Source organism: Anser anser, assembly GCF_964211835.1.
Source record: "Anser anser genome assembly, chromosome: 31".
In the NCBI taxonomy this organism is placed as follows: Eukaryota; Metazoa; Chordata; class Aves; order Anseriformes; family Anatidae; genus Anser; species Anser anser.
Window position 1 is genome coordinate 1,093,021 of NC_139752.1, and position 417,282 is coordinate 1,510,302.

Consider the following 417,282-nt stretch of genomic DNA (forward strand, 5'->3'; position numbering starts at 1 on the left):
TTGCCCTCCTGGCTGCCAGGGCACACTGCTGGCTCACGTTCACCTTGCTGTCAACCACAACCCCCAGATCCCTCTCTACAGGGCTGCTCTCCAGCGTCTCATCCCCCAGTCTATACGTATAGCCAGGGTTGCCCCATCCCAGGTGGAGGACCCAGCACTTGCTCTTGTTAAACTTCATGCGGTTGGTGATCGCCCCGCTCTCCAATCTGTCCAGATCTCTCTGCAAGGCCTTTCCACCCTCAGCCGAGTCCACAACTCCTCCAAGTTTGGTGTCGTCGGCAAATTTGCTCAAAACACCTTCTAGTCCTACATCCAAATCATTTATAGAAACATTGAAGAGGACTGGCCCTAAAATGGCGCCCTGAGGGACCCCACCAGTGACCATCCGCCAGCCTGATGCGGCCCCATTTACCACAACCCCTTGAGCCCTGCCCGTAATAGGGCTCAAGGAGGCCAAGAGCCCTGGGGGGAATAGGGCTCAACCCAACCCAATGTGTGTGGGGGTAGGGGCAGGAACGACGCCGGCAACTGTCCCCAGAACCAGCCCTGGGGCAGGTGAGGGAGGAGACACAACCCTTATGACCACAGGGAGCCCGGCTCAACTCGAATAATATTTTCTTTATTTACATGTTAAAGAATCGAAAGGTTTGAAACATACAATAAGATGAAAACACGGCTCTAAGGGTCTAATAGTGGGGATGGGGGAGGGAGGGGGGGGGCGGGAGGGTGAAAGGAAGGGAGGAAAAAAAAATAAAACGAGTAGAAAAAAATTATACAGTCAACGTAAAAAACAGGCGGCCCCTCCCTCCCCCCTGCCCCGCCGGGGAACATGCTGCCCTGCTCGTGTGCCGGGGAGGGCTATGTACAACGGGCCGGGGCCCGCGCCAGCACGACGCAGCTCAAATAAATTAAAATCCTCCACAGACAAGGGGACGGGGATGGCGGCGGCTCCCCCGGCCGGGGAAAGGCTGCGGCCACGGGGCGCTGCCGTCTGCCCTGCTGCCTCCACAGCAAACCCAAATTCGGGACTGTTAACCCCTTTTGTGTGTGTTTTTTTTTTTTTTCTCCTTTAAATGCTTTAAGATTTTTTTTTTTTTTAATTTTTCTTATATTTTTTTTTCTTAAAAACCCCAAACTTTTCCCCCTCGGAAAAAATCCCACAAGTCAGAAAAAAAACCTAAAACAACAAACGGTAAAACCTGCTGGGGACAGGGTGGTGGCCATACACCCCCGCCCGGCCCCAGGGGCCTGAGCGCAGCCCCCCCTGCCCTGGCGACACCCGGGAACCTCCAGCCTGTAACCACCGGCCACCCCCCACCCCACCCCAAGTCCGTGGGGGCGTCGCTCAGGCACCGGGAGGGCTCCTCAGCACCCCCCAGCCCACCCCGGGGGCGCAGTTCGCCGGGCGGGGGGCTCTCAGTCCGGTTCACGCGGGCCCGGTCCCGCAGAGCCGCTTCCGAACCTGCCCGTGGCTCCACCCGGCCGCGCCGCTCGCAGCCGCCGTGGACGCTCCGGCCGCCCTAACCCGAATCCGAGTCGCTGGTGTCCGAGGACGAGGAGCTGGAGCTGGAGCTGCTGGAGTCGGAGCTGGAGCTGGAGGCGCTGAGCCGCGACACGGCCACCTGCTGCGCTGACTCGGGCTTCTCGCTGGCTGCAAGGCGAGGGCGCGCTCAGCACCGCCGGGGCCTGAGGCCGCCCCCCTCCTCCTCCCCAAAAAAATCCCACCCGCAACCCTAACCCAGCACTCACCCTTCTTCGGGGGTTTCTTGGTGGAGTTGAGCTGGCCGCTGACGTCCTGCAGCCGCTTCTCCAGCTCCCGCTTCTTTTCCAGCGCCAGCTCCTCTTTCGTCTTCCCCACCGGCTTCTTCATGGCTGGGGGGAGAAAGCGAGGGGCTGCTGAGCTCGGCCCGCAGCCCCACAGCCCCCCCACACGCCCCGCAGCCTCGCCCCCGCCTCACTTTCGCTGTAGGGCTTGCGGGGCTTCTTCCGCAGGCAGGACAGCACGTAGCGCTCCAGCTCGCGCAGCGTCGAGGGCTTGAGGGTCTCGAAGTCGATCTCGATCTCCTCGGGGTTGGAGTCACGCAGGGACGGCTCCCGCGACTGGATGATGTGCACCACCCGGCCCAGCTTCTCGCCGGGCAGCTTGTTGATGTCCAAGCTGAGCTGGCGCTTCTCGTCGTAGGTCATGGGTTTGCTCTCCTCCTCCTCCTCCGAGTCGTAGAGCGCCGGGGGAGGCGGCAGCGCCGCTTTCGCCGCCTTCTTCGAGTTCCTGCTGGGAGCGAGGCCTCAGGGATGCTGCAACCCCCCCGCCCCCGAAGCCCACCCCATGAGCGCCCACCCCATGCGCTCCCACCCCTGCTTTCTGGCAGCACTCAGACGGGGTTTGGCTTGTTTGTGTCAGGTCATCACCACGGTCGATCTGACGGGGAAAGAGTCATCACCGCTGCCGCCCGCACCCCAAGCCCGGCAGCGGCACCCGGGGGCCCCCCCAACTCACTTGGAGCTGCCTCCGCCGCCGCCCCCGCTGGTCCCTCCGCCGCCCCCGGCCTTCTTGGCTTTGCGCAGCTGGGCCTGGCGCGCCCGGGCCTCGTCGTCGCCTCCCCGGCCTTTGTGCTTCTCCGACTTCTTCTTCTTCTTCTTCTCCCGCTTCTTTTTGGGTTTGGAAACGGGGCCCTGTGAGAGGGCAGCCAGCTGCTCGTGCACGGCCCGCAGCTGTGGGGGGAGACAGGGGGGTGAGGCGGGCATGGGGAGCGGGCGCAGGTCGTGGCACCGGCCCTTCTCCGGCCCTCACCTGCTCCTGCAGCTCGGCCAGGCGGTTGGCGCGCTCCTCCTCCGAGTCCGAGCTCTCCTCGCTCTCCGACGAGCTCTCGCTGCTGCTCTCATCCTCGTCGTCGTCTTCGTCGTCCTCATCATCCTCGTCCTCGTCGCTGGAGGACTCCTCAGAGGAGGACTTGGAGAGGGCACCGGGCAGCGGCGCTGACACCGAGGGCGGGCTGGCATCCTGCGGCTCGTCAGGCATCTTGGCGTAGCTGAACTCGAAAACGTCCTGAGGGGAAGGAGAGGGAAAAAGGGGGAGGGGGTCGGCACGGCGTTTGGGGTCCGGCGGGGGCCGCGGGGGGAGCCCTGACCCCACTCACCTGCAGCTTGCGGGCCATGGCCACCACGTCGTGGTCGGGCGGGTTGTACTTGTAGCAGTTGGAGAACATTAACCGGACGTCGGCGGCGAACTCCTGCGCGTCGTGGTAGTCCCTGTTCTCCATCTTCCGCTGCAGGGAGCAAAGCGGGTGAGCCCGAGCCCCCCAGGCTTCCAGGAACCCCTGCAGGGGCCAAGCAAGCCACAGGGCGCCCCCCCAAAAAGAGCCGCGCAGCAGCTCTTTCACCCCACCGCCCCCGTCTTGGCCGCGGTGCCAGCCGAACCTTGATGGTGCTGAGGTCCATGGGGTGCTTGATGATCTCGTGGTAGTCGTGCAGCCCCAGGGCTGAGGCGTCGACGGGCTTGTAGAAGGGCCAGGCGTACGCCGCGTGCTTCTTGGAGAGCAGCTCCTTGAGGATGCCGTTGCAGTACTTGAGCTGCTCCGACAGCTTGCCCTTCTTGGACGTCTGATGCTGCTGCGAGTCCGGCAAGTCCTTCTTGGGGGGCTTGATCGGCCGGCCGCTCTCGCGCCGCGCGGGGATCTTCGCCGCCTTGGCCTCCAGCAGCGTGGCGGAGGGCGAGGACTCCCCGCTGGTGGCGATGATGGCCGTGGTGGTGGGGGTGGTGGTGTCCGCTTTCCGCTTCACGCCCTTCTTCTGCCAGAGGAGGCAAAACGAGGGGGGCGCGTGAGGCCGCGCCGAGCCCGTGGGCTCGGAGCCTCTCCCCCGCGGCTCCTTCCTCCCGTCCTACCTTGGCCACAGGCTGGGTGGGCGCAGGCGTGGGCAGCACGGCCGGGGCGGTGGAGTGCAGCGACTTGAGGAGCGGAGCGGAGATGACGGACGGGTGGGGAATGTTGACTATGGTGGTGGGGATGTCGGGGCTCGGGGCGTACACCGTGGTGTGGGACACGGAGGAGACGGCCGGCACTTGCTGAGCGGCCGTGAGGCCTGCCAGGAGCGCTGGGCACAGACAGAAGCCCCCTCCCCGTTAGCGCCGCAGCTGCCCCCCCAAAAAAACCCTTCGGGGGTCCCAAACCCGAGCGGCCGTCCTGCCCCACGCGGCACCGACGTACCCGCTGCCCGGGACGCTCCCTTCTTGTGGCTGTTCTTGGCCACCGGGACCACAATCTCCTGCTCTTCCGGAGGCATCTGAGCCACCTTCTGCAGGAAAATCTTCTCCAGGGTTTGGGCCATCAGCACAATGTCATCTGTGGGCTGCGGGGAGGGCCGGGGGCAGCGTCAGAAGCCGCAGGGAAGGCGCCGCCCCCCGCCCCCCCGCGCACGGCCTCCCCCCTCACCTTGTTGTAGATGTAGCAGTTGGTGAACATGGTGTTGAAGTCCTGCATGCACTCGGCAGCCCCCCAGTAGTAGTTGTTCTCCAAGCGCCGCTTGATCGTCCCCATGTCCATGGGCTGCTTGATGATCTTGTGGTAGTCCTGCCGACAAAATGGGGGGGGGGGGCACGGGCGGTCAGCTGCACGCCAACGACCACGGCGCGCCCCTGCCCACCCCCCTCGCACCCCCGAGCCACCGGCGACGCGTTTCTGGGGTGGGGTAGGGGCTCGAAAGCTGCTCGAGCTCGCGTTAGCGCCGCGGGCTGCGCGCGGGGCCGGCCGCCCGCTCACGCACCCGCTCTCACTCATCAGAAAGCAGGCAGGGGGTGCATCGGGTTGACAAAAAACAAAACGCCTCCGGACCTGGTCCCCACCCTAGAGTGCCACCATCCAGATTCTGATGGGGGAAGGGTCCCTAGGTTGAGCCCTGGAGGGGAGCCTACTTTGCGGGGACGGCTGGACCCTGGCGTCCTGCGGCCTCGAGGGCACGCTCTCGCGCGAGGCGCGATGGGGCTCGGGGGACGCTAACGCTAAGGTTAAGAGCGAACCTACGTGGAATTTACCTCCGGGCTTTAAATCCTTGGGCGCCACAGGTGCACGGGGGGCTGGCGTTTATTATTGGGGTCACAGGATGTCTTCTACAAATTCATGGATGGGAATCTGCAAAACGCATTCAGGGCACAAGAGATTAGGTGGGGGGGGGAGGAGGGGAGGGGGGGGAAGCGTCCGCGTCACCTCACCCGTACCTGCGCGGGGGCAGCGGGAGGGGACAGCGGCTCTGGGGACGTCCCCAGGACGAGCCGAGCGGGCCGGCCACCTACCGGGACCTTGGGGTGTGTGTGTGTGTTGGGGGGGGGGGGGGGCTTCGGAGCCCGTAGGTTTTACGCCCCCATGGAGAGGGCGAGGGGACAGCACAGCCCAGGCACCTGCAGCTGCATCTCTGTGGCGGAGCCCCAGGAGGGGACGGCGCCGTCCCTGGCACTCTCAGGCTGGGGACCGTGTCTCGGGGCAGGCGGCACGAGCCGAGCGATGCGTTGGCCTAACACCCCGTGCCTGCCTAACGCCGCCGCCGGCCCCGCGGCCCCCCCGGGGCAAGCAGGGGACACACAGACACACACGCGCTCGCCCCCCCCCCCCCCCACCAGGGGCGCCGCCGCCGCCTCTCCCGCGCCCGCCCGCGAGAGCTCGTTACCGGCAGGCCCAGCTTGACGGCGTCGACGGGTTGGCGGAAGGGCCAGGCAAACTGGTGCTTCCACAGGGCCTTCATCACCACCTTGTGCAGGTACTGCAGCTGGTTGGTGACCCGGCCCGGCTTCTTGGGGTTCGACACCTCCGGCGGGGGCGGGTTCACCTGGGGGGACTGCAGGGCCGGCACCGAGGCCATGGTGGGGCTCTCGAAGCCCTCGTAGAGCAGCGAGGGCTTGCGGATCCGCTTGCCGGGGGTCGACTCCGTCGCCAGGCCCATGAGCCCGGCATTGCCCTCCCCCAGAATCCTGGAAAGGGGGGGGGGGAGCAGAGACACCGTTAGCGGGGGCAGCTCCGCACCGCCAGGGCCCGCCGCAAACGGCTCATGGGGGGGGGGTAAAAAAATAATAATAAAAAATATATATAAAAAATAATAATAAAAAGCGCCAGAATCCCACCGGCAGCGCCGGCGCGGCCAGGAGCTGGCGCGGGTCCAGGTCCGCCCGCGAACAAAGAAGCCGGCGCGGGGGTGACGGTGCCGGCGCGCGCCGGGGTGACGCGGTGCCCCGCGGCGTCACCGCCCCGAGGTGGTGGCGGCTGGGGGGTGGTGGTGGTGGGGACACTGGGGACCCAACGGGACCCGTTAGGAGGTGGCGGCGCGGGCGTAACCTCGCAATGGGGGTCTCGGGGGGGTTTCGGCGGAGCGAGTGGCGTGGAATAGGCACGGCAGCCGGGCGGGGAGGCAGGAGGAAGCCACAGAAGCTGCAGCGGCGGGGGGAAACTGGCCTCAAGCGCCACGGGCAGCAGCGGGGACCCCCGAACCAGGACGCGAACACGGGGGGGGGTCCAGAGGTTTCCGGAGAACTCAAGGAGGGTCAAAGCCGGCGCCCGGCCGCTTCGCTGGGGGCTCGCAGCCCCCCGGGGCCCCGCAGGACGCCCGGCCCCGGCGGGCCGTCAGCGCCGGGAGCCGCCAAGGACGCGGCGGCGGCGCCAAGGATGAGGGAAGGACGGCGCCGCCGGTGCCACGGACTGGGACGAACTGGGAGGGGGGGGGACGACGCAAGAGGGGAGCCCCCCCCCCTCCTCCCAGCCCCGCTGCTGCTCCCCGGGGACCCCCCGCGGGCTTCCCGCTGCCACATCCCCGAGCCCGCGGGGGCTCCGTGGGGACCCCCCGGGCTCCACCCGAGCCCGGTGCCTCCCTCGGAGGCTGGATGCGAGCCCCCCACCCGCCCCCCCGAGCCCCCCCAGCACCTACTTGCTCTGGGGATTCACATTCTGCAGCATCCCGGCGGCTGCGTGCCCGGCTCCCGGCCTTCCTCCTCCTCCTCCTCCTCCTTCTCCTCCTCCTCCACCCGCCGCCGTCTCCTCCGACGCCCCCCCCACTTTGCCCGCCGGGGAGGAGCCTCCCCCCGCCCCGTTAAGGAGCCGGCCCCCGGCCGGGCATCACCGAGCGGCGGCTCGGGACCATCCAGCGGCCTTCACATCGGCGGGCGCGGAGAAAATGGCGGCGGGGCCGAGAAGGGGGGGGGGGGAAGGGACCGGGGAAAGGGACCGGGGAGGGGGGGGGCCGCCTTTTGGGCGCCGCCGGCGGGCCCCGAGTCCTGCGCGACGCCGTCAATACAGGCCCGGAGGTGTCGCTGGGAGCCGGAGGAATCCTCGGAGGCCGGCGGTCGGGCTCGGCGAGGCGGGCCGGGGGTCGGATGGCGGCGGATGGCGGCGGGGCTTCAGCGGCCGGGCTCCATCTTGGCTCCCTGAGGGGAGGAGGGCGGGAGCGCGGGGGGTGGGGGTGGGGGGAGGGCCCCCCTCGCCGCTGGCCGCAGGCAGGGGTCGCTACGGAGGCCGGGGAGGGTCCGGCGGAGCCCTCCGGGAGCGCGGAGGCGGGGGCTGGGCCGCCCGGCGGAGGATGGATCCGGTTTGGGGCCGCCCCCCGCGCGCACCGGGCCCGACCCGCTCCGTCCTTCGTCCCCGCGAAATGGCGCCTCTCGGCCTGCCCCCGGCCGCCCTTATATAGACACCAGCCGGCCCCTCATTGGGCGGCGGCGGCGCTGACATCACCCCCCCGCCCCTGCCCGCCCCGCCGCGGCCTCATTGGGCGGAAGCGTTCGTGGCGCGGCTCTCCCATTGGCCGCCCGGCGCGTCGCTCACTCGGCGCCGCGCTCCCCCGCCCTTCCGCCCGGCGCCCGCAGCCGACAGAGCTCGGCGGCGCCGCCGCCCATTGGCCGCCGCTGCCATTCGTTGCGGCGCCATTGGCTGGCGGGTCACGTGGGGGCGGCGCCCGCCGTTGGCTGTTGTTGTCGCGCGCCCGGCCGGCGAAGGAGGAGGAGGGGGGGGGGAGGGGGAAGGGAGGGGGCGGCGGCCATTTTGTGCGGCGGCGGCGGACAATGAGCGCGGCCGGGCCCGGCGCTCCGCCGCCCCCGGCCCCGCCGCCCGCAGCCCCCACGGGATCCCCACGGGACCCCCGCGGGACTCCCGGGGCTCCACGGGGCCGGCTCCCATCCGCGGCCCCCACGCGGAGCCCGAGGGGTGCCGGTGACCCCCCTATAAGCGGGGCTCGGTGCCCGGGGGCTGCCCGCAGCCCTGAGGGGAGCCCACGCGGCTCCGTGACACGCGTGGGGGGGGGCTCCCTCACCCCCCCTAAAGCCAGCCGGGGGGGGGGTGCCCGCCCCGGCTCCGCGCTGCTCAGCCCGGCCCCAGCACCCCCACGGCGGCTTCGGGACCCCCACGGCGACCTCAACCTCCCCCCCGCAGCCCTCCAGACCTCCATGGCAACCTCGGGACCCCCACGGCGAACACGAGACCCCCCACGCAAACCTCGGCACCCCCCCCCGGCCGAGGCCCTCACCCCCCTCGCGGGGTGCGCAGCCCCAGCCCCAGCCGCTCCCGGTTCCCCCTCCTTGCCCCCGGTTCCCCCTCGAAAGATTTTTTTTTTCGGGGGGGGACCCCACGGCGGTCCCGGACACGCGTGGGCAGCGGGGCGACCCCCGCTGGCATCCTGCAGCGTGGTGGTGGTGCTGGTTGGGGGGGCTCGAAAGGGACCGAGGAGAAGGGACCGGGTAAAGGGGACCCCCCCCCGCAGCCGCCACGCCGTGACACAGCACTTTGGGCCCCGCGGGCCCTGCCCGCCGCCGCCCCCGCGCGAACACCCAAACATGGCGCTTTTCGCCCCAAACCGCCGCGCACGGAGCCGCCCCGCGCCGCCCCCCCCCCCCCCGCGCCGCCTGCCCGTCACCGCCGCCCGCGCCTCCCATTGGCCGCCGGGCCCGGCGGCGGCGGGGGGGGCGGGACTTCGGTTTGATTGACGGCGCCGCCCCACGTGGCCGCCTCCTCCCCCCCCCCCGCGGGTGGGTTTTATGGGGGAAAAAAATAAAAAAAAAATTAAAAAAAAAAAGAAAAAGGGGGGGGTGAGGTCACACACACCCCCCCCCCCCGGCACTCACCTGAGCAGCCCCCGGGCGGGGCCGCGCCCCCCGGTCCCGACCCGTCGTCATCCGCCCTGCCCGGCCCCCCCAAAAGCCCCGGTTTGGGGCAAAAAAAGAAAAAAAACATCCCAGGGCAGAAAAAGGGAGCCACGCGCTACGTCACCCGCGCCGCGATTGGCTCCCCGCCGTCACGTGGCGCCCCCGCGGCTCTCACGGCCCCATTCATGCCCCCCCCGTCCCCCTCCGCCCTGGGGTGGGGGGGCCGCGGGGCTCCGCGGGGTCCTAGCGCCGACCCCCGCCCCCCCCCGGGGGGGGGGGGAAGGGAGGGGGGCGCATGCGCCGTGCGGGCCCTCTGCAGCGGCCACCCCCTGGGGAGGGGGGGCGGGGGGGGGAGTGGTGCTCGGGGGGGGCAGAACGGGGCGGGGGGGGCACCTATAGGTGCGTCCGGCGTTGCAAGGGTGCTCCTATGGGGGGGTGCACGGCGTTGCAAGGGTGCACGTTTGGGGGTGCACGGCGTTGCAAGGGTGCACCGATGGGGGTGCACGGCATGGCGAGGGTGCAGCGTGGGGGTGCACGGCCTTGCAAGCGTGCGCGGCCTTGCAAGGGTGCACGTGTGGGGGTGCACGGCCTTGCAAGGGGTGCCCACGTTGCAAGGGTGCACCTATGGGGATGCATGACACTGCAAGGGTGCACCTAATGGCGGTGCCCGGTGTTGCAAGGGGTGCCCGACATTGCAAGGGTGCGCTTAGGGGGATGCCCTATATCGTAAGGGTGGTGCTATGGGGGTGCAAAGCATTGCAAGGGGTGCTCGGTGTTGCAAGGGTGCACTTATGGGGGTCCATAGCATTGCAAGGGTGCCCCTATTTGGGGCATTAAATTAATGAAGGGTGCACCTGTGGGGGTGCGCAGCATTGCAAGGGGTGCCCGGCGTTGCAAGGGTGCACGTACGGAGTTCCACGTACTTGCAAGGGGTGCCTGACATTGCGAGGGTGCGCTTAGGGGGGTGCCCCATATTGCAAGGGTGCCCCAGTGGGGGTGCATGGCACGGTGGGGGTGCATGAATGGAAATGCACGGTGCTGCGAAGGGTGCCCGGCATTGCAAAGGTGCACCGGTGGGGGGGTGCACGGCCTTGCAAGGGTGCACGGTGCTGCAAGGGTGTATGAATGGAGACGCGGGGCGTTGCAAAGCGTGCCCGACGTTGCAAGGGTGCACCCGTGGGGGTGCGTGGCATTGCAAGGGTGCGCCTAGGGGGTGCACGGCGTTGCGAGGGTGCACCCAGGGGGGTGCCCGGCATTGCAGCAGTGCCGTGCACGCCCTCGGGGCAGTGCAGAGCCTCGTGGCGGCTGCGGCGCCTGCAGCTCGGTGGCTGCAAAGCGGTGCAGTGCGCGGAGCGCAGGCAGGGGGGGTGCGCGCACCGCGCGCGTGGTTGCGGGGCTGGGGGGGGCGGGGGGCGCCGCACCGTCGCCGCCACGTCCCCAGGGCCGCGGCGGACCCCAAAACCCCGCGTTTTTACCCCAAAACCCCCTGCAGCAGCAGCAGCAGCAGCAGCAGCAGCAACATCCGGGCGGGGCCGGCGGAGCGGGGTGGGGGTCCCCGCTCGGTTAATTAGGGCGGTTAATTAATTAGGTTAACGAAGGCGAGCCGCCCAGCCCGTCGCCCACGCTGGGCCCGTGGGGGCGGTCGCGGGTGGGAGTTCGGAGGGTGCCCCCCCCCAGCGCCTGTCACGGCACCGGGGCGCCCGGCGGGCGCCTTCTCCCTAGCAACCGGTGACGCGGGGGGGCCGCGGGGCGCGGCCATTGGCGGAGGCGGCGGCGGGGCAGCGGCGGGGCAGCGGCGGGGCAGCGGCGGGGCAGCGGCGGGATGGGGGCTGCGGGCGGGCGCGGGGCGCTGCTGGGCGCCCTGCTCGGGGTGGCCCTGGCCGCCGCCGCCACCCCCGGTAGGACGGGGTCGTGCTGGGGACGGGGGTCGGGGGGGCGTGCAAGGGGTGTGCGTGGCCCTGGGGGGGGGGTTGGGGGGGAGGGGGGCGTCGCGCGGTCGTGCCCCGGGTGGGAGTGGGAGGAGGGGGGGGTGCAAGTGGGAGTGCGAGGGGCTGGGGGGGGCGTGGAGGGGTGTAAGTGCAGTAGTGCAAGGGGCTGTGTGCTCGTGCGAGGGGTGGCTGTGCAGTAAGTAGTGCAAGGGGCTGTGTGCAGTGTGCAAGGGGTGGCCGTGCAGTAGTGCAAGGGGTGGCTGTGCAGCGTGCAGGGGGCTGTGTGCTAGTGCAAGGGGCTGTACAGTGTGCAAGGGGTGGCTGTGAAATAGTGCAAAGGACTGTGTGCTTGTGTAAGGGGCTGTGCAGTGTGCAAGGGGTAGCTGTGCAGTAAGTAGTGCAAGGGGCTACGTGCAGTAGTGCAAGGGGCCGTGCAGTGTGCAAGGGGTGGCCGTGCAGTAGTGCAAGGGGCTGTATGCAGAAGTGCAAGGGGCTGTGGGAGGCATGCAAGGGATGGCTGTGCAGTAGTGCAAGGGGTTCTATGCAGCGTGCAAGCGGTGGCTGTGCAGTAGTGCAAGGGGCTGTGTGCAGTGTGCAAGGGGCTGTGTGCAGTAGTGCAAGGGGCTGTGCAGTGTGCAAAGGGTGGCTATGCAGTAGTGCAAGGGGTTCTATGCAGCGTGCAAGTGGTGGCCGTGCAGTAGTGGAAATTGCTGCATGCAGTAGTGCAAGGGGTTCTATGCAGTAGTGCAAGGGGTGGCCGTGCAGCATGCAAGGGGTGGCTATGCAGTAGTGCAAGGGATGGCTATGCAGTAGTGCAAGGGGCTGTGCGTGGCATGCAAGGGGTGGCCATGCACTAGTGCAAGGGGCTATGTGCAGCGTGCAAGGGGTGACTGCACGCTACTGTAAGGGGCTGTGTGCAGTGTGCAAGAGGTGGCCGTGCATTAGTGCAAGGGACTTTGCAGGGAGCTGTTTGTGCATTAACACATGGGGTGTGAGCAGGACGGGCTGTATGCTAGTGCAGGGGGCTCTGTGCTAGTGCACAGAGCCATGCATGGGTTTGTCTGTGCATTCGTGCACACACGAGTGTGAGCAGGAGTGTACGCATAGCAGGGCAAAGTGCTGTGGGTAGGGTGCAAGGGGGGTTATGCACAGGGCCGCAGGGTGGCCCCTTGCACAAGTAGCAGCAGTGTGTGTGTCACTGCACAGCGCGTTTTCATGCATGGTAGGTGTATGCAGAGTGTGTGTGCACAGGGGGTGTGAACACGGCATGTGTGCAAGGGCAGTGCGTGCATGCAGCGTGCCCACGCACAGCATGGGCGCATCCAAACAGAGCGTGTGAGTGCATGCACACTCTGCGTGTGTATCCCTGCACGGCACGTGCGGCATCACCGTGCAGCGCGTGTGGACAAGCGGGCGGATGCGTGTGCGCAGGGTGTCTGTGCTCGCGCGACGTCTGAGCGCGTGCCGACGCAGCGTGCACTTGCAAGGAGCACGCAGGCGGACCGTGACCCTTTGCATAGTGTGTGCATGTGCAAAGTGGATGCCCACGCAGTGCACGGCGTGCGTGCACGCACGGTGTGTGCAAATGTACAGCACGGCGTGCATGCAGACTGCATACATGGGTGCATGCGGTGCACGCATGCAACACAGCGCATGTGCACGCATGCAACACAGCGCGAGTGCACGCATGCAACACAGCGCGAGTGCACGCATGCAACACAACGCGTGTGCATGCCGCACGCGTGCCGCTGACCCTGCACCCGCACCGCAGAGCCGCCGGTGCACAGCCTGGCCGAGGTGCTCTTCTGCCAGCCGGACGTGCCCTCGGTGGGGCTGGCGCTGACCTTCGACGACGAGCAGCTCTTCTGGTTCGACGCCCCCTCGTCGCGCTGGCAGCCGCGCCTGCCCGACTTCCCTGCGTGGCCCGAGGCCACCGAGCCGCCGTCGGAGCTCGTCCACGACACCGTGCTGTGCCAGGAGCTGCTCCAATCACTCACCTTCTACGTTACTCAGTATATGCCGATGGCTGAAGCCAAGGGTAGGTGTCCCCTGTCCCCTGCTGCCACCCCTGCCGGTGCCACCCCTGCCGGTGCCATCCCTGCCGGTGCCACCCCCCTGCCGCAGGCATCCCGGTGGCCAACGTCTTCCTGAAGCGGCCGCTGGAGCTCGGCCGGCCCAACACGCTGGTCTGCATGGTGGGTAACATCTTCCCGCCCGCCGTCACCATCGGCTGGCAGCGGGACGGCGTCCCCGTCACCGAAGGCGTCACCAACACCACCTACACCCCCGTCGAGGAGCTGGGCTTCGTGCGGTTCTCCTACCTGGAGGTGACGCCCCGCGCCGGCGACGTCTACTCCTGCATTGTCACCCGCGAGCGGGACAACACCTCCGTGCTCACCTACTGGGGTGAGTGGGGGCCGCCTTTTCAGGGGTTGGGGGGGGGGTCCCACCTGCGGGGCCAACCTCTGACGGCTCCCGGTGTGTCCCCGCAGTGCCGCAGGACCCCGTCCCCTCCGACGTGCTGGCCACGGCGCTGTGCGGCGCCGCCATGGCGCTGGGCATCCTGCTGGCGCTGGTGGGGCTGGTGCTGCTGGCGGCCACCTACCGACACCGCCACGGTACGTGGGGACAGACGGGGTGGGGGGGGGGGACAGTGACCGAGGGGACACGTCCCCCCCTGCTCATTTATATCCCGCCACCCCCCCCCGTTCCAGGTTGAGAGCGCAGCGTGGGGACGGAGCCGGCGACACGTTGCAATTAAACCCGTTCGTTTGCAGCCTCGCGGTGTCGTCTGTCCTGGCGGCGCTGGAGGGTGGCTTCTCCGCTGGCTCGTAGCGGGGTTGCGCCGTGCGGTTCCGTGCCCTCAGGGTGGTGCCACCTGTGTCGTTTCCCCCCCCCCCCCCCCCCCGCACCCAAGGGTGCTGGCCCAACCCTGGTCACAGTCCATTGTCCTTGCACCGCCCATGGCGATGACGTTGGATCCCGGGAAAGAAGAAAACAGGGAGGAGGAGGAGGAAGAGAAGGAGAAGAAGGAGGAGAAGGGTGTGCACCGGGTGGTGCGGGGTGGGATGAAGGCTCAGAACCCCGATGCCGCCGCCAGGGATGTGGGCGCTGAGGGTGCTGGGGCTGGCGCTGAGCTGCCGGGGCACAGGTAGGATGCGGGGTGCAAGGGCGGGGAGGAGGCTGCAGACCCCCCTGGGGCCGTGCCCACCCCGGTGTCCGTTCCTGAGGCAGGTGCTTTCGTGATGCACATGGCCAGCTCCTGCGCGCTGGCGGCCAACGGCTCCGAGCAGGGCTTCAGCTTCACCCTGGCCTTCAACAAGAACCAGCTGGTGTGCTACGAGCCCAACGCTCGCTTCTTCTACCCGTGCCACGGGGGGCTGCTGCACGACGTCGCCATTCTCTTGGCCATCCTCTTCAACAACAGCACCTTGGTGCAGCGCGTCGAGGCCCGGCGCCAGGCCTGCCGCGACCTGGCCCCCCACTACTGGGCTCAGACGGCGCTGCGGCGGAGTGAGCCCCGGGGCGCGTTGCACGGGGACGTTGCGCGGGGACGTTGCGCGGGGCGACGCGGGGCGATGTGTGGGGTGCAGCACGGGGTTGTCGTACAGGGAATTGAGGTGATTGCACGGGGACGTTGCACGGGGCATTGTGCGGGACACTGTACAAGCAAGTTGCACGGGGAAATTGCACAGTGAATGCACGGGGACGTTGCACGGGGACATAGCACAGGGACGTTGTGTGGGGAAGTTGCACGGGGACACTGAGTGGGAGATTTCACAGGGGTGTTGCACGGGGACATTGCACAGGGATGTTGCACGGGGCATTGTAGGGGACATTGCACAGCAACACTGCTTGGGGAAATTGCTCGGGGACATTGCATGGGGACATCGGGAGACTTCACAGGGGTGTTGTATGGGGACGTCTTAGGGGACATTGTAGAGGACATTGCACGAGGGACGTTGAACATGGGATTGACTGGGAGATTGCACAAGCAGATTGCATGGGCACGCTGCGCAGGGCGTTGTACGGGATGCCGCACAGGGAAGTTGAGCGGGAGACACACGGGGATGTTGCACGGGGACATTGCACTGGGCGTGGTACGGGACATCGCATGGGGACATTGCATGGGGGATCGGATGGGATATTGCACTGGGAAGTTGCACGGGGGATTGTAGGGAGCGTGCCCAAGGCATTGCGCAGGGAAATTCCAGAGGCACGTTGCATGGGGACGTGCAGTGGACACTGCGAGGGGACGTTGCATGGGGTAAGGCACAGATACGTGCTGCATGGGGACACGCGGGGTACACTGCACGGGGACATTGCACAGGGAATTGACTGGGGGATTGCATAGGGGGTGTCACAGGGGCCATTGCACTGGCTACCGCGTGGGGTGGGAAGGGGACCGTCCCCATCCCTGACTGTCCCCTCCCTGCTCCAGCGCCGCCCCAGGTCCGCGTCGTCCCCACGCCCCTCACCAATGTCCCTGATGCCGTCCTCCTCACCTGCCACGTGTGGGGCTTCTACCCACCCAATGTGACCATCCAGTGGCTGCGCAACGGCGACGTCGTGGCCTCGGGGGACGCCGCCAAGCTCCTGCCAGCCGGCGACTGGACCTACCAGACGCAGGTGGCCCTGACGGCCACCGCCACGACTGGGGACACCTACACGTGCTCGGTGCAGCACGCCAGCCTGGAGAAGCCCCTCCGGGAGAATTGGAGTGAGCCCCGGGGATGGGGACGTGAGGAGTGAGCCCAGGGTCCCCAGCGGCTCAGCGCGCCCGCTCTTGTCCCCCGCCGCAGGTCCTGGTTTGTCCCGGGAGATGACGGTGATGGTGGCGGTGGCAGCCACGATTATGACTGTGGGGCTGGTGGTCCTGGCCGCCGGCATCTTCGTCTACTGCCGCCAGCCTCGGGCACAGGGTGAGGGATGGGGCAGAGGGGGTGGGACACGGGGTTGGGGACATGCTGGCTCAGGGCATCCTTCTTCATTCATCTTCTTAGGTCCGCTCGGTGCTGATGCTGCTCCTGGTCCTGGTCCTGCTCCTCATCCTGGTCCTGGTCCTCATCCTGGTCCTGCTCCTTGTCCTGGTCCTGCTCCTCATCCTGGTCCTGGTCCTCATCCTGGTCCCTGTCCTGGTCCTGGTCCCCACCCGGGTCCCCACCTGGCCGAGTGGGGCCAGGCTGTGACCAAGCTCTGAGTTGGAGCCCCCCCCGCTGCCTCCCTCCCTCTCCAATTTGGGGTCTTGTGGGATCGCCCCCCCCCCTCCACGGACCAAGCCTGGGGACACCCAATTTTGGGGGTGCGAGGGGCCGGGGGCTCGACCCCCCCAAATAAACCAAGTGGGGACCCCGACGGCGTTTGCGACCCTCGCTTGGCAGGGAGCTCCCAGTGCTCCCAGTTTGGACGCGCAAAGTTCCCGGCAGGGGGGCGAAGCAGAGGCCGGGGGGGGGGGGTGTCCCCCGGGGGTGCAGGTAGCCGTGAGCCCACGGGGGCTCGCCCACGCGGGACGGTGACAGCGGCGTGGGGCCGCGCGGCCACCGCTCTATGTCCCCCCCGACGGCGGCTCCGAGCCGTTCTGCTCCGGCAACCGGTGACGTAGGCGCGGCTCGCGGCTCTCATTGGTTGCCCGTGGGCTCCACACCCCCCCCCCACAGGACACGCGGCGTGGGGTTGCGGGACCGGAGGAGGGGGGGGTGCGTGGAAGTTGGGGGGGGGGGGGGGGGCAGAGCGCGGCCGGACGCCCCCGCGATGCTGCTGCTGCTCGGCCTGGCCCTGGGAGCGCGGGGGGCAGGTGGGGACGGGGGGGGGCGGGGGGGGGACACCCCGGGATGGGTGGGTGGGGGCGGCCCTTGGGGACCCCCCGGGATGGTTTTGGGGGGGCTCTGCTCTATGGGACCCCCGGGGACGGGCTGGGGGGGGCTCAGCATCGTGGGACCCTGGGGGTAGTTTGGGGGGGCTCTGCTCTGTGGGGCTCTGGGGGGAGTTTGGGGGGGTTCTGCTCTATAGGACCCTGAGGGTAGTTTGGGGGGGCTCTGCTCTATAGGACCCTGTGGAGAGTTGGGGGCGGCTTTGCTCTATGGGGCCGTGGGGATGTCTGGGGGGGGCTCAGCATCATGGGACCCTAGGGATAAGTTCTGGGGGGCTCTGCTCTATGAGACCCCCGGGGATAGTCCTGGGGGGCTCAGCATCGTGGGACCCTGTGGGTAGTTTTGGGGGGCTCTGCTCTATGGGGCCCTGGGGGAAGTTTGTGGGGGGCTTTGCTTTATGGGGCCTTGGGGATGTTTGGGGGGCCTCAGCATCATGGGACCCTAGGGATAGCTGCAGGGGGCTTTGCCCTTGGGAACCACGGGGAAGGTTTGGGGGGGCTCTGCTCTATGGGACCCTGGGGGGAATTTGGGGGGGCTCTGCTCTATGGGACACAGGGGAGTTTGTGGGGGGCTCTGCTTTATGGGGCCTTGGGGATGTTTGGGGGGCCTCAGCATCATGGGACCCTAGGGATACGTTTTGGGGGGCTCTGCTCTGTGGGACCCTTGGGGATAGTCTTGGGGGGCTCAGCATTGTGGGACCCTGGGGGTAGTTTGTGGGGGCTGTGCTCTATGGGACACGGGGGGTAGTTTGTGGGGGGCTCTGCTCTATAGGACCCTGTGGAGAGTTGGGGGGTGCTTTGCTTTATGGGGCCGTGGGGATGTCTGGGGGTGCTCAGCATCACGGGACCCTAGGGATAAGTTTTGGGGGGCTCTGCTCTATGGGACCCCCGAGGACAGTCTTGTGGGGCTCAGCATCATGAGACTGTGGGGTAGTTTGTGGGGGCTCTGCTCTATGGGGCCCTGGGGGGAGTTTGGGTGGGGGCTTTGCTTTATGGGGCCTTGGGGAGGTTTGGGGGGGCTCAGTATCATGGGACCCTAGGGATAGTTTGGGGGGGTTCTGCACTGTGGGACTCGGGGGGGGGCGTGTTGGGGGGTGGTCTGCTGTATGGGACTGTGGGGTTGTATGTGAGGGGCTTTGCCCTTGGGGACCATGGGGGAGGTTTGGGGGGGGCTCTGCTCTGTGGGACGCTGGGGATGGTTTGGAGAGGGCTCTGCTGTATGGGATCCTGTGGGGGGCATTGGAGGGGCTCTGCTCTGTGGGACTTTGGGGATGCTTTGGGGATACTCAGCTCTATGGGACCCTGGGGATGGTTTGGGGGGCTCTGCTCTATGAGACCCCATAGGGGAGCATTGGAGGGGCTCTGCTCTATGGGACCCTGGGGATTTGGGGGGCTCTGCTCTGCATGGAGGTGGATGGAGGCACAGAGATGACATTCCTTCCCCCCTACCCGCAGCCGCGTTCCTGATGCACATGGCCAGCTCCTGCCCGCTGGCGGCCAACGGCTCCGTGATGGGTTTCGACTTCACCCTGGCCTTCAACAAGAACCAGCTGGTGTGCTACGACTCCGACACTCAGCGCTTTGTCGCCTGCGACTGGGGGCTGCTGCGGCAGCAGGCCACCCACCTCGCCGCCCATCTCAACAACGACAGCACCTGGGTGCAGCGTGTCGAGGCCCGGCGCCAGGCCTGCAGCGACCTGGCCCTGCGCTACTGGGACTGGACGGCGCTGCGGCGCAGTGAGCCCCCGGGGGGGCTTGGCGTGGGGCCTTGGTGTGGAAACGCTGTAGGAGAATATTGCCTGGGGTGTTGCGTGGGAGTGTTGCAGAGCATGTTGCATGGGGGCATTGCACGGGGCTGTTGCAGAGCATATTGCATGGGGGCTTTGCATGGAGGATAGCAGAGGAGTGTTGTAAAGGGCATTGCACGGAGGAGTTGCAGAGCATGTTGCATGGAGCTGTTGCATGGGGGCATTGCACAGGGGTTTTGCAGAGCACATTGCATGGGATTGTTGCACCAGGCATTGCATGGGGGTGCTGCAGAGCACACTGCGTGAGGACGTTGCAGGGGGATGTTGCACGGAGCACTGCACAGCGCACTGCATTGCACTTTGCATGGGGATGTTGCACGGAGCAATGCCTCTTGTAGGGTGTGGCCCAGGGGCGTTGCACAGGGCATCTCGTGGGCATCGCATGGGGATGTCGCATGTGACATCGCGTGGGACAATGCCTAGAGCTTGCACAGGGCATTGCATGGGGAAGCGGCATGGGGAAGTTGCGCGGAGCTTTGCACAGGGCGTTGCACGGGAGCGTTGCACGGAACATTGCGTGGGGACGTTGCACGGGTCAGGGAAAAGGGGCTCGCCCACCCCTGACCCCATCCCCGTCCCTGCTCCAGCGCAGCCCCAAGTCCGCATCATCCCCGCGGAGACGGGGAACGCCCGTGTGCCCGTCCGCCTCACCTGCCACATCTGGGGCTTCTACCCCCCCGAGGTGACCGTCATCTGGCTGCGCAACGGGGACATCCTGGAGCCCGACGGCTACAACCCCATCTCCGCCATCCCCAACGGCGACTGGACCTACCAGACGCAGGTGTCCCTGATGGTGGCCCCGGTGGCAGGCGACACCTACACGTGCTCGGTGCAGCATGTCAGCCTGCAGGAGCCTCTCCTGGAGGACTGGAGTGAGTGGAGAGGCGCAGGACGGCACCCGGAGGCCGGCGGTCTTGCCCACTCACTGCCACTCACCCGGCCGTGTCCCCGCAGGTCCCGGACTGCTGCCGGAGGTGACGATAATGGTGGCGGTGGCCACCGTGCTGATGGTGGTGGGACTTGGCTTATTTCTCACCGGCGTCTACCGCTTCAGGGCCAGGCCTCCCGCCCCGGGTGAGTGGCCAGGGAGAGCTGGGGACGTGGTCAAGGGTGATGAGGACTCTGCTCACTCCTCTTCTCCCCCCTGCAGGTTACACTCCCCTCCCTGGAGACAACTACCCTAAAGGTAACGGTGTCCCCATCCCCGTCCACATTGCCGAGAGCCGAATCACCCCATCTCTCGCCCTGTCTGTCCCATTTCCCCAGGCAGCATCTGAGGACCCCCAGACGGACACCTCCTGGCACCGCTGGCTCCCGGATGGCCCCATCTCAGACCCGATGCCGCGGTGCTGAGAATAAAGATGCTCCACAAGCCCTGCTGGTGTCTCTGCAGCATTCTGGGGACAGGGCAGAGGCTCACGGGGCTCCTACGGCGTCCCACCAAGTGGAGCGGGTGGGTGGGGGACATGGCATGGGACCCCAAAGGGCCAAGCGTGCCCTGGGGTGCCTCAGGCACGGCACTGCTGGCCGGCCGAGGGAAGGGATCGTCCCGCTCTGCTCGGCCTGCTGCGGCCTCACCTCAAGCACTGCGTGCAGCTGTGGGCACCACAGCAGACGAAGGGCGTGAAACTGTGCGAGAGCCTCCAAGGGAGGGCTACGAGGATGGCGAAGGCTCTGCAGGGCAAGGGGTGTGAGGAGCGGCTGAAGGCGCTTGGCTTGTTGAGCCCAGAGCAGAGGAGACGCAGGGGAGGCCTCGCGGCGGCCCACAGCTTCCTGATGAGGGGAGCGGAGGGGCAGGCGCCGGTCTCTGCTCTCTGGGGCCAGAGACAGGGCCCGAGGGAACGGCATGGAGCTGCCACAGGGGAGGCTCAGGCACTGAGGAGACGGTCTGCTGCAAGACGCCTTCCCAGGCAGCAAAGCCTGAGGACAGAAAGCACCCAGGAAATGCCACTGCCAGACTCCATCTTCCTGTACAAAACTTTATTTGCCACAGTCCTGCTGCTGCTTTGTGTTGCATGGATGTGCTCCAGAGGAGGGAACAAAGAACCCCCACAGGCTGCTCATGCTCATCACCAGGCACAGAGCAAAGATCAGCCCCAAACTAGGAGGCAAAGGTGGCCTGCAATGGCCGGCAGCACACGGTGACCACATCCCTTGCACTGGGGTCTGCAAGCAGTGCAAGCAGAGGGGAGAGGAGCGTGGAGAGCTGCTGCAGCCGCTGTGCTGCCCGCGGGGACTCAGAGGCAGGGTGAGACCCGCGGGTGCCAGCAGGGCTTGTGCCCCAGCACAGGAGCCATGTGCAGGGCAGAGCCCAGGGGCTGCAAGGGGCCTGGCCCCTGCTTGCAGCATCCCAGCCCTCCTCCAGCAGCAGGGAGGGACATGGGGCAGCCCCTGGCCCCATTGCCCCTCATTCCTGTGCTGCTCCTGCAGGACCAAGGAGAGGTGATGCAGGAGTGGCTGGAGAAGGGCAGGAGCCCCCCAGGGCTGGGGACAGGGTCTACAAGGTGCTGTCCCTCAGGCACAGCTGAATTCCCTGTGTCCTCAGCCAGAACCAGGGGCGGATGCTCTCCCCATTGAAGGAGGCTGCTGTGAAAGTGAAGATCTCCACCCCATTGTCAGCGTTGATAAAAGACACCTGCTGCTGGGTATAGTCCAGACAGACCCAGATCCTCGTGGGGACAGGGGACGGGGACAAGGGGGTGGGAGGAGATGTGAGAGCCATGAGTTGCCCCTCATTGTACTGCACAGCCCAGATCCTTCCTTCAGGGCTCATGTTGATCCACTTCTTCCTCTTCACAGATGCCCTGGCCACCCCCACAGCCCACCACAAATACTTTCCCCTCTTCCGCTCCACCTCCGCCACCCAGCAGTGCCTCCCCTCTCTGAACTCCTCACGGCCCAGCACGCAGCAACAAGTGTCAAATCTCTCCGAGGTGTCAGACACCTGCTGCTTTTGAGTTTCCCATCTCACACTGCTGTTGTCCTGAGACAGGACAAGCTGGGGATGAGCCGTGTGCGGATCCAGGGTCACCTTCACTGCAGGGACAGAAGGAGCCAGGCCATGAGGGGCAGAGCTCAGCCCTGGGCAGGCTTTCCCCAGCTCGGGGCCAGGAGCTGCCCCACGGGGCAGGAAATGGCTCTTGAATATGGCTCCTGAATATGTCCCAGTAAGGACAGGAGAAGCACTGCAGAGGGTAACCCAGTGCACACCTACCTCTATTTTGAGGCAGCAGAAACCTTCTCCATGCTGGAAGGAGAGGGGAGAGCTGGTCACAGCCCACGGCCGGTGCCCAGTGGGTATGGGCAGGGTGAGGGGCCAGCCCTGGGCTGCTCTGTCCCAGCTGCCCACCCTCCCCTGCACATTGCCTTGGAGTTGTCATGCAGCCCAAGCATGGGGACACTCACCCAGCTCTGCAGCTTGTTTCTCTGAAAAGGAAAGCGAAAGTAATGCATGATCAGAGGGGAGAGTTGCTCAGCCCGTGGTAGACCCTGAACACATCCCATGACTGGGAAAATACTGCCTTGCTCCGAGGTGGGACCAGACAAATAGTCATTGTGGCCCAGCTTTGTACAATGCTCTTGTAAGTGGAACTGTAAGGACAGACACTTGTGCAACTTTGATCTTTGTGCCACCGAAGCCATTAAGGAAGTGAAGAACGGATTGCTGGAGAATGTCCCTGTTCCAGAAGCGTCAGTGCAGAGCGGGGCAGCCCCGCAGCTCGCTCCCCATCCCCACCTTGATCCCCGTTCCTTTCAGCCATCCCGGCCGTGTCCCGTGCCCAGGGCAGCCCCAGCCCCAGCACTCCCCACTCCCCCATCAGGCTCCAGCTTCTCCTCCAGCACCCCCGAGCCACCAGCACACAAGCCCCCACAGCCCACCCAGACCAGTCCCTCCTGCAGGGACACCACTTCCCCAGGGGCTGTGGGCAGGGACTGCAAGGACTCACCCAGCTCTCGGCTCTGTGCCACTGAAAAGCAAAGGCAGAGGAACAGGAGGTCAGCAGAGCAGCTTGGTTGCTCGGTGGGAACATCTGCAGGGGCTCTGGGCCTTCCCACCAGCCCCACGCTGCACCCATGCTCCCTGGCCTCCCACCCAAGGCCCCTTGCCTTCTCCCCTGCCTTCGTTGCCCAAGGCAGAGGCCCAAGAGGATCCTAAGGCCTTTGGGATCCCCAGGAGAACATTCCCTTCCTCCTCCTACGCACCTCCCTGGGCCAGGGCTCAGCCCCGCTCCAGACCCACGCGGGTCCCTGCAGAACACCTCCCTCCGCTCCATCCCTGCGCTGCCAGCTTACCTTTCTTTTGAAAGAGATAAACACTGAGGCCAATGGACACAGCCAAAAGCACGAGGACCAGAGGCAGAGCCACCTTCCAGGGCTGGGCGTTGTTGAAGAAGGGAGCTGAGAAAAGGCACCAGGACCAAGACCCAGACTTCTCCCAGCTCAGGACAAGTGCAGGGGCCAGGAACACCTCCCCCTGGCTGTGCTATTTGTACCTGCGATGTGCAGGGACGATTCCCGCTCCTGCTGGAGGCGGCTCCTCCTGACCACACAGGACAAGGGCCCCTCCACGCTCCCGGTCACGATGATGGCGCCTTCGATTTCAAAGAGCCCCTCCTGGTCCTGGGAATGTGTCTGGGAGACCGAGGGCAGATGCTGCCCGCGAGCATCCCTCCACAGCAGCTGTGGCAGCGGGTACCAACCGGCCGATCGACACAGCACGCGGACGCCTCCGGCCTCGTAGCCCCCCAGGGAGAGGTGGGGGTCAGTGCCTGTGGCTGGGGGAAGAGCGCGTGGCTGGGTCTTGACTTGGGGAAGGATTCAGTTCCAAGGCAAAGACTCCATCTGCTCCCATGCTAGACGTAGCCCAGCACAGCCATGGCCCCAGAGGCTCAGGGACCGGGCGCTCCATGCACCCACCCTCACCCCAAAGCACCCCGACTCGTTCCGGACCCAGAGAGCAGGGCTGCACAATGCCAGTGGCCCCAAATTGCCAAGAAAACCCAGGTGCTGAGCTTCAGTGCCTCCAGGCAGCATCTCTGCACCAAGCTGTGCTGGTTCAAGAAGCCCCAAGACTTCCAGACAACGTCTCAGGTCTCCCCCAGCACACAAAGCAAAAGTAAAGCAGACGTCAGGCAGCTCAGAGGACTCTGCGATTCTCCCTGTGTGGTGTTTGGTCCCATTGCTGACACAGCTGAAGGAGCTGCTCAGCAGCCTGTGCCCACTGCCCTCACAATATTATGATTATTGTCTTCAAGGACACCAGGGAAAACAGACAAAAATATCCATGCAGCTCTCTCCCCAGATATTACCTCCACATCCATGGGCATGCTCCATGCTGTGAAAGAGCTGAAACATTCAAAGGACACGTAAACTCTGCCCTGGAAGCATCACCCCAGCCACTAACCTGACACCTCTAGCTCCACAGTAGCTTCGTTATAAGCATCAGCATCTTCCATAGTGCGAAGGTACAGGCCATCATCAGAGGGTCTCAGCCCTGTGATTCGCAAGTCCAGGCTTCCAGCAGAGAGACCATCTCTGGCCAACTCTGTCCTCCCGACATATGCCCCCATCTGCTCCCCGTACAGGTCCTCTCCATTGCGGTAGTGGTGCACTGTCTCAGAGATATCGTCCCGGATCCACCTGACCTCCATGGTGCGAGCATCCCATTGAGGGGACAAGTGGCAGGGCAGCACGACATCCTGCCCCACGGTGGCAGTGAGAGGCTGGCCTGGTCCCTCCACTCTGAGCTGGGCTGGGCAATGGAGAAGGGCACAGAGAGGCGGTGAGATTTTGCCATCGTAAATTTACAGATTCACAGATTCACAGATTTCTCTAGGTTGGAAGAGACCTCAAGATCATCGAGTCCAACCTCCGACCTAACACTAAGTACTCCACTAAACCATATCCCTAAGCTCTACATCTAAACGTCTTTTAAAGACCTCCAGGGATGGTGACTCCACCACCTCCCTGGGCAGCCCGTTCCAATGCTTAATAACCCTTTCGGTAAAGAAGTACTTCCTAGCATCCAACCTAAAACTCCCCTGTCGCAACTTTAGCCCATTCCCCCTCATCCTGTCATCAGGCACGTGGGAGAATAGACCAACCCCCACCTCTCTACAGCCTCCTTTCAGGTAACTGTAGAGAGCGATGAGGTCGCCCCTGAGCCTCCTCTTCTCCAGGCTGAACAAGCCCAGCTCCCTCAGCCGCTCCTCGTAAGACTTGTTCTCCAGACCCCTCACAAGCTTGGTCGCCCTTCTCTGGACTCGCTCGAGCACGTCCATGTCCTTCCTGTATCGAGGGGCCCAAAACTGAACACAGTACTCGAGGTGCGGCCTCACCAGAGCCGAGTACAGGGGCACAATCACTTCCCTCGACCTGCTGGCCACACTGCTTCTTATACAGGCCAGGATGCCGTTGGCCTTCTTGGCCACCTGAGCACACTGCTGGCTCATATTCAGCCGACTATCCACCAATACTCCCAGGTCCTTCTCGGCCAGGCAGCTTTCCAGCCACTCATCTCCCAGCCTGTAGCTCTGCTTGGGGTTGTTGCAGCCCAGGTGCAGGACCCGGCACTTGGCCTTGTTGAACTTCATGCAGTTGACCTCAGCCCATCGCTCCAGCCTATCCAGATCCTCCTGCAGAGCCTTCCTGCCCTCGAGCAGATCGACACACGCACTTAGCTTGGTGTCATCTGCAAACTTACTGAGGGTGCACTGGACGCCCTCATCCAGATCATCAATAAAGATATTAAAGAGGACCGGCCCCAGTACCGAGCCCTGGGGGACTCCACTAGTGACCGGCCTCCAACCAGATTTGACTCCATTCACCACAACTCTCTGGGCCCGGCTATCCAGCCAGTTTCTAACCCAGCGAAGCGTACGCCAGTCCAAGCCCCGAGCAGCCAGTTTCTTGAGGAGAATGTTGTGGGGAACGGTGTCAAAAGCCTTACTGAGGTCAAGGTAGACCACGTCCACAGCCTTTCCCTCATCCACCAAGCGCGTCACTTGGTCATAGAAGGAGATCAGGTTCGTCAAGCAGGACCTGCCTTTCATAAACCCATGCTGACTGGGCCTGATCGCCTGCTTGCCCTGCAAGTGCCGCGTGATGACCCTCAAGATAATCTGCTCCATGAGCTTCCCCGGCACTGAGGTCAAACTGACAGGCCTATAGTTCCCCGGGTCTGCCCTCCGGCCCTTCTTATAGATGGGCGTCACATTGGCTAGCCGCCAGTCAACCGGGACCTCCCCCGATAGCCAGGACTGCCGATAAATGATGGAAAGCGGCTCGGCCAGCTCCTCCGCCAGTTCTCTCAGTACCCTCGGGTGCATCCCATCCGGCCCCATCGACTTGCGCACATCCAAGCTCCGTAGCAGGTCGCCAACCATTTCCTCATGGATAGCGAAGGCCACATCCTGCTCCCCATCCCCTTCCACCAGCTCAGGGCACTGGGTGTCCGGAGAACAACCGGTATTGCCGCTAAAGACTGAGGCAAAGGCGGCATTAAGCACCTCAGCCTTTTCCTCATCCTTAGTAACTAGGTTTCCCCTCGCATCCAGTAAAGGATGGAGATTCTCCCTAGTCCTCCGTTTCGCGTTGATGTATTTGTAAAAGGATTTTTTGTTGTCTTTAACGGCAGTAGCCAGATTGAGCTCCAGATGAGCTTTGGCCTTTCTAATTTTCTCCCTGCACAGCCTCGCTACATCCTTGTAGTCCTCCTCAGTGGCCCGCCCTTTTTTCCAAAGATTATAAACCCTCTTTTTTCTGCTAAACTCCAGCCGCAACTCTCTGTTGAGCCAGGCCGGTCTTCTTCCACGCCGGCTCATCTTTGGGCACGTGGGGACGGACCGCTCCTGTGCCATCACGATTTCCTTCTTGAGGAGCGCCCAGCCTTCCTGGACTCCTCTGCCCTTCAGAACCGCCTCCCAAGGGACTCGGCCAACCAGCGTCCTGAGCAGCTCAAAGTCAGCCCTCCGGAAGTCCAAGACAGCAGTTTTACTGGTCCCCTTCCTGGCCTCGCCAAGAATAGAGAACTCTACCATTTCGTGGTCACTCTGCCCCAGACAGCTTCCGACCACCACATCTCCCACCAGTCCTTCTCTGTTTGTGAAGAGAAGGTCTAGCGGGGCACCACCCCTGGTAGGTTCGCTGACCAGCTGCGTCAGGAAGCTATCTCCCACGCTCTCCAGAAACCTCCTAGACTGCTTTCTCTGTGCCGTGTTGTGTTTCCAGGATATGTCCGGGAAGTTGAAGTCCCCCACGAGGACAAGCGCCGACGATTTTGCAACTTCTGTCAGTTGCCTATAAAACTCCTCATCCGTCTCCTCATCCTGGTTCGGCGGTCTATAACAGACCCCCACCAGGATGCTAGCCTTGCCGGCCTTCCCGCGGATCCTAACCCACAGGGATTCAACCTTATCATTCCCAGCCTGGAGTTCCACAACATCGAAAGATTCTCTAATGTAGAGAGCCACGCCACCACCCCTTCTGTGCTGCCTGTCCCTCCTGAAGAGCCGATAGCCAGGCATAAATTTAGGGGCAGTGAGTGACAAAGGGTGAGCTTTGCGTGAGTTGGTGCGTGCTCTGTCCCCCGTGTCCCATGGGAAACCACCGGGGAAACAGGAGAGGGAGAGGGAGGACGTGCAGGAGAAGGAGGTGTGCTGGGAGTGGGAGCCCTCTCTGCAGCATTCAGGCAGGTGAAGAAGAGCCAGAAAGGGCCGCCAAGGCAGCTCCCGTACTGCATGAAAGAACCAAAGGGAAAGCGAAACCCAGCTGGGGCTGAGCTGTGGGCTCAGGTCCCCCCTGCCCCACGGCAGCACATCTTCCAGGCCCAGGGGGGAGAGCCCCCAGCAGCTCTGCAGGATCTTACCTGAGCCCATCTGGAGGAGGAGCAGAGTGACGAGGGAAGTCAGGAGGCCCCTGGCATGGCTGGTGAGGTTGGGTTGTTGGCAGCCCCCAGGGGAGCCCCATCTGAGAGAGAGGTCCCCCAGGGGGCAGGCAGCCCCCCAGGGGTTCTTCTCCAAGGGGGCCCCACCAAGATAGATGTCCCTCACAGGACCCAGCAGAGCTGCAGAAAGCACAAGGCTATTCCCAACTTCCCCAACCTTTGCCCACTTCCTGGCTGCAGTAAGTCTCTTGGAGGAGCTCTGGCACTGGTGCAATGTCTGGGGAGCTCTGCAGGGCTGGCACCGCCACCCCATCATAGCAGGGTGCCCAGTCCTCTGCCTTCAGCAAGCGCGAGGGGCTTGTCCCCAGCAGGGGCCTCTCCAGACCTCGAGGGAAAGCCAGTGTCTGAGCTCGTTCATCTCCACCCATCTAAGGAGGAATCAAACAGTGAGCAATGGGACAATGTGGAGAGATGACAGTGAAGAGCTTAGCGGGATCGGAGGCTGCAGGGAATGGGGCACAGCTGGGTGCTGAGCCTGGAGCTGCCACCCTTTGACCAGGGTGCTGAAGGCAAAGTGCCAGCCTCGGTCCGAACTCCAGTAAAGCAGCTGTGGCAGAAAGTTGGCTCAGATGGGCAGGGACCTTCTTCTAGAGCTTAGGTGGATGAGGAAAGTTTCTGTTTGCTGGAAGTGAGGTCAGACAATGTGGAAGGACTACAGAGGTACAGTTTGCTTTTGTAGGGAGAAAATTCGTATGGCCAAAGCTCAATTTGAGTTGAGGCTGGACATGAGGGGCAATAAAATGGATTTTTTTTAAACTATCTTAACTTCACAGAACTGTTTAATGCTTTCTTTGCCTCTGTCTTCAACACTGATGCTGGGCTGTGGGACCCCAGGTGCCCTGAGCTGGAGGACAGTGACTGCAGGAATGATGAACTCCCAACAAACCCTGAATTTGTGTGGGATTTGCTGCTCCAGATGGATGCATACAAGACTATAGGACTTGATGGGATTCATCTCAGAGTACTAAGAGAACTGGCTGCTGTCATCGTGTGTGGTGGTTTTACTCAGGTGGGCAGCTGAGCTTCACTACAACCGCTCTCTCACTCCCCCTCCTCAAAGGGAAAAGGGGAGAAAATGCAATGAAAAGGGTTCAAGGATTGAAATAAGGACCAGGAGATCACACAATAATTATCATCATGGGCAAACTGACTAACCATAGGGAGATTAAAGGAATTTACTAGCTATTACTAACAAGCCAGAAAAGTGAGAAACAAAGAAAACAAATCAGAGGTACCTTCCCCTCATCCACCCCCACCCTCTTCCACCTCCTCTCCCCAAGCGGCGCAGGGGAACGGGACAATGGGGTTTGCAGTCAGTCTATAGCACTTTGTCTCTGCTGCTCCTTCACGGTCACTCTCTTCCCCTGCTCCAATGTGGGGTCATAGAATCATAGAATATCCTGAGTTGGAAGGGGCACACAAGGATCAATGAGTCCAATGGCTGACACCACACAGGTCTACCCAAAAATTCAGACCATATGAATAAGAACACAGTCCAAATGCTTCTTGGGGGACATGGTCAAGGGTGACAAGGATTCTGCTCACTCCTCTTCTCCCCCCAGCGGGTTACACTCCCCTCCCTGGAGACAACTACCCCGCAGGTAACGGTGTCCCCAACCCCGTCCCCATTGGCGAGAGCCGAATCACCCCATCTCTCGCTCTGTGTGTGTCCCCCTTCCCCAGGCAGCATCTGAGGACCCCCAGACAGACACCTCCTGGCACCGCTGGCTCCCGGATGGCCCCATCTCAGACCCGATGCCGCGGTGCTGAGAATAAAGGTGCTCCACAAGCCCTGCTGGCGTCTCTGCAGCATTCTGGAGACAGGGCAGAGGCTCATGGGGCTCCTACGGTGTCCCACCAAGAGGAGAGGGTGGGTCGGGGACATGGCATGGGACCCCAAAGGGCCAAGGGTGCCCTGGGGTGCCTCAGGCACGGCACTGCTGGCCGGCCGAGGGAAGGGATCGTCCCGCTCTGCTCGGCCTGCTGCGGCCTCGCCTCGAGCACTGCGTGCAGCTGTGGGCAGCACAGCAGACGAAGGGTGAGAAACTGTGCGAGAGCCTCCAAGGGAGGGCCACGAGGATGGCGAAGGCTCTGCAGGGCAAGGGGTGTGAGGAGTGGCTGAAGGCGCTTGGCTTGTTGAGCCCAGAGCAGAGGAGACCCAGGGGAGGCCTCGCGACGGCCCACAGCTTCCTGATGAGGGGAGCGGAGGGGCAGGCACCGGTCTGTGCTCTCTGGGGCCAGAGACAGGGCCCGAGGGAACAGCATGGAGCTGCCACAGGGGAGGCTGAGGCACTGAGGAGATGCTCTGCTGCAAGACACCTTCCCAGGCAGCAAAGCCTGAGGACAGAAAGCACCCAGGAAATGCCACTGCCAGACTCCATCTTCCTGTGCAAAACTTTATTTGCCACAGTCCTGCTGCTGCTGTGCCTTGATGTGCTCCAGAGGAGGGAACAAAGAACCCCCACAGGCTGCTCATGCTCATCACCAGGCACAGAGCAAAGATCAGCCCCAAACTAGGAGGCAAATGTGGCCTGCAATGGCCGGCAGCACACGGTGACCACATCCCTTGCACTGGGAGTCTGCAAGCAGTGCAAGCAGAGGGGAGAGGAGCGTGGAGAGCTGCTGCAGCCCCTGTGCTGCCCACTGGGGCTCAGAGGCCGGGTGAGACCCACAGGTGCCAGCAGGGCTTGTGCCCCAGCACAGGAGCCGTGTGCAGGGCAGAGCCCAGGGGCTGCAAGGGGCCTGGCCCCTGCTTGCAGCATCCCAGCCCTCCTCCAGCAGCAGGGAGGGACACGGGGCAGCCCCTGGCCCCACTGCCCCTCATTCCTGTGCTGCTGCTGCAGGACCAAGGAGAGGTGATGCAGGAGTGGCTGGAGAAAGGCAGGAGCCCCCCAGGGCTGGGGACAGGGTCTACAAGGTGGAGTCCCTCAGGCACAGCTGAATTCCCTGTGTCCCCAACAGGAACCAGGGGCGGATGCTCTCCCCATTGAAGGAGGCTGCTGTGAAAGTGAAGATCTCCACCCCGTTGTCAGCACTGATAAAAGACACCTGCTGCTGGGTACAGTCGAGACAGACCCAGATCCTTGTGGGGACAGGGGACAGGGACAAGGGGGTGGGAGGAGATGTGAGAGACCAGAGCTGCCCATGATCGTACTGCACAGCCCAGATCCCTCCTTCAGGGCTCATGTCGATCCATCCCTTCCTCTTCACAGATGCCCTGGCCACCCCCACAGCCCACCGTGAACTCTTTCCCCTCTCCCCCTCCACCTCCACCACCCAGCAGTGCCTCCCCTCTCTGAACTCCTCACGGCCCAGCACACAGCACCAACGGTCAAATCTCTCTGGGCTGTAGGGCACCTGCTGCCATTTAGTTTCCCATCTCACACTGCTGTTGTCCTGAGACAGGGTAAGCAGTGGATGAGCTGTGTCTGCATCCAGGGTCACCTTCACTGCAGGGACAGAAGGAGCCAAGCCATCAGGGGCAGAGCTCAGCCCCAGGCAGGCTTTCCCCAGCTCGGGGCCAGGAGCTGCCCCACAGGGCAGGAGATGGGGCACCTCTTGGCTCCTGAACATGCCCCAGCAAGGGCAGGGGAAGCACTGCAGAGGGCAACCCAAAGCACACCTACCTGGATTTTGAGGCAGCAGAAACCTTCTCCATGCTGGAATGAGACGGGAGAGCTGGTCACAGCCCATGGCTGGTGCCCAGTGGGTGTGGGCAGGGTGAGGGTCCAGCCCCGGGCTGCTCTGTCCCAGCTGCCCACCCTCCCCTGCACATTGCCTTGGTATTTCCCTGGGGTCCAAACATTGGGACACTCACCCAGCTCTGCAGCTTGTTTCTCTACAAATGAAAGAGAAAAACAAACATGAACAGCGGGCACAGTTTCTTATCCCATACCTCTCACTATGATGCTTTTTTATTATTATTATTATTATTTTTGCGTTTGGAGAGTGAGACTTACCCAACTCTGCAGCTTGTTCGGCTACAAACAAAAGAGAAAAGGAATGCATCAATGAGAGGAGTCAGCTTCTCATCAATGGCTGCTACAAACCAAAGACCCCAAATTCCTTCAGTTGTGGGGGGGAAGAGAGACTCACCCAGTCTTGCATCTTTTTCCTCTGGAAAAGAAAAGCATAAGGAATGCATGATCAGAGGGAAAAAAATTCTCATCCTTTGTCTATGCAGCAAAGTCTTTCAGGTCAGGGATGGCCACTCACCTATCTCTGCAGCTTGTTTCACTGGAAAGGAAAAAGAAAGAGAAGCAATGTATGGTCAGAGGGGACAGTATGCCGGTGGGAAGACACCAAATGCCTTCTCTTTGTGGAAGGAGACTTACCCAGCTTTGCATCCTTTTTTGCTGCTATGAAAAGCAAAAGGAATGAATGGTGAGAGTGGAGAGACTTTCACCCCATTGCTGCTTCCATGGCTAGACCCCAAATTTTTTTACTCTCGTGCATGGATACAGACCACCTTGTTGCCAGACCTGTAGCGACCACACTAACAAGGACTGAGGCCCAGCATTTTGCAGGACTTGTAGCCTTAAGAACAGACACTTGTGCAGTTCTCTGCACCATGCCACCAAAATACAAGTGGGAGTGAATGGGGACGGGTGGAGGATATCCCTGTCCTGGAAGCATCAGTGCAGAGCGGGGCAGCCCCGCAGCTCGCTCCCCATCCCCACCTTGATCCCCGTTCCTTTCAGCCATCCCGGCCGTGTCCGTGCCCAGGGCAGCCCCAGCCCCAGCACTCCCCACTCCCCCATCAAGCTCCAGCTGCTCCTCCAGCACCCCCGAGCCACCAGCACACAAGCCCCCACAGCCCACCCAGCCCAGTCCCTCCCACAGGGACACCACTTCCCCAGGGGCTGGGGGCAGGGACTGCAAGGACTCACCCAGCTCTCGGCTCTGTGCCACTGAAAAGCAAAGGTGGAGGAACAGGAGGTCAGCAGAGCAGCTTGGTTGCTCGGTGGGAACATCTGCAGGGGGTCTGGGCCTTCCCACCAGCCCCACACTGCAGCCATGCTCCCTGGCCTCCCACCCAAGGCCCCTTGCCTTCTCCCCTGCCTTCGTTGCCCAAGGCAGAGGCCCAAGAGAATCCTAAGGCCTTTGGGATCCCCAGGAGAACATTCCCTTCCTCTTCCTATGCACCTCCCTGGGCCAGGGCTCAGCCCCGCTCCAGACCCACGCGGGTCCCTGCAGAACACCTCCCTCCGCTCCATCCCTGTGCTGCCAGCTTACCTTTCTTTTGAAAGAGATAAACACTGAGGCCAATGGACACAGCCAAAAGCACGAGGACCAGAGGCAGAGCCACCATCCAGGGCTGGGCATTGTGGAAGAAGGGAGCTGAGAAAAGGCACCAGGAAAAGGGCTGTGTTACATGCCCATGGATGGAAAAGCAAGACCCAGACTTCTCCCAGCTCAGGACAAGTGCAGGGGCCAGGAACACCTCCCCCTGGCTGTGCTATTTGTACCTGCGATGTGCAGGGACGATTCCCGCTCCTGCTGGAGGCGGCTGCTCCTGACCACGCAGGACAAGGGCCCCTCCACACTCCCGGTCACGATGATGGCGCCTTCGATTTCAAAGAGCCCCTCCTGGTCCTGGGAATGTGTCTGGGAGACCGAGGGCAGGTGCTGTCCGCGAGCATTCCTCCACAGCAGCTGCGGCAGCGGGTACCAACCGGCCGATCGACACAGCACCCGGACGCCTCCGGCCTCGTAGCCCCCCAGGGAGAGGTGGGGGTCAGTGCCTGTGGCTGGGGGAAGGGCCGGAGCTGGGTCTTGACTTGGGGAGGGATTCAGTTCCAAGGCAAAGACCCCATCTGCTCCCATGTCAGACACAGCACAGGACAGTCATGGCCCCAGAGGTTCAGGGACCGGGCGCTCCACACACCCACCCTCACCCCAAAATACCCCGACTGGTTCCGGACCCAGACAGAAGGGCTGCACAATGCCAGTGGCCCCAAATTGCCAAGAAAACCCAGGTGCTGAGCTACAGCACCTCCAGGCAGCATCTCTGCACCAAGTTGTTCTGGTTCAAGAAGCCCCGGGACTTCCAGACAACGTCTCAGATCTCCCCCAGCACACAAAGCAAAAGTAAAGCAGACGTCCTGCTGCTCGGAAGACTCTTTGGTTCTCCCTGTGTGGTGTTTGGTCCCATTGCTGACACAGCTGAAGGAGCTGCTCAGCAGCCTGTACCCAGTGCCCTCACAATATTATGATTATTGCCTTCAAGGACAACAGGGAAAACTGACAAAAATATCCATGCAGCTCTCTCCCTAAATATTACCTCCACATCCATGGGCATGCTCCATGCTGTGAAAGAGCTGAAACATTCAAAGGACACGTAAACTCTGCCCTGGAAGCATCACCCCAGCCACTAACCTGACACCTCCAGCTCCACAATGGCTTCGTTATAAGCATCAGCATCTTCCACAGTGCAGACGTACTGGCCATCATCAGAGGGTCTCAGCCCTGTGATTCGCAAGTCCAGGCTTCCAGCAGAGAGACCATCTCTACCAACTCTGTCCTCCCGACATATGCTCCCATCTGCTCCCCGTACAGGTCCTCTCCATTGTGGTAGTAGTGCACTGTCTCAGATAAGCTGTGCCGAATCCACCTGACTTCCAAGGTGCGAGCATCGCGGCGAGGGGACAAGTGGCAGGGCAGCACGACATCCTGCCCCACGGTGGCAGTGAGAGGGTGGCCTGGTCCCACCACTCTGATCTGGGCTGGTCAATGGAGAAGGGCACATAGAGGCTGTGAGATTTTTGCCATCGTAAATTTAGGGGCAGTGAGTGACAAAGGGCGAGCTGTACATGAGTTGGACAGTACTGGGATGGAGGATGATGAGGTTTGGGGATGGTGGGACCCCACTGGGATGAACTTGGATGGGGTTTGTGGTGGTGGATTTCCACTGGAATGGAAGACAATGGAATTCTGGGAGATGGGACTCTTTTCGGAGGAAGGAGCATGGGGTTTGGGGATGGTGGGATATCGATGGGATCTCAGTGGAATAAAGGATGAGGGGTTTGGGAGATGGTGAGACCTGACGTGGATGGAGATGGATGTTGGGGTTTGGAGACGGCTCAGCTTGGCTCATGCCTTGAGAACCAGATGGAGGAGAGCATCTGTGTCTCCTCATTGTGTAGCTGGGTTCCAGTGAGTGACAAAGCGCAAGCTGCGTGTGAGTTGGTGCATCCTGCATCCCCCGTGTCCCATGGGAAACCACTGGGGAAATGGGAGAGGGAGAGGGAGGACGTGCAGGAGAAGGAGGTGTGCTGGGAGTGGGAGCCCTCTCTGCAGCCAACTCTGTCCTCCCAGCATATGCCCCCATCTGCTCCCCGTACAGGTCCTCTCCATTGCGGTAGTGGTGCACTGTCTCAGAGAACTCATTCCGGATCCACCTGATATCCAAGGTGCGAGCATCCCGTTGAGGGGACAAGTGGCAGGGCAGCACGACATCCTGCCCCACAATGGCAGTGACCGAATGGCCTGGTCCCACCACTCTGAGCTGGGCTGGGTAATGGAGAAGGGCACAGAGAGGTGGTGAGATTTTGTCATTGTAAATTTAGGGGGAGTGATTGACAATGGGTGAGCTGTGTGTGACTTGCTGCGTGCTGCATCCCCCGTGTCCCATGGGAACCCACTGCGGAAACAGGAGAGGCAGGACGTGCAGGAGAAGGAGGTGTGCTGGGAGTGGGAGCCCTCTCTGCAGCATTTGGGCAGGTGAAGAAGAGCCAGAAAGGGCCGCCAAGGCAGCTCCCGTACTGCATGAAAGAACCAAAGGGAAAGCGAAAACCATCTGGGGCTGAGCTGTGGGCTCAGGTCCCCCCTGCCCCACGACAGCACATCTTCCAGGCCCAGGGGGGAGAGCCCCCAGCAGCTCTGCAGGATCTTACCTGAGCCCAGCTGGAGGAGGAGCAGAGTGACGAGGGAAGTCAGGAGGCCCCTGGCATGGCCGGTGAGGCTGGGGCGGCCGCAGTCCCAGGGGATCCCCATCTGAGAGAGACGTCCCCCAGGGGGCAGGCAGACCCTAGGGGTTCTTCTCCAAGGGAGCCCCACTGAGAGAGAGGTCCCTCACAGGACCCAGCAGAGCTGCAGAAAGCACAAGGCTATGCCCAACTTCCCCAACCTTTGCCCACTTCCTGGCTGCAATAACCCTCTGGGAGGAGCTCTGCCCCTGGGGCAATGTCTGGGGAGCTCTGCAGGGCTGGCACCGCCATCCCATGGCAGCTGGGTGCCCAGTCCAGGGCCTTCAGCAAGCACGAGGGGCTTGTCCCCAGCAGGGGCCTCTCCAGACCTCCAGGGAAAGCCAGTGTCTGAGCTCGTTCATCCCCACCCATCTAAGGAGGAATCAAACAGTGAGCAATGGGACAATGTAGAGAGATGGCAGTGAAGAGCTGAGCAGGATCAGAGACTGCAGGGAATGGGGCACAGCTGGGTGCCAAGCCTGGAGCTGCCACCCTTAGCCCAGGGTCCTGAAGGAAAAGAGCCAGCCTCGGTCACTGCTCCAGTAAAGCAGCTGTGGCAGAAGGTTGGCTCAGATGGGCAGGGACCTTCTTCTAGAGCTTAGGTGGATGAGGAAAGTTTCTGTTTGCTGGAAGTGAGGTCAGGCAACAGGGAAGGGCTACAGAGGTACTACTTGCCTTTGTAGGGAGAAAATTCGTATGGCCGAAGCTCAATTTGAGTTGAGGCTGGACATGAGGGGCAATAAAATGGATTTTTTTTAAACTATCTTAACAGCAAAATTAGTACGAGAGAAATCATAGGTCTGCTACTGGATGGGGATGCTCAAACAGGGTCATCAACTTCACAGAACTCTTTAATGCTTTCTTTGCCTTTGTCTTCAACACTGATGCTGGGCTGTGGGACCCCAGGTGCCCTGAGCTGGAGGACAGTGACTGCAGGAATGATAAACTCCCAACAAACCCTGAATTTGTGTGGGATTTGCTGCTCCAGATGGATGCATACAAGACTATAGGGCCTGATGGGATTCATCCCAGAGTACTAAGAGAACTGGCCGCTGTCATCATGTGTGGTGGTTTTACTGAGGTGGGCAGCTGAGCTTCACTACAACCTCTCTCTCACTCCCCCTCCTCAAAGGGAAAAGGGGAGAAAATGCAATGAAAAGTTCTCAAGGTTTGAAATAAGGACCAGGAGATCACACAATAATTATCATCATGGGCAAACTGACTAACCATAGGGAGATTAAAGGAATTTACTAGCTATTACTAACAAGCCAGAAAAGTGAGAAACAAAGAAAACAAATCAGAGGTACCTTCCCCTCATCCACCCCCACCCTCTTCCACCTCCTCTCCCCAAGCGGCGCAGGGGAACGGGACAATGGGGTTTGCAGTCAGTCTATAGCACTTTGTCTCTGCTGCTCCTTCACGGTCACTCTCTTCCCCTGCTCCAACGTGGGGTCATAGAATCATAGAATATCCCGAGTTGGAAGGGACCCACAAGGATCAATGAGTCCAACTGCTGGCACCACACAGGTCTACCCAAAAATTCAGACCATATGAATAAGAACACAGTCCAAATGCTTCTTGGGGGACATGGTCAAGGGTGACAAGGATTCTGCTCACTCTCCTTCTCCCCGCAGCAGGTTACACTCCCCTCCCTGGAGACAACTACCCCGCAGGTAACGGTGTCCCCATCCCCGTCCCCATTGGTGAGGGCCAAATCACCCCATCTCTCGCTCTGTGTGTGTCCCCCTTCCCCAGGCAGCATCTGAGGACCCCCAGACGGACATCTTCTGGCACTGCTGGCTCCCGGATGGCCCCATCTCAGACCCGATGCTGCGGTGCTGAGAATAAAGATGCTCCACAAGCCCCGCTGGCGTCTCTGCAGCATTCTGGGGACAGGGCAGAGGCTCATGGGGCTCCTACGGTGTCCCACCAAGAGGAGAGGGTGGGTGGGGGACATGGCATGGCACCCCAAAGGGCCAAGGGTGCCCTGGGGTGCCTCAGGCACAGCACTGCTGGCCGGCCGAGGGAAGGGATCGTCCCGCTCTGCTCGGCCTGCTGCGGCCTCGCCTCGAGCACTGCGTGCAGCTGTGGGCACCACAGCAGACGAAGGGCATGAAACTGTGCGAGAGCCTCCAAGGGAGGGCTACGAGGATGGCGAAGGCTCTGCAGGGCAAGGGGTGTGAGGAGCTGCTGAAGGCGCTTGGCTTGTTGAGCCCAGAGCAGAGGAGACACCTGGGAGGCCTCACAGTGGCCCACAGGTTCCTGATGAGGGGAGCGGAGGGGCAGGCACCGGTCTCTGCTCTCTGGGGCCAGCGACAGAGCCCGAGGGAACGACATGGAGCTGCCACCGGAGACACTCAGGCCGGCTGTTTGGAAGTGGTTTATTCCCCGAGAGGGTGGTCGGGCACTGCAACAGGCTCCCGAGGGATGTAGCCACGGCCCTGAGCCTGCTGCAGCTCAAGGAGTGTTTGGAGAAGGCTCTTAGGGAAAGGGTCTGATTTTTGGGTGGTCCTTTGTGGAGCCTGGAGATGGACTCGATGGTCCCATTGGGTCCCTACCAACTCAGGCTATTCTGTCATTCTGTGATCTTGGGCTGAAGGCTGAGGAGACCTGCTCCCTCTGCTTGGAGGACTTCCAAGAGCCGGAGATGCACCCGTGTGGGCACAGCCTCTGCAGAGCCTGTGTAATGGGAGGCTGGAAGCTCTTTGGGTGCCCCCAGGGCAGGGCAATGACCCAGCTGGGACAAGTGGGTGTCAGCTGGGGAATCGGGGGCAGCTGGAGTTTAGGTTTCTCCTGGCTCCGACTCCCAGGATGAACACCAAGGAGACGGTCTGCTGCAAGACACCTTCCCAGGCAGCAAAGCCTCAGGACAGAAAGCACCCAGGAAATGCCACTGCCAGACTCCATCTTCATGTACAAATCTTTATTTGCCACAGTCCTGCTGCTGCTTTGTGTTGCATGGATGTGCCCCAAAGGAAGGAACAAAGAGCCCCCACAGGCTGCTCATGCTCATCACCAGGCACAGAGCACAGATCAACCCCAAACTAGGAGGCAAAGGTGGCCTGCAATGGCCGGCAGCACACAGTGACCACATCCCTTGTACTGGGGTCTGCTGCGGGGGGGGGCTTTGCCCTTGGGGACCACGGCGAATGTTTGGGGGGGCTCTGCTCTATGGTGCCCTGGGGGGGGTTTGGGGGGACTCTGCTCTGTAGGGCCCTGTGGAGAGTTGGGGGGGGGGCTTTGCTTTATGGGGCTGTGGGGGTGTTTGGGGGTGCTCAGCCTCATGGGACCCTAGGGATAAGTTTTGGGGGGCTCTGCTCTATAGGACCCCCGGGGACGGGCTGGGGAGGCTCAGCATCATGAGACCCTGCGGTCAGTTTGGGGGGGCTCTGCTCTATTGGGGCCATGGGGATGTTTTGGGGGGGGGGGGCTCAGCATCATGGCGCCCTATGGATAGTTTGGGGGGGTTCTGCACTGTGGAACTCGGGGGGGTGGGGGTGTTCAGAGGAGGTCTGCTGTATGGGACTGTGGGGTTGTTTGTAAGCGGCTTTGCCCTTGGGGACCATGGGGGAGGTCTGGGGGGGGCTCTACTCTGTGGGACCCTGGGGATGGTTTGGAGAGGGCTCTGCTGTATGGGATCCTGTGGGGGGCATTGGAGGGGCTCTGCTCTATGGGACTTTGTGGATGCTTTGGGGATACTCAGCTCTATGGGACCCTGGAACCGGTATTGCCGCTAAAGACTGAGGCAAAGGCGGCATTAAGCACCTCAGCCTTTTCCTCATCCTTAGTAACTAGGTTTCCCCTCGCATCCAGTAAAGGATGGAGATTCTCCTTAGTCCTCCGTTTCGCGCTGATGTATTTGTAAAAGGATTTTTTGTTGTCTTTAACGGCAGTAGCCAGGTTGAGCTCCAGATGAGCTTTGGCCTTTCTAATTTTCTCCCTGCACAGCCTCGCTACATCCTTGTAGTCCTCCTCAGTGGCCCGCCCTTTTTTCCAAAGATTATAAACCCTCTTTTTTCTGCTAAGCACAAGCCGCAACTCTCTGTTGAGCCAGGCCGGTCTTCTTCCACGCCGGCTCATCTTTGGACACGTGGGGACGGACCGCTCCTGTGCCATCACGATTTCCTTCTTGAGGAGCGCCCAGCCTTCCTGGACTCCTCTGCCCTTCAGAACCGCCTCCCAAGGGACTCGGCCAACCAGTGTCCTGAGCAGCTCAAAGTCAGCCCTCCGGAAGTCCAATACAGCAGTTTTACTGGTCCCCTTCCTGGCCTCACCAAGAATAGAGAACTCTACCATTTCGTGGTCACTCTGCCCAAGACAGTTTCCAACCACTGAGGCCCGGCACCAGGCCTACAGCGACCTGGCCCTGCGCTACTGGGACTGGACGGCGCTGCGGCGCAGTGAGCCCCCGGGGGGGGCTTGGCGTGGGGCCGTGGTGTGGAAACGCTGTAGGAGAATATTGCCTGGGGTGTTGCGTGGGAGTGTTGCAGAGCATGTTGCATGGGGGCATTGCACGGGGCTGTTGCAGAGCATATTGCATGGGGGCGTTGCATGGAGGATAGCAGAGGAGTGTTGCAAAGGGCATTGCATGGACGTATTGCAGAGCATGTTGCATGGAGCTGTTGCATGGTGGCATTGCGTGGGGGCATTGCACAGGGGTTTTGCAGAGTATGTTGCATGGGATTGTTGCACAGGGGTGTTGCATGGGATTGTTGAACAGGGGTGTTGTAGGGCATGTTGCAAGGAGATGTTGCACCAGGCATTGCATGGGGGTGGTGCAGAGCACACTGCATGGGGACGTTGCAGGGGGATGTTGCACAGAGCACTGCACAGCGCACTGCATTGCACTTTGCGTAGGGATGTTGCACGGAGCAATGCCTCTTGCAGGGTGTGGCACAGGGGCGTTGCACAGGGCATCTCGTGGGCATCGCATGGGGATGTCGCACGTGACATCGCATGGGACAATGCCTAGAGCTTGCACAGGGCGTTGCATGGGGAAGCAGCATGGGGAAGTTGCGTGGAGCTTTGCACAGGGCGTTGCAGGGGAGCGTTGCACGGAACATTGCGTGAGGACGTTGCACGGGGCAGGGAAAAGGGGCTCGCCCACCCCTGATCCCATCCCCGTCCCTGCTCCAGCGCAGCCCCAAGTCCGCATCATCCCCGCGGAGACGGGGAGCGCCCGTGTGCCCGTCCGCCTCACCTGCCACATCTGGGGCTTCTACCCCCCCGAGGTGACCGTCATCTGGCTGCGCAACGGGGACATCCTGGAGCCCGACGGCTACAACCCCATCTCTGCCATCCCCAACGGCGACTGGACCTACCAGACGCAGGTGTCCCTGATGGTGGCCCCAGTGGCAGGCGACACCTACACGTGCTCGGTGCAGCACGTCAGCCTGCAGGAGCCTCTCCTGGAGGACTGGAGTGAGTGGAGAGGCGCAGGACGGCACCCGGAGGCCGGCGGTCTTGCCCACTCACCGCCACTCACCCGGCCGTGTCCCCGCAGGTCCCGGACTGCTGCCGGAGGTGACGATAATGGTGGCGGTGGCCACAGTGCTGATGGTGGTGGGACTTGGCTTATTTCTCGCCGGCGTCTACGACTTCAGGGCCAGGCCTCCCGTCCCCAGTGAGTGGATGGTGAGAGCCGGGGACGTGGTCAAGGGCGACGAGGACTCTGCTCACTCCTCTTCTCCCCCCTGCAGGTTACACTCCCCTCCCTGGAGAAAACTACCCTAAAGGTAACGGTGTCCCCATCCCCATTGGCGAGAGCCGAATCACCCCATCTCTCGCCCTGTCTGTCCCCCTTCCCCAGGCAGCATCTGAGGACCCCCAGACGGACACCTCCTGGCACCGCTGGCTCCCGGATGGCCCCATCTCAGACCCGATGCTGCGGTACTGAGAATAAAGATGCTCCACAAGCCCCGCTGGCGTCTCTGCAGCATTCTGGGGATAGGGCAGAGGCTCACGGGGCTCCTACGGTGTCCCACCAAGTGGAGCGGGTGGGTGGGGGACATGGCATGGGACCCCAAAGGGCCAAGCGTGCCCTGGGGTACCTCAGGCACGGCACTGCTGGCCGGCCGAGGGAAGGGATCGTCCCTCTCTGCTCGGCCTGCTGTGAGCACTCGAGCACTGCGTGCAGCTGTGGGCAGCACAGCAGACAAAGGGCATGAAACTGTGTGAGAGCCTCCAAGGGAGGGCCACGAGGACAGCAAAGGCTCTGCAGGGCAAGGGGTGTGAGGAGTGGCTGAAGGCGCTTGGCTTGTTGAGCCCAGAGCAGAGGAGACGCAGGGGAGGCCTCGCGGTGGCCCACAGCTTCCTGATGAGGGGAGCAGAGGGGCAGGCACCGGTCTCTGCTCTCTGGGGCCAGCGACAGGGCCCGAGGGAATGGCACGGAGCTGCCACAGGGGAGGCTCAGGCACTGAGGAGACGGTCTGCTGCAAGACACCTTCCCAGGCAGCAAAGCCTGAGGACAGAAAGCACCCAGGAAATGCCACTGCCAGACTCCATCTTCTTGTGCAAAACTTTATTTGCTGCAGTGCTGCTGCTGCTGCGCCTTGATGTGCTCCAGAGGAGGGAACAAAGAGCCCCCACAGGCTGCTCATGCTCAGCACCAGGCACAGAGCAAAGATCAACCCCAAACTAGGAGGCAAAGGTGGCCTGCAATGGCCGGCAGCACACGGTGACCACATCCCTTGCACTGGGAGTCTGCAAGCAGTGCAAGCAGAGGGGAGAGGAGCGTGGAGAGCTGCTGCAGCCCCTGTGCTGCCCGCGGGGACTCAGAGGCCGGGTGAGACCCACAGGTGCCAGCAGGGCTTGTGCCCCAGCACAGGAGCCGTGTGCAGGGCAGAGCCCAGGGGCTGCAAGGGGCCTGGCCCCTGCTTGCAGCATCCCAGCCCTCCTCTAGCAGCAGGGAAGGACACGGGGCAGCCCCTGGCCCCACTGCCCCTCATTCCTGTGCTGCTGCTGCAGGACCAAGGAGAGGTGATGCAGGAGTGGCTGGAGAAGGGCAGGAGCCCCCCAGGGCTGGGGACGGGGTCTACAAGGTGGAGTCCCTCAGGCACAGCTGAATTCCCTGTGACCACAACAGGAACCAGGGGCGGATGCTCTCCCCATTGAAGGAGGCTGCTGTGAAAGTGAAGATCTCCACCCCGTTGTCAGCACTGATAAAAGACGCCTGCTGCTGGGTGCAGTCGAGACAGACCCAGATCCTCGTGGGGACAGGGGACAGAGACAAGTGAGTGGGAGGAGATGTGAGAGACATGAGCTGCCCCTCTTTGTACTGCACAGCCCAGATCCCTTCTTCAGGGCTCACGTCGATCCACTTCTTCCTCTTCACAGATGCCCTGGCCACCCCCACAGCCCACCACAAATACTTTCCCCTCTTCCGCTCCACCACCACCACCCAGCAGTGCCTCCCCTCTCTAAACTCCTCACGGCCCAGCACGCAGCACCAACAGTCAAATCTCTCCGGTGTGTCAGGAACCTGCTGCCATGTACTTTCCCATTTCACACTCATGTGGTCCTGAGACAGGACGAGCATGGGATGAGCCGTGTGCGGATCCAGGGTCACCTTCACTGCAGGAAGGTGCAGAAGGAGCCAGGCCATCAGGGGCAGAGCTCAGCCCTGGGCAGGCTTTCCCCAGCTCAGGGCCAGGAGCTGCCCCACGGGGCAGGAGATGGGGCACCTCTTGGCTCCTGAACATGCCCCAGCAAGGGCAGGAGAAGCACCACAGAGGGTAACCCAGTGCACACCTACCTGTATTTTGAGGCAGCAGACCCCTTCTCCATGCTGGAATGAGAGGGGAGAGCTGGTCACAGCCCACGTGTGGTGCCCAGTGAGTGTGGGCAGGGTGAGGGTCCAGCCCTGGGCTGCTCTGTCCCAGCTGCCCCCCCTCCCCTGCACATCGCCTTGGTGTTGCCCTGGGGCCCAAGCGTTGGGACACTCACCCAGCTCTGCAGCTTGTTTCTCTACAAATGAAACAGAAAAAAAAAACATGATCAGAGGGCACAGTCCCATACCTCTCACTATGACGCTTTTTTTTTCTTATTATTATCTTTTTTCCTTTTGGAGTGTGAGACTTACCCAGCTCTGCAGCTTGTTCGGCTACAAATAAAAGAGAAAAGGAATGCATCAATGAGAGGAGTCAGCTTCTCATCAATGGCTGCTAAAAACCAAAGACCCCAAATTCCTTCAGTTGTGGGGGGGAAGAGAGACTCACCCAGTCTTGCATCTTTTTCCTCTGGAAAAGAAAAGCATAAGGAATGCATGATCAGAGGGAAAAAACTTCTCATCCATTGTCTATGAAAGAAATTCTTTCAGGTCAGGGATGGACACTCACCTATCTCTGCAGCTTGTTTCACTGGAAAAGAAAAAGAAAGAGAAAAGCAATGTATGGTCAGAGGGGAGAGTATGCCTATGGGAAGACACCAAATGCCTTCTCTTTGTGGAAGGAGACTTACCCAGCTTTGCGTCCTTTTTTGCTGCTATGAAAAGCAAAAGGAATGAATGGTGAGAGTGGAGAGACTTTCACCCCATTGCTGCTTCCATGGCTAGACCCCAAATTTTTTTGCCCTCATGCATGCGCCCATACCTCCTTGCTGCCAGACTTGTAGCGACCAGACCAACAAGGACCGAGGCCCAGCATTTTGCAAGACTTGTAGCATTAAGAACAGACACTTGTGCAGCTCTCTGCACCGTGCCACCAAAACACAAGTGGAAGTGAATGGGGACGGGTGGAGGACGTCCCTGTCCCAGAAGCGTCAGTGCAGAGCGGGGCAGCCCCGCCGCTCGCTCCCCATCCCCACCTTGATCCCCGTTCCTTTCAGCCATCCCGGCCGTGTCCTGTGCCCAGGGCAGCCCTAGCCCCAGCACTCCCCACTCCCCCGTCAGGCTCCAGCTTCTCCTCCAGCACCCCCGAGCCACCAGCACACAAGCCCCCACAGCCCACCCAGCCCAGTCCCTCCCAAAGGGACACCACCTCCCCAGGGGCCGGGGGCAGGGACTGCAAAGACTCACCCAGCTGTTGGCTCTGTGCCGCTGAAAAGCAAAGGCGGAGGAACAGGAGGTCAGCACAGCAGCTTGGTTGCTCGGTGGGAACATCTGCAGGGGGTCTGGGCCTTCCCACCAGCCCCACGCTGCAGCCATGCTCCCTGGCCTCCCACCCAAGGCCCCTTGCCTTCTCCCCTGCCTTCGTTGCCCAAGGCAGAGGCCCAAGAGGATCCTAAGGCCTTTGGGATCCCCAGGAGAACATTCCCTTCCTCCTCCTACGCACCTCCCTGGGCCAGGGCTCAGCCCCGCTCCAGACCCACGCGGGTCCCTGCAGAACACCTCCCTCTGCTCCATCCCTGCGCTGCCAGCTTACCTTTCTTTTGAAAGAGATAAACACCGAGGCCAATGGACACAGCCAAAAGCACGAGGACCAGAGCCAGAGCCACCTTCCAGGGCTGGGCATTGTGGAAAAAGGGAGCTGAGAAAAGGCAGCAGGAAAAGGGCTGCATTTATGTGCCCGTCGGTGGAAAAGCAAGACCCAGACTTCTCCCAGCTCAGGACAAGTGCAGGGGCCAGGAACACCTCCCCCTGGCTGCGCTATTTGTACCTGCGATGTGCAGGGACAATTCCCTCTCCTGCTGGAGGCAGCTGCTCCTGACCACGCAGGACAAAGGCCCCTCCACGCTCCCGGTCATGATGACGGCACTTTCGATTTCAAAGAGCCCCTCCTGGTCCTGGGAATGTGTCTGGGAGACCGAGGGCAGATGCTGCCCGCGAGCATCCCTCCACAGCAGCTGCGGCAGCGGGTACCAGCCGGCCGATCGACACAGCACCCGGACGCCTCCGGCCTCGTAGCCCCCCAGGGAGAGGTGGGGGTCAGCGCCTGTGGCTGGGGGAAGAGCCCGCGACTGGGGCTTGACTTGGGGAGGCATTCATTTCAAGGCAAAGACCCCATCTGCTCCCATGCCAGACACAGCCCAGCACAGCCATGGCCCCAGGGGCTCAGGGTCCGGGCGCTCCATGCACCCACCCTCACCGCAAACCACCCTGGCTTGTGCCAGAACTAGAGAGCAGGGCTGCGCAATGGCAGTGGCCCCAAATCACACTGAAAACCCAGGTGCTGAGCTTCAGCACCTCCAGGCAGCGTCTCGGCACCAAGCTGTCCTGGTTCAAGAAGCCCCGGGGCTTCCAGACAATGTCTCAGGTCTTCCCCAGCACAGAAAGCAAAAGAAAAGCAGACGTCCGGCTGCTCAGAGGACTCTGCGATTCTCCGTGTGTGGTGTTTGGTCCCATTGCTGACACAGCTGAAGGAGCTGCTCAGCAGCCTGTACCCAGTGCCCTCACAATATTATGATTATTGTCTTCAAGGACACCAGGGAAAACAGACAAAAATATCCATGGAGCTCTCTCCCCAAATATTACCTCCACATCCATGGGCGTGCTCCATGCTGTGAAGGAGCTGAAACATTCAAAGGACACGTAAACTCTCCCCTGGAAGCATCACCCCAGCCACTAACCTGACACCTCCAGCTCCACAATGGCTTCATTATAAGCATCTTCCACAGTGCAGACGTACTGGCCATCATCAGAGGGTCTCAGCCCCGTGATTCGCAAGTCCAGGTTTCCAGCAGAGAGACCATCTCTGGCCAACTCTGTCCTCCCAGCATATGCCCCCATCTGCTCCCCGTACAGGTCCTCTCCATTGTGGTAGTGGTGCACTGTCTCAGATAAGCTGTGCCGAATCCACCTGACCTCCAAGGTGCGAGCATCCCGTTGAGGGGACAAGTGGCAGGGCAGCACGACATCCTGCCCCACGGTGGCAGTGAGAGGGTGGCCTGGTCCCACCACTCTGAGCTGGGCTGGGCAATGGAGAAGGGCACAGAGAGGAGGTGAGATTTTGCCATCGCAAATTTAGGGGCAGTGAGTGACAAAGGGTGAGCTGTGCAAGAGTTGGTGCGTGCTGGGTCCCCCGTGTACAATGGGAAACCACTGGGGAAACAGGAGAGGAAGAGGGAGGACGTGCAGGAGAAGGAGGTGTGCTGGGAGTGGGAGCCCTCTCTGCAGCATTCGGGCAGGTGAAGAAGAGCCAGAAAGGGCAGACGAGGCAGCGCCCATATTGTGTGAAAGAACCAAAGGGAAAGTGAAACCCATTGGGGGCTGAGCTGAGGGCTCAGGTCCCCCTGCCCCACGGCCGCTCCCCTGCCCCACAGCAGCATGTCTGCCAGGCCCTGGGGGGAGCGCCCCCAGCAGCCCCACAGGATCCTACCTGAGCCCAGCCGGAGGAGGAGGAAAGTGACGAGGGAAGTCAGCAGGCCCTTGGCATGGCCGGTGCGGTTGGAGCAGCCGCAGTCCCAGGGGAGCCCCATCTGAGAGAGAGGTCCCCCAGGGGGCAGGCAGCCCCCCAGGGGTTCTTTTCCAAGGGAGCCCTACAGAGATAGAGAGGTCCCTCACAGCACCCAGCAGAGCTGCAGAAAGCACAAGGCTACACCCAATGTCCCCAACCTTTGCCCACTTCCTGGTTGAAATAACCCTCTGGGAAGAGCTCTGCCCGTGGGGCAATGAGGACAAGTGTCTGGGGAGCTCTGCAGGGCTGGCACCACCATCCCATTGCAGCTGGGTGCTCAGCCCATGGCTTTCACCCAGCACGAGGGGCTTGTCCCCAGCAGGTGCCTCTCCAGACCCCCAAGGAAAGCCACTCTCTAGGCTCATTCATCTCCACCCATCTAAGGAGGAATCAAACAGCGAGCATTGGGACAATGTGGAGGTGCATAATGTTATCTCGAGACCTCTCCAAATTCTATCTTGGGGGTCTTTGGTCTTGGAATTTAAGCTGTCAAACGTTGCCCCAGTTACCAAGAAGGATTAACAAAGAAGGCCCTGGGAATTACACCCTATCAGTGAACCCTATCTGTGCCCTGACTGCAGGATGGGCTTCACCGTTCCCTTGGCCTTCCTCCTCTGCCAGAAAAGCCACATGGGGCCCAGGCCCCATGTCTGCTCCGACTGCGGGAAAGCCTTTTGGGAGACCATGACCCTCTGCAGGCACCAGCGCATCCACACAGGTGAGAAGCCCTACCCCTGCTCGTACTGCGAGAAAAGCTTTCGGGCCAGCTCCACCCTCATCATCCACCAGAGGATCCACACCGCGGAGATGAGGGGTCTTTGGGTCTCCATCCCCATGACATCGCAGCTCCTCCATGTCCCATCCATCCTAGACCTTGATTTTTGCTGCCGCTCGTGCCTTCAACTCCGAGCATAACTTTTACTGTTCCTCCCAAACAACCCTCTGAAGATGATTTATGTGAATTGAGGAGGACCAGGCATGCAGCTGTTGGTCATGGCACAGCTTCTCATAGTGCTTAGGGAAAGTGGTGGTCAGTCAGTCCCCAGTCCCGGGATGGCTTTGTGGATGGTGGGAGCCCAGTGGGATGGAGGACGATTGAGTTAGGGGGTGGTAGGACAGCAGCGGGATGGAGGATGATGAGGTTTGGGGATGGTGGGAGCCCAGCGAAATGGAGGATGATGGGGTTTTGGAAATGGTGGGACCCCACTGGGATGAAGGTGGATGGGGTTTGTGGTGGTGGATCTCAACTGGAATGGAAGACAATGGAATTTTAGGAGATGGGAATGTTCTGGGAGGAAGGAGTATGGGGTTTGGGGATGGTGGGATCTCGGTGGGCTCTCAGTGGGATAAAGGATGAGGGGTTTTGGGGATGGTGAGACCTGACGTGGCTGGAGATGGATGTTGGGGTTTGGAGATGGCTCAGCTTGGCTCATGCCTTGAGAACCAGATGGAGGAGAGCATCTGTGTCTCCTCATTGTGTAGCTGGGTTCAAAGATTCTTCTTAGCTTCCCACCTTCACAGATTGAAACCTTCAAAGAGGCCAAAGGAGTCCTGCAGCCACGGAGGCTCCATCTCACTGAGGTTCGGTCTGCTTGGATCACCTGCTTCTCTCAGATGCAGTGTCTTCCAAAGACACGTTTCCTTCCCCAGTTTCCCCACCATGTCTGCTCTTGATTTTAATGCTGCGATGTTTAAAATACACCCCAATGAGTTTGGCTCAAGAGTGTCTGTCTTTTTCCATGCTTGCTTTAAAACGAGGTGCAATAAAGTGGAACTGGTTTTCTGGGAGTGCAGGTTTGTTATTGATTGCTGAGGGCTGGGGGAATCTGGGGTGGCCCCGTGGCTCCTGCATGTCCATCTCATGAAGAATTTGGGTGCTGGGGAGTGAAACATGACTGCAGCAGGTTGTGTGCTGGGGCATGGAGGTGGCTTGCAAAGACCTGAGGGACAGCTTCGAGGCTGAGGCCACCTGCTGCCTGTGCTTGGAGGACTTCCAAGAGCTCGTGATGCCCCCTGTGGGCACAGTCGGGGAACCGAGAAGCAGGGGGAGCTGGAGCATAGGTTCCTCCTGGCTTTTGACTCCCAGGACCAACACCAAGGTGACTGTCTGCTGCAAGGCGCATTTCTGATACACATGGCCAGCTCCTGCCCGCTGGCGGCCAAAGGCTCCGTGATGGGCTTCGACTTCACCCTGGCCTTCAACAAGAACCAGCTGGTGTGCTACGACTCCGACACTCAGCGCTTCGTTGCCTGCGACTGGGGGCTGCTGCGGCTGCAGGCCACCCACCTCGCCGCCCACCTCAACAACGACAGCACCTGGGTGCAGCGCGTCGAGGCCCGGCGCCAGGCCTGCAGCGACCTGGCCCTGCGCTACTGGGACTGGATGGCGCTGCGGGGCAGTGAGCCCCCGGGGGGGGGCTTGATGTGGGGCCGTGGTGTGGAAGCGCTGCAGGAGAATATTGCCTGGGGTGTTGTGTGGGAGTGTTGCAGAGCATGTTGCATGGGGGCGTTGCACGGGGGCATTGCATGGGGATGTTGCACGGGGGCATTGCACTGAGGTGCTGCAGAGCGTGTTGCATGGTGGCAATGCATGGGAGCATTGCATGGGGCTGTTGCAGAGCATATTCCATGGGGACTTTGTATGGGGATAGCAGATGAGTGTTGCAAAGGCCATTGCACGGAGGTGTTGCAGAGCATGTTGCATGGAGCTGTTGTATGGGGGCATTGCACAGGGGTTTTGCAGAGCATGTTGCATGGGATTGTTGCACAGGGGTGTTGCATGGGGGTGATGCACAGGGGTGTTTTAGAGCACGGTGCAAGGAGATGTTGCACCGGACATTGAATGGGGGTGCTGCAGAGCACACTGCGTGAGGACATTGCATGGGGATGTTGCACGGAGCAATGCCTCTTGCAGGGTGTGGCACAGGGGCATTGCACAGGGCATCTCGTGGGCATCGCATGGGGATGTCGCACGTGACATCGCATGGGACAATGCCTAGAGCTTGCACAGGGCGTTGCATGGGGAAGCGGCATGGGGAAGTTGCGTGGAGCTTTGCACAGGGCGTTGCACGGGAGCGTTGCACGGAACATTGCGTAGGGACGTTGCACGGGTCAGGGAAAAGGGGCTCGCCCACCCCTGACCCCATCCCCGTCCCTGCTCCAGCGCAGCCCCAAGTCCGCATCATCCCCGCGGAGACGGGGAGCACCCGTGTGCCCGTCCGCCTCACCTGCCACATCTGGGGCTTCTACCCCCCCGAGGTGACCGTCATCTGGCTGCGCAACGGGGACATCCTGGAGCCCGACGGCTACAACCCCATCTCCGCCATCCCCAACGGCGACTGGACCTACCAGACGCAGGTGTCCCTGATGGTGGCCCCGGTGGCAGGCGACACCTACACGTGCTTGGTGCAGCACGTCAGCCTGCAGGAGCCTCTCCTGGAGGACTGGAGTGAGTTGAGAGGCGCAGGACGGCACCCGGAGGCCGGCGGTCTTGCCCACTCACCGCCACTCACCCGGCCGTGTCCCCGCAGGTCCCGGACTGCTGCCGGAGGTGACGATAATGGTGGCGGTGGCCACAGTGCTGATGGTGGTGGGACTTGGCTTATTTCTCGCCGGCGTCTACCGCTTCAGGGCCAGGCCTCCCGTCCCCGGGTGAGTGGCCGGGGAGAGCCGGGGACGTGGTCAAGGGCAACAAGGACTCTGCTCACTCCTCTTCTCCCCCCTGCAGGTTACACTCCCCTCCCTGGAGACAACTACCCAGCAGGTAATGGTGTCCCCATCCCCGTCCACATTGGTGAGAGCCGAATCACCCCATCTCTCGCCCTGTGTGTGTCCCCCTTCCCCAGGCAGCATCTGAGGACCACCAGACAGACACCTCCTGGCACCTGTGGCTCCTGGATGGCCCCATCTCAGACCCGATGCCGCGGTACTGAGAATAAAGATGCTCCACAAGCCCCGCTGGCGTCTCTGCAGCATTCTGGGGACAGGGCAGAGGCTCACGGGGCTCCTACGGTGTCCCACCAAGTGGAGAGGGTGGGTGGAGGACATGGCATGGGACCCCAAAGGGCCAAGCGTGCCCTGGGGTGCCTCAGGCACGGCACTGCTGGCCGGCCGAGGGAAGGGATCGTCCCGCTCTGCTCGGCCTGCTGTGAGCACTCGAGCACTGCGTGCAGCTGTGGGCAGCACAGCAGACGAAGGGCGTGAAACTGTGCGAGAGCCTCCAAGGGAGGGCTACGAGGATGGCTGAGGCTCTGCAGGGCAAGGGGTGTGAGGAGCGGCTGAAGGCGCTTGGCTTGTTGAGCCCAGAGCAGAGGAGACGCAGGGGAGGCCTCGCGGTGGCCCACAGCTTCCTGATGAGGGGAGCAGAGGGGCAGGCTCCGGTCTCTGCTCTCTGGGGCCAGCGACAGGGCCTGAGGGAACGGCATGGAGCTGCCACAGGGGAGGCTCAGGCACCAAGGAGACGGTCTGCTGCAAGATACCTTCCCAGGCAGCAAAGCCTGAGGACAGAAAGCACCCAGGAAATGCCACTGCCAGACTCCATCTTCCTGTGCAAAACTTTATTTGCCACAGTCCTGCTGCTGCTGTGTCTTGACGTGCTCCAGAGGAGGGAACAAAGAGCCCCCACAGGCTGCTCATGCTCAGCACCAGGCACAGAGCAAAGATCAACCCCAAACTAGGAGGCAAAGGTGGCCTGCAATGGCTGGCAGCACACGGTGACCACATCCCTTGCACTGGGTGTCTGCAAGCAGTGCAAGCAGAGGGGAGAGGAGCGTGGAGAGCTGCTGCAGCCGCTGTGCTGCCCGCTGGGGCTCAGAGGCAGGGTGAGACCCACAGGTGCCAGCAGGGCTTGTGCCCCAGCACAGGAGCCCTGTGCAGGGCAGAGCCCAGGGGCTGCAAGGGGCCTGGCCCTGCTTGCAGCATCCCAGCCCTCCTCCAGCAGCAGGGAGGGACATGGGGCAGCCCCTGGCCCCACTGCCCCTCATTCCTGTGCTGCTGCTGCAGGACCAAGGAGAGGTGATGCAGGAGTGGCTGGAGAAGGGCAGGAGCCCCCCAGGGCTGGGGACAGGGTCTACAGGGTGCTGTCCCTCAGGCACAGCTGAATTCCCTGTGTCTTCAGCCAGAACCAGGGGCGGATGCTCTCCCCATTGAAGGAGGCTGCTGTGAAAGTGAAGATCTCCACCCCGTTGTCAGCGTTGATAAAAGACGCCTGCTGCTGGGTACAGTCGAGACAGACCCAGATCCTTGTGGGGACAGGGGACAGAGACAAGGTGGTGCGAGGAGATGTGAGAGACCAGAGCTGCCCATGATCGTACTGCACAGCCCAGATCCCTCCTTCAGGGCTCATGTCGATCCATCCCTTCCTCTTCACAGATGCCCTGGCCACCCCCACAGCCCACCAAGAATACTTTAGCCACTCCCCCTCCACCACCACCACCCAGCAGTGCCTCCCCTCTCTGAACTCCTCACGGCCCAGCACACAGCACCAATAGTCAAATCTCTCCGGTGTGTCAGGAACCTGCTGCTGTTTCCTTTCCCGTCTCACACTCGTTTGGTCCTGAGACAGGACAAGCTTACGATGAGCCGTGTGCGGATCCAGGGTCACCTTCACTGCAGGGACAGAAGGAGCCAGGCCATCAGGGGCAGAGCTCAGCCCTGGGCAGGCTTTCCCCAGCTCGGGGCCAGGAGCTGCCCCACGGGGCAGGAGATGGGGCACCTCTTGGCTCCTGAACATGCCCCAGCAAGGGCAGGGGAAGCACCGCAGAGGGCAACCCAGTGCACACCTACCTCTATTATGAGGCAGCAGAAACCTTCTCCATGCTGGAATGAGAGGGGAGAGCTGGTCACAGCCCACGTGTGGTGCCCAGTGAGTGTGGGCAGGGTGAGGGCCCAGCCCTGGGCTGCTCTGTCCCAGCTGCCCCCCCTCCCCTGCACATCGCCTTGGTGCTTCCCTGGGGCCCAAGCACGTGGGCACTCACCCAGCTCTGCAGCTTGTTTGTCTGAAAAGGAAAGCGAAAGTAATGCATGATCAGAGGGGAGAGTTGCTCAGCCCCTGGTAGACCCTGAACACATCCCATGACTGGGAAAATACTGCCTTGCTCCGAGTTGGGACCAGACAAATAGTCATTGTGGCCCAGCTTTGTACAATGCTCTTGTAAGTGGAACAGTAAGGACAGACACTTGTGCAACTTTGATCTTTGTGCCACCGAAGCCATTAAGGAAGTGAAGAACGGATTGCTGGAGAATGTCCCTGTCCTGGAAGCATCAGTGCAGAGCGGGGCAGCCCTGCAGCTCGCTCCCCGTCCCCACCTTGATCCCCGTTCCTTTCAGCCATCCCGGCCGTGTCCTGTGCCCAGGGCATCCCCAGCCCCAGCACTCCCCACTCCCCCATCAGGCTGCAGCTGCTCCTCCAGCACCCCCAAGCCACCAGCACACAAGCCCCCACAGCCCACCCAGCCCAGTCCCTCCCGCAGGGACACCTCTTCCCCAGGGGCTGGGGCAGGGACTGCAAGGACTCACCCAGCTCTCGGCTCTGTGCCCCTGAAAAGCAAAGGCGGAGGAACAGGAGGTCAGCAGAGCAGCTTGGTTGCTCGGTGGGAACATCTGCAGGGGGTCTGGGCCTTCCCACCAGCCCCACGCTGCACCCATGCTCCCTGGCCTCCCACCCAAGGCCCCTTGCCTTCTCCCCTGCCTTCGTTGCCCAAGGCAGAGGCCCAAGAGGATCCTAAGGCCTTTGGGATCCCCAGGAGAACATTCCCTTCCTCCTCCTACGCACCTCCCTGGGCCAGGGCTCAGCCCCGCTCCAGACCCACGCGGGTCCCTGCAGAACACCTCCCTCTGCTCCATCCCTGCGCTGCCAGCTTACCTTTCTTTTGAAAGAGATAAACACCGAGGCCAATGGACACAGCCAAAAGCACGAGGACCAGAGCCAGAGCCACCATCCAGGGCTGGGCGTTGTGGAAAAAGGGAGCTGAGAAAAGGCAGCAGGAAAAGGGCTGCGTTTCCATGCCCCTGGGTGGAAAAGCAAGACCCAGACTTCTCCCAGCTCAGGACAAGTGCAGGGGCCAGGAACACCTCCCCCTCGCTGTGCTATTTGTACCTGCGATGTGCAGGGACGATTCCCGCTCCTGCTGGAGGCGGCTGCTCCTGACCACGCAGGACAAGGGCCCCTCCACGCTCCCGGTCACGATGATGGCGCCTTCGATTTCAAAGAGCCCCTCCTGGTCCTGGGAATGTGTCTGGGAGACCGAGGGCAGATGCTGCCCACGAGCATCCCTCCACAGCAGCTGCGGCAGTGGGTACCAACCGGCCGATCGACACAGCACGCGGACGCCTCCGGCCTCGTAGCCCCCCAGGGAGACGTGGGGGTCAGCGCCTGTGGCTGGGGGAAGAGCGCGTGGCTGGGTCTTGATTTCGGGAGGGATTCAGTTCCAAGGCAAAGACCCCAATCTGCTCCCATGCCAGACAAAGCCCATCACAGCCACAGTCCCAGGGGCTCAAATACCGGTCGCTCCATGCACCCACCCTCACGTACAAACCACCCAGGCTGGTGCAGGACCCAGTGAGCAGGGCTGCACAATGCCTGTGGCCCCAAATCACACTGAAAACCCAGGTGCTGAGCTCCAGGACCTCCTTGCAGCATCGCTGCACCAAGCCATGCTGGTTGAAGAAGCCCCGGGATTTCCAGACAACATCTCAGATCTCCCCCAGCACAGAAAGCGAAAGTAAAGCAGACGTCCGGCAGCTCAGAGGACTCTGCGATTCTCCCTGTGGTGTTTGGTCCCATTGCTGACACAGCTGAAGGAGCTGCTCAGCAGCCTGTACCCAGTGCCCTCACAATATTATGATTATTGTCTTCAAGGACACCAGGGAAAACAGACAAAAATATCCATGCAGCTCTCTCCCCAGATATTACCTCCACATCCATGGGCATGCTCCATGCTGTGAAAGAGCTGAAACATTCAAAGGACACGTAAACTCTGCCCTGGAAGCATCACCCCAGCCACTAACCTGACACCTCTAGCTCCACAATGGCTTCGTCATAAGCATCAGCATCTTCCACAGTGCAGAGGTACAGGCCATCATCAGAGGGTCTCAGCTCCATGATTCGCAAGTCCAGGTTTCCAGCAGAGAGACCATCTCTGGCCAACTCTGTCCTCCCGACATATGCCCCCATCTGCTCCCTGTACAGGTCCTCTCCATTGCGGTAGTAGTGCACTGTCTCAGATAACCTGTGCCGAATCCACCTGACCTCCATGGTGCGAGCATCCCGTTGAGGGGACAAGTGGCAGGGCAGCACGACATCCTGCCCCACGGTGGCAGTGAGAGGCTGGCCTGGTCCCACCACTCTGAGCTGGGCTGGGCAATGGAGAAGGGCACAGAGAGGCGGTGAGATTTTGCCATTGTAAATTTAGGGGCAGTGAGTGACAAAGGACAAGCTGTGCGTGAGTTGCGGCATTCTGCATCCCCCGTGTCCCATGGGAAACCACCGGTGAAATGGCAAAGACCCCATCTGTTCTAAGGCAAAGACCCCATCTGCTCCCATGCCAGACACAGCCCAGACCAGCCACGGCCCCAGAGACTCAGGGACCGGGCACTCCATGCACCCACCCTCACCCCAAATACCCTGACTGGTTCCGGACCCAGACGGAAGGGCTGCACAATGCCAATGGCCCCAAATTGCCCAGAAAATCCAGGTGCTGAACTCCAGGACCTGCTGGCAGCAGCTCTGCACCAAGTCGTGCTACTTCAAGAAGCCCCAGGACTTCCAGAGAGCGTCTCAGGTCTCCCCCAGCACACAAAGCAAAAGTAAAGCAGACGTCCGGCTGCTCGGAGGACTCTTTGGTTCTCCGTGTGTGGTGTTTGGTCCCATTGCTGACACAGCTGAAGGAGCTGCTCAGCAGCCTGTGCCCACTGCCCTCACAATATTATGATTATTGTCTTCCAGGACACCAGGGAAAACTGACAAAAATATCCATGGAGCTCTCTCCCCAAACATTACTTCCACATCCATGGGCATGCTCCATGCTGTGAAGGAGCTGAAACATTCAAAGGACACGTAAACTCTCCCCTGGAAGCATCACCCCAGCCACTAACCTGACACCTCCAGCTCCACAATGGCTTCGTTATAAGCATCTTCCATAGTGCAGACGTACTGGCCATCATCAGAGGGTCTCAGCCCCGTGATTCTCAAGTCCAGGCTTCCAGCAGAGAGACCATCTCTGGCCAACTCTGTCCTCCCGACATATGCCTCCATCTGCTCCCCATACAGGTCCTCTCCATTGCGGTAGTGGTGCACTGTCTCAGATAAGCTGTGCCGAATCCACCTGACCTCCAAGGTGCGAGCATCCCGTTGAGGGGACAAGTGGCAGGGCAGCACGACATCCTGCCCCACGGTGGCAGTGAGAGGCTGGCCTGGTCCCACCACTCTGAGCTGGGCTGGGCAATGGAGAAGGGCACAGAGAGGAGGTGAGATTTTGACATCGTAAATTTATGGGCAGTGAGTGACAAAGGGCGAGCTGTGCTAGAGTTGGTGCGTGCTGGGTCCCCCGTGTACAATGGGAAACCACTGGGGAAACAGGAGAGGGAGAGGGAGGACGTGCAGGAGAAGGAGGTGTGCTGGGAGTGGGAGCCCTCTCTGCAGCATTTGGGCAGGTGAAGAAGAGCCAGAAAGGGCAGACGAGGCAGCGCCCATATTGTGTGAAAGAACCAAAGGGAAAGTGAAACCCATTGGGGGCTGAGCTGAGGGCTCAGGTCCCCCTGCCCCACGGCCGCTCCCCTGCCCCACAGCAGCATGTCTGCCAGGCCCTGGGGGGAGCGCCCCCAGCAGCCCCACAGGATCTCACCTGAGCCCAGCCGGAGGAGGAGGAAAGTGACAAGGGAAGTCAGGAGGCCCTTGGCATGGCCGGTGCGGTTGGAGAGGCCAGAGTCCCTGGTGAGCCCCATCTGAGAGAGAGGTCCCCCAGGGGGCAGGCAGCCCCCAGGGGTTCTTTTCCAAGGGAGCCCCACCGAGAGAGAGAGCTCCCTCACAGCACCCAGCAGAGCTGCAGAAAGCACAAGGCTACACCCAACGTCCCCAACCTTTGCCCACTTCCTGGTTGAAATTACCCTCTGGGAAGAGCTCTGCCCGTGGGGCAATGAGGACAATTGTCTGGGGAGCTCTGCAGGGCTGGCACCACCATCCCATTGCAGCTTGGTGCCCAGCCCATGGCTTTCACCCAGCACGAGGGGCTTGTCCCCAGCAGGTGCCTCTCCAGACCCCCAGGGAAAGTCACTCTCTAGGCTCATTCATCTCCACCCATCTAAGGAGGAATCAAACAGGGAGCATTGGGACAATGTGGAGGTGCATAATGTCATCTCAAGACCTCTCCAAATTCTATCTTGGGGGTCTTTGGTCTTGGAATTTAAGCTGTCAGACGTTGCCCCAGTTTCCAAGAAGGATTAACAAAGAAGGCCCTGGGAATTACACCCTATCAGTGAACCCTATCTGTGCCCTGACTGCAGGATGGGCTTCACCGTTCCCTTGGCCTTCCTCCTCTGCCAGAAAAGCCACGTGGGGCCCAGTCCCCATGTCTGCTCCGACTGTGGGAAAGCCTTTTGGGAGACCACAACCCTCTGCAGGCACCAGCGCATCCACACGGGTGGGAAGCCCTACCACTGCTCGTACTGCGAGAAAAGCTTTCGGGCCAGCTCCACCCTCATCATCCACCAGAGGAACCACACCGCGGAGATGGAGTGTCTTTGGGTCTCCATCCCCATGACATCGCAGCTCCTCCATGTCCCATCCATCCTAGAACTTGCGTTTCGCTGCTGCTCGTGCCTTCAACTCCGAGCATAACTTTTACTGTTCCTCCCAAACAACCCTCTGAAGATGATTTGTGTGAATTGAGGAGGACCATGCATGCAGCTGTTGGTCATGGCACAGCTTCTCATAGTGCTTAGGGGAAGTGGTGGTCAGTCAGTCCCCAGTCCCGGGATGGCTTTGTGGATGGTGGGAGCCCAGTGGGATGGAGGACGATTGAGTTAGGGGGTGGTAGGACAGTAGTGGGATGGAGGATGATGAGGTTTGGGGATGGTGGGAGCCCAGAGAAATGGAGGATGATGGGGTTTTGGAGATGGTGGGACCCCACTGGGATGGAGGTGGATGGAGTTTGTGGTGGTGGATCTCAACTGGAATGGAAGACAATGGAATTTTAGGAGATGGGACTGTTCTGGGAGGAAGGAGCATGGGGTTTGGGGATGGTGGGATCTCGGTGGGATCTCAGTGGGATAAAGGATGAGAGGTTTTTGGGATGGTGAGACCTGACGAGGCTGGAGATGGATGGTGGTGTTTGGAGACGGTTCAGCTTGGCTCATGCCTTGAGAACCAGATGGAGGAGAGCATCTGTGTCTCCTCATTGTGTAGCTGGGTTCCAATGAGTGAGAAAGGGCGAGCTGCGCGTGAGTTGGTGCATCCTGCATCCCCTGTGTCCCCTGGGAAAACACTGGGGAAATGGGAGAGGGAGACGGAGGACGTGCAGGAGAAGGAGGTGTGCTGGGAGTGGGAGCCCTCTCTGCAGCATTTGGGCAGGTGAAGAAGAGCCAGAAAGGGCAGCCGAGGCAGCACCCATACTGCATGAAATAGACAAAGGGAAAGTGAAACCCAGCTGGGGCCGAGCTGTGGGCTCGGGTTCCCCCGGTCCCACAGCCACTCCCCTGCCCTATGGCAGTACGTCTGCCAGGCCCAGGGGGTAGAGCCCCCAGCAGCCCCACAGGATCCTACCTGAGCCCAGCTGGAGGAGGAGCAGAGTGATGAGGGAAGTCAGGAGGCCCCTGGCATGGCCGGTGAGGCTGGGGCCTCCACAGCCCCAGCGGAGCCCCATCTGAGACAGAGGCCCCCCAGGGGGCAGGCAGCCCCCCAGGGGTTCTTCTCCAAGGGGGCCCCACCAAGATAGATGTCCCTCACAGGACCCAGCAGAGCTGCAGAAAGCACAAGGCTATTCCCAACTTCCCCAACCTTTGCCCACTTCCTGGTTGAAATAACCCTCTGGGAGGAGCTCTGCCCCTGGGGCAATGTCTGGGGAGCTCTGCAGGGCTGGCACCGCCATCCCATCACTGCTGGGTGCCCAGTCCAGGGCCTTCAGCAAGCACGAGGGGCTTGTCCCCAGCAGGGGCCTCTCCAGACCTCCAGGGAAAGCCACTGTCTGAGCTCGTTCATCTCCACCCATCTAAGGAGGAATCAAACAGTGAGCAATGGGACAATGTAGAGAGATGGCAGTGAAGAGCTGAGCGGGATTAGAGGCTGCAGGGAATGGGGCACAGCTGGGTGCCAAGCCTGGAGCTGCCACCCTTTGCCCAGGGTGCTGAAGGCAATGTGCCAGCCTTGGTCACTGCTCCAGTAAAGCAGCTGTGGTAGAAGGTTGTCTCAGATGGGCAGGGACCTTCTTCTAGAGCTTAGGTGGATAAGGAAAGTTTCTGTTTGCTGGAAGTGAGGTCAGGCCATGTGGAAGGACTACAGAGGTACTGTTTGCTTTTGTAGGGAGAAAATTCGTATGGCCAAAGCACAATTTGAGTTGAGGCTGGACATGAGGGGCAATAAAATGGATTTTTTTTTAAACTCTCTTAACAGCAAAAGTAGGATGAGAGAAAGCACTGGTCTGCTACTGGATGGGGATGCCCAAACAGGGTCATCAACTTCACAGAGCTGTTTAATGCTTTCTTTGCCTTTGTCTTCAACACTGATGCTGGGCTGTGGGACCCCAGGTGCCCTGAGCTGGAGGACAGTGACTGCAGGAACGATAAATTCCCAACAAACTCCGAATTTGTGTGGGATTTGCTGCTCCAGATGGATGCATACAAGATTATAGGGCCTGATGGGATTCATCCCAGAGTACTAAGAGAACTGGCCGCTGTCATCATGTGTGGTGGTTTTACTGAGGTGGGCAGCTGAGCTTCACTACAACCGCTCTCTCACTCCCCCTCCTCAAAGGGAAAAGGGGAGAAAATGCAATGAAATGGGTTCGAGGATTGAAATAAGGACCAGGAGATCACACAATAATTATCATCATGGGCAAACTGACTAACCATAGGGAGATTAAAGGAATTTACTAGCTATTACTAAGAAGCCAGAAAAGTGAGAAACAAAGAAAACAAATCAGAGGTACCTTCCCCTCATCCACCCCCACCCTCTTCCACCTCCTCTCCCCAAGCGGCGCAGGGGAACAGGACAATGGGGTTTGCAGTCAGTCTATAGCACTTTGTCTCTGCTGCTCCTTCACGGTCACTCTCTTCCCCTGCTCCAACGTGGGGTCATAGAATCATAGAATATCCCGAGTTGGAAGGGACCCACAAGGATCAATGAGTCCAACTGCTGGTACCACACAGGTCTACCCAAAAATTCAGACCATATGAATAAGAGCACAGTCCAAATGCTTCTTGGGGGACATGGTCAAGGGTGACAAGGATTCTGCTCACTCCTCTTCTCCCCCCTGCAGGTTACACTCCCCTCCCTGGAGACAACTACCCTAAAGGTAATGGTGTCCCCATCCCCGTCCCCATTGGCGAGGGCCGAATCACCCCATCTCTCTCCCTGTGTGTGTCTCCCTTCCCCAGGCAGCATCTGAAGACCCCCAGACGGACACCTCCTGGCACCACTGGCTCCTGGATGGCCCCATCTCAGACCCGATGCTGCGGTGCTGAGAATAAAGATGCTCCACAAGCCCCGCTGGCATCTCTGCAGCATTCTGGGAACAGGGCAGAGGCTCATGGGGCTCCTACGGTGTCCTACCAAGAGGAGCGGGTGGGTGGAGGACATGGCATGGGACCCCAAAGGGCCAAGCATGCCCTGGGGTGCCTCAGGCACGGCACTGCTGGCCGGCCGAGGGAAGGGATCGTCCCGCTCTGCTCGGCCTGCTGCGGCCTCACCTCAAGCACTGCGTGCAGCTGTGGGCAGCACAGCAGACGAAGGGTGTGAAACTGTGAGAGAGCCTCCAAGGGAGGGCCATGAGGATGGCGAAGGCTCTGCAGGGCAAGGTGTGTGAGGAGCGGCTGAAGGCGTTTGGCATGATGAGCCCAGAGCAGAGGAGACACAGGGGAGGCCTCGCGGCGGCCCACAGGTTCCTGATGAGGGGAGCGGAGGGGCAGGCACCGGTCTCTGCTCTCTGGGGCCAGCGACAGGGCCCAAGGTAACGGCATGGAGCTGCCACCGGAGACACTCAGGCCGGCTGTTTGGAAGTGGTTTATTCCCCGAGAGGGTGGTTGGGCACTGCAACAGGCTCCCGAGGGATGTAGCCACGGCCCTGAGCCTGCTGCAGCTCAAGGAGTGTTTGGAGAAGGCTCTTAGGGAAAGGGTCTGATTTTTGGGTGATCCTTTGTGGAGCCTGGAGATGGACTCGATGGTCCCATTGGGTCCGTACCAACTCAGGCTATTCTGTCATTCTGTGATCTTGGGCTGAAGGCTGAGGAGACCTGCTCCCTCTGCTTGGAGGACTTCCAAGAGCCGGAGATGCATCCGTGTGGGCACAGCCTCTGCAGAGTCTGTGTGATGGGAGGCTGGAAGCTCTTTGGGTGCCCCCAGAGCAGGGCAATGACCCAGCTGGGACAAGTGCACCCAGGTTCCAGCTGGGGAGCCATGGGGAGCTGGAGCTTAGGTTCCTCCTAGCTCTGACTCCCAGGACCAACACCAAGGAGACGGTCTGCTGCAAGACGCCTTCCCAGGCAGCAAAGCCTGAGGACAGAAAGCACCCAGGAAATGCCACTGCCAGACTCCATCTTCCTGTGCAAAACTTTATTTGCCACAGTCCTGCTGCTGCTGTGCCTTGGTGTGCTCCAGAGGAGGGAACAAAGAGCCCCCACAGGCTGCTCATGCTCAGCACCAGGCACAGAGCAAAGATCAACCCCAAACTAGGAGGCAAAGGTGGCCTGCAATGGCCGGCAGCACACGGTGACCGCATCCCTTGCAATGGGGTCTGCTGGGGGGGAGGGGCTTTGCCCTTGGGGACCACGGGGAATGTTTGGGGGGGCTCTGCTCTATGGCACCCTGGGGGGAGTTTGGGGGGGCTCTGCTCTGTAGGACCCTGTGGAGAACTGTGGGGGGGCTTTGCTCTATGTGGCCATGGGGATGTCTGGGGGGGGCTCAACATCATGGGGCCCTAGGGATAAGTTCTGGGGGGCTCTGCTCTATGGGACCCCTGGGGAAGGGCTGGGGTAGGCTCTGCTTCGTGGGACCCTGGGGGTAGTTTGTGGGGGCTCTGCTCTATGGGGCCGTGAGAAGGAGTTTGGGTGGGGGGTTTGCTTTATGAGGCCGTGGGGAGGTTTGGGGGTGCTCAGCATCATGGGACCCTAGGGATAGTTTGGGGGGGGTTCTGCACTGTGGTAGTCCGAGAGGGGGTTGGGGGGAGGTCTGCTGTATGGGACTGTGGGGTTGTTTGTGAGGGGCTTTGCCCTTGGGGACCATGGTGGATGTTTGGGGGGGGCTCTGCTCTGTGGGACCCTGGGGATGGTGAGGAGAGGGCTCTGCTCTATGGGACTTTGGGGATGCTTTGGGGGGACTCAGCTCTATGGGACCCTGGAGATTTGGGGGGCTCTGCTCTGCATGGAGGTGGATGGAGGCACAGAGATGACATTCCTTCCCCCCTCCCCGCAGGCGCGTTCCTGATGCACATGGCCAGCTACTGCCCGCTGGCGGCCAACGGCTCCGTGATGGGCTTCGACTTCACCCTGGCCTTCAACAAGAACCAGCTGGTGTGCTACGACTCTGACACTCAGCGCTTCGTCGCCTGCGACTGGGGCCTGCTGCGGCAGCAGGCCACCCACCTCGCCGCCCACCTCAACAACGACAGCACCTGGGTGCACCGCGTCAAGGCCCGGCGCCAGGCCTGCAGCGACCTGGCCCTGCGCTACTGGGACTGGACGGCGCTGCGGCGCAGTGAGCTCCCGGGGGGGCTTGGCATGGGACCGTGGTGTGGAAGCGCTGCAGGAGAATATTGCCTGGGGGGTTGTGTGGGAGTGTTGCAGAGCATGTTGCATGGGGGCATTGCGTGGGGCTGTTGCAGAGCATATTCCATGGGGGCGTTGCATGGAGGATAGCAGAGGAGTGTTGCAAAGGGCATTGCACGGAGGAGTTGCAGAGCATGTTGCATGGAGCTGTTGCATTGTGGCATTGCGTGGGGGCATTGCACAGGGGTTTTGCAGAGTATGTTGTATGGGATTGTTGCACAGGGGTGTTGTAGGGCATGTTGCAAGGAGATGTTGCACCAGGCATTGCAAGGGGGTGCTGCAGAGCACACTGCGTGAGGACGTTGCAGGGGGATGTTGCACGGAGCACTGCACAGCGCACTGCATTGCACTTTGCATGGGGATGTTGCACGGAGCAATGCCTCTTGCAGGGTGTGGCACAGGGGCGTTGCACAGGGCATCTCGTGGGCATCGCATGGGGATGTCACACGTGACATCGCATTTGGACAATGCCAATTTTTTTGGCTCTCATGCATGCGCCCATACCTCCTTGCTGCCAGACTTGTAGCGACCAGACCAACAAGGACCGAGGCCCAGCATTTTGCAAGACTTGTAGCATTAAGAACAGACACTTGTGCAGCTCTCTGCACCGTGCCACCAAAACACAAGTGGGAGTGAATGGGGACGGGTGGAGGACGTCCCTGTCCCAGAAGCGTCAGTGCAGAGCGGGGCAGCCCCGCAGCTCGCTCCCCGTCCCCACCTTGATCCCCGTTCCTTTCAGCCATCCCGGCCGTGTCCCGTGCCCAGGGCAGCCCCAGCCCCAGCACTCCCCACTCCCCCGTCAGGCTCCAGCTGCTCCTCCAGCACCCCCGAGCCACCAGCACAAAAGCCCCCACAGCCCACCCAGCCCAGTCCCTCCTGCAGGGACACCACTTCCCCAGGGGCTGTGGGCAGGGACTGCAAGGACTCACCCAGCTCTCGGCTCTGTGCCACTGAAAAGTAAAGGCGGAGGAACAGGAGGTCAGCAGAGCAGCTTGGTTGCTCAGTGGGAACATCTGCAGGGGGTCTGGGCCTTCCCACCAGCCCCACGCTGCAGCCATGCTCCCTGGCCTCCCACCCAAGGCCCCTTGCCTTCTCCCCTGCCTTCGTTGCCCAAGGCAGAGGCCCAAGAGGATCCCAAGGCCGTTGGGATCCCCAGGAGAACATTCCCTTCCTCCTCCTACGCACCTCGCTGGGCCAGGGCTCAGCCCCGCTCCAGACCCACGCGGGTCCCTGCAGAACACCTCCCTCCGCTCCATCCCTGCGCTGCCAGCTTACCTTTCTTTCGAAAGAGATAAACACCGAGGCCAATGGACACAGCCAAAAGCACGAGGACCAGAGCCAGAGCCACCTTCCAGGCATGGGCGTTGTGGAAAAAGGGAGCTGAGAAAAGGCAGCAGGAAAAGGGCTGCATTTATGTGCCCATGGGTGGAAAAGCAAGACGCAGACTTCTCCCAGCTCAGGACAAGTGCAGGGGCCAGAAACACCTCCCCCTGGCTGTGCTATTTGTACCTGCGATGTGCAGGGACAATTCCCTCTCCTGCTGGAGGCGGCTGCTCCTGACCACGCAGGACAAGGGCCCCTCCATGCTCCCGGTCACGATGACGGCACTTTCGATTTCAAAGAGCCCCTCCTGGTCCTGGGAATGTGTCTGGGAGACCGAGGGCAGATGCTGCCCGCGAGCATCCCTCCACAGCAGCTGCGGCAGCGGGTACCAGCCGGCCGATCGACACAGCACCCGGACGCCTCCGGCCTCGTAGCCCCCCAGGGAGAGGTGGGGGCCAGCGCCTGTGGCTGGGGGAAGAGCCTGCAGCTGGGGCTTGACATGGGGAGGGATTCATTTCAAGGCAAAGACCCCATCTGTTCCCATGCCAGACACAGCCCAGCACAGCCATGGCCCCAGGGGCTCAGGGTCCGGGCGCTCCATGCACCCACCCTCACCGCAAACCACCCTGGCTTGTGCCGGAACCAGAGAGGAGGGCTGCACAATGCCAGTGGCCCCAAATCACCCTGAAAACCCAGGTGCTGAGCTTCAGCACCTCCAGGCAGCGTCTCGGCACCAAGCTGTTCTGGTTCAAGAAGCCCCGGGGCTTCCAGACAATGTCTCAGGTCTTCCCCAGCACACAAAGCAAAAGAAAAGCAGACGTCCGGCTGCTCAGAGGACTCTGTGATTCTCCCTGTGGTGTTTGGTCCCATTGCTGACACAGCTGAAGGAGCTGCTCAGCAGCCTGTACCCAGTGCCCTCACAATATTATGATTATTGTCTTCCAGGACACCAGGGAAAACTGACAAAAATATCCATGGAGCTCTCTCCCCAAATATTACCTCCACATCCATGGGCATGCTCCATGCTGTGAAAGAGCTGAAACATTAAAAGGACACGTAAACTCTCCCCTGGAAGCATCACCCCAGCCACTAACCTGACACCTCCAGCTTCACAATGGCTTCATTATAAGCATCTTCCACAGTGCAGACGTACTGGCCATCATCTGAGGGTCTCAGCCCCGTGATTCGCAAGTCCAGGTTTCCAGCAGAGAGACCATCTCTGGCCAACTCTGTCCTCCCGACATATGCCTCCATCTGCTCCCCATACAGGTCCTCTCCATTGTGGTAGTGGTGCACTGTCTCAGATAAGCTGTGCCGAATCCACCTGACCTCCAAGGTGCGAGCATCCCGTTGAGGGGACAAGTGGCAGGGCAGCACGACATCCTGCCCCACGGTGGCAGTGAGAGGCTGGCCTGGTCCCTCCACTCTGATCTGGGCTGGGCAATGGAGAAGGGCACAGAGAGGCGGTGAGATTTTGCCATTGCAAATTTATGGGCAGTGAGTGACAAAGGGTGAGCTGTGCGAGAGTTGGTGCGTGCTGCGTCCCCCGTGTCCCATGGGAAACCACTGGGGAAACAGGAGAGGGAGAGGGAGGACGTGCAGGAGAAGGAGGTGTGCTGGGAGTGGGAGCCCTCTCTGCAGCATTCGGGCAGGTGAAGAAGAGCCAGAAAGGGCAGCCGAGGCAGCGCCCATATTGTGTGAAAGAACCAAAGAGAAAGTGAAACCCATTGGGGGCTGAGCTGAGGGCTCAGGTCCCCCTGCCCCACGGCCGCTCCCCTGCCCCACAGCAGCATGTCTGCCAGGCCCTGGGGGGAGCGCCCCCAGCAGCCCCACAGGATCCTACCTGAGCCCAGCCGGAGGAGGAGGAAAGTGACGAGGGAAGTCAGGAGGCCCTTGGCATGGCCGGTGCGGTTGGAGCGGCCGCAGTCCCAGGGGAGCCCCATCTGAGAGAGAGGTCCCCCAGGGGGCAGGCAGCCCCCCAGGGCTTCTTTACCAAGGGAGCCCCACAGAGATAGAGAGGTCCCTCACAGCACCCAGCAGAGCTGCAGAAAGCACAAGGCTACACCCAATGTCCCCAACCTTTGCCCACTTCCTGGTTGAAATAACCCTCTGGGAAGAGCTCTGCCCGTGGGGCAATGAGGACAAGTGTCTGGGGAGCTCTGCAGGGCTGGCACCACCATCCCATTGCAGCTGGGTGCTCAGCCCATGGCTTTCACCCAGCACGAGGGGCTTGTCCCCAGCAGGTGCCTCTCCAGACCCCCAAGGAAAGCCACTCTCTAGGCTCATTCATCTCCACCCATCTAAGGAGGAATCAAACAGCGAGCATTGGGACAATGTGGAGGTGCATAATGTTATCTCGAGACCTCTCCAAATTCTATCTTGGGGGTCTTTGGTCTTGGAATTTAAGCTATCAGACGTTGCCCCGGTTACCAAGAAGGATTAACAAAGAAGGCCCTGGGAATTACACCCTATCAGTGAACCCTATCTGTGCCCTGACTGCGGGATGGGCTTCACCATTCCCTCAGCCTTCCTCCTCTGCCAGAAAAGCCACGTGGGGCCCAGTCCCCATGTCTGCTCCGACTGTGGGAAAGCCTTTTGGGAGACCACGACCCTCTGCAGGCACCAGCGCATCCACACGGGTGAGAAGCCCTACCCCTGCTCGTACTGCGAGAAAAGCTTTCGGGCCGGCTCAACCCTCATCATCCACCAGAGGAACCACACCGCGGAGATGGGGGTTTTGCAGTGCACGTTGCATGGGATTGTTGCACAGGGGTGTTGCAGAGCACGTTGCAAGGAGATGTTGCACCAGGCATTGCATGGGGGAGCTGCAGAGCACACTGCATGAGGACGTTGCAGGGGGATGTTGCACGGAGCACTGCACAGCGCACTGCATTGCACTTTGCATGGGGATGTTGCACGGAGCAATGCCTCTTGCAGGGTGTGGCACAGGGGCGTTGCACAGGGCATCTCGTGGGCATTGCATGGGGATGTCGCACGTGACATCGCGTGGGACAATGCCTAGAGCTTGCACAGGGCGTTGCATGGGGAAGCGGCGTGGGGAAGTTGCGTGGAGCTTTGCACAGGGCGTTGCAGGGGAGCGTTGCACGGAACATTGCGTGAGGACGTTGCATGGGGCAGGGAAAAGGGGCTCGCCCACCCCTGATCCCATCCCCGTCCCTGCTCCAGCGCAGCCCCAAGTCCGCATCATCCCCGCGGAGACGGGGAACGCCCGTGTGCCCGTCCGCCTCACCTGCCACATCTGGGGCTTCTACCCCCCCGAGGTGACCGTCATCTGGCTGCGCAACGGGGACATCCTGGAGCCCGACGGCTACAACCCCATCTCCGCCATCCCCAACGGCGACTGGACCTACCAGACGCAGGTGCCCCTGATGGTGGCCCCGGTGGCAGGCGACACCTACACGTGCTCGGTGCAGCACGTCAGCCTGCAGGAGCCTCTCCTGGAGGACTGGAGTGAGTGGAGAGGTGCAGGACCACACCCGGAGGCCGGCGGTCTTGCCCACTCACCGCCACTCACCCGGCCGTGTCCCCGCAGGTCCCGGACTGCTGCCGGAGGTGACAATAATGGTGGCGGTGGCCACCGTGCTGATGGTGGTGGGACTTGGCTTATTTCTCGCCGGCGTCTACCGCTTCAGGGCCAGGCCTCCCGCCCCCGGTGAGTGGCCGGGGAGAGCTGGGGACGTGGTCAAGGGCGACGAGGACTCTGCTCACTCCTCTTCTCCCCCCTGCAGGTTACACTCCCCTCCCTGGAGACAACTACCCTGCAGGTAACGGAGTCCCCATCCCTGTCCCCATTGGTGAGGGCCGAATCACCCCATCTCTCGCCCTGTGTGTGTCTCCCTTCCCCAGGCAGCATCTGAGGACCCCCAGACGGACACCTCCCGGCACCGGTGGCTCCTGGATGGCCCCATCTCAGACCCGATGCTGCGGTGCTGAGAATAAAGATGCTCCACAAGCCCCGCTGGCATCTCTGCAGCATTCTGGGGACAGGGCAGAGGCTCATGGGGCTCCTACGGTGTCTCACCAAGTGGAGAGGGTGGGTGGGGGACATGGCATGGCAGCCCAAAGGGCCAAGTGTGCCCTGGGGTGCCTCAGGCACGGCACTGCTGGCCGGCCGAGGGAAGGGATCGTCCCGCTCTGCTGGGCCTGCTGTGAGCACTCGAGCACTGCGTGCAGCTGTGGGCAGCACAGCAGACGAAGGGCGTGAAACTGTGCGAGAGCCTCCAAGGGAGGGCTATGAGGATGGCTGAGGCTCTGCAGGGCAAGGGGTGTGAGGAACGGCTGAAGGCGCTTGGCTTGTTGAGCCCAGAGCAGAGGAGACGCAGGGGAGGCCTCGCGGTGGCCCACAGGTTCCTGATGAGGGGAGCGGAGGGGCAGGCACCGGTCTCTGCTCTCTGGGGCCAGAGACAGGGCCCGAGGGAACGGCACGGAGCTGCCACAGGGGAGGCTCAGGTACCAAGGAGACGGTCTGCTGCAAGACACCTTCCCAGGCAGCAAAGCCTGTGAACAGAAGCACCCAGGAAAAGGCCACTGCCAGACTCCATCTTCCAGGGCAAAACTTTATTTGCCGCAGTCCTGCTGCTGCTGTGCCTTGATGTCCTCCAGAGGAGGGAACAAAGAGCCCCCACAGGCTGCTCATGCTCAGCACCAGGCACATAGCACAGATCAACCCCAAACTAGGAGGCAAAGGTGGCCTGCAATGGCCGGCAGCACACGGTGACCACATCCCTTCCACTAGGGGTCTGCAAGCAGTGCAAGCAGAGGGGAGAGGAGTGTGGAGAGCTGCTGCAGCCCCTGTGCTGCCCACTGGGGCTCAGAGGTAGGCTGAGACCCGCGGATGACAGCAGGGCTTGTGCCCCAGCACAGGAACCCTGTGCAGGGCAGAGCCCAGGGGCTGCAAGGGGCCTGGCCCTGCTTGCAGCATCCCAGCCCTCCTCCAGCAGCAGGGAGGGACATGGGGCAGCCCCTGGCCCCATTGCCCCTCATTCCTGTGCTGCTCCTGCAGGACCAAGGGGAGGTGATGCAGGAGTGGGTGGAGAAGGGCAGGAGCCCCCCAGGGCTGGGGACAGGGTCTACAGGGTGCTGTCCCTCAGGCACAGCTGAATTCCCTGTGTCTTCAGCCAGAACCAGGGGCGGATGCTCTCCCCATTGAAGGAGGCTGCTGTGAAAGTGAAGATCTCCACCCCATTGTCAGCATTGATAAAAGACACCTGCTGCTGGGTATAGTCCAGACAGACCCAGATCCTCGTGGGGACAGGGGACGGGGAGACGTGAGTGGGAGGAGATGTGAGAGACCAGAGCTTCCCCTTATAGTACTGCACAGCCCAGATCCCTCCTTCAGGGCTCATGTGCCTCTCCCCCTTCCTCTTCACAGATGCCCTGGTCACCCCCACAGCCCACCGAGAACACTTTAGCCTCTCCCCCTCCCCCTCCACCTCCCAGCAGTGCCTCCCCTCTCTGAACTCCTCACGGCCCAGCACGCAGCACCAATGGTCAAATCTCTCTGGTGTGTCAGGAACCTGCTGCCATTCACTTTCCTGTCTCACAGTGCTGTTGTCCTGAGACAGGACAAGCTGGGGATGAGCCGTTTGTGGATCCAGGGTCACCTTCACTGCAGGGACAGAAGGAGCCAGGCCATCAGGGGCAGAGCTCAGCCCTGGGCAGGCTTTCCCCAGCTCAGGGCCCGGAGCTGCCCCACGGGGCAGGAGATGGGGCACCTCTTGGCTCCTGAACATGCCCCAGGAAGGGCAGGAGAAGCACTGCAGAGGGCAACCCAATGCACACCTACCTCTATTTTGAGGCAGAAGACACCTTCTCCATGCTGGAAGGAGAGGGGAGAGCTGGTCACAGCCCACGGCCGGTGCCCAGTGGGTGTGGGCAGGGTGAGGGTCCAGCCCTGGGCTGCTCTGCCCCAGCTGCCCACCCTCCCCTGCACATCGCCTTTACGTAGCCCTGAGGCCCAAGTGCACGGACACTCACCCAGCTCTGCAGCTTGTTTCTCTGGAAAAGTGAAAAAACAAGGCATGATGAGAGGGGACAGCTCAACCGGACCCCAAACTGCTTTGGTTTTTATAGGGAGACTCACCCAGCTTTGCATCTTTTTCCTCTGCAAAACAAGAGTAAAAGCAACTCATGATGAAAAGAGAAAACTTCTCTTTTCACCTTTCTTCCTTAATATAGAGCATTTTATTTTATTTCATTTCATTTCATTTCATTTATTTTAAATTTGAGAAGGGACACTCACCCAGCTCTGCAGCTTGTTTCTCTGGAAAAGTGAAAAAACAAGGCATGATGAGACGGGAGAGCTCAACTGTACCCCAAACTGCTTTGGTTTTTATAGGGAGACTCACCCAGCTTTGCATCTTTTTCCTCTGCAAAACAAGAGTAAAAGCAACTCATGATGAAAAGAGAAAACTTCTCTTTTCACCTTTCTTCCTTAATATAGAGCATTTTATTTTATTTCATTTCATTTCATTTCATTTATTTTAAATTTGAGAAGGGACACTCACCCAGCTCTGCAGCTTGTTTCTCTGGAAAAGTGAAAAAACAAGGCATGATGAGACGGGAGAGCTCAACTGTACCCCAAACTGCTTTGGTTTTTATAGGGAGACTCACCCAGCTTTGCATCTTTTTTCTCTGCAAAACAAGAGTAAAAGCAACTCATGATGAAAAGAGAAAACTTCTCTTTTCACCTTTCTTCCTCAATACAGAGCATTTTATTTATTTTATTTTATTTTATTTTATTTTTTAATTTCGGGAGGGACACTCACCCAGCTCTGTAGCTGTTGAAGCTGCAAGAGAAAGAAAAGCAATGCATGATGAGAGGAGAGAGCTCCTCATAGCAAGGTTACTGACAAGGGTAAGCTCAAATTCCTTCAGACTCACCCAGCATTTCCTCTTTTTCCTCTGGAAAAGAAAAGCAAAAGCAATGCATGAAGGGAGGGGGGTTAAGGGGGGGGAGGGAGGAAGTCCATCTCATAACTAGACCCCAAATGCATTTTGATAGGAGAGGTACACTCACCAAGCTGTTGAGCTTGTTCCACGGGAAAAGGAAGAGAAGAGAGCATAACATGATGAGAAGGGACACCTACTGACCCTTCACAGCTCCCATGGGAAGACACCAAATCTTTGGATATATTAAAGGAGACTTACCCAGCTCTGCATCTTTTTTCACTAGAAAAGGAAAATAAATGCAATACGTGATCATAGATTTCTGTTCTCATCTCATGGTGGCTCCCATGACACCAAAAGAAGACACCAAAAGAAGACATCAAAATCTGTACAGTGTTGAGTGGGCACAGGCCACCTTGTTCCCAGACTGGGAGGGACCAGAATAACAGGGAGCAAGACCCAGCTTTGAGCAAGGCTCATGCACATGGAGCATTAAGGACAGACACTTGTGCAGCTCTCTGCACCGTGCCACCAAAACACAAGTGGAAGGGAATGGGGACGGGTGGAGGACGTCCCTGTCCCAGAAGCGTCAGTGCAGAGCGGGGCAGCCCCGCAGCTCGCTCCCCGTCCCCACCTTGATCACCGTTCCTTTCAGCCATCCTGGCCGTGTCCCGTGCCCAGGGCAGCCCCAGCCCCAGCACTCCCCACTCCCCCGTCAAGCTCCAGCTGCTCCTCCAGCACCCCCGAGCCAACAGCACACAAGCCCCCACAGCCCACCCAGCACAGTCCCTCCCGCAGGGACACCACTTCCCCAGGGGCTGGGGGCAGGGACTGCAAGGACTCACCCAGCTCTCGGCTCTGTGCCGCTGAAAAGCAAAGGCAGAGGAACAGGAGGTCAGCAGAGCAGCTTGGTTGCTCGGTGGGAACATCTGCAGGGGGTCTGGGCCTTCCCACCAGCCCCACGCTGCAGCCATGCTCCCTGGCCTCCCACCCAAGCCCCTTGCCTTCTCCCCTGCCTTCGTTGCCCAAAGCAGAGGCCCAAGAGGATCCTAAGGCCTTTGGGATCCCCAAGAGAACATTCCCTTCCTCCTTCTACGCACCTCCCTGGGCCAGGGCTCAGCCCCGCTCCAGACCCACGCGGGTCCCTGCAGAACAGCTCCCTCCGCTCCATCCCTGCGCTGCCAGCTTACCTTTCTTTCGAAAGAGATAAACACTGAGGCCAATGGACACAGCCAAAATCACGAGGACCAGAGCCAGAGCCACCATCCAGGGCTGGGCGTTATGGAAGAAGGGAGCTGAGAAAAGGCAGCAGGAAAAGGGCTGCGTTTCCATGCCCCTGGGTGGAAAATCAAGACCCAGACTTCTGGTTTAGGACAAGTGCTCCCCACTCAGGACAAGTGCAGGGGCCAGGAACACCTCCCCCTGGCTGTGCTATTTGTACCTGCGATGTGCAGGGACGATTCCCTCTCCTGCTGGAGGCGGCTGCTCCTGACCACGCAGGACAAGGGCCCTTCCACGCTCCCGGTCACGATGATGGCACCTTCGATTTCAAAGAGCCCCTCCTGGTCCTGGGAATGTGTCTGGGAGACCGAGGGCAGGTGCTGCCCACGAGCATCCCTCCACAGCAGCTGCGGCAGCGGGTACCAGCCGGCCGATCGACACAGCACGCGGATGCCTCCGGCCTCGTAGCCCCCCAGGGAGAGGTGGGGGTCAGTGCCTGTTGCTGGGGGAAGAGCCCGCGGCTGGGTCTTGACTTGGGGAGGGATTCAGTTCCAAGGCAAAGACCCCATCTGCTCCCATGCCAGACACAGCCCAGCACAGCCATGGCCCCAGGGGCTCAGGGACTGGGCGCTCCACACACCCACCCTCACCGCAAACCACCCCGGCTTGTGCCGGAACCAGAGAGCAGGGCTGCACAATGCCTGTGGCCCCAAATTGACCAGAAATACCAGGTGCAAGCTTCAGCACCTCCAGGCAGCGTCTTGGCACCAAGTCGTGCTGGTTCAAGAAGCCCCAAGACTTCCAGACAACGTCTCATGTCTCCCCCAGCACGCAAAGCAAAAGTAAAGCAGATGTCCGGCTGCTCAGAGGACTCTGCGATTCTCCCTGTGTGGTATTTGGTCCCATTGCTGACACAGGTGAAGGAGCTGCTCAGCAGCCTGTGCCCACTGCCCTCACAATATTATGATTATTGTCTTCAAAGACACCAGTGAAAACTGACAAAAATATCCATGGAGCTCTCTCCCCAAATATTACCTCCACATCCATGGGCGTGCTCCATGCTGTGAAAGAGCTGAAACATTCAAAGGACACGTAAACTCTCCCCTGGAAGCATCACCCCAGCCACTAACCTGACACCTCCAGCTCCACAATGGCTTCATCATACACATTAGCATTTTTCACAGTGCAGACGTACTGGCCATCATCAGAGGTTCTCACCCTGGTGATTCGCAAGTCCAGGCTTCCAGCAGAGAGATCATCTCTGGCCAACTCTGTCCTCCCAGCATATGCCCCCATCTGCTCCCCGTACAGGTCCTCTCCATCGCGGTAGTGGTGCACTGTCTCAGAGCTATCATCCCGGATCCACCTGACCTCCAAGGTGCGAGCATCCCGTTGAGGGGACAAGTGGCAGGGCAGCACGACATCCTGCCCCATGGTGGCAGTGAGAGGCTGGCCTGGTCCCACCACTCTGAGCTGGGCTGGGCAATGGAGAAGGGCACAGAGAGGCTGTGAGATTTTGTCATCGTAAATTTATGGGCAGTGAGTGACAAAGGGCGAGCTGTGTGTGAGTTGGTGCGTGCTGCATCCGCCATGTCCCATGGGAAACCACTGGGGAAACTGGAGTGGGAGAGGGAGGACGTGCAGGAGAAGGAGGTGTGCTGGGATGGGAGTCCTCTCTGCAGCATTTGGGCAGGTGAAGAAGGGACAGAAAAGGCTAGTAATATAAGGCAGATTTAATATAAGCCTTAATATAATGTGTGTATTGCATGGAAAAAAAAAAAAGAAAAAAAAAAGAGAGAGAGAGGGGGAAAGTAAAAGTGAAACCCAGCGTGAGCCGAGCTGTGGGCTTGGGTTCCCCCCTGTCCCATGGCCGCTCCCCTGCCCCACAGCAGCACGTCTGCCAGGCCCACAGGGGGAGCCCCCAGCAGCCCCCCAGGATCCTACCTGAGCCCAGCCAGAGGAAGAGTAGAGTGAAGAGGGAAGTCAGGAGGCCCCTGGCATGGCTGGTGAGGCTGGGGCGGCTGCAGCCCCAGGGGAGCCCCATCTGAGAGAGAGGTCCCCCAGGGGGCAGGGGGCCCCCCAGGGGTTCTTCTCCAAGGGAGTCCGACCAAAAGAGAGAGGTCCTATGGGTGACCCTTTTGGTGACAAACTGGAGCTGATTGATACGGCGGTGCACTAAGGCATAGAGTGCTAACCAGGCTAGAATAACAGAAAGTGGGAACCAATAAGGAGTTGTTAGGCTCGGGCGGGCCTACAGAGGGCTACGCGTGATCAAAAGGAATGCACCAATCAGAAGTCTGCAACTATGTTTGCCAGCCACGTGCAGTGCATGTAGGGGCTCAGAAAAGCTATATAAGATCTGGCATCGGGACAATAAAGGGTGTCAATTTCTCAGCTATCTTGGAGTCCGTGTCGTCATTCCCTTCAAATAGTGACCCCGACGTGATAAGGGGTAGAGCAACGCTGCAGGAGCGTCCGGAGGGAGCCCAGCCGAACGAATCAAGCTTGCAGCTGGACTGCAGCTTCAACCCCGGGACATCGCCTGAAGGACAGGTGAGCGGCTGGGCATTCACAAGGGGAGCCAATCTCTCAGGAGAAGAAGAAGCAATAGTAACATTATTAACGCAATTGTTAACAAAAAGGGGTGTAAAATGCGACCCATTTAAGATAAAGCTACTATTAAAGTTTTTGCAGAAACAAGGGGTCCCCTCGACGGCCTCAGCTATATTCGATGTAGAGACTTGGGAACAAGCGGGGGAGAAAGTGTGGGAGGCAGCATCAAGCGGGGATGCGACCGCCGCTGAGGTTATGACCACGTGGGGCCTGGTAACGGAGACTTTAAGAGCGTTGCAGGCGGAAAAGAAGGTACAGAGCGCCACCGAGCGGGCGATCCTGATAGCAGCTCCGGGATCGGAGTCTGATGAGCCACCAGAGCAGGACAATTTAATAGACGTGGGGGACGATCAAGAAGAGGGTCGCGAACCAGCACTGTTTAGCCCTACTCCGCGAGCCCCCTCGGCTCCCACATTGCCCCACCTTAACAATGCCTCCCTGGGAGTTCGAGTTTTTGATCCACAGGAGCGATGGGAGCAGGTACGCCGGGAAGCATTAAAGGACGGGGACCCAATAGGAATGGCTTTCCCGGTAGAAGTGCGTGCCAACGGTCCAAATGAGTATCATGCTTTTCAATGGGATTTAATTAAAGAATTACGAAAGCTGGTGACTACGTATGGGTTGCACGCACCGTTTACACAGTCGTTGTTAGAGAACGTCATGACTGGTCAATTGTTAGTGCCCTACGACTGTCGCCAGATTGCTGCAATGATTTTAACCCCAACACAAAAGTTGCTGTGGGAACAAAAGTGGAAAGAAGGCTGCGAAACGGCTGCCTTACAAAATCTGGAGAGACAGCCTGGCGACCCTCTTCTGGGAGCCGGGATCCCACAACTAATGGGGACTGAGCCATTGGCTGGACCCGAGATTGCAGGCTAGGCTCAATGATGCCATCTTGCGACAGTCTGCGTCTCTGGCTCTCCAGGCAATGTTGAAATTACCGGAAGTAGGAAAAGTTGAACCCTCATTTACGAGTATTAAACAACAAGTAAGTGAACTGTACATGCAATTTATCGATAGATTACGGGACGCTGTAGATAAACAGGTTGACAATCGCGAGGCAAGAGAGGCATTGATATTAAAATTGGCTGTAGAAAATGCAAACACGGACTGTAAAAAGATACTCCAAGCGTTACCAGTTAATACTACGTTAGTGCAGATGATAGAGGTGTGTAACTGAGTTGGATCGGTGGAGCATCACACTGCCACCTTAGCTGGAGCCTTTGCGGCAGCGCTTCAAATCGTGGGTAAACGTTGTTTCTGCTGCCAAGCTACAGGACACCTTGCTGTCGAATGCCCCCAGCGGGGCATGGGGGGAGGCCGCAGTAACCCTGCTCCCCCCTCTGCTTGTCCCCGATGTGGAAAAGGGTGGCACTGGGCTAGCCAGTGTCGCTCGAGATATAACACAGAAGGTCTGTCCCTGCAATCGCGACGGGGAAATGGGAGGCGGAGCGCGGGGCGGGGCCGCGTGACGACACAAGTGCCTCAGTCCTCGACAGTGGGCAGGCCGCCCTCATGGGACCCGCCTCGAGTAATGATGACAGCCGGATCACAACAATAGCAGAGCACCGCTCCAGTGGCCTCGCCAAATATATCACTGTGGATTCCCTCACTGCCAAAACCTGAGGAAGCGCCGGTTTGGATGTCTCCACAGTAGAGGACTGCACCCTTTGGGACACTCGGGTGCACAAAATAATGCTGAACATTAAGGGACCAATAGGTAAAGGATATAGCACGCTCCTGTTGGTGCGCTCAAGCACCACCTTGACAGGACTTTTTGTACTGCCTGGAGTTATTGATGCTGATTATGAAGGGGTCATCCAAGCCATGGCGTGGACTCCCTCGCCACCAGTGCTTGTGCCAAAGGATACCAGAATTGCCCAGTTAATATTATTTAAAGCAACAGTTCCCCAAGCAGAACAGTGCGAGCGACGTGACAGGGGTTTTGGGTCAACAGGATCCCCGTCAGTCTTCTGGGCCTCGACCATTGCCACCAAAAGACCTATATTGACCCTGACACTACATCACCCGACCGCTGACCCCCCGAATGCCCTAGTCACGGTGTTAATGGATACAGGGGCAGATGTAACAGTAATAGCCCTAAAGGACTGGCCCAGCGGATGGCCGTTGGATTCAACTACAAAAGGCCTCATGGGGGTGGATGGTGTTTCCAATACTTGTCAAAGTAAATATATGCTTACCATTAAAACTCACGAAGTTTCGGCATACCACGTTTGGCCACATGCTGCCCCAATACCTGTCAGCCTCCTGGGGAGAGATGTGATGGGGCAGGGCAATTTCATCCTGAGCTCTCCGGAAAATTTTCGATAGCGGCCATTGACGAGTGACCACTCATGAAACTCACCTGGAAAACTGAGAAGCCAGTGTGGGTGGATCAATGGCCGCTTCCAGCGGAAAAGGTCGCTGTGCTCCAAGAACTTATTAAAGAGCAATTGAAATTAGGACATATCACCCCCACAACTAGTCCTTGGAACTCACCAATATTTGTGATCAAAAAAAAAAAGGGAAATGGTGACTGCTCCATGACCTGTGCCAGATAAACAACGTCATGGAAGATATGGGAGCTCTCCAGCCCGGATTGCCTTCCCCTACTATGCTCCCTCGAAATTGGAATATACTAATTATTGACTTGAAGGATTGTTTCTTTACTATACCACTTCACTCTGAAGATGCTCCCCGATTTGCCTTTTCAGTCCCAAAAATCAACAGGAGTGAGCCCATAGACAGATATCACTGGACTGTACTACCCCAAAGGATGAAAAATTTCCCAACTATATGCCAGACATACATTGCAGAAGCTTTGCGCCCTGTGCGAAGGCAATTCCCTCGTGTACATTTATCACTATATGGATGATATATTGCTCTCCAGCCCATCCAAGAGCTTAGAGCAAGAAGTGATGCCTGTTCTACAGCAGGAGTTGCAAAAAAGAGGGTTACAAATTGCGCCAGAAAAAATCCAGATGGAAGCACCTTGGAAATATTTAGGCTGGAAGATATTACAACAGAGTATTCAACCCCAAAATGTAGCCATCACAACAGAAATCCGCATGCTGAATGATGTCCAGAAGCTTATAGGAAATATAAATTGGATACGAACGCTCTGCGGCATTGATAATCAAACCTTAGCACCATTGTTTGAACTTTTTAAGGGGGACACGGACATTAATGCACCCCGAAACATGACTAATAGGGCCAGAATAGCTTTAAGCAATGTTGAGGAAAAAATTTCAGCCCAACAATGCCAACGACGCGTGGAAAACTTACCCATTCAGCTCTACATATGCAACCAGAATCCGCAACCTTTAGCTATCATCACGCAATGGGATCCAGCCGCAGCGAATCCACTATTGTTACTGGAATGGGTGTTCTTACCTCATCAACCTACTAAGACATTCGCGACTCGCATTGAAATGTTTGCAGCCTTAATTAAGAAGGGCAGAGAACGTATCATAGAGTTAGCTGGAGAGGAACCAAAAAGCATTGTTATCCTGATAGTTAAGGACTACCTCGACTGGTGCCTCCAGAATAGCATTGAGCTGCAAACAGCCCTTTCGGGCTTTGATGGTCAATTAGATATACACCTCCCTTCTCACAAAATGTTCACCTTTTATAATAATGTTCAACTCGAGGTTAAACCCCTATATAGATGGCACCCTGTCCAAGGACAAACTGTATTCACTGATGGGTCGGGGCGAACGGGAAAAGCAGTAGTTACATGGGAACAAGGGGGCCAGTGGAATCACATAATGGAAAACATTCAAGGCTCCCCACAAATAGTAGAATTGCATGCAATAATATTGGCATTTAAACAATGGCATCAGGTTCCAGTGAATATTGTGTCAGATTCACAATATGCGGTAGGAATGGTACAAGGAATTGAACGATCTCAAATCAGGCACATTCAGGATGAAGCACTATTTGCAAAATTCAAGGAATTGCTATTCCTTGTTGAGCAATGTACCCATCCATACTGCATAATTCATATTAGGAGTCATACCACCTTACCAGGTTTCCTTACAGAGGGGAATGCCCGAGCCGATCATCTAGCTAACATAACATTGCAAGTCCCGGTACCAAATACACTATCTCAGGCTCATTTGTCACACCAGTTCTTTCACCAGGCAGCGAAAGTATTGTCCAGACAATTTGCCATCCCTATAGGAGAGGCAAAACTCATAGTCCAAACCTGCTCAGATTGTCAACAGCAGACAGGCCCACTGACTACCGTCAATCCTAGGGGCCTCTCCTCCCTCCAGATTTGGCAAATCGACGTTACTCACATTCCCGAATTTGGAAGGTTAAAATATGTTCACGTATCCATAGACACCTTTTCACATGCAATCTGGGCCACGGCTATGGCAGGCGAGACTAGCCACCATGTCCAAGCACATTTTCGTGCCGCCTTTGCCGCCCTTGGCATCCCAAAAGAAAGAAAAACAGATAATGGCCCTGCATATGTCAGCCACTCTACAACGGCATTTTTCCACACTTGGGGTATCACGCACAAGACAGGCATCCCACACTCACCCACAGAACAAGCCATAGTAGAACGAGTACACCGCACAATAAAGGACCTGCTAGCAAAACAAAAACAGGGGGAGACCCAAGAGACACCGCAGAATAGGTTAGCTAAGGTAATCTATGTTATGAATCATTTAACACTACCTTTTCAACACGAAGATGTACCACCCCTTATTAAGCATTTTAAAATAATGGAATCAGGACTAACATCAGTTAAAACAGGGAAAGCGATGGTTATGATGCGAAACTTGGATACCGGGGGGTGGGAAGGACCATACTAGCTAATAACTTGGGGGCGAGGGTATGCTTGTGTCTCCACGGGACAAGGACCACGATGGGTGCCAGCCCGTGGCGTGCGGCCTTGGTTGGGACCACTGCCCTCCTCCACCTCTGCAGTTTTGGCACCGCATGGGTCTCAATCCAGCCCAGACGATATTTCAACAGCTTAAAAAACTGAATGAGTTGTCTGATAAGCTAACAACAAGCTCACTGGGATTGGAGTCTTGGCTAAAGGGATTAGGAATAACCGGGTGGCTAACGGAGTTGGTAAAAGATAATGATTATTTTGTTTATCGCATTTGTTGCAGTTATAATAGTTATACCATGCCAGTTGCAATGTTTGCAAAAAATGATTAAATGTTCGTTGCGCACAATTTGTCTTGTAGAAACAAAAAAAGGGGGAATTATGGGTGACCCTTTCAGTGACAAACTGGAGCTGATTGATACGGCGGTGCACTAAGGCATAGAGTGCTAACCAGGCTAGAATAACAGAAAGTGGGAACCCATAAGGAGGAGTTGTTAGGCTCGGACGGGCCTATAGAGGGCTACGTGTGATCAAAAGGAATGCACCAATCAGAAGTCTGCAACTATGTTTGCCAGCCACGTGCAGTGCATGTAGGGGCTCAGAAAAGCTATATAAGATATGGCATCGGGACAATAAAGGGTCTCCATTTCTCGACTATCTTGGAGTCCGTGTCGTCATTCCCTTCAAGGTCCCTCACGGCAGGAAGCAGAGCTGCAGAAAGCACAAGGCTACGCCCAACTTCCCCAACGTTTGCCCACTTCCTGGCTGCAATAAGCCTCCTGGAGGTGCTCTGCCCCTGGGCCAATGTCTGGGGAGCTCTGCAGGGCTGGCACCACCATCCCATGGCAGCTGGGTGCCCAGTCCACGGCCTTCAGCAAGCACAAGGGGCTTGTCCCCAGCAGGGGCCTCTCCAGACCTCCAGGGAGAGCCACTGTCTGAGCTTGTTCATCTCCACCCATCTAAGGAGGAATCAGTGAGCAATGGGACAATGTGAAGAGATGACAGTGAAGAGCTGAGCGGGATCGCAGGCTGCAGGGAATGGGGCACAGCTGTGTGCTGAGCCTGGAGCTGCCACCCTTTGCTCAGGGTGCTGAAGGCAAAGAGCCAGCCCTGCTCCGGGCTCCAGTAAAGCAGCCGTGGCAGAAGGTTGGCTCAGATGGGCAGGGACCTTCTTCTAGAGCTTAGGTGGATAAGGAAAGTTTCTGTTTGCTGGAAGTGAGGTCAGGCAATGTGGAAGGACTACAGAGATACTGTTTGCTTTTGTAGGGAGAAAATTCGTATGGCCAAAGCACAATTTGAGTTGAGGCTGGACATGAGGGGCAATAAAATGGATTTTTTTTTAAACTATCTTAACAGCAAAAGTAGGATGAGAGAAAACATTGGTCTGCTACTGGATGGGGATGGTCAAACAGGGTCATCAACTTCACAGAGCTGTTTAATGCTTTCTTTGCCTTTGTCTTCAACACTGATGCTGGGCTGTGGGACCCCAGGTGCCCTGAACTGGAGGACAGTGACTGCAGGAACGATAAGCTCCCAACAAACCCCGAATTTCTGTGGGATTTGCTGCTCCAGATGGATTCATACAAGACTATAGGGCATGATGGGATTCATCCCAGAGTACTAAGAGAACTGGCTGCTGTCATCATGTGTGCTGGTTTTACTGAGGTGGGCAGCTGAGCTTCACTACAACTGCTCTCTCACTCCCCCTCCTCAAAGGGAAAAGGGGAGAAAATGCAATGAAAAGGGTTCAAGGATTGAAATAAGGACCAGGAGATCACACAATAATTATCATCATGGGCAAACTGACTAACCATAGGAAGATTAAAGGAATTTACTAGCTATTACTAACAAGCCAGAAAAGTGAGAAACAAAGAAAACAAACCAGAGATACCTTCCCCTCATCCACCCCCACCCTCTTCCACCTCCTCTCCTGAAGCGGCGCAAGGGAACGGGACAATGGGGTTTGCAGTCAGTCTATAGCACTTCGTCTCTGCTGCTCCTTCACGGTCACTCTCTTCCCCTGCTCCAACGTGGGGTCACAGAATCATAGAATATCCCGAGTTGGAAGGGACCCACAAGGATCAATGAGTCCAACTGCTGGCACCACACAGGTCTACCCAAAAATTCAGACCATATGAATAAGAGCACAGTCCAAATGCTTCTTGGGGGACATGGTCAAGGGTGACAAGGATTCTGCTCACTCCTCTTCTCCCCCCCGCAGGTTACACTCCCCTCCCTGGAGACAACTACCCTGCAGGTAACGGTGTCCCCATCCCCATCCAGATTGGCGAGGGCCAAATCACCCCATCTCTCGCTCTGTGTGTGTCCCCCTTCCCCAGGCAGCATCTGAGGACCCCCAGACGGACACCTCCCGGCACTGGTGGCTCCCGGATGGCCCCATCTCAGACCCGATGCCGCGGTGCTGAGGGTAAAGATGCTCCACAAGCCCTCCTGGTGTCTCTGCAGCTTTCTGGGGACAGGGCAGAGGCTCATGGGGCTCCTACGGTGTCCCACCAAGTGGAGAGGGTGGGTGGGGGACATGGCATGGGACCCCGAAGGGCCAAGTGTGCCCTGGGGTGCCTCAGGCACGGCACTGCTGGCTGGATGAGGGAAGGGATCGTCCCGCTCTGCTCGGCCTGCTGCAGCCTCGCCTCAAGCACTGCGTGCAGCTGTGGGCACCACAGCAGATGAAGGGCGTGAAACTGTGCGAGAGCCTCCAAGGGAGGGCTACGAGGATGGCTGAGGCTCTGCAGGGCAAGGGGTGTGAGGAGCGGCTGAAGGAGCTTGGCTTGTTGAGCCCAGAGCAGAGGAGACTCAGGGGAGGCCTTGCGGTGGCCCACAGCTTCCTGATGAGGGGAGCAGAGGGGCAGGCACCGGTCTGTGCTCTTTGGGGCCAGCGACAGGGCCTGAGGGAACGACGTGGAGCTGTCACAGGGGAGGCTCAGGCACTGAGGAGACGGTCTGCTGCAAGACACCTTCCCAGGCAGCAAAGCCTGAGGACAGAAAGCACCCAGGAAATGCCACTGCCAGACTCCATTGTCCCGTGCAAAACTTTATTTGCCACAGTCCTGCTGCTGCTGTGCCTTGATGTGCTCCAGAGGAGGGAACAAAGAGCCCCCACAGACTACTTATGCTCAGCACCAGGCACATAGCACAGATCAACCCCAAACTAGGAGGCAAAGGTGGCCTGCAATGGCTGGCAGCACACGGTGACCACATCCCTTGCACTGGGGGTCTGCAAGCAGTGCAAGCAGAAGGGAGAGGAGCGTGGAGAGCTGCTGCAGCCCCTGTGCTGCCCGCTGGGGCTCAGAGGCAGGCTGAGACCCACAGGTGCCAGCAGGACTTGTGCCCCAGCACAGGAGCCGTGTGCAGGGCAGAGCCCAGGGTCTGCAAGGGGCCTGGCCCCTGCTTGCAGCATCCCAGCCCTCCTCCAGCAGCAGGGAGGAATATGGGGCAGCCCCCACTGCTCCTCATTCCTGTGCTGCTCCTGCAGGACCAAGGAGAGGTGATGCAGGAGTGGCTGGAGAAGAGCAGGAGCCCGTCAGAGCTGGGGACAGGGTCTACAGGGTGCTGTCCCTCAGGCACAGCTGAATTCCCCGTTTCTTCAAGAGGAACCAGGGGTGGATGCTCTCCCCATTGAAGGAGGCTGCTGTGAAAGTGAAGATCTCGACCCCGTTGTCAGCGTTGATAAAAGACACCTGCTGCTGGGTACAGTCCAGACAGACCCAGATCCTCGTAGGGACAGGGGACAGGGACAAGTGAGTGGGAGGAGATGTGAGAGACTTGAGATGTTCATAATAGTACTCCACAGCCCAGATCCCTTCTCCAGGGCTCGTGTCGATCTCCCCCTTCCTCTTCACAGATGCCCTGGCCACCCCCACAGCCCACCAAGAAAACTTTAGCCACTCCCCCTCTCCCTCCACCTCCCAAAAGTGCCTCCCCTCTCTGAACTCCTCACGGCCCAGCACGCAGCAACAAGTGTCAAATCTCTCTGGTGTGTCAGGAACCTGCTGCCATTCAGTTTCACGTCTCACACTCGTTTGGTCCTGAGACAGGACAAGCATGGGATGAGCTGTGTCTGCATCCAGGGTCACCTTCACTGCAGGGACAGAAGGAGCCAGGCCATCAGGGGCAGAGCTCAGCCCTGGGCAGGCTTTCCCCAGCTCGGGGCCAGGAGCTGCCCCACGGGGCAGGAGATGGGGCACCTCTTGGCTCCTGAACATGCCCCAGCAAGGGCAGGAGAAGCACCGCAGAGGGCTAACCCAATACACACCTACCTCTATTTTGAGGCAGAAGACACCTTCTCCATGCTGGAAGGAGAGGGGAGAGCTGGTCACAGCCCATGGCCGGTGCCCAGTGGGTGTGGGCAGGGTGAGGGTCCAGCCCTGGGCTGCTCTGTCGCAGCTGCCCACCCTCCCCTGCACATTGCCTTGGCATCATCATACAACCCAAGAATGGGGACACTCACCCAGCTCTGCAGCTTGTTCCACTGGAAGAGGAAGTGAAAAGCAAGGCATGATGAGAGGGGGAGCTTCTCAGCCCATAGCTGCTGCCATGGAAAGATGCCAAGTGTTTGGGTTTATGAAGGGAGTCTTACCCATTTTTTCATCTTTTCTCACTGGAAAAGGAAAGTAAAAGCAATGCGTGATCAGGAGGAGTGCTTCAAATTCCATGACTAATTCCATGGCTAGACCCCAAATTTCATTGTCCTGGTGAATGGGCACAGAGAGTCTTTCTCTCAGACTGGGAGGGACCGGACTAACAGGGAGCAAGACGCAACTTTGAGCAAGGCTTGCATACGTGGAGCAGTAAGGACAGACACTTGTGCAGCTCTCTGCACCGTGCCACCAAAACACAAGTGGAAGTGAATGGGGACGGGTGGAGGATGTCCCTGTCCCAAAAGCATCAGTGCAGAGCGGGGCAGCCCCGCAGCTCGCTCCCCGTCCCCACCTTGATCCCCGTTCCTTTCAGCCATCCCGGCCGTGTCCCGTGCCCAGGGCAGCCCCAGCCCCAGCACTCCCCACTCCTCTGTCAGGGTGAGGGGCCAGCCCTGGGCTTCACTGTCCCAGCTGCCCACCCTCCCCTGCACATCGCCTTTGTGTTCCCTGGGGCCCAAGCACAGGGACACTTACCCAGCTCTGCAGCTTGTTTCTCTGAAAAGGAAAGCAAAAACAATGTGTGATCAGAAGGAAGAGCTGCTCAGCCCATGGCTAGACTTTGAACACATATCACGAGTGGGAAATGGCCAACTTGCACCCAGACTGTGAGAGACCTGACTAACAGACAGCTAGAACCAGCTTTGAGCAAGGCTCGTGCACGTGGAGCAGTAAGGACAGACACTTGTGCAACTCTCTGCACCGTGCCACCAAAACACAAGTGGAAGTGAATGGGGACGGGTGGAGGATGTCCCTGTCCCAGAAGCGTCAGTGCAGAGCGGGGCAGCCCCGCAGCTCACTCCCCGTCCCCACCTTGATCCCCGTTCCTTTCAGCCATCCCGGCCGTGTCCCGTGCCCAGGGCAGCCCCAGCCCCAGCAGTCCCCACTCCCCCGTCAGGGTGAGTGGCCAGCCCTGGGCTGCTCTGTCCCAGCTGCCCACCCTCCCCTGCACATCGCCTTGGTGTTGCCCTGAGGCCCAAGCACGGGGACACTCACCCAGCTCTGCAGATTGTTCCTCTGAAAAGGAAAGCAAAAGTAATGCATGATCAGAGGGGAATGTTGCTCAGCTCATGGTAGACCGTGAATGCAGCCCATGACTGGGAAAATACTGCCTTGCTCCGAGGTGGGACCAAACAAATAGTCATTGTGGCCCAGCTTTGTACAATGCTCTTGTAAGTGGAACAGTAAGGACAGACACTTGTGCAGCTCTCTTGCACCATGCCCAAGCTCAGCGACACTCACCCACTTTGGCAGCCAGTTCCGCTGGAAAAGAAAGAGAATAGTAGTGCATGAGGAGGAAGGACAGATTCTCATCAAATGGCTGCTGCAAAGCCAAGGGCCTCAATTCTTTGGATTAGGGTGGGAGACTCACCCAGTCTTGCATCTTTTTCCTCTGGGAAAGAAAAACATAAGGAATCCATGATCAGAGGGGAAAAATTCTCATCCCATGTCTGGACCCCAAATTCTTTGGGTTTGGGGATGGAGACTCACCGATCTCTGCAGGTTGTTCCTCTGTAAAAGAAAAAGAAAGAGAAAAGTAATGCATGTTCAGAGGGGCAGCTTCTTATCCCATGGCTACTCCTCTGAGAAGACACCAAATGCTTTCTCTTTGGGGAAGGAGACTTACCCAGCTTTGCATCTCTATTCACTGGAAAAGGAAAACAAAATCATGAGTGATCAGAGGTTACAGCTTTTCATCTCAGGGCTGATCCCATTTGAAGACCACGAAGGGTTTAAAGTGGAAAATGACCAACTTACACCCAGACTGGGAGGGACCAGACTAACAGGGAGCAAGACCCAGCTTTGATCAAGGCTTGTGCACGTGGAGCAGTAAGGACAGACACTTGTGCAGCTCTCTGCACCGTGCCACCAAAACACAGGTGGAAGTGAATGGGGACAGGTGGAGGACGTCCCTGTCCTGCAAGTACAGAGTAGGGCAGCCCCGCAGCTCGCTCCCCGTCCCCACCTTGATCCCCGTTCCTTTCAGCCATCCCGGCCGTGTCCCGTGCCCAGGGCAGCCCCAGCCCCAGCACTCCCCACTCCCCCGTCAGGCTCCAGCTGCTCCTCCAGCACCCCCGAGCCACCAGCACACAAGCCCCCACAGCCCACCCAGCCCAGTCCCTCCCGCAGGGACGCTACTTCCCCAGGGGGCTAGGGGCAGGCACTGCAAGGACTCACCCATCTCTCGGCTCTGTGTCACTGAAAAGCAAAGGTGGAGGAACAGGAGGTCAGCAGAGCAGCTTGGTTGCTCGGTGGGAACATCTGCAGGGGGTCTGGGCCTTCCCACCAGCCCCACGCTGCACCCATGCTCCCTGGCCTCCCACCCAAGGCCCCTTGCCTTCTCCCCTGCCTTCGTTGCCCAAGGCAGAGGCCCAAGACGACCCTAAGGCCTTTGGGATCCCCAGGAGAACATTCCCTTCCTCCTCCTATGCACCTCCCTGGGCCAGGGCTCAGCCCTGCTCCACACCCATGCGGGTCCCTGCAGAACACCTCCCTCTGCTCCATCCCTGCGCTGCCAGCTTACCTTTCTTTTGAAAGAGATAAACACCGAGGCCAATGGACACAGCCAAAAGCACGAGGACCAGAGCCAGAGCCACCATCCAGGGCTGGGCGTTGTGGAAGAAGGGAGCTGAGAAAAGGCAGCAGGAAAAGGGCTGCGTTTCCATGCCCATGGGTTTGAAAAGCAAGACCCAGACTTCTTCTGGTTTAGGACAAGTGCAGGGGCCAGGAACACCTCCCCCTGGCTGTGCTATCTGTACCTGCGATGTGCAGGGACGATTCCCGCTCCTGCTGGAGGCGGCTGCTCCTGACCACGCAGGACAAGGGCCCCTCCACGCTCCCAGTCACGATGATGGCACCTTCGATTTCAAAGAGCCCCTCCTGGTCCTGGGAATGTGTCTGGGAGACTGAGGGCAGATGCTGCCCGCGAGCATCCCTCCACAGCAGCTGCGGCAGTGGGTACCAGCCGGCCGATCGACACAGCACCCGGACGCCTCCGGCCTCGTAGCTCCCCAGGGAGAGGAAGGGGTCAGTGCCTGTGGCTGGGGGAAGAGCCTGCAGCTGGGTCTTGACTTGGGGAGGGATTCAGTTCCAAGGCAAAGACCCCATCTGCTCCCATGCTAGACGTAGCCCAGCACAGCCACGGCCCCAGGGGCTATTGTTCCAGGTGCTCCATTCACCTACCCTCACCCCAAACCACGCCGGCTGATGCCGGAACCAGAGAGCAGGGCTGCACAATGCCAGTAGCCCCAAATTGCCCTGAAAACCCAGGTGCCGAGCTTCAGTGCCTCCAGGCAGCGTCTCGGCACCAAGTCGTGCTGGTTCAAGAAGCCCCAAGACTTCCAGACAACATCTCATGTCTCCCCCAGCACACAAAGCAAAAGTAAAGCAGACATCCGTCAGCTCAGAGGACTCTGCGATTCTCCCTGTGTGGTGTTTGGTCCCATTGCTGACACAGGTGAAGGAGCTGTTCAGCAGCCTGTACCCAGTGCCCTCACAATATTATGATTGTTGTCTTCAAGGACACCAGGGAAAACAGACAAAAATATCCATGGAGCTCTCTCCCCAAATATTACCTCCACATCCATGGGCATGCTCCATGCTGTGAAAGAGCTGAACCATTCAAAGGACACGTAAACTCTGCCCTGGAAGCATCACGCCAGCCACTAACCTGACACCTCCAGCTCCACAATGGCTTCGTCATAAGCATTAGCATTTTTCACAGTGCAGACGTACTGGCCATCGTCTGAGGGTCTCAGCCCCGTGATTCGCAAGTCCAGGCTTCCAGCAGAGAGACCATCTCTGGCCAACTCTGTCCTCCCGACATATGCCCCCATCTGCTCCCCGTACAGGTCCTCTCCATTGCGGTAGTGGTGCACGGTCTCAGAGCTATTGTCCCGGATCCACCTGACCTCCAAGGTGCGAGCATCCCGTTGAGGGGACAAGTGGCAGGGCAGCACGACATCCTGCCCCACGGTGGCAGTGAGAGGCTGGCCTGGTGCCATAACTCTGAGCTGGGCTGGGCAATGGAGAAGGGCACAGAGAGGCGGTGAGATTTTGCCATCGCAAATTTAGGGGCAGTGAGTGACAAAGGGTGAGCTGTGCATGAGTTGCTGTGTTCTGCATCTCCCGTGTCCCATGGGAAACCACTGGGGAAATGGGAGAGGTAGAGGGAGGATGTGCTGGAGAAGGAGGTGTGCTGGGAGTGGGAGCCCTCTCTGCAGCATTCGGGCAGGTGAAGAAGAGCCAGAAAGGGCAGCCAAAGCTGTGCCCGTATTGTGTGAAAGAGCCAAAGTGAAAGTGAAACCCATTGGGGGCTGAGCTGTGGGCTCGGGTTCCCCCAGCCCCACGGCCACTCCCCTGCCCCACGGCACCACATCTGCCAGGCCCAGGTGGAGAGCCCCCAGCAGCCCCACAGGATCCTACCTGAGCCCATCTGGAGGAGAAGCAGAGTGACGAGGGAAGTCAGGAGGTCCCTGCCATGGCTGGTGAGGCTGGGGCGTTGGCAGCTGCAGGGGAGCCCCATCTGAGAGAGAGGTCCCCTAGGGGGCATGCGGCCCACCCAGGGGTTCTTCTCCAAGGGAACCCCACCGAGAGAGCGGTCCCTCACAACAGCCAGCAGAGCTGCAGGAAGCACAGGGCTACGCCCAACTTCCCAAGCCTTTTCCCACATCCTGGTTGCAATAATCCTCTAGGAGGAGCTCTGGCCCTGGAGCAGTGGGAAGAAGTGTCTGGGGAGCTCTGTATGCCTAGCACTGAGATGGGGAAGATGCTAAAACTTATCCGAATTAATAGTTAGCTACATATATTGTAAAATATCCTGATTATCGGGGATGTAGATGAGAATCTTATGAGAAGCAGAAGTAAAAAGGAAGATATCGCTCAAGGCCAACAGATGAGGGAAGGATGAACAACTCGTTAGGGAAGGATGAACAACTTGTTGGCAGGAAACAATGCAAAGATAAGCAATAAACTCCTCAATACTGTCCAAGAGCAGGTCAAAGTCCAGAAAGGTAAAAAGTTTGACCTCCTTTTCCTCTTTGCCTTCATCCTGAAAGACCCCTGCCTGCAACCACCAGGCTACATTACGCAGGCACAACCGGGAAGAGCTAAGGGTGGGGAGTATGGAAATGAGTACTTGGAAGAGGTCCGCCTTGTCGGGGATGTTGTGGTTTAACCCGGTCGGCAGCTAAACACCACACAGCCGTTGGCTCACCCTTCCCCCTCCCTCTCTGGGATGGGGGAGAGAAACAGGAAAGTGAAGCGTGTGAGTTGAGATAAAGACAGTTTATTAACACAGTTTATTAACACATTAATTAACATTAATAATAATAATAATAATAATAGTACTACTACTACTAATGTGTATGAAACAAGTGATGCACAATGCAATTGCTCACCACCCGCTGACCAATGCCCAGCCTATCCCCAAGCCGGCCCCTCCACCCTGGCTAGCCACCCCTATATATTGTTTAGCATAATGGGGTGTGGAATACCCCTTTGGCCAGTTTGGGTCAGCTGTCCTGGGTCCATCCCCTCCCAGCTCCTGCTGCACCCCTAGCCTGCCCATTGGCAGGACAGAGCGAGAAGCTGAAAAGTCCTTGGCTTGGTGTAAGCACTGCTCTGCAACAATTAAAACATCAGCGTGATATCAATATTATTCTCATCCTAATCCAAAACATAGCACCCTACCAGCTACTAGGAGGAAAACTAACTCTGTCCTAACTGAAACCAGGACAGGGGAAAATAATGAATATGTATTAGAGCTCATTTGATATGTAAAAGCGCACTTTTTTGAGGAAAGCTATTCCCACTGCGCCCGAAGCACTGCAATAAAGTATACCTACTTTACAACCTTATGGTTGTGGAGTCTTTTCCACGCGTCATCACCACCATCCCATGGCAGCTGGGTGCCCAGTCCACTGCCTTCAGCAAGAACGAGGGGCATTTATCCTGAAGGAGCCTCTCCAGACCTCCAGGGAAATGCACTCTCTAGGCTTGTCCATCTCCACCCATCTAAGGAGGAATCAAACAGGGAGCATTGGGACAATGCGGAGGTGCATAATGTTATCTCGAGACCTCTCCAAATTCTATCTTGGGGGTCTTTGGTCTTGGAATTTAAGCTGTCAAATGTTGCCCCAGTTTCCAAGAAGGTCAGTGAAGAAGGCCCTGGGAATTACACCCTATCAGTGAACCCTATCTGTGCCCTGACTGCAGGATGGGCTTCACCGTTCCCTTGGCCTTCCTCCTCTGCCAGAAAAGCCACATGGGGCCCAGGCCCCATGTCTGCTGTGACTGTGGGAAAGCCTTTTGGGAGACCATGACCCTCTGCAGGCACCAGCGCATCCACACAGGTGAGAAGCCCTACCACTGCTCGTACTGCGAGAAAAGCTTTCAGGCCAGCTCAACCCTCATCATCCACCAGAGGAACCACACCGCGGAGATGGGGGGTCTTTGGGTCTCCATCCCCACAACATCACAGCTCCTCCATGTCCCATCCATCCTAGAGCTTGATTTTCGCTGCCGCTCGTGCCTTCAACTCCGAGCATAACTTTCACTGTTCCTCCCAAACAACCCTCTGAAGCTGATTTGTGTGCATTGAGGAGGACCAGGCATGCAGCTGTTGGTCATGGCACAGCTTCTCGTAGTGCTTAGGGGAAGTGGTGGTCAGTCAGTCCCCAGTCCCGGGATGGCTTTGTGGATGGTGGGAGCCCAGTGGGATGGAGGACGATTGGGTTAGGGGGTGGTAGGACAGAGGCAGGATGGAGGATGATGAGGTTTGGGGATGGTGGGATCTCGGTGGGATCTCAGTGGGATAAAGGACGAGGGGTTTTGGGAATGGTGAGACCTGACATGGATGGAGATGGGCGGTGAGGTTTGGAGACGGCTCAGCTTGGCTCATGCCTTGAGAACCAGATGGAGGAGAGCATCTGTGTCTCCTCATTGTGTAGCTGGGTTCCAAGCCTCTTCTTAGCTTCCCACCTTTGTATACTGAAACCTTCAAAAAGGGCAAAGGAGTCCTGCAGCCACGGAGGCTCCATCTCACTGAGGTTCGGTCTGCTTGGATCACCTGCTTCTGTTGGATGCAGTGTTTTTCAAACATACGTTTCCTTCCCCAGTTTCCCCACCATGTCTGCTCTTGATTTTAATGCTGCAATGTTTAAAATACACCCCAACGAGTTTGGCTCAAGAGTGTCTGTCTTTTTCCATGCTTGCTTTAAAATGAGGTGCAATAAAGTGGAAGTGGTTTTCTGAGAGTGCAGGTTTGTTATTGATTGCTGAGGGTTAGGGGAAGCTGGGGTGGTCCTGTGGCTCCTGCATGTCCATCTCATGAAGAATTTGGGTGCTGGGACGTGAAACACGAGTGCAGCAGGTCGGGTGCTGGGGCATGGAGGTGGCTTGCAAGGACCTGACGGACAGCTTCAACACTGAGGCCACCTGCTGCCTCTGCTTGGAGGACTTCCAAGAGCTCGTGATGCCCCCTGTGGGCACAACCAGGGAACCGGGGAACAGGGGTCAGCTGAAGCTTAGGTTCCTCCTGGCTCTTGACTCCCAGGACCAACACCAAGGAGATGGTCTGCTGCAAGACGCCTTCATAGACAGCAGTGCATCTTCACTACATCATGAAATCTCTATAATTTAATTTTAAATATACTGAGGAATCTGGAGAGGTCCCAGTGACTGGAAGCTGCCAAACGTTGCCCCAGAGAAGGGCAGCAAAGAGGACCCTGGGAATTACAGGTCTGTCAGTCTCATGGCAGTGCCTGGTAAAGTTACAGATATTGCTCTAGGAGTGAGTGAAAAACACCTGAGGTACAATGCGGCCACTGGTCACAGGACACATGGGTTCGTGAGGGGAAGCTCGTGTTCAACAAACCTGATTTCCTTTTTTTCATAAGATCAGTCTCCCATTTGACCGAGGGAGCCAGTTGAAGTGATGTTTTTGGATTTCAGTAAAGATTATGACATGGTTTCTGACAGTATCCATCTGGACCAAATGTCCATCACAGAGCCAGACAAATGCACAACACGATGGGTGAATAATTGGCTGAGGGGTCAGGCTCCGAGGGTTCTGGTAAAAGGGACGATATCAGGCTGGCGGCCACCCACGAGTGGGGCTCTGCAGGGCTCCATTTTGGGGCCATGTCTCTTCAGTGGTCCCATAGATGACCTGGATGCAGGACTTCAGAGAAACCTGAGTGAGTTTGTGGCTGACTCTGAACTGGGAGGAGCTGCTGACTCCCTTGAGGCTGGAGAGGCCTTGCAGAGGGATCTGGCCAAAGGGGAGAGCTGGGCAGACACCGCCTGCGGGAAGTTTAACAAGAGCAAGTGCTGGGCCCTGTCCCTGGGCAGGGGCAGCCTCGGCTGTACGTACAGGGTTGGGGGCAAGAGGCTGGAGAGCAGCCCCCAGAACGGGAGCTGGGGGTTGTGGCCGACGGCAAGTTGGATGTGAGCCAGCAGCGGGCCCTGGCAGCCCAAAGGGCCAAGCGTGCCCTAGGGTGCCTCAGGCACGGCACTGCTGGCCGGCCGAGGGAAGGGATCGTCCCGCTCTGCTCGGCCTGCTGCGGCCTCGCCTCGAGCACTGCGTGCAGCTGTGGGCAGCACAGCAGACGAAGGGTGCGAAACTGTGCGAGAGCCTTAAGGGAGGGCTAAGAGGATGGCAAAGTCTGTGCAGGGCAAGGCGTGCGACGGCCCACAGCTTCCTGATGAGGGGAGTGGAGGGACAGGGGCCAGTCTCTGCTCTCTGGGGCCAGCGACAGGGCCCAAGGGAATGGCACGGAGCTGCCACAGGGGAGGCTCAGGAACCAAGGAGACGGTCTGCTGCAAGACGCCTTCCCAGGCAGCAAAGCCTCAGGACAGAAAGCACCCAGGAAATGCCACTGCCAGACTCCATCTTCGCATGCAAAACTTTATTTGCCACAGTGCTGCTGCTGCTGTGCCTTGATGTGCTCCAGAGGAGGGAACAAAGAGCCCCCACAGCCTGCTCATGCTCAGCACCAGGCACAGAGCAAAGATCAACCCCAAACTAGGAGGCAAAGGTGGCCTGCAATGGCTGGCAGCACACGGTGACCACATCCCTTGCACTGGGTGTCTGCAACCAGTGCAAGCAGAGGGGAGAGGAGCGTGGAGAGCTGCTGCAGCCCCTGTGCTGCCTGCTGGGGCTCAGAGGCAGGGTGAGACCCGCAGGTGCCAGCAGGGCTTGTGTCCCAGCACAGGAGCCCTGTACAGGGCAGAGCCCGGGGGCTGCAAGGGGCCTGGCCCCTGCATGCAGCATCACAGCCCTCCTCCAGCAGCAGGGAGGAACATGGGGCAGCCCCTGGCCCCACTGCCCCTCATTCCTGTGCTGCTCCTGCAGGACCAAGGAGAGGTGATGCAGGAGTGGGTGGAGAAGGGCAGGAGCCCCCGAGGGCTGGGGACAGGGTCTACAAGGTGCAGTCCCTCAGGCACAGCTGAATTCCCTGTGTCCTCAGCCAGAACCAGGGGCGGATGCTCTCCCCATTGAAGGAGGCTGCTGTGAAAGTGAAGATCTCCACCCCATTGTCAGCGTTGATAAAAGACACCTGCTGCTGGGTACAGTCCAGACAGACCCAGATCCTCGTAGGGACAGGGGACAGAGACAAGTGAGTGGGAGGAGATGTGAGAGACATGAGCTGTCCTTCATCGTACTGCACAGCCCAGATCCCTTCTTCAGGGCTCATGTTGATCCATTTCTTCCTCTCCACATATTCCCTAGCCACCCCCACAGCCCACCCTGAATAATTTACCCTCTTCCCCTCCACCTCCACCAACCAGCAGTGCCTCCCCTCTCTGAACTCCTCACGGCCCAGGACGCACCACCAATAGTGAAATCTCTCCGGTGTGTCAGGCACCTGCTGCCATTTTCTTTCCCGTCTCACACTCCTGTAGTCCTGAGACAGGACAAGCATGGGATGAGCAGTGTCCGGATCCAGGGTCACCTTCACTGCAGGGACAGAAGGAGCCAGGCCATCAGGGGCAGAGCTCAGCCCTGGGCAGGCTTTCCCCAGCTCGGGGCCAGGAGCTGCCCCACGGGGCAGGAGATGGGGCACCTCTTGGCTCCTGAATATGTCCCAGTAAGGACAGGAGAAGCACTGCAGAGGGTAACCCAGTGCACACCTACCTGTATTTTGAGGCAGCAGAAACTTTCTCCATGCTGGAAGGAGAGGGGAGAGCTGGTCACAGCCCATGGCCGGTGCCCAGTGGGTGTGGGCAGGGTGAGGGTCCAGCCCCAGGATGTTCTGTCCCAGCTGCACACCCTCCCATGCCCATTGCCTCGGCGCCCTGGGGCCCAAGTGCAGTGACACTCACCCAGCTCTGCAGATTTTTGTATTTTTTTTTTGAATAGAAAAGCAAAATAAAATGCTGATGGGACAGAACAGCTGCTCAGCCCATGGCTGCTTTCATGTAACAACCCCATTTTCCCTTAGTTAGGGAAGGAGACTCACCAAGCATTGCACGTTCTTTTGCTGCAATAGAAAGAGAAAAGGAGACCATGATCAGAGGGCACAGTTTCTGATCTCATAGCTCTCACTTTGATACTGGCTTTTTTTTTTTTTCTTCTGTTTGGAGTGTGAGACTTACCCAGCTCTGCAGCTTGTTCGTCTACAAACGAAAGAGAAAAGCAATGCATCGATGAGAGGAGTCAGCTTCTCATCAATGGCTGCTACAAACCAAAGACCCCGAATTCCGTCAGTTGTGGGGGGGAAGAGAGACTCACCCAGTCTTGCATCTTTTTCCTCTGGAAAAGAAAAGCATAAGGAATGCATGATCAGAGGGAAAAAACTTCTCATCCATTGTCTATGAAGGAAATTCTTTCAGGTCAGGGATGGACACTCACCTATCTCTGCAGCTTGTTTCACTGGAAAAGAAAAAGAAAGAGAAAAGCAATGTATGGTCAGAAGGGAGAGTATGCCTGGGGGAAGACACCAAATGCCTTCTCTATGTGGAAGGAGACTTACCCAGCTTTGCATCCTTTTTTGCTGCTATAAAAAGCAAAAGGAATGAATGGTCAGAGTGGAGAGACTTTCACCCCATTGCTGCTTCCATGGCTAGACCCCAAATTTTTTTGCTCTCATGCATGCGCCCATACCACCTTCCTGCCAGACTTGTAGCAACCAGACAAACAAGGACTGAGGCCCAGCATTTTGCAAGACTTGTAGCATTAAGAACAGACACTTGTGCAGCTCTCTGCACCGTGCCACCAAAACACAAGTGGAAGTGAATGGGGACGGGTGGAGGACATCCCTGTCCCGGAAGAGTCGGTGCAGAGCGGGACAGCCCCGCAGCTCGCTCCCCGTCCCCACCTTGATCCCTGTTCCTTTCAGCCATCCCGGCCATGTCTGTCCCCAGGGCAGCCCCAGCCCCAGCACTCCCCACTCCCCCGTCAGGCTCCAGCTGCTCCTCCAGCACCCCCGAGCCACCAGCACACAAGCCCCCACAGCCCACCCAGCCCAGTCCCTCCCGCAGGGACGCCACTTCCCCAGGGGGCTAGGGGCAGGGACTGCAAGGACTCTCACAGCTCTCGGCTCTGTGCCACTGAAAAGCAAAGGTGGAGGAACAGGAGGTCAGCAGAGCAGCTTGGTTGCTCGGTGGGAACATGTGCAGGGGCTCTGGGCCTTCCCACCAGCCCCACGCTGCAGCCATGCTCCCTGGCCTCCCACCCAAGGCCCCTTGCCTTCTCCCCTGCCTTCGTTGCCCAAGGCAGAGGCCCAAGAGGATCCTAAGGCCTTTGGGATCCCCAGGAGAACATTCCCTTCCTCCTCCTATGCACCTCCCTGGGCCAGGGCTCAGCCCCGCTCCAGACCCACGCGGGTCCCTGCAGAACACCTCCCTCTGCTCCATCCCTGCACTGCCAGCTTACCTTTCTTTCGAAAGAGATAAACACCGAGGCCAATGGACATAGCCAAAAGCACGAGGACCAGAGCCAGAGCCACCATCCAGGGCTGGGCGTTGTGGAAGAAGGGAGCTGAGAAAAGGCAGCAGGAAAAGGGCTGCGTTTCCATGCCCCTGGGTGGAAAAGCAAGACCCAGACTTCTCCCAGCTCAGGACAAGTGCAGGGGCCAGGAACACCTCCCCCTGGCTGTGCTATTTGTACCTGCGATGTGCAGGGACGATTCCCACTCCTGCTGGATGCGGCTGCTCCTGACCATGCAGGACAAGGGCCCCTCCACGCTCCCAGTCACAATGATGGCACCTTCGATTTCAAAGAGCCCCTCCTGGTCCTGGGAATGTGTCTGGGAGACCGAGGGCAGGTGCTGCCCACGAGCATCCCTCCACAGCAGCTGCGGCAGCGGGTACCAGCCGGCCGATCGACACAGCACCCGGACGCCTCCGGCCTCGTAGCCCACCAGGGAGAGGTGGGGGTCAGTGCCTGTGGCTGGGGGAAGAGCCCAGAGCTGGGTCTTGACTTGGGGAGGGATTCAGTTCCAAGGCAAAGACCCCATCTGCTCCCATGCCAGACACAGCCCAGCACAGCCACGGCCCCAGGGGCTCAGGGACTGGGCACTTCACGCACCCACCCTCACCCCAAAACCACCCTTGCAGGAGCCAGACTCAGAGAACAGAGCTGCACAATGCCAGTGGCCCCAAATTGCCCAGAAAACCCAGGTGCCGAGTTCCAGGACCTTCAGGGAATGTCTCGGCACCAAGCCGTGCTTGTTCAAGAAGCCCCAAGACTTCCAGACAACGTCTCAGGTCTCCCCAAGCACACAAAGCAAAAGTAAAGCAGACGTCCGGCTGCTCTGAGGACTCTGCGATTCTCCCTGTGTGGTGTTTGGTCCCATTGCTGACACAGCTGAAGGAGCTGCTCAGCAGCCTGTGCCCAGTGCACTCACAATATTATGATTATTGTCTTCAAGGACACCAGTGAAAACTGACAAAAATATCCATGGAGCTCTCTCCCCAAATATTACCTCCACATCCATGGGCATGCTCCATGCTGTGAAAGAGCTGAAACATTCAAAGGAGACGTAAACTCTCCCCTGGAAGCATCACCCCAGCCACTAACCTGACACCTCCAGTTCCACAATGGCTTCATCATACACATTAGCATTTTTCACAGTGCAGACGTACTGGCCATCATCAGAGGGTCTCAGCCCCGTGATTCGCAAGTCCAGGCTTCCAGCAGAGAGACCATCTCTGGCCAACTCTGTCCTCCCAGCATATGCCTCCATCTGCTCCCCGTACAGGTCCTCTCCATTGTGGTAGTGGTGCACTGTCTCAGAGATATCATCCCGGATCCACCTGACGTCCAAGGTGCGAGCATCCCGTTGAGGGGACAAGTGGCAGGGCAGCACGACATCCTGCCCCATGGTGGCAGTGAGAGGATGGTCTGGACCCTCCACTCTGAGCTGGGCTGGGCAATGGAGAAGGGCACAGAGAGGCAGTGAGATTTTGTCATTGTAAATTTAGGGGCAGTGAGTGACAAAGGGTAAGCTGTGAATGAGTTGGTGCGTTATCTGTCCCCCATGTCCCATGGAAAACACTGGGGAAATGGAAGAGGGAGAGGGAGGACGTGCAGGAGAAGGAGGTGTGCTGGGAGTGGGAGCCCTCTCTGCAGCATTTGGGCAGGTGAAGAAGAGCCAGAAAGTGCAGACAAGGCAGTGCCCATATTGCGTGAAAGAACGAAAAAGAAAGCAACACCCATTGGGGGCTGAGCTGTGGGCTCGGGTACCCCCTGCTCCAAGTCCGCTCCCCTGCCCCATGGCAGCACGTCTGTCAGGCCCAGGTGGAGAGCCCCCAGCAGCCCCACAGGATCCTACCTGAGCCCATCTGGAGGAGGAGCAGAGTGACGAGGGAAGTCAGGAGGCCCCTGGCATGGCCGGTGAGGCTGGGGCGGCCACAGCCCCAGGGGAGCCCCATCTGTGCTGCAGCGGGAGCAGGAGCTGGGGGCAGAAGCTGGAGCAGAAGAGAGAGGGGACTGAGGGGCTGCAGGCACCGCAGGCAGCTGGGGAAGGAGTCCCCTTGGGCCCGGGCACAGAGAGCCAGAGCCAGTAGCGCCTTGGGCAGGGCGCAGAGCCTGTGCTTATCACAGGGTGGGGGACACAGCAGGCGGCCCCCAGGGGTTCTTCTCCAAGGGAGGCCCACCAAGATAGACGTCCCTCACCACACCCAGCAGAGCTGCAGAAAGCACAAGGCTACGCCCAACTTCTCTGGTCTTTGCCCAGTTCCTGGCTGCAATAACCCTCTGGGAGCAGCTCTGCCCCTGGGGCAGCTGGGACAATTGTCCGTTGAGCTCTGCAGGGCTGGAACCACCATCCCATCGCAGCTGGGTGTCCAGCCCAGGGCCTTCAGCAAGAACGAGGGGCTTGTCCCCAGCAGGGGCCTCTCCAGACCTCCAGGGAAAGCCGCTGTCTGAGCTTGTTCATCTCCACCCATCTAAGGAGGAATCAAACAGGGAGCATTGGGACAATGCGGAGGTGCATAATGTTATCTCGAGACCTCTCCAAATTCTATCTTGGGGGTCTTTGGTCTTGGAATTTAAGCTGTCAAACATTGCCCCAGTTTCCAAGAAGGTCAGTGAAGAAGGCCCTGGGAATTACACCCTATCAGTGAACCCTATCTGTGCCCTGACTGCAGGATGGGCTTCACCGTTCCCTTGGCCTTCCTCCTCTGCCAGAAAAGCCACATGGGGCCCAGGCCCCATGTCTGCTCCGACTGCGGGAAAGCCTTTTGGGAGACCACGACCCTCTGCAGGCACCAGCGCATCCACACAGGTGAGAAGCCCTACCCCTGCTCGTACTGCGAGAAAAGCTTTCGGGCCAGCTCCACCCTCATCGTCCACCAGAGGAACCACACCGCAGAGATGGGGGGTCTTTGGGTCTCCATCCCCACGACATCGCAGCTCCTCCACGTCCCATCCATCCTAGAACTTGAGTTTCGCTGCCGCTCGTGCCTTCAACTCCGAGCATAACTTTTACTGTTCCTCCCAAACAACCCTCTGAAGATGATTTATGTGAATTGAGGAGGACCAGGCATGCAGCTGTTGGTCATGGCACAGCTTCTCGTAGTGCTTAGGGGAAGTGGTGGTCAGTCAGTCCCCAGTCCCGGGATGGCTTTGGGGATGGCTCCACTTGCTGAGGCAATTGGCTCTGGGGCAGACGCATTGTGCAGTGGAGCGGGGGATCGAGACAGGCAGGGCTTTTTTTTTGGCATCGAGGCCACTCGAAGCAGCCGAGGGAGTCTCCAGTACCCGGCAGCCCTCACGAGGGAGGCTGACAAGGCACAGGTGGAGCCAGCAACGCCCCCTCCCCGGCCGTTCAAAAGCAGCCCCTAGGGAGCGCGAGCGACCAGGAGCACGGTGACCAGGACGGGCAAACAGGGTGTGGTGCATCAGAAGGGCAGGGCGCGGCAGTTTGTGTGGCAGTGCGCACAGGCAGGGTGAGCAGGGAGGGCCACTCACAGCTCTATTGCAGCGGTCTTTCCCTCCGGTACTTGTAACCTGCCTGCAAGGAACCTGGCCATGGTATCAACCAGGCAGAAAACCATGGCCTCCGCATCTCTTGCGGCCTCTCCAGCCACAGTCACGGATGTGGCTACTCAGACGGAGGGCTCGGGGAAACACGCAGCCATCCAGGTCTTGGGCTGCAGGGTGTGCCCGAGTCTTCTGTCAGTATCCGACAGCAGCGGCGAGGGGTATGCCTGTGGGGGGTGTGCCCAGGTTGAAGAGCTGCTCAGCCAGGTAGCGGAGCTTCGGGAGGAGGTGAGCAGGCTCAGGAGCATGAGGGAGTCAGAGAGGGAAATTGACTGGTGGAGGTGTACTCTGCCCTCTCTGAGACAGACTCACAAGCCTGCCACAGCACAGGTGTCTCCTGCTACGCAGAAGACAAAAGTTCCCTCATCCCACCAGGCAGTAGGAGGAGACCTAGGCCAAGGGGGGGGGAATGGAGGCAGGTTCCTGCTCGGGATGGTAGATGAGCCCTGTCCCTGCCCACCTCACCCTCACCTTCCCACCTTCCCATCTACTCTTCCCATCTACCCTTATCTAACAGGTATGAGGGTCTAGAACACGACATTCAGAACAACAAAGTAGATGAAAGCCTGTCCCAGTTGGAGAGGGTGCCTAAGGCAAGGCAACCTACCCCCCACATTGCTACACCATCTGTCAAAAAAGAAAGAAGGGTTATTGTCATGGGGGACTCCCTTTTGAAAGGGACAGAGGGCCCAATATACCGACCTGACCCTACCCACAGGGAAGTCTGTTGCCTCCCTGGGGCTCGGGTGAGAGACTTCACTAAGAAAGTCAAGTGCCTGGTACGGCCCACCGACTACTACCTGCTACTGGTCTTTCAGGCTGGTAATGACGAGGTAGCAATGAGAAGTCTGAGAGCGATTGACTTTAGGGCTTTGGGGTGACTACTTAAAGGATCAGGGGCACAGGTTGTGTTTGCCTCTGTCCTTCCGATAGGGGGGATCAATGCTGACAAGCAGACTCATCACATTAACACGTGGCTTCGGGACTGGTGCAACCAGCAGAATTTTGGGTTTTTCGATCATGGGAAGGTCTACGTGACACCGGGCCTGCTGGCACCAGATGGGATGTGCCTTTCTCAGAGAGAGGTGAGGATTTTTGCTCAGGAGTTGGCAGGGCTGATAGATAGAGCTTTAAAGTAGAGTTGAAGAGGGAAGGGGATAAAACCAGGCATGCCGGTGACGAGCTAAGGGATGGTGTGCTAGAATCAGAGGGACTGTGTCCTAGTGAGGCCCTTCAGTCGGCTACACAAGGTGCTGCGTGTAGGGAGGTGCATTTGAAGTGCTTCTACACAAACGCACGCAGTATGAGGAATAAAATGGATGAGCTAGAAGTCTTGGCCCAGTCCCACAGCTACGACATCATCGGCATAAGCGAAACCTGGTGGGATGAGTCCTGTGGCTGGTGTGTTGCAATAGATGGTTACAGGCTCTTCAGGAGGGACAGGCAGGGTAGGCGAGGTGGCAGGGTGGCAACGTATGTTAAGCATGGGCTGAACTGTGTGGAACTTCAAGTTGGTGATGGCAAAGTTGAGAGCCTCTGGGTAAGGATTAAGGGACGAACAAACAAAGGGGATGTCGTTGTGGGAGTCTATTACAGACCACCTGGCCAGGACGACAACGCCGATGAATTATTCTTTGCAGAACTAAGAGATGCCTCAAGATTAACTCCCCTTGTCCTTATGGGGGATTTCAACTTGCCAGATGTCAACTGGGATTACCACACGGCTGACACGAGCAAGTCCAGGAGGTTCATAAAGCACCTAGATGATAACTTCTTGATGCAGGTGCTAAAGGAGCCAGCTAGGAAAGGTGCCCTCCTAGATCTGTTGCTCGAGAACAGAGAGGGTCTTGTGGGAGACGTGGCAAATGGCAGCCGTCTCAGTCATAGTGACCATGAAGTGCTTGAGTTTAGAATTTATGGTGATAGAAGGAAAACTGCCACCAAAACTTCAGCCCTGGATATGGGGAAAGCAGACTTCAGGCTGCTCAGGGAACTAGTCAGCAAGGTCCCCTGGGAAACTGCTTTTGAAGGCATTGGTGTCCATCAGTGCTGGTCAGTCTTTAAGCACTGCCTCCTAAAAGCACAAGATCAGGCAATTCCAAAATATTGGAAGTCAGGCAGGCGGGGCAGAAGGCCGGCCTGGCTGACCAGGGATCTTCTACTGGAGCTTAGGTGAAAAAAGAAAGTGTATGGCTGCTGGAAGAAGGGTCAGGCGATGAGGAAGGAATACAGGGATGCTGTTCGTGTTTGTAGGGAGAAAATTCATGTGGCCAAAGCCCAACTAGAGTTGACGCTGGCCATGTCTGTGGGAGATGATAAAAAAAGTTTTTTTAGATATGTGAACAGAAAAAGGAGAACCAAAGAAAACATAGGTCCGCTACTAGATGGGGAAGGTCTCCTCACAGACAATGACATAGGCAAAGCAGAGACATTTAACGCCTCTGTCTTCGCCTCTGTCTTCAACACTGATGATGAGCTTCAGGACCCAGGGTACCTCGAGCTGGAGGACCATGACGGTGGGAATGACAAACTCCCAACCGACCCTGAATGTGTGCGGGATTTGCTGCTCCATCTGGATCCATACAAGTCCATAGGTCCGGATGGGATTCATCCCAGGGTGCTTAAAGAGCTGACTGACGTCATCGCAGGACCTCTCTCAATTATTTTTCAACGATCTTGGGAATATGGTGAGGTCCCATTGGACTGGAAGCTGGCAAATGTTGTGCCAGTTTTCAAGAAGGGTAAGAAAGAAGACCCTAGCAATTACAGGCCAGTCAGTCTCATGTCAGTGCCTGGTAAAATTATGGAGAGGATGATCCTTGAAGTTATTGAAGCGCACCTGGCGGACAATGCAGTCATTGGTCCCAGCCAAGATGGGTTCATGAGGGGTAGGTCCTGCCTAACAAATTTGATTTCCTTTTATGATAAGATCACCCATCTAGTCGATCAAGGGAAACCAGCTGATGTGATCTTTTTGGACTTCAGCAAAGCTTTTGACATGGTTTCCCATAGGATCCTACAGGACAAAATGTCCAGCATACAACTTAATAAAAACATCATAGGATGGGTGAGCAATTGGCTGATGGGCAGGGCTCAAAGGGTTGTGGTAAATGGGGCCACATCAGGCTGGTGGATGGTCACTGGTGGGGTCCCTCAGGGCTCCATTTTAGGGCCAGTCCTCTTCAATGTTTTTATAAATTATTTGGATGTAGGACTAGAAGGTATTTTGAGCAAATTTGCCAATGACACCAAACTTGGAGGAGTTGTGGACTCAGATGAGGGTGGAAAGGCCTTGCAGAGAGATCTGGACAGATTGGAGAGCTGGGCGATCACCAACAACATGAAGTTTAACAAGAGCAAGGGCTGGGTCCTGCACCTGGGATGGGGCAACCCTGGCTATACGTATAGACTGGGTGACGAGACGCTGGAGCGCAGCCCCGCAGAGAGGGATCTGGGGGTTGTGGTTGACAGCAAGCTGAATATGAGCCAGCAGTGTGCCCTGGCAGCCAGGAGGGCAAACCGTATCCTGGGGTGCATCAGGCACGGCATTGCTAGTTGGTCGAGGGAAGCGATTGTCCTGCTCTACTCTGTGATGGTGTGGCCTCACCTTGATTACTGTGTGCAGTTCTGGGCACCACGGTACAAAAAGGACATGAAACTATTGGAGAGTGTCCAGAGGAGGGCTACAAAGATGGTGAAGGGCCTAGAGGGGAAGAAGTATGAGGAGCAGCTGAGGTCACTGGGCCTGTTCAGCCTGGAGAAGAGGAGGCTGCGGGAGGACCTCATCACAGTCTACAACTTCCTCGCGAAGGGGAGTGGAGAGGCAGGTGACCTATTCTCCATTATCACCAGTGATAGGACCCATGGGAATGGTGTTAAGCTGAGGCAGGGAAAGTTTAGGCTGGACATCAGGAAGAGGTTCTTCACCGAGAGGGTGGTCGCATGCTGGAACAGGCTCCCCAGGGAAGTAGTCACTGCACCAAACCTGTCTGAATTTAAGAAATGATTGGACTGTGCACTTAGTCACATGGTCTAAACTTTTGGGTAGACCTGTGCGGTGCCAGGAGTTGGACTTGATGATCCTTATGGGTCCCTTCGAACTCGGGATATTCTATGATTCTATGGTGGGAGCCCAGTGGGATGGAGGACGATTGGGTTAGGGGATAGTAGGACAGAGGCAGGATGGGGGATGATGAGGTTTGAGGATGGTGGGAGCCCAGTGAAACAGAGGATGATGGGGTTTTGGAGATGGTGAGACCTCACTGGGATGAAGGTGGATGGGGTTTGTGGTGGTGGATTTCAACTGGAATGGAAGACAACGGAATTTTGGGAGATGGGAATGTTCTGGGAGGAAGGAGTATGGGGTTTAGGGATGGTGGGATCTCAGTGGGATCTCAGTGGGATAAAGGATGAGGGGTTTTGGGGATGGTGAGACCCGACGTGAATGGAGATGGACGGTGCTGTTTGGAGACGGCTCAGCTTGGCTCATGTATTGAGAACCAGATGGAGGAGAGCATCTGTGTCTCCGCATTGTGTAGCTGGGTTCAAAGATTCTTCTTAGCTTCCCACCTTCATAGATTGAAACCTTCAAAGAGGCCAAAGGAGTCCTGCAGCCACGGAGGCTCCATCTCACTGAGGTTCGGTCTGCTTGGATCACCTGCTTCTATCGGATGCAGTGTCTTCCAAAGACACGTTTCCTTCCCCAGTTTCCCCACCATGTCTGCTCTTGATTTTAATGCTGCGATGTTTAAAATACACCCCAACGAGTTTGACTCAAGAGTGTCTGTCTTTTTCCATGCTTGCTTTAAAATGAGGTGCAATAAAGTGGAAGTGGTTTTCTGGGAGTGCAGGTTTGTTATTGATTGCTGAGAGTTGGGGGAATCTGGGGTGGTCCTGTGGCTCCTGCATGCCCATCTCATGAAGAATTTGGGTGCTGGGAAGTGAAACACTGCAGCAGGTTGTGTGCTGGGGCATGGAGGTGGCTTGCAAGGACCTGAGGGACAGCTTCGAGGCTGAGGCCACCTGCTGCCTGTCCTTGGAGGACTTCCAAGAGCTTGTGATGCCCCCTGTGGGCACAGCCGGGGAGCTGGGGAACAGGGGTCAGCTGAAGCTGAGGTTCCTCCTGGCTCTTGACTCCCAGGACCAACACCAAACAGACGGTCTGCTGCAAGACACCTTCCCAGGCAGCAAAGCCTGAGGACAGAAAGCACCCAGGAAATGCCACTGCCAGACTCCATCTTCGCATGCAAAACTTTATTTGCGACAGTCCTGCTACTGCTGTGCCTTGATGTGCTCCAGAGGAGGGAACAAAGAGCCCCCACAGCCTGCTCATGCTCAGCACCAGGCACAGAGCAAAGATCAACCCCAAACTAGGAGGCAAAGGTGGCCTGCAATGGCCGGCAGCACACGGTGACCACATCCCTTGCACTGGGGTCTGCAAGCAGTGCAAGCAGAGGGGAGAGGCGCGTGGAGAGCTGCTGTAGCCCCTGTGCTGCCCACTGGGGCTCAGAGGCAGGGTGAGACCCATGGGCGCCATCAGGGCTTGTGCCCCAGCACAGGAGTTCCGTGCAGGGTAGAGCCCAGGGTCTGCAAGGGGCCTGGTCCCTGCTTGCAGAATCCCAGCCCTCCTCCAGCAGCAGGGAGGAACACGGGGCAGCTTCTGGCCCCATTGTCCCTCATTCCTGTGCTGCTCGTGCAGGATCAAGCAGAGGTGATCCAGGAGTGGGTGGAGAAGGGCAGGAGCCCTCCAGGGCTGGGGATGTGGTCTGGGGGGTGCTGTCCCTCAGGCACAGCTGAATTCCCAGTGTCCTCAGCCAGAACCAGGGGCGGATGCTCTCCCCATTGAAGGAGGCTGCTGTGAAAGTGAAGATCTCGACGCCGTTGTCAGCGTTGATAAAAGACACCTGCTGCTGGGTACAGTCCAGACAAACCCAGATCCTCGTGGGGACAGGGGACAGGGACAAGTGGGTGGGAGGAGATGTGAGAGACATGAGCTGTCCTTCTTTGTACTGCACAGCCCAGATCCCTTCTTCAGTGCACCTTTTGAAATACCCCTTCCTCTTCACAGATGCCCTGCCCACCCCCACAGCCCACGAAGAATACTTTTCCCTCTTCCCCTCCACCTCCACCAACCAGAAGTGTCTCCCCTCTCTGAACTCCTCATGGCCCAGGACGCACCACCGGTTGTTAAATCTCTCCGGTGTGTCAGGAACCTGCTGCCATTCCCTTTCCCATCTCACACTGCTGTTGTCCTGAGACAGGACAAGCAGGGGATGAGCCGTGTGCGGATCCAGGGTCACCTTCACTGCAGGGACAGAAGGAGCCAGGCCATCAGGGGCAGAGCTCAGCCCTGGGCAGGCTTTCCCCAGCTTGGGGCCAGGAGCTGCCCCACGGGGCACGAGATGGGGCACCTCTTGGCTCCTGAACATGCCCCAGCAAGGACAGGAGAAGCACAGCAGAGGGCACCCCAGTGCACACCTACCTCGATTATGAGACATCAGAAACCTTCTCCATGCTGGAAGGAGAGGGGAGAGCTGGTCACAACCCATGGCCAGTGCCCAGTGGGTGTGGGCAGGGTGAGGGTCCAGCCCTGGGCTGTTCTGTCCCAGCTGCCCACCCTCCCCTGCACATCGCCTTGGTGTTGACCTGGGGCCCAAGCACGGGGACACTCACCCAGCTCTGCAGCTAGTTGTGCTGGAAAAGGAAGAGAAAAGCAAGGCATGATGAGAGGCGGAGCTGCTCAACCCACAGCTTCTGCCATGGAAAGATGCCAAGTCTTTGGATTTGTGAAGGGAGTCTTACCCATCTTTGCATCTTTTCTCACTGGAAAAGGAAAGGAAAAGCAATGCATGATCAGAGAGGAGTGCTTCAAATTCCATGACTAATTCCATGGCTAGACCCCAAATTTCTTTGCCCTGGTGAGTGGGCACAGACAGTCCTGCTCTCAAACCGGGACGGACCGGATTAACAGGGAGCAAGACCCAGCTTTGAGCAAGGCTCGTGCACGTGAAGTAGTAAGGACAGACACTTGTGCAGCTCTCTGCACCGTGCCACCAAAACACAGGTGGAAGTGAATGGGGACGGGTGGAGGACGTCCCTGTCCCGGAAGTGTCAGTGCAGAGCGGGGCAGCCCCGCAGCTCGCTGCCCGTCCCCACCTTGATCCCCGTTCCTTTCAGCCATCCCGGCCGTGTCCCGTGCCCAGGGCAGCCCCAGCCCCAGCACTCCCCACTCCCCCGTCAGGCTCCAGCTGCTCCTCCAGCACCCCCGAGCCACCAGCACACAAGCCCCCACAGCCCACCCAGCCCAGTCCCTCCCGCAGGGACACCACTTCCCCAGGGGCTGGGGGCAGGGACTGCAAGGACTCACCCAGCTCTCGGCTCTGTGTCACTGAAAAGCAAAGGCGGAGGAACAGGAGGTCAGCAGAGCAGCTTGGTTGCTCGGTGGGAACATCTGCAGGGGGTCTGGGCCTTCCCACTAGCCCCACGCTGCAGCCATGCTCCCTGGCCTCCCACCCAAGGCCCCTTGCCTTCTCCCCTGCCTTCGTTGCCCAAGGCAGAGGCCAAGAGGATCCTAAGGTCTTTGGGATCCCCAGGAGAACATTCCCTTCCTCCTCCTACGCACCTCCCTGGGTCAGGGCTCAGCCCCACTCCAGACCCACGTGGGTCCCTGCAGAACACCTCCCTCTGCTCCATCCCTGCCCTGCCAGCTTACCTTTCTTTCGAAATAAATAAACCCCGAGGCCAATGGATGCAGCCAAAAGCACGAGGACCAGAGCCAGAGCCACCTTCCAGGGCTGGGCATTGTGGAAGAAGGGAGCTGAGAAAAGGCACAAGGAAAAGGGCTGCGATTCCATGCCCCAGGGTGGAAAAGCAAGACCCAGTCTTCTTCTGGTTTAGGACAAGTGCAGGGGCCAGGAACACCTCCCTCTGGCTGTGCTATTTGTACCTGCGATGTGCAGGGACGATTCCCGCTCCTGCTGGAGGCGGCTGCTCCTGACCACGCACGACAGGGGCCCCTCCACGCTCCCGGTCACGATGACGGCACTTTCGATTTCAAAGAGCCCCTCCTGGTCCTGGGAATGTGTCTGGGAGACCGAGGGCAGATGCTGCCCGCGAGCATCCCTCCACAGCAGCTGCGGCAGTGGGTACCAGCCGGCCGATCGACACAGCACCCGGACACCTCCAGCCTCGTAGCCCCCCAGGGAGAAGTGGGGGTCAGTGCCTGTGGCTGGGGGGAAGAGCGTGTGGCTGGGGCTTGACTTGGGGAGGGATTCAGTTCCAAGGCAAAGACCCCATCTGCTCCCATGCCAGACACAGCGCAGCACAGCCACAGCTCCAGGGGCTCAGGGACCAGGCTCTCCACGCACCCACCCTCACCCCAAACCACCCTGGCTGGTGTTGGACCCAGAGAGCAGAGCTGCACAATGCCAGTGGCCCCAAATTGCCCAGAAAACCCAGGTGCCGAGTTCCAGGACCTTCAGGCAGTGTCTCAGCACCAAGCCGTGCTGGTTCAAGAAGCCCCAAGACTTCCAGACAACGTCTCAGGTCTCCCCAAGCACACAAAGCAAAAGTAAAGCAGACGTCCGTCTGCTTAGAGGACTCTGCGATTCTCCCTGTGTGGTGTTTGATCCCATTGCTGACAAAGCTGAAGGAGCTGCTCAGCAGCCTGTACCCAGTGCCCTCACAATATCATGATTATTGTCTTCAAGGACACCAGTGAAAACTGACAAAAATATCCATGCAGCTCTCTCCCCAAATATTACCTCCACATCCATGGGCATGCTCCATGCTGTGAAAGAGCTGAAACATTCAAAGGACACGTAAACTCTCCCCTGGAAGCATCACCCCAGCCACTAACCTGACACCTCCAGCTCCACTATAACTTCATGATAAGCATCAGCATCTCCCACAGTGCAGAGGTACAGGCCATCATCAGAGGGTCTCACCATGGTGATTCGCAAGTCCAGGCTTCCAGCAGAGAGATCATCTCTGGCCAACTCTGTCCTCCCAGCATATGCCTCCATCTGCTCCCCGTACAGGTCCTCTCCATTGCGGTAGTGGTGCACTGTCTCAGAGATATCATCCCGGATCCACCTGACATCCAAGGTGCGAGCATCCCGGCGAGGGGACAAGTGGCAGGGCAGCACGACATCCTGCCCCACGGTGGCAGTGAGAGGCTGGTCTGGTCCCACCACTCTGAGCTGGGCTGGGCAAAGGAGAAGGGCACAGAGAGGCGGTGAGATTTTGCCATCGCAAATTTAGGGGCAGTGAGTGACAAAGGGCGAGCTGTGTGTGAGTTGGTGAGTGCTGTGTTCCCCGTGTCCCATGGGAAACCACCGGGGAAACAGGAGAGGGAGAGGGAGGACGTGCAGGAGAAGGAGGTGTGCTGGGAGTGGGAGCCTTCTCTGCAGCATTCGGGCAGGTGAAGAAGAGCCAGAAAGGGCAGACAAGGCAGCGCCCATATTGTGTGAAAGAACCAAAGTGAAAGTGAAACCCATCTGGGGCCGAGCTGTGGGCTCGGGTTCCCCCTGCCCCACGGCTGCTCCCCTGCCCTGTGGCAGCATGTCTGCATGCACAGGCGGGACAGACCCCAGCAGCCCTGCAGGATCCTACCTGAGCCCAGGCGGAGGAGGAGCAGAGTGACGAGGGAAGTCAGGAGGCCCCTGGCATGGCTGGTGAGGCTGGGGCAGCCTCAGCCCCAGGGGAGCCCCATCTGAGAGAGAGGTCCCCCAGGGGGTAGGCGGCCCCCCCAGGGGTTCTTCTCCAAGGGAGCCCCACCAAGATAAATGTCCCTCACGGCACCCAGCAGAGCTGCAGAAAGCACAAGGCTATGCCCAACTTCCCCAACCTTTGCCCTCTTCCTGGCGTCAAGAAGCCTCTTGGAAGAGCTCTGCCCCTGGGCCAATGTCCGAGGAGCTCTGCAGGGCTGTCACCACCATCCCATCGCAGCTGGGTGCCCAGTACACTGCCTTCAGCAAGCACGAGGGGCTTGTCCCCAGCAGGGGCCTCTCCAGACCTCCAGGGAAAGCCGCTGTCTGAGCTTGTTCATCTCCACCCATCTAAGGAGGAATCAGACAGTGAGCAATGGGAAAATGTGGAGAGATGGCAGTGAAGAGCTGAGCAGGATCACAGGCTGCAGGGAATGGGGCACAGCTGGGTGCTGAGCCTGGAGCTGCCACCCTTTGCTCAGGGTGCTGAAGGCAAAGAGCCAGCCCTGCTCCAGGCTCCAGTAAAGCAGCTGTGGCAGAATGTTGTCTCAGATGGGCAGGGACCTTCTTCTAGAGCTTAGGTGGATAAGGAAAGTTTCTGTTTGCTGGAAGTGAGGTCAGGCAATGTGGAAGGACTACAGAGATACTGTTTGCTTTTGTAGGGAGAAAATTCATATGGCCAATGTTCAATTTGAGTTGAAGCTGGACAGTACTGTAAGGGGCAACAAAATGGATTATTTTTTGAACTCTCTTAACAGCAGAAGTAGGATGAGAGAAAACATTGGTCTGTTACTTGATGGGGATGCTCAAACAGGGTCATCAACTTCACAGAGCTGTTTAATGTTTTCTTTGCCTTTGTCTTCAACACTGATGCTGGGCTGTGGGACCCCAGGTGCCCTGAGCTGGAGGACAGTGACTGCAGGAACGATAAACTCCCAACAAACCCTGAATTTGTGTGGAATTTGCTGCTCCAGATGGAAGGCCCTGAAGATGCTGCAGGAACTGGGGCATCTCCCCTGGGAGGAGAGGCTGAGGGAGCTGGGCCTGCTCTGCCTGGAGTAGAGGAGGCTCAGGGGGAGCCCATCAAGGCCCACAAATCCCCGAAGGAAGGGTGCAGATAGGACAGGGCCAGGCTCTTCTCACTGGTGCCAGGAAAAGAGGCAATGGGCACAAACTGGAGCACAAGAGGCTCTGTCTGAACATCAGGAAGTGCTTTATAGTGTGTCACAGAGCACTGGCACCAGTTGAGAGTTTTGGAGTCTCCCTCCCTATAGATCACCAAAGGCCACCTGCATGTGGTCCTGGGCGACGTGCTCTGCATGTCCCTGCGTGAGCAGGGGGCTTGGACCCAATGGACCCAGAGGTGCCTTCTGACCACAACCATTCTGTGATTCTGTAATGTCCTTTTATGACGATCAAGTCAATTCCCTTGAGGGTAGAGAGGCCTTGCAGAGAGATGTTGACAGATGAGAGCACGGTACAATTGCCAATAAAATTGGTGTATGAAATTTAACAAGTGTAAATGCTGGATTCTGCACCTGTGGTGGTGTAATCCTGGGTGCATGTCTAGCGGCTGGAGTGCGAGTGGAAAGAGATCCAGGGTTGGTGGTAAGCTAAATGTGAGCCGAGAGTGTGCCCTAGTGGCCAAAAGGGCCAACTGTATTCTGGGTGCATGGAGCCAAGAGAAAGGATTGACCCCGCTCTACGAAGCACTGGTGTGGCCGCATCTGGAATTCTGTGTGCAGCTTTGGGCACCACGATATAAGAAGGACACCAAATAGCAGAATGTGTGCGAAGGAGGGCAACAGAGACGGTGAAAGGACTGCAGGCAAGGCGTGTGAGGAGCGGCTGAAGGCACTTGGCTTGTTGAGCCCAGAGCAGAGGAGATGCAGGGGAGGCCTCGCGGTGGCCCACAGCTTCCTGATGAGGGGAGCGGAGGGGTAGGTGCCAGTCTCTGCTCTCTGGGGCCAGCGACAGGGCCCGAGGGAACGGCATGGAGCTGCCACAGGGGAGGCTCAGGCCGGCTGTTCGGAAAAGGTTCTTCCCCGAGAGGGTGGTCGGGCACAGGAACAGGCTCCCCAGGGATGTGGCCACAGCCCTGAGCCTGCTGCAGCTCAAGGAGCATTTGGAGAAGGCTCTCAGGCACAGGGTCTGATTTTTGGGTGGTCACGTGTGGAGCCTGGAGATGGACTGGATGGTCCTGGTGGGTCCCTTCGAACTGGGGCTGTTCTGCGATTCCAGCCTCCCGCGGGGGGACGCGCCGGGGTCGAAGCCGGGGAGAGCCACTGGAGCCGGAAGGGGGCCCGGGGCACCGCCCGCAGCGCTTTCGCTTTCGCTTTCCGCTTCTCGGAACCCGCCGGGACCGGGATCTGCCCGGCGCCCGGTGACGTCAGGAGAGATTCTAAGTCGCCATTGGCGGGTTGGCGGCGGCGGCATCAATTGCTGCGCGGGGCTCAGAGCGGAGCGGGGCAATGGGGCCGGGGCGGGTGGGGGGCTTGGGGCTGCTGCCGGGTCTGCGGCTGCTGCTGGGGGTCCTGGGCGGCGAGTGGTGAGTGCGGGCGGGGCCGGGCATTCCCGGCACCGGGACCCCCCGGGCCTCCCCTTCCCCTCCCGGGCCCCCCTGGGAGGGGAATGGAAAAAGGCCCCCGCTCAGTGCTGCACGTCAGCGAGCCCCCTTCTTACCTGCGTCACCTCCCCAGGTGCCCTTACACAATAGGTTTGAGGCTCTGGAGCTTGGGGGACAGGTAGGTGAGGATGTGGGGGAGGGTCCACACAGGAGGTTATCAAGGGCAAGAAAGTCGACTGCGCGCCTCAAGACTGCCTCCACCAAGAAGGAAAGAACGAGGACCTCGCGCGGATCGGTTGCAGCGAGGGCTCCTGGCCTGGAGGCAGATGGAGCCAACCCCTAAACCCCCCCCCCCAGTAACGTGGCGCAGAGCCATTTGGTCTGAGGGGCTCCTGGGAGTCTCTGAGGGAGATGGATAGGAGGTGTCAACCTGCCCCTGCTGAGGCCCAGCAGCCCCCTCCTAAGTCCCTGCAAGGTGTTGTAGCCGATCCAGCTGCTTAGCTGCAGGACAGAGGACTCGACCACCCACGAGAGGAAAGGGGTTGGACCCTCATCTCAGCTCGAAGCAGAAGGAGGCATCTGCCCCCAACACCCACAGTGCCACCAACCCCTACGGTGTCCCTGGGTAACAGGTTCGAGGCTTTTGGTCAGGAAAGGGATGAGGGTCTGGACAGTAGTCGGAAGCTGGGCCCCGAGAAGCATGTCAAGGTCAAGGGAAGTACCAAGCATAGGGAGCGGTGCCGGACGGGGCGCTGCATCCAAACCAGTGCCACAAAAAAAAAGGGCGGTCAAAAAAAAAAAAGCAAGGTCAAAGGATCTGCACAGGAGACCAAGTGATGGGAGAGTCAAATGGCAGGATGGATGTCACCACGCCACTATGGATGTGGCCAATAAGGTGACAGCTATGTTCCCACCAGCAGCACAGAAATAAACACAAGCTTTTTGGGGTGTTGTGGGTTTCTGAAGATCATGTGTTCCAGGCTATAGTCAGCTTGTGAGCCCTCTCTGTCGAGTAACCCAAAGGAAGAACCATTTTGAGCACAGCTTTGAGCAACCAGCCTGGATCCCTGAAATCCTGCCTCGGTCACTGGGTCACAAACCAGTGGCCACCAGTGCTCCCAGTGCAGCCCCCAGACCCACCCATGATCCCTAAGACCCTTCCCAGTGCCCTAGAACACACACCAGTGCTCCAGTATGCCCCCTTCCCCCTACCCCCCAAAACACTGCCTGGCTTACTGGGGCACACACCAGTGACCCCCAGTGCTTTCTGTCCAAGTCTCTTCCCTCCAGACCGATTTGGTCCCTCCCCCCCAGCCAGTCCCCCTTTTACTTTCACTTTTGATTTTGTAGCCCCACCCCTTCTGAGCCTCACCCCACCCCCTCTCCACCAGCCCCTTCCCAATGGGTGCCATGGGGGGGGTGGCACCCCCAGGACCCAGCACCCATGACTGTGCTCCCCCCCCCACCCCCAGAGTCCCCAGCACATCCCAGGTACAAACACGAGGATTTATTAACGCTCTGTGTCACATGGCTGTCCCTGCCAGCCACCAGCCCTGGTGGCACCCGGTGACACCCGGTGACATCCCAGTTCATCCAATGGCCGCCCTGGTCACGGCCATGCAGCAGGGACACTGCAGCATTGTCTGGCTTGTTGCCCACGTCTCATGGTCCCTTGTCACTGCTCCTGGGGTCCCCATCTCTGCCCTTTGTGTCCCCATCCCAGCTCCTGGTGTCTCCATCCCAAGGAGTAGTAGTGTCCCCACCTCTGCCCTTGGTGTCCCCATCCCTGGCCCCGGTGTCACCATCCCAGCTCTCAGTGTCACCACCCTGCCCCCCAGTGTCCCCATCCCAGCTCCTCGTATCCCCATCCCCTGATGTTTCCATCCTGGCTTGTACTGTCCCCATCCCTGGCTCCTGCTGTCCCTCATCCCCACTCCCCGTGCCCTTGTCCCCATCCCCTGGCGTCCCCTGGCATCCCCCATCCTGCAGCAGGTGCCAGTAGCGGCTGCCGGGGCGCAGCAGCTTGCTGGGGGGGCCCTGCTCGCGCACCTGCCCCCCCTCCAGCAGGGCCACCTGGTGCGCCCGTGCTGCCAAGGCCACCTGCCCTGTCACCAGCAGCACCGTGCGCCTGGTCCCGCTGGCCTCGAAGAGCTCCTGCTCCACCTGTGGCAGGAGATATGGTCAGTGGAGATGCACGGGATGTCCCCAACCCCACCTCAGGACTGAGGGGACACTGAGAGTAAGGACCCAGGAGGCATGGAGACTGGGGACCCAGGGGATGTGGAAATTAGGGACCCCGGGGGCTTTGGGAGCAAGGACCAAGGGGGACTGCAGAAGGACCGTATGGGGACCCAGGAGATGAGGGAGCAGGGCCCCTGGGGACACCAGGAGTGGGGACAAAGGGAACCCAGGGATTAGGGGACACTGAGAATGGGGACAAAGGGAACCCAGGGACCCAGGGAAGACCAGGGTGGGGGTAAAGGGGACACAGGGATCAGAGACCCACAGGACACCAGGAGTGGGGACAAAGGGGACCCAGGGACCAGGGGACACCAGGAGTGGGGACAAAAGGGACCCAGGGGACACCAGGAGTGGGGACAAAGGGAACACAGAAACCAGGGATGATGGGACAGTGGGAAAGGGAACACAAAGGGATGCCCGGGGACAGGAGTGCTGTTAGGAATGGGGACTGAGGGGATGCGCGGACACAGGGACGCGCCCCACCTGCTGCTGGCACTCAGTGTCCAGGGCGCTGGTGGGCTCATCAAGGACAAGGATGTGAGGGTCCCGCACCAGGGCGCGGGCGATGGCCACCCCCTGCCGCTGTCCCCCGGAGAGCTGCCCCCCAAGCTCACCCACCTCTGCAGGGACAGAGAGGTCAGGGGAGGGGACACGGGGACCCTAGATGGGACAGGGATGGGGGGGGGACACCCTACCTGTGTCATAGCCTCGGGGCAGGCGGGTGATGAATTTGTGGGCGCCCACCCGGCGGGCTGCCGCTGTCACTTGTGCCCGGCTCCAGCTCTCCGGCCCGTAGGCAATGTTGGCGTGGAGTGAGCGGGCGAAGAGCACCGGCTCCTGGGGGACGGTGGCCACCTGCAGTGGAGGGGACAGCTGGGGATGTGGTGGGAACACAGCAGGGACCCAGCAGGGGGAGATGGCGGGCATGGCTGGGGGTGAAGTGGGGGACACAGTGGGGGACATGGCAGGGACAGCAGGGGATGTGGTGGGAAGGGGTGGTAACACAGCTGGTGACATGGGAGGGGTGGCCGGGGGGGGACACAGTGGGGACCGCTGGGGACATAGTGGGGATGGCTGAGGATATGGCAGGGACGTGGCAAGGATGCAGTGGGGGAGATGGTGGGGATGGCAGGGGACATGGTGGGGGACACAGCAGGGACCTGATGTGGGACACAGCGGGAACATAGAGGGGACATGGTGGGGATGGCTACGGACATGTCAGGAACATCTGGGGACATAATGGGAATGGGTGGCAACATAGCAGGGATGGCTGGTGACACGGTAGGGGTGGCCATGGAGGACATTATTGGGACAGCCGGGGACATGGTGGGGGTGGCTGGGGACGTGGCAGGGACCTCTGGGGACATGGTGGGGATGGGCAGGGACATCTGGGGACATGGCTGGGGACCCAGTGGCGATGGGAAGGGGTGCAGGGGGGACATCCAGTGACCTCAGGGGGGGTGGCTGGGGATGTGTGAGGACGTCCTCAGGTGGCCCCACGGGGACAACCGAGGCCACGGAGGAGGACGAGGTCCGGTGACAGGGTGCGGGCAAGCAACTCACCCGGTGGCACAGGTAGGAGTGGCGGTAGGTGCTGAGGGGGTGGCCATCCAAGAGCAGGCGCCCGGCCGTGGGCTGGTGCAGGCGCAGCAGCAGGGACACCAGGGTGCTCTTCCCCGAGCCCGGGGGACCCATCAGTGCCAGCACCTCCCCGGGGCGCAGCTCCAGGGACACGCCCTGGGGGGATGTGGCCATTCGCACCTCTGTGACCCCGTGTCCCCACACCCTCCCTGCTGTGTCCCTCTTGTCCCATCCCCTCCCTGTGTCCCCCCAGCCCCCCGCCTTCCCTGCCACATCTGTGGTGACAATGCCGTGTCCCCGCCGTGGCCCTGTGTACCCTGTCCCCATGCCCTCCCCACCACGTCCTTGTGTCCCTCTGCCATGTCCCCACACTGTTCTATGTGTGTTCTATGCCACATCCCCACCGTGTCCCTGTGTCCCCTTGCCATGTCCCCACACCCTCCCCACCATGTCCCTGTGGCCTCCCACCATGTCCCCATGCCATGTCACTACCATGCCTTTGTCCCCCTGCTGTGTCACCACAACTGCCACGCTCTCCCATTATGTCCCTGTGTCCCCCTGCTGTGTCCCCTCACACCACACTCTCCCGTCACATCCCCATGTCCCCCTTGCCGTGTCCCCATGCCTGCCATGCTCTGCCATTGTGTCCCCGTGTCCCCCTGCTGTGTCCCCACACTTGTCACACTCTGCCAGTGTCCCTATAGCCCCTTACCATGTCCCCACACCTGCCACACTCTCCCATCATGTCCCTGTGTACCCCTGCCGTGTCCCCATGCCTGCCATGCTCTGCCATCGCATCCCTGTGTCCCCTTGCTGTGTCCCCTTGTCCACCTTGAGGACAGGCTCCTGGCGCCCGGGGTAGGAGAACCAGACGTCCTCAAGCTGGAGGTGGCCCCGCAGGTCACTGGGTGCCAGTGTCCCCGAGGGTGCGACCTGTGGCTCCCGGTCCAGGAACTCAAAGATCTTCTCCGAGGAGCCCACAGCCTTTGTCAGCGTGGGGTAGTAGTGGAGCAGGACCTGGGGACAGCACAGGGATGTGAGTGACAGCGTTTGGGGTCGGAGGGAATGGGTATGGGGACATGGCCAGGAGGGCATGGGGACGTGGAGGACACAGGAACTCGGAGGATGCAGGGACACAGCGGGACTGGCATGGGGATGTGACAGGGTACATATGGTGACATAGTGGGTGATATGGGGACATGGTGGGGAGGGCACAGGGACACAGCAGGGGGTCACAGAGGGACAGAAATGGGGACAGAGCGAGCACCTGGGGACATGGGTAGGCACAGGGACACAGAGGGACTGGCTGTGGGACATGGCAGGGAGGACATGGGGACGAAGGCACCTGGGCTCACCTCCACAACATCAGTGAACTGCAACTGGTAGAGGAGGAAGGTAACAAGGTCCCCGGTGCTGATGGTCCCCGCGGCCACCAGCTGTCCCCCGTAGTAGAGGATCCCCATCTTCAGGGCCAGCGCTGAGAACTGGGGACATCGTGAAGAGTCACCCCCAGGGAACACCTCCCCATAGGGCCGTGGCCAACTCTCTGCAGGGACACTGAGTTCCCAGCCCTGCTCTGTCACCTCCCTCATGCCATCAATGTCCTCCATGTCCTGGAGCCCCAGAACTGTCATGTTTCCCCGTGCCATTGTGTCCCCCGTGTCCTGGACACTCTGTGCTGTCCCATTCTCTATGTCATCACGCCCTTGTGCCCCGCAACCCCTGCGCTATCATGCTCACCATGTCCTGATGTCCCTGTGCTGTCACATCCCGTGTCCCACTGTCCCCATGCCATCATATCCCCATGTCCCCTAGGCCTATACCGTCATATCTCTCAGCTCCGGCATTGTGTCCCCTTGTCCCCCAGCCCCATGTCATGTCCCTCAGACCCTTCTCATCATGTCCCCATGTTCTGCAGTCCCCATACCATTGTGTCCCCATGTCCCACCACCCCCATGCCATTGTGTCCCCATGTCCCACTGCCCCCACGCCATCCTGTCCCCCAGCCCCCTGCCACTGTGCCACCGCATCCCGTACACCGCTGGTCCAGGCAGAGACAGTGTAGAGGACGGCATCCTGCTTCTCCAGCCGGTGGGTCTGGTGCAGGCACTGGCGGTAGCGCGCGGCCACCCCGTCCTCGTTGGCGAAGCTGCGCACAGTGGCCATGGCCTGGAAGGTCTCCACTGCCACCTCGCTGGCGTGGGCCAGCGCCTTCTGCACCTTTGGAGCCAGGCCCTGGGGACAGCAATGTCACCGCAGGGCTGGCAGGTGGGGAATGGGGTACAGGGAGGGGGCAGAGGGCATGTGGAGGGGATGGTGGGCACGGGGAGGGGTCAGGGGGGACATGGTGGGCATAGTGGAGGGGACAGTGGGGACATGCAGAGGGCGGTGGGTGAATGGAGGGGACATTGGGTGCGTGCAGGGGGCAGCGGGCACATGGAGGGGACAACAGGCATGTTGTGGGGACAGTGGGCCCACAGAGGGTGGGCACATGGAGGTGACAGCGGGCACATGGAGAGGGGATGGCAGTGGACATACGGAGGTGACAGCGGGCCCACAGCCCCCCCTCACCTGCTGCAGCCTGCCGATGGCCCTAGGCAGTGACAGGAGGAAGGGCAGCACCAGGGCAGTGACAAGGGCCATGCGCGGGGACAGCCAGGCCATGGTGCCGAAGAGGCAGATGCCCCGCGCCAGGTACCACAGCAGCAGGCTCAGTGCCTCGCTCAGGGCCTCACGGGTGGCCTCCGCGTCCCCCGTCACCCGCGCTGCCACATCCCCTGTGGGGGGACAAGGCGGAGTACGACAGCGGGGTGAGCATCCCCGTGCCTGTCCCCACCCCGCTGCCGGGCCTGTCCCCGAATCCCATGCTCACCGGCCCCCTCGTCCCGCAGCTCGGCAATGTCCCTGCGGAGGACGGCGGCGAAGAGGCGGCGCTGCAGGTGGCCGTGCACGCGGCTCAGCGTCCCCACGAAGGCAGCGTCGCAGGCCAGCTCGGTGACGGCGCTGCAGTGGGAAGGGGACAAGGAGGGGTGTGTGTGTGTGCATCAGGGAGACCCCCGCGCTGCTCCCCGACCCCAACCAGTGTGTCCCTCTCCCCGAAATACCTGCTCAGCCCCAGCAGCACCATGGGCCAGATGGCCGCCAGCTCGTCCTCGCGGGCCACCCAGTCGCTGGCGCGCCCCGTGTAGTAGGGGACAGCCATCTCCCCTGTCACCAAACCATGGTCACGTTGATGGGGCCCCCCCGGGGCAGTGAGGGCAGTAGGGGTCCGATGATGCCCCCCCCCCAGATTTTGTGCAGCCCCCCCCCAAGCTTAGTGTTGCTGCCCATTGGGGTGCTGTTCCCCTGGTTTGTGGCTGACCCCCCCAAATTTCATGCAGCCCCCACCCCCCAAAGCTCAATGTTGCTCCCCATTTGGGTGCTCCTCCCCCCGGTTTGCTGCTGCCCCCTCAGATTTTGTGCAGCCCCCCCAAAGCTCAATGCGGCTCCCCATTGGGGTACAACCCCCCAGCTTTCGCGCAGCTCCCCCCAAATCTCAATGCCGCTCTGATAGGTGTGCTGCCCTCCAGATTTATGGCTGCCCCCCCACATTTCATGCAGCCCCCCCAAAGTGGGGGTGCTGCCCCCCTATTTTGTTGCCCCCCGCCCCGTACCGAGCGCCGAGGCCCCCATCAGCGCCGCCACCACTGCGCAGCGCCAGCGCTCGGGGCGCAGGGACTCCAGGAGGCGGCGGCCGGCACCCATCGTCCCCGCTCAGCGCCCGCGACCCTCCCAGTCCCGCTCCGGTCCCGGCGCCGCTCCCGTCCCCGTTTCTCGGAAAATGAAACCCAGCGTGGGGACGGGACGGGCGCCGGCGCCGCCTGCCATTGGCTGAGGCCGGCGGTGCGTCACCAGTTGTCGGGCAGATCGGGCCGGAGCAGCTTGGCGAGGGGAGGGGAGGGGCGGGGAGGGGGGCGTGGCGTGGGGGCGGAGGGGGCGTGGCAATGGGCGGAGGGGGCGTGGCGATGGGCGGAGGGGGCGTGGCGAGGCGGGAATGGGGCGGGGCCGGGGGAGAAGGGCGGGGGCTGTAGGGCCGCGAAAACGAAAGTGAAAGGTGGCGGGGCCAGAGCGTAGCGGGAGCGGCCGGGGCCGGGTGGGTCTGGGGGCCCCGGGGGGGTCAGAGCGGGCTGGGGGGAGCCAGGGGAGGTGGCTGGACTCGGCCGGGCTGAGCCAAGCAGCACCGGGGAGCACGGGTCGGTGGGGGGGGGCTGGACTGGGAGGACTGGGAGAGTTGGTGTGTCCCCAGTGTGCCGAGGGGGGGTGGGGGGGGTCTCAAAAAGGTGAAGGAGGCTGCGCTGGGGGTCAGTGGTGTATTCCTGAGCGGTTTGGAGAGCCAGGCCGGGACTGGGGGGCTATACTGGGAGCACTGGGTTGTGTTCTAGGGTGCTGGGAAGGGTCTTGGGGATCCTGGTCAGGACTGGGGGATTTACTGGGAGCACTGGTGTCCCAGGGAGCTCAGCAGGGTCTCAGGGAGCTAAGCCGGGAGCACTGGTGTGAGCCCCAGGGTGCTGGGCAGGGTCGAGGGGAGCTGAGGAGTCTGCACTGGGAGCACTGGTGTTCCCTGGGGAGTGCCCCAGGGAGCCCAGCTGTGTCCAGGTGTCCAGCAGAGGGTCTGGGGGTGCTGGGTAGGGCCTTGAACACTCCTCAGACCCCCCAAGCCATGGAGTTGCTGCCCACCTTGCGCCTGGCCTGTGTCCTGCTCCCGGCTGACCTGGTGGTGCTGGCAGCACTGGCCCGGTTGGCCCCGGCACTGGCCCAGCTGGGTCTGGTGGCCACATGGCTGGAGGCTGGGCTGCGGCTACCAGTGCTGGTAGGGGCTGGGAGGCTGTTGGCCCCCGGAGGACCCCGGGGAGCTGCAGCCCTGGTGAGCCTGGCCCCTGCCACCTTCCTGACCCTGCGGGGCTGCCTGGAGCTGCCTGGGGCTCCACCAGTGCTGCTGGCCATGGCCACACCGTCCTGGCTGGCATTGGCCTACGGGGCGGCCCTGTTGGCTCTGCTGACCTGGACCTCCCTGGCACCTGGGGTGGCCCTGGGGACCAAGGAGGCCAAGCACCAGGCGGCCCTGCACCGGCAGCTGGCCCTGGCCTGGCCTGAGTGGCCCTTCCTCAGCGGAGCCTTCTTCTTCCTCGTGCTGGCTGCGTTGGGTGAGACCTCCGTGCCCTACTGCACCGGGAGGGCCTTGGACGTCCTCCGCCGTGGGGACGGCCCCACTGCCTTTGCCACTGCCATCGGCTTTGTGTGCCTCGCCTCTGCCAGCAGGTAGGGACCCCCATTTCCTCCCCCAAACCCTGTCCACACCTGGGATGGTGCCTGATGTGTTTCGGGGTGTCTCTGTCCCCCCGTTCTGCCCAGTTCGCTGTTTGCCGGCTGCCGCGGGGGCCTCTTCAGCTTCATCATGGCTCGTCTCACCCTGCGCACCCGCGACCGGCTCTTCTCTGGCCTGGTGCACCAGGACCTGGCCTTCTTCCAGCAGACCTCAGCAGGTACAAAGAGGGGGATGGGGGTGTCCCTGTCCCCATGGCGTGTCCCCCGCTCACCTTGTTCAACCCTTGCAGCCGAGCTGGCCTCCCGGCTGGCCACTGATGTGCCACTGGCGAGCAGGGTGGTGCCGGGCAGTGCCAACATCGCCCTGCGGAACCTGGGGAAGGTGCTGGGGCTCAGCGCCTTCATGCTGGCGCTCTCACCACGCCTGACCCTGCTGGCGCTGCTTGAGGTGCCCCTTGCCATTGTTGCGCACAAGGTCTACAATGCCCGGCACCAGGTGATGGTGGACATGGGACAGTAGGGACAGGAGATCAGGGATGGTGATGGGATGGCCAGATGGGGACAGTAGGAAGAGGGTGGCAGGCTGGGGACAGCAACAAATGGGGATGGTGGGGATGGGATGTGTGGTAGAGATGGCTGGGCAACAATGGTGAGGTGGAGATGGCTGGGACAGGACAGCAGGGTGAGGATTACAGGGATGGGACAGGAAGTTTGGGGTTGGGAATGACAGGGTAAGGAAAGTGGGGATGACGATTGCAGGGATGGTGATCATGGGGATAGGATCACAGGCAAAAGGAGAGCAGGAATGGAGATGGGATGGGATGGTGAGGACTTGGCTGTGCTGTCCCGTGGTGCTGATGCCCACTTGCCCCACCCAGATGCTGCAGCAGGCTGTGCTGGATGCAACAGCTGGCACTGGGGTGGTGGTACAGGAGGCCATCTCCTCCATCGAGACGGTGCGGGCCTTCGCTGGGGAGGAGGAGGAAGAGCGCCGGTACGGCCAGGCACTGACCAAGATGCTGGGGCTGCGGGACCAGCGGGACATGGAGAAGGCAATTTTCTTCCTCATCCGGCGGGTGAGGCTGACATGGGGGGACCCAGGTGCCTCTTGGCACAGGGACATCCCCACTCACCCCTGTCCCTGCAGGTGCTGCAGCTGGCCGTGCAGGCACTGGTGTTGTACTGCGGGCACCAGCAGCTCCGTGAGGGGACCCTCACTGTTGGCGGCCTCATCGCCTTCATCCTCTACCAGACTGATGCTGGCAGCAGTGTGCAGGTAAGGCCGGGCAGTGCATCCCCTGTGGGCACATCCCCACATCTGTCCCTGCCGTGAACATGTCACTGTGTCCCCACCCTGGGTGCCAGTAGCTCTGCCCCACACAGGCACTGGCGTACGCCTACGGCGACCTGCTGAGCAATGTGGCAGCTGCCCACAAGATCTTTGACTACCTGGACCGTGAGCCGGCTGTGGGCACTGGCGGCACCTGGGAGCCTGCCACACTGCAAGGCCACGTCACCTTCCAGCACGTCTCCTTTGCCTACCCCACGCGCCCCGAGCACCTTGTCCTGCAGGACGTTTCCTTCGAGCTGCGCCCTGGTGAGGTGACAGCGCTGGCGGGGCTGAACGGCAGCGGGAAGAGCACCTGTGCTGGGCTGCTGCAGCGCTTCTACGAGCCCACGGCTGGGGAGGTGCTGCTGGACGGGGTGCCACTGCGCGACTACAAGCACCGGTACCTGCACCGCCAGGTGAGTGTGGCTGCAGGAGGGTGTGTGGCACAAATGTGTTGAGCAGTGCCCGGACTCAGCCTCTGCCCCAGCGCAGGTGGCACTGGTGGGGCAGGAGCCCGTGCTCTTCTCTGGCTCCATCCGGGACAACATTGCCTACGGGCTGGAGGGCTGCAGGGAGGAGGAGATCATAGCAGCTGCAGAGGCTGCTGGTGCCTTGAGCTTTATCTCTGCACTGGACCAAGGCTTTGACACTGGTGAGTACTGGGGAGCAGGGGGGACCTGGGTGTCCATCCCAATTACCTCCCTGTCCCCATCCTGCAGACGTAGGGGAGAGAGGAGATCAGCTCTCGGCTGGGCAGAAGCAGCGTGTTGCCATTGCGCGGGCCTTGGTGCGATGCCCCACTGTCCTCATCCTCGACGAGGCCACCAGTGCCCTGGATGGGGATGGGGATGTGGCGGTGAGTGGTGGACTGGGCCTGGGAGAAGGGGTCCAGCCCCATGGCGGAGGCTGATGGGCACTGGCATCTCCTGCAGCTGCAGCAGTGGGTGCAGAGTGGGGAGGACCGGACGGTGCTGCTCATCACCCACCACCCACGGATGCTGGAGAGGGCCGACCGCGTTGTGGTGCTGGAGCGTGGCACTGTAGCCGAGATGGGGACGCCCGCTGATCTCGCAGCCTGTGGTGGACCCTACAGCCGCCTGCTGCAGCGCTAACAACCCACGGGGCAGCCAAAAACCCCCAGGGATAGGCCACAGGGGGCAGCGGCCAGCTCCTGCCCTGGCTGCAGGATGGGAGGTGGGGGCTGCTCCTGTTGGTGCCAGGATTTGTATGGAATAAAGTGGAAACACTCCAGAGACAAGTGAGCTGGGTTGTGGCAGGGTGTGGGGAGCTCTGCTCTATGCTAGTGAGACCTCACCTCGAGCACTGCGTGCAGCTGTGGGCACCACAGCAGACGAAGGGCGTGAAACTGTGCGAGAGCCTCCAAGGGAGGGCTACGAGGATGGCAAAGGCTCTGCAAGGCAAGGGGTGTGAGGAGCGGCTGAAGGCACTTGACTTGTTGAGCCCAGAGCAGAGGAGACGCAGAGGAGGCTTCGCGACAGCCCACACCTTCCTGATGAGGGGAGTGGAGGGGCAGGTGCCGGTCTCTGCTCTCTGGGGCCAGCAGAAGGTCCCGAGGGAATGGCCTGGAGCTGCCACAGGGGAGGCTCAGGCCGGCTGTTCGGAAATGGTTCTTCCCTGAGAGGGTGGTCAGGCTCCCACAGCTGGGGCACTGGCCCAGTGCTGGGCTCCCTGGTACAAGAGAGACCTGGCCGCACTGGGGAGAGTCAAGGAAGGGCCCCCGAAGATGCTGCAGGGACTGGAACATCTCTCCTGTGAGGAGAGGCGGAGGGAGCTGAGCCTGCTCAGCCTGGAGCAGAGGAGGCTCAGGGGAGCCCAGAGGAGCTGTGGAGTCTCCGATATTGGAGATACCAAGAAGTGCCCTGGACTGGTCCAGGGCAACAGACTCTGGGTGGTGCTGAACAGTGGTTTGGGGCAAGGGGACCTCAAGAGGTCCCTTCCAACCCCAGCCCCTCTATGATTCTCATGACAAGTCCTGGCAAACAATGAATTCACCCAGACAGAAGAGGCCCCTGCTGTACTGACGCATAGGCTCACTGTGCTGAGCTCTTTCTGCATGCAGCTCCCAGTCTCCCTCAATGCCTCCCCAGCTTCCCCACGCAGCTTCTCCGGACAATCCTGACCCACCAGGCTGGGATAGGAGCACCTTGCCCACCTGCTCCCACACGCCACTCCAGGTCAGACACCAGGCACGCTTTGTGGCAAATCAGCAAATCATTGGGCTGTTTATTTTGTTTGAAGGCGTGCAGATGCAATTATGCTGTGGCGTTGCTCTTGCAGTAGCAGATAGGAGATCCGAGAAGTTGGGGGAACGGGGCCACATCCAGCTGCAGCACAAAGTGCACATGGGGCCAGCTGGTCCCTCACGGGCTGAAGTGGAGCCGTTAGACACTGGGGTTGCTCCCTGCAGGGACAAGAAGAGACAGCGTCATGTGTGTCTGTGTCCCTGTCCCAAACCTACTGCTCCAGGAGCCTTCCCAGGAAATCCAAGCAGTGGTTGGGCACAGCAGCACCCTGCATGCGGGTACCACAGGGGGACACGACAAGCTGGGACCCCAAAACCTCCCTGGGGCTCCTGCCTGAACCCCCAGCCTCATTCTGTACCTGCGTTTGAGCTGTTGGATCCCCCATCGCTGCCTGCAAGAGAGAAGCAGCCATGAGTCCCAGCCCAGGAGCTGGCACAGGAAGGGCAGCAGCACCACGAGCATAACACAGCACCGCTGTGCTGGGAGCCCCAGGAGAAACCAGAGCCCCAAGACTCCCCCAGTGATGGGCAGAGGCAGGGGACATCACTGCCACCATCACTCACCTGGTGCCACGTTGTAGCCCTTCTCCTTCTTCCCTGCAGACAGAAAGAGACATCAGCACCAGCCACATGTCACGGCCAGGCTGGGGGCCTCCCAAAGGTGACACAGCTCCTCACACAGCCCCTCCAGCCCCTGCCTTCCTCCCGCACCCCTCTGCCTCATCCACCCAGGCACTTTACCCTGCTTGCTCTTCCAGACAGCAAATCCAGCCAGGGCAGCAATGACAGCCACGACAGCGACAGCCACCCCCGCCACGATGGGGATCAGGTTGGACTGTGGCTCTGGGGAAGAGTGAGGACATAAGGAGGGGAAAGGGGAGCCCCCAAGCACCCCTGTCCCACACATCCCATGCTGCTGGGCTCACCCCACGAGAAGAGGCCGGGCTGGGGCAGGCTGGCATGCTCCACGCGGCACTGGTACTTGTCCTTGTCTCCCGGCACGACATCGATGGTGGCCCAGGCATGGTAGGTGCCGTCACTGTTGGGCACGGTGCTCCCTCTCTGGGTCTCCTGCTCCTGGACCATGCCGTCCTTCAGCCAGCTGATGGAGATGGGCCGTGGGTAGAAGCCGTGAGCGCGGCAGGACAAGGTCAGGATCCTGTCGGCCTCCATCCCCGACACTCGGACCTCGGGGCGCTCTGGGGAGGGGGTGGCAGCAAGAACCGGGCTGAGCTCCCTGCACTGTCCCTGCTCCTGCTTTCAGCCTGGTGCTGCATCCCCCCTCAGCCTCACCTCTCCTCTCCAGCATGGCCTTCCCATAGCCCACATATTTCCTCAGCCCCTCAATGCAGGTGTTCTCCAGGTAGTGCTTCACCTGCTCAGCAACAGTCCCTTCCTCCTCCCACTTCCTCTTGGTGACTTGTGCCCCAGCGTCCGCTGCAGTGTACGTCAGCGTGTCCTTGTCCAAGGCAATGAAGTCCTTCCCATCATAGCCGTACTGTTCAAAGCCTCTGATGGTACCATCCTCAAGGAGGTCACAGCCATACATGCACTGCACTGTGTGAGACCCTGCAACACAACCAGGGGCAAGGGTGAGAGGCAGCCACAGTGCCGGCCCTTTAACAATGCACAGACCCCTCCGGCAGCGCATGTGGGTGCCACACACTGCCTTGTCCCAGAGTATTGCACCCCTGCAAGGCTGGGCTGTGGCCCATCAACAGAGTACTTTGGGGCAGAGAGGGGCTTGTACGGGGTTGTAAATGCTGTGGGGGGACGAGGAGCTGATACGGGTGGGGGGAATCCCTCAGGTTTTGGGGTGGGGGTCTGAAGCACCATGGGGAAAGCAAGGGGCTGGGACAATGGGGGCAGCAGCCCCTCTGGCTCTAGGGGTCCTGACTGCTGTGGGGATGCTGAAAGGCTGGGATGGGGTGACCTGGAGCTCCCCAGCTCCGGGACAGGGGGTTCTGAGCAGCATGGGGGTGGCAAGGGGCTGGGTTGGGTCTGGAAGCACCCCTCTGGGTCTGGGACAAGGGACCCCAAGCACCGTGGGCCTGGGACAGGGCGGCTGGGAGCCCCGTGACAGCGACACCAGGCAGGGACCCAACAGCACAGCCGGGGCTGGGGCAGCAGCGTGGGGGCAGGGCCAGGTCTCAGTGGGGCTGGGGACCCCCCCGCTCCTCCCACAGCACCCGCTCCCACAGCCCTCAGAGCTGCGGCCCGGCCCGCTCTCACCCCTGCTCTGGTTGTAGCGCTCCCGCAGCGTGTTCAGGCCCACGCGGTAAAACTGCTCAGTGTTCTGTGCGATGTTGGTCTCCCCATCCCAGTACTGCTGATCCGCATTGGCCGCCATCCAGTCTGCCCGGGGCTCCGTCCTCCGGGTCTCGCTGTCATAGTGGTCGATGAGATGCCCGTCCACGTACCCCACGCTGATGAACTGCGGCAGCCCCGGGCTCGGGTTCGACACCGCAGTATCGAAATAGCGCAGGGAGTGGGGCCCTGCGGGGACAGGGCGTTCTGAGAGGCAGCCCCGAGGGGAGGCCGAGCCCGGGGGGGCGCGGGAGGGGAAGGGGAGGCCCGGGGGGTCCCTGTGCCGGGAGAGCCCCGTGGCCCTGCCCGCACTCACCGCTCGCTGCTCCGCCCAGGACCCCCAGCAGCAGCAGCCCCAGGCCCAGCTTCACGACCCCCACCCGCCCCGGCCCCATGGCTCCGCTCTGCCCCGAGCCGCCTCCGGAGCTCGAAGGTATCCGACGGCTCCGGCCCCGCCCTGCGACGCGATTGGCGGCTCCGCCGCGAGTCTACCAATGACTAACCGGTGTTCTTGTGACGTCACCGGGCGCCGGGTAGATCGCGGTCCAGCAGGTTGCCAGAAGCGAAAGCGAAAGCGCTGCGGGCAGCGCGCGGCGGGGGCTGGGGACAGGGAAATCCCGACCCCACCCGGACCCTTCCCCCCCCCCCCCAACCCCCGCGTTTCTCGGCCCTGCCGTGGGCTGCAGCGGTGCCCGGGGACAGCAGGGCCACCCACTCAGCGATGGGGCACCCAGGACGTGTCCCCCTCGGGGCTGTGCCCAGGAGCGGGGGCAGCTGGCATGAGGCAGGACCCCGCTGGGGGCCATCTCCATCGCCACCTCCTGCCCTCCACCCACAGACCAGGCGGGACAGGGCCACTCAGCCAGTTGTCTGTGGCCGTGCCCTTGCGGCTTTTGAATGTGCCCAAGGACGCACGCCCCACCAACCTGTGCCATAACGTGGTTGCCCACACCGTGACAAAGTTTCCCGGTGCTCAGATGGAGCCCCCTGTGCTCCAGCACCTTCATCCCCTTTGTGACCCTGGTTGGACTCTCTCCAGGTCTCTCTTGTGCTGGGGAGCCCAGCACTGGGTCCACAAGCGCTGAGCAGAGGCGAAGGATCACCTCCCTCAGCCTGCTCCAACACGGCTCCTGCTGCAGCCCAGGACACTGCTTGCTGCGCAGCCCAGGCAGGCTGTAAGGGTGTGTGGAAGGAGAGTTTCTGCTCCCTAAGGGAATCTGACCAAGGACCTCCTTCAGTGGGATGAGGGATAATAAGAAAAAGAGTAAGCCATAAAGAAGACTAGATGGGGACGTAAGCCTGATCAGGTGGCAGTGGTGGGAACCAAAGCTGCTCACTCACACTGACTGATGGGGGCATGGGAGAGCGAGAGTGTTTCTTCCAGCAAGGCTGTTTGGAGACCTCATGCATTGGAAACCAATGGAAAAGGGGGAAACCAAGCAGAAACCAACCTCTAGCTGGACACAGACCTGACAGAACCAACATGGGCACAGTGACAAGAAAGGAACGTCCCCGTCATGCTCCCTGTTGGCAAGCAAGCAAGGAGAGGCGCTGCTTCCAGGAAGATCAGCCTGGACTTTGCAACTGATAAGATGTGAACCAGGAGCACCATGGACTGGGAGTGGTGTGGGACCGGTGTGGGACCGGTGGGGGATGTGCAGGGCAGGGGAGCAGAAGGAACAAAGAGGTGGGGAGGCAGAAAAGGAAGGAAAGGGGTCAGGTGTGTGTGAAATAGGACCAGTCAGTGCTTGTCTGGCTGAGCGCTGTGCCCAACCACCAGTCTATCCTGTTTTCTTGTAACTTCTCATTAAACATTTTCTTCAGTTTAGGGACTGGGGTGAGGGTGAGTGAGGCCAGTGCAGGGCTCAGGGCCAGCAGCTGGAGTGGGGTGGCGAGTCACAGCCCATGGGCCCAGTGCTGGCTGCTAGGGGTGAGAGTCTCTGTGACTGGACATGTGTGCCTGTGTGTGTGTGTGTCTGTCCGTCTGTCTGTCTGTGAGACCTGTGCTCAGCTTGGCTGCTGGCTGACCCTCGGAAAGTAGCAGCTGCTTACCTCAGCCTGGGCAGAAATGCCAGGTCCCTGGGCACCCGGCTGGGCTCCAACATCTGGGCAGGATGGCACTGGGTGTTCCTGCCTGTCCTGGTCTGTACTGGTTCCAGTGACCAGGCAGGAGGGTTCTGGGCTGCAGCAGCTGGAGGAGATAGCCAGGCTCCTGACATCCCTTAACTCACCCCAACCCAGCCCAGCCTGTGGTGTCCAGCAGCCAACTGGTGTGGGTTGGAACCCGTAGAATAGCGTGTAAAGTAAAGAACAGTGAAATTCGAGCATCTTTGGCAATTTTTATTGCTGACATTCCATGTAAGATTCCAGGACTTCAAACCATTAAAAGCACCTTCGATGGTAAATGCTGATTCGCTGTCACAGGCCGATGAGGTTTTCAGGTCTGTTATAACAACTGCTTGTTATTCCCACCCGTACTGAATTGCTGGTGCATTGTAATGCACCATGGGGCCTAATGATATTGATGCCAGTAACAATTTAAGCTTATATTGTCAAATTAGTTTTGTGGTAAAAGCTGTAAAACATGTACTTCAAGGCAAGGGCAAGATGATCCAGGCCTTGAGGATATCTAAAGGATGATTCTTAAAAACCTGCTTAATCAGAAAGACCATTTGGTAAGGAAACATCAACACATACTACTGAATGCGCTACTAATCAACTTTTTAGAAATACTTGGCTAAAAAACAAAGGTATGAGTTTCTAATGCTCTAATACTAATGAGAACTATCCTCATTAGAATAGTAACAATCATGCCCCTAGGCTGAGAGACCCCAGCTCAACAAGAGACCCTTCCCCTCTGAGGATGCACAGAACGATTTTGTCAAATCAGCAGTATGCTCTTTATGTAACCAATTAATTTCACCTTTTCCCCACCTTTTTTTCCTTCTCTTGTGAATGGAGGGGCCTGCATTTTTTTTTATTTTTTTTTAAGCCATCCTCCTTATTTTGGAACAGTGGGACATTCCCCTGTCCCCTTATCTGCCTAACATATCCCCCACCGTTAAGCCTGCACAATCACTTCTGAATATGCAAGGTTAGTGGAAGTTTCTACTGCAAAACCACAACTTATTTCTCACAGTGACCAGTGATAGGACCTGAGGAAATGGCTTGGAGCTGCAACCGGGGTGGTTCAGGCTTGATGTCAAGAAAAGGTTTCTTCACCAACAGGGTGGTCAGGCACTGGAACAAGGTCCACAGGGAACCGGTCACAGCATCAAGCCTGCCGGAGTTTAAACAGTTGGATACCACTCTCAGATACAAGGTCTCATTTTTTGGGTGGTCCTTTGAGGACCCAGGATTTGGACCCAGTGATCCTTGTGGCTCCCATCCAACCCCAGCCCCTCTGTGATTCCCTTTCTTGTGACAAGTCCTGGCAAACAATGAATTCACCCAGACAGAAGAGGCCCCTGCTGTACTGACGCGGAGGCTCACTGTGCTGAGCTCTTTCTGCATGCAGCTCCCAGCCTCCCTCGATGCCTCCCCAACTTCCCCACGCAGCTTCTCCGGACAATCCTGACCCACCAGGCTGGGATAGGAGCACCTCGCCCACCTGCTCCCACACACCACTCCAGGTCAGACAGCAGGCATGCTTTGTGGCAAATCAGCAAATCATTGGGCTGTTTATTTTGTTTGAAGGCGTGCAGATGCAATTATGCTGTGGCGTTGCTCTTGTGGTAGCAGATAGGAGATGCGAGAGGTTGGGGGAACGGGGCCACATCCAGCTGCAGCACAAAGTGCACATGGGGCCAGCTGGTCCCTCACGGGCTGAAGGAGAGCAGTTAGACACTGGGGTTGCTCCCTGCAGGGACAAGAAGTGACAGCGCCACATGGGGCCACATCCCTGTCCCAAACCTAGTGCTCCAGGAGTCTTCCCAGGGAATCCAAGCAGTGGTTGGGCACAGCAGCACCCAGTGTACGGGTACCACAAGGGGACATGACAAGCTGGGACCCCAAAACCTCCCTGGGGCTCCTGCCTGAACCAACAGCCTCGTTCTGTACCTGCGTTTGAGCTGCTGGATCCCCCATCGCTGCCTGCAAAAGAGGAGCAGCCGTGAGCCCCAGCCCAAGAGCTGGCACAGGAAGGGCAGCAGCACCAGGAGCGGAACACGACACCGCTGTGCTGGGAGCCCCAAGAGAAACCAGAGCCCCAAGACTGCCCCAGTGATGGGCAGAGTCTGGGGACATCACTGCCACCATCACTTACCTGGTGCCACGTTATAGCCCGTCTCATTCTTTCCTGCAGACAGAAAGAGGCATCAGCACCAGCCACATGTCACGGCCAGGCTGGGGGCCTCCCAAAGGTGACCCAGCTCCTCACACAGCCCCTCCAGCCCCTGCCTTCCTCCACAACCCTCTGCCTCATCCACCCAGGCACTTTAACCTGCTTGCTCTTCCAGACAGCAAATCCGACCAGGGCAGCAATGACAGCCACGACAGCCACCTCCGCCACGATGTGGATCAGGTTGGACTGCGGCTCTAGGAGAAATTAGGGCCATCAGAAGGGGGAGGGGGAGCCCCTGAACACCCCAGTCCCACACATCCCATGCTGCTGGGCTTACCCCACGAGAAGAGGCCAGGCTGGGGCAGGCTGGCGTGCTCCACGCGGCACTGGTACTTGTCCTTGTCTCCCAGCAGGACATCGATGGTGGCCCAGGCATGGTAGGTGCCGTCACTGTTGGGCACGGTGCTCCCCCTCTGGGTCTCCTGCTCCTGGACCACGCCGTCCTTCAGCCAGCTGATGGAGATGGGCCGTGGGTAGAAGCCGTGAGCGCGGCAGGACAAGGTCAGGATCCTGTCGGCCTCCATCCCTGACACTCGGACCTCGGGGTGCTCTGAGGAGGGGGTGGCAGCCAGAGCCGGGCTTAGCTCCCTGCACTGTCCCTGCTTCTGCTTCCAGCCTGGTGCTGCATCCCCTCTCGGCCTCACCTCTCCTCTCCAGTGCAGCCTTCCCATAGCCCACATATTTCCTCAGCCACTCAATGCAGGTGTTCTCCAGGTAGTGCTTCTTCCGCTCAGCAGAAGTCCCTTCCTCCTCCCACTTCCTCTTGGTGACTTGTGCCCCAGCGTCCGCTGCGGTGAACGTCAGCGTGTCCTTGTCTAAGGCAATGAAGTCCTTCCCATCATAGCCAAGCTGATCAAAACCTGTGATGCTACTGTCCTCAAGGAAGTCACAGCCATACATCCACTGCAGCGTGTGAGACCCTGCAACACAACCAGGGGCAGGGCATGAGGGGCAGCCACAGTGCTGGCCCTTTAATGAGGCACAGACCCCTCCGGCAGCACATGCGGGTGCCACACATTGCCCTGTCCCAGAGTCCTGCACCCCTGCAAGACTGGGCTGGGGCCCAGCACCAGAGTACTTTGGGGCAGCGAAGACCTTGTATGGGGTTGTAAATGCTGTGAGGTGACGAGGAGCTGATATGGGTGGGGGGAATCCTTCAGGTTTTGGGGTGGGGGTCTGAAGCACTATGGGGAAAGCAAGGGGCTGGGACAATGGGGGCAGCAGCCCCTCTGGCTCTGGTGGTCCTGACTGCTGTGGGGATGCTGAAGGGCTGGGATCACAGAATCACAGAATCTTCTAGGTTGGAAGAGACCTCCAAGATCATCTAGTCCAACCTCAGCCCTAACACTAACAAGTCCTACACTAAACCATATCACTAAGGGCTACATCTAAACGTCTTTTAAAGACCTCCAGGGATGGCGACTCAACCACCTCCCTGGGCAGTCCATTCCAATGCCTAACAACCCTTTCAGTAAAGAAGTTCTTCCTAACATCCAACCTAAATGATGGGATGGGGTGACCTGGAGCTCCCCAGCTCCAGGACAGGGGGTTCTGAGCAGCATGGGGGTGGCAAGGGGCTGGGTTGGGTCTGGAAGCACCCCTCTGGGTCTGGGACAAGGGACCCCAAGCACCGTGGGGCTGGGACAGGGCGGCTGGGAGCCCCGTGACAGCGACACCAGGCATGGACCCAACAGCACAGCCGGGGCTGGGGCAGCAGCATTGGGGCAGGGCCAGGCCTCAGTGGGGCTGGAAACTCCCTTTCCCCCCTGCCCCACGGCATCCACTCCCGCAGCCCTCAGAGCTGCGGCCTTGCCCACTCTCACCCCTGCTCTGGTTGTAGCGCAGTATGTCCAGGCCCACATGGAAAACCTGCTCAGAATTCTGAAAGTTCCGGGTGTTCCTGTCCCAGTACTGCTGGTCATCGATGGCCAACATCCAGTCCACCATGGCATCCGTCCTCTGAGTCTTGCTGTCGTAGCGCACGAAGACCTCCCCGTCCACGTACCCCACGGCCACAAACTGCCACATCCCTGGGCTCGGATCCGACACCCCGGTGTAGAAATAATGCAGGGAGTGGGGCCCTGCGGGGACAGCGGGGGCTGAGGGGCAACCCCGAGGGGAGGCTGAGCCCGGGGGGGGGCCCGGGAGGGGAAGGGGAGGGCCGGGGGTTCCGGATGCCGACCCCACCCGCACTCACCGCTCGCTGCTCCGCCCAGGACCCCCAGCAGCAGCAGCAGCCCCCGGCCAATCTCCAGGCCCAGGCCCCCCGCCCGTCCCGGACCCATGGCCCCGCTCTGCCCCAAGCCCCCTCTGGAGCTCGAAGGCATCCCACTGCTCTGGCCCCGCGCCGCAACGCGATTGGCGGCTCCGCAGCGCGCCTACCAATGGCTATCCGGTGTTTTCGTGACGTCACCGGGCGCCGGGCAGATAGCGGTCCCACAGGCTGCCAGAAGCGAAAGCGAAAGCGCTGCAGGTAGCGCGGGGGACCGGGAAACCCCGGCCCCACCCGGACCCTGCACCCCCACAAACCCCGCGTTTCTCGGCCCTGCCGTGGGCTGCTGCGGCGCCCGGGGGCAGCAGGGCCAGCCATGTAGCGATTGGAACACCTGCACTGTACACCCAGGCCTTCACGGGCCAAGGGTGCACGCCTCACCGATCCTCGAGACAGAACGGTGGGCACTTGCCTCTGGGCAGGGGCTGTGGCTCTGGCTGGGTGGTCTGCACTGCCTGCCCCAGCGGTGGCCGATGCCTCCACCCAGATGGAGCTGCCGAGGGGTGAGGCTGCCCTGCAGACTTCAGGCTGCTGGAAGTGCCCAGGCCTGTCCCCTGGGGCAGGCAGCAGACCTGCCTGCCAAGGGGTGCCCAGCTGGAGGAACGCCGGCAGCAGGGGGCCGAGCTGCAGGAGGCAGGGAGAAGGCTGCGCAGCAGTAGGGAGGCTGAGGAGGAGTTAGACAGCTGGATCCTGCACAGTCGGCAGGGCACCCACAGCCCATAGCCAAATAGCCCCAAAATACCCCATCAGCACTCCCAGAAGAAGTGGGGCTGATAATGCAGAGAGAGGAAGCTGATAAGTCAAGTGCCAGCAGGAGGAAGACGCTTTCCCCAAATCCTCAGGTGCCCTTACAGAACTGCTTCACCTCTCTACAGCCAGAAAAGACTCGTGGCAGGGGGTAGGGGATGAGTAAGAGAGCCCAGTCTATTCCCCTAACAACCAGTCCCACTAAGGAAAGGCCAAGGGTAATAGCAGCAGGAGACTCTTCTGAGAGGTACTGAGGCATCCATCTGCTGACCCAATCAGCTCTTGAGAGAAGTCTGCTGCTCACGGGGGTCCTGTATCAGGGCTGTCACCGAGAGTCTGCCAAGCCTCCTACAGCCTAAGGGCTCTTATCTGCTGCTGTTTCACATGGGCACGAGTGACACAGCCAGGAGCAGTCAGAGGAGCGTCGAGAGGGATTACAGAGCCCTGGGAGCAGCAGTAAGGGACTGGGGAGCACAGGTAGTTTTTTCATGGGTGCTGCTGGTCAAAGAGAAGGGTATTGAAAGGGCCAGTCTGATCTGGCAAATCAACAGAGTGTTGCAGGAGAGGTGCCACAGACGGGTTCAGCTGCTTACACTGTGGGACTGTCTGTGAGAACCCTGGTTAAAGCATAACTTTTTTTCCACAATCCCCCCTTCTTCTTTTCTTACTCCTGTTGTTTTTGCAGCTCTTCACATCCTCTACTTCTGAGGTTTTAAAACACTAGGACGCAATATTTTTATTTGGATGTCATGGGGGATGACAGATACACAATGCCATTATTACTATAATACTATAAAACAGTTGCTTGAGCCAATCCCATCCAGGCAACCACAAGGTCAATTTTTCCCAAATGTCTCTAAATCCCCAGGAAGCGTCATCTTGGACCACCTCATGTAAGATCTTGGTTTTCTCCCCAGTATTTTTGAGATCCGTCTCAGTTCGCCCCGTTTGTTCTACGTATATACAGCAACTAGCATTAATTATAGTGCAAACCCCTCTTCGCAAGTCCAGTAATAAATCCAGTACCATTAGATTCTGGAATACTATCTCTGACAGACTTGTCAACTCCTCTTGCAGTGCCCAGATCACATCTGAAGTGTTATTTTCTAATTCTTCAGCTATGGCTGAGATATTCACAATAGCTTTTTCTAATTCATTCACCCCTAACCAAGGGATAAACCACCTCACAGAACTGTGAAAAGCCATTCCCCTCTCCACTAGAGGGTTAATCGAAGTCCTCTTGATTTTGCGGAGGTGGGTCTCAAGGAGGCCTGGGCTTTGGTTTTGCATATCCTCAATAATAGTTATGTTCAGAATTATTGCCCTCAGGGTGCAAGCTCCTTTCCATCCTAGGGGCAACGCTTCCCTGTCCTTATTACCGCATAGCCAATACCACCCTTTGCCATTCAGGACTGGCCATCCAGTTACCGAATGACTCCTGCGCCGTGTTTGGTGTGCATTATATATATTAGCACTCCTATAATTACCATATTCGGTACAGTATAGATAATACCCTACCTCACAGGTAACATTTCCACACCCAGGGTCAGTATTATTGCCCCCTGAATCTCCATCAGGATGAAGAATGATATTCATACGAACATAAAAAACAGAATACCCTGGCAACACTCTAATTCTATGTAATCCAACGCTTTTCCCCAATTATAGGTGGTATTCGTTAATTTTTCCTAAGGACAAGTTAAATATTCGTTTACAATTAAGATTCACACTTCCTCCTAATTTTTTAATTTTAAAGGTTCTCCTATAGGAAGAATCTCTCGGGTCTCGGGGTCAACTGATGCCTTCACGCTGGTGTAATGAGTGTAATGAGTCCACCATTTCTCAGCTGTGCTTACTGTTGTCTCAGTAGTCAGGAGTACTTGGAACAGTACATCCCACTCATGTTGTAGCTTCAGTTCCCTCCCTGTTCATATCAGAACCCAATATCCTGCTCGGAGACATAAAATAATTGCCCAGTGATCATTGTATCCCCTAGTCTCAGCTTGGTGTCCCCAAAAAGTAGCACTGTTATCCCAGTCCCTTCTACCCCTGTCACTGTAGGGTTTCATCAGTTAATTTAAGCCCTGGTATTTTACGGGCCGGCAACGACCTAGCTGCCCCAGTGCATTGGGTTTACGTGGCAAGGTTTTGGTAGAAGGGGGCTGCAAAGGTGGCCTCTGTCAGAAGAATCCAGCAGCTGCCCCATGTTAGATAAGGGCTCCGTGGTGGAGCAGGCTGGTTCCTTTGTCCAGATTAATGCACAGCACTTAATCAATTTATTTTTATCATTTCACTGCCCCAGGGATAGCTCCCTGTCCCCTGGAAGACTTATTTCCCTTTTTTCCCCAGCCCTTGTCAGTGTGCTGCTACAGAAATTTACCTCCTGCAGGGTACCACACACTAACATTCCAGTTCTAGAAAATGGGGGTGTACTGCCAAGCACTGTACTGTGCATGGGGTACCGTACACTCACGGGTTAACCAGATTCCCCGGCGTACTGCTGAGCTCTATACCATGTAAGGGAGCACCATATACCAGATTTCCCCAAGACTCTTCCTTTCTCCCTTCTACTCTTGCTTCATCCGTCTCAAGCTGTGCCCCTCGCAGAGCTACATAACCATGGATCAGGGCTCCACACTTGCTTCATGCAGAAGTACATCTCAGTCACGCTTCACACACTAGTCTTGCCTGACCCAAGGCAATGCTTCATATTTCTTACCTTGGTCTGTGCACAGAGTTACCGGGTCAGTTCTCGAAGCCGGAGTGCCTACCTTGCTTTCTTCCCTAACTCTTCACCGATCCTGTCTTCTTAACCAGTCTTGGTTCTTTGTCTGCTCTCTGCACAACCACCGACTCCAAGGCACAGGCTGAAATCAGCGGGGCATGCCTTCCTGCTGCAGTGGTAATGGGGCTACCCAGAAGGCGACTGGATCCCGGATGAGCCCCGAATTTGTGAGAAACAATCTGCAGCCAATAACACAGGCTCAGGCGAGAATCTCACTGAAGCAGAATTTTTGTGTTTGCAGTGGTGGGCATCCTGCAAGCAGGAGCGCACAGCAAAAGTATATCATAACCTTATGTTCCCTATTACCCAACACTTGATTCCTCCCCCATTTCCTCATTGGCTGAGTACTACAGGTTCTCAAACTACTCGACACTTATTACTATACCATGCATGTACAATTTTATTTGACCAACCATTAATTTCACCTTTTCCCCACCTTTTTTTCCTTCTCTTGTGACTGGAGGGGCCTGCAATTTTTTTTTTATTTTAAGCCATCCTCCTTATTTTGGGACAGTGGGACATTCCCCTGTCCCCTTATCTGCTTAACATATCCCCCACCGTTAAGCCTGCACAATCACTTCTGAATATGCAAGGTTAGTGGAAGTTTCTACTGCAAAACCACAACTTATTTCTCACAGTGACCAGTGATAGGACCTGAGGAAATGGCTTGGAGCTGCAACCGGGGTGGTTCAGGCTTGATGTCAAGAAAAGGTTTCTTCACCAACAGGGTGGTCAGGCACTGGAACGAGGTCCACAGGGAACTGGTCACAGCATCAAGCCTGCCGGAGTTTAAAGTTGGATAACACTCTCAGATACAAGGTCTCATTTTTTGGGTGGCCCTTTGAGGACCCAGGATTTGGACCCAGTGATCCTTGTAGCTCCCATCCAACCCCAGCCCCTCTGTGATTCTCTTTCTCGTGACAAGTCCTGGCAAACAATAAATTCACCCAGACAGAAGAGGCCCCTGCTGTACTGACGCGGAGGCTCACTGTGCTGAGCTCTTTCTGCGTGCAGCTCCCAGCCTCCCTCGATGCCTCCCCAACTTCCCCACGCAGCGTCTCTGGACAACCCCGACCTACCAGGCTGAGATAGGAGCACATCGCCCACCTGCTCCCACACACCACTCCAGGTCAGACACCAGACACGCTTTGTGGCAAATCAGCAAATCATTGGGCTGTTTATTTTGTTTGAAGGCGTGCAGATGCAATTATGCTGTGGCGTTGCTCTTGCAGTAGCAGATAGGATATGTGATAGATTGGGGGAACGGGGCCACATCCAGCTGCAGCACAAAGTGCACATGGGGCCAGCTGGTCCCTCACGGGCTGAAGCAGAGTGGTTAGACACTGCGGTTGCTCCCTGCAGGGACAAGAAGAGACAGCGCCACATGGGGCCATGTCCCTGTCCCAAACCCACTGCTCCAGGAGTCTTCCCAGGAAATCCAAGCAGTGGTTGGGCACAGCAGCACCCTGTGTGTGGGTACCACAGAGGGACATGACAAGCTGGGACCCCAAAACTTCCCTGGGGCTCCTCCCTGAACCCCCAGCCTCGTTCTGTACCTGCGATCCAGCTGTTGGATCCCCCGTCACTGCCTGCAAGAGAGGAGCATCCATGAGCCCCAGCCCAGGAGCTCGGACAGGAAGGGCAGCAGCACCAAGAGTGGAACACAGCACCGCTGTGCTGGGAGCTCCAAGAGAAACCAGAGCCCCAAGACAGCCTCAGTGATGGGCAGAGGCTGGGGACATAGCTGTCACTCACCTGGTGCCACGTTGTAGCCCTTCTCCTTCTTCCCTGCAGACAGAAAGGGGCATCAGCACCAGCCACATGTCACGGCCAGGCTGGGGGCCTCCCAAAGGTGCCCCAGCTCCTCATACAGCCCCTCCAGCCCCTGCCTTCCACCCACACCCCTCTGCCTCATTCGCCCAGGCACTTTACCCTGCTTGCTCTTCCAGACAGCAAATCCGGCCAGGGCAGCAATGACAGCCACAACGGCAACAGCCACCCCCGCCACGATGGGGATCAGGTTGGACTGTGGCTCTGGGAGAAATTAGGGCCGTCAGGAGGGGGAGCCCCCAAGCACCCCAGTCCCACACACCCCATGCTGCTGGGCTCACCCCATGAGAAGAGGCCAGGCTGGGGCAGGCTGGCGTGCTCCACGCGGCACTGGTACTTGTCCTTGTCTCCCAGCAGGACCTCGATGGTGGCCCAGGCATGGTAGGTGCCGTCACTGTTGGGCACAGTGCTCCCCCTCTGGGTCTCCTGCTCCTGGACCACGCCGTCCTTCAGCCAGCTGATGGAGATGGGCCGCGGGTAGAAGCCGTAAGCGCGGCAGGACAAGGTCAGGATCCTGTCGGCCTCCATCCCCGACACTCGGACCTCGGGGCGCTCTGGGGGGGGGGTGGCAGCCAGAGCCGGGCTTAGCTCCCTGCACTGGCCCTGCTCCTGCTTCCAGCCTGGTGCTGAATCCTCCCTCGACCTCACCTCTCCTCTCCAGTGCAGCCTTCCCATAGCTCACATATTTCTTCAGCCCCTCAATGCAGGTGTTCTCCAGGTAGTGCTTCTTCTGCTCAGCAACAATCCCTTTCTCCTCCCACTTTCTCTTGGTGATTTGTGCCCCAGCATCAGCTGCAGTGAATGTCAGCGTGTCCTTGTCAAAGATGAGGAAGTCCTTCCCATCATAGCCATGCTGCTCAAAGCCTCTGATGCTACCATCTTCGAGGAGGTCACAGCCAAACATACGCTGCCGTGTGTGAGAGCCTGTAACATAGCCAGGGACAGGGGGTGAGGGGCAGCCACAGTCCCGGCCCTTTAACAAGGCACAGACCCCTCCGGCAGCGCATGCAGGTGCCACACAATGCCCTGTCACAGACTCCTGCATGCCTGCAAGCCTGGTGCTGCCCCAAAATACTCACCGGAGTATTTTGGGGCAGCAAGGGCCTTGTACAGGGTTGTAAATGCTGTGAGGTGACGAGGAGGTGAGATGGGGTAGGGGAAATCCCTCAGGTTTTGGGGTGGGGGCCTGAAGCACCATGGGGAAAGTAAGGGGCTGGGACAATTGGGGCAGGAGCCCCTCTGGCTCTGGGGGTCCTGACTGCTGTGGGGATGCTGAAGGGCTGGGATGGGGTGACCTGGAGCTCCCCAGCTCCAGGACAGGGGGTTCTGAGCAGCATGGGGGTGGCAAGGGGCTGGGTTGGGTCTGGAAGCATCCCTCTGGGTCTGGGACAAGGGACCCCAAGCACCGTGGGGCTGGGACAGGGCAGCTGGGAGCCCCGTGACAGCGACACCAGGCATGGACCCAACAGCACGGCTGGGGCTGGGGCAGCAGTGTTGGGGCAGGGCCAGGCCTCAGTGGGGCTGGAAACTCCCTTTCCCCCCTGCCCCACGACATCCACTCCCGCCCCCGTCAGAGCTACAGCCCAGCCCGCTCTCACCCCTGCTCTGGTTGTAGCGCTCCCGCAGCGTGTCCAGATTCACACGATAAATCTGCTCATTACTCCGTGAGCTCTGAGTGTCCCTGTCCCAGTACTGCTGGTCCACATTGGCGGCCATCCAGTCTGCCCGGGGCTCCATCCTCTGGGTCTCGCTGTCATAGCGCACGAAGACCTCCCCGTCCACGTACCCCACAATCACGAACTGCGGCAGCCCCGGGCCCGGGTCCGACACCGCGTAGAAGAAATAGCGCAGCGAGTGGGGCCCTGCGGGGACACGGGGGACTGAGGGGCAGCCCCGAGGGGAGGCCGAGCCCAGGGTGCCCCGGAAGGGGAGGCCCGGGGGGTCCCTATGCCGGGAGAGCCCCATGGCCCCGCCCGCACTCACCGCTCGCTGCTCCGCCCAGGACCCCCAGCAGCAGCAGGCCCAGCTCCAGGACCCCCACCCGTTCCGGCCCCATGGCTCCGCTGTGCCCCAAACCGCCTCCGGAGCTCGAAGGTATCCGACGGCTCCACCCCGCGACGCGATTGGCGGCTCCGCCGCGAGTCTACCAATGACTAACCGGTGTTCTCGTGACGTCACCGGGCGCCGGGTAGATCGCGGTCCTGCAGGTTGCGAGAAGCGAAAGCGAAAGCGCTGCGGGCAGCGCGCGGCGGGGGCTGGGGACAGGGAAATCCCGGCCCCACCCGGACCCTTCCCCCCCCCCCCAACCCCCGCGTTTCTCGGCCCTGCCGTGGGCTGCAGCGGTGCCCGGGGACAGCAGGGCCACCCACTCAGCGATGGGGCACCCAGGACGTGTCCCCGTTGGGGTTGTGCCCAGGAGCGGGGGCAGCTGGCATGAGGCAGGACCCCGCTGGGGGCCATCTCCATCGCCACCTCCTGCCCTCCACCCGCAGACCAGGCGGGACAGGGCCACTCAGCCAGTTGTCTGTGGCCGTGCCCATGCGGCTTTTGAATGTGCCCAAGGACGCACACCCCACCAACCTGTGCCAACACGGGCACAGTGACAAGAAAGGAACGTCCCCGTCATGCTCCTTGTTGGCAAGCAAGCAAGCAGAGGCGCTGCTTCCAGGAAGATCAGCCTGGACTTTGCAACTGATAAGATGTGAACCAGGAGCACCTTGGACTGGGAGTGGTGTGGGACTGGCGGGGGATGTGCAGGGCAGGGGAGCAGAAGGAACAAAGAGGTGGGGAGGCAGAAAAGGAAGAAAGGGGCCAGGTGTGTGTGAAATAGGACCAGTCAGTGCTTGTCTGGCTGAGCCCTGTGCCCAACCACCAGTCTATCCTGTCTTCTTGTAACTTCTCATTAAACATTTTCTTCAGTTTAGGGACTGCGGTGAGGGTGAGTGAGGCCAGTGCAGGGCTCAGGGCCAGCAGCTGGAGTGGGGTGGCGAGTCACAGCCCATGGGCCCAGTGCTGGCTGCTGGGGCTGAGAGTCTCTGTGACTGGACATGTGTGTCTGTGTGCGTGTGTGTCTGTCCGTCTGTCTGTCTGTGAGACCTGTGCTCAGCTTGGCTGCTGGCTGACCCTCGGAAAGTGGTAGCTGCTTACCTCAGCCTGGGCAGAAATGCCAGGTCCCTGGGCACCCGGCTGGGCTCCAACATCTGGGCAGGATGGCACTGGGTGTTCCTGCCTGTCCTGGTCTGTACTGGTTCCAGTGACCAGGCAGGAGGGTTCTGGGCTGCAGCAGCTGGAGGAGATAGCCAGGCTCCTGACATCCCTTAACTCACCCCAACCCAGCCCAGCCTGTGGTGTCCAGCAGCCAACTGGTGTGGGTTGGAACAGGTAGAATAGTGTGTAAAGTAAAGAACAGTGAAATTCGAGCATCTTTGGCAATTTTTATTGCTGACATTCCATGTAAGATTCCAGGACTTCAAACCATCAAAAGCACCTTCGATGGTAAATGCTGATTCGCTGTCACAGGCCGATGAGGTTTTCAGGTCTGTTATAACAACTGCTTGTTATTCCCACCCGTACTGAATTGCTGGTGCATTGTAATGCACCATGGGGCCTAATCATATTGATGCCAGTAACAATTTAAGTTTATATTGTCAAATTAGTTTTGTGGTAAAAGCTGTAAAACATGTACTTCAAGGCAAGGGCAAGATAATCCAGGCCTTGAGGATATCTAAAGGATGATTCTTAAAAACCTGCTTAATCAGAAAGACAATTTGGTAAGGAAACATCAACACATACTACTGAATGCGCTACTAATCAACTTTTTAGAAATACTTGGCTAAAAAACAAAGGTATGAGTTTCTAATGCTCTAATACTAATGAGAACTATCCTCATTAGAATAGTAACAATCATGCCCCTAGGCTGAGAGACCCCAGCTCAACAAGAGACCCTTCCCCTCTGAGGATGCACAGAACGATTTTGTCAAATCAGCAGTATGCTTTTTATGTAACCAATTAATTTCACCTTTTCCCCACCTTTTTTTCCTTCTCTTGTGACTGGAGGGGCCTGCATTTTTTTTTATTTTTTTTAAGCCATCCTCCTTATTTTGGAACAGTGGGACATTCCCCTGTCCCCTTATCTGCTTAACATATCCCCCACCGTTAAGCCTGCACAATCACTTCTGAATATGCAAGGTTAGTGGAAGTTTCTACTGCAAAACCACAACTTATTTCTCACAGTGACCAGTGATAGGACCTGAGGAAATGGCTTGGAGCTGCAACCGGGGTGGTTCAGGCTTGATGTCAAGAAAAGGTTTCTTCACCAACAGGGTGGTCAGGCACTGGAACGAGGTCCACAGGGAACCGGTCACAGCATCAAGCCTGCCGGAGTTTAAAGTTGGATAACACTCTCAGATACAAGGTCTCATTTTTTGGGTGGCCCTTTGAGGACCCAGGATTTGGACCCAGTGATCCTTGTGGCTCCCATCCAACCCCAGCCCCTCTGTGATTCTCTTTCTCGTGACAAGTCCTGGCAAACAATGAATTCACCCAGACAGAAGAGGCCCCTGCTGTACTGACGCGGAGGCTCACTGTGCTGAGCTCTTTCTGCATGCAGCTCCCAGCCTCCCTCGATGCCTCCCCAACTTCCCCACGCAGCTTCTCCGGACAACCCTGACCTACCAGGCTGGGATAGGAGCACCTTGCCCACCTGCTCCCACACGCCACTCCAGGTCAGACACCAGGCATGCTTTGTGGCAAATCAGCAGATCATTGGGCTGTTTATTTTCACAGAATCACAGAATCGTCTAGGTTGGAAGAGACTTCCAAGATCATCTAGTCCAACCTCAGCCCTAACACTAACAAGTCCTCCACTAAACCATATCACTAAACTCTACATCTAAACGTCTTTTAAAGACCTCCAGGGATGGTGACTCAACCACTTCCCTGGGCAGTCCATTCCAATGCCTAACAACCCTTTCGGTAAAGAAGCTTTTCCTAATATCCAACCTAAACCTCCCCTGGCACATCTTTAGCCCATTCCCCCTCGTCCTGTCACCAGGCACGTGGGAGAATAGACCACCCCCCACCTCTTTACAGCCTCCTTTAAGGTACCTGTAGAGAGCGATGAGGTCTCCCCTGAGCCTCCTCTTCTCCAGGCTAAACAACCCCAGCTCCCTCAGCTGCTCCTCTTAAGACTTGTTCTCCAGACCCCTCACCAGCTTCGTTGCCCTTCTCTGGACTCTCTCGAGCACCTCCATGTCCTTCTTGTAGTGAGGGGCCCAAAACTGAACACAGTACTCAAGGTGCGGCCTCACCAGAGCCGAGTACAGGGGGACAATCACCTCCTTAGACCTGCTGGCCACACTGCTTCTTATGCAAGCCAGGATGCTGTTGGCCTTCTTGGCCACCTGAGCACACTGCTGGCTCATATTCAGCCGACTATTTTGTTTGAAGGCGTGCAGATGCAATTATGCTGTGGCGTTGCTCTTGCAGTAGCAGATAGGAGATGCGAGAGGTTGGGGGAACGGGGCCACATCCAGCTGCAGCACAAAGTGCACATGGGGCCAGCTGGTCCCTCACGGGCTGAAGCAGAGCAGATAGACACTGGGGTTGCTCCCTGCAGGGACAAGAAGAGACAGCGTCATATGTGTCCATGTCCCTGTCCCAAACCTACTGCTCCAGGAGTCTTCCCAGGGAATCCAAGCAGTGGTTGGGCACAGCAGCACCCTGTGTGCGGGTACCACAAAGGGACATGACAAGCTGGGACCCTCCAACCTCTCTGGGGCTCCTCCCTGAACCCCCAGACTTGTTCTGTACCTATGGTCCAGCTGCTGGATCTCCAGTCACTGCCTGCAAGAGAGGAGCGTCCGTGAGCCCCAGCACAGGAGCTGGCACAGGAAGGGCAGCAGCACCAGGAGCGGAACACGGCACCTCTGTGCTGGGAGCCCCAAGAGAAACCAGAGCCCCAGGATTGCCCCAGTGATGGGCAGAGGCAGGGGACATCGCTGTCACTCACCTAACGCCACGTTGTAGCCTTTCTCCTTCTTCCCTGCAGACAAAAAGAGGCATCAGCACCAGCCACATGTCACGGCCAGGCTGGGGGCCTCCCAAAGGTGCCCCAGCTCCTCACACAGCCCCTCCAGCCCCTGCCTTCCTCCCGCACCCTGCTGCCTCACCCGCCCAGGCACTTTACCCTGCTTGCTCTTCCAGACAGCGAATCCAGCCAGGGCAGCAATGACAGCCACAACAGCGACAGCCACCCCCGCCACGATGGGGATCAGGTTGGACTGTGGCTCTGGGGGAAATTAGGGCCGTCAGGAGGGGGAGGGGGAGCCCCCAAGCACCCCAGTCCCACACACCCCATGCTGCTGGGCTCACCCCATGAGAAGAGGCCAGGCTGGGGCAGGCTGGCGTGCTCCACGCGGCACTGGTACTTGTCCTTGTCTCCCGGCACGACATCGATGGTGGCCCAGGCATGGTAGGTGCCGTCACTGTTGGGCACGGTGCTCCCCCTCTGGGTCTCCTGCTCCTGGACCACGCCGTCCTTCAGCCAGCTGATGGAGATGGGCCTTGGGTAGAAGCCGTGAGCGCGGCAGGACAAGGTCAGGATCCTGTCGGCCTCCATCCCCGACACTCGGACCTCGGGGCGCTCTGAGGAAGGGGTGGAAGCAAGAGCCGGGCTGAGCTCCCTGCACTGGCCCTGCTCCTGCTTCCAGCCTGGTGCTGCATCCCCTCTTGACCTCACCTCTCCTCTCCAGCATGGCCTTCCCATAGCTCACATATTTCTTCAGCCCCTCAGTGCAGGTGTTCTCCAGATAATGCTTCCTGCGCCCAGCAACAATCCCTTCCTCCTCCCACTTCCTCTTGGTGATTTGTGCCCCAGCATCTGCTGCAGTGTACGTCAGCGTGTCCTTGTCAAAAGCGAGGAAGTCCTTCCCATCATAGCCGTGCTGCTCAAACCCTCTGATGCTACCGTCCTCAAGGAGGTCACAGCCGCACATGTACTGCAGCGTGTGAGACCCTGAAACACAACCAGGGGCAAGGGGTGAGGGGCACCCCTTCAGTGGGGCACAGACCCCACTAGCAGCGCACGCAGGTGCCACACAGAGCCCTGTCCCAGAGCCCTGCACCCCATCACAGCTGCGCTGGCAGCCAGCCCCATGGCACCTCGGGACAGCGAGGAGCTGGGACGGGGTCCTGAATGATGGGAGGTGATGAGGAGCTGAGACAGGATCAGGGGAGCTCCTCTGGGGCTGGGACAAGGGACCGCATGCATCTGGGGATGCCCCTGCCCCGTGGCACCCACTCCCACCACCCGCAGAGCCATGGCCCAGCCCGCTCTCACCCCTGCTCTGGTTGTAGCGCTCCCGCAGCGTGTCCAAGTCCACGCGGTAGTTCTGCTCGTCATTCTGGGCGATCTCGCTCTGCCTGTCCCAATACTGCTGACCCTCGTTGGCCGCCATCCAGTCCACCCGGGGCTCCATCCTCTGGGTCTCGCTGTCATAGCGCACGAAGACCTCCCCGTCCACGTACCCCACAATCACGAACTGCGGCAGCCCCGGGCCCGGGTCCGACACCGCGGTGTAGAAATAATGCAGGGAGTGGGGCCCTGCGGGGACAGGGGGCAGCTCAGGGGCAGCCCCGAGGCGAGGCCGAGCCCGGGGGGGGGGCCGGGAGGGGAAGGGGAGGCCCGGGGGGGGCCAGTGCCCACCCGCACTCACCTCTCGCCGCCCCGCCCAGGACCCCCAGCAGCAGCAGCAGGAGCAGCAGCAGCAGGCGGAGGCCCCCCGCCCGCCCCGGTCCCATGGCCCCGCTTTGTCCCGATCTGCGCCCCGCTCTGCCCAGCTCTGCGTCCCGCGCCGCCATTGGTCCTGCCGACGCCAACCTGCCAATGGCGACTTAGAATCTCTCCCGACGTCATCGGGCGCCGGGCAGATCCCGCTCCGGAGGGTTCCCAGAAGCTAAAAGCGAAAGCGAAAGGGACTGGGACAGGGAAACCGCGGCGCCCCCCGCCCTTCCCCTCTCCCGTCCCCGGTTTTCCCGACCTTGCCGTGGGCTGCAGCAACGCCCGGGGACCCCAGGGCCATCCGCGCAGCAATGTGGCACCCAGGACGTGTCCCCATCGGTGCTGTGCAATAGAAAGTTGGGATGCGTTACCCGGTGTGCAATGAGACAATCAATCCACACACTAGATCGAGACAGTGTTTATTTCAGAATTCCACAAGTCTGGGCGCCAGGAGGTTTCCCTCTAAGCTGGAAGACCTCCGTGCCTCACTTGTCTCTTATTACTACATTTACATGTTAGTACAATCCCTTAACTTCTAATCAGTTAGAATTAGAATTAGAATTAGAATTAGAATTAGAATTAGAATTAGAATTAGAATTAGAATTAGAATTAGAATTAGAATTAGAATTAGAATTAGAATTAGAATTAGAATTAGAATTAGAATTAGAATTAGAATTAGAATTAGAATTAGAATTAGTTAGTACAATCCTCTAATTAGCCTACGGCTGACTTGACAAAATCATTCTGCACGTCCTCAGAGGGGAAGGGTCTCTTTTTGGGCTGGGGTCTCCCAGCCAATGATATTTTTTTGTCTATTATAATGAGGATAGTTCATGGATAGTTCACTTTATAATATCTTTGTTTTTCAGCCAATTATTTTAACACAGCAAGCTGAGCCCCACCCTCCCCCTCCCCCCCTCCCAACCCAAGCTCCGTAGGGCTCCAGCCTGAACCCCCGGTCCTGCACCATACCTGTGATTGACTTTTTGGATCCTCTGTTTCTGCCTGTGAGAGAGGAGCAGCACTGAGCCCCGGCCCAGGAGCTGACAGAGGAGCCTCATCAGTGCCCGAAGTGGAGGATGGCACCACTGTGCTGGATGCCCGAAGAAATAACCAGAGCCCCAAGATTGCCCCAGTGCACGGCAGAGGCTGGGGACATCAGCACCAGCCACATGTCACGGCCAGGCTGGGGGCCTCCCAAAGGTGCCCCAGCTCCTCACACAGCCCCTCCAGCCCCTGCCTTCCTCCCGCACCCCTCTGCCTCACCCGCCCAGGCATTTTACCCTGCTTGCTCTTCCAGACAGCAAATCCGACCAGGGCAGTGATGACAGACGTGATGGTGACGGCCACCCCCGCCATGATGGGGATCAGGTTGGACTGTGGCTCTGGGGGAAATTAGGGCGATCAGGAGGGGAAAGGGGCGCCCCAGAACACCCCAGCCCCACGCGCCTCATGCTGCTGGGCTCAGGACCAGGACCCCCAGCAGCAGCAGCCCCACCCCCGTTGCCCCCCCGTGGGCACCGTGGAAATTTCATCTTCCAATGGCGGCTGGAAGCTCTCCTGACGTCACCGGTTGCTGGACAGATCCCGGTCCCGAGCATTGCGAGACACAATCTGCCCTTAGTGGAGCCGTGTTGGCTGTCACCAATCACCTCTGTGACCTCCATCAGCCTTGGCTAATTTCCAGGAGAATCTGCTCCGCTATTTGGCTGGGCACAAAGGTGAGACTGACTGGCTTGTAGTTCCCTGGGTCTTCCTTTTTTTTTTTTCTTTTTTTTTCCTTTTTAAAAATGGGTGTTATGTTTCCCCTCTTCCAGTCAGTGGAAATTTCATTGGGCTGCCACAGCTTCTCGATTATAGTGGGCAGTGGCTGAGCAGATATATTCAACAGTTTCTTCAAGACTCACAAATGTATCTCATCAGGTCCCACGGCCTTGTGCACCTTTAGTTTCTTTAGATGGTCTAGAACCTGAGCTTCTCCCCATTGCACCTCACAGAACCCATGGGACACCCATTTCCCCCCTTGCCCATAGATTCCTCATTTTCCCCCTGCCTCCTAGGGTCCCATACCCTCCACAGCCCCGTAGCCCCCCCCCCCCACTGCCCCATAGACACTCATATCCCATTTCCCCACAGCACCCTCCCCTTCTGTTTCCCCTCATCCACGTGGATCCTTGATCAGGGTCGATGCCCTTGGGGCCTGTGGGTGAACCTAGACATCCGCCCCCCCCCCCCAGTTAATGATTGACCCTCACTCCAGTGTCTTTGTGTCCCTGGCCCTGGCAGCCTCACAACATCAGTGCCATGGGGTCTTGCTGGGCCTTTGGCCTCCTCCTCCTCCTCTCCTTCCTGCCACTGATGGAGGGCAATGCCCAGGACCCTGAGTATGGGGCAATGAGGCACCTATGGGACTGGGAGGGTGGGCTATGGGGTTGGGGGTGACTGTGGGGCATCTGCGGGGCTGGTGGGGACTATGAAGGCCCTACAAGGTCTGTGAGAGACTACAGGGCAGCTGTGGGGCTGGGGAGGCTGTGGGACTGGGAGCAACTATGGGGCAGTTATGGGGTTCGGGTGCTATGGAGCCCTGTGGGAATGGTGGGGGATTACTGTGCACCTGTGTGGCTGGGGGGGGGGAGGGGGGGGGTTACAGGTCTGGGGCTGTATGGGGTTCCAATGGGATCTGGGAGGGGTTATGGACCTCTATGGGGACTGTGGCATCAGGGTGCTTATGGGGTCTGTGAGGGACGGTGGGACACCTACCTGTGGGACAGGGGAGGCTAAAAAGCAGCTCTGGGGCTGGTGGCAGCCATGGGTCAGGCAATGCCTCCCCCAGGCTTGTGCTGGTGGCCCCTCGGCGTGCAGCTCTTGGGGCACCCCTGGGGCTGCTGGTGGCAGCTGTGGGGCCGGTGACCGGGACAGTGACAGCGTGGCCCGAAGGCAGCCGTGGGGCAGGGCCCTGTGCACCCCCGACCCCCTTCTCCCTTGCATCCCACAATGACTTCAACCAGCTCCTGCACATTGAGGTACTGGGACATGGGGGCACTGGGGGCATGGGGGCACTAGGGGACATCCTTGTGGAGCACAAGGACTCTGGGACATTGCTACGGGGTAGCGGGATTGAGGACACCCTCACAGCACACAGGGACACAAAAATGTCCCTGTGGGCTGTGGGGACACAAGGACACGTGCCCCTACATCCTTTGGGTCTCCCCTTCCCATGTCACCCTACACCTCTTCCCTGGAGCCCCCATGCCTCCAGTGTCCCCCCTGCCCCTCAATGTCTCCTGTGTCCCCCATGTCCCTCCCCATTCCCCATGTTTCTGCCATGTCCCTCAGTGCCCCCCTATGTCCCCCTGTGTCCAACCATGTCCCCCATGTTCCCCCTGATGTCCCAATTCCCCCCATGTCTCCATTTCCCTCTATGTCCCCATGTCCCCCCCATGCTCCCCTATGTCTCCTGTGTCCCCAATGTCCCTCCCTATCTTTCATGTCCCCCCATATCCCTCCATATCCCCCCTGCCATGTCCCCATTTTCCCCCTGTCCCCATCTTCCCTGCATCCCTCCATGTCTCCCCAGTGTCCCCATGTCCTCTGCAGGTCACCGCAGTGCAGGCCGAGCGCTGTGGGGTGCTGCGGGGGGCTGGGGGCCGGGTGCTGCTCCTGGAGGCCCAGAGCGCCCAGCTGCCTCCCCCTGGCACCCGGCTGGTGCGGGTGGCCCTGGGGGGGTCCCGGGGACACCTCATCATCCAGACCGACAAACCCCTCTACGCCCCCCGCCAGACAGGTGAGCCCCTGCCCACCAGATCCATCCCAGATCTACCCACATCCCCCCCCCCGCAATTCACCCTGAATGTCCCAAACCCCTAAATCCATCCCCAATCCATCCCGAATTCCACCCTCAATCCCCCAGATCCACTCCAATCCAACTGGCCCAAATCCACCCAATTTTCCAAATCCCTCCCAAATCCTCTCCAAATCCTCCAAATCCATCCCAAACGTCCCCCATGCACCCAAAGCCACCAAATTCCCCCCAAATCCTTTCCAAATCCCCCAGATATGTTCAGAATGCTCCCAACCCTCAAGTCTATCCCAAATCCACCCAATTTTCCCTTAAATCGACCCTTATCCCCAAATCCACCCCTAATCTTCCCGATCCACCCAAATCACCTCAAAACCTCCCAAACCCTCCAATTCATCCCAAATCCCCCCACTTCCATCCCAAACACCCCCAATCCACCCAAATATCCCCAGATGCTCTCATTTATCCCCCATACAGCTCTCTGCATGTCTATATATCCCTTCTTGCACCACATACCCCTCCCTGAGCTTCCTATATTCTATATTCCTATATTCTTCTACAACCCCCTGTACCTGTTATACCTCCACGTGTCTCTACATATTATTCTGCACCCCCATAGATCTTCCTGCACCCCTATATATTACCCTGCAGCCCATAGAGCTCCCTGCAACCCCATAAACCCTGCAAGTTCCCATATGTCCCTATGTCCCCAGTGCGCTTCCGTGTCTTCTCCATGGACCCTGACCTGCAGCCAAACCCCGAACCCATCCTGGTCACCATCACGGTATGGGCCCTATGGGACACTCGCTGTGGGGTGGCCCTATGAGGCTGGGACAGCCTATAGAGCTGGAGCTGTTGTGCTAGGGTAGCCCTATATGGGTTATGGTTATGGAGCAACCCTATGAGGCTGGGGTGGCTCTATAAGGCTGGGGCTGTGGGACAGTCCTAGAGGATTCGGGTGACCCTAGAGGGCTGGGGTTTTGGGGCTGAGTTTGGGCCCTATACTCACTCTGTGCTCCCCAGAACCCTCTGGGGGCGCGGGTGCGGGAGGGACAGCGGGTGCCCCTGGACACAGTGCTGAGCGACCAGCTGGTGCTGCCTGACATTGCCCTGTAAGTAGGATGTGGGGGACTATGGGGCTGGGGGGGCTATGGGGCAGTAGGGGGACATGGGGTGGTACTGGGCTGTGGGGTGGTATGGGGGGATATGGGGCTGTGGGGCTACAGGGGGCTGAGGAGGGCTGTAGAGGTTTGTGGAGTGTTATTGGGGCTGTATTTTTGGGGTACTGGTGAGGCTTGGTTGTGCACAGTGGGGTGTCATGGGGCTACAAGGGGTTGGGGGCTATGGGTTCTATTGAAGGGCTATAGGTGGCTGGGGGTTATGGAGGCTGTAGGGAACTAGGAGCCATAGGGGTTAGAGGGGAATATGGGGGGCTACAGGCAGAGCTAAAGGGGGCTGGGGGCCGCAGGTGAGCTGGAGGGGTGTGGGAACTATGTGGCTATTTGGGGTACTATAGGGGCCATAAAGGGCTTATAGGGGACCACTGAGGCCATAGGGGCCATAAGGCGCTATTGGAGACTATAGGGGTGATATGGGGGCCATTGGGAACCATAGAGGTTATAGGGGGCTATAGAGTCTATTTGGGACCATAAGGTCTATAGGGGGCTAAAGGAGCTATAGGGGGTTATGGGGGGGCTATAAGGGACTGTAGGGGCTACAGGTGCCCCCGTGTCCCCCAGGCCAGGGACGTGGCACGTGCGAGCCCAGCTGGCGGCCAGCCCGGACACCAATGGCTCAGCTGCCTTCGAAGTGCGCAAGTATGGTGAGTGGGGGTCCAGGGGGAGGGAATGGACCCCTGGCTGGGGACCAGTGCTGGGTAAGGGGTTCCCCTAATGTCTGCATCCCCCCAAAAACCCCACTGCCTCCCCCAGCCCTGCCTGGCTTCGAGGTGCGGATCCGCCCTGAACCACGCTTCGTGGTGCTGAACAAGCCTGAGCCGGCCCCGCTGCGTGTCCACCTCCATGTCCAGTATGAATCCAAACCCCCCGGAATCCCACAAATCCCCCTTAAAGATCCCCAGGGGCCTCCCGATCTGCCTGGGATGCCCAAAATCCTCCTTATGTCCTCCCAGCTCCCCCCACCAGCCCCCAGATCCACAACCCCCTAGGACCCTCAATCTCATGGTATTCCCCCAATCACACCCCGGGGCCCCCCAAATCCCCTCTGTGACTCCCAACAGCCCCCACGACCCCTCAAAGCTCCTCCAGGACCCCTCCAAAGCCCTTCTGGACCCACTCCAGCCCTCCCCATCTCTCTCACCCCTCCCAGGACCCCAACCCCCTCTCGTGAACCACCCACCCCAGGACCCCTTTTTGGCCTTCTCAGCCCCCCAAACTCTCCAGGGGACCCCACATACCCCCTGATCCCCCCCCAGCTGCCTCCCCTGCCCTTCTGGGCCTCCCCTAACCCCAGCCGACCCCTGACCCTGGATGACCTTTGCGGTCCCCCCCAACCCTATTGATCTTTGGGGACCCCCAGGTTCCCCGACGGGGCACCCGTAGGGGGCCACGCGCAGCTGCGCGTGGGGCTCCTCAACGCCGGGGGCCGGGGGGGACAATTCCTGCGGGGACTGGAGCAGCAGTGCCGGGTGAGCATCACCCCGGGACCCCCAAAACCCTGGGGGGAAGACCCCAAATCCCCCCACCCCTCCCATCCTTGGGACCCCCTAAACGCGGGCGTGCCTCAATTCCCCATTCATTCTCTGGCCCCGCCCACCGTTTCTGGCCCTGCCCGCCGTTTCTGGCCCCGCCCACCGTTGCTAGGTGACCGAAGGCCACGCCTCCCTGGACGTGTCCCTGCTGGCCGTGGCCCGTGCCCTTGGCGTGGCGCTGCCCGACCTGCAGGGGGCGCGCTTGCGCCTGGCAGTCGCTGTGGTGGAGGCGCAAGGTAGGGGCGGGGCTAGGGGCGGAGCTAGGGAGGAGGCGGGGCCTGGCGCGGGTGGGGGGTTGTGGCTAGGAAACTGCGGGGGCGTGGCCACGATGATGGGGGCGTGGCCAGGGCGGTGGGGGCGTGGCTGAGATGGGCCTCAAGGGGCCGTGTCCCTGCGGGGCCGCGGGTTCGAGTCCACCCCAGGCTGACCCCTGCGACACCGGGTGCAGGCGGGGAGCTGGTGGAGCAGGAGGCGACGGTGGCCCTGGTGGCCTCGCCCTGGGCCCTGGACCTGGCTGAGACGCCCCGGTTCTTCGTGCCGGGGGCTCCCTTCACCCTCCTGGTGAGCTCGTGGGAAACGTGCGAGCCCTCGTGCATGCTTGCGCGAAGCCGTGTGAGCCCTTGTGTGTGGTGGTGCACGCTCGTGCGTGCTTGTGGGAGGTGGTGCGTGCTTGTGCACAGCTCTGCAAGCCCCTGTACATCGGTGGTGCATCCTTGTGCAGGGTTGTGCATGGCCATGCAAGCCCTTCTGTGTGGTGGTGCATGCTTGAGCATGCTTGTGCAAGGCCGTGCAGGGAGGTGGGCGTGCATGCCTGGGGAATGCTCATGCAAGGGGTGCACAGTTGTGCACACTTGTGCAAAGCTTTGTGCACATCCTTGTTTTTGAACACTGCTCCCCACAGGGCCGGGTGCTGCAGGCCGGGGGAGAGCCGGCCCCTGGCATCGGGGTGCGGGTGACAGTGGGGGTGACAGGGGCCACCCCCCCACCCCCCATCGAGTTTCGGGCTGACACCACCGGTGCCATCGTCATCCCCATCAACGTCCCCAGCGGAGCCACGGCCCTCGACCTCAGTGTGAGTGGGGACATGGGGGACATATGTGGACATGGGGATATGGGGAAACATGGGGAAATGGGGGGACATTGGTACATGGGAATATGGGGACATGGGGGACATTTGGATGAGGCGATATGGGGATATAGGGACAAAGGTACATAGGGGTATGGGGACATAGGAGCATGGACGTATGAGGGCATGGGGGGACATAGGGACATGGGGACATGAGAATATAGGGATAAGGGGACATAGGGGACATTGGGGACAGGGGGACACAGAGGCCACAGGGACACGGGGGGACACGGGGAGCATGGGGTGCTGTGGGGGACTACAGGAGAAGGAAGGGGACCCGGCTGCCATGAGTGCTCTGGGTCCCCCCCAGGTTGAAGCGGGGCAGGCAGATGGCCCCCCGGCCCGGGCGCAGATGACGGTGGCCCCAGTGGAAGCGGTTTCGGGGCGCTTCCTGCTGCTGGGGGGCCCGGGGGGACCCCTGCAACCTGGGGAGGTGCTGAGGCTGCAACTGCGTGACCTGGGCCCCCCTCCGGCCCCCCGCCTCTTCCACGTGCTGGTGAGCTCCACGCCCACGGGACCCCTTGGCATCCACCCGCTCCCTCAATGGGGACCCCCTGGGGCCCCCACCAGGGACCTCTGCAAGCCCCCGGGGCCATGAGTGTGTGTGGGTGCATGGCATGTGCTGCATGTGCGTGTTGCAGGGTGCATGCATGTGTGTCATGCATGCATGTCATGTGTTGGATTGCATGGTGCACGATGCGCACTGTGTCACACGCATGGTGCACGTCCCGTGTGCAGATCCCATGTGCATGGCATGCATTGCATGCTATGTGTGCATGTTGTCATATGTGCATGGTGTGCATTGCATGTTATACGTGCATGTTGCCATGAGTGCATGTTGTGGGTTGCGTGTTGCGTGTTGCACATGGTGTTGCATGCATGTTGCATGTCCCACGTGCACGCTGCATGTGCATGCTGTGCATTGCATGTTGTGTGCGCATGCTGTCAAGCATGCATCTGTGTTGCGTGTTGCAGGTTGCATGCACTGTTGCACATGCATGTTTTGTAGTGTATTGTGAGCGCATGTTTAACACACATCGTCCTGAACATGCATATCACGCACTGCATGCTGCATGTACACACTTGCATGCCATATGCTGCATGCCACGTGTTGCCCCTTGCATTACGCCCCACGGGCTCCCTGCTTACCACCCCCTGTCCCTTGTCCCCCTGTCCCCATGTCCCCACGCAGGCAGTGGCACGGGGGCGGCTGGTGGCAGCCCAGGCGGTGCAGCGGGGGACGGTGACGGAGGTGACGCTGCCGGTGACACCTGCCATGGCCCCGCGGCTCCGCATCGTCGCCTTCTTCCAGGCCGGGGGGCAGCTGGTGGCGGCCAGCTGGGGGGCACCTGTGGGAGATTCCTGCGGCAGCCAGGTGCTACTGGGGGCACTGGGACATATTGGGGGGGGGGGGGACTGGGAGCTGCTGGGGGCACAGGGAAATACTGGTGGGGGGGAACTAGGAGCTGTTGGGGGTACTGGGCCATACTGGGGGGCGGGGGCTGGGAGCTGCAGTGGGCACTGGGAAATGCTGGTGGGGGGGAACTAGGAGCTGTTGGGGGTACTGGGCCATACTGGGGGGGGGGGGGACTGGGAGATGCTGGGAGCACTGGGATGTACTGGGGGGAGGGACTGGGTGCTGCTGGGGGCACTGGGAAATACTGGTGGGGGGGAATTAGGAGCTGTTGGGGGTACTGGGGCATACTGGGAGCACAGGGAGGGCAACAGGGGGACCAGGAGCTGCTGGGGCAGTGGGAGCACTGGGGGTACTGGGAACAGCTGGGTGCACTGGGAGCACTGGGAGCTGCCGATGCCCATACTGGTGCACACTGGAGCGGCAGGGCTGTGGCAGGTGCGGGTAGTGGTGCCCCCGCCAGGGCCCGACCTGCGTCCCCAGGCCTCCCTGACGGTGACAGTGACCACGGGGACCCCAACCACCGTGGCCCTGGGGGCAATCGACACGGCCGTGCTGGCGCTGGAGCCGCGGCACCGCCTTGGCCCTGCCAAGGTGACACCCCAAACCCCAAACCTTGCACCCCCAAAACCTGGGGACCCCCCCTGAAAACCCAGCACCCCAAAACCCCAAGTCCTGGTGAACCCAAACCCCCCATACTCTCATCCCTAAACCTGACACCCCCAAACCTCACAGCCCCCCAGCCCTGGGGACCCCAAAACTCACTGTCCTAAAGCCTGAATCCCAGCACCCCAAAACTTAAAAAAACAGACCCCCCAACCCAGGGTCCCCAAAACCCAGCACCTGCCAAAAACATGGCACCCCAAAACCCCAAAGCTGTGAGGACAACAAACCCAGACCTCCCCCAAACCCCCCAAACGATGCACCTTGAAATCCAATACCCCAAAACCTCACGCCCCTAAACCCCCAAAACCTTGGACTTCCAAATCCCTAAATCCTGGGAACCCCAAACCCAGCTCCCTAAAACCCCCAAACCTGGCACCCCAAACCCTCAGTGACACCAAAGCCTACCGCACCCCCCAAACCTGACGGTGATGCCCCAAATCCCCCTGTACCCCAAAACCCAGAACCCCAAGTCCCAGGGACCCTCAAAATCCCTCGGTCCCCCCTAAATCCCATGGACCCCCCTAGTATTCCCCAAATCCCTTGGACGCTTTGGTGATGCCTTGTGGAAATGGGGCCCTGGGGATACACTGGGGACACGTTGGGGACATGGGGTGACTCCGCCCCATGCCTTCCAGGTGAAGGCAGTTTTGGGCACCAGCGATTTGGGGTGCAACCCTGGGGGGGGGCCCAATGTTGCTGGGATCTTCAGGGCTGCAGGACTTGTGCTGGGGATGGGGGGAGCCACCCCTCCCCTGGGGCCAGGTGAGTAGGGACAAGGACCTGGGGGACATGGGAGGGTGCGGGGGACATAGGGGGACATGAGACATGGGCAGGCATGGGGGGACATGGGGGGCATGGGGGGCACAGAGGACATGGGACAATGTGGGGGACATGAGGGACATGGGAGGATATGGGGGACATTGGGGGACATGGGACATGGTGGGGTCATGAGAATATAGGGGACATGGGGGTATGGGGTGGATATGGGGACATTGGGACAAAGGCATCATGGGGGACATGGGGTTATAGGGTCATGGAATGGGGAGGGACATGGGGATACGGGAGGACGTGGGGACATTGTGACATGAGGACATGGGGGACACGGCTATGGGGGGGATGTGGTGACATTGGGACATGGGGATATGGGAGACGTGGGGACGTAAGGGGTCATGGGGACCTGGGGGGCATGAGGATATGGTGGCATTGGATGACCCCCTCCCTAGGTCCCAGCTGTCCCTCGTCCCCTCCCCGCCAGCGGCGCTCGCTGGAGCTGCTGCAGCTGCTGGAGGAGAAGGGTGAGTGCTCAACGTCACCTTGTCCCTGTGTCACTGCATCCTCCTGCTGCCCTCCAGTCCCAGCCCCTTGCCCTGTCCCCCTCAGTGGTGGCTTTCAGCAGTGGTCTTGTCCCCATCCCTGTTCCCAGGTCCCCACATATCCTCCTGCCATGGGCCACAAGTGACCCTTGTCCCCATCCCCATCCTTGTCCCCGCATGCTATGGCCGTGGTGTCACCTCTGTCCCCATGTGTCCCCGTGGTATCACCATGTCTGTGTGTATCCCCGTGACATCACCCCTGTCCCTATATACATCCCTGAGATGCATGGTGTCACCCGTGTCCTTGGTGTCCCCGTGGTGTCACCCACATCCCCGTGCATTCCCATGATGTCACCCAAGTGTCCCCACATGTTCCCATGGTTTTACAGATGTCCCCACATGTCCCTGACCTATGTGAGTGGCATCGCCTGTGTCCCCAAATGTTTCTCTGAGCTGGGCATGTGGTGTCACCTGTGTCCCCATGGTGTCACCCACTTCCCCACACATCCCTGTGATGTCACCTGCGTCCCCGTGTGTCTCCCTCAGTCATGTTCATGGTGTTACCCACATGTCCCCATGCATCCCCACGTGGCCCCAAGGTGTCACAGATGTCCCCACATGTCCCCACTACATGTGACATTGCCCATGTCCCCATGTGTCCCGAAGGTTGTGACCCCCATCCCCATGTGCCCCTGTGGTGTCACCCTGACCTGTCCCCATGTCCCCTTGTGTGTGTGTCCCCTGCACCAACCGGGTGTGTCCCCATGTTCCCTCAGCGGGGCAGTGGCGGGGTGACCCAGCGACATGGCGCTGCTGCCGGGACGGGGCAACAGCACTGCCACTGCGGGCAACGTGTGACCAGCGGGGACAGCGGGTGACAACGGCCGGGGGGTGTCGTGATGCCTTCCTGCACTGCTGCGCCCTGGCCCGTGACTTGCGCCGGCGGGGACGGCCCGGGGGGTTGGCACGAGGTGAGCACGGGTGGCAGTACATGGGGACATCCCAGATTTGGGGTCCCTGTGGGTGGCGATGCATGGGGACTTCCCAGATTTGGAGTCCCTGTGGGTGATGGTGCATGGGGACAGCCCAGATTTGGTGTCCCTGTGGGTGGTGCAGCGTGGGGACATCCTGCACATGGGTACCCCTTGGGTGGTGGTGCATGTGGACATCCCAGATTTGGGGTCCCCGTGGGTGGCAGTGTGTGGGGACATCCTGGACAGGGGGTCCCCCATGGGAGGTGTTTCATGGGGAAAACCCATACACGGGGTGCCCACGGGTGGTGGCACGTGACGACATCCTGCACATGGGTACCCCTTGGGTGATGGTACATGTGGACATCCCAGATTTGGGGTCCCCCTGGGTGGCAGTGTGTGGGGACATCCTGGATGCGGGGACCCTGTGAGTGGCAGTGCTTGAGGACATCCTGGACGTGGGGTTCCCTGGGTCCTGCAGTGCTGGAGGCGGCGCTGGAGCAGCAGCTGCTGGATGACGAGGAGGTGCCGACCCGGAGCTTCTTCCCTGAGAGCTGGCTGTGGCGCAGGGTTCCGGTCGATGGCTCTGTTCGGTGAGAATGCAGGGACACCCGATGTTCCCCCAGCCCCGTGTCCCTGTGTCCATGTGTCCCACATCTCTGTGTCCCCAGGATCTCAGTGCTGCTCCCAGACTCCATCACCACCTGGGAGATTCAGGCTGTTGCCATCATCCCCGGCCTGGGTGAGTGTCACCACCTGCCCTGGTGGTCCCATGTGGTGGCTTCTCCCAGTGGTGACCTGTCCCGTCCATGTCCCCACCCCCCTGTGGTATCCCCATGTCACCCTTTCCTGCTGTCCCTGTCACTCCTCAGTGACATGGCCACCCCATGTCATGCCACCATCCCTTGTTCCCCATGGTGTCACCGAAGGGCAGTGTCCCCATGTCTCCCATGGTGTTCCCATGTCTCTGTGGTGTCTCCGTGTCCCCGTGTCTCCCATGTCCCCCCATATCACCCCCATGTCCTCATGTCCCTATGCTGTCTCCATCTCCCCCGTGTCGTCCCATGCCCCCAAGTTCCCATGGTGTCCCCATGTCCCCATGACCCCTGTGTCCCCCGTGTCCACGTGTGTGTGTCCCTGCCCCATGGTGACGGGGTGCTTGCAGGGCTGTGCGTGGCTGTGCCCCAGCGGGTGACGGTGACACAGGATGTGCGCGTGGCCCTGCGACTGCCCCCCAGCACCCGCCCCCGCGAGCAGCTACAGCTCCAGCCCCTCATCCACAGCAGGCTGCCCCGCAGCATCAACGTGAGCTCCCCAAACCCCCCGGACACCCCATAGGCACCCTCTGCCCCACAGAAACTCCTTCTTCCCTAGAGGTACCTCCTGCACCATAGATAACCATCTGCCCCCATACATACCCACTGTCCCATAGATACCCCTTTCCTTCCAACAGATACCCCAAAGATCCCCCCTCTACCCCATAGATATCTCTCTGTGCTCCCTGGACACCCCATGCCCTAGAGATATCCCTTCTGCCCCATAGATAACCCCTGTGACACACAGATACCCCTCGTGCCCTGTGCATCCTTTTGTACCCTTCTGACCCGTAGACACCTGCTGCCCCATAACCACCCTTAGCTCCTACCCGTCCAGTGGCGGCGTGGGTGACAGTGATGGTGATGCAGGTGACAGTGACGCTGTCAGTGGCTGAGGGCGTGTGCGCGGCGCTGGACGGGGCCCCCCAGAACCTGGAATTGCCTCCAGGGGGGGCTATTGCTGTGCCCCTCACCTTGGTGGCCTTGCACCCTGGGGACGTCCCCATCACTATCACTGCCCGTGGGCCCTGGGGGCTGAGTGACCGTGTCACCCGCATCCTCCACGTCGAGGTGAGAATTGGAGGTGTAGCCCTTCTTGTCACCTGGATCCCTTCCTGGTCACTGGGGTCCCCTCCTGCATCCCCTGGACACTGGGGTCCCCTTGGGGTTCAGGGACACCAGGTCCTTGGTGGTCCTGGACATTGGGGTCTCCTTGGTGCTCAGGGACATAGGGGTCCCCTTGGGGCCCTAAGCACTGGAGCTCTCCTTGGCGCTCAGGGACACCAAGTCCCTGGTGGCCCTGGATACTGGGGTCCCCTTGGGGCTCAGAGATACCGGGTTCTTGGTGGCCTTGGGCTCTGAGGTCCCTTGAGGCTCAGGGACGCTGGGTTCTTGGTGGTCCTGGACATTGGGGTCCCCTTTGCACTCAGGGACACCAGGTCCTTGGTGGCCCTGGGCACTGGGGTTCCCTTGGTGCTTGGGGACATAGGGTCACTGGTGGCCCTGGACACTGGAGTCCCTTTGGTGCTTGGGGACACGGGGTCTCTACTGATACCTGTTCCCGTAGCCCGAGGGTGAGCTGCACCTGGAGGAGACCAGCTACGTCCTGGACACCGACAGTCAGTCTGAGGACTCAAGGGTCCAGCCTGGGGGACCCAGGTGACCGGGGGGGACACACAGGGTTGTGGACCCCCTGACGCACTGTCCCTGCAGACAAGCAGGGCAGGACCCTGGAGCTGCCGGGGGATGTGCCAGCCGAGATTGTCCCCGATGGGGATTTCAGCATGAGCATCCGCGTCACCGGTGTGCGGGGACATTGGGATGGGCGCTGGGGACATGGGGACGGGGATACAGGGATGGAGTTATGGTGGGGACGTGGCGTTGGGTGTTGGGAACATGGTGGGGACATGGTGGTGGGGATGTGGTGGGCATCTGGTGGTGGGGACATGGGGACCAGTGGGGACATGGGGATGGGGACACAGGGTGGGGACATGGGGACCATGCAGACATGGAGATGGGGACATGGGGATGTGGGGATGGTGGGGACATAGGGATGGCTGTTGGGGATGTGGGGGTGGAGACATGGTGGGGACAAGGGGACAGGGGGCAAGCAGTGGGGATGGGGGAGAGAGACTTAGGGATGGGTATTGGGAACATGGTGGGGCCACAGGGGGGGACAGGGGTACGTGGTGGTGGGGACAGGAGGGACAAGGGGACATGGGGAATGTAGGGATAGGGAGATGTGAGAACGGAGGTATGTGAGGACAGGGGGACATGGGGATAGGGTGGTAGGGACATCAGGTGTCCAGCCCTGATTGTATCTCTGTCCTTGCCCCTGTGTGTCCCCATATTCATGTGTGTGGCCATGCCCCCATGTGTGTCCCCGTGCCCCTGTGTGTTCCCCTGTGCATGTCCCACGGGTGTCTGTGTCCCTACATTCCCCCTTGCCCACGTGCATGTCGCCATGTCCCTGTGCATGTCCCCATGCCTGTCCCTGCATCTCCTGCGCATGTCCCCATACACGTGTTTGTGTCCCTGTGTATATCCCCCACTCATGTCTCCACGCCCACCACATGTCCCCATGCACGTCCCCATGCCTGTCACCGTGTCCCCTGCCCTGCACAGGCCGGGTGCCGGGCTGGGCACTGCAGGGGGCTCTGGGGGTGGGGGGGACACTGCTGCGGGCCCCCCGGGGCTGCGGGGAGCAGTCGTTGATGGTGCTGGCCCCCGCCGCTGCTGCTCTGCGCTACCTGGATGAGAGCGAGGGGTGGGCGCAGCTGCCCCCCGGGCACCGCCAGCGTGGCCTCAGCACCCTGCAGCAGGGTGAGCAGGGCATGGGAGCACTGGGGGGGTACAGTGCCCTTTGCAGGGGTTGCAGTGCTCTGTGAGGGGGGCTGCGATGCTCTACGGGGTGTGCAATGCTCTATAGGGTATGTAATTAGGTGTGCAATGCTGTAGGGTGGGTGTAATGATTTATGGGGTGTGCAGAATTCTATATAGGATATGCAATTAGGTGTGCAACGCTATAGGGTGGGTGTAATGCCTTATGGGGTGTGCAATGCTTTAGGGGGGGGTGCGATGCCTTATGAGGTGTGCAATGCTCTATAGGGTATACAATGGGGTGTGCAATGCTGTAGAGGGAGTACAATGGGGTGTGCAATACTTTAAGGGCTGTGCAGTGCTTTAGGGTGTGTGCAACGGGGTGTGCAATGTTCTATGGGGTGTGCAATGCTCTAAGGGTTGTGCAATGCCCTGCAGGGTGTGCAGTGCTATGTGGGGGATGCAATAGGGTTTGCAATGCTCTGGGGGGTTGCAGCAGTGTGCGCAATGCTCTGGGGGGGGGGGGGGGGGGGGGTGCATTGCCCTACAGGGGGTTGGAAGTCCAATGCAGGGGATCAAGGCCCCACCAGTGGCCCTGGTGACTCCCATGTCCCTAATGTCCCCCATGTCCCCACAGGCTTCGAGCGGGTGCAGAGCTTCCGCAAGAGCGACGGCTCCTACGGGGCCTGGCTGCACCGGGGCAGCAGCACCTGGTGAGGGGGGAAGCAGGGACGCGGGGACATGTTGGGGGGGGGGACACGGGGACACAGTGGCGGCTGTCCTGGTGCAGGCTGACGGCGCTGGTGCTGCGTGTGATGGCCCTGTCCCGTCCCTACCTGCCGGTGGATGCCGATGGCCCCAGCACGTCCCTGCGGTGGCTACTGGGACAGCAGCGACCGGATGGCGCCTTTGTGGAGCATGAGCCCGTGATACACCGCGAGATGCAGGTGGGTGGCCACTGGCTGTCTCGTGTCCCCATGCCACGTCCCTGGGTGACGTCTTCCTGCTAGGGCAACGCTCCTATGTGATGTCCCCACGTGAGGGTCCTGCACCACGTTCCCTTGTAATGCACCTGCACAAAGTGCCCGTGCAAGGCGCTGTGCAGGGTTCCTGTGTCATTGCCCCATGCAGTGTCCCCATGCCATGTCCCCATGCAAACGTCCTCATGCAATGTCCTCATGGAGTGTCCCCATGCCATGTCTCCATGCCATGTCCCCATGCAAACATCCTCATGCAGTGTCCCCATGCAACGTCCCTATGCAATTCCCATGAAAAATCCCCACGCAATGTCCCCATGCAATGTCCCCATGCAGTGTCCCTATGCAGTGTCCCCATGCAAAGTCCCCATGCAGTGTCCCTATGCAATGTCCGCCCCATGCAATGTCCTCATGCAGCATCTCTATGCAGTGTCCCTCTGCAATCCCCATACAAAGTCCCCACGCAATGTCCCCATGCACCGTCCCACTGCAACCCCCCATGAGACCCTGTGTCACCCCCACCTGGCTGTCCCTGTGTCCCCAGGGCAGTGTTGGAGACCCAGGCCCGGAGGCCACTGTGTCCCTGACTGCCTTCGTGGTGGTGGCTCTGCACAGCGCCCGTGTGCTCCTGCCGCCGGACAGCCCCGAACAGCCACTTCTGGTGTGTCCCCATCCCCTCCCCATGTCCCCATGTCCCCTCCCTGTGTCTTCAATGCCCCCGTGTCCCCTTCTGGTCCTATGGGCATCTTTGTGCATCCCTCACGTGTCCCCTGTGGTGTCCCCCTGTCTGTCCTTGCATCCCACTGGTGTCCCCATGCTCCCATGTCCCCAAGTCCCAGTCCTGGGCCCCATCCCCTGTCCCCACACCCCTGTCATATCCCCCATGTCCCTCATGCCACAATGTCCCCCAAGTGTCCCCCATGTCCTCATGCCCCCACATATCTCCATGTTCCCCATATGTCCCCACGTCCCTCAGTGTCCCCCCATGCTCCTTGTGTCCCCAGTGTCTTCCATGTCCCCCCATGTTCCCATGTCCCCCCATGTCCCAGTGTCCTCACATCCCATGTCCTGCTGCCGCAGGACAAGGCACTGTCCCAGGCATCCACCTTTCTGCGGGGCCACGTGGAGACGCTAGGGACCTTTGGGACGGCCATCACGGCTTACGCGCTGGCACTGGTGGACACCAGCCCCCCAGGGCCACAACCCGCTGTGGAGCGCTTGCGTCGCCTGGCCCGCACCGCCCACGGTGAGCACACGGCATGGGGTCACTCCCATGCCTGAGTCCCCAGAGGTTCGTGGCTTCAGAACAACTTTCTTCCCATGGGTTGGTGGCTCCTGGACACCTGGGTCCCCATGGATTGGTGGCACCTGGATGCTTGGGTCCCCATGGGTTGGTGGCTCCTATACATTGGTTGGTGGCTTCTGGGCTCCTTCTCCCCATGGGGTGTTGGTTTTGGGTGTCCTAAGGCATTGATGACCCTGCCCATGGGCACTGTCCCTTGGCAGGGGGTCGGGCACAGTTCTGGCCAGCCGGGGGTCCTGCTGCCACGGTGGAGGCGACGGCCTATGGGCTCCTAGCGCTGCTGCAGAGCCGCGATGTTGCCGGCGCCAGCCGGGTGGCCCAGTGGCTCCGCGAGCAAAGCAACTACGGCGGTGGCTTCCATTCCACCCAGGTGCCCAGGCGCTGGGAGCACTGGGACACTGGGGTCCCCTGAGGTGGGGGTATCTCAAGTGTCTGGGTCCCCTGGGACACCTGAGTGCCCTGGGCTGGATGTGACCAGGACACTTGGGTGCCCTGGGGTGAGGGTGACCCAAATACTTGAGTGTCCTGGAAACCTGGAACGCCTGGGTCACCTGGGGTGGGGGGTGACACTTGGGTCCCCAGGGGTAGAGGATCTCCTGGATTACTGTGTCACCTGTATGACTGGGTCCCCTGGGGTGGGGGTGATGCAAATGTTTGGGTGTCCTGGACATCTGGGTGCCCTGCGACACCGGTGTGTTTGAGGTGGATGGTGCCCAGACACCGAGGTCCCTAGCCCACCTGGACTCCTGGACCCACAGGACACGGTGGTGGCGCTGGAGGCATTGGCCCAGATGTGGCTACAATGGGGACGTGGGGCCAGATCTGGGCTCAACCTGGGGCTCTCCTGGCCGGGGGGGATCCGAGGAGGTGCTGGGGGCACCCAAGTGACACTGGAGCCTGGCCTGGAGCCGCTGGAGCAGGAGCTTCGGGTGGGTGTCATGGAGGAACATACAGGGGGACATGGGACACTGGGGATGTGGGGGGACGTATGAGGACATGGAAGACATGGGGAGATGTGAGGACATGAGGGACATAGGGTGAACAAGTTTGGGGGACATGTGGGGACGTGGGTGACATTGGGAGACATGGGGGGACATATGGGGACATGGAAGACATGGGGAGATATGAGGACAAGAAGGACATATGGGGATCAGGTTTGGGGAAGATGGTAGGACATGGAGTGCGGGACACAACTAGACATGGGGTATTGGTGTCCCTTGTTCCTTGCTCTGACCCCATATTCCTCCACACCCCCGTGTCCCCCAGGTGCCCTTGGGCAGCCCGGTGACGGTGAAGGTGGAGGGACACGGTGAGGGGACCCTCACGGTGAGTGGCTGATCCTGGACACCGCCTCCGGTGATTGGCCCGCTCCTGAACACCGCCTCCCCTCACCGCTGTCCCCAGGTCCTGCGCCAGTTCCGCCTGATGTCACCCCCCAACGCCACCTGCCAGGGGCTGGGCCTGGAGGTGGCCATCACCGGCCCCATACTCTACCAAGGTGAGGCCCCGCCCCCACGGGCCCCGCCCACTGAGGCCCCGCCCCCACTGGCCCCACCCCCTTCCTGCAAGGCTTGGCCTTTCAAGTGGTTGCCTCCTGCAGACGAAGAGGACTACGAGGACTATGAGGAGGAGGCGGAGCTTGAGGGGAGGGCGGAGCCTGCAGGAGGGGTGGAGCCTCCGGAAGGGGTGGGGCCTGCAGGAGGGGCGGGGCTTGCAGAGGCCGCCACCCCCCTGAGCCCCATGGCCTTGTGGGACGCCCGGCGGCGGCGGCGGCGGGACGTGCGCGACCCAACTCGCGAGGTCGCCTTCCTGGTCTGCTTCTGGTGAGAGGCAGGACTTCCTGTCCATGGGGCAGGGGGACTTCCTGTGTCAGCAGGGTTCGTGGGCGGGACTTCCTCTTCCACCCTCAGGCCAAGGCTTCCGCTTCCTAATGGCCATGCAGGGGCAGGACTTCCTGCTGGGCTGGGCCTGTGAGGGTTGGACTTCCTGTGGCTACAGGAAGTTGTGGGCAAGACTTCCTGCTAGGCCGGGTCTGTAAGGGACCGACTTCCTGTTGCTGCTGGAAATTGATGGCGGGACTTCCTGCTTGGCAGGATCTGTGAGGGCTGGACTTCCTGTGGCTGCCCGAAATCGGGGGCGGGACTTCCCCTTGTTTGGAGGGGCGGGGCTTCCCACCACACCCATCATGGGGAGCTTCTCGTTTTGGCCACAGTTATGGGTGGGACTTCCTATTTCCATGTTTCTGTGGGCAGGACTTCCTCTTCTGCCCACCAGTTGGGGGCAGGACTTCCTGGTAGTCCTGGCCTGTGAGTGGCGTGGGTGGGACTTCCTGCTTGGCCCATGCACGAGGGCGGGACTTCCTGTTTCACTGGGGTTTCGGTGGTCTACTGGGGTGGGACTTCCTGTTCTGCCTCGTGGCCCCGCCCCCTGATGGGCGGGGCTTGGCTGTAGGCGGGTCCCAGGTGCAGGTCTGGCGGGAATGGCCGTGGTCGAAGTCTCCCTGCTCAGCGGCTTCCGGCCCCACCGGCCTGACCTGGACAAGGTGGGGGGCACTTGGGTCCCCCTGGGGGCAGCGGGGGGCACGGTGGGGGGAGGTGGCAGGGAATGGGAGTTTTGGGGGGGGGTGTTGGGGGGGGGGGGTGCTGTAGAGGGGTGTAAGGGTGATGGGTGGTGAGGATTTGGGGATAGTTGAGGCCTGGGGGTGTTGGGATTTGGGGGTGTTGGGGTTTGGGGACATGGGGGTGTTGAGGTTTGGGGGTGTAAGGGTGGCGGGGTGGGTTGTTGGGGTTTGGGGAGATTGGTCACTGGGCATGCGGTGTGGGGGATGTTGGGCCGTGGGAGTGCTCAGGGGTTGGGATGCGGGGGCGTTGGGGTGGGGGTGTGTTGGGGTGCTGGGGTGCCAGTGTCTTCCCCCCAGCTGCGGGACGTGGTTGATCGCTGGATAAGCCACTACGAGCTCGACGGGGCCCGGCTGGTGCTGTACCTGGACGAGGTGGGGGGCACAGGGGGTTGGGGGGCTCTGGGGGACAATGGGAGGAGCTGGGAGGGACTGGGAGCAGTGGGGAATTGGGGATTGGGGAGGGACAGGTCCCCTGTGTCCCCCCATATCCCCACGTTCCCCTATGCCACCGTATATCCCCAATGTCCCTGTGGACCCCCATGTCCCTACCTGTCCCCTTGTCTCCCCATGTCCCCACCATACCCCACTTCCTCTCCATATTCCCCATGTCCCCAGGTCCCCCCCCAGCGCCAGTGTCTCAGCTTCGGGGCAACGCAGGATGTGGCCGTGGGGCAGCTGCAGCCCGCGATGGCGGTCATCTATGACTACTACGAGCCAGGTAGGCGGGGCCTCCATGGGTGGAGCCCGGGGAGGGGACATGTCTGTTCAGACTCCTCCTTCTGCCCCACCCAGCTCGGCGCTGCACCGTCTTCTACAGCGCCCCCCGCAGGAGCAGCACTGTGGCCACCCTCTGCTCCCCGAAAGTCTGCGAATGCGCACAAGGTGGGCCCCACATCCCCCAGACCCAGGGGACCCCCCACCAAAGGGACTCCCCACATCCTGGACCTCATCACCACACAGTCCCGGGGAACCCCACGCTGGGTTCCCCCCTCCACACATATTCGTGGGGTTCAAGGGGGCAGCTGGGGTTCGGGGGGGGGAGGGAACAGTGGGGTTCAGGAGACACCGGGGCAATGCGGGGACATGGGGTCATGGGAAATGGAGGAACACGGGGACATGGAGGACATGGAGAGAACTTGCAACCAGGTATCGTGGTGTGGGGGGAGGAGAGCTAGGGTTTGGGGGTGTCCTGTTGATGTGAGGGAGTCGTGTTGATTTTGGGGGAACCCTGGTATATATGAGGGTATATATGAGGGGGGTGGATGCTGGGGGCTCCAGGGTTTCACCTAGCCGTATTACCCCAAGGTGGGTGTCCCCGGGCCCAAAAGGGGTCGCAGGAGCTGACGGCTGATGATCGCCTTGATTTCGCCTGCTACAGCCCCCGCGTTGACTACGGTGAACCCCCAAAACTGCCTACACCCCCCAAACGGGCTGCACCCCTAACCAGCTGCACCCTGAACTCCACTGTAACCCCCCAAAACCCAGCGGCTCCTCCTGAGCCCCACAATTGTTTCCCTGCTCTCCTTGAACCCCAGTTCCCACCCTGAACCCCAGTTGTCCCCCCCTGACGCCCAAGCTTCTGCTGCACCCCTGTAACCCCTGGCACCCATAACCCTGTTGGGCTGCACCCTGTATGGGGACACTCCTTGTCGCCCGTAACCCCTGTGGTCTCCATAACTCCCGTGACCCCCATGACCCTCATGGTCTGCCCCTTCCCCAGCGCTGGTGGTTCAGGTGCTGACCCAAAATGAGGTTGGGGCTTTTGTGGGGTTCGAGACGGAAATCCAGGAGGTTCTGCTGATGGGTGAGATTGGGCAGACTGGGAGGGACTGGGAGGGATGGGGGGTGGGCCTGGGGGAACTAGGAGGTGCTTTTTGGGGAGACTGGGAGGGACTGGGAGCATTGGGAAGGAATGTGAGGTAAAACTGGGAGAGACTGGGCGTTGAGACTGGGGGAACTAAGTACGGTAGGGATGGGGTGGGTATACTGGGGGGACTGGGAGGACTGGGAGAGATTGGGGGCTGAGACTTGGGGGGGGTATTGGATTATAGTGGGCCAAACTGGGATGGCCCTAGGCTGCACGGTGTGGGGGGCTGGGCCATACTGTGGGAAAACTGGGATAGACTGGGGTATATTTGGAGGCACTGGATGTCCACAAGCATAGCATGGAGAAATCTTGAGTCATAATTGAGGGTACTGGGTTAGACTGGGCCATGCTGGGGTGGTCCTGGGCTGTAACTGGGTGTGGCTGGGCCATGCTGTGGGGCACTGGGATGTACTGGGCGATATTAGGGTGGCGCTGGGCTGTATAGTGAGGACTCTCAGCCGTACTGGAAGAACCTGAGAGTACAGTGGGCCATACTGGGAAAACCCGGGCAGAGCAGGCTGCGTGCTGCACTGCAGAGTTACTGGTGCATACTGGTGCAGGGCAGGATGCAGCGGCGGCCCCTGGGGAACGGCGGCGAATACTGGTGAGGGAGAGCTGCACCCTGCGCCTGCGCTCCCCCAACACCTACCTGGTGATGGGGTTGGACGGGGGGACACGGGACCCCCAAGGACGGTGAGAAGGGGTCTGAGTCCCCACGTGTCCCCATTGGCCTATGACCCTGTGTCCCCTCATGGCCCCCATATGCCCCTTTGCCCGCCCCACATACCCACGTCTCCCTGTAGTTTTGTGTGCTGCCGTGTACTCACGCCCCTGCGTACCCCTATGTCCCCTGTGTCCTCATGCCTCAGTGTCCCCATGCCTTCCTGTCCCCCATGTCCTCTCATATCTCTTTGCCCACGCCATGTCCCCCCATGTCCTTGTATGTCCCTGTGTCCCCATGCCTCTGTGTCCCCCTTGTCTCCATGCCCCCGTGTCCTCCATGCCCCCATGCCTCATGACCCCATGCTCTCTTGTCCCCCCATGTCCCCGTGCCTCTGTGTCCCTGCTGTCTCCGTGACCCCATGTCCCCTTGACCCCATGTCCCAGTGTCCCAATGACCCCCCACATCCCCATGTGACCACAACCACCATGCCCCTCCATGTCCCTGTATCCCTATGCCCCTGTGTCCCTCCCCGCCCCAACGTCCCCCAATGTCTCTGTGCCCCTTGTACCAGTGTATCCCCAATGTCCCCATGTCCCATTGTCTTCCTGTCCCTGACCCTGTGTCCCTGTCCCTAGCCCCCAGTACCTACTGGGCCCCCAGTCATGGGTGGAAGAGGTGCCATCCCCTGCCCGCTGTGCGGCCACACGGCTGCGGAGCCGCTGTGCCCAGCTGCAGGACTTCCGCTACCGCCTTGGCCAACTGGGCTGCCAGCTGTGAGCCGGGGACACTTGGTGCCGTTGGAGGACACCCATGCTGGGGCCAACTGGGAGCAACTGGGATTTACTGGGGGCAACTGGGAGCAACTAGGACCACACTGGGAACAACTCAGACTGCGCTGGTTTTAATTGGGACCCTACCTGGATCAATTGGGGTCAACTGGAAATAAACTAGTGTCAACTGAGACCGTGCTGGGATCAACTGGAACCATGCTGAGGCCAACTGTGAGAAACTAGGAACTTCTAGGGCTAATTGGGAGCAACGGGGACCATGTTGGGGGACACGGGAGAGTGTAGGACCATATTGGGGGAACACTGGGAGCTTCAGGCAGCACACTGAGGGAATCTGGGCCCGTGCTGGGGTCAATTATCCCATTCAGTGGATGAGGGAAAGGATGTGGATGTTGTTTACTGGAACTGTGTTGGGTTAAATAAAACCACACGTGGGTCAACGAAGAGCAACTTGTACCTGCAAGGGGCAGCTGGGAGCCACTGGGACTATTTTGCGGGCAATTGGGAGCTTCTGCAACAACACTGGGGGAAACTGAGAGCATGATGGGGAAAACTTGGGACATGGGGAACAATGTTGTGGAAACTGGGATCTTCTAGAACCACACTGGAGAACAACTAGAACCATGGTGGTTTCAAGTGGGAGCACAGCTGTGCCAGCTAGGATCAATTGGCTACAAACTTGGAGCAACTGAGACCATGGTGGGGCAAACTGTAAGCAAATGGAACCTGCTGCTGGCATACTGGGCATGCTGGGACCACGATGGCACAAACAGAGAGCATCTGGGACCATACTGGGGACAACTAGCTCTATGCTATAGCCAGCTGGGAGCAACTAGGACTGCACTGGGGACCACTGGGAGCAACTGGGATTTGCTGGTGGCAGCCAGGAGCATCTGGGACAATTTGGGGACAACTGGGACCACAACTGGTCAACTGGGATTCACTGGGAGTAACTGTGTCCACGCTGGGGTCACAGAATCATAGAATATCCTGAGTTGGAAGGGACATACCAGAACCATCAAATCCATCTCCTGGCTCCACACAGGACCATCCAAAAATCAGGCCTTGCGCCTTGAGCTGCAGCAGGCTCAGAGTTGTGGCCATGTCCCTGGGGAGCTTGCTCCTGTGCCCGACCACTCTGTTGGTGAAGAGCCTTTTCCGAACAGCAAGCCTGACCCTCCCCTGTGGCAGCTCCATGCCGTTCCCTCGGGCCCTGTTGCTTGCCCCAGAGAGCAGAGACCGGCGCCTGCCCCTCCGCTCCCCTCATCAGGAAGCTGTGGGCCACCATGGTGGCTGCCCAGCTCTCCCCTTTGACCAGATCCCTCTGCAAGGCCTCTCCACCTTCAACAGAGTCAGCAGCTCCTCCCAGTTCAGTGTCAGCCTCAAACTCACTTAGGTTTCCTTCCCATCCCGCATCCAGGTTATTTGTGGGAGCACTGAAGAGACCTGGCCCCAAAATGGAGCCCTGCAGAGCCCCACTCGTGACTGGCTGCCAGCCTGATGTTGCCCCTTTTACCAGAACCCTCGGAGCCTGACCCCTCAGCCAATTGTTCACCCATCGTATTGTGCATTTGTCTGGCTCTGTGATGGGCATTTGGTCCAGATGGATACGGTCAGAAACCATGTTGAAATCTTTACTGAAATCCAAAAAGATCACCTCATCTGTCTCCCTCGGTCAAATGGGAGACTGACCTTATCAAAAAAAGGAAATTATGTTTGTTGAACATGAGTTTTCCACTCACGAACCCGTGTCTGCTGTGACCAGTGACCGTGTTGTCCCTCAGGTGTTTTTTGCTTACTCCCACAGCAATCTCCCAGAGCAGTCTCGTTACCAGGCACTGCCATGAGACTGACAGGCCTGTAATTCCCAGGGTCTTCTTTGCTGCCCTTCTTGGAAACTGGGGCAACGTTTGGCAGCTTCCAGTCACTGGGACCTCTGCAGATTCCTCAGTATATTTAAAAATTAAATTATAGAGATTTCATGATGTATTGGGTTTACGTGGCAAGGTTTTGCTAGCAGGGCATTGCAGGGTGGCCTCTGTGAGAAGAATCCAGAAGCTGCCCCATGTTAGATAAGGGCCAATTTCAGCCAGCTCCAAAGGGACCCACCACTGGCCAGAGCCGAGCCACTAAGTGATGTTATTTGTGCCTCTGTGAAGGCATATTTAAGAAATGTGGAAAAAGCTGCTACACAACAGCAGCTGGGAGAGCGAGGAGTGAGAACCAGCCCTGCAGACCCCAAGGTCAGTGCAGCAGGAGGGCAGGAGGTGCTCCAGACACGCAGCAGCAGTTCCCCTGTGGCCTGTGCAGAGGCCCCTGGTGGAGCAGGCTGTCCCCCTGCAGCCCATGGGTCCCACATGGAGCAGATCTCGATGCTGCAGCCTGTGGAGGAGCCCCCGGTGGAGCAGGTGGATGTAGCCTGGAGGAGGCTGTGGCCTGTGGAGAACTCCCAGTGGAGCAGACTCTGGGCCGGAGCTGCAGCCCGTGGAGAGGAGCCCACACAGGAGAAGGGGATCTGCCAAGAGCTGCTGCCTGTGAGGACCCAGGTTGGAGCAGTGTGCTCTTGATGGATGGACCCCATGGTACGGACCCATATTGGATCAGTTGTTGAAGGACTGCTGCCTGTGGGAAGCCCACGTAGGATCAGTTTGGGAAGGATGGCATCCCATGGGAGGAGTTGTTGACTCTGTTGAGGGTGGAAAGGCCTTGCAGAGAGATCTGGACAGCTTGGAGAGCTGGGCGATCACCAACCACATGAAGTTTAACAAGAGCAAGTGCTGGGTTGTGCACCTGGGACGGGGCAGCCCTGGCTATACGTACAGACTGGGGGAGAAGACGCTGGAGAGCAGCCCTGTAGAGAGGAATCTGAGGGTTGTGGTTGACAGCAAGCTGAATATGAGCCAGCAGTGTGCCCTGGCAGCCAGGAGGGCCATGGCACTTGCTAGTTGGTCGAGGGAAGTGATTGTCCCACTCTATCTACTCTGTGCTGGTGCGGCCTCACCTTGAGTATGCAGTTCTGGGCACCACAGTACAAAAAGGATGTGAAACAGTTGGAGAGTGTCCAGAGAAGGGCCACAAAGACGGTGAAGGGCCTAGAGGGGAAAACTTATGAGGAGCAGCTGAGGTCACTGGGCCTGTTCAGCCTGGAAAAGAGGAGGCTGAGGGGAGGCCTCATCTCAGTCTACAGCTTCCTCACAAGGGGGAGTGAAGGGGTAGGCACCGATCTCTCTTCTTTAGTGACCAGTGATAGGACCCATGGGAATGGTGTCAAGCTGAAGCAGGGGAGGTTTAGGCTAGATATCAGGAAGAGGTTCTTCACCAAGAGGGTTGTTGCTGACTGACAGGCTCCCCAGGGACATAGTCATGGCACCAAGCCATGTTTAAGAAGTTTAAGAGGCGTTTGGACTGTGCTCTTATTCATATGGTCTGAATTTTTGGGTAGAAATTTTGGCACCTGTGTGGTGCCAGCAGATCCTTGTGTGCCCCTTCCAACTAAGGATATTCTATGATTCTATGACCCCACGTTGCAGCAGGGGAAGAGAGTGACCGTGAAGGAGCAGCAGAGACAAAGTGCTATAGACTGACTGCAAACCCCATTGTCCCGTTCCCCTGCGCCACTCGGGGGGAGGAGGTGGAAGAGGGTGGATGAGGGGAAGGTATTTCTGGTTTGTTTTCTTTGCTTCTCACTTTTCTAGCTTGTTAGTAATAGGCAATAAATTTCTTTAATCTCCCTATGGTCTGTTTTGCCTGTGATGGTAATTATTGTGTGATCTCCTGGTCCTTATTTCAGTCCTCGAGCCCTTTTCATTGCATTTTCTCCCCCTTTCCCTTTGAGGAAGGGGAGTGAGAGAGCAGTTGTGGAGGAGTTCAGCTGCCCACCTAAGTAAAACCACCACACATGATAACTTCAGCCAGTTCTCTTAGTACTCTGGGATGAATCCCATCAGGCCCTATAGTCTTGTATGCACCCATCTGGAGCAGCAAATCCCACACAAACTTGGAGTTTGTTGGGAGTTTATCGTTCCTGCAGTCACTGTCCTCCAGCTCAGGGCTCCTGGGGTCCCACAGCCCGTCGTCAGTGTTGAAGACAAAGGCGAAGAACACATTAAACATCTCTGTGAAGTTGATGACCCTGTTTGAGCATCCCCATCCAGTAACAGACCAATGTTTTCTCTCATCCTACTTCTGCTGTTAAGAAAGTTTTAAAAAAATCCACTTTATTACCCCTCACAGTACTGTCCAGCTTCAACTCAAATTGAGCTTTGCCCATATGAATTTTCCCCCTACAAAGGCAAACAGTATCTCTGTAGTCCTTCCACATTCCCTGACCTCACTTCCAGCAAACAGAAACTTTCCTTATCCACTAAGCTCTAGAAGAAGGTCCCTGCCCATCTGAGCCAACCTTCTGCCACGGCTGCTTTACTGGAGCCTGGAGCGGGGCTGGCTCTTGGTCTTCAGCACCCTGGGCAAAGGGTGGCAGCTCCAGGCTCGGCACACAGCTGTGCCCCATTTCCTGCAGCCTCTGATCCCACTCAGCTCTTCACTGCCATCTCTCCACATTGTCCCATTGCTCACTGATTCCTCCTTAGATGGGTGGAGATGAACGAGCTCAGACACTGGCTTTCCCTGGAGGTCTGGAGAGGTCCCTGCTGGGGACAAGCACCTTGTGCTTGCTGAAGGCCCTGGGCTGGGCACCCAGCTGCCATGGGATGGTGGTGCCAGCCCAGCAGAGCTCCCCGGACATTGCCCCAGTGGCAGAGCTCCTCCCAGAGGGTTATTGCAGCCAACGAACTGGGCAAAGGTTGGGGAAGTTGGGCGTAGCCCTGTGCTTTCTGCAGCTCTGCTGGGTGCTGTGAGGGACCGCTCTCTCGGTGGGGCTCCCTTGGAAAAGAACCCCTGGGGGCCTGCCTGCCCCCTGTGGGACCTCTCTTTCAGATGGGGCTCCCCTGGGGCTGTGGCCACCCCAGCCTCACCAGCCATGCCAGGGGCCTCCTGACTTCCCTCGTCACTCTGCTCCTCCTCCAGCTGGGCTCAGGTAGGATCCTGCGAGGCTGCTGGGGGCTCTCCCCCCTGGGCCTGGCAGACTTGCTGCCGTGGGACAGGGGAGCGGCCGTGGGGCAGGGGGGACCCAAGCCCACAGCTCAGCCCCCAATGGGTTTCGCTTTCCCTTTGGATCTTTCATGCAATACATGCGCTGCCTTGGCTGCCCTTTCTGGCTCTTCTTCACCTGCCCAAATACTGAAGAGAGGGCTCCCACTCCCAGCACACCTCCTTCTCCTGCACATCCTCCCTCTCCCTCTCCTGTTTCCCCGGTGGTTTCCCATGGGACACGGGGGACGCAGCACACACCAACTCATGCACAGCTCACCCTTTGTCACTCACTGCCCCTAAATTTGCGATGGCAAAATCTCACCTCCTCTCTGTGCCCTTCTCCATTGCCCAGCCCAGCTCAGAGTGGTTGGACCGGGCCACGCTGTCACTGCCACCGTGGGGCAGGATGTCGTGCTGCCCTGCCACTTGTCCCCTCAACGGGATGCTCGCACCTTGGATGTCAGGTGGATCCGGGATGATAGCTCTGAGACAGTGCACCACTACCGCAATGGAGAGGACCTGTACGGGGAGCAGATGGGGGCATATGCCAGGAGGACAGAGTTGGCCAGAGATGGTCTCTCTGCTGGAAGCCTGGACTTGCGAATCACCAGGCTGAGACCCTCAGATGATGGCCAGTACGTCTGCACTGTGGAAGGTGCTGATGCTTATAATGAAGCCATTGTGGAGCTGGAGGTGTCAGGTTAGTGGCTGGGGTGATGCTTCCAGGGGAGAGTTTACGTGTCCTTTTAATGTTTCAGCTCTTTCACAGCATGGAGCATGCCCATGGATGTGGAGGTAATATTTGGGGAGAGAGCTCCATGGATATTTTTGTCATTTTTCCCTGGTGTCTTTGAAGACAATAATCATAATATTGAGAGGGCACTGGGCACAGGCTGAGCAGCACCTTAAGCTGTGTCGGCAATGGGACCAAACACCACACAGGGAGAATCGCAGAGTCCTCTGAGCAGCAGGACATCTGCTTTACTTTTGCTTTGTGTGCTGGGGGAGACCTGAGAGGTTGTATGGAAGTCTTGGGGCTTCTTGAACCAGAACGGCTTGGTGCCGAGACGCTGCCTGAAGGTCCTGGAAATCTGCACCTGGGTTTTCAGGGTGATTTGGGGCCACTGGCATTGTGCAGCCCTTCTGTCTGGGTCCAGCACGAGCCGGGGTGGTTTGGGGTGAGGGTGGGTGCGTGGAGCGCCTGGACCCTGAGCCCCTCGGGCCACGGCTGTGCTGGGCTGTGTCTGGCATGGGAGCAGATGGGGTCTTTGCCTTGCAACTGAATCCCTCCCCAAGTCAAGCCCCAGACATGGGCTCTTCCCCCAGCCACAGGTGCTGACCCCCACCTCTCCCTGGGGGGCTATGAGGCCGGAGGCGTCCGGGTGCTGTGTCGATCGGCCGGCTGGTACCCGCTGCCGCAGCTGCTGTGGAGGAATGCTTGCGGGCAGCATCTGCCCTCGGTCTCCCAGACACATTCCCAGGACCAGGAGGGGCTCTTTGAAATCGAAGGCAGCGTCATCATGACTGGGAACGTGGAGGGGCCCTTGTCCTGCGTGGTCAGGAGCAGCCGCGTCCAGCAGGAGCGGGAATCGTCCCTGCACATCGCAGGTACAAATAGCACAGCCAGGGGGAGGTGTTCCTGGCCCCTGCACTTGTCCTGAGCTGGGAGAAGTCTGGGTCTTGCTTTTCCACCCACTGGCATGGAAATGCAGCCCTTTTCCTGGTGCCTTTTCTCAGCTCCCTTCTTCCACAACGCCCAGCCCTGGAAGGTGGCTCTGGCTCTGGTCCTCGTGCTTTTGGTTGTGTCCATTGGCCTCGGTGTTTATCTGTTTCTGAAGAAAGGTAAGCTGGCAGCGCAAAAATGGAGCGGAGGGAGGTGTTCTGCAGGGACCCGCGTGGGTCTGGAGCGGGGCTGAGCCCTGGCCCAGGGAGGTGCGTAGGAGGAGGAAGGGAATGTTCTCCTGGGGATCCCAAAGGCCTTAGGATCCTCTTGGGCCTCTGCCTTGGGCAACGAAGGCAGGGGAGAAGGCAAGGGGCCTTGGGTGGGAGGCCAGGGAGCATGGCTGCAGCGTGGGGCTGGTGGGAAGGCCCAGACCCCCTGCAGATGTTCCCACCGAGCAACCAAGCTGCTCTGCTGACCTCCTGTTCCTCCGCCTTTGCTTTTCAGCGGCACAGAGCCGAGAGCTGGGTGAGTCCTTGCAGTCCCTGCCCCCAGCCCCCTGGGGAACTGGCATCTCTGTGGGAGGGAATGGGCTGCGTGGGCTCTGGGAGCTTGTGTGCTGGTGGCTCGGGGGTGCCGGAGGAGCAGCTGGAGCCTGATGGGGGAGTGGGGAGTGCTGGGGCTGGGGCTGCCCTGGGCACGGGACACGGCCGGGATGGCTGAAAGGAACGGGGATCAAGGTGGGGACAGGGAGCGAGCTGCGGGGCTGCCCTGCTCTGCACTGACGCTTCTGGGACAGGGATATCCTCCACCCTTCCCCATTCACTTCCACTTGTGTTTTGGTGGCACGGTGCAGAGAGCTGCATGAGTGTCTGTTCTTAATGGTACAAGTCTTGCAAAATGCTGAGCCTCGGTCCTTGTTAGTCTGGTCGCTACAAGTCTGGGAGCTAGGTCGTCTGTGCCCATGCACGAGAGCAAAAAAATTTGGGGTCTAGCCATGGAAGCAGCAATGTGGTGAAAGTCTCTCCACTCTGACCATTTATTCCTTTTGCTTTTTATAGTAGCGAAAAAGGATACAAAGCTGGGTAAGTGTCCTTTCACAAAGAGAAGGCATTTGGTGTCTTCCCATGGGTGTACTCCGCTCTGACCATACATTGCTTATCTCTTTCTTTTTCTTTTCCAGTGGAACAAGCTGCAGTGATAGGTGAGTGTCCATCCCTAAACTGAAAGAATTTGCCGTATAGACAAAGGATGAGTAGTTTTTCCCTCTGATCATGCATTCCTTATACTTTTCCAGAGGAAAAAGATGCAAGACTGGGTGAGTCCCTCTTCCCCCCCACAACTGAAGGAATTTGGGGTCTTTGGTTTGTAGCAGCCATTGATGAGAAGCTGACTCCTCTCATCAATGCATTGCTTTTCTCTTTCATTTGTAGACGAACAAGCTGCAGAGCTGGGTAAGTCTCACTCTCCAAACAGAGAAAAAAAATTATAAGAAAAAAAAAAAGTGTCATAGTGAGAGGCATGGGATCAGAAACTGTGCCCTCTGATCATATTTTGCTTTTCTCTTTCATTTGTAGAGAAACAAGCCGCAGAGCTGGGTGAGTGTCCCCATGCTTGGGCCGCAGGGCAACACCAAGGTGATGTGCAGGGGAGGGTGGGCAGCTGGGACAGAGCAGCCCAGGGCTGGCCCCTCACCCTGCCCACACCCACTGGGCAATGGCCATGGGCTGTGACCAGCTCTCCCCTCTCCTTCCAGCATGGAGAAGGTGTCTGCTGCCTCATAATAGAGGTAGGTGTGCATTGGGTTGCCCTCTGCGGTGCTTCCCCTGCCCTTGCTGGGGCATGTTCAGGAGCCAAGAGGTGCCCCATCTCCTGCCCCGTGGGGCAGCTCCTGGCCCCGAGCTGGGGAAAGCCTGCCCAGGGCTGAGCTCTGCCCCTGATGGCCTGGCTCCTTCTGTCCCTGCAGTGAAGGTGACCCTGGATCCACGCACGGCTCATCCTGACCTTGTTGTGTCTAAGGACAACAGGAGTGTGAGACGGGAAAGTAAACGACAGCAGGTTCCTGACACAGTGGAGAGTTTTGACATTCGGTGCTGCGTGCTGGGCCGTGAGGAGTTCAGAGAGGGGAGGCACTGGTGGGAGGTGGAGGTGGAAGGGTTGTTGCTAAAGTATTCTTGGTGGGCTGTGGGTGTGGCCAGGGCATCTGTGAAGAGGAAGGGGTGGATCAACATGAGCCCTGAAGAAGGGATCTGGGCTGTGCAGTACGACCAGGGGCAGCTCATGTCTCTCACATCTTCTCCCACCCCCTTGTCCCTGTCCCCTCTCCCCACGAGGATCTGGGTCTGTCTGGACTGTACCCAGCAGCAGGTGTCTTTTATCAACGCTGACAACTGGGTCGAGATCTTCACTTTCACAGCAGCCTCTTTCAATGGGGAGAGCATCCGCCCCTGGTTCCTGTTGTGGACACAGGGAATTCAGCTGTGCCTGAGGGACAGCACCCCCCAGACCCTGTCCCCAGCTTTGACGGGCTCCTGCCCTTCTCCACCCACTCCTGCATCACCTCGCCTTGGTCCTGCAGGAGTAGCGCAGGAATGAGGGACAGTGGGGCCAGGGGCTGCCCCTTGTTCCTCGCTACTACTGGAGGAGGGCTGGGATACTGCAAGCAGGGGCCAGGCCCCTTGCAGACCCTGGACTCTGCCCTGCACTTGGATCCTGTGCTGGGGCACAAGCCCTGCTGGCACCCGTGGGTCTCACCCTGCCTCTGAGCCCCAGCAGGCAGCACAGGGGCTGCAGCAGCTCTCCACGCTCCTCTCCCCTCTGCTTGCACTGCTTGCAGACCCCAGTGCAAGGGATGTGGTCACCGTGTGCTGCCGGCCATTGCAGGCCACCTTTGCCTCCTAGTTTGGGGTTGATATCTTTGCTCTGTGCCTGGTGCTGAGCATGAGCAGCTGTGGGGGCTCTTTGTTCCCTCCTCTGGAGCACATCAAGGCACAGCAGCAGCAGGACTATGGCAAATAAAGTTTTGTATGCGAAGATGGAGTCTGGCAGTGACATTTCCTGGGTGCTTTCTGTCCTGAGGCTTTGCTGCCTGGGAAGGCATCTTGCAGCAGACCATCTCCTTGGTGTTGGTCCTGGGAGTCAGAGCCAGGAGGAACCTAAGCTTCAGCTGCTCCCTGTTCCCCAGCTGATGCCTGGGACCCACTTGTCCCAGCTGGGTCATTGCCCTGCCATAGGGGTACCCAGAGAGCTTCCAGCCTCCCATCGCACAGGCTCTGCAGAGGCTGTGCCCACAGGCGGCATCATTGGCTCCTGAAACTCCTTCAAGCTGAGGCAGCAGGTGTTCTCAGCCTTCAGCCCTAGATCACAGAATCACAGAATAGCCCCAGCTGGAAGGGACGCAACGGGACCATCCAGTCCATCTCCTGGCCCCACAAGGACCACCCTAAAATAAGACCCTGTGCCTGAGAGCCTTCTCCAAACACTCCATGAGCTGCAGCAGGCTTGGGGCTGTGGCCATGTCCCTGGGGAGCCTGTTCCTGTGCCTGACCACCCTCTCGGGGAAGAACCTTTTCCGAACAGCAAGCCTGAGCCTCCCCTGTGTCAGCTCCATGCCGTTCCCTCGGGCCCTGTTGCTGGCCCCAGAGAGCAGAGACCAGCCCCTGCCCCTCCGCTCCCCTCATCAGGAAGCTGTGGGCCACCATGAGGCCTCCCCTGCATCTCCTCTGCTCTGGGCTCAACAAGCCAAGCTCCTTCAGCCACTCCTCACACCCCTTGCCCTGCAGAGCCTTTGCTGTCCTTGTGGCCCTCCCTTGGAGGCTTTTGCACAGTTTCACGCCCTTCATATGCTGTGGTGCCCACAGCTGCACGCAGTGCTCGAGGCAAGGCCGCAGCAGGCCAAGCAGAGCGGGGCGATCCCTTCCCTCGGACGGCCAGCAGTGCCGTGCCTGAGGCACCCTAGGGCACGCTTGGCCCTTTGGGCTGCCAGGGCCTGCTGCTGGCTCACACCCAACTTGCCATCGGCCACAATCCCCAGCTCCCATTCTGGGGGCTGCTCTCCAGCCTCTCGCCCCCCATGCTGTACGTACAGCCGGGGCTGCTCCTGCCCAGGGACAGGGCCCAACACTTGCTCTTGTTAAAATTCCCACAGGCGGTGGCTGCCCAGCTCTCCCCTTTGGCCAGATCCCTCTGCAAGGCCTCTCCACCTTCAACAGAGTCATCAGCTCCTCCCAGTTCAGTGTCAGCCTCAAACTCATTTAGGTTTCCTTCCCATCCCGCATCCAGGTTATTTGTGGGAGTACTGAAGAGACCTGGCCCCAAAATGGAGCCCTGCAGAGCCCCACTCGTGACTGGCTGCCAGCCTGATGTTGCCCCTTTTACCAGAACCCTCGGAGCCTGACCCATCAGCCAATTGTTCACCCATCGTGTTGTGCATTTGTCTGGCTCTGTGATGGGCATTTGGTCCAGATGGATATGGTCAGAAACCATGTTGAAATCTTTACTGAAATCCAATAAGGTCACCTCATCTGTCTCCCTCGGTCAAATGGGAGACTGACCTTATCAAAAAAAGGATATTAGGTTTGTTGAACATGAGTTTTCCACTCACGAACCCATGTGTCCTGCGACCAGTGGTCGCATTGTCCCTCGGGTGTTTTTTGCTTACTCCCACAGCAATCTCCCAGAGCAGTCTCGTTACCAGGCACTGCCATGAGACTGACAGGCCTGTAATTCCCAGGGTCTTCTTTGCTGCCCTTCTTGGAAACTGGGGCAACGTTTGGCAGCTTCCAGTCACTGGGACCTCTGCAGATTCCTCAGTATATTTAAAAATTAAATTATAGAGATTTCATGATATATTGGGTTTACGTGGCAAGGTTTTGGTAGCAGGGCGTTGCAGGGTGGCCTCTGTGAGAAGAATCCAGAAGCTGCCCCATGTTAGATAAGGGCCAATTTCAGCCAGCTCCAAAGGGACCCACCACTGGCCAGAGCTGAGCCACTAAGTGATGTTATTTGTGCCTCTGTGAGGGCATATTTAAGAAATGTGGAAAAAGCTGCTACACAACAGCAGCTGGGAGAGCGAGGAGTGAGAACCAGCCCTGCAGACCCCAAGGTCAGTGCAGCAGGAGGGCAGGAGGTGCTCCAGACACGCAGCAGCAGTTCCCCTGTGGCCTGTGCAGAGGCCCCTGGTGGAGCAGGCTGTCCCCCTGCAGCCCATGGGTCCCACATGGAGCAGATCTCGATGCTGCAGCCTGTGGAGGAGCCCCCGGTGGAGCAGGTGGATGTAGCCTGGAGGAGGCTGTGGCCTGTGGAGAACTCCCAGTGGAGCAGACTCTGGGCCGGAGCTGCAGCCCGTGGAGAGGAGCCCACACAGGAGAAGGGGATCTGCCAAGAGCTGCTGCCTGTGAGGACCCAGGTTGGAGCAGTGTGCTCTTGATGGATGGACCCCATGGTACGGACCCATATTGGATCAGTTGTTGAAGGACTGCTGCCTGTGGGAAGCCCACGTAGGATCAGTTTGGGAAGGATGGCATCCCATGGGAGGAGTTGTTGACTCTGTTGAGGGTGGAAAGGCCTTGCAGAGAGATCTGGACAGCTTGGAGAGCTGGGCGATCACCAACCACATGAAGTTTAACAAGAGCAAGTGCTGGGTTGTGCACCTGGGACGGGGCAGCCCTGGCTATACGTACAGACTGGGGGAGAAGACGCTGGAGAGCAGCCCTGTAGAGAGGAATCTGAGGGTTGTGGTTGACAGCAAGCTGAATATGAGCCAGCAGTGTGCCCTGGCAGCCAGGAGGGCCATGGCACTTGCTAGTTGGTCGAGGGAAGTGATTGTCCCACTCTATCTACTCTGTGCTGGTGCGGCCTCACCTTGAGTATGCAGTTCTGGGCACCACAGTACAAAAAGGATGTGAAACAGTTGGAGAGTGTCCAGAGAAGGGCCACAAAGACGGTGAAGGGCCTAGAGGGGAAAACTTATGAGGAGCAGCTGAGGTCACTGGGCCTGTTCAGCCTGGAAAAGAGGAGGCTGAGGGGAGGCCTCATCTCAGTCTACAGCTTCCTCACAAGGGGGAGTGAAGGGGTAGGCACCGATCTCTCTTCTTTAGTGACCAGTGATAGGACCCATGGGAATGGTGTCAAGCTGAAGCAGGGGAGGTTTAGGCTAGATATCAGGAAGAGGTTCTTCACCAAGAGGGTTGTTGCTGACTGACAGGCTCCCCAGGGACATAGTCATGGCACCAAGCCATGTTTAAGAAGTTTAAGAGGCGTTTGGACTGTGCTCTTATTCATATGGTCTGAATTTTTGGGTAGAAATTTTGGCACCTGTGTGGTGCCAGCAGATCCTTGTGTGCCCCTTCCAACTAAGGATATTCTATGATTCTATGACCCCACGTTGCAGCAGGGGAAGAGAGTGACCGTGAAGGAGCAGCAGAGACAAAGTGCTATAGACTGACTGCAAACCCCATTGTCCCGTTCCCCTGCGCCACTCGGGGGGAGGAGGTGGAAGAGGGTGGATGAGGGGAAGGTATTTCTGGTTTGTTTTCTTTGCTTCTCACTTTTCTAGCTTGTTAGTAATAGGCAATAAATTTCTTTAATCTCCCTATGGTCTGTTTTGCCTGTGATGGTAATTATTGTGTGATCTCCTGGTCCTTATTTCAGTCCTCGAGCCCTTTTCATTGCATTTTCTCCCCCTTTCCCTTTGAGGAAGGGGAGTGAGAGAGCAGTTGTGGAGGAGTTCAGCTGCCCACCTAAGTAAAACCACCACACATGATAACTTCAGCCAGTTCTCTTAGTACTCTGGGATGAATCCCATCAGGCCCTATAGTCTTGTATGCACCCATCTGGAGCAGCAAATCCCACACAAACTTGGAGTTTGTTGGGAGTTTATCGTTCCTGCAGTCACTGTCCTCCAGCTCAGGGCTCCTGGGGTCCCACAGCCCGTCGTCAGTGTTGAAGACAAAGGCGAAGAACACATTAAACATCTCTGTGAAGTTGATGACCCTGTTTGAGCATCCCCATCCAGTAACAGACCAATGTTTTCTCTCATCCTACTTCTGCTGTTAAGAAAGTTTTAAAAAAATCCACTTTATTACCCCTCACAGTACTGTCCAGCTTCAACTCAAATTGAGCTTTGCCCATATGAATTTTCCCCCTACAAAGGCAAACAGTATCTCTGTAGTCCTTCCACATTCCCTGACCTCACTTCCAGCAAACAGAAACTTTCCTTATCCACTAAGCTCTAGAAGAAGGTCCCTGCCCATCTGAGCCAACCTTCTGCCACGGCTGCTTTACTGGAGCCTGGAGCGGGGCTGGCTCTTGGTCTTCAGCACCCTGGGCAAAGGGTGGCAGCTCCAGGCTCGGCACACAGCTGTGCCCCATTTCCTGCAGCCTCTGATCCCACTCAGCTCTTCACTGCCATCTCTCCACATTGTCCCATTGCTCACTGATTCCTCCTTAGATGGGTGGAGATGAACGAGCTCAGACACTGGCTTTCCCTGGAGGTCTGGAGAGGTCCCTGCTGGGGACAAGCACCTTGTGCTTGCTGAAGGCCCTGGGCTGGGCACCCAGCTGCCATGGGATGGTGGTGCCAGCCCAGCAGAGCTCCCCGGACATTGCCCCAGTGGCAGAGCTCCTCCCAGAGGGTTATTGCAGCCAACGAACTGGGCAAAGGTTGGGGAAGTTGGGCGTAGCCCTGTGCTTTCTGCAGCTCTGCTGGGTGCTGTGAGGGACCGCTCTCTCGGTGGGGCTCCCTTGGAAAAGAACCCCTGGGGGCCTGCCTGCCCCCTGTGGGACCTCTCTTTCAGATGGGGCTCCCCTGGGGCTGTGGCCACCCCAGCCTCACCAGCCATGCCAGGGGCCTCCTGACTTCCCTCGTCACTCTGCTCCTCCTCCAGCTGGGCTCAGGTAGGATCCTGCGAGGCTGCTGGGGGCTCTCCCCCCTGGGCCTGGCAGACTTGCTGCCGTGGGACAGGGGAGCGGCCGTGGGGCAGGGGGGACCCAAGCCCACAGCTCAGCCCCCAATGGGTTTCGCTTTCCCTTTGGATCTTTCATGCAATACATGCGCTGCCTTGGCTGCCCTTTCTGGCTCTTCTTCACCTGCCCAAATACTGAAGAGAGGGCTCCCACTCCCAGCACACCTCCTTCTCCTGCACATCCTCCCTCTCCCTCTCCTGTTTCCCCGGTGGTTTCCCATGGGACACGGGGGACGCAGCACACACCAACTCATGCACAGCTCACCCTTTGTCACTCACTGCCCCTAAATTTGCGATGGCAAAATCTCACCTCCTCTCTGTGCCCTTCTCCATTGCCCAGCCCAGCTCAGAGTGGTTGGACCGGGCCACGCTGTCACTGCCACCGTGGGGCAGGATGTCGTGCTGCCCTGCCACTTGTCCCCTCAACGGGATGCTCGCACCTTGGATGTCAGGTGGATCCGGGATGATAGCTCTGAGACAGTGCACCACTACCGCAATGGAGAGGACCTGTACGGGGAGCAGATGGGGGCATATGCCAGGAGGACAGAGTTGGCCAGAGATGGTCTCTCTGCTGGAAGCCTGGACTTGCGAATCACCAGGCTGAGACCCTCAGATGATGGCCAGTACGTCTGCACTGTGGAAGGTGCTGATGCTTATAATGAAGCCATTGTGGAGCTGGAGGTGTCAGGTTAGTGGCTGGGGTGATGCTTCCAGGGGAGAGTTTACGTGTCCTTTTAATGTTTCAGCTCTTTCACAGCATGGAGCATGCCCATGGATGTGGAGGTAATATTTGGGGAGAGAGCTCCATGGATATTTTTGTCATTTTTCCCTGGTGTCTTTGAAGACAATAATCATAATATTGAGAGGGCACTGGGCACAGGCTGAGCAGCACCTTAAGCTGTGTCGGCAATGGGACCAAACACCACACAGGGAGAATCGCAGAGTCCTCTGAGCAGCAGGACATCTGCTTTACTTTTGCTTTGTGTGCTGGGGGAGACCTGAGAGGTTGTATGGAAGTCTTGGGGCTTCTTGAACCAGAACGGCTTGGTGCCGAGACGCTGCCTGAAGGTCCTGGAAATCTGCACCTGGGTTTTCAGGGTGATTTGGGGCCACTGGCATTGTGCAGCCCTTCTGTCTGGGTCCAGCACGAGCCGGGGTGGTTTGGGGTGAGGGTGGGTGCGTGGAGCGCCTGGACCCTGAGCCCCTCGGGCCACGGCTGTGCTGGGCTGTGTCTGGCATGGGAGCAGATGGGGTCTTTGCCTTGCAACTGAATCCCTCCCCAAGTCAAGCCCCAGACATGGGCTCTTCCCCCAGCCACAGGTGCTGACCCCCACCTCTCCCTGGGGGGCTATGAGGCCGGAGGCGTCCGGGTGCTGTGTCGATCGGCCGGCTGGTACCCGCTGCCGCAGCTGCTGTGGAGGAATGCTTGCGGGCAGCATCTGCCCTCGGTCTCCCAGACACATTCCCAGGACCAGGAGGGGCTCTTTGAAATCGAAGGCAGCGTCATCATGACTGGGAACGTGGAGGGGCCCTTGTCCTGCGTGGTCAGGAGCAGCCGCGTCCAGCAGGAGCGGGAATCGTCCCTGCACATCGCAGGTACAAATAGCACAGCCAGGGGGAGGTGTTCCTGGCCCCTGCACTTGTCCTGAGCTGGGAGAAGTCTGGGTCTTGCTTTTCCACCCACTGGCATGGAAATGCAGCCCTTTTCCTGGTGCCTTTTCTCAGCTCCCTTCTTCCACAACGCCCAGCCCTGGAAGGTGGCTCTGGCTCTGGTCCTCGTGCTTTTGGTTGTGTCCATTGGCCTCGGTGTTTATCTGTTTCTGAAGAAAGGTAAGCTGGCAGCGCAAAAATGGAGCGGAGGGAGGTGTTCTGCAGGGACCCGCGTGGGTCTGGAGCGGGGCTGAGCCCTGGCCCAGGGAGGTGCGTAGGAGGAGGAAGGGAATGTTCTCCTGGGGATCCCAAAGGCCTTAGGATCCTCTTGGGCCTCTGCCTTGGGCAACGAAGGCAGGGGAGAAGGCAAGGGGCCTTGGGTGGGAGGCCAGGGAGCATGGCTGCAGCGTGGGGCTGGTGGGAAGGCCCAGACCCCCTGCAGATGTTCCCACCGAGCAACCAAGCTGCTCTGCTGACCTCCTGTTCCTCCGCCTTTGCTTTTCAGCGGCACAGAGCCGAGAGCTGGGTGAGTCCTTGCAGTCCCTGCCCCCAGCCCCCTGGGGAACTGGCATCTCTGTGGGAGGGAATGGGCTGCGTGGGCTCTGGGAGCTTGTGTGCTGGTGGCTCGGGGGTGCCGGAGGAGCAGCTGGAGCCTGATGGGGGAGTGGGGAGTGCTGGGGCTGGGGCTGCCCTGGGCACGGGACACGGCCGGGATGGCTGAAAGGAACGGGGATCAAGGTGGGGACAGGGAGCGAGCTGCGGGGCTGCCCTGCTCTGCACTGACGCTTCTGGGACAGGGATATCCTCCACCCTTCCCCATTCACTTCCACTTGTGTTTTGGTGGCACGGTGCAGAGAGCTGCATGAGTGTCTGTTCTTAATGGTACAAGTCTTGCAAAATGCTGAGCCTCGGTCCTTGTTAGTCTGGTCGCTACAAGTCTGGGAGCTAGGTCGTCTGTGCCCATGCACGAGAGCAAAAAAATTTGGGGTCTAGCCATGGAAGCAGCAATGTGGTGAAAGTCTCTCCACTCTGACCATTTATTCCTTTTGCTTTTTATAGTAGCGAAAAAGGATACAAAGCTGGGTAAGTGTCCTTTCACAAAGAGAAGGCATTTGGTGTCTTCCCATGGGTGTACTCCGCTCTGACCATACATTGCTTATCTCTTTCTTTTTCTTTTCCAGTGGAACAAGCTGCAGTGATAGGTGAGTGTCCATCCCTAAACTGAAAGAATTTGCCGTATAGACAAAGGATGAGTAGTTTTTCCCTCTGATCATGCATTCCTTATACTTTTCCAGAGGAAAAAGATGCAAGACTGGGTGAGTCCCTCTTCCCCCCCACAACTGAAGGAATTTGGGGTCTTTGGTTTGTAGCAGCCATTGATGAGAAGCTGACTCCTCTCATCAATGCATTGCTTTTCTCTTTCATTTGTAGACGAACAAGCTGCAGAGCTGGGTAAGTCTCACTCTCCAAACAGAGAAAAAAAATTATAAGAAAAAAAAAAAGTGTCATAGTGAGAGGCATGGGATCAGAAACTGTGCCCTCTGATCATATTTTGCTTTTCTCTTTCATTTGTAGAGAAACAAGCCGCAGAGCTGGGTGAGTGTCCCCATGCTTGGGCCGCAGGGCAACACCAAGGTGATGTGCAGGGGAGGGTGGGCAGCTGGGACAGAGCAGCCCAGGGCTGGCCCCTCACCCTGCCCACACCCACTGGGCAATGGCCATGGGCTGTGACCAGCTCTCCCCTCTCCTTCCAGCATGGAGAAGGTGTCTGCTGCCTCATAATAGAGGTAGGTGTGCATTGGGTTGCCCTCTGCGGTGCTTCCCCTGCCCTTGCTGGGGCATGTTCAGGAGCCAAGAGGTGCCCCATCTCCTGCCCCGTGGGGCAGCTCCTGGCCCCGAGCTGGGGAAAGCCTGCCCAGGGCTGAGCTCTGCCCCTGATGGCCTGGCTCCTTCTGTCCCTGCAGTGAAGGTGACCCTGGATCCACGCACGGCTCATCCTGACCTTGTTGTGTCTAAGGACAACAGGAGTGTGAGACGGGAAAGTAAACGACAGCAGGTTCCTGACACAGTGGAGAGTTTTGACATTCGGTGCTGCGTGCTGGGCCGTGAGGAGTTCAGAGAGGGGAGGCACTGGTGGGAGGTGGAGGTGGAAGGGTTGTTGCTAAAGTATTCTTGGTGGGCTGTGGGTGTGGCCAGGGCATCTGTGAAGAGGAAGGGGTGGATCAACATGAGCCCTGAAGAAGGGATCTGGGCTGTGCAGTACGACCAGGGGCAGCTCATGTCTCTCACATCTTCTCCCACCCCCTTGTCCCTGTCCCCTCTCCCCACGAGGATCTGGGTCTGTCTGGACTGTACCCAGCAGCAGGTGTCTTTTATCAACGCTGACAACTGGGTCGAGATCTTCACTTTCACAGCAGCCTCTTTCAATGGGGAGAGCATCCGCCCCTGGTTCCTGTTGTGGACACAGGGAATTCAGCTGTGCCTGAGGGACAGCACCCCCCAGACCCTGTCCCCAGCTTTGACGGGCTCCTGCCCTTCTCCACCCACTCCTGCATCACCTCGCCTTGGTCCTGCAGGAGTAGCGCAGGAATGAGGGACAGTGGGGCCAGGGGCTGCCCCTTGTTCCTCGCTACTACTGGAGGAGGGCTGGGATACTGCAAGCAGGGGCCAGGCCCCTTGCAGACCCTGGACTCTGCCCTGCACTTGGATCCTGTGCTGGGGCACAAGCCCTGCTGGCACCCGTGGGTCTCACCCTGCCTCTGAGCCCCAGCAGGCAGCACAGGGGCTGCAGCAGCTCTCCACGCTCCTCTCCCCTCTGCTTGCACTGCTTGCAGACCCCAGTGCAAGGGATGTGGTCACCGTGTGCTGCCGGCCATTGCAGGCCACCTTTGCCTCCTAGTTTGGGGTTGATATCTTTGCTCTGTGCCTGGTGCTGAGCATGAGCAGCTGTGGGGGCTCTTTGTTCCCTCCTCTGGAGCACATCAAGGCACAGCAGCAGCAGGACTATGGCAAATAAAGTTTTGTATGCGAAGATGGAGTCTGGCAGTGACATTTCCTGGGTGCTTTCTGTCCTGAGGCTTTGCTGCCTGGGAAGGCATCTTGCAGCAGACCATCTCCTTGGTGTTGGTCCTGGGAGTCAGAGCCAGGAGGAACCTAAGCTTCAGCTGCTCCCTGTTCCCCAGCTGATGCCTGGGACCCACTTGTCCCAGCTGGGTCATTGCCCTGCCATAGGGGTACCCAGAGAGCTTCCAGCCTCCCATCGCACAGGCTCTGCAGAGGCTGTGCCCACAGGCGGCATCATTGGCTCCTGAAACTCCTTCAAGCTGAGGCAGCAGGTGTTCTCAGCCTTCAGCCCTAGATCACAGAATCACAGAATAGCCCCAGCTGGAAGGGACGCAACGGGACCATCCAGTCCATCTCCTGGCCCCACAAGGACCACCCTAAAATAAGACCCTGTGCCTGAGAGCCTTCTCCAAACACTCCATGAGCTGCAGCAGGCTTGGGGCTGTGGCCATGTCCCTGGGGAGCCTGTTCCTGTGCCTGACCACCCTCTCGGGGAAGAACCTTTTCCGAACAGCAAGCCTGAGCCTCCCCTGTGTCAGCTCCATGCCGTTCCCTCGGGCCCTGTTGCTGGCCCCAGAGAGCAGAGACCAGCCCCTGCCCCTCCGCTCCCCTCATCAGGAAGCTGTGGGCCACCATGAGGCCTCCCCTGCATCTCCTCTGCTCTGGGCTCAACAAGCCAAGCTCCTTCAGCCACTCCTCACACCCCTTGCCCTGCAGAGCCTTTGCTGTCCTTGTGGCCCTCCCTTGGAGGCTTTTGCACAGTTTCACGCCCTTCATATGCTGTGGTGCCCACAGCTGCACGCAGTGCTCGAGGCAAGGCCGCAGCAGGCCAAGCAGAGCGGGGCGATCCCTTCCCTCGGACGGCCAGCAGTGCCGTGCCTGAGGCACCCTAGGGCACGCTTGGCCCTTTGGGCTGCCAGGGCCTGCTGCTGGCTCACACCCAACTTGCCATCGGCCACAATCCCCAGCTCCCATTCTGGGGGCTGCTCTCCAGCCTCTCGCCCCCCATGCTGTACGTACAGCCGGGGCTGCTCCTGCCCAGGGACAGGGCCCAACACTTGCTCTTGTTAAAATTCCCACAGGCGGTGGCTGCCCAGCTCTCCCCTTTGGCCAGATCCCTCTGCAAGGCCTCTCCACCTTCAACAGAGTCATCAGCTCCTCCCAGTTCAGTGTCAGCCTCAAACTCATTTAGGTTTCCTTCCCATCCCGCATCCAGGTTATTTGTGGGAGTACTGAAGAGACCTGGCCCCAAAATGGAGCCCTGCAGAGCCCCACTCGTGACTGGCTGCCAGCCTGATGTTGCCCCTTTTACCAGAACCCTCGGAGCCTGACCCATCAGCCAATTGTTCACCCATCGTGTTGTGCATTTGTCTGGCTCTGTGATGGGCATTTGGTCCAGATGGATATGGTCAGAAACCATGTTGAAATCTTTACTGAAATCCAATAAGGTCACCTCATCTGTCTCCCTCGGTCAAATGGGAGACTGACCTTATCAAAAAAAGGATATTAGGTTTGTTGAACATGAGTTTTCCACTCACGAACCCATGTGTCCTGCGACCAGTGGTCGCATTGTCCCTCGGGTGTTTTTTGCTTACTCCCACAGCAATCTCCCAGAGCAGTCTCGTTACCAGGCACTGCCATGAGACTGACAGGCCTGTAATTCCCAGGGTCTTCTTTGCTGCCCTTCTTGGAAACTGGGGCAACGTTTGGCAGCTTCCAGTCACTGGGACCTCTGCAGATTCCTCAGTATATTTAAAAATTAAATTATAGAGATTTCATGATATATTGGGTTTACGTGGCAAGGTTTTGGTAGCAGGGCGTTGCAGGGTGGCCTCTGTGAGAAGAATCCAGAAGCTGCCCCATGTTAGATAAGGGCCAATTTCAGCCAGCTCCAAAGGGACCCACCACTGGCCAGAGCTGAGCCACTAAGTGATGTTATTTGTGCCTCTGTGAGGGCATATTTAAGAAATGTGGAAAAAGCTGCTACACAACAGCAGCTGGGAGAGCGAGGAGTGAGAACCAGCCCTGCAGACCCCAAGGTCAGTGCAGCAGGAGGGCAGGAGGTGCTCCAGACACGCAGCAGCAGTTCCCCTGTGGCCTGTGCAGAGGCCCCTGGTGGAGCAGGCTGTCCCCTTGCAGCCCATGGGTCCCACATGGAGCAGATCTCGATGCTGCAGCCTGTGGAGGAGCCCCCGGTGGAGCAGGTGGATGTGGCCTGGAGGAGGCTGCGGCCTGTGGAGAACTCCCAGTGGAGCAGACTCTGGGCCGGAGCTGCAGCCCGTGGAGAGGAGCCCACACAGGAGAAGGGGATCTGCCAAGAGCTGCTGCCTGTGAGGACCCAGGTTGGAGCAGTGTGCTCTTGATGGATGGACCCCATGGTACGGACCCATATTGGAGCAGTTGTTGAAGGACTGCTGCCTGTGGGAAGCCCATGTAGGATCAGTTTGGGAAGGATGGCATCCCATGGGAGGAGTTGTTGACTCTGTTGAGGGTGGAAAGGCCTTGCAGAGAGATCTGGACAGCTTGGAGAGCTGGGCGATCACCAACCACATGAAGTTTAACAAGAGCAAGTGCTGGGTTGTGCACCTGGGACGGGGCAGCCCTGGCTATACGTACAGACTGGGGGAGAAGACGCTGGAGAGCAGCCCTGTAGAGAGGAATCTGAGGGTTGTGGTTGACAGCAAGCTGAATATGAGCCAGCAGTGTGCCCTGGCAGCCAGGAGGGCCATGGCACTTGCTAGTTGGTCGAGGGAAGTGATTGTCCCGCTCTATCTACTCTGTGCTGGTGCGGCCTCACCTTGAGTATGCAGTTCTGGGCACCACAGTACAAAAAGGATGTGAAACAGTTGGAGAGTGTCCAGAGAAGGGCCACAAAGACGGTGAAGGGCCTAGAGGGGAAAACTTATGAGGAGCAGCTGAGGTCACTTGGCCTGTTCAGCCTGGAGAAGAGGAGGCTGAGGGGAGGCCTCATCACGGTCTGCAGCTTCCTCACATGGAGGAGTGAAGGGGCAGGCACCGATCTCTCCTCTTTAGTGACCAGTGATAGGACCCATGGGAATGGTGTCAAGCTGAGGCAGGGGAGGTTCAGGCTAGATATCAGGAAGAGGTTCTTCACCAAGAGGGTTGTTGCTGACTGACAGGCTCCCCAGGGACATAGTCATGGCACCAAGCCATGTTTAAGAAGTTTAAGAAGCGTTTGGACTGTGCTCTTAGTCATGTGGTCTGAATTTTGGGGTAGACCTGTGTGGTGCCAACAGATCCTTGTGTGCCCCTTCCAACTAAGGATATTCTATGATTCTATGACCCCGCGTTGGAGCAGGGGAAGAGAGTGACCGTGAAGGAGCAGCAGAGACAAAGTGCTATAGACTGACTGCAAACCCCATTGTCCCATTCCCCTGCGCTGCTCGGGGGGAGGAGGTGGAAGAGGGTGGATGAGGGGAAGGTATTTCTGGTTTGTTTTCTTTGCTTCTCACATTTCTAGCTTGTTAGTAATAGGTAATATATTTCTTTAATCTCCCTATGGTGAGTCTGTTTTGCCCATGATGGCAATTATTGTGTGATCTCCTGGTCCTTATTTCAAAGCTTGAGCCCTTTTTATTGCATTTTCTCCCCCTTTCCCTTTGAGGAAGGGGAGTGAGAGAGCGGTTGTAGTGAAGCTCAGCTGCCCACCTAAATAAAACCACCACACATGATAACTTCAGCCAGTTCTCTTAGTACACTGGGATGAATCCCATCAGGTCCTATAGTCTTGTATGCATCCATCTGGAGCAGCAGCTTCGGGGTTGTTGGGAGTTTATCGTTCCTGCAGTCACTGTCCTCCAGCTCAGGGCACCTGGGGTCCCACAGACCAGCATAAGTGTTGAAGACAAAGGCAAAGAACACATTAAACATCTCTGTGAAGTCGATGACCCTGTTTGAGCATCCCCATCCAGTAACAGAAAAATGTTTTCTCTCATGCTACTTTTGCTCTTAAGATAGTTTAAAAAAAATCCATTTTATTGCCCCTCACAGTACTGTCCAGCTTCAACTCAAATTGAGCTTTGGCCATATGAATTTTCTCCCTGCAAAGGCAAACAGCATCTCTGTATTCCTTCCATATTGCCTGACCTCACTTCCAGCAAACAGAAACTTTCCTTATCCACGTAAGCTCTAGAAGAAGGTCCCTGCCCATCTGAGCCAACCTTCTGCCACGGCTGCTTTACTGGAGCCTGGAGCGGGGCTGGCTCTTGGTCTTCAGCACCCTGGGCAAAGGGTGGCAGCTCCAGGCTCGGCACCCAGCTGTGCCCCATTACCTGCAGGCTCTCATCCCGCTCACCTCTGCTCTGCCATCTCTAAACATTGTCCCATTGCTCACAGTTTCATTCCTCCTTAGATGGCTGGAGGTGAACAAGCTCAGACAGTGGCTTTCCCTGGAGGTCTGGAGAGGCCCCTGCTGGGGACAAGCCCCTCGTGCTTGCTGAAGGCAGTGGACTGGGCACGCAGCTAAGATGGGATGGTGGTGCCAGCCCTGCAGAGCTCCCCGGACATTGCACCAGTGGCAGAGCTCCTCCTAGAGGCTTATTGCAGCCAGGAAGTGGGCAAACGTTGGGGAAGTTGGGCGTAGCCTTGTGCTTTCTGCAGCTTTGCTGGGTGCTGTGAAGGACCTCTCTCTCGGTGGGGCTCCCTTGGAGAAGAAGCCCAGGGGGGCTGCCTACCCCCTGTGGGACCTCTCTTTCAGATGGGGCTCCCCTGGGGCTGTGGCCACCCCAGCCTCACCGGCCATGCCAGGGGCCTCCTGACTTCCCTCGTCACTCTGCTCCTCCTCCGGCTGGGCTCAGGTAGGATCCTGCGGGGTGCTGGGGGCTCTCCCCCTTGGGCCTGGCAGATGTGCTGCTGTGTGGCAGGGGAGCGACCGTGCAGCAGGGGGGACCTGAGCCCATAGCTTGCCCCTGCTGGGTTACACTTTCACTTTATCTGGTTTTTTTTTTTTTTTTTCCCATGCAATATGGGCTCTGCCTTATATTAATAACCCTTTCTGGCTCTTCTTCACCTGCGTGAATGCTGCAGAGGGGGCTCCCACCCCCACCACACCTCCTTCTCCTGCACGTCCTCCCTCTCCCTCTCCTGTTTTCCCAGTGGTTTCCCATGGGACACGGGGGACGCAGCATGCACCAACTCACGCACAGCTCGCCCTTTGTCACTCACTGCCCATAAATTTACAATGACAAAATCTCACTGCCTCTCTGTGCCCTTCTCCATTGCCCAGCCCAGCTCAGAGTGGAGGGACCAGGCCAGCCTCTCACTGCTGCCGTGGGGCAGGATGTCGTGCTGCCCTGCCACTTGTCCCCTCAACGGGATGCTCGCACCTTGGAGGTCAGGTGGATTCGGCACAGGTTATCTGAGACAGTGCACCACTACCGCAATGGAGAGGACCTGTACGGGGAGCAGATGGGGGCATATGCTGGGAGGACAGAGTTGGCCAGAGATGGTCTCTCTGCTGGAAGCCTGGACTTGCGAATCACCAGGCTGAGACCCTCAGATGATGGCCAGTACGTCTGCACTGCGGAAGATGCTGATGCTTATAACGAAGCCATTGTAAAGCTGGAGGTGTCAGGTTAGTGGCTGGGGTGATGCTTCCAGGGGAGAGTTTACGTGTCTTTTTAATGTTTCAGCTCTTTAACGGCATGCAACATGCCCATGGAAGTGGAAGTAATATTTGGGGAGAGAGCTCCATGGATATTTTTGTCAGTTTTCACTGGTGTCTTTGAAGACAATAATCATAGTACTCTGAGGGCACTGGGCACAGGCTGCTGAGCAGCACCTTCAGCTGTGTCGGCAACGGGACCAAACACCACAGGGAGAATCACAGAGTCCTCTGAGCAGCCAGACGTCTGCTTTACTTTTGCTTTGTGTGCTGGGGGAGACCTGAGAGGTTGTCTGGAAGTCTTGGGGCTTCTTGAACCAGCATGGCTTGGTGCCGAGACACTTCCTGGAAGTCCTGGAGCTCAGCACCTAGGTTTTCAGGGTGATTTGGGGCCACTGGCATTGTGCAGCCCTGCTCTCTGGTTCCGGCACCAGCCAAGATGGTTTTAGGGTGAGGATGGGTGCATGAAGTGCCCAGTGCCTGAGCCCGTGGGGCCGTGGCTGTGCTCGTCTGGGTTTGGCATGGGAGCAGATGGGGTCTTTGCCCTGGAACTAAATTCCTCCCCAAGTCAAGACCCAGCCACCGGCTCTTCCCCCAGCCACAGGCGCTGACCCCCACCTCTCCCTGGGGGGCTACGAGGCCGGAGGCATCCGGGTGCTGTGTCGATCGGCCGGCTGGTACCCGCTGCCGCAGCTGCTGTGGAGGGATGCTCGTGGGCAGCATCTGCCCTCGGTCTCCCAGGCACATTCCCAGGACCAGGAGGGGCTCTTTGAAATCGAAGGCAGCGTCATTGTGACTGGGAACGTGGAGGGGCCCTTGTCCTGCGTGGTCAGGAGCAGCCGCATCCAGCAGGAGCGGGAATTTGCCCTGCACATCGCAGGTACAAATAGCACAGCCAGGAGGAGGTGTTCCTGGCCCCTGCACTTGTCCTGAGCCGGGAGAAGTCTGGGTCTTGCTTTTCCACCCAGGGGCATGGAAACAGAGCCCTTTTCCTGGTGCCTCTTCTCAGCTCCCTTCTTCCACAACGCCCAGCCCTGGATAGTGGCTCTGACTCTGGTCCTCATGCTTTTTGCTGTGTCCATTGGCCTCGGTGTTTATCTGTTTCTGAAGAAAGGTAAGCTGGCAGCGCAAAAATGGAGCGGAGGGAGGTGTTCTGCAGGGACCCGCGTGGGTCTGGAGCGGGGCTGAGCCCTGGCCCAGGGAGGTGCATAGGAGGAGGAAGGGAATGTTCTCCTGGGGATCCCAAAGGCCTTAGGATCCTCTTGGGCCTCTGCCTTGGGCAACGAAGGCAGGGGAGAAGGCAAGGGGCCTTGGGTGGGAGGCCAGGGAGCATGGGTGCAGCGTGGGGCTGGTGGGAAGGCCCAGACCCCCTGCAGATGTTCCCACCGAGCAACCAAGCTGCTCTGCTGACCTCCTGTTCCTCCGCCTTTGCTTTTCAGCGGCACAGAGCCGAGAGCTGGGTGAGTCCTTGCAGTCCCTGCCCCCAGCCCCTGGGGAAGTGGTGTCCCTGCGGGAGGGAATGGGCTGCGTGGGCTGTGGGGGCTTGTGTGCTGGTGGCTCGGGGGTGCTGGAGGAGCAGCTGGAGCCTGACGGGGGAGTGGGGAGTGCTGGGGCTGGGGCTGCCCTGGGCACGGGATACGGCCGGGATGGCTGAAAGGAACGGGGATCAAGGTGGGGACGGGGAGCGAGCTGCGGGGCTGCCCTACTCTGCACTGACGCTTCCGGGACAGGGACATCCACCACTCGTCCCCATTCCCTTCCACTTGTGTTTTGGTGGCATGTTGCAGAGAGCTGCACAAGTGTCTGTCCTTATTGCTCCACGTGCACAAGCCTTGCTCAAAGCTGGGTCTTGCTCCCTGTTAGTCCGGTCCCTCCCAGTCTGAGAGAAAGACTGTCTGTGCCCATTCACCAGGACAAAGAAATTTGGGGTCTAGTAATGGAATTAGTCATGGAATTTGAAACACTCCTCTCTGATCATGCATCACGTTTACTTTCCTTTTCCAGTGAGAAAAGATGCAAAGATGGGTAAGACTCCCTTCATAAACCCAAACACTTGGCATCTTTCCATGGCAGCAGCCATGGGCTGAGCAGCTTCCCCTCTCATCGTGCCTTGCTTTTCTCTTCCTTTTCCAGCACAACTAGCTGCAGAGCTGGGTGAGTGTCCCTGAGCCTGGGTCCCAGGGCAACACCAAGGTGATGTGCAGGGGAGGGTGGGCAGCTGGGACAGAGCAGCCCAGGGCTGGCCCCTCACCCTGCCCACACCCACTGGGCACTGGCCATGTACTGTGACCAACTCTCCCCTCTCCTTCCAGCATGGAGAAGGTGTCTTCTGCCCCAAAATCGAGGTAGGTGTGCACTGTGTTGCCCTCTGCAGTGCTTCTCCTGCCCTTGCTGGGGCATGTTCAGGAGCCAAGAGGTGCCCCATCTCCTGCCCCGTGGGGCAGCTCCTGGCCCCGAGCTGGGGAAAGCCTGCCCAGGGCTGAGCTCTGCCCCTGATGGCCTGGCTCCTTCTGTCCCTGCAGTGAAGGTGACCCTGGATCCGGACACAGCTCATCCTAAGCTTGTCCTGTCTCAGGACAACAGCAGTGTGAGACGGGAAGGGAAACGGCAGCCGGTGCCTGACACCTTGGAGAGATTTGACACTTGTTGCTGCGTGCTGGGCCATGAGGAGTTCAGAGAGGGGAGGCACTGCTGGAAGGTGGTGGGGGAGGAGGAGAGGGAAGAGTATTCTTGTTGGGCTGTGGGAGTGGCCAGGGCATCTGTGAAGAGGAAGGGGTGGATGGACATGAGCCCTGAAGGAGGGATCTGGGCTGTGGAGTATGATCAGGGGCAGCTCAAGTCTCTCACATCTCCTCCCACCCTCTTGTCCCTGTCCCCTGTCCCCACGAGGATCTGGGTCTGTCTGGACTGTACCCAGCAGCAGGTGTCTTATCAATGCTGACAATGGGGTCGAGATCTTCGCTTTCACAGCAGCCTCCTTCAATGGGGAGAGCATCCGCCCCTGGTTCTGGCTGGAAACGCCGGGAATTCAGCTGTGCCTGAGGGGCAGCACCCCCCAGACCCTGTCCCCAGCCCTGGGGGGCTCCTGCCCTTCTCCACCCACTCCTGGCTCACCTCTCCTTGATCCTGCAGGAACAGCACAGGAATGAGGGGCACTGGGGCCAGGGGCTGCCTCATGTCCCTCCCTGCTGCTGGAGGAGGGCTGGGATGCTGCAAGCAGGGGCCAGGGCCCTTGCAGACCCTGGGCACTGCCCGGCACATGGCTCCTGTGCTGGGGCACAAGTCCTGCTGGCACCCATGGGTCTCACCCTGCCTCTGAGCCCCAGCAGGCAGCACAGGGGCTGCAGCAGCTCTCCACGCTCTGCAGCAAGCTCTCCTCTGCTTGCACTGCTTGCAGAACCCCAGTGCAAGGGATGTGGTCACCGTGTGCTGCCGGCCATTGCAGGCCACCTTTGCCTCCTAGTTTGGGGTTGATCTTTGCTCTGTGCCTGGTGCTGAGCATGAGCAGCTGTGGGGGCTCTTTGTTCCCTCCTCTGGAGCACATCAAGGCACAGCAGCAGCAAGGCTGTGGCAAATAAAGTTTTGTATGCGAAGATGGAGTCTGGCAGTGACATTTCCTGGGTGCTTTCTGTCCTGAGGCTTTGCTGCCTGGGAAGGCGTCTTGCAGCAGACCATCTCCTTGGTGTTGGTCCTGGGAGTCAGAGCCAGGAGGAACCTAAACTCCAGCTGCCCCTGGTTCCCGAGCTGGTTCCTGGGACCCACTTGTCCCAGCTGGGTCATTGCCCTGCCCTGGGGGCACCCAAAGAGCTTCCAGCCTCCCATCACACAGGCTCTGCAGAAGCTGTGCCCACAGAAGGCATCACCGGCTCCTGGAAGTCCTCCTGGAAGACCTCCAAGGTGGTCTCAGCCTTCAGCCCTAGATCACAGAATCACAGAATAGCCCCAGCTGGAAGGGACGCAACGGGACCATCCAGTCCACCTCCTGGCCCCACAAGGACCACCCAAAAATAAGACCCTGTGCCTGAGAGCCTTCTCCAAATGCTCCTTGAGCTGCAGCAGGCTCTGGGCCATGGCCACGTCCCTGGGGAGCCTGTTTAAGTGCCCGACCACCCTCCTGGTGAAGAACCTTTTCTGAACAGCCGGCCTAAGCCTCCCCTGTGGCAGCTCCATGCCGTTCCCTCAGGCCCTGTCGCTGGCCCCAGAGAGCCGAGACTGCCCCCCGCTTTCCCCTCCGCTCCTCTCAACAGGAAGCTGTGGGCCACCACGAGGCCTCCCCTGCGTCTCCTCTGCTCTGGGCTCAACAAGCCAAGCGCCTTCTGCCGCTCCTCACACACCTTGCCATGCAGAGCCTCAGCCATCCTCGTGGCCCTCCCTTGGAGGCTCTCGCACAGTTTCACGCCCTTCGTCTGCTGTGGTGCCCACAGCTGCACGCAGTGCTCGAGGCGAGGCCGCAGCAGGCCGAGCAGAGCGGAACGATCCCTTCCCTCGGCCGGCCAGCAGTGCCGTGCCTGAGGCACCCCAGGGCACGCTTGGCCCTTTGGGCTGCCAGGGCCCGCTGCTGGCTCACATCCAACTTGCCGTCAGCCACAATCCCCAGCTCCCATTCTGGGGGCTGCTCTCCAGCCTCTCGCCCCCCCATGCTGTACGTACAGCCGGGGCTGCCCCTGCCCGAGGACAGGGCCCGGCACTTGCTCTTGTTAAACTTCCCGCAGGCGGTGGCTGCCCAGCTCTCCCCTTTGGCCAGATCCTTCTGCAAGGCCTCTCTAGCCCCAAGGGAGTCAACAGGTCCTCCTTAAGTTAGTATCACCTGCAAACTTACTTAATATGCATTCCAGTCTTATGTCCAGATCATTTACAAAGCCACTGATGAGAACTGGCCCTAAAATGGAGCCCTGGAGATCCCCGCTAGTGACTGGACGCCATTGGGACATGAATCCCATTGGGCCCCACAGAGTTATGTGCATCCAGCTGAAGCTGTAAATACCACACATGTTCAGGGTTGGCTGGGAGCTCCTTGTTCCTGCAGTCATGGTCCTCCAGCTCCAGGCTCTGGGGTCCCAGAGCCCATCGTTGGCGTTAAAGACAGAGGCAAAGAAGGCATTCAATATCTCTGCTTGGTCTACGTCCCTGTTTGTGAGGTGACCATCCTCATCAAGTAGCAGACAAATGTTATCTCTGGTCCTACTTTTGCTGTAAACATAAAGAAGCCCTTTTTGTTGTCCCCACAGTACCGGCCAGCTTCAAATCCAATTAAGCTTTGGCCATACGAATTTTCCCCCTACAAAGGTGAGCAGCATCTCTGTAGCCCTCCCATATTGCCTGACCTCGCTTCTAGTATCCATCTGCTTTCCTTTTCTGCCTAAACTCTAGAAGAAGATCCCTACTCAGCCAAGCCGACCTTCTGCCATGCCTGCTTGACTTCCAACACTTCCGACAATACTGGGGGACAACTGGGAGTATCTGGTACAATACTGGGGGGAACTGGGTCCTTGATGTGATCTACTGCATCCTACTGAGATCATGCTGGGAGCAAATGACATAACTCTTGAGCCAACTGGAAGTAACTGGCGCCATGTTGGAGGCAACTGGGACCATGCTGTGGCCAACTGAGACATCTAGGATCATATTGTTGGCAGCTGGGTCCATGCTGGGATCAACTGGGACCAATTGGGGGCAGATGAGACTATTCTGTGATCAACTGGAACCCACTGGGATCATTCTGGGGGCCAGCTGGGAGAAACTGGGATCATATTTCCCCTCTGTGATCCCCCCTGGGATCATATCCCCCCCTGTGATCCAGGAAGAGACAGAGACCTGCTCCTCCATCTGGACTGTCACAAGTCCATGGAACCAGACGAGCTCCACCCTAGGGTGCTGAGGGAGCTGGTGGAGGTAATCGCCAAGCTGCTTTCCACCATCTATCAGCGTTCCTGGTTCTCTGGAGAGGTCCCAGAGGACTGGAGGCTTGCCGATGTGACTCCCATCTACAAGAAGGGCCATAAGGAGGACCCGGGGAACTACAGGCCTGTCAGCCTGACCGCTGTTCCAGGGAAAGTTATGGAGCAAACCATCTTGGGTGAGGTCACACGGCACGTGCGTGGCATCCAGGGGATCAGGCCCAGCCAGCACAGGTTCACGAAAGGCAGGTCGTGCTTGTCCAACCTCATCTCCTTCTATGATCGTGTGACCAGACTGGTAGATGAGGGAAGGGCTGTTGATGTAGTCTACCTAGACTTCAGCAAAGCCTTTGACACGGTCTCCCACAGTATTCTACTGGGGAAACTGGCTGCCCATGGCCTGGACAGGTATACTCTTCTCTGGGTAAAGAACTGGCTGGAGGGCTGTGCCCAGCAGGCAGGGGTTAATGGAGTTAAGTCCAGCTGGCATCTCATTACAAGTGGTGTCCCCAGGTGTCGGTACTGGGGCCTATCTTGTTTAATATCTTTATTCGTGTCCTGGATGAGGGGATTGAATGTACCCTCAGTGAGTTTGCAGACGACACCGAGTTGGGAGGCAGTGTCGATCTGCCTGAGGGTAGGGTGGCTCTTCAGAGGGATCTGGATAGGTTGGACTGCTGGGCTGAGGCGAACGGGATGAGGTTTAATAAGGCCAAGTGCCAGGTCCTGCACTTTGGCCACAATAACCCCATGCAATGCTACAGGCTTGGGGCAGACTGGCTAGAAGACTGTGAAGAGGAAAGGGACCTGGGAGTGTTGGTTGATGCTCACCTGAACATGAGCCGGCAGTGCACCCAAGTGGCCAAGAAGGCCAATGGCACCCTGGCCTGTATTAGAAATAGTGTAGCCAGCAGGAGCAGGGAAGTGATCGTCCCCCTGTACTCAGCTTTGGTGAGGCCGCACCTCGAGTACTGTGTTCAGTTTTGGGCCCCTCACTACAAGACGGACATTGAGGCCCTGCAACGTGTCCAGAGAAGGGCAACAAAACTGGTGAGGGGTCTGGAGCACAAGTCATATGAGGAGCGTCTGAGGGAGCTGGGGTTGTTTAGTCTGGAGAAGAGGAGGCTCAGGGGAGACCTCATTGCACTCTACAACTTCCTGAAGGGAGGTTGTGATAGGGAGGGGGTCGGCATCTTCTCTCAGATAACTAATGATAGGACTAGAGGAAATGGCCACAAGTTGCATCTGGGGAGATTTAAGTTAAATATCAGGAAAAACTTTTTTTCTCAAAGAGTGGTCAGGCACTGGAACAGCCTGCCTGGGGGGTGGTGGAGTCACCATTACTCAAGGTGTTCAAGAAGCGCCTGGACGAGGTGCTACGAGATACGATTTAGTAGCTTAGTGGGTAGTATTGGTGATAGGAGGACGGTTGGACTAGATGATCTTGTAGGTCCTTTCTAACCTTGTGTTTCTATGATTCTGTGATATTGTGGGTAAGTGGGATTACACTGGGGCCAGCTGAGGACCACCTGATACTACTGATACCTGATATCAGTCCTACTGGGATCACAGTGGAGCCACCTGAGACCACAAAGGGGCAACTTGACCATGCTGGGGTGAGCTGGAATCACACTGGGAGCAACTGGGAACTTCTGAGACCACGCTGTGGGTAACTGAGATCGTGCTGGGGTCAACTTGGATCACAGTTAAGTCATCTGGGATTGACTGGGAATGAAGTTGGAGCAACTCGTACCATGCTGGGGTTCAGCTGGGACCATGCTGGGGTCAAGTTGGGCACATCTGGGTCCGTATTGTGGGTAGCTGGGACCATGGTGGGGCCAATCAGGAGCAACTGGGGCCTACTGGAGGCAACTGAGACCACCGTGGGGTGAATAGGGAGCAACTGGGACCATGGTGGGATCAATGGGGAGGCACTGGGACCTGCTGGGGACAGCTGGGAGCAACTGGGACAATACTGGAGGCCAACTGGGAGCATTTGGGACCATGCTGGGGCCCCCTGGAACCATTTTGCAGGCACGTGGATCCTTGGTGGGGGCGTCTGGGATCTACTGGGAATCACACTGGAGCCAACTTGGGCCGCCTGGGACCACACTGTGTCCCACTGGGATCAAAGGGGTGGGTGCCACCCGATGTGACGCTGGGGTCAACTGGGAGTGACTGGAGGGTAATTGGTGCCAACTGGGACCATTTTGTGGCCAACTGGGACCATTAGGGACCATACTGGGGCTTAGTGGGGCCACGCTGGAGCCAACTGGGATCATACAGGGGCCAACTGGGAGCAACTGGGGACAACTGGGAGTCCACAGGGACTGGAATGGGGCCCCGGGAGCTGTACCGCCTCCTCGAGCCCCCAGCGAACGGAACAGCGCGATTGGAGGGGGGGGGGGGGATGCAAATTTATGCAAATGAGCCCGCTACAACTCCCGGTCCGCCGAGCCACCATAGAGACGAGACCTCCGGCGGCGCAGAGCGGCCGGATGGGGGAGCGGGCTGCCGGCGGATATTACGTCACGAGGCGCTTCGCGGCGGGAGCTTTGAATCGGGACGCGGCGGCGGCGGCGGCGGCGGGGGTCCCGAGCGTGACGTCACCGCGCCCCCCCCCCCCCCCCCCCCCCCGCCATGCCGCGCCCCAAGGACCGCGCCCCCCGGCGCCGCGGCGCCCCCCCGGTCTCCCCCCGGCGCTCCCCGAGGCGGCCGCCGGCCCCGGCGCCTTCCCCCCCGCGCCGTGAGTGCGACCCCCACCCCGGTGGGACCGACCCCCCGACCCCCCCCCACTCCCCGCCCCGGTGTGACACCCACCCCCCCCCCCCGGTCCACGCAGGGCACCGGCGGTACCGGCCGGGCCAGCTGGCGCTGAAGGAGATCCGCAAGTACCAGAGCACCACCAACCTGCTGCTGCGCCGGCAGCCCTTCTGCCGCGTGGTGAGCGACCCCGAGGACCGGCACCCCCCCCCCCCCCCGGGGACCCCCCCCCCATCGGGACCCCCAAACCACCCCCGGGACCACCCCCCCGGGACCGTGCCGGGACCCTCCAAGCGCCCCCGGGACCGCTTCGGGACACCCAGCCCCCGCCCGACACCCCCAAATCTTCCCCGGGACCCCCCCCCGGGACCGCCAAACCACCCCCGGGACACTCCCTGGACCCCCGACCCCCCCCCGGGACTCCCAAATCTTCCCCGGGACCCCCCCTGGTACCCCTATCCCCCCCCCGGGACCCCCAAACCACCCCCGACACCCCCGGGACCCCCAACCCTGCCCGACAACCCCAAACCTTCCCCGGGACCCCCACCCCGGGACCCCCAAACCACCCCCGGGACCCCCAAATCTTCCCCGGGACCCCCAAACCCACCCCCCGGGACCCCCAAACCACCCCCGGGACCCCCCCGGGACCCCCAAACCACCCCCGGGACCCTCCCTGGACCCCCAACCCACCCCCCGACACCCCCAAATCTTCCCCGGGACCCCCAAAGCACCCTCGGGACCCCGCCCCCCCCCCCGACCCTCCTGGGACCCCCAAGCCATCCCCGGGACCCCCAAATATTCCCCAGGTTCCCCCCAGGAACCCCCAAGCTCCCCCCCAGGACCGCCCCGACACCCCCAAATCTTCCCCGGGACCCCCCACGGGACCCCCAAACCACCCCCGGGACCCTCCCGGGACCCCCAACCCCCCCTGACACCCCCAAATCTTCCCCGGGACCCCCACCCCCAGGACCCTCGACCCCCCGAGAACCCCCTGGGACCCCCAAACCACCTCTGGGAAGCCCACCAGGACCCCCCCCCCTGCCCCTGGGACCCCCAAAATTCCCCTGGGAACCCTCCCAGGAACCCCCAAACCACCCCTGGGACCTTCCCGGGACCACCCCCAAGACCCCGGGACCCCCCCGGGACTCCCAAACCACCCCCAGGAACCCCCCGACATCCCCAAACCTCCCCTGGGAACCCCTCCGGGACCCCCAAGTCTTCCCCGGGACCTTCCCTGGGACCCCCAAATATTCCCCAGGTTCCCCCCAGGAACCCCCAAGCCCCCCCCCCGGACCACCCCGGGACCCCCAAACCACCCTCAGAACCCCCAAACCACCCCCGGGACCGCCCCGACACCCCCAAACCTTCTCCGGGACCCCCAAGTCTTCCCCGGGACCTTCCCTGGGACCCCCAAATATTCCCCGGGTTCCCCCCAGGAACCCCCAAGCTCCCCCCCAGGACCGCCCCGACACTCCCAAGCCCCCCCTGACACCCCCAAACCACCCCTCGGAACTCTCGTGGGACCCCCAAACCACCCCCTGGACCACCCTGACACCCCCAAACCTCCTCTGGGACCCCCAAGTCTTCCCCGGGGCCCCCCCTGGGACCCCTAACTCCCCCCCGGGACCCCCAAACAACCCCCAGGACCCCCCCCAGGACCCCCAAACCCCCCTGGGAACCTCCCTGGGACCTTCCTGGGACCCCCAAACCACCCCCGGGACCCCCAAATCTTCCCCAGGACCTCCCCAGGACCCCCAAACCACCCCCGGGACCCTCCCCGAGCCCCCCAAACCGATTTCTTTCCCCCCCCCCCCCCCGGGATCCCCCCCAGGTCCCCCCCGGACCCTCTGAGTGCCCCCCCCCCCGCGTCCTTGTGCCCCCCCATGGTGTGATGCCCCCCCCCACAACGTCCTTGTCACACCCCCCGCCCCCCCCCCCCAAGTGACGCGGTGGCCTTGTCTGGGACAAGATCCCCCCCCACGTCCTTGTCCCGTCCCCCCCGCGTCCTTGTGCCCCCCCCATCCATGGCGCCTCGTGTGACACTGTCCCGTGTGTCCCCCCCCCCAAAATATCCCTGTCCCCGGGGTGTCCCCGTGTCCCTATGCGGTGACACCCCCGTGGCGGCGTCCCCGTCCCTGGGGTGTCCTGGGTCCCCCCGCAGTGTCCCCGTGCCCCCCCCCCGCGGTGTCCCCGTGCCCCCCCCCGTGTCCCCATGGCCCCCCCCCCCTCCGGTGTCCCCCTGTCCCCAGGTGCGGGAGATCTGCCTGCTCTTCACGCGGGGGGTGGACTACCACTGGCAGGCCATGGCGCTGATGGCACTGCAGGAGGTGGGGGACAAGGGGGGGGGCCCCAAGGGGTTTTACGCACCCCCCCCCTTTAGCTTTGGGGGCGGGGGGCATCTCTTGGGCATTTTGGGGGTGTCTTTCACTTTGGGGGGGGGGTGACGTTGGGGTGCCTGATGTTTTATTTGGATTCTACTGCTGGGGGGGGTGTCAGGCACCCAATAGGGTTTGGGGGGGGGGGGCTGTAACCCCCCCAATTTGCTCCTTTCCCATGCCTTTGTTTTTTTTGGGGGGGGGGGTTAAGATTTGTACCCCTTGGGTGCGCCCCTGGAGACTGGGGGGGGAGGACTCTTGTGGGGGGGGTGTATTGAAGGAGGAAGGGGGTATCCGGGGGGGGGTGATATCGGGGGGGGCACCCCTGATATCTTCCCCCCCCCCCCCAAAAAAAAAAAAGGCGGCGGAGGCTTTCTTGGTGCGCCTGCTGGAGGACGCCTACCTGTGCTCGCTGCACGCCCGCCGCGTCACCCTGTACCCCAAGGACCTGCAGCTGGCCCGGCGCCTGCGGGGGCTGGACGGGGGGGGGATCTGAGTGCCCCCCCCCCCCCCCCGGATCCCCCCCCCCTTTCTCTAATAAAGGAACGATCCCCCTTTTTTTTCACAACCTGCCTCCCCCCCCCCTTCTTCAATTGTTGGTTGGGTCCCGCTCGGGGGCACCTTGGGGGGGGGGTTTAATTATGGGGGGGGGCACCCGAGTGTGATTTTTGGGGGGGGGGGCCACGGCAGCACCCCCATGGGAAGGGTTTTGGGGGGGCAGCCCAAAGTTGGGGGGGCTATATGAGAAGGAGATCCACCGGGGAGAGTGTGCAAAAAGGATGTGCCCCCCCCCTCATTCCCCGAATGCTACGGGGGGGGGGCGGAGCTTTTTGTGGCCCCCCCCCCAAGGTTCGAGGCTGTTATAGGGGCACTGCGGGCTCCCCCTAACTCCCCCCCCCCCCCCAAATCCCCAGCATCGCGGGGTGATGGCGGCCACGCTGCTCCTGCTGCTCCTGCTGCTGCTCCTGCTGCTGCTGCTGGCGTTTGGGGGGGCGCGGGAGGGGTCCCCCCGGGGGGGGGCTCTGCACCTCCTGCACCCCCGGGGGCCACTCCACCTGCTCGCCCTCGCCCGCCGCCACGGGCCTGCCCTGCGCATGCGCCTGGGGGGCCACGGTGAGTTGGGGGGGGAAGGAGGGGGGCACCCCACTATTTTTCCCCCCCCCAGAACCCTCCCCCCAGCCTGCTTTGGGACCCTAAAACTGCTCCCCCCCCCCCCGGCCTCCACCTCCTGGGACCCCCAAATTTTGGCTTGGGGACACCCTTGGTCCCCCCTCCCTGCACCCCACTGTTGGTCCATTGAGAGCTTGGGGGGGGGGGTTGCAGGGGACGCCCCCTTCCCCCCCCTAAATCTCTCCTTGCTCCCCTCACCCCTTTGATTTGGGACCCCCCCCCACGCTTTGTTCCTGGGACAACCCCCCCCTTCTATCCCTGCACCCATTTCCCCCCCAGAATCGGGGGTCCCTGACCCTACTGGGAGGGCTGGGACCGCCAAGCCCCCATACCCTGGGACCTCCCTGACCCCCCCCGAAAGGGGGTCGCATCCATCCAGCCCCCCCCCCCCCCTTTTTTTTTTTTTTCCCCCTTCTCCTTACCCCCAAGATGTGCTGGTGCTGAGCTCGGTGGGGACCATCCGGGAGGCTCTTGCTCGCCGCTGGGGGGACTTCGCTGGGCGTCCCCCAAGTTACCTGGGTATGGGGGGGGGTCCACATGGGGGGGTCCACATGGGGGTACACCCCCTCCCCAAGTTACGTGGGTACAGGTGGGTTATGGGGGGCTTACGGGGCTGGAGGAATATCCTGTGGGGTTGGGGGTGCTATAAGGGCTGGGGGGGGTTGTCGGGCACCCCGAAATTCCCTGGGTATTGGGGGGGCCCTGTGGGGGGTCACCTTACGGTACTGGGGGTGTCCCTGTGGGTGGCTGTAGGGTACTCGGGGGGGGGGGGGGGAGCCCTGTGGGTTCCTCAAAAGGGTGTCTGGGGGGGTCCTATGGTGTCTGGTGGGTGTGGGGGGGTCCCTCTGGGTTCCCTGCAAGTGCTGGGGGGGTCCCTAGGGGTCCCCAGGGTTGTCTGAGGGGGGGGGAGGCTGGGGGGTCCTCGTGGGTGCCGGAGGGGAAGGAGGAGGGTGCCAGTGGTGACGCAGGCGCGGTGCCGCAGGGGGGCTGGTGTCGCGGGGGGGCCAGGACCTGGCGCTGGGGGACGTGTGCCCGGGGTGGCAGCAGCAGCGGGGGGCGACGCGGGGGGCGCTGGCCCGGGCTCAGGGGCGACTCGAGCCCCTCCTGGCGCAGCAGGCGAAGGCGCTCTGCCAGGTGAGCACCCCAAACCTCGGGATCCCCCCCCCCAAAAAAAAAAAACACCCCAAACCTGGGGATAACCCCCCATCCCCTTCCAGAACTCCAAGCCAACCCTGGGACCCCCAGATTGCACCGGGGTGCCCCCAAATTGCCCCCAGCACCCCACAGCTGATAGGGCAGCAGGGGATCCCTGCGGTATCCCAGTAATCCCATGGGGGCCACCCAATAGCCTTTATGGGACCCATATGGTCCTTTTAGGGCAGCCCTATATCCCAATGGGGTACCCCTTGCACTGCCCCCCCAGGGAGCCCCAGTGTCTCTTGGGATACCCCTTTGCCATGTAGGCGTCCCTAATATCCTTTCTGGGATCCCTGAATCTCCCTGGGGCACCCCAATACTCCATTTATGCTCCCCAGAACTCCCCTTTATCACCCATAACCCTACAGACACCCCAATATCTGGCCGTGGGACCTCAATCCTCCCATGATCCCCTCTTCTTTCTTGGGGCTCCCTATATCCACTAGCACACCCCAGTATGCCCTGGGACACCCCCCCCTTACCCACTTGGGGCCCCCTATATCTGCTTGGGACACCCCAAACCTCCCTAGGTCCCCCCTATATTACCCCAGTGCACCCCAATACCCCCGTAGGGTCCCCTCCCCTCTATCACCCTTGGGTATCCCAATACCCCCTAGGGCCAGCGGTATACCCCTGGTGACCCCAAAATCTCCTTAGGTCACCCCAACAACCCCCTGGGAAGCCCCCTGTCCACCCAGGCACTCCCCAGCCCCCCCCAGTGACCCCCTTTCCCCCCCCCCAGGACCTGCGTTCTTATGGGGGGGCGCCCATCGACATCTTTGAGGCCTTCGCCTTCCACACCTGCAGCACCATCTGCCTCCTCGTCTTTGGGGACCTGGTAGGGACCCGGGTGTCTGGGTGTCCCTTTGGGGGGATCCAGGTGGCCCTAAGGCATGTGGGGGGGGGCACCCTTGGGTGGGGGCTGTCTGGGCCCGGGGGCCACCCAGGTGTCTGTGTGCCACTTGAGGGGACCCAGGTGTCACCTTGGGGGAGGAGAAACAACACACGGGCACCAAGGTGTCCAAGGGGCAGTGGGTCCCCGATGTCCCCGATGTCCAGGTGCCACCTGGGGGACTCGGGGGGACCCAGGGGTCTGTGGGGCTGACCCAAGGCATCTGGGCCCTCGCAGATGCCCCCCGAGGCTGAGGTCCGGGCCTTCACCCGCTGCGTAATGGAGCTGCTGGAGGTGTGGGGCAGGGCCAGCGTCCGGGTGCTCGACCTGCTGCCGCTGCTGCGGGTGAGCCCCACCGTGGGGCCGGGCCCTACAGGGGCCATATGGCTCTGGGGACAGGGTTTCTGGCATCTATGGGGGCCTGGGGGAGGTCTGTGTGGGACTGAGAAAGGGCATGGGAGGGGATGTTAAAGGGTCCGTATGGGATTTGGGGGTGTTATAGGGTCCAGATGTGGGAGACTATACTGGGGAGGAACTATATTGCCCTGGAGGGGTTGTAGGGTATATATGAAGGTGTGGAGGGACCTATGTAGGGCCTGGGAAGTGGTTATACGGCCTTGGGGAGGATGTATAAGATCTGGGGAGGTGCTGGGGGTGTGGGAGGGTACAGGGTCTATATGGAGCCATCTCCATATATATGGGGTTGGGGGGGGGTCTATATGGGGCTTGGGAGGGGCTTAAATGGTCTATAAGACCTTGGGGGAGATGTCATGGGGTCTACACAGGGTTGAGAGTCTGTAGGGCTGTGGGGACTGTCTGTTTGACCGGGGTGGATCTGTAGGGTCTGTATGCAGCTGGAAGGGGTTACATAGCCACTGTGGCGTGAAGTGGGGGGCTCTATAGGGTCCTGGGGGCTCTTTGTGGCCCCTGGGGTGCCTACGGGCTCCATACGGTCCCAGGTGCTGCCCAACCCAGGGCTGCGGCGGCTGCTTAGCCTGGTGGAGTGCCGTGACGCCTTCGTGGAGGCCCAGATCCGGCGTCACGAGGTGGGACGGGGACACGGGACTGGGGCAGGGGGAAACCGGTGAGGGGACGCAGGGAGGTGACGCGTGTCCCCCTGCAGGCCTGCGCATCGCCCCCTGGGGACACGGTGCTGGGGGCGCTGCTGGGGGGGGACCCCAGTGTCCGGGGGGGGGCACTGGGCCCCGACCGGCTGCACATGGCCCTGGTTGACCTCTTCATCGGTGGCACTGAGACGACAGCGGCCGCCCTGGCCTGGGCCGTGGCCTTCTTGCTGCACCGCCCTGAGGTGCCACACACGCGTGTCACAGCGGCGTCTGTGTCCCTGCATGCGTCCCTGGGGGGGTCCTGAGTCCTCACCTATGTCCTGGGCATCTCCTGGGTTCCCCTCACCCTGTACTGCCCTGAGGTGCCACATCCATCCATGTCACATCTGTGTCCATGTCCCCATGCAGGATGCAGGTCCCGGGCGGGGGGGGGGGGGGGGGGTCTTACATATGTTTGTGTCCATTGTCCTGCAAATCCCGTGTCCTCCTCCCCATGGCCATCACTGTCCCCTTGCACCACCCTGCAGTGCCACACATGTCACACTCATATCCCCAGGCAGGTCCCAGGTGGGGCTCACATCCCGAGGGTGCTCCCACCCATGTCCTGGGCATCCCTCGTGTCCCCCACACCATAACCACCGCCATCCCTCTGCACTGCCCTGAGGCGCTGCATGCATGCCACGTCCGCGTCATGTCTGTATCCCTGGTCAGGTCCTGGGGAGGGTTCCACGTCCTGGATGTCCCTGATGACCCCCTCCCATGGCCATCACCACCACCCCTGCACTGTCCCAAGGTGCCACGTGCATTGCATCCATGTCACATGCATGAGGGACAGCTGTACATGACATGGCGTGGCATGTGTGCCCCCCCCGTCCCCTGTCCCCAGGTGCAGGAGCGAGTGCGTGCAGAGCTGCGTCAGGAGCTGGGCCCCGCGGGCACCCCCCAGGTGGGGGACATGGGACGCCTGCCCCTGCTCCGCGCCACCATCACCGAGACCCTGCGCCTGCGGCCACCTGCACCCCTGGCCCTGCCCCACTGCACGCGTCGCCACACCAGGTACAGCCAGTAGAAACCAGTACGGGTCTGTACAGACCACTATTGACTAGTATAGCCCAGTATGGGTCACCAGAGCCCAAAAGGCATCATAAAACCCAGAAGCCCCTGGTAGAGCCCAGTAGAGCCTGGCAGAGCCCAGCAAGATCTGTCAGGTCCCAGTAATGCCCGGTAGGCTCCAGCAGAGCTCAGTCGGCCCCAGGAGGTCCTGGGAGCACCCAGTATTCTCCAGTAGGTGGCAGCAGAGTCCAGAGAACTAGAGCAGAGCCCAGCAGGCCTCATAAGCCTCAATAATGCCCAGAAAGTCCCAGTAAAATCCAGCAGCACCCAGTAGTTACCAAAAAACAAACAAACAAAAGAAACCCTGTAGGCACCAATAAAGCCCAACAGGCCTCAGCAGGTCCCAGTAGAGCCCTGTAGGCACCAGGAGGGCCCAGTAGATCCCAGCAGAGGCCATTAGGACCAGGTATGTCCCAGAGGACCGCAGTAGAGCTCAGTAGGTCACAGAAATGACCAGTAAACCTCACTAGATCTTCACAGAACCCGGTAAAATTATATATATATATATATATATATATGTATATATATATTTTAAGAAAAAAAAAATCAATTTCACTTAACACAGGCAGAGGGTGCTATTGAAAAGCATCAGCGAGTTAAGCTTTTTTTTTTTTTTAATTAATACTTTGAATAGATCCTGTAGTTACTTTCTTCACCAATACTAAAAGCAACACAGCACTAGATAATAAAATACATTGCACAATAAAAGCCCCATTAAAAATCTTAGTTAAGCTGAAAGATAAAAGGAAAAACATTTTATTTCACAAGCTGCCAAGGAGGGGAGTTGTGTTTGTAGTACTCATGCGTATTGGCCTGCAAATCCTAGGACGACATTAACTCCCAGGTCCACTTCACTTCAGCGTAAGAGAGAGATATAGAAGTTGACTTGCTGCCCCAGATGAATTATTCACTTGCTTTTGCCCCCAAATTTGGTGGTGGTTATGCTGAAGGTAGACTGGACCTTCTGGGACAGGGAGCTAGATAGTGTCTTGGACAGCTGCTGTTCCAGAGCAGTGAGTGGTCCAAGCATGCTCACTTTAACATCTGGTGTCTGTGGCGTGGAGTAGGCATTGGTGTTCTCAATTACATGTGCTGGGGTCAATGTTTTCTTGCTCTACCAGCATCAGCTGGCTCCAGTGCTCGATGTGCAGCAGCAGAAGCCGCTCCACTACCTTGGGCTGCTGCTTAGTGTCCTGCAGTAGTGTCATGGCGGTAGGACCCAGCAGTTCCCAGAACAGGCCCAAGAACAGCCCAGTAAGTCCCAATAGGGTCCAGTAGGCCCAGTTAGCCACAGTAGGCCCAGTCAGCCCCAGAGAAGCCAAGAAGGCCCCTGCAGAACCTCAGTAGAGCTCAGAAGGCCCTAGTACAGCCCAGCAAACCTCAGAACAACCCAGTTAGCCTCAGCAGGCCTTAAGAGGACCTACTTCAGCAGGGTTTCTTCATAAGATGTTAGTAGGCCATCCCCATACAGTGGTATAGGTTTAGGGAAGAGTGGCTGGAAAGTTTGCCAGCAGAAAAGGACCTGGGGATGTTGGCCAGGAGACAGCTTAACATGAATTAGCAGCGTACCCAGGTGGCCAAGAAGGCCAGCAGCATTCTGGCTTGTATCAGAAATAGTGTGGCCAGCAGGACTAGGGAAGTGATCGTGTCTCTGTACTCAGCATTGGTGGGACTGCACCTTGAGTACTGTGTTCACTTTTGGGCCCCTCACTACAGGAAGGATACTGAGTTGCTCAAGCATGTGTAGAGAAGAGCAATGAGGTTGGTGAAAGGATGAGAAAACGAGGCTTATGAGGAGTGGCTGAGGGAACTGGGGTTGTTTAGTCTGGAGAAAAGAAGGAGGCTGAGGGGAGGCCTCATTGCTCTCTACAAGTACACAAAAGGAGTTTGTAGTGAAGAGAGTGTAGATCTCTTTTCTTAGATAACAAAGTGATGAGACACGAGAAAGTGGCCTCAAGTTGTGTCAGGGGAGGTTTAGATGGGATGGCAGGAAGAATTTTTTCATGTAAAATGTGGTTAAGCATTGGAACAGGCTGCCCAGGAATGAGTGGAGTTGCCATCCCTGAGTTATTTATTGTGGGTGTGGTGCTTAGGGATGTGGTTGAGTGGTGGACTTGGTAGTGTTAGGTGGATGTTTGCACTTGGTGCTCTTCAGGGTCTTTTCCAACCTCAATGATTCTATGAACTGGGATGACATTGGAGACAAGTGGGGTAAGCCAGGACTATGTTGGGGGCCAACTGAATGTGTCTGGGACCAAGCTTGCGGCAACTGGGGTCAACTGGGAATTGGCTGGGAGAACATAAGACTGTGCTAGGGCCAACTGGGAGTAACTGGGACCTGCTGAGGGCAGAGGGGAACAACTTAGACCATACTGGGGACAACTCAGAGGTTACTGAGGTAGGTCTCAGGAGCACCCAGCAAGCCCCAGTAGCATCTAGTAGAGCCTAGGAGTGCCCCGGTAGTTTCCATCAGAGCCAGGTAGGCCCCATCAGAGCCAAGTGGAGTCCCAGTGGTCCAGGGAGTCTCCAGTAAAGCTCAACTGTCTCTACAGATCCCCAAAGACTCGGGTAGAGCCCAGAGCCCCCAGCAGATCCCAGTAAGTTACAGTAGGTCCCACTGGATCCCAGCAGGCCCTACTAGGTCACGGTATTGCACATTCAGCCTCAGTAGGTCCAGTATCACCCACTGGAGCCACAGTAGATCTCAGCAGGCCTCAGTACAGTCCAGTAAATCCCAGCAGAGCCCTGGAGAGCCCCAGTAGGGCTCAGTAGGCATTAGTAGAGCCCCATAGGCCCCAGAAAATCCCAGTAGGCCTCAGTACAGCCTAGAAAAGACCAGTAGGAAGCAGTAAAGCCCCCAGGAGAGCCCAGTGGTAGGCTGTAGTAACCCAGCAGAGCCCAGCAGGACCCAGAAAAGCCCAAGCAGGGCTCAGTAGTAGCAAATCCCAGTACAGCCTTGTAGGCCCCAGTAGAGCCCAGTAGGCCGCAGTGTAGATCAGGAGAGCTCCAGTAGGGCTCAGTAAAGCCCAATGGTCCCAGTAGGTGGCAGTAGAGGAACTATGTAGACTCCAGTCTGGCCCAGTCCATCCCAGCAGCACCTTGTCCTGTCCTAGTGTTGGGGGTGTCCCTGTGCCAGCTGGCTCCATCGTCATCCCCAACCTCTTCGCTGCCCACCACGACCCTGAGACCTGGCATCGCCCTGACGAATTCCTGCCAGGTACGTGTTGACCCTGGGGTTCCCTGGACATTTGGGCCCGTCCTGGACACCTGGGTCCCTTCTCCAGGTACTCGGGTCCCCTGAGCCCCTAGGGATGGGTCCCTTCCCTGCTTGCCAGGGTCCCTGATACTGTTGGGGTGATCACCAGCCTGGACATCTGTGTCCCTGGCCCTCGTGGCGGGTTCCCTCCCCAAATGGCTATGTCCCTGACCTCCTCCCCTCCCCCCCCCCCCCCCATTTTCCCCCTCCAGAGCGGTTCCTGGAGCCAGGGGCACCCTGGCGAGCGCTGGTACCTTTCGGCTGTGGAGCCCGATCCTGCCTGGGTGAGGCATTGGCACGAGCTGAGCTCTTTGTTTTCCTGGGCCACATCCTGCATCACTTCCGCCTGGAGCCACCGGTGCCTGGGGCCCTGCCCAAGCTGGGGGTGACAGCTGGCACTGTCCTGCGCTGCCCCCCATTCTGTGTGCGCCTTGTGCCCTGCCAGCCCCCCACCCCCTGAGCCCCGATGCCTGGGGACACATGGAAGCCTGGGCTCGCTTGCTGGTTGCTCGCAGCTTTTATTGACCCCATAAAGGCTTCATCACCACTGCCCCCGGTAGCCCTGCCTCCTCTCTGGGTGCTCTCAGTCACGCTGTGGCCGCAGCTTCATCTCCGTGAAGGGGATGGAGAACTCGAAACCTTTCCAGGGAAACCAGTTGATGCCCTGGGGAGAGGGAGGAGGGGCCCTGTCAGGACTTGTCGGCATACTACAGGGGCCCTACAGACCCATATATGGCCTATGGGCACCATACTGAAGCCCTGAAGAACCCACTCCCCTGCCCCAGGCCCTATCACTCCTATAAAGCCCCATGCCCACATAGTGGAGATCTGGAGCTGCGGCGGGAGGGGTCCTGTATGGTGTCTTGCACTCTGTAGAAGGCCTATAGGATCTCAAAGGGGTGCATGACCATATGGCCCCCATAGCCCCCCAGAGAGTTCCTGGCCCCCATTGTTCCCCATAGGGCACCAATCTCTATAGGTGTGAAATCCCCTGCTGCCACTCCCCAGGCCCTCTAGGTCCCCATAGGTACCTGCTGCTGTGGGCAGTGCCATATGGATCTTGTGCCCCATACACAAGCCATGGGGCTCCCCCACCCCTTAGCCCCTATGGAACCTCCTGGGGTCATTTTAATCCCATTGCAGGCTGCCTTGTGGCCTCCATAGCCTTCCTCATAGCCCCTATAAATCTCTGTATGGTCTGTATTGACCTCCATATTTACCCTCTATGGCTCCTATAGCCTCCCATGGCCCCTATGGCCCCATCAAGTCCTCTTTTGCTGTTGTTGTAGTGCCCATAGACCCCCGTTATGGCCCCTATACACCCTCCCCATGACCCCCACAGCCCCGCAACGTGCCTGATGGTCGTAGGGGGTACCATAGCGCCCATTGAGGTTGGCGTAGTGGCAGTTGCGGTACCACCAGGCCCCTGTGTAGGCGACAGCGCAGGGCCGGGGGCGGCGCCGGGGGTCACGGTCCCGTGTTGAGAAGGGGCTGCCAGCGTGGTAGGACATTGCGTCCCCTGCAGGACCCAAATTAGCACTCTGGAGACTCCAGCACCCCCACGCCCCCAGAAAGAGAGCTCTCCAGAACACCCTCAATAGGTCAGAGAACCACAAGATGGTCCCAAAGACACGCCCCCCCCCCCCCCCCCCACACACACACACAGTATAGGTCACAGCCCCCCAGGGACCTCTATGTTCCATATCAGGGAGCACCATATGGGCCACTCTCAAGACCTCTTAGGGGCTCCCCAGGACCACCCCATGGGCTAGTGATCTGCAGTAGGCCCCCAGAGCCCCCCCACCCATGAGTCATGGACTCCCAAAACCACTCCATGCTCCCCTCCAGGACTGCCTCTTGTTGGCAAAAGGACCTCCCCCCTCCTCCCCCCTTCTCCCCCCACCAAGGCCTCCTCTAGGTACCCTCCCATGGGTCAAGAGACCTTCAATAGCCCCCAGACAACACTCTCCCAGGAATCCTCTATGGCCTGTGAATGCTCAAGACCTCCCCACAAGTGCTGCCACTATATGGGCAAAGGGCAGCTTCCCCCAAAGCACCGTGCCCCCCACCCCCCATAAACCATCACTATTCAGGGACCCCACCCTCCCCCCCCCCAAGACTTCCCCTAAGGACACCCATGGGCTAAAGGACTCCTCCAAGACCTTCTGTAGGGAACCCCCATGGGCCAAGGCACCACCCAAGACCCCCACAGGGCTCCCCAGAACACTTCCCATGGGCCAACAGCCCTCCCCTAGGGCCCTCCCAATGCCCCAGGGGACCCCCCCAATACCCCCCCAATACCCTCGGCCCCTTCATGGGCCAGGAACCCCCCGCACCGGCGGTGCCGCTGTAGGCGCCGAGGTGGAGGCGGTAGTGCTCCTTGGGGCCAGCGATGGCGAAGTCACGGTAGTGGGCAAAGGCAGCGTCCAGCGGCGTCCGTAGGTCCACCCGCAGCTCCGTGGGGCCAGCCGCCGTCAGCGCATGCAGCGCCTCATTCCCTGCACCCAGATGCCTTGGGGCCTTCAGCCACTGCAGCCCACCCAGGGCCACCCAGACACCTGGGTCCCTCCCCTGGAGACCCACCTGGGGCCACCTAGACACCTGGGTGTCCCCCTGGGGTCCCCTTGGATGCCTTTGTCCCCCCACCAGAACCCTGGGTCCCCCCAGATGCAAGGGTCCTCACCAAGCCAGAACTCCTGGGAGACATTGCCAAAGCCATGGGCGTACTCTTCCCATCCCCGCCAGAAGTCAGTGGCCCCATTCATGCGTCGCTGGAACACCTGGGAGTGGAGAGTCAAAGGAACCGCCCCCCCCCCCGCCCACCCTCACCTCCCATTACCTCCCCCTGAACCCCCAGCTCCTTCCATTGCCCCTCATGGTCTTCCCCAGCGCACCCTGAGACTACCTAGGCTCCCTCGGACCCTTGTCGCTCCCCAAGACTCCGCATTGCACCCCCAGATCTGCCACAGACCCACAGGATGGTCCCCCATTATCCCTCCCCAGTTCTCCCACTGCCCCCCATAGAAACATCAAGAAGACCACAATAATGCCACTCAGTGACCCCCAACTCGCCCCCAAGTGCACCCCCAGGGACCCCCATTGACCTCAGTCCCCCCACACACACACAGTGCACCCCATAGTCCCACCAATTGCCCTCTAAAGACCATCTATAGTACACCCCCCCTGCCCCCAGTTACCCCTTCAGATCTGTCAGGACATCCCTTGTCCCCTAAACTTCTCTACTGCCCCCAGAGAACACCCACAGACCCCTAAATGCCCTTCAGTGTGCTTCTTGGACCTCCTGGGACCACAGATACCCCCAATACCCCTCATAGAACCCCATCACTGCCTTCCCAGTGACCCCCATTATCTCCCAGGCCCCTCAATGCCCCTCACTGAACCTCCCAGACCCCCCAGTTCCCTATAGTGACCCCAGTTGCCCCACGGGCCCTTCCCATTACCCCCCAGGTTTGCCAGGGACCCCCCCATTGCTTACAAGCTCCCCCCTACTGCATCCCACAGAACCTCCCTACATACTCCAAATTGCCCCAATTGCACCCTCAAGGCCATACCTATTGTCCCCCAGAGCCCTGCACAATGTCCTCCATAGAACCCACCAGACACCCCCAATGCCCCCCCAGTGACCCCATTTGCCCCCTGTTACCTCTCCAAATTTGTCAGGGAACCCACTGGGATGCCCCTGGCCTCATTACCTCCCTAGATCCTGCTATCGCTCCCCACAGAACGTCCCCTGACACCCCCAATGCCCCCTACTGCCCCCCTGCCCGCACCAGCCAGCCACCGCCATCGGTCTCCATGTCGCAGAAGACACGCAGGGGCCGCTGTCGGTCACCCCCGAGGAAGATGAGGGCCTCGCGTGAAGGCCTTGGTCCATTGAGCTGCTCCTCGATGCAGTCCCGGGGGTATGGATGGAGTAGGGGCGCTGGTGGACAGAGTGCAAATGTGGGGACCAGGTGTCCCCAACCAAGGGGCTCAGGCACCTAGGTACCCACTCCCCACCCAAGAAACCAGGAATCTGGGTGCCCCCCTATCTAGGGACCCAGTCTCAAGGTGTTCCCCTCCCACCCCCCAGCCAAGACATCCAAGTATCTGGATACCTCCAGAAACCCCCACCCCAGAACCCAGGCATCTGGGTGCCCTCTGTGTCGAGGGACCCAAGTGTGTCCACCTGCAAGGCATCCAGGGACATGGGGATCCCCCTGGCCCCAGCAACCCACCCAAGGACTCAGGCATCTGGGTACATCCCACCCCCAAGGGACACATGTGCCCAACTCACGGGTGTCGAAGGTGGCCTCAAGGGGCACGGGGGCCGGCTCCAGCCCCTGACTCTGCAACTGCACCCAGTAGTGGCCCATGGGCTCCAGGCCCCACAGCTCCTTCGATGTTGCCTCAGGAGGCAGCTGTAGCGTCTGTTTGTGTGGGGAAGGGTTATTGGGGGAGGCAGGGGGCTTCTAGGGTCCGTAGAGGCATTATAGGGGCTGCCGGGGGGGTCTTTTAGGTATCCAGGGAGCGTAGGGTGGGCCTGGAAGGTGTACTGGAGTGCTGTAAAGGAGTATTGGGGACCACAAGGAATATTGGGGTGAATAGGGGTGCACTGGGGAGGTACCAGTAGGGTTCCCAGGGTGTTACTGGTGTGCCTGGTGTGTGTGTGGGGGTGCTCTTGGGTTCCTCAGGGTGGTATAAGGGTCTCCCATGAGGTTATTTGGGTTTCCAGTGGATACTGGAGTCTCACAAGAATTACTGGGGTCTTCAGAGGGGTGAATAGGGACCTCAGGGGGTTCTCAGAGGTTCCATGGGGCTATGGGGGTTGCCAGGGGGGCACTGGGTTTCTCAGGGGTGTTGTGTGGGTCCCCAGGGGGATTTCTGGGGTCACAACCAAGTTGTAGGTGACCCCAGGGGGCTACTGGCAAGGATCCCAGAGGCGTACTGGGCACCTAATGTGTTGGGGGGGATGAGGAGCTACTGGGGTGCCCAGATTGTTGTTGGGGTCCCCAGGGGCCAACTGGGATGCTCCAAGGATGTAACCTGTGTTCCTTAGTGTGGTGTAAGGGTCCCCAAGGAGGTTATTTGGGTTCCCAGCAGGGTACTGGGGTTCCACAGGATTACTGGGGTACCCCATGTGGTGTTGAGGGCTCCAGGAAAGCTCACGGGGTTGGGAGGTTTTGGGGTGTTTGGGGAAATTACCTGCAGGGGGCCACCGGGGGGGCCGTAGACAAGGATGTAGCCATCAGGGGGAACTTGGGGGGGCGCCCAGTGCAGACGAGCACTGCGGGGCCACAGGGACCCCACCCACAGGGTCCCTGGGGCACCTGCGCAAGAGATGGTGACCACTGAGGCCCACACCCTCCCCCCAGCCCCCCCATAGACCTTCCCACTGACTCTCCCCACAGACCCCCTTTGGGCTCCCCCAAAGGTCACCACACCACCCTCTCACCACCAGTGCTCCCACTGACCCCAAAGACACCCCCATGGTCTCCACCCCGAAGACCCCCTGTAGTATCCCAGTGACTCCCATCCACAGTAACCCCACACAGAGTACCTCAGGGAGCATCCAGGGACTCCTCAGGAGCCCCAGCCATCCCCTATAGCTTCCCAGGGACTCCCCATCCATGCAGTCACCGTATGTCCATCTCTTCACCACCCATCCATGCATGCTGCCACTCCTTCAGTCAACTGCCCACTCAGTCCTATGTCCTTCTGTCCATCTAAACATTTCTCTGTCCATTCCAATATGCATACATCAGTTTGCCTCACTATCCATCCATCCTTCCTTCCATCCCTCGCTCCCTACCTCCCTGATTCCCTCCTTCCCTCTCTCCATTTTCCCCTCAGCCATCCATCTTCTCATGCACCTTTTACCATCCGTCATTTCCTGAAACCACCCTTCCACTGAACTTTGCCTCCATGGCTCCAATTCATTTATTCTACCAGCAAAACACAAATCCAACCAGCTATCTGCCTGTACATGCTTCAGTCGATCCTTTCACAAAAAAAATGGGCTCATCACACTATCCATCCCATAAGGAGCCACAGTCTGAACCAACCATTCAACAACTTGTCCATCCGTTTGTCTGCCCATCCATCCATCCAATCAAATAATTAAAGAGCCATCCATTCATCCTACATCCATCCATACACCCAACCACCCATCCATTGTTTCAACTAACTAATATCCATCCATCCACCCATCCATCCAAACAGGTAAACATCCACCCCTCCATCTTCCACACGTCCCTCCATCTTCCACACGTCCACCCCTAGCTCTCCAAATCTCTCTTTGCTCTTGCCTGAGACCATCCCTCAATCAGTCACCCAATGAGCACAAAAACCTGTTCCCATTGCTCACAAAGCCATGATCCAGCCAACCACCTAACAATACACCCAGCCATAGAGCCCCCCAAGCTGCCAGACAGTCATACAAGCAACCAACTTTCATCCATCCATTCCTCTCTCCAAACTGGCACACACCCATCCCATTTGGCCTTTCCCAAACACCTGCCACACCCACTCAGTGCTGAAAGGTGACAAGAAAAGGGCCCACAGCCACTCTCACCTGTCACAGCATCAGTGGAGATGGGGCCCAGACGTTTCCGCCCCCACATCCCATACAGGTTGAACTTGTAGCGGCGGGATGGCGACAGCCCTGGCACGGTCACTGTGCGGGAATCTCCGTCCACGGGCAGCACCTGTGGCTGGCCTTGTGCATCCTTGTACTGCACTGTGAAGGAGTCAAAGGTGCCCTCGGGGACACTCCATTCCAGCTGGACTGAGTCAGGGGTGATGTGGGAGGCCGTGAGCTCGCCAAGACGGGGCTGGGATGGTGGTTCCTCCTCTGTTGGAGATGGGGCTGCAATATGGAGAGCACAACGCAGGGCATAAACGTCCCCCCATACAACTATCCATCTGTTCCACAACCAACCATTCATCTAACCGTCTATCTGTCCCCTGTGCAAACAGTTGTCTGTCCGTCTGTCCATCCATCATCCTCTACTCCCGCCAAACTTACATGCTCCTAGCCTTCATACATTCCCCAGTCAGCACCAAAGGTTTCCCCATTTTCGTTAAGACCCAAGTGACCAGGACGCGCCCTCAGAAGGTTCCGGACACAGTCCAAACTCACAGCCCACAAAAGGTCATGTACATGGTGTGCACCAGCCCTCACCTGTGACAGCATCAATGGAGATGGGGCCCAGACGTTTCTGCCCCCACATCCCATATACGATGAACGTGTAGCGTTGGGATGGTGACAGTCTGGGCACAGTCACTGTATGGGACCCACCGTCCACAGGCAGCACCTGCAGTTGGTCTTGTGTGTCCCTGTACTGCACCACAAAGGAGTCAAAGGTGCCCTCGGGGACACTCCATTCCAGCTGGACAGAGTCAGGGGTGACGTGAGAGGCCGTGAGGTCACCCAGGCGTGGCTCAGTTGCTGGTTCCTTTTCTAGTTCATCTACAGCTGCAACACAGAGGGCACAATGCCGCCTATAAATATACCCCAGTCTGTTCTTCCATCCATCCATCCATCCATCCATCCATCCATCGCATATTCCCATCCCTCCAACCCTCCATCCTGTTCAGCAACCAGGAGATGTTCCCATTTTCCAGAAGGCCCAAGGGGCTCAGGACAGATCCTGTCCTGGTTCAAGCCCTGATCCAAACCCAGGGCTTGCAAGGGCACAGATACAGCATGCAGCTGCTCTCACCTGTGACAGCATCAGTGGAGATGGGGCCCAGACGTTTCTGCCCCCACATCCCATACAGGTTGAACTTGTAAGGGTGGGATGGCGACAGTCCTGGCACAGTCACTGTGCGGGAACCACCGTCCACAGGCAGCACCTGCAGCTGGCCTTGTGCGTCCATGTACTGCACTTTGAAGGAGTCAAATTTCCCCTCGGGGACGCTCCATTCCAGCTGGACAGAGTCACGGGTGACATGGGAAGCTGTGAGTTCACCGAGGTATGGCTGGGATGGTGGTTCCACTTCTGACTTGACTAGTGCTGTGAAAAAGAGGGCACGATGCAGGGCAGAAACATCCCCTAGTTCATCCATCCATCTATTTGTCTCTCTATTAGTTGGCATACCCAACCTTCCTTCCTTCCATCCTTCCATCCATCCCTACACCTTTGTACTCATTATACTGTGTCTAGCTGTGATCGAGTGAGTTCAGCTTTCCCAGAGCAGGACACGTAGTGCTGTGCTCTGCACTTGCAGGTAGGACAGCAATGTTGTTACACCAATGTTTTGTCTGTTGTTGAGCAGTGCTGGCACAGCGTCACGACTCCCTCCAACCCCTGTCAAAGCCAGTAGGCCAGAGTGTGTAAAAGGTGCAGAGGGGACATTGCCAGGGCAGCTGACCTAAAATGGCCAAAGGGATATTCCATACCGTATGATGTCACACTCCAGAATAAAAGCTGGGAAAGGGGAAGGGGAGGATCTTGTTATGAAGAGGTATGTCCTCCCAAAAAACTGCTATGCGTATTGAGGCCCTGCTTCCCAAAATGTGGTCAAATATCACTTGCTACTATGAAGTAGAGAATAATTGTTTTAAACTTTTGCTTCCATGTGACATTTGCTTATTTTTTAAAAAATTTTCCCTTTAATTAAACTGCTTCTTATCTCAACCCCTGAGCCTTTTTTCATCATATCTTATGTCCTTGCTCTTTTCAGGAGTGGGAGTGAGCTTATTAAGCCACCACACTCATCTGTCTGTCCAGCCATTCATCCAGATACTCATCCCATCATCAGGGACCGTCACCAACCAAATCCAGTGATCTAGACTTTCATTTAATGCTTTGCTCACTCCTATCTTCCCCCACTTTGAAGTTTTTCATACTCCTTAATCTGATCATCCACTTATCCAGCTCTCCATCCATCCATCCGTCTGTCCGTCCATCCATCTGTCCGTCCATCCATCCAATTGCCCTTTTTTCCTGATTCCGTTTCCCATTTATCACCCCTTTATTTCATCCATCTGTCCAGCTTTTCACCCATGAAGCCATTGATGCATTCTGACATACAGACAGACAGACACCCACAACAAAATATCCTTTCAAAAATCCATACTACCAAACTTCCTGCCACTTAATTGTTGATCCCGCCAATAAACACTATCTCCGTATCGATGACTTTACTTGCCCCCATCCTACCATCCATCCAACCATTCACCAGGAACCACCAAAGAGATGCACCCATTTCCCAGAAGGGCCAAGGACCCTGGATGGATGTGGTCCCCACTTCTGACTTGCTCTAAAGCCAAGGCATGCAAGGGATGCATAAGTGGCATGCACCAGAACATACCTGTGACAGCATCAGTGGAGATGGGGCCCAGACGTTTCCGCCCCCACATCCCATACAGGTTGAACTTGTAGCGGTGAGATGGCAACAGCCCTGGCACGGTTACTGTGCGGGAATCTCCATCCACACGTAGTGCGTGCGGCTGGCCTTGCACATCCCTGTACTGCAGTGTGAAAGAGTCAAAGGTGCCCTCGGGGACACTCCACTCCAGCTGAACGGAGCTGGGAGTGACATGGGAGACCGTGAGCTCGCCCAGGCGTGGCTGGGATGGTGGTTCCTCCTCCGTCTTGACTGCAGCTGCAACAGACAGGGCACAAGGCACTACATAAACATCTCTCAGTCCATCTAACCCCCCTCCCTCTTCTCAGACAGACAGACAGACAGCCAACCACCCATGCATCCATTGTTTCAACCAACATCCATCCATCCATCCATCTTCCACACATCCACCTCTAGCCCTCCAACTCTCTGCTCTTGCCTTCAACCATCCCTCAGGCAGTCACCCAATCAGCAGAAAAACTTGTTCCCATTGCTCACGAGGCAATGATCCAGCCAACCATCCAATGATCCACCCATCCAAAAAGTCCCCCAAACTGCCAGTCATACAAGCAACCAACTTCCATCTATCCATTTCTCCCGCCAAACTTGCACGCTCCCACCCCTCCATCCACACTCTTTTTAGAACTCAGGTGATGTTCCCATTTCCAGCAATGCCCAAGCGACCCAGCACAGGCCCTTCCCAAACACCTGCCACACCCACTCAGTGCTGAAAGGTGACAAGAAAAGGGCCCACAGCCACTCTCACCTGTGACAGCATCAGTGGAGATGGGGCCCAGACGTTTCCGTCCCCACATCCCATACAGGTTGAACTTGTAGCGGCGGGATGGTGACAGCCCTGGCACAGTCACTGTGCGGGACCCACCATCCACGGGCAGTGCCTGTGGCTGGCCTTGTGCATCCTTGTACTGCACTGTGAAGGAGTCAAAGGTGCCCTCGGGGACACTCCATTCCAGCTGGACTGAGTCAGGAGTGACGTGGGAGGCCGTGAGCTGGCCAAGACGGGGCTGGGATGGTGGTTCCTCCTCTGTTGGAGATGGGGCTGAAATACGGAGAGCACAACGCAGGGCATAAACGTCCCCCCATACAACTATCCATCTGTTCAACAACCAACCAAATATTCATCTAACCGTCTATCTGTCCCCTGTGCAAACAGTTGTCTGTCCGTTTTTCTGTCCATCCATCTGTCCACCCGTCCAACCATCCATCCATCATCCTCTACTCCCACCAATCTTGCATGCTCCTAGCCTTCATGCATTCCCCAGACAGCACCAAAAATTTCCCATTTTCATTAAGACCCAAGTGACCGGGACAGGCCCTCAGAAGGCTCCTGACACAGTCCAATCTCACAGCCCTCAAAGGACACAAAAATGGCATGCAGCAGCCCTCACCTGTGATGGCATCAATGGAGATGGGGCCCAGACGTTTCTGCCCCCACATCCCATACAGGTTGAACTTGTAAGGGTGGGATGGTGACAGCCCTGGCACGGTCACTGTGCGGGATTCACTGTCCGTAGGCAGCACCTGTGGCTGGCCTTGTGCATCCATGTACTGCACCATGAAGGAGTCAAAGGTGCCCTCGGGGATGCTCCATTCCAGTTGGATGGAGTCAGGGGTGACATGGGACACAATGAGCTCTCCCAGTCGTGGCTCTGATGGCAGTTCCTCTTCCGACTCCACTGCAGCTGCAACACAGAGGGCAGAATTCAGGGTATGAACATCCCCCAGTCCATCCGTCCTTCCATCTGTCTGTCCGTCTGTCCGTCCATCCATCCATCCACGCAAAGATATATTCCCATTTTCCACAGGGCAGAAGAAACCCAGCACAGGCCCTTGCAAGGCTACTGTCATACTCCAAACACATGGCCCACAGCAGACACAGACTTGTCACGTATCAGGACACACCTGTGATGGCATCAGTGGAGACGGGGCCCAGACGCTTCCGCCCCCACATCCCATACAGGTTGAACTTGTAGCGGTGGGATGGTGACAGGCCTGGCACAGTCACTGTGTGGGAGCCACCATCCACGGGCAGCACCTGTGGCTGGCCTTGTGAATCCTTGTACTGCACCACAAAGGAGTCAAAGGTACCCTTGGGGACGCTCCATTCCAGCTGGACGGAGTCAGGGGTGATGTGGGAGGCTGTGAGGTCACCCAGGTGTGGCTCGGATGGTGGTTCCTTTTCTGTCTCGACTGCAGCTGCAAGAAATAACGCTCAATGCAGAGTATAAATACCCCCCAGTCCACCCATCCATCCCTCTGTCTGTCCATCCCTCCATCAATCAATGAAACTCTCCATCCATTTATTGACAAAGCCTTCGAACCATACACCCTTACATTCTACTCAGCATTCCCCAAGTATCAACTTAGTTACATTCACCCTTTTGTCCTTCCATCTACCCTTGCAACCATAAAGAAGCCACGCTTCCTATCATCCATCTCCCTTCTATTTATCCATCTTCCCAGCCATTTATCCAGATAATCATTGAGATATCAAGGATATTCACCAACCATCCAACCATCAAGCTAGTGATCTAGACTTCCATTTAGCTCTTTGCTCACCCTACCTTCCTACTGGGATGGGATCGAGTTCACTTTCCCTACAGCAGCCCATATAGTGTTGTGCTCTGCACTTGTATCTAGAAGAGCATTGGTATCACACCAATGTTTTGTCTGTTGTTGAGCAGTTTTGGCACAGCATGAAAACTCCCTCCAAACCCCCAAAGCCAGTAGGCTGGGGGTAGATAAGAAGTGGGAAAGGGACATTGCCAGGGCAGCTGATGTAAAATGACCAAAGGGATATTCCATACCATATGATGTCATACTCAGCAATAAAAGGTGGGAAAGGGGAAGGAGAGGAGGTGACTCTAGTGGCCACTATGAAGATTTCTGTCCTCCCAAACAACCGATGTGCATATTGAAGTCTTGCTTCCCAGGATGTGGCTGAACATCACTTGTTGATGGGAAGTAGAGAATTTTTTTTTTTCATTTTTTCCCCTCTTTGCTTCCATGCAGCCTTGTTTTTTTTTCCCTCTGTCTTGTCCCTTTAATTAAATAATTCTTATCTCAACCCATAAGGCTTTTTCTTTTGCTTTCCTGGAACTGGCTGAACACCTGCCTGCTGATGGGAATCAGCAAAAGAATTCTTTGTTTTCCTTTGCTTGCACATGTGGCTTTTGCTTTACATAGTAAACTGTCTTTATCTCAAACCATGAGTTCTCGCACTTTTTTACATTTTGGATTCACACCTGAGGAGGGTAAGCGAATGTCTGCAATGTACTCAGCTGCCTGCCAGGGCTAAACCACAACAACAATCCAAGACATATATATCTGTTTCCCAGAAGGGCCAAGGACCCTGTATGGACCCTTCCCTTCCTCCCACCTTTTTTCAAAACCAAGGATTGCAAAAAACACGGACATGGCACACACAAACCCTCACCTGTGACAGCATCAGTGGAGATGGGGCCCAGTCGTTTCCGCCCCCACATCCCATACAGGTTGAACTTGTAGCGGCGGGATGGTGACAGCCCTGGCACAGTCACTGTGCGGGACCCACCATCCACGGGCAGCACCTGTGGCTGGCCTTGTGCATCCTTGTACTGCACCACAAAGGAGTCAAAGGTGCCCTCAGGGATGCTCCATTCCAGCTGGACTGAGTCAGGGGTGATGTGGGAAGCTGTGAGGTCACCCAGGTGTGGCTTGGGTGGTGGTTCCTTTTCGGGCTCAACTGCAGCTGCAAGGTTTATGCAGGGCATTAATATACCCCAGTCAGTCTGTCTGTCCATCCATACATCTACCCAACTGTCCACCCATCCATCAAGCCTTCTCTTCACCCATCCATGCAACTATCCATCAGTTTATTGACATAAGTTCCTTCCATACACCCTTACAGTCAATTCAGCATCACCCCAACTGTCAACTCAACCACATAGCAACCCTCCTGTCTATCCACCCATGCTCGTAACAAGAAAACAAACAACACGTGGAAGACATCCATCCACCCTTCTACTCAGCAGTCTGTTCAGTAATTCATCCAGATAATCATCTAGCCATCAAGCACCTTCACCAACCATCTAAACAAACAGACAGTGATCTAGACCTTGATTTAGCTCTTTGCCCACTGTTTCCACCTTTTCATCCAGGTGTTTCTTACACCATTAGTCACTGAATCATCAAATCATCGAATCATGAAACAGTCACTTTGGAAAGGATATCAAACGCTCATCAGCTCCAACCTCTCCTGGGAAATGGGAGCCTAGATGAAATTATTTAGTATACTTTCCAGTTTTATCTTGAATACCTCCTGTAACAGGGATTCTACCATGTCTCTGGGCAGGTAGTCCAATGACTGATTTTTCTCACTGTAAAAAATTTCTGTTTCGTATCAAGAGGCAACCTATCCCAATGCTCCTTGATGCCATTGCCCTTCTCTTCTCCATGGGGTTCCTTGAGAAGAGAGTGCCTCTGTGTCTGACAGGTGGACCTGTCTATCCACCTGTCTACCAGTTTATCCCTTAATCCCTCCAAACTTGCCTGCACTCACCCATTTGTCTATTCCCCAATCAGAGGCCAAGTGATGTAGCTGTCACCCAGAATGGCCAAGGAACTGGGAGGAAATGCCCCCACTCCCACCCTGTTCCAAAACCAAGGTATGAAAGGGACGAGAACACTACATGCAGCAGCCCTCACCTGTGACAGCAGCAGTGGAGACAGGGCCCAGACGTTTCCGTCCCCACATCCCATACAGGTTGAATTTGTAGCGTTGGGATGGTGACAGCCCTGGCACAGTCACTGTGCGGGAACCTCCATCCACAGGCAGCACCTGTGGCTGGCCTTGTGCATCCTTGTACTGCACCACAAAGGAGTCAAAGGTGCCCTCGGGGACACTCCATTCCAGCTGGACTGAGTCAGGGGTGATGTGGGAGGCTGTGAGCTCGCCCAGGTGTGGCTCGGATGGTGGTTCCTTTTCTAGCACAACTGCTGCTGCAACATGGAAGGCACAATGCAGGTATAAAGATTCCCTGGGCTGTTTGTCCATCCATCCATAGCTCTGTCCACCCATCAATTGATGCAAATGTGTATCCACTTATTCACAAAACCTTCCATCTACACACCCTTACATTCTACTCAGAATCTCCGCAATTATTAACTCAGTTACATCCATGCACCTGTCTTTCCATTTATCCTTGTAACCACTCATCCATTCACTCTTGTTTTCATCCATCTCTCCAGCTAGTCATCCACATAATCATTCAGACATCAGGAACAGTCAGCAGCCATCCAAGCAACCAGCAATTGATCTAGCCTTTGATTTAGCTGTTTGTTGACTGATCCCTTACTCTACCTATTCATGCAAGTGTTTCTTACTTTAATAATTCAATTATCCATTTTTCCAGTTCTCTATCCATCCAAACCTATATCCATCCCTCCATTCAATTGCCCTTTCTTCCATGTTCCACCTCCCCTTCATCACCCCTAAGATCCCATCCATCCATCCATCCGTCCATCCATCCAACCATCCATACATCCATCCACTCACCCACCTGCCCACATTTCAAGCAATATACACTGCCTCTTATAAACATCCACAACATAATTACAAGAATCCATCCTTCAAGCATTTCTGCCACTTACCTGCTGATCCTGCCAAAAGCCAGCATCTCCATATTCATGACTTGCCCCTGTCCCTCCATCCATTAAACAGGCATCACCCAAGAGATGCATTTATTTTCCAAAAGGCCCAAGGACCCTGGAAGGACACTGTGCCTGCTCCCACTTTTCTCCAGAAGCAAGATGTGAAGGGGACATGACATGCAGCAGCCCTCACCTGTGACAGCATCAGTGGAGATGGGGCCCAGACGTTTCCGTCCCCACATCCCATACAGGTTGAACTTGTAGCGGTGGGATGGTGACAGCCCTGGCACGGTCACTGTGCGGGAATCTCCATCCACGGGCAGCACCTGTGGCTGGCCTTGTGCATCCTTGTACTGCACTGTGAAGGAGTCAAAGGTACCCTCCGGGATGCTCCATTCCAGCTGGACTGAGTCAGGGGTGACATGGGAGGCTGTCAGCTCGCCCAGGCGTGGCATGGATGGTGGTTGTGTTTCAGGCTCAACTGAGAGGACACAAAGCAGGCTATAAGAATTACCTGATTCCTTACTTCTGTGCTTTATTCCCCGCATTCCTCTCTCCCTGTTCACCTTCCTTCATCTCTCCATCTTTCCACTGGATGTGAACCCAGCAATTCATCTTATCATCGACGAATTCAACGAATCGTTTCTCCACATCTGAACACTATCTACCCATTTATTGTCTAGTGAAGTTGTCCATGTGCTCCTCAAAATCCATGCAGTATTCCATCCATCCAAAGATCTCACCACTCATTTATTCTTCCGTCCTTTCTTCCCTCAGAGTCTAGACAGATGATATTCAACTAGCCATCCACAAAGCCAAACACACGTGCAGAAATCCAGCCTTTTCTCCATTCTATCTAGCCACCTATCTATACACCTAACAATCTATTCTTCCATCTCCACAACTTTGTTGGCACTCATCCATTTAACCATTCTGCTGTTAGTGACAAAGACACGATCTCAGTTCCCACAGGGCAGAAGGGGCCCTGCAAAGACCTTTGCAAGACTCCCAACTTACTCCAAACTCATGTCCTGCAGGGGAAATAGACATGGCATTTATTAGCCCTCACCTGTGACAGCATCAGTGGAAACGGGGCCCAGACGTTTCCGTCCCCACATCCCATACAGGTTGAACTTGTAGCGGCGGGATGGTGACAGCCCTGGCACGGTCACTGTGCGGGAGCCACCATCCACGGGCAGCACCTGTGGCTGGCCTTGTGCATCCTTGTACTGCACTGTGAAGGAGTCAAAGGTGCCCTCAGGGATGCTCCATTCCAGCTGGACGGAGTTGGGGGTGATGTGGGAAGCCACGAGGTCACCCAGACGTGGCTCAGATGGTGGTTCCTTTTCTGTCTCGACTGCAGCTGCTACAGAGAGGACACAATGCAGGACACAAACATTCCCCCCTTCCATCCATCCTGTTTTCTATCCACCCATCCATGCAGCTATCCATCAGTTTATTGACTTAACTATCAATTCAGCATTTCATCCATCCTTCCGTCTCTCTACCCAGCTATACAGCTGTCTATCCCTCCACCTCTCCAGACTTGCCTACACCCATCCTTCCCCCCATTCCCCAGTCAGTAGCCAAGACATATTCCCATTTCTCAGAAGAGCCAAAGAGCTTAGATGGACCCTGTCCCTGTTTCCAAAGTGCTCCAAAACAAAGCTTTGCAAGGAACACGGACATGGCACGCAGCAGCCCTCACCTGTGATGGCATCAGTGGAGATGGGGCCCAGACGTTTCTGCCCCCACATCCCATACAGGTTGAACTTGTAGCGGTGGGATGGCGACAGGCCTGGCACGGTCACTGTGCGGGAACCACCATCCACAGGCAGCACCTGTGGCTGGCCTTGTGCATCCTTGTACTGCACCGTAAAGGAGTCAAAGGTGCCCTCGGGGATGCTCCATTCCAGCTGGACTGAATTGGTAGTGATATGGGAGGCCATAAGCTCACCCAGGTGTGGCTCAGATATCAAATCTTCTGGCTCAACTGCAGCTGAAACAATGAGTGTACAATATTGAACATCCTTGCTCACTTTCTCCACCTTTTCATAGAAGTATTTCTTACTCCAATGATGCAGTAACACGCTTTTTCAGTTCTCCATCCATCCATCCATCCATCCATCCATCCATCCATCCATCCATCCATCCATCTTCCCAACCGCCCTCCAAGCCATATAGCAACTCGTACATACAGATGGATATCGACAGCCAGTCTTCCAAAAAACTCTATGCTACTTCCTGCTGCTTAACCAGTGATCATGCCAAAACTTAGTAACTCCATATCCATAATTTTACTTGCCCCTTTCCCTCCATCCATTCACCAGGCATCACACAGGAGATGCATTCATTTCCCAGAAAGGCAAAGGAACCTGAATGGACACTCTCCCCGCTCTGACCTCTCTCTAAAACTCAGGTGTGTAAGGGACAAGGATGTGGTATGCAGCACCTCTCACCAGTGATTGCATCAGTAGAGACAGGGCCCAGACGTTTCCGCCCCCAAATCCCGTACAGGTTGAACTTGTAGCGGTGGGATGGTGACAACCCAGACACGGTCACTGTGCGGGACCCACCGTCCACAGGCAGTGCATGCGGCTGGCCTTGTGCATCCCTGTACTGCACCATGAAGGAGTCAAAGGTGCCCTCAGGGACCCTCCATTCCAACTGAACAGAGTCAGAGGTGATGTGGGAGGCCGTGAGCTCAACTAGGCGCGGCTTGGATGGTGGTTGCTTTTCCAGATTGACTGCAGCTGCAATAAGAGAACACAATTCAGGGTATAAACATTCCGCAGTGCTTCCATCCCTACCTCCCTCACTGCTTTTTACCATCTTTCCATCAGTTTGTGTACTCCACAAGCCATTCTTCTATCCAGTTAAATCCAGTTGGAGCCCCCAGGGCTCAGTATTAGGGCCAGTTCTCTTTAATATCTTTATCGATGATCTGGATGAAGGGCTTGAGTGTACCCTCAGTAAGTTCGCAGATGACACTAAGTTAGGTGCATATGTCGATCTGCTCGAGGGTAGGAAGGCTCTGCAGGAGGATCTGGATAGGCTGGATTGATGGGCTGAGGCCAACTGAATGAAGTTCAACAAGGCCAAGCGCCAAGTCCTGCACTTGGGGCACAACAACCCTAAGCAGCACTACAGACTGGGAGATGAGTGGTTAGAAAGCTGCCTGGCAGAGAAAGACCTGGGAGTATTGGTTGATAGTCGGCTGAATATGCGCCAGCAATGTGCTCAGGTAGCCAAGAAAGCCAACAGCATCCTGGCTTGTATAAGAAACAGTGTGGCCAGCAGGACTACGGAAGTGATTGTCCCCCTGTACTTGGCTCTGGTGAGGCCGCACCTCGAGTACTGTGTCCAGTTTTGGGTCCCTCACTACAAGAAGGACATGGAGGTGCTCGAGCATGTCCAGAGAAGGGCAACAAAACTGGTGAGGGGTCTGGAGAACAAGTCTTACGAGGAGCGACTGAGGGAGCTGGGATTGTTTAGCCTGGAGAAGAGGAGGCTCAGGGGCAACCTTATCACTCTCTATAGGTACCTTAAAGGAGGCTGTAGAGAAGTGGGGGTTGGTGTATTCTCCCATGTGCCTGGTGACAGGATGAGGGGGAATAGGCTAAAGTTGGGCCAAAGGAGGTTTAGGTTGGATATTAGGAAGAACTTCTTTACCGAAAGGGTTGTTAGGCATTGGAATGGGCTGCCCAGGGAGTGGTTGAGTCACCATCCCTGAAGGTCTTTAAAAAATATTTAGACGTAGAGCTTAGTGATATTGTTTAGTGGAGGACCTGTTAGTGTTAGGTCAGAGATTGGACTAGATGATCTTGGAGGTCTCTTCCAACCTAGATGATTCTGTGATTCTTTGATTCTGTGATAAATTAAACAGTTCATCCTTCCATCTCTGAACTCTGTTAACCCTTTTACCGTCTACTGAAGCTGTCCATGTAAACGTTGATCTAATTATCCATCCTTCTCTCCACCCATCCTTTATTCATCCATCTGTCCATCCATTTATCAGAAGAATCATCCAACTGCCAATCAACCAGCCATCTCTTTATCCTTTGTGGTACATGTACATGTATCCATTCAGTCATTTGTCCATCTAATTCTGAGTACATATAAACGCATAATTTTTTCTATCTCATCTTCCAAACATCCACTCATCTATTTATCTGTCTAACCATTCTGGCTTCCACTCATCCAACCACCCATTTCCAGATTACTCTTAGCATTCAGAACACCTCCATAATATCCATGCAGTACTCCATCCATCCAAATGACTAATCACTCATTTATTCCTTCATCCACTCTTTCATCCAAAGAGCTAAATAGATGATAATCAACTCGCCATCCACAAAGCCAAACACACATACAGAAATTCATCCTTTTGCCCATTCTACTATCTAGCCACCTACCTATACACCTGTCTAACAATCTATTCCTACATCTCCACAACTTCGTTGGCACTCATCCATTTAACCATTCCGCTGTTAGTGACAAAGATGTGATCTCAATTCCCACAGGGCAGAAGGGGCCCTGCAAAGACCCTTGCAAGACTCCTGACTTACTCCAAACTCATGTCCTGCAGGGGAAATAGACATGGCATGCATCAGCCCTCACCTGTGATGGCATCAGTGGAGATGGGGCCCAGAGGTTTCTGCCCCCACATCCCATAAAGGTTGAACTTGTAGCGGTGGGATGGTGACAGCCCTGGCACGGTCACTGTGCGGGAGCCACCATCCACGGGCAGCACCTGTGGCTGGCCTTGTGCATCCTTGTACTGCACTGTGAAGGAGTCAAAGGTGCCCTCAGGGATGCTCCATTCCAGCTGGACGGAGTTGGGAGTGATGTGCGAGGCCACAAGGTCACCCAGGCGTGGCTCAGATGGTGGTTCCTTTTCTGTCTCGACTGCAGCTGCTACAGAGAGGACACAATGCAGGATACAAACATTCCCCCTTCCATCCATCCTGTTTTCTATCCACCCATCCATGCAACTATCCATCAGTTTATTGACTTAACTATCAATTCAGCATTTCATCCATCCTTCCTTCTCTCTACCCAGCTATACAGCTGTCTATCCCTCCACCTCTCCAGACTTGCCTACACCCATCCTTCCCCCCATTCCCCAGTCAGTAGCCAAGACATATTCCCATTTCCCAGAAGAGCCAAAGAGCCTAGATGGACCCTGTCCCTGCTTCCAAAGTGCTCCAAAACAAAGCTTTGCAAGGAACACGGACATGGCATACAGCAGTCCTCACCTGTGACAGCATCAGTGGAGATGGGGCCCAGATGTTTCCTCCCCCACAACCCGTACAGGTTGAACTTGTAGCGGTGGGATGGTGACAGCCCTGGCACAGTCACTGTGCGGGAACCTCCATCCACTGGCAGCACCTGTGTCTGACCTTGAACATCCTCGTACTGCACTGTGAAGGAGTCAAAGGTGCCCTCAGGGATGCTCCATTCCAGCTGGATTGAGTTGGGTGTTATGTGGGAGGCCACGAGCTCCCCCATGTGGGGCTCCGATGGTGGTTCCTCTTCCACTTCGACTGCATCTGTAAAACAGAGGTTAAAGTGCAGGGCATAAACATTTGTCTGTCCTTCCTTCCCTTCCTCCCTCATTTCATTGCTCCTTTTTTTTGTCAGTTTGTTTACTCAACAATCCATCCTTCCGTGCATGAATTAAACAGATCATCCCTCCATCTCTGAAATCTATCTACCCATTCATCATCTACAGCAGCAGTCCATGTAAGCATTGAACTAACTATCCATCCTTCTGTCCATCACCTTTCTATTCATCCATCTGTCCATACATTCATGAGTTCAATCATCCAACTGCCAACAAACTCAACCAGTAAGTCATTTCTCTTTCCTTTGGCATAGCTGTTTGTTCAAACCTACATCCATCCATGCATTTACCCATCTGTTTCTCAGTCCATATATGCATGCATTTCTCCATCCAATCTTCCTAACATCAATTCATCTATTTTTCCATTTAACCATGCTGGCTTCCATTCATCCAACCACCCATTTCCAAATTTCTCTCTGCATTCAGAAGGCTTCGAGTCTATCCAGTACTCCATCCATCCAACGATCTCACCATTCATCTACTTTTTTTCATCCGTACTTCCATCAAAAAAGCTAGACAGATGATAATCAACCAGATATCAAACAAGCGAAACATGTATCCAAAATACCTTAATTCCATCCATACTACATCCATCCAGTGGTCTCACCAATCATTTATTCCTCTATCAATTCTTCCATCCAAACTACTGAACAGATTACAATCAACCCGCCATCCAACAAGTGAAACAAGAATTCAAAAATCCACCCTTTCGTCAACTATTTGATCTAACCACCTATTTATACATTTATCTAACAATAAATCCCTCCACCTCTCCAAAAGTACCTGCATTCATCCACCCATTCATCCATTCCCCAGACAGTGACCAAGACATGTTCCCATTTCGCACAGGACTGAAGGAACATACCGCAGGACTTCACAAGGTTCCTGCCAGACTCCAAACTCACAACACAAAAGGGACATGGGCATGGAATGCAGCAGCCCTCACCTGTGACAGCATCAGTGGAGATGGGGCCCAGACGTTTCCGCCCCCACATCCCATACAGGTTGAATTTATATTGGCGGGATGGCAACAGCCCTGGCACGGTCACTGTACGGGAACCACCTTCCACGGGCAGCACCTGCGGCTGGCCTTGTGCATCCTTGTACTGCACTGTGAAGGAGTCAAAGGTGCCCTCGGGGACACTCCATTCCAGCTGGATGGAGTCAGGGGTGATGTGGGAGGCTGTGAGCTCCCCCAGGTTTGGTTCGGATGGTGGTTCCTTTTCCGGCTCTACTGCAGCTGCAATGCGGAGGGCACATTGAAGGACATAAACATCCCCCCTTCCATCCGTCCAACTTTCTATCCACCCATTCATGCAACTATACACCACTTTATTGAACTAACCAGCAATTCAGCATTTCTTCCATTCTGCCATCTCTCCAACTATCCATCTGTCTACCACTATGACCCTTCATCTCTCCAAACTTGCCTGCACTCATCCATCCGTGCATTCCCCAGTCAGAGGCCAAGAAATGTAACTGTTTCCCTGATGGGGCAAGGACCCTAGAAGGTCTCTGACCCCAAGCCCACCCAACTCCAAAACCAAGGCATGCAGGAGACACAGACATGGCACACAGAAGCTTTCACCTGTGATGGCATCAGTGGAGATGGGGCCCAGACGCTTCCGGCCCCACATCCCATACAGGTTGAACTTGTAGCGGCGGGATGGCGACAGCCCTGGCACAGTCACTGTACGGGAACCACCATCCACGGGCAGCACCTGTGGCTGGCCTTGTGCATCCTTGTACTGCACCACAAAGGAGTCAAAGGTACCCTCAGGGACACTCCATTCTAGCTGGACGGAGTCAGGGGTGACGTGGGAGGCTGTGAGGTCGCCCAAGCGTGGCTCGGATGGTGGTTCCTTTTCCGGCTCTACTGCAGCTGCAGCATGGAGGACACATTGCAGGGCATAAACATTTTGCAGTCCATCCATCCATCAAGTCTTCCCTTCACTCATCCATACAACTATCTATCAGTTTATTATTCCATTGCTCCATCCATTAACCAGGTACCACACAAGAGATGCATGTGTTTCCCAGAAGTGCCAAGGACTTTGGAAGCAGCCTACCTCTGCTCCCACTGAGAATCCAAACCAAGGCGTCCAAGGACATGGACACGGAACGCAGGAACCCTCACCTGTGACAGCATCAGTGGAGATGGGGCCCAGACGTTTCCGCCCCCACATCCCATACAGGTTGAACTTGTAGCGGCGGGATGGTGACAGCCCTGGCACGGTCACTGTGCGGGAATCTCCATCCACAGGCAGCACCTGTGGCTGGCCTTGTGCATCCTTGTACTGCACTGTGAAGGAGTCAAAGGTGCCTTCAGGAATACTCCATTCCAGCTGGACTGAGTCAGGGGTGACGTGGGAGGCTGTGAGGTCGCCCAGGTGTGGCTCGGCTGGCGGTTCCCTTTCCAGCTCAACTGCATCTGTAACACAGACCACACAGTACAGGACATAAATTCCAATCTGCCTGTCAAACTAAGTATTATTCCATCCATCAATGCAACCTTCCATCAGGTTTAACAGCAACCTTCCATGCATACGTCATTATGCTCAATTCAGCATCACCCCAACTATACACTGACCCAAACATCCACACCCACCCACCCTTCCTTTGTAACCACATGAGACCACACTTCCAACCATCCACTCACCCTACTGTTCATCCATCCATCCATCCATCCACCCACCCACTCAAACAGCTAAACCTTCAGTCATCAAGGACCTTCACCGACAATCCAAGCAACCAGCCATTTAGCTCTTTCCCCACTGCTCCCTTCTTCCACCTGTTCATAGAAATATTTCTTACCCCAGTAAACCAATCATTCATTTTTCCAGTCCTCCATCCATCCAAACCTAAGTTCACCCATCCATCCATCTAATCATCTTTTACTTCATGTTCCATCTTCCATTCACTATCCCTTTTTTCCAGCTGTCCATCAATCCATTTATTCATTGATCCACGCACCACCCACACATATACCAAACAATATACCCACTCTTACAGACAGACATCCACTATGAAACAACCTACCAAAAATCCATCCTTTCACCCTTCCTGTCACTTAACTGGTGATCATGCAAAAAAAAAGAGTATTTCCATATCCATAACTTCACTGTCCCGTCCCTCCATCCTTCTGTCCATTCACTAGGCATCACGCTAGCTGTGCACCCATTTTCCAGAAAGGCCAAGAACCCTGGAAGGATACTGCCCCCACTCCCTCCCCGTTCCAAAACAAAGGTGTGCAAGGGACATGGGCATGGCACACAGATGACATCAGTCAGTCTTACCTCGTCAGCTGATGCAGTCACACCATCACAGAAGGCCATCAGAATGCTCAGGCCTGATTTACCCTTAGTGAAGTCATGCTAGCTGTCTCAGATCACCTCCTTTATTGCAAAGCTAATAAACCCACCATCCAATAAGCCAAACAGGCATACAAAAATACAGATTTTTGCCCATCCGAACATCTAGCCACCCATCTAAACATCTGACTACCGATCTATCCCTCCTTCTCCCCAACCTGGCTGACATTCAACCATTCATCCATTCTCCAGACAGTGACCAAGGCATGTTCCCATTTCCCACAGAGCAGAAAGAACCCAGCACAGGCCCTTGCAAGCTTCCTGACTTAAGCCAAATACAGCACACAGGGAGAGTGGACTTGACAAAACTTGTCCTCACCTGTGACAGCGTCAGTGGAGATGGGGCCCAGACGTTTCCGCCCCCACATCCCATACAGGTTGAACTTGTAGCGGCGGGATGGTGACAGCCCTGGCACAGTCACTGTGCGGGAATCTCCATCCACGGGCAGCACCTGTGGCTGGCCTTGTGCATCCTTGTACTGCACTGTGAAGGAGTCAAAGGTGCCCTCAGGGATGCTCCATTCCAGCTGGACAGAGTCAGGGGTGACGTGGGAGGCTGTGAGTTCCCCCAGGTGTGGTTCAGCTGGTGGTTCCTTTTCTGGCTGGACTGCAGCTGCAACATGGAGGGCACAAAGGAGTCTATTCCCCGAGTCCTTCCATATCTTCCTTCCTTCCTCTCTCCCTCCCTCCCTTCCTCCCTTCTTCTCTTCTTTCTTTCTCCCTTTCACCTCCCTTCATCCCTCCACCTTCCTATTGGTGTGCTCAACAATCCATCCTTCCATCCATAAATTAAAAAAATAATCTCTCTGAACTCTTATCCAGGCATTCATCATCTACAGAAGCTGTCCATGCAAGCATTGAACCATCTTCATCCATCCTGCTGTCCATCCATCCTTCTATTCATCCATCTCTCCATACATTCATCAGAAGAATTATCCAACTGCCAAGAAACTCAACCAACCAGTCATTTCTCTTTCCTTTGAAATAGCTGTTTGCATTAACATCCATCCATCCATCCATCCATCCATCCATCCATCCATCCAACCAGTCATTTGTCCATCTGACTCTCAGTCCATGTATTCATTCCCTTCTCCATCCTATCTTCCAAGCATGCATTCATCTGGTTTTCCATCTAACCATTTTGTTTTCCATTCATCCAACCCCCCATTTCAGATTCCTCTCTACATGCACAAGACCTTGTTGCTATCCAGTAGTCCATCTGCTCAATGAACTCAAAATTCATTCATTCTTCTCTCTGTTCCTTCATCCAAAAAGCTACACAGATGATAATCTGCCACCCAACAAGCCAAACAGGCATACAAAAATACAGACTTTTGCCTGTCCAAACATCTAGCCACCTACCTAAACACCTGACTACTGATCTATCCCTCCTTCTCCGCAACCTGGCTGACATTCAACCATTCATCCATTCTCCAGACAGTGATCAAGGCATGTTTCCATTTCCCACAGAGCAGAAGGAACCCACCACAGGCCCTCGCAAGCTTCCTGACTTAAGGCAAACACAGCACACAGGGAGAGTGGACTTGACAAAACTTGTCCTCACCTGTGACAGCGTCAGTGGAGATGGGGCCCAGACGTTTCCGGCCCCACATCCCATACAGGTTGAACTTGTAGCGGCGGGATGGTGACAGCCCTGGCACGGTCACTGTACGGGAACCACCATCCACAGGCAGCACCTGTGGCTGGCCTTGTGCATCCTTGTACTGCACCACAAAGGAGTCAAAGGTACCCTCAGGGACACTCCATTCTAGCTGGACGGAGTCAGGGGTGATGTGGGAGGCTGTGAAGTCGCCCAAGCGTGGCTCGGATGGTGGTTCTTTTTCTGGCTCTACTGCAGCTGCAGCATGGAGGACACATTGCAGGGCATCAACATTTTGCAGTCCATCCATCCATCAAGTCTTCCCTTCACTCATCCATACATCTATCTATCAATTTATTATTCCATTGCTCCATCCATTAACCAGGTACCACACAAGAGATGCATGTGTTTCCCAGAAGTGCCAAGGACTTTGGAAGCAGCCTACCTCTGCTCCCACTGAGAATCCAAACCAAGGCGTCCAAGGACATGGACACGGAACGCAGGAACCCTCACCTGTGACAGCATCAGTGGAGATGGGGCCCAGACGTTTCCGCCCCCACATCCCATACAGGTTGAACTTGTAGCGGCGGGATGGTGACAGCCCTGGCACGGTCACTGTGCGGGAATCTCCATCCACAGGCAGCACCTGTGGCTGGCCTTGTGCATCCTTGTACTGCACTGTGAAGGAGTCAAAGGTGCCTTCAGGAATACTCCATTCCAGCTGGACGGAGTCAGGGGTGACGTGGGAGGCTGTGAGGTCGCCCAGGTGTGGCTCGGCTGGCGGTTCCCTTTCCAGCTCAACTGCATCTGTAACACAGACCACACAGTACAGGACATAAATTCCAATCTGCCTGTCAAACTAAGTATTATTCCATCCATCAATGCAACCTTCCATCAGGTTTAACAGCAACCTTCCATGCATACGTCATTATGCTCAATTCAGCATCACCCCAACTATACACTGACCCAAACATCCACACCCACCCACCCTTCCTTTGTAACCACATGAGACCACACTTCCAACCATCCACTCACCCTACTGTTCATCCATCCATCCATCCATCCATCCACCCACCCACTCAAACAGCTAAACCTTCAGTCATCAAGGACCTTCACCGACAATCCAAGCAACCAGCCATTTAGCTCTTTCCCCACTGCTTCCTTCTTCCACCTGTTCATAGAAATATTTCTTACTCCAGTAAACCAATCATTCATTTTTTTGCAGTCCTCCATCCATCCAAACCTAAGTTCACCCATCCATCCATCTAATCGTCTTTTACTTCATGTTCCATCTTCCATTCACTATCCCTTTTTTCCAGCTGTCCATCAATCCATTTATTCATTGATCCACGCACCACCCACACATATACCAAACAATATACCCACTCTTACAGACAGACATCCACTATGAAACAACCTACCAAAAATCCATCCTTTCACCCTTCCTGTCACTTAACTGGTGACCATGCCAAAAAAAGAGTATTTCCATATCCATAACTTCACTGTCCCGTCCCTCCATCCTTCTGTCCATTCACTAGGCATCATGCTAGCTGTGCACCCATTTTCCAGAAGGGCCAAGAACCCTGGAAGGATACTGCCCCCACTCCCTCCCCGTTCCAAAGCAAAGGTGTGCAAGGGACATGGGCATGGCACACAGATGACATCAGTCAGTCTTACATCGTCAGCTGATGCAGTCACACCATCACAGAAGGCCATCAGAATGCTCAGGCCTGATTTACCCTTAGTGAAGTCATGCTAGCTGTCTCAGATCACCTCCTTTATTGCAAAGCTAATAAACCCACCATCCAATAAGCCAAACAGGCATACAAAAATACAGATTTTTGCCCATCCGAACATCTAGCCACCCATCTAAACATCTGACTACCGATCTATCCCTCCTTCTCCCCAACCTGGCTGACATTCAACCATTCATCCATTCTCCAGACAGTGACCAAGGCATGTTCCCATTTCCCGCAGAGCAGAAAGAACCCAGCACAGGCCCTTGCAAGCTTCCTGACTTAAGCCAAATACAGCACACAGGGAGAGTGGACTTGACAAAACTTGTCCTCACCTGTGACAGCGTCAGTGGAGATGGGGCCCAGACGTTTCCGCCCCCACATCCCATACAGGTTGAACTTGTAGCGGCGGGATGGTGACAGCCCTGGCACAGTCACTGTGCGGGAATCTCCATCCACGGGCAGCACCTGTGGCTGGCCTTGTGCATCCTTGTACTGCACTGTGAAGGAGTCAAAGGTGCCCTCAGGGATGCTCCATTCCAGCTGGACAGAGTCAGGGGTGACGTGGGAGGCTGTGAGTTCCCCCAGGTGTGGTTCAGCTGGTGGTTCCTTTTCTGGCTGGACTGCAGCTGCAACATGGAGGGCACAAAGGAGTCTATTCCCCGAGTCCTTCCATATCTTCCTTCCTTCCTCTCTCCCTCCCTCCCTTCCTCCCTTCTTCTCTTCTTTCTTTCTCCCTTTCACCTCCCTTCATCCCTCCACCTTCCTATTGGTGTGCTCAACAATCCATCCTTCCATCCATAAATTAAAAAAATAATCTCTCTGAACTCTTATCCAGGCATTCATCATCTACAGAAGCTGTCCATGCAAGCATTGAACCATCTTCATCCATCCTGCTGTCCATCCATCCTTCTATTCATCCATCTCTCCATACATTCATCAGAAGAATTATCCAACTGCCAAGAAACTCAACCAACCAGTCATTTCTCTTTCCTTTGAAATAGCTGTTTGCATTAACATCCATCCATCCATCCATCCATCCAACCAGTCATTTGTCCATCTGACTCTCAGTCCATGTATTCATTCCCTTCTCCATCCTATCTTCCAAGCATGCATTCATCTGGTTTTCCATCTAAACATTCTCTTTTCCATTCATCCAACCACCCATTTCAGATTCCTCTTTACATGCACAAGACCTTGTTTCTATCCAGTAGTCCATCTGCTCAATGAACTCAAAATTCATTCATTCTTCTCTCTGTTCCTTTACCCAAAAAGCTACACAGATGATAATCTGCCACCCAACAAGCCAAACAGGCATACAAAAATACAGACTTTTGCCTATCCAAACATCTAGCCACCTACCTAAACACCTGACAACTGATCTATCCCTCCTTCTCCGCAACCTGGCTGACACTCAACCACTCATCTATTCTCCAGACAGTGACCAAGACATGTTCCCATTTCCTGCAGAGCAGAAGGAACCCATCATGGGCATTCATGAGGTTCCTGACCGAATCCAAACTCACTGTATACAGGAACCATGGATTTGACATGCATCAGCCGTTACCTGTGACAGCATCAGTGGCGATGGGGCCCAGACGTTTCCGCCCCCACATCCCATACAGGTTGAACTTGTAGCGGCGGGATGGTGACAACCCTGGCACAGTCACTGTGTGGGAATCTCCGTCCACAGGCAGCACCTGTGGCTGGCCCTGTGCATCCTTGTACTGCACCACGAAGGAGTCAAAGGTGCCCTCGGAGACACTCCATTCCAGCTGGATGGAGTCAGGGGTGATGTGGGAGGCTGTGAGCTCCCCCAGGTTTGGTTCGGATGGTGGTTCCTTTTCCAGCTGGACTGCAGCTGCAATGCGGAGGGCACATTGAAGGACATAAACATCCCCCCTTCCATCCGTCCAACTTTCTATCCACCCATTCATGCAACTATACACCACTTTATTGAACTAACCAGCAATTCAGCATTCCTTCCATTCTGCCATCTCTCCACCTGACTATCCATCTGTCTACCACTATGACCCTTCATCTCTCCAAACTTGCCTACACTAATCCATCCGTGCATTCCCCAGTCAGAGGCCAAGAGATGTAACCGTTTCCGTGGCGTGGCAATGACCCTAGAAGGTCTCTGACCCCAAACCCACCCAACTCCAAAACCAAGGCATTCAGGAGACACAGACATGGCACACAGAAGCCCTCACCTGTGACGGTATCGGTGGAGATGGGGCCCAGACGTTTCTGCCCCCACATCCCATACAGGTTGAACTTGTAGCGGCGGGATGGTGACAGCCCTGGCACAGTCACTGTGTGGGAATCTCCGTCCACAGGCAGCACCTGTGGCTGGCCTTGTGCATCCTTGTACTGCACCACAAAGGAGTCAAAGGTACCCTCAGGGACACTCCATTCTAGCTGGACGGAGTCAGGGGTGACGTGGGAGGCTGTGAAGTCGCCCAAGCGTGGCTCGGATGGTGGTTCCTTTTCTGGCTCTACTGCAGCTGCAGCATGGAGGACACATTGCAGGGCATCAACATTTTGCAGTCCATCCATCCATCCATCAAGTCTTCCCTTCACTCATCCATACAACTATCTATCAATTTATTATTCCATCCCTCCATCCATTAACCAGGTACCACACAAGAGATGCACGTGTTTCCCAGAAGTGCCAAGGACTTTGGAAGCAGCCTACCTCTGCTCCCACTGAGAATCCAAACCAAGGCGTCCAAGGACATGGACACGGAACGCAGGAACCCTCACCTGTGACAGCATCAGTGGAGATGGGGCCCAGACGTTTCCGCCCCCACATCCCATACAGGTTGAACTTGTAGCGGCGGGATGGCGACAGCCCTGGCACGGTCACTGTACGGGAATCTCCATCCACGGGCAGCACCTGTGGCTGGCCTTGTGCATCCTTGTACTGCACCACAAAGGAGTCAAAGGTACCCTCAGGGACACTCCATTCTAGCTGGATGGAGTCAGGGGTGATGTGGGAGGCTGTGAGGTCGTCCAGGCGTGGCTCGGATGGTGGTTCTTTCTCCTGCTCTACTGCACCTGCAACATGGAAGACACATTGCAGGACACAAACATTTCGCAATCCATCCATCCATCAAGCCTTCTTTTCACTCATCCATACAACTATCTATTTATTAACCTAACCCGCAGCCCTTACACTTGTGTACGAAATTCAGCATTCCCTCCCTCCCTGCATCCATCTATCCTATCAATCTTCCTACCAACCATCCTACCAACCATCCAAGACATATCCTCGCTATTACAGACCAACAGATATTCACAGCCAGAGATCCTTCCAAAAATACATCCTTTCTGCTTTCCTGCCACTTATCCATAGATCCTGCCAAACAGCGCGCTCTTTCCATATCCACAAGTTTTGTTGCCCATGTCTCTCTATCCCTCCATCCATTAACCAGCTACCACATAAGAGATGTTCCAGTTTCACTCAGCCATCTATGCAACTCTCCATCACTTTATTGACCCAACCATCAATGCAGAATGAACATTTTTTGGGAAAGGCCTATAGAATGAAAAGAAGTACCTACCTATCAATCTCTTGAAGGAGAAGGAACAAGGGCGATGAGATACTAAATACTTATATACTAAGTATGTGGGACCTGAGAGTGACATAAATGTTACGGAATAAGGGGTGGAGGTTGTACTGGGTCTGGCTGGGATGGATTTAACTTTCCCTGCAGCAGCCCATACAGGGCTGTGCTCTGCACTTGCAGCTAGAACAGCATTGGTATCACACCAGTGTTGTGTCTACCGCTGATCAATATTGGCACAGAATCAGGACTCCCTCTAACCCCCCCAGAGCCAGCAGGCTGGGGGTGGGCAAGAGGTGAGGAAGGAACCTCACCAGGACAGCTGGCCTAAATCAACCAAAGGGATATTCCATACCACATGGTGTCACACTCACCAATAAAAGGTGGAAAAAGGAAGAAGAGGGGAGGGGTGGGCTCTCATTGTGAAAACATCTGTCCTCCCAAAAAACGGCTATGCGCGTTGAGGCCCTGCTTCAAGAACGTGGTCAAGCATCGCTCTTTGGTGGGAAGTACAGAATCATTTCTTTCCTCTGCACTTCCACACAGCCTTTGCTTGGTTTTTTGTTTTTTTCCCTTTTTCCCTTTCCTTTTCCCTATAGTTACATTATTTAATTAATAATAATTTTCCCTTAATAATTATTTTTCCTTTAATTATATTATCCTTATCTCAACCCGGAAGTTTTTTCTTTCCTTTTCTTCTTCCCCTCCTCTTCTGAGGAGGAGGTGTGAGAGAGCAGTTGTGGTGGAGTTCAGCTGGCTAGCAAGGTAAAACCACCACACCAGCCTTTCATCCATCCTTCCATTCATCCACCTATCTATACATATATATGTATACCAATGTATCTCTCAACCTCTCAAAACTTAACTACACATACCCATCCCTCCATTCCCCAGTCAGAGACCAAGAGGTGTGCTCATTTCCCAGAAAGACCAAGGACCCTGGAAGGACAATGCCCGACTCCCACTATGCTCTAAAACCCAGGTGTGCACGAGAAAAGGACACGGCATGCAGCAGGCCTCACTTGTGACAGCATCAGTGGAGATGGGGCCCAGACGTTTCCGCCCCCACATCCCATACAGGTTGAACTTGTAGCGGCGGGATGGTGACAGCCCTGGCACGGTCACTGTGCGAGAACCACCGTCCACGGGCAGCGCCTGCGGCTGGCCTTGTGCATCCTTGTACTGCACCACAAAGGAGTCAAAGGTGCCCTCGGGGACGCTCCATTCCAGCTGGATGGAGTCAGGGGTGATGTGGGAAGCTGTGAGCTCCCCCAGGTGTGGTTCAGATGGTTTATTTTCCAGTTCGACTGTAGCTGCAACACAAAGGGCACAATGCAGGGCAGAAACATTTCTCAGTCCTTCCTTCCCTACCTCTGTCACTTCATTCCTCCATATTTGCATCTCTTTGTTTATTCAACAATCCATCCTTACATCCATAAATTCAATTAATCATTCCTTCATCTCTGAACTCTATCTACCCATTCATCATCTACAGAAGCTGTCCAAGTAAGCTCCAAACTAACTATCCATCTGTCATCCATCCTTCTATTCATCTGTCTGTCCATACATTCACCAACAGTCATCTAACTGCCAGGAAACTCAACCAACCAGTCATTTTTCATTTCTTTGATGTAGCTGTTTACGTGAATGTACACCCATCCATCCATCCAGTCAATTGTCCATCTGACACTCAATCCATATTTATGCACCATGGGCCCTCACAAGACTCCTGTCACACTCGAAACACATGGCCCACAGGGGACACGAACACAATATGCATCAGACCCTCACCTGTGATGGCATCAGTGGAGATGGGGCCCAGACGTTTCCGTCCCCACATCCCATACAGGTTGAACTTGTAGCGGCGGGATGGTGACAACCCTGGCACGGTCACTGTGCGAGAACCACCATCCACGGGCAGCGCCTGTGGCAGGCCTTGCACATCCTTGTACTGCACCGTGAAAGAGTCAAAGGTGCCTTCTGGGATGCTCCATTCCAGCTGGACAGAACTGGGGGTGATGTGGGAGGCCTTGAGGTCGCCCAAGCGTGGCTCGGATGGTGGTTTCTTTTTCGGCTTGACTTCAGCTGCAACATGCAAGTCATAATGCATGCCATAAACATGCTCCAGTCCATTTGTCCAACCCTCCAGTCTTTCTTTCAGCCTTCCATGGAACTCTCCACCAGTTTATTGACCTAACCTCCATCCATACACCATTAGACTGCACTCAGCATCCCCCCAACTGTCAATTCATCTAAACATCCACACACCCATCCCTTCATCCATACTTGTAACCACAAAAAAAAAAAAACACACTTCCAACCATCCATCCACCCTTCTATTCAGCCATCTGTCCAGACATTCATCCAGATAATCATCCAGTCATCAAGCACCTTGATTTGACCAATCAAACAAACAGCCCATGATCTAGTCTTTTATTTCGCACTTTGCCTGCTGCTTCCACGTGTTCATTCAGGTTTTTCTTACTCCATTAATCAGTGAATCATTGAATCATCATAAAATTGTCAAACAGCCACTTTGAAAGGGCCATCAAATGCTCATCAGCTCCAACCTTTCATAGAATCACAAAATCATAGAACGGCTTGGGTTGGAAAGGACCTCAAAATCATCTAGCTCCAACCTCCCTGCCATGGGCAGAGATGCCACCCAGTAGATCAGGCTGCTCAGGGCCTCATCGAACTTGGTCTTGAACACCGGGGTACCCACAACCTCTCTGGGCAACCTGTTCCAGAGCCTCACCACCCTCTGAGAGAAGAATTTCATCCTAGCCACTAATCTAAATCTCCTCTCTTTTAGTTTAAAACCATTCCCCCTTGTCCTATGATTATCTACCTGAGCAAAAAGTTGCTCTCCATCTTTTTTATAAGCCCCCTTTAAGTATTCAAAACCTCAGTAAGGTTTCCCCAGAGCCTTCTCTTCTTCAGGCTGAGCAGCCTCAACTCTCTCAGCCTTTCTTCACAGGAAGAATCCTAATTGTCTAAGACTACCGTCTAAACTTTCATCTAATCCTCCAACCAACCAGACATCTAGCAGACTGTTACACCATCCCTCCAGCCATACACCCTTCCATCCTCTCATCTAACCATGCAGGCATCCAGTCATTCAAACTACTATTCAGTGTGTGAATCAGTCACAAACTTATCAAAATGTCCACCCATTCATCAGTTTATCCATCTATCATCATCCATTCATGTCTCCACTGAACTACCCATCAGACCTACCATCCATCCCTCCCATCTATTCAGCCAGTAAACTAGACACACATTTGTCCATCTGCCCATCCATCCATTTATCCATCCATCCATTCATCACTCGAACATTGCATGTTCCCATACCTCCATCCCTTCATTGTATTCAGCACCCAAGAGATGTTTTGTTTTCCTACAAGTCTCAAGAGATTCATTCCAGAACCTTGCCTAGCTCCTGCACTGATCCAAACCCAAGGCTTGCAAGGAGATGCAAGTGCAGCAAACAGCAGCCCTCACCTGTGACAGCATCAGTGGAAACAGGGCCCAGACGTTTCCGTCCCCACATCCCATACAGGTTGAACTTGTAGCGGCGGGATGGTGACAGCCCTGGCACGGTCACTGTACGGGAACCTCCATCCACGGGCAGCACCTGTGGCTGGCCTTGTGCATCCTTGTACTGCACCACAAAGGAGTCAAAGGTGCCCTCGGGGATGCTCCATTCTAGCTGGACGGAGTCAGGGGTGACGTGGGAGGCTGTGAGGTCGCCCAAGTGTGGCTCAGATGGTGGTTCCTCCTCTGGTATGACTGCAGCTGCAACACAGCACAATACTGGGCATACATATCAACCCATCTGTCCACCTAGATATCCACTCATCCATCCACCAATGCAATTGTCCATCAGTCTGTTATGCAGCCTTCCTTCCACACACGCTTAGACACAACTCAGCAGCCTTCCAACTATTACCTCAGGTACATCCAGCCACCTGTCCTTCCGTCCATTCTTACAACTATAAACAAACCACTTTACAAACCATCTACCCACACTTCTACTCATCCATGTCTCCAGCCATTCATCCTGTTAATCAGACAACAAGGACCTTCACCAAACATCCAAGCAAACCATCAGTGATTTACACCTTCATTTAGCTCTCCGCTCACCACTCCCTTCCTCCACCAATTAATCAGAATGTTTCTCGTTCCATTAACTGATCAGATATTTCTCCAGTCCTCCATCCACCCAAACCTAAGTCTATCCCTCCATCCATCCACGCACCCACCCACCTAGAAATATATCCACTCATAGAAAACATCCACAACCAAACATCCTCCCAAAAATCTAGCCTTTCACCTTTTCTGCCACTTAACCAGGGATACTGCCAAAAGAGGTATCCCCACATCCGCAATTTTCCTTGCCCCCATCACTCCATTCCTTCATCCCTTCATCCATTCACCAGGCACAACCCAAGAGATACACCCATTTCCTAAATGGGCCAAGGACCCTGGATGGACCCTGCCCTTGCTCCCACTTTTCTCTAAAACCACAGTGTGTAAGGGACAAGGACATGGCATACAGCAGCCCTCACCTGTGACAGCATCAGTGGAGATGGGGCCCAGACGTTTCCGTCCCCACATCCCATACAGGTTAAACTTGTAACGGTGAGACGGTGACAGCTCTGGCACAGTCACTGTATGGGAACCACCATTCACAGGCAGTACCTGCAGCTGGCCTTGTGCATCCTTGTACTGCACTGCGAAGGAGTCAAAGGTGCCCTTGGGGATGCTCCATTCCAGCTGGATGGAGTCGGGGGTTACGTGGGAGGCTGTGAGCTCACCCAGGCGTGGCTGGGATGGCAGGTCCTCCTTTGGGAGTGCTGGGGCTGTAATGGCGACAGCAGAATACAGGGTACACAGGGGACAAGCATCCTTTATCTACTCATCCATGCACCTATTAGTTTATATGTGCATCCATCCATCTAATCACCCACCCATCACTCAGCTCACCCATCTATCCATCTTCCCATTCCTCCATTTGTTTTCCCAATGTCATCCATCTAATTATCTTTTGCCAGTTAATCCAGCCTGCCAGCCTTCCACAATTTCGTATTTGAGTCCATCCATCCATCTATTAGTCTTTCCACCTATCCTTGTATCCTTCCATCCAATCATCCACCATCTTTCCATGCCTCTTCTCCCTCACATATGTTCATGGATACTTGAACACAAATAACTAAGCATGTAACCATCCATCTAGTCATTCATTAAGCAATCTGATTATTCATCCAAGCACACATGCTTTCACCCATCTATGATTCCATCTATTCATCTATCCATCCATTCATCAGTTCACCCACCCATTTTCCCATCCATCCAGAAATCCTTCCATTCAATCCCAACCATCTGTCCCACTATCCACTCAATTATCAATTTATCTACCATCTCATCAGCCAGTCACATAATCATCTAATCATCCATCCTTTCATACAAATCTCTCCATCCCTTGGACCTTGCATGCACACAAGCCTACCACCAAATCAAGGGCCAAAGGCCGTTCCTATATCTCTCAAGGTCAAGGACCCGACATGGAGGTCCACAGGGAACATAGATGGAGCATGCAGCAACCCTCACCTGTGATGGCATCAGTGGAGATAAGACCAATACGTTTCCGCCCCCACACCCCGTACAGATTGAACTTGTAGCGGCGGGAAGGCAACAGCCCAGGAACAGTCACTGTGCGGGACCCACCATCCACAGCAAGTGCCTGTGGCTGGCCTTGTGCATCCCTGTACTGCACCGTGAAGGAGTCAAAGGTGCCTTCAAGGACGTTCCATTCCAGCTGGACAGTGCTGGGTGTCACGTGGGAGGCTGTGAGCTCGCCCAAGCGAGGCCGCTGTTGGGGTTCCTCCTCTGATGGGGCTGCAATGGTGGTGGCACAATGCAAGGCATAAACATCTATCTGTGTGTCCATCCATTCATCATTCCATGTGTCCTTCCTTCCTTCCTTCCTTCCAACCACACCCAACTTGGATACCAAGAGCTAGTGAGCCCGAACACCTGGGTTTCCCCAGTGCTGCCAGGAATCACTTGGGGGTACCTGTTTTGGCCATGGCACCTTGAGGCTCAGTCAGCTCCATCTCATACAGATGCTCCCAGTCTATCGGGGGCTCACTGGTGCCACCTACCCCTGCAACCAAAAGAGCAGTATGGGGTTATTAGATGCCCCCATGCAACGCTGTCCCCACCCCTGTCCCTGTCACCCACCTGCAGTCACCAGGGATGTGTAGGACTTGGAGACGCGCCCCTGCACCACGCCATGCACCTCCACCCGGTACATGGCCCCTGGCACCAGCCCTGGCACCCGGGCCACTGCTGTGTCCCCTGGCACCCGCAGTTCCCCCTCGGCCCCCTCCAGCTCCCCCAGGGGCCGGTAGCGGATCACCACAGTCTCTGAGTGGCCCCGCAGCCCATCCAGGTCCACAAGGGCCTCTCCGGCAGCCCCTGGCATAAGCTGGGGCTTGGGGTGGGGACTCTGTTGGAGGTGGCGGAGGAACTGGTGGCGCAGCGAGGCTGGGCTGCGGCGAAGCAGGTAGGAGAGAATGGCACGGGCTACTGCAGGCACTGTCTGGTTTCCCCGGAGAGGGAAGGCCGTGGCCCGGAGGTGGCTCTCCAGGCGCTGCAGCAAGGACCCATTGTAAGACGAGAGCTTAGCCCCCAGGTCATGCAGAGATGGAACACCTGGGAGCACTGGGGACATGGGAGATGCTGGGGAGACCGGAGACTTTGGAGATGAAGGTAAAATGGGGGACTGTGGTGATGCTGGGGACTGTGGAAATGCAGGCGACCTTGGGGATACTGGGGATGCTGGTGCCTCTGGGGACCTTGGGGACACTGGTGACCATGAAGATTCAGGGGAAGCTGGTGATGCCGGGGACACTGGTGACACTGGAGACCTCGGGGATGCTGGTGACCTCGGGGACCCTGGAGATGCTGGGGATCCCGGTGACCTTGGAGATGATGGGGACGCTGGTGACCCCAAGGACCCTGGTAAGACCAGGGATGCATCCGGTGATACTGGTGATGCCGGGGATCCCAGGGACCCTGGGGACGCTGGTGACACTGGGGACCGTGGGGATGCTGGAGACCCTCGGGCTGATGGTGATGCTGGGGCCACTGGAGATGCCAGGAATGTAGGGGACCCCAGGGGCCCCCTGTGGGTGGGCAGGGGCTGAGCAATCACTGTGAGAGCAAAGGGGACCAGGGTCAACAGCCTGGCCCCAATAGCCCCCTTCTGCCACAACCCAGGGACCCACAGGGGGACACAGGGATGGATGGACATGGGAACAGACTAGGACACATGGACACATAGGGGCAGACTGTGGACATCTGGGACCACAGAGAGAGACTGGGAACCCTCGGACTCATGGGGAAGGACTGGGACAGACAGACTCGTGGGGGCAGACTGGAAACATCTGGACCCAGGGAACAGAGGGATGCACAGGGAGGCATCAGTATATGTGGGGATACATGGGCCCATGGGGACACGTGGGGTTATACTAGGGTCACATGAATCCATCAGGGCAGACGCAGATGGACAGGCCTGGGGGGACACATGGACCCACAGGGACAGACTAGCGACACACAGACCTCCGCTGGGCAGACAGACGCACGTGGACCCGCAGAGCCATAGGGACATAAAGACACATGGGGACAGACAGAGGCTGCAGGCACCACCCCTGTACCCATTCCCATCCCAGTCACCATCCTTGTCCCATGTCTGTCTCCATCCCCACCCCTATCCCCATGCCTGTCTCTGTCCCCATCCCTGTGGCTGTGACATCCTTGGTCCTGTGCAATTCCCATCCCGATGCCCTCCCCATCCCCATGTCCATGCTTGTCCCCCACACCATCCCTGTCCTCACCCCAATCCCCATGCACATGCTGTCCCCATTACTGTGCCTGCATCATCCCTGTCCCCATGTCTGTCCTTGTGCTATGATCGTTCCTGTCCCCGTGCTGAATGTTGTCCCCATCCATGCGTTGTTCCAGTCTCCACCCCCATGTTGTTCCCACCCCCATGTTGTCCTGGCCACCATGGCCATGCTCTCCCCACCCCTGACCCACCCCCAATCCCTGTCCTCACCCCTGTGCCCATGTCATCCCCATGCCCATGCTGTCCCCATACTGTCCCCATGCCTGTCCCAGTTCCTGTCCCCAGCAGTCCCTGCCAGGGCAGGTGGCACGTACAGGTGCGGACGCGCAGGGTGCCAGGCATCCCGAGGTGCTGGTCCCGCTGGGCCTGGATGAAGAGCTCGAAGGCGCTTCCAGGCACCAGCCCTGTCACCTCGAAGGTGACAGCAGAGCCAGGCAGTTCATGGGTGGCCATTGCTGCTGGTTCCTCCTGGGGAAAGAGGACATGTCAAGGACATGTTGGGGACACCCAAGTGGGACCTGTTTCTGAGCCAGGTAGCGGGCAGGTGGCCACAGTCAATGGCTTCTCCTGGAGTTGGGGAATGTCTTGGAGTCACACTGGGGACATACTGAGGGCACCAAAGTGGGGACGCAGTGGAGACAGTGGTGAGGACACCTTATCCCTGAGCCAGGTAGGTGGCAGCATACAATGGTTTGTCCTGAGGCTGGGGGACATGTTGGGGACACCTCAGGGGGGCTACTGGGGACACACTGGTAACACCACAGTGGGGACATGTCCCGGTCCCTAAGGAGGGCTGCAGGCAGATCGTTGCAGCTCATTCTGGGGATATGGGGCATGCTGGGGACACCCTGGAGACACATCACCATTCCCAAGCCAGGCAGCAGAAGGGTGGCCACAGCTATTGGCTTATCCTATGGACAACAGATGTGTTGTGGACATGCAACAGATGGGTGACACCACTGTGGCTCACCCTGGGCACAGGGGACACAAAGGGGAGATGTCCCCATCCCTGAGCCACAAAGCAGTGTGGTGACCTGGCCCCTGGCTTGGTCTGAAGACAACAGACACACTGGGGACATGTTGGGGATACAACAAGGACACTACAGAGGTGTCCCCAAAAGGGTTAGCAGCTGATGGCTATGGACACCAACTCATCCTGGGGACAACGGCCACATCGAAGACATGTTGGAGCTACACTTCCACACTGAGGATACTGTTCTGCTGGGGATACATCCCAATCTCAATCCCAATCCCTGTCCCTGTCCCCATCTTACCATGGGGATGAGGGCCACCTGGTAGCCATCCACGGGCATGCTCGGTCGAGGCCAGGTCACACGGAAGGATGTCTGGTTGCGTGCAGCCAAGCGTGGTGTCACTGCGGGTATCTCTGCAGGGACACAGCCCTTTTGGGAGGTGCCAACACAGGGACGCTCCGGGGCACCCCAGGATGGAGCAACCACAGGTTGGGAACAACATGAGGACACCTGGGGATGGGGACCCATGGAGTAGGGACACCCTGGGGACACCACAGGACAGGGCACCCAGGGGATGGGGACAACCACAGGGACGTGGAAGGCGTGCCCAAGGAACAAGAGTGCCCAAGCCATGGGGACACCGGGATAGTGGATACCCCCAGGACCATGGGGACACCGAAGAGGGGCTGGGAGCGAAACCAGAAGCACTGAGGACCCCAGGGCACTCTGTGGGGGACAACCAAGAGCACTGGGATGGGGACACTGACTGAGTGCTGTAGAACAGCAGGGGGCACTGGGGGACAGTCAGGGATACACTGAGGTGGGGCATCAGGACCCACCATGGCTGGGGGGAGGGGATTTGGATGAAGAAGCCGGGGGGCAGTGGGGATGCTTGGGGACACGTGGGGACACTTGGAAACGTACCGAGGGTGCAGTGGGGCCCACCACGGCCGGGGGGGCAGGCAGGTGTAGCACAGGATGGCCCGGTGAAGCCGGTGAAGCAGTGGCAGCGGCCAGCCCGGCAGCGGCCCTGGTCACTGCAGTCGAGGGGGCATCGGGGCTCGGGGCAGGGGAGGCCCCCCCCACCCTCCCCCAGTCGGCACCCGCACCCGCAGCCCCCTGCCTCAGGGGTGCTGCACAGTCCCCGCGCTGCTGTGCGCCCTGCAGGGATGGGCATTGTCCCCCTGGTCCCCAAGCGCCCCATGTAACCCCCCTCATTCCACCCCCCACCCCCCCATATTCCTTCATAAGCCCCCCATGTCCCCCCGTTTATGTCCCCCCAAACCTCCCCCTGTCCCCCATACCCCCTCATATCCCACCCCTGTTTCCCTTGTCCACCCCCCCCACGTTCTTCATTTCCCCCACATTCCCCTGTACCATCCTATACTCCATGTCCCATGTCCCCTGCATATCTCCCACGCTTCCCCCCACATTCCCCCATATCCCCCACGTCCCCAAACATATCCCTCATGTCCCTATCCCCCATGCTCCCCCCCATGTCCCCCCATATTCCCCATGTCCCCGGACATACCCCCATGCTCCCCCCCAGGTCCCACCCATATCCCCCATGTCTCCAAACATATCCCCCATGTCCCTATCCCCCATGCTCCCCCCCCCCTCATGTCCACCACACCCTTCCATGCCCCCCACACACCCCCATATGCCTCCCATATCCCCCCCACCCTCTCCATCCCCATACCGGTGCCGGCCTGGGGCCCCCCGTTGTCCCCGCACTGCCCCTGCAGCGCCCGCACTTCTCCCTCCAGCTCCCGCAGGCGCCCCAGCACTGCCTCCAGTGCTGCAGCCCCACAGGGGAGCTCTGGGGAGCCAGGTGGGGGTCCAGGGGGGGGCCCTACCCCCCCCTGCACCCTTCGCAGCGTCAACACCAGCAGCAGTAGTGGCAGCCCCAGGGTCATGATCCTGCGGGGAGGGGATGGATGGCACCCACAAGGGGGCACGGGGTCGCATGTGGACACCCGGGTAGACCCACGGATGCCCACAGGGATACGTGGGGAAAACATGGGACTCAGACACCAGCAGGGACACATGGATGCCCACAGCACCCATGGCAGACACACATGGGACACAAGGACACCCATGGAGGGCAGAGGGACACCCACGGGGGACACATGGCACCCAAGCAGCCGCCCAGACCAGGGGCATCCGGGGGAACCCGTGCATGGAAACAGAAACGGCAGCCATCCCTCCCCCCCCCCATATCCCCATGGCAGCACCCACCCATGGCACCTGCAAACCACAGCACTCATCCATAGCCCCCATGGCAGCACTGCCCCACAGCTCTGACCTGTGCCACCCACAGCAGCCACCTACAGCACCAATGACCCACAGCACCCATGACCCATGACCCATCCATGGCACTGCTCCACAGCACTCAACCATCGCAACCACGACACCCACCCACACCATCACTGCCCCACAGCCATGGTGTCACTCCCTGCCCTCCCAGACCCTGAGGGCCCTGTTGCCCCATAGGGACCTGAGGGAGCTGGGGGCTGTGGGGTGGCCCCAGGGCTTGGAGTGAGTTGTGTGCACCAGTACTGCCACCAGTACTGCCCCAGTTTCCACTAACTCCAGTAGCTTCATTCCTCCAGTGCCTAGTAACTCCAATAACACCAGTAATCACCAGCAAATGCCAGTAACCCCACCCTCCAACAACCCAGCAACACCAGTAACATCATGAACTCCAGTAAAGCCAGCAACACCTACAGCATTAGTAACTCCAGTAACACCAGCAGTGCCAGCAACGCCAGTGATGCCAGTAATTCCAGTAACTCCTGCAATTCCAATAGCTCCGGCGATTCCAGTAGCTCCAGCAGCACCAGCAAATGCAATTAGTCCAGTAACACCAGCAACACCAGCAGCACCAGCAATGCCAATTACTCCAGTAATGCCAGCAACACCAGCAGCACCAGCAATGCCAATTATTCCAGTAACACCAGCAACACCAGCAGCACCAGCAACGCCAACAGCACCAGCAATGCCAATTACTCCAGTAACTCCAGCTACTCCAGGAACACCAGTAACACCAGTAATGCCTGCAGCACCAGACCCTACCAGCCCCTCTGGTCGCTCTATGACCCTGTCCCACGGTACCTGCCCGGCACTGCTGCTGCTCCCAGGCAGTCGCAGCAGCTGCGGCTGCAGCACAGGGGGGTTGGGACCCAGCCAATTGGGGGCTGGGGGCGGGGCTGGCCCAGTAGGGTTCGGCCCAGCCCAGTTGGGCCAAGCCGGGGCCCACTGGTTCTGCTCAGCCTGGTTCGGCTCAGCTCAGCTCAACCCAGCCCAGCCCAGCCCAGTGCAGCGCAGCCTGGTTCAGCTCAGCCCGGTTCTGCTCGGCTTGGCCCGCTTAGGTTCGGCTCAGCCTGCTTTAGCCCAGCTCACCCAGTTCGGTTCGGTTCAGTTTGTCCCGGCACGGCGGGCGGCGGGTGCAGCAGTGCCGGAGCGGGGCGGCTCCATCCCTTTCATAGCTCTGGGCCGGGCGCTCCGCCAGCGCTGAGCTCACGGCGCGGCCCCACCGCAGGTGCCGCCGGGCCGGGGCAGAAGCGGGCTGGACACTGGACAGCACCAGGCTAGGCTGAGATGTACCCAGGACAGGAACGGGGCAAGAACCTGAACAAGAGTGGGGCAGGACCAGGATGGACCTGGGGCAGAATTGAGGGGCCCAGCACTGCTCCCGCACCTGCCCCTCCTTGAGCTCCGGTGGACACAGGGGGCCTTGAGCCCCCCACCGCCTCCCCGTTGCCCTATGGGCTGGGGGAACCAGCCCCCCCCCCGCTCCGAGCGGGGCCCCCAGCCTGGCCGTGGCCCTGGGATGAGCGGGACCGGGCGGGATCGGGCGGACCCCGGGGGGGGCCTGGGATGTGTTTACGGGCAGCGGTCACCGCGGCAACCAAACATCTGGGCGGCGCGGCCAGATGTGGGGTCCAGCTGCCATAGCAGAGCGGTGACACAACGCGTGGGGGGGGGCCAAAGGAGGGGGAGTCCACGGCTCCCAGCGCTCCCAGGAAACCAGCACAGCCTGCTCCAGGGCTCCCCATGCTCCCAGTAACCCAGCACTGCCTGCCCCAGTGTTCCCAGTAATGACAACCAGCCCCAGTGCTCCCAGTATCCCAGCATGGCCTGTCCTGGTGCTCCCAGAAACCCCAGCCCTGCCTATCCAACAGCTCCCAGTGCTCCCAGTAACACAGCACAGCCAGCCACAGTGGTCCTAGCATTGCCACTATGTCAGCATAGCCAGCCCAGCTGGTCCCAGTATCCTAGCACAGCTTTCCCTGGTGCCCCCAGTAACTCCAGTGCTGCCAGCCCCACAGCTCATGATGCTCCTAGTAACTCATTGCCACCTGCCCCATGGCTCCCAGTGCTCCCAGTAACCGCAATCCCCCCTCCCTCAGTGTCCCCCCAGCCCCAGCTACCCCATGGCTCTGGATGCCGTCCCACAGCTCCAGGTCCTGCCCCATGGACCTAGGGCAGTGCTGGCTCAGGGAGGCACGAACACGAAGCGGGTCTTGCCGGGCCTGTCCCTGTCCCATCCCCAATGCAGTGGTGCAGTGGGGCCAGGCCATGGGCAGGGGGGGACCATGCCCTGGGGCCACACTGTGGGCTTGGCTGCAGAGTGTGCCGGGTTGGGGGGGGGGGGGATGAGCTGGGCCATGGGGCTGTGCTGCAGTGCTGTGCTGTGGGACTGCAGAGCTTTGCTATGGGGCCAAGCCTCGGGGCTGTAGGACCAAGCTGTGCTATGGGGCTATGCCTTGAGGGGGGAAAGCTGTGGGACTGTGCTGCGGGACCATGCCGTGGGGCTGCGCCACAGACGGGGCCGGGTGGGGCCATGACTCAGCTTGGCCCTGGGCCCCCCCCTCCATGTTCCCCCCCCGCTGTTGTTGTTGTTGCTGCGGGACACGGGGCAGGGGGAGTAGGCTCGGCTTGGGTCCACTGCGTGGGGGCTGGAGACACCCGGGCGCCTGAGTCCCTGGGGGACAGTGGGGTGTGAGGTGCAGGGCAGGGTTCTCCACATGCCTGCGTCCCCCAAGGCTGAAGTTGTGGGGCAGAGCAGTTGTGGGGGAGGATGGATGTCTGGGTCCCTAGGGCCTGGGGGTGTGGGGCAGAGCCGGGGGGGCCGGACGCCCGGGTTTGCTGGCGTGAAATCGTGTTTTGCTCTTCGCCTCCGGCCGGGCGGGCCCAACCCGGCGGGGCTGGGGGTCACGTGTGGGGCTGGGGGGGTGAGGGGGGGCATAGGACATGTGAGGTGCTGGGGTTCACGTGCAGGGCTGGTGAGTATAGGATGTGGAGAGGGCAGCGGGGCACATACGGGGCTAGGAGGTGGCACAGGGCACGTGGGGCTTGGGAGGACGCATGGGGCTTGTGTGGGGCTGGAGAACACGAGGGAAGTTGTGGGGCATGGGCACATATGGGGCTGGGGGGAGAAAGAGAGGCTGGGGGGGGTATTAACACATTTGGGGCTGGGTGTCCATGGGCATGTGAAGAGCTGGGGGCACATGGGGCTTGTGTGGAGCTGGTGAGCACAGTGTAGGGGGGGCACGGTTTGCATAGGAGGCTGTAGGGCAGATGTTGAGCTGGGCATGTGGGGGGGGGTGCAGCCCTATGTGGGAGAGAAACTGCTCTGGCCCAGCCCCACTGCTCTTGCTGAGGAATTTCCTTGGCTTCCAACAACAGCCTGAGGGCAGGTGGCTGCTGGAGACACTTGGGGGTCATGGAGTGACCCCGGCCCTATGGTACCCCCAGGACTACACCACGATTCTCGCCTCTATGCCCCATGACCCCACCATCCCACTGAGCAGAGCTCAGCGCCCTGCCACATTGCCCCTGTGTATGACAGGGGTGTGTGAGTGGGGAGACCCACCCATACTGGGAGGCTCTGGAGGCTACCCCACACCTCCTCAGCACCACAGGGCCCTGGCCATGCTGCCTCTCAACCCCACATGCTAGGACAGGGACCTGGTACGGCTCCAAGTACCCCCAGGGCAGGAGATCCCTGCTCTAGGCTCGGGTAACCGTTGGTCCCCACAGCCCCCATCACCCTCCAGGCACAACTGGGGCTGGTAGTCCCTGCTTGGATGTCCCCTGCTGTGGTGGTGGCACAGGGACAGCCCATCCAGGGCTGCTGTGGGCTGAGCTCTGGCACCCTGTGACACTGAGTCAGGCTAAGGATGGGGGGATGCTGTGGTGGCCCTGTGGGCTCAGACATGGCCCCAAAGCTCCCGCTTCCTCCAGGGTTCACTCACTCCAGTGTTCCCCAGGGGATGGCCATTCCTGCAATGTCCCTGTCCCTCCTGACAGGGCCACCAGTGCCTGGCAGGGAGGAGAGAGACCAGCTGCTGGGATGCCAAAGGGCGGCCGTGGTGCAGCTGGCGAGGGAGGGAGCAGGGGGGTCGGTGGTCCCTGCAGTCCCCTCAAGTGATGGCTGATCTTCAAAGCTCCCCTTCAAGTGGCCACCGGTCCCCTCAGTCTCCTTGGGGCCTCAAACTCTCAGCTCAGGTGCCTGCTGGTGCCTGAAGTCCCCTCAGGTGAGCAGCAGTCCCCACAGGACCTCCTCGATGACCGTTCCTCTTCGCATTACCCTCCACTGACTGCTGCTCCCCGCAGTCCCCTCAGGGCCCACTGGGTCCCGCGGTCCCCTCAGGGGCTGCAGTCCCCCCTCTTCCTCTGGGCACCCCTTCCTGCCAGGTCTCTCAGCAGTCGGGGCCCCGCATGCCCAGTGCTGCAGCCTCCCGGCCCCACGGGGAGCCCAGCCTGGGGCCCAGCACCCCCCAGCTGCGGGATCCTTGGCCCCGCGGGGCTGGCGGGTGGTGATGCCCTTCAGAGCTCGGCTCCCTTTCTCTACTGCTTCTGTTAACTAGCCTGAAGCCCTGAAATTAGCCCTGATAATTTCTGCAGTGCTACGCTCAAGCTGGCCAAACCCTCCCCGAGCCCACAGAAACCTTTATAAAAGGCAGGTGTTCTTGGCAAAAACATCAGTGGTTTATTGTCGTTTTATCCATGCCTGCAGCTCCCTCAGATCACCTCAGAGTGCAGTGCTACTCGGTGCCGTAAACACAACTTGTGTGCACTTACCCTGTGTGTAACAGGCCAGGTTAAGCACAGCTATTTCTGGAATATGGTTAATGAAAGCAGCTTTTAACAGAAATATCTAGAAAGTGACAGTGGAAGGGGTGCAGCGTACTGCCTGCTGACAGTACCGTTATCATACTGAACCTGGAAGAAATTGCTGTGGGGGACTGGCGTGCCTGAAGGAGCCTCAGCAGGTGCACAGGTAGTGCCATGAGGTACAAAGTGATTATGTGTAACAGGTGAGGAGGTCTCAGACTTGCATCCTCGTCCATTATGCAAATAACAGCACAGCTTGAGTACCACATATTTCCCTGCTGTGGCTCCGTGCTGAGACGGTCTTGCTCCTGGTGGTGCCTGGAGCTTCGTCACAGCAGAGGGAGGTGGAGGTTGTGCCTCAAGGTGGGGCTTTGAAGCAGACAGGGCTGCTGTGCTCAGGAGGAAGCTGCTGGGCTCCATTCTTCCATTTAATGGCACTTCCTAAAACAGGAGAGGGTTGTGGGATGGCTCTGGGGAGCTCCCCAGCAGGGATTTCCCAGGTACGCAGCAGGGCAGAAGGGGCCTTACCTGTATCTCCGCACCCAAAGTGCACCAATCACAACCACAGCTGCCAGCAGAGCAACCGCAAGCCCTGCGATCAGCCCAGCATTTGATTTCCCTGAGGAACATAAGCCCGTCAGCTCTCCTGCTCTGCTCCATCAGCACGGCTCAGGAGCCCCATCCCAGAGGCACCTACCCCAGGGGATGAGGAGGCTGCGGGTGCCCAGGCTGCGGTGGTGAACGCGGCAGGCGTAGCTGTGCCCATCACGGGGGGGCACGGTCAGGACGCTGTAGATCTGGTAGGTGAGGTCGGCGTTGGGCAGGACAGTGCTGGTGTTCAGGGCCGGGCCCGGCGGCACCTCGTGGCCGTCCCGCAGCCAGGCCACGCTGATGGGCCGCGGGTAGAAGCCGGTGATGCGGCAAACCAGCAGGAGCTGGGCTGGGCCAGCCGTGCGGGCAAAGACGGTGGCAGTGGGTGGCTCTGCGGGGCGAGAGTGAGGGCCAAGGGGAGCCCAGCAGGGGCACTGCTTACCCCTGTTTTCAGAGGGAGGACTTTCGGGTGGCTGTGCCAGGGCTGAGGAGGGTCTTACCTTGTCTCTCCAGATTTGCCTTCCCGTACTCAATGAACCTTTCCAAAATGTCAACACAGGTGACATTGAGGAGCACTTGTATCAGCTCATTGAGGGTGGTGGCATTGTTCAACAAACGCTCAGCGTTTGCTGACATCTCATTATCTGACACCCGATCCCAAGTTCCCTTGTTCAGGTGGAACCAGATCAAGTCCTGGCCCTCGTAGGCAATGCCAAGGAAGGTCCTGGTAGTCCTGTTGGGCTGGAGCTTGCAGCTTATGGAGGACTGGAAGACGAAAGGGTCTGGGGGAGACAGGATGTGGAGGGTAGAGGGCATATGTGGGGTGTTCAGCATGCCCCTTGGGAGCCGTAAGGGGTCTGCCTGAGTTGCGTCTCCATCCCCAAAGGCTCTGGAGAAGCCTGGCCCATGGAGATGCCCACCAGCCTTGGCTCATGCCCAAGGGGTCACTTGGAAGTGGAGGGGGGGACTGTGGGCACGTACAGGACACCCTGGTGTGCCTGATGAGCGTCTGCACCAGGCTGTTGAAATCCCGCAGGTATGACTTGATGGAGCTCTCAATGACATCCCAGTCACCTTTGGGCAGGGCTGGACGCAGCCAGGGCTGGTGGTAATGGATGTCCCCAGTGCGTCTGTCCAGGGAACCAATGTTGATGTCCCCCACGAGGGCAAGCCCCCCCACTTGCATGGACGTGGCATTTTGGAAGGTGACGAAATGGCGCAGCTGGAGCATGTGAGAGCCTGCTGGAGAGGGGGGAGAGAGCTGGGGAAAGTGATGCCACTTTTGTCATGCCCCGACAGCTTCTTGGGGTCCCCTGCAGCCCCCCACCACTTCAGCAGCCCCAGCTCTGGCCCCCCAGCTTGACCATGGCCCTGTGAAGGAGGACATGTGGAACTGGACAGAGAGTAGAGGAAGGGGAGCAGGTTGGGGTGAGCTCCTACTTACCCTCTGGCTCTGCCCACGTCCCAGGGAAGAGGAGGATGGGGAAGAGGAGAAGGCAGCGGGGCTGCATGGTATCCACAGCAAGGCCACAGGCAAACACAGCAGTTGGAAGATGGAGCTGTGTGGGCTGCTCACTTCTCCCCAGGGTGACTCTGACATCAGTGGTGGCACTGGGTGGCACTGGGTGCCCTGACAGCCAATGGAGCTGGCGTTGAGGTTTCGGGGTGGGCCCTAAGGTGTCAAGAGCTGGGCTGGGACACCCAGGGCTGCCAGGTCTAGGGGGCTGGGTGGGTTCTCCTAGGGCTGCCATTGCACCCCAAGACAATGAGGGGGGCAAAGCTTGGCCTTGCGCCAAGGGTCCCCAATCCCCTGAGCCAAGCACTGAGGGGACTGCGGGGAGCAGCGGTCAGCGGAGGGTAATGCGAAGAGGAACGGTCATCGAGGAGGTCCTGTGGGGACCACCGGTCACCTGAGGGGACTTCAGGCACCAGCAGGCACCTGAGCTGAGGGTTTGAGGCCCTGAGGAGACTGAGGGGACCGGTGGCTGCTTGAAGGGGGACTTTGAAGATCAGCCATCACCTGAGGGGACTACAGGGACCACCGTCCCCCCGCTCCCTCCCTCTCCAGCTGCACCACGGCCACCCTTTGGCATCCCAGCAGCTGCTCTCTCTCCTCCCTGCCAGGCACTGGTGGCCTTGTCAGGAGGGATGGGGACATTGCAGGAACGGCCATCCCCTGGGGAACACTGCAGTGAGTGAGCTTTGGAGGAAGCGGGAGCTTTGGGGCCACGCCTGAGCCCACGGGGCCATCACAGCATCCCCCCATCCTTGGCCTGACTCAGTGTCACAGGGTGCCAGAGCTCAGCCCGCAGCAGCCCTGGATGGGCTGTCCCTGTGCCACCACCACAGCAGGGGACATCCAAGCAGGGACTACCAGCCCCAGTTGTGCCTGGAGGGTGATAGGGTGCCCTGCCTGCAGGCTGAGCTTCCCGGGGTCACTGGTACCACACTAGAGCTGTTCACAGGAGCCCAGCAGTCCCTCAGGGAACCAGGTGGTTCCCCCAGGGTACCAAGGGGCCTTGGGGGGCGACAGCACTGGGACCACCCGCCCTCAGCCGGAGAGGGACAAACTTCCCCCTGCCTGTGTTTCAGTTCTGCCTTAGCCCCCCGCATGGGGCCCCTGTGAAAGGGGAAGAGAAACTGCAAGCTGGGGGAACGTGCCTGGGGATGGCAGATAGGAGCAGTGAGGGAGATGGGCTGGGGGTGTGGCTGTCCCTTGTCACCGCATTGTCCCCGTGCCCAGCACCCGACAGGCGCTGCAGCACCCCAGTTTTGGCACGACTGCCCTGACCCGAGCGGGGACCCTCTGCCACTGGTTGGGGTGTGTGGGTGTGTGAGGCTGTGGTTGCTCATCGCCCCCTCCCTGGGCAGCCCCATTCCCAGGGTGAAGCAGGTGGCACGGGACTGTCCCCTCCACTAGGGGTACAGATGGAGCAGGGGGAACACAAAATGGAGGCGTTTCAGCTCCGCTCCATCCTGTACTCCCCGACCTCCAGCCCAGGCCCTCCCTAAAACCCCTGCCTCAGCCCCATTGGTGGAGTGCTGCTGCCAGGACCCCATGAGTGCTTCCTCCTCCCGCCACCCTGACTGCTTCAGCCTCACCCCGAGCACCATGCGGCCGCATCACCTCCTCTTCCTCCTGATTCTCTTCTGCAGGACATGGGCAGAACCAGAAGGTAAGTAGGAGCTCTGGGACACCCCCACCCACCCATCCCTCCACTACAGGACTCCACTGGTACCCCTGGCAAGGGGGCATGGCTAAGACCTTCCCCTGCATGGGGAGGACAGTCCGCAGCACCAAGGGGTTGCCCCCCACCCCACAGCACCCAGAGGTGCCTCCAGGCCTGGGCTCACTGTCCTGCCCAGCACTGGTGTAGGGGCTTCGGTGCCTGAGCAGCCATAGGGCTGGGGGATCCCCAGCCAGGCCTGGGGTGCCGGGGTGCCCTCAAAGGCGTTGTCCTGCAGGCACCAGGGGAGGGTCTGGGCCCTTCGTTGTACTGTGGGAGTGCCTGTTTGCTGGGGAGCTGCCCTGGTGAGAGGTTGCTTTGGGTGCTGCTGTCACCTGGAGCTTTTCGCCACAGCACCAGGACACCCTGAGTGTCCTCCCATGACAGCAGGGAACCAGGTGGGACCAGAGGGGTCCCTTGGGCATGGGGGTCACTGTGGTGTGGGGCACAATACATCCCTCATCTCCCCTCCCCCCCTCTCTTGAAGCCCCATCCCCTCTCCCAGCAGAATCACAGCTTTTCCAGCTGCTCCAGACCTTCCTCCTCCCCAGTGCCGACTCCACCGAGGTGGCTGGGGTGGCTGTGCTGGCAGACATGATCGTCTACTCGCTGGACCCGGACACCTGGAACGTCCACATCTGCTACCCCTGGGTCCACCAGGCCATGGCTGAGGGTGATGTAGCGAAGCTTATGTCCTCCTTCAAGCTTGGCGAGCGCAATGTGATCCGATTCATGCACGAGATGGTCAAGCAGGTGCAGGCAGAATGTGAGTATGGGGAGAGCTGCAGACGCAGCACCCCTTCCCACCAGGGCAGGGTTTGCAGGGTCGTGGCGGGGGGTGACAGCCTCCAAAGGGCAAGGGAGGCTCCAGCTACTTGGTGGGTGTGGAGGCAGTGTACTGAAATGCCCTGTAGACCAGGGAGCTGCTGCCAAACTCACCAGGGCTGCAGGACCTGCACAGCGCTGATCAGGGAAGGAGAAACATGGAGGGAAAATTTGGGGGCAACACGGAAGTAGAAACTTGGGGGAGCACTCTGGGGGGCACGGTGGTGCTCAAACGCCCAGCCTTTATGCTTGATCTACCCTGACAACTCATAGGGTGCACAGGGTCCTGGAAGCACAACCCCACCGCCGATGATGCCCCTGCCCACACCTTCCCAGCTGCCCCCACCTTGGGCCACCCATGTCCCCATGCTCACAGTCCCCCTCTGCTACCTCTGCTCCTTGCAGACCCTGTGGTGTTCCAGCTCCGCGCAGGCTGTGAGCTTCACCCCAATGGGACGAGCCGCGCCTTCGCCAAAGTTGGGGAGGGCGGCAGAGACCTGGTAGAGTATGAGGTGGGGAGAGGGTACTGGGCTCTCCAGCAGTCGACCCTGCTGGCCAAGTTGGTGGGCCAGTCCCTCAACGGGATGATGGCTGTCACAGAAATGGTGGAGCACCTCCTTTACAAATCCTGCCCGAGTCACCTCCGTGCCCTGTGCAGGCATGGGAGGGCAGATCTGGAGAGACAAGGTGAGAATGGTGTGGCCCCAGCACGGCCACACCAATGCATCCCCCATGCTGGGGCCAAGTGGTGCCCCTGCTGGGCTCCCCTTGGCCCTCATTCTCGCCCCGCAGAGCCGCCCACTGCCACCGTCTTTGCCCGCACGGCTGGCCCAGCCCAGCTCCTGCTGGTTTGCCGCATCACCGGCTTCTACCCGCGGCCCATCAGCGTGGCCTGGCTGCGGGACGGCCACGAGGTGCCGCCGGGTCCGGCCCTGAACACCAGCGCTGTCCTGCCCAACGCCAACCTCACCTACCAGGTCTACAGCGTCCTGACCGTGGCCCCCCGTGATGGGCACAGCTACGCCTGCCGCGTTCGCCACCGCAGCCTGGGCACCCGCAGCCTCCTCATCCCCTGGGGTAGGTGCTGGGGATGGGGGGTGGGGGTGGCTCCCACTCTGGTGTTTCTGTGTGCTCATGTCTGCCCTCCGCTCTCTCCCCGTGCCAGAAAACCCCATTGTGACTCCCACCGTCATCATTGTCATCGTGGTGCTGGTCCTTGCTGTTGCCATTGCCATCGGTGCCGCTTGGTGGTGGAGGTACAGGTGAGGGCTCCAGCCACAGGGACAGAGTCCCCTTGGACAGCAAGCACAGCTCACACTGGTCCCCCCTTGCAGGAAAGGTGCTGTGTCCGGGCAGGATCCCCAGCAATCCCTCATCTGATGCCCCGTCCCATGCTGAGGCTCCCTGCTCTGTCTGCAACTCACCTGCATTAACAGAGGTGACAAAGCGGGGCCAGGCCAGTGGGGGACAAGCAGGCCACACAGGAGCAAGAGAGACAGAAGGATCTGGTGGACAGTCCCCCCTCAAGGCACATGGAGCACTGTGCCCCCCAAAGGCTGGTCACAGGCCCCAGTGCTCCCTACCAGTGGGTGCAGAGCAAACCCCATTGCAAGGGAGGGACACGAAGGCCACCAGCCTCTGGATGTCGGGGAACAACTACAGCTGTGGGTGCCCCCACCTGCTGCAGGAGGGGACAGCCAAGAGCCACCCCAATTCCCCAGCACTCAGGGTCCCAGCAAGCCCTCCAAGACACCCTATGGCCAAGGGGCATCCCATTCCCAACCTGCCCTGTGTGCTCACCCCACACGTCCCTGCCCTACCTCGTGGCCCTAGCCCAGCCCCTGGCTCCCTTCCTCATCACCAAGCACCCCTCTCCTCCTCTCCTGCTGGAAGCGGTGCAGGGTGAGGGCGGCGCGGCCAGGGGAGCCCCAGGCCTGGGACCTCCAGGACCCCGAACGCCCTCACAGAAACACAGGATGGTGGAGGTTAGAAGGGACCTCTGGAGACCATCCAGTCCAACTCCCCTATTAAAGCACGGTCACCGAGAACATGTTGTGCAGGGTCACATCCAGGCGGGTTTTGAATATCTCCACAGGAGACTCCACAGCTTCTCTGTCAACCTGCTCTGTCACCAGCACAGTAAAGAATTTTTTCCTCATACTCAGATGGAACTTTGTGTTTCAGTTTGTGCCTCTTGGTTCTCTTCCTGTCACTGGGAGCCGCTGAATAAGAGTCTGGCCCTATCATCTTGACACCCTCCCTTTAAGATATTGATTTATTAGGATATTGATATCCTCTTCCCCAGGCTAAACAGGCCCAGTTCTCTCAGCCTCTCCTCATATGACAGATGCTCTAGTGCTCTCATCTTAGTAGCCCTCCACTGAACTCTCTGCAGGAGCTCCAGGTCTCTCTTGTACTGGGGAGCCCAGAACTGGACCCAGTATTCCAGAGGTAGCCTCACCAGGGCTGAGTTGACGGGCAGGATAACTTCTCTGGATCTGCTGGCAACAGCAAGCCTAACTCTTCCTAATGCACCCCAGGATACCATTGGCCTTCTTGGCCACAAGGACACATTGTGGGCTCATAGTTAACCCGTTGCCCACCAGGGCTCCCAGGTCCATCCCAGAGCTGCTTTCCAGCAGATCAACCCAGGACATTCCATCAGAGGAACCCGCTGAGTTCCAGAGCTGTTTTCCAGCAAGTCAACCCCCATGCATCGTGCATGCATTTGTACTGGGTCTGGCAGTGTTGGAGCTAACTTTCCCTGCAGCTGCCCATACACTGCTGTGCTCTGCACTTGTAGCTAGAAGTGTCACACCAATGCTTTATTTATTGCTGAGCAATACTGGCACAGCATCAAGATTCCCTCCAGCCCCCCAAAGCCAGAAGGCTGGGGGTGGGCAAGAGGTGGGGAGGGGACATCACCAGGGCAGCTGACCTAAACTGACCGAAGGGATATTCCATACCATATGATGTCATACTCAGCAATAAAATCTGGAAAAGGGGGCGGAAGAGGGGGAACTCTCGTTATGAAAACATCTTGTGAAAACGTGATACTTCCACAATACTGCTATGCATATTGAGGCTCTGCTTCCAAAGACATGGCTGAGCATCTCTCCTTGATGGGAAGTAGAGAATAATTGTTTTCTCTCTCTCTTTTCTCCTGTGTGGCCTTTGCTTGTTTGTTGTTGTTGTTGTTTTCCTTTTTCTTTTCCCTTTAATTAACTTATCCTCAACCTGTGAGCGCTTTTCTTTCCCATCATACTTTCTCCCTGCCCTCCCTTTGAGGAGGAAGAGTTGAGAGAGTTGTCACCACAGCCCTTTTTGGTGACCAACATGTGACTCAAAGGATTAAGATAACAATAGATTTGACCAGAGCACTTTAGAGGGAATTTACAATTATCATATTTAACCAGGAGCTGTTGTTCATGATATTGACCAGTTTGCTGTTAATATTGTTCTGTGTTTATCCTGTCTTATATGAACTGTGCCACTTTCTCTCTTTTGCTACTTATTAAATCTGAGAGCCTGTTAAAGGCTGTGTTTTGTTGTTGTTGTTGTTATGGTGGTGGTGGTTTATTTATTTATTCAGTTCACTGTGCTTTAAAGCACTGGTCTTGAGCCTGATCCAGTATCCAGGCCCTGCATTACTATCAGCTCTGTACTTCAGGAACCACCTTTTGGAGAATATTAACAACTGCACTCTTTTTTTTACCTCTGGAATCAATTTGTGGAGAATATAAGGTATGGTACCTCTTCCTCCTTATCCTATGGGCTAATCACAATAGCTTTTGAATATTTTGACTGTCCTTGCGTAACCAACATGTTCCTATTTCTAAGTCTCCAGAATATGTTTCTGTTTTTTCCTAAAGTTAAACAATTATTTAAGAATACCACCCAGGAATCTGCCCCAAGGCAGTGTGGTGGTGGGTGGCAAGGAGAATATGGGCAGGTACCTGTCATAGAATCATAGAATGGTTTGGGTTGGAAAGGACCTTAAAGATCATCTAATTCCAAACCCTCTGCCATTGGCATGGACACCTGCCACTAGACAAGGTTACTCAAAGCCCCATCCAACCTAGCCTTAAACACTTCCAGGGATGGGACATCCACAACTTGTGTCATGGCTATCTATTTGAGCTTCACCAGTGAACAAGTGTGGAATCCCCCCAAAATGAAAGAATGTTTTAAAAAAAGTATTCCCTGACCTCAGCAACGCCAGAGAGTTACAGCTTGCTGCACTGTGCTGGGATCTGGTCTGCGCCTACCTAACAATAGCAAACACTATTCAGCACCTTCAGGGGGAGGAGGAAGTCTCTGAATCTGATGGCCAGATAACAGAGTAGCAAAACCAAAAGACCAATGGATGGTATTAGTCACCCCTATAGTCAAGATGAAACAATGGAAGAGGAAGTCAGTTCATTTAGTAAGGGAAGAAGCTTCTCCTAAAAGGCTCTGGGAGGGAGAAGTGGAAGGGGCAGGCTGCTCTAAAGCAGGGCCATCACAAAAACAGGAGGAAAAACAGACAGAAAGAGCCTCTGAAGGCAACCCCTGTCAGGCGTGAAGGAAAAGTATCCCTTCAAGTAAGATGTTGTATGTCAGCCAGGCAAGTGGACCACCATGGAGAGAGGTATGCAGTACCTGAGGCAATTAGCTGTGATGGAGGTGATTTATAGTAACCTAGACAATGAACAGATATCCAAAGATCCAGATGAAGATCCAAAGATCCCCCCTTTGAGGCAGGGACTGGCATGGTGCTTAGCACCACCTGAGCATCTAAAGTTCAGCACCAGACTTGGAAGGTGATGCAAAAGGGGGAAGGAAAAGCAGGATCTGCCCCATCTTGCTGTTCAAGGGTGGGAGATAGCTGTCCCGACCCAAAGCATGCAGCTCATGGCTCGCTGCTCCTCTCCTGGCTGCAGCCAAGAGATTAGCTGGGCCCTGTAAAAGAGGGTGCAAGTCCTCAGCACGAAGGCTCTGGATCTGCAGTGTTGTTTCATGAGCCTTGGACTAGACTATTTTTTTTTAGAGGAAAGACAGGTCAGATGCCTGGTGTGCAGGGCACAAGACAATTTTTGCAGCAGCACTTGATTCCTCCAAGCCACCACTCACTCTCCATGGCATTGTTTCTCTGTATTTTATTTTCTTTTTAATGGAGGGGACAAATTCATTCTCATCACGCTGCATTGTTTCTATTTAGTTTTTATTTATGTTCCCCTCCCCTTTTCTCTTTGCTGTCTGCTTTTAGACATTTTCTGATACTTTGTGAGGCTGTCCCAGTCCTAAAGGAAGCTCTTCTGCCCACTGCCAGCAGGACCAGGAGGACAGATGACAGGAGCAAACTCTTTCAGAACCAGGAAAGCTTTACCCCAGGCAGGATCCCGGTCCTGGTTCCACCTCTTGCCCAGAACAACAAGTTTGTCCAGGCCAAATCAGGTACAAGGAGGGAAGCAGCTGTTTCAAGGCATGTTCTATAACATCTCTGTAATAATATATCTGGGACTATATTTCTATGACCTTCCTCCTCTCCCCACCTGACATCAAATGACCAGAGTCCATACCTCTGCATGTATGGATTCCTGCATGCTATAAAAATTCGCCTGCCTCCTGTTCTCTCTCTCAAGCTAAAACCTCCGGGTAAGGAATTTTCATCTCTACCCCCTACAAGTCTTTAGGGGATCCAGCAGGCAAGATCTTCCTCTAGTGGCTCTTCTGATGTTACCTTTTGTTCTGCCAGCACGTGGTTTCCTTGCTTGCTTGTTCCGGGGGGGTTGTGCTACCTCCTTAACTAGAGCACTTGACTTTCTTTGTTCTATAAAATAGCTTTTGTTCAGGATCTGCCTGCAAATGAAGGCCCATTTTACAGCCAGCTGCTGGTCCTCCCTCAGGCATGGTCATCATTTCCACCAGCTTAGGCACTGGGCTCATTCAGTGCTCTTCTTAAATGGCTTAGGGGAAGAAAATACTCTGGAACAAGAAAAAGCTCACAGCTCATGGGTTGAGACAGGGGCAGGGAGATCACTTACCAACATAAGCTCCTCAGTACACTGCAGTTTAGAAAAAAGGTGACATGAAAGTGAGGAATCCCAGAGAATATTTTACGCAGTGATAAACAGAATAAGGATGGGAAGAGGGGATTGGATCTGCCCAACAGCCATCGTTGGATGCCCACACTAGGGACAGGGTTTCTCTCTCTCTGCTCTCAGCCAAGTTTCGGGGGAGGGAGTTTGATCTGCAGGAGGGTTTGAAGATGAGTTTGCCACAGGGCTCTTCCTCTGCTCAAGGTATCTGTAAGGCTCTCTTCTGTGTGGATCTAGAATTGGGGGACCAGGTTCGAGCTCTGGCAGAAGCTCGACCCACACTCAGGGCACTACTACGGCTTGTCTCCTTTGTGGACGCGCTTGTGGGATATAAGTTCAGAACTGCTTTTGAAGCCCTTTGCACAGTCAGGGCACTTGTAGGGTCTCTCTCCTGTGTGGATGCGCTGGTGGATAATAACCTCGGACCCGCTTTTGAAGCTCTTGTCACAATCAGGGCACTTGTAGGGTCTCTCTCCTGTGTGGATCCGTTTGTGCAACTTGAGTACAGAACTCCTTTTGAAGCTCTTCTCACAATCAGGGCACTTGTAGGGTCTCTCTCCTGTGTGGATCAGTTTGTGCAACTTGAGTACAGAACTCCTTTTGAAGCTCTTCTCACAATCAGGGCACTTGTAGGGTCTCTCTCCTGTGTGGATCCGTTTGTGGAAATTGAGTACAGAACTACTTTTGAAGCTCTTCTCACACTCAGGGCACTTGTAGGGTCTCTCTCCTGTGTGGATCCGTTTGTGCGAATTGAGTACAGAACTCCTTTTGTAGCTCTTGTCACAATCAGGGCACTTGTAGGGTCTCTCTCCTGTGTGGATCCGTTTGTGCGAATTGAGTACAGAACTCCTTTTGAAGCCCTTCTCACAAACAGGACACTTGTAGGGTCTCTCTCCTGTGTGGATCCGTTTGTGGAAATTGAGTACAGAACTGCTTTTGAAGCTCTTCTCACAATCAGGGCACTTGTAGGGTCTCTCTCCTGTGTGGATGCGCTGGTGTTTAATCAAGTCAGAAGTGCTTTTGAAGCTCTTCCCACACTCAGGGCACTTGTAGGGTCTCTCTCCTGTGTGGATCCGTTTGTGCAACTCGAGTACAGAACTGCTTTTGAAGCTCTTCTCACAATCAGGGCACTTGTAGGGTCTCCCTGCTGTGTGGGTCAGTTTGTGCACAAGGAGATGAGAACTGCTTCTGAAGCTCTTCCCGCACTCGGGGCACTTGTAGGGCTTCTCGCCTGTGTGAAAGTGCTGGTGGTAGATGAGATCTGCTCTTCTTCTGTAGCTCTTCTCACACTGTGAGCACTTGTAGGGTCTCTCTCCTGTGTGAAAGCGGTGATGGTAGGCGAGATCTGAACTGCTTCTGAAGCTCTTCTCACACTGTGAGCACTTGTAGGGTCTCTCTCCTGTGTGAGAGCGCTGGTGGTAGGCGAAATCTGAACTGCATTTGAAGCTCTTCTCACACTGTGAGCACTTGTGAGGTCTCTCTCCTGTGTGAGAGCGCTGGTGGTTAGTGAGGTTAGAGTTTCTTCTGAAGCTCTTACCACACTCAGGGCACTTGTAGGGTCTCTCTTCTGTGTGGATCCGTTTGTGCAACTTGAGTACAGAACTGCTTTTGAAACTCTTCTCACAGTCAGGGCACTTGTAGGGTCTCTCTTCGGTGTGATTCCGTTTGTGCAAATTGAGTACAGAACTCCTTTGAAAGCTCTTCTCACAAACAGGGCACTTGTAGGGTCTCTCTCCTGAGTGGATGCGCTGGTGCTTAATCAAGTCAGAAGTGCTTCTGAAGCTCTTCCCACACTCAGGGCACTGGTAGGGTCTCTCTCCTGTGTGGATCCGTTTGTGCAACTCGAGTACAGAACTGCTTTTGAAGCTCTTCTCACAATCAGGGCACTTGTAGGGTCTCTCTGCTGTGTGGGTCAGTTTGTGTACAAGGAGTTGAGAACTGCTTCTGAAGCTCTTCCCACACTCAGGGCACTTGTAGGGCTTCTCGCCTGTGTGAAAGTGCTGGTGGTAGGTAAGATCTGCTCTTCTTCTGAAGCTCTTCTCACACTGTGAGCACTTGTAAGGTCTCTCTCCTGTGTGAAAGCGGTGATGGTAGATGAGTTCAGAGCTGCTTCTGAAGCTCTTCTCACACTGTGAGCACTTGTAGGGTCTCTCTCCTGTGTGAAAGCGCTGGTGGTAGGTGAGCTGTGAACTGCATTTGAAGCTCTTCTCACACTGTGAGCACTTGTAAGGTCTCTCTCCTGTGTGAGAGCGGTGGTGGTAAGTGAGGTTAGAGTTTCTTCTGAAGCTCTTCCCACACTCAGGGCACTTGTAGGGTCTCTCTCCTGTGTGGATGCGCTGGTGCTTAACGAGATGGGAATGACTTTTAAAGATTCTTCCACACTCATCACATTGGTTCTCCATTTTCTTCTGGCAGCCTTGCTTCTTTGTCAGTTCTTTAGGCTCTTTTTGACCTTTGCTGCCACCTAGGGGATTCCTTGCTCGATTTCCTGGGTGGGTTTTCAGTGGCTTCTTGAGATGCTTTCCATGCTCCAGGCCCTTTTGGACGCCCCTCCTGATTTTTCCCACAGAGTCACCATTCAACTGCCTTTGGGCCATGCCACTTTTCTGAAGAGTCTCCTTTGCTTTTGGGATCCTGTCACCTGCTGGATGACAGAGGAAATCCAGAACCAGCCCATAGTGCCCATAATATGGCCCAGGCAGAGATCTCTGATCCTCTCATCGTGGCTTTTGCCAACCCCAATCTCCTCCTTTCCTCCACCACCTCACCTGCGCTGAGGTCTCCTGTCACATCCTCCACGCCATGCAGATCTGGGATCCAGGGATCTTCCCCTTCTTCAAGCTGAGAGATCACCACGGGTTTGGGGGACGGAAGTAATCCTTAAATGACATAAACAGAGGAGATGAGAGCATTTGGAGGGCCACTAAGATGATCAGAGGGCTGGAGCACCTCTCCTATGCATAAAGGTGGCGGAAACTGGGCTTGTTTAGCTTGAAGAAGAGAAGGCTCCAGGGAGACCTCATTGCGGCCTTCCAGTAGCTGAAGGCAGTGTATAAACGGGGGGGGGAACGCCTGTTTACATGTGTTGCTAGTGATAGGACAAGGGGGGATGGTTTTAAACTAAGACAGGGGAGATTTAGGTTGGAAATTACGAGAAAGGTTTTCACTCAGAGGGTGGTGAGGCACTGGAACACGTTGCCCAGGGAGGTTGTGGATGCCCCATCCCTGGAGGCATTCAAGGCCAGGCTTGATGCGACTCTGGGCAGCCTGCTCTAGTGGTTGGCAACCCTGCCCAGAGCAGGGGGGTTGAAACTAGATGATCTTTAAGGTCCTTTTCAACACAGGCCATTCTGTGACCCTATGATTTCCATGGGTTTGACACAGCTGCTAAGTGTCCACGTGTACTATGTTATCACTCCCTTCTTGTAAAGCCACATTTATGGCCCAGCATCATTCAAGCCAACAACATAGACTAGCTTCATTTGAAGACAGCAAGGCTTTTCCGTCTCTGAAATTACTGCAGGGACTTATTTATTTTCCTTATTTTTTACCTACTTGCTCAATGCAGTTGACTTCAAGAAGCTTTAGGGGAAAACTGAGGAAGGCAATGCTGAGAAGGAAGATTTACATGCAACCACCAAGAAAAGCTCTTTTATACGTATGTACATATAACTATCAATATAATATATATATAGTTATATATATATTATATATAATATATATAGTTATATATATTATTATATTATATTATTACATATTCTAATAAACAGCATAATTATATATATTATATTATTGTATCATTATATCATTATCTATATATGTCATATAACTATAAATATATTATATATATAGTTATATATATATTATATATAATATATAGTTATATATATTACTATATTATATTATTACATATTCTAATAAACAGCATAATTATATATATTATATTATTGTATCATTAGATCATTATATATATATGTTATAGTGGATAACACACTAATGCCTTCTTAAATTCATGCTTATCCTCTTTGTGTGTGCTTTTAGGTTTTTTTTATTTATTATTTTATAATTCTGTATGCAGTTAATAATTGCATTGTGTTTATTATATGTCCTGCTCACAGAGGCTTCTTGTACACCGCCAAGGCTGCCCTAATGAGGAGAAAAGGAAGCAAAGCCCTCACCCAGTGAAGTTACGGACGCGTACGTCTCCAGCATCACGTCCCGGTAGAGCGCTCGCTGTGCAGGATCCAGCAGCTCCCACTCCTCCCTGCTGAAATACACGGCCACCTCCACGAAGGTCACGGGTTCCTGCAAGCAAAGAGGCTCCATGTAGAAGCAGCCTGTTGATGACAGAAGCTCCAGTCCCAGTGGCTTCTCTGTGCCCAGCACACAAATGCTGGCTGAGGGCATCTCATCTTCCCCCTGCATTCACATCCCTTCCCCCCTGGCGTCTCCTGGCTGCTTCTCCAAGCCCCTACCTCAGCTGGATGTGCCATGGCCATTTCCTGCCCTCCTGCAGGCTGCAACAATCACAGGTGAAAGGTAGATGTCAAACTGGAACCTGCTGGGACAAGAGAAATGGCACGGTAGGTTTAGGGGAATACAGCAGTCCCTGTCCCTGTCCCTCCCCAGCCCTAGTCCAGCTGCAGGCCATTGCTTGGGGGTAAAAGCCATCTGGGCCGCAGATTTAAGAAAGGAAAAAACTGCTGCACATCAGCAGTAGTCACAGAGGAGTGAGAAAACGAGATGAAAACAACCCTGCAGACACTAAGGTCAGTGAAGAAAGAGGAAGGAGGTGCTCCAGGCACCAGGACAGAATTTCCCTTGAAGCCTGCGGCCAGGACCATGGTGTTATAAATGACTGAGTCCCAAATAGGATTGCAATCAAAGTTTACAATTTATTAAACGAATAAAAAGAAAGAAGCTCTCATAACCAACAAAAAATTCAAGCCTGTCTTCGTTTCCTAGCTTTATTTCAACTAGTGGACCTGCTAGGGTAGATGCCGCAGGTCCCCGTCATTCCTGACTGTTGTACGTTTGTCCTGCAGCCTAAGACAATTTCTTTCTGATATCAGGGGCCAATTGCCCTAGAAAGAGGCTAGCCAATTGCCTCTGTTTGTTTTCTGAAGCCAGGTCCATTTTTTTTTTTCATTGAGTTTCAAAGTTGGTCCAAAAATTCAAAAATTCCATAGGGTTTTCTTTTGGACCTTGTTGGAACAGATTCTCAATTCCCAATTTAACCAGATTTTGGTATTTACATAATTTCCGGGGTGACTAGAGTCTCAGTGGGGACATTGGTCAGAGGAATGCAATCGTTGAAAGTTCCCTGAGCAGTCCCATTGGCAATCTGAGCTCACACATGAACTCAGGTTGTTTTAAGAGTTAGCTGCTTTTCTGTTTCCATGACAACTCTCTCCGGGACCCATCATGGTCCCTCCGCCCCAGAGGGCTCACACCGTGATTTTGAGATCTCAGCCTGGGGTTGAGGCAGAACTATTAGCATTCCTACATCCTCTTTCCCTGCCAATTCAGCTTCAAACAGCTCTGTTAAATACTACATGCCACACAGCCTTTTACACCTTCAACAACCCTTTTAACACTTCCTTTATCTTTCTCCAGCCTGTATTTTTCTAATGCCAACACCAAAGGCTCAGTCAGGGGCCAACTTAATTCCATACCTTTTCCCTCCAAGATGCTGAAACAACACACCAGTATACAACATTTCATCCTATTTTCCTTCTCTCCTCAAAAACAACATTAATTGCAAGACACTGTTATAGTCGATTGATCCATAAAGTGGCCATTTAGTTTATACAGTGGCCACAATTGATTGCAATACTTAGTGGAAATCCTCTTGCTTTCTGTGCCCCCATTTCTAACAATATCCTTCCAATGTGCCAATATGCACCCCAGGAGGCTTTCTTTAGAACGTCTCTGTTTTGGATATTGCCCATTTCCTTGATTTCCCATTCCCTTTTATTTATTTATATTAGTTACTGTCCCTTGTTTCAATTTCCATGCAAACCTTTTTATTGCAGGTTTTTACTATCTTTTCCTAATCTTCTTCCGAAATGTCCCAGTTCTCTGGGATTAAACTCCACATACAAACTTCACTATTTCAGATTATTAATGAGCCCCGTTCCAATCATAAATCCACAGGACTTCGGAAAAACACCTGAAGCACTCAGCCTTCCGTCTTCTAGACAAACAATACCACCTTTTCCACAAAATTTACATTTCAACAAGGCCGAATTTCAAGCCGAATGCTAATTTTTCTCATGCACTTTGTTAGTAAGCCTACACAAAACAAGGAATCACTCCTGTGTATCCGTCAAGAGGGGGGTTTAAAAGGTATTGAGGCCTAAATAAATTCACTCTCCCCCTTCTTACCAAATTCCCAGGGCTCAGGCCCAAACCACCAAAGAAGTGACTACCGCTTTGATAATCAGTCAGCCCCCATCCCCGCATACTTGGGAAACTGACCAAACACCAGCAGGAATATACCCTTCCTAAACTGTTACTTAGATAATGCTCCCACCTTCCTCCTTGTCACACTCAAAACATTTAAGAACAAAATAGGATTACAAGATGCACCACCGGGGGTGGATTGTTAAGATATAGAGTTGGTAGGTTATCCAATGACTCCCATTCATCATCTTTTTCTTTTTCCGTTTTTTTTTTTTCTTCTTCAAACTTCTCGTCTGCTTTTAGTGTAAATATTGAGGCTAGAAAAGGACGTGAAGTCCTGATCCATAATCCTGCATAATCACTTTCCTCCTGGCTAAAAGGTTCCTTTGAATTAACATGTATATTTAAGGCCTGGCAAATCCAGCCTTCAAAGGATCCAAAAAACGGGCCAAAAGACATGTTGTCTTAAAGGCTCCTTTGGGCATTCTATCATACTGTGATAAATTAGCCGGGTGTTTGTTCATTGTCTTTAAAAGGAATTCAGAGAATCTGCTGAGAAGATAAGGTTTTGCAATTTATGACCTTGTTAAGGGGGAAGACTAAGCAAGTAGATAGTGGGGAGGGGGTGTTGGATAAACATCCTTGGTAAAACAAAGACTCTGTGAAATACTGTTTCCCGCTTCACTACCCTCCCCCTTGAACACGAGCACAACGCATGATCATTGAAAGAAAAACAACGACCCCCAACAAGGAACTGCGCAGCTTCAGAAGGTTCAACAACTCCTGACAAGCCGAAACTTGGATGCTATAAAACGGCGACACTGAAAAGGGAAAGTTGCGTGCTGTGGTGGAGCGGAGACTCCCCAGCCGCCCAGCGCTGTTTTGTTTGTGCCTGCCTGCTTACTTAATTAATAAAATATTTCTGATAGACCAAGAAATTTGTATGGTCTCACTTATAACAAATTAATACTGGATCATTTTTAAAATACTTTTTCCTTTTCTGGGGCCCCTATCGTTCCAATTTCTAATCATTATCCCTCATGGACTTTCTGGTGGTATTGTTGATAATAGAAGATGAAATATACAATATTGCTTAATATGTGTTACATTTGCAATGTACTGTTCCGGGGCTGCGCTTGGAAGATACAAAGTGTATGTGCAAGCATAGCATGAGAAAATGCACTGATTCATGATGAAGAGTGAGGAGGACTAAAAGAACGCCAAAATTTGCAAGACATCTAGATAACAGGGGCCTCTCGGACCCCGGGAACTGAATCAAACCAACCTTGCGGTTTGGACTGAGACCAAGGGCTCAGAGAGCATGCGTAAGAAGAAAAGGTTAAAAAGTTCAACTCTGATGAAGACATCTTACTTCATCCCGACGACCACCCGGACAACCACCAGAGAGTAATACGCAAGCACAGAAGGACTGATAAGATAATTAGCATACGAAGCGGGGCTAGGCGGAGCTAGGAAATGAATATGCATAGATGTGTTGTGAAACTTAACGCATATGTAATATTTTAGGAGATAAAAGAGAACTGAGTGAACAAATCGGATGAAGTTAGATTTGGGCAGGCATGCCCCTAACTTCCGGCGCCTAATAAAAGCACCTTCATATAATCACTTCGTGGATTATGTGTCTTTGTGAATGCTAACAGTATGTCTGGTAATTTGCTCCCTTTTCTCTGGTCCCGGGTCTTTGATTTTGTCTGACCCATCTAGGAATTTTACTGTGGCAATTCCTACAGCCCTTGGTTGCCTTAGTGAGAGTGTCTTGCAGGGGGTTTAGGACCTATCACCCACCCACGAATCCTATAGGAATCGCTTCGGTCCTTCACCAGCCAAGTCCCTCGTAGGAGATTGGAACCGCGGTTAGAAGACCTCCGCAGTCGCTTCGGAACTAAGTTCCGTCTCAGTCACACTCTCACACACACACAGGCAAGCAAATCCCACCCAACCGAACGGTATACGCCTTAAATACTTACGACTCCGTCATCTTTGTTCGGATCTTCGCGCGCAGAATTATGGGCAAAATATAGTGCTGCAGCCGGCAAAGGGAGCTCATAAAAAAATCTAAATCTTTGCTTGCCCTTATTCAGGTTCAAGATGGTGTTAGTCCCGACCCGACACAAACAGGAGTCACCAAATGGGGGGGCACCCCTCCTAGATCAAGTCAGAATTCAGGAATCAAGACCATCCCGGACGAGCCCACAATTGTTATAAATGTCTGAGTCCAAAATAGGATTGCAATCAAAGTTTACAATTTATTAAACGAATAAGTTTAATTATTCGTTTATTAAACGATGTAAGCAAACAGCGCTGGGTGCGCCGGGAGTCTGCTCCACCAAGACGCACACCCCTTACGTCAGGTGCTGTTTTTTATGGTCCTAGGCTAATACATATTCATTACTACTTCTGGAAGAGGCAGGGTTATTATAATTGGTTTCCGGAATCCGAAACCATCACAGGGGCGCCTGCTATCAGTCTCTGGTGGTCTCTCGGGGGTCGCTCATGCTAAAGGCTCGCAATTTTCCTCCCAAGCTTTGTCCTTCACTTGTCCTTCACCTTCCCCTTCCTCCTCATTTGGCAGTCTCTGGGCCAGATGTCAGAGACTAGCCCAACATCCCGTGCAATAGTCAGCAGTTTTCTCTGAAAGCCCCTTTGTTTTCTTATCCCCTAGATCCGGGCCTCAATGTTAACCCTTCAAATCCTCCACTGACACGAATTGCAGGACCTTTCCTTACAATGGTGAAGCAGGCTGTCCTGCTGCAGCCCACGATGTGGCAGAGTGGATCAGCTCTCTAAACTGCAGCCCACTGAGGAGCTCATGCTGGGGCAGGCGGATGTGGCCTAAGAGGGGGCTGCAACCCACGGAGAGCTGCCCTTTGCCCCGTCGCGTTTGACTGTGATATTTATCGGTAAGTGATCTCCCCTGTCCCTGTCTCAACCCACGAGCTGTGAGGTTGTTCTTGTTTCAGAGTATTTTCTTCCTCTGACCCATTCAAGAGGAGCACTGAGTCCAGTGCCTAAGCTGGTGGAAATGCTGACCATGCCTGAGGGAGGACCAGCAGCTGCCTGTAAAATGGGCCTTCATTTGCAGGCAGATCCTGAACAGCAGCCTTGGGAAGCATTTGCAGAAAAAAGAAAGCCAAGTCCTGTAGTTAAGGAGTAGCACAAGCCCCAGAACAAACAAGCAAGGAAACCATGTGCTGGCAGAACAAAAGGTAACATCAGAAGAGCCACTAGAGGAAGATCTTGCCTGCTGGATCCCCTAAAGACATGTAGGGGGTGGAGAGGAAAATTCCTTACCCGGAGGTTTTAGCTTGAGACAGAGAACAGGAGGCAGGCAAATATTTATAGCATGCAGGAATCCATACATGCAAAGGATTCATTTAATGTCAGGTGTGTGTGTGCCTCTTAGAAATATAGTCCCAGATATATTATTAGAGATTCAACAGGTCAGCAAAGCATGCTGATAGTCCCTGCTCGCTTCTTTATTTTCCCAGCTCCAACCCCTTCCTGCGCCCCCTCAGAAACCTCACAAACAGAGTCTAATCCAAAGCTCAGGAAACAACACTGCAGATCCGGAGCCTTCCTGCTGAGGACTTGCACCCTCTTTTACAGGGCCCAGCTAATCTCTTGGCTGCAGCCAGGAGAGGAGCAGCGAGCAATGAGCTGCATGCTTTGGGTCGGGACAGCTATCTCCCACCCTTGAACACCAAGATGGGGCAGATCCTGCTTTTCCTTTCCCCTTTTGCATCACCTTCCAAGTCTGGTGCTGAACTTTAGATGCTCAGGTGGTGCTAAGCACCATGCCAGTCCCTGTCTCAAAGGGGGAATCATGTGGAAAAGGAAAAACCCTGCCTCTTCTCTGCACAAGCAATGAAGAGGACCTACCTCGAGTCCACTATAGGCTGCTCCCACCCTCGTTGCAGGCAGCCAGGCTCCTCTGAGTCGTGTAGGCTGGAGGATGCAAGTGTCCTGAGGCTGGACCCAGCTGCAGGATGGCCGTGGTGCACCTCCTGCAACCAAGACGCTGCCTGGGTGGCGTCCAGACAGGCTCTCACTTGCCTTACAGGGCGCCCCTCCGAGGGCTGCTGGTGGGCGGGGAGCTGTGAGCTGCACCAAAGGCTTTTCCCCCCACTGAGCACCCTGGGAGAGCCCAGACTCTCAGGCTCTTCCTGTGGGGGGGCATTTCCATGCCCTGGGACTCTGTTTGCACCCCGCCCAAGGTACCTGACCCCTCATCAGCTCTGTTGGAGGAGCTCTGGGCTGCAGCTCAGCCTTGGCCATGGCTCCTCCTGATGTGCAGCATGGCTTCCTGGCCCCGAACCAGAATGTGTTGTGAAGCTGCGGCACAGAAAATCAAAGAGGTCGGTTAGGGATTGACCTCGGCCTTCTCGGTTGGCTGCCCCAGAGCATGCCACTATGTGAGGAAAGGGTTAAGCGCTCTGCCCTGCTCAGCCTTCCCTGCTGTGCACGGAAAGAGTTAACTCTCCTAGAAGCAGGCCACTGATGGCTTTGTCTCTGCCCAGAGCTGCAAGCAAAGGCCTGAGCACTTTGCTGGGATGTAGTAGGGGCAACAACCCACTAGGTGACACAAGACCCCAGGTCCTGTTCTGAGATAACTTCTACCCTGGAGAAGAGCAAGATCTCAGGGGACATCAACATACGACTGCAGGCAAGCCAAGGCCCTGCTCCTGCCCTGCTGTGCCTGGCAATGAGGGAAGGCATTGCCAGGGTCAGGATGGGTTTAATGGTGTGACTGGGGGTGTTTGCACCGCCCTGTGCTGCAAGCTGTATATGAGCTGCTGCTAATTGCTCTCTTCCTGTCCTTTCCCTGGCGGAGGAGGGGGTCTCATGGTCATAACTAAACTTCAGAACAACTTTGTAAATCTGTCCTTGGGGGCTGTTTCATCCTTTGTCAAAAAACATCCGGAGACCATGCTCCTGAGGCGCATGGGCACGAGTGGTTCTGCAGCCACACTACCTGTGCAAACAATTGCATTGTTTTAAGGTTTCTGGTTGCAATGATGGCACTTCTCCTGGGAGCAATCAGCAACCAAACACAAAGCTGCATCTCTGTGGGTGCACTCACACAGGACTACGGCACTCGGCATATATCTGCTGTCAAGACTGGATCTAGAAAGTAGTCTAAAAAGATGGGCTTAAGCCTGCTGAGAGGAAAACACCAGTGTACGCTGATGTGAGATGAAGAAGCTAGCAGAAATCTCTGCAAATGATGATCAGAAGTTCAGAATCTTCAGCAGTAGCCCTTCTTGGCTGATGCCTTCACTGCGGGCCAGCAGGGTGAGAACATGCAGGCCCTTTATAGAGCTGTTCTATATTGCCAGCCAGCTTAACAGCACCACTTTGCAAAGATGGGTCTGTTCTCTTCTCCTCTGTACCTTCTGTCTTTCCACCCCACAGGGTGAGAGCAACCCCCGCTCATGGGTGGTGGTGGATGCCTCAAAGGAATGAGGCGTGAGGCTGGTATAACTGGTGACTACTTATTATGTCAGCAGCATTTTGCAGTCCGTATTACCAGGAAGTAGATGCTGCGAGGGAGGGAGGAGCGTGAGAAAACCAACACGGTCACAACCAGCTTCACTGAGGAGAGATCATAATCATAGAACAGCTTGGGTTGGAAGGGACCTTAAAGAGTATTGAATTCCAAGCCTCCTGCTATGGGCAGGGACAATTTCCACTAGATCGGATTGCTCAGAGCCCCACGCAACCTGGCCTTGAACACCTCCAGGGATGGGGCATCCACAACTTCTCTGGGCAACGCGTGTCAGTGCCTCACCGCCCTCATAGGATTTTTTTCCTTATATCTAATCTCAACCTACCCTCTTTAAGTTTAGTCATTCTTCCTGGTCTTATCAATACCCTCCCTAATGAAGTGTCTCTCTCCTGCTTTCTTGTAGGCCCACTTTTCGTACCGGAAGGCTGCAATGAGGTCTCCCTGGAGCCTTCTCTTCTCCAGGCTGAACAACACCAACTCCCTCAGCTTGTCTTCACAGGCGTGTAGGTTTCCTAAATATGTGTAGCAGCACATTTAGGAAGGGTGGTGGGGTTGTTAGTAATAGAAGAAGAAATAATACAATATTGTTTAGTATGTTACATTTGCGATGTACTGTTCCGAGGCTGCGCTTGGAAGATACAAAATATATGTGCAAGGGTAACATGAGATTGCACCAATTCATGATGAGGAGTAAGGAGGATTAAAAGAATGCTCAATTTGCAAGACATCTAGATAACTGGGGCTTCTTGGACTCTGGGAACTGGGTCAAACCAACCTTGCGGTTTGGACTGAGACCAAGGGCTCAGAGAGCATGCGTGAAAAGGAAAGGTTAAAAAGTTCAACTCTGATGAAGACATCTTACTTCATCCCGACAACCACCTGGACGACCACCAGAGAGTAATACGCAAGCGCAGGACTGATAAGATAATTAGCATACGAAGCGAGGCTAGGCGGAGCTAGGAAATGAATATGCATAGATGAGTTGTGAAACCTAATGCATATGTAGTATCTTAGGAGGAAGAGGATGTAGGAATGCTAATAGTTCCGCCTCAACCCGAGGCTGAGATCTCAAAATCGCGGTGTGAGCCCTCTGGGGCGGAGGGACCATGATGGGTCCGGGAGAGAGTTGTCATGGAAACAGAAAAGCAGCTAACTCTTAAAACAACCTGAGTTCCTGTGTGAGCTCAGATTGCCAATGGGACCGCTCAGGGAACTTTCAACCATTGCATTCCCCTGACCGACCCCTCCCCCCCCCCCCCCCCCCCCCCCCGAGACCCTTACCACCCCGGAAATTATGTAAATACCAAAATCTGGTTAAATTGGGAATTGAGAATCTGTTCCAACAAGGTCCAAAAGAAACCCCTATGGAATTTTTGAATTTTTGGACCAACTTTGAAATGCAATGGAAAAAAAAAAAAAAAAAAAGACAAAATTTGGACCTGACTTCAGAAAACAAACAGAGGCAATTGGCTAGCCTCTTTCTAGGGCAATCAGCCCCTGATATCAGAAAGAAATTGTCTTAGGCTGCAGGAAAAACTTACAACAGTCAGAAATGACGGGGACCTGGGGCATCTACCCTAGCAGGTCCACTAGTTGAAATAAAGCTAGGAAACGAAGAGAGAGGCTTGAATTTTTTTGTTGTTGTTGGTTACAGGAGCTTCTTTCTCTGTGTTAATTAGTCTGTAAATGTAATAGGAGCAACATATTCAGTGTTAAATAGTTTAAAAGGACGATTGGGAACTAAGACAACTACAATAATTGGAGCCACAGGGAAGGAGGAGGAACGGCCATTCTTACAACCCCTTGATTTGCGTTTTGGGTGTAAGGAACTAACCCATGAATTTTTGTATGTACCAGAATGCCCGATTCCACTCTTGGGACGGGATCTATTAGCTAAATTAGATGCAACAATAACCTTTGAGGATGGAGAATTAATAATGAAGGTACCTGAGTCCAAAGTAGGACAAATCCTAATGATCAAAGATAAACCCTTTGTTAATATTCCAAGAGAAGTAGAAAATGCAGTTATACCAACAGTATGGGAAACAGATATACCAGGGAAGTCGAAACTGGCACAACCGGTAAAGGTGGAATTAAAGGAAGGAGCCAAACCTGTTCGAATCAAACAATATCCACTTAAGATAGAAGCTAGGCAGGGGACAGTGAAAATTATTGACAAATTTCTCAAACATCAGATTCTGGAAGAATGTAAATCGGAATACAATACTCCAATTTTTCCAGTAAGGAAGCCGAATGGTGAGTATAGATTGGTACAAGATCTTAGAGCAATAAATGAAATAACAAAGGACATTCACCCGGTAGTGGCTAATCCTTACACATTGTTAACATCTGTGAGAGAGAAATATAAATGGTTTACTGTGATAGATTTAAAGGATGCCTTCTTTTGCATACCTCTTGATAAAGATAGTAGAAAATTATTTGCCTTCGAATGGGAAAATCCTCAGAGTGGACGAAAGACACAATTAACTTGGACAAGACTCCCACAAGGCTTCAAGAATAGCCTGACCCCCTTTGGAAGCCAGCTGGCCAAGGAACTGGAAATCTGGACAACGCAAGGACAAATACAGGTACCCAGAAGTCAGTATTTGCTGTTACAATATGTAGATGATATTTTGATTGCTACAGAGAATGAGTCGCTCTGCACCCAAATAACCATCGAAATTTTAAATCAGTTGGGAATGGGTGGTTATAAAGTTTCAAAGGAAAAAGCACAAATAGTTTGCTCAACTGTAACATATTTGGGGTGTGAGATTTCCCAGGGACAAAGAAGTCTGGGTGTCAATAGGATAAAAGCTATATGCACCATCCCGGAACCTCAAAATCTCCATGAGCTAAAGGCCTTCTTAGGAATGGCTGGCTGGTGCAGATTATGGATAATGGATTATGGACTCATAGCTAAGCCCCTTTATGAAGCTCAGAAGGCACAGGATTTTATTTGGGGAAAAGTACAGAAAGAAGCTTTCAAGAAACTTACAGATGCCTTAATGAAGTCACCAGCTTTGGGCCTACCAGATTTATCAAAAGATTTCCAGTTATTTGTATATGAAAGACAACGACTAGCACTAGGGGTACTAACCCAGTGACTGGGAAGCTGGAAAAGACCTGTGGGATACTTTTCTAAGCAGTTGGATGCTGTAAGTGCAGGACGGCCCTCATGTTTGCGGGCAGTAGCGGCAACAGTTCTCTTAATCCAGGAAGCAAGGAAACTTACCGTGGGAAAACGTATTGAAGTTTTTGTACCACATATGGTAACAACCGTTTTAGAACAAAAGGGGGGCCACTGGCTATCACCCAGCCGAATGATGAAATATCAGGCAATACTAACTGAACAAGATGACGTAACCTTGAAAACAACTAACCTGTTAAATTCAGCAGTATTTCTAGGAACTGTTCCAGAAGAAGGACTGTTGGAACACAATTGTGTGGAAATAATTGAACATACCCATGCCAGCTGCGAGGATTTGAAGGATGTACCCCTTGAAAGGTATGACTGGGAACTTTTTACTGATGGTAGTAGTTTTGTGGAGAATGGAACACGATATGCAGGGTATGCAGTAACAACCCTGAAGACAGTAATCGAAGCAAAACCTTTACCACCTGAAACATTAGCACAGCGAGCAGAACTGATAGCCCTACCTCGAGCACTGGAACTGAGTAAAGGAAAGATGGTAAATATTTGGACAGATTCCAAGTATGCTTTTGGAGTAGTCCATGTTCATGGAGCATTATGGAAAGAAAGAGGGCTGTTGTCCTCACAAGGAGCCAATATAAGATATCAAGAGGAGGTGTTAAATTTGATAAATGCGGTACAAAAACCAAAACAAGTGGCTATTATGCACTGTAAAGCTCATCAAGGAGGAACCTTGAAAATATCAGAAGGGAATCGGCTGGCAGATCGAGCAGCTCGACAAATTGCTCGGGAGGTGTGGAATGTAATGGCTTTGGTACCACTCAAGGTAGGCCCCACTTGTCTTAATCTTCCCAAGGAACCAAGATATTCACCAGAGGATGAGAAATTAGCAAATCTCCTAAAGGCCCGAAAGAACTCTGATGGACGGTATGTAACTGCTATGGGCCAGGTAGTAATACCCCCCTTGGTGATGCGAGAAATACTTCAGACAAGACATAATGAGTGTCACTGGGGTGCAGAGGCAATGGTAACATTTTAAAACGTAGCATCATCTCTACACATATGTTAACAAATGGCAAAATCAGTAATGTCAAAGTGTGAGATTTGTCTGAAAAATAATCCAGTAGCAAGAAAACATGCTGAAATGGGAAGAGTTAGAGTAGGAATAGAACCAGGAGATTACTGGCAAGTTGATTTTGTAGAGTTACCTAGGACTAGGGGATGTAGGTATTTGTTAGTAGGGGTTGACACCTTTTTCAGATGGCCAGAAGCCCTTCCCTGTCGCACCAATCAAGCTAAAGAGACAGTAAAATGGTTACTGCGGGAAATCATTCTGAGGTTTGGGGTACCATTAGGAATATCCTCGGATAGGGGGCCGCACTTTGTTTCATCTGTGGTTAAAGACGTAAGTCGGCTATTAGGAATTTCTTGGAATTTACATACTGCATGGAGACCCCAATCTAGTGGACAGGTAGAAAGGATGAACCAAACTCTAAAGGGACAGATCAGTAAAATCTGCCAGGAAGCCAAAATACAATGGCCACAAGCTTTGCCTATAGCTTTACTGAGAATAAGGATAAAGCCAAGGAGTGGAATGTCAGTAAGCCCGTATGAGATTACGTATGGAAAGCCTTATGAATCCCCAGAACCAAATCCTAATATGCATATAACAGGGAGCCAGGATGTTTATAATTATGTATTGTCTCTTGGTAAAACTTTAGCTCAACTTCAAAGTGTTCTGGTGTGGAACCGACCGTTGGCACTGCAAAATCCTGTCCACGACTTTCAGCCAGGTGACCGAGTGTACATTAAAAACTGGAATGAAGAACCCCTAAGAGAACGGTGGGCCGGACCTTATCAAGTATTATTGACTACTTTTACAGCTGTAAAGGTAGAAGGGGTGGATGCTTGGATTCATTATACTCGGGTGAAAAAGGTTCCCGAATTTTGGTCAGTGCGAGCAATCGGAGATACAAAACTACAGATGAGGCGCGTATAACCATACAATGTTGGGGTTCTTAACAACAGTAACGATAACAGTAATTGTTTTGTGTAAGTACCTTGTAATTGAGTTCCTAGAAATACCAGAAAAATATAAGAAAGAGGAAATATTCAGAGGAGAAAATGTTACTTTGGAATGTGGAATGCACAACGATAAACCAATAACAATTAGCTCTCTACAGGTGGTCTGGGAAAAAATAAATGACTCCGGACAGAGCCAGGAAATATACGTAGACACAACCAGGGACAATACAGGATTGAAGGCTGGATGGGAGGGGAAGGCGTACGTAAGTATAACCATAGAATTGGGCCAACAACTGAGAGGAGCTACCACCTTAACCCTGTTTAGTGTTACTAAAGTCAACAAAGGAAACTACCGGTGCATGGTAACACATGAAAATAGCACAGATTACGGGATAAGAGAAATATTGGTATATCCGAAATTGGATAAAGGAATATTGGTAGCCCACCAAAAAGGATCTAGAAGAAGAAGAGAGGGCCAGGCACCATGGACACAAGTGGTACAGATCCCACACAGGCAACCATCAGAGAATTTACTGGTAGGATTGATTAAAGATTTTGCCATAATGAAAGGAACTGATAGAATTACTGCTTGTTTGCCCATCCCAAAAGCAACGGGGGACCCGCTTGAGTGGGGTATAATAACCTTCCCACTGCCCCAAGTAAAAGGAAATGGAACAATTCAATGTAAAGAAGTGAAAGTTTTAGAGAGGATAAATGTTACACAATACTATAGGAAACTGAGCCCCCCCACATCGAGGTCTGAATGTGAAAAGAAGAAGAACTACCATTTCATAACAATAGGCAGATTTAAGAATGTGGGACAGTGTTATTACGACGAACTACGTGTAGTAGAAGGAGTTAGAGAAAAGATTGTTTGGGAATGTCAAGAGAAAAATAAGCCAAAAGGAATGAAAGGGTGGGATAGTGATTGGACAGTAAGTTTATTGCAGAAATTCCAGTATGGAGGGAATACATCATGGTGTATTAAATGGCAGGGGAAGCAGAATGGAACTGATCAGTTTTATACAGTAAGCCGGGTTGACAGTAGTGGTAGACAAGAGTCAACAAAGGTAGCTTGGTGGACTTGTGAGAAGAAATATACTTGCGACAGTAATAATGAAGATATCAAGCACTTACTTCCGGTATTGATAGCTCTTAGGGCAGGATGTGCTTGCCGAGGAATTAAGTACAATTCGGAAAGAAATAGCCAGGCTAGTCAAGTCGCAGTGGATTGTAGCTATAGTACCATAAAAAGTCCAGGACAATTTGTATGGGCAGCCAGTAATGGAACTTGGACTACACACCCGCCGATAGATGGGGAAGTAAAAGAAATAACTCTAGGACTCCCCACATTGTGTCCAATATGGAAAAAGTCTCCTTTTAAGGGAAAGTTGGAAACCCTACAAATTAGTAGGGCAAAAAGAAGTTTAGAAGAAGGGGCAGATGAAGATACATGGCATGAACCCTCGGATGGAGTAAAATTCAGTTGGGCGTTAGAATCTCTATTTGCACAGGTAGCTACTTATCGAAATAGGGAAATGATTTATAAACTTACAGGACAAGTGAGTAGGCATGAGAGCCACGAAAGAAGGCTTTAGAGACCTTAATATCCAACTACAATCTACAACTAAAATGGTGCTACAAAATCGATTGGCATTAGATACACTGTTATTAAAGGAACATGGAGTATGTGGATTTCTAAAAGATCATATTGATCATTGCTGCATCCACATTTCAAATGTGACTATTGATGTAGAACATGTCATAGAACAACTGGCTCGAGTGGAACAAGATGCAGAACAGGAAGAGAAAGATATGACAACAAGCTGGTTGGATAAAATTTTTAGTGGATGGACTATTAGTAATTGGGTTAAGTCCTTACTGGAGACAATAATTATATTGGTGATTGTAGGGGTAATAATTTGGTTAACATTTATAATGCTGAAAAGTCTGATTCTAAGGAAGACAACCTGGAACCGGACAGTGATGCAAACTATTGCTCGGCAAATGGAACCACATCCTCAATATCCTCCACCGGCATCTAACAACTTCGGATTTCAGAGAAAGAATCTGAGGAACCCAGGATGTGAAATGGAATGAAAACCGAATAGACAAGATCAGTTTCAGATCAAGTGAACCCAACCAGAAGGGTGAACGTAACATAAAGCAGAAGTGGTGGACTTAAGAAATGTTGTGACAATCCTAATCTTTGTAATTTCCTTGATTCTTAATGATGTAATTTTCCGTGATTATATTATTGGTGAGCACTGAGTGTAAAATATTTTAGTTAGTTAGTGAAAGCATTTGCCCTCCTCGAAAGGAGTGAAATGCTTTCAAAGGGGGGAAATGTTAGTAATAGAAGAAGAAATAATACAATATTGTTTAGTATGTTACATTTGCGATGTACTGTTCCGAGGCTGCGCTTGGAAGAAACAAAATATATGTGCAAGGGTAACATGAGAATGCACCAATTCATGATGAGGAGTAAGGAGGATTAAAAGAATGCTCAATTTGCAAGACATCTAGATAACTGGGGCTTCTTGGACTCTGGGAACTGGGTCAAACCAACCTTGCGGTTTGGACTGAGACCAAGGGCTCAGAGAGCATGCGTGAAAAGGAAAGGTTAAAAAGTTCAACTCTGATGAAGACATCTTACTTCATCCCGACAACCACCTGGACGACCACCAGAGAGTAATACGCAAGCGCAGAAGGACTGATAATTAGCATACGAAGCAAGGCTAGGCGGAGCTAGGAAATGAATATGCATAGATGAGTTGTGAAACCTAATGCATATGTAGTATCTTAGGGGATAAAAGAGAACTAAGAAAACAAATCAGACGAAGTTAGATTTGGGCAGGCATGCCCCTAACTTCCGGCGCCTAATAAAGCACCTTCATATAATCACTTTGTGGATTATGTGTTTTCATGAACGCTAACAGGGTTGTGTGCCAAACATGCCTCCGCCCAGAAAACAAGCACTGGGCTGGAATTGACACCAGAAACAAACCCTCCTTGCACCTTTCCTGTCCTTCCATCTTTCATTTTAAGAAAGCAGGCCCCAGTGAAAACACAAGCTCTGGGACAAATCAGGTATTTTATTCTTCCCCTTCCCTTTCCCTTTTACACCGCCAAGAAAAGGCATTTGCCAGACAAGGGATGAAATGCTCGGTTTTATCCGAGGGTAGTCTCTTCCACATGCCTTCTCAGAAATTACTGAGAGGAACACGTGCAGACACACACAAACAATATTTTTGCAGTTTCCTTAGGAAATGGGTTAAAAAAGCTGTTTGCAGCAAGAGCGGAAAGAGAAAACTAAACATAGTGAGAGATTTTCTTTTGTTCGCAAGGAAAGAGCATCCAAAGCCCATGGGTGTAAGACCCTTATCTGGGTGGTGCCATGGATGCCTTCTCCTTTGGAAACTCTCCCTTTGTCATGAGAAGCCTCTGGGGACTCCTCCATTCTCAAGGTCTCTCCCAGTGTGGGTTTTCCCCATGAGAAATGAGGTGCAAGGCCTGAAAAAATCTCTTCCTGCAGGCAAGACACTTGTAGGCTCTTTCTCCCACCTGGATTTGCTGATATTTAATGAGTTCATGCTGTGGCTGAAGCTCTTCCTGCACCTGGGGCGTTTGTAAGCGCTTCTTCCCAGCATGCGGTCTGTCATGGGTGAGGATCTCCTAGCTCTGGATGTACCTCTTCCTTAAGTCAAGGCACTCTCCCCTCTGTTGGGTTGCTCTTATTTTCTAGGGAATGAGCTCCAGCTGAAGTTCTTCCCATTATCCCTGCAGACATGCTTTCTTCCTTTCTTTCCAGCCAAGGTTTCTTTTGGATCTTCATGCACTGACCCACAGCATATGGGTTTATCCAGAGGCGAGCAGAGGTGACTTTCCTGGGCTCTTTGAGTGAAGACTCACTTTCCTGGGTGACTTTCCTCATACCGTCATACCCTCATACCCTCATTTCCTCGTCCCCTGGGAGAAATGTGCTTCTGATCTACCTACCAACATCCCAAGGGCTTCCAGTGGCTTAGCCACAGCCAGCTCTGGGCTCTCCTTTGTGTGGTCACTTGGCACCCCATCTCCAGCTGAAAAGGGGAGCAATATGGGTAATTCCCACACCGGGGACAAAGCAGGAACAGGATATATTTGTCCCAGAACACCCACACGAGAACCTAAGGCCAGGAAGGGTGATACGGTCCAGCCAAAGGATGGGAAAACTCCAAGGCACGCCGGTCACAAGCCAAAATGGGGTCTGCCTTATCCAAGTGAGTCAAAGTGAAACTGGGAGCATTTCCTTATGCAGAGGTGTGGGAATTGTGACTTTTTTCTGTGCCTTGATGTGTCATTTGTGAATCTTGGCAGGATGTTGCTTGCTCAGATGGAGATTGGAAGTGTTGCCTGCCTTGGTCTGGGATGAGCATCACCAAAACTCTGGACTCCTTACCCAGCACTGCTCTGACTTCTTAGCTCTCCTGCATGACATCTCACAAAGGTTCACTTGCAGCTGGCCAGCTGGTCCCCATGGGCTCTTGTGATAGGAGCAGTGAGCTGGGCACTGCCAAAATAGGAGCCTGGCTACAAGGATAGAGGAGAGCAGAGAGCATCAGCTGGCTTTTCCTGTTTCCCTTTTCCTTTCCAGACTCTTCTATCAGCATCCCTACACCCTTTGCATCCCAGAGGAGGTGAAGGCATTGGGGAATCTCCTAAGCTGCTCAAAGAAGATGGAGCAAATGCATCATTCCCTGCTGGGCTCACAGCGATATCTCCCAAGAAACGCGCCGGCAAATATCTTCCTGACACCTAGAGTTCTCTACTGTCTGCACCAGGATAAACCACGGCTTCAAGGCTCAAGGATGGGAGTTTGCTCTTTGTTGGGTTTTTATGCTGGGTTTCACGGTAGAAACTTCAAATCTCTCTGTTGCGGCTTCTGGGACTTGGTATTTACTGCTGTTACCAAACCATTGAGCAGCGACTCCGCTAAAGGTGATGGGAAAAAAGGTGACGTGCAAGGAATCCCAGAGAATATTTTACGCAGTGATAAACAGAATAAGGATGGGAAGAGGGGATTGGATCTGCCCAACAGCCATCGTTGGATGCCCACACTAGGGACAGGGTTTCTCTCTCTCTGCTCTCAGCCATATGCACCATTCCCTGAAGGGCTCTCAGTGATATCTCCGAGGTAACACAGCCTGGGAAAACATCTTCTTACACCTAGTGCTCCCTGCTGTCTGCACGGGGCTAAACCTTGGCTTCAAGTTTCGGGGGAGGGAGTTTGATCTGCAGGAGGGTTTGAAGATGAGTTTGCCACAGGGCTCTTCCTCTGCTCAAGGTATCTGTAAGGCTCTCTTCTGTGTGGATCTAGAATTGGGTGACCAGGTTCGAGCTCGGGCAGAAGCTCGACCCACACTCAGGGCACTACTACGACTTGTCTCCTTTGTGGACGCGCTTGTGGGATATAAGTTCAGAACTGCTTTTGAAGCCCTTTGCACACTCAGGGCACTTGTAGGGTCTCTCTCCTGTGTGGATCCGTTTGTGCAAATTGAGTACAGAACTCCTTTTGAAGCTCTTCTCACAATCAGGGCACTTGTAGGGTCTCTCTCCTGTGTGGATCCGTTTGTGCAACTTGAGTACAGAACTCGTTTTGAAGCTCTTCTCACAATCAGGGCACTTGTAGGGTCTCTCTCCTGTGTGGGTCAGTTTGTGCACAAGGAGATGAGAACTGCTTCTGAAGCTCTTCCCACACTCGGGGCACTTGTAGGGCTTCTCTCCTGTGTGAATGTGCTGGTGGTAGGTAAGATCTGCTCTTCTTCTGAAGCTCTTCTCACACTGTGAGCACTTGTAAGGTCTCTCTCCTGTGTGAAAGCGGTGATGGTAGCTGAGTTCAGAGCTGCTTCTGAAGCTCTTCTCACACTGTGAGCACTTGTAGGGTCTCTCTCCTGTGTGGATGCGCTGGTGGATAATAACCTTGGACCTGCATTTGAAGCTCTTGTCACAATCAGGGCACTTGTAGGGTCTCTCTCCTGTGTGGATCCGTTTGTGCAACTTGAGTACAGAACTGCTTTTGAAGCTCTTCTCACAATCAGGGCACTTGTAGGGTCTCTCTCCTGTGTGGATCCGTTTGTGCGAATTGAGTACAGAACTCCTTTTGAAGCTCTTCTCACAATCAGGGCACTTGTAGGGTCTCTCTCTTGAGTGGATGCGCTGGTGGATAATAACCTCGGACCTGCTTTTGAAGCTCTTCTCACAATCAGGGCACTTGCAGGGTCTCTCTCCTGTGTGGATCCGTTTGTGTAACTTGAGTACAGAACTCCTTTTGAAGCTCTTCTCACAATCAGGGCACTTGTAGGGTCTCTCTCTTGAGTGGATGCGCTGGTGCTTAATTACCTCGGACCTGCTTCTGAAGCTCTTCTCACAATCAGGGCACTTGCAGGGTCTCTCTCCTGTGTGGATCCGTTTGTGCAACTCGAGTACATAACTCCTTTTGAAGCTTTTCTCACAATCAGGGCACTTGTAGGGTCTCTCTCTTGTGTGGGTTACTTTGTGCAAAAGGAGTAGAGAACTGCTTCTGAAGCTCTTCCCACACTCAGGGCACTTGTAGGGCTTCTCGCCTGTGTGAAAGTGCTGGTGGTAGGTAAGATCTGCACTTCTTCTGAAGCTCTTCTCACACTGTGAGCACTTGTAAGGTCTCTCTCCTGTGTGAAAGCGGTGATGGTAGATGAGTTCAGAGCTGCTTCTGAAGCTCTTCTCACACTGTGAGCACTTGTAGGGTCTCTCTCCTGTGTGAAAGCGCTGGTGGTAGGTGAGCTGTGAACTGCATTTGAAGCTCTTCTCACACTGTGAGCACTTGTAAGGTCTCTCTCCTGTGTGAGAGCGGTGGTGGTAAGTGAGGTTAGAGTTTCTTCTGAAGCTCTTCCCACACTCAGGGCACTTGTAGGGTCTCTCTCCTGTGTGGATCCGTTTGTGCAACTCGAGTACAGAACTGCTTTTGAAGCTCTTGTCACAATCAGGGCACTTGTAGGGTCTCTCTCCTGTGTGGATGCGCTGGTGGATAATAACCTCGGACCTGCATTTGAAGCTCTTGTCACAATCAGGGCACTTGTAGGGTCTCTCTCCTGTGTGGATCCGTTTGTGCAACTTGAGTACAAAACTCCTTTTGAAGCTCTTCTCACAATCAGGGCACTTGTAGGGTCTCTCTCCTGTGTGGATCCGTTTGTGCAACTCGAGTACATAACTCCTTTTGAAGCTCTTCTCACAATCAGGGCACTTGTAGGGTCTCTCTGCTGTGTGGGTTACTTTGTGCACAAGGAGTAGAGAACTGCTTCTGAAGCTCTTCCCACACTCAGGGCACTTGTAGGGCTTCTCGCCTGTGTGAAAGTGCTGGTGGTAGGTAAGATCTGCTCTTCTTCTGTAGCTCTTCTCACACTGTGAGCACTTGTAAGGTCTCTCTCCTGTGTGAAAGCGCTGATGGTAGATGAGTTCAGAGCTGCTTCTGAAGCTCTTCTCACACTGTGAGCACTTGTAGGGTCTCTCTCCTGTGTGGATGCGCTGGTGCTTAACGAGATGGGAATGACTTTTAAAGATTCTTCCACACTCATCACATTGGTTCTCCATTTTCTTCTGGCAGCCTTGCTTCTTTGTCAGTTCTTTAGGCTCTTTTTGACCTTTGCTGCCATCTAGGGGATTCCTTGCTCGATTTCCTGGATGGGTTTTCAGTGGCTTCTTGAGATGCTTTCCATGCTCCAGGCCCTTTTGGACGCCCCTCCTGATTTTTCCCACAGAGTCACCATTCAACTGCCTTTGGGCCATGCCACTTTTCTGAAGAGTCTCCTTTGCTTTTGGGATCCTGTCACCTGCTGGATGACAGAGGAAATCCAGAACCAGCCCATAGTGCCCATAATATTGCCCAGGCAGAGATCTCTGATCCTCTCATCTTGGCTTTTGCCAACCCCAATCTCCTCCTTTCCTCCACCACCTCACCTGCGCTGAGGTCTCCTGTCACATCCTCCACGCCATGCAGATCTGGGATCCAGGGATCTTCCCCTTCTTCAAGCTGAGAGATCACCACGGGTTTGGGGGACGGAAGTAATCCTTAAATGGCATAAACAGAGGAGATGAGAGCATTTGGAGGGCCACTAAGATGATCAGAGGGCTGGAGCACCTCTCCTATGCATAAAGGTGGCGGAAACTGGGCTTGTTTAGCTTGAAGAAGAGAAGGCTCCAGGGAGACCTCATTGCGGCCTTCCAGTAGCTGAAGGCAGTGTATAAACAGGGGGGGGGAACGCCTGTTTACATGTGTTGCTAGTGATAGGACAAGGGGGGATGGTTTTAAACTAAGACAGGGGAGATTTAGGTTGGAAATTAGGAGAAAGGTTTTCACTCAGAGGGTGGTGAGGCACTGGAACAGGTTGCCCAGGGAGGTTGTGGATGCCCCATCCCTGGAGGCATTCAAGGCCAGGCTTGATGCGACTCTGGGCAGCCTGCTCTAGTGGTTGGCAACCCTGCCCAGAGCAGGGGGGTTGAAACTAGATGATCTTTAAGGTCCTTTTCAACACAGGCCATTCTATGACCCTATGATTTCCATGGGTTTGACACAGCTGCTAAGTGTCCACGTGTACTATGTTAGCACTCCCTTCTTGTAAAGCCACGTTTATGGCCCAGCATCATTCAAGCCAACAACATAGACTAGCTTCATTTGAAGACAGCAAGGCTCTTCCGTCTCTGAAATTACTGCAGGGACTTATTTATTTTCCTTATTTTTTACCTACTTGTTCAATGCAGTTGACTTCAAGAAGCTTTAGGGGAAAACTGAGGGAGGCAATGCTGAGAAGGAAGATTTACATGCAACCACCAAGAAAAGCTCTTTTATACGTATGTACATATAACTATATATATATATAGTTATATATATTATTATATTATATTATTACATATTCTAATAAACAGCATAATTATATATATTATATTATTGTATCATTATATATATGTTATAGTGGATAACACACTAATGCCTTCTTAAATTCATGCTTATCCTCTTTGTGTGTGCTTTTAGGTTTTTTTTATTTATTATTTTATAATTCTGTATGCAGTTAATAATTGCATTGTGTTTATTATATGTCCTGCTCACAGAGGCTTCTTGTACAGCGCCAAGGCTGCCCTAATGAGGAGAAAAGGAAGCAAAGCCCTCACCCAGTGAAGTTACGGACGCGTACGTCTCCAGCATCACGTCCCGGTAGAGCGCTCGCTGTGCAGGATCCAGCAGCTCCCACTCCTCCCTGCTGAAATACACAGCCACCTCCACGAAGGTCACGGGTTCCTGCAAGCAAAGAGGCTCCATGTAGAAGCAGCCTGTTGATGACAGAAGCTCCAGTCCCAGTTGCTTCTCTGTGCCCAGCACACAAATGCTGGCTGAGGGCATCTCATCTTCCCCCTGCATTCACATCCCTTCCCCCCTGGCGTCTCCTGGCTGCTTCTCCAAGCCCCTACCTCAGCTGGATGTGCCATGGCCATTTCCTGCCCTCCTGCAGGCTGCAACAATCACAGGTGAAAGGTAGATGTCAAACTGGAACCTGCTGGGATAAGAGAAATGGCACGGTAGGTTTAGGGGAATACAGCAGTCCCTGTCCCTGTCCCTCCCCAGCCCTAGTCCAGCTGCAGGCCATTGCTTGGGGGTAAAAGCCATCTGGGCCGTGTAATGTGTAAGTGTAAGCCTTGTTTGTTCATTAAATGTTGCTGATGGGAGGTTTCAACAGCTGACTGCTTATACCCCCAATATCCTGTTGAAGGAAAAAAGCAAGTATGGGAACTTCCTGTTAAGTTAACAATTGCAGTAGAAACCTGCTCCAAATAAGGGCAAAATGGCATTCCCCCTCGCATGAGAACACACATACTGCAGCAAAGTCATGACCCAAACGCAGAGGAAGACGACGATCTTCATCCCCGCGACCACCAGAGGACTGACGAAGACCCCCTAGCAACAGGCCGCGCAGTCGCAGAAGACACCAGGAGGTGCCACTAAACCCGGAACTACTAGGCTATAAATCGAGACTGGCGGGCTGAGGTGCGCGCCGTTGGCGGAGCAGGAGACTCCCCGGCCGCCCAGCGCTGTTTTACTTATTGCTGCTTGCTGAAATGCTCAAATAAATTGAAATTCGATCTACCTTACCCACGATGTGTCGGGAATGATTTCTACCAGAAGTAATGTGTAACAGGCCGCAGATTTAGGGAAGGAAAAAACTGCTGCACATCAGCAGTAGTCACAGAGGAGTGAGAAAACGAGATGAAAACAACCCTGCAGACACTAAGGTCAGTGAAGAAAGAGGAAGGAGGTGCTCCAGGCACCAGGACAGAATTTCCCCTGAAGCCTGTGGCCGGGACCACGGTGAAGCAGGCTGTCCTGCTGCAGCCCACGATGTGGCAGAGTGGATCAGCTCTCTAAACTGCAGCCCACTGAGGAGCTCATGCTGGGGCAGGTGGATGTGGCCTAAGAGGGGGCTGCAACCCACGGAGAGCTGCCCTTTGCCCCGTCGCGTTTGACTGTGATATTTATCGGTAAGTGATCTCCCCTGTCCCTGTCTCAACCCACGAGCTGTGAGGTTGTTCTTGTTTCAGAGTATTTTCTTCCTCTGACCCATTCAAGAGGAGCACTGAGTCCAGTGCCTAAGCTGGTGGAAATGCTGACCATGCCTGAGGGAGGACCAGCAGCTGCCTGTAAAATGGGCCTTCATTTGCAGGCAGATCCTGAACAGCAGCCTTGGGAAGCATTTGCAGAAAAAAGAAAGCCAAGTCCTGTAGTTAAGGAGTAGCACAAGCCCCAGAACAAGCAAGCAAGGAAACCACGTGCTGGCAGAACAAAAGGTAACATCAGAAGAGCCACTAGAGGAAGATCTTGCCTGCTGGATCCCCTAAAGACATGTAGGGGGTGGAGAGGAAAATTCCTTACCCGGAGGTTTTAGCTTGAGACAGAGAACAGGGGGCAGGCAAATATTTATAGCATGCAGGAATCCATACATGCAAAGGATTCATTTAATGTCAGGTGTGTGTGTGCCTCTTAGAAATATAGTCCCAGATATATTATTAGAGATTCAACAGGTCAGCAAAGCATGCTGATAGTCCCTGCTCACTTCTTTATTTTCCCAGCTCCAACCCCTTCCTGCGCCCCCTCAGAAACCTCACAAACAGAGTCTAAACCAAAGCTCAGGAAACAACACTGCGGATCCGGAGCCTTCCTGCTGAGGACTTGCACCCGCTTTTACAGGGCCCAGCTAATCTCTTGGCTGCAGCCAGGAGAGGAGCAGCGAGCAATGAGCTGCATGCTTTGGGTCGGGACAGCTATCTCCCACCCTTGAACACCAAGATGGGGCAGATCCTGCTTTTCCTTTCCCCTTTTCCATCACCTTCCAAGTCTGGTGCTGAACTTTAGATGCTCAGGTGGTGCTAAGCACCATGCCAGTCCCCGTCTCAAAGGGGGAATCATGTGGAAAAGGAAAAACCCTGCCTCTTCTCTGCACAAGCAATGAAGAGGGCCTACCTCGAGTCCACTATAGGCTGCTCCCACCCTCGTTGCAGGCAGCCAGGCTCCTCTGAGTCGTGTAGGCTGGAGGATGCAAGTGTCCTGAGGCTGGACCCAGCTGCAGGATGGCCGTGGTGCACCTCCTGCAACCAAGACGCTGCCTGGGTGGCGTCCAGACAGGCTCTCACTTGCCTTACAGGGCGCCCCTCCGAGGGCTGCTGGTGGGCGGGGAGCTGTGAGCTGCACCAAAGGCTTTTCCCCCCACTGAGCACCCTGGGAGAGCCCAGACTCTCAGGCTCTTCCTGTGGGGGGGCATTTCCATGCCCTGGGACTCTGTTTGCACCCCGCCCAAGGTACCTGACCCCTCATCAGCTCTGTTGGAGGAGCTCTGGGCTGCAGCTCAGCCTTGGCCATGGCTCCTCCTGATGTGCAGCATGGCTTCCTGGCCCCGAACCAGAATGTGTTGTGAAGCTGCGGCACAGAAAATCAAAGAGGTCGGTTAGGGATTGACCTCGGCCTTCTCGGTTGGCTGCCCCAGAGCATGCCACTATGTGAGGAAAGGGTTAAGCGCTCTGCCCTGCTCAGCCTTCCCTGCTGTGCACGGAAAGAGTTAACTCTCCTAGAAGCAGGCCACTGATGGCTTTGTCTCTGCCCAGAGCTGCAAGCAAAGGCCTGAGCACTTTGCTGGGATGTAGTAGGGGCAACAGCCCACTAGGTGACACAAGACCCCAAGTCCTGTTCAGTTGAGGAAATCAGACTCTATAACCTCGGAATGGTTATAAAGCAGGCATGTTTACTCCGTGCTGCGCACAGGCACTGGGCGCAAGGAGGTTAACTTCACCTAGCTTGTGCACCAAGTGTTACTAGCTGTGTGCATATATTAGGGGTATATATACATATTCATTCAATTTTCCACAAGTCTCTTGCCTATTCATCAGGTCTCCGAAGAATCATTAACATAGGTTCCCTCCCCTATTCGCATGCATACTGGTCTCCTTGCGTGGTCTTCCAGCGTACTCTGGTGGTGTTTTGATGAAGGCCAGAAGGCTGCCTCGCTACTAAACCTCTGATGTTTCCTTTCTTTGACAGACTTCAGCAGTCAAGCCAGTTCCCTCTGGTTCCTTTATCTGTGCAAACAGTCTTTTACTCCCTTATCTTTGTGGTCGTTAACATACAGTTGTGCTAGCTAAGACCTACAGAATCAATATCCTTTATCTTACCTTGTTCCCTGTTTTAGTGCCAGTGGCAGGTTGTGAGGCTGGGAAGAAAAAGCTGTGCAACTCGACCCTCTTCCCGAGAAACAAACGTGGCCTACTGAGTGGGTGGTGGTGACTGTTGTGCACTTCCTGACAAGAAGCTGCTCCTGCAGTAGTGAGATTTGCAGGGCTCAGTTTCTGGTGTCCACCGCTCCTGCAAGTATTGCAATGAGCTCACCTGTAGTAAAAAATATGCTACCTGGATATACATTTCCTCGAGCTCTTCTTCGCTCTTGACACATTTTTGTGAGATAGTTGAGGGGAGCAGGAGGATTTTAATCTTCCCTTGATGAAAATGGAAAAAAAAAAAAAAAAAAAAAGGAAAAATCCAGGTAAAGAGCAAGGGATGAAAGGAGCTATCAGTTGTCACAAAAATGACTCAGGATGTTTTTCGACAAAGGATGAAACAGCCCCCAAGGACAGATTTACAAAGTTGTTCTGAAGTTTAGTTATGACCATGAGACCCCCTCCTCCGCTAGGGAAAGGACAGGAAGAGAGCAATTAGCAGCAGCTCATATACAGCTTGCAACACAGGGCGGTGCAAACACCCCCAGTCACACCATTAAACCCATCCTGACCCTGGCAATGCCTTCCCTCATTGCCAGGCACAGCAGGGCAGGAGCAGGGCCTTGGCTTGCCTGCAGTCGTATGTTGATGTCCCCTGAGATCTTGCTCTTCTCCAGGGTAGAAGTTATCTCAGAACAGGACCTGGGGTCTTGTGTCACCTAGTGGGCTGTTGCCCCTACTACATCCCAGCAAAGTGCTCAGGCCTTTGCTTGCAGCTCTGGGCAGAGACAAAGCCATCAGTGGCCTGCTTCTAGGAGAGTTAACTCTTTCCGTGCACAGCAGGGAAGGCTGAGCAGGGCAGAGCGCTTAACCCTTTCCTCACATAGTGGCATGCTCTGGGGCAGCCAACCGAGAAGGCCGAGGTCAATCCCTAACCGACCTCTTTGATTTTCTGTGCCGCAGCTTCACAACACATTCTGGTTCGGGGCCAGGAAGCCATGCTGCACATCAGGAGGAGCCATGGCCAAGGCTGAGCTGCAGCCCAGAGCTCCTCCAACAGAGCTGATGAGGGGTCAGGTACCTTGGGCGGGGTGCAAACAGAGTCCCAGGGCATGGAAATGCCCCCCCACAGGAAGAGCCTGAGAGTCTGGGCTCTCCCAGGGTGCTCAGTGGGGGGAAAAGCCTTTGGTGCAGCTCACAGCTCCCCGCCCACCAGCAGCCCTCGGAGGGGCGCCCTGTAAGGCAAGTGAGAGCCTGTCTGGACGCCACCCAGGCAGCGTCTTGGTTGCAGGAGGTGCACCACGGCCATCCTGCAGCTGGGTCCAGCCTCAGGACACTTGCATCCTCCAGCCTACACGACTCAGAGGAGCCTGGCTGCCTGCAACGAGGGTGGGAGCAGCCTATAGTGGACTCGAGGTAGGCCCTCTTCATTGCTTGTGCAGAGAAGAGGCAGGGTTTTTCCTTTTCCACATGATTCCCCCTTTGAGACGGGGACTGGCATGGTGCTTATCACCACCTGAGCATCTAAAGTTCAGCACCAGACTTGGAAGGTGATGCAAAAGGGGAAAGGAAAAGCAGGATCTGCCCCATCTTGGTGTTCAAGGGTGGGAGATAGCTGTCCCGACCCAAAGCATGCAGCTCATTGCTCGCTGCTCCTCTCCTGGCTGCAGCCAAGAGATTAGCTGGGCCCTGTAAAAGCGGGTGCAAGTCCTCAGCAGGAAGGCTCCGGATCTGCAGTGTTGTTTCCTGAGCTTTGGATTAGACTCTGTTTGTGAGGTTTCTGAGGGGGCACAGGAAGGGGTTGGAGCTGGGAAAATAAAGAAGCGAGCAGGGACTATCAGCATGCTTTGCTGACCTGTTGAATCTCTAATAATATATCTGGGACTGTATTTCTAAGAGGCACACACACCTGACATTAAATGAATCCTTTGCATGTATGGATTCCTGCATGCTATAAATATTTGCCTGCCCCCTGTTCTCTGTCTCAAGCTAAAACCTCCGGGTAAGGAATTTTCCTCTCCACCCCCTACATGTCTTTAGGGGATCCAGCAGGCAAGATCTTCCTCTAGTGGCTCTTCTGATGTTACCTTTTGTTCTGCCAGCACATGGTTTCCTTGCTTGCTTGTTCTGGGGCTTGTGCTACTCCTTAACTACAGGACTTGGCTTTCTTTTTTCTGCAAATGCTTCCCAAGGCTGCTGTTCAGGATCTGCCTGCAAATGAAGGCCCATTTTACAGGCAGCTGCTGGTCCTCCCTCAGGCATGGTCAGCATTTCCACCAGCTTAGGCACTGGACTCACTCAGTGCTCCTCTTGAATGGGTCAGAGGAAGAAAATACTCTGAAACAAGAACAACCTCACAGCTCGTGGGTTGAGACAGGGACAGGGGAGATCACTTACCGATAAATATCACAGTCAAACGCGACGGGGCAAAGGGCAGCTCTCCGTGGGTTGCAGCCCCCTCTTAGGCCACATCCGCCTGCCCCAGCATGAGCTCCTCAGTGGGCTGCAGTTTAGAGAGCTGATCCACTCTGCCACATCGTGGGCTGCAGCAGGACAGCCTGCTTCACCGTGGTCCCGGCCACAGGCTTCAGGGGAAATTCTGTCCTGGTGCCTGGAGCACCTCCTTCCTCTTTCTTCACTGACCTTAGTGTCTGCAGGGTTGTTTTCATCTCGTTTTCTCACTCCTCTGTGACTACTGCTGATGTGCAGCAGATTTTTCCTTTCTTAAATCTGCGGCCCAGATGGCTTTTACTTCCAAGCAATGGCCTGCAGCTGGACTAGGGCTGGGGAGGGACAGGGACAGGGACTGCTGTATTCCCCTAAACCTACCGTGCCATTTCTCTTGTCCCAGCAGGTTCCAGTTTGACATCTACCTTTCACCTGTGATTGTTGCAGCCTGCAGGAGGGCAGGAAATGGCCATGGCACATCCAGCTGAGGTAGGGGCTTGGAGAAGCAGCCAGGAGAGGCCAAGGGGGAAGGGATGTGAATGCAGGGGGAAGATGAGATGCCCTCAGCCAGCATTTGTGTGCTGGGCACAGAGAAGCCACTGGGACTGGAGCTTCTGTCATCAACAGGCTGCTTCTACATGGAGCCTCTTTGCTTGCAGGAACCCGTGACCTTCGTGGAGGTGGCTGTGTATTTCAGCAGGGAGGAGTGGGAGCTGCTGGATCCTGCACAGCGAGCGCTCTACCGGGACGTGATGCTGGAGACGTACGCGTCCGTAACTTCACTGGGTGAGGGCTTTGCTTCCTTTTCTCCTCATTAGGGCAGCCTTGGCGGTGTACAAGAAGCCTCTGTGAGCAGGACATATAATAAACACAATGCAATTATTAACTGCATACAGAATTATAAAATAATAAATAAAAAAAACCTAAAAGCACACACAAAGAGGATAAGCATGAATTTAAGAAGGCATTAGTGTGTTATCCACTATAACATATATATATAATGATCTAATGATACAATAATATAATATATATAATTATGCTGTTTATTAGAATATGTAATAATATAATATAGTAATATATATAACTATATATTATATATAATATATATATAACTATATATATAATATATTTATAGTTATATGACATATATAGATAATGATATAATGATACAATAATATAATATATATAATTATGCTGTTTATTAGAATATGTAATAATATAATATAATAATATATATAACTATATATATTATATATAATATATATATAACTATATATATATTATATTGATAGTTATATGTACATACGTATAAAAGAGCTTTTCTTGGTGGTTGCATGTAAATCTTCCTTCTCAGCATTGCCTCCCTCAGTTTTCCCCTAAAGCTTCTTGAAGTCAACTCCATTGAACAAGTAGGTAAAAAATAAGGAAAATAAATAAGTCCCTGCAGTAATTTCAGAGACGGAAGAGCCTTGCTGTCTTCAAATGAAGCTAGTCTATGTTGTTGGCTTGAATGATGCTGGGCCATAAACGTGGCTTTACAAGAAGGGAGTGCTAACATAGTACACGTGGACACTTAGCAGCTGTGTCAAACCCATGGAAATCATAGGGTCATAGAATGGCCTGTGTTGAAAAGGACTTTAAAGATCATCTAGTTTCAACCCCCCTGCTCTGGGCAGGGTTGCCAACCACTAGAGCAGGCTGCCCAGAGTCGCATCAAGCCTGGCCTTGAATGCCTCCAGGGATGGGGCATCCACAACCTCCCTGGGCAACGTGTTCCAGTGCCTCACCACCCTCTGAGTGAAAACCTTTCTCGTAATTTCCAACCTAAATCTCCCCTGTCTTAGTTTAAAACCATCCCCCCTTGTCCTATCACTAGCAACACATGTAAACAGGCGTTCCCCCCCCTGTTTATACACTGCCTTCAGCTACTGGAAGGCCGCAATGAGGTCTCCCTGGAGCCTTCTCTTCTTCAAGCTAAACAAGCCCAGTTTCCGCCACCTTTATGCATAGGAGAGGTGCTCCAGCCCTCTGATCATCTTAGTGGCCCTCCAAATGCTCTCATCTCCTCTGTTTATGTCATTTAAGGATTACTTCCGTCCCCCAAACCCGTGGTGATCTCTCAGCTTGAAGAAGGGGAAGATCCCTGGATCCCAGATCTGCATGGCGTGGAGGATGTGACAGGAGACCTCAGCGCAGGTGAGGTGGTGGAGGAAAGGAGGAGATTGGGGTTGGCAAAAGCCAAGCTGAGAGGATCAGAGATCTCTGCCTGGGCCATATTATGGGCACTATGGGCTGGTTCTGGATTTCCTCTGTCATCCAGCAGGTGACAGGATCCCAAAAGCAAAGGAGACTCTTCAGAAAAGTGGCATGGCCCAAAGGCAGTTGAATGGTGACTCTGTGGGAAAAATCAGGAGGGGCGTCCAAAAGGGCCTGGAGCATGGAAAGCATCTCAAGAAGCCACTGAAAAGCCATCCAGGAAATCGAGCAAGGAATCCCCTAGATGGCAGCAAAGGTCAAAAAGAGCCTAAAGAACTGACAAAGAAGCAAGGCTGCCAGAAGAAAATGGAGAACCAATGTGATGAGTGTGGAAGAATCTTTAAAAGTCATTCCCATCTCGTTAAGCACCAGCGCATCCACACAGGAGAGAGACCCTACAAGTGCCCTGAGTGTGGTAAGAGCTTCAGAAGAAACTCTAACCTCACTTACCACCACCGCTCTCACACAGGAGAGAGACCTTACAAGTGCTCACAGTGTGAGAAGAGCTTCAGAAGCAGCTCTGACTTGATTAAGCACCAGCGCATCCACTCAGGAGAGAGACCTTACAAGTGCTCACAGTGTGAGAAGAGCTTCAGAAGAAGAGCAGATCTTACCTACCACCAGCACTTTCACACAGGAGAGAAGCCCTACAAGTGCCCTGAGTGTGGGAAGAGCTTCAGAAGCAGTTCTCAACTCCTTGTGCACAAACTGACCCACACAGCAGAGAGACCCTACAAGTGCCCTGATTGTGAGAAGAGCTTCAAAAGGAGTTATGTACTCCAGTTGCACAAACGGATCCACACAGGAGAGAGACCCTACCAGTGCCCTGAGTGTGGGAAGAGCTTCAGAAGCACTTCTGACTTGATTAAGCACCAGCGCATCCACTCAGGAGAGAGACCCTACAAGTGTCCTGATTGTGAGAAGAGCTTCAAAAGGAGTTCTGTACTCAATTCGCACAAACGGATCCACACCGAAGAGAGACCCTACAAGTGCCCTGATTGTGAGAAGAGTTTCAAAAGCAGGTCCGAGGTTATTATCCACCAGCGCATCCACTTAAGAGAGAGACCCTACAAGTGCCCTGACTGTGAGAAGAGTTTCAAAAGCAGTTCTGTACTCAATTTGCACAAACGGATCCACACAGGAGAGAGACCTTACAAGTGCCCTGATTGTGAGAAGAGCTTCAAATGCAGGTCCGAGGTTATTATCCACCAGCGCATCCACACAGGAGAGAGACCCTACAAGTGCTCACAGTGTGAGAAGAGCTTCAGAAGCAGCTCTGAACTCTCCTACCATCAGCGCTTTCACACAGGAGAGAGACCTTACAAGTGCTCACAGTGTGAGAAGAGCTTCAGAAGAAGAGCAGATCTTACCTACCACCAGCACTTTCACACAGGCGAGAAGCCCTACAAGTGCCCTGAGTGTGGGAAGAGCTTCAGAAGCAGTTCTCAACTCCTTGTGCACAAACTGACCCACACAGCAGAGAGACCCTACAAGTGCCCTGATTGTGAGAAGAGCTTCAAAACGAGTTCTGTACTTAAGTTGCACAAACGGATCCACACAGGAGAGAGACCCTACAAGTGCCCTGATTGTGAGAAGAGCTTCAAATGCAGGTCTGAGGTTATTATCCACCAGCGCATCCACACAGGAGAGAGACCCTACAAGTGCCCTGAGTGTGCAAAGGGCTTCAAAAGCAGTTCTGAACTTAGATCCCACAAGCGCGTCCACAAAGGAGACAAGCCGTAGTAGTGCCCTGATTGTGGGTCGAGCTTCTGCCAGAGCTCGAACCTGGTCACCCAATTCTAGATCCACACAGAAGAGAGCCTTACAAATACCTTGAGCAGAGGAAGAGCCCTGTGGCAAACTCATCTTCAAACCCTCCTGCAGATCAAACTCCCTCCCCCAAAACTTGGCTGAGAGCAGAGAGAGAGAAACCCTGTCCCTAGTGTGGGCATCCAACGATGGCTGTTGGGCAGATCCAGTCCCCTCTTCCCATCCTTATTCTGTTTATCACTGCGTAAAATATTCTCTGGGATTCCTTGCACGTCACCTTTTCTCCCATCACCTTTAGGGGAGTTGCTGCTCAATGGTTTGGTAACAGCAGTAAATACCAAGTCCCAGAAGCCGCAAGAGAGAGATTTGAAGTTTCTACCGTGAAACCCAGCATAAAAACCCAACAAAGAGCAAACTCCCATCCTTGAGCCTTGAAGCCGTGGTTTATCCTGGTGCAGACAGTAGAGAACTCTAGGTGTCAGGAAGATATTTGCCGGCGCGTTTCTTGGGAGATATCGCTGTGAGCCCAGCAGGGAATGATGCATTTGCTCCATCTTCTTTGAGCAGCTTAGGAGATTCCCCAATGCCTTCACCTCCTCTGGGATGCAAAGGGTGTAGGGATGCTGATAGAAGAGTCTGGAAAGGAAAAGGGAAACAGGAAAAGCCAGCTGATGCTCTCTGCTCTCCTCTATCCTTGTAGCCAGGCTCCTATTTTGGCAGTGCCCAGCTCACTGCTCCTATCACAAGAGCCCATGGGGACCAGCTGGCCAGCTGCAAGTGAACCTTTGTGAGATGTCATGCAGGAGAGCTAAGAAGTCAGAGCAGTGCTGGGTAAGGAGTCCAGAGTTTTGGTGATGCTCATCCCAGACCAAGGCAGGCAACACTTCCAATCTCCATCTGAGCAAGCAACATCCTGCCAAGATTCACAAATGACACATCAAGGCACAGAAAAAAGTCACAATTCCCACATCTCTGCATAAGGAAATGCTCCCAGTTTCACTTTGACTCACTTGGATAAGGCAGACCCCATTTTGGCTTGTGACCGGTGTGCCTTGGAGTCTTCCCATCCTTTGGCTGGACCGTATCACCCTTCCTGGCCTTAGGTTCTCGTGGGTGTTCTGGGACAAATATATCCTGTTCCTGCTTTGTCCCCGGTGTGGGAATTACCCATATTGCTCCCCTTTTCAGCTGGAGATGGGGTGCCAAGTGACCACACAAAGGAGAGCCCAGAGCTGGCTGTGGCTAAGCCACTGGAAGCCCTTGGGATGTTGGTAGGTAGATCAGAAGCACATTTCTCCCAGGGGATGAGGAAATGAGGGTATGAGGGTATGACGGTATGAGGAAAGTCACTCAGGAAAGTGAGTCTTCACTCAAAGAGCCCAGGAAAGTCACCTCTGCTCGCCTCTGGATAAACCCATATGCTGTGGGTCAGTGCATGAAGATCCAAAAGAAACCTTGGCTGGAAAGAAAGGAAGAAAGCATGTCTGCAGGGATAATGGGAAGAACTTCAGCTGGAGCTCATTCCCTAGAAAATAAGAGCAACCCAACAGAGGGGAGAGTGCCTTGACTTAAGGAAGAGGTACATCCAGAGCTAGGAGATCCTCACCCATGACAGACCGCATGCTGGGAAGAAGCGCTTACAAACGCCCCAGGTGCAGGAAGAGCTTCAGCCACAGCATGAACTCATTAAATATCAGCAAATCCAGGTGGGAGAAAGAGCCTACAAGTGTCTTGCCTGCAGGAAGAGATTTTTTCAGGCCTTGCACCTCATTTCTCATGGGGAAAACCCACACTGGGAGAGACCTTGAGAATGGAGGAGTCCCCAGAGGCTTCTCATGACAAAGGGAGAGTTTCCAAAGGAGAAGGCATCCATGGCACCACCCAGATAAGGGTCTTACACCCATGGGCTTTGGATGCTCTTTCCTTGCGAACAAAAGAAAATCTCTCACTATGTTTAGTTTTCTCTTTCCGCTCTTGCTGCAAACAGCTTTTTTAACCCATTTCCTAAGGAAACTGCAAAAATATTGTGTGTGTTGTCTGCACGTGTTCCTCTCAGTAATTTCTGAGAAGGCATGTGGAAGAGACTACCCTCGGATAAAACCGAGCGTTTCATCCCTTGTCTGGCAAATGCCTTTTCTTGGCGGTGTAAAAGGGAAAGGGAAGGGGAAGAATAAAATACCTGATCTGTCTCAGAGCTTGTGTTTTCACTGGGGCCTGCTTTCTTAAAAGGAAAGATGGAAGGACAGGTAAAGGTGCAAGGAGGGTTTGTTTCTGGTGTCAATTCCAGCCCAGTGCTTGTTTTCTGGGCGGAGGCATGTTTGGCACACAACCCCACCACCCTTCCTAAATGTGCTGCTACACATATTTAGGAAACCTACACGCCTGTGAAGACAAGCTGAGGGAGTTGGTGTTGTTCAGCCTGGAGAAGAGAAGGCTCCAGGGAGACCTCATTGCAGCCTTCCGGTACGAAAAGTGGGCCTACAAGAAAGCAGGAGAGAGACACTTCATTAGGGAGGGTATCGATAAGACCAGGAAGAATGACTAAACTTAAAGAGGGTAGGTTGAGATTAGATATAAGGAAAAAAATCCTATGAGGGCGGTGAGGCACTGACACGCGTTGCCCAGAGAAGTTGTGGATGCCCCATTCCTGGAGGTGTTCAAGGCCAGGTTGCGTGGGGCTCTGAGCAATCCGATCTAGTGGAAATTGTCCCTGCCCATAGCAGGAGGCTTGGAATTCAATACTCTTTAAGGTCCCTTCCAAGCCAAGCTGTTCTATGATTATGATCTCTCCTCAGTGAAGCTGGTTGTGACCGTGTTGGTTTTCTCACGCTCCTCCCTCCCTCGCAGCATCTACTTCCTGGTAATACGGACTGCAAAATGCTGCTGACATAATAAGTAGTCACCAGTTATACCAGCCTCACGCCTCATTCCTTTGAGGCATCCACCACCACCCATGAGCGGGGGTTGCTCTCGCCACGTGGGGTGGAAAGACAGAAGGTACAGAGGAGAAGAGAACAGACCCATCTTTGCAAAGTGGTGCTGTTAAGCTGGCTGGCAATATAGAACAGCTCTATAAAGGGCCTGCATGTTCTCACCCTGCTGGCCCGCAGTGAAGGCATCAGCCAAGAAGGGCTACTGCTGAAGATTCTGAACTTCTGATCATCTGTTGCAGAGATTTCTGCTAGCTCTTTCATCTCACATCAGCGTACACTGGTGTTTTCCTCTCAGCAGGCTTAAGCCCATCTTTTTAGACTACTTTCTAGATCCAGTCTTGACAGCAGGTATATGCCGAGTGCCCTAGTCCTTGCACCCACAGAGATGCAGCTTTGTGTTTGGTTGCTGATTGCTCCCAGGAGAAGTGCCATCATTGCAACCAGAAACCTTAAAACAATGCAATTGTTTGCACAGGTAGTGTGGCTGCAGAACCACTCATGCCCATGCGCCTCAGGAGCATGGTCTCCGGATGTTTTTTGACAAAGGATGAAACAGCCCCCAAGGACAGATTTACAAAGTTGTTCTGAAGTTTAGTTATGACCATGAGACCCCCTCCTCCGCCAGGGAAAGGACAGGAAGAGAGCAATTAGCAGCAGCTCATATACAGCTTGCAACACAGGGCGGTGCAAACCCCTCCAGTCACACCATTAAACCCATCCTGACCCTGGCAATGCCTTCCCTCATTGCCAGGCACAGCAGGGCAGGAGCAGGGCCTTGGCTTGCCTGCAGTCGTATGTTGATGTCCCCTGAGATCTTGCTCTTCTCCAGGGTAGAAGTCATCTCAGAACAGGACCTGGGGTCTCGTGTCACCTAGTGGGCTGTTGCCCCTACTACATCCCAGCAAAGTGCTCAGGCCTTTGCTTGCAGCTCTGGGCAGAGACAAAGCCATCAGTGGCCTGCTTCTAGGAGAGTTAACTCTTTCCGTGCACAGCAGGGAAGGCTGAGCAGGGCAGAGCGCTTAACCCTTTCCTCACATAGTGGCATGCTCTGGGGCAGCCAACCGAGAAGGCCGAGGTCAATCCCTAACCGACCTCTTTGATTTTCTGTGCCGCAGCTTCACAACACATTCTGGTTCGGGGCCAGGAAGCCATGCTGCACATCAGGAGGAGCCATGGCCAAGGCTGAGCTGCAGCCCAGAGCTCCTCCAACAGAGCTGATGAGGGGTCAGGTACCTTGGGCGGGGTGCAAACAGAGTCCCAGGGCATGGAAATGCCCCCCCACAGGAAGAGCCTGAGAGTCTGGGCTCTCCCAGGGTGCTCAGTGGGGGGAAAAGCCTTTGGTGCAGCTCACAGCTCCCCGCCCACCAGCAGCCCTCGGAGGGGCGCCCTGTAAGGCAAGTGAGAGCCTGTCTGGACGCCACCCAGGCAGCGTCTTGGTTGCAGGAGGTGCACCACGGCCATCCTGCAGCTGGGTCCAGCCTCAGGACACTTGCATCCTCCAGCCTACACGACTCAGAGGAGCCTGGCTGCCTGCAACGAGGGTGGGAGCAGCCTATAGTGGACTCGAGGTAGGCCCTCTTCATTGCTTGTGCAGAGAAGAGGCAGGGTTTTTCCTTTTCCACATGATTCCCCCTTTGAGACGGGGACTGGCATGGTGCTTATCACCACCTGAGCGTCTAAAGTTCAGCACCAGACTTGGAAGGTCATGGAAAAGGGGAAAGGAAAAGCAGGATCTGCCCCATCTTGGTGTTCAAGGGTGGGAGATAGCTGTCCCGACCCAAAGCATGCAGCTCATTGCTCGCTGCTCCTCTCCTGGCTGCAGCCAAGAGATTAGCTGGGCCCTGTAAAAGCGGGTGCAAGTCCTCAGCAGGAAGGCTCCGGATCTGCAGTGTTGTTTCCTGAGCTTTGGATTAGACTCTGTTTGTGAGGTTTCTGAGGGGGCGCAGGAAGGGGTTGGAGCTGGGAAAATAAAGAAGCGAGCAGGGACTATCAGCATGCTTTGCTGACCTGTTGAATCTCTAATAATATATCTGGGACTATATTTCTAAGAGGCACACACACCTGACATTAAATGAATCCTTTGCATGTATGGATTCCTGCATGCTATAAATATTTGCCTGCCTCCTGTTCTCTGTCTCAAGCTAAAACCTCCGGGTAAGGAATTTTCCTCTCCACCCCCTACATGTCTTTAGGGGATCCAGCAGGCAAGATCTTCCTCTAGTGGCTCTTCTGATGTTACCTTTTGTTCTGCCAGCACATGGTTTCCTTGCTTGCTTGTTCTGGGGCTTGTGCTACTCCTTAACTACAGGACTTGGCTTTCTTTTTTCTGCAAATGCTTCCCAAGGCTGCTGTTCAGGATCTGCCTGCAAATGAAGGCCCATTTTACAGGCAGCTGCTGGTCCTCCCTCAGGCATGGTCAGCATTTCCACCAGCTTAGGCACTGGACTCACTCAGTGCTCCTCTTGAATGGGTCAGAGGAAGAAAATACTCTGAAACAAGAACAACCTCACAGCTCGTGGGTTGAGACAGGGACAGGGGAGATCACTTACCGATAAATAGCACTGTCAAACGCGACGGGGCAAAGGGCAGCTCTCCGTGGGTTGCAGCCCCCTCTTAGGCCACATCCGCCTGCCCCAGCATGAGCTCCTCAGTGGGCTGCAGTTTAGAGAGCTGATCCACTCTGCCACATCGTGGGCTGCAGCAGGACAGCCTGCTTCACCGTGGTCCCGGCCACAGGCTTCAGGGGAAATTCTGTCCTGGTGCCTGGAGCACCTCCTTCCTCTTTCTTCACTGACCTTAGTGTCTGCAGGGTTGTTTTCATCTCGTTTTCTCACTCCTCTGTGACTACTGCTGATGTGCAGCAGATTTTTCCTTTCTTAAATCTGCGGCCCAGATGGCTTTTACTTCCAAGCAATGGCCTGCAGCTGGACTAGGGCTGGGGAGGGACAGGGACAGGGACTGCTGTATTCCCCTAAACCTACCGTGCCATTTCTCTTGTCCCAGCAGGTTCCAGTTTGACATCTACCTTTCACCTGTGATTGTTGCAGCCTGCAGGAGGGCAGGAAATGGCCATGGCACATCCAGCTGAGGTAGGGGCTTGGAGAAGCAGCCAGGAGAGGCCAAGGGGGAAGGGATGTGAATGCAGGGGGAAGATGAGATGCCCTCAGCCAGCATTTGTGTGCTGGGCACAGAGAAGCCACTGGGACTGGAGCTTCTGTCATCAACAGGCTGCTTCTACATGGAGCCTCTTTGCTTGCAGGAACCCGTGACCTTCGTGGAGGTGGCCGTGTATTTCAGCAGGGAGGAGTGGGAGCTGCTGGATCCTGCACAGCGAGCGCTCTACCGGGACGTGATGCTGGAGACGTACGCGTCCGTAACTTCACTGGGTGAGGGCTTTGCTTCCTTTTCTCCTCATTAGGGCAGCCTTGGCGGTGTACAAGAAGCCTCTGTGAGCAGGACATATAATAAACACAATGCAATTATTAACTGCATACAGAATTATAAAATAATAAATAAAAAAAACCTAAAAGCACACACAAAGAGGATAAGCATGAATTTAAGAAGGCATTAGTGTGTTATCCACTATAACATATATATATAATGATCTAATGATACAATAATATAATATATATAATTATGCTGTTTATTAGAATATGTAATAATATAATATAGTAATATATATAACTATATATTATATATAATATATATATAACTATATATATAATATATTTATAGTTATATGACATATATAGATAATGATATAATGATACAATAATATAATATATATAATTATGCTGTTTATTAGAATATGTAATAATATAATATAATAATATATATAACTATATATATTATATATAATATATATATAACTATATATATATTATATTGATAGTTATATGTACATACGTATAAAAGAGCTTTTCTTGGTGGTTGCATGTAAATCTTCCTTCTCAGCATTGCCTTCCTCAGTTTTCCCCTAAAGCTTCTTGAAGTCAACTGCATTGAGCAAGTAGGTAAAAAATAAGGAAAATAAATAAGTCCCTGCAGTAATTTCAGAGACGGAAAAGCCTTGCTGTCTTCAAATGAAGCTAGTCTATGTTGTTGGCTTGAATGATGCTGGGCCATAAATGTGGCTTTACAAGAAGGGAGTGCTAACATAGTACACGTGGACACTTAGCAGCTGTGTCAAACCCATGGAAATCATAGGGTCACAGAATGGCCTGTGTTGAAAAGGACCTTAAAGATCATCTAGTTTCAACCCCCCTGCTCTGGGCAGGGTTGCCAACCACTAGAGCAGGCTGCCCAGAGTTGCATCAAGCCTGGCCTTGAATGCCTCCAGGGATGGGGCATCCACAACCTCCCTGGGCAACGTGTTCCAGTGCCTCACCACCCTCTGAGTGAAAACCTTTCTCGTAATTTCCAACCTAAATCTCCCCTGTCTTAGTTTAAAACCATCCCCCCTTGTCCTATCCCTAGCAACACATGTAAACAGGCGTTCCCCCCCCCGTTTATACACTGCCTTCAGCTACTGGAAGGCCGCAATGAGGTCTCCCTGGAGCCTTCTCTTCTTCAAGCTAAACAAGCCCAGTTTCCGCCACCTTTATGCATAGGAGAGGTGCTCCAGCCCTCTGATCATCTTAGTGGCCCTCCAAATGCTCTCATCTCCTCTGTTTATGTCATTTAAGGATTACTTCCGTCCCCCAAACCCGTGGTGATCTCTCAGCTTGAAGAAGGGGAAGATCCCTGGATCCCAGATCTGCATGGCGTGGAGGATGTGACAGGAGACCTCAGCGCAGGTGAGGTGGTGGAGGAAAGGAGGAGATTGGGGTTGGCAAAAGCCACGATGAGAGGATCAGAGATCTCTGCCTGGGCCATATTATGGGCACTATGGGCTGGTTCTGGATTTCCTCTGTCATCCAGCAGGTGACAGGATCCCAAAAGCAAAGGAGACTCTTCAGAAAAGTGGCATGGCCCAAAGGCAGTTGAATGGTGACTCTGTGGGAAAAATCAGGAGGGGCGTCCAAAAGGGCCTGGAGCATGGAAAGCATCTCAAGAAGCCACTGAAAACCCACCCAGGAAATCGAGCAAGGAATCCCCTAGATGGCAGCAAAGGTCAAAAAGAGCCTAAAGAACTGACAAAGAAGCAAGGCTGCCAGAAGAAAATGGAGAACCAATGTGATGAGTGTGGAAGAATCTTTAAAAGTCATTCCCATCTCGTTAAGCACCAGCGCATCCACACAGGAGAGAGACCCTACAAGTGCTCACAGTGTGAGAAGAGCTACAGAAGAAGAGCAGATCTTACCTACCACCAGCACTTTCACACAGGCGAGAAGCCCTACAAGTGCCCTGAGTGTGGGAAGAGCTTCAGAAGCAGTTCTCAACTCCTTTTGCACAAAGTAACCCACACAGCAGAGAGACCCTACAAGTGCCCTGATTGTGAGAAGAGCTTCAAAAGGAGTTCTGTACTCAATTCGCACAAACAGATCCACACAGGAGAGAGACCCTACAAGTGCCCTGATTGTGAGAAGAGCTTCAAAAGGAGTTTTGTACTCAAGTTGCACAAACGGATCCACACAGGAGAGAGACCCTACAAGTGCCCTGATTGTGACAAGAGCTTCAAATGCAGGTCCGAGGTTATTATCCACCAGCGCATCCACACAGGAGAGAGACCCTACAAGTGCTCACAGTGTGAGAAGAGCTTCAGAAGCAGCTCTGAACTCACCTACCATCACCGCTTTCACACAGGAGAGAGACCTTACAAGTGCTCACAGTGTGAGAAGAGCTTCAGAAGAAGAGCAGATCTTACCTACCACCAGCACTTTCACACAGGCGAGAAGCCCTACAAGTGCCCTGAGTGTGGGAAGAGCTTCAGAAGCAGTTCTCTACTCCTTTTGCACAAAGTAACCCACACAGCAGAGAGACCCTACAAGTGCCCTGATTGTGAGAAAAGCTTCAAAAGCAGTTCTGTACTCGAGTTGCACAAACGGATCCACACAGGAGAGAGACCCTACCAGTGCCCTGAGTGTGGGAAGAGCTTCAGAAGCACTTCTGACTTGATTAAGCACCAGCGCATCCACTCAAGAGAGAGACCCTACAAGTGCCCTGATTGTGAGAAGAGCTTCAAAAGCAGGTCCGAGGTTATTATCCACCAGCGCATCCACTCAAGAGAGAGACCCTACAAGTGCCCTGATTGTGAGAAGAGCTTCAAAAGCAGTTCTCATCTCCTTGTGCACAAACTGACCCACACAGCAGGGAGACCCTACAAGTGCCCTGATTGTGAGAAAAGCTTCAAAAGCAGTTCTGTACTCAAGTTGCACAAACGGATCCACACAGGAGAGAGACCCTACAAGTGCCCTGATTGTGGGAAGAGCTTCAGAAGCAGTTCTGACTTGATTAAGCACCAGCGCATCCACTCAAGAGAGAGACCCTACAAGTGCCCTGATTGTGAGAAGAGCTTCAAAAGGAGTTCTGTACTCAATTCGCACAAACGGATCCACACAGGAGAGAAGCCCTACAAGTGCCCTGATTGTGAGAAGAGCTTCAAAAGCAGGTCCGACGTTATTATCCACCAGCGCATCCACTCAAGAGAGAGACCCTACAAGTGCCCTGATTGTGAGAAGAGCTTCAAAAGCAGTTCTGTACTCAATTCGCACAAAGGGATCCACACAGAAGAGAGACCCTACAAGTGCCCTGATTGTGAGAAGAGCTTCAAAACGAGTTCTGTACTCAAGTTGCACAAACGGATCCACACAGGAGAGAGACCCTACAAGTGCCCTGATTGTGACAAGAGCTTCAAAAGCAGGTCCGACGTTATTATCCACCAGCGCATCCACACAGGAGAGAGACCCTACAAGTGCCCTGATTGTGAGAAGAGCTTCAAAACGAGTTCTGTACTCAAGTTGCACAAACGGATCCACACAGGAGAGAGACCCTACAAGTGCCCTGATTGTGACAAGAGCTTCAAAAGCAGGTCCGAGGTTATTATCCACCAGCGCATCCACACAGGAGAGAGACCCTACAAGTGCCCTGATTGTGACAAGAGCTTCAAATGCAGGTCTGAGGTTATTATCCACCAGCGCATCCACACAGGAGAGAGACCCTACAAGTGCCCTGAGTGTGCAAAGGGCTTCAAAAGCAGTTCTGAACTTAGATCCCACAAGCGCGTCCACAAAGGAGACAAGCCGTAGTAGTGCCCTGATTGTGGGTCGAGCTTCTGCCAGAGCTCGAACCTGGTCACCCAATTCTAGATCCACACAGAAGAGAGCCTTACAAATACCTTGAGCAGAGGAAGAGCCCTGTGGCAAACTCATCTACAAACCCTCCTGCGGATCAAACTCCCTCTCCCAAAACTTGGCTGAGAGCAGAGAGAGAGAAACCCTGTCCCTAGTGTGGGCATCCAACGATGGCTGTTGGGCAGATCCAATCCCCTCTTCCCTTCCTTATTCTGTTTATCACTGCGTAAAATATTCTCTGGGATTCCTTGCACGTCACCTTTTCTCCCATCACCTTTAGGGGAGTTGCTGCTCAATGGTTTGGTAACAGCAGTAAATACCAAGTCCCAGAAGCCGCAAGAGAGAGATTTGAAGTTTCTACCGTGAAACCCAGCATAAAAACCCAACAAAGAGCAAACTCCCATCCTTGAGCCTTGAAGCCGTGGTTTATCCTGGTGCAGACAGTAGAGAACTCTAGGTGTCAGGAAGATATTTGCCGGCGCGTTTCTTGGGAGATATCGCTGTGAGCCCAGCAGGGAATGATGCATTTGCTCCATCTTCTTTGAGCAGCTTAGGAGATTCCCCAATGCCGTCACCTCCTCTGGGATGCAAAGGGTGTAGGGATGCTGATAGAAGAGTCTGGAAAGGAAAAGGGAAACAGGAAAAGCCAGCTGATGCTCTCTGCTCTCCTCTATCCTTGTAGCCAGGCTCCTATTTTGGCAGTGCCCAGCTCACTGCTCCTATCACAAGAGCCCATGGGGACCAGCTGGCCAGCTGCAAGTGAACCTTTGTGAGATGTCATGCAGGAGAGCTAAGAAGTCAGAGCAGTGCTGGGTAAGGAGTCCAGAGTTTTGGTGATGCTCATCCCAGACCAAGGCAGGCAACACTTCCAATCTCCATCTGAGCAAGCAACATCCTGCCAAGATTCACAAATGACACATCAAGGCACAGAAAAAAGTCACAATTCCCACATCTCTGCATAAGGAAATGCTCCCAGTTTCACTTTGACTCACTTGGATAAGGCAGACCCCATTTTGGCTTGTGACCGGTGTGCCTTGGAGTCTTCCCATCCTTTGGCTGGACCGTATCACCCTTCCTGGCCTTAGGTTCTCGTGGGTGTTCTGGGACAAATATATCCTGTTCCTGCTTTGTCCCCGGTGTGGGAATTACCCATATTGCTCCCCTTTTCAGCTGGAGATGGGGTGCCAAGTGACCACACAAAGGAGAGCCCAGAGCTGGCTGTGGCTAAGCCACTGGAAGCCCTTGGGATGTTGGTAGGTAGATCAGAAGCACATTTCTCCCAGGGGATGAGGAAATGAGGGTATGAGGGTATGACGGTATGAGGAAAGTCACCCAGGAAAGTGAGTCTTCACTCAAAGAGCCCAGGAAAGTCACCTCTGCTCGCCTCTGGATAAACCCATATGCTGTGGGTCAGTGCATGAAGATCCAAAAGAAACCTTGGCTGGAAAGAAAGGAAGAAAGCATGTCTGCAGGGATAATGGGAAGAACTTCAGCTGGAGCTCATTCCCTAGAAAATAAGAGCAACCCAACAGAGGGGAGAGTGCCTTGACTTAAGGAAGAGGTACATCCAGAGCTAGGAGATCCTCACCCATGACAGACCGCATGCTGGGAAGAAGCGCTTACAAACGCCCCAGGTGCAGGAAGAGCTTCAGCCACAGCATGAACTCATTAAATATCAGCAAATCCAGGTGGGAGAAAGACCCTACAAGTGTGGGAAGAGCTTCAAAAGCAGTTCCCACCTTATTTCCCACCAGCACGTCCATACAGGAGACAGACCCTGCAAGTGCCCCAAGTGTGAGAAGACGTGCAAAAGCAGTTCAGAACTTACTTACCACCAGCGCATCCACACAGGTAATAGACCCTACAAGTACAATAAGTGTGAGAAGAACTACGTAAAAAGTTCCCAGCTTGTCATCCACCAGCACATCCACATGGGATAGAGACCCTTCTGAGGGTGGGAAAGATTTCAAAAGCAGTTCTGAACTCAATTACCACCATCCCGTTTACACAGGGTAGAGACAGTAGAAGCGCTGTCTGTGTGGGAGTAGCTTCAGAAGTTATTCCCACCCTATCTTTCACCAGAGCATCCACAAAAGAGACGGATCCAACAAGTGCCCCAGGTGTTGGAAGAGCTTCATCCAGAGCCCCAGCCTAGTGGGCTATTTGTGGCTACAGAAAGAGGAGAATCTTATAAGTACCTTGAGCAGAGAAAAAGTTTTGAGTCAAATTCATCTTCAAAATGCCCTCAAGAGCAAACTCCCTCCCCTGGATCTTGAAGACGTGGTTTAGTCCCATGTTTAGATTAAAGAGCACTAGGTGTAAGATTTGTCTGCATGTGTGTTACTTCAGAGGTATGACTGTGAGCCCAACAGCATGCATGTGACTGAGAGAAAAACTCTGTCCCTAGCTTGGGCACCCAACTAGTGGGATATCAGTTCATGGCTGTAGGATAGACCCAGTCCCATGGGTACCCTTTTCTGATGCACAATGCTTCATGATCTAGAAGGCCACTCAGGACATTACCCAATGCTTTTACAAAACCCCTCTAGGATGCAAAGGGTGCAGCTGATGATCATGGAATCATGGAATGATGGAATGATAGAATCATGGAATGGTTTGGGTTGGAAGGTGCCCTAAGGATCCTCTAGTTCCATTATGAGCAGGGATGGCCATACGCTAGACCAGGTTGCTCAAAACCCCATCCAACTGAGCCTTGAACGTCTCCAGGGATGAGGCATCCACAACTACTTTGGGTAATCTGTTCCAGTGTGTCACCATCCTCTGAGTAAACAATGACCTCCTAACATCTAATCTAATTCCCTCCTTCTATAGTTTTCTCCCTTGTTCTATTGCCATCTGCCCCTGTAAAAAGTCATTCCATCTTTTTTTTTTATAAGCCCCTTTTAAGTACTGAAAGTACATAAAAAAGTACATAAAGTCTCTCACCATGTCCAGTTTGCTCTTCTGTTCTTGTTGCAAGCAGCTTTTTTAACCCATTTCCTAAGGAAACTGCAGGAATATTGTGTGTGTGCGTGCATGCATTCGTCTCTCGATTGGTGCCGCCACCACCCAATGGCCAATGGGTGCCCAAGTAGCACCTGGAGTCACTGGGTGCCGGGCAGGACCCAGTCCGTCAGGTTGCGGGGGGGGGGGACCGCTGGAAGCGGCGTGGGTCTCATCCCCCCTCCCCAGGGCACCCGGAGACCTTGGATGGGACCCAGGCATCCTGCAGCCCCCCTGCTCGAGTTGGAACCCAGCTGTCCAGTGCCCCACATCTCTCCACAGTTCGGCACCCGTTGTCTCACTTGCCTGATGTTCCTCATTCCCAGCATCCGTCGACCTGGAGGGGTCCCCTGTACCAAGCATGCCATTCCCACTGCCCATTGTGGCGCTACCCCTGACACCCCCATGCCTGGCAGGTCAGGAGGAAAGTGAGGATGCACCAGAGAACGGCTTGAGGAGAGGGCCTGCGCCTCCGATTATTGCAGGGTGCTCTGTGGCAGAAGCCTTTGCCAGGGGGACCCTTCCTCTTCCAGCTCTCTCAGCCTCTCTTCATAGGAGAGAGGAGGTTGAAGGTTTAAAGGTTGGACTAGATGATCTTAGAGGTCTTTTCCAACCTGAGTGATTCTAGGATTCTGAGTTCCAGTCCCGGCATCATCTTTGTCATCCTTTGCTCAACTCTCCGGTAGTTCTATGTCCCCCTTGTACTGGGGAGCACAGAACTGGACACAACACTCCAGGTGCAGCCTCACCAGGGCTGAGCAGAGGGGAGACATTCAATTCACCTCCCTCGACCTGCTGGCAACACCAACACCTAATGCACCCCAGGATACCATTGGTCTTCTTGGCCACAAGGGTGTGTTTCAGGTTCATGGTTAACCTGTTGTCCACCAGGACTACCAGGTCCTTCTCTGCAGAGCCGCCTTCCAGCTGGTCAGCACCCAATCTGTCCTGGTGCATGGGTTTATTCCTCCTTAGGTGCAGGATACTGTACTTGCCTATGTTGAGTTTCACGAGGTTTCTCTCTGCCCAACTCCCCAGCCTGTCCAGGTCTCTCTGAATGGTAGTACAGCCCTCTGGTTTATCAGCCTCTCCTCCCAGCTTTGTATCATCAGCAAACTTGCTGAGGGTACACTCTGTCCCTTACATCCAGGTCGTCACTGATGGAAAAGTCGAGTGAGACTGAACACAGTACTGACCCCTGGGGGACACCAATAGGTGCCGGCCTCCAACCAGACAGCAGCTGAGCACAACCCTCTGAACTCTGCCATTCAGCCGATTCTCAATCCACCTCACTGTCCACTCATCCAACTCACACTTTCTGCATTTATATATGTGGATATTGTGGGAAACAGTGTCAAAAGTCTTGCAGAGGTCAAGGCAGAAGTCAAGGTCATCCTCTGCTCTCCCTTCATCTACCCAGCCAGTCATCCCATCACAGAAAGCTATCAGATTGGTTAAGCATGATCTCCCCTTGGTGAATCCATACTTACTGCCAAGGCTGCCTGCCCTGTAGTTTATTCGGTTCTCCCTCTTGCCCTTTTTGAAGACTGCAGTGACATGCAGGTTTCCTGCCCTCTTTGCTTGCCTTCTTACTCATATGGATACATCGGTCTTGATCTTGGAGGAAGTGATGCTTGAATATTAACCTGATCTTTTGGCCCCCATTTCCTTCTAAGGCCCTAACCCAGGGGATTCCTCCAAGTAGGTCCCTGAAGAGGTCAGTGTTTGCTCTCCTGATGTCCAGAGTAACTTTTTGCCTTTCTTCCTCCTTGCAAGATCCTGAACTCCACCATCTCATGGTCACTGCAGCCAAGGCTGCCCTCAACCTTTATGTCTCCTTCTTTGTTAGCACAAGGTCCAGAGCACACTTTTCCTCTTTGGCTCATCTATCACCCATGTCAAAGTAGGCATTGCTGCTCTCCAGGAACCTGCTGGACAGTTTGTGTCTAGCTGTATGATCTTTCCAGCAGATATCAGAGTGGTTGAAGTCCCCCACGAGAACTAGAGCTTGTGGTCATGAGCATACTTTCATCTGTCTGTGCATACTTTCATCTGTCTGTAGAAGGTCTCAGTGACTTCCTGATTGGGTGGCCTGTAGTAAACAACCGCAATAATGTCACTCATGTAAACCTGAAACTGGCTAGCCCCTACACCCGGCCCAAGTCAGGAAACACTTAAGCAAGAGGAAGAAGGCAGGGAAACCAAAGGCAGGAAAGAACACAAGAGTCACGCTAGGCCTTAATTTTCCCCTGCCTGGACAGGGACAGGAGGGGATGACACCACAAGTAGTATTGCCAACAGGCAACAAGACCCTCACAAAGGCCCTCCAGGAGAGGGCGTCTGATTGGGAGCATGTCGAGATAGCATGATAGGCACAGGGAAGGTCTTCTCCTATGTGCTTACTAACAGGTATGGTTAATGCACCTTCTTATCCTTCCCTCCTTGGCTCTCTCCCTGCCTCCATTCTTTCACCCTTTATCTGTCCCTTCATCCATCACACCCTCCCTCTGTCCATCCCTTCATTTGCCTGTCCCAACATTTGAGTCCTAGCCTGAAAATCGGGAACCACTTAGATGATTGTGTGGTGGGGTACAATCCCAAGCCAGACAAAGACCCACTGACAGTGGTGACCCTCTGTTATCCAGCACATTGAAGGACTTTTTACCCCCCAGTTTCCCATCGTGCCATTGTCCAGCCCAAGAGAGGTAAGACTAGAGATGTCTGACAACAGCGTACAGTTTCTCCCTTCATTTTTCCCACCAAATTCCTATCATGCTGTTGACTGACCAAAGGGTATCAAGATTAGAAGTGGGCAATGCCAGCCATTTTTGCTCTCTGCTGCTTTTAGGAGGAAAGGATGGGAAGGTGCATTGACCATACCTGTTAGTAAGCACATAGAAGACCTTCCCTGTGCCCTCTGCGCTATCTCAACATGTTCCCACCAACCCTACAACCATGCAATGGAGCAATCAGACAGCCCCTCCTGGGGGGCCTTTGGAAGGTTCTTGCTACCTGTTGGCAATGCTGCTGGTGGTGTCATCCCCTCCTGCCCCTGTCCAGGCAGGGGAAAATTAAGGCCCAGCGTCACTCTTCCCCACGTGCCCCTTTCCTGTCTGTGGTTTCCCTGCCTTCTTCCTCTTGCGTGAGTGTTTCCTGACTGGGGCTGAGTAGAGGGGAAGTAGCATCCAACGGCCACGGCCGCTGCTGGCTACAGGGGCACCGAGGACCCACCACCCCCGCCAGGGACTCTGGGAAGGGACATGTGAGGCCCTGAGGTACTGAGGGGAAGGCTGGTGGGGTGGGAGGTCTCGGGGGCCACTGAGCAGTCTTGAGACAACTGGGAGGTATGGGTGGACAACTGAAGTTCTTGAGGATCACATGGAATATCTGTGAGGTGGGGGTACTAGCAGGTTTGGAATGTGACTGGGAGGTTTATGGGAACTGGAAAGGTGGGGTGGAAAACTGGGATGTCTAAGGGGTCAACTGGGATGTTTGGGGGAGTAACTTCGGTGGTGTGGCTGGCCCAATGTGAGGTCTGGGAGTCAGCTTTGAGGTCTGTGGGATGCCAAGATATAGGGGAGGAGATGAGAGTAGAAAGAGAAGAAGAGGAGGAGGCCTCAGAGGGTGGGGAGAAGGAAAGAGGGACAGATGAGGAAGGGAGGGGCTCTGGGGAACGGCAATATTGGAGGAGGGGGATGCAGAGATGGGGAGCTGGAGGGATGGCTGAGTTTGCTCTGGGTGACGCTGGTTAACCCCATCCCCACAGCCCCCACTGCGATGTCCACACCCTCCTCCAATGGGACAGCCACCCCCATCCCCAGCGCAGCGGTGGGACTGACCCTGCTGTCAGCGGCGATGGTCATAGGGCTGCCAGGGAACGCCCTTGTGTTGTGGAGCTGCGCTGCCACCCGTCGCCGTGGCATCCCCATGCTGCTGGTGTTCCACCTGGCCCTGGCCGATGTGGCCACCCTCCTAACTGGCCCTGTCTACATCCGCTTCCTGAGCACCGGTCGCTGGGACCTGGGCCTGGCTGCTTGCCGTGGCTGCAACTACATCTGTGGTGCCGCCATGTATGCCAGCGTCTTCCTCATCGCCCTGCTTGGCCTGCACCGCTGCCTGGTGGTGTCCCGGCCATCGGCGGCAGTAGTGGCGGGTGACCGCGCCGCCCAGCTGGCCCATGGGGCCGCGGCGGTCACCTGGCTGGTGGCCTTGGTACTGGCCACTCCCTCTATCGCCTTCCGGCATGTGGAGGATGGGCACTGCAAGCGGAAACACAGCTCCGCCGCTTGGCTGGTGACCCACAACCTGCTGGAGACGGGGCTGGGCTGGGCCCTGCCACTGACCGCTGTGGCTGTCGGCTATGGGCTGCTGCTGCAGCGGCTGCGGCGCACACGACTGGCACGGCGGGGCCGCACTCTCGGGCTTGTGGCCGCTGTGGTGGTCGCCTTCGCTGTCACCTGGGGACCCTACCACATCGCCAGCCTGCTGGAGGTGGTGGCAAAGCTGCAGAAGAGCAGTGAGCCCCTGAACAGGGTTGCCAGGGCCATCCGCCCACCAGCCACTGCCCTGGCCTTCCTCAGCAGTGCCTTAAACCCCCTGCTCTACGCCTGTGCTGGCCGGGGGCTGTGCCACACTGCTGGGACTGCTCTCCTGCCCCGGCTCCTGGAGGGCTCCACGGCTTTCAACAGCACCCGTAGGACCATGGCCAGGACCACCCACCGGGCAAGGGGCACACGGAAAGACAGGGAGAAGGGGGGCGAGGATGTGGCAGTGGAGGACACAGGGACAGGGGGTGGGGGGACAGCAGTGGAAGTCGTGGGGATGGGGGATGGGGGGACAGTAGTGGAGGACACAGAAACAGGGGACAGTGGGACAGGGAGGGCATGATGGTGGAGAAGGCTGTGGAGAGGAGATGGATTTTGTGGTGGCCCTAACACAAACCCCTCCCTCTGTTCATGCCTCTCTCCCTCTCTCCCTCCAACCATTCCTCCCTCCCTCCTTCCATGTCTTCATCTCTCCCTCCACCCCATGGTCCTGGTGAGGCCTGAGCAGGACTGTAACCAATAAAAGAGGGATGGACAAGAAAGGCAGTAATTTGGGATATTCCACGGGGCCTCTGGGATGATGCAAAATTTGCCAATGCATGCCATGCGTCTGTGTCCGTCCATCCATCCATCTGTGCCAGCAACCAGGAAGGGACCCAGGCATCCGGGGCAGAGGAACCTGGGTGGGTGTAGATGAGTGACATGGGTGGAGATACAGTGTGTGTGTGTGTGGGGGGGGCACTGTGTGTGTGCTCGTGGGGAGTGCTGGCAGGGGTCAAATACCCCAAAATGGGCTCTGAGGGGGGTCGCAGGGAGGTCTGGGGTTAGCTGGGGAGGTCTTGGGTTGTGCTTGGTTATACTGGGAGGAACAAGCCCAGGCACCAGGATGTGCTGGGGGCCACCCAGCTGGAAAGGAGCTCTGTAAAGGCCCTGGGGGTCCTGGTGGACACCAAGTAGAACAGGAGCCAGCAATGGGCCCTTGCCACAGAGGAGGTTAACAGCATCCTGGGCAAGTATTGCCAGCAGGCCAAGGGAGGTGATCCTTCCCCTCTACTCAGCACTGGTGAGGCTGCACCTGGAGTACTGGGTCCAGTTCTGGGAGCTGAGTACCAAAGAGACATGAAGCTACAGGAGAGTTGAGCGAAGGATGACAAAGATGATGCCGGGACTGGAACACAGAATCCTAGAATCACTCAGGTTGGAAAAGACCTCTAAGATCATCTAGTCCAACCTTTAAACCTTCAACCTCCTCCTCTCTCCTATGAAGAGAGGCTGAGAGAGCTGGAAGAGGAAGGGTCCCCCTGGCAAAGGCTTCTGCCACAGAGCACCCTGCAATAATCGGAGGCGCAGGCCCTCTCCTCAAGCCGTTCTCTGGTGCATCCTCACTTTCCTCCTGACCTGCCAGGCACGGGGGTGTCAGGGGTAGCGCCACAATGGGCAGTGGGAATGGCATGCCTGGTACAGGGGACCCCCCCAGGTCGACGGATGCTGGGAATGAGGAACATCAGGCAAGTGAGACAACGGGTGCCGAACTGCGGGGAGATGTGGGGCACTGGACAGCTGGGTTCCACCTCGAGCAGGGAGGCTGCAGGATGCCTGGGTCCCATCCAAGGTCTCCGGGTGCCCTGGGGAGGGGGGACGAGACCCACGCCGCTTCCAGCGGTCCCTCCCCGCAGCCTGACAGAGCGAGTCCTGCCCGGCACCCGGTGACGTCAGGTGCTACTCGGGCCCCCATTGGTCATTGGGCGGCGGCGGCACCAATCGCGGCGAGGAGCCTCTCGGGGGGAGAGGATGAGGCGGGAGCGCCGGGCTGAGGGAGGGGCAGGGACGAGGCTGGGGCCGCAGGCCGGGGAGGGGGAGGAGGGGAGAGGCGCTTGGTGATGAGGAAGGGAGCCAGGGGCTGGGCTGGGGCCACGAGACGGGGCTGCGACGTGTGTGGGGGCGAGCAGAAGTGGAGGCTCCAGGTGCCCAGCACGGAGGTGGGCATGTCCGCCAGCACAGCCACCCCAGCCACCTCCTGGAACAGCTGCGGTTCTGCTGGGAGAGGGGCTGGGGCTGCAGGACAGAGTGGGGGGGATTGGGGGTGAGGGGAGATGCGGGATGCCACAGACCACGGTGACCCCCGTGCTCAGGCGACGCCCCCGGTCCCACCCGGGTTCCCGCTGCCGCGGAAGGGAGCTCAGGGTGTCGTGATGCTGTGGCGAAAATCTCTGGCGAAGACCGGCGAATGTGGGTGAAAATCCCCCCTGCCCGTGCAGATGTTCAGTAAAAGAGACTTCCAAGATGATGGGGAGAGGACGGCACCAGGGCAGCTGACCTAAACCGACCAAAGGGGTATTCCATGCCATACGATGTCACACTCAGCAATAAAAGGTGGGAAAGGGGAAGGGGGGGGGGGGACGACTCTTGTTGTGGAAGCATCTGTCCTCCCGAACAACAAGCATATTGAGGCCCTGCTTCCCAGGACGGTTCCGAACATCACTCACTGATGGGAAGTAGAGAGTAACTGCTTTTCTCTCTCTGTGCTTCTGTGCTGCCTTTTTTTTTAAAAAAACTTTTTTTTTTCCCTCTCCCTTTTCCCTTTAATTAAATCATCCTTATCTCAAACCTTGAGCTCTCTGTGTCCTATTTTCTCCCCCTTCCTCCTTGAGGACAGGGAGTGAGGGAGCGGCCGTGGTGGAACTCAGCTGCCCACCCGAGTAAAACCACCACACACTAACACAGATGTATTTTGTATATCAACCATAAGGACAGGACTGAGACGGGAAGAGGGTTGTCAACCACAAGGACATGACTGAAACAGGAAGTAGGTTGTATATTGACCACAAGGACAGGATGACCCTAAAGGTAACCAGCAAGAACTGACCTGGACTGCTGAAGTCTGCAAATGACAGGAAGGGTCAAAAGTTTAGCAGTGAGGAAGACTTCTGGCCTTCATCAAAAGACCACCAGAGGATGCTGGCTGACCACCCAAGGACTATAGCATGCATGCGAATAGGGGCGGGAACCAATGTTAATGATTCTTCGGATGCCTAATGAATATGCAAGAGACTTACATGTGTGTGTGGGGGGGGAGTGAAATTAATATGTATACATCTCATCAATGATATCAATGTATATATCTCACCCTGGTAGTAACCCTTGGTGTGCAAGCTAGGAGGAGCGATCCCCCTTGCACCCAGTGCTGCAATAAACATACCTGCTTTATAACTCTCCTCGAGTTGTAAAATTTGTTTCCGTGTGTCACAGGAAAAGCAAAGCAAAACAAATCAAAGCCGGGCCAAGAAAATCAAGGAAAGCAAGGCCAGGAAAGGCAAAGCAGAGCCAGGAAAATCAAAGCAAAGCAGGGCCAGGGAAGGCAAAGCAGAGCAAGGCAAAGCAAAGCAAAGGAAAGTAGCACAAGGAAAAGCAAAGCATTGCCAGGAAAGACAAAGCAAACAAATCAAAGCAAAGCAATTCGAGGCAAAGAAGAGCAAAGCAGGGGCAAGAACAGCAAAGGAAAATAGAGAAGGAAAAGCAAAACTGTGCCAGGAAGAACAAAGCAAAGAAGAGCAAGGAAAAACAAAGAAAAGTGAAGCAAATCTAAGCAGCTGGTGGCCAGCCCTCCTGTCGGTTCCAAGTGTCTGTGGGGGAAAGACAGTAGTAAGGTAGACAGCAAGTTGAATATGAGCCAGCAGTGTGCCCTGGCGGCCAGGAGGGCCAACCGTGTCCTGGGGTGCATCAAGCACGGCATCGCTAGTAGGTCAAGGGAGGTGATTGTCCCGCTCTACTCTGCGCTGGTGCGGCCTCACCTCGAGTACTGTGTGCAGTTCTGGGCACCACAGTATAAAACGGACATGAAACTGTTGGAGAGTGTACAGAGGAGGGCTACGAAGATGGTGAAAGGCCTGGAGGGGAAGACATATGAGGAACGGCTGAGGTCACTGGGCCTGTTCAGCCTGGAGAAGAGGAGGCTGAGGGGAGACCTCATCACAGTCTACAACTTCCTCGTAAGGGGGTGTCGAGAGGCAGGAGACCTTTTCTCCATTAACACCAGTGACAGGACCCGCGGGAACGGGGTTAAGCTGAGGCAGGGGAAATTTAGGCTCGACATCAGGAGGGGGTTCTTCACAGAGAGGGTGGTTGCACACTGGAACAGGCTCCCCAGGGAAGTGGTCACTGCACCGAGCCTGTCTGAATTTATGAAGAGATTGGACTGTGCACTTAGTCACATGGTCTGAACTTTTGGGTAGACCTGTGCGGTATCAAGAGTTGGACTTGATGATCCTTAAGGGTCCCTTCCAACTCAGGATAGTCTATGATTCTATGATTCTATGATTCTATGAAAGACCGCAGGGCCCTCATGCCGGGTACAGCTGGTGGCCAGTCGGACAGTGGCTGTACCCTGCTTGCCTGCTCCCCGGCCTCCTTCACACCTCATAGTCCACCGTGACAGTGGGCAAGAACCATGTCAAGCTTTAGCTGGTTTTATATATATATACACACACACATATATATATATATAGTTGCCTTTCTTCCACTGTAGTTCTGGGAATCATGTAGTTATTTATGGTTGTTCAAAACCTCACCCAACACCAATCCCAGACGAATAGCAGTGGATGCCCTAGAGGCCTTCCAGGGCACTCTGGGATGCCCTACAAGCCTCCTCTTGCACCCTAGAGGCAAAATAAGGACTCTCCCTGGAATCTAGTGGCTTCTGGATGCCTCTCAGGGCTCTCTAGTGCACTCATTGGCACACTGGAGGCCTCCTGTGGCCCTCCACTGAACTCTAGATGCTCTTCAGGTCTACCAGGGCAACCCAGTGCCCTCTAGCTCCCTTGGAAAGACTCCCAGTGACCCCCAGTGTCCTCAAGGATGCCCTAGAGGCCTCCAAGTGCACTCTAGGATGCCCTATGAGCCTTGCCTTCCACCCTAGAGGCAAAATAAGGACACTTCCTGGAATATAGTGGCATCTGGAAACCTCACACTGCCATCTAGTGCTCTCTCGGGCACACTGGAGGCCTCCTGTGTTCCTCTGCTGCACTCTAGATCCTCCGCAGGTTTACCAGGGCCACCCAGTGCCCTCTAGCTCCCTCGGAAAGCCTCCCAGTGACCCCCAGTGTCCTCAAGGAAGCCCTAGAGGCCTCCCAGGGCACTCTAGGGTCCCCTACGAGCCTCCTCTTGCATCCTCGAGGCAAAATAAAGACTCTTGCTGGAATCTAGTAGTCTCCAGCAGCCTCACAGTGCTCTCTACTGCACTCTCTGGAGCATTGCAGGCCTCCTGTGGTCCTCTGCTGCACTCTAGATTCTCCGCAGGTCTACCAGTGCCCCCCAGTGCCCTCTAGCTCCCCTGGAAAGCCTCCCAGTGACCCCCAGTGTACTCTAGGATGCCCTAGAGTCCTCCAAAGGCACTGTAGCTTGCCCTATGAGACTCCTCTTGCACCCTCGAGGCAAATAAGGACTCTCCCTGGAATCTAGTGGCCTCCAGCGGCCTCACAGGGCTACAGGTTCACTGTCTGGCACACTGGAGGCCTCCTGTGTTCCTCTGCTGCACTCTAGATCCTCCGCAGGTTTACCAGGGCCACCCAGAGCCCTCTAGCTCCCTCGGAAAGCCTCCCAGTGACCCCCAGTGTCCTCAAGGAAGCCCTAGAGGCCTCCCAGGGCACTCTAGGGTTGCCTAAGAGCCTCCTCTTGCACCCTCGAGGCAAAATAAGGACTCTTCCTGGAATCTAGCGGCCTCCAGCGGCCTCACAGTAGGCCAATAGTAGTGGATGCACTTGTGGCACGTGAAGGTCTTCTCCGCAGTGTGGATCCTCCGGTGGGGGACGAGGAACGACATCCTGCTGAAGGTCTTCCCGCAGTCTGGACACCCGTAGGAGGCTCTGTGTGCTGTGCCTCCTGGCCTCCCGGCCTCGTTGCTGCTGTAGGTTCTCCCCACCACAAGATCCCCTCGGCAGCCTTTCGGGCTTCCACCTGTCCTCGGCGACCGGTGGCCACAGGGCTCCGGCTTCACTTCTCCATGTGGTTCCTTGGAGCTTCGCTGTGGTTGATGCTGTGGTGTTGGGTTTGCCTTCTGGGCTGAGTTCCCCTTGGATCATCCGGAACGTATCTCAGCTCCGTTCGGTGTCCCTGTTTTTTCCCCCTTCTCATCCTCCAGGCCATTGTCAGCTGTAGGGACAAAGACAGAGACGCAAAAACCCCATTCCTCGAAGTTTGGCTGTGGATCCCGAGCACCTTTGGGACTCCCACTCCCAAATCCAGCCTGCCCTGCAGCCCTGGGTGGTGCCACCGCAGCAAGGAGCCCCTTGGGGTGGAGGCTCCATCATCCCCCCCCTTGCTACCCACCTGCTTGTGGGGTTTCTGGCCGGTGACTCCTCTTCCCATCTGGAGCACTCTGGGGGAGAAGACCTGGGGAGGAAGCATGCGTGCTGCTGGGCTCCCACCTTCAGCTTCAGGGGATGTGGGGGCTTCTGGGTCTGGGCTCTGGTGGTCCTGGGGAGCTTGGTGGGGGCTCTTGTTGTCGTCGTCGTCGTCATCCTCGTCGTCGTCCTCCTCCTCCTTCCTTCCTTGTCCTCCTCCTCCTCCTTCCTTCCTCGTCCTCCTCGTCCTCATCCTCGTCCTCGTCCTCGTCCTCGTCGTCCTCCTCCTCCTCCTCCTCCTTCTCCTCCTTCCTTCCTTCCTCGTCCTCCTCCTCCTCCTTCCTTCCTCGTCCTCCTCCACTTCCACCCCCAGCAGCAGATTCACCACATCCCACCCAGGGCCGAGATAAAAAATAGCTCCATAAGGAAAGGAGAAGCGGAAGAAAGAAATTAAAGAAACTAGGGAAAAAAAAGCAGAAAAAAGTGTTGCAAAGGCCACTCACTGCTTCCCATGGGTAGATGTGTGCCTGGGCAGCTCTCAAACAAACTTTGCCCCCCTAAACCCCCTCCTCTCTGTTTAAAAGCTGAGAATGATATCTCTGTGGTTAGCTCAAGCCTGCTCGCATCCCCTTGTGCAGATGAGAATCAAAGGAGACCTTGACACAGTGCAAACAGCCCGTCCAGGCGTTATCAGCACTGATTTACCCCAGCACAGCACCTTAGGGCCGCTGGAAGATAATTAACTCCATCCCAGCTGGACCCCGGTGGACTGGGTGGACCACCCCTTATGCCCTCCATGAGCAGCAGCCCCAAAAGAGCAGGAAGGTGGTTTTGGGGACAGCAGGAGTGTGAGGTTTTGGAGTGTGCAGGAGACACAAATTGGCTGCATCCCTAATATTTACAGCTCCTGGGTTGTGCATGTACACGTGGGTGCACCCAGGTACTCACAGAAGCACGTGTGCATGTGCATCCCAGCATTTTTCTCTAGAAAAGTGTCACCTAGACGTTAACGCATCACTTTTGGCCATGCATTTTTACTGCACCAGTGGCGGGCACGAGGATGAGTGTAAAGCGCTCGCTGCAGTGCATGAGGTCTCCAGCACTGCAGGAAATCCCCAGGCTCAAGAGCTTTCGGGAGTAACAAAATATTCTGGTTCCTCCTCAGCTTCAAAGAGAATATACTGGTTCCTCTGCTCTCAAAGAGAATTTTCTGGTTTATCGGAGGTCTGAGGCTCTGTGATAGCTGCAGGCATCTTCATGCCGCTCGGCTGCCTGGGATGGGTCATGATTCGATCTCTCTTCTCCATTTGCTAACCCAGCAGCTCCTTTCATCCTTGCTCTTAGCCTGGATCCTTGCTGACCAGGGGAAGGGGATTAGAGGATACTTAAGATACTCCTAAATAGGAGGTGGCAAAGGGAAACTCTTTCCTGCAATGCACAGAGGGCTCTGAGGGACCCTCATCCAAAATCCGATGTTATATAGAAGGTGGAGGTGGGCTGCAGCCCTAAATGCAGGAGAAGATGGAGCGAAGGGTGAAAACCAAGAGGAAATCAGCAATGCAGAAATGTTGTGTGTGTCTTGGTACATTTATTCCCCTTCCAACACTTTTTGAGCCTGCTGATTAATCCGATATAAGACTCGGGAAAAGCAGTTCTGTGGCTCGTGGAGATGATCTGCAAGCAGAAAACCCGAGCTGAAAGCTTTTACCGAGGAGTGCTTGCTTCTGGGGGAAGGCATGTTTGGCACACGACCTTGTCACCCATCCTAAGTATGCCACACATTGGATGTGCTCCTTGCCTGACGCTTTGATCAGAGCAGCTGGCAGGCACCGAGCCTTGCTTGGCTGAAATTAAACAGAGACAGAAGTGTGGATGAAAGCAAAGCAAGCAAACGAGGGAAGGCTGACGTGAGAAATGAAACTACCACTCGCTTCGGCTGGCTGTAAGAATTTAACCCTCCTGGAGTGGCATTTTCCCAATTTCTTGCACGAAGCACGAGGGGAGGTCACAGGGAATGGGGCAAGGTTTGTTCAGATAGTTCAAATCATTCAGAGCAGCCGGCTGTGCTCGGACTCATGCCAGCAGCAAAAATGTTTGCAGAGGTGATGCCTGCAATAGGAGAGGGCATATGGGGAAAAAAATAATTAATTTTTTAAAGAAGCATTAAAAATCACAGGTGCAAATGTATATTTATATAAATACATATATATTAAATGCCTTGCTTGCTTTTTGCTCCTAAATGCAGCCTCCCTAGTTTCAGGACGTGCTGGGAGTGGGAGCAATGTACACCCTGCAGCACGAAGGTTTTGGGGTGCAACAGGTGCCCCGATGTGTAATTGCCTTGCGGGATGCCCCTGCATCTGGGGCAGGATTCGCCTCCGCTCTGCTGGGATGGATGGGCAGAAATGACGTTCTGGAGGGGGTCTGGATGCAGAAGAGTCGGTTTGAGCTCAGAGGTTTCGCTTTTGACCTTGGGAGGGTTTCTCTGAGGCTCCTGCAAGCCATGGGTTTCCGGCTCTCGGGTTCAGCTCCGCCCTTTGTGCTCAGAAAGTAGGAAGCAAAGGGCGATTTTAGTGGGCTGGCAAGCTGGCAGGAGCCTGCTTATGCCCTCACAGCCTCTGGGGTTTTCTGACCCCCCTCCTTCTTAGCCCCCAGCAAGCTGCAAGGGGGGCACGGCTGCAGTCCCAAGCGGTGATGCTTCCTCCACCCCGGGGAGCAGCGGTCTGGATGGGTTCAGGAGAGGTATGGCAGGGTCCTGGGGTTTGGAGTACCCCCTGCTTCCTATGTGGGACTGGGGGGGGGGGGGGGTCAGGAAGCTATGGGGGGCTTGGGGACCCCCAGCAATAGGGGACCCCAGCCCGGCCTGAAGCTGGGCTGAGTTATTTTCAAGCTGCAGCCAATTAGGTCCCCGCCTGTGGTATCCGTCACGGGTCACCCTCCTCCTGGGTGCCCATTCCCCCCAAAATGTGACCCCTATTTGTCAGCTTTACCTGGTGTCACCACATCCTGGAGACATGCAGGAGGGAGAAGAAGGCTCTTCCTCTCTGTACCCCCCACCATCTTAAAGATTATTTCAATTGCAGGTTTTCTCCCTTGTTCTAAGGAGCATCACAAACTGGAGAAAATGGCTTTTTTTCCCCCAAATAAAACTCCCTTCCAAGGGAGGCTGAGCCCTTGCAGAGATGTGACAGCAGTGCCCAGTCTGTGGGACCAGGAACATCGCGGACACCAAAATATTGGTTTTTTCCCTTGGAAAGGTGGGAATGGTGCCCATGCAGGAGGAGCTACCTGACCTCCAACCTTTTTTTTTTTTTTTTTTTTTTTAATTTTTAACTATTGCCTCATTCTGCAGGTTCTCGCAATCAAGTTTCCTCTAGGAAAACCTTTTCATATTGATGTTCTTTGCACCTTGCTCAGCTTTACACTCATTTCACTGATTTTTATATAAATATTTTTTTGCTGTTCATCTCTCCCCAGTGAAGGTGGATGTGAAGATGTTGGTTTCCTCCTGCCTCCTTTGCAGCAGCTCTGTCCTGGCTTGTGCCACAATTTTCTTTGGTTTTCATGTTCATGAGATGGATTGTGGTAAGGATCTCCTTCTGCCTCTTACATGGAGCCTGTCATTTGCTATATATTTATATATATAGATATATTGGCTTGTTAATGCTACAAAAAAAGTGATATATGCTGAAAAGTTGCCTGCGGGAGCAGTTTGTTACTGAGATATTAAGAAACCGCCGGTGCTTCCAGCCCTGCTCTGTAACTCAGGGCTTCTGACCCCAACCCAATATGGCTTAAACCTTCCATCGAGGTCATTTAGGAGGCGATAGTGAGAATCGTGGGATCACTTAGGTTGGAGCAGACCTTCAGGATCATTGAGTCATCAACATGACCCCCCGAGTACCACCACTAAACCACGTCCCCTAGTGCCATGTCCACATATCTCCTAAATAGCCCCAGGGATGGGGGAGAAGAAGCTGTGGGCCTTACTGAAAGCTCATTTTAAAAGCTAGGTGGGATAAATAGCAAATCTGGGGGGGCACAACTCTGGGGAGCATCACTTGAGATGTGCCCAAATGATGCTGTTTTGGGGAATCTACCATCATCCGCAAGTGGGGGATCCCCTCCATACAGGGAAGGAGGGTGGAGGGTGTGAAGAAGTGAGCATCCCCAAAGAGGAGACCCCAAGCTCTGTCTTTTATTATTCCTGTGCCCCCAGACCTGTCCTTTCTCCCTCTGTTATGTCTGCTCCACCATTTGTGGAGCTTTCAGCTGGCTTCTTCGTCTCACATCAGCATGTGCTAGTGTTTTCAACTCAGCAGGCTTAACTCCATCTTTTTAGGCTGCTTTCCAGACCCACTCTTGATGGCAGATGTATGCTGGGTGCCCCAATCCTTGCACCTATCGTGATGCTGCCTTATGCTTGATTGCTGATTGCCCCCAGACGTGCCACCACCACCCCAACCAGAACCCTTTAAACTTGTTGTTTGCAGCCCAGTTCCAAGTCCTGGGGTCTGATCACCCCATCACGGCCACCGTGGGAGGGGACGTCGTGTTGCCCTGTCACCTCTCCCCCAGGATGAACGCCGAGCACATGGAGGTGAGGTGGTTCCGTTCCCGGTTTTCCATCTATGTGCACCTCTACCACAGCGGGCAGGACCACTTCTCCTCCCAGATGCCCGAATACCAGGGGAGGACGGAGTTTTTGAAAGGGGGTGTCTCCGATGGAAACGTTTCCTTGCGGATCCTCAGGACCAGGCTGAGCGATGAGGGACAGTACCAGTGTCTCATTAAAGATGGGAATTTTTATGAAGAAGCCACTCTGGAGCTGAAAGTAGCAGGTAAAACCCCAGAGGCAGGATTGCCTATGAGAAAGGCTTCTGGATTCGCCCATTTTCCCTATGAAGACTCAGAAATCCTCTCTATTTCCTCTGTGTAATTGCCCAGCTCCTAATGAGCAGCTCTTCAACCTACATGGCTTCAAATCCCCACAGAATAGGGACTTTTCCCAACACCAGACCCATGAAACCTCACAAAGCCAGCAGCACCATCCTCTGTAGGATGGGCTGAACCAGAAAGTTGGCCTGATTTCATGGCTGATTTCTGACCGTAAGGATGATGCTGGGGGTGAATAGGTCAGCCTTGAACCTTCCCTGAAACCAAAAGTTGAAAAGGTGTGGCTTCCTTTGATTTCCCCGAGGAAGGAGGACAATAGGACTAAAGAACATAACTGGATTCCACCCCAAGCTCAGAAACTACGTGGGTGTCTTTCATCAGTGCTGCCCTATTTTTGCAGCTGTCAAGAAAAGGGAAAATCTTTGGGGGTTTTGAAAATCCCTCCTCTGGGATGGGCACTCCTTGTGTTTCTGTTGGTCTGGCTGATGCCTGTTTCATCCTAGTTTCGGGTTCCAGCCCACTTTTGTCCGTGGAGGATTACCAAGATGGGGGAATCCGCGTGGGATGCCTTGCAGCCGGCTGGTACCCAAAGCCTGAGATGCTGTGGAGAGATTTCCAGGGACAGCAGCTTCCTTCCTTTACTGAATCTGCCTCCCAAGACAAGAATGGCTTCTTCCAGGTGGAAAAGACCATCATCATCCACAAAAACTCGAAGCAAAATGTGTCCTGTTCTGTCCAGAACACTCGTCTTCCCCAGGAGAAGGACTCCTCAATTTACATATCAGGTGAGCCACCGTCGGAATTAAAGCTTTTAAAACTCAAACCAGGGAAATAAGGTTTTGCTTCCCTTAATTTTACACACAGGGGATCAGTTGCTCCCCTATTCTGGTGCCTACAGCTGCAACACTCCATGCACAAGATTGTGATGGAGAGGGAAAGGAAGAGATGGAGGAGGAACTGAACTGGGGTTTCTGGACCACAAGGAATCAAATCAGGGATTTTCTGGACTTTTTAAATAAAATATCCGTTTCAGCTCAGTTTTCTTCAGAGCCATCTCTGAAGCAAAGATTTTTTATTAAAGTATGGCAGCCTCAGGTCTAAATATTTCAACAAAGATGATGGTGCACAAAGGAGAAGGAGAAGGAGCACTTGTAAGATATCACTTTTCCATGTATTCAGGACATTAAATACAAAAGAGTTTTGGAACATTTTTAGAGACTTTTTCCCGTTTGTATTTGTTATGGTCTCACATTATACTAATTGTATGTAAGCACATAGCATGACCGTGTTTGTGTAGCTGCATTCACACCTACGCACGTAAATACACTCCATGTCCTGCACTAACTCCACCTTGGCCATTTTCCCTTTCAGATGCCATTTTCCCAAAGGTCTCTCCCTGGAAGGTAGCTTTCTTTGCTACCCTGGCCATCTGCTTGGCTTTGCTGATTTTCTTGCTATTGTTAATTTATTGGCTACAAGGTAAGGCATTAGGAAACTGCAAGAAGGGGTCGTGGCTCCTAAGACCAAACTGAAATGCCCTGAAATACCAGTTGCGAGACCCCTCTCCTGCAGAAATATTCTGAAAATGGCATCCTTCAGGTGGCACTGTATGCCCACTGTAAGACCACCGGAGTCCCTTAAGTAAACCATGGGGAGGTGATGTCACAATAAACCCCACCAGTGCTGGCCGAGCAAAAAAAAAACAAACAGTCCTAATATTCAGTGCAGATTTGCACTGCAAATCTCCATCAATAGAATCATAGAATATCCCGAGTTGGATATTCTGTAATTTTGATATATTATTAAGATTATTAATGATCTTGATATGTTATCAAGATTTCTTGACATATTATCAAGATTATTGCATTATTATTATTGTGGAAGAAATCTTTTAATCTGTGCCACTTTATCTGTTCTTTCTTACAGCCAAACACGCCGCAGAACTTGGTAAGAGAAACTTTCTTTTCACTTTTCAAAGGGGATTTTTTTTTGGCACCAGAAGAGGGTTGGGCATTGCTTGGTCTTGCATCTGTGTGCATCTCCTACATTCTGCTTTGATAGCAGTGGTTGCAGGCTAATTTCACAACAAAAAGCCACTTGAAAGAATTCTGAGGAATAGAGGAAATAAAGTGGGCAGATTTCATTTAAATTCTGAAAGTACACACACATAAAAAATAACAGAAAAAGTTCCTTTTTTTTTTTTTTTCCCTCTTGCAGGTACTAAGATCTGTTAGATATTTTATTAATGTTAGGAAGTTTTACAATTCTCTGTACCCCAAGCAGACTTTCGTTGCCAACAGTTCCCCCATGGCTTATCTGTCAGAAAAGAAGCTTCCGCTCACATTTTTCTTTCTGCTTTTGCTTTCAGAGAAACGCAGTGCAGAAATCCGTAAGTACCATGGTTCTTCTGTCTTTGTGGGTAGTTCTGCAGGGAGAACGAGCCCTGCATCTGGATGCTTGGTTAACTGCATTATGAGAGTTGGGGGAAGGAAGTGGGGAGGAAGCAGTGCTTTTGCTGGTGTCTTGGGGAACAAATAAAGTGTGTGACTTCATCTGAACTGGCCAGTTTGGGTAAGTGACTTTAGGGAAGACCAGATCCCTTTTTGCTTGGTATAATAAATCTCTGATTTGATGGGTTGTGGTTCCTGAAGTCCCTCTATAGCGCATGTCTTTGGTAGTTCAATTATATCTTTGGTAAACTGTATGACTTTCAAGAGGCCAGCTTCCTTCTTTTCAGAGGAATAAAGTTCAGAGTTATACCTTTTTCCCAAAAAGCAATCCAAGAAAGCAATAAACACATGAACTTCCTTTTTTTCTGTGTTAAAATAATAGCCAGCTTTAATGGCAACACTGCTAACAGAGAAATGGCATGCAAGTGAGATAAAGAAACCCTTTCCTTCAAATTAAATCAGGCCGTCCATCAAAATCCCACTTAGGACAGTCACATTAAGCTTTTTCCCCCAAACCTGCATAACTTTCCAACAGCTCAGTTACCCATGTTTTGGGTAGGAAAAGAGCAAATTCCAGAGCAGAGCCTGGACGCATTGCCAACACCAAGTTAGTGCTTCCCAACAATCCCATTTATTTATTTTTTCCTGTCTTTTTCCTCCCCCAGGGGAACGTGATATGGAAATACGTAAGTGTTCTTTTGCCTCTTCCGCCAACTAAAGCCCTAGGACAAGGGAGAAGAGCTTTCCCTAACTTTCTCCACCTAAGTTTAATTTCTCAGAGGCCATCAAAGAGAAATGATGGTGGCACCAACCCCGCCAATTGCTTCCTTCTGCTGGGGTGCACAAAATCCCTTCTTCAAGTCAATTTTACATAAAGCTACATCCCATCTGCTTTTCCCTGGCTCTGCATCTCTGCCTGGGCAGATCTGGGAGGTCTAGCACCATAAAAGAACCTCTGAACGTACCCCTGGGTTTGGTGGCTATGTAGGGATCCATGTGTGGGGTTTTGACCCAAAAGCTTCTACTAAGAACATGCTCATTTTTTCTGTTTCAGAGAAACACGCTGCAGAACTGCGTAAGTTTAATCCTTGCTCTTCCCCCCATCATAGCATCAGGCTATATCAAACAGCACATTTGTGGGTGGGGGGATTTGCTCAATTTTAGTACCATGACACCACCAACGCCGCTTACAAAACACTACCTGGGGGACTGAAAATGATGAATTGATGAATTAAAAAAAAAAAGAAAAAGAAAAGGATGAAATGATGAATTGGACCAGAAAGGAAAGCACTGTCCTCATTTTGATGCACCCCCACACTGTGTAGGCTGCACCAGTTTTGTAAATGAAATCACATTCAAGTAAATGAACCTGAAGCATGCCTGGGGCTGTTGTGCAGCCCTGGGGGCCAGTGGCCCAAAGCCTCCAACATCACTCTCCACTGAAGAGCCCACTTGTGATCATGTGTGTTTGGTTTCAGGGTGGAGAAATACTATTGTCCCAGTGGAAGAAGGTACCTTGGTTTCATGCTTTGCCTGTCCTTGAGTCTCTGCCTCCACACCATTGCTGGTCTGATGCTTTCTGTGTCCTTTGCCACCTCTTCTGTCCCACTAAATAAGTTCCCTTCCCTTCCCTTCCCTTCCCTTCCCTTCCCTTCCCTTCCCTTCCCTTCCCTTCCCTTCCCTTCCCTTCCCTTCCCTTCCTTCCCTTCCCTTCCCTTCCTTCCCTTCCCTTCCCTTCCCTTCCCTTCCCTTCCCTTCCTTCCCTTCCCTTCCCTTCCCTTCCCTTCCCTTCCCTTCCCTTCCCTTCCCTTCCCTTCCCTTCCCTTCCCTTCCTTCCCTTCCCTTCCTTCCCTTCCCTTCCCTTCCCTTCCCTTCCCTTCCCTTCCCTTCCCTTCCCTTCCCTTCCCTTCCCTTCCCTTCTCTTTTCCCTTCTCTTTTCCCTTCCCTTCCCTTCCCTTCCCTTCCCTTCCCTTCCCTTCCCTTCCCTTCCCTTCCCTTCCCTTCCCTTCCCTTCCCTTCCCTTCCCTTCCCTTCCCTTCCCTTCCCTTCCCTTCCCTTCCCTTCCTTCCCTTCCCTTCCCTTCCCTTCCCTTCCCTTCCCTTCCCTTCCCTTCCCTTCCCTTCCCTTCCCTTCCCTTCCCTTCCCTTCCCTTCCTTCCCTTCCCTTCCCTTCCCTTCCCTTCCCTTCCCTTCCCTTCCCTTCCTTCCCTTCCCTTCTCTTTTCCCTTCTCTTTTCCCTTCCCTTCCCTTCCCTTCCCTTCCCTTCCCTTCCCTTCCCTTCCCTTCCCTTCCCTTCCCTTCCCTTCCCTTCCCTTCCCTTCCCTTCCCTTCCCTTCCCTTCCCTTCCCTTCCCTTCCCTTCCCTTCCCTTCCCTTCCCTTCCCTTCCCTTCCCTTCCCTTCCCTTCCCTTCCCTTCCCTTCCCTTCCCTTCCTTCCCTTCCCTTCCCTTCCCTTCCCTTCCCTTCTCTTTTCCCTTCTCTTTTCCCTTCCCTTCCCTTCCCTTCCCTTCCCTTCCCTTCCCTTCCCTTCCCTTCCCTTCCCTTCCCTTCCCTTCCCTTCCCTTCCCTTCCCTTCCCTTCCCTTCCCTTCCCTTCCCTTCCCTTCCCTTCCCTTCCCTTCCCTTCCCTTCCCTTCCCTTCCCTTCCCTTCCCTTCCCTTCCCTTCCCTTCCCTTCCCTTCCCTTCCCTTCCCTTCCCTTCCCTTCCCTTCCTTCCCTTCCCTTCCCTTCCCTTCCCTTCCCTTCCCTTCCCTTCCCTTCTCTTTTCCCTTCTCTTTTCCCTTCCCTTCCCTTCCCTTCCCTTCCCTTCCCTTCCCTTCCCTTCCCTTCCCTTCCCTTCCCTTCCCTTCCCTTCCCTTCCCTTCCCTTCCCTTCCCTTCCCTTCCCTTCCCTTCCCTTCCCTTCCCTTCCCTTCCCTTCCCTTCCCTTCCCTTCCCTTCCCTTCCCTTCCCTTCCCTTCCCTTCCCTTCCCTTCCCTTCCCTTCCCTTCCCTTCCCTTCCCTTCCCTTCCCTTCCCTTCGGAATAGGGTTGCAGAATGGGTAAACTCACTGCATCTCCAGCCAGACCCACTGGGTAATGCTCTTGGTTCCTCCCTGAGAGACAGACCCAATTATTTATTAAGGTTAGCCCTAAATTAGTTGTGTTTGGGTTTGTGGCCCACATCCACACTGCAAACTCCCTTCGCTTCTGAGAGAGAGCAGCCACATCCCACCCACCCACCAGGAGCAGCTCCCAAAGAGCACCCAGGGACCACGCTGGAGTTAAGAGAGACCACCAAGCTCTGACCATTGAGCATGCGAGGTCTCAACGCATTTCTGCAAGGGGAAAGATCTTAGCTCGGAGCCACTCTGGATACTTCCCAAAGGCTCATCTGACTCTCTCCCTGCAGTACACGTCACTCTGGACGCAGACACGGCGCACCCCCAGCTCATCCTCTCCACGGATGGGAAGAAGGTGCGGCGAGGAGACACGCGGCAACCCATGCCTGACAATCCTGAGAGATATGACACCTACCACTGTGTCCTGGGCCAGGAGGGATTTGTCTCGGGGAGATGCTTCTGGGAGGTGGACGTGGGGACAGAGGAAGGGGGGGTCTGGGCAATGGGGGTGGCCAGGGACTCCATGAACAGGAAGGGGTGGATCAACCCCGCTCCGCAGGATGGTATCTTGGCTCTTTTCCACTGCGGGGGCAAGTACTGGGCTCTGACCTCTCCTGACCACACAGCTCTCCTCCTCACCCAGGTGCCCCGGATGATTAGGGTTTACTTGGACTTTGAGGGACAGAAAGTAGCCTTTTTCAATGCTGACAACCAAGACCTGCTCTTTAGTTTCCCGCTGGCCCCGCTGAGTGGGGAGAAGATCCGTCCCTGGTTCCGCGTGGGACCAATTGCCCAACTCAGCCTGAAGTCACCTCTTCCAGTCCCGCGTGTCCCCAGCATGGAGGAACCTCTGCTCCCTTCATGTTTCCCCTTGAAGAGCCTCTCCACAGGGCAAAAGACCCCATGCACACCAGAGGGCAGGGCATGACCAAGGCTGTGAAATCCCTGCTGTTGTCTGTAAGTGCCCAAGACTCTTCCAGTTGCATCGTGCTACTGTGGTGGCCCAAGACTCTTCCATCTGTGATTGCACCTCTCCATCCACCTCAGCAGAACTATCTCAGCTCCTGCTGTGCATAGAGACAGTAGCTAAGGGGTTTTCTGCTCCTAAGTTGACGTCCCCAAGCCAGCTGCTTGCTCCCAGAAATTCTCATTTGCAACCCTCGGCTATGCACAGATGCTAAACCAACAAGGGTGCTGGCACCCACCTGATGTATGGAAGGAAAACCCCACCATGCCAGTGGCTGAGAAGAAGGAGCTGTGCACCTCCACCCTCTTCTTTTTCACGTTGTCTCCATTCCTGCCAGTCCTGTGAAACGTGGCCCACTGAGTGGGTGGTGGTGGTTGTTGTGCATTTCCAGACAAGGAGCCGCTCCTGCACCGTTCTGACACCTGCTGCTCCTCCAAGTGTTGTGTTGAGCTCACCTGTGTGTACAAGAGATGCTACTTGGATAAAGGTGTCCTCGTGGCTTTTTTGGCTAGTGACACCTTTGTGGGTGATTTGGAGGGGGAATTTTACTCTCCCTTTTCTGAAAAGGGAAAAATGAGAGGAAAGCATCCAGAAGGAGCTGCCAGTGGTGCACCCTGGGTTAGCAAATGGAGAAGACAGAGGTCAAGCCATGATCCATCACTTTGAGTTTATACACTGTAGCTTCAGAAAACACTCAGTTTTGGGGGTCTCGGGTTTTGGACAGGAAGAGAGATCTCCATGTGGGCAGCCAGGGCAGGGCCCCCACCCCAAGGCAGATGAGCAAGGAAGGATCCAGCAGTGCAGCTGGCTTCGGATGAGGATCCAGAGCCCCAGGGCATGCCACAAGCTGGTCTGAACATCAGGAGGAGCTGTGGGCAAGGCTGAGCTCTCCTGTGAAGCAGGCTAGGGCCTGTCTGGAAGCCACCCAGACAGCATCTCGGTGGCAGGAGGTGCACCAAGGCCATCCTGCATCTGGGTCCAGCCTCAAGACACTTGGCATCCTCTGCTCTACACCATTTGAGGAGCCTGGATGCTTGCAGCAGGGGTGGGAGCAGCCTAATCTGGACCCAAGGTAGGTGCCCTTCATTGCTTGTGCAGACAAGAGGCAGGGATTTTGATTTCTGCATGAATCCCATTCAAAACTGCAACTGGGAAGGGGGCTTAGTGCCCCCGGAGCACCCAAGTTCAACACTGAACTTGGAAAGTCATGAAAAAAGGCAAAGAAAAAGCAGGACCTGACCCGTCCTGCTGTTCATGATGGGGGACAGCTGCCAGGGCCCAAAGCAAGCAGCCCATCCCTGAGTGCTCCTCTCCTGCTCAGCAGCCAAGAAAATAACAGGTTTCTCCAAAAGAGGAGGAGAGCCCTCAGCTGGAAGGCTCCAGACCTGCATTTTTTTCTCCCCAAGCCCTGGTTTCGTCCATTTCCCCATGATTTTATAAGGAAACTGACTGGTCCCCCCATGTTCCTCAACCCTGGTAATATGGTTAGTATAGCTAATGGCATTTTTTAACGCAAACAGTCATTCTCTTTGAGCTGATTGCCTATCATTCCTCTTTCCCCTTAAATTCCTCTGCCTCCTAACTCTTTTATTGGGAATGGGATGGGGCTATGGCTGGGTTATTGTTCTTGGCTCCCCAGTCCTTCAGGAGCTGCTGCTCCATACTGGACCCTATTAACTCCCCCCTCAAAGCACCACCAGCTTTGCAGTTAGTGCCAGCTTCACAGCCAGGCAAGGCTCCTTAGGTTCACATCCTTCTGAGCTCTAAATGCCCCTTGGAGTGCAGGTGTTGGCCCCCCCCAGAAGCTCAGGTACCCCGTATCTCATGGGATGTAAATGCACCAAGGAATTCGGAGTGCATGTGCAGAATAAAATAGGAGCTGGTACAGAAGCTGAATATGCCTCAAGGCCAAAAGCTGTGTGCAAAAGGGGCCTTCATTTGCGGCGAAAATCCTCAACAAAAGCCCTGGGAGGTGTTTGCAGAACAAAGAAAGCCCAGTCCTGTAGTTAAAGGGGTAGCAAAAGCCTCAAAATAAGTGAGCAAAGAAACCAAGTGCTAGCTGAGCAACAGGTAGCATTAAAAGAGCCACTAGGGGAGGATCTTGCCCGCTGGATTCTCTAAAGAAATGGTGGGGGGGGGGGGGGGGGGGGAGGGAAACAAAAATTCAATTATAGGCGGGTTTGGGATTAATAGAGTCAAAAGGAGGTGGGGAGATTCAATGGCATACAAGAATATGCACTTGCAGAGCCATGGGGTAAGGTCATGTTGTGTCTTAGGGATGAAAACCCCAAGAGCATCCTTTGCTGCTCCCATCTCCCCAGATCCAAAGTGTCCCCTTGCCACTGGGACATGCCCAGAAAGCATCCAAAAATGGCTAACAACAGAGAAAACGAGAAAATAAAGGAGGAAATTCTTTTTTCTTTTTTTCTTTTCTTTTCTTTTCTTTTCTTTTCTTTTCTTTTCTTTTCTTTTCTTTTCTTTTCTTTTCTTTTCTTTTCTTTTCTTTTCTTTTCTTTTCTTTTCTTTTCTTTTCTTTTCTTTTCTTTTCTTTTCTTTTCTTTTCTTTTCTTTTCTTTTCTTTTCTTTTCTTTTCTTTTCTTTTCTTTTCTTTTCTTTTCTTTTCTTTTCTTTTCTTTTCTTTTCTTTTCTTTTCTTTTCTTTTCTTTTCTTTTCTTTTCTTTTCTTTTCTTTTCTTTTCTTTTCTTTTCTTTTCTTTTCTTTTCTTTTCTTTTCTTTTCTTTTCCTTTCCTTTCTTTTCTTTTCTTTCTTTTCCTTTCCTTTCCCTTCCCTTCCCTTCCCTTCCCTTCCCTTCCCTTCCCTTCCCTTCCCTTCCCTTCCCTTCCCTTCCCTTCCCTTCCCTTCCCTTCCCTTCCCTTCCCTTCCCTTCCCTTCCCTTCCCTTCCCTTCCCTTCCCTTCCCTTCCCTTCCCTTCCCTTCCCTTCCCTTCCCTTCCCTTCCCTTCCCTTCCCTTCCCTTCCCTTCCCTTCCCTTCCCTTCCCTTCCCTTCCCTTCCCTTCCCTTCCCTTCCCTTCCCTTCCCTTCCCTTCCCTTTTTTCTTTGGCCGAATGGTTCTGTGTTTTGTCATCATATCATAGGAAAACGGCTGATTTTCACTCCTGGCTCCATCTTCTGCACCAAAGGGTGCACCAAAGGGACGATACTGGTGTGGGGTGAGAAAAGGAGCTGGAAGCAGTGGGGAGAAGCCCAAATAAAGCTGTCTGGGCGGATGAACCTATACTTGAGGGAGGATAGATGAGGTTCCAGTGATGACATAGTTTTAACTCCTTGGCACGAGGATAAGCACCTTGAAGAGTCTTGAGAAAGCTGGAAAAACAAAATGTTCATGGCTGGCAAAAAACTTAATTTGGGAAGAAAAGGGATTTTGGGGACTGGGGTTTGTGTGGGAGAAGGTGCTGCCTCTGGAACATTTTGGGGGAAGAAAGCTATTTTTGGAGGGGGGTGGTGGTGGGGGGTGCATGCTCAGGAATTTGCAATGATGGCAAATGTCCTGGATGAGTTTGGGAGGAAAGGGTTAAGCCCCTGGGCAGCTGCCTGGATGGGCCATCGGGAAGTTAATGGGGCCGGGATGGCCGGGGCTGACACAATGGGCAGAAACATCCCTCCGGGGGGCCCTACACAAAGCCCCAGCCCCCCCCCAGCACCCACCCATGGCAGATTTATCCCCTGCAGGGCCAGGCCGGGAGGAGAAACCGTTCTGATCCCAATCTCTGGCTTTGCTCTTGAGATGCAGCCTTGTGCATAGTCCTTGGCATCCTTTTTTTTTTTTTTTTTGGCTTAGTACAACTTGCAAAGAGACCCCCCCCCCCTCCCCTCCCCATAACAACAACGACGACAATAATAAGTATAATAATAAATCCCAGGGTTGTATTCAAACTTTACAGCAGCCCCTAGGGTTTATTCCCAATATACAGTCTGGTTGTATTGACCCTATTCTGGAGGGACTGGGGATTTTAAAGAATGTGTCCTTTGGGTTCACATACAGGAAATGGATCCTAATGCTAATTTTAGGAGCACAAATGTGCCCTTCAGGCCTAATCTCATGGGAAGGGGGTTTGCATGTAGTCTTCCCACCCCTAAGTGTGCATCTCAGATGCATTTTCTTGGGCAGGAGATGCCCCAAGGGACCATCAGTGGGTACCAGCCCCATATCCCACTCTGGAGCAGCCCCTACACATCACACCCCCTTGGAAAACCCTGTTAAAACCATGAAGCATCTCTTCCGACTGAAGTTTCCGAATCCATCCAGTGCACAAAACTGAGTCCAGGGTGACTGGTTCATATTTTAGCGAAACAAAATCGATGACCATCTGATGACCATCCGATGGATTCTCCTTGAGCTGGTCTGGATATCCAAGAACCACATTCCCCGATGATGTTATATAGGCTTAGAGGTTACAGGGTTACACAGGCTCAGCAACTTTATATGATAAAATGCCCAGGTTTTACTATTTTAGCAAAGCAGAGGATGTCTTTGTGCTTTGAGGGGCCTTGGGGATGTTGTGATAAGGAGGCAGTGCGAGGCAGGTGGTCGAACAATTGAGCCCTGCGTGCTACTGGGAAGGCAAACCGAAATTTATGACTTTTTCAGCACAGAAGGAGGCGATAAGGAAGAGTTGTGAGGAAGTCTGTGAAAGCTGCGGGGCCTGAGCAGGCATGGGGATAGAAAAAGGGGCCAAAGAAGTATCGAAAGCTCTTAGCACAAGAAAGTGTGCGAGGTGTTTTGGGTTGCTCACGTCTGAAGCTGGCATTGCAGCCATTAAACGTGATGTCCCTCCAGGAGGAGTTCCTGCTTTTTTTTTTTTACTCCTTTTGGGCAGTGCAAGCTGAGTTTCTTTGGGCACGAGAAAGATTCCTCGAGACCAGAAACAGCGGAGGAACGGCAGGAGGTGGGTGCAGCCTGGGTCGCCAGCCAGGTGCTGAGACCACCACTATGGAGGTATTTTTGGGGTTCACCTTCAGGCCATGGCCACTCATGATGGTGACCAGACCAGAGCTAAAGGCTTGTCAACATGGGAATCTCCTCCGTTCCCAAATGGGTGATGGGCTTAGAGCAGTGCAAAAATGGAGTCTCCTTGGCTGTGCAGGTTGTTGTAGGTCCTGTGAGATGGTCCTGGTGGTTACTGCAGAAGGAAGGGTGGTTTTGCCTTTTGGGAGATGCTTTCTGAGAGATTTGGTTTCTTCCGTTGCAACTGGGGAGCCTGTTTTTAAGACACAGCCCCTCTGTGCACCCAAACCAGGCCACTGGATGGGGCGATGGCATCTTTTTGGGGGTAGAAGTCCTTGAAGCAGCTCAAATTTCTTTGTATGCTATCTGCTGAGCTGCAAGGAAGTTTAGATACGAGGGAAGAGGAAAGAATAAATAAAACAACACTATTTCTTGGCCCACGTGAGCACATAAAATAGCAGAAAACTGAGGAAAAAAAAAGAGAGATCAAGCAGCATGCAGGCTGGAAGGCTCTTGTGAATTTTCCCCCTAAAAAAAAAACATTTGTTTGCACATGGAAAATAGGAAATGATCCTTCCAGCCATCCTGTGCTTTGCAGGCTTTTATTCCCCCAGCTGGAATAGCAGGCCCCCCCCCAAAAAAAGTGTTCCCCGGGACCAGAAATAGCCTGGGGAAGGCTTTCCAAGCTGACTAGCAGCATGGGGCTGCATTAGGTATGTATCAGATTGGCAATCTCTGGAAGAAAGGGTACTTGGCACCTGTGGGGTGGTCCTGGATAGCAGGGGTGATAAGGTGGATTTTTTTTTTATTTTTTTCCCCAGGCAGTTGGCATGGGGAGCTGAAATTTCTTCCTAAATTTCTTCTTTCACTCATATTCCCCATGGGTTTTGGCATATTTATTGCTTTAGATGGATGCCTTGGCCAGCCCTGCTTCCCCATGGGTGAACATCTCCAAGATGGGCTCTTGCGTTCTCCGTGGAAATATGGGGAGATGATGATTAGGGGCAGAAGCACCCAATTAATATTTGCAGCCAGAAAAAGCTAAAAAAAACAGCTCAGGAGAGAAAAAATTTATACCCAAAACATGAGCCACCAGCTTATTCGGGGCAGCAGGCAGAAAGGGCTCTTTGGTGAATAAAGGAAGAGATTTTGAAAGGCAGGTGATGCTGCAAATTTGGAATTTAGCATTTGGGTAGATGAGTGGAAAAGCTAGTTTCTTATGCAAAAAGTTTATTGATGATAAGAACATAAGAGTTCTTATGGAAAAGACAGTGTTGTTCATTAAATAACAGTATATGACGTTTACATCAACATTAAATAACATTAACATCAAATAATACTAACATTAACATTTACTAACATTAACATAACTAACATTAATATTATCTAACATTAAATAACATTAACTTTAAATAACACAAACTAACATTAATATTAAATAACATTGACATTAAATAACATTAAAAATTTCTGTGAATGCAATAATTTTACGCAGTTTGAAGTGGCTGAGGTCTGGTTAGACCTCTACCCAAGAACTATATATCACACCTCGAGGGCATAAACCATATAAGCATTTTTCAGTGTTTTTGAGAGGCTTTTGGGGTGCTTTGCTCCTATATCAGATTTACTGAGCGCTGTAAAGTTAAAGGATTGAAATCTTAAGGATATTTAATTGAGTGGGTGGGTGGTTGCCCCTCTCTGGCCTGGTAAATAATCATGGTAAAACCCACTAAGGAAGAGAAACCCTGGAGACACCAAAAAATTGGGAATTGGGCAACTTGGGCAACTCTGGGATTTAGGAACAATTTTCTCCTGATGGAAGTGATGGAAGCTCTTGGGCCCACTTGAAAATGGGCTTTTTTTTTTTTTTTTGAAAATGGGCCTATTTTGGAAAATAGATCCTTTGAGAAAATGAGCCTTTTTTGAAAATGTGCCTTTTTTTTTTTTTAAATTGCCCCCCTCTTTTTTTTATTATTTTTATTTTTTTGAAAATGGGCCTTATTCTGAAAATGGGCCTTTTTGGAAAATAGTCCCCCTCTTTTTTTTTTTTTTTTTCCAGATTGTAGCTTGCTGCCTTGGGTCGAGGAGGAAATTGAGCTGGCGGGGGTGGGGGTGGTAGTGCAGTGGGAAATGCAGAGCCCAGGCAGCTCCCATTCATCAGGGTGATAAAGAAATAACTGCACTCCTAAAGACAAACATTTGTCGGGGATTTTCTTTTCCTTTTTTCTTTTTCTTTTCCTTTTTTTTTTTTTTTTTCTGCTGTAAAAGAAAGGGGTCAGTGCCTGCTGAAGGTGCTAATGAAATCAAGCAGGAAAAAAAAAAAACTAACTAAAAAAGCCTCACTTTAAGTGCACAATGCAATTTAAAAACCTCTCTCTCCACGTTTCAGGAAGGTTTCTCTACCTGGGAAATCTGAATCTGGACAGTCTTTTATTTTGGAAAAAAATGAGGCAGAACAGAAATGTGCATTTTTTTTTTTTTCTCTAGGATTTGTTTTCTTGCAAGTTAGTTTCATTGGGAAAGGAAAATTTTGGAGTTTGAGGATGCTGTGGGCTCAAAGCGAGGCAAGGCCTTTGGGAGCAAAGTTCAGTGCTGGGTTGAATTTTCCACCCCAGGCCTGTTTTATTTCAGATCCCACATCGATTAGGGAAATCCCTATCTTTAATATTGGACGGGGAAAAGGGAAAAAGTTGCCTTAGAAACTTTTGTAGAAATTTAGAATTTTCTAAAATTTTGTTGAGGTTAAGTGAATCATGGAAAGTTTGTGCTGTACTTTTTTTTTTTTCCTTTAATTTGGGTGTAGGGGTAGAGGTGTGGGAATTAAATCAGTATTGGGACACCGGGATGTGCTTTAAAATAGCTGCAATAAATCTCCCAAGGAAGCCAGCAGCGAGTGTTTGCAACTGCTGGCTGACACCCATTTTGGGGTTTTAACCAAATATTCCCCATTTTTCCTTATTTCCTCCTTGGGCAGGGCTGGTTTTGGGGGGCTCAGGCAGAGCTTTTCTCACCTCCAAATTTCTCCCTCCCAGCTTCGCCAGGCAGAGTTGCAAAAAATAATAAAAAATAAAAAATAAAAAAAAAGAAAACCAACCCAAAAAAAAACCAACAAAACTAACTTTTTCTCCCCAAAATCGTGCTCAGGGCTGGCTCCGGCCCTTCCCCACCCCCAATATGGAGAGGGGAAGGGGGGTGGGCTAACACTACCTCCCCCCCCCCGACTCCTCCTCCACGGGGGAGGCAGCGGCGGCGGAGGGCGCGCAGGTAGCAGGGGGATGCGCAGGTAACGCGGAGCCCCTAAAATTAAAGCTCGGAGGAAGGGGGCGTGGGGGGTGCGTTGTGGGGTGAGTCCTCGCATCCCCAAAATAACTCCCTCAAACCTCCGGGCTGGGTTTAACCAAATATCTCTAAAAATACCAAAAAAAAGTGGTTTTTTTTTTTTTTTTTTTTTGGGGGTGGAGGTGTGTGGGGGTTAACGTGCTATTACCACTAATAGTTTAATTTTTGTAGGGTGCGCAGAGCCATGGCCCCCGGACTGCACCTGGCACTGCTGCCCTGAAACCGGGTAGCAGCGATGGAGTCTGCCCAGGTAAGGGATGTAAGGGGCTCACTGGGGGGTACCAGCTTCAGGAGGGGCTGTTAAAGCCATTTTTATTGATTTTTTAAAAATATTTATATTTTTTTTTGGTGTTTGACTTTGTTTGTGCTTGTTTTTGTTTGTGCTTGATTTCATTTGTGCTTGTTTTTGTTTATTCTTTATAAATTTTATTTTAAATTTTCATTTGTGTTGGTTTTCGTTTATGTTTGTTTCCACTTGTGTTTGTTTTCATTTATATTTATTTTCATTTCTTTATACATATATTGTTTATAATTTTCATTTATGTTTCAATTTATCCTCTTTATTTGTACATTTTCATTTTCATTTGTGTTTGTTTTCATTTCTTCTTTATGTTTATTCACCTTCATTTTCATTTACATCTGTTTTCATTTACTTTTACGCTTAAGTTACATTCTTATTTTCACGTTGCCATCTTCACTTTTAACTTGTATATTTTATCTTCACTTTACCTTTACCCTCATATATATTTTCTTTTCTATAACTTCATTTACTTTGGCTTTTCCCTCCAGGTGCCCGAGGCATTCGAAGAGGTAGTAGTGATCGCCACGGATAAGCAATGGTCTCTCGCAACCCCCCTGCAGAGAAATCAGGTGCCTGCACTCGAGCCAGGTAGGGAACCGCTCTGCCCCCATCCCCCAAATTCCCTTGGAGCATCGCAGTCCCCCAGCCGTGACGGGCAGCTCGGTGTTCAGGAGGACACACCGGTCTCTGAATATTCCCTAAGTTCATTTCCATGTAGCCCTTCCATTCCTGGTTTCAAGCAGCAAGGCTCCTTTTGAAAGAAATGCTGCTTTTTCAACTCATTTTTTTTCTTGCTTTGTAAGTTGCATGTCTTGGCGAGCACTTCTGTGGTGGGTTTCTGCTTTTGGGATGCTTGAGAGAATCCCTGTCTCTTTGCTTTTCCTATCCTCCCATGCAAATTCCCACGAGAAATGTCAGCAGGACAAGAAGGCAGAATGATGGGTATGGAAAGCAAGGGAGAAAAATGCAAAGGGACCTTGCCAAAGTGATGTCTGTGGAAAAGGGACGGTGGAATCAACCCTAAATCTGATTGAGTTTCCACAGTACTTGTCCATATACCATTTGTGGAGCTTCCCTGGGTGACTCTGTGCGTGATGCTTGCTTTGGTAATTAAGTACTTTTAATTAAGCCAGCATGGTTGAGAAATTAATTAATCTGGGTGCTGGGCTGCAGGGATGGGCAGGGGGCTTGAGGAAGGTGGGAGATGCTGCCTGGGCTGAAAATCACCCACTGCAATGCCCTGGAGGGCTTCACCCCCCTGGCTTCAGCTCTCAGCCGGCTTCCTACAACTATTTAGAGGCACAAGGATGTGCAGTCAAAGGGGGAGCAGCGTGGGGCAGAGGCAGGAGTGGGATCCTTCCCCTGGGAACGGGCTGCAGCTTCTGCACTGGGTCCAGCAGAACCCCAGATGTGCTGCTCCCTCCTCCTGCAGGGCTCCTGCTGTGTCACCCTGCAGTGCTCCATCCGGGCTGGGGTCCCCCCTGCTCCCAGAAAAGGAAGCTGGCAGTGGTGGGATTCGAACCCACGCCCCCGAAGAGACTGGAGCCTTAATCCAGCGCCTTAGACCGCTCGGCCACACTACCCTGGGCACAAGCCCTTCTGCTCCTCCTCTGAAGTGACAGCAAAAAATTTGACAAATTCTGACCAATTCACAATAGGACCTTTTAAGATTCTTGTGCCACGCACCAGGGACAATTCTCCCTTTCAGCCTCAGGACCATGCGGGGAGCTTGCTAAGGGCGCGCAAAAGACCTGCCACCAGGGGGACCCCGCACCATAAAAAGACTCCTTTCCAAACGAATTACGCTTTTTCAAAACCTTTTTCCTGCTTTACTCATTTGCTCCTGCACTGCACAGGATCTACTCGGATTCTGCTTTTGGCACGCTCGAGATTGTTTGTTTCTTTGCTTTTCCACCTTTCCCTTGCGAATTCCCAAGAGAAATATCAGCAGGACAAGAAGGCAGAATGATGGATATGGACAGCAAGGGTGAAAACTGCAAGGGGATCTGTCTGTGCATAATGCTAATTAGGTATTTCTTTAGTAATTAGGGATTTCTACTTAATCCACAGCCAGAAACTTAGCTGAGAACTTGGCTTAAATGCCAAAACCCTTGTGGTTGGTTCAAACACCCCAAACCAAATATGGTTTGCAGCTTGAGCAAAACTGCTGGTGTTGAATTGGGTTAAAAGGGGAAATTTTGGGTTTTGCTAGATGGGTCTGGGAGGCTCCTTTGGGCTCACAGTGCCCTCTCCTGACTGCTGGGTGATGAAGTCCATGGGCTCCTCCGGCCAGGAGACGTGAGTTGCAGGTCCAGGAGAAGAGTAAGCAAGATGGCAAGATGACTCAAGTTGAGCATTTAGGGCACTGGGATGGGCAAGGAAAGGTTTGGGGTTCTGCTCGTCACAAGGTGACGTGTGGATGTTGATCCCTAGGTGAATAATGACAGGTACAGCCTTGATTTGGGCTGTTCCTTGGTTGCTATCCAGTCGGTGTTTGGGAGCAGGGTTGCATCCAGGCAATATTTTGAGGCTCTAAAGAAGGGCCCAAGTTATTGTGCTTATTAGGAACTTCCGATCTTAAGGGCAAAACAACACCAAAAAGGAAACAGAGTTGCTTTGTCATCAGATGACCCAGATAAACTTAAATCTCATCATCCTGCAGGTTTCCCAGATATTTTATTGTCTTTGTTGTTCTTTTCTAATGCAATTTCACTGTGGGACTGGGTAGCATCCCAACCTTTAGCATCCTAAACCTTTTAGCTTAGGTTCCTGCTGGTTTTTTAGATGGTATTGACGTGAAGACCATCCCTTCTCTGGCAAGCTGAGCTGCTCCAGCTAAGAAATAACGAAAGGCAATGATTCAGGCTTGGAGGACACTGGTGCCCATTAGTGGATAAGAGGACAAAAGTCAGCCTTTCAGACATGCAGCTCGCTGGCCTTTGTGTAGTGCTGCCCACTCCAGCTCTGTCCTTGAGCATCCTTTCTTGCTTTGTGTGCCCGTAGCACTTCTGCAACGTTCTGCTCTTGGAGGAGACGTTCAACTGGTTGAAGTCCCTGCTTTAACAAGAGGCAGCCCCTTACCTTGTGAGTGTGGCAGATTTTTCTCCAAGTAAATGAAGCTCACTTGGGTGAGATGCATCCAGGCCATCTGCCAGGCCTGGGTCACAACCTGTTCTCCTTTCTCTGTTTCTCCAGCCTTCCTTTTCCTCCTGCTCCATACTCCCTGAATCTGTTCAGACGGGCAGTTTCTGCATTTCTCATCCACTCTCCCTGCTGTTGGGCTTTTCTGTCTTCTTGAGGAGTGATCTTGGGGCTGATTCCTCTGGTTCAAGCTTCCTATGCCCTGGGACGTGCATCTGCCTTCTGAATCACCTGGAGATCTCTTGAGAGATGAGTGTCTGGGTGTAGATACTGCTCTGGGAAGACCCAGCTCTTCCCTCCTCAGAGGGCCCAGGGCACGTGGATTTTCTTTTTGCTTTGCAGAGGGCTCAGGTATAAGATCACAGCCACGTTCCCTGTGACGAGGCTTCATGCGTGGCTGTGCTCTACCCAGTAGTCCACTGCTGTCTAACTGAGCAGTCTTCCCAGCGTACAGCCCTGGGCTGCTCGTTCATCTGGAGCAAGGGGAAGAGGCTTGGATCCCTGACATCGAGACCTCTGAGGATGAGGAACCAGTGAGACCCCTCCTGAGGCTGTGGGCGAGGAAGAGGAAGCGGTGGAAAAGCTGCCGAGATGCGGCAAGTTCCTCCAGCTCCAACTCATCCTACTCAGGTAAGGGGCTTGTTTTCCCCCCTGAGCTGGGGACACCCACTGGGACACGTCCCCATGCCAGGCATCACTCCAGGCCACCAGCAAGCAGGACTCCAGTCCCATACTGGAAACGGGTGGAGTTGGGAGAAGGGGGTGCAGGCGTGCAAGGCTGTAAGAACCTTTTGAGCATTGGCATCCAGAAATACCTAATAACTCTCCTGAGAGAGGTGGGCTGCTGCTTCTGGATCAGCTTGGCTGGGTAGGATGAGGCATGACAGCACTTCTTGGTGATGCTCCTCTCCATCCTTCCTGCAAGCCCCCTCCCCTGAACGTTGAGGCTGGTGGTGAATTCCCTCCTTTTTATGGTTCTCCTCCAGGGAAAAAGTGTGTGGGGTCCTGTCCTTCGTTCTTCCGTCTTTGTTCCCACTTCTCCCAGACACTTTTCCATGGTTCTTCTGTTTTCTCTCCCTCTGTCCTGGCAGGTGATGGGTTGACAAGTGAAACGGAGGACAGTTCACAGGAGGAAGAGGGAGAGTGGGTGGAGCTGCGTGGTGAGGCCATGAGGAATCCCAAAGATGGCATCTCCCTGGGTTACGAGCACCACAAGAGCCACTCGGGACGGAGACCTGCTTCCTCCAGCCACAATGGGAGGAAGCATCCACACAAGAGCCCATCGAGGATAGAGCTAGGGCAGCACAAGCACGCATGCAGGAAGTGCGGGAAGAGCTACAGCCGTGGCTCATCCCTCAACCGGCACCAGAGGGTCCATGTGGGGGAGAAACCCTTCACGTGCTGCAAGTGTGGGAGAAGTTTTGTGTGCAGCTCCAGCCTCAAAGACCACCTGAAAAACCCCTGCCAGGAGAAACCCTACAAGTGTCCCAAGTGCGAGAAGCGCTTTGTGTCCAGCAGGTCTCTCCAGAAGCATTGCAAGCTCCACCATGACAGCAACGTGTACCAGTGCTCCGACTGCGGGAAAAACCTCACTTCCAACTCCGCTCTTCTCATCCACCGCAGGATACACACCGGCGAGAGGCCCTACAAGTGCCCTGAGTGTGGGAAGAGCTTCATGGCCAACAAGTCGCTCAGCAAGCACCGCAAGAGCCACACAGAGGATGGGATCTTTGTCTGTCCAGACTGCGGGAAAAAACTCACTTCCAACTCAACCCTCATCATTCACCGGCGCATACACACGGGTGAGAGGCCCTACGAGTGCCCCGAGTGTGGGAAGCGCTTCATGGCCAACAAGTCGCTCAGCAAGCATCGCAAGAGCCACCTGGAGGAGGGGACCTATAAATGTCCCCAGTGCAGGGAAATCTTTGCAAAGAACTCAGCCTACGTAGCCCATCTCAGGACCCACCAGGGACAGCCCCCTTATCCCTGCTCCGACTGTGGGGAAGCCTTCTTTGAAAGCTCGGCGTTCAACCGACACCGGAAAAAGCACTTGGTAGGGAAACCCTACCAGTGCCCTGACTGTGGAATGGGCTTCACTGTACCCTCAGCCCTCCTCCTCCACCAGAAAAGCCACGTGGGGCCCAGGCCCCACGTCTGCTCCGACTGCGGGAAAGCCTTTCGGGAGACCACGACCCTCCGCAGGCACCAGCGCATCCACACGGGTGAGAAGCCCTACCAATGCTCGTACTGCGAGAAAAGCTTTCGGGCCAGCTCCACCCTCATCATCCACCAGAGGATCCACACTGGGGAGAAACCCTACAAATGCACCAAATGCACCAAGTGCTTCATGTCCAGCTCTTCCCTCATGAAGCACCTGCGGACGCACCTCCGGAAGGAGCTGCACAGTGAGTGAGTTGGTTTGGCCCAGCCCTTTCTTGGGGGCCTTTGGGTCTCCATCCCCACGACATCGCAGCTCCTCCACGTCCCATCCATCCTAGAACTTGAGTTTCGCTGCTGCTTGTGCCTTCAACTCTGAGAATAACTTTTACTGTTCCTCCCAAACATGCCTCTGAAGATGATTTGTGTGAACGGAGGAGGACCAGGCATGCAGCTGTTGGTCATGGCACAGCTTCTCGTAGTGCTTGGGGAAAGTGGTGGTCAGTCAGTCCCCGGCCCTGGGATGGCTTTGGGGATGGTGGGAGCCCAGTGGGATGGAGGACAATTGGGTTAAGGGATGGTAGTACAGCAGTGGGATGGAGGGTTGTGAGGTTTGGGGATGGTAAGAGCCCAGTGCAATGGAGGATGATGGGGTTTTGGAGATGTTGGGACCCCACTGGGATGAAGGTGGATAGGGTTTGTGGCGGTGGATCTCCACTGAAATGGAGGACAATATAATTTTGGGAGATGGGACCCTGCTGGGAGGAAGGAGGATGGGTTTGGGGATGGTAGGGTCTCAGTAGGATAAGGGATGAGGATTTTTTGGGATGGTTACACCCCACATGGATGGAGATGGATGATGGGGTTTGGAGACCACTTCTATTGGATGCAGTGTCTTCCAAACACATTTCCTTCCCCAGTATCTCCACTGTGTCTGCTCTTGATTTTAATGCTGCGATGTTTAAAATAAACCCCAAAGAATTTGGCTCAAGAGCGTCAGCTTGTTTGTCATGCTTGCTTTAAAAGGAGGTGCAATAACGTGGAACTGGTTTTCTGGGAATGTTTGCTATTGATTGCTGAGGGTTGGGGGAAGCTGGGGTGGCCCCATGGCTCCTGCATGCCCATCTCATGAAGAATTTGGGCACTGGGAAGTGAAACATGACTGCAGCAGTATGGGTGCTGAGGCATGGAGGTGGCTTGCAAGGACCTGAGGGACAGCTTCAAAGCTGAGGCCACCTGCTGCCTCTGTTTGGAGGACTTCCAAGAGATCGTGATACCTCCTGTGGGCACAGCCTCTGCAAAGCCTGTGTGATGGGAGGCTGGAAGCTCTTTGGGTGGCCCCAGGGTAGGGCAATGACGCAGCTGGGCCAAGTGGGTCCCAGGCATCAGCTGGGGAACAGGGAGCAGCTGGAGCTTAGGTTCCTCCTGGCTCTGACTCCCAGGACAAACACCAAGGAGATGCTCTGCTGCAAGACGCCTTCCCAGGCAGCAAAGCCTGAGGACAGAAAGCACCCAGGAAATGCCACTGCCAGACTCCATATTCCTGTGCAAAACTTTATTTGCCACAGTCCTGCTGCTGCTGTGCCTTGATGTGCTCCAGAGGAGGGAACAAAGAGCCCCCACAGGCTGCTCATGCTCAGCACCAGGCACAGAGCAAAGATCTGCCCCAAACTAGGAGGCAAATGTGGCCTGCAATGGCCGGCAGCACACGGTGACCACATCCCTTGCACTGGGGGTCTGCAAGCAGTGCAAGCAGAGGGGAGAGGAGTGTGGAGAGCTGCTGCAGCCCCTGTGCTGCCCACTGGGGCTCAGAGGCAGGGTGAGACCCGCGGGTGCCAACAAGGCTTGTGCCCCAGCACAGGAACCCTGTACAGGGCAGAGCCCAGGGGTTGCAAGGGGCCTTGCCCCTGCTTGCAGCATCCCAGCCCTCCTCCAGCAGCAGGGAAGGAGCACGGGGCAGCCCCTGGCCCCACTGCCCCTCATTCCTGTGCTGCTTCTGCTGGACCAAGGAGAGGTGATCCAGGAGTGGGTGGAGAAGGGCAGGAGCCCCCCAGGGCTGGGGACAGGGTCTGGGGGATGCTGTCCCTCAGGCACAGCTGAATTCCCTGTGTCCACAACAGGAACCAGGGGCGGATGCTCTCCCCATTGAAGGAGGCTGCTGTGAATGTGAAGATCTCAACCTCATTCTCAGCGTTGATAAAAGACACTTGCTGCTGGGTACAGTCCAGACAGACCCAGATCCTCGTGGGGACAGGGGACAGGGACAAATGGGTACGAGGAGATGTGAGAGACATGAGCTGTCCTTCATCGTACTGCACAGCCCAGATCCCTTCTTCAGGTCTCATGATGAGCAAACCCTTCCTCTTCACAGATGCCCTGGCTACCCCCACAGCCCAGCAATAATACCTTCCTGTCTCCCCCTCCACCTCCACCTCCCACCAGTGCCTCCCCTCTCTGAACTCCTCACAGCCCAGCACGCAGCAGCGAGTTTCAAATCTCTCCACTGTGTCAGGAACCTCCTGACTTTTACTTTCCCATCTCACACTCCTGCGGTCCTCTGACAGAACAAGCAGGGAATGAGCCGTGTCTGGATCCAGGGTCACCTTCACTGCAGGGACAGAAGGAGCCAGGCCATCAGGGGCAGAGCTCAGCCCTAGGCAGGCTTTCCCCAGGTCAGGGCCAGGAGCTGCCCCACGGGGCAGGAGATGGGGCACCTCTTGGCTCCTCAACATGCCCCTGCAAGGGCAGGAGAAGCAATGCAGAGGGCAACCCAATGCACACCTACCTCTATTTTGAAGCAGAAGACACCTTCTCCATCCTGGAATGAGAGGGGAGAGCTGGTCACAGCCCACGTCTGGTGCCCAGTGGGTGTGGGTAGGGTGAGGGTCCAGCCCTGGGCTGCTCTGTCCCAGCTGCCCACCCTCCCCTGCACATTGCCTTGGTGTTTCCCTGGGGCCCAAGTGCAGTGACACTCACCAAGCTCTGCACCCTGTTTCTCTGAAAAGGAAAATAAGAGCAATGCAGTGATGAGAGGAGTCAGGTTCTCATCAGGTGGCTGCTACAAAGCAAAGACCCCCATTTCCTTCAGTCTGGAGTGGAAGGGTGGGGGGTGGAATGGAGATTCTCACCCAGTATTGCAGCTTTTTCCTCTGGAAAAGAAAAGTGTAAGGAATGCATGTTCAGAGGGAACATCCATTGTCTATGCAGCAAATTCTTTCAGTTTAGGGATGGACACTCACCTATCTCTGCAGCTTGTTCCACTGGAAAAGAAAAAGAAAGAGAAAACAATGTATGGTCAGAGGGGAGTATGCCCATGGGAAGACACCAAATGCCTTCTCTTTGGGTATGGAGACTTACCCAGCTTTGCATCCTTTTTCGCTGCTACAGAAAAGCAAAAGGAATGAATGGTCAGAGTGAAAAGACTTTCACCGCTTTGCTGCTTCCATGGCTAGACCCCAAACTTTTTGCTCTCATGCATGGGCCCAGACCACCTTGCTGCCAGACTTGTAGCGACCAGACCAACAAGGACCGAGGCCCAGCATTTTAAAAGACTTGTACCATTAAGAACAGACACTTGTGCAGCTCTCTGCACCATGCCACCAAAACACAAGTGGAAGTGAATGGAGACGGGTGGAGGACGTCCCTGTCCCAGAAGCGTCAGTGCAGAGTGGGACAGCCCCGCAGCTCGCTCCCCGTCCCCACCTTGATCCCCGTTCCTTTCAGCCATCCCGGCCGTGTCCCGTGCCCAGGGCAGCCCCAGCCCCAGCACTCCCCACTCCCCCGTCAGGCTCCAGCTGCTCCTCCAGCACCCCCGAGCCACCAGCACACAAGCCCCCACAGCCCACCCAGCCCATTCCCTCCCACAGGGACACCACTTCCCCAGGGGCTGGGGGCAGGGACTGCAAGGACTCACCCAGCTCTCGGCTCTGTGCCGCTGAAAAGCAAAGGCGGAGGAACAGGAGGTCAGCAGAGCAGCTTGGTTGCTTGGTGGGAACATGTGCAGGGGCTCTGGGCTTTCCCACCAGCCCCACGCTGCAGCCATGCTCCCTGGCCTCCCACCCAAGGCCCCTTGCCTTCTCCCCTGCCTTCGTTGCCCAAGGCAGAGGCCCAAGAGGATCCTAAGGCCTTTGGGATCCCCAAGAGAACATTCCCTTCCTCCTCCTACGCACCTCCCTGGGCCAGGGCTCAGCCCCGCTCCAGACCCACGCGGGTCCCTGCAGAACACCTCCCTCCGCTCCATCCCTGCGCTGCCAGCTTACCTTTCTTTCGAAAGAGATAAACACCGAGGCCAATGGACACAGCCAAAAGCACAGCGACCAGAGCCAGAGCCACCTTCCAGGGCTGGGCGTTGTGGAAGAAGGGAGCTGAGAAAAGGCACCAGGAAAAGGGCTCTGTTTCCATGCCCCTGGGTGGAAAAGCAAGACCCAGACTTCTCCCAGCTCAGGACAAGTGCAGGGGCCAGGAACACCTCCCTCTGGCTGTGCTATTACCTGCGATGTGCAAGGAAAATTGCCTCTCCTGCTGGAGGCGGCTGCTCCTGACCACACAGGACAAGGGCCCCTCCACGCTCCCGGTCACGATGACGGCGCCTTCGATTTCAAAGAGCCCCTCCTGGTCCTGGGAATGTGTCTGGGAGACCGAGGGCAGATGCTGCCCGCGAGCATCCCTCCACAGTAGCTGCGGCAGCGGGTACCAGCCGGCCGATCGACACAGCACCCGGACGCCTCCGGCCTCGTAGCCCCCCAGGGAGAGGTGGGGGTCAGTGCCTGTGGCTGGGGGAAGAGCCTGCAGCTGGGGCTTGACTTGGGGGGGGATTCAGTTCCAGGGCAAAGACCCCATCTGCTCCCATGTCAGAGACAGCCCAGCCCAGCCATGGCCCCAGAGGCTCAGCGTCTGGGCGCTCCACGCACCCACTCTCATCCCTAAACCACACCTATCGTTGGCACAGCTGAAGGAGCTGTTCAGCAGCCTGTGTCCAGAGCCCACACAACATCATGGGGATGGAGTTCAAAGAGGTCCCTGAGACTGAATAAAACAATGGCATCCATGCAGCTTTTTCTCAATAAAAAGCCTGCAAGGGCACAGGTGCACTCTGCTGGACAAGTGCCAAGTGCTCACCAACAGAGGAGAAGCCCCATCAGACTCTACTTTTTGAAAGGCCTTGTAGATGGCCATGAGGATGTGACAGGGTCCTGGGTGGGACACACAAACCCAGGGACACCTGCACCATCCCCTGGCAGCATCACCCCAGCCACTAACCTGACAACTCTAGCTCCACAGTAGCTTCGTCATAAGCATCAACATCTTTCACAGTGCAGACATACTGGCCATCATCAGAGGGTCTCAGCCCCGTGATTCGCAAGTCCAGACTTCCAGCAGAGAGACCATCTCTGGCCAACTCTGTCCTCCCAGCATATTCCCCCATCTGCTCCCCGTACAGGTCCTCTCCATTGCGATAGTGGTGCACTGTCTCAGACAAATCATCCCGCATCCACCTGATATCCAAGCTGCGAGCATCCCGGCGAGGGGACAAGTGGCAGGGCAGCACGACATCCTGCCCCACGGTGGCAGTGATAGGCTGGCCTGGTCCCTCCACTCTGAGCTGGGCTGGGCAATGGAGAAGGGCACAGAGAGGAGGTGAGATTTTGCCATGTCAAATTTAGGGGCAGTGAGTGACAAAGGGCGAGCTGTGCGTGAGTTGGTGCGTGCTGTGTCCCCTGTGTCCCATGGGAAACCACTGGGGAAATGGGAGAAGGAGAGGGAGGACGTGCAGGAGAAGGAGGTGTACTGGGAGTGGGAGCCCTCTCTGCAGCATTTGGGCATATGACAAAGAGCCAGAAAGGGCAGACAAGGCAGTGCCCGTATTGCGTGAAAGAACCAAAGGGAAAGTGAAAGCAAGTCGGGGCTGAGCTGTGGGCTCGGGTTCCCCCTGCTCCACGGCCACTCCCCTTCCCCACGGCAGCACCTCTGCCAGGCCCAGGGGGGAGAGCCCCCAGCAGCCCCGCAGGATCCTACCTGAGCCCAGCCGGAGGAGGAGCAGAGTGACGAGGGAAGTCAGGAGGCCCCTGGCATGGCCGGTGAGGCTGGGGCAGCCGCAGCCCCAGGGGAGCCCCATCTGTGCTGCAGCGGGACCAGGAGCTGGGGGCAGAAGAAGGGGCAGAAGAGAGAGGGGATCAAGGGGCTGCAGGCACTGCAGGCGGATGGTGAGTAAGTCCCCTTGAGCCTGGACACAAGGAGCCACAGCCAGCAGCGCCTTGGGCAGGGCGCAGAGCCTGTGCTTATCATGGGGTGGGGGACACAGCAGGCAGCCCCCAGGGGTTCTTCTCCAGGGGAGCACAACCGAGAGAGATGTCCCTCACCACTCCCAGCCGAGCTGCAGGAAACACAGGGGTATGCCAAAATTCCCCAACTCTTACGCAGTTCCGGACAACAAAAAATCTCTGGGAGGAGCTCGGACACTTGGGGGATGGGAGCAAGAGGCTCCAGAGCAGAGCGGGATCAGAGGCTGCAGGGAAAGTCGCTCAGCTGGGTGTTGAGACAGGGAACAAGGGAAAGCATGGCGATTTTGCAGGTTTTAGCTAACACAGGGACTTTCTTGTATATCAATCTCAAGGACAGGACTGAGGTAGGGAGGAGGACAGGGTGACTGTAAAAGACTGAGGCAGGGAACAAGGTAAAGGATTTTGAATCTGTACTTCTTAGCTAACACAATTGTGTGTTAACCACAAGGAGAGGGCAATCCCAACGATAAGGGAGTAAAAGACTGCATGCATAGATAATGGAACCAGCAAGAACTGGCTTGGATTGCTGAAGTCTGTAAATAAAAGGAAGGGTCAGAAGTTTAGCAGCGAGGAAGACTTCCGTCCTTCATCAAAAGACCACCAGAGTACGCTGGAGGACCACCCGAGGACTCTAGCGTGCATGTGAATAGGGGTGGGAACCTATGTTAATGATTCTCCAGAGACCCGATGAATATGTAAGAGACTTTCGGGAAATGAAATGAATATGCATATATGCCATCAATATAAACACCCTGGCAGTAACCATTGGTGTGCAAGCTAGGAGGAGCGATCCCCTTGCACCCAGCACTGCAATAAACATACCTGCTTTATAACTCTTCAGAAGTTGTGAAGTTTGTTTTCTGCACCTCAGTGCTGACCGTCGTGCTGCCACCCTTTGCCCAGAGTGGTGAGGGCGAAGAACCAGCCCCACTCCCCAGCTCTGGCCATCCCAGAGGAGGAAGAAATGGGCAGACCATTCACCCTCTGGAAAGAGAAGCCCTGTTGCAGCAGGGTGGGGGCTTGGGCATGGAAATGGCTTCCAAAGACAGGAGGGACAGCTTCAGCATTCAGCCAAGATGATGACATGGATGACCTTCTGTTCTTTAAGGAACTAAGGCACACCTCTGGATATGCTGCCCTAATTCCTATGGGGAAAGATTCAAATGGCCAAAGCTCAATTTGAGTTGAAGCTTGACAGTAGTGTGGGGGACAATAAAAAGGATTTTTCAAAAATATCTAAACAGCAAAAGTGGGACCAGAGAAGCCATTGGTCTGTCACTTGATAGGGAACGGCATGGAGCTGCCACAGGGGAGGCTCAGGCGGGCTGTTCAGAAAATGTTCTTCCCTGAGAGGGTGGTTGGGCACTGGAACAGGCTCCCCAGGGACATGGCCATGGCCCTGAGCCTACCGCAGCTCAAGGAGCGTTTGGAGAAGGCTCTCAGGGAAAGGGTCTGATTTTTGGTAGGTACTTTGTGGAGCCAGAAAACGGAGTCGATAGTCCTGTTGGGTCCCTACCGATTTGGGCTATTCTGTGATTCATGGCTGAAGCCTGAGAGCACCTGCTCCCTCTGCCTGGAGGACTTCCAAGAGCCGGTGATGCCCCCCTGTGAGCACAGCCTCTGCAGAGCCTGCGTGATGGGAGGCTGGAAGCTCTTTGGGTGGCCCCAGGGTAGGGCAATGACGCAGCTGGGACAAGTGGGTCCCAGGCATCAGCTGGGGAACAGGGAGCAGCTGGAGCTTAGGTTTCTCCTGGCTCTGACTCCCAGGACAAACACCAAGGAGATGGTCTGCTGCAAGATGCCTTCCCAGGCAGCAAAGCCTGAGGACAGAAGCACCCAGGAAATGCCACTGCCAGACTCCATCTTCCTGTGCAAAACTGCTGCTGTGCCTTGATGTGCTCCAGAGGAAGGAACAAAGAGCCTCCACAGGCTGCTCATGACTTGTGGAAAATGGACTCCACAATCAGTAAGATTGTAAAGTAGGTATGTTTATTCAGCGCTGGGTGGCACGGGGGTAGTCCCGCCAAAGTCGTGCGCACCTGATGCGGCAACTTGCCATGGTTATATGCAGTAAAGGGTTACATATGCATGAAGTTTCACAATATGCTTATACATATTCATAACCTGTCCCCGCTTCGTATTAAAATTAGTTCCAAGGAATCATTTCCATAAAGTTCTCCCATCTGCGCTTGCACAGTGTATCCTGGTGGTGGTCGTCGGGGGTCGTGGGGTGAAGATTGATGACTCTTCCTCGTCACCGCTAGTTGACCTCTTGCCTTTGCACAGACTCAGTTGCTCCTTGGCTCTTGTCCATCCGCAGGACCAGTTTCTACCAGTTTCTTAAGACAGGCTCACTCTCTTATTAGGAGACGAACCTTGGTAAGGGGCCCAAGGCTTCTTGCTTTAGTTAATTTGCACAATGCGCCATAGTTAGCAAAGACACTAAGTAGCATCCTAGTTTAATGCCGTCAGCACTCTATCTCTACTTGATAAGATTCTCCTAACTCCCTCTCTCACTCATGCTCAGCACCAGGCACAGAGCAAAGATCAACCCCAAACTAGAAGGCAAAGGTGGCCTGCAATGGCCGGCAGCACACGGTGACCACATCCCTTGCACTGGGGTTCTGCAAGCAGTGCAAGCAGAGGGGAGAGGAGCGTGGAGAGCTGCTGCAGCCCCTGTGCTGCCCATTGGGGCTCAGAGGCAGGGTGAGACTCGCGGGTGCCAGCAGGGCTTGTGCCCCAGCACAGGAGCTGCGTGCAGGACAGTGTCCAGGGACTGCAAGGGGCCTGGCCCCTGCTTGCAGCATCCCAGCCCTCCTCCAGCAGCAGGGAGGAGCACGGGGCAGCCCCTGGCCTCATTGCCCCTCATTCCTGGCCTACTCCTGGAGCACCAAGGAGAGGTGATCCAGGAGTGGGTGGAGAAGGGCAGGAGCCCTCCAGGGCTGGGGATAGAGTCTGGGGGGCGTTGCCCCTCAGGCACAGCTGAATTCCCTGTGTCCCCAACAGGAACCAGGGGCGGATGCTCTCCCCGTTGAAGGAGGCTGCTGTGAAAGTGAAGATCTCGACTGCTTTGTCAGCGTTGATAAAAGACACCTGCTGCTGGGTACAGTCCAGACAGACCCAGATCCTCGTGGGGACAGGGGACAGGGACAAGGGGGTGGGAGGAGATGTGAGAGACATGAGCTGCCCCTCATTGTACTGCACAGCCCAGATCCCTCCTTCTGGGCTTATGTTGAGCAAACCCTGCCTCTTCACAGATGCCCTGGCCACCCCCAGCCCAGCCCACCACAAATCGTTTTCCAGCTCCCCCTCCAGCTCCACTTCCCAGCAATGCTTCCCTTCTTTGAACTCCTCACGGCCCAGCACGCAGCACTGACTGATAAATCTCTCTGGGCTGTTGGGCACCTGCTGCCATTCACTTTCCCATCTCACACTGCTCTTGTCCTGAGACAGGACGAGTTGGGGATGAGCTGTGTCCGGATCCAGGGTCATCTCCACTGCAGGGACAGAAGGAGCCAGGCCATCAGGGGCAGAGCTCAGCCCTGGGCAGGCTCGGGGCCAGGAGCTGCCCCACGGGGCAGGAGATGGGGCACCTCTTGGCTCCTGAACATGCCCCAGCAAGGCAGGAGAAGCACTGCAGAGGGCAATCCAGTGCACACCTACCTCTGTTTTGAGGCAGAATACACCTTCTCCATGCTGGAATGAGACGGGAGAGCTGGTCACAGCCCATGACTGGTGCCCAGTGGGTGTGGGTAGGGTGAGGGTCCAGCCCTGGGCTGCTCTGTCCCAGCTGCCCACCCTCCCCTGCACATCACCTTGGTGTTGCCCTGGGACCCAGGCTCAGGGACACTCACCCAGCTCTGCAGCCAGTTCCGCTGGGAAAGAAAGGGAAAAGCAGTGCATGAGGAGGAAGGACAGATTCTCATCAAATGGCTGCTACAAAGCAAAGGACCTCAGTTCCTTCACATTAGGGTGGGAGACTCACCCAGTTTTACATCTTTTTCCTCTGGGAAGGAAAAGCACAGGGAATCCATAATCAGAGGGAAAAATTCTCATCCCATGTCTAGACTCCAAATTCTTTGGGTTTGGGGATGGATACTCACTGATCTGTGCAGCTTGTTCCTCTATAAAATTAAAAGAAAGAGAAAGTAATTCATGTTCAGAGGGTGCAGTTTCTCATCCCATGGCTACTCCTCCGTGGAGACACCAAATTCCTTCTCTTTTGGGAAGGAGACTTACCCAGCTTTGTAGCCTGTTTTACTGGAAAAGGAAAGAAAAAGCAATGCATGATCAGAGAGGACAGCTTATAACTCCATTGCTACTTCCACAGCTAGACCCCAAGTTTCTTTGCCCTGGTGACAGGGCACAGACCACCTTGCTCCAAATTTGGGAAGGAACAGACTAACATGGAGCAAGACCCAGCTTTGAGCAAGGCTCATGCACATGGAGCAGTAAGAACAGACACTTGTGCAGCTCTCTGCACCGTGCCACCAAAACACAAGTGGAAGTGAAAGGGGATGGGTGGAGGACGTCCCTGTCCCGGAAGCGTCATTGCAGAGCGGGGCAGCCCCACAGCTCTCTCCCCGTCCCCACCTTGATCCCCGTTCCTTTCAGCCATCCCGGCCGTGTCCCGTGCCCAGGGCAGCCCCAGCCCCAGCACTCCCCACTCCCCCGTCAGGCTCCAGCTGCTCCTCCAGCACTGGGGCCCAAGCAGGGGACACTCACCCAGCTCTGCAGCTTGCTCCACTAGAAAAAAGAAAAAAAAAGCAAGGCATGATGAGAGGGGACAGCTCAACCGGACCCCAAACTGCTTTGGTTTTTATAGGGAGACTCACCCAGCTTTGCATCTTTTTCCTCTGCAAAAAAAGAGTAAAAGCAACTCATGATGAAAAGAGAAAACTTCTCTCTTCACCTTTCTTCCTTAATACAGACCCTTTTATTTTATTTTATTTTATTTTATTTTATTTTATTTTATTTTATTTTATTTTATTTTATTTTATTTTATTTTATTTTATTTTATTTTGTTTTATTTCATTTCATTTCATTTCATTTCATTTCATTTCATTTCATTTCATTTCATTTCATTTCATTATTTTCATTTATTTTCATTTATTTTAAATTTCAGAAGGGATACTCACCCAGCTCTGCAGCTTGTTTCTCTGGAAAAGTGAAAAAACAAGGCATGTTGAGAGGGGACAGCTCAACCGGACCCCAAACTGCTTTGGTTTTTATAGGGAGACTCACCCAGCTTTGCATCTTTTTCCTCTGCAAAACAAGAGTAAAAGCAACTCATGATGAAAAGAGAAAACTTCTCTCTTCACCTTTCTTCCTTAATACAGAGCCTTTTATTTTATTTTATTTTATTTTATTTTATTTTATTTTATTTTATTTTATTTTATTTTATTTTATTTTATTTTATTTTATTTTATTTTATTTTATTTATTTTATTTTATTATTTTATTTTATTTATTTTAATTTATTCTAAATTTCGGGAGGGACACTCACCCAGCTCTGTAGCTTGTGCAGCTGCAAGAGAAAGAGAAAAGCAACAGATGAGGAGAGGGGAGAGCAATTCATACCAGGGCTACTAACAAGGCTAAGCTCAAATTTCTTGAGGCTGAAGAAGACTCACCCAGCATTTCAGCTTTTTCCTCTCGAAAAGCAAAGCAAAAGCAATGCATGATGAGGGGAGAAAACCCATCTAATGGCTAGACCTGAATGCATTTCAATAAGAGATGGAGACTCACCAAGCTGTTCAGCTTGTTCCGATGGAAAAGGAAAGCAAGAGCAATGCATGATGAGAAGGGAGAGCTGCTCAGCCCATGGCTCCTCCCACGGGAAGACACCAAACCTTTGGTTATGTGAAGGGAGACTTACCCTGCTCTGCATCCTTTTTCACTGGAAAAGGAAGTAAAAGCAATGCGTGATCAGAGGTTACTGCTTCTCATCTCACGGTGGCTCCAATGGGAAGACACCAAAATCTATACCGTGTGCGATGGGCACAGACCACCTTGCTCCCAGACTGGGAGGGACCAGACCAACAGTCAGCCAGACCCGGCTCTGAGCAAAGCTTTTGCAGGTGAAAAGTAAGGACAGACACTTGTGCAGCTCTCTGCACAAGGTGAAGGGAATGGGGACGGGTGGAGGACGTCCCTGTCCCAGAAGCGTCAGTGCAGAGCAGGGCAGCCCCGCAGCTCGCTCCCCGTCCCCACCTTGATCCCCGTTCCTTTCAGCCATCCCAGCCGTGTCCCGTGCCCAGGGCAGCCCCAGCCCCAGCACTCCCCACTCCCCCGTCAGGCTCCAGCTGCTCCTCCAGCACCCCCGAGCCACCAGCACACAAGCCCCCACAGCCCACCCAGCCCAGTCCCTCCCGCAGGGACACCACTTCCCCAGGGTCTGGGGGCAGGGACTGCAAGGACTGTAAGGACAACTCTTGGCTCTGTGCCACTGAAAAGCAAAGGCGGAGGAACAGGAGGTCAGCAGAGCAGCCTGGTTGCTCGGTGGGAACATCTGCAGGGGGTCTGGGCCTTCCCACCAGCCCCACGCTGCACCCATGCTCCCTGGCCTCCCACCCAAGGCCCCTTGCCTTCTCCCCTGCCTTCGTTGCCCAAGGCAGAGGCCCAAGAGGATCCCAAGGCCTTTGGGATCCCCAGGAGAACATTCCCTTCCTCCTCCTACGCACCTCCCTGGGCCAGGGCTCAGCCCCGCTCCAGACCCACGCGGGTCCCTGCAGAACACCTCCCTCTGCTCCATCCCTGCGCTGCCAGCTTACCTTTCTTTCGAAAGAGATAAACACCGAGGCCAATGGACACAGCCAAAAGCACGAGGGCCAGAGCCAGAGCCACCATCCAGGGCTGGGCGTTGTGGAAGAAGGGAGCTGAGAAAAGGCACCAGGAAAAGGGCTGCGTTTCCATGCCCATGGGTGGAAAAGCAAGACCCAGACTTCTCCCGGTTCAGGACAAGTGCAGGGGCCAGGAACACCTCCCCCTGGCTGCGCTATTTGTACCTGCGATGTGCAGGGACGATTCCCGTTCCTGCTGGAGGCGGCTGCTCCTGACCACGCAGGACAAGGGCCCCTCCACGCTCCCGGTCACGATGATGGCGCCTTCGATTTCAAAGAGTCCCTCCTGGTCCTGGGAATGTGTCTGGGAGACCGAGGGCAGATGCTGCCCTCGAGCATCCCTCCACAGCAGGTGCGGCAGCGGGTACCAGCCGGCCGATCGACACAGCACCCGGACACCTCCGGCCTTGTAGCCCCCGAGGGAGAGGTGGGGGTCAGCGCCTGTGGCTGGGGGAAGAGCCCACGGCTGGGGATTGACTTGGGGAGGGATTCATTTCAAGGCAAAGACCCCATCTGCTCCCATGCCAGACACAGCCCAGCCCAGCCACAGCCACAGCAGCTCTGGGACTGGGTGCTTCATGCACCCACCCTCACCCCAAACCACCCCGGATGGTGCCGGATTCAGAGAGCAGGGCTGCACAATGCCAGTGGCCCCAAATCACCCAGAAAACCCAGGTGCCGAGCTTCAGCACCTCCAGGCAGCATCTCTGCACCAGGCTGTGCTGGTTCAAGATGCCCCGAGACTTCCAGACAACATCTCTGGTCTCCCTCAGGACAAAAAGCAAGAGCAAGCAGAGGTCTAGGTGCTCAGAGGTCTCTTCCCTGCTTCAGATGTTGTCCCATGGCAGGCAGAGCTGAAGGAGCTGCTCAGCAGCCCATGCCAAGTGCCCTCCGAACATCATGGGGATGGAGTTCAAGGACACCACAAAAACTTATCAAAACCAACTGAACTGTCCAAAAAAACACCTGCAGCAGAATGGCTCCTTGCTGGACAAGCACTCGCTCATCAACAGAGGAGGAAAAGCCCCATCAGACATTGAAAGGCCTCATCAAAAGGCTGTGAGGATGGGACAGGGGCCTGGGTAGGGCACACAAACCCAGGGACACAAGGACCATCCCCTGAGAGCATCACCCCAGCCACTAACCTGATACCTCCAACTCCACAATAGCTTCGTGATAAGCGTTAACATCTTTCACAGTGCAGAAGTAGTGGCCATCATCCGAGGGTCTCACCCTGGTGATTCTCAAGTCCAGGCTTCCAGCAGAGAGACCATCTCTGGCCAACTCTGTCCTCCCAGCATATGCCCACGTCTGCTCCCTGTACAGGTCCTCTCCATTGCGGTAGTGGTGCACTGTCTCAGAGATATCATCCCGGATCCACCTGATATCCAAGGTGCGAGCATCCTTGCGAGGGGACAAGTGGCAGGGCAGCACGACATCCTGCCCCACGGTGGCAGTGAGAGGATGGTCTGGTCCCTCCACTCTGAGCTGGGCTGGGTAATGGAGAAGGGCACAGAGAGGAGGTGACATTTTGCCATCGCAAATTTATGGGCAGTGAGTGACAAAGGGCGAGCTGTGCGTGAGTTGGTGCGTGCCGCGTCCCCCGTGTCCCATGGGAAACCACAGGGGAAATGGGAGAGGGAGAGGGAGGACGTGCAGGAGAAGGAGGTGTGCTGGGAGTGGGAGCCCTGTCTGCAGCATTTGGGCAGGTGAAGAAGAGCCAGAAAGGGCAGCCGAGGCAGCGCCCGTATTGCATGAAAGAACCAAAGGGAAAGTGAAAGCAAGTCGGGGCCGAGCTGTGGGCTGGGGTACCCCTGCCCCACGTCCGCTCCCCTACCCTATGGCAGAAAGTCTGCATGCACAGGGGGGAGAGCCCCCAGCAGCCCCACAGGATCCTACCTGAGCCCAGCCGGAGGAGGAGCAGAGTGACGAGGGAAGTCAGGAGGCCCCTGGCATGGCCGGTGAGGCTGGGGCGGCCGCAGCCCCAGGGGAGCCCCATCTGTGCTGCAGCAGGAGCAGGAGCTGGGAACAGAAGCTGGGGCAGAAGAGTGAGGGGATCGAGAGGCTGCAGGCACTGCAGGCAGATGGTGAGTAAGTCCCCTTCGGCTTGGACACAAGGAGCCACAGCCAGCAGCGCCTTGGGCAGGGCGCAGAGCCTGCGCTTATCATGGGGTGGGGGACACAGCAGGCAGCCCCTAGGGTTCTTCTCCAAGGGGAGCACAACCGAGAGAGATGTCCCTCACCACTCCCAGCCAGGCTACAGGAAGTAAAAAGCTACATGACAATTGCCCAACTCTTATGCAGTTCCGGACAACAAAAAATCTCTGGGAGGAGCTCGGACACTTGGGGGATGGGAGCAAGAGGCTCCAGAGCAGAGCGGGATCAGAGGCTGCAGGGAAAGTCGCTCAGCTGGGTGTTGAGACAGGGAACAAGGGAAAGCATGGCGATTTTGCAGGTTTTAGCTAACCCAGGGACTTTCTTGTATATCAATCTCAAGGACAGGACTGAGGTAGGGAGGAGGACAGGGTGACTGTAAAAGACTGAGGCAGGGAACAAGGTAAAGGATGTTGAATCTGTACTTCTTAGCTAACACAATTGTGTGTTAACCACAAGGAGAGGGCAATCCCAAAGACAAGGGAGTAAAAGACTGCATGCATAGATAATGGAACCAGCAAGAACTGGCTTGGATTGCTGAAGTCTGTAAATAAAAGGAAGGGTCAGAAGTTTAGCAGCGAGGAAGACTTCCGTCCTTCATCAAAAGACCACCAGAGTACACTGGAGGCCACCCGAGGACTCTAGCGTGCATGCGAATAGGGGTGGGAACCTATGTTAATGATTCTCCAGAGACCCGATGAATATGTAAGAGACTTTCGGGAAATGAAATGAATATGCATATATGCCATCAATATAAACACCCTGGCAGTAACCATTGGTGTGCAAGCTAGGAGGAGCGATCCCCTTGCACCCAGCACTGCAATAAACATACCTGCTTTATAACTCTTCAGGAGTTGTGAAGTTTGTTTTCTGCACCTCAGTGCTGACCGTCGTGCTGCCACCCTTTGCCCAGAGTGGTGAGGGCAAAGAACCAGCCCCACTCCCCAGCTCTGGCCATCCCAGAAGAGGAAGAAATGGGCAGACCATTCACCCTCTGGAAAGAGAAGCCCTGTTGCAGCAGGGTGGGGGCTTGGGCATGGAAATGGCTTCCAAAGACAGGAGGGACAGCTTCAGCATTCAGCCAAGATGATGACATGGATGACCTTCTGTTCTTTAAGGAACTAAGGCACACCTCTGGATATGCTGCCCTAATTCCTATGGGGAAAGATTCAAATGGCCAAAGCTCAATTTGAGTTGAAGCTTGACAGTAGTGTGGGGGACAATAAAAAGGGTTTTTCAAAAATATCTAAACAGCAAAAGTGGGACCAGAGAAGCCATTGGTCTGTCACTTGATAGGGAACGGCATGGAGCTGCCACAGGGGAGGCTCAGGCTGGCTGTTCAGAAAATGTTCTTCCCTGAGAGGGTGGTTGGGCACTGGAACAGGCTCCCCAGGGACATGGCCATGGCCCTGAGCCTACTGCAGCTCAAGGAGCGTTTGGAGAAGGCTCTCAGGGAAAGGGTCTGATTTTTGGTAGGTACTTTGTGGAGCCAGAAAACGGAGTCGATAGTCCTTTTGGGTCCCTACCGATTTGGGCTATTCTGTGATTCATGGCTGAAGCCTGAGAGCACCTGCTCCCTCTGCCTGGAGGACTTCCAAGAGCCGGAGATGCCCCCCTGTGAGCACAGCCTCTGCAGAGCCTGTGTGATGGGAGGCTGGAAGCTCTTTGGGTGGCCCCAGGGTAGGGCAATGACGCAGCTGGGACAAGTGGGTCCCAGGCATCAGCTGGGGAACAGGGAGCAGCTGGAGCTTAGGTTCCTCCTGGCTCTGACTCCCAGGACCAACACCAAGCAGACGGTCTGCTGCAAGATGCCTTCCCAGGCAGCAAAGCCTGAGGACAGAAGCACCCAGGAAATGCCACTGCCAGACTCCATCTTCCTGTGCAAAACTTTATTTATATCAGTCTACAACTTCCTCGTAAGGGGGTGTCGAGGGGCAGGAGACCTTTTCTCCATTAATACCAGTGACAGGACCCGCGGGAACGGGGTTAAGCTGAGGCAGGGGAAATTTAGGCTCGACATCAGGAGGGGGTTCTTCACAGAGAGGGTGGTTGCACACTGGAACAGGCTCCCCAGGGAAGTGGTCACTGCACCGAGCCTGTCTGAATTTAAGAAGAGATTGGACTGTGCACTTAGTCACATGGTCTGAACTTTTGGGTAGACCTGTGCGGTATCAAGAGTTGGACTTGATGATCCTTAAGGGTCCCTTCCAACTCAGGATATTCTATGATTCTATGATTTGCCACAGCCTTGCTGCTGCTGTGCCTTGATGTGCTCCAGAGGAAGGAACAAAGAGCCCCCACAGGCTGCTCATGACTTGTGGAAAATGGACTCCACAATCAGTAAGATTGTAAAGTAGGTATGTTTATTCAGCGCTGGGTGGCACGGGGGTAGTCCCGCCAAAGTCGTGCGCACCTGATGCGGCAACTTGCCATGGTTATATGCAGTAAAGGGTTACATATGCATGAAGTTTCACAATATGCTTATACATATTCATAACCTGTCCCCGCTTCGTATTAAAATTAGTTCCAAGGAATCATTTCCATAAAGTTCTCCCATCTGCGCTTGCACAGTGTATCCTGGTGGTGGTCGTCGGGGGTCGTGGGGTGAAGATTGATGACTCTTCCTCGTCACCGCTAGTTGACCTCTTGTCTTTGCACAGACTCAGTTGCTCCTTGGCTCTTGTCCATCCGCAGGACCAGTTTCTACCAGTTTCTTAAGACAGGCTCACACTCTTATTAGGAGACGAACCTTGGTAAGGGGCCCAAGGCTTCTTGCTTTAGTTAATTTGCACAATGCGCCATAGTTAGCAAAGACACTAAGTAGCATCCTAGTTTAATGCCGTCAGCACTCTATCTCTACTTGATAAGATTCTCCTAACTCCCTCTCTCACTCATGCTCAGCACCAGGCACAGAGCAAAGATCAACCCCAAACTAGAAGGCAAAGGTGGCCTGCAATGGCCGGCAGCACACGGTGACCACATCCCTTGCACTGGGGTCTGCAAGCAGTGCAAGCAGAGGGGAGAGGAGTGTGGAGAGCTGCTGCAGCCCCTGTGCTGCCCATTGGGGCTCAGAGGCAAGCTGAGACTCGCGGGTGCCAGCAGGGCTTGTGCCCCAGCACAGGAGCTGCGTGCAGGACAGTGTCCAGGGGCTGCAAGGGGCCTGGCCCCTGCTTGCAGCATCCCAGCCCTCCTCCAGCAGCAGGGAGGAGCACGGGGCAGCCCCTGGCCTCATTGCCCCTCATTCCTGGCCTACTCCTGGAGCACCAAGGAGAGGTGATCCAGGAGTGGGTGGAGAAGGGCAGGAGCCCTCCAGGGCTGGGGATAGAGTCTGGGGGGCGTTGCCCCTCAGGCACAGCTGAATTCCCTGTGTCCCCAACAGGAACCAGGGGCGGATGCTCTCCCCGTTGAAGGAGGCTGCTGTGAAAGTGAAGATCTCGACTGCTTTGTCAGCGTTGATAAAAGACACCTGCTGCTGGGTACAGTCCAGACAGACCCAGATCCTCGTGGGGACAGGGGACAGGGACAAGGGGGTGGGAGGAGATGTGAGAGACATGAGCTGCCCCTCATTGTACTGCACAGCCCAGATCCCTCCTTCTGGGCTTATGTTGAGCAAACCCTGCCTCTTCACAGATGCCCTGGCCACCCCCAGCCCAGCCCACCACAAATCGTTTTCCAGCTCCCCCTCCAGCTCCACTTCCCAGCAATGCTTCCCTTCTTTGAACTCCTCACGGCCCAGCACGCAGCACTGACTGATAAATCTCTCTGGGCTGTTGGGCACCTGCTGCCATTCACTTTCCCATCTCACACTGCTCTTGTCCTGAGACAGGACGAGTTGGGGATGAGCTGTGTCCGGATCCAGGGTCATCTCCACTGCAGGGACAGAAGGAGCCAGGCCATCAGGGGCAGAGCTCAGCCCTGGGCAGGCTCGGGGCCAGGAGCTGCCCCACGGGGCAGGAGATGGGGCACCTCTTGGCTCCTGAACATGCCCCAGCAAGGCAGGAGAAGCACTGCAGAGGGCAATCCAGTGCACACCTACCTCTGTTTTGAGGCAGAATACACCTTCTCCATGCTGGAATGAGACGGGAGAGCTGGTCACAGCCCATGACTGGTGCCCAGTGGGTGTGGGTAGGGTGAGGGTCCAGCCCTGGGCTGCTCTGTCCCAGCTGCCCACCCTCCCCTGCACATCACCTTGGTGTTGCCCTGGGACCCAGGCTCAGGGACACTCACCCAGCTCTGCAGCCAGTTCCGCTGGGAAAGAAAGGGAAAAGCAGTGCATGAGGAGGAAGGACAGATTCTCATCAAATGGCTGCTACAAAGCAAAGGACCTCAGTTCCTTCACATTAGGGTGGGAGACTCACCCAGTTTTACATCTTTTTCCTCTGGGAAGGAAAAGCACAGGGAATCCATAATCAGAGGGAAAAATTCTCATCCCATGTCTAGACTCCAAATTCTTTGGGTTTGGGGATGGATACTCACTGATCTGTGCAGCTTGTTCCTCTATAAAATTAAAAGAAAGAGAAAGTAATTCATGTTCAGAGGGTGCAGTTTCTCATCCCATGGCTACTCCTCCGTGGAGACACCAAATTCCTTCTCTTTTGGGAAGGAGACTTACCCAGCTTTGTAGCCTGTTTTACTGGAAAAGGAAAGAAAAAGCAATGCATGATCAGAGAGGACAGCTTATAACTCCATTGCTACTTCCACAGCTAGACCCCAAGTTTCTTTGCCCTGGTGACAGGGCACAGACCACCTTGCTCCAAATTTGGGAAGGAACAGACTAACATGGAGCAAGACCCAGCTTTGAGCAAGGCTCATGCACATGGAGCAGTAAGAACAGACACTTGTGCAGCTCTCTGCACCGTGCCACCAAAACACAAGTGGAAGTGAAAGGGGATGGGTGGAGGACGTCCCTGTCCCGGAAGCGTCATTGCAGAGCGGGGCAGCCCCACAGTTCTCTCCCCGTCCCCACCTTGATCCCCGTTCCTTTCAGCCATCCCGGCCGTGTCCCGTGCCCAGGGCAGCCCCAGCCCCAGCACTCCCCACTCCCCCATCAGGCTCCAGCTGCTCCTCCAGCACTGGGGCCCAAGCAGGGGACACTCACCCAGCTCTGCAGCTTGCTCCACTAGAAAAAAGAAAAAAAAAGCAAGGCATGATGAGAAGGGACAGCTCAACCGGACCCCAAACTGCTTTGGTTTTTATAGGGAGACTCACCCAGCTTTGCATCTTTTTCCTCTGCAAAACAAGAGTAAAAGCAACTCATGATGAAAAGAGAAAACTTCTCTCTTCACCTTTCTTCCTTAATACAGAGCCTTTTATTTTATTTTATTTTATTTTATTTTATTTTATTTTATTTTATTTTATTTTATTTTATTTTATTTTATTTTATTTTATTTTATTTTATTTTATTTTATTTTATTTCGTTTCATTTCATTTCATTTCATTTCATTTCATTTCATTTCATTTCATTATTTTCATTTATTTTCATTTATTTTAAATTTCAGAAGGGATACTCACCCAGCTCTGCAGCTTGTTTCTCTGGAAAAGTGAAAAAACAAGGCATGTTGAGAGGGGACAGCTCAACCGGACCCCAAACTGCTTTGGTTTTTATAGGGAAACTCACCCAGCTTTGCATCTTTTTCCTCTGCAAAACAAGAGTAAAAGCAACTCATGATGAAAAGAGAAAACTTCTCTCTTCACCTTTCTTCCTTAATACAGAGCCTTTTATTTTATTTTATTTTAATTTATTTTATTTTATTTTATTTTATTTTATTTTATTTTATTTTATTTTATTTTATTTTATTTTATTTTATTTTATTTTATTTTATTTTATTTTATTATTTTATTTTATTTATTTTAATTTATTCTAAATTTCGGGAGGGACACTCACCCAGCTCTGTAGCTTGTGCAGCTGCAAGAGAAAGAGAAAAGCAACAGATGAGGAGAGGGGAGAGCAATTCATACCAGGGCTACTAACTAGGCTAAGCTCAAATTTCTTCAGGCTGAAGAAGACTCACCCAGCATTTCAGCTTTTTCCTCTCGAAAAGCAAAGCAAAAGCAATGCATGATGAGGGGAGAAAACCCATCTAATGGCTAGACCTGAATGCATTTCAATAAGAGATGGAGACTCACCAAGCTGTTCAGCTTGTTCCGATGGAAAAGGAAAGCAAGAGCAATGCATGATGAGAAGGGAGAGCTGCTCAGCCCATGGCTCCTCCCACGGGAAGACACCAAATCTTTGGTTATGTGAAGGGAGACTTACCCTGCTCTGCATCCTTTTTCACTGGAAAAGGAAGTAAAAGCAATGCGTGATCAGAGGTTACTGCTTCTCATCTCACGGTGGCTCCAATGGGAAGACACCAAAATCTATACATTGTGCGATGGGCACAGACCACCTTGCTCCCAGACTGGGAGGGACCAGACCAACAGTCAGCCAGACCCGGCTCTGAGCAAAGCTTTTGCAGGTGAAAAGTAAGGACAGACACTTGTGCAGCTCTCTGCACAAGGTGAAGGGAATGGGGACGGGTGGAGGACGTCCCTGTCCCAGAAGCGTCAGTGCAGAGCGGGGCAGCCCCGCAGCTCGCTCCCCGTCCCCACCTTGATCCCCGTTCCTTTCAGCCATCCCAGCCGTGTCCCGTGCCCAGGGCAGCCCCAGCCCCAGCACTCCCCACTCCCCCATCAGGCTCCAGCTGCTCCTCCAGCACCCCCGAGCCACCAGCACACAAGCCCCCACAGCCCACCCAGACCAGTCCCTCCCGCAGGGACACCACTTCCCCAGGGGCTGGGGGCAGGGACTGCAAGGACTGTAAGGACAACTCTTGGCTCTGTGCCACTGAAAAGCAAAGGCGGAGGAACAGGAGGTCAGCAGAGCAGCCTGGTTGCTCGGTGGGAACATCTGCAGGGGGTCTGGGCCTTCCCACCAGCCCCACGCTGCACCCATGCTCCCTGGCCTCCCACCCAAGGCCCCTTGCCTTCTCCCCTGCCTTCGTTGCCCAAGGCAGAGGCCCAAGAGGATCCCAAGGCCTTTGGGATCCCCAGGAGAACATTCCCTTCCTCCTCCTACGCACCTCCCTGGGCCAGGGTTCAGCCCCGCTCCAGACCCACGCGGGTCCCTGCAGAACACCTCCCTCTGCTCCATCCCTGTGCTGCCAGCTTACCTTTCTTTAGAAAGAGATAAATATTGAGGCCAATGGACACAGCCAAAAGCACGAGGGCCAGAGCCAGAGCCACCATCCAGGGCTGGGCGTTGTGGAAGAAGGGAGCTGAGAAAAGGCACCAGGAAAAGGGCTCTGTTTCCATGCCCCTGGGTGGAAAAGCAAGACCCAGACTTCTCCCGGTTCAGGACAAGTGCAGGGGCCAGGAACACCTCACACTGGCTGCGCTATTTGTACCTGCGATGTGCAGGGACGATTCCCGCTCCTGCTGGAGGCGGCTGCTCCTGACCACGCAGGACAAGGGCCCCTCCACGCTCCCGGTCACGATGATGGCGCCTTCGATTTCAAAGAGTCCCTCCTGGTCCTGGGAATGTGTCTGGGAGACCGAGGGCAGATGCTGCCCTCGAGCATCCCTCCACAGCAGGTGCGGCAGCGGGTACCAGCCGGCCGATCGACACAGCACCCGGACACCTCCGGCCTTGTAGCCCCCGAGGGAGAGGTGGGGGTCAGCGCCTGTGGCTGGGGGAAGAGCCCACGGCTGGGGATTGACTTGGGGAGGGATTCATTTCAAGGCAAAGACCCCATCTGCTCCCATGCCAGACACAGCCCAGCCCAGCCACAGCCACAGCAGCTCTGGGACTGGGTGCTTCATGCACCCACCCTCACCCCAAACCACCCCGGATGGTGCCGGATTCAGAGAGCAGGGCTGCACAATGCCAGTGGCCCCAAATCACCCAGAAAACCCAGGTGCCGAGCTTCAGCACCTCCAGGCAGCATCTCTGCACCAGGCTGTGCTGGTTCAAGATGCCCCGAGACTTCCAGACAACATCTCTGGTCTCCCTCAGGACAAAAAGCAAGAGCAAGCAGAGGTCTAGGTGCTCAGAGGTCTCTTCCCTGCTTCAGATGTTGTCCCATGGCAGGCAGAGCTGAAGGAGCTGCTCAGCAGCCCATGCCAAGTGCCCTCCGAACATCATGGGGATGGAGTTCAAGGACACCACAAAAACCTATCTAAACCAACTGATCTGTACAAAAAAAACACCTGCAGCAGAATGGCTCCTTGCTGGACAAGTGCTCGCTCACCAACAGAGGAGGAAAAGCCCCATCAGACATTGAAAGGCCTCATCAAAAGGCTGTGAGGATGGGACAGGGCCCTGGGTAGGGCACACAAACCCAGGGACACAAGGACCATCCCCTGAGAGCATCACCCCAGCCACTAACCTGATACCTCCAACTCCACAATAGCTTCGTGATAAGCGTTAACATCTTTCACAGTGCAGAAGTAGTGGCCATCATCCGAGGGTCTCACCCTGGTGATTCTCAAGTCCAGGCTTCCAGCAGAGAGACCATCTCTGGCCAACTCTGTCCTCCCAGCATATGCCCACATCTGCTCCCTGTACAGGTCCTCTCCATTGCGGTAGTGGTGCACTGTCTCAGAGATATCATCCCGGATCCACCTGATATCCAAGGTGCCAGCATCCTTGCGAGGGGACAAGTGGCAGGGCAGCACGACATTCTGCCCCACGGTGGCAGTGAGAGGCTGGCCTGGTCCCTCCACTCTGAGCTGGGCTGGGCAATGGAGAAGGGCACAGAGAGGAGGTGACATTTTGCCATCGCAAATTTATGGGCAGTGAGTGACAAAGGGTGAGCTGTGCGTGAGTTGGTGCATGCTGTATCCCCCGTGTCCCATGGGAAACCACCGGGGAAATGGGAGAAGGAGAGGGAGGACGTACAGGAGAAGGAGGTGTGCTGGGAGTGGGAGCCGTCTGCAGCATTCGGGCAGGTGAAGAAGAGCCAGAAAGGGCAGCCGAGGCAGCGCCCATATTGCGTGAAAGAACCAAAGTGAAAGTGAAAGCAAGTCGGGGCTGATCTGTGGGCTGGGGTCCCCCTGCCCCACGGCCGCTCCCCTACCCTATGGCAGAAAGTCTGCATGCACAGGGGGGAGAGCCCCCAGCAGCCCCGCAGGATCCTACCTGAGCCCAGCCGGAGGAGGAGCAGAGTGACGAGGGAAGTCAGGAGGCCCCTGGCATGGCCGGTGAGGCTGGGGCGGCCGCAGCCCCAGGGGAGCCCCATCTGTGCTGCAGCGGGAGCAGGAGCTGGGGGCAGAAGCTGGGGCAGAAGAGAGAGGGGATCAAGGGGCTGCAGGCACTGCAGGCAGATGGTGAGTAAGTCCCCTTCGGCTCGGACACAAGGAGCCACAGCCAGCAGCGCCTTGGGCAGGGCACAGAGCCTGCGCTTATCATGGGGTGGGGGACACAGCAGGCAGCCCCCAGGGTTCTTCTCCAAGGGAGCCCCACCGAGAGAGAGGTCCCTCACCACACCCAGCCAGGCTACAGGAAGTAAAAAGCTACATGACAATTGCCCAACTCTTATGCAGTTCCGGACAACAAAAAATCTCTGGGAGGAGCTCGGACACTTGGGGGATGGGAGCAAGAGGCTCCAGAGCAGAGCGGGATCAGAGGCTGCAGGGAAAGTCGCTCAGCTGGGTGCTGAGACAGGGAACAAGGGAAAGCATGGCGATTTTGCAGGTTTTAGCTAACCCAGGGACTTTCTTGTATATCAATCTCAAGGACAGGACTGAGGTAGGGAGGAGGACAGGGTGACTGTAAAAGACTGAGGCAGGGAACAAGGTAAAGGATGTTGAATCTGTACTTCTTAGCTAACACAATTGTGTGTTAACCACAAGGAGAGGGCAATCCCAACGATAAGGGAGTAAAAGACTGCATGCATAGATAATGGAACCAGCAAGAACTGGCTTGGATTGCTGAAGTCTGTAAATAAAAGGAAGGGTCAGAAGTTTAGCAGCGAGGAAGACTTCTGTCCTTCATCAAAAGACCATCAGAGTACACTGGAGGACCACCCGAGGACTCTAGCGTGCATGCGAATAGGGGTGGGAACCTACGTTAATGATTCTCCAGAGACCCGATGAATATGTAGGAGACTTTCGGGAAATGAAATGAATATGCATATATGCCATCAATATAAACACCCTGGCAGTAACCATTGGTGTGCAAGCTAGGAGGAGCGATCCCCTTGCACCCAGCACTACAATAAACATACCTGCTTTATAACTCTTCAGAAGTTGTGAAGTTTGTTTCCTGCACCTCAGTGCTGACTGTTGTGCTGCCACCCTTTGCCCAGAGTGGTGAGGGCAAAGAACCAGCCCCACTCCCCAGCTCTGGCCATCCCAGAGGAGGAAGAAATGGGCAGACCATTCACCCTCTGGAAAGAGAAGCCCTGTTGCAGCAGGGTGGGGGCTTGGGCATGGAAATGGCTTCCAAAGACAGGAGGGACAGCTTCAGCATTCAGCCAAGATGATGACATGGATGACCTTCTGTTCTTTAAGGAACTAAGGCACACCTCTGGATATGCTGCCCTAATTCCTATGGGGAAAGATTCAAATGGCCAAAGCTCAATTTGAGTTGAAGCTTGACAGTAGTGTGGGGGACAATAAAAAGGATTTTTCAAAAATATCTAAACAGCAAAAGTGGGACCAGAGAAGCCATTGGTCTGTCACTTGATAGGGAACGGCATGGAGCTACCACAGGGGAGGCTCAGGCGGGCTGTTCAGAAAATGTTCTTCCCTGAGAGGGTGGTTGGGCACTGGAACAGGCTCCCCAGGGACATGGCCATGGCCCTGAGCCTACCGCAGCTCAAGGAGCGTTTGGAGAAGGCTCTCAGGGAAAGGGTCTGATTTTTGGTAGGTACTTTGTGGAGCCAGAAAACGGAGTCGATAGTCCTGTTGGGTCCCTACCGATCTGGGCTATTCTGTGATTCATGGCTGAAGCCTGAGAGCACCTGCTCCCTCTGCCTGGAGGACTTCCAAGAGCCGGTGATGCTCCCCTGTGAGCACAGCCTCTGTAGAGCCTGTGTAATGGGAGGCTGGAAGCTCTTTGGGTGGCCCCAGGGTAGGGCAATGACGCAGCTGGGACAAGTGGGTCCCAGGCATCAGCTGGGGAACAGGGAGCAGCTGAAGCTTAGGTTCCTCCTGGCTCTGACTCCCAGGACCAACACCAAGCAGATGGTCTGCTGCAAGACGCCTTCCCAGGCAGCAAAGCCTGAGGACAGAAGCACCCAGGAAATGCCACTGCCAGACTCCATCTTCCTGTGCAAAACTTTATTTGCCGCAGTCCTGCTGCTGCTGCGCCTTGGTGTGCTCCAGAGGAGGGAACAAAGAGCCCCCACAGCCTGCTCATGCTCAGCACCAGGCACAGAGCAAAGATCAACCCCAAACTAGGAGGCAAAGGTGGCCTGCAATGGCCGGCAGCACACGGTGACCACATCCCTTGCACTGGGGTCTGCAAGCTGTGCAAGCAGAGGGGAGAGGAGCGTGGAGAGCTGCTGCAGCCTCTGTGCTGCCCGCTGGGGCTCAGAGGCAGGCTGAGACCCGCGGGTGCCAGCAGGGCTTGTGCCCCGGCACTGGAGCAGCGGGGAGGAACACGGGGCAGCCTCTGGCCCCACTGCCCCTCATTCCTGTGCTGCTCCTGCAGGACCAAGGAGAGGTGATCCAGGAGTGGGTGGAGAAGGGCAGGAGCCCCCCAGGGCTGGGGACAGGGTCTGGGGGGTGCTGTCCCTCAGGCACAGCTGAATTCCTGGCTTTTCCAGCAAAAACCAGGGGCGGATGCTCTCCCCATTGAAGGAGGCTGCTGTGAATGTGAAGATCTCCACCCCATTGTCAGCGTTGATAAAAGACACCTGCTGCTGGGTACAGTCCAGACAGACCCAGATCCTCATGGGGACGGGGGACAGGGAGAAGTAGGTGCGAGGAGTTGTAAGAGACACGAGATCTCCTTCATTGTACTGAACAGCCCAGATCCCTTCTTTGGGGCATATGCTGATCCCTTTCTTCCTCTCCACAGATGCCCTGGCCACCCCAACAGCCCACCAAGAATATTTTTGGCGCTCCCCCTCGACCTCCACCACCCAGCAGTGCCTCCCCTCTCTGAACTCCTCACGGCCCAGCACGCAGCACCAACGGTCAAATCTCTCCTGGCTGTCAGGCACCTGCTGCCATTCACTTTCCCATCTCACACTGCTGAAGGCCTCTGAGAAGATGAGCCGTGGATGAGCCGTGTCCGGATCCAGGGTCACCTTCACTGCAGGGACAGAAGGAGCCAGGCCATCAGGGGCAGAGCTCAGCCCTGGGCAGGCTTTCCCCAGCTCGGGGCCAGGAGCTGCCCCACGGGGCACGAGATGGGGCACCTCTTGGCTCCTGAACATGCCCCAGCAAGGGCAGGAGAAGCACTGCAGAGGGTAACTCAATGCACACCTACCTCTATTATGAGGCAGCAGAAACCTTCTCCATGCTGGAAGGAGAGGGGAGAGCTGGTCATAGCCCACGGCCGATGCCCAGTGGGTGTGGGCAGGGTGAGGGTCCAGCCCTGGGCTGCTCTGTCCCAGCTGCCCACCCTCCCCTGCACATCACCATGCCATTGCCCTGGGGCCCAAGCAGGGGACACTCACCCAGCTCTGCAGCTTGCTCCACTAGAAAAAAGAAAAAAAAAGCAAGGCATGATGAGAAGGGACAGCTCAACCGGACCCCAAACTGCTTTGGTTTTTATAGGGAGACTCACCCAGCTTTGCATCTTTTTCCTCTGCAAAAAAAGAGTAAAAGCAACTCATGATGAAAAGAGAAAACTTCTCTTTTCGCATTTCTTCCTTAATACAGACCCATTTATTTTATTTTATTTTATTTTATTTTATTTTATTTTATTTTATTTTATTTTATTTTATTTTATTTTATTTTATTTATTTAATTTTATTTTTTATTTTATTCTAAATATCAGGAGGGACACTCACCCAGCTCTGCAGCTTGTTTCTCTGGAAAAGTGAAAAAACAAGGCATGGTGAGAGGGGACAGCTTCTGATCCCATGGCTGGACCTCCATTTTTTGTTTTCAGTTTGGGGAGGGATACTCACCCAGCTCTGCAGCTTGCTCCACTAGAAAAAAGAAAAGGAAAGCAAGGCATGTTGAGAGGGGACAGCTCAACCGGACCCCAAACTGCTTTGGTTTTTATAGGGAGACTCACCCAGCTTTGCATCTTTTTCCTCTGCAAAACAAGAGTAAAAGCAACTCACGATGAAAAGAGAAAACTTCTCTCTTCACCTTTCTTCCTTAATAAAGGGCCTTTTATTTTGTTTTATTTTATTTTATTTTGTTTTATTTCATTTCATTTCATTTCATTTTTTTTCATTTATTTTCATTTCATTTATTTTAAATTTCAGAAGGGACACTCACCAAGCTCTGCAGCTTGTTTCTCTGGAAAAGTGAAAAAACAAGGCATGTTGAGAGGGGACAGCTCAACCGGACCCCAAACTGCTTTGGTTTTTATAGGGAGACTCACCCAGCTTTGCATCTTTTTCCTCTGCAAAACAAGAGTAAAAGCAACTCATGATGAAAAGAGAAAACTTCTCTCTTCACCTTTCTTCCTTAATATAGAGCCTTTTATTTTACTTTGTTTTATATTATTTTATTTTATTTTATTTTATTTTATTTTATTTTATTTTATTTTATTTTATTTTATTTTATTTTATTTCATTTCATTTCATTTCATTTCATTTCATTTATTTTAAATTTCAGGAGGGACACTCACCCAGCTCTGCAGCTTGTTTCTCTGGAAAAGTGAAAAAACAAGGCATGTTGAGAGGGGACAGCTCAACCGGACCCCAAACTGCTTTGGTTTTTATAGGGAGACTCACCCAGCTTTGCATCTTTTTCCTCTGCAAAACAAGAGTAAAAGCAATACATGATGAGAAGAGAAAACATCTCTCTTCACCATTCTTCCTTAATACAGAGGTTTTATTTTATTTTATTTTATTTTATTTTATTTTATTTTATTTTATTTTATTTTATTTTATTTTATTTTATTTTATTTTATTTTATTTTATTTTATTTTATTTTATTTTATTTTATTATTTTATTTATTTTATTTTATTTTATTTTATTATTTTATTTTATTTATTTTAATTTATTTTAAATTTTGGGAGGGACACTCACCGAGCTCTGTAGCTTGTGCAGCTGCAAGAGAAAGAGAAAAGCAACAAATGATGAGAGGGGATAGTTACTCATACCAGGGCTACTAACAAGGCTAAGCTCAAATTTCTTGAGGCTGAAGAAGACTCACCCAGCATTTCAGCTTTTTCCTCTCGAAAAGCAAAGCAAAAGCAATGCATGATGAGGGGAGAAAACCCATCTAATGGCTAGACCTGAATGCATTTCAATAAGAGATGGAGACTCACCAAGCTGTTCAGCTTGTTCCGATGGAAAAGGAAAGCAAGAGCAATGCATGATGAGAAGGGAGAGCTGCTCAGCCCATGGCTCCTCCCACGGGAAGACACCAAATCTTTGGTTATGTGAAGGGAGACTTACCCTGCTCTGCATCCTTTTTCACTGGAAAAGGAAGTAAAAGCAATGCGTTACTGCTTCTCATCTCACGGTGGCTCCAATGGGAAGACACCAAAATCTATACAGTGTGCGATGGGCACAGACCACCTTGCTCCCAGACTGGGAGGGACCAGACCAACAGTCAGCCAGACCCGGCTCTGAGCAAAGCTTTTGCAGGTGAAAAGTAAGGACAGACACTTGTGCAGCTCTCTGCACAAGGTGAAGGGAATGGGGACGGGTGGAGGACGTCCCTGTCCCAGAAGCGTCAGTGCAGAGCGGGGCAGCCCCACAGCTCGCTCCCCGTCCCCACCTTGATCCCCGTTCCTTTCAGCCATCCCGGCCGTGTCCCGTGTCCAGGGCAGCCCCAGCCCCAGCACTCCCCACTCCCCTGTCAGGCTCCAGCTGCTCCTCCAGCACCCCCGAGCCACCAGCACACAAGCCCCCACAGCCCACCCACCCCAGTCCCTCCCGCAGGGACACCACTTCCCCAGGGGCTGGGGGCAGGGACTGCAAGGACTCACCCAGCTCTCGGCTCTGTGCCACTGAAAAGCAAAGGCAGAGGAACAGGAGGTCAGCAGAGCAGCTTGGTTGCTGGGTGGGAACATCTGCAGGGGGTCCGGGCCTTCCCACCAGCCCCACGCTGCACCCATGCTCCCTGGCCTCCCACCCAAGGCCCCTTGCCTTCTCCCCTGCCTTCGTTGCCCAAGGCAGAGGCCCAAGAGGATCCCAAGGCCTTTGGGATCCCCAGGAGAACATTCCCTTCCTCCTCCTACGCACCTCCCTGGGCCAGGGTTCAGCCCCGCTCCAGACCCACGCGGGTCCCTGCAGAACACCTCCCTCCGCTCCATCCCTGCGCTGCCAGCTTACCTTTCTTTCGAAAGAGATAAACAGCGAGGCCAATGGACACAGCCAAAAGCACGAGGACCAGAGCCAGAGCCACCATCCAGGGCTGGGCGTTGTGGAAGAAGGGAGCTGAGAAAAGGCACCAGGAAGAGGGCTGTGTTTCCATGCCCGCGGGTGGAAAAGCAAGACCCAGACTTCTCCCAGCTCAGGACAACTGCAGGGGCCAGGAACATCTCCCTCTGGCTGTGCTATTTGTACCTGCGATGTGCAGGGACGATTCCCGCTCCTGCTGGAGGCGGCTGCTCCTGACCACGCAGGACAAGGGCCCCTCCACGCTCCCGGTCACGATGATGGTGCCTTCAATTTCAAAGAGCCCCTCCTGGTCCTGGGAATGTGTCTGGGAGACCGAGGGCAGATGCTGCCCTCGAGCATCCCTCCACAGCACCTGCGGCAGCGGGTACCAGCCGGCCGATCGACACAGCACGCGGACGCCTCCGGCCTCGTAGCCCCCGAGGGAGAGGTGGGGGTCAGCGCCTGTGGCTGGGGGAAGAGCCTGCAGCTGGGGCTTGACTTGGGGAGGGATTCATTTCAAGGCAAAGACCCCATCTGCTCCCATGTCAGAAACAGCCCAGACCAGCCACAGCCACAGCAGCTCTGGGACTGGGCGCTTCATGCACCCACCCTCACCCCAAACCACCCCGGATGGTGCCGGATCCAGACAGCAGGGCTGCACAATGCCAGTGGCCCCAAATCACCCAGAAAACCCAGGTGCCGAGCTTCAGCACCTCCAGGCAGCATCTCTGCACCAGGCTGTGCTGGTTCAAGATGCCCCGAGACTTCCAGACAACATCTCTGGTCTCCCCCAGGACAAAAAGCAAAAGCAAGCAGAGGTCTAGGTGCTCAGAGGTCTCTTCCCTGCTTCAGATGTTGTCATTGGTCCCATGGCAGGCAGAGCTGAAGGAGCTGCTCAGCAGCCCATGCCAAGTGCCCTCCGAACATCATGGGGATGGAGTTCAAGGACACCACAAAAACCTATCTAAACCAACTGATCTGTACAAAAAAAACACCTGCAGCAGAATGGCTCCTTGCTGGACAAGTGCTCGCTCACCGACAGAGGAGGAAAAGCCCCATCAGACATTGAAAGGCCTCATCAAAAGGCTGTGAGGATGGGACAGGGGCCTGGGTAGGGCACACAAACCCAGGGACACAAGGACCATCCCCTGAGAGCATCACCCCAGCCACTAACCTGATACCTCCAACTCCACAATAGCTTCGTGATAAGCGTTAACATCTTTCACAGTGCAGAAGTAGTGGCCATCATCCGAGGGTCTCACCCTGGTGATTCTCAAGTCCAGGCTTCCAGCAGAGAGACCATCTCTGGCCAACTCTGTCCTCCCAGCATATGCCTCCATCTGCTCCCTGTACAGGTCCTCTCCATTGCGATAGTAGTGCACTGTCTCAGAGATATCATCCCGGATCCACCTGATATCCAAGCTGCGAGCATCCTTGCGAGGGGACAAGTGGCAGGGCAGCACGACATCCTGCCCCACGGTGGCAGAGAGAGGCTGGCCTGGTCCCTCCACTCTGAGCTGGGCTGGGCAATGGAGAAGGGCACAGAGAGGAGGTGACATTTTGCCATCGTAAATTTATGGGCAGTGAGTGACAAAGGGCGAGCTGTGCATGAGTTGGTGCGTGCTGCATCCCCCATGTCCCATGGGAAACCACCGGGGAAATGGGAGAAGGAGAGGGAGGACGTGCAGGAGAAGGAGGTGTGCTGGGAGTGGGAGCCCTCTCTGCAGCACTCGGGCAGGTGAAGAAGAGCCAGAAAGGGCAGCCGAGGCAGCGCCCATATTGCATGAAAGAACCAAAGGGAAAGTGAAAGCAAGTCGGGGCCGAGCTGTGGGCTGGGGTCCCCCTGCCCCACGTCCGCTCCCCTACCCTATGGCAGAAAGTCTGCATGCACAGGGGGGAGAGCCCCCAGCAGCCCCGCAGGATCCTACCTGATCCCAGCCGGAGGAGGAGCAGAGTGACGAGGGAAGTCAGGAGGCCCCTGGCATGGCCGGTGAGGCTGGGGCGGCCGCAGCCCCAGGGGAGCCCCATCTGTGCTGCAGCAGGAGCAGGAGCTGGGGGCAGAAGCTGGGGCAAAAGAGTGAGGGGATCGAGGGGCTGCAGGCACCGCAGGCAGATGGTGAGTAAGTCCCCTTTGGCTCGGACACAAGGAGCCACAGCCAGCAGCGCCTTGGGCAGGGCACAGACCCTGCGCTTATCATGGGGTGGGGGACACAGCAGGCAGCCCCCAGGGGTTCTTCTCCAGGGGAGCCCCACCGAGAGAGAGGTCCCTCACCACACCCAGCCAGGCTACAGGAAGTAAAAAGCTACATGACAATTGCCCAACTCTTATGCAGTTCCGGACAACAAAAAATCTCTGGGAGGAGCTCGGACACTTGGGGGATGGGAGCAAGAGGCTCCAGAGCAGAGCGGGATCAGAGGCTGCAGGGAAAGTCGCTCAGCTGGGTGCTGAGACAGGGAACAAAGGAAAGCATGGCGATTTTGCAGGTTTTAGCTAACACAGGGACTTTCTTGTATATCAACCTCAAGGACAGGACTGAGGTAGGGAGGAGGACAGGGTGACACTAAAAGACTGAGGCAGGGAACAAGGTAAAGGATGTTGAATCTGTACTTCTTAGCTAACACAATTGTGTGTTAACCACAAGGAGAGGGCAATCCGAAAGACAAGGGAGTAAAAGACTGCATGCATAGATAATGGAACCAGCAAGAACTGGCTTGGATTGCTGAAGTCTGTAAATAAAAGGAAGGGTCAGAAGTTTAGCAGCGAGGAAGACTTCTGTCCTTCATCAAAAGACCATCAGAGTACACTGGAGGACCACCCGAGGACTCTAGCGTGCATGCGAATAGGGGTGGGAACCTACGTTAATGATTCTCCAGAGACCCGATGAATATGTAGGAGACTTTCGGGAAATGAAATGAATATGCATATATGCCATCAATATAAACACCCTGGCAGTAACCATTGGTGTGCAAGCTAGGAGGAGCGATCCCCTTGCACCCAGCACTGCAATAAACATACCTGCTTTATAACTCTTCAGAAGTTGTGAAGTTTGTTTCCTGCACCTCAGTGCTGACTGTTGTGCTGCCACCCTTTGCCCAGAGTGGTGAGGGCGAAGAACCAGCCCCACTCCCCAGCTCTGGCCATCCCAGAGGAGGAAGAAATGGGCAGACCATTCACCCTCTGGAAAGAGAAGCCCTGTTGCAGCAGGGTGGGGGCTTGGGCATGGAAATGGCTTCCAAAGACAGGAGGGACAGCTTCAGCATTCAGCCAAGATGATGACATGGATGACCTTCTGTTCTTTAAGGAACTAAGGCACACCTCTGGATATGCTGCCCTAATTCCTATGGGGAAAGATTCAAATGGCCAAAGCTCAATTTGAGTTGAAGCTTGACAGTAGTGTGGGGGACAATAAAAAGGATTTTTCAAAAATATCTAAACAGCAAAAGTAGGACCAGAGAAGCCATTGGTCTGTCACTTGATAGGGAACGGCATGGAGCTGCCACAGGGGAGGCTCAGGCGGGCTGTTCAGAAAATGTTCTTCCCTGAGAGGGTGGTTGGGCACTGGAACAGGCTCCCCAGGGACATGGCCATGGCCCTGAGCCTACCGCAGCTCAAGGAGCGTTTGGAGAAGGCTCTCAGGGAAAGGGTCTGATTTTTGGTAGGTACTTTGTGGAGCCAGAAAACGGAGTCGATAGTCCTGTTGGGTCCCTACCGATTTGGGCTATTCTGTGATTCATGGCTGAAGCCTGAGAGCACCTGCTCCCTCTGCCTGGAGGACTTCCAAGAGCCGGAGATGCCCCCCTGTGAGCACAGCCTCTGCAGAGCCTGTGTAATGGGAGGCTGGAAGCTCTTTGGGTGGCCCCAGGGTAGGGCAATGACGCAGCTGGGACAAGTGGGTCCCAGGCATCAGCTGGGGAACTGGGGGCAGCTGGAGCTTAGGTTCCTCCTGGCTCTGACTCCTAGGACCAACACCAAGGAGATGGTCTGCTGCAAGACGCCTTCCCAGGCAGCAAAGCCTGAGGACAGAAGCACCCAGGAAATGCCACTGCCAGACTCCATCTTCCTGTGCAAAACTTTATTTGCCACAGTGCTGCTGCTGCTGTGCCTTGATGTGCTCCAGAGGAGGGACAAAGAGCCCCCACAGGCTGCTCATGATCAGCACCAGGCACAGAGCAAAGATCAGCCCCAAACTAGGAGGCAAAGGTGGCCTGCAATGGCCGGCAGTACACGGTGAGCACATCCCTTGCACTGGGGTCTGCAAGCAGTGCAAGCAGAGGGGAGAGGAGTGTCGTGAGCTGCTGCAGCCCCTGTGCTACCTGCTGGGGCTCAGAGGCAGGTTGAGACCCATGGGTGCCAGCAGGGCTTGTGCACCCTGTGCAGGGCAGAACCCAGGGGCTGCAAGGGGCCTGGCCCCTGCTTGCAGCATCCCAGCCCTCCTCCAGCACCAAGGAGGAACACGGGGCAGCCTCTGGCCCCACTGCCCCTCATTCCTGTGCTGCTCCTGCAGGACCAAGGAGACGTGATCCAGGAGTGGCTGGAGAAGGTCAGGAGCCCCCAGGGCTGGGGACAGAGTCTGGGGGGTGCTGCCCCTCAGGCACAGCTGAATTCCCTGTGTCTCCAGCCAGAACCAGGGGCGGATGCTCTCCCCATTGAAGGAGGCTGATGGGAAAGAGAAGATCTCGAACCCATTGTCAGCATTGATAAAAGACACCTGCTGCTGGGTACAGTCGAGACAGACCCAGATCCTCGTGGGGACAGGGGACAGGGACAAGGGGGTGGGAGGAGATGTGAGAGACATGAGCTGCCCCTCATTGTACTGCACAGCCCAGATTCCTTCTTCAGGGCTCATGTTGATCTCCCCCTTTCTCTTCACAGATGCCCTGGCCACCCCCACAGCCCACCAAGAATACATTTGAAGCTCCCCCTCCACCTCCCACCAGTGCCTCCCCTCTTCAAACTTCTCATGGCCCAGCACGCAGCACCGAATATCAAATCTCTCGGGTGTGCTGGGCACCTTCTGCCATGTACTTTCCCATCTCACACTCCTGTGGTCCTCTGACAGGACAAGCAGTGGATGAGCCGTGTCTGGATCCAGGGTCACCTTCACTGCAGGGACAGAAGGAGCCAGGCCATCAGGGGCAGAGCTCAGCCCTGGGCAGGCTTTCCCCAGCTCGGGGCCAGGAGCTGCCCCACGGGGCAGGAGATGGGGCACCTCTTGGCTCCTGAACATGCCCAGCAAGGGCAGGAGAAGCACCGCAGAGGGCAACCCAACGCACACCAACCTGTATCATGAGACATCAGAAACCTTCTCCATTCCCTCCCAAAGGGACACCACCTCCCCAGGGTCTGGGGGCAGGGACTGCAAGGACTGTAAGGACAACTCTTGGCTCTGTGCCACTGAAAAGCAAAGGCGGAGGAACAGGAGGTCAGCAGAGCAGCTTGGTTGCTCGGTGGGAACATCTGCAGGGGGTCTGGGCCTTCCCACCAGCCCCACGCTGCAGCCATGCTCCCTGGCCTCCCACCCAAGGCCCCTTGCTTTCTCCCCTGCCTTCGTAGCCCAAGGGAGAGGCCCAAGAGGATCCTAAGGCCTTTGGGATCCCCAGGAGAACATTCCCTTCCTCCTCCTACGCACCTCCCTGGGCCAGGGCTCAGCCCCGCTCCAGACCCACGTGGGTCCCTGCAGAACACCTCCCTCTGCTCCATCCCTGCGCTGCCAGCTTACCTTTCTTTCGAAAGAGATAAACACCGAGGCCAATGGACACAGCCAAAAGCACGAGGACCAGAACCAGAACCACCATGCAGGGCTGGGCGTTGTGGAAGAAGGGAGCTGAGAAAAGGCACCAGGAAAAGGGCTGCATTTCCATGTCCGCGGGTGGAAAAGCAAGACCCAGACTTCTCCCAGCTCAGGACAAGTGCAGGGGCCAGGAACACCTCCCCCTGGCTGTGCTATTTGTACCTGCGATGTGCAGGGATGATTCCTGCTCCTGCTGGAGGCGGCTGCTCCTGACCACGCAGGACAAGGGCCCCTCCACGCTCCCGGTCACGATGATGGCGCCTTCAATTTCAAAGAGCCCCTCCTGGTCCTGGGAATGTGTCTGGGAGACCGAGGGCAGATGCTGCCCGTGAGCATCCCTCCACAGCAGCTGCGGCAGCGGGTACCAGCCGGCCGATCGACACAGCACCCGGACGCCTTCAGCCTCTTAGCCCCTGAGGGAGAGGTGGGGGTCAGCGCCTGTGGCTGGGGGAAGAGCCTGCAGCTGGGGCTTGAACTGGGGAGGGATTCAGTTCCAAGGCAAAGATCCCATCTTCTCCCATGCCAAACGAAGCCCAGACCAGCCACAGCCACAGCAGCTCTGGGACTGTACGCTCAACGCACCCACTCTCACCCCTAAACAACTGCGGCTGGTGCCAGAACCAGAGAGCAGGGCTGCACAATGCCAGTGGCCCCAAATCTCCCATAAAACTCAGGTGCTGAGCTTCAGCACCTCCAGGCAGCGTTTCTGCACCAAGCCGTGCTGTTTGAAGAAGACGCGAGACTTCCAGAAAATGTCTCAGATCTCCCCCAGGACAAAAACAAAAAGCAAGCAGAGGTTCAACTGCTCAGAGTTCTCTTTCCTGCTTCAGATATTGTCATTGGTCCCATGGCTGGCACAACTGAAGGAGCTGCTCAGCAGCAGCCTGTGCCCAGTGCCCTCAGAACATCATTGGACACAGTTCATGAGACCACAGAAAATGATCAAAAACAACTCATCCTTGCAGCTCTGTCCCAAAAACCCACTTGCAGCAGAATGTGTGTACACCTTGCTGGACAAGTGCTCACATACTGAGGAGGTCAAGCCCCATCAGACTAAACTCTTCGACAGGTTTCATCGATTGCTATGAGGATGGGACAGAGGCCTGGGTAGGGCACACAGTCCCAGGGACACCTGGATGCATCAACTCAGCCACTAACCTGTCACGTCCAGATCCACTATAGCTTCTCCGTAATCATCAGCATCTTTCACAGTGCAGACGTACTGTCCATCATCCGAGGGTCTCAACCCGGAGATTCGCAAGTCCAAGCTTCCAGCAGAGAGACCATCTCTGGACAACTCTGTCCTCCCAGCATATGCCCACATCTGCTCCCCGTACAGGTCCTCTCCATCGCAGTAGTGGTGCACTGCCTCAGGGATATCATCCCGGATCCACCTGACCTCCAAGCTGCGAGCATCCCGTCGAGGGGACAAGTGGCAGGGCAGCACGACATCCTGCCCCACGGCGGCAGTGAGAGGGTGGTCTGGTCCACCACTCTGAGCTGGGCTGGGCAATGGAGAAGGGCACAGAGCGGCGGTGAGATTTTGCCATTGTAAATTTATGGGCAATGAGTGACAAAGGGTGAGCTGTGCATGAGTTGGTGCATGCTCTGTCCCCCAAGTCCCATGGGAAACCACTGGGGAAACTGGAGAGGGAGAGGGAGGACATGCAGGAAAAGGTGGTGTGCTGGGAGAGGTAGCCCTCTCTGCAGTATTTCAGCAGGTGAAGAAGAGCCAGAAAGGGCAGCCAAGGCAGTGCCCATATTGTGTGAAAGAACCAAAGGGAAAGCAAAACCTACCTGGGGCTGACCTGTGGGCTCGGGTTTCCCCTGCCCCACGTCCGCTCCCCTTCCCCACAGCAGCACGTCTGCCAGGCCCAGGGGGGAGAGCCCCCAGCAGCCCCACAGGATCCTACCTGAGCCCAGCCGGAGGAGGAGCAGAGTGACGAGGGAAGTCAGGAGGCCCCTGGCATGGCTGGTGAGGCTGGGGCGTTGGCAGCCCCAGGGGAGCCCCATCTGTGCTGCAGCGGGACCAGGAGCTGGGGGCAGAAGCTGGAACAGAAGACAGAGGGGACCGAGGGGCTGCAGGCACCACAGGCGGATGGGGAACGAGTCCCCTTGGGCCAGCGCACAAGGAGCCACAGCCAGCAGCGCCTTGGGCAGGGCACAGAGCCTGCGCTTATCACGGGGTGGGGGACACAGCAGGCGGTCCCCAGGGGTTCTTCTGCAAGGGAGCCCCACCAAGATAGACATCCCTCACAGCACCCAGCAGAGCTGCAGAACGTAGAATACTACGCCCAGCTTCCCCAACCTTTGCCCAGTTCCTTGCTGCAATAACCCTCTTGGAAGAGCTCTGCCCTGGGGTAGTAGGGGACAGGTGCCTGTTGAGCTCTGCAGGCCTGGCACCACCATCCCATTGCAGCTGGGTGCCCTGCCCAGGGCCTTCAGTGGGCACAAGGGGCTTGTCCCCATCAGGGGCCTCTCCAGACCTCCAGGGAAAGTCAGTGTCTGAGCTCGTTCATCTCTACCCATCCAAGACAGACTCAAACAGTGAGGACTTGCACAATGCAGAGGTGCATAATGTCACCTTGAGAACTCTCCAAATTCTACCCTAAGGGTCTTTGGTCTTGGAATTTAAGGTGTCGGACGTTGCCCCAGTTTCCAAGAAGGGCAGCAGAGAAGACCCTGGGAATTATAGGCCTCTCAGTCTCATGGCAGTGCCTGGTAAAGTTATGGAGATTTTTCTGGGAGTGAGTGAAAAACACCTGAGGGACAATGCGGTCACTGCTCACGGCAGACATGGGTTCGTGAGGAGAAAGTCCTGTTCAATGAACTTAATTACTTTTTATGACAAGATCAGCCTCCTAGTGGGACATGGAGAGCCAGCTGATGTGTTTGGTTTTTTTTTTGGATTTCAGTAAAGATTTCAACATGGGTTCTGACCATAACCATCTGGACCAAAAGTCCAGAACACATCCAGACAAATGCACGATATGATGGGTGAACAGTTGTCTGATGTGTCAGGATCCGAGGGTTCTTTTAAAAGGGGTGACATCAGGCTGGCGGCCAGTCACGAGTGGGGCTCTGCAGGGCTCCATTTTGGGGCCAGGTCTCTTCAGTGGTCCCATAAATGTCCTGGAGGCAGGACTGGAAGGAAACCTGAGTGAGTTTGTGGCTGACTCTGAACTGGGAGGAGCTGCTGACTCTGTTGAGGCTGGAGAGGCCTTGCAGGGGGATCTGGCCAAAGGGGAGAGCTGGGCAGCCACCGCCTGTGGGAAGTTTAACAAGAGCAAGTGTTGGGCCATGTCCCTGGGCAGGGGCAGCCTCGGCTGTACGTACAGCATGGGGGGCGAGAGGCTGGAGAGCAGCCCCCCGAACGGGAGCTGGGGGTTGTGGCCGACGGCAAGTTGGGTGTGAGCCAGCAGCGGGCCCTGGCAGCCCAAAGGGCCAAGCGTGCCCTGGGGTGCCTCAGGCACGGCACTGCTGGCTGGCCAAGGGAAGGGATCGTCCCGCTCTGCTCGGCCTGCTGCGTGGGCACCACAGCAGACGATGGGTGCTAGAAGAACTGTGCGAGAGCCTCCAAGGGAGGGCTACGAGGACGGCGAAGGCTCTGCAGGGCAAGGGGTGTGAGGAGTGGCTGAAGGCGCTTGGCTTGTTGAGCCCAGAGCAGAGGAGACACCTGGGAGGCCTCGCGGTGGCCCACAGCTTCCTGATGAGGGGAGCGGAGGGGCAGGTGCTGGTCTCTGCTCTCTGGGGCCAGCGACAGGGCCCGAGGGAACGGCATGGAGCTGCCACAGGCGAGGCTCAGGCACCGAGGAGACGGTCTGCTGAAAGACACCTTCCCAGGCAGCAAAGCCTCAAGACAGAAAGCACCCAGGAAATGCCACTGCCAGACTCCATCTTCCTGTGCAAAACTTTATTTGCCACAGTCCTGCTGCTGCTGTGCCTTGATGTGCTCCAGAGGAGGGAACAAAGAGCCCCCACAGGCTGCTCATGCTCAGCACCAGGCACAGAGCAAGGATCAACCCCAAACTAGGAGGCAAAGGTGGCCTGCAATGGCCGGCAGCACATGGTGACCACATCCCTTGCACTGGGGGTCTGCAAGCAGTGCAAGCAGAGGGGAGAGGAGCGTGGAGAGCTGCTGCAGCCCCTGTGCTGCCTGCTGGGGCTCAGAGGCAGGGTGAGACTCACGGGTGCCAGCAGGGCTTGTGCCCCAGCACAGGGGCCCCATGGACAGCTAAGTCCAAAGTACCGGAGCTCTCCAAAGTCCCTTTTCTTCTCAATTCCCACAGCCCCAATCTTTTCCTTTGCATCCAAAAACTCTTCCTGAGCTTGATCCTGCAGCATCCTGGCTCCCTTATGCCCTCCTGGATCATCACACCCATAAAGCATCCCAGTCTTTGAGCATCCTGGTACCAGAGCATCCAAAACACATAGCATCCTAGTTCTGAAACACCCAACAACCAGAGCATCCTCCTCGACCCCTACAGTAGCCTTGCTCCAGATCAAATCTATCTCGCACTGGGCTTTTTTGCCATGCCGGATCAAGTTGCCCATTCTTTTGGGGGTAAGCAGCTTCCTTCATAACGATTTAAGTATTCTCATGCTGGGAATTTCCATGTTCAGATGTCGATTTATTTATTTACAAAGAGTATTACGAATTCTTTTACATCTAAATACCTGATATATAACTAATGTTTTAATGCACAAAGCCAAATTCAAAAATGAAGTTAGGGATGGAAAACTGGAGCCCACAAGTGGGGTTCCCAAACATGAAGCAAAGGGGTGTCTGAAGTCTGAGTGCCCCCCACCAGCCAGCGCACGTCTCAGCATGCAGGGAGGAACACTGGGCAGTCTCTGGCCCCACTGCCCCTCATTCCTGCGCGACTCCTGCAGGACCGAGGAGACGTGATCCAGGAGTGGGTGGAGAAGGTCAGGAGCCCCCCAGGGATGTCTACAGGATCTGTGGGGTGCTATCGCTCAGGCACAGCTGGGCATTCGTCCCCAGCCAGAACCAGGGGCGGATAGTCTCCCATTTCAAGGAGACTTCTGTGAAAGTGAAGATCTTGACCCAGTTGTCAGGGTTGATAAAAGACACCTGCCCCTGGGTACAGTCCAGACAGACCCAGATCCTTTTGGGGACAGGGGACAGGGACAAGGGGGTGGGAGGAGATGTGAGAGACATGAGCTGCCCCTCATCATACTGCACAGCCCAGATCCCTTCTTCAGGGCTCATGTTGATCTCTCCCTTCCTCTTCACAGATGCCCTGGCCACTCCCACAGCCCACCAATAATGCTTCCCCCTCTCCCCCTCCATCTCCACCTCCCACCAGTGCCTCCCTTCTTTAAACTTCTCACGTCCCAGCACGCAGCACCGAATATCAAATCTCTCGGGTGTGCTCGGCACCTTCCGCCATGTACTTTCCCATCTCACACTCCTGTGGTCCTCTGACAGGACAAGCAGTGGATGAGCTGTGTCTGGATCCAGGGTCACCTTCACTGCAGGGACAGAAGGAGCCAGGCCATCAGGGGCAGAGCTCAGCCCTGGGCAGGCTTTCCCCAGCTCAGGGCCAGGAGCTGCCCCATAGGGCAGGAGATGGGGCACCTCTTGGCTCCTGAACATGCCCCAGCAAGGGCAGGAGAAGCACCGCAGAGGGTAACTCAATGCACATCTACCTGTATTTTCAGGCAGCAGAAGCTTTCTCCATACTGGAATGAGAGGGGAGAGCTGGTCACAGCCCACGGCTGGTGCCCAGTGGGTGTGGGCAGGGTGAGGGGTCAGCCCTGGGCTGCTCTGTCCCAGCTGCCCACCCTCCCCTACACATTGCCTTGGCGTTTCCTCTGGGGCCTGAGCTCAGGGAAACTCACCCAGCTCTGCAGCTTGTTCCTCTGCAAAAGAAAAGTGAAAACATTTGGTGAGAGAGTGCAGATTCTCACTCCATGAGAAGAACTCATTTTCTTTGGGTTTCTTTGGGCAGAGACTCACTCAATATTGCAGATTGCTGAACTGGAAATGAGAAGAAAAAAGGCATGATGAGAGAGAACAACTTCTAACCCCACTGCAATTCCCTAAATCCCTTCAGATGCTTATGGAGACTTACCCAGCCTTGCATCTTTTACCTCTACAAAAGAAAGAGAAAAGCAGTGCGTGATGAGATGGGAAAACTTCTCATCCCATAGCTCCCACTCACAGACAGCAAATTCTTCAGTTTGGGGAGTGACACTCACCCAGCTCTGCAGACAGTTCCGCTGGAAAAGGAAAGCACAGGCAATGCATGGTCAGAGGGGACAACTTCTCATCCCATGGCCACTGCCATGGGAAGACCCCAAGTTCCTTCAGTTTGGGGAGGGACACTCACCCAGCCTTTCATCTTTTTGTGCTGGAAAGGAAAGGCAAAAGCAATGCATGATCAGAGGGGACAGCTTCTCCTTACACGCCTGCTCCCATGGCTATGCCCCCATATTTATTTTTCTAGGAAGTGGCCAAATATAACTTTGCTGCCAAAGGGAGGGACCAGACTAATAGTGAGTGAAGTTCTGCTGTGAGCAAGACTTGTGCAAGTGGTTTCAGGATAGAAACTTGTGAAGCTTTCAGTACGATGCCACCAAAGAGTAAACGTGAGTGAAGGGGGTGGCGGATGTCCGTGTCCCGGAAGCATCAGTGCAGAGCGGGGCAGCCCCGCAGCTCGCTCCCCATCCCCACCTTGATCCCCGTTCCTTTCAGCCATCCCAGCCGTGTCCCATGCCCAGGGCAGCCCCAGCCCAAGCCCCGGCACTCCCCACTCCTCTGTCAGGGTGAGGGGCCAGCTGCTCTGTCCCAGCTGCCCACCCTCCCCTGCACATCGCCTTGGCCTTGCCCTGGGGCCCAAGCGTGGGGACACTCTCCTAGCTCTGCTGCTTGTTCCACTGGAAAAGGAAATACAAAGCAATTCAAGAAGAGAAGGTATAACTTCTCATCCGATTGCGCTCCCATGGGAAGACAACATAACTTTGGGTTTATGAAGGGAGACTTACCCAGCTTTGCATTTTTATTCACTGGAAAAAGAAAATGAAAATGTCGGATGAGAAGGTAACATTTAACATGCCATGGCTAATCCCATAGCTAAACCATAAATTATTTTTCTGAGGCGAGTGGGCACAGACCACCTTGCACGCAGACGAGGAGGGACCGGAATAACAGGGAGTAACAATCAGCTTTGAGCAAGGCTCGTGTACGTGGAGCAGTAAGGACAGACACTCGTGCAGCTCTCTGCACCGTGCCACCAAAACACAAGTGGAAGTGAATGGGGACGGGTGGAGGACGTCCCTGTCCCAGAAGTGTCAGTGCAGAGCGGGGCAGCCCCGCAGCTCGCTCCCCATCCCCACCTTGATCCCCGTTCCTTTCAGCCATCCTGGCCGTGTCCCGTGCCCAGGGCAGCCCCAGCCCCAGCCCCAGCCCCAGCACTCCCCACTCCTCTGTCAGGGTGAGGAGCCAGCCCTGGTCTACTCTGTCCCAGCTGCCCACCCTCCCCTGCACATCGCCTTGTCGTTCCCTGGGGCCCAAGCACAGGGACACTTACCCAGCTCTGCAGTTTGTTTCTCTGAAAAGGAAAGCAAAAACAATGCGTGATCACAAGGAAGAGCTGCTCAGCCCATGGCTAGACTTTGAACACATATCATGAGGGGGAAATGGCCAACTTGCACCCAGATTGTGAGAGACCTGACTAACAGTCAGCTAGAACCAGGTTTGAGCAAGGCTCGTGCACGTGGAGCAGTAAGGACAGACACTTGTGCAGCTCTCTGCACCATGCCACCAAAACACAAGTGGAAGTGAATGCGGACGAGTGGTGGATGTCCCTGTCTCAGAAGCATCCGTGCAGAGCGGGGCAGCCCTGCAGCTCGCTCCCCATCCCCACCTTGATCCCCGTTCCTTTCAGCCATCCCAGCCGTGTCCTGTGTTCAGGGCAGCCCCAGCCCCAGCACTCCCCACTCCCCCATCAGGCTCCAGCTGCTCCTCCAGCACCCCCGAGCCACCAGCACACAAGCCCCCACAGCCCACCCAGACCAGTCCCTCCCAAAGGGACACCACCTCCCCAGGGGCCGGGGGCAGGGACTGCAAAGACTCACCCAGCTCTCGGCTCTGTGCCGCTGAAAAGCAAAGGCAGAGGAACAGGAGGTCAGCAGAGCAGCTTGGTTGCTCGGTGGGAACATCTGCAGGGGGTCTGGGCCTTCCCACCAGCCCCATGCTGCACCCATGCTCCCTGGCCTCCCACCCAAGGCCCCTTGCCTTCTCCCCTGCCTTCGTTGCCCAAGGCAGAGGCCCAAGAGGATCCTTTGGGATCCCCAGGAGAACATTCCCTTCCTCCTCCTATGCACCTCGCTGGGCCAGGGCTCAGCCCCGCTCCAGACCCACGCGGGTCCCTGCAGAACACCTCCCTCCGCTCCATCCCTGCGCTGCCAGCTTACCTTTCTTTAGAAAGAGATAAACACCGAGGCCAACAGACACAGCCAAAAGCACAAAGACCGGAGTCAGAGCCACCATCCAGGGCTGGGCGTTGAGGAAGAAGGGAGCTGAGAAAAGGCACAAGGAAAAGGGCTGCATTTCCATGCCCATGGGTAGAAAAGCAAGACCCAGACTTCTCCCAGCTCAGGACAAGTGCAGGGGCCAGGAACACCTCCCCCTGGCTGTGCTATTTGTACCTGCGATGTGCAGGGACGATTCCCGCTCCTGCTGGAGGCGGCTGCTCCTGACCACACAGGACAAGGATCCCTCTATGCTTCTGGTCACAATGACGGCACCTTTGATTTCATAGAGCCCCTCCTGGTCCTGGGAATGTGTCTGGGAGACCGAGGGCAGATGCTGCCCACGAGCATCCCTCCACAGCAGCTGCGGCAGCGGGTACCAGCCGGCCGATCGACACAGCACCTGGATGCCTCCGGCCTCGTAGCCCCCCAGGGAGAGGTGGGGGTCAGCACCTGTGGCTGGGGGAAGAGGCTGCAGCTGGGGCTTGACTTGGGGAGAGATTCAGTTCCAAGGCAAAGACCCCATCTGCTCCCATGTCAGACACAGCCCAGACAACCCCCGGCCTCAGCAGCTCTGGGACTTGTCACTCTACGCACCCACTGTCACCCCTAAACCAACTGGCTGGTGCAGGAACCAGACAGCTGGGCTGCACAATGCCTGTGGCCACAAATCACCCATAAAACCTAGGCGCCGAGCTTCAGAACTTCCAGAAAGCATCTCTGCACCAAGCTGTGATGGTCCAGGAAGCCTCGAGACTTCCAGACAATGTCTCAGGTCTCCCCCAGCAGAAAAAGCAGAACCCAAAAGAGGTCCAGCTGCTCAGTGGTCTCTGCCCTGCTACAGGTGCTGTGTTTGGTCCCATTATAGGCACAGCTGAAGGAGCTGCTCAGGATCCTGTGCCCAGTGCCCTTAAAACATCATGGATATGGTCTGCACAGACACCAATGAAAACTAACAAATATATCCTATCTATTGACCTTTCTTCCCAAACAGTACCTCCAATTCCATGTCCATGTTCCATGGTGTACAATAGCTGTGACAGGAAAAAGAAACATAAATTCTCCCTTGGAATTCCTGGTGTATTACCCCAGCCACTAACCTGACACCTCCAGATCCACCATTGCTTCATCATAAGCATCAGCATTTTTCACAGTGCAGAAGTACCGGCCATCATCCAAGGGTCTCAGCCCCGTGATTCGCAAGTCCAGGCTTCCAGCAGAGAGACCATCTCTGGCCAACTCTGTCCTCCCAGCATATGCCCCCATCTGCTCCCCGTACAGGTCTTCTCCATTGCGGTAGTGGTGCACTGTCTCAGAGATATCATCCCGGATCCACCTGACCTCCAAGCTGCGAGCATCCCGTCGAGGGGACAAGTGGCAGGGCAGCACAACATCCTGCCCCACGGTGGCAGTGAGAGGCTGGTCTGGTCCCTCCACTCTGAGCTGGGCTGGGCAATGGAGAAGGGCACAGAGAGGAGGTGAGATTTTGCCATCGTAAATTTAGGGGCAGTGAGTGACAAAGGGCGAGCTGTGCATGAGTTGGTGCGCGCTGCATCCCCCGTGTCCCATGGGAAACCACTGGGGAAATAAGAGAGGGAGATGGAGAGGGAAGACATGCGGGAGGAGGTGTGCTGGGGGTGGGAGCCCTCTTTGCAGCATTTGGGCACGTGAAGAAGAGCCAGAAAGGGCAGCCAAGGCAGCGACCGTATTGCGTGAAAGAACCAAAGGGAAAGCAAAACCCAACCGGGGCCGAGCTGTGGGCTGGGGTTCCCCCAGTCCCACGGCCACTCCCCTACTCTATGGCAGCACATCTGCCAGGCCCAGGGGGGAGAGCCCCCAGCAGCCCCACAGGATCCTACCTGAGCCCAGCCGGAGGAGGAGCAGAGTGACGAGGGAAGTCAGGAGGCCCCTGGCATGGCCGGTGAGGCTGGGGCGGCTGCAGCCCCAGGGGAGCCCCATCTGTGCTGCAGCAGGAGCAGGAGCTGGGGTCCAGATCTGGAGCTGAAGAGAGAGGGGACCGAGGGGCTGCAGGCACCGCAGGCGGATGGGGAAGGAGTCCCCTTGGGCCTGGGCACAAGGAGCCACAGCCAGCAGCGCCTTGGGCAGGGTGCAGACCCTGTGCTTATCATGGGCTGGGGGACACAGCAGGCAGTCCCCAGGGCTTCTTCTCCAAGGGAGTCCCACCGATAGAGAGGTCCCTCATGACACCCAGCAGAGCTGCAGGAAGCACAAGGTTACACCCAACTTTCCCAACTTTTGCTCAGTTCCGGGCAGCAATAACCCTCTGGGAGGAGCACTGCCCCTTGGGGGTTGGGTGCAAGAGGCACAGAGCAGAGCGGGATCGAAGGCTGAAGGGAATGTGTCGCAGCTGGGTGCCGAGCGTCATGTATCCACCCTTTGCCCAGGGTGGTGCAGGCAAAGAGCCAGCCCCACTCCCAGCTCTGCCCAACCCAGAGGAGGAAGAAATGGGCAGACCATTCACCCTCTGGCAAGAGAAGCCCTGCTGCAGGAGGGTGGGGGCTTGGGCATGGAAATGGCTTCCAAGGAGCAGAGGGACAGCTTCTGCATGCAGCCAGGATGATGACATGGATGAACTGTTCTTTAAGGAACTAAGGCATGCCTGTGGATATGCTGCCCTTGTCATTATGGGGGACGATTTGTATGGCCAAAGCTCAATTAGAGTTGAAGCTTAACAGTACTGTGTGGGACAATAAAAAGGACTTTTAAAAAAAATATCTAAACAGCAAAGGTAGGACCGGAGAAGCTATTGGTCCGTTATTTGATGAGGATGTTCTCTTCACAAACAGGGACATTGAAAACACAGAGATGTTTAATGCTTTCTTTGTCTTTGTCTTCAACAGTGACATTGGGCACTGGGACCCCAGGTGACCCAAGCTGGAGGACCTTGAGAGCAGGAATGATAAACTCCCAGCAAATGCTGAATTAGTGTGGGATTTGCTCCTACAGGTGGATACTATAGGGCCTGATGGGATTCATCCCAGAGTACTCAGAGAACTGTCTGATGTCATTATGAAATAAATTATTTTTCAAATATCCTTGGGAATCTGGAGAGGTCCCAGTGACGGGAAGCTGCCAAATGTTGCCCCAGTTTCCAAGAAGGGAAGCAAAGAAGACCCTGGGAATTACAGGCCTGCCAGTCTCATGGCAGTGCCTGGTAAAGTTATGGAGATTGCTCTGGGAGTGAGTGAAAAACACCTCAGGGACAATGCGGACACTGCTCACAGCTCAATTTCTTTTTATGACAAGGTCAGCCACCTGGTTGGCCGAGGGGAGCCAGCTGAGGTGATCGATTTCAGGGAAGATTAAAACATTGTTTCTGACCATAGCCATCCAGACCTAATGTCCAGCATAGAGACAGGTAAGTGCATGATACAATGGGTGAACAGTTGGCTGACAGGTCAGGCTCGGAGGGATCTGGTAAACAGGGCAACATCAGGCTGGCGGCCAGTCATGAGTGGGGCTCTGCAGGGCTCCATTTTGGGGCCAGGTCTCTTCAGTGGTCCCATAAATGTCCTGGAGGCGGGACTGGAAGGAAACCTGAGTGAGTTTGTGGCTGACACTAAACGGGGAGGAGCTGCTGACTCTGTTGAGGCTGGAGAGGCCTTGCAGGGGGATCTGGCCAAAGGGGAGAGCTGGGCAGCCACCGCCTGTGGGAAGTTTAACAAGAGCAAGTGCCGGGCCATGTCCCTGGGCAGGAGCAGCCCTGGCTGTACGTACAGCGTGGGGGGCGAGAGGCTGGAGAGCAGCCCCCAGAACGGGAGCTGGGGGTTGTGGCCGACGGCAAGTTGGGTGTGAGCCAGCAGCGGGCCCTGGCAGCCCAAAGGGCCAAGCGTGCCCTGGGGTGCCTCAGGCACGGCACTGCTGGCCGGCCGAGAGAAGGGATCGTCCCACTGTGCTTGGCCTGCTGCGTGGGCACCACAGCAGACGATGGGTGCTAGAAGAACTGTGCGAGAGCCTCCAAGGGAGGGCTACGAGGACGGCGAAGGCTCTGCAGGGCAAGGGGTGTGAGGAGAGGCTGAAGGCGCTTGGCTTGTTGAGCCCAGAGCAGAGGAGACGCAGGGGAGGCCTCGCGGCGGCCCACAGCTTCCTGATGAGGGGAGCGGAGGGGCAGGTGCTGGTCTCTGCTCTCTGGGGCCAGCGACAGGGCCCGAGGGAACGGCATGGAGCTGCCACAGGGGAGGCTCAGGCTGGCTGTTCAGAAAAGGTTCTTCACCAAGAGGGTGGTCGGGCACAGGAACAGGCTCCCCAGGGATGTGGCCCCAGCCCCAAGCCTCCTGCAGCTCAAGGAGCGTTTGGAGAGGGCTCTCAGGCACAGGGTCTTATTTTTGGGTGGTCTTTGTGGGGCCAGGAGATGGACTCGATGGTCCCGTTGGGTCCCTTCCAAATGGGGCTATCCTGTGATTCTGTGATCTAGGGCTGAAGGCTGAGACCACCTTGGAGGTCTTCCAGGAGGACTTCCAGGAGCTGGTGATGCCTCCAGTGTGCACAGCCTCTGCAGAGCCTGTGTGATGGGAGGCTGGAAGCTCTTTGGGTGCCCCCAGGGCAGGGCAATGCCCAGCTGGGACAAGTGGGTCCCAGGCATCAGCTGGGGAACTGGGGGCAGCTGGAGCTTAGGTTCCTCCTAGCTCTGACTCCCAGGTCTAACACCAAGGAGACGGTCTGCTGCAAGACGCCTTCCCAGGCAGCAAAGCCTCAGGACAGAGAGCACCCAGGAAATGCCACTGCCAGACTCCACCTTCCTGTGCAAAACTTTATTTGCCACAGTCCTGCTGCTGCTGTGCCTTGATGTGCTCCAGAGGAGGGAACAAAGAGCCCCCACAGGCTGCTCATGCTCAGCACCAGGCACAGAGCAAAGATCAGCCCCAAACTAGGAGGCAAAGGTGGCCTGCAATGGCCGGCAGCACACGGTGACCACATCCCTTGCACTGCAGAAAAGGAGGCTGCTGTGAAAGTAAATATCTCGACCCCATTGTCAGCACTGATAAGAGACACCTGCCCCTGGGTACAGTCCAGACAGACCCAGATCCTTGTGGGGACAGGGGACAGGGACAAGGGGGTGGGAGGAGATGTGAGACATGAGCTGCCCATCATACTAACACACAGCCCAGATCCCTTCTTCAGAGCTCATGTCAATCCACCCCTTCCTCTTCACAGATGCCCTGGCCACGCTCACAGCCCAGCAAGAATACTTTCCCTTCTCCCCCTCCCCCTCCACCTCCCAGCAGTGCCTCCCCTCTCTGAACTCCTCACGGCCCAGCACGTAGCACCAATTGTCAAATCTCTCTGGTGTGTTGGGCACCAGCTGCTGTTGCCTTTCTTGTCTCACACTCTTGTTGTCCTTAGACACAACAAGGTCAGGATGAGCCGTGCGTGGATCCAGGGTCACCTTCACTGCAGGGACAGAAGGAGCCAGGCCATCAGGGGCAGAGCTCAGCCCTGGGCAGGCTTTCCCCAGCTCGGGGCCAGGAGCTGCCCCACAGGGCAGGAGATTGGGCACCTCTTGGCTCCTGAACATGCCCCAGCAAGGGCAGGAGAAACACTGCAGAGGGCAACCCAAAGCACACCTACCTGGATTTTGAGGCAGCAGAAACCTTCTCCGTGCTGGAATGAGAGGGGAGAGCTAGTCACAGCCCACGGCCAGTGCCCAGTGGCTGTGGGCAGGGTGAGGGTCCTGCCCTGGGCTGCTCTGTCCCGGCTGCCCACCCTCCCCTTCACATTGCCTTAGCGTTTACTTGGGGCCCAAGCATGGGGCACTCACCCAACTCTCCTGCTTGTTCCTCTGGGAAGGGAATAGAGAAAAGCAAGGCATATTGAGAAAGGGGAGCTCCTCATCCCATGAATGGACACCAAACTGGAGCTCCTCATCCCATGGCTGGACACCAAACATGGCTGGACACCAAGCCCCATCTGTACTTCAGGGGGAGCGGGAGCTGGGGACAGAAGATGGAGCAGAAGACAGAGGGGACCAAGGGGCTGCAGGTCCTGCAGGTGGATGGGGAAGGAGTCCCCTTGGGCCTGGACACAAGGAGCCACAGCCAGCAGTGCCTTGGGCAGGGCACAGAGCCTGCGCTTATCACGGGGTGGGGGACACAGCAGGCGGTCCCCAGGGGTTCTTCTCCAAGGGAGTCCCACAGAGAGAGAGGTCCATCACAGCACCCAGCAGAGCTGCAGGAATCAGAAGGCTATGCCCAACTTCCTTAACCTTTGCCCAGTTCCTTGCTGCAATAACCTTCTTGTAGGAGCTCTGCCGCTGGATAGTGGGGGTCAAGTGTCTGGGGAGCTCTGCAGGGCTGGCACCACCATCCTATCGCAGCTGGGTGCCCAGCCCAGGGCCTTCAGCAAGCGTGAGGGGCTTGTCCCCAGCAGGGGCCACTCCAGAACTCCAGGGAAAGCCACCCTTTGCACTCAGGAAGCCCCTGGCCCTGCTTCTGCAAATGCCCTCTGCTTCCTGGGACCAGTCCCCCTGGCAGGGCTTTTCCCCAGGGCTGGTGGTACAGGACCCCCAGCTGTGAGCAGCTGGCAGAGCTGGAAGCTTGCTCTGTGCCATGCCCAATGTGCGCTCTGCTTTCTGGCTGTGCCAGCCTGCTTTGCATTCCCCACCGCAGCGCCCCTTTTCCCAGGGTGGTGATAAGCAGGGTGCTGTGCTGCAGGCATGGGCAGGAGGCTTGGGAAGGTGGGAGATGCTGCCTGGACTGAAAATCACCCCCAGCAATACCCTGGAGGGCTTCACCCCCTGGCTTCAACTCTCAGCAGGGCTTCCTGCAATTATTTGGAAGAACAAGGATGCAGAGTGAAAGGGGGAGCAGCATGGGGTAAACAGTTCAGGATGCTTTTGGCGAGGAGAACCACAAGTTGCTAAAGGCAGGGAGTGCAGGAAAAGCTTCCAGAGGGCTGATAGCAACCAAATTTCACTGCCCAAGCAGGCCACCTGTCTGCCAACCTTTGTCCCTTCCCACCCCTTCTCTGATTTCCAGATAGAAAAGCAAAGCAAGCTCCTTGGAAGTGCCATGGCTTCTCTGCTCCCGGCCCCAGAATGGCAGAGGATGATTTTGTGCTCCTTCTGCCAGGAGCTCTTCAAGACATTGTTGACCTTTGATGGCTGCAAGCACCGGATCTGCTGCTTTTGTGCCAGACGAATCTGGGGCCGAGTGGGTGCTGCCAGGCACTGTCCTCAGTGCAGCATGCTCCCTCCAGCAAGGGACACCAAGGACAAGGGACAAGCAGATGGAGACGGAGACGGGAGCCAGGCAGCGGCTCCAGAGCCCGAGCAGGGGTGCCAAGAGCACCAGGAGGCCCTTGAGCTCTTCTGCCTGGAGGACCAAACCCCCATTTGTGCCCTCTGCACCGAGTCACTGGCTCACCGCACCCACACCCCAGTGCCCATAGAGGAGGCTGCCGAGGAGTACAAGGTACGGAGGGTGCTGCAGAGCTCCCTGCTTGAAAGGTGGAGGGGAAGGGGCTGTGTGTGCCTATGCCTAGCAGGGCCATTCCCATCTGTAGCTTTGCCTTTGGTCACTGGAAGCAAATTCACTGCCCCTACTTCCATCCAGAGGTGATTGGTGATTGCACATGACTGGGGAAACAATCTATTCCATAAACAGACAGGTGATAGATTTATAGCATAGTAATGCTGCTGCAGGTGATGTAAGATGATCCATCAGCAGATTCACCCGCTCATTTCTCCAGGCAGAAGCTCCACGGGGCTGTGCATGTGTCCATGGGGAATTATCCAGCCATGGACTTGCACAAACTTTTGTTGATTTGCCATGATCTCACATCCATGTCCTCATGCATGTGGTGTCCTTCTGTGCCACCCCCTTTCCACATTTGCTTTCCCCCACCAGAGGAAGCTGGAGGCAACTGTAGAACTCCTGCAGCAGCAGAAGCTGGAAGCACGGAGCCTGAAGTCCCAGGAGGAGGAGAAAGTGGCGGAGTGGAAGGCAAGGATCTCCCTTACCAGTTCCACGCTGCTCTGCAGGGCAGGATGCTCAAGGGTTTTGGCTAGTGCCTCGGTTTCGGGTGCTTGCTTGGGCATGGGGTGGCAGGGATGGATGCTGATGTGCGGATCCCAACTCAAAGACAAATGAGGTGTGATTTTATCCTTGAATGGACATGATTATGAGTCAAATAAACAGTGGGAGCAACTGCAGCAAGCACTCATCACAGCTGTATTAGCCCCATCTGGTGATGGGGACTGCTATGGCTCTTTCGCTGTCCCCAGCCATGACCTCAAAGGCTCACTCCACAACTGTGAGCCATGTTTCCTCCCCTAACCCATGGTTCCCTCTCTGGGATATTTATGGGAACCTCGGTATAGCAGCTGCTGCTCTGCACTGAGACAGGTTCTGGGAACAAAAGCCAGGAGCCCTTGCCCTCAGTCCGTGTTGTGTCCGTTAACCTCACTTTCCAACACAACATAATGCTTCCCTAAGCTCCCAATGGGTTCCAACATTTCCTTCTTTTTTTTTTTTTTTTTCTTCCCTCTTTTCTGAACCCCCTTCAAAGAATACGGTTTCCAGAGAGAGAGAGAGGATTGAGAAGGAGTTTGAAAAGCTGCATGACTTCTTGGACGAAGAGGAGGAGAAGCTCCAGAGGAAGCTCAAGCAAGAGGAGAAGAGAACAGCCACCAAGCTCCGCAACAATGTCACCCAGCTGGCCAAGCAGAGCCAAGCTCTGGGCAAGCTCACCACCGAGATCAAGGAGAGGAGCCAGCAGCCACCTTTGGGGCTGCTGAAGGTGAGATCCCTCAAGATGCCCCCTTAGTCTCACCATAACAGCTTCAGACATTAAATGAGGGTACTCTGCATTTTATTCTTGCCTTTCACAATGGCGTGCATCTCCAAAACTCCCAGGATTTGCTTTTTGCAGGTTTTGGAAGTATCTATTTCATCTCAGTTTCAACAATAGACAAGACTAAAACATCCCTCATGGTTTATGCCTTGACAATGTGTTGCGGCATGGTTGGTGGAGGAAGGAGATTAATTCCCAGACTGCAGAGCTCAGGCTAATTGGGTTTCTGTAACCACCTTTTGGCCTGTTTTTCTGTACAGGGGAGGTTGGAAGTGAAAATGTGAGGGCATGCTCGTAATGCAGGGTAGTGAAAGGGAGCGCTAATGGCAAGGTCTATCAGTCTACATATAGTCTATCAGTCAACATGATGAAAAAAATCAGGGAATATTCTCTTGAGGAAAATTCAGAGTGTAAATCCTGCTTTTTGTCTGATTTTTGTTCCTTTTCAGGACATACAAAGCTTGCTGAGCAGGTACTGCCTCCTCCCTATCTCCCCTGGGGCTCTGCAGAAAGGAAGGAGGTGAGTCACAGCTTTGATGTTGCCCTTCTCAGGAGTGAAAACATCCAGGCACAGAAGCAGGCAGTTGTCTCAGCTGAGCTGCAGGACACGTACAACATCCCCACCATCAGAATTTTTGAGTTTCTAAACCAATTTAAAGGTGAGTGTGTACTGATGTTGTATTTATTCCAGTGCCTATTGTGGCCTGGGCCACAGCATCCGTGGGCTTCAGCATCCGTCACTTTTGGAATGGAGATGGAGCCTGTTCATGCTCTGGGTGTGCAACAGGATCTTCCCAGTGCCTCACCTGCCCCATCTGGAGGATTCAGAGCTGGGTTGCATGAACAACCTCGTGGGTTCCTTCCAGCTGAGGATATTCAATGAACAGGCATCCTAGCAGAGGACAGAGACCTAATTCATGTCTCTGTTGAAAGGCCGCATTAAAGCTCAACCATGCAAGTGTGCCCACATGAGGCGATTCCTGCTGTGGGAGGAGTGCACTGCTCAGCCAGATGAGCCCTCCGATGACTGTTAAGAAAGTAATTCTCAGTTTAACACCTCTCAGCTCACAAGACCGAGCTTGGAGTCATCTTGTTTGGGCATAGCAAGGGCCAACAACTCTCAAAGGGTTGGGCGTGATCACGCAGCCAGGAAGGGTCTCAACATATTACGGTCATAGATGTAGGTGCTGGGCATTAGGTAGCATCATCACATGAGCTTCTTCTGCTCTTTCCTGCAGTGCAAATGACATTGGATCCAAAGTCTGCTCACCCCAGCCTCCTCCTGTCCGAGGATGGCCAGAGCGTGAGCCATGGGGGAGTGCGGCAGGAGCTGCCAGACTACCCGGAGAGATTTGACCCTTACGTCTTTGTGCTGGGATCACTGAGAATTACAGCAGGGAGGTGCTACTGGGAGGTGGAGGTGGGAGACCAGACCGAGTGGGACATCGGGGTGTGCAGGGAGGCTGTGAAGAGGAAGGGGAAAGGTCCCCTGTCCCCACAAGCTGGCTTCTGGAGGATGTGGCTGAGGAACGGTGACCAGTACAAGGTCCTCCTGTCCCATCCCATCACCCTTTCCGTCAAACAAAAGCCAAAGAGAGTGGGGATCTACTTGGATTACAAAGGTGGGGAAGTGTCCTTTTACAATGTGACCCACCAGACCCACCTGTATACTTACAGTGGGGCTTTCAGAGATGCACTGCGACCCTTCTTCAGCCCTGGCTTGTCCCAGGGAGGGAGAAGTGCATCTCCCCTTGTGGTCTGCCCATCCATGGATCAGAATGAGGGATGAGCCTCCATCATTGTCATCATGTCCCCTCCCCATTCCCACCTCCAAATGCATGGCTCAGGACTGGGAGGACTCAGCTCAGGCCCCACCATGGGAAGGAGTGGGATGGAGGAATGGTTACAGCAGGGCATGTCCCCCAAAATTTATTAAAATGAAAACTGCAGAGAATAAATAAAATCCTTTTCTTTTTCTCATTTCTTTTTTTTTATTTTATTTTTATTTTTAGTTGTTGCAATATGATACACTTTGAACTCACCTGTGTCAAAACAAAAGCAAACAAACAAACAAAAAAACACACCTATAGGGAAAAAGCGACCATCCTGAATCGGTCAGAGTTTGTCAAAATTTTTTGCTGTCACTTTAGAGGAGGAGCAGAAGGGCTTTTGCGCAGGGTAGTGTGGTCTAAGGTGCTGGATTAAGGCTCCAGTCTCTTCAGGGGTGTGGGTTTAAATCCCACCGCTGCCAGATTCCTTTTCTGGGAACAGGGGGGACCCCAGCCCAGCTGGAGCACTGCAGGGTGACACAGCAGGAGCCCTGCAGGAAGGAGCAGCACATCTGGGGTTCTGCTGGACCCAGTGCAGAAGCTGCAGCCCATTCCCAGGGACACCCAGGAGAAGGATCCCGCTCCTGCCTCTGCCCCACGCTGCTCCCCCTTTGACTGCACATCCTTGTGCCTCTAAATAGTTGTAGGAAGCCGGCTGAGAGCTGATGCCAGGGGGATGAAGCCCTCCAGGGCATTGCAGTGGGTGATTTTCAGCCCAGGCAGCATCTCCCACCTTCCTCAAGCCTCCTGCTCATCCCTCCAGCCCAGCACCCAGATTAATTAATTTCTCAATCATGCTGGCTTAATTAAAAGTACTTAATTACCAAAGCAAGCATCATGCACAGAGTCACCCAGGGAAGCTCCACAAGCAGTGTGTGGACAAGTACAGTGGAAACGCGACTGGATTTAGGGTTGATTCCACCTTCCCTTTTCCACAGACATCACAAAGGTCCCTTTACATTTTTCTCCCTTTGCTTTCCATATCCATCATTCTGCCTTCTTGTTCTAGTAAGTATAAAAGTAGTATAAAAATGCCTCAACAGAGAAAACAATGGCAGGGAAGATACCATTTCCCCCACTACCCCAGAGGCAAAGCTGCTACCAGGAGGAGCCCAGAAATGGGCAAAGTTTGGGGAAGTTGGGTGGAGCCTTGTGCTTTCTGCAGCTCTGCTGGGTGCCATGAGGGACCTCTCTCTTGGTGGGGCTTGCACAGTTTCACGCCCTTCGTCTGCTGTGGTGCCCACAGCTGCACGCAGTGCTCGAGGTGAGGCCGCAGCAGGCCCAGCAGAGCGGGACGATCCCTTCCGTCGGCCGGCCAGCAGTGCCGTGCCTGAGGCACCCCAGGGCACGCTTGGCCCTTTGGGCTGCCAGGGCCCGCTGCTGGCTCACACCCAACTTGCCGTCGGCCACAACCCCCAGCTCCCGTTCTGGGGGCTGCTCTCCAGCCTCTCGCCCCCCACGCTGTACGTACAGCCGGGACTGCTCCTGCCCAGGGACATGGCCCAACACTTGCTCTTGTTAAACTTCCCACAGGCGGTGGCTGCCCAGCTCTCCCCTTTGGCCAGATCCCCCTGCAAGGCCTCTCCAGCCTCAACAGAGTCAGCAGCTCCTCCCAGTTCAGAGTCAGCCACAATCACACTCAGGTTTCCTTCCAGTCCCGCATCCAGGTCATTTATGGGACCACTGAAGAGACTTGACCCCAAAATGGAGCCCTGCAGAGCCCCACTCGTGGGTGGCCGCCAGCCTGATGTCGCTCCATTTACTAGAACCCTCGGAGCCTGACCTGTCAGCCAATTGTTCACCCATTGTATCGTGCACTTATCTGGGTCTATGCTGGACATTTGGTCCAGATGGACACAGTCTGGCTCCCTTTGGTCAACCAGGAGGCTGACCTTGTTATAAAAAGGAAATTAAGTTCCTTGGACAGGATTTTTCCATCACAAACATCTTAGTTCTGTGACCAGTGACCGCATTGTCCCTCATGTGTTTTTCACTCACTCCCAGAGCAATGTCTATAACTTTACCTTGCACTGCCGTGGGACTGACAGGCCTGTAATTCCCAGGGTCTTTGCTGCCCTTCTTGGAAACTGGGGCAACGTCTGACACCTTAAATTCCAAGACCAAAGACCCTTAAGATAGAATTTGGAGAGTTCTCAAGGTGACATTATGCACCTCTGCATTGTCCAAGTCCTCACTGTTTGAGTCTGTCTTGGATGGGTGGAGATGAACGAGCTCAGACACTGACTTTCCCTGGAGGTCTGGAGATGCCCCTGATGGGGACAAGCCCCTTGTGCCCACTGAAGGCCCTGGGCAGGGCACCCAGCTGCGATGGGATGGTGGTGCCAGCCCTGCAGAGCTCAACAGGCACCTGTCCCCTACTACCCCAGGGCAGAGCTCTTCCAAGAGGGTTATTGTAGCAAGGAACTGGGCAAAGGCTGGGGAAGCTGGGTGTAGTATTCTACGTTCTGCAGCTCTGCTGGGTGCGGTGAGGGATGTCTATCTTGGTGGGGCTCCCTTGCAGACGAACCCCTGGGGACCGCCTGCTGTGTCCCCCACCCTGTGATAAGCGCAGGCTCTGCGCCCTGCCCAAGGCGCTGCTGGCT

The 417,282-nt window shown here is 55.9% G+C and overlaps 41 protein-coding genes, 1 long non-coding RNA gene and 1 pseudogene across 140 annotated transcripts; 18 read left to right on the plus strand and 25 right to left on the minus strand.

Moving 5' to 3' along the window:
* Window positions 1-598: 598 nt before the first annotated feature.
* Window positions 599-9,228, minus strand: BRD2 (bromodomain containing 2). Of its 6 annotated transcripts, none has more exons than XM_083814822.1 (12): window positions 9,089-9,228; window positions 5,659-5,959; window positions 4,431-4,568; window positions 4,206-4,347; window positions 3,884-4,092; window positions 3,418-3,789; window positions 3,138-3,266; window positions 2,792-3,046; window positions 2,498-2,712; window positions 1,959-2,272; window positions 1,750-1,872; window positions 599-1,651 (listed from the first exon to the last, which is right to left on the minus strand). In XM_083814822.1, exons 2-12 carry the CDS (start codon window positions 5,929-5,931, stop codon window positions 1,521-1,523), a joined length of 2,301 nt encoding a protein of 766 aa, XP_083670948.1. In that variant the 5' UTR covers window positions 5,932-5,959; window positions 9,089-9,228; the 3' UTR covers window positions 599-1,520. The 6 variants fall into 6 exon arrangements, with proteins under 6 accessions (XP_083670948.1, XP_083670947.1, XP_083670946.1 ...); XM_083814821.1 differs by lacking the exon at window positions 9,089-9,228 and adding an exon at window positions 6,907-7,633 and having other exon boundaries at window positions 1,959-2,269; window positions 2,498-2,673; XM_083814820.1 differs by lacking the exon at window positions 9,089-9,228 and adding an exon at window positions 6,907-7,633 and having other exon boundaries at window positions 2,498-2,673.
* A 1,646-nt stretch (window positions 9,229-10,874) lies between these two features.
* LOC310888196 (class II histocompatibility antigen, M alpha chain) lies at window positions 10,875-13,813 on the plus strand. Its single transcript, XM_083814668.1, has 5 exons — window positions 10,875-11,007; window positions 12,809-13,075; window positions 13,162-13,443; window positions 13,530-13,655; window positions 13,752-13,813. Exons 1-5 carry the CDS (start codon window positions 10,932-10,934, stop codon window positions 13,754-13,756), a joined length of 756 nt encoding a protein of 251 aa, XP_083670794.1. The 5' UTR covers window positions 10,875-10,931; the 3' UTR covers window positions 13,757-13,813.
* Window positions 13,814-13,963: 150 nt separating this feature from the next.
* Window positions 13,964-16,389, plus strand: LOC310888195 (HLA class II histocompatibility antigen, DM beta chain-like). 2 transcript variants are annotated; one of them, XM_083814667.1, is made up of 6 exons: window positions 13,964-14,188; window positions 14,272-14,550; window positions 15,479-15,757; window positions 15,840-15,959; window positions 16,041-16,092; window positions 16,141-16,389. In XM_083814667.1, exons 1-6 carry the CDS (start codon window positions 14,125-14,127, stop codon window positions 16,235-16,237), a joined length of 891 nt encoding a protein of 296 aa, XP_083670793.1. In that variant the 5' UTR covers window positions 13,964-14,124; the 3' UTR covers window positions 16,238-16,389. The 2 variants fall into 2 exon arrangements, with proteins under 2 accessions (XP_083670793.1, XP_083670792.1); XM_083814666.1 differs by having other exon boundaries at window positions 16,041-16,389.
* Window positions 16,390-16,452: 63 nt separating this feature from the next.
* On the plus strand, window positions 16,453-68,225 carry LOC310888193 (HLA class II histocompatibility antigen, DM beta chain-like). 18 transcript variants are annotated; one of them, XM_083814664.1, is made up of 6 exons: window positions 16,453-16,630; window positions 62,575-62,856; window positions 67,437-67,721; window positions 67,804-67,923; window positions 68,000-68,035; window positions 68,118-68,225. In XM_083814664.1, the coding sequence occupies exons 1-6, from the start codon at window positions 16,585-16,587 to the stop codon at window positions 68,126-68,128; spliced, it is 780 nt and encodes a 259-aa protein (XP_083670790.1). In that variant the 5' UTR covers window positions 16,453-16,584; the 3' UTR covers window positions 68,129-68,225. The 18 variants fall into 18 exon arrangements, with proteins under 18 accessions (XP_083670790.1, XP_083670784.1, XP_083670785.1 ...); XM_083814658.1 differs by lacking the exons at window positions 16,453-16,630; window positions 62,575-62,856; window positions 67,437-67,721; ... (1 more) ...; window positions 68,000-68,035; window positions 68,118-68,225 and adding exons at window positions 16,720-16,831; window positions 18,362-18,677; window positions 19,302-19,586; ... (1 more) ...; window positions 37,263-37,298; window positions 50,801-51,308; XM_083814659.1 differs by lacking the exons at window positions 16,453-16,630; window positions 62,575-62,856; window positions 67,437-67,721; ... (1 more) ...; window positions 68,000-68,035; window positions 68,118-68,225 and adding exons at window positions 16,720-16,831; window positions 18,362-18,677; window positions 19,302-19,586; ... (1 more) ...; window positions 50,683-50,718; window positions 50,801-51,308.
* LOC310888179 (butyrophilin subfamily 1 member A1-like) lies at window positions 20,734-22,475 on the minus strand (the record flags this gene model as incomplete). Its single annotated transcript, XM_083814629.1, has 3 exons — window positions 20,734-21,828; window positions 22,120-22,140; window positions 22,451-22,475. The coding sequence occupies 3 exons, from the start codon at window positions 22,473-22,475 to the stop codon at window positions 21,212-21,214; spliced, it is 663 nt and encodes a 220-aa protein (XP_083670755.1). The 3' UTR covers window positions 20,734-21,211.
* On the minus strand, window positions 30,569-35,014 carry LOC310888180 (butyrophilin subfamily 3 member A2-like; the record flags this gene model as incomplete). The annotated part of the gene is given in 11 exon segments (XM_083814630.1): window positions 30,569-30,740; window positions 31,285-31,317; window positions 31,618-31,774; window positions 31,874-31,894; window positions 31,993-32,016; window positions 32,548-32,568; window positions 32,894-32,998; window positions 33,127-33,408; window positions 34,037-34,171; window positions 34,174-34,383; window positions 35,002-35,014. Coding segments are annotated over 11 exon segments (1,173 nt in total).
* On the minus strand, window positions 41,819-44,206 carry LOC310888199 (butyrophilin subfamily 1 member A1-like). Its single transcript, XM_083814671.1, has 3 exons — window positions 43,842-44,206; window positions 43,706-43,726; window positions 41,819-43,590 (listed from the first exon to the last, which is right to left on the minus strand). The coding sequence occupies exon 3, from the start codon at window positions 43,226-43,228 to the stop codon at window positions 42,659-42,661; it is 570 nt and encodes a 189-aa protein (XP_083670797.1). The 5' UTR covers window positions 43,229-43,590; window positions 43,706-43,726; window positions 43,842-44,206; the 3' UTR covers window positions 41,819-42,658.
* LOC310888191 (butyrophilin subfamily 1 member A1-like) lies at window positions 51,524-90,374 on the minus strand. 2 transcript variants are annotated; one of them, XM_083814645.1, is made up of 8 exons: window positions 88,920-90,374; window positions 88,165-88,512; window positions 87,254-87,535; window positions 87,019-87,123; window positions 72,005-72,025; window positions 52,931-52,951; window positions 52,740-52,772; window positions 51,534-52,562 (listed from the first exon to the last, which is right to left on the minus strand). In XM_083814645.1, the coding sequence occupies exons 1-8, from the start codon at window positions 89,164-89,166 to the stop codon at window positions 52,024-52,026; spliced, it is 1,596 nt and encodes a 531-aa protein (XP_083670771.1). In that variant the 5' UTR covers window positions 89,167-90,374; the 3' UTR covers window positions 51,534-52,023. The 2 variants fall into 2 exon arrangements, with proteins under 2 accessions (XP_083670770.1, XP_083670771.1); XM_083814644.1 differs by lacking the exons at window positions 87,019-87,123; window positions 87,254-87,535; window positions 88,165-88,512; window positions 88,920-90,374 and adding exons at window positions 72,350-72,454; window positions 72,601-72,882; window positions 73,511-73,858; window positions 74,325-74,459 and having other exon boundaries at window positions 51,524-52,772.
* LOC310888197 (butyrophilin subfamily 3 member A2-like) lies at window positions 52,979-55,224 on the minus strand. Its single transcript, XM_083814669.1, has 3 exons — window positions 54,963-55,224; window positions 54,052-54,333; window positions 52,979-53,922 (listed from the first exon to the last, which is right to left on the minus strand). The coding sequence occupies exons 1-3, from the start codon at window positions 55,207-55,209 to the stop codon at window positions 53,744-53,746; spliced, it is 708 nt and encodes a 235-aa protein (XP_083670795.1). The 5' UTR covers window positions 55,210-55,224; the 3' UTR covers window positions 52,979-53,743.
* On the minus strand, window positions 55,489-58,985 carry LOC310888200 (myelin-oligodendrocyte glycoprotein-like). The gene is made up of 2 exons (XM_083814672.1): window positions 58,714-58,985; window positions 55,489-56,390 (listed from the first exon to the last, which is right to left on the minus strand). Exons 1-2 carry the CDS (start codon window positions 58,811-58,813, stop codon window positions 56,044-56,046), a joined length of 447 nt encoding a protein of 148 aa, XP_083670798.1. The 5' UTR covers window positions 58,814-58,985; the 3' UTR covers window positions 55,489-56,043.
* On the minus strand, window positions 68,831-71,209 carry LOC310888198 (butyrophilin subfamily 1 member A1-like). Its single transcript, XM_083814670.1, has 5 exons — window positions 71,039-71,209; window positions 70,884-70,904; window positions 70,778-70,798; window positions 70,057-70,089; window positions 68,831-69,879 (listed from the first exon to the last, which is right to left on the minus strand). Exons 1-5 carry the CDS (start codon window positions 71,106-71,108, stop codon window positions 69,341-69,343), a joined length of 684 nt encoding a protein of 227 aa, XP_083670796.1. The 5' UTR covers window positions 71,109-71,209; the 3' UTR covers window positions 68,831-69,340.
* On the plus strand, window positions 74,661-80,496 carry LOC310888194 (uncharacterized protein; the record flags this gene model as incomplete). The annotated part of the gene is made up of 2 exons (XM_083814665.1): window positions 74,661-74,933; window positions 75,066-80,496. 2 exons carry the CDS (start codon window positions 74,661-74,663, stop codon window positions 75,870-75,872), a joined length of 1,080 nt encoding a protein of 359 aa, XP_083670791.1. The 3' UTR covers window positions 75,873-80,496.
* On the minus strand, window positions 82,872-101,058 carry LOC310888190 (butyrophilin subfamily 1 member A1-like). Of its 4 annotated transcripts, XM_083814641.1 has the most exons (15): window positions 98,273-99,066; window positions 97,519-97,866; window positions 96,607-96,888; window positions 96,373-96,477; window positions 96,028-96,047; window positions 86,122-86,143; window positions 85,986-86,006; window positions 85,867-85,887; window positions 85,737-85,757; window positions 85,491-85,511; window positions 84,972-84,992; window positions 84,437-84,457; window positions 84,308-84,328; window positions 84,117-84,149; window positions 82,872-83,938 (listed from the first exon to the last, which is right to left on the minus strand). In XM_083814641.1, exons 1-15 carry the CDS (start codon window positions 98,370-98,372, stop codon window positions 83,400-83,402), a joined length of 1,596 nt encoding a protein of 531 aa, XP_083670767.1. In that variant the 5' UTR covers window positions 98,373-99,066; the 3' UTR covers window positions 82,872-83,399. The 4 variants fall into 4 exon arrangements, with proteins under 4 accessions (XP_083670767.1, XP_083670768.1, XP_083670766.1 ...); XM_083814642.1 differs by lacking the exons at window positions 82,872-83,938; window positions 84,117-84,149; window positions 84,308-84,328; ... (6 more) ...; window positions 86,122-86,143; window positions 96,028-96,047 and adding exons at window positions 93,392-94,455; window positions 94,633-94,665; window positions 94,958-94,978; ... (2 more) ...; window positions 95,350-95,370; window positions 95,471-95,494 and having other exon boundaries at window positions 98,273-101,053; XM_083814640.1 differs by lacking the exons at window positions 82,872-83,938; window positions 84,117-84,149; window positions 84,308-84,328; ... (6 more) ...; window positions 86,122-86,143; window positions 96,028-96,047 and adding exons at window positions 93,392-94,665; window positions 94,958-94,978; window positions 95,094-95,114; ... (1 more) ...; window positions 95,350-95,370; window positions 95,471-95,494 and having other exon boundaries at window positions 98,273-101,058.
* A 4,164-nt stretch (window positions 101,059-105,222) lies between these two features.
* Window positions 105,223-113,561, minus strand: LOC310888192 (butyrophilin subfamily 1 member A1-like). Its single transcript, XM_083814646.1, has 9 exons — window positions 109,597-113,561; window positions 108,842-109,189; window positions 107,930-108,211; window positions 107,696-107,800; window positions 107,351-107,371; window positions 106,786-106,806; window positions 106,657-106,677; window positions 106,466-106,498; window positions 105,223-106,288 (listed from the first exon to the last, which is right to left on the minus strand). The coding sequence occupies exons 2-9, from the start codon at window positions 109,005-109,007 to the stop codon at window positions 105,660-105,662; spliced, it is 1,278 nt and encodes a 425-aa protein (XP_083670772.1). The 5' UTR covers window positions 109,008-109,189; window positions 109,597-113,561; the 3' UTR covers window positions 105,223-105,659.
* A 188-nt stretch (window positions 113,562-113,749) lies between these two features.
* TAP1 (transporter 1, ATP binding cassette subfamily B member) lies at window positions 113,750-119,972 on the minus strand. Its single transcript, XM_083814571.1, has 11 exons — window positions 119,733-119,972; window positions 119,184-119,286; window positions 118,952-119,082; window positions 118,651-118,856; window positions 118,117-118,314; window positions 117,435-117,563; window positions 116,911-117,096; window positions 116,062-116,235; window positions 115,194-115,353; window positions 114,982-115,118; window positions 113,750-114,420 (listed from the first exon to the last, which is right to left on the minus strand). Exons 1-11 carry the CDS (start codon window positions 119,821-119,823, stop codon window positions 113,920-113,922), a joined length of 2,016 nt encoding a protein of 671 aa, XP_083670697.1. The 5' UTR covers window positions 119,824-119,972; the 3' UTR covers window positions 113,750-113,919.
* Window positions 119,973-120,197: 225 nt separating this feature from the next.
* Window positions 120,198-123,963, plus strand: TAP2 (transporter 2, ATP binding cassette subfamily B member). 2 transcript variants are annotated; one of them, XM_083814573.1, is made up of 9 exons: window positions 120,198-121,377; window positions 121,471-121,601; window positions 121,674-121,879; window positions 122,262-122,459; window positions 122,531-122,659; window positions 122,767-123,129; window positions 123,206-123,365; window positions 123,433-123,569; window positions 123,646-123,963. In XM_083814573.1, exons 1-9 carry the CDS (start codon window positions 120,779-120,781, stop codon window positions 123,823-123,825), a joined length of 2,103 nt encoding a protein of 700 aa, XP_083670699.1. In that variant the 5' UTR covers window positions 120,198-120,778; the 3' UTR covers window positions 123,826-123,963. The 2 variants fall into 2 exon arrangements, with proteins under 2 accessions (XP_083670699.1, XP_083670700.1); XM_083814574.1 differs by having other exon boundaries at window positions 122,262-122,435.
* Window positions 123,964-124,926: 963 nt separating this feature from the next.
* LOC310888154 (class I histocompatibility antigen, F10 alpha chain-like) lies at window positions 124,927-127,717 on the minus strand. Its single transcript, XM_083814575.1, has 8 exons — window positions 127,600-127,717; window positions 127,209-127,472; window positions 126,270-126,545; window positions 125,903-126,175; window positions 125,718-125,819; window positions 125,541-125,573; window positions 125,336-125,368; window positions 124,927-125,135 (listed from the first exon to the last, which is right to left on the minus strand). The coding sequence occupies exons 1-8, from the start codon at window positions 127,676-127,678 to the stop codon at window positions 125,116-125,118; spliced, it is 1,080 nt and encodes a 359-aa protein (XP_083670701.1). The 5' UTR covers window positions 127,679-127,717; the 3' UTR covers window positions 124,927-125,115.
* A 3,216-nt stretch (window positions 127,718-130,933) lies between these two features.
* LOC310888183 (uncharacterized protein) lies at window positions 130,934-148,413 on the minus strand. The gene is made up of 20 exons (XM_083814633.1): window positions 148,323-148,413; window positions 148,012-148,082; window positions 147,299-147,381; window positions 146,975-147,138; window positions 146,599-146,862; window positions 145,999-146,274; window positions 145,632-145,904; window positions 145,447-145,548; window positions 145,270-145,302; window positions 145,029-145,103; window positions 144,834-144,870; window positions 141,418-141,460; window positions 133,823-134,003; window positions 133,449-133,724; window positions 132,270-132,545; window positions 131,903-132,175; window positions 131,725-131,819; window positions 131,548-131,580; window positions 131,343-131,375; window positions 130,934-131,142 (listed from the first exon to the last, which is right to left on the minus strand). The coding sequence occupies exons 1-20, from the start codon at window positions 148,396-148,398 to the stop codon at window positions 130,945-130,947; spliced, it is 2,862 nt and encodes a 953-aa protein (XP_083670759.1). The 5' UTR covers window positions 148,399-148,413; the 3' UTR covers window positions 130,934-130,944.
* On the minus strand, window positions 137,812-141,386 carry LOC310888155 (class I histocompatibility antigen, F10 alpha chain-like). 2 transcript variants are annotated; one of them, XM_083814577.1, is made up of 8 exons: window positions 141,243-141,386; window positions 140,858-141,121; window positions 139,908-140,183; window positions 139,541-139,813; window positions 139,362-139,463; window positions 139,185-139,217; window positions 138,986-139,018; window positions 137,812-138,208 (listed from the first exon to the last, which is right to left on the minus strand). In XM_083814577.1, the coding sequence occupies exons 1-8, from the start codon at window positions 141,313-141,315 to the stop codon at window positions 138,195-138,197; spliced, it is 1,068 nt and encodes a 355-aa protein (XP_083670703.1). In that variant the 5' UTR covers window positions 141,316-141,386; the 3' UTR covers window positions 137,812-138,194. The 2 variants fall into 2 exon arrangements, with proteins under 2 accessions (XP_083670703.1, XP_083670702.1); XM_083814576.1 differs by lacking the exon at window positions 137,812-138,208 and adding an exon at window positions 138,577-138,785.
* Window positions 148,414-149,271: 858 nt separating the features above from the next.
* LOC310888177 (complement C4-like) lies at window positions 149,272-171,338 on the plus strand. The gene is made up of 41 exons (XM_083814626.1): window positions 149,272-149,423; window positions 149,873-150,062; window positions 150,637-150,823; window positions 151,552-151,622; window positions 151,862-151,950; window positions 152,578-152,660; window positions 152,770-152,866; window positions 153,377-153,485; window positions 153,661-153,784; window positions 153,997-154,109; window positions 154,450-154,620; window positions 154,985-155,170; window positions 155,867-156,049; window positions 156,527-156,682; window positions 157,390-157,516; window positions 157,978-158,049; window positions 158,844-159,038; window positions 159,520-159,631; window positions 159,710-159,780; window positions 160,204-160,343; window positions 160,724-160,924; window positions 161,421-161,472; window positions 161,567-161,656; window positions 162,479-162,676; window positions 163,311-163,386; window positions 163,464-163,620; window positions 164,195-164,311; window positions 164,731-164,896; window positions 165,157-165,323; window positions 165,712-165,882; window positions 166,220-166,279; window positions 166,358-166,451; window positions 166,554-166,776; window positions 167,405-167,495; window positions 167,871-167,945; window positions 168,189-168,291; window positions 168,366-168,455; window positions 168,879-168,968; window positions 169,294-169,377; window positions 170,001-170,133; window positions 170,740-171,338. Exons 1-41 carry the CDS (start codon window positions 149,344-149,346, stop codon window positions 170,879-170,881), a joined length of 5,136 nt encoding a protein of 1,711 aa, XP_083670752.1. The 5' UTR covers window positions 149,272-149,343; the 3' UTR covers window positions 170,882-171,338.
* A 4,305-nt stretch (window positions 171,339-175,643) lies between these two features.
* LOC310888178 (butyrophilin subfamily 1 member A1-like) lies at window positions 175,644-180,762 on the plus strand. Of its 2 annotated transcripts, XM_083814627.1 has the most exons (12): window positions 175,645-175,927; window positions 176,336-176,683; window positions 177,310-177,591; window positions 177,721-177,825; window positions 178,151-178,171; window positions 178,705-178,728; window positions 178,827-178,847; window positions 178,941-178,961; window positions 179,077-179,097; window positions 179,221-179,241; window positions 179,400-179,432; window positions 179,610-180,761. In XM_083814627.1, the coding sequence occupies exons 1-12, from the start codon at window positions 175,828-175,830 to the stop codon at window positions 180,236-180,238; spliced, it is 1,626 nt and encodes a 541-aa protein (XP_083670753.1). In that variant the 5' UTR covers window positions 175,645-175,827; the 3' UTR covers window positions 180,239-180,761. The 2 variants fall into 2 exon arrangements, with proteins under 2 accessions (XP_083670754.1, XP_083670753.1); XM_083814628.1 differs by lacking the exon at window positions 178,705-178,728 and having other exon boundaries at window positions 175,644-175,927; window positions 179,610-180,762.
* Window positions 180,763-185,255: 4,493 nt separating this feature from the next.
* LOC310888214 (butyrophilin subfamily 1 member A1-like) lies at window positions 185,256-190,375 on the plus strand. 2 transcript variants are annotated; one of them, XM_083814757.1, is made up of 12 exons: window positions 185,257-185,539; window positions 185,948-186,295; window positions 186,922-187,203; window positions 187,333-187,437; window positions 187,763-187,783; window positions 188,317-188,340; window positions 188,439-188,459; window positions 188,553-188,573; window positions 188,689-188,709; window positions 188,833-188,853; window positions 189,012-189,044; window positions 189,222-190,374. In XM_083814757.1, exons 1-12 carry the CDS (start codon window positions 185,440-185,442, stop codon window positions 189,848-189,850), a joined length of 1,626 nt encoding a protein of 541 aa, XP_083670883.1. In that variant the 5' UTR covers window positions 185,257-185,439; the 3' UTR covers window positions 189,851-190,374. The 2 variants fall into 2 exon arrangements, with proteins under 2 accessions (XP_083670884.1, XP_083670883.1); XM_083814758.1 differs by lacking the exon at window positions 188,317-188,340 and having other exon boundaries at window positions 185,256-185,539; window positions 189,222-190,375.
* Window positions 190,376-194,900: 4,525 nt separating this feature from the next.
* LOC310888218 (butyrophilin subfamily 1 member A1-like) lies at window positions 194,901-199,536 on the plus strand (annotated as a pseudogene). Its single transcript, XR_014589255.1, has 9 exons — window positions 194,901-195,137; window positions 195,566-195,913; window positions 196,542-196,823; window positions 196,953-197,057; window positions 197,383-197,403; window positions 197,948-197,968; window positions 198,077-198,097; window positions 198,256-198,288; window positions 198,466-199,536. The product of XR_014589255.1 is annotated as a butyrophilin subfamily 1 member A1-like (transcript).
* Window positions 199,537-204,435: 4,899 nt separating this feature from the next.
* On the plus strand, window positions 204,436-207,516 carry CENPA (centromere protein A). Its single transcript, XM_083814815.1, has 4 exons — window positions 204,436-204,586; window positions 204,683-204,783; window positions 206,853-206,930; window positions 207,340-207,516. The coding sequence occupies exons 1-4, from the start codon at window positions 204,481-204,483 to the stop codon at window positions 207,472-207,474; spliced, it is 420 nt and encodes a 139-aa protein (XP_083670941.1). The 5' UTR covers window positions 204,436-204,480; the 3' UTR covers window positions 207,475-207,516.
* A 336-nt stretch (window positions 207,517-207,852) lies between these two features.
* Window positions 207,853-216,265, plus strand: CYP21A2 (cytochrome P450 family 21 subfamily A member 2). 2 transcript variants are annotated; one of them, XM_083814772.1, is made up of 10 exons: window positions 207,853-208,091; window positions 208,578-208,667; window positions 209,131-209,282; window positions 210,088-210,183; window positions 210,475-210,582; window positions 211,197-211,283; window positions 211,361-211,546; window positions 212,191-212,360; window positions 215,531-215,634; window positions 215,886-216,264. In XM_083814772.1, exons 1-10 carry the CDS (start codon window positions 207,905-207,907, stop codon window positions 216,131-216,133), a joined length of 1,428 nt encoding a protein of 475 aa, XP_083670898.1. In that variant the 5' UTR covers window positions 207,853-207,904; the 3' UTR covers window positions 216,134-216,264. The 2 variants fall into 2 exon arrangements, with proteins under 2 accessions (XP_083670898.1, XP_083670899.1); XM_083814773.1 differs by lacking the exon at window positions 211,361-211,546 and having other exon boundaries at window positions 215,886-216,265.
* On the minus strand, window positions 216,172-259,392 carry TNXB (tenascin XB). Of its 15 annotated transcripts, none has more exons than XM_083814681.1 (44): window positions 258,873-259,387; window positions 257,170-257,390; window positions 256,395-256,631; window positions 255,771-255,883; window positions 254,811-254,964; window positions 252,828-253,802; window positions 252,661-252,750; window positions 252,195-252,482; window positions 251,153-251,446; window positions 250,086-250,379; window positions 248,373-248,666; window positions 247,604-247,894; window positions 245,779-246,072; window positions 245,226-245,519; window positions 244,580-244,873; window positions 243,348-243,641; window positions 241,790-242,083; window positions 241,241-241,534; window positions 239,996-240,289; window positions 238,443-238,736; window positions 237,894-238,187; window positions 237,252-237,545; window positions 235,938-236,231; window positions 235,300-235,593; window positions 233,139-233,432; window positions 232,388-232,678; window positions 231,749-232,045; window positions 230,873-231,160; window positions 229,735-230,028; window positions 228,485-228,778; window positions 226,951-227,244; window positions 226,437-226,730; window positions 225,794-226,087; window positions 224,992-225,285; window positions 223,398-223,691; window positions 222,857-223,150; window positions 222,248-222,541; window positions 220,879-221,003; window positions 219,971-220,103; window positions 219,465-219,616; window positions 218,357-218,453; window positions 218,010-218,171; window positions 217,029-217,192; window positions 216,172-216,337 (listed from the first exon to the last, which is right to left on the minus strand). In XM_083814681.1, the coding sequence occupies exons 2-44, from the start codon at window positions 257,384-257,386 to the stop codon at window positions 216,257-216,259; spliced, it is 11,505 nt and encodes a 3,834-aa protein (XP_083670807.1). In that variant the 5' UTR covers window positions 257,387-257,390; window positions 258,873-259,387; the 3' UTR covers window positions 216,172-216,256. The 15 variants fall into 15 exon arrangements, with proteins under 15 accessions (XP_083670807.1, XP_083670808.1, XP_083670806.1 ...); XM_083814682.1 differs by having other exon boundaries at window positions 231,749-232,042; window positions 235,300-235,596; window positions 258,873-259,386; XM_083814680.1 differs by having other exon boundaries at window positions 229,735-230,025; window positions 235,300-235,596; window positions 258,873-259,385.
* Window positions 259,393-262,446: 3,054 nt separating this feature from the next.
* LOC310888231 (T-cell surface glycoprotein CD1b-3-like) lies at window positions 262,447-265,671 on the minus strand. Its single transcript, XM_083814790.1, has 5 exons — window positions 264,628-265,671; window positions 263,684-263,965; window positions 263,290-263,574; window positions 263,121-263,211; window positions 262,447-263,033 (listed from the first exon to the last, which is right to left on the minus strand). The coding sequence occupies exons 1-5, from the start codon at window positions 264,932-264,934 to the stop codon at window positions 263,021-263,023; spliced, it is 978 nt and encodes a 325-aa protein (XP_083670916.1). The 5' UTR covers window positions 264,935-265,671; the 3' UTR covers window positions 262,447-263,020.
* Window positions 264,062-269,399, plus strand: LOC310888226 (T-cell surface glycoprotein CD1b-3-like). 4 transcript variants are annotated; one of them, XM_083814778.1, is made up of 7 exons: window positions 264,062-264,388; window positions 266,180-266,359; window positions 266,919-267,176; window positions 267,641-267,922; window positions 268,028-268,312; window positions 268,401-268,497; window positions 268,570-269,399. In XM_083814778.1, exons 1-7 carry the CDS (start codon window positions 264,295-264,297, stop codon window positions 268,613-268,615), a joined length of 1,242 nt encoding a protein of 413 aa, XP_083670904.1. In that variant the 5' UTR covers window positions 264,062-264,294; the 3' UTR covers window positions 268,616-269,399. The 4 variants fall into 4 exon arrangements, with proteins under 4 accessions (XP_083670904.1, XP_083670903.1, XP_083670902.1 ...); XM_083814777.1 differs by having other exon boundaries at window positions 264,066-264,388; window positions 266,898-267,176; window positions 268,401-268,491; XM_083814776.1 differs by having other exon boundaries at window positions 264,071-264,388; window positions 266,898-267,176.
* A 149-nt stretch (window positions 269,400-269,548) lies between these two features.
* On the minus strand, window positions 269,549-285,696 carry LOC310888205 (uncharacterized protein). 5 transcript variants are annotated; one of them, XM_083814699.1, is made up of 5 exons: window positions 283,621-285,696; window positions 277,791-277,873; window positions 277,494-277,620; window positions 276,084-276,194; window positions 269,549-275,959 (listed from the first exon to the last, which is right to left on the minus strand). In XM_083814699.1, the coding sequence occupies exons 2-5, from the start codon at window positions 277,812-277,814 to the stop codon at window positions 273,609-273,611; spliced, it is 2,613 nt and encodes an 870-aa protein (XP_083670825.1). In that variant the 5' UTR covers window positions 277,815-277,873; window positions 283,621-285,696; the 3' UTR covers window positions 269,549-273,608. The 5 variants fall into 5 exon arrangements, with proteins under 5 accessions (XP_083670825.1, XP_083670826.1, XP_083670824.1 ...); XM_083814700.1 differs by having other exon boundaries at window positions 277,791-277,876; XM_083814698.1 differs by lacking the exon at window positions 283,621-285,696 and adding an exon at window positions 281,709-282,079.
* A 60-nt stretch (window positions 285,697-285,756) lies between these two features.
* On the plus strand, window positions 285,757-295,034 carry LOC310888244. Its single transcript, XR_014575862.1, has 2 exons — window positions 285,757-288,752; window positions 290,120-295,034. It is a non-coding gene; the product is annotated as an uncharacterized lncRNA (long non-coding RNA).
* On the minus strand, window positions 289,665-306,109 carry LOC310888204 (uncharacterized protein). Of its 6 annotated transcripts, none has more exons than XM_083814695.1 (5): window positions 305,589-306,109; window positions 299,904-299,986; window positions 299,607-299,733; window positions 298,398-298,508; window positions 289,665-298,273 (listed from the first exon to the last, which is right to left on the minus strand). In XM_083814695.1, exons 2-5 carry the CDS (start codon window positions 299,925-299,927, stop codon window positions 295,839-295,841), a joined length of 2,697 nt encoding a protein of 898 aa, XP_083670821.1. In that variant the 5' UTR covers window positions 299,928-299,986; window positions 305,589-306,109; the 3' UTR covers window positions 289,665-295,838. The 6 variants fall into 6 exon arrangements, with proteins under 6 accessions (XP_083670821.1, XP_083670818.1, XP_083670822.1 ...); XM_083814692.1 differs by lacking the exon at window positions 305,589-306,109 and adding an exon at window positions 301,948-302,630; XM_083814696.1 differs by lacking the exon at window positions 305,589-306,109 and adding an exon at window positions 301,948-302,286 and having other exon boundaries at window positions 289,665-298,270.
* A 1,634-nt stretch (window positions 306,110-307,743) lies between these two features.
* Window positions 307,744-322,787, plus strand: LOC310888206 (uncharacterized protein). Of its 4 annotated transcripts, none has more exons than XM_083814704.1 (5): window positions 307,744-307,835; window positions 315,605-315,687; window positions 315,858-315,984; window positions 317,284-317,394; window positions 317,519-322,787. In XM_083814704.1, exons 2-5 carry the CDS (start codon window positions 315,664-315,666, stop codon window positions 319,783-319,785), a joined length of 2,529 nt encoding a protein of 842 aa, XP_083670830.1. In that variant the 5' UTR covers window positions 307,744-307,835; window positions 315,605-315,663; the 3' UTR covers window positions 319,786-322,787. The 4 variants fall into 4 exon arrangements, with proteins under 4 accessions (XP_083670830.1, XP_083670829.1, XP_083670828.1 ...); XM_083814703.1 differs by lacking the exon at window positions 307,744-307,835 and adding an exon at window positions 309,638-314,166 and having other exon boundaries at window positions 315,602-315,687; XM_083814702.1 differs by lacking the exon at window positions 307,744-307,835 and adding an exon at window positions 309,638-314,166.
* A 2,264-nt stretch (window positions 322,788-325,051) lies between these two features.
* Window positions 325,052-328,740, plus strand: LOC310888227 (leukotriene B4 receptor 1-like). The gene is made up of 2 exons (XM_083814780.1): window positions 325,052-326,108; window positions 326,600-328,740. The coding sequence occupies exon 2, from the start codon at window positions 326,611-326,613 to the stop codon at window positions 327,718-327,720; it is 1,110 nt and encodes a 369-aa protein (XP_083670906.1). The 5' UTR covers window positions 325,052-326,108; window positions 326,600-326,610; the 3' UTR covers window positions 327,721-328,740.
* Window positions 328,741-331,727: 2,987 nt separating this feature from the next.
* Window positions 331,728-334,342, minus strand: LOC310888241 (uncharacterized protein). The gene is made up of 2 exons (XM_083814814.1): window positions 333,702-334,342; window positions 331,728-333,524 (listed from the first exon to the last, which is right to left on the minus strand). Exons 1-2 carry the CDS (start codon window positions 333,966-333,968, stop codon window positions 333,366-333,368), a joined length of 426 nt encoding a protein of 141 aa, XP_083670940.1. The 5' UTR covers window positions 333,969-334,342; the 3' UTR covers window positions 331,728-333,365.
* A 1,834-nt stretch (window positions 334,343-336,176) lies between these two features.
* On the plus strand, window positions 336,177-345,624 carry LOC310888213 (butyrophilin subfamily 1 member A1-like). Of its 4 annotated transcripts, XM_083814755.1 has the most exons (12): window positions 336,177-336,457; window positions 337,198-337,300; window positions 338,209-338,315; window positions 338,391-338,556; window positions 339,115-339,396; window positions 339,983-340,090; window positions 340,538-340,558; window positions 340,980-341,000; window positions 341,727-341,747; window positions 342,116-342,136; window positions 342,540-342,572; window positions 344,448-345,624. In XM_083814755.1, the coding sequence occupies exons 1-12, from the start codon at window positions 336,410-336,412 to the stop codon at window positions 345,083-345,085; spliced, it is 1,569 nt and encodes a 522-aa protein (XP_083670881.1). In that variant the 5' UTR covers window positions 336,177-336,409; the 3' UTR covers window positions 345,086-345,624. The 4 variants fall into 4 exon arrangements, with proteins under 4 accessions (XP_083670881.1, XP_083670880.1, XP_083670879.1 ...); XM_083814754.1 differs by having other exon boundaries at window positions 336,240-336,457; window positions 337,193-337,300; window positions 338,209-338,556; XM_083814753.1 differs by having other exon boundaries at window positions 336,240-336,457; window positions 338,209-338,556.
* A 149-nt stretch (window positions 345,625-345,773) lies between these two features.
* LOC310888211 (uncharacterized protein) lies at window positions 345,774-360,094 on the plus strand. Of its 9 annotated transcripts, none has more exons than XM_083814746.1 (6): window positions 345,774-346,196; window positions 353,601-353,679; window positions 354,219-354,318; window positions 356,734-356,814; window positions 357,319-357,501; window positions 357,963-360,094. In XM_083814746.1, the coding sequence occupies exons 2-6, from the start codon at window positions 353,665-353,667 to the stop codon at window positions 359,282-359,284; spliced, it is 1,701 nt and encodes a 566-aa protein (XP_083670872.1). In that variant the 5' UTR covers window positions 345,774-346,196; window positions 353,601-353,664; the 3' UTR covers window positions 359,285-360,094. The 9 variants fall into 9 exon arrangements, with proteins under 9 accessions (XP_083670872.1, XP_083670871.1, XP_083670868.1 ...); XM_083814745.1 differs by lacking the exon at window positions 345,774-346,196 and adding an exon at window positions 350,007-350,031; XM_083814742.1 differs by lacking the exon at window positions 345,774-346,196 and adding an exon at window positions 353,244-353,373.
* Window positions 360,095-360,568: 474 nt separating this feature from the next.
* LOC310888215 (butyrophilin subfamily 1 member A1-like) lies at window positions 360,569-367,156 on the minus strand. 2 transcript variants are annotated; one of them, XM_083814759.1, is made up of 12 exons: window positions 365,388-367,156; window positions 365,044-365,166; window positions 364,288-364,635; window positions 363,519-363,800; window positions 363,288-363,392; window positions 362,942-362,962; window positions 362,386-362,409; window positions 362,268-362,288; window positions 362,157-362,177; window positions 362,005-362,025; window positions 361,814-361,846; window positions 360,569-361,636 (listed from the first exon to the last, which is right to left on the minus strand). In XM_083814759.1, the coding sequence occupies exons 2-12, from the start codon at window positions 365,141-365,143 to the stop codon at window positions 361,008-361,010; spliced, it is 1,605 nt and encodes a 534-aa protein (XP_083670885.1). In that variant the 5' UTR covers window positions 365,144-365,166; window positions 365,388-367,156; the 3' UTR covers window positions 360,569-361,007. The 2 variants fall into 2 exon arrangements, with proteins under 2 accessions (XP_083670885.1, XP_083670886.1); XM_083814760.1 differs by lacking the exon at window positions 363,519-363,800 and having other exon boundaries at window positions 365,044-367,156.
* Window positions 367,157-367,276: 120 nt separating this feature from the next.
* Window positions 367,277-374,441, minus strand: LOC310888210 (butyrophilin subfamily 1 member A1-like). Of its 8 annotated transcripts, none has more exons than XM_083814736.1 (16): window positions 374,050-374,441; window positions 373,296-373,643; window positions 372,316-372,597; window positions 372,082-372,186; window positions 371,187-371,207; window positions 370,815-370,835; window positions 370,554-370,574; window positions 370,448-370,468; window positions 370,145-370,165; window positions 370,035-370,055; window positions 369,549-369,569; window positions 369,413-369,433; window positions 369,295-369,315; window positions 369,164-369,184; window positions 368,973-369,005; window positions 367,277-368,806 (listed from the first exon to the last, which is right to left on the minus strand). In XM_083814736.1, exons 1-16 carry the CDS (start codon window positions 374,147-374,149, stop codon window positions 368,175-368,177), a joined length of 1,710 nt encoding a protein of 569 aa, XP_083670862.1. In that variant the 5' UTR covers window positions 374,150-374,441; the 3' UTR covers window positions 367,277-368,174. The 8 variants fall into 8 exon arrangements, with proteins under 8 accessions (XP_083670862.1, XP_083670860.1, XP_083670861.1 ...); XM_083814734.1 differs by having other exon boundaries at window positions 369,295-369,339; XM_083814735.1 differs by lacking the exon at window positions 371,187-371,207 and having other exon boundaries at window positions 369,295-369,339.
* A 2,204-nt stretch (window positions 374,442-376,645) lies between these two features.
* Window positions 376,646-397,825, minus strand: LOC310888207 (butyrophilin subfamily 1 member A1-like). 17 transcript variants are annotated; one of them, XM_083814715.1, is made up of 17 exons: window positions 397,454-397,805; window positions 390,923-391,270; window positions 389,935-390,216; window positions 389,701-389,805; window positions 389,355-389,375; window positions 380,561-380,581; window positions 380,189-380,209; window positions 379,922-379,942; window positions 379,816-379,836; window positions 379,513-379,533; window positions 379,403-379,423; window positions 378,917-378,937; window positions 378,781-378,801; window positions 378,663-378,707; window positions 378,532-378,552; window positions 378,341-378,373; window positions 376,646-378,174 (listed from the first exon to the last, which is right to left on the minus strand). In XM_083814715.1, exons 1-17 carry the CDS (start codon window positions 397,788-397,790, stop codon window positions 377,543-377,545), a joined length of 1,992 nt encoding a protein of 663 aa, XP_083670841.1. In that variant the 5' UTR covers window positions 397,791-397,805; the 3' UTR covers window positions 376,646-377,542. The 17 variants fall into 17 exon arrangements, with proteins under 17 accessions (XP_083670841.1, XP_083670846.1, XP_083670832.1 ...); XM_083814720.1 differs by lacking the exon at window positions 380,561-380,581 and adding an exon at window positions 388,819-388,839 and having other exon boundaries at window positions 378,663-378,683; XM_083814706.1 differs by lacking the exon at window positions 380,561-380,581 and adding an exon at window positions 388,819-388,839.
* LOC310888181 (butyrophilin subfamily 1 member A1-like) lies at window positions 393,822-394,976 on the minus strand (the record flags this gene model as incomplete). Its single annotated transcript, XM_083814631.1, has 2 exons — window positions 393,822-393,954; window positions 394,225-394,976. 2 exons carry the CDS (start codon window positions 394,974-394,976, stop codon window positions 393,822-393,824), a joined length of 885 nt encoding a protein of 294 aa, XP_083670757.1.
* A 1,613-nt stretch (window positions 397,826-399,438) lies between the features above and the next one.
* Window positions 399,439-402,743, minus strand: LOC310888232 (butyrophilin subfamily 1 member A1-like). Of its 2 annotated transcripts, XM_083814792.1 has the most exons (6): window positions 401,897-402,743; window positions 401,639-401,786; window positions 401,524-401,544; window positions 401,406-401,426; window positions 401,214-401,246; window positions 399,439-401,036 (listed from the first exon to the last, which is right to left on the minus strand). In XM_083814792.1, the coding sequence occupies exons 1-6, from the start codon at window positions 401,906-401,908 to the stop codon at window positions 400,492-400,494; spliced, it is 780 nt and encodes a 259-aa protein (XP_083670918.1). In that variant the 5' UTR covers window positions 401,909-402,743; the 3' UTR covers window positions 399,439-400,491. The 2 variants fall into 2 exon arrangements, with proteins under 2 accessions (XP_083670918.1, XP_083670917.1); XM_083814791.1 differs by having other exon boundaries at window positions 399,439-401,246.
* Window positions 402,744-404,320: 1,577 nt separating this feature from the next.
* LOC310888240 (myelin-oligodendrocyte glycoprotein-like) lies at window positions 404,321-407,282 on the minus strand. The gene is made up of 2 exons (XM_083814813.1): window positions 405,899-407,282; window positions 404,321-405,487 (listed from the first exon to the last, which is right to left on the minus strand). The coding sequence occupies exons 1-2, from the start codon at window positions 405,996-405,998 to the stop codon at window positions 405,135-405,137; spliced, it is 453 nt and encodes a 150-aa protein (XP_083670939.1). The 5' UTR covers window positions 405,999-407,282; the 3' UTR covers window positions 404,321-405,134.
* Window positions 407,283-411,241: 3,959 nt separating this feature from the next.
* LOC310888184 (E3 ubiquitin-protein ligase TRIM39-like) lies at window positions 411,242-416,376 on the plus strand (the record flags this gene model as incomplete). Its single annotated transcript, XM_083814634.1, has 7 exons — window positions 411,242-411,469; window positions 411,905-412,000; window positions 412,566-412,796; window positions 413,300-413,322; window positions 413,403-413,509; window positions 414,089-414,472; window positions 416,213-416,376. The coding sequence occupies 7 exons, from the start codon at window positions 411,242-411,244 to the stop codon at window positions 416,374-416,376; spliced, it is 1,233 nt and encodes a 410-aa protein (XP_083670760.1).
* Between the last annotated feature and the right edge of the window lie 906 nt (window positions 416,377-417,282).

Coding starts and splice junctions, on each gene's coding strand:
- LOC310888192 (XM_083814646.1), bottom strand. CDS start 109,007: ATGGAGGCATATGCTGGGAGGACAGAGTTGGCCAGAGATGATCTCTCT. Junction 107,801..107,929: donor ATCGTCCCTGCACATCGCAG/GTACAAATAGCA, acceptor GCCTTTTCTCAG/CTCCCTTCTTCCACAATGCC. Junction 106,499..106,656: donor ACAACTAGCTGCAGAGCTGG/GTGAGTGTCCCC, acceptor CTCTCCTTCCAG/CATGGAGAAGGTTTCTGATG.
- LOC310888206 (XM_083814704.1), top strand. CDS start 315,664: ATGGCCATGGCACATCCAGCTGAG. Junction 315,688..315,857: donor CCATGGCACATCCAGCTGAG/GTAGGGGCTTGG, acceptor CTTTGCTTGCAG/GAACCCGTGACCTTCGTGGA. Junction 315,985..317,283: donor CGCGTCCGTAACTTCACTGG/GTGAGGGCTTTG, acceptor ATGTCATTTAAG/GATTACTTCCGTCCCCCAAA.
- TAP2 (XM_083814573.1), top strand. CDS start 120,779: ATGGAGTTGCTGCCCACCTTGCGCCTGGCCTGTGTCCTGCTCCCGGCT. Junction 122,460..122,530: donor TTTTCTTCCTCATCCGGCGG/GTGAGGCTGACA, acceptor CTGTCCCTGCAG/GTGCTGCAGCTGGCCGTGCA. Junction 123,366..123,432: donor GGACCAAGGCTTTGACACTG/GTGAGTACTGGG, acceptor CCCATCCTGCAG/ACGTAGGGGAGAGAGGAGAT.
- LOC310888204 (XM_083814695.1), bottom strand. CDS start 299,927: ATGGCCATGGCACATCCAGCTGAG. Junction 299,734..299,903: donor CCATGGCACATCCAGCTGAG/GTAGGGGCTTGG, acceptor CTTTGCTTGCAG/GAACCCGTGACCTTCGTGGA. Junction 298,509..299,606: donor CGCGTCCGTAACTTCACTGG/GTGAGGGCTTTG, acceptor ATGCCATTTAAG/GATTACTTCCGTCCCCCAAA.
- LOC310888199 (XM_083814671.1), bottom strand. CDS start 43,228: ATGGCCTGGCTCCTTCTGCACCTTCCTGCAGTGAAGGTGACCCTGGAT.
- LOC310888231 (XM_083814790.1), bottom strand. CDS start 264,934: ATGGCAGCCCTAGGAGAACCCACCCAGCCCCCTAGACCTGGCAGCCCT. Junction 263,575..263,683: donor GGCAAATCTGGAGAGACAAG/GTAAGACCCTCC, acceptor CTCGCCCCGCAG/AGCCACCCACTGCCACCGTC. Junction 263,212..263,289: donor CAGCCTCCTCATCCCCTGGG/GTAGGTGCCTCT, acceptor TATGTTCCTCAG/GGAAATCAAATGCTGGGCTG.
- TAP1 (XM_083814571.1), bottom strand. CDS start 119,823: ATGGGTGCCGGCCGCCGCCTCCTGGAGTCCCTGCGCCCCGAGCGCTGG. Junction 118,315..118,650: donor CCATCGGCAGGCTGCAGCAG/GTGAGGGGGGGC, acceptor TGCTGTCCCCAG/GGCCTGGCTCCAAAGGTGCA. Junction 115,119..115,193: donor GCCCCGAGGCTATGACACAG/GTAGGGTGTCCC, acceptor CTGTCCCTGCAG/AGGTGGGTGAGCTTGGGGGG.
- LOC310888178 (XM_083814627.1), top strand. CDS start 175,828: ATGGGGCTCCCCTGGGGCTGTGGCCACCCCAGCCTCACCAGCCATGCC. Junction 178,848..178,940: donor GGAACAAGCTGCAGTGATAG/GTGAGTGTCCAT, acceptor ATACTTTTCCAG/AGGAAAAAGATGCAAGACTG. Junction 179,433..179,609: donor TCTGCTGCCTCATAATAGAG/GTAGGTGTGCAT, acceptor CTGTCCCTGCAG/TGAAGGTGACCCTGGATCCA.
- LOC310888177 (XM_083814626.1), top strand. CDS start 149,344: ATGGGGTCTTGCTGGGCCTTTGGCCTCCTCCTCCTCCTCTCCTTCCTG. Junction 165,883..166,219: donor CGCTGGAGCAGGAGCTTCGG/GTGGGTGTCATG, acceptor CGTGTCCCCCAG/GTGCCCTTGGGCAGCCCGGT. Junction 168,292..168,365: donor CTATGACTACTACGAGCCAG/GTAGGCGGGGCC, acceptor TGCCCCACCCAG/CTCGGCGCTGCACCGTCTTC.
- CYP21A2 (XM_083814772.1), top strand. CDS start 207,905: ATGGCGGCCACGCTGCTCCTGCTGCTCCTGCTGCTGCTCCTGCTGCTG. Junction 209,283..210,087: donor AGGCGAAGGCGCTCTGCCAG/GTGAGCACCCCA, acceptor CCCCCCCCCCAG/GACCTGCGTTCTTATGGGGG. Junction 212,361..215,530: donor TGCACGCGTCGCCACACCAG/GTACAGCCAGTA, acceptor GTCCTGTCCTAG/TGTTGGGGGTGTCCCTGTGC.
- BRD2 (XM_083814818.1), bottom strand. CDS start 6,935: ATGCTGCAGAATGTGAATCCCCAGAGCAA. Junction 4,093..4,205: donor GGGAGCGTCCCGGGCAGCGG/GTACGTCGGTGC, acceptor GTCTGTGCCCAG/CGCTCCTGGCAGGCCTCACG. Junction 3,047..3,137: donor CCATGGCCCGCAAGCTGCAG/GTGAGTGGGGTC, acceptor CCTTCCCCTCAG/GACGTTTTCGAGTTCAGCTA.
- LOC310888197 (XM_083814669.1), bottom strand. CDS start 55,209: ATGGAGGTCAGGTGGATTCGGCACAGGTTATCTGAGACAGTGCACTAC. Junction 54,334..54,962: donor TGTGGAGCTAGAGGTGTCAG/GTTAGTGGCTGG, acceptor CTCTTCCCCCAG/CCACAGGCGCTGACCCCCAC. Junction 53,923..54,051: donor ATCGTCCCTGCACATCGCAG/GTACAAATAGCA, acceptor GCCTTTTCTCAG/CTCCCTTTTTCCACAACGCC.
- LOC310888226 (XM_083814776.1), top strand. CDS start 264,295: ATGGATGTCCCCAGTGCGTCTGTCCAGGGAACCAATGTTGATGTCCCC. Junction 264,389..266,179: donor TGGACGTGGCATTTTGGAAG/GTGACGAAATGG, acceptor CCCGACCTCCAG/CCCAGGCCCTCCCTAAAACC. Junction 267,177..267,640: donor CAAGCAGGTGCAGGCAGAAT/GTGAGTATGGGG, acceptor TGCTCCTTGCAG/ACCCTGTGGTGTTCCAGCTC.
- LOC310888200 (XM_083814672.1), bottom strand. CDS start 58,813: ATGGGGCTCCGCTGGGGCTGTGGAGGCCCCAGCCTCACCGGCCATGCC. Junction 56,391..58,713: donor CCTCCTCCAGCTGGGCTCAG/GTAGGATCCTGT, acceptor TCCATTGCCCAG/CCCAGCTCAGAGTGGTGGGA.
- LOC310888227 (XM_083814780.1), top strand. CDS start 326,611: ATGTCCACACCCTCCTCCAATGGGACAGCCACCCCCATCCCCAGCGCA.
- LOC310888205 (XM_083814699.1), bottom strand. CDS start 277,814: ATGGCCATGGCACATCCAGCTGAG. Junction 277,621..277,790: donor CCATGGCACATCCAGCTGAG/GTAGGGGCTTGG, acceptor CTTTGCTTGCAG/GAACCCGTGACCTTCGTGGA. Junction 275,960..276,083: donor GACAGGAGACCTCAGCGCAG/GTGAGGTGGTGG, acceptor TCTGTCATCCAG/CAGGTGACAGGATCCCAAAA.
- LOC310888193 (XM_083814647.1), top strand. CDS start 16,789: ATGCTGCTGCTGCTCGGCCTGGCCCTGGGAGCGCGGGGGGCAG. Junction 18,678..19,301: donor GGGCTTGGCGTGGGGCCTTG/GTGTGGAAACGC, acceptor TCCCTGCTCCAG/CGCAGCCCCAAGTCCGCATC. Junction 29,260..29,341: donor TGGAGACAACTACCCCGCAG/GTAACGGTGTCC, acceptor CCCCTTCCCCAG/GCAGCATCTGAGGACCCCCA.
- LOC310888183 (XM_083814633.1), bottom strand. CDS start 148,398: ATGGCGGGGGTGGCCGTCACCATCACGTCTGTCATCACTGCCCTGGTC. Junction 141,461..144,833: donor TATCTGCTCTGCTTCAGCCC/GTGAGGGACCAG, acceptor CGCAACCTGCAG/GACCGCGATCTACCCGGCGC. Junction 131,581..131,724: donor CTGTCTGGAAGAGCAAGCAG/GTTAAAGTGCCT, acceptor TTCTGTCTGCAG/GAAAGAATGAGACGGGCTAT.
- LOC310888210 (XM_083814734.1), bottom strand. CDS start 374,149: ATGGGGCTCCCCTGGGGCTGCGGCCGCCCCAGCCTCACCGGCCATGCC. Junction 370,056..370,144: donor GGAAAAAGATGCAAAGCTGG/GTGAGTCTCCCT, acceptor TCTTTTTTCTAG/TGGAGCAAGCTGCAGAGCTG. Junction 369,570..370,034: donor GGAGCAAGCTGCAGAGCTGG/GTGAGTGTCCCC, acceptor TTCCTTTTCCAG/TAAAACAGGCTACAAAGCTG.
- TNXB (XM_083814673.1), bottom strand. CDS start 257,386: ATGACCCTGGGGCTGCCACTACTGCTGCTGGTGTTGACGCTGCGAAGG. Junction 251,447..252,194: donor CTCCACTGATGCCATCACAG/GTGAGGGTTGCT, acceptor TCGCCATTACAG/CCCCAGCACTCCCAAAGGAG. Junction 232,679..233,138: donor CTCTACTGATGCAATCACTG/GTGAGAGGTGCT, acceptor TCATTGTTTCAG/CTGCAGTTGAGCCAGAAGAT.
- LOC310888211 (XM_083814746.1), top strand. Junction 356,815..357,318: donor AAGAGGCAGCCCCTTACCTT/GTGAGTGTGGCA, acceptor CAGTCTTCCCAG/CGTACAGCCCTGGGCTGCTC. Junction 357,502..357,962: donor CTCCAACTCATCCTACTCAG/GTAAGGGGCTTG, acceptor CTGTCCTGGCAG/GTGATGGGTTGACAAGTGAA.
- LOC310888214 (XM_083814757.1), top strand. CDS start 185,440: ATGGGGCTCCCCTGGGGCTGTGGCCACCCCAGCCTCACCAGCCATGCC. Junction 185,540..185,947: donor CCTCCTCCAGCTGGGCTCAG/GTAGGATCCTGC, acceptor TCCATTGCCCAG/CCCAGCTCAGAGTGGTTGGA. Junction 187,204..187,332: donor ATCGTCCCTGCACATCGCAG/GTACAAATAGCA, acceptor GCCTTTTCTCAG/CTCCCTTCTTCCACAACGCC.
- LOC310888154 (XM_083814575.1), bottom strand. CDS start 127,678: ATGGGGCCGGGGCGGGTGGGGGTCGTGAAGCTGGGCCTGGGGCTGCTG. Junction 125,820..125,902: donor GCCCGGCCTCTTCTCGTGGG/GTGAGCCCAGCA, acceptor ACTCTTCCCCAG/AGCCACAGTCCAACCTGATC. Junction 125,369..125,540: donor GGGCTACAACGTGGCACCAG/GTGAGTGATGGT, acceptor TCTCTCTTGCAG/GCAGCGATGGGGGATCCAAC.
- LOC310888198 (XM_083814670.1), bottom strand. CDS start 71,108: ATGAGGAGCTCTCTCCTCTCATCATGCATTGCTTTTCTTTCTCTTGCA. Junction 70,905..71,038: donor TTCAACAGCTACAGAGCTGG/GTGAGTGTCCCT, acceptor CTTGTTTTGCAG/AGAAAAAAGATGCAAAGCTG. Junction 70,799..70,883: donor GAAAAAAGATGCAAAGCTGG/GTGAGTCTCCCT, acceptor TCACTTTTCCAG/AGAAACAAGCTGCAGAGCTG.
- LOC310888191 (XM_083814644.1), bottom strand. CDS start 74,424: ATGGGGCTCCCCTGGGGCTGCAGCCGCCCCAGCCTCACCAGCCATGCC. Junction 72,883..73,510: donor TGTGGAGCTGGAGGTGTCAG/GTTAGTGGCTGG, acceptor CTCTTCCCCCAG/CAACAGGCACTGACCCCCAC. Junction 52,952..72,004: donor GGCACAGAGCCGAGAGCTGG/GTGAGTCCTTGC, acceptor TTTCCTTTTCAG/ACAAACAAGCTGCAGAGCTG.
- LOC310888240 (XM_083814813.1), bottom strand. CDS start 405,998: ATGGGGCTCCCCTGGGGCTGCAGCCGCCCCAGCCTCACCGGCCATGCC. Junction 405,488..405,898: donor CCTCCTCCGGCTGGGCTCAG/GTAGGATCCTGT, acceptor TCCATTGCCCAG/CCCAGCTCAGAGTGGAGGGA.
- LOC310888195 (XM_083814666.1), top strand. CDS start 14,125: ATGCCGCCGCCAGGGATGTGGGCGCTGAGGGTGCTGGGGCTGGCGCTG. Junction 14,551..15,478: donor TCAGACGGCGCTGCGGCGGA/GTGAGCCCCGGG, acceptor TCCCTGCTCCAG/CGCCGCCCCAGGTCCGCGTC. Junction 15,960..16,040: donor CCGCCAGCCTCGGGCACAGG/GTGAGGGATGGG, acceptor TCATCTTCTTAG/GTCCGCTCGGTGCTGATGCT.
- LOC310888215 (XM_083814759.1), bottom strand. CDS start 365,143: ATGGGGCTCCCCTGGGGCTGCGGCTGCCCCAGCCTCACCGGCCATGCC. Junction 363,393..363,518: donor ATTTTCCTTGCACATCGCAG/GTAATAGCACAG, acceptor GCCTTTTCTCAG/CTCCCTTCTTCCACAACGCC. Junction 361,637..361,813: donor TCTTCTGCTTCAAAATAGAG/GTAGGTGTGCAT, acceptor CTGTCCCTGCAG/TGAAGGTGACCCTGGATCCA.
- LOC310888232 (XM_083814791.1), bottom strand. Junction 401,545..401,638: donor GGTAAAAGATGCAAGGCTGG/GTAAGTCTCCAT, acceptor TCTCATTTCCAG/TTCAGCAATCTGCAATATTG. Junction 401,247..401,405: donor GGAACAAGCTGCAGAGCTGG/GTGAGTTTCCCT, acceptor CTCTCATTCCAG/TATGGAGAAAGCTTCTGCTG.
- LOC310888196 (XM_083814668.1), top strand. CDS start 10,932: ATGGGGGCTGCGGGCGGGCGCGGGGCGCTGCTGGGCGCCCTGCTCGGG. Junction 13,076..13,161: donor GCCGATGGCTGAAGCCAAGG/GTAGGTGTCCCC, acceptor CCCCTGCCGCAG/GCATCCCGGTGGCCAACGTC. Junction 13,444..13,529: donor CTCCGTGCTCACCTACTGGG/GTGAGTGGGGGC, acceptor GTGTCCCCGCAG/TGCCGCAGGACCCCGTCCCC.
- LOC310888213 (XM_083814753.1), top strand. CDS start 336,410: ATGCTTCCTCCACCCCGGGGAGCAGCGGTCTGGATGGGTTCAGGAGAG. Junction 338,557..339,114: donor TCTGGAGCTGAAAGTAGCAG/GTAAAACCCCAG, acceptor GTTTCATCCTAG/TTTCGGGTTCCAGCCCACTT. Junction 342,137..342,539: donor GAAACACGCTGCAGAACTGC/GTAAGTTTAATC, acceptor GTTTGGTTTCAG/GGTGGAGAAATACTATTGTC.
- LOC310888155 (XM_083814576.1), bottom strand. CDS start 141,315: ATGGGGCCGGAACGGGTGGGGGTCCTGGAGCTGGGCCTGCTGCTGCTG. Junction 139,019..139,184: donor GGGCTACAACGTGGCACCAG/GTGAGTGACAGC, acceptor CCTCTCTTGCAG/GCAGTGACGGGGGATCCAAC. Junction 138,786..138,985: donor ATCCAACAGCTGGATCGCAG/GTACAGAACGAG, acceptor TTGTCCCTGCAG/GGAGCAACCGCAGTGTCTAA.
- LOC310888190 (XM_083814640.1), bottom strand. CDS start 98,372: ATGGGGCTCCCCTGGGGCTGTGGCCGCCCCAGCCTCACCGGCCATGCC. Junction 97,867..98,272: donor CCTCCTCCAGATGGGCTCAG/GTAGGATCCTGT, acceptor TCCATTGCCCAG/CCCAGCTCAGAGTGGAGGGT. Junction 95,115..95,229: donor GGAAAAAGATGCAAGACTGG/GTGAGTCTCTCT, acceptor TTTCGTTTGTAG/ACGAACAAGCTGCAGAGCTG.
- LOC310888241 (XM_083814814.1), bottom strand. CDS start 333,968: ATGAGGACGAGGAGGACGAGGAAGGAAGGAGGAGGAGGAGGACAAGGA. Junction 333,525..333,701: donor GCCAGAAACCCCACAAGCAG/GTGGGTAGCAAG, acceptor TTGTCCCTACAG/CTGACAATGGCCTGGAGGAT.
- LOC310888207 (XM_083814715.1), bottom strand. CDS start 397,790: ATGTCTATCTTGGTGGGGCTCCCTTGCAGAAGAACCCCTGGGGACCGC. Junction 389,376..389,700: donor TTATCTCTTTCGAAAGAAAG/GTAAGCTGGCAG, acceptor TTTGCTTTTCAG/TGGCACAGAGCCGAGAGCTG. Junction 380,210..380,560: donor GAAAAAGGATGCAGAGCAGG/GTAAGTCTCCCT, acceptor TTTCTCTTGCAG/CTGCACAAGCTACAGAGCTG.
- CENPA (XM_083814815.1), top strand. CDS start 204,481: ATGCCGCGCCCCAAGGACCGCGCCCCCCGGCGCCGCGGCGCCCCCCCG. Junction 204,587..204,682: donor GGCGCCTTCCCCCCCGCGCC/GTGAGTGCGACC, acceptor CGGTCCACGCAG/GGCACCGGCGGTACCGGCCG. Junction 204,784..206,852: donor GGCAGCCCTTCTGCCGCGTG/GTGAGCGACCCC, acceptor CCCTGTCCCCAG/GTGCGGGAGATCTGCCTGCT.